This window comes from Hermetia illucens, chromosome 1 (assembly GCF_905115235.1).
Source record: "Hermetia illucens chromosome 1, iHerIll2.2.curated.20191125, whole genome shotgun sequence".
NCBI lineage: Eukaryota > Metazoa > Arthropoda > Insecta > Diptera > Stratiomyidae > Hermetia > Hermetia illucens.
Window position 1 is genome coordinate 193932547 of NC_051849.1, and position 576716 is coordinate 194509262.

Sequence of the window (576716 nt, forward strand, 5' to 3'; positions counted from 1 at the left end):
GAATTGGCTTTTATTATTGATCAATAAAAATCTATATTTCTATATCCCCGTAGTGAAGCAGCTCATTTGCCTTGATGTGACTTTTAAGTCAAATCTGTCCTGTCCCCAAAATCGAACATTTTCTCCTATAACCAATTAATAGGACCAATGATCATCTACGGCTCCCTAATCTGGACCGACATCGCTCCTCCACAAATAGCGAGTTGGCGCCTCAAAAAAGGCATTTCCCCGACAAGGGTTTGAAGTATCGTCATCATCAACGGCGCAACAACCGGTATCCGGTCTAGGCCTGCCTTGATAAGAAACTCCAGACATCCTGGTTTTGCGCCGAGGTCCACCAATTCGATATCCCTAAAAGCTGTCTGGTGTCCTGACCTACGCCATCACTCCATCTTAGGCAGGGTCTGCCTCGTCTTCTTTTTCTATCATAGATATTGCCCTTATAGACTTTCCGAGTGGGATCATCCTCATCCATACGGATTAAGTGACCCGCCTACCGTAACCTATTCAGCTGGATTTTATCCACAACCGGACGGTCATGATATCGCTCATAGATTTCGTCATTGTGCAGGCTACGGAATCGTCCATCCTCATGTAGGGGGCCAAAAATTCTTCGGAGGATTCTTCTCTCGAACGCGGCCAACAGTTCATAATTCTTCTTGCTAAGAACCCAAGTCTCCGAGGAATACATGAGGACTGGCAAGCTCATTGTCTTGTACAGTAAGAGCTTTGACCCTATGGTGAGACATTTCGAGCGAAACAGTTTTTGTAAGCTGAAATACTGTGCGCGGATTTCATCATCGTAGCTGTTATCGGTTGTGATTTTCGACCCTAGATAGGAGAAATTGTCAACGGTCTCAAAGTTGTATTCTCCTATCCTTATTCTTCATGTTTGACCAGTGCGTTTTGATATTGTTGGTTGGTTCGTCTTCGGTTATAGTGTACCTATTAATCATAGTACCTCAAGCAAGCTTATAACCGTTAGTAATTTTGGTATATTCCCTACTTTTAGATTTTTCAACTTTGCATCTGATATTAAGTGTTTTCCCAGATGCCTCCACCTATTTTCCACAAGTGCCGGACCCTGTCCAAAAACGTGTACAGAGGTCTCATCACACTCCGCACAGAACGGGCTGACAGTGTCCGTAGATATCCCTAGCTTCCCTAGGTGACAGTTTAGCCGACAATGACCAGTGAGAATTCCCACTATAATTAGGAGGTTCTTTTTGGTGAGGATTAAGCAATCCTTTTTGCGCATGGGTTCGTATCCCCCCATAAGCACCCTGGACTGCTCTATCCCTGGTAGGCCCGCCCAGTATAGTTCCCTCAACCGTTCCTCTTTATTTTTTAATGTCATAGCCATGAAACAGTTTCCGATTCCACAGAAGGGTTCTGGCCCGTGTAAACCTTATGGCTCTCAAGTGATCAAGCTTACGTCTCCTAGTGAATGGTACTATGCTGGTTTTGACTGGATTGATCCGCAGTCCCACCTTACTGCACCAGGCACCACATAGCGCATCCTCATATTTGCCCCTATAGATTAAAACAATGTTGTCCGCGTAACCCTGGACATGTATTCCAGTATTTGTTAGCACGTCCAGGAGTTCGTCCACTACCATACTCCACAGAAGAGGCGATAGTAACCCACCCTATGTACAACCTTGAGTAGTACTCATGACTATAGAATTTTTACCTGTCAGTACTTCTATTTGCGAACTATCTAGCATTTTGCCCATCCAGAAAGCCAGGGTGTTTCCCACTCCCTTCCGGCTCAGGGCATCTTGTATCTCTGTGTGCGATGTGTTGTCGAATGCTCCTTCGATATCCAAAAACGCACACAGTGTTATTTATTTTGTTTCTACGATATCCCGCAGTACATCCGTCAGCTGATACAGAGCAGTTTCAGTTGACCGTCCTGCCCGGTAAGTGTGTTGACACTATTGTAGGGAATTACGCTTTAGAACGTTAGTTCTAATATAGTTGTCTATGACCTTCTCTGCCGTTTTGAGTACAAACAATGTTAGGCAAATTGGTCTGAAAGATTTAGGGTGAAAAGCATCCATTTTCCCGCTTTCGGAATAAAGACCACTTTTGATCAATGCCCTTTACCACCCTCAGAAGAGACTCTAAGATGATTCCTAGGCGTCTCTGGATTAGTGGTGGAAAAATGCCATCTACTCCGGGTAATTTCAGTGGTTTAAAAGTTTCCAATGCCCACCTTAGCCTAGCTTCTGAGCATACCTCTTTTGCTAGTTTCCAGTTCTCCTTTCTTCCCCTTTTATTCGTTGTTGAGGTGTCAGGCACAATGTTGTCGCCTGCCACCGTGGGGTAGGACCCCGGGGTATGAGTTCTGAGAAGCAGGTGTACTCTGTCCTCTTCATCCTCGGTAAATGTCCCATCTTCCTTCTTCAAACAGACAGGATATTTCCCTGTGTTTGGCTACAGCTTTATAAAGCCTGGTTGCTTCTGTGATCTGTTCGATCCATTCACGGAATTCCCTTAAAGCTGTTCCGATTTGCTTCCCTCATCGCGCTGCTATACGCAGTCAATGCATTTTTATACCTCTGCCAGTCCCCGTTGTTTTATCCGGCTGAAGAGTTTTCGTACCTCTGTTCTCATTCTGGCCAGGTTCCTGTCTTAGCCGGACAGCTGGCCTCATAAGCGTCAATGATGACTGTATTGAGGTTTTCCACCACTGTTTCTAGTTCCAGTTCGCCCCTGATATCACCGCTCACTTGAAGGTGGGCCATGTTTTTACTCAAGTGCGTTGCATAGGATTCCCAAGACGTGTCCTAGGATTCCTTATTATTCTTTTTATTTCGAAGTTACCCTCAATGTCGAATCTGATTATTCAGTAACCAGACATATGTAGAAGGCTCATCCGACACCCTCCAATTCCTGACCAGCCCGTTCACTAGAGTAGTTCGTAGAGTTATATCTAGTACTTCCTGTCTACTGCTGGTCACAAATGTTGGAGTATTTCCTAAGTTATATATTTCTAACTAAGAATAAATTCAAGAAGGTACTCACCTCTTCGATTGGTGTCGCTGCTTCCCCAGACTTCGTGATGGGCTTTGGCATCGCAGTCGCGGAGAAGTGGTAACACCTTCTTCTCACAGCACTTCACAAGTTTAGCAATTTGTTCCTCTGTCGCCTCTTGGGAAGTATCCTGATACCACGAGTGCCACTCGAGTGCTCCTCCCGGCTTCCAATGAGACTTAAATAGCCACTTCGTCCCCGGTCAAGGACTCTGAAAGACATATATATTTTAAATTGCATTTAAGAATTATGCAAGCTCTTGGTTTTTCACAAGAGTACCAAATTACCTGCATGCTTCGTCCTTGCAGACCGCGAATCTACCCCCGGTACACCCAGGGCTCCTGAGCCAGCACTATTCCAATGCTCTCCTTGGAGCTTGCCCTTGCAATTACCGCAGATGCAGCTTTCGCATGGTGGAGGTTTATCTGGGCTATCTTAGTGCTGGCCATTGGCTCCGTTATTGTTTAGAGCTCTTCTCCAATGTCGGAGTATCGCCCTCCTCCTCCGACAAGGCGCTTTCCTGCGCGTCGCTGTCCACCCTGAGCCCTAGAAATCCTTGGTCTAGGTCGTCCAGCTTCTGCTCTTCACTGGGCAGCAGGTCTACTTTCCTTGCGGATTCAGTCCTTTTCATCTCTGTGACTTCCTAGAGTTCTTCTGGGACTTCGGTATGCTTTTCACCCGGTGTCTCCTCCGAGGTGTCTTTCCTCGGCTTTTCTCTGTGCACGTGCACAGGTATGTTGCCAACTCGATAGTTCGGCAACTCCGACGTTTGACTGCCTCCAGGTATCGGTCAACTACCCCGATCGCGAGCAGTCTACTCTTGCCCTCCACCTCGCTTGTGAAGATTCTTCATGGAGATCCTCATTCTGAGCGATTAGGAGATCCATGAGATCCTCCCTCTCTATTGTTACGGCTTTCGGGAGAAAAACTGTCACCATGTGTGCTCCTGGTATGTCATCCCCAGCACATGCTAACAGTTCTGCTTCTTCCCAGCCTGGCAATTTAGGAACTATGGTCCTAAGCCACTCTGCAGTGTCTTCTGTCGCGCAGTCCACCAATATAGGACCTAGTCGAAAGCGTATCCCGGTGAATACAAGTTTCGCAGTCCATCCCTTAAACATCTACCTGACGACAAGGTCTTCAATGGTTTCCTGCTCCTCACCAGTGAGTATTTGCTCGGGAAACATTCTTGGCAGTATGGCCAGTCGAATGCCCTTGACCGTACTAACACAGGTGGCGGGCGGGCGGGCTTCCTGATTTCTGCTTTCACCCCTGACCTGCCGGGTTTTCTCCCCCCTTGGGTTCAGGGGTGGATTTTTGGGAGCATTCCCTCCATGCGGGCTAATCTCTGCTGCTCCCTGCTTTCTTGGTTCCGATAAAGATGGCTTAAGTCTATCCTGAGCCTTCTTAAGGGCCTCTTCTGGTACCTAGCGCAGGTACCATTTAGCACCTGCGCCACTGAGACCTGTCTCCTTCCTGACGTCTAATATATTTAGCTCAGACGCCACCGGTAACGACATGAAGCATTCCTGCAAATATTTACTATTTCCAAAGCCCATACTATCCTTCTTTCAAAATGCATAATTACATATTGGAATTATTGCAAAAATATTTTTTGTGATTACTTTATTTTCACTTTCCTGTTTCCCTTTTCCAGTACCACCAGATAACCGAGTCATCAGGACTTGCGGATGGGATGACTCAGCATACAAGAATGCTTGCTACCAACGTGCAGGATTCGGTGGTCGTCAAGAAGTCTGCGCTTGTTCAACCGACAACTGTAATGGCTCAACATCAATTCAAGGAACTTTAGCAATAATTGGTGCTGCCCTAGCCGCAACCTTCCTCATTTTCCGAACAGTCTAACTTCCATTTCGTAATGAAATAATGAATGCAGCTACCAAATCGGAAAATTCCGCTCCTTTATCTTTTGTTATTTCGAAGTGAAATAATTATTAATTTGAATATTAGATATTTATAAATGCAACAAACCAATTTAAACGTTTTAAGGATTCATTGAGATCAGCCATACTGCATTATCAGAATAAACATGGTTTTCTATTATAAATAACTTATTCAGCTTACATTCATCGATAGACAATAGAGTTTCAATGAGAATCCTCCAGGATCATAGTAGAAATACCTTAGGTATTAGCAACATCACATAGGACACTTTTGCTGAGCCACATATTTCTTACCTCGAAATAGAGAAAACGCTGTATTTCCTCCACGAAACTTACGCATTCCTTTTAGGTGATCATCTCAAAGTAATAGTAAACTAGCTCAAGATGTAATTATTGCAAACTTAATTGAACAAACTATCAAGCAGTTATCATGTATCTACTACATTAAAAGCAGTTAATCTGAATTGTTAGAGAAAATATTGAAACTAATGTTGAGACTCCATCTTACATTAATCAAGTGTTATTTTTGTGACCTACGCAAATCTGCAGAGGGTTGACTAGGATAATTCTCATTATATCATTCTACAGATTTTTCTGAGGAACTACATGGAATGTTTGAATCATTGTTTTATAGCAAATGGAGACGTATTGTAACAAGTTATAAAATCCATAATGTAACACCGAAAGTAGGCAATTTATTCGACGAAAATTCATTAGTCATATTGAATGAAGGCACAAAAGTAAAGCTAAATATCAAATATACATCATTAATTTCTGTAACAACTGCCAAAACAGGAAAGATACCATCAATAGATTGTAAACAGAGTGTAAGTGAAAAGAAGAAATAAAGAAGAAAAAGCTACACATATTCAATTGGTGTTTGATTAAAAGGACGTTAATATCGAGCGCAATTTAAGCGTCGCTTCCCTATCTTATTTTTCTTCAGCCTTTGTCCCGTTCACAAGCGGGGTCGGCTCATCGTGATCGGCCTCGCCATTTGGCCCTATCAAATGCCTGATCTGGATGCAATCTCGACGCTTTTTAGTCCCCATCCAGCGTATCAAGCCACCGTTGTTTTGGCCGGCCTTTTGGTCGTTTACCATCGACTTCGATGTTCAGACCAATCTTGGCAAGTGAATTCTCGTTAGCGCGAATTACTTGACCATAACATTGAAGACGCCTCTCTCGCAGATTTTCTACGATAGGTGCAACTCCATATCGATTACGGATATTCTCATTTCAGATTGATCAAAACGTGTCACGCCACTAGTCCAACGCAACATCTTGGTCTCAATTACCGCAAGACGCCGTTCATTGTCTTTTATAGTCGGCCAACACTTAGAACCATGGAGAGCTACAGGTCAGACGACAATGCGGTAAATTTTAGATTTCAGACGCTCGCTGATACGTCGATCACAAAGAACACCAGTTGCGGAACGCCACTTCATCTAGGTTGCGTTAATGCGGGAAGCAATTCCATAACGCAGTTCTCCCTTGGTTGATACCGTTGACCCGGTCTGGGCAGCACACTGCCGCTGATAGTGATTGGTCAGTTCCATGGGGATCGGTCGTTAAAAATTAAAATTTTATACAGATTCAATATGAGACCGTGTTGCATGAGGCGATCATTTTATTTTTGGACAAGTTGCTCGAGATCATTTTTTCCATTAGATGCTAGGAAAACATCATTTGCACAAAACAGTGTATAGGGCGCTGGACGTTGGATGTCCCGTGTGGCGGTGTCCATAACAAGAACAAAGAAGAGTGGTGAGGGAGGACGCTTCCTTGATGAACACCAACAGAAACACGAAGCGGCTTCAATACACCCGCCACACTTCGACTTTACTTTTCGGATCGTGGTAGAGCAATTGAACCCAGCGCAAAAGTTCTTCTGGCACTAAGTACACGCAGCTCCACGCCGCTTAACAATACTCGATCCTTTGAGGAGGCCCTATTGCCTGATCGACACAGGCGCTGACGTCTCAGTTCTTCCGGTATCGCACAATTACAAACTGATTCCGAATCAACTCAAACTATCGGCAGCAAATTCTTCAACCATATATATTTACGGCTACAGGTAAGTAGACTTCGACGGGACTTCGACGAACGTCCTCATGGAGTTTGCTAGTAGCAGACATCAGTAGTCTCATATTAGGCGCAGACTTTCTAGGCTACTATGGGTTGCTTGTGGTCCCTTATAGAACCCATAGCTTCGCTCAGGTCTTCAGAAAATCTTGCCATCTGTTCTACTGTCAATCTTTCGATCATTTTTGAAGAAGTAGCCGACCCTCGTATTCGTGCGGTTCTTCAAAAATACAACGACATAACTATCAAAAGTAGTCTCTCGCAGCCAGCTAAGCTTGATGCACATCACCACATCCGCACTACAGGCTCTCATATCTTCTCGAAAGTGCGTCCATTACCATCCCAGAAGCTCGCTGTGTCCGGATATCTGAGTGGTGAGAGCACAAGGCTGTCGTACGGAAGGTCGCGGTTCAAATGTTACTGGTGGCAGTGGGATTTGTATCGTGATTTGACGTCAGATACCGGTCGACTCAGCTGTGAAGGAGTACCTGAATCAAATCAGGGTAATAATCTCGGGCGAGCGCAATGCTGACCACATTGCCCCTTGCAGTGTTACTGTAGTGTACCGTTACGGTCTTGAATTAAGTGCTCTAACACACTTCAAGGCCCTGATCCAATATGGATTGTTGCACCAACGATTGTTACTATTATTTGCAGACGCATCCAACGGCGAATGGAGACCATGTGGCGATTACAGACGTCTGAACGCTCAGATCATTCGAGACCGTTTTCTTATACCAATCATCCACAACTTTCACGACCGTGAATTTGGACACACATCCGAGTTCATGCGGATGCCTTTTGGTCCGTGCAATGCGGTGCAAACTTTTCAGAAGTTCCTCCATTCTCTCTTGTGAAATCTTAACGTTTGTTTCGTGTTCTTGGGTGATGTTTTGGTCGCTTCTTCTTGAAAGTCTGAGCATTTAAAACATCTCGAATGCATTTTTTCAACGTTTCCTTGTACTTGTACTCAGGGTTGAAAAGAGCAAATTCCTCCAACAGCATGATTTGAGGGAATCGAACCAGATCCAAGCAAGGCTCAGCCTATCATAGACTTATCACGACCTAAAACGGTCAAGGATCTGCGAAAGCTTTTGGGCATTTTAGACTCCCATTGTCGTTTCTTGCCCAAAGCCGCACAACATCAAGCGATCCTGAATACCTACTTGCCTAATTCCAAGGCTGAAGACTCACGCGTAATTGCGTGGCCCTACAGGTTTTTAAGCTAGCCAAACGGTAGCTGGCTGATGCTAGACTCCTGTCATTTCCTCAAACAGATGCAGCCCTAATCGTATTCGTCGATGCCTAAGACACCGCGGAAGGTGCTACCTTTCATCAAAAGGTGAACCAAATATGGCAGCAGTTGAACTTCTTTTCTAAAAAATTCAATACAGCTCAACAGAACTACAGCACTTATGATCGTGAGCTATCAGCCGCGTACATGACAATAAAGTACTTCCGATACTCCCTAGAACGCAGGCCGTTCACAGTGTTCACGGACCACAAGCCTCTTCCCTTCACGTTTCAGCAGAAGCCCGACAAAGCGTCCTCTCCCCAACTCCGGCATTTGAGCTTCATAAGCCAGTTTACTTCGGACATCCAATAGGTATCTAGCAAGGATAATGTAGTTGCAAATGCTTGGTCACGCGTTTCAGAGATTAAAATCCCTTCCACGGTCAATTTTTCGGCAATTATCGAGGCAGAACTTCAGAGTCTCAAGGACAACTCCAAATACAAATAGTCTGCGAGACCTCTGAAAAGGGACTTAGGCCATATGTTCCGGCCGCTTTTCGCAAGGAACTATTCCATGCAGTACACGATTTTGCACACCCAGGCATTCGGACAACGAATGGGCTTGTCACTAGTAGACTTCCACTTCTAGCAATCAATGTTTAGGGATGTTAGCTCCTGGACCAGACAGTGCATCGCGTGCCAGAAGTGCAAAGTCAACAAGCACGTACACAAGGGGTAGGCTCATTTCCTCGGTCTTAAAATCGTTTTCACACGATGCACTTCGACATTATTGGCCCTTTGCGAGATTCTCATGGCTCGTATTCGTATTACATCACAATCATCGATAGGTTCACGCGGTGGACTGAAGCAATATCTCTGGCCGACATTTCCGCACAATCGTGCGCCGAAGCCCTTTGTCATGAATGAATTCCAAGCTTTGGAATTCCGGCCGAAGTCATTACTGACCAGGAAATGAAGTTCGAGTCTACCTTATTCTCGGAGTTGGGCAAACTCCTAGACTTCAAATGATATCAGAATGCATACCACCCGCAATCCAATGGGATGCTGGAACCTTGTCATAGGACACTGAAGGCCGCTATAATGTCGCACGTGATTTGTGGCTCCATGTGATCGTAAGTCCTGCCTTTCCTTTTATTTAGCCTACGTACAACCCATTGTGGTATACAGGGAGAATTTGAGACTCCCCAGCGATCCTGTGTTAAATACCAGGTCGATCCTTTTCACCACTGGGTTTTTGCGTTTGGGACACCGTGGCCAGATTTAAATCACCCCCTCCATCTCGTCATTCACCACGGAACAAAACTCACCCGCCTGAGTGACTCGCCTGCCTGTGGGTAGCGAGATCCAAGTTACGTGGCTGACGGGGCAATCAATGATTAGTGATAGGTGAAAAATAGTTAAGTTTTTCAATTAAGTTGTCATAAGTCATTGACGATTATAATGATGTTTTCTTTATAGGTAATAAATGATTTAAATTTATTGGATGAAATAATGTCATGTCAATCATGGAAAGGTGGCATACCACCTTATCAGTGCCTTCATCTGAGGGTGCCAATACCTCAGGGCTCATCCGTATACGGAGGGGTATCTTCCAAGGGGATTCATTGAGTCCCCTTTGGTTTTGTATGACACTGAACCCTCCTTTCATGGCTACTGAATGATGCTGCAATAAAGTAGGGCCTACGTGCTTGGTGCGAATTGACACATTTGATGTACTTAGATGACATCAAGCTGTATGCCGCTACTGACAACCATCTTAGTAGTCTGTTGCGAATAATAGACATGTTCAGCCGTGTTATACAGATGGAGTTTGGATTAGACAAGTGTCGAATCCAAGCCATCCGCAAAGGTCATCACGAGCCGCATGCCGGACATAGCATTGGTGACCTCCACATCGAAGCTATGACCGAGACAGACTTCTACAAGTACCTAGGAATTCTGCAAGGAACCCATGCTCGAGTTGGTGATCTGAAGGATGCTCTGCTGTCCGAATTCCTGCGACGTGTAAAGCTGGTGCTGAAATCGCATCTCTCGGAGAAGAATAAAATAAGCGCGTTGAATGTATTCGCTATCCCTTCACTGGCTTATGCATTCGGAATATTGCCGTGGACGAAGACCGACCTGGAAAACGTCCAGCAGCGGATACGGGCAACTATGTCCAAATTCCGAATGCATCACCCAAAGTCTGCCGTGGAGCGGATGAACCTGCCTCGTGACATCGGAGGTAGGGGCGTGGTTGACGTGGCGGCACAACATCATCGCCAAGAGCGGATCGATGAATGGAAGTCGAAGGCAATGCACGGTAAACACGTAAATTGTCTTTGGCAGCCATTTGTCGATTTGCATTTGTCGAACAGATGGCTGTGTGCTGGGGAGTTCTTTGCTGAGACGAAGGGATTAAAAACCTTGCATACAAGCATGGGCTGATCACGGGAGCATGTCCGGTTTACCGATATGAGCCGCAACCAGTACTTGATAGTTCTGCTTACAGCATGTATTGGGACCGGCAGGTTCTGACTGATCGCCATACCGCACACAACAAGCCTGACGTACTGTTAGTTGACAAGACGGGTCGCTCCTCGTATATTATTGATGTTGCTATCCCCCATAATATCAACATTGAGCGGAAATACGTGGAGAAGAAGGTGAACTATGACCCATTGGCTCGGGCAATCAAAGAAATTTGGCGTCTCGAGCGGGTGGCTGTAGTTCCCATAATATTCAGCTACAGGTATTGTACCTAAATCCCTGACGACTTCCCTTGATGTCCTGGGACTTTAGCACAGTCTGGTTCAAACCATGCAGAAGTACACCATTCTGCATACGTGCTCGATGTTGCGGGGAGTACTCGACGGATTCTCCCACTGACCTACCACCGGCCACCACCCCCAGTGCCCCTTTAGTGTTTAAGTAGGTAGGATCGTTCGAGCCTAAATGCTTGGCACTTAGTGCTAGTATTAGGTAAAATCCGGCATCTGCCCAGATTGTGACAACTCGGAAATAATTGTTGGCGCAACAATCGATATTGGATCAGGGCCTTGAAGTGTGTTAGTATACTTCATTCAAGACCGTAACAGTACACTACAGGATCATAGTACCCTGTAGGAGGCAATATGGTCAGCATTGCGCTCGCCCGAGATTATTACCCTGATTTGACTTAGGTACTCATTCACAGCTGAGTCGACTGTTTTCCGACGTCAAATCACGATACAAATCCCATTGCCACCAGTAAGATTCGAACCACGACTTTCCGTACGACAGCCTTGTGCTCTAACCACGCAGCTATCCAGACACATTGGATGAAATAGCCGTACTTTAATTGTGAACGCCACAGTATCAATCCGCCCCCCGAGACTTCAAGTCTGGGTGGGCTTAGTTTTGTTGACTATTGAGTCAAGGCACATGATAAAATATCTGTGTCGTGACAGGGAGATAATATTTGAGAACCACGAACCTCGGCCCTGACAATCCTGGTAGCGGAGTTTGGTTGGTGGAGAGCCTTGGTGACCATGTTGGTGCCAAGGTAATGCAGCGCCATACTCTTATCGCAACAGAGTTGGCGTTCAACTTGGGGCCACAGTTGTTGCGTTCGTAACAAAGCATTTGCCGGATACGACCACAGACATTGGTCAGTAAGTCATCTGAAGCAGACAGACATGTATATCTTTCAAATATACCTGGCTTCTGTCTTGTCGTTCACAGTTGGCGTTAGTCAAATCTATCATGCCTCGCGGTTCCTCGCATCTTACCATGCACGATCAGGCCGGCCCGTCAGTTACTCCCAAACAGTACTAGCGGCCGGAACTTGAGATCAGATTGGCTTCTAAGTTTAGAATGTACAGGCGGTAGGCGATCGACTGAAAAACTGCCATACGCCTGACCGGGATGGGGATCGAGGAAATTGGCACGTGAGTTCTGGCGTCAGGCTGACGATCGCCAGACAGACCGTGTAGGCAGAGAAAGCACATGCATGGAGTTTTCAACGCAAGGGGCGGTCGGGCGGACTGGACTACTAAGGTGTAACCCACAGGGCGGCGTGCTCGTACACGGCAAACTTAACTCTTACATTGTACTCGTAATGAACCTACAAACACCGGACGACATAAACCCACGATGAAGTTTAAAAACATCAAATAAAACACATCGTTTCCATATAAAACATTTAATCCACATGACGAACCCTACTAAGCGCAACATATGAAACTCTTGTGTCGATATTATGATACCCAACTGGTCCCATTTCGCAGTCGCAGCAGATGAGAAACTTCGTCCGATCCAAAGTGTTGGAGAATCCAATGTTCTCGAACGTCATCATGTCCTCGACCACCCAAAAGCCGCTCAACGTCTCCTTCTCGATCTCTCCGGGCGCCCGAGAATTCTTCTGGTGCATCAGGGGCAGATCATACTGAAACGACCAAACAAAATTTAGACTTCGAACATGCAGCGACCACGGCAATGCACCTCCTGTTTCTCGAAGCTCGCAGTTTGTTGCCGCAGCATCAGCGATTCGCAGAACTGGCATCGCACCATTCGCTTGTTCTTATTATCCACGACCTCGTCCTCGAATTTGTTTTCACTAGACATAATGCAGAAACACTGTACGAGACTTCGAGTTTAAACTCAGGCGGCGACCGGCTGCAAAGTGTGACTAGAAAACAAGCCAATTGTCAGTTTTGACATTCGCGGCAATCAGCAAATTCAGCGCGCGAATGAATACGTTCAATGCGAAATCTAGCCGGAAACGGATGTGAAAGTCAGATTTAATTCTGGTAAAATAAAACGAACCTGATTCCATTAACTTATACAAAATTTATTGAAAAATAACCAACAATATCTTATTCGTAAGCCGACGTATATTACAAAATTTTAAAATTACCCGGTCTTTAAATGTAAAGAAATTTAATCAACTGTTACTATACCTTATGGATTATTTTGAATATTGCTTACTTTTTTTTTGTTTGAAATTATGATAAGATTCAAAAAAATCAGGCGAGAAATCGCGGTTAAGTTTAACGGCAGAATAAAAACTATGAATTACAGCTCGTTATTACTTCCGTACTAATTTAGGGTTAATCAATTCGAAACATTTTTTTTTGCACAATAAATGAACTTTTCTCATGTAGTTCCAATAGCCATTTGTAAGCTTAAATTTTATCCCAGCAAATTTAAAAAAAAGGTGGAACGATATTTGAGCAATGTTTTGTTTAAAAATTACATAGTAATTACAATTGTATAACTCCACACACACACATCTTATAACGGGTAACACTCCTGGAAATTTTACATTATCAACCATTTTTAATTTTACCGCACAAAAAATATCAACATCTGTAAATGACGACGGATAAATTACATTTAATATTAAATAGAAGACGAGATCATGATTGCTTGCTGTATGCCGTGTTGTAGGGGTTGTTAGTGATGCCTTGAAAAAACTTTTCGGTATTTTTTCTTAGATTTTTTTTGTACATTAACTTAATTGAAAATATAAGGGACGCAGGAAAAATTATTTTAATAGGTTCAGAAAAAAATTAGGGATAGGAGGGTGTTGTTTGGGGTGTAACTTTTTTCAGGTGGTTCACTTTTTCGTTTTTTTATAGATTTTCAATATAGCATAGAATGTCGGATGCATTTATGTTTTAACGGGTAAAGTCTTTTTTTCACTTAAGTTGTTAAGGGCTATATCGTTGTGGGAAATATACTTTCGTTCGGGTCTCCTGAGATGTGATCAAATTGCCAATTCTTGAAAAGTTTCTCAGTTAGAATGTTATCGATTTCTTTTTCGTATTCAGCAATTGAGTTTTTGAGTAGGTCATTGGGGTTTATCTGAAAGTAGGAAAGGGGTATTATCATCGGCAGAATTTGGTATCTTAGCATAATTTTAGAAACCACACATTGGACATAATCAGCAAATTAAAAACATTAATCAGAATTGTAATGACAAAATGGGATTTGCGATGGTCAAACAACCATCCTAAGTGCCCGGAGGCCACCAAGAGGGGATCCTGAAAAGAAAGTTGGCCAAATTTATCGTGAAGGTCCGCCCGCAAATACTGAAGCTCCATCAAAATACTCTATCGGCGCTTTCTTGCTTACGTGTATGCTCTATCCAGGCTTGGGAATATGGGAGGATCTTTGAACATTTCAATCCATCTGTCATTACAAATGGAGCTCAACGTGGGGTCATTTGTAAGAGCAAATGACGTCAAAACCAAGCTGTGCGCCACAGTAGGCCATCAAAATCACAAATGACGCCCAATATGGAATCCAATATTTCGTCAGTTCATGGCTGGAAGATAACTTATTCCGGCTAAAAACTTTGCTTTGCTGAATTGGATAGAGATACAATAGTTTCCTAACAATGTTCCCTATGCATCATTGTCCTTCCCACCTTGTAGAATTTCCTACCCTGTCCTCGGTAGTGTGTTGTCTTTGGGACTTGTTGTCCCATAAATGATTGCCTTTCAGAAGTCTAAATACTGAAAGCTTTTGAGGAGTGTCCTTCTCCAACAAGAGGAAATATCTTCATCGCGTCCCCCACAAGAGGAAAGATCTTCATCGCGTCCCCCACAAGAGGAAAGATCTTCATCGCGTCCCCCACAAGAGGAAAGATCTTCATCGCGTCTCCCACCAGAGGGAAGATTTTCATCGCGTCTCCCACCAGAAGGAAGATTTTCATCGCGTCTCCCACCAGAGGGAAGATTTTCATCGCGTCTCCCACCAGAGGGAAGATTTTCATCGCGTCTCCCACCAGAGGGAAGATTTTCATCGCGTCTCCCACCAGAGGGAAGATTTTCATCGCGTCTCCCACCAGAGGGAAGATTTTCATCGCGTCTCCCACCAGAAGGAAGATTTTCATCGCGTCTCCCACCAGAGGGAAGATTTTCATCGCGTCTCCCACCAGAGGGAAGATTTTCATCGCGTCTCCCACCAGAGGGAAGATTTTCATCGCGTCTCCCACCAGAGGGAAAATTTTCATCGCGTCTCCCACCAGAGGGAAAATTTTCATCGCGTCTCCCACCAGAGGGAAAATTTTCATCGCGTCTCCCACCAGAGGGAAAATTTTCATCGCGTCTCCATCACACCCCAAGAAGGAGAGATTTCCTTCTCGCCCCAACAAGAAAAGATATTTCCATCACGCCACCGCAAAGAGATCTTCATCACAACATGGAGAAATTTTTGTTACGCCCCAACATGAAGTGATTTTTATCACGCCCCAACAAGGAAAGATTTTCATAACACCCCAACAAGAGGAGAGACTTCTACCTCCTATTCCCAACAAGAGAGATTCCCATCACACCCCCACAAAATTAGAGATTTGCACCACGTCCCCAAAAGAAGAGAGATTTCGATCACGGCCCCAAAAGAAGAGGTTTCGATCACGCCCCCCAAAATAAGAGGTTTCGATCACGCCCCCCAAAATAAGAGGTTTCGATCACGCCCCCCAAAAGAAGAGAGATTTCGATCACGCCCCCCAAAAGAAGGGGGGGATTTCAATAACGCCCCAAAAAGAGGATGTGCTATTCAAACCTCAACAGTGAACGATATGCCATTCAGGGCTCAACAGTGAACGATATGCCATTCAGGCCACAATAATAGAGGATATGCCGTTCAAGCGTAACAGTTGCTTCAGTAGAGAAGGGATGCCGCTTAGGCTTCAATAGAAGAGGGATACCGCTTAAGCTTCAATAGGAGGATGACTGAGCGTTCTGCCCGGTCAGGGTAGCGCGTCCCTACATTGCCCCACCAGCCATACTCCAGATCATCACTGAGTACAAAGTCTTAATGGTCAGTTGGCTGTCGGTCAAAGTGACAACACGTATTCAATGTCGAGGTCCAGGAGGAAGAAGTGCAAAAGTTCATTGAGGTTATCTGCTGGCAAGGTTGCAGAGCACGAGTATTTCTTGCTCAGCACTGGCCTCCACAAAGTAGAATCATACATTAAGATATGACGAACCACGGCTGTGTACATCCACAGAGACCCTATTTCCTTAGAAAGGTGTCACTTTCATTAATTTACATTTGAAGGAAAGTGCCAATCTTTAACCATTTAGCCGCGAGAGGTGGAATCGGGCACCCCCTATCTAATCCTAAATAATATCAGCAACGTTCACATTTTGCATCCCACACGCACACCTTTCCTAAAGGGAAATCCATACTCATAACTGTGGGAAACATCCCAGAGAGATGGTGCCCCCACCCCCACCACTCCGCTGCGGCGTCCTTCTACTCACAACTCTACTCAAGTGCCTAAGACGCCCTCCAATCCTTTTCTGATTAGAGGCTCCTTGGAGGCTTTGGTACTAACGTTGAATGCTTAATTCTACACCCACGAAGTCAACTAAACTATATTGCCTGTAATGTAGCCCCCAGCCATACTAATTACCTCGTGAAGAGCGGTTTCTGTTGATTTGGCTTTGAAGTGCGTATGCTGAAATTTTGAGAAGGGCAACCTTTCCATGGTCGACCTTCAGTAGACGACTAGGACACGATTTAGCGTCTTCGATACGAAAGTTTTCACACAATTAGGGCTGCATAATTTCCAAGAAGAGGTTATCCTAGGAGAAGGAATTTTTATATAATCTACACAGGGTACATCCTTCGGGCACCAGCAATAGACCAGGAATCAGTAAGAAAGGAAATACTCTTCATGTCCTAATAGGACGGGAAATGTTCTTTACGCCTCAAAGGCAGAGGCAATTTCTTGTGAATATTAATAGTTTCAACACTGGGTGTGCTCTCTTATTGTGCGCTGTAAACCCTAACGGCAAAGGGTTTTCCCTGCATTCAGCACACATCAATGTAGAGAGACTTCCCTCATAAATTTTAGTGGAGCCAGCTATGCCCTCCGAAGTTCACTTAAAAATTTCTGAGCCTTAAGAAATGTTCTTCTTTAACCTTTGTTCCGTTTAGTAGTAAGGTCGATGCTTTTGGATCTAATACTCCACTTTTCTCAGTCATAGACCAGGTCCTTGAGGAGTCAACTCATCATATCTGGTACCAACTATCGCTGTCCCAATCTGCTTTTTGGTAGTTTCGCCTGATAACAGTGGTGGTTGTCATAAAACTACCATTTCGCTCTCGGATCCTTCTGCTCCCTCCACGATTTTCCAAAAAGCTTGCGCGCTCGTCTCCCAGTGGTCTACATCACGTAGTTCTATGCGCCCCTCTTATCGGCCACTTTGGGATGGTATAACCCACCATAAAGTTACCGCCCTTCTTTAATTTGTGATCTATCAGGCCCGTATACAACCTCGTTCTTCATTAGTTATTATCTTGGGACTGAATACCACGATGACACGAAGCAGACATGAACTGTTGAAAGTTTCGAGCTTTTGAATAACAGTCGTGGTCTCCGTTCCATATACCGCTCCCATACATTAGCACATAATCCTACGATCCTCGAACAAGTGATGATTTGGAGACCCCAATCAGAACCCAAAGTACTGGTATGGTACTGGTTTATACTGAGCGTAGGCTCATTCATTCATACCAGTGAATGCAACTCTGTCGCAACAAAAGAATACGGCACTCGCGTTGTACAGCGCAGGCATGAGCCTACAAGAGCTCTGCCCGCGATATGGGTGCAACCAAAACTACCATTAAGTTCTCACGATGGGGCCAACTATGAATAACCGGAGCGAAAAAAAAATCCCCTAGAAGTTTCTCTGGAAAATATGCTCTCAGAAGGCCATCCTGGTTCCCACAGTACAATATAAGCTCCGGTCCCTTGCATACTCTGGTGTGGTCGCCCTGCTCGAGTACGTGGCTGCTCTTTAATGCAAAAAAGAGTGCGATGACCAGTCGAACTGAGAACCTTGATCTTGTTGGTGTTTACCTTCACTTCTCTTTTCTAACTCTACTTCCCTTTCTTTCGAAATCCCTGATGGGAAGCAACAGATGACATCAGCGTAATCGAACCCTATTATTATTGTCCGGAATGCCCCTCCTGCATAGAGCATTCCAAATACACTCCCAGTTCATGCTGTAAGGCTTTCACTGTTCCAAAGATTTGAAGAGTTCAGGAGGATTCAGATCGAAAACCGGCCTGCTCTCTGTAAATCAAGCTTTGAAAGTTTGGTCCGATACTTTTCAGGATGATTGTAGTTAATATTTTTGCAACAGCAAGAAGCAAACAACCCTCCACTTCTCGCACTCAAGGCGGTTGCGATCATCCCGTCCTATTCATTGGAAAAGATCTCGAATTCCCAAATTGGTTTATCAGATTCAATCTTGGACCCTGCTACGCGGAATGATCTTTGCAGGGCAATGTGTAGGCGCTGAACGTTGGACGTGCTGCATAACAGCGTCCATGACAAGAAGGAACCCTTCTGACTGCAGTAGAGCGATTTAATCCAGCGGACTTCCATGGATACCAATAAAGAAGGCCGAAGTACTTACCTTCAGATATATTTTCGCATGATATATAATCAGTTTAAGATCGTGTACGATTTCGAATATATGCGAATACCCTCCAACTTGTGCTTTCAGGATGATCGAACGAAGATCCATAAAATTCGGATATTTGGCGGTAAAATCTGGAAACTGAAACAGGAAACATGAAATACCCGTCAAACTTGCAACAAATCCTAACTTACATAGTTTCTTGTAAAATGAGCGGTAAAAAAGTATTTTCCTTCAGATAAATTGCTGATACGTTGCAAAAGAACCTCTAGTTTCTCCGTGAGGTCTGAACCAATTGGTTTTGTGATAGTTGGGTCGAAAGCCGACGAGAAATTCGTTAAATTCTTCTCAAGTACGCGAAATTCGAATGGGAGCCAATCATTCCCAGGCTTCATGTTAAGCGAATTATGGTTTGGTGGTACGCCTATAGGTACCGGCGGCAAACCATTCCCACCACCACAAGGTGGGTTCGAGATCGATTGTTGTGGAATAGACTGCTGCTTTCCATCACCTTCACCATTGATGGGCGAGGATGTTACACTCTGATTACAAGTATCTAAAATCGGCGTAGTATTGGGCCACAGGAGATTTACCTCATCTGCGCCACTATTATTAAAGGTTTTCCCGATACAAGGGTCAATAGGCGAGTCAACTACGATATCCTTTTTGCTTGACGTAGATGAATCGAGACCGCTATTGGATTCCTTCTGCAATGGGTTGTACACCCCAGTTTTAAAGTACGTACCGTTGGCCGTGGCCTTCCTCTGAGTCTCTTCAGAATCTTCGACCAACGTGGAGAAGTAGCTCTTGTTCAAAGCATTGTTACTAGACTCATTCAAAATCGACGTTTGCTTAGGATTACTGTCAGTCGACACATTATCATTCAAAAAGTCATAGGAATCATCAAACATCTTGAAGTTCAGCTTCTGATTGGTTCCATTCAGGTCACTATTCACATTGGGAGGTTTCTTCAAGGGCGTACTAGATGCCTTCATGGTGCTGTCCATCTTCTGGAAAGCAGCCTTCTGACTCTGTACCAGGTGGTCCAAACTCAAGAATGATTTAATTATATTCTCCACAAAATCCATGGTTGCATCTTGCCAGGCCGCGAAGCTCTTTGTAAAATCTGGGCTCAGAGCTGATTTCACTTTAGTTAGTCCCTCCGGAGTGTTGTACACATATCCTTTTATTATAATCCAAGCATTTATGATGCGAGTGAAAACGAATATGAAATCTTTGACAGCCCAAGCTATGCCTTGTGAATTAATGTTGGGTAAAACCCCATCGGGCCGGATTAAGTCCTGCTTCATGCGTGCACAAAGGCTGTCGATTTTCTTGAAGCAGGGACGGTTTCGGTGTGTGTAGGCTAGACGTTCTGCCAGCTCGCAACCACGCATGGCCATTCGTGTTAGCTGAAAAATTCCAGCTTTTAGATGATACTATACAATTGCCAGCAAGTGACATTACCTCTGAGAATTTCTCCTGGCACAAGGAGCTCATATCGATCATCGCTGGTCCATCGGACATATCGAAGGAGAATCGGTTACTGAAATTTTGTTCAAGCATTTTTACAACGCCCGGCAAAGTAAGACAAACCACGTTTACCCAAATTTCTTTTCAAAATCTTTTGCAAAAACTGCATCAATCCCATTGCTTTTATCATGATATGGATTCGGAACAGTAGTGGATCCATACGGTAACTCAACTGAGGAAACCGGAGGATGAAGATCAGAAATACGACCTTCTCTTTGCAATAATGTACTAGGAAGCTTACGATTATTCATAGCAGTTTCAGGTTCACCTGGGGATTTTGGCAACGGCATTGTCAAATCATTCAACGCATTTATATTGACTGGATTATTATGATTCATGCACTGAACCCCAATTTGTATGGTCATATTATTTGGCTCTACGTTCCTAGTGTTCGCTCCCGTGTTAGGCATAAACCGGGCTTGTCTGTAAAAAGTGCGACATCAGTGAGATTGTTGAAGATAACAAAAAAAGACTAATTACGGATTGTCATAGTTTGAAGGAATATTGTTCGATTGGTACAGCGGTAGAGGGTATGGTGTAGGGAACATCGCCACTCCGGGCGGGCATACTGGTGACATAAATTGACCGTATGGCCAAAATGAGTGGAAATCTGAAATGAAAGAAGTTTGCAAACATTAGATTACAGTGACTAGATCCAGGAAAAACATCCTAAAAATTGCTTGACTACAGTGTTTTCTAAATGAACCCTTATTCAAAAACCAGAAACTGGAGATCTACAGTATTCTTTTGGGTCGCTATCTGCCATCAGGAAAGACCTTTGTCGGGGGCAGGAGATTTACCGGCCAGAGTTTTCTAAGAAGGGGGAGGGGATCTGTCAATAGCGGTTAATAGCGTTTTTAACATAAACGGCGAATAGAAGGTCCTGCGTAATTTGGCGTAATTAATATACCCCGGGGCCGGATTATTTGTCTACAGCCTTGTTTACCATATATCGAATAACATACCTGAAAGTGGAGAACGCCAAATGCGAAAGCCCTTATGTATTATCCTATTCTATTTGTATGTGCAACGTGTATCAATGCATTTTATCCAAAACTAAAACCAGACTAACATTGAGTGACACCTGTTCCGCATCAAAGTTCCATAAACTCTGATCATAACCCCCCAAGAAGGATATTCTGACCGGGTAGTTTTGAATAAAATCTACATTAACCTGCAGCCCACATACATGTAGGCAAATCGGCTAGAACCTGAAACTGGCAAAGCCAACCTTCCTTTGATCTGATACATGCCGATCACACCTAGTATAGCGCGAGGCACGTCCAAAAAGTAAGTATATTGGCGCTCTCACGCCCGTAAGGAATGGCATGTCGACATACCGTGAAGTCTGACTGCCTCTGTTCAAAATGAGACCAATTTGAGGTTACTATGTTCCAAACTTTTGACCCAGAATCATCTCTTGGGAAAAAATGTTGGCCCTATCTGCCATCAAATGCGAAAACACCTCCCTCAATCCAAGGCGTTATGCAAACTGTGCCCATTGAAGCATTGGAGTCAAGGTCAACTGCGAAGACCACAACCGATCAGAGTACATCTGAGCTCAGCATATCAAACGTCAGGAAGGAAACAGGCCTCAGGGAGCTGCGTAGATCAGCCCACTAGAGGGGAATTTTCCAAGGAACCCCCAACCCCAAGAAGGACTAATCCTCTCCTCCAAGGAACCCTAACCCGAGCCCAAGAAGGCGTAATCCCGGGGAAGTCACGAGATAAAGAGAGGATTCCTTACACATACTAATGCGGTGAAAAGCATTCGACTGACCATATACTGCCAACGGTATTTCCACTCATGAGGAGCACGAAATAATTGAGCTCATCGTCATGGAGATGTGTGAGGGCTGAAATACGGAGCTTGCGTCCACCAGCATACTTTTTCCACCAAGTCTTATACTTCGCGATGGAGGCAGACAGGCTAGGAACAATAGCCCCCCCAAGTTGCCAGAATGGAAAGGAACGGAACTGTTGACATGTGCTGGGAATTATCACAGCGACAGAGTCGGAGAAGCTTCTGCTCCTCCTAGTCACTCAAAACATTAACCTTTACCCACGATTATGGACAGTCTTTAGGACAAGGAGAAACTCCTCACAATCGGAGTAGATAACCGATCCATGAAGGCAATTCAAGGTCGTCACTGCCCAATCAACTACAAATCTGGCAGCATCTTCAAACGTAGAAACCAAGGAAGGACACTTCAAAGGACACAACATGGAAGCCTGCCGGGGTCCCTAACGAAATCAAGGCGATTGTGCAGGCTGCCCTACCGAACAGGCAAGTAGATTTCTTGCCCACAAAAGAACCGACCGACCTAGACCTTTCTAGAGCTCAAGTCGGACAATGAAATGTAAGGAAGTGCCATGTTGGAGGAGGAGGATGACACTTCTACATTGGAGAAGAGCTTCAAACACAATGGAGCCAATGGTAGCCATAAAACCTAGATCATGCATAAGTTGCATTTGCAGTAACTGCAAGGATGAGTTCTAAAGATAACATTGGAATAGCCCTGCATATACCGGGGGTAGATTCCTCTTGTGAAAAAATGAAATTTAAAATATATATATATCTTTCAGACCTTATATTTGAAGACTTCTAGGCTGTCCAGTTCACTGAAAGCAAGGGGAAAAATCGGTAGATAGTCATGATGCTGCCCAGGAATCGACACGTGCATCCCACTGGAATTAGTTGTTTGACTGACGAAGTCCTACGAGAGGAAAGCGCTACCACTTCCACTCCGTTGCGATGCCAACGCTTACCATAAGATCTGAGGAAACAGCAACAACAATCGAAGAGGCGAGTACCGTTTTGAATGCGTCCTTAGCAATAAGGTACAAATGCATAATGTAGGGAAGACGCCAAAATTCATAACCACCACCAGGCAAGACAAACTAGACTTGATCCTAATTTGATTCACGGCTGAAGCGGAATGCTAGAGACATCGCGGAAGGGATGGCTTGGCAAATCTCCTTTATTTGGTAGGTAGGTAGGTAGGATTTCTCTAATCGTTTGTTGCACCTTGGAGATTATAACACTGTGATCGTCCAGACTACCTCACGTCATTCCTATAAATGAGCGGATGGAAAGGATGCTCATAGCCTCCAGCTTCCGTAACACTTCACCTAAGATTCCGCCTTGAATATAAACTTGACGCGTTATTTTCGGTAGGTCAACGAAGTAGCAGCGAGCCCTTGAGTGGAGAGAGTTGCCGAAATACCATAGGGAATTTTGTGACAGCCTCGTAAGAGGGGTTCTATCTATGGATGGTATATATCGATCAGAGTATAAAATTTTGGATACATTCCCCACCCCTTTTTCAACATCACCATGTAGTAACTCAATCTCTGTCAACGTTGAAGATCGTTTTGGAATAATTTAGAGTGGAAGCTTAAGAAGGACAAGCCATTTTATATTAGATACGACGCTTTACTTTAGGGAGAGATTAGATTAGATTATTCTCGAATTCTTCCACAGTCAACAACGGTCTAAGACAAGAGGATGCTCTACATACATATGTGGCGCGGCAGGATTCGCGGCATTCGAAGTTTATTTCGAATGTTGCGAATACGAGCGGTTAGATGGCTGGGTCAGTAATTAAAGTCTTTCATCCTTTTTCGATTTAATTATTTTAAGCCGCTGATGAATAAATGGATCCGTGCATAAATAAAACGTAAGGATTTCTTGTGTTCGGCCCCAGTAAAGACTACTAGGACCGGATTAGTTCACACACATTCTTTTTAACAACCCGCCCAAGGATACTGACGAGCACTTGGCCTCTATCAAAAGTGACTTATCTCCGCGGTAGGGATAAAATTGTTGGAGATATCAAAATTACATTATACGACTTGGCTGACTGCGGAGACGTTCAAAGAGACTAATCAACACTAGGAGCTGAGAGCTCGACTTTTAGTTGCAAACTCGGGTGAGAGCAACGAGGTAGAGTTCGTTTGCAACCTCCCTGCGAAATTTTCCGATACAGCTCCTGCAGTCTCTGCAGTGCTGAGTTTATACCTACATATTCTCGGAATCTGAGGTCTTTCCCATTAAGTTGAAAAATGAATGATCGTCAAGATTCCGAGGAAAGGCACGCGTTGCATAAAACTCCGAAGAATATGAGTGAAATTATGCGGTGCTTCCAACGATTAATTATTTGAACTCACTCCGAAGAAGTTGTAGTAATTGGAGTCCGATAAGGTTGCATTCTATGCCCGATAGGATTCGGACGTGGAGGGCTTCAATATACTATTGAGATTTTTTTTTTGAAACAGCTCGACTGCGCTGATATCTTTTGCTCTTTCACCGAATCATGCACTTTAGCCAAATGTCTGTAGATTTGGAAAGAAACGAGCAGACTCGAACTGAGAATAAACACGAAGAAGCCTTATACACCTCGATGGACAGAATGGGCATATTGGAACGATTCGTTGAGTAATTTGATGAACTACTGAACAACCAGAACATCAGCGAATTTGAGGTCCCGCCAACTGAAGACGACGAACAAATACCGCCACCACCAAGTATAGAAGAAACAGTTCGTCCAATTCATCGGCTTAAAAATCATAAGTCACCAGGAACTGACGGAATTACAGTCGAATTGGTTAAATATGGAGGCGACCAATTACACCAAGTGGTTCGTCAACTTGTGCTCAATCTGTGGGATAGTGAATCAATGCCGGACGACTGGGAACGAGTTATCATCTGTCTCATACATAAAAAGGGGGATATCATACAATGCAGCAATTATAGAGGTATCACGTTCCTGAACACCATCTATAAGGTATTCTCCGCTATCTTGCTAGGCCGCGTAGCCCCATATGCCCACAACATCATTGGCCCATACTAAAGAGGCTTCACTCCAGGCAAATCAGCAACAAATCAGATTTTCTCTCTGCGGAAAGCGATGGAAAACCTGTTGGAATATGGACATCAGTTGCACCATCTCTTCATCGAGCTTAAATCCGCATGTGATAGCATAGCCAGAGTAAAACTGTACACGTCCATGAGAGAATTCTGTATCCCGACGAAATTTATTAGACTGACTAGGCTGACTCTGACCAATGTGCGAGGCCAGATAAAAGGAGCAGAACCACTCTTAAGACCAATCGACATCAACAACTATCTAGGACAAGGGGATGCCCTATCATGCGTCCCCTTTAACCTGGCCCTCGAGAAAGTGATCCGTGATCCTGAGGTAAATGCAAGAGGTACGATCCTCTTTAAGTCCACCAAACTATCGGCCTATGCTGACGATACTGACATCATGGAAAGAACAACCAGAGATGTACAGCCTACCTTCATCCAGATCGAGCAGGCGGTGATAACAGCTATGACGATAAAATCCGTGCGCGGTTGTTGGCAGCCAACAGAGCCTATTTCGGCTTACAAAAACTGTTTCGCTGCAAACGTCTCACCATAGGGTCAAAGCTCTTACTGTACAAAACTATAATCTTGCCAGTCCTTATGTATTCCTCGGAGACTTGGGTTGTTAGCAAAAAAAACTGCGAACCCTTGACCGCGTTCGAGAGAAGAACCCTCCGAAGAATTTTTGGCTCCCTACATTAGGATGGACGATTCCGTAGCTCACATAACGACGAAATCTATGAGCGATACTACGACTGTCCGGTTGTGGATAAAATCCGGCTCAATAGATTACGGTGGACGGGTCACTTAATCCGTATGGATAAGGATGATCCCACCCGGAAAGTTTATAAGGGCAATATCTATGGTGGAAAAAAGACGAGGCAGACCCTGCCTAAGATGGCGCGATGGCGTAGGTTAGGACGCCAGGCGGCTTTTAAAGATATCGAATTGGTAGACCTCGGCGCAAAACCGGGATGTCTGGAGTTCCTAATTAAGGCAGGCCTAGACCGGATACCGGTTGTTGCGCTGTTGATGATGATGATATAAGAGATCCTAGTTCTTCCAAATAGTCTGCGACAGTTGGGTTGATCCACTTAGATTTACTTTTAGAAACCTGCGCGAAAAGTTCAAGATATGTGCTAGTTGGAACTGTTGGCATTCATGGGGGAGTAGAACAAAGCACTTGACTAATAAAAAGTTCCTCCGAAACATTCATTTGAACCACCTTAGGCACAAAAATCAATATATTTTGTATAATTTACAGAGGCTTACCTTGTGCCATCAAATTGGATATTCGTAAACGGTCCATATTGTTAGAATTCATCGATCCTGGACAATTTACATGACTCGAAATATTGTCATTCGCGCCACCTAAACGCAAATCAACTTGAGTTTGATTGTTCATTCCAAGAATTTGGCGAGCTTTAATTAAAGATGAGAGAAAATTAGTTATAATGAGGTGGACTTTCAATTTCTGGTGTTTTCATAGGAATTTTGCGAAAAACGTAAATATTTTTCAAATGTCATAAGTACATGCATTCAAGCGAAATAAGGGCTGTTTCACGACCATAGCATAGAGAATATAAAGAAATTTAGTGATAGCAGATACCTGATCTAAGACGTCATTTGAAGTCACGGTCCTATATGAAATAACCACTACTTCCCAGGATTAAAGTGCTCCTGTTGCAAAGTATGGCAATCTACCCTTGTTCGAACCCTTCTGAAATATCACAGCCCTTACGTCGCTTTACCTCACATACTCTCAAAATTACTGACTAATATGTTCTACGTATCGAACTAGAAAAAAATACTCACGTTTTCTTCGCAAAAGTCCTTCTTGAAGGATAAAATCATTAGAGTAACTGGACATTTTCAATTTCCGGTCTTAAATTTTTTTATCAGTCTTGTTTAATATGCTTAGCCGTTACGTTACGTAAGTTTAAATTATATCAAAATATCGTTTTAAAATATTTAAAATTATTCCCAAACATCCGAATATGCGGAGATAGTGATTGCGTTTAAAACAAATATATTAACACATTAAAGGTGCACGCGCCGTTATGCGACAATGGTTCAACGTAAACTTTTCTCCTTTATTAATATGAACATGTATTTTTTGGCGTTAAAACGAACTAATGAAGCTCATTTCGTAATTTTTTAACATTGGAGTATTTTTGCTTGTCAAAACTTAGATATCAGCCAGACGACAGGCACAGGAAATTTGCAATTGATAAAAAGAAAATTTTTTTGCTTTAAAACAACAAAACTTACAATCACAAAAAATGCTACAGCTTGAAAATCACGTCCGTCTTCTCTGGAGGCACCCTAAAAAGTAAATAAAATTTTGTCAAGCATGAACAAAAGATAGTTGACATCGTAGTGACTTTGTTTTTCCAAAAATTTCACTGGCAAATTGATGATTATATATGGACGGAGTGGATTTCCATTCGAATGATAAAAGTGTCCTTGCGAATCAAAGTGGGACTGTGCGGAGATTCTTAGTTGGACGCATGTAACTATAAAGTCAAATGAGGAACAAATGAATGAAAGTACGTAAGACCAGGAGTTTGGTTTACCAAGTTCCATTTATTTCCTTGAAAACGAATCCTCTCCGCAAATGTGATACCAATCTTCAATCAAATCTGGCTCCGTATCACGTCTGCAGGATATGGTCCGTATATATATATCATAGAGAGTACATCACTCGTCTAATACATTGAGGCAATTCAATTGCGTTGCCTTTTTTGAGGCACCCGTGCCTGCACCATTTTGTAGTACCTCTCGTAGTAGTCTGCCAATCGATGTGGCAATATAAAATAGACTGATTCCATCTAAATCGGGGGAATATAAGTGCCGTTATCAAATTCTCGTCGTCCTAGAATGTATTTACTACTAAACCCATATTAAAAGCCTTTGTGGGCCACCCTTCTTTTTCTACTCCTCCGATAGCGCTGCGGGTCGACTTGGCCGCTGACTTCCCTCAAGCCTATTTCTCAAATTTCGAAGTGCTTCATTGTATGCATGAATTGTCCTTTCTTATCTTGCTCTTGAGTTTTCCTGGCAGACGATTGTCTTGCGCTTGCTCTTTGAACTCCCTCTCAGATATTCTCATTTCTGGTATTCGATCGTTGTGTCTTACTCCTTGCAATTTTCCGAGCTAAATTCGAATACATATTGGTCCGCCGCCAACAACTTCAGACAGCTCTACGTTGTACAAAACTCGCCAAGAATCAATCTTCTTCTTTTTCTTTTTCTTTAGCCTTTGTCCCGTTTATAAGCGGGGTCTGCTCGTTGTGATCGGTTTCGCTATTTAGCTCCTGATCTATCTCAAGACTTTTATTTCCCCATCCAGCGTATCAAGCTACCGCTGTTTCGGTCGGTCTTTTGGTCGTTTACCGTCGACTTCGATGTTCAGACCAATCTTGGTAAGTGAACTCTCGTTGGCACGAATTACGTGACCATACCATCGAAGTCGCCTCTCGCAGTTTTTCCACGATCAGTGCAACTCCATATCGGATGCGGATATATCCTCATCTGGGATGTGATCAAAACGTGTCACGCGACTACTCCAACGCAACATCTTCATCTCCATTACCGCAAGACGTCGTTCATTGTATTTTATAGTGGGCCAACACAAAGAACCATAGAGAACGATAGGACGGACGACATTGCGGTAAATTTCCGATTTGAGACGTTCGTTGAAACGTGAATCGCAAAGAACACCAGTTGTGGAATGTCACTTAATCCAGGTTGCGTTAATGCGTGAAGCAATTTCATAACGCAGTTCTCCATTGGCTGATAGCGTTGATCCGAGGTTTTTAAATTGTCAGTTCTGGGCAGATCACCGCCGCTGACAGTGACTATGTCTGTTTCATGGGGATCGGTCTTCAAAAATTCAGTTTTATTCAGATTCAATCTGAGATTCCATTTTTGGATAAGCTGCTCGAGATTAGTTTTACTATTAAATGCTAGGAAGACATCATCTGCATAAAGCAGTGTTTAGGTCACGGGACGTTGGTTGTCCCGTGTGACGCTGTCTATAACAAGAGCAGAAAGGAGTGGTGAGAGGGCGCTTCCTTGATGAACACCAACAGAGACACGAAGCGGTTTTGATACACCCGCCATAGTTCGAACTTTACTTTTCGGATCGTGGTAGAGCAATTGAACCCAGCGCACGAGTTCTTCTGGCACGAAGTGTTGTCGTAAAGCATACCAGATGAGTTCGTGTGGTACACGGTCAAACGCTTTCTCTAGATCCAGAAAGGCAATGTAAAGAGGGCGATGTTTCTCACGGTGTATATCCATGAGTAACCGCGCAGCCTGTATTGCGTCAGTAGTTCCGCAGTTTTTGAAAAATCCGGCTTGATTCACGGTTATTTCAACGATTTTCCGAATACGGTTGTCAAAAATGCGTTCAAAAATCTTAATGGTATGGGAAAGTAATCGGATCGGACGGTAATCTGAACATTCTGCTGGACTACCTTTCTTTTTCCATATTGGAACAGTGGTACTTTCTTGCCAGTTAGATGGTGTTCTTCCTTCCTGAATAACCCGATTAAATAATTCACTGAGCCACAGTGTTGGGTCCCAGCTCTTCGCTTTCCAGAGCTCAGATGCGATGTCATCAGGTCCTGTGGCTTTCCCCGATTTCACTCGTTTTATTGCCTCCTCGACTTCAGTTGCGCTGACAGGTGGAACTGGTCCAAATGTCGGCAATGATTGTGGAAGCGGAAGATGAGCAAACTCTTCAGTTGAAATCTACTCGAAGTATTCTCGCCATCTATCCGTCGCGGTTCGACGGTTGGTAAGCAAAGTATCGTTCTTGTCATTAACGCAACAGCAGTGTTCGATATCCTGTGTATGTTCGTTACGGCTTTTAGCAAGTCGATACAGATCTCTCTCGCCATCCCGAGTGTCCAGTTTATCGTAAAGATTTTTGTAATGGTTCGCCCGGGTGACAGCGACTGCTTTCTTTGCTTTTTGGATGGCATTCTTATATATTTGCCAATTGGCCAGCGTTTTATCGTCGAGAAATTTGTGGTAGAGACTTTTCTTTTCACGGACCTTCATTTCAACATCATCATTCCAAAGCCGAGTATCTCGGTTGATGTACCGCTTGCCCGGCTTGGTGAACCCGAGGGTTACAGAAGTCGCTTGGTGGATCGTGTCGTCCATTTGGTTCCACGATTCTTCCACATCCGTAATGGTCGGTAATCGTGTGAGTGAGATCATTTCTTCATTGATCTCACCAAATCGCCTCCATTTAATGTACCGCGGGCCAGTGCGTTCCTCACGCTGTTTTATCGATGGCTTAATTCGCAGGACTCTGTGGCCGATGTTGATGTGCGATAGTCTCATGGGGAATGGCTTTGCAATCAGTGAAAGTAATAAAATGTCGACGTCTTATGAGAATATAAGACGATTTGCATGTTACTGTTCCCACTATAAAATGTAGGAAGATGAGACAATCCTTTGATGAACCATGTTTTCATAAATACAAGGTCATGGGTGTCCGCAAACTCGATTATACGCTCGCCATCCTCATTGCGCGCTCCGAATCCCTTTCCCCCATGGCACTTGTTACCGTCTGCCTTTTCATCCACATGACCATTAAGGTCGCCGACAATGATGATATAGTTGTCAGCAAGCACGTGACAAGTCTTTTCATCGAGAAGTTACCAGAAGGCATTTTTCTCGGCATCAGGTCGACCTATCTGTGGTGTGTACGCGGTGAAGAAGTGAATAGTGCGATCAGCTGATATAATGGTGAGCTTCATTAACCGATCATCAAATCGTTGAACTTCTTTAATGGCATCACGGAAACCCTCTGAGATTACAATGCCAGCACCATGTTGAGTGTGTGGAGAAGTTTATAGCCATTTTTACCGCGTTTGTATTCAATGTCGCAGCTTTTGGCACCAGCCCATCCGGTTTCTTGCGGAGCGCAGATATCAATGCGTTTTTTCCGAAAGGCTCTTGTGAATTCGTCGGTCTTTCTAGTTAAGGTACCAACATTTAGCGTGCAGACACGTATTTGTTCTGTTAGGACTAACTTACTTACGTCCTGACCCCGTCCAAGCGTCAAGAACCCTTGCCCATTTTTCGACAGGACCGAGGAGCGTCCTGCCTCGTCGACTGATGTGGATGCCGAGGCTTGTGACTTAATCCAATCATCTTGTTTGTGACGATATTGTATACATTTTCTTGGCCAGCGTGTCGCGTGACCTGTCACCAAGGGAGATCAGGTGGATTTAGCATAGTGGAATAACTCCAACTTTACTTTATTTACCTCTTTCCTTGATCTGAACACTTTATTTTTGTTTTTGTGAGGATAGTGCAGAGTACGTTGCCTCAAACCCTCCCCCTTCACCTGGGCTTGGGACCAGCATATTATGTTAATAGCATGGCGGAGTTACTACAATTCCTTTACAACCGTCTAACAAAATTTAGAATTTAGCTCGCAGATGCGTCGGCTCACGCCGCCGTTTTGCTAGGTCAAATTAGTAAAACGGACTCCTTGAGCTTCTGGAACAAGTTGTAGTCCGGAGGACTCGTATCTCTGGAGTAAGCAGCATGTGACAGTGTTTCCTAACCATATGTGGCACAACAGAGGCATGAAGATTCGATCGCGCATTAACGTGTAAAATCATAACACCCGCTTCCAACAATGTTTGCCGTAGTTTACGAATTCGCACCTACTAAAAGCCACCCCCTGTCTCTCCAGCCGCAGCCCGTTGGGCCCACCTTTTAGGCATTACTTGCGCGAGTTGGGTTTACCTTTAGGCACTCGCGATTATCATCCTTTGGGCTTTCATTCTCCTTCTTTCCTTCATCAACTCATTCGGTATTTTTATAACTGCGAAGGAAACCATAAGCCAGTTCTAATATGACCTCGCCATCTCCGCAACTATACTCTCCGGGCTCAAGTTCCTTCCTAGCGCTTGGTTCAAGCTCGCTCTTCCCATCACGAACCTTGGACAGTGAAACATGACATGCTCTGCATCCTCCGATGTGCCACTACATGCAAGACAATTCGGCGAATCATCCAGCCCATAGAGGTATAAATACTGCCTATTGCAACCATTATGCCCCGTGAGGAACTGTGTAACATGGTAGGTGGTTTCTGCGTGTTGTCATCCAAGCCATACCCTAATGTGGGAAATAAGCCTGCGCGACCACAGGCACTTCGAAGACTCGTCCAATCTGCGTTGCCAGAGATCATACGACTTTGACCTTACCGCATTCGTAGGTTCCGTGTGCCCCCTTCCGCCCGTACGTCTTGCGTGGTATAGCACACTCATTTCATTCGCCAGAATGTCCACTAGAATTATACTCGCCACCACCAACGGTGATGTAGTTCTCACCAAGGTCATCAGCCGGTAAACCGAATTCACCTGCTTCCGAGCGCCTCCGCGCACACAAAACACCTTTACCACTGTCTACAGTAGTACCTGCACCAACACAATCACACAAAACCACACCCCCGCTCGTATGCCATGATTATCATCTGCTTCATTTTGGTCGTCCCGAACGTGGATCATCTTCCATCGATTCTTGACCACCTTTAAATTTTGCCGACAACCTAGAAATCGTGGAGCGATCCAAGATCCGACGTCATTTTTTTTCACTCACACAAACGAACGTACTTCACATAGGCCATAACAGTTTGCCCAAGAAACCCGCTTTTCCCCACCGAAGGGTAAATATACCACCTCCACGACCTCCCGAGGCGCTCGCACTCGCTGGCATAGTAAATGGGTACCATTTATGTCATATAAGCCAATTTACAAAGTTTTTTAAATAATGGGGAATAGCAATTACCTAGATCTGAATTCAACCTAGTGTTGTTTGCTGATGAACAAGCTTTCATAGGCGTCCAGCTGGTTAATTTTCTTTACCTGTTTTAAAACTTTCAAATCGTCGGCGCTTATTTTATGGCCGCATTCCACCAGATCTTTAGCCACCATAGATTTTGTGGGTTTTCGGGACAGCCAACTCTGCCTCCTTAGTATGCTCCCTAAATCTGGTAGTTACCAGTCTTTTCGTTTCTCCGATATACACCTTCGGATAATCTGAGCAATCGATTTTATATATGCCGCTCGTCTCCTCTACCGTTTTTCGGTCCTTTTCCCTAGCCAGCTGAGATTTTAGCTAGTAGATACGACTTGATCCTACCAGTTGTATGTTGAACCTTTTCAATGTCCATTTTATATGCTTGGACAGATTTAAGAAAGTGACACTTGATCTTTTTAGAGCCGTAGAAGTCGATTGTTGGGTGTACAATGTAGTGAGATTACTACGTTCTAACCTTCGTGTGTGTCTCCTGATCATTATGCCTATGGTGGTGCTGGTGTACCCGTTCTTACTTGCAGTGTCCATGATGTATAGTTTTTCGCTCAGGTAGTCTTCCTCTGTGAGAGGAATTGTTAGGAGGCGGTGATCATCGTGCCATTACCTTCCATTTTATGCTGGTAGCTATGGAATGATGTGGCCGGGATTGTACGCTGGGTCATGGTGGGTTTCCTGAAAATAGAAAAAGAAAATTGTCCGTTTTAACGTTTGATTAACAAATCTAAGAAAGGCAATTGGTTGCTAACTTTAATCTCATGAGTGAAGGTTATTTTAGGGTGTAGCGTGTTGATTTTATCCAGCATATTTTGGATACTTGTGTCCGAGATCACTGTCAAAATGTCATCCACGTACATCAACCATATATTTGGCAATAATCCATCCTGCTCTATTTTCCCCTCCACTGATGCCATAACAATTTCACTTAAGAGTGGGGAGAGAGGATTGCCCATCGCTACACCCGAGGTTATCTTGAAGTATTTTCCCCTGAATGTGAAATAATTTTCATTCATGCAGGGTGAAGGCAACCTCGCATATTGTTTAGCCTTTCTCCTCCATTCTGGTGTCGAACCAAAACATAGTAGCCACTCTTCAAATTTTGTTGTGGCCTCTTTTACAGGCGTACTGGGAAATAGAATTTTGACATCAAATGACACCAGGCGTTCATTATCCACCAAAGCACTCAATCTTTCAATCAATTCTTTCGAATTTTCGACAGATTGGTTTCCGTTGATAGATCTCATTTTTTGGCATTCCTCAACCAACCACTTCGCAATGTTGTAAGTAGGGGAGTTGGAATCTGCAATAATCTCCCTCATCTCATTGCCTGATTTGTGTATTTTTGATTGGCAACTAATTCTGGGTAAAGAGGGGTTTGGCATCCCTCCATTCAAAAGATAATCATAACTGAAAAGACGGTTTTTTATCTCAATAAATCTTTATTTACATCTTATCCATCTAATTGCTTCACTACTGTTAGATGCCTATTTAAATGCTTCATATAAATATCAAGTTCATCTTCGGAATCATCTCGTTCAATTTTCTCCCCCTTGAACTCAGGGGAACGACTGGTTTCCATCACATAATCCTCGTCATCATCATCATCGAAATATTTGTCCTCCTTATCCTGTCCAATTTGCTCCAAATCGTCCAAATCGGAATTGTTATCAACTGCAGAGTAATCAAAATCCTTATCTTTACCTTCTAAGAAGTTCTCATACATAATCCCCATGAATTCTTGCCGCAACATTTCTCGCTCTGCAGCTGTTATAAATTTTTCTTCACGTTTCCGATTTGGTTTCTTGGATGGTCCAGGCATCAGCATCGGGCAATCATTCTCTTCGTCCTCGAAATTACCCCATTGCTTCCGCTGGGAAGCAGGAAGTTCCGGAAATAATTGGTCACTTCCGATTGATTTATTATCGTGGTGGTAGCCCCCGGATTTTTCTGACATTGTTGTATCGTCGTCATCATCTTCAGAGCCTTCCTCCCGTTTTTGTCTTTTGCGTAGTTTTTCCATTTCATCGTTGTCGTAGTTGTCAAGGAGGATACTTGAAAAAGGGATGCAATCTTCCCCCACGCGATCCCTAACTCTCTTTTCAGCGTCTGTTAAGTACTGGCCAATCATTTGTTCGTACAAATGCGGTTCTCGTTTCATTATCTCACGTTCACTGAAGTAATTGTCCGCTTTGATCATAGACTGCATGGCTGCATATCGACGATTCTTCACGTCCCGATCATGTGTTTGCAGTGACCGCTGCAATTCATGAATAAGAAAAACTGTCTCATCTTGGTCTGCGCTTGTGATTAGTTCAAAATATCGTAGGTGGTCTCGTTGCAAATACTTTCCGAAACGGAGAAGAAATTTGTGTTTGTTGTCGTTGTAGATTTCCAGAGCGATCGATTGCTTTTCTTGACTCGTTAAATCAGGGTCGTCAATTTGTTGACTCTTGAAGAAAACCTGTGAGTTGTGACTTAGAAAATTGCAAATTTCTTCTTTCGTAACGGTCGGTGGATCATTGCTTAAACCGCCCACTTCCGGGGTATTAGCGCTACCATCAGCGCCACCGTGCTGAACTGCGGCCGAGTCAGAACCTGCCTGACGTTGACAGTCATCGTCTGTCATTGTTTATTCGCGACTCTTGCGGTCGAATTGTGTGGAGTTTTCCTGCGATTTACACACAAAGCAGGGTCATTCTCGTCGGAATTTATTGGTCCAAGCAATGGTGGCATACATACCTATAAGATAGCGTGAGTTTCCTTGTGATTAGCAGTTTGCTTATAGGTGAAATAGTGGAAAATATATCGGCACTTTCTAACCAGCTGTTGTATTCTAAAATTCACAATATTGACTGCGAATAAGCTGTCAGAATACGCATCAACTAAGGTTGCGTTCGCAGCTGTCAACCGGCTGAAGAAGCAAAACATACGGCCCTTTACCTATAGTATTATATGGTTTCGCTTCTATACATTTCTGTGCCGTGATAGTTCGCATTTCCTCGAATACCGGGACATGCCCAGCGGAAGTTTTATGTTGTCTTTATTTCACTCTTCCAGTGATAAGTGAAATGTGAGAATGTTGTGATAACATGGTGACGTGATTACATTTGTTAGAAGAGAAGATAATAAAAAGAAGCCAAAACATAGTGAAACAAGGTAGGTGGATTTGTTATAGATACACTAATCTGTTCTGATATGCGGGACTGCCCAATTAAAAAGGATGGTGAAATGGGTTATCGTCGGCATTAGTGGAATACTACCAGAGAAACAAAGATATCAAAACACTCCCCATTGATATTTTACCGTGACTAATGCGAGAAATTATGCGGCAGATCGAAATCTATAAATATCTAGATTAATTTTACAGTACCTGGCTGGAATTCCCCGATCTATTTTGTTTCTACGATAGAACGCCATTAGCTAAGGTACATTCCGATTGTAAAAGATCATGCGTGGTCTACTTACGCCTACCTCAACTAGTTGGGTACAGATATTGTTCCCAGGCACGAGGCTTGTCCAACCAAAGCTTTCAACTGCTCATACAAAGACCAACAAAAATGGGACAGATTTTTTAAAAAGTTTAGAAATCGCATTACACTTTTGGGAGTTAAATAGCCAGAAAAAGAAATCGTCGCTCTTGCTTCCTTAAATTGAGACTTATCTATTGTTAAATTTGTTTTCTCGTCTGAATGATGCGCGGCCAGCTTACTCCGGATCCTCAGGTATTCAAAGCAAAAGGGAGAATCATCCAACCTGAATCGGAATTCCTGGCAGGAATTGGGTCATCATCATCATCAACCGCGCAACAACCAGTATCCGGTCTAGGCCTGCCTTAATAAGGAACTCCAGACATCCCAGATTTGTGCCGAGGGTCACCAATTCGATATCCCTTAAAACTGCCTTGCGTTCTGACCTACGCCATCGCTCCATCTCAGGCAGGGTCTGCCTCGTCTTCTTTTCCTACCATAGATATTGCCCTTATAGACTTTCCGGGTGGGATCATCTTCATCCATACGAATTAAGTGATCCACCCACCGTAACCTATTGAGCCGGATTTTATCCACAACCGGACGGTCATGGTATCGCTCATAGATTTCGCCATTGTGTAGGCTACGGAATCGTCCATCCTCATGTAGGGGGCCAAAAATTCTTCGGAGGATTCTCCTCTCGAACGCGGCCAAGAGTTCGCAGTTTTTTTTGCTAAGAACCCCAGTCTCCGAGGAATACATGAGGACAGGCAAGGTCATAGTCTTGTACAGTAAGAGCTTTAACCCTATGGTGAGACGTTTCGAGCGGAACAGTCTTTGTAAGCTGAAATAGGCTCTGTTGGCTGCCAACAATCGTGCGCGGATTTCATCGTCGTAGCTGTTATCGGTTTTAATTTTCGACCCTAGATAGGAGAAATTTTCAACGGTCTGAAAGTTGTAGTCTCCTATCTTTATATTTCCCGTTTGACCAGTGCGGTTTGATGTTGCTGGTTGGTTCGTCTTCGGTACTGACGTTGCCACCATATATTTCGTCATGCCTTCATTGATGTGCAGCCCAAGATCTCGCGCCAATCAGTGCCTGATCGATCTGGATGAAGGCAGTTTGTACGTCTCGGTCGTTCTTCCCATGATGTCGATATCGTCATCATAGGCCAGTAGTTAGGTGGACTCAAAGAAGATCGTACCCCTCGCATTTACCCCAGTATCACGGATCACTTTCTCCAGGGCCAGGTTAAAGAGAGCGCATGATAGGACGTCCCCTTTTCGTAGAGCGTTGTTGATGTCAAATGGTCTTGAGAGTCAGCCTAGTCAGTCTTATCAATTTCGTCGGTATACCGAGTTCTCTCATGGCCGTGTACAGTTTTTACCCTGGCTATGCTATCATAGCCGGCTTTGAAGTCGATGAAAAGATGGTGCAACTGATGTCCACATTCCAACAGTTTTTCCATCGCTTGCTGCAGAGAGAAAATCTAATGTGTTGCTGATTTGCCTGGAGTGAAGCCTCTTTGCTATGGGCTAATGATGTTCTGAGCGTATGTGGCTATCCGGCCTAGCAAAGTAGCGGAGAATATCTTATAGATGGTAGTCAGCAACGTGATACCTCTACAATTGCTGCACTGTTTGATATCTCCCTTTTTATGTATGAGACAGATAATGCCTCTTTGCCAGTCGTCAGGCATTGATTTGGTGCCCCACACCTTGACCACAATTTGGTGAACCACTTGGTGTAATTGGTCGCCTCCATATTTAACCAATTCGGCTGTAATTCTATCGGCTCTTGACGACTTATGATTTTTAAGCCGACGAATTGCGCGGACTGTTTCTTCTATACTTGGTGGTGGCAGTATTTGTCCGTCGTCTTCAGTTGGCGGAACTCGCCGATGTTCTGGTTGTTCAGTAGCTCATCAAAGTACTCAACCCATCGCTCTAATATGCCCATTCTGTCGGATATCAGATTTCCCTCTGTCTCGGCAGGATGAGCATCGAGGTGTATAAGGCTTCATCCTGTTGACTTGCTGGTAGAACTTGCGCGCCTGGTGCGGTACTTTTCGAGTTCACAGACCTGTTTGTTCTCCCAGGCTTCCTTTTTCCGTCTGTGAAGTCAATTATCCGCTCCACGAAGTTCGTGATAAGTCTCCGCGCGTGCCCGCGTCCTTTAAGAATGCAATATTATTCGTAGAGAGCGACAGGACGGACGACATTGCTGTAGGTTTTAGATTTGAGACATTCGCTAATACGTCGATCACAAATGCCACTTTATCCAGGTGTCGTTAATGCGTAAAGCAATTTCATTACGTAATTCTCCAGTGGCTGATAGCATTGACTCAAGGTATTTAAATCGCTCAGCTCTGGGCAGGTCACTACCTCTAACAGAACTGAGCGATTTAAATATCTCGAGTCAATGCTATCAGCTAATTTGGAACTGCGTTATGCTCCTCACATAATCAAACGCAAAATCTTTTATACCTGAAGCGTCAAGCTTCCGGTTTCCGGACTTGTTATAATTTTTGAGGTTTTTTAAATTCCTACATTACCAAAGTCAATATTGAGATAATAAATTTCGTTTCCTTCTTTTCGGATACAGGTAGTGTTCCTTTCGTTGTTATCTATTATGGTGTAATATGCATTGACATTTTATTTGTTTTTTTTTTCTTTTTATATTTTTGCTCAATTGCAATATGCAATATTTACAAAATTTAGTCGCTGCTGTCGTTCCGCCCCCGGTGCTTAATTTTTTTAATCGTGTCGGCCGCGCCTACACAGGTTTGTCCATGCGAAAACCTCGAGCTCGAGCCGGAACCACCGAAATGTGAAGAAACTTCAAAATTTCCTCCCTCCACTCCCTGTGAAGTTCGACGAGTCAGGCCAAACTGTTACTCCGAAATAGGCACTTCCACAATAATCAGGGTCAAGAGATCACAATTAGCCGCTGCTAACTTGCTGCAGATTTTACTTAGAGACGCGCGTCAAAACTACCGACTGATGCCTCCCATGTCGAATGATTCACTTTTTTACAACGATTATCACCACCGGACGATATCTCACCCTTTGACACGCTGACATTTTAGGCTCTCTTTGTCCAAAATAGCTGCAAAAAAATGCAGTGAAAATTCAATACTTGGCCACTTTAAATATTGCACAAACGTACACGCTCTGAAATGTGGCCCATTTTATTCCAAAAACGAATTCACCTCAACGAGAATTACAAAGCAAAACGACACTCCGGCGCCACACAACATTCCGCAAACACCTGTTATTGTCCTTACCTCCTTTTTCTTCTCAGGAAAGCAATTCTCCAGCCATGTACCGCGGCAAGGTAGAGCAAAAAAAAAAAATATATCGACATAACGCGCAGCCTGCAATAAATTTGTCGCCCCTCCTCAGTGTGTGATTTATCCACTGCGACTTCCGCATTCCGATCATATCGCGTACGGGAGGTCGGTCTGTCCGACGACGAAGTTCTTCATTTGAAATAGTATCACCCCCGTGTACTCCGATAATACGTTGCAAACAGGTATTTACCAAGGTTTGGAGCTTTCGAGCGACCATGTCCATGTACTACCCCCATATAGCAATGCAGAAAGAACACTAGATCTTGGCGTTGAGATAACCGCATTTCCAGATTTTAGACATGGCAGCGAAAACGGATCTAGCGCTGTTAATGCTTTGTATGGTTGCCATTCCACCTTTGCGCCACCGTTCGCGGTTTCCTGAAATGTCCTTCAGCATCCCTCACTATTTTCCGAGATGCCTGCACTCCTTCTCTACTGTTCTACCCAAAGTGCCATTCGGGCGACCCACCCGTCGATCATCTTGAAAGAGTGGATTTTGGATATAAGTGGAGTTCACTTTCTATGTGCTACTCCCAAGCGAGATCCAGTTAGGTGTCACCTCTTGTAAAACCACGCTTCCTAGATAAACAAATTTATCGACGCTTTCGATACTCTACCCTTTCATGCAAATAGGGAGAGTGCGATGACTCAGCAGACTGAGTATCTCGACTTTGTTGGTGTTTATCTTCAACCCAATTCTATTTGCGTCTCTTTCCAAATTCAGAGCCATATGGCCAAGGTCCACGACCCAGTGAGAGAGTAAACAGATGTCATTATCGTTGTCGAGATGCTGGGGGAAAAGAAATAATCGTCTGTTGAACTCCACGTCCCCCGGATAAGACGAATAAGATAACAAGAAGAAATAATATCGGTGGCAGGATGCAACCCTGGCGAACTCCGCTTTGGACCTTAAAACCCTCAAAACACGCGACATTTTGTGCCATAATAAGTCGCTCTGATAATAGCTATTAGTTTCTCCGGAATACCCCTTTTGTGTAGATCGCTCCAGATACACTTCCTGTTCACGCTATCCAAAGCTTTCTCGAAATCGATGAAGAGCCGGTGTAGCAAAGATCTAAACTACGCGCACTGTTCCAAAGTGATACGTAAGGTGCTGATGTGGTCAATGAAGGAGGGTCCGGAGCGGAAACCAGCCTACTCTCTGTCGATCAAGCATTCGAGATTTCTACGATGCGTTCCAGGATTATTTTAGACATTATCTTTGCGACGGCAGGAAGCACGCAAATTCCATTCGAAACGGGGGCACGTCTTGGAAATCTTAACAATCATCCCCTTCTTTCTCTCTCCGAGAAATGTCTCGGATTCCCGAGATTTCCGTACGAGTGGAAGTAATAAATCTGTAATAACTGTATTTACAGCGATAAATAATTCTGCGGGGAGATCATCAAGCCCAGCCGCTTTACTCCGTTTGAGTGCATTGATGGCCGAAATGATTTCTCTTCCGCTTTGAGGAACAGTCCGTATCCGCATGTAACGGTAACTAGCCATTTCATCCACAAGAGAAGGAACCTCATCGGATGTAATACGGCTAAGAACCGGATGAGGAGTCGATTTCCAGAGTACGAAACCACATTGCCACAAGAAGGAGAGGAGTACTCTGCAGAGTCCCACCATGTTACTTTACTTAAGCCCGGAATCACAGTTAGATACTAGATAGCTACCTCACTCCCCCTTGCCCCTCAAAGGGGGAAATCAGTGCGAGTACACACGATTTCAAATTGTTTTGCCCTTGAGCATGAGTGAGATGTACCGAAAACCCGATCAGCTGTGTTTGACATACCGCCCGGACTTGCCAATGTATTGATGAGATTGGCAAGTTTTTGCTTATGTATAAGTGAATACGTGAAACAACTTTTTGCTATATGGGTGAGCACGCCGTAGTACCAGAATAGCAAAAGTTCACCGATCTCTCTCTTACCAATACGTTTTGACGAAGATTATGCCTTTTCCTTGTTTAGCGTCTCTGATGTGTACAGATAAGCTTCTGCAAGCACATTTGCAAGTGGGGTCATTTTTGTAAGGGTACTGCCTATAGTAGATCTACTGTGCCCAGAATGTCCAGAAAACGAACATTTTGGGCACCCTCACTACCGTTGTCGAGGAGCGTGTGCGAGAAAGAGAGCGTCGAGAAACCAACCATATTCCATTTTCGATAGCCTTGAGTGTAGTCGCTATCCAAGGCGCTGTTGACATTTCGGTAGCAATAAAGTTTCAAAATTTGCGGATTGCTGGCTCACAAATTTCTATCGCTTTTAGTCGCCTCTTACGATAATTTGCCTACTAACATCCCATGACTCTTGGATAAAATATATGAATAATTTGAAGCAAAAAATTGAGAGTGAAATTTTACATTTCATTCACACAGTTTGCGCCTAAATAGACCATATACACAATAGTTCTATAGTCAACAATAATATTTGACATATTTTTCCGCATCAGTTTTTTATAGGCCATAAAATAAAGTTCAATGATTTCGTGTTATAATTACCTATTCTCCAATTTTAATATGATTGAATGATAAATTGTCGATGCATTGTAACCATTTTTTCTGTTGTATATTCTCTACTATTTATGTGTATTGCGTATGAAAAGTAGTCAGCACTTTCTGTAAGTTGATTCATTCACTATTGAACACTTTTATTTTTGTGGAAAACAAACCTTATTAAAATCACTTTATTTATATTAATAGCAGCTGTGATCATTCACCTTCGATTGTTGTTATTGTTGTTTATGTTGATTTTGCCTTTATATATTGTAAATCACTACTGCTACTGCTAGCCACTCTATTATTATAAGTGGACTGACTGAAAAATAAATCAGCTTTCTTTTACTATAAGCAGACTTCGCAAACCCTGTTGTCATCAATTTCAGAATCGCGGGCAATTAGGCAAACAAACTAACCAACTTTTAGGTAATCACACCGAAATCGTTCTGGCGTAGAGCTGTTTCTGAACCTCAATGGTAGTTCTGTGGAGGCGCTGTAGTGTGTTCGAATTCCAGAACAAACTAGCGCAACTGACCACTACTGGAAACTCACCCGCCTGAAGGGCTCACCTACCTCTTGGTAGGTTTGTGTAGCGCGACTTGAAGAGGAGTTTAGTTATCGAGTGACAGGTTTCGACACAGTCTGCCTGCAATGACTCCTGTGGCACATTGGTCTGAGGTGCATTTCGACGCCGGTTCTTGTCTCTCATCGGAATGATTCACTCAGAAGTCAATTAATGGTATCGCCGATGTCTGAATAGATAACCCCCTCGCTGGACCGCCACAACATCACCCACGAAGAGTAAAGAGATAACGGAAGTGCAACATCTCACGGCAGCCACCCGACAGGACATCTAATCCTTCCAAGATCCATCTAGCCCGCACCCAAGACAACACAACAATCAAATCAACATCTGCCCGTATATTCAAATTCAGTTCATTTGAGGAATTTTAAAATATAATTAAAGCACCATAAGAATAAATATATTTTAAAGTGGAATAATACTAAATGACCCCGCCCAGAAAATGAAGGAGTGGTAGTTTTTTAAAGTACAGGGTGCGGCAGCATAACTTCCTTTTTTAAAATGCGCGCCACTCAGTTAGTTGATGTCATAGCGGAGCGCTAGTGGTCTCGTTCAAGAGGGGATACTGTAAAGTTTTCTCCCGACACGGTTCAGTCGCCATCATGCGTTGGAATAGTGAGGAGCGTGCCTTTGTCGTTGAGGTTTACTTTTCAAGCGGATGTTCGGTTATTACAACACAGCGTGCATTTCGGAATCGCTTTAATTTAGCCCCGTTGGCTCCCGTCCCAGACCGCAAATCAATTGTTACATGGGTCACTACATTCAGACAAACTGCAAGTGCGACAAAAGGAAGAACTGGAGTCCCTCGGCCCGTTAGATCACCTGAGAACATTGAAGCGGTGAGAGCGTCAATGTTGCGATCGCCACGGCGTTCTGCGCGCAAACACGCATCTGCCCTTGAACTATCCGATCGTTCTGTGAGAAGAATTCTTCGTGATGATCTTCATTTTCATCCCTATAAGATGGCGATAGTGCAGGAACTTTCAGAACGTGACTTCAATTCTCGGATGAACACGTGTGAGCTTCTTCTTGATGTCGTTCCCGAGGGTGCTATTGTTTTTTTAGCGATGAAGCCCATTTTCATTTGTGTGGGTCGGTTAACAAACAAAACATGCGCTACTGGGCTGACACCAACCCTCGAGAATGGCATCAAAAGCCTTTGCATTCACCCAAAGTCACATTGTGGTGTGCAATTTCCTCAGCTGGAATTATTGGTCCCTGGTTTTTTGAGGAAAATGAGGTTACAGTGACAGTGAATTTTTTTTTTCCCACGGCTAGAAAATTTGGATTTGGGGGATACTTGGTTCCAACAAGACGGTGCAACAGCACACACTTCAAGAGCATCGATGGCTGTTTTGAGGGAACACTTTGCAGAGCGCCTTATCTCAATTAGAGGCGATTTGGAATGGCCGGCACGCTCTGCCGATCTGTCCCCTTATGATTTTTTTCTATGAGGTTTTTTGAAATCCTATGTTTATGTGAACCGTCCAAGAACCCTACAAGATTTGAAGACCAACATCCAAAAGAAATTGCCAACATAACACCTGCTATGCCAACAAGAGTCATGACAAACGCCAAAAATCGGTTTACGCAATGTGTGGAGAATGGGGGACGTCACCTAACAGATTTGATCTTCAAAACAATGTACATTATAAAAAATAAATAAATATTTTCCGATGCATACAATAGTTTTTATTGAGTTTTGAAAAAAGGAAGTTATGCTGCCGCACAGGTTAGAAAGAAACAAAGTTGAACTCGGAGGACTCTTCGCTTTCTCCACGCTAATTCGGCTGATTGGCAATGTCGTATAATAACAGTGCGTCAAGCATGGCGATACGTGTGCCACCGATTTAGCGACATAACCCGGAAGCCTGGTACCGACAATTAGAAGTACAGTGTGCGCTCGCGGGCATCACTACTGATGCCATGCGATTTAATCACGCGCTCGTCAGCCTGAACGATAAATCGATTGGACTCGTCATTAACTTGCTTGAGGAATGTTCCTACTCAAAATTGAAGGGCACCCTCATCAAGCAAATCAGCAAAGCTGAATCACTTACTGATGAAGCTCACCTTAGGCGGCCGCTCCCCGAGCCAACTGCTGCGTGAAATGAAGCAGTTGGGCGGGGATAAGGTCGGAGTTGAGCTTCGTTGTGGTTGCAGCGGCTCCCGAAGAGCGCCCGCCAGACGGAGCGGACTCCAGGACTCCAGATCTTTGGAGGTTTCAGCGAACACCGCACCCGTGAGGTGCATGCGCGCCCCATGGTCAGTGAAGTGTCGCGCCAAATTTTCGAGCTTCAGCGGCGTTCGGGAGGTAGGCCCCGAACTCTTTTGCGGTCCGCCAACCGAAATAGGCGATCGAGTAGTAGTACGTCGGGGACCTGAACGAGTCCTGAGTCCGAGTGTGTACCAATCCGTGCACGTTCACGATTTAAAAAAACTGAACTCGTTGGGAGCCCCGGCGGCGGATACCCAGAACGCAGCGCCACGCCGCCTAACAATATATAATCCCTTGCCTCCTGCTCTACTGTCAGTCTTTCAAATATTTTGGAAAAAGTAGTCGACCCTCGCATTTGGGCGCTCCTTCAAAAATACCGTAACTTTACTACCGAAAGTAGTCTCTCGCAACCAGCTAAGCATGATGTACAGCACCATATCCGCACTACTGGCTTCAGAAGGGGCATCCATTTCCTCCCCAGAAAATCGCTGTTGCTAAGAAAGAATTCGATACAAATTTAAAACAGGGTATTTGCAGACCATCAAACAGCTGCTGGTCTTCTCCACTACCTGACTTTGCACACAACCTCGCTAACTGGAGTATTTTCACAACCTTGTAGTCAGCCAAGGCTTACCATCAAATCCCTGTAGCTCCAGAAGATATTTCGAAAACGGCAATATGCACATCCTTCGGACTCTTCGAGTTCACACGGGTGCCTTTTGGTCTATACAATTCGGTGCAAACTTTTCAGAGTCATCCACTCTGTGCTGCAAATCTTTAATTTTTGTTCCGTGTACTTGGATGATATTTTGGTCGCCCCCTCCTCTGAGTCTGAGCCAAATCAGGGTAATAATTACGGAGGACAATGCTATTACGGTCAAACTGCGGCCAAGTTATGCATAACGTTAAACCCTCAACATGCAATTATCGCATTCTACCTCGACGTCAAAGTTCAATTTTTTCACCCAGTGATTTAGAGAGCGAATTGTATATGACGCCATAAAATTGCGAATTTGGCCAATAAAAATATTCTTATCACTAAAATAATACCAAGGAGACGTCATTTCGAACTCACAAACGAGTAGAACATGGTCCTAGAGCATGGTTTTAATTGTGGTGTCTGGAAACACTTCACACTCTTCCAGACAGACAGAGCGCTATTACCTCCTGCAGAAAAAAAAGGTGCGGCAGGAATTATCCACCACATCATTGGAGCAAATATAGTCTGTTTCAGAAGTGACGAGTTCTTTATTTCCTCTCCTTTTCTGAGAAGCTCTGTAACATGGAGAGGGATCGGAATAACTCCTACTGTCACCATCGCTGCTGACTCCGAAACGGTACGATAGGCGAACGTAACTTCTCAAAGCTCCTCGTCGTTGTATTTTTGCTAGGCTCTTGCAATACATCTTCTTACTGAGGAGCCAGCCCATACTTCGGAATTGTATAGAAAGGTGGACTAACCACACTCATTAGCAAACGACGCCTACTGGATAAGGCCGAAATTGGTCATCAGCCGGCAAATCGCAAACATCTTAACCGCAGCCGGTAGTATTCCAACTCTATTCGAAGAAGCTTATAAGCTCGCCGACGGCTCCAACAAGACCATAATTAAATTGACCTGTATAGGAAGGGCTGCGAGAATCCTCTCCTTGTTTAGGACGACTACTTCGGTTTACTCCAAAACTAGAGAAAATCCATGTTCATCCATCCATCTGTTAACTCGCCGCATTATTATTTCTAGTATGGAATGAGCTTTTCGATCGTGATTTCGGTGACTAGTACCGCAACATCATCAGTGTATCTAATCAGATACGAGGCGTAACAGACTATTACATGAGACGTTCAAAAACTCCGGACCAATGATAAATCTCTTAGCTGTTCACGATGCGACCCTGATTCTAAGCTGTCCTTTGCGGGTCCCACAGGTCATTGCGCTTTACTTTAAATATTACCTCAATATTCGCAAAAGGTGTGGAAAAAAATTGTCTGCATCTTAAGCATATCGCACCACCTCGCAGAACGACTGGACCATCAATTGTGGGTCGCCCTGCTCTAAAATCATATTGTTTTGTGAGAAGTTTCCCGCAACTCGTATTCCATCAGTCAATCTTGGCTTGATGAGCTTCTCAAGCAGCTTCCCCGCTGTCTTCAAGTTAAGTGGTACGCTAACGGCGCGTTGAGCTCGTCTTTGCGTTTACTTATCTGCGTGAGCCTCGCAGCCTTCCAACGAAAGGAAATGGCCATCTAGCCCCGTGAGTCTTTTGTCCTTCATGAGAAGATTCGCGTTCGTTTCATTTTTAATAAAAATAATAATCCTTGGTGCAACAATTCAATTGGATCAGGGCCTTGAAGTGTGTTAGAGCACTTCATTCAAGACCGTATTGGTGCACTACAGGATTACAGTACCCTATAGGAGGCAATGTGGTCGGCATTGCGCTCGCTCGAGATTATTACCTTGATTTGACCCAGGTACTCAGTCACAGCGGAGTCAACTGATATCCGACGTCAAATCACGATACAAATTCCACTGCCACCAGTGAGACAATATTGTATTATAATCATATTTCGAAAAAAGAATAAAAACAAATCGATCCCATTGGTTAGCTATGCACGTGACTCACAGGCTGGGACGCCTTTCAATGTCAGCATTAAATCAGCAGATTTTCCACTCCAGCAAAGGGAAATTCTGTTAATTAAAACCCGATATTCCTCTTGTTATGTTATAACTCAAGGACTACGACTTTACCCATTTCGAGGCATTGTTTCCACGCATTTTGAATTCGTTAAAAAGTTTCTGCAATTTTTCCAAAACTTTCCTTGTCAATTTTTTTCTACTTCATTTGAGATAGTATTGTAAAATATGTACACTTCCATTAATCGAAACTGAGGTTTTAAATGTTCAAACGTTCTCGTGCTCCTCCTTTTTGCTCCTTGAGTCCTACTTGCTTCATATGCAGTTGAGGATCGCCCTTGAGAGCAGCTACCGGTAAAGAGATGTCCGCCGCCGTTTGATGATATCCCTGATGGTTCTTGTCGTTTTGCCCGTGCTGTTTTTTGAATAGGCTCTTCTCAATTTCTTGATTGCGATTCTATTGTTTTAAAACTTGTCATATTTTCCTGTCATTTTTCAATCACCTCTTGCCATTCCCAGTTCCCAGGTTCACTGTTTGCTTTTTGATGTCAGTAACCGTGGTAGCTATTCCTTGACAAGCCTCGTCAAACCTGTAGAATCACCCTGAACTGACCTTGAGCTTTGACCCCACAAGACTCCAAATTTGTTCTAACCCCTGTATGACTCCACTTCTTTTCTGAGCTGCTCCACTTGTAAATTCGAAATTGTCTAGACTCTCACATTGCTTCTATTGTTACGAAAGCTTCTATAGTAACTGCAATTGTCATACCTATTTCGAATCTAATGAAAAAAGAAACTGTTTTCAATTCTTTCCAGCAATATCGTACCAGCATGAATTCTACATTAACAACGAACGTGGGATCAATTCCTTGGAATTGGACAGCATTTTGTTCGACTGGTTTGAAACCCTTCGAATCAGACTCCAACGATTTCTTACCATGCTTTCAGGAGGTGTTCTTGCAACTTCCAATCTTTGCACTTTTCGCCATTTGTTCGTCTTACTATTGTGGAATACACGAAACTCCAGTTGTACGGGATCAAGCCCAAATTTATTTAATACATGTAAGAATAACAGCATCAGCTGTAGCTGGATCGATTCCTGTTCTCCAAGCGTTGGTCCTCAAAGCAAATGATGTAAAAATTTATCCAGCTGAGGTACTGTTGACATGTACACAGTTTATCAGTTGGATGGTTCATATAGGTAAGAAGTCGGGGGTCCAAGTGATTGTTTTCCGTTTTAGTTTATGAAGTAATGTATTAATTCCAGGATTTTTACTAACGCAACGGCGATATGGTGGTTTGAACCATAGAGGTCCATTGGCGTTGATCGTCGTATGGACAGCAGTTCTAGTATTAGACTTCGTCTGGCTGAAATCTAGTATTTCTCACCAGGAATATTGGCCTTGGAGTCTGATAAGAATTCTCGCAAATTGTTCCTATTTATTAACATTTATCCCAAAAGGCCATGCAAGACTGACTAGAAGCAGGGTCGCCGCTGATGAGGTAAGTACATATCCTGACAAAGTCCCTTTGATTCCTTACAATGCAAACTCAAATAATCTTTTATATTCACAGGAACAGCAATCACTACTCAGGCATCGTTACGTCTACTTCAATGCAGATTTTAACGAAACTATACTTGGGCACGCACAAGACGAAGCTAACAGCTTTTCAAAACTGCTTTTCATATGGGTGAACCCACTTATCAGCAAAGGGGTGGCAGGACATTTGAAGAAAATTGAAGATTTATTCGATTTACCAGAATGTTTGAGTGTCACGAGAATCAGTGAAAGACTTCAACAAGCAATTTCTAGTTCCAGTTCGTTGTTTTGGGCATTGCATAAGGCATTCGGCAGGGAATTTTATTTAATTGGATTATATAGGTTTATAGCTGATACAGCCGGATTCGCTGGTCCACTGCTACTCGGTGGACTTCTGAAAGAAAGTACAACAGAAAATGCAGGAACTGATGTTCGGCCATATTTTTATGCTTTGGGATTGCTAGCGGCATCGTTAATTTGTACGTATGGCTTCATATAATCATTAAAAATTCGGAGAAAAAAAGCAAACACTCCATCCTATATAACTACTGATTCATTGTTTCAAGCAGGTAATGATAACTTTCTCTATTTTTTTCAATCAGCCGCCTTTTGTAGTACACACTTCAACTGGCGCATGTCCCTAATTGGCATGAAGATGCGAAGTGGTGTTGTAAGTGCAATCTACCGAAAGGCTCTTGAAGCACGAGGCTTACAGGATGCTCGTCCAGAAATCTTGAATTTAATGTCCACCGATACAGATCGTATTGTCAACTCTTGCATTAGCTTCCATTCATTTTGGAGTATACCACTCCAGGTAGAAATATCCCACGTTTATGTTTTATGAAATAATAAACTAAATTCCAATCCAGCTTTTCACGACGCTTTACCTTCTTTACGTCCAACTGGGAGCCGCTTTCATCGCTGGTGTGATATTCGCTGCGACACTGATCCCCATAAACAGGTGGTTAGCTGTTAAGATTTCGAAGTTCTCTCAAGGTTTGATGAGTGCTAAAGATGGGAGATTATCGGCGATAAGTGAAACAATTATTGGTGCGAAGCAGATAAAATTGCATGCCTGGGAGGATGTGTTCATAAGCAAAATTCGGGGTAAGTTTTGATATGAATTAAATTATTTGTATTAAATTATTCTACTGCGGAGGATCCTAAGGTAAGTGTACCTGTAAGCTTTAAGCCTAACGTCAAACTGATAACAAGGAATCATAAAGCAGTTTTCAGTAAGTCTGGCCGCATTTTGATTAGCAGATTCTATGTGTCTCTCAAAGCCCAACAAGGAGTAGATCATCACCGGGCCTCGAAATGACTTTTGCATGCTCCGAAATTTCTGTGCCAAATCATCTGCAAAGCCAAGATAAGGGCCTTTTTCGGCATGAATAGCACACTTTACATATCTCACTTCATAGTATTATAATATAATATTTGATGGCACAAAGGTTCAATTTGAACATACACTTTGAAACGTATTAGAGCTCTTCATTTCAAGACATCAACAGTACACTAGGAGGCAATGCGACCAAGCATTATGTTCGCCTAGAATTATTACCCTGATCTGTCGCAAGTATTCTTTCACTACTGAATCCATTCAATTATCGACTTTCAGCCCTCCACAACTGATTTGAATCATTACCTTCCTTTGCGATAACTTATTACCTTAACCGCTAAGCCATCCGGACATTCGCATTCCACTGTAGAAAAACACAAGTACCGAGTCTTGGCCTATGTAACGATGTATTGTACACGTACCTATTTTTCGACCCGTATCAGAAAACCCTCTCTGAAGAGTTCCTATTGGTCTACATTAGTAAGTAATCAAGAACTTCTATTTCAGCCAGCTCGAAATTATTTTGTGGTCGACGTTCACACAACATATCAATTGGCAACAATAATAATAACATTTAACTTAGTCTTATTGATAATTACGCTTTCCGGCAAAACCCCAAGTGCGTGATCGTTGCTTACAATATTCAAAAATCGTGTTTCAAGACCTAATAATTCTCTGAAAGGCCTGGAGGGAGCCGAAACACATTTCAGCAGGCCGATGAATATGGAGGGCGGGTGTGGTTAATACGATACGCCCCATTTAGGGTTAATAGCAACCGTATGACCTAAGAGACAATTTCAGACTTTGGAGAAATTTGCTTATGAATACAGCGAATGTGCACCTATGAACGAGAAGCAGACTTCCAGTCAAGAATGAGCTTCCTAAATGTGATATTGTGTAGACTTTCTACAAGAAACTGATGTAGTCTCTGATAATTCCTTGTCTAAGTAAGTGATAGGAAAGCATAGTCATGGTAGTCGTGCCAATAAAGATAAATGCACTCCACCGCCTCGCTGTCAACGGCATATTATCTCAGCACAGAGCTTGTTATAAAATCAATTGGCAAGCAGCGATCATCGTATCGAATTGATCAGATTCATTTGAGGGCGTTAAAGAATTGTCTTTTGAATACCCATTTTAAATTAAAATCTACGTCGACATACAAACCAGACGTACGTGTTGATTAGAAAGATGCGATAGAACATGTCGCATGTTGACTGTACCATGTACTGCAAACCCCAACCCTAATAAGACGGCCAGGTGGATCGTGCTAGAACTACTCTGCACAGAACAATCGAAGAACGCAATAATTTCAGATCACGAAAGAGTTTGCATCTGGTCGCAAATCTTTCGATGGTCCTGTGAAGGACGACAATTTTTCATTCACGATGAGGAGCAACTGAAAATGCGCATGGTGAGATTCCTCCTCTTGTGTATGTATGTTTTTAGATAGAGGAAGAAGGGGATGATCGTTAAGATTTCAAAGAAGAGTCCCGTTTTGACTGGAGGGAGATCTACGTGCTTCCTGCCGTAAAAAATAATATCTAAAATAATTCTGCAGCGCATCAAAGAATATCTCGATGGCCTGATCGACAGAGATCTTTCCGTTCCAGATCTCTTGGATTGACCACATCAACAACCTATGGATCATTTTGGAACAGTACATAGAGTGTGTCTGTGTCGTTTTTTGCGGCTTATTTTATAATGAAAAAAGACAAATTTTATTTCTTAATGCCGAATAGTAAGTTTTTAATTTCTCATGCACCGGTATTTCGAGGACCAGTTCCTCTTCCTAAGTGAGTGTTTGACTTAATAGACAGTGAGCTTTTATCTACTATTCGGCATTAAGAAATACATTTAATGCAGTAATGCAGTTAGCTCAACACCAAAATCAATTTGAAATTGTTCTGTGCTAGTGTTGTTTCAGCGTTGCTGTGTGAGAGTAGCACATGGAAAACGAACTACCTGTTATTCAAAAGCGCTCATCAACCTGTCTGCGTCGTATCGTCAGGGTATGTTGGCCTGGTACAATTCCAAACGAACTTATTCGGCGTACAGGCCTATTACCCGTACGCAATATGATCGGAAAGCGAAAGTGACGCACATTAAGGAGGGGCGACAATTCTATTGCTGGATAAGCCATCCACTCTCGCAAAGCGGCCGGCGGATGGGTCACCCCAAAGGCAATAGGCGCAGAACAATAGAAATTCGTCCATTAAAAATTATGGAACCGCGCCACCAATTTAAGTAGTTTAAAATATTGACTCAAAAACTTCTCACAGAAGAACCATTTCACAAAACTGGCTCCTATTGATGGGTCTGATGTGAGCATTGCCAAGCTGAAACCACTTGGTGAGGCATTAATGACGCAAATTTAGTGTGTCCCACTAAAAGAAAGTTTAAGGAAAATTTCTCATTGTGTTTCATATGAACACGCCTGTATGACTGCATTCTTCTTGTTCTGTCCTTACAGTATTGTCACAAAACAAGCCTAATTCATTGACTGGAAGCACCTTCAGTAAAAAGCCATGTAACATGCTAATAACAACATTGGCCCCTTTGCCTATGTGGTCTGCCTCATCAACCATGCATGTATGCTGGATTTTTGTACCTTCGTTATTAACTCCAAACAGTCCCTTCCGGGCTGCTTTGAAATACGACGGACTAATAGCCTGCGGGGATGTAGATTAGTGCACGTTTTGAGCATAATCAAAAGATGAAACCATCAGTGAACCTTTGCGTGTGTTTTTGGCACGTGCAATTTCATCCTGGTAGAATTTGCAATGCGCTTCGGCTCAATTCAACTGATGGAAATACTCGTCTAGTGTGACGTTTTTGGTCGCGTCCTGTGTATTTTGAGCCATACATACGGCACCTGTATTTTGCTGACAAAAATCATATAAATCATCAGCTGGTTGCAATATAAGGACATGGCGGTTTCTAAATTCTCCTCTTGGCATCCTTCCATGTACTTACTGTGGATATCCGCCCTGGAGAAGGCTGACGGCAATTTTATGATCGAAAATCTTTACAGTAAGGTAGGCGGCCTGGCAGTACGGCGAACGATTTTGCGAATGAATGAAGAAATTTGACAGCATATTCCACATCAGCTTGAGTGTATACTCTGGAAAATCTTTCACGACATTCTTAAAGCGCTTTACGCCTACGGCATGCAGAAATAAAAATATAGCACGACACACTGTAACTTGGCGAAACAGAAATGTAGTCCTCAGCACGTGCTTGGAGCGACCTTTTTTTCGCTTTGCTTGTTGCTTTGTACGTTCACTTTCGTACACATGGTGAAGTTGCCACACTTATTTCTTCATCACTACTACTTGCATCGCTCGATGCACTCTCACTGCCACTTTCCGTCGTCAACGGTCACGGATTTTCCAAAAGCGCATCAATTATATATAATTCACTCGCCATGCTTATTCCCATACTCTTCACATTACACTCACTTAGCTAACTGACCTCTATGTCATCAGTTAACCAGCTGTAACATGCGCACGCATCCTAAACGGCGCCAAGTTAATCAGCACTATACTCTGCCGAGGTGATTTAACATGTGTTTGGAGAAGGAGTCCATATCCGCATCTTACGTTGTTCACGAGAGATAAAGCTTCACCGGAGGTTATACAACTGAAAACTGTCGTGAAATGCTCCTTACACCTCTTAAACTTCTCGTCATCGCGAATTATCGGCCTTCCGTTAACGGTCGCAACCGGACCACAGGAATACTTGCGGCTACCTTAAAGCTCTTTCGGTATACGTTAATCGAAATCATTACTATTTAAGGAAATATCTACCTCTCTGGAAATACTATGATGCATTTCCCTAGATCGTATCGGAAGCACATCACGTACGCAGTGATAAAAAAAATCTTGAATTTATCATGCTCGTCGATACGTTTTCAGTAAATATTATTAGCCGAGTTAACTTTACTGAACTTTACTGGTCAAAGGGTAGTATAGGTCCCAAGGCGAAACGTAGATTGGTAGCCACGATGGAGCATAAAACCTGGGGAACGCCTGCTGAACCAACATCAAAAATTCTACTATCAAACCCTATCTCCACCTACATGCAGACGGAAAAGGGTGAAGGTGAGTCTTCCCGCCCCTAAAAACGGGACAAATTATATTAACTGGTCCTCCAGGTTCGCTGTTGGGTATGGATGACAACCCCACACGGGAAACCAACGTTACCACAGAAGGAGCCTCGGACAGGGTGGACCTTGCAACGGCAAACCCGGAAACGACAACGAAATAACGATTTGCGCATTTTCTCATGGAACGTGCGCTCCCTGTACAGAAATGGAGCAGCCAAGCAGCTACTCGATACCCTGTCCCAATATAGGGCTGATGTAACAGCGTTTCAGGAAATGCGTTGGACAGGGACGGTTTACTGGAGAAGAGCTGAGATGAATAAAGATAGGAGACTACAACTTTGACACTGTTGATAATTTCTCCTGTCTGGGGTCGAAAATCACAACCGATAATTGCTACGACGATGAAATCTGTGCACGGCTGTTGGCAGCCAACAAAGCCTATTTCAGTTCACAAAAACTGTTCCACTCGAAACGTCTCATCATGGGGTCACAGCTCTGTACAAGACAATGATCTTGACAGTCCTCATTTATTCCTTGGAGCAAGAAAAATTGCGAACTCTTGAGAGAGCAGAATCCTCCGAAGAATTTTTGGCGCCCTACATGAGGATGGACGATTTCGCAGCCTATATAACGATGAAATCTATCTGATACCACGACCGTTTGGTTATGGATAAAATTCGGCTCAACAGGTTGCGTTGGGCGGGTCACTTAATCCGTATGGATGAGGATGATCCAGCCCGGAAAGTCTATAAGGACAATATCTATGGTAGACAAACAAGACGAGGCAGACCTTGCCTGAGATGGAGCGATCGCGTAGGTCAGGACGCCAGATGATACCCTACGATGTCTAATTTTTACACAGCCATTATAACTCTTCCCTCCGTTATTCAGAAGAGAAGTTCCAAATTAAAGAAGTTGACAGTTTTATTGTTGATTATGCCACGCGATAGAATCGACCATTCTATGAGTGCCCGATTACCCTAAAAAGAGTGGGGGAGTATTGCAGGCTTTGTTACAAGCTATAAAGTTGCATTATAAATTATAGGAAAATCTAAGAGAAATTTCACAAGAAAACTTTTAGGTGGTCACGAGTTTCTATTTCAATAGATTACTTTCAGATGGTTTTGAATGGTCACTGCGACAAACAAGCGTTAAATCATATCGAACCTTCTTGCTTTATTGCTTCATATCGAACCTTTTTGCCAAAGTAACAAGACGTAACATAGACTAGACGAAGCTTGTTCCCAGTGATTATATCCATAAATGTAAAATATAATAACTCTTGCTACGACAGTCATGATGGCTAGTTTTGAACACACTATCGGCATTTTTAAAGTGCGTTAATCAAAGAACAGGTCTCCATTCTATCTTATTATCCCAATGTTGATACCGCCGTGCATCTTTTCTAAATTCTATTAAAATTCAAAAATAAAGTCGATTGAGACTTTTAATCCCGCTTTCTTATATCATTTACAGGTTTGCGTGAGAAGGAAATTAGTTTCCTTGCTAAGCGAAAATATCTAGACGCTATGTGTGTCTATTTCTGGGCAACCACTCCCGTACTCATGTGTTTATTAACTTTCTCATTTTCAACGTTGTTGGGCAATCCACTCACAGCAGCAACAACCTACACAAGCGTTGCTTTACTCAATATGCTCATCGGGCCACTAAATGCATTTCCCTGGGTTCTCAATGGGCTCATTGAGGCATGGATATCAATTCGTCGAGTTCAAGAGCTTCTAAACGTAGGTCATCGTAATTCAAAGTTTCGCCTCCTTAATCATTAGAATTGCTTTTTCCCAGCTTTCGAATTTGGACTTCTCAAGCTATTATCAGCCTATAATGGAAAAGGCTTCAAAAAGCGTCGATTCAAAACCTTCGGTTCTTCAGATCAAAGATTGCTCATTCCAGCATGAAACAAGGACTAGTAAGCAGGAATCAGATTTTACATTCCATTTAGATAATGTTAACTTAGATGTGAAGGAGGTAAAATATTTTCATGGTTTTCAATTAGATTAGAAAGATTAAAACAAAAATATAACACGCGATCCTTGAACAGGGCGAACTAGTGTGCATCGAGGGACCAGTTGGCGGCGGAAAAAGTTCACTTCTCTCAGCGATTGTTGCATCTATGTATTGTACTGAGGGAAAGATCAACATTCAGAATTTAAATGCAGGTATTTGAAGGTAGAAAATGGTATTTCATTTGGAGACTAAAACTGTCGCCTCAGGATTCGGCTACGTTCCTCAAACTACTTGGCTTCAACGAGGAACCATCCGTGAAAACATTATTTGGGGATCAGTATACGATGAACAACGCTACAGAACAATAATAAATGCTTGTGCACTTGCTGAAGATTTAGCTGCTTTAGGAGGAGATCAAGTTGGTGTCGGAGAGAACGGTCGAACACTATCCGGTGGACAACGAACTCGAGTTTGTTTGGCTCGGGCAATTTATCAAGACAAGAAAAGTATATAAAATAGAATTTAATAATTGAAATAGAAATAGATTACGGTGTTAAAGGCCGCTGACATCAATACAATTTCTCTCTGAGAATAAAATTATATTTAATGATTTTCCTAATTCACAGTTTATATCCTGGACGACATTTTATCTGCCCTGGACGCACATGTGGCGAATCATATAGTTAGACATTGCATATTAGGCATTTTAAAAAATAAAACTCGCCTCATTGTAACGCAAAACCGAACACTTTTCTTCCACGCAAATCAAGTGAGTTTTAGTCCTTCTGAGATAGACATTATTCTGATCCAATCTTCCCATAGATATTGCATGTCGAAAACGGAACTATAAGTCCTAGCGTATTCAATGATAGTTTCGAATTGGATGAAGATGATTATGATGGATATGGAGGTTCAATGTTCACAACAGCTAGCACCAGCAAAATAAGCGATGACAGCGACAAGAAAAGTGTCGACAGTATGTTCTTAGAGGTAGAGGAAAATATAATATTTTCTCTTCCACAAAATCTTACTGTAAGTCTTTATTTCAGGAAAAAAAGGAATACGGAACTCTCTCTGCTAATGTTATTTTAACTTATTGGAACGCCATGTCTAAACTAGTCGGAGGTGCTGTCGTTTTCTTTGTGATTTTCATGCAAGTTTCACGTAATGTCTCTGATGCATGGCTGGCGCATTGGGTCACCGACACAACTATCAAAGTGAATAATCAAACAAATGCTTCGTGGCTACCAGAAGAGGATTTCGCAACAAATCACACATTGGGATATTGGTTAGGCATTTATACAGGATTAGCGGTCACGAACTCAGTGTTAACTTTGGCGAGGGCATTTATATTTGCTTATGCCGGAATTAAGGCGGCCAAGTTTATCCATGATAAACTTCTGACGAAAGTCTTATATGTAAGTACTTTTTTGGGATTATTTTTATTTAAATTTGCAGGCTCATTAGTATTTGATCGACTCTCCATAGTGATTTGAAGAAAACTTTGTATCCTATCTGCTTTTTAAGGTTTTGTTTGTAAAACAAAACCTTATTAAAATCGGTTTACTGTCTGTCTGTCTGTCCGTCTGTCTGTCCGTCACACGCATTTTTCTCGGATACGGTTATAGCGATTGCCACCAAATTTGGTAGAAAGGTGAGAACTGTGAACGCTCACGCATACAGTGAGTTACATCCTCTTACGACGAGTTTAAGGGGGGGTCCCCATACATGCAAAAGGGGGGTGTAAATTTTTTTTTCATCAAATATAGTCATATGGGGTATCAAATTAAAGGTCTCGGTTAGTACTTTTCGAAGCCGGTATTAGTTTTGACTTTTGCTGAAAAGTTGGGGAGTGCGGGGGGTTGAAAGTGGTCATTTTTTTAACGAACCCATTCTCAGGAACTATCCAACCGAAAAATCTGGAAAAAATCAGGGGGCTGCCACTATATGGTGCCTAGGCTCCGAAATACCCTCCATATCGATACCTGTTCAAATAAAGTTAATAATAGTACATTACTATAATTTTTAGTAATTGACTGGAAAACCCCCCTTAAGTTCACCCTAGAATCACAAAATTTTGCAACAATATAGGCTACAGCATAGAGCATGATCCTGCCAAATTGGTGAAAATCGGACTATTACTAACAAAGTTATACTAGGTCAAATCTGCACTCCTCTGCAAATTCAAGACTATGAATGTCAATATCACTTGAAAGTGGCTTTTTTCACATAATATGCATATTTTACGTGCTACATGCTAATGGGACAAATGCACGCCCAAATCTCTTTATAAAAGAAATACACAAAACCTTTCATACCTGAAGCGTCTAGCTTCCGGTGTCCCGACTTGTTTTAAACTAATATGCTAAAATGAAATGCTGTATTTCGAGAACCAACTATCCCTTTCCATCAGTGTCAGAGCATACTAATTTTAATTCAAAAATTTCAGCCAGGGACAGGTAAATTTAAGGTACAAAGCGTAGTCGGTCAGGGTGGCATCCCGTCACCGATATATTTTTCTCGTTATCGGTGACGTTTTTCATGCTGTCCTTGTCTATAGGACGTGGAGGGTTTGAATAGACCACGTCATCTTTCCTCAAACACATCAACAACGCTGATGACATCTGTTTGCTCTCTCCCTCACTGAATCACGGAAATTGGCCAGATTTTAAAAGAAAAGCAAGAAAAGTCGGACTGAAGATAAACTCCAAAAAAAAATCAAGTTTCTTAGTTTGAAGAGTCTTCCTATCTACATTCATTAGCAGAGCATCAAAGCCGTTAATTTGTATATCTTATCTAGGAAGCGTGCGTTTCTATCGACAGCCTATTAATTAGAAGGTGGAAGTGGCAATGGATAGATCACACATTAAGGAGGGGCGACAACTCCATCGCTTAGTACGTGATATAGTGGAAACCAAGATGGCCGGCGAGTGGGTCGCTCCAGAAGCATATGGCACAGAACAATTGAAGAGAATTGCAATGGTCTCGGGAAGTCCTGGGGGCAGATTCCAGCAAGCTATCAACGATGGTGCGTAGACTTGATGGATGCTCTATGCCCTATAACCCGATATAAACGGTAGCTACTCAAAAGAAAGAATGGTTGCCTACTTCAGTACAAAATATCGGAGGAGATATGCTGGCGTGAAAAAAAAAACGATATGATAATCTAGAGTTGGAGACAAGCTGATCGTCCCGATCCATTCGTTGCCTTGATTCACTGTTACCTGAAAAGTCCCATCTAGTTTTCTTTATTCTCTTCTCTTCTTATAGCATAGAATTGTATTGATTCCTATGCTCCTAGTTCCTCTTTATTAAAACCTGAATCAACATTGAATTAAAGTAATATATGCATAGTATGTGCGTATAGCGTTAACCAAACTAAGCACTACCGTTAATGGCTCCTGGCAATGTGTTTAAGCTCCCTCTAGGGTTTTCCACGCACTCTTTCTCCTACTTGGGACATGGCGCATAAACCAAATCCATACACATTCGCGGTCGACTGAAGGAAGGAAGCCTGCGAAATGAGCTCCCACAGCTCCTTGTTGGCTCCGAGAAAATTGGTGCCGCAGACACTCGAGAGAGCGGTGCATATACCACCATGGGCCACGAATTGACGGAAAACCAGCCAAAAAACAGCAGTAGCGCATCCTCAAGCGGTCTCGAGGTAAACGCCACGGGTGCCGAACGAAAACTACTATGTATCCTCTATATGTGTGCACCGTTCGCCCTCGGGAGACTCGTGGATGGTTAGAACCTGCAAAGTCTACCCCCGAAAGTAGGAACGTGCGGCATTGTTGAACACCTAAGTCGGGCAGATCAGCCATCAATTGAGAGACAGGTGTAGGTGACGCCAACCGCGTAAGCAACCAAATCAAATCACGGTACATACCAGCCTTCGACCGCGGAGTATCCAAAAGAAACCGCGCAGATGACTCAGTGTAATGCGATATTCCTCCATGTAGAGTGCAATGATGCGCATCCCGCGCTAGCAACTTCGAAAGGAAGGCAGAATATACGGATTTTTCTCGTCCGGTTGAGCATTGAAGCCGCTCGTCAACGCGCAATAAACCCTTCCGATCCAGTGTGGGTCTCAGTCGAATTAGCAGACTTCCGCAATCGCAATCGATGCCCCAGCGACAACGCCTTATAACTCCATACAAAACATTGTACACACCTGATTCAATGCTTAACTGCTCAATCTATACAAAGCGGTGAAAACTCAGTAAATTCACGATGAGACGAAGTTACATCTAGTTGTTCGTCGACCGCATAGTGGGTAAGGCACACCCGTCGGCGTACCTTCTTGATAAATTCAAAGCACCTTTCTGTGATTTTTAAAAATCTGGTGCACGTTGAACCTCGAAGTAACTGTTTGGACTCCATACGAGCGGGCCGGATGCTGCTGGGGAACAGACTCGAGCGACTCAAATTCATCCGGGGATAACTACGGTTCGGATGAGGGAAAAAGGAAGCTTGGAGCCAAGAACCACTCTGAGTTGATAAGCACATGAGCGGACACTCCTCGTGAGGCCATATCCGCAGAGTTATCCATACTAGCAACGTGATGCCAGTAAGGGTGAGGTACGGAGAGTTACATATCGGCCACGCGGTTGGCCACATACGTCTGCCGCTGTGTAGGCTGTCCACGAATCCATGAAAGTGTCCGATCAGAGATGACAAATTAGCTCATCCTTGGAAAGAGCACCATGCACCTTCCGAACTAGACGAGCGAGTAGCTGTGCACCTCGTGGCGTTGTGATGCCTTCTTGAGCGATGCGACTTTCTGTGCAGATTCTTCATTGAAGAAAACCTTGCCAAGGTGTCTTCGTCTGAGATCTAAGGATGCCGGGGAGCTGCATAAAAAGTGCAGGACCGTCTCTTCCTCCTCCTCATATTGGCTGCACGTCGCCGAAACCACTACCCCAATCTTTTCCATATGGTAGTTTAAGGAGCAGTGTCCCGTTAATAGCCCTACTAGAGTTTTCATGTCCCCACACTTAAGGGACAACAAAAATGCCGCTCTAGTAGCCCTAGGCTCTTTCATAATGATTTTCGCCTGTCGACAAGAGTCAAAATTTCTCCACTCGGCTGCGTGAATCCTTGCAATTTCACCCTTCAGAGTAGACTTGACAGTAGATGGTCGAGTTCCAAGAGCTGGTTCTGGCCCCACCATTGTGGATTCAGAACCTTGACGAGCTAGCCTGTCAGCTTCCTCATTACCAGCAATGTTTGAGTGCCCTGGAAACCTCATCAGGAATGTTTCGTTCAGTCGGCCAAGTTTCAGCAGCACCTGATGACAACTCCACACCAACTGGCTTGATATGTCGTTGCTATTTAGTGCTGCCTGCTAAGGTGGGTAGCGTATAGCTGCCCCCCCCCCCCCCTGACGTTCCTGGTGAACATAACTAGTCCAGTCTTCCTAGCGTTCACCGTGAGTCCATTGAGGAGGCACAACTGTGGATTTCAAGCGGTTACATACTGTGTCCGCAAACTTGCCGGTAATTATTACGGCTAGGTCGTCCGCAAATGCTTGCGCGAAAACTTTTTGTCCTCCAGGAGCCACAGCAGCGTATCCATTACCAAGAGCCATAACAGCGGCTCCCTGTGGGCAGCCATTGAGACATCCTGCTTCAATAGACTTCTGGCCGACCGATATGTGGATTTTTCTCTACTCTAGCATGTGAAGGATCCAACTGATTAGCAGCGGTTCGATTCCATGCCGTCTTGCTGCATCACAAATTGCCGCGAATGAGGCATAATTGAAGGCACCTTCGATGTCCGCCTAAGGCGTATTCTTTGCAAACATCACCTTTTCATGGAGTGCTGTCTCCGTGGATTCGCCTTTCTGGTAGACGTGTTGCCTATGGTGAATTGGCCACTTATCTGCTGTGTATCCCTTACGAACCGATCTACGAGTCTTTCTAGTTCTTTTAGCAGAAAGGACGTTAGACCCATCGGTCGGAAGCTTTTTGCATCTGTGTATGTGGGTTTCCCTGGTTTGAGAATGAACAACACCTTCACATCACGCCAGGGCATCCATTCCCTCTTGCAGACTTGTATATATGGGCAGATTCCAGTCTCTCAGTTGAGGAATGTATGCACCTGTTGGCCCCGAGATTAGATTTTGAATGTTGCCTGGGAAGTGCACTTCAAGCAAATGGTTTGCCATTTCTTCATCGTTTTCCGTGTACCTCCCGTTCTGTAAACGTAAATAACCCAGTTTCTAGCTAGGTTCTTTAACCAGAATCCGCTTCAGCTTTGAGATTGCCTCAAGAGAGTTAGTCTCTTCGCAAAAGCGTCTCCATGATGATCGTTTAGCCGATCTTATGCTCGTCTTTAGAATCACACTTCAGAGCACGATTGAGAAGCATCCTTGTCGTTCTTCTCTGTTTTGCCAAATCCGAGTTCCACCATGTTTTACCCTTCTTTGGCATCTTGAATGGACAGTTTTCTTCAAAAGCTTCTCTCATGCTAGTTGTGATCATCTGGGTTGTCTTCTCAATTCCAGCAATGGATTTGATGCGCTTCCCAGGGATCGTGACTCGGGCGCTCAATTCTATTTTATACATCCCACGTTCAGGGTTACTACTATGCAATCTTTTCTGGTACTACCCTTTCCATGATTTGCATTTTCTGGCAAGCCAGTAACTAATTTGATGTCATCAATGATTGACCTGGCTTTACGAAACCTATACTATCGATCCCAGAGGCCTCTTTGGCTCTTAACGACCGGTCCAGCATTTTTCCCATAGTAGCTAGAAGACATATGGGTCTTTTGGAGGATGGCTCACCTGGAGGTTTGCTAGCCTTAAACAACAGTACCAACTTCTGCCGTTTCCATGCTGTGGGGAATAACCCCTCGGATATGCGGGGTTCGAATAACTCGGCGGATATGTCCGGTCTGGATTTTACGAGCTTAAAGACCCCAGTCGGTATTCCATCAAAGCCCGGAGCTTTGTTGTCACCTACTCTGTTGCAGATCTCCAACAGCTCGTCTGTGGTTACTGTCGGAATTGTCGTCATACCCAGTGTTCTCTGAATGGTGTCAGCGTCCCGCTCTTGCTGGGGGAATAACCCCTGCGAAGACCAGGAATTAGAATCCTCAAGTTGATTTTCTGAATCAATCGATTGATATCAGTATAACTTTTGCCGAGTTTAGCATAAAATTCGATCGTTTACTGTTCTCCGATTATTATTTATGGTTATGAATCCATCGTTTGTATATATTTTTTAGAATTCTCAACATTTTAGCCGTATCTACCTATCTGGCTTCATATAATCATTTTCCACATTCTATCTTCACAGACGAGATTCAGCTTTTTCGATATCACCTCCGCTGGACGGATTTTAAATCGATTCTCCTCTGACACATATACGATAGATGATACGCTTCCATTCATTTTGAACATTCTTTTAGCGCAAGTCTTCGGTTTGCTTGGTAATGCATTAATCATAAATGCTTGTTTCTCATTGAAGAACGAATAATTTTTCTAGGTGCATTGTTGGTTAGCCTCTATGCAATGCCATGGCTTGGACTAATCATAATTCCCATGATCCCAATTTACTTTAACATACAACATTCCTACCGACATGCATCGAGAGACATCAAACGGTTATCGAGCAATGCCCTATCCCCAATCTACACCCATTTCACTGAAACGCTGCAGGGATTAACAGTTATCCGGGCGATGCGAGCTGGTCTGAGATTCCAATCAGAGTTTATTCTTAAACTGGAGGAAAGCATAAAAGCGCAATTAACCTCAGCAGCAGCGCAACAGTGGCTTGCTTTACGTCTGCAAATTCTCGGTGCATTTCTAGTAGGTGGTGCAGGATTCTTAGCAGCTATAACATCAGCCCAAGCAACAAGTCCTGGCTTAGTTGGCCTGGCAATTTCATATGCTCTGTCGATAACTGGCCTTTTAAGTGGAGTACTGAACGCGCTCGCGGAAACAGAACAGGAAATGATTGCGGTTGAACGTGTTAATCAATATTTGAATTTACCCGAAGAGGACAATGCAAATGGAAGTATGCATCCACCATTCGCATGGCCAAGTCAAGGTGTTGTGACTTTTAAGGATGTCTCAATGAGCTATCGGCAGAATTTAACACCCGCACTGAGAAACTTGAATTTCCGAACGCATGCTTATGAACGAGTCGCTATTGTGGGTCGAACAGGAGCTGGCAAAAGTTCAATTTTAGCTGCTCTTCTACGCGTAGCGCCACTGTTGCAGGGCGAAATATCTGTAGATTGTGTTAACTTGCGAACGTTATCACTTCGAGTTTTAAGAGATAGAATTGTGATAATTCCCCAGGAGCCATTTTTATTCGAAGGTGAGACTTTATTCCTTAGAAAAACGCTTTCATGTTCTTGAATTTCTACTGAACATTTTTTTGCAGGGACGGTTAGAGAAAATTTAGATCCAAGAAGAAACTACATAGATTCCGAGATCTGGAACGCCATCACCAACTGCTTAGCTACTCCACTTGTTCAATCACTTGGAGGCCTTAGCGGCTGGCTCGAGAAAGGAGGATCAAACTTATCAGCCGGACAAAAGCAACTTCTCTGCCTCACTAGGGCTTTACTCAAAAACTCCAAGGTTCGATATTGTCTTAAATAACGATTGCAGCGTCTTATGTGATTTATCTTTTCCTCAGGTTGTTTGCATTGATGAGGGAACATCGAATTTGGACACGGACTCTGAAGCTGCAATACAGATTGTTCTGCGCAATGCATTCAAAAGCTCAACAGTTTTATTTATTGCGCACCGACTAAAAGGTTTGCAGAATATGGATTCGATCATAGTGATGGATAATGGAGAGATAATTGAAGAAGGATCTCCTCGCGAGCTTGGTTCTAATACGGAATCTGTATTTTACAGTATGTTGCAGGAGCAGCAAAACAAAGACTTTCAGTCAAGTGATAATTAGTTTTAAGTTGAGATTACATTATTGGTTTGTTAATATTAGCATTGTAAGCTTCATGTCTGTTTTACTACCAGAAAATATTAAATAAATATTTTATTATCAAACTTGGTTGTTTCTTAAATTCCATATCAACTTAGTTTAAGTATTATTTTAACTTCCTTCAACCAAGCACTTCCTTTAAGAGGACCTTGACGTCACGGAAGATTAAACAACTCTATGATTCCCTACGATCAAGAGCGACCACTTATTCTTGGAAAATCGAACTTAAATTTGCTAATTCAGCACCTTCATGAGAACAATGATCATTGTGGTGTAGGGTTGACCAGGATGTTATTTCAGGATAAATCTTATATTCCGGCGCAACAATGCCAAATAGCAGCCCTCTGTGTACACTTACAAACAACAGTGATAATCTTCAGGTGCTCACACCTGTATAAAGGGCTCAAGGAGGATTTATCCGCAATAAAACGGTGGCTGCAGGTTCAGGAACTGCAGACTCAGTTTTGGGCTAAGTTCGGAAGTGAGTACCTGGGGTACAAAAACGATATAGGTGGAAGAATCAGCAGCAGCAACTCGTTCAAGGGGACCTGGTCATAATTAAGGAAAAAGGAAAAATGCGGCTCGAGTGGTCGAGACTTTCCCTGACTCCAGGCTTGTGACGAAAGTCAGTCCTCAAAAAACCAGCAGAAATAGTATGAACCGCGCGGAGCACCAACTCGTCCCGCTACTGCCGGAGGAGATGGGGCGTAGCAAAAAAGCAAAAGCGGTGGCGAGCGACTTCGCGGGAGATCGTCAGAATCACCCTAGATCTCGAGCCGTCACGAGCGGCTTTGCGGAAGATTCTCTGGATCTGGAAAATGCCAGGTAGGTTCCCGTGCCCAGGCTGAAGCTGTCGCTACATCCACACTATAGAGGAGCAGAATATGAACCAGTGGATGTGAATCCTTCAGTATCTGCTCCAAATACTAGCTATTAGGCCCAACATTATTCTAGATTATGGATATATGGCTAGCTTAGGAAATAACCGTTAACGAATACAAATTTCTGCGGAAGCATGCCTCTAAAGCCACAATCTGCTGGGTCCCATTTTCACCGGACGTGACGAATTTCAGTTGGAGAGATGAGAAGAATAGCTACGCTAACCTTACGTTTTACTGTTTCCTTTTCAATATTTTTCCTGCTGCTAATCCCAGTTTTATGGAGTTATCCAGATCGCTGCACCGGCCCGTGAATTCCCTGATTCGCAGTAGCAGGTCTTGACTGGCTTCGCGACCTGTTGATTTGGATCAGCAATCGATGTGTTCATGGGCTTTCTTATGAAGCCCTAGAACCTCTCTGGAAAACGCTGCTGAAACACCGTTAGAACATGTTCTTACCAGGATCTCCTAGTGATTGGTCAGTTGCGCAATGCGCGGGAAAGAATTTTATCGGAAATTCATGCAAACACCAGGCAAGAATCATTTCCGAATCGTTGTAAGCAATAAACTTTAGTGGAATATCCCCACTGTGTGCACTGTGCGACTAATTCGTCTTTATGCTGTACTGCAAGATTAAGGGGGAAGATTCAAATGCAACCTAAGAATTTTTAGATCATTCTCGGCCTTGTGCAGATCTACATTGGCATCCACTTGTCGTGACTTACCTACATTCTCCAGCAGTCTCCTCCGGTTGGCAGTTCATTTGGTTAAAATAAGCTTTCCCTGATCCAATGTCGTCATAACCTTTCAAATCATTTTGGTAGCCTCTAAACTCATCTCCTCCATGTATAAAGCATTCTTAACCAACCATTTATTTTCCTCATCGGAGGCTTTCTATTCGGCTACTTGGTGAAGTGTCCTTGCCGACTGTTAGGTTGCACAATCCATTCCGTAAGTGATGGTATTAAAATAATACTCTGTAATGGTCATCCCGGGTCGATTCTTCATAGGATCCGCAGCTTAATTTGATCCTCGTGCTTCAGGAGAATTTGGCAAACCCTTTTAGTTATATCACTGGAAAACATGCCCAAATTTTTCAATACGGGTCATAATGTCAAAAATGTGGGTTTATAATTTTTAACCAGGCAGGATCCGTTGATTCAAGTTAACTCCATTTGAGGTTGAGCTCGAGATATTAAAAGCATTTTTAAGTTGCGAATGGCACTCAGATAAGAGATGGGATAGGCGTCCCCAATTGTATCCCCCTGGGGTTCCTGTGGGACGTCCTCCATGTGGCCGAACTCCCAATATTCTGACATGATCTCGTCTGATTATTTCTTGAAATTAGCATTTTCGATCCACCGCCTCTCCTAGCCGAGGAAATCCTGTACTACTTTGTGATAAAAGGTACTACATAACGTCCAGCGGCTTTTCGATAGTCCTCGGTTTGGTGAAGCTGCTCACGCCACTCCTTACCCAATTCAATCCTATCTGCCTCAAATTTTGTTCCAACTCTTCCAACGACACACGCGCACCGGTAACGTTGCCATCCTCCTCGGAACCAGATTCCACCCAACCGGGGTAAGCGTTTTGACCCCTCGCCAACTTCTACCTCCTCAATTAATAAATATGGTAAGATGTTGGAACCAAGCAGAACAGGTACATGAAACACATACTCCGTGACCGGGTCAACCAGCCTTTTAACCAGGAAGCAATGAACTGACTCTTTGCACCAGTCGAGGAAGGCCTTCTTTGGTCACTCGTCCTACAACGTGCACCTTGAATTCAATTTTTTTAGCCGTCATTCAACTGCAAAGTCAGTCCGACAATTCCCTGCCGATAAGCAACCTAGTATTAACATCTGCACTTCAACTATCTAAATTTTTTTTTCCATGCCAGTCCTGGCCGATATTTATGGGAAGTATCGAAAACACACAATTTGGGATAGCGCAACAATTTGCCCTTGTTACTACAGTCCAGTGACTTTGGATCTCTGATGACTCGATGATTCTCCATACATATATAGCAAGGGAATCATTTCTACTTTTCACCATCAGTTTTTGTCACTAGGGTAATCCCCTTCTTCTTCCTGTTACTCAATTTTTTTTCCATTCTGGCTGGCTTCTCCGATGATGGGGCTTTCAGACAGTCCTGCGTTTCATCCCACTTAGGAGTCATCAGTATGAAACAGCTCTCCAAAAATTGATCCACGTCATCAATGGTTGCAGGTAATATGAGGTTTCTAAAGGCAGAATCAAGTTCTCTGCGTGTTAGAACATCCATTTTCCTAGTTAAAATGAAAGGGATGAATGCCACACCCTGGAATATTGGAAGCAATTCAATTCATTGCAGCTTTTGTTCCTTGCTGTGTAATGTCCGGTTTTAATAATAATAATCGTTGGCGCAACAATCTATGTTGGATCAGGGCCTTGAAGTTTGTTAGAGCACTTCATTCAAGACCATAACGGTACACTAGGAGGCAATGTGGTGGTACTAAAAACCAGAACCTTTTCTGTGGGTTAAAGGGTTTTAAACGAAAACGACATATGACAAAAATCTAGCCAAAAAAGTTATGGCAATGGATTATATTTACTGTCCGACGACCATGGTCAGAACCAGGTAACAACACCAACCAATCAGCAGCATTCTCCCCCACTATACCGAATCAAACCGTTGGGAAGTGCCGCCCTCACGTACTCGAGGGGCGATCAGAGCCGAGCATGCAACTGGGCTCATTTGAAGCGGCTCTTGCCATGAAGCGTCATCGGATGTTATCTGGTACCATGGGAACTGGGTACTCGCATGAATGCTGAGCCTGGATTCAGTACATAGCAGTATCACTATGCAGGTCACCGCGGGGCTCTGATTGTGGTCTTGAAATCAATCCGTGATCGAAAAGGACCGACCGACAGACCGTTAAACCCTCAGGACTTTCCACTATATCAAAAATTCCCGTTGGTGCATAGCACAGTAATATTGTGATGCTGCTTAACCTGGACCGGAATCTTCTTAAGTCATAAGTCTATCAGAAACCGGGTCTCAGGTGAAGAAAGCGCACCTTACGGTAGTCGTCATTAACAATCCGACACCGTATTCGCGTCTGCTACGACTTCGCTTTCAAGAATACAAAAGAACATTGCTGCGAGAGGCAAACGAGCACTCTCCGGAGTCCCAACATTCCACTACGCTAAGGCCCAGACTGTCCAACTTATATGTATCTTTGCAATTCTCTTTCGAATTGGAGAAATCGAGCAATCTGGGGACCTCCAATATCGTCGTTGAAGGGCGTCCGCACAGTCCCTATTTGGGGGCGTCGTTGATGTTTCAATAGCAGTAAGGTTTGGAAATTTGCAGTTTGCTGGCCTACAAATTGTTATGCCTCTTAGTCACCTTTTACGACACTTCGAATGTATTCTTAAGCACCAACTCCACCGGAGAAGAGCTTACATACATATTTTAGTCCCAAACCTCACCAATCATCGAATCTGGTAGCATCATTTCCCATAAGGGTGCTAGAAGTCGCCCGGAAGAGGGTAAATCCTGAATCCATAATTTCTCCATCCAATACGATCACCTTACGTAATTATGATACTGACCCAAGTACAGGCTCTCGTTGCAGAAGTAGCTTACAGCTGTACCATTACTCTTACTACTCTAGGAATGCTTAAAATCATAGGGATTGTGATGTCAACTGCCCAGCATATTGCAGCATTCCAGAATGAAGCCAGTTTTCGCCTACTATACCTGGCAGCATATCATGTGGGAAAGCATTTGCAGATTTGACTATAAGAGGTACTTTTTCGAATACTTGGTATGACAATACCTAGGCACAGAAGATCTCGTGCACTGGGTTAAATTGCTCTACCAGGATCCGAAAAATAAAGTTCGAAGTGTGGCGGGTGTATGAAAACCGCTTCGTGTCTCTGTTAGTGCTCATCAAAGAAGCGCCCTCTCACCACACCTTTTTGTTCTTGTAATGGATACTCTCACACGAGACATCCAACGTCTAGCGCCCTATACATTGCTTTATATAGATGTTTTCCTAGTGTCTAATTGCAAAAATGATATCGAGCAACTTGTCCAAAAATGGAATGATCGCCTCATTCAACATCGTCTCAGATTGAATCTGAATAAAACTGAATTTTTGACGACCGATCCTCATGAAACAGGTTATATCACTGTTAATAGCAGTAACCAGCTAAGAACTAAGCGATTTAAGGACGTTGGGTCAGTGCTATCAGCCAATAGAGAACTGCGTTATGAAATTGCTTCACGCATTAGCGCAACGTGGATTAAGTGCACAATGTAGCATCTACTCCTCTGCCGTAACCTAGGAATCATTGCTAACTCGAAAAATGTTTCAATTCCGGACACAGGATCCTCTGCCGACCGTTATAATTAATGAACCACTCATGCTTTCAACTACAGTATGCTAACTAGCAAATGTATAGTCTCCTCTACAAGAAGGAAATGATTTCTAGCCGCCATCCAACACTAATTCAACTTCCGAGGTGAGTTCCACTCTTCGTCCAGTTATCCACCACAGAACAGACAGCGTCAAATGCTAAAGTGGAGGCGAAGCTGTCAAAGTGGCATCGGCCTCAGCACTGTAGTGGGTGTTCGTCTCTGTGTTTGTTTGCTACAAAGCACGCCGAAATGAGTAGCGTCCTGAAAAGTTCTAAGGAAAGATCGCAAAAAAGGCGGAAATTACTGGCGCAAACTGTAAGTTGCCAAACACCCAAAGAATGCTGAATAATGCTTATCACAAAGACATTTTCACTTCCAGTTGGGCCTTGACAGCGTCGACCAGCTAAAAGTAGTTTTGGGCACTGCCGAAGAAACCTGCGTGCAAAAGGCTTCCCGCGACGATGAAGACGAAGGACCGGCCAATAACCCGCCCAAAAAGACGACTTCCGAGAATTTGGTGTACAGAGATTCGTCGACATTTCTAAAGGTAGACATGTTTTCCGTTCCATTTCTAACGCAAAGCTTACGGTTCATTCCCCGCAGGGAACACAATCCTCGAATCCGCATAACGACTACTGCCAGCACTTTGTAGACACCGGCCAACGTCCCCAGAACTTCATTCGGGATGTGGGACTGGCTGATCGGTTCGAAGAATATCCGAAATTGCGGGAATTGATTCGACTCAAAGATGAGCTGATTCAAGAAACTGCCACTCCCCCCATGTACTTGCATGCAGACGTTAAAACTCTGGATTTGAAGACTTTAGGGACCAAGTTCGATGTGATTCTTATTGAGCCACCTCTGGAGGAGTATGCACGGGGCGCAGCCAGCGTCGCCGTAGCCGGGACGACTCCCCGCACCTTTTGGTCGTGGGATGAAATTATAAGTAGGCGTGATTCATTTAACTTTATGTAAGAAGCGTAATCTCCTACACGCTCTTAACATCGTTTCTTACTTCATTTGTTTAGAAACTACTTCCAAGCATGTTTTTATTTCAGATTTGGATATCGGCGAAGTTGCTGCTCACCGAAGTTTCGTATTCCTTTGGTGCGGTAGCTCAGAGGGTCTGGACATGGGCCGGAACTGTCTAAAGAAGTGGGGCTTTCGACGATGCGAGGACATTTGCTGGATTCGTACAAACATAAATAAACCAGGACATTCAAAGATCCTAGAACCGAAGGCAGTATTCCAGCGCACAAAAGAGCACTGCCTGATGGGCATCAAAGGCACCGTACGACGATCTACCGACGGCGATTTTATCCACGCCAATGTCGACATCGATCTTATCATTTCTGAAGAGGAGGAGTTTGGTAGCTTCGAGAAACCAATTGAAATATTTCATATAATCGAGCATTTCTGCTTGGGACGACGTCGCCTGCATTTATTCGGGCGTGATTCTAGTATAAGACCGGGTTGGCTTACGGTGGGGCCAGAATTGACTAATTCAAATTTCAACGCTGAAACTTATGCTGGGTTTTTCTCCGACAATACAACGACTGGTTGTACAAGTCGCATTGAAGCCCTTCGACCCAAGAGTCCACCGACCAATGGGAAAGTAATTCGAGGTCGTGGACGTGGATTTTCACGTGGTCGTGGCCGACCTAGATAGCTAGCGGAGTGTTCTGCTTATGAATGAATATCTTATCTAATAATTAGATTTTTTATCGATAATTATGAAAAATTATGATGAATAAAATTAGCTACTTATGACAATACCTTTTTAAATTAATAGTTGGCTGTGTTCCCAAAAGATGCATACTTTCTTATTCTATGGTGCTACAATTTGAGACCAATTCTTATCTGTTGGGAAGCTCCCTCGATCATGCTGCTGGGTCATTTGATCTATGGAAGGTTGCTAAGATTTTCCATTCTGCCCCTCTACTTGCTTTTCAGCTGTTTCCCAAAGTTGTAAATTTTTGAAAGATACTGAAGATCTAAAAAACGGCGAGTTTTGCTAGCTAAAACCATCTTGTTCCATTGCACTTGGACGAAACTGTCGTCAGATATTAATTCTGACGTGGGTCAGTCTAATGCGCATCTCGCAGCTCCCGTTTGACATCTCTTTGAAACAGCGCTTGTATCTCTACTTAACATTTCGCCCCCGCTACCCAAACCTCTTTAAACAATAGCAGCACATTCTCCCAAAGTTCCCGCAAATTTCGTTGCGTATGCAAGGTTTTGCAGTCCGTATTTTAATCAGTGAAGTCGCCGTCAATACGACTCTCCTGGGTCCTCTTCGAGTTCATAGCCTGGACAGTTAAGTAGGGATTGCCGGGTCCACAATATGCACTAAGCCGCGTTACCGATTATTTCACTTAGAGATAACAGAATTAAGCTTCGATGCCCATCGAATAGCCGAAAATTGTGCCAGTCTACTTCGCGCTATTTGTGTGGATGTTCACCGCTTTGTCTTGCGGTTTGATATCCCATCGACTATGGTACGTAGGTAGGTATCAGTGATCGCTCCGAGGAGCCCAATTAGCGCTGAGGTGTGCCATTTTGATGCAGAAACTTCAAAAACCATTACTGCTGCTTTGAGAGCAAGGTAGAGTTTAGCCTGATCAGACCTTTAGAATCAGCCCGCAGCATTCACGAAGGAAAGCATCTCTCCCATTCTATAGATAGAGGTCCGTAGTGTCGGTAGATTAGCTCTAGCACTAGATCTGAGCAAACGCAAAGGAACTGCCTGAGGGTTTCCCCTCATGTCCACAGCTTCGATAATATGAATTGGAAGATATGCCTAGTCTGGCGGCATGGTGCCCTACAGGCCAGTACCCCGTACAGACCGCCGTAATCTTGTATGCATCGGCACGCATCTGGCACACGAACTCTCGCGATCGGGTTTTGTTATACTCGAGCCAAACCCTTCTTCACTTGGCACAGGTGGTGAACCTTCGCCATCTAGGGTCCGCGGCTGCTAAATAGTGCACATAGATTTCACCCTCTCCAACCGCCAGCGGGACACAGGCTACCCGGCGAAGTGTAGAGCCTCGCCTGGCAAGTCCCCCAGCCCGTTCATTCTCGTTTATGCTCCTATGACCGCGAACTCAGAGGAGGATAATCTTGAGCGTGCGTGCGTTTCTGCACTACCGCACCAGCGTAAAGAATGTCGCTGTTAAGTGCAAATCCTTAATGGTCACTTAATTGTCGGTCAGAATAGCTATTTCACGTTGGGGGTTCGGGATCATACCCCAGTCATCAGGCTTCCAGTGTTGCCAGTAGTTCCGCTTGGAATACACTGTCTATAGTCAAGGAGACTCCCACACCGACTCCACAGACCATCCAGCAACGGTAGAATCTGCACACGCGGTTCTATGATTTCTATTAAGCTTCGTTCAATTGCACTTTTTGCTTAAAGTCTACCACCATACAATAGAGCCGTACGTTAGAATCGGACGTACCACAGCTGTGTGCATCCAAAGGACCATCTTCGGCCAGAGACCCCATTTCTTTGCAAAAGTCCTCTTATAGGCATAGAAGACTATACAGGCCTTTTTAATCCGCAGTTCTGTGTTCAATCTCCAATTTAACTTCGGATTCAGGATTAAACCTCAATCAAGACGTCGGCCTACGCTACCCCCTTCACTCCGCTCCTGTCCAATATCCGTAAAAATTTCGTCTATCACCATCAACCAGAGCGCCGAAAAGATGGCGCCACAGTTCTGGTCAAGTGGTTACCTCCCTGATCAGGGTGGATTATCCTAGTTCTTAGCATGGATATTATCTAATGCGTAAGGTACCCTTCAAATCCAATACTAGTTAAAGCTGAAATGATGGCGTTGATACTAACATTGTTGAATGCTCCCTCTATATCCAGGAAGGCAGCTAGAGTATACTGCTTTTATTGCAGTACCCGCACAACCGTGCCAACTACCTCTTGAAGAGCGGTTTCTGTGGATTTACGTTTGAGCTAGGCGTGGTGGGATTAGAGAAAGGCGTTCTCTCTATAATCGTCCTTAAGTGGATGCTCAGGGCGCGCTATAGGGTCTTCAACACGAAAGTGGCAAGGTTGATTGGTCGAAAGTCCTTCACGGACTCATGGCTGTGCTTGTTCGCTTTCGGTATAAAAACCATTCGTCTGCGTCTCCAAGACTGTGGTACGTATTTCAAAGAGATGCAGCTCCGGCAACTCTCAACAAGCCACGGCACAACACTTTCTTGCTGCTAGACTGGAATTATGCCATCTGGGCCTGGAAAATCTCCATGCGGAGAAGCTGTTTATAGCTCAGGTGGTTTTATCCTCGGTAATAACTGATTTGATAGTCTCGCACGGCTGGGGTGGCCGCAAACTCTCCAAGCAAGGCTTTAATTCACAGTCCTCCTCGCTGAGCCAGAAGCTCCGGGGTTCCTGACCGCCTCTTGCGTTGTTGATGGCCGACTTCTTCTTCAGTCAGTCCTTGCATGGCTGCCAATATTTTTGCCTCTAGCAGATGTTGAAAATCTCCTTGGTCAGCTTCCTGGGGCTGGGTAGATCCTTCTTCCACAACGGAGCAGTGTCTTCTTGCTGTATTTAGCAGGACACCAGACTGTAAAAGTGATTTCGAATGCCTTTTCCAGAGCCCCGACCTTTGACTCTAGTTCGTTTGTCGTGCCAATCTTACCAACTTGCGCACCGAAAAGTTTATGTTTGATAACTTGACCAAACTTCCTCCAGTCGCTCCTCCTGGGGTCTCTTGTTGGAATGCAGATCTGGACACAAGGAAGCCTGCAAACTTTCCCTTACGGGAATACACGCTGTAGGTCTATCCGGATCAGAGTCAATTGTTCTGTGGAATAAATTATAATATTTGCTTTGTAGCCCTTTGCTGGTTCGGTCGCCTTCGATTCAGGTCTCTAGTACAGGAGACATCGATACCTTCCTCAAGGAGGAAGACAAGCAGATTAGCTGTGTCACACTTCGAGTGCTGCAGACTTATCTGCGCTACCTTCAGCATGATCTCCTTACGTAGGAGGTTCATCAGCCCCTGCCGGACCGTCGATCTAGGTTGTCGTTCAGTTCTGTCTTTTCCAGTGCCCTAGGCAGTCTTCGTTTATACGGAGCAGAAAAAGTTGGCTGTTCGCCTGCGGTTCCTCTTCCTTGATAACTACCCAGTCGTCCATGAGAATCCTGGCGGATCTTCGGTAACCAGATGTGAGCAACTGTTCTCCTAAGGATTTCGCTATACACCCACTTAGCGGTCGCTGATCCCTGCAACACACAAACCGAAAAAGCCCCCGGAGAATTGGTCCTCGCATACTATAACCTGGAACCCAGGGACCTCCTGAGAGGAATCCCGTGCATTTGTCTCGTCGTCCAGGAGAAGCTCGATGCCCGTCTCCGACAGCCTAGCCCTAACATTGGTGCATACCTCCGACGCTACTTTGCTGTTAGTGGAATTACTATTTGCTGGCGCCATACGTAATTGATTCCTGGTCACGTCACTGAAGAGTTTCACATTTCGTGGCTCGTCAACTGGTTGTTGCTGTTTGCATACCCTGCTTCGCTTGGGCTGGGGCGTTTGCTACCATATTCTTCAACAATCGCGTCGTATTTAACGAACTATTTTCCATCCGGCTCGTCGACAGTACCGACCTCTTTTTTCTCAGAATATGTATGGTCTTCTAGTACTGGTTCTTGAGCTGGACTCCAGTGGACCTCCACTTTTTAACTGGTTACCGGGACGGACATTCTTGTCAGTTCATGCTTTTGAGGGAGCGCCTGACGTTGAGTTTTCAGACTGAAAGTAGTATGACTGGTATTCGCTACACTCAGCTCGACGGCAGTGGATTCCAAGCTGGAAACCACTAGCCTATCTGCCGCTTCACTCCGTGAGGACTGTACTGCCTTCAACGGCTACTGTCTCTTGACTGGATGCTAACAGCTCGTCCTCCGAAGACGCGCCTGGCATCACTGTCTCTTCTTCTATCATCTGTTTTTTATTTGAGTCCATGTCTTGATCCCACGAGTAGTCCTGGAAGAAGGTGCACCTTGGTTAGCCCGACCACCAAGATAAGGGTCTTATTTGAAGCTGAAGATGACCAAAGTATTCAGAGTTTGCATACTAAAAACCACTCTAATCCTTGGTCATTCTATTGTAGCTTGGCTGCGCAGCACTTATCAACGGCCGACGCGACCCGAGTCAGATCTATGACCATTACTATTGCATTGACCGTAGAACGGTCTCTCTGAAATCCATATTGCCGTTCCGATGGACCACTCGCTAGCTCGGTAAACGGAAGCAGCTTGTTTTATGTATAACACTCTCTTCCCCATAGTGTCTAAAAACCGAAAACGGCGTTATAAAGAGGGTGCGTCAGATGGTCTTTGGGGCTTCGATAGTAGAAACAACCCCTGGCACTTCCACTTGACGAGAAACACTCCTTCCACCATGCACGATTCAAATGTGCTTATGAACCATGCACGCCTGGTCTTAGCAATAAACTTCAGGGCTTGTTCGGAATCCCGTCCACAGATCTTTCATAATTTCTCCTCGGTCACCGAATCGAGAAGAATCTTTTTGAAGTTCCACTACTTTTCTAACTTTTATTTTTCATGAATACATAGTATGATTTTAGGAAGGATATGCATAGCAATATTATTGCGTCACTGCAACTTATTCTGAAAATACAGCAGGTTCTGCTTCTTTTTTAACAGTACAGAACGCGGGGCGATGATTGTCATATGTCAACACAATTCTTTCCGAGACTTGGAGGTTTATATGGGGGTGGTCTGGGGCGTATATAAGTGTTTCCACTGCGAGGACTCTCCCCATGGTAAACGCTATTGCAGGGGCTGAAAGGAGAGGGAAAATTATGAGTCAATGATGTCTACTTTGAAAATGCTTCATATTGAAGCTGTATAGTCTAAGTGGTTTGTATAGTTGAGTCAAGTTAAAATGTTTTACCTCTGGGAGCGTACACTCATATTATCTATCAGCAGGTTTGGATCCTTTAAACTTTTAAGGGTTGTAGTAGGCTGATTACTAGTCTCCGAACATTGAACCATCTGAACAGTTGGCTGCTTTGTTTTTTGCCTAAAATTTTTAGGAATTTTAGATAAAGACTTACTTAATAACTTTAAAAATCTAATAGGCTTGACATAAATAGTAGAAAGTATAAAAATAAATAAAAAATATTCACCTCCAATAATCTTCACAAATATGGAAAACACGATGAAAAAATATCTCGGAATCCCGATCAAATCTAATTAAAAATAAATGGAAAATAATAAAAAATATAAGGAATATAAAAAAGTTAAAATAGTTCCCCTTACTCAAGGACTACTTACATTCTTTCATGTTGAAAGCATAAAACAGCAGACAGTATGCCAATTCCGATAGCAAATATCATCCCCGGAATGGCTATGGAAAATACTAATTCATCGATATAATTACGTTCAGGAACTTCAGACCTGGTCATTCCATTCCACTGGCTCATTCGATGCAGCGAGCTCAATTCGGAACCATGAGCTCCTTTCACCCCATGATTATGGTACAGAACTTCTGGGGAAATTTCGTTTCCTACAATCCTGAAAGCGCACCAATCCAATTTGAACCCAACATTTTCGAACACCTTTTGCACTGATGTCCGTTTATAGGTGCACGTGGATAACTTGTACAGGGGACGGACTTCTTCCTGCAACTCCTTTAGTCGGTCTGAAAACGGGGAATTGCTGCCTAGATGGACGATTACCCTAAAAGGAGAACGGAGACTTAATATTGCTCTTATATGGATAAAGTGATTGTAATACCCTTCTCTTTGTTGGGGTCTTAGAGGTACTCGTCCACCCATTTTGACCGCCGACTCCATGAAGACGAGGTGCAAATCAAGGTCGCTGGATGGCCATAAATCTTTTCGGAAAATATTCTTGAGATTCTCCACCCGGCCTGGATCCATGAGATGAACCCAATCCAAGTTGTCGATTTTCATTTGAACCAGATTCGCGGCTGGTACTTTGTTGGCAATGATAATAGTTAATGTTTTCCTTCGAGTTTCATACGATTGTTTGTTGAGGGCAACAATTTCAATACGAACCTGTGAAAAGAAAGGAACGAAAGGTCACAACAGTCTGATAATTTCCTTGAATTTCATGTGGTAAAAAAATATTTTTAGAGTACATCGTTATACATATTTTTTAAATGCCGAATAATGAGTTTCGATCCTTCATACACCGGTATTTCGAGGACCAGTTGCCCCCTTTCTCAGCGAGTTTTTGTCACCATGAAGGGTTTTCGAGAAAATCTTGAAATGCCAAGAATGACTAGATACTTTGGTTTGGAGGTTTAAACCGTATGAAAATCATGCCTTGTAGGTAAAATAAGAATGAATTTCAAAACCCGCTCTGGGTTGGAAAGATGAACTACCACATCCTAGTCTCATAGCAATTCACGTAGATATTATCGTTTAAAAAGCGCTAAACTGATTATTTCAAGTTGTTTAGTAAATGTTTCGAGGATTGTATGCGAACGCCAGAAGAATACACTATGGTGGTCCACGGCTTTGGTGGAATGCTTGAGAGGCAGTGGGAGGATTGGCTTGGCAAATTGCCAAGGGTCCAACATTTCCGACGGTATAAAAACTTCTTTTATAAAATTTGCTTCCAATATCCAAGTTCCAGAATTTTATGTCCATCATCTAATAAATGAGATCTGGGGAAATTGTGCTCGAAATGTGTGAGCTTGAACGATAAAATTACTGTGCGCCTGGGATTTCACTTTGAGCCCGAGTTATTCGAACGTGGGTGAGTGAAGGGAACGATCACTCGGGAGCATTTCAGTTTGGTCCGAAGCTGATTCGAGGCATTTAGAATTGGCTAGTGGCGGTGACAACGCACATTACATGAAAACGAGTTGCTGAATTTGAAAGGCTTGAACCTAATACCACCTCACCAATTCGGCTTCCGTGAAAGGCATTGCAGAGGATCCTAAATTCGATAGAAAATGCAATGGAAAAAAAACAGATACGCTCAGCCATTTTTCTCGATATCGCCCAGGCATTTAATAAGGTGTGCCACCATGGTCTGTTGTATAAATTGCATTGCGACCTCCGAGAAGAATTTTTCGAGATCCTAAAATCATGTGTATACGAGCACCTACTCAGACTGGGATACTAAGGAACGTGTTCTCTCCACAGGTGAAGGACACTCGATGCCAAGCTTAGCTGGAAAAGACACATCCTAAGAAAGAAGCACGAGTTAAATGCCAGATACAGACCCAGATACCCCAGACATTCCCAACAGACCGTCGACAACAAGTTACTAATTTTCAGGCAGATCCTAAGGCCCATATTAATGTATGGCATCCACATCTGGGGCTGTGCCAAAGAATCAAACCTGATAGCATAGAGACCTGAAAGTATAGTTGATTAGTGGAGTCATCAAAGAACAAGCGCTTACATGAAAATAACGGAGTTTGAAAATTGACTGATATTATTAGAGATATCAGTCAATTTTCAGAGATGATTGAAAGGAGTAAAGCCAAACGAGTTGCTATAATAAAGGATGTCTAATGATATAAGCTACTGGAGGTAAAAATTTCACACTCTCTGGGAAAGCGGACCCTAAGGTCATTTTTTTGAAAATCCTAACCTCTTTGAAAAAAGAAAATAATGTCCAAGAGAAATTGGTTGGGTAAATTAGGATAAAATTAATGTTACGACGCAAACAAGAAAAAAAGGTCCCAATAGATAGAACCAACCAATCAACAACATCGAACCGCACTGCTCCAACGGGAAGAATAAGAATAGGAGAATACAACTTTGAGACCGTTGATAATTTCTCCCATCTAGGGTTGAAAATCACAACCGATAACAGTTACGATGATGAAATCCGCGCACGGTTGTTGTCAGCCAACCGAGCCTATTTCAGCTTACAAAGACTGTTCCGCTCGAAACGTCTCAGCATAGGGTCAAAGCTCTTACTGTACAAGACTATGATCTTGCCAGTCCTCATGTATTCCTCGGAAACTTGGGTTCTTAGCAAGAAAAATTGCGAACTTTTGGCCGCGTTCGAGAGAAGAATCCTCCGAAGAATTTTTGGCCCCCTACATGAGGATGGACGATTCCGTAGCCTACACAATGACGAAATCTATGAGCGATACCATGACCGTCCGGTTGTGGATAAAATCCGGCTCAATAGGTTACGGTGGGCGGGTCACTTAATCCGTATGGATGAAGATGATCCCACCCGGAAAGTCTATAAGGGCAATATCTATGGTAGGAAAAGAAGACGAGGCAGACCCTGCCTAAGATGGAGCGACGTCGTGGGCCAGGATGCCAGACAGCTTTTAGGGATATCGAATTGGTGGACCTCGGCGCAAAACCGGGATGTCTGGAGTTCCTTATTAAGGCAAGCCTAGACCGGATATCGGTTGTTGCGCCGTTGATGATGATGATGATGACTAGACAGAACATCGCGACGGTAGACCATAACATCGGAATAGTAAAGGTATTCTTTTATTTAGAGTCTGGGGAGACAAACAGTAGATAGGATGGATGGATATGTACCTTGCATAGGATCGGAAGCCCTATACTGCAGCCTGTTGGGTTATTTTGTGTTCTAGTAAAATTTGCTTGAGTGGATAATCTCATCCTACTCAATAGACTCAGAAGATATTCAATTAGATATACTAACTGGAAAGAAGACAATAATTGTTAGGAGCTTTGTTATTCCCCAGGTAGTGTACTTCCACTAATCAAGCGTGGGAAAATGTAATACCATACCAATGTTCACTGCAAAGCCTGCATGTTGAGTTGTCAGTAGTCCTAACCCTTTAACCAACACCAACAGCCAAACCCTATCTCCACCTCCACGTGGTGACCGCAGAGAGATCTGTCTTAACGTCTCGGAGCTTCGGACTGGACGGATAACACAACGACAAACCCGGCAACGACAAAGAAATAAGGATATGCGCATTTTCTCATGGAACGTGCATTCCCTGTACAGAGATCGAGCTGCCAAGCAGCTAGCCGATGCCTTGTCCCAATATAGGGCTTATGTAACAGCGTTACAGGAGATGCATTGGATAGGGACCGGCCATCCAGTAAGCCATGTGCTCGGAGTAGGTTTGTTAGTCAGCCAGAAAATGCAACCTGCTGTTATCAGCTTTGAAAGCATAAACGAACGGCTATGCACTCTGCGCTTGCGAGGCAAATTTAGAAGTGTAAGCCTCATTTATGTTCACCCCCCTACAGAGGAGACTGCAAGTCGGAGAAGGATATCTTCTACGAGGCAGTAGAACGAACCCTCGAAGCCTGTCCCAGATATGATATCAAAATCATACTTGGGGATTTTAACAGCCAAGTAGAGACGGAGCCCGTATTCAAGCGATACGTTGGCTCCCATAGCTTACATCAAAATACAAATGGTAATGGACTGCGGATTATTCAATTATCAGTGTCACACGAAATGGTTGTTGGAAGCACCTGGTTTGCGCGGAAAGCGGTCCACAAACAAACGTAGGCCTCTCCAGACTGGACCACTTTCAACCGAATTGGCCACGTGTTGAATGAACGGCTGAATGAACAAAGATTGGTTTTCTTCCTCTAATGTAAACTATCTGGGTGTAATCCTGGATCCAATGCTAAATTGGAGATTGAACATAGAACTGAGGGTTAAGAAGGTCTGTATAGCCTTCTATGCTTGCAAGAGAACCTTTGCAAAGAAATGGGGTCTCCGGCCGAGGATGGTTTTCTGGATGTACACCTCTGTAGTGCGTTCGATCCTAACATACAGCTCTATTGTATGGTGGCAGGATTTGAGCAAAAAATACAATAGGATGAAGCTTAATAGGATTCAAAGAACCGCATGTGCAGGTGCTACTGGGGCTCTGCAGTCCCGCCGAGCAGATTCCCTCAATGTACTCCTGCATCTCCTACCCCTAGACCTTCACATTAAATATGTTGAAGCGTGCAATGCCATCAGACTACGTGAGTCCGGATGCTGCGCAGCGAAGTCCTACGGCCACAGCAACATCCTAGATGTAGTACCTCTGGAAATCTGGGCATTCCCCACGGCCTTTGTCACACGCAAACTGAACTTGAAAAGAAACTTTGCTGTGGACTTTCCAACCAGGGCAATGTGGAAGACCGCCGGCATGTGTAAAGATGGCCTGTGGAATCGGCCCGGGGGTTTTCTCGAATACATACAGTGCATCCAAGTCGTATGGTCTCCCAGGTTTCGCCAGTGCATTCCAGGCGGAAGTACTGGCGATATTGGAAGTCTATCGATGGCTGGAACCAGTTTCGGAGTGGCCATCAAGGCCTTGTACTCACCGACGACATCTTCCAGGATGGTGGGGCAGTGCAGAAACGCGTTGAACCGTCAGAGCGACACGTTGAATGTCACCCTCCTCTGGGTTTCCGAGTATAGTAACATAGAGGGGAATGAGCGGGCTGACGGATTGGCCACACGAGGCTCTGCTCTTGGCAACCTTTTGGTGAAAACAGTCGGTGTTTCGCTGGCGGCTGTCGGGGGCCGAGTCTACTCGCAGCCGCGGACTTTAGATGGCGAAGGACCATGCCGCCAGAATCGGCATACCCTACAATTCGCCAAACCATCATGAACTTTTACCCCCCCCCCCCCCCAGCTCTAGCTAAAATCAGGCTACGGACACTAGGTAAACCATTCTTTGGGGACAAAGTTAATGTTATCTCTTGTATGTAATCGCAGCATTAAACGAAAATGGGCCACCAAAAGGCACACTATGAATAACTGCCCCGAGAAGTCAATAAATTTAATGTCTTGAAAAGGTTACTGAAATCTTTTCATCATTGACTAGGAGAGCTGCATCAAAATCACTCCCGGCTCCTTTTGATAATCGGCCATTTCTTTCATGCGGCCTCAAGCGATGCTAAAATGTATGAGTGCAATTCTGCAATTCTCGATGTGAATTTGCGGAGTCCAACTCAGGAATTTTCTAACCAAATTTATTACCGATCATCTCACAACAGACCCCTTATCTAAAAAGGACAGGTAGGACAACTTACAACCCATGTTGTGTTGATGATCTCTTTGGCGATGTTCATGATTTTATAAGCACTCTTTGATAAGGTGAGGTCGCCATTCGTGCTTCTGGAAAATGAATTCCGAAAAAGCGTAAGGCTAGCGAGCAATGCGTAATGTGCTGTTTAACATGGAAAACTTTTCGCTATCTTATTTTTAGCTCTATTGCGAAAAACACGGTAAGAGAGGTAGTAGTAAATCTGAAATTATTGGCCTGGCTTGCCTATGGAAAAGGTGCGATTTAAAGATATTGATGTGAGGTAGCAAATGTTCAATTTTATCTACTTGCGATGGAGTCTATACATTCTGGATTCCTCGCTGAGCTGATACAAATTCATATAATTGCTTTTTGACTTTGTGACAATATTCTGGGAACTCTACAAGAGACAAAATCACTACATTCCATATTCAGTTTGTTTAAAGTCGGGAATTATTTGATCTTTTTGAGCATTAGACTGTGTTGATATGAATCGGAAGTAATGCTACGCACTGCATTCTAACGAACTAAATAAATTACAGAATATCATATTATTACTTACCACCTTATTCGCCAAACTGACTGGAGGTGTTCCATACAAGAACCCAGCATGATACTCATCACTATACATGTACCGCATCCATGACGGCAAATCAGGATATCCTTCAATCGATGGTCGATATCGGAATTGTTGTGTAACTCCTTGGTAGGTCCAGTTGAACATCTGCGGATCTATTTTGGCTGTGAAAAGTTCCATAATAGGAACTTGATCGAAAACTAGTCCATCGCTTCCACAAATTGCGACCAAAAATAGTATCACGCCCAAACAAAACATCTCCTCCGTCTGGTGGAGATACAGCGGCTGGAAGTCGAATTATATTGAAATTGAAAGAAGGGATCATTATAACTTCCTAGATATGAAGTACAAAATCATTACTTCAGAAAGGATATGCTTACCTAGAAAACTGACTACAAACTCACAAAATCGATTTGACTCCCGCGAAACATTGACGGGATAACGATGGACGTGAAAATCTTGTTTTCTAGTGATTTGTTTTGATATTTAGTGGGTGCATGCGCAGAAGGGATGCTAGCGATGAAGTGAAAGTTTAGTGTGGAAAGCTCTTTTTTTATCATGAGAAAAATATTTTGGCGCTTGTATTAACTGAAAATAATCTTCATTAGATGATGGAATGATAAGAGTGTGTTTAATTCACTTCCCTTAGGAACATTTTTTATCTTGGTTTTTGAGAGTTAGATAGGGGAAATATTCCTGCGAAAAGAAAACAACCAAAGCAGATACTATTGAAGAATACTGGGAGTCTTATCTGAAAGGAGATGTCTCCAAATTCATTGAAAATTGAAAATCTGGATTGAAATGCTCTCGGTAAAACAAAAGAAATATTGAAATCTGTCCTTTATTACCACATGTGGTCTGTGATTACTTTCTAAACTTTCATGTATAAAAAACCATAATTAAAAGGGCAAGATCATTAGCCTAGCTATCCCAGAATAGGCTGCAAAAATTTTGAAGGTAAATTCATGGTCCTTTAGATTTTATAGGGGTACGAAATCTGATAGCGTTATATAAATAGTGTATTTATAAATTCTCGGCGTGAGTCCCTTGTACGTCGACGGAAAATTAACATCTGTCATAAAAAGAAAATAACATATTAAATACTCTTTTATTACACTTTGAAGATAACAATTTCACTTTCAAAAAAAAAAAATATGGTTTGTCCCATCTCAGTGCAAAATGCGGGGATCTAAAATCTTGGCGAAACAATCCATCTGTAAGCATCATCGTGTGTTCGATTACATTCACCTCATTTTTGGCAAAAAAAATGATCCTGCACACATTAGAACATAGATGGCTATTTTGGCCGTTTTTCAATTGAAAAAAGAGTTGCTGAATTGCCAAAAGTTAATTTTTGTTCTAAATGTTGGTCAATGCAATAGCTATATCTTTCTTTTTCTTCAGCCTTTGTCGTGATCGGTTTCGCCATTTGACGGTGTCCATAACAAGAAGCAGACTATCATAAGAAGCGTTTAAGAGGTCCGGCCCTAGGATGGATCCCTGTACTACTCCCGACGTGATTTCTATCCTCCTTTGGCCTCTAGCGTCTCATAGAGCAGGGAGCGGTCCTTCAGATAATCCCTCAATATCCACAAGAGATACCTTGGCATGTGAATGAGTTGAGTTTTCTAATGTGCCTAGCATATTTGTCTATCTTACGGATTTTAGGCATTTCTGACATCAAGCGTTATGAGGACCACTATCCGTCGAGATGAACCGCATCCACGACCTCCATAGTAGCATCCTTTGTGGATCTCCCTGTTCTGAACCCGAACTGTCTTGGGGATAAGTCCCCGGCAGCGCGGATCGCTTCAGCAAGTCTACTCCTCATGAGGTTCTCGAGCATTTTCCTGGCCCTGTCAAGCATACACAGCGGTCGGTATGCAGACGGGAGCTCTGGATCTCCTTTGCCCTTGCTGATCAGCGCGAGTCTGGCTACTTTCCAGCGACAAGGAAAAATGCTGTCATTCAAGCAAACGTTGAACGTCTCAAGCAGCATTCTGGCCGTTGGCGAAATACAAGTTTGTAAACTTCCACCGGGATGCCATCAGGACGTAGCGCCTTCTTATTTTTCATAGTGAGAATCGCTTCTTCGAGCTCTCTCATTGCGAAAAGAGGACAATCCTCGAAGCTTTCCGCGCTATTGACATCAACCCGTACAATATGCCTGGGGAACAATGCCCGCACAACGCGGTCTATCTGGTCGGTATTTAGTATTCAGGGCCTCCGCAGAGCACCAATTTTTCGGATGACAAGTTTATAGCCAAGTTCCATTCACCTCGTTGACAAGGCTCTTCCAGCGGCGAGCGTTGTTTTTATTTATAATAATAATAATAATCGTTGGCGCAACAATCCATGTTGGATCAGGGCCTTGAAGTGTGTTAGAGCACTTCATTCAAGACCGTAACGGTACACTAGGAGGCAATGTGGTCACCATTGCGCTCGCCCGAGATTATTACCCTGATTTGACTCAGGTACTCATTCACAGCTGAGTCGACTGGTATCCGACGTCAAATCACGATACAAATTCCACTGCCACCAGTGAGATTTGAACCGCGACCTTCCGCACGATAGCTTTGCGCTCTAACCACTCAGCTATCCGGACTTTATTTTTATTTATTTGTTTTTATTTATAGCGCTGCGAAATCTGCTTTTTGCTGATCTATACTGTGCATTTATGACGTATGCCTCCTCGTTGGGGTGCAAACGTTGTGCCAACGGCGGAGCTTATGACGTCCTCTTCGTGGGTCGGCAATTTCTGCCGTCCACCAGTACATAGAAGACTTGTCGCGACTGGGGCCCCTCCGGGGCATGGAAGCCTCACACGCCGTCGTTACCAGGTTCATCACTGAAGTTACGACGGTGTCAGCTGCGACACTACCACCCCCCGGAACGTCCTCCAGCGCGACCCTGCCTACTCTCAGAGCTTCGACGAACTTCCCGATGTTCACCCTCGCGACATTCCGCAAGCAGAGGAAGCGTCGCGTTGGTGCTCGCCGGCAAGTAGCGTCAACCACTTCGAACGCGATGTACTGGTGATCACTTGCCGAGAAGTCTTCTAGGACTCGCCATCCGTCCACCGATGATACCAGCGATTCCGACACAAAAGCGATGTCAGGAATGCTTCCTTCATAGCCTGGGCGCCGAAAGGTTGGCGTGGATCCGGTGTTTAAAACTATGAGCCCGGTTTTCGCCACCATTTCCAGAATTCGTTTTCCTCTGGAGTCTGATTTAGACATGTCCCATTCAAGGGCCCTGGCATTAAAATCACCGCCTAACAGGATTCGTCCTCCGTGGTCGAAACGGCGTCTTCCAGAGCATCAAGCCGGCACCGAAAGTCCGGCATCGTCCCGTTCGGCGTCAGGTAAACGCTAATAAACGTAATCTCTAAACACCGGATCCAGACAAACCGGTTCCCTCGGCCTTCGGCAAGAACACGGACTCGAACGTCGCCCCGAACACGAATGGCAGCGGTACCTGATAAGTCGAGATGCCATGAAGCCGGGTCCTTGCTCTTGTCCCTTGCAAGCTGCTGACGTGTGTCCATAGTCCAGACACCTGTAGCACTTGGTGGTGAATATCCGCATTCGCACCCTGCATACTACCAATCCCATTTTGATTCTCCCGCTGCTTTGGAGTTTCCTCGCATATTGCTCGGGGACTTCCGCTACGGCTACATACCCGGGCATTGGTTACCTCTGGCCATTCACGCTTTATCGCCTCCTCCACTTCAACCTTTTCTGTGAGGCAGTCAAGATCCCGGATTTCTAGAGAGCACATGGGTCTCTGGCGGCGTAGTCAGTTGTTTCCTTTTTTCCTTCTTCGCCTTCTTTTTTAGGCCCTGGAAATAACTTCGAAAAGTCTCCTTCAGGGACGTCGTCCTCTTTTCGCTTTCTCCCAGTTTCTGCTCTCCAATCGTCTTCCCCTGCTCTCCACGTTCGCCTATAGAAGGAGATACGGTCCAATAGTTCCCGCAGTTCCATCCAATTCAAATCACCCATCACGATCGCAATATCATCTTTAAGAAGTGTCTCCTGAACTACGTGTAATTGTCCGAAGGAAGCATCCTTCTTCACTATATCGGAAGTCTCCGTTGGTGAATAGCATTGTACAATTGTCGTACTCTCTAACCAGTTGCAGTTAGAAGTCTGTTAACAACCGACTCTCAAGTCAAGAGAGAGAAACAACCCGACACCGGATTCGCGTGTGCTACCACTTGGCCCCACAGATTACGAAAGTAAATTTCCATAAGTCTGTCAAGAGGAAATGGATTTTTCTCTAGATTCCCACAATCTTAGTTGGCTTTTGCCCAGAATGTCCAACTTATATCGCTGGAATTTCCGCTTAAGTTGAGGAAAGCTAGTATTCTGAAAACGCTTGCTGCCATTGACGAAGCACATTCCAGAAACCAAGAATTTTTTTATTTAATACTTTAAAAGTCTTTACAATGAGAAAGCCCTTCGACTTCTTTGGGACCAACGTGGCATTCGGTGTAAAAATTCATTCAAATTTTGCTTGATATCATTTGACCAGCTTGTAGACGCTGTTATTGTTGTTGTTCAGTGTCTTGGAATTCACCTGGGAGTAAACCTTTCGATAGCCAAGTTCGTTAGTAGTGACTGATCCCATAGCTGATTCGAACGGCGGCGGCGAAACTTAATATTTTCGGCAGTTGTACTTATCCTCGGACGGCATTTTCTACTACTCCTCATTCATGAACTCCTTCGTTCACTTAATGCTTCTTTTGTATCCGGATAGCTGCGTGGTTAGAGCACAAGGCTGTCTTAGGAAAGGTCGCACTGAGATTTGTATCGTGATTTGACGTCGGATAACAGCCGACTCAGCTGTGGAGTCAAATCAGGGTAATAATATCGGGCGAGCGCAATAATGACCGCATTGCTTCCTACAGTATACTGTAGGGTACCGTTACAGTCTTGAATTAAGTGCTCTAACACACTTCAAGGCCATGATCCAATATGGATTGTTGCGCCAACGATTATTGGCCGCTACTTGAGGTTGCTATAGAATTGATGGTTTTACACCCTTTATGAACGAGCTTGGCAAATTGCCCTTAAACAAGAAATTACTCACCCGAAAGGAGTTTACTCGGTGATACCAACCGTTTATTTTCTTCTCGTGAAGCCCGACTAGTACCTCTTATAAGCACGTCCCTCTTCGTGGTGCTCATTGAGCTTTTACGCCGAAATTTAAAATTTCCTTCGCATTATATAACTTTAGTAAAACATCAAATCTTGTACAGCAAATTTTTGTATATTTCTCACTATTTCTATCTTTAATACATAGAAAATAATATTTCCCTTAAGTATATAAATTAGCTGTGCTGAACGATCAAAATGAGGTTTGACTTAAAACGGAAGAAGTTCAAACTTCTGACAATTTTGGGCTCAACCAACATACGTAGATTACGATTCTTTTGTTTTATCTCGTATCCTCCAAGCGCCTGTTGTGTGTCGAAACCAGATCAAAAACAAATCCATTCCCATTTGTATCCACGACCAGAACGGTGTTATTTTAGAGCCTTCAATTTCGGTCCAATTTACAGCAACTTCTTCGATTGGAATGTTCAGACGTTGGGCAATGTAGAGGAGTTCCACGTCGAAAGCCCTGGAAACAAAGGAGGTAGTGGAAATGTTAAACTCTGTTCTTGGAGTTGACTGAGATGTGGGTAGCTTACCATCTTTCAACATGAAGACTAGTAAAAAGTAATTTAGCAGACGCGCGGGTGAACAGCTTGAATCCGCACTGTGTGTCACGGATTTTCTTCACTGCAAACAGCCAAACGAGGAAATGGAATCCGTGCATTAATAATGTCCTGCAATCATGACTAAATTTGTAGCTTTAATGTTAAATCTAGATTTTTTGAGGAAATTACCTGAATGCACTGCGTGTGGCAATAGCCTCTTGTTCAAGATGCGCTCGGGACCCAATGACGAGGGCATTTTCTTTCCAATCTGCGTGGAAAAACATAAAACTTATTATAATGGATTGAAATCTGAAACTGAATCGTGTTAGGTAAATATACGGCATTTGGAACGTAGAAGCATATTAAATACTCTGTTTCTCTGCCGGACTCTATGTGGTTCTGCCTGAGCGTCTACATTTATGGGTTGAGTTTTCCTTACCTCCTTTATGGCTCTTCAGGTTAATGTCCTAGGGGTGGATTAGACGATCCGCTTGCCATATATGCACCAGCGTCTGTTATTTACTTTCTTCACTCACCTGAACACAATTTTTTCATGACACTGTCCAGTTTATCGAAATCAGCAAACAACGTAGCACCATCGGCATCTGCGAAAAGCAAATACTTTCCACGGGCGCTCAACATGCCTAAACGGACAGCCCCACCCTTGCCACGATTTTCCAGTAACTCCAGAGCTCGAACTTTATTGGCGCCATATTTCTGGCTGTACTTCAAAGCCGTAGATACAGTCCCATCGCTGCTACCATCACTCACAACTATCACTTCATATCGGAACTGTGACGATTGGGACTTCGCCTCAAGGAACGCCAGGCACTCGTCAAGCATCTTTGGCACTATTTGCAATGGGATTTCAAAGAGATTACAACATAAATTCGTTATGTACACAACATACATCGACTCTCTTCATTGTAGGCTGGCACAATCACGCTAAGGTTCAGGGAGGGCTCGTCATCAATTGATGGGAATTCAATGTTTTCAACGATCTCCGGATCGAGGAAGTACCTTTCCTCTTTGTGTCGTCTGATAATGGGATAGGGGCTGGTGATGGCCTTCTGGATGATGAATAGCTGCAAAACCCATTGTTTTGGAATTTCAATTGCCGGTTCAAGATAAGATTGGAATGCTTCGTCAAAACTTACCGCGATTGCTAAAGACGCGAACAACGCAGATCCCACGAAAAGGATGAACTGGAGCCAGGCGGAAATATCCATTTCGGCGGGTGACCTGCATCAATTCACGGCGATGAGTGTGTTGATTCCTAAAAGTCGAATCAACTTGCCACGTCTCTGGAATTTAGAAGACAAGTCTACATTCAGACTAGACCACAAAACAAGGCAAATACACGAAAGATAACACACCAATTGGCACCGGGAGTTTGACAGTTGATTGCTTATACGTGGTGACAGGTGATTGTTAGTTTGGCTGTTGCTGTTGGTAGTGCTGGAGGGTAACGATTTCCGGCGTGGTGAATGTTACTCGGCCCATGACTGAACTAATTGACTGATATTTACTGAATTTTGAACGGAAGTTTCGAAAAGAGAGTTGTTCGTTCGGTGAGTTGTTTTTTTACTAATAATAATAACAAAACTCCGCTGCAGCCGGACCCAAGCCAGGTTGTGGAAGGAGGAGGGGAAGATAGCTTCAGTCTGAATCGCTGTACGCAACGGCAGTGCCTCAAGGGGTAGATGAGAAAGTTTGGAGTCTTGTAGATTATTCATTGAGGAAGCTAGCACCACACCTGGCAGTTACGGATAAAAAGCAAACCAAAAAATTAGGAGAAAGAGAATATTAGTCGTGTGGCGGTTCGACGTCTAGGCGCCACGACGACCACGAGTGTTGCTTCGCCCGCTGCAACTGTTTTGCCACTTCAGAAGGGTCGCGTAGGCAGCGGATGAAGTGGACTCAGGAAATGAACCTCTTCATCTCCGCTCCTACTATGAAATAAGGGCGGGGGTGTGTACAACAGCTTACCGCCGCTTGTTGCACCAGAGATTCGTCGAGCGCAATCCGCGCACGTGACTGTACCGAGAGTTGCAGACTAGTACCGCTTTATAACAATCCCAGTCATCATCAGGGGGTTGTTGGACTTGATGTCATCGTGGAAACTGGTGACCAAGAGTCGATGAGGGCAGAGGCGGTGGCAACAATTCAGTACTCGCCGAAGTACTCCTCTACTGTCCAGCTGAGGTTCGGGACGAATTCCAAAGAGCGTATATATAATTCTCGGAACTGGATCCTTTTCATAGACCAGGTATTCTTAGGCTCCATGCATCGCCAGCAACTCCGAGAATTCTACCTCAAATCAATGATGAGATTGCATCTTGACTGTGTGCTGCTGCAATTACAATCACGTGTGTAATGTGGTGCAATTACGGCTGTCCGATTGCACGGTCAACGCTTTCGCGTTATTGGTTTGAGTGACCGAAGAAATCCACCAAGGAAAATTCGTCTGGAACGTCGGCGGGGCTCACTAAGGCAGGACATTGCTAGACTGATTCAGATCAGTACTGGCAATGCCAGCAGAGAAATAAAGTGCAAAGGGTCTACCGGAACTATACCATCCCCAGTGAGACACCCGTAGTTGAAATTCTGGACACACTAAAGCAGACACTTTCTGTCATATGCAGTCGGTTACGACGGTATGGCGAAAGTTATTCCAGACGTGTCCAAAATAACAACATACTCCGGAACCCAGCAGAGTTGTTTTCAGATCACTCAGAGCATCAGGTCAGTACAATTTTCGGTGAGGGAAGCGATAGACTATTGGGGTGGACTTTGGTGGTTACACGCCCAGCATGCTGAGCATACTGAGTGAATGACCCCCGAAGGCACCCGCCATGCCACTTCGTCTGGCATAAATTTTGCAGATGTTACCGAAGAGGAAGTTCGACGACTCATAAACAGCTCAAAGAACTGGAGGGGCCCAGGTTTGGATCGAGTGCAGAACTTCTGGTACAAAAAGTTCACCAGTATGCATGGTCGGCTTTCAGTATAAATCAGGTCATGAGTCGGCCGGAGGAATTTCCACCCTTCTTCACTGCGTGGATTACTTACCTATCCCTAAAAAGGACACAGGGCAGGACCCCGCAGACATAAGACGGATTACTTGTTTACCAACCCTCTACAAATTCATAACGTCCATCATTAGTGGAAGAGTCAATGTGCACTTCGAAACCAACAACATCCTGTCCGAGGAGCAGAAGGACTGCCGAGTTGGATCAAGGGGTTGCAAAGAGCAACTCATTATTGATCCGGTAGTTGTAGGGCAAGAGACTAGAGGCGAAAGAAACCTCTGAACCCCCTCTCTTAGTTACTGAATGATGCTAAAGGCATGATTTTGCAATAAAGTATGGCCTACGTGCTAAGTGCGAACTGACACACTTGATGTACTTAGATGCATCAAGTTGTATGCTGGTACTGAGAAGTCTGTTGCGAATAGTAGACATGTATAGCCGTCCTATTCGGATGGAGACAAGACAAGGCAAGTGTCGAATCCAACCCATCCGCAAAGGCCATCACGAACCACATGCCGGACATAGCATAGGTGACCTGCACATCGAAACTATGACCGAGACAAAGTTCTACAAGTACCTAGGAATTCTGCAAGGAACCCATGCTCGAGTTGGTGATCTGATGCATGCACTGCTGCCCAAATTCCTGCGAAGTGTAAATCTCGTACTGAAATCGCATCTCTCGGCGAAGAATAAGGTAAACGCATTGAATATATTCGCTATCGCTTCACTGGCTTATGCATGCGGAATATTGTCGTTGATGAAGACCGGCTTGGAAAACGTCCAGCGACGGACACGGGCAACTATATCCAAATTCCGATTGCATCACCCAAATTCTGTCGTGGAGCAGATGAACTTGGCTCGTGACGTCGATGGTAGGGGCGTGGTTGATGTGGCGGCACAACATCATCGCCAAGTCGATTCGCTGCGCGCTTATTTTTATAGGAAAGAGCAGGCGAGTTCCTTGCGTGCGGCTGTCTGTAAGGCAGACTGTGTGCTGATTCCACTTAACTTAAAGGATCGATCTTTCAATCCTCTGAGAGGGGTGAAGTCGGACCAAGAGCGGATCGATGAATGGAAGTCGAAGGCAATGCACGTGAACACGTGAATCGTCTTTGGCAGCCATTTGTCGAATTGTCGAATTTGGGGAGCTCTTTGCTCTGACGGAGGGGTTCATGTGTGCCATTCAGGATGGTGTCGCTACCCGAGTTTATAAAAAGCTCATCATGAAAAACGGTTGGAGAACGGCCAGTGCAGAATATGTGGTTCGGCGTTAGAGACGTTGGACCATCTCATTTATGGCTGTACTGTTATGGCACCGGTGCAATACAGCACCAGGAATAATGCTGTATGTAAGGTTATCCATCAAAAGCATGGGCTGATCACAGGAACATGTCCCGTTTACCGATATGAGCCGCAAGCAGTGCTTGATATTTCTGCTTACAGCATGGGAACGGCAAGTTCCGACTGATCGCCATACTGCACATAACAAGCCTGACGTACTGTTAGTTGACAAGACGGGTCGCTCCGCGTATATGATTGATGTTGCTATCCCCCATAATAGCAACATTGAACGGAAATACGTGGAAAAGAAGGTGAACTATGAGCCATTGGCTCGGGAAATCAAAGAAATTTAGCATCTCGAGCAGGTGGTTGTGGTTCCCATAATGTTGTCAGCTGCAGGTATTTTATATAAATCCCTCACGGCTTCCCTTGATGTCCTGAGACTTTCGCACAGTCTGGTTCAAACCATGCAGATGTACACCATTCTGCATACGTGCTCGATGTACACTAGGAGGCAATGTGGCTACTATTACGCATTACTGCAATGTAAGTCCGCACAATTCATCGGCTTAAAAATCATAAGTCGCCAGGAGCCCATGGAATTACAGCCGAATTGGTTAAATATGGAGGCGACCAATTACACCAAGTGGTTCGTCAACTTGCGCTCAAAGTATGGGACAGCGAATCAATGCCTGACGATTGGCAAAGAAGCATTATCTGTCTCATACATAAAAAGAGAAATAGAAAAACCGTTGGAATATGGCCATCAGTGCATCATCTTTTCATTGACTTTGAGGCCGCCTATGATAACATAGCCGGCGTAAAACTGTACACAGCCATGATAGAATTCGGTATCCCAACGAAATTAATAATACTGATTAGGCTGACCCTGACCAATGTGCGAAGCCAGATAAAAGCCCCAGGATCACTCTCGAGACCATTCAACATCAACAACGGTTTAGGATAAGGGGATGCCCTATCATCCGTCGGTTGCCAGCAGAGCCTATTTCAGCTTACAAAAACTGTTTCGGTCGAAACGTCTCACCATAGGCTCAAAGCTGTTACTTTACAAGACTATGATCTTGCCAGTCCTTAGGTATTCTATGGAAACCTGGGTTGTTAATAAAAAAAAATGGGAACTCTTGGCCGCGTTCGAGAGAAGAATCCTCCGAAGAATTTTTGGCCTCCTACATGAGGATGGACGATTCCGTAGCCTACATAACGACGAAATTTATGAGCGATACCATGACCGTGCGGTTGTGGATAAAATCCGACTCAACAGGTTGCGGTAGGCGAGTCACTTAGTCCATATGGATGCGGATGATCCAGTTCGGAAAGTCTATAAGGACGATATTTATGGCAGAAAAAGAAGACGAGGCAGACTCTGCCTGAGATGGAGCGATACCGTAGTTCAGCACGCCAGACATCTTTAAGGGATATCGAATTGGTGGATCTCGGCGCAAAACCGGGGTGTCCGGAGTTCCTTATTAGGGCAGGCCTAGACCGGTAACCGGTTGTTGCGTCGTTGATGATGATGATGAATTCCAGCTAATTTTTTTTTATTTGAGGACTTCCTCTTTTCTCCTCTTCCTTGACCACGCCAAATCGTATTAGGGACATCCTCCAAATAATGGCCTGAGGGTGCCAAGGATGGGAGGGAACCTCAGGAGCCGCGCCTCAATAACCATCTGAGACAGAAGAAGCAACGATCGGGACTGGGATCCGTCGTGGATCTTCCCGCGGCTCCACGCACGCGGTCGAGCTGTTTTTTTTATTTTTAGCTGGCGTTCTGGTTTATTTCGTTAGGCCGTCGCGAATTCTTTTGTTCGTTGCCTCATTTTTAGAGCCAGTGCGGACCCATGCTTCTGTATAAGTTTCCACTAATGGCACGTGACGGAATGAAAGCGCTCAAAGGACCCCCTCCCCCCCCCTTTCCAAGCATGGCTAGCAAAGCGGTGTGCAAGAACGTGTCAAACGAATACTTTGGAGCTTCAGTATTTGCGGGCAGCCCTTCATGATCAATTTCGCTAACTTTTAAGATTTCTGGGATAGCTCTTCCCTCTAGGTCGTCTTCGGAATGGTCGTTTGATCATCCTATTTCCTTTAGGGTCATTATAGCTCTTCTGGGAAACGGGTTCGCGGCTATGACATTAAAAAATGAAGAGGAACGGCTGAGGGAACTAAACCGAACGAACTTACTTGGAATGGAGCAGTCCTGTGGGCTTAAGGAGGGGTTACGAACGTAAGTGCACAAAGAATTATTTAAACTTTACCAAGAAGATGCTGCGGATTATAGTGGCAATACTTACTGGTCATTGCCATCTAAGCTATCACCTGGGGAAGCTAGGGATATAGACGAAAACTGCTTGCAGGTTCTGTGCGGAGTGTGACCAAACCTCCATTCACGTTTCGGGAAAGTGTCCGGCACTTGCGCAAAGTAGGTTGGGGTACCTGTGCTCGCTTAACATCTATAGTTAATATATACATAAAAAAAGATCGCAATAATAACCGGAGAGAATTTCTACTAAAAATCAAAAAAAAAAAGATAATTCCATTTATCTTAGCCTATGTTTATTTAATTACTAAAAACTTACAAACTAAATTATATTATTTAGTATAAAAACTTTAGAAAACATCACAACCTTTCAAACTATCGCTATACTATACATAATTTCTATCTATCATTAAAATTTCATTACTTTACCACCCACTACGAGTACGCGTTTTTTCTGCCTTTTTTTTCTTGCAGCTGCCTCTATACATAGCAACGTCATACTTCCCCGAATATATGGTTCTAAATAACCTCCAAGACTCTTCACTGCATGAATAATATCTTCAATTTTCCTTGGATCTAATTGTTTCTTATCCCGATTATCATATGATCTAAACGGTGGCCATTTTCTTCCACTTAGAGAATGAGTCGCAAGAGTGTCCCTACCGAAGACAAGCTTCAATAAGTCAAATGCTATTTTTCTCAGAGGGGACCACTGCAATTCGGAGAAAGCTTTTGCTGGGATCGTCGTACCGTTGGGACCCAAAGCGACTCTATCCTGGCATTCTTCCATTCGACCATATTTAAGGACATACGGCATTACCCTCAGAGGAGAATCGTCGTCTGAGCCTTCTGAGGTTGAAGTTTCCGGATATGCACTTGATTCGTCATCGGACAAACCAAAAGATTCAGATAACTTTTCTGATATTGGAGGGTTAGTTTCCAAGCCCGGTGATGTCGAAGGACCTTGGCACTCTTCTGTATTATCTTGGCAATCCTGGAAAAAGTAACATAATTAAATTAATACAAAAAAAGGATTAAGTTATTAGTAATAAAATAAATTTTGAAAAGTCTAGGATCACACTTTTCAAAATATTGACTCAAAAGTGGTTTTCATAAAACTTACCTCAGACTTCGGATCATGAATATCTATGTTAGCTGAACAGTCCTCTAAACTCTCAACTTTATTTTCTACTTCTGATAACTGTCGATCATCTCCTTCTTCCCGGAGTTCCGAACTGAAACTTGACATCCTGAAACTGCTTTAGATTCTTCCTTGCTTTTTCAGAAATATTTGACAAAACTCGTCTATCTTTTCAAGATACTCGTATACTCGTCTATCTTTTCAAGATACTCGTATGTATGAATAATCTATTCAGTACCCTCTTGAAATCTAAAATTAAAAATCGATTTCATCTCCTTTTATAAGAGGATTGTTAACATTTCCTAGAATCCTTAAACGTGTTTTTGAATGCTGGATGTGATGATAAGGGAGGTAGTGAAAAATTATTGAGTAAATAAGTACCGAATAGGAGCTAAGCCTTCATGGATACAAATTATTGTCAAAAAAATTCGAGTTCTGGATTGGCTTGTGCCTGGGGTTTTTACAGTTTGAAGGTTTACCATTAGCAAATAGTTTTATCTGAATGATAACCAATAGGGGAGAGCAAAAAGGAGCAGGTACATTTTTGGTCGCATAGAGATCAAAAGAGGCAGACGAAAACCTGCTTGGATACTCAAGTTAATCCCCTGATTTATTTGAATAAGGCACCCTTTTTCTATTATGCATGATCCAATCAAGTGCATACACGCACAATTAGATGTGTATACTTAGGCGTGTGTAAGATAATTATCTTTGAAATTTAAGCCTTTAACGAACACGGAGACCAGAGGAGGTTTTGACGTTTATATTAATGTGTCCTTCACATAACTTGCTAGAAGTTTAGCTTTCCAAGAAAAGGGTCAGAGAGATATCCTTTTTTGACATGTTCCTTCGATCCATATATACTATCTTGTAACAGTTAATCTTTTTGAAAGTCCCAGGAATATCTAATAGTGTCAGAAGTTAGGAAGATCTCTGATGATATCCTAATTACTGTAGATTTGAATTATAGGACGACTGTATTGAAAGGAATGTGATATGTTATTGAGATGGGAATTTATTGTCATCTGAAGATAATTGACTTCCTTCAAGGTGCCGGGGCGGGAGTGTTGTTAATTTTGAAAAAATAGGATTGCTATGTTCGCCCCCATATCTTCCCCTCGTTATCTTCCTATTACGTGAAACATGATGGTTTTACATTTTGAGGAAAAGTTTCCAATTTATGAAGTATCGATAAAGTTCTTCCAAGTAAGAATTCAGCTGGCTTCACCGAGTGAGATGTCTTCTGTGAAGGAGAAGAAGATCTCCAAAAAAAAAAGATTTTGGTGGGTTTTGTGTTAGGGATTGGTTTTTTTTTGGAGTAGGGTAGGTGAATGCTTTTACGCACAGAGTGTTGGACTCCCGCAACAGCACGCTGGCAGACTACCAACTAAACAGCTCTCTGTCATCAGAGAACTAGTCTGGAACCGTTTGACACATTACTTCGGGCTAGTCCTTCCGCTCTTCCGGTTTTGAGAGCCTTCAAGTCAGGGAACTCCTTCCACCGACGGGAAGGAAGGGGAGGAAGGGAGTTGTTGTTAGTTCAGGGAACCCCTTACCGTCCGATCCCTCCGCGGTCGAGTTCAATCTTCTTCGCAATAAGAAGAGCCCGAAAATAATGCGCAAATGCATAAAGCTGCTGGTGAAGGACGCATCACCTCTCGCAAAAGAAAAAAGTGTGTTCAGCGTCGTTCGCCACTCCATTGCAGAACACAGAATCAGGAGATCGCGCCTTCCCAATCCTGTGCAGGTAAGACTGAAAACCTCCATACCCACTTAGAAGTTGGGTAAGGAAGTAATAAATCTCACCGTGCATTCTGTTCAACCATGGGTCTAATTTGCCGATGAGCCGCGCAGTCCACCTGCCTCTTGGCTCATTTTGCCAAGAAAGTTGCCGCTCGGTAAGGGTGAGTTGACGTTCTTCAGGGGCAACCACCCCTCTTAAGTCTTTGCCCTTACGGTGGTAGATAGCTTTGCGCTCCTTCGCAAGGAGGGCAACGGGGATCACTCCCGCGATGACCATCACAGCCGGTTCGGAGACGGTGCGATAAGCAGACGCCACTCGCAAAGCTCCCCGCCTCTGCACTTGAGCGAGGCGTTTACGATGCACCTCCTTGTCAAGGGCCTCAGCCCATACCTCCGCACCATAGATAAGAACCGACTGCGTTGCTCCCATGAGGAGACGACGACGACATGCGCCATTAGTCGACTCAAGGCTGCGACTCCAGTTGCAACCCTGTCCGCTGCTGCTTTGATTTGCTCGAAGAAGCTCATCTTCGAGTCGAACATTAAACCAAGGCATTTAATCGTTGGTTTTGAGTCTATAGTTTACTCGCCGATCGATATTGGACGCAGGGTCGGGATTCTCCTTCTGGTCAGGATGACTACTTCGGTTTTTCCAGCGCAAGGCCAGAGTGAACAAGGACAAAGCGTAGCTGGAGGGGTTGATCCCTGTGTAAAGACCTTTGAATCGTTGTTGTATATGAATAATGGGATTTCAAACCCTCTAGGATGCTAACAATTGGCTTAAATAATTAAGTGTTCGGTTGGCGAATTTAAACTTGGGAAGTGTATTATTAGAGTCATAGTGCTCGTCAATGAAAGATTTAATGGTCCACCCAAAAATGTTGGCGGAGAAAGATAGGATTGAGCTAAGTCTGTAGCTATCAAGATCAAATGGGTTCAGATTCTTCTTGGGGATGAGAGTGATACGAGCACTCTACCAATCGATGGTGAAATGGGCTTTGACTATTAAAGAAAAGATAGGAGAAATGCTTGGGGTTCATTTCTCACGATCAACCGATCACTTGTTCTTCGGTGCTAATTCGTAGTCGCAGCAATGCTTGGCGGGACAAAGTTGATGGCAATGATGTTTTCCCATTGCCTCAACGACATCCAGTGCGGATTGTGTGCTGTAGATGGCTGTGTTGGATTGAAGTTGGAAAATTGATACGTCGGAATCGGTTTCGAAACTTACCTCGCGAATGTGCAGCAGTTTCTGTGTGTGTGGTGGATGAGAAGCTATAGCTTCTGAGCACAATACTCCCATGTAACGTCCGTTAGTGGATGTGATGCTACCCGTTGCAACTGGGAAACTTCCGCACCGAAGATCTAATCTCTGATGCGTCCATAGGCGGGGCATTCACATAGGAAGTGTTGCGTGGATTTCGCTTCCTCATTACAGGAGGGACACGTATCATCTTGAATAATTCCTATTCTGAACATATGCCCAGTTAGTGAATTATGGCCTGTCAGAATGCCTACAATACTCCTGCAAGTCCTCCTGGTTTTCGGCAGGATAAACTTTGCGGTACGCATGTTCAGTTCTGACAGGAAAAGTTTGGTGTGTCTAGCAGCATTTAGGCCTATCTATCCCACCCACCTATCATTGTGGGAAGCTTGTTCCCAGTTTTTGAAGACAGCCTTAGCCAATGCTACTGATACTCCAATTGCTGGTTCGAGTCCTGACCTGGGGGAGATGGAACCCTCTTTCGCTAAAGCAAGAAATTCGCCGTATTGAATCTAGAGATGGAGTTTAAACGGTTTCTGCGTTCCTCAACGATTTTCGCGGTGAGCAAGGGCTACTTAACTCCCTCAATACAGCCTGGCTATCACTGCAGATTGCGATGCGCCAGCCTTTCAACCGTTTGTCAATCACTCAATTTCCCGCCCTTAGGATCGCATACACTTTGTCTCGAAAAACTATTTCATATTGTCCCAAAGAAACGCCCACATCTCGTTTTTGTTCGACTCCATTACCCCGTTCTGTTTTTGAGTCATCGGTGTAAAAGACTTCCGTATATCCCGTCACGCATTCCTCTGGGACTTCCCAGTTCTCTCTACGTTTCAGGATAATTTCCTATCTTCTACCAAACGGATGCGTTGCGACCCGAGAAATGGAAGGCATTATAAGAACTGGATTCAGTACTCCCAGCAACTCTTCCAATGCTCTGTTTTCCCATTGGTCTAATCGAATTAGTCCATGAGCTGTTCTCATTGTAGTGCTTTGAATAAATATATTCAGGAGCTGCAAATTGAGTAATAGATTTAAAGCTGCATTGGATGTCGTGCTCATGGTACAGGTAATATCTAGACACACAATTCATTGCAGTGCGGGGGTGAAAACCTTTTTATCTCACCTTAACCCACGGCAGTACGGATGCATAAGCGAACATCGTCTTAATGATAACAACGTATATCCACATTACCACATGAGGCATGAGCCCCCATGTCGCGGCAAAAGTCGGTCTACACAGCCTATAAGCTGTGAGAGCTCATTTCAACTTTATCTCTTCATGTTTGTTCAAAAGAAGCTTTTTATCTAAAGTGGCTCACTTCTTCACTTCTTCACTTCTTCGGAGAGTTGCCATCTCTGGGAGGCAAAGTCCATCCAGTTTTCTCCTTTTTGTGAGTAATACCATTGTGGTTTTATATGGATTAACTGAAAGTCCATTCATGAGGTACCAACTGTCTATCAGATCAACGGCATGTTGTATATTTCTATATACCGTTCCAAGATTCCCATCAACAGCAAGCACAACCACGTTATCCGCACAAGCTTGAGCGAGTATTGGAAAATTTTGCAGTTGGGATAATGGTGAGTCGATCAGCATACTCTACAGAAGTGGCGGCAGCACACCTCCTTGGGGCAGCCATTCGTTGCTTCGGCTTTTAGGTAGCGATCGATACAAACTTCAGCACCCAGCAATTTCTGAGTTAGCATAGCATTGATCCACTTAACTGAAGCCTCATCAACACCATGCTCTCTGGTGCGATTACCAATTTTTGAAAACGCGCAGAGCCCACGAACAACCCCGTCGGGTACCCACCCTTCAAAGTAGCATCCTCTATCTTTGAAACCAAAGAATGAAGAGCAGACTCACAGGACTTTCCACTCTAGTAAGCATGTTGGTTTTCATTAAGTGGGTGCGATATAAGTGCCTTCCCACGAATGTGACACTTAACCAGTCTCTCCAAACCTTTTAGCAAGAATGAAGTCAAGCTGATCTGTCTGAAGTTCTTTGGATTAGAACAGCCATCTTTTCCAGGTTTCGGTATGAAGACTACCTTAACTTTCTGCCAAGAGGTAGGTATATAGCCCTAAGCAAAACTTGCTAGCAATCGCCCTAAGTACTCCATACTCCCTCGACGATTACCTACCTTGTCGTGGTGAGGGAGCTCAGTAAGGAAGATCCTCCAGGAAACGGGAGGTGACACCTGAAGCCAAGCGGTAATCAAAACCGCAAGCCAAGGTGTGACTACCGTGCCGAGGGCTGAATGGTGACAGGGGTTAAGATGTGGCCGTAAACGGTGAACTCTGGGTACCAGGCGACCCCCAGTTTCAACTAGCCTTGTCTCGGCAAAAAGGGGCTCTGCCGAGATCGACTTACTTTCCCCGGAAAAATTGAGGCCATGGCAGCCAACTATGAGAAAACAAAAAAACAAAAACATAAACCTATAAAGCATTATTAAACTTCGATCGCGACGATCCAACCCCAAGTGAAGGGGCAACCCTGAGCTCATCGATGGAGAACCTGAGTCTAGGCTCAGATTCCCCACTTATTCAAGTGGGAACCAATTCAATTGGGACCCAGTCCTTAACGGATGAGCCGAAGCAGGCCCCTTCTGTCAGTACTCCTGACCCCAGGCTCCAATCCGCGCCACCTGCTGAGGCTAAAGTCTTGCCCATGGATAAGCACTTGTCCACGGACAGCAAACTGCCTTCAGGCAAACCGCCTTCGGGCAAACAGTCTCCGGGCAAACCGCCTTTGGGCAAACCGCCTTCGGGCAAACCGCCTCCGGGCAAACCGCCTCCGAGCAACGCACAACCAAAGAGCTGTGCTAAGGTTGAGGGGAAAGGAGCGTTCGGGGCACCTGCGGCTAAGGGGAAACTGAAGCGGCAGCGATCCTCGGATGATCCTAACTCTTCGACACAAAAGGCAGCAAAGAGGGCTCGGCCGGCAACGGCTAGGCCTTCATTTGCAGTCAAGGCTATCGAAGCCGATGGATGGGTCCTGTATGACGACTCTAATCCATCCGGCTACGATACTGAGCAGTGCGAACAGCTTAGGAGGAAACTTTTCCTAGCTGTAAGGACTGCGTCCGCGCAAGGCATTAAGCTTTGCTTTGAGTCGGTAGGTGTATACCGTAAAATGTTACGGCTGAACTTTGCCGACGAAGACACGAACGAGTGGCTCAGGCAGTACTGCTCCTCCCTTAACGATGTGTGGGAGGGTGCGCGACTAACCTTGAAAAGGGTCTCTGAGCTTCCATCGATCAAAAAGTGCTTTCTCTGGCTTCCAGAAGAAGAGCGAAATGGCGTTGGGGTTCTGGAACAACTTGGTCTACAGAATAACCTTAACACTTCCACCTGGTTGCTGCTAGGCAGCAAAACAGGGGAGAGAATCGATAGGCCGGGAACTTTTCTCACTATCGGCGTTCCCGAACCTGATGTTAAGAAGGTTCGGGAAAAATCGGGTTGCCGGCTCTACTATGGGCTGGGGACCGTCACGTTACAAGTGTCGGCTCCTAAAACCATTGAAGGGGACATGCAGCCCCCGGCATCTACACCTGAAACGTAGATGAGGTGCCACATTTCCCAAGTAAATTTGCAGAATTGTAAAGCGACGACTGCACCTATCAGTCGTCGGATCAATAGCTGCAAGACATTTATATACCTCATACAAGAACCGTGGGTTGTTGGTGGGGCAGTCAGGGGCCTAAACTTTCAGCATGCTGACCTATTGTATGCCAATGGAAGCGATCGACCCCGCACCTGCATGGTAGTCTCCAAAGACTTCCAGGCTAACCTGGTTAACGACCTATGTGATGGCGACACCACATCGGCTAAGCTAACCGTAAAAAGTCAACAGGGAGATAAAGAGATACTATGGTGCTCTGCATATTTCCCTTACGACGCAGAAGACGTTCCCAGTGGAACATTCATCAGAGCTATCCAATATGCCAAAAGTAGAGGCATGGGGGTAATAGCAGGATGTGATGTCAACGCTCACCACATATGCTGGGGAAGTTCGAACATCAATGCAAGAGGATCGAGACTACTGGAGTATCTAGTAGGAACCGATTTGCAGGTCCTAAATGTGGGTAATGAACCCACTTTCTTCAACGTGGTCAGGCGAGAGGTCATCGACATCACGGTGGCATCTCCTGACATCGGGGTTCTGATCGGAGAGTGGAGAATATCAAACGATATCACACTCTCGGATCACAGACGCATTGATTTCGTTATGGGCATGGATCCACCTCCACCCACTCCATTTCGGAATCCGAGGAAGACAGATTGGGTAATGTATCAAACAGAAATGAGTGCCCGAATCACGATCCCTGGGAAGCGCATCAAATCCATTACTGGAATTGAGAAGACAACCGAGATGATTACAACTAGCATGAGAGAAACTTTCGAAGAAAGCTGTCCACTCAAGATGCCAAAGAAGGGTAAAACACCATGGTGGAACTCGGATTTGGCAAAACAGAGGATAACGACAAGGATGCTCCTCAATCGTGCTCTGAAGGGTGAATCAAGCACTAGCTGGAATCGCTATAAAGAGGCACAGAAGGCTCTAAAGAAGAGCATAAGATCGGCCAAACGATCATCTTGGAGACGCTTTTGCGAAGAGACTAACTCTCTTGAGCTGAAGCTGAAGCGGATTCTGGTCAAAGAACGTAGCCAGAAACTGGGTTATTTACGTTTACAGAATGGGAAGTACACAGAAAGCGATGAAGAAACGGCAAATCATTTGCTTGAAGTACACTTCCCAGGCAGCATCCAAAATCTAATCTCGGGGCCAACAGGTGCATACAGCCCTCAACCGAGAGATTGGAATCTGGCATGCAAAGTAGTATCACTGGAGCGAGTGGAATGGGCATTTAACTCGTTCCATAGATACAAGTCTGCAGGTCCGGATGGCATCATCCCTGCGGTAGTAATAGAAGGAATGGATGCCATGGGTCGGTATTCGGAATATATATCGCGCATGCCTAGCACACGCTTATATTCCAATTAAATGGCGGGATGTGAAGGTGTTGTTCATTCCCAAACCAGGAAAACCCACCTACACAGACGCAAAAAGCTTTCGACCGATCAGCCTAACGTCCTTTCTGCTAAAAGGACTAGAAAGATTAGTAGATCGGTTCATAAGGGATACACACATTCCTAAGTGGCCACCTCAACATAGGCAACACGCCTACCAGAAAGACAAATCCACGGAGACAGCACTCCATGAACTTACGGCAAAAATTGAAAAGGTGATGTCCGCAAAAGAATACGCCTTAGGCGCATTCATGGACATCGAAGGTGCCTTCAATTATGCCTCATTCGCGGCAATTTGTGATGCGGCAAGACAGCATGGAATCGAACCGCTGCTAATCAGTTGGATCCTTCACATGCTAGAGTGGAGAAAAATCCACATATCGGTCGGCCAGAAGTCTATTGAAGCAGGATGTCTCAGGGGCTGCCCACAGGGAGGGGTTCTCTCTCCACTGTTATGGCTCTTGGTGATGGATACCCTGCTGTGGCTCCTGGAGGACAAAAAAGTCTTCGCGCAAGCATTTGCGGACGACCTAGCCGTAATAATTACCGACAAGTTTGCGGACACAGTATGTGACCGCTTGAATGCAACTCTGCATGTAATCCACAGCTGGTGCCTCCGCAATGGACTCACGGTGAACGCTAGGAAGACTGGACTAGTTATGTTCACTAGGAACGTCAGGTGGGGTAGTTATACGCTACCCACCTTAGCAGGGGCGGAAATCCAGCTGGCACAAACAGTCAAGTATTAGGAGTACATTTCGACTCCAAATTAACGTGGAAGCATCATATCCAGGAACAATATCAGAAATCCTGCTCTGGTGCTGTAGGAATGCGATAGGAAGCCCGCATGCGTCTATCTGGAAATTTCTTGAAAAACATCCGGTAGCCCTGATGCCGACCGATCATATGGTTTCCAGATTCGTCTTTGAAAAGACATATACTGTCGTAATCACCGAAAGAGAAGAATGGTCGACAAGTGGCCATGAGTCTTTTCAGATTACAGACCTAATAATCTTCACCGACGGGTCAGTCATGGAGGATGGATCAGGTGCAGGGGTGTTCTCGGAGAATCCGATTATAGAACTGGCCCGACCTCTCGGAAAAATGACGACCATATTCCAGGCGGAGATATATGCCATTTCATTGGCAGGAGAAGAATGTCTGCGACAGAAATGGAGGGGTCGCACCATTCGAATCTGTTCCGAAAGTCGGGCGGCATTATCAGCGCTAAATGGCAACAACATATCAAGCAAGTTGGTGTGGAGTTGTCATCAGGTGCTGCTGAAACTTGGCCGACTGAACGAAACATTCCTGATGTGGGTGCCGGGGCACTCTAACATCGCCGGCAATGAGGAGGCTGACAGACTAACTCGCCGAGGGTCTGGATCCACAATGGTGGGGCCAGAACCAGCTCTTGGAATCCGACCATCTACTGTCAAGTTTACTCTGAAGAGTGAAATTGCAAGGATTCACGCAACCGAGTGGAAAAATTTGGACTCTTGCCGGCAAGCGAAAATCCTTGAGAAGGAGCCTAGGGTCACTAAAGCGGCATTTTTGTTGTCTCTTAAGAAGTCGGACATGAAAACCCTAGTAGGGCTTTTGACGGGACACTGCCCCTTAAACTACCATATGGAAAAGATTGGGGTAGTGGTTTCGGCTGTGTGCAGCCAATGTGAGGAGGAGGAGGAGATGGCCCTGCACTTTTTATGCAGCTGCCCGGCATCATCAGGTCTCAGACGAAGACACCTTGGCAAGGTTTTCTTCAATGAAGAATCTGCACACTCTCTGCCTCTGAAGAATGTTCTCAGATTCGCTAAAGCCTGCGAACACCGTAGGCGGGAAGCCATTGAATAGGCAACTACGGGGATAGTACAATGGGCCTAATAATGGCCTGAGTGCTCGGGGCTGCGGCTCCCCCCAGTTAACTAAACTAACTAACTAACTAAGTACTCCATACCCCCTTTTAGCATTGCTGGATAGATGGTATCCATGCTAGGTGCTTGATGTGTTCAAAGCATAGTATGGCAGTTCTCACCTTTTCATATAGTAGGTAACAACCGCTTTCGCAGTGTTATAGTTCACCTTGCAGCACTTGCCTGTTGAAGGAGTTGCAAGAATTCTTCTCTTACCACTTCTCTCACCCATTCTTCCGGAGGGCATGCTTCCAGAAGATTACACTCTGGAGCTCGTGAAAGTACCGTTTCTAAGAAAGTCTAACTTGGCAGAAACCTAAACTATAAGCCACTGGATCGGGAAATCAAAGAATTTGGGCTTATCGAGCGGGTGGTTGTAGTTCCCATATGTAATATTGTCAGCTACAGGTATTGTACCTAAATCTCTCACGGCTTCCCGTGATTCCTGGGACTTTCGCACAGTCTGGTTTAAACCATGCAGAAGTACACCATTCTGCATACGTGCTCGATGTTGCGGGGAGTTCTTGACGGATTATCCCATTGACCTATCACCACCACCAGTGCCCCTTTAAGAGGTTTTTTAAGAGGTAGGATTGTCCGAGCCTACATGCTTGGCTGTTAGGGCTAGTATTAGGTAAAATCCGGCATCTGCCGAGATTGTGACAACTCAGAAAAACAAAATTTTGTGTTTAAAAAGGAATATTTAAAATCTAAGCTAGCTGAAAAATGAGGAAAGACTAAAAATTTGTTGTTTGTTTGAGGACAACTTGAGCAAACCAACGGTCAAACATTTAAGAAGCTGACATTGCGCTTAAAACCCCGTACAGGGTGAAAAATAAGTCGAAATCTAAACTAAACTTTTGTAACCATCACTGACATCCCCATTATAATCCTGAATTTCGGCACGAGCATATTTCGTGGTCATTCTTGTTGTGCATCATTGAGGACGAAATTGCCTAATGCTCCATCCTGAAGAGAATCGCCTCCCCGTTCGAACGAGGTATTGCCGGTCGTAATCTGACGATTTTGCATTTTTGTCAATTTTTACGACCCGGGGGTCGAGGAAAATTTCAATTTTCCATATTTTGGCCAGCCTCTCCGGTCTCGGATTTTTCGCGATATCTCGCGTCCGCGGCATCGTAGCTTGAACATTCTCGCATTTCCCGAATCTGGCCCGCCTCCCCGTTCGAACGAGGTATCATCATCATCATCAACGGCGCAACAGCCGGTATCTGGTCTAGGCCTGCCCTAATAAGGAACTCCAGACATCCCGGTTTTGCGCCGAGGTCCACCAATTCGATATCCCTAAAAGCTGTCTGGCGTCCTGGCCTACGCCATCGCTCCATCTTAGGCAGGGTCCGCCTCGTCTTCTTTTTCTACCATGGATATTGTCCTTATAGACTTTCCGGGTGTGATGTGATCATCCTCATCCATACGGATTAAGTGACCCGTCCACCGTAGCCTATTGAGCCGGATTTTATCCACAACCTGACGGTCATGGTATCGCTCATAGATTTCGTCGTTATGTAGGCTACGTAATCGTCCATCTTCATGTAGGGGGCCAAAAATTCTTCGGAGGATTCTTTTTTCGAACACGGTCAAGTGTTCTAATTTTTTTTTATTAACAACCCAGATTTAGGTGGAATACATAAGGACTCGCGAGATCATAGTCTTGTACAGTAACAGCTTTGACCCTATGGTGAGAGGCTTTATAGTCGATGAAAAAGTGGTGTAACTGACGACCATATTCCATATTGCTGCTGTAGAGAGAAAATCTGATTTTTTGCTCATTTGCCTGCAGTGAAACCTCTTTGGTATAGGCCAATGATGTTCTGGGCGTATGGAACTATCCGGCCTAGCAAGATAGATGAAATTATCTTATAGATGGTACTCAGCAACGTGATACCTCTATAATTGCTGAACCGTGTGATATCCCTCTTTTTATGTATGAGACAGATAATGCCTCTTTGCATTGTTTCGCTGTCCCACATCTTGAGCACAAGTTGATGAACTACTTGGTGTAATTGGTCGCCTCCATATTTAACCAATTCGGCTATAATTCCATGGGCTCCTGGCGACTTGTGATTTTTAAGCCGATGAATTGCACGGACTGTTTCTTCCATGCTTGGTGGTGGCAGTATTTGTCCATCGTCTTCAGTTGGCGGGACTTCCAACTCACTGATATTTTGGTTGTTGAGCAGTTCATCAAAATACTCAACCCATCGCTCCAATATGCCCATTCGGTCGAAAATCAGATTTCCCTCTTTGTCTCACAGGATGAACATCGAGGTGTATAAGGCTACTTCCTGCTCCCTGTACTTTTCGAGTTTACAGACCTGTTGGCTTTGCCAGGCTTCCTTGAAATTTAATTTTATCCATAATCGGAAGGTCATGGTACGTAAGCTACGGAATCGTCCATCCTCATGTAGGGGGCCAAAAATTCGTCGGAGGATTCTTCTCTCGAATGCGGCCAAGAGTTCGCAATTTTTCTTGCTAAGAACCCAAGTTTCCGAGGAATACATGAGGACTGGCAAGATCATAGTCTTGTACAGTAAGAGCTTTGACCCTATGGTGAGACGTTTCGAGCGGAATAGTTTTTGTAAGCTGAAATAGGCTCTGTTGGCTGACAACAACCGTGCGCAGATTTCATCGTCGTAGCTGGTATCGGTTGGACCCTAGATAGGAGAAATCGTCAACGGTCTCAAAGTTGTATTCTCCTATCCTTATTCTTCCTGTTTGATGCTGTTGGTTGGTTTGCACATTGGTCAGGGTCAGCCTAGTCTTATTAGTTTCGTCGGGATGCTGAAGTCTTTCATGGCCTCTTTGGTATGGGCCATTGATGTTCTGAGCATATGGGACTATCCGGCCTAGCAGGACAGCGGAGAATATCTTATAGATGGTACTCAGCAACGTGATACCTCTATAATTGCTGCACTGTGTGATATCTCCCTTTTTATGTATGAGACAGATAATGCCTCGTTGCCACCACTTGGTGTAACTGGTCGTCTCCATATTTATCCAATTCAGCTGTAATTCCATCGGCTCCTGGCGATCAGATTTCCCTCTTTGTCTCGCAGGATGAGCATCGAGGTGTGTAAGGCTTCATCCTGCTGACTTATTAGTAAAACGTGCGCGCCTAGTGTGATTGCTCCATGTACTTTTCTAGTTCACAGATTTGTTGGTTCTCCTGGCTTCATTTTTCCGTCTGTGAAGTCGCTTCTCCGCTCGACGGAGTTCGTGATAAGTCTCTGCGCGTGCCCGCGTTCTTTGGGAATGCAACATTACTCGGTACGCCGCATTCTTCCGTTCCGTTGCTAGTTTACATTCATCGTTAAACCAGCAGTTCCGACTCTTTTTGCGGCTGGGGCCAAGTATCTTTGTGGCTGTATCCATGATAATGTTCTTCAGGTGGTTGTGAACATCATTTGTTGATGCTTCATATCCAGGTCTTCTGTTGAATGCGATTATTGCGGTATCCATTTCCCTCTTATAGGTATCGCGGAGGGCTGTGTTGTGGATTGCTTCAGTGTTAACTCTCACCTGATTGTCAGAGGGGATTCTAGGTGGTATTGTTATTCGGGCTCGGAGCACCATGCCAACGAGATAGTGATCCGAGTCTATATTGGCCCCCCTATATGTTCTGACATTCATCAAGGGTGAGAGATGGGGGCGTTCGATCAATACGTGGTCAATTTGGTTGAAAGTGGTCCCGTCTGGAGAGGCCCACGTATGTTTGTGGACCGCTTTCCGCACAAATCAGGTACTTCCAACAACCATTTCGTGTGACCCTGCTAATTGAATAATTCGCAGTCCGTTATCATTTTTTTTCGTGTAAGCTATGGGAGCCAACGTATCGCCTTAATACGGGCTCCTTCCCTACTTGGCTGTTAAAATCCCCAAGTATGACTTTTATGTCATATCTGGGACAGACTTCGAGGGTTCGTTCTACTGCCTCGTAGAAGGTATCCTTCTCCGACTCTGCAGTCTCCTCTGTAGGGGCGTGGACGTTAATGAGGCTTATATTTCTAAACTTGCCTCGCAAGCGCAGAGTGCATAGCCGTTCGCTTATGTTTTCAAAGCCGAAAACAGCAGGTTTCATTTTTTGGCTGACTAAGAAACCTACTCCGAGCACATGGTTTACTGGATGACCGCTATAATATATGGTGTAGCGGCTCTTTTCCGGGAAACCGGTCCCTGTCCAACGCATCTCCTGTAACGCTGTTACATCAGCCAGGGTATCGGCTAGCTGCTTATCAGCTTCATCTTTGTACAGGGAGCGCAATTTCCATGAGAAAATGCGCAAATCATTATTCCGTTTATGTTGCCGGGTTCGTCGTTGTATAATCCGTCCATTCCGAGGCCCCTTTTGTAGCTTTGTAATAAGTTGTTTTCCGTGTAGGGTTGTCAGTCCTGCCCAACCCCCAACCTGGAGGACCAGTTGGTACCATTTGTCCCGTTTTTAGGCGCGGGAGACTCGCCTTCATCCTTCTCTGTCTGCAGCTTTTCGTTAAGAAAGAGCGGTCACCACGTGGAGGTGGAGACAGGGTTTGGTAGTAGAGCTGTTGGTGTTGGTTCAGCAGGCATTTCCCAGGTTTTATGCTCCATCGTGGGTCCCAATCCACGTTTCGCCCTGGAACCTATACTACCCTTTGACCACCAACGAGGTATTGCCGGTCGCAATCCGACGATTTTGCATTTTTGCCAATTTTTACGATCCGCGGGTCGTGGAAATTTTCCATTTTCCCCATTTTGACGAGCCTTTTTGGTTTCGGATTTTTCGCGATATCTCGCATCCTGGCATCGCACCTTGAAAATTCTTGCATTCCCTGAATCTGGGCAGCCTTCCCGTTCTAACGAGGTATTGAGTCTATTATATGCTTTTTGGTGAAAACAGGGTATGATAGGCTGTCAGGAAACGCCTTTATGCGCCGTGTAGAGTCTTACAATTGAGGTAAGATTTATGAGGCTAATGGTTGACGTTTAAACGGATAAATGCATGTTGTTGGGTTTTTCAATAAGTTTGCCAATTTCTTCGTAAAGTCGAGGGAACGCAGAAAATACCACCTGTTATATTGTCAAATTCGGTCAAAAGGAGCTGAAAGTAGTCATATTCACGAATATTGCCGAATGGCAGAGAGAGAGAGAGCTTGGTACGTATCCTTTGAAGGACTCAACTGGAGCCTGACAGTTGCCAAACTAATGATAAACAGAAATGAACCATTATTATTTTTATTGTCCCAATTGTCTACTCAAAACTTAAAAAATAACATTGAACACCTTAAAAACATTAACTTAAAAACCGAAGTAGTATAGGATCATAAAACGTATACTAAAAAAACTGGTACCCAATCAATACAGAATACTTATGAACTATTCAATAAATAAATTAATTTTCTGGGCTACAGTATTTACCCTGTTTTACTCGCAGCTTTGGCCAGTTTTCGCATCATTTTATTCTCATCGGCGCATTTCGTGGTTATAGCCAGCCGAATCTCTCGAATGGAACCGTTACCAAATTGTGATACCGCAGTGATGATATCTTCAACAATCAATGGATCCAATTGTTTTTTCGGTGGCTTTTCTAACCCCTTGAAAGCAGGAGACTCTTTCCCAGTCAACGAATGAGTTGCCAAGATCTCACGGCCGAAAACCGTGGACAGTAAAAGACGCGTAGCTAATGATGCTGTAGAATTATACAGTTTTAAGTAGACAGAAGTAGGAACCGTAGTACCATTTGGACCAAGGATGGTTACATCCATACAAGTATCTTGATTGGTCTCTTCCTTCAAGTTATTAATGGTTTCACTATCTGACTTGCATGGAGAGGGTGTCGTTGCTACTGGAGAGGACGGGGATGAAGGCAAATCTTCCTGTTCTAACTTTGGAGAAGATGATGACTCGGCTTCATCCGATAAGACCTCCGTGGAATCGTACCCCTCGTCCTTAACCTCTCGTTTTATGTTTGGTACAATTTCATTCCGTGAATTAGGCGAAGCGACATCAACAGAAGGCAGGAACTGCGGTGTTGTAATCGAGGAAAGTCCTTTTGTCGATGCTATCTTCTTTTTCTTTTTGGGAAGCTGCGGCATTAAAGGCGAATTGCCACATGCTTCGCGATGGCTATCGCCAATAACGTTAGCTCCCTTCTTCAAATCTACAGTTTTTCCTTTTCCTTGTGACTTACTGCCTGATTTTGAAATTGATGATCGTTTTTTGGTCGGTAAATTTGTGTTAGTTTTAACAGAAAATATGACAACATCCTGTTTTTCAATTGTTGAGACCTCACTCTTAGCATCTTCCAATGGACGTTTTGTTGCCTTTTGTGACTGGGCTGGAGATATTGGCTTCAAATATGAAGCTTCACTATCGAGTTTCTTTGTTGACAAATTCAAAGGTTGAGACTGATCTGTCGATGATCTTTCTACACTTCGGAACCATTCACAATCCTAAAAAAAAATAATGAATATTATTTATATTAAAAAATAAGGATTATTTATATTAAAATAATAAGGAATATTATTTATATTATAATAGACGTTACAAAAAAGATACATTCTAATAATTCTAAAAAACTACAACAAAATTTGTAAGGGTATCTCCCTACTTACTTGATTCGGATCATTGTTCTCGATGTCAGCTTTTAGCTCCAGTTGTTCCACGATACCTCCAGCATTGTAGCTCTTGGGAGGTTCAGCAAAACGCTCAAAAAGTATTTTTTTGAAGTGCCTGCCTCTGAAGCTGTCCATTCTGATAAATGCCTTTTATCACTTTCTTTCTGCTGAACTCCTAACTAGCGGATACTCGATGATTTAACTTCCTTCAGAATATCACTCTCTCAACTTTTAGTTATTTTCTGTTCAGAAAAAGCTACTTAAATGCCTTTGAATATTCTCAGCTCGAATTTTCTCAAGATTGTACTCTTCTTCTGTTCAGAATGCGATTGGAATTTTTTCGAAGTCCTCCGCCTTTTTATGCTGAAAATTTTACTTTTTGGTGACAAATACGTACACACCTTCCCTAAACGTATAAATAAAAATTCAGGTAGATACTTCATATTTTAACATTCAATCTAATTAGGGTGTAAATTCTTAAAAATTTGACGACAAATGGTTTCGTTCGATGTCCACAAACTGTCGTACCCCTCTGATCCCCAACTTTATTCAAAAATAAAAGTTACCTGTATCCTGGAACCTTAGTATCCCAAGCTAAAATTTGAATGGAAAGATGCAGTTATTTTTACATAAAATGGTAATTAAAGAATATTTAGAGAGTCCAGTACAGGTAGAATTTGTGGATGTTTTCTCCAGGACTTCAAGAAAACAAAGAACAAATTTTGCCAGTTGGCTTTTGGTTCAAACTAGATTTGCCTAAATACCATGATAGTACTTTTCACTCATGTCATGCATTAAAAACAGGTTTCCTACTAACTTACAAACTCGGGCCAAAAAAATATAGGCCATCCTCGATCACCGGTAAAATTACCTTAGTTAATTTTAAAAATAGTGGTCCACAAAGGTAATTATTTAGAATTTTGATTCTTCGATACTCTTGTACTAATTTAATCCTTATGGAAAGCACTTTGACTTTGAGTGATTAAGATTTTGTAATACCAGAGTATCGCTTTTCTATTCGGTACAGATCGGTAGATCACATTATAGATTTTACTCCTATTTTATTAATTTGATTCTCAATTCAGGCAATATTTTAATATTTCAACACTTACCTCAGCAATACGCATTCACGGCTGCGTAATCGACCCAAGTGCACTGCAACAACTGCGATTACTCTTGACATTCATACCTAGGAAACGGTCATTTAGACGAACCTAGCAGTAGTTTCTGAACTCTATGGCCTTTAACTGTATGAAAATCATTTATTTTTTTATATACCAATAATTTATGTATATTATTTCATTTAATTGAGATAAAAAATACCCAAAAAGTTGGTAAATCGTCCTTGATATCCGCGGGAGCGACTACTCGTTCCTCCACTGCAGGATTTCCCACTTATTATCTTTGAAAAAATGATCATGTTGTACACATAACCAAAGGATAATTGAAAGAGATTGTCGTTTTTATATAAGTAATTTTATATGCACATGATTTCATATGAAAGTAACTCGAATTTCAATTTTGTGGTAGTTTTAAGTCATCGAGAGTACACTATTGCGAGAGTCAAGTATCATTTATAACAATTGTTCGAAAAGTTAAAAAGAATTATGTACAAAAATGTTGCTACTTCATTTATTATCCAAATCTGTATACTTCTATATAACCACGATAACTTATTTTACAATTAATTGAAGAAATGAGAAAAAAATAAAATGTTTATCCACGCGGTATTCCTAAGTTATCTTCCATCATATCTAGTGACGCTTGGTAATCTCTCGAAAGCTTGTTTTATTTTCCATGCTCACGATATATAGATGATGTCCTCAGGTGACCCAGCATAAAAAACTAACCCCTTATTTCATTACCATTTATTGTATCAGCAACAATAGGGATGGATAAATGATCCTTTCACGGAAGGAAATTTCACACCGGATTTTTAAGAATTTGTGGAAAACACAATCTTATTAAAATCGCTTCCCTGTTTTTTGTTTTTAAAATCATTTTTATTTTCAAGAAATAGGTAACAATAACAATGCAAAAATGAGCAAAAAAACAATCTTTTAAACTAACGAAAATAACTTAAATCTAATAGCCACTGTGGGCTCCCAACATTTTTTGATAACGGTTTACCGGCCGAGCAGAGGACAGTAAGAAACAAAAATCGAATTTTACAATAAGTTGTCGGGAAATAGTAAAAAACCCGACGAAATTCGGGGTCGGCTCGCCATGATCGATATCGCTCTATTAAATTCCTCATCTGGAATAGCAATAGCGAGGTTTTTAAATCCCCATCCAGCGTATCAAGCCGCCGTTGCCAGCCTTTTGGTCGCTTACCATCGACTTTAATGTTCAGACCAATCCTGGCAAGTGAATTCTCGTTGGCACGCATTACGTGACCATACCATCGAAGACGCCTCTCTCGCAGTTGTTCCACGATCGGTGCAACCCCATATCGATCACGGATAACCTCATTTCGGATGTAATCAAAACGTGTCACGTCACTAGTCCAACCCAATATATTCATCTCCATTACCGCAAGACGCCGTTCATTGTTTTTTATAGTCGGCCAACACTCAGAACCATAGCGAACGACAGGACAGACGCCATTGTGGTAAACTTTAGATTTGAGACGTCCGTTGATACGCCAATCACAAAGCACGTCAATCAAACGCCAGTTGTGGAACGCCACTTCATCCAGGTTGCGTTAATGCGTGAAGCAATTTCATAACGCAGTTCTCCATTGGTTGATAGCGTTGACCCGATATATTTAAATCGTTCAATTCTAGGCAGGACAGTGATTGTGCCTGTTTCATGGGGATCGGTCGTCAAAAAAACTCTGTTTTATTCAGATTTAAACTCTCAATTTGCTGTGTTGCTTGAGGCGGTCATTCCATTTTTGAACAAGTCGCTCTTGATCAGCTTTGCTATTAGACACTGCGAAAACATCATCTGCATTAAGCAGTGTATAGGGCGCGGGACATTGAATGTCCCGTGTGACAGTGTCCATAACGAGAACAAAGAAGTGTGGTGAAAGGTCGCTTCCTTGCTGAACTCGGACGGAGACATGAACTGATTTTAACACACCCGCCACACTTCGAATTTTAATTTTCGGATCGTGGTTGAGCAATTGAACCTAGCACACAAGTCCTTCGGACACTAGGCGTTACCGCAGAGTATACTTTAGTCGCGCTGACAGTTACGTCCTGGTGCTCTAACGTGAGTACCTGTCATGCTGACTTAATCCCACGGTTTCCTTAAGATACGGATAGATTTTGTGACCACAATCAAAGCCCCGCTGAGACCAGCACAACGGTACCAGTCTATACTGAGTGCGATGGATGCAAGACCTAGCCATCTGTCGAACTTTGGAGTACGGCCCTTCGAAACGAAACCCAGGTAACCACAACCCCCATGAAACTCCCGCTATAACCAAGCTGAACGCACATGAGGCAGGAATTCTCTTGAGACATGTAAATCCCGGTTCCGATCGTACCAGTATACCCTTGGTAAGGTTTCCTGATCTAATGTCCCTTCAGATGAGTCTTCGTGTAGACTCGGGTCAGATCGCCCTGATTAGGCCTTTGGAGCATTCACCTACTGTATCACGATGAACAAACCATATTGAGTAGAGCGTTTCCGTGTCCCGTTGTTTGGCCGACAGTGTTTCCCTCACCGCCACCTCAGAGCACCAATCAGGTGGTATGGCTCCAAATGTCGGGAGTACATGTGGAAGTGGAGAACGAAAAAAATTTTTCTTTTGAAATCTGCTCGAATTATTCTCGCCATTTATCCGTCGCGGCTCGACGGTTGGTAAACAAAGTATCGTTCTTTTCATTAAAGCAACAGAAGTGTTCGATATCCTGTGTGCGTTGGTTTTGACTTTTGACTAACCAATACAGATCTTCTGTAGCCATCCCAAGTGTCCAGCTTATCGTAAAGATGTTTGTAATGGACTGCTCGGGTAACAGCGATAGCGTGTCTTTTCATGGTCCCTCATTTGAATATGATCATTCCAAAGCCAAGTATCTCGGTTGATGAACCCTTTATCAGGCTTGGTGATGATTGCATAGGCTGCTTAGTGAATCTTGGTTCCACGATTCATCCATATTCGTAATGGCTGATAAACGCGTAAGTGAAATCATTTTTCCGATTTTTCTCACGAAATCGCCACCATTTAATACGCAGAAATATTCAAAGAAAGCTTCGCTTTTTTCCTGGCTACCTTTGGAGACGAGCCCGCCTCCCCAGCCATTCGCTGCTCCATAAGCTTTCTTTATATTAATTTGTAGAAACGTCCGTTCTCTACAAATGTCACCCTACTACTATCAATTCGCTCTCTGTCTGTCTTTTGTTCTGGATGAAGGTAGAAATCTTAGAAAAATATTCCCGCGCCATTTCGCAGCATTGTGTGCCATTAAAGTTAATTTTATTAAAATCGGTTTACTGTTTAAGGAGCTAGGAATCTTCAAAAGTCTCTGGCTTGGACACGCCACTAAAACCACATCCAACCATCCCCCTGGTCCATGTAAGCACTATTTCGTATACATCACGGGGGGAGTTAGCTCTCTAGTTAGGTATCCTTCCTTCTATCCGTGCTTTCTTAACATCTTCCGCTTTTCGCACTTTATCCTGAATTACTATGATCATGGAGTTGACCACATCACAATCCTTCTGGCAAGCGGCCATTCTCCAAACAACATTTTCCAATGTTAGCACTTCCCCTAGAGTTTCCCTTTCGCACCTCTTTTCTTCTACGAACCGCGAGCATTGGAAGAATACTTGCGCTGGGCCCTCTGGGTCCCCATCGCAGTTTGGACAATCGTGTGAGGTAGCCAATTTAAACTTATACAGATATTGACGATATTCTCCATGGCCGGCGAGAAACTGAGTGAGCTTATCATTGATCTCAATATGTTTTTTCTCCAACCACCCCCTGATAAAATGGATCAACCTGTAAGTCCAACGACCCTTTCATGACTGGTCCAATTGCTGTTGCTATTTGCTTATGCATCTCTCCTTTTTGGTCTTTTTTGCATGTCGTAAAAGAGAGATGAACCTGATATTATATACGTTCATCATTTCGTCTTCATCGGCATCAACACTGACAGAATGATTACGTCCTTCAAGGTCACTTATCCTCACGAATTTGGCGTCCTCGGCAACCTTTCTTTCTGGCCTGAAGGTGTATTCATGAAGCCTTACAAGTGCACCAATTCCCGGGTAAATTTCAGAACAACCCGCCTGCCTTGCCGAGCAATGTAATTGGATCCGTGTTGACTGTCCGTCTGTTTTATCAGAACGTTAGGGGCTTAACAACCAAGCTAGAGGCCTTTAATTTATCTACGTTTGCTCAGCAACACGATGCCATCTGTATCTCCGAAAGCTGGTTGGACGAACCCTATTAAAATCCAAGCTCCCTGAAAGGTACTCCACTTTTCGCTGTGACAGAGAACACCGGCGGTGGGGTCCTAATTGCAATAAAAGATACACTCTCCACCGAACTCGTCTCCTCCTCCACTGACTGTATTGCTGGTCGTGTCTCTCGGCCAACTCGCTCCCGTTTTATATATATATTGTATATACGTCCCCTGTACTTGCCCTTCTAACCTGTATGCAAAATGTTCGTCAGTTTGTCGGAACTCCTTACTATCAGATTTCCTACCCACTCTTTCTTCCTTTGCGAAGATTTTAAATTCACCATGCCCTGGCCTAATCATCCTAGCCTTCCAATTCGTTTCAACAACCTCTTCCATTCTTGCCTTCTTCTTTCTTCCTCTATTAAACACTTGCTCTGCCCTGAATTTCAATATCACCACAAACTCCTTGGGCCATACTCGATCTCTTTCTTTCAAACTTCCCCGAGCGCCACCTCTCTTTATTTCCTTGCACATCTCCGTGTGTCAAAACAGACGCTCACCACCCCCACTTGAGTTTGAAGCGGAGCTCCCTGGTTCAAACTCCAAAACTGCACGTAAATCTAAAGTTCAAATTCCGCAAAGCCAACTTTAACGGTCCCAACTCAGTTTTAGCGTCTATCAACTGGGTTCAGATATTAAACAAGTCAACGTGTGATCAAGCTCTTAGCCCCTTTTACAATATCCTGTCTGATCTCCTCTCCTGTTATATCCCTTGCTTGCCTGCGTTCGTATCCAACTTGGTTCACAATGGAGATCCTTCATATTATTCGTACTGCGGAAGAAGTTTCGGACTTCTAAGAATGGCGGCGACCTTGCTCATTTTAAGGCGCTCCACTGTGAAATCGAGCTCATAAAAGGTATTTGTAGAGCATCAAAGTCATCCAATCCCTCGATACCTTGAAACTCTTTTGATCCCACACTCGTTATTCTCATAGTCCCACCCAATCTTCTATTAGTTTTGCTGACTCCACTGCCAACACCCCACAACAATCCTGCGAACTTCTCTGCACCTACTTTTCTTCCTCGACCATTACACCCTCTACGCAACTTCTAACTACAGACTGCTCCGAATCTCTAAAAGAACCGTTCTGATGGCAGTCCAATATGCATCGATATTTTTTAGGAGGACTGCTCAGTATATTTGCTGTCCAATCAGCAAGATAACTCCCATTGCCGAGCGATAGTTGGGTCATATAAGCGGTCCATTTGGAATTTGGGAGATCGCAGCCCTCCAACCTGTGAGGAATGGTGGATGCATCACGTAAGCGAACGTAAGCGATCATCAGACTGTGATCCTTTTCGAGGCCGATGTCAGCGCCTCTCTCGTTATCTACATCCAGGAGACAACTCCTAAATCGCTGATCGCGAAATGGTCGATCTGATTGTTCGTAAGCTGTTGGTCGGTTGGCAGGCTCTGTGTTCGAACAATGTGCCACCAATTTCGAGGCGGTGGAACTTGCAGAAATCTACGAACCTCCTACCATTACCGTTGCGATTGCCAAGACCGTGTTCGCCCATCACATGCCGGATCAAGGTGTTGTCAGATCCCACCTTGGTATTCAGATCACCCATCACGATCACAATGTCACCCTTAAGGTGCCTCCCCTGAACTGTGTTTTATTGCTCTTAGAAAGCGTCCTTCTTCACTATATCTCCATTGGTGGGTGCTTAATCTGGACCGGAAACTTCCTAGGTCAAGATAGTTGCCAGAAACAACCCGGTACTGAATTGACGTCTGCTAGCAGTTAGCTTTCCAGAGCACAAAAGGACATTGCTGCAATAGGAAGAGGAGTACTGTCCAGAGTCCCATCGTCTTACTTCGCTTAGGCCCAGAATGTCCACCTTATATCGTTGGAATTCCCGCTTAAATTGGAGAACGCGAGCATTTTGAAGACCGTCGCTACCGTTATTGAGGAGCGTGCCCACATTCTAGAAAACAATGATAGTCCGTGTGCGATGGCCAAACGTCGTTGCGTGGGTCCCTATCCGAGGCATTATCGATGTTTCGGTAGCAATAAAGTTTCAAAATTGGCAGGTTTCTAGCCCAAAAGTGTTTATCCTTTTCAGTTGCCTCTTACAAAGAGGAGGAAAGACTTTGAGTGTATTTTTAAGACACAACACACAGACTTGTTCTGAAAAAATAGTGAGAGATAGGGGCCCTAGCAAACAATGCACCAAATCGAAGTCGACAACCAACTACCTTGATTATTTGGTTCTCCGTGGCTCATCTAAACCACTCTAATATCTTCTGTAATATAGGCGACCGACGGACTAGTCAGATGATTTTTTTGGTCATTTTATTTTTTTAATGGTGAGACTAATCTTTATTTAGTTTCCTGTTAATAAGTGTGATGTGTTATTGTTACGGCGCTCAAATTAAGAGCGCCAAGTTATAATCGTTACGGCGCTCAAATTAAGGGCGCAAAGTTATATTATTGCCGCGGAGCTCGGCATTATTGCCATCTTCAAATTTAGCCAGAATGGAGATTCAGGCAATTATTGATGCCCAGCAGGAAAGGGTCACAAAACTTGAAAGTGTGAGGGAGTCCCTAGTCAAACTCCGGCGCGAAAAATGGACATGGGAGCGTTTTGCTGCGGCATGGGAAGAAGTGCAACAGCTTTATTGGGATTTCCTCGCCGGCCACAGTCACCTTCTTCGTCAAAATGCTTCTAAGGACATTTTTTATTTTCGAGAAAATAAATTATCCGTAATGATCGGTATTTACAATGCGACTAAGGCGCTGATTGGGCGTGTTTATTGCGATCTCATTCCCGAAAGCTCTCCCGTCGATGTAGAAATCACAGGTGGAAGGGCAACATCAAGTCCGCGCCCCGGACCTTCAGCCTAGCTTAATGATGCTCGAGGGGAGTCGGAGGACGCGACAAAACAACCGGAAAACTTGTTCTTTAGAGAATGGTTCCCCAGGGTTCGCGATGAATTGAACATGTCTGTTAGTGACATACCGTTGCCGACAAGAGGCTTCGGGCTAAGAAGCTCCGAGACCGAAGGCATTCCTTATTGGAATCGCGGCCATAGACCTCGTCCTTGTCCACCAGTCCCTGATATTCCTTCGTTTGATGGGGACCTTCGTCACTTTGTACCATTCCCAAGTTCGAAGTGGAAAGCGTGGTATTCTTAGCCGAATTATTAAGGGATGTCAAAAAAAGCTTAGGGGGAATTCCACTAAAGTGCTCAGCCTACACTGAATCTGAGGTAGCCCTCGCTTGGATCCAGAGTCAGAAGGAAATTGAAAATAAGGCTGTGAAGCGTAGAGTCGCATCAATTCGAAACGTTCTCGCTCCTTCCGAAATTCATCATGTACAGTCAAAGTTGAACCCGGCTGATTGCGCATCAAGAGGAATGCTCCCCCGGAAATTTGTCAGCCATGGGCTATGGTTTGAGGGTCCTCCTTTTTGCAATGGGATCTACCCGTCACTCCCTTTGTGATAAAAAATTCAACAATAAGTTGCGTCACCTTAGATCATGGGGAGTCAGTGGGCTTTACCGATTTTAGTTCCCGGCTCTCGTCGTTGACTAGATTGATCAACACCGTTGCGTGGTGCCTGAGGTGGAGAAACAGGAAGTCAGGCTTCCTTTCGACCATGAAGTTAACGCAAGCAGAAGTCGCGGCTACTAAATGGCAGCAAATGGAACTATTTGGAAAGCAAATTGCGAGGTTGGCGCACGGGCTACCCGTGGAAAAATATCATTGGCTAAGTACGCTCAACCCCTTCTTGGAGGAAGGAAGTGGTCTTCTCAGGGTGGGAAAACGATTGAGCAACGCTCCATTACCATTTGAGCAGCGGCACCCCATCATTTTAGGAATGTCATTTAGTGGCGGCAGGGGGATTTGTATCGTGATTTGACGTCGGATACCAGTCGACTCAGCTGTGAATGAGTACCTGAGTCAAATCAGGGTAATAATCTCGGGCGAGCGTAATGCTGACCACATTGCCTCCTACAGTGTACTGTATGTACCGTTACGGTCTTGAATGAAGTGCTCTAACACACTTCAAGGCCCTGATCCAATATGGATTGTTGTGCCAACGATTATTATTATTATTTAGTGTATTTCCTCATTAGACAGGTTCATGAGGGCAATGATCATTGTGGGATTGGAGTCACCATGACTATAATTCGAGAAATCTATTATACACCTGCCCTACAACAAAGAGTTAAGAAATGGATAGGGTCGTGTACCAAATGCATTCGTATGAAAGGTCTAACAGTTACCCCCAGGATGGCAGATCTCCCAGTAGAACGGACAGCAGCTGAATTTGTGTTCGAAAACGTTGGGACTGATCTCTGTGGCCCATTTCAAATCAAAAGTGGCCCGTTGCGAAATTCAAAAACAATCAAAGTATACATGGTTGTGTTTGTGTGCAACCAAGGCTCTCCATCTTGAGATTTGTTCCGACCTTAGCACCAATGCCTACCTTGCCTCCTTCCGTAGATTTGTGAGTCGAAGGGGGCAGCCAAGGTCGGTTCTGTCAGATAATGGCACGAACTTGGTCGGCGCAGCTAAAGTATTGAAAGATGCTTGGCAGTAGGTGTCTGCCGAAGTCGGGAAAAGTTTAGCACAAAAGCGGATAGTTTGGCACCACAATCCGCCAAGGACAAGCCATTTCTGAGGGCTGTTTGAAGCTGCAGTGGGAAGTTTCAAGCGTTTTGTGAGAAGGATGCCAGCGGTGGTTAATCTGTCCTATGAGGATTTCCATACCGCTGTATGTACTTGGGAAGCCATCCTTAACAGTAGACCGTTATACCCGTTGTCAGATAATAGTCATGATTTGCAGGTGCTGACACCTGCACATTTTTTAATCCAGCGGGGTTTATTAAATCCTCCGATGGGAGAGGTCTCAGGGAAGATCTTCCTGCAACAAGGCGGTGGTTGCAGGTTCAGGAATTACAGCATCAGTTTTGGGCAAAATTTGAGCAAGATTACTTGGGCCATTTACAGAAACGATGCAGATGGAAAAATCCAGGGCGCCAGCTAGATCAGGGGGATTTGGTTCTAATAAAGGAAAAGGATCATAGTCCCTTGAATTGGAAGGCGGCACGGGTCGTTGAGACGTTTCCGGATCCCAACGGCGTGGTGAGGCAAGTGAGATTAAAAACAACTGAACGGGATAACGTAAACCGTGCAGTGCATCTGCTTGTCCCATTACTACCGGAGGGTGGTAAGCTGCAACCGGATTTATCGGCAGACGGCAGGCCTAATCCGGGGGGCGAAGCAATAATCGACGGTCCTGCATCTAGAGCCCGCGGAGCCGTAAAGTTTAAAGGTGGATTTCTGACTCGAGCTGCCTTGGTTTTATGTTTGTTCTTTCTGCCCGGCAGTTTGACCTCCTCATCGGTAGAGCCGGTGTTAGAGTCAAGGAGTATTCATTTAGGCGATGTTCAAGTTAAGGTGTTCGAGCTAAAGTACATGGTGGCAACCTCAGTAAATTTAACCGCAGATTTAGAGGTCATAGCGGATCAAATGGAAAAATTTAAGAAAATGTGCGCCAGACAAGTCAAACAGGACATCCGGGAACATTGCGGGACTCTGATAATCGCCAACGAGCAACAGGCTAAGGATATAAACCAGAACCTGATTCGTTTATAAACCCAATCAAGCTAAGCGGGCCCTAAGCGTGGTTCCATTTATGGTAAAGGAGGCTGTGAAACTAGGGGTTAAGTACTTGCCAGCTGTGTTCGGCACGGGGGTAATGGTATACATGGGTTATCGAGATGCTGTGATCGATAATGAGATAGAGAGCTTGCAGCATCAGCAAGCTAAAATCGCCTCCTTGATGCTTTATATCACGGATCTCGAGTACCATCAGGTTGAGGGGCACATTAATGCTGTTGTGGAGCGACAGGAAGTAGCCATGCTCCAACAAGAAATATCAGAATACTCAATGGAGCTACAGTCCCTAATAGCAGGGATATTGGCTAAGCATGAGCAGTTGAGTAAACTGAGACCAATAGGAGAGCTTACAGAATATGTAAAGCGAATAAATAAGGAGGTTCCAGGGATGATCTTACCGGATTTGGATCATCCGAAGAGCATCTTCGACATTCATCCTCCTTCAGCATGGGTAAAAGACGATTTAGTCACTATCGAATTTCTAATCCCTCTGGCTTACGAGAACGGTTTGCCCACGTAACAGTAATTACTACCCCCGATCATCAGAGCCTTACGTGGGATTTGGGGACGGCTGTCCCGTTTCGGGGTTTATTCATGGGGCCAGGGAAGAATGACAAATTTTTCTTTTAGGAAGATGCAGTGGAAATTCTACCCGGATTCTTTGAAACTAAGCTTGTCCGATCAGGACCGTCCTGCGCGCAAGAAATTGCAAAAGGAACAAAAAAATCTGCGGAAGTGGTGTCCTCTTAGGAGGTGGAGTAATGGCACTTTTGTGGCACGTTTAAAACCGCAACTTGGGGCAGTGTTTAAGGGTCAGGTGAAGGAAATCCCAATAATCTGTAGTGAAACTTCTTTAGAGCTTCGGTTTCCAGTGTCCTTGATAGACTTGGCTTACTGCACACTTGACATGGCCATGCTCAATGTCATAGGGACCTCTGATACCGTAGTAATGAATTGGGCAGCAAAATTTGAGGCAGTGACTCCTCGATTTCACCAATTAGATAAGTTGAGAGTGGCCCCAAACATTTCGTTAGATAGGGGTATTGGTACTTTGCGGCAGGAATTAGAAGCAACACTTGGATCAAAATCAGATTTTCGGCAATACATCCCACACGGATTAATTGAAGGAGATTTGTTGTTAATCGCAATCATTATCGGTGGTTTGATTTGGGTAATTAGAAGACGAGGTAGAAATCCGGAAGAAGAACTTTGCTTCGTGAGTCACCTATCCTTGGAAGATAGAAGGCCAGGGAGTTGGCGGGAGTAAGGGGAGCAAACCAGGGGGGAAGGAATCGCCACTTCAACCGTATGAAAATGGCAATGTAAATATATTCCATGTCACGAATTAAGGTTCATGAATTAGTTTCCACGGCAATGTAAATAATAAAGTGCTGTAAAGAAGAGTGGTTTCCTTTATTGTGGTTGCGGAAATCCCAAACAATTGGAATTCTGGTAAGACCCTAACTTCCTAATCTTTCCACAGCTTTACTCGACAGCGAGGGACAAAGGGACAGAAGACCGTCGCTCTCAAGAAGTAAGCGCGCCTAGTTAAATACTAGGCTGGACTTGGGGCGACCTGTGCCCTAATATAAGACTCCCAAACAGATATAATAAATACTGCGAAGGAACATGTATATAGAGCACAACCAGAAATTGACAGCTTCAGCAATCTATCCAGGGTTGATCATAAGCTCATTGAACCCTACGAAATTTTGAACATACCAATCAATACCAAAAATCTACCCTGAAGAAGTTGAAGAATCGGCTCCCGAAATAAGGTTAGATAGGAGGTTAGGAAACAGAAAAATTATTTAGCCCGAAAGGGAAACACTTCCTTTGATTTCTAGTCCAATAGTTTAGTCCTGAGCTTATTGGGGGACTAGATATAGAAGGAGTTAGAATAGGAGATAGCTTTCTCCTGAGATGTATTTCGTACACTTATTCCAAGAAATCAATTTCCTTCGATTGAAAAGCTATAAAAAGCTATTAAGTCTATTTTGAGACATTTAGGGTTCTAAAGCGTTTTCTAATTTAATTGCTAATATCCTGGAAAGATAGTTAAGAGACGGGCCTGAGGGTCGTGCTTCTGAATATCCTTTACGGAAGTATTGCTAGTATTACTGTTTGCGTCTTCAAAATGATATACTCTGTTCACAGATTCAGATTTCGTGGACTTTCTTTTGTTTATCGAAACTAATGCTTTTTATCTAAAATTTCAAAATTGCAAGTGACTGGCTTCCCTTATTTCTATTCATATTTTGACTATCATGTTGCCACTTCAGTTTGGATTGGAACTACGCTGACTAAAATACATAATTCCATTTGTTGGAAATCCCAGAATGGGAATTCAAAAATTTAGAAAATTCCCAGGCAAATGCACACCTTACTGAAGGTAAAATAGTCAACACCGCAAAGTTGATACAACATGGTTACTTAGGGTACCTCATCATCTCATGATCATCTTCCCTGCCAAATTATGTCCGTTTTTATTTGAATATACCTAATTTGCAAAAGGGTTTTTATTGATTGATGGCCGAAAATGTCCTGAAAACTAAACTACATGAGTCAACAGGTTCTATTTCTTAGAAGAATTCCTGGAACATCTCCTAAATATCGTACCATTTCAGGCTCTATAACTCCCTTGAAATAACAATCGCTCAGCATCACAAATGATTTTTATTGCAAGGGTCATTTGAATTAGACCTGTCCGGCATATTTTTGGAGCCCTAATGGCTTTTAAATTGATATTGTTCTAACCTTTCCTGATAATTGGATAAAGGGGTCATTAGTATTTAATGCGTATTACAGGAAAGACCTGAAATGGTTGCCAGCTGGCTATGCATTACCATTAGCAGCCCCTAAGACGGGATTTTGGAATTTCGCTCCAAGAAAGATGACAAATTGTCTGTCAATTTGAATAATCTGGTCTCAAGTATAAGAAATCAAAGACAAATTGCAAAAATCTCAATTGGAGCAATTAATTGAAATTAAAATCTTGAGGTTTAGATAGTTTGGTGTTAAAAACTACAACAATTCGGAAGAAAAGACCACTTAGCAAATAGACCCATATCCATATTTATTGTTTAGCTCAGGTTCATCAGGGGTAAATATACTAGGGTAATAGGGGTCGGAACCTCATAGATGGAATTTTATTTGGAGCGAATACCAAAGCCTAAAGAGAGCGCCTAATGTCTGAATATACTACGCCCTTTGTCAAAAGAAGATTAAAGTATTCAAATGCTTAGGTGTTTGGGCCCCAATTTTCATCTCCCTGAATAAGTAATAATAAAAACTATAAACATCCCCAGGCACACCAAATGGTGAAACATAGTAAATACACATCATTTCTTAGTCTTATTTGCGCAAGCGTTGTCCTTATTTGCTCTGGTTAGGCCGCCATGTTTAAGGAATATAAAAGAAAGTCAGATTAGACTCGAGTCCCTTATTATTCGCAATTTTGTACCTTGAGAGGCAAGAGGTAAGTCGATACGACTTAAAAGATATTTTTTAATAAAAAAAATTTGAATTCATACATCGAGTCCTCACAAGACCTCTTCGTGGTGGCCGCTGGGAACCATCTTGATAATGGCCAAGAGTGTGTAGGGCCGGGCTGGGAGTAGGCTCATCCAACTGGTCATGTGTTAAGGGCAAGTAGATCTGGCGGGGCAATGGACCGAAGTAACAGTCCGGGGATTGCCCCCCTCCCCCTTCCACTGGAGAAGATGCTAATAGGACCCCAAGCCAAGGTGGAACAGCATACGCCGAAGGCTGCATGGCCAATGGGGAGCTTGGTCTTTATTATGCGAACTCTGAATACCTTGGGTAAATAAGACCCTTACCCTGCTGACCGGGCTAGCCAGAGTGGACATTCTTCCCGGAGTACTTGTGGGACCAAGATATAGACTCAATTTTAAAAATAAAAAAACCGACGATAGAAAAAAGGGGATGATGCCAGGCGCATCTTCGGAGGACGAGCTGCTGGCATCCAGCCAGGAGATAGTAGCCGTCGAGAGCAGTAGACTCGGTACCAGCCGTAGCACCACTATGCTGAAACCAACCGCTTCCCGGAGCGAGGCGGCAGGCTGGAAATCCACTGCCAACAAACTGAGTGTAGCGAGTACCAGACATAGTACTCCTAACCCGTAATCCTCGACGTCGGAGGATCCCTCAAAAGTGTAAACCGACAAGAACGTCGGTCACCAATAGTTTAGTCCTGAGCTTATTGGGGGACTAGATAGAGAAGCAGTTAGAGTAGGAGATAGGTTTCTCCTGAGATGTATTTCGTACACTTATTCCAAGAAATCAATTTCCTTCGATTGAAAACCTATAAAATCCTGGAAAGATATTTAAGAGACGGGCCTGAGGAGGAGTGTAGCGAGTACCAGACATAGTACTCTTAACCCGAAATCCTCCACATCGGGGGATCCCTCAAAAGTGTAAACCGACAAGAACGTCGGTCACCGGAAACCGACTTAGAAGCGAAGGTCCACTGGTATCCAGCTCAAGAGCCAGTACCAGAAGGCCATACATATTCTCAGCAAGATTGCTAAGAATAAGGAGGCCTGTACTGTTCACGAGCGGGATGAAAAAGACCTCACTAAATACCAGGCGATTGTTGAGAAATACAACCGCAAACGCCTGGCAGACGAGCGGAAGGCGAAGCTCATCACTCTGAAATGCAATCGATCTTAAGACGAGGTCGAGCAACATAAGAAGCGGAGCAGAGTGTTTAAGCGCTCAAACGCTAAGCAACATCTGAAGAAAAGTAGGCAGCAACAGACAGCCGACGGACCACGAACTGCGAAACCCTTCAGCGACGTGGCCAGGAGCCACTTACGTGTGGCGCTGACGGATGGTAATTCCGCTAGCGGCAAGCTACCGCTGGAGGTGTGGACCAGTATTGAGGCCAGGCTGTCGGAGATGGTCATTAACCCGAAGGCAAACACACGGGATTCATCCCCTGCTTTGATTCCTCTCAGGTGGTCCGTAGGTTCCACGTAATAGCTTGCGAGGACCAATTCTCTAGGGGTTTTCTCGGTTCATGCATTGCTAAGATCAGCGACGCCTGGGAGGGCGTAAAGCTCAATGTCATCCCTTACGACGAGATTTCCTGGAGACTGGTCGGTCGCATCTGGTTGCCGAAGATCCGCGTGGATAAGGACAAGTTCGTCCAAACCCTGCGCCTTCAAAACGGCCGGATTCCTCTGGACGACTGGGTTGTTATCAAGGAGGAACCCCAGACATTCAAACAAATTTTTGTTCTCCGTATAAATGGAGAGTGCCTGGAGGCACTGGAAAATGTCGACTATAAAGTGCGGTTCAGAGTCAGGAACGCATAGGTAAAAGTGTTCCACTCTGTAAAACCGGACGACGACCTAGAATCAATCGACGTCACCAAAGGGCTGTTGGAGGACATGAGGATCGATGGTCTGACGGGGACTTACGAACCCCCTAAGCAAGCAGATCATGCTGAGGGTAGCGCAAATAATCTGCGGCACTCGAAGTGCGCCTCGGCTAATCTGCTGCATCGACATCGCGCTGTGTGTGACGGTTGGGAGAAGGCGCTTGATAACCGACAATCGGATTCTTAGGGTAGAGAACTGGAGAATGTCTGATTAGAGATCCTTCTCAGATCACAGTTGGATACTTTTCAGTCTAGATCTCGCCGCAGAGGTCTCCAAGCGCTTCAGGAACCTCAGGCGGATCGACTGGAGAAAGTTTGGTCAAGTAACTAAGAACAACCTCTCCGGTGCGTAAATTGGTAAGATTAGCACGGAGGCTCCTGGACGTTATCTTCTGGTGAAACCTTGGAGGTGCTGGTTGGAACCCACTATCCCGCCAGCGAGGAGGACTGTAAATCAGAGCCTTGCTTGGAGGGTTTGCGGCCACCCCAGCTGTGCGATACTATCCAATCGGTAATTACTGAGGTTAAGATCGGCTGGGCTATAAACAGCTTCTCCGCAGATGGCACAATGCCAGTCATCCTACAAAAGCAGCAGGAAAGGGTTGTGCCGTGGCTTGTTGAGATTTACCGGAGCTACATCTCTTTAGGATGCGTACCATATTCGTCGAAGACGCGCACGAGTGGTTTTCATATCGAAAGTAGACAGGTGCGGTAATGAGTCGCGAAGGACTTTCGACCAATCGGCCTCACGTCTTTCGTACTGGAGACCCTAGAGCGCGTCTTGCATATCCAATTAAGGACGATTATGGACAGAACGCCAACATGCCTACTTCAAAGGAAAATCCACAGAAGCCGCCTTCCACGAGGTAATTGGCACGGTTGAGCGGTCACTGCAGTAGAAGCAGTATAACCTAGCTGCCTTCTTGGATATAGCTTTCAACAACGTTAGTACCAACGCCATCATGGAAGCCTTGACCAGTATTGGATTGGAGGGGTATCTTACGCATTGGGTTATATCCATGCTAAGTACCAGGATAATCCAGTGTGATCTGGGAGGCAACCACTTGACCAGAGCTGTGAACAGAAGCGCGTCCCACGGTGGTGCCATCTCTCCGGCGCTCTAGTATATAGTAATGGACGAAATTTTACGAATATTGGACAGCAGCGGGGTGAAGGTGGTGGCGTATACCGACGACGTGGTGATATAAGCGTCAGGGATGTTTCCGTCCATTATGAGCGTTGTGAAAGGTGTGCTTGTGGGCCGCAAGATGCGGAATTGGCATAAACCCAACCAAAACGGAACTGATGCTATTCACCATCAAGTTAAGAAGTCAGAACTAGATGAATAAGGATGCCGGTACTGTCGATGAGCGGGATGAAAGGAACCTCGTTAAATACCAGGCGATTGGATAAATGCCTGGCAGAGGAGCAGAAGGAAATCGATCTCAAGACGAGGTCGAACAAAAACACATGCGGAGCAGAGTGTACAAGGGCTCGGACGCTAAGTAACCTCTGCAAACAGGTAAGCAGCAATAGCCAGAAAACGCACCACGAACTGCGAAACTCTTCAGCGACAGGCCAGGAAATAGTTACGTGTGGCGTTGGCAAATGGATGACAAAGGCGAACACACGGGATTCATCTCCTCCTTCGATTCGTCTTTGGTGGTCCGTGGGGGGGTCTAGGGGGGTCTCTAGGGACTTTCTCAGTTTGTGCGTTTCCAGGATCAGCAACGCCAGGGAGAGCGTAAAGTTCAAAGTCATCCCCTACGACGAGATCGCTAGGAATTTGATCGGGCGCCTCTGCTTGCCGAAGATCCGCATGGATAAGGACAAGCTCGTCTAAACACTGCGCCTTCAAAACCCCACATAGACGACTGGATGGTTATCAAGGAAGAGGAACGCCAGGCGTATAACCAATCTTTTCTCCTTCGTATAAACGGAAAGTGACTGAGGTATTGGAAAAAGCGGATCACAAATTGTAGTTCGGAATCAGGAACGGAAATGTGAAAGTGTTCCGTTCCGGGAACCCAGACAGCAGCCTAGATCCAATCGACGCCAGAAACGAACTGTTTGTGTAGATGGAGATCGATGGTCCGACGGGAACTGACGAACATCCTACGCAAGTAAAGCAAGTTGAGGGTAGCGTAGAAAAATCTGCAGCACTCGAGGTGCGCCTCAGCTAATCTGCTGGTCTTTCTCTCGAAAGACATCGAAGTCACATTAATACAAGAACTCTGGATCAGAGGAGGTCGAACCAACAAAGGGCTCCAAAGTAAATATTATTTATTTATTTAATGAGGTCAATACACAGGAAACAAATTCCTTACTACATATTGTCCTCATAGGGAGGAGCAAGTGAATGGCTTATTTTACGCCTAAAGCTAGAGAGGGAAATAGAGTCAAAGGACCCAAGCGAGATCGGAGATTGGAAGTAAATCTCCAGCTCTGCGAAGAGTATATCAACAATGTCCGCACCACGTGTGGTATGAGACGAGGCGATACGGAAAGTAATATCCGATTTGGCGGAGTAATCCATCAGACGATTGCAGAGTTTGAAAAGAGTACACATATCAAGGAAGATATGGCGTTGCTGTAGGGAGGGGAAATTGAGGGTGCGGAGTCGTAACGGATAATTAACCCGTGGAAGGTTCTTTTTGTAGAAGAGGGTCCGGGTGAATTTGCGTTGTACAACTTCCACGGCGCCGCAATCACGGATGCGGAAGGGGGATCAGACTACCCAGCAATATTCAAGGATATTTTTGACAAGGGAATTGAAGAGTGTTAAGGAGGGCTGGATTGAGGTAAATTCGGAGGAGGAACGTAGTATAAAACCAGACATTTTGGAAGCTTTATTGATGATGGCAACGAAGTGAGAATTGAGACGAAGTTACACCCACGTCTTTGAAGGAGGTCAATAGTGAAAGGGGTTGTCCACTGAGAGAATAGGAAAAGGATGCTGGGGAGGGTTTAAGGGAATAGCGCATCCAGTGGCATTTGTTGACATTCAGTGTTAGCTTGTTGACCAAACACCAACGGACTAAATTATCAAGGTTGGACTGTAAGAGAGCACAGTGCAATAGAGACGAAACAGAGGCAAACAATTTAAGGTCGTCTGCGTAAAGCAAATACGGCCAGGTGAGGATGGAGGCGACGTCATTGATAAAAAACAGGAAGAGTAGCGGGCCACGTATAGAGGCTTGGGGAACACCAGAGGAAGGAGAGAAGGAACGAGATGAATGGCCATGAAAAGAAACTTTGCAGACTGCATGACTGAGGGAGGGAAGTCTAGTTATGAAAGTTTAGAGAGGAGAATGTTATGGTCAACGGTATCAAAGGCTTTGGAGAAATCGGTATAAATAGCATGTACCTCTTGTCGTGAATTCAAGCATTTAGCAGCAAAGTTGTTAAAGACCAGAAGATTTGAAGCCGTAGATCTATGTTTCACGAAACCATGTTGCTCCTTGACAATGAGGTGACCGAAGTGCGCGGTTAACAAAACGTTCACGTATTTTTCCACGATTTTGGAGCAAGAGGAGAGAAGAGAAATGGGGCGGTAGTTCACAGCAAGCTCTTGAGGATAGGGATGATAAGAGCCTCTTTCCAGAGACGGGGAAAGTAGCATTTTGTTGTAGATTATACTCAGGGGGAGGGGAATGTGTTTTCTACAATTAACAAGGAAGAGATTAGGAAGTCCATCGGGGCCAGGTCCGACATTGGGGTCAAGATTACCAATCAGGAACTCAACCAATGAAGGCGCAAGGAGAGGAATGGCCAGAGATTCGGAGCAGTCTGCAGTTATGAGAGGTGTAGAGGGTGGAGGGCTGGAGCGAGAAAACACTGAAGAGAATTAGGTGTAGAGAAGGTCGTAGGATTGTTGTGGGGAGTTGGCAGTGGAGTCAGCGAAGCTGATAGAAGAAGGGAGAGATTGAGAGGGATTACAAGAATTGCGAGCGTGAGACCAAAAGGGTTTTAGGTTACCACGGGCAAGGGCGGGTTTGACCCTCAATAAGTACCTTTTACGTGCTTTTCTGACCATTGACTTTACAGTAGAGCTTACAGCCTTAAAGTAAGCAAGGTCGGCGTCATTCTTAGATGCCCGAAACTTCTTCCGCAGTATTGTAAAAGGTGTTTAGAGCTTGATTGATGAGTTGCTTAATATATGTACCCAGTTGAAAGACGCTAAAGCTGAGTTCAGAGCGTCGAAATTGGCTTTGCAGAAGTTGAACTTAGTGGATTTACGCTTAGTTTTGGGTTTTGAACGAGGGAGCTCCGCTTCAAATTCAACCGCGGGGTGGTGAGCGTCAGTTTTGACATACGTGTGCAAGGAAATAAAGAGAGGTGGCGCTCGGGGAGGTTGGAAAGGAAGAGATCGAGAGTGCGTCCCAAGGAGTTTTTGGTGGTATTGAAATTCAGGGCAGAGTGAGTGTTCATAAAGGAAAAAAGTGGGAGGGAAGAATGGGAGAGGTTTTCGGAAGGAATTGGAAGGCTAGGATGATTAGGTCAGTGGAGCATGGGGAGAAGTTGAAATCTCCGCAAAGAAAGAAAGGGAGGGAAGGGAATCTGACGGTAAGGAGTTCAGACAAACTGTCAAACAATTCTTCATACAGGTGAGAAGGGCTAGCACAGGGGACATATACACAAATATATATAATTATAATTTATTCCACAGCACAAGAGATACTGATCGGGACAGACCTATAGCATGCATCTTCGCCAGGAAGAGCCTGTACGCTTTCTGTGTCCGGACCTGACATTCAGCGGCCTGGTGGTCAAACTGGAGAAGGCGGCAGCGGAAAACGTATATATTTCCTTGGCTTACATGGCTCACGACCAAGAAGATAATCCATAATCGAAGTAAAGGAAACCAGCTTGTTGATAGGCTGCGACACCATTACAAGCCATATGCTTTGGGGCAGGTTGGAAATCTACGAGGTGAGTCTTTCTTTGATTTTATTATCAATACAAATCTATCGGTGTGTAACAGGAGCAGCACACCCACCTCGGAGAACTGTGGCGGTTGGAAGGAGGTGCTTGATATCACACTACTAATGAGCAATTGGATTCTTAGGGTGGAGAATTGGAAGATATCTGACCAGAGATCTTTCTCAGATCATACACAGTTGGATGTTTTTCAGTCTAGTTTTCGCTACAGATGTCCCTAACCCTTTCAGAGACCTCAGGAGGATCGACTGGAAGAAGTTTAGTCAAGTTATTAAGAGCAAACTCTGCGGTGGTATTTAGTTAGATTGGCACGACAGATGAACTGGGGTCAGTCAATAGTCGGGGCTCTAGAATAGGCATTTGAAACCGCATTTCAAGTCTTGTGTCCTTCTAAATACAGCAAGAAGACATTGTCACCGTGGTGGAATGAAGATATATCCGGCCTTAGTAGCTAACCAGGGAGATCTCCAACATCTGTCACAGGTACAAATATTGCTGGCAATGGAAGAACTGCCTGAAGAAGTATATCTTGATGGCCCACTTTCTGCCAAAAGGCGGTCGTGGTTGAACTATTATTAGAAAATTGAAAGCACTAGTGAATTTGCAGGATTCAATAAGATTCTGTCCAAACAGAAACATAGAAGCCCATCTATTCTAAAAAATCGGAAGGCTCTTGGACGGAATCTTCTGGTGAAACCTCGCGCAGTGAGTTAGCGGCTAGGCTCTGCCATGAGGCCGCAGAGGGCTTTCGACCAATCAACCCCACCTCTTTCGTTTTGAAAATCCTGGAGTACGTCCTGGGCATCCATTTAATTACAATTATGGGAGAACACCTTTCTCTAAGTCTCAGCACGCCTACCTCAAGGACAAATTCTCAAAAATAGCCCATGAGGTAATTGGCATTGTCGAGTACAAGCAGTACACTCTAGTTGCCTCCCTGGATATAGACCAAGCATTCAGCAGCGTTAGTACCAAGGTCATCAAAAAAACCTTCGACAGTATTGGGTTGGACGTGGTCTTCTTACGCATTGGATAATATTCATGGTAAGAGCTGGAAAATCCAGTCTGATATGGGAGGTAGCCCTTTGATCAAAGCTGGGAGTAGAGGTACGTACCAGATTGGTGCGATTTCTCCAGTACTCTGATTGATGGTGATGGACGAAATTCTACGGATATTGGACAGGAGCGGGGAGAAAGTGATGGTGCATGCCGATGAATTGGTGATGTTGGTGTCAAAGATGTGATTATGACTGATATCATGAAAGGAGCGTTGAGAAAGGTGTTCCGGAGCTGATTCTTGTCACCATCAACAGAAGGGCACCCGAATTATACCTCCCGCGGGCTAACTGGACAAAGATTGGTTCTTTCGTCCAATGTAAAGTATTTGGATGTAATCTTAGATCCGGAACTAAAGTGGAGGTTGAACATAGAACTGAGGGTTAAGAAGGCCTGCAAGAGGACCTTTGCAAGGATGGGTCTCTGGATTTACACAGCCGCGGTACGCTCCATCCTAACGTATTGTTCTATTGTGCGCTGACAGACGCTAAGGAAAAAGCACAATAGAATGAAGCTTAATAAGATTCAAAGAACTGCGTGTTATTATCGGGGCTCTGCAGTCTCCTACACCTTCTTCCCCAAGACCTCCACATTAAATATGCTGTAGCGTGGAGTTCTATCAGACTACGTGACTCAGGATGTTGGACAGGGAAGCTCTACGGCCATAGTAACCTCCTAGCGCAGTATCTTGGGAAATCTGGGCATTTCCCACGGACAACAACGCACGCAAGACGAATTTCACAAGGAACTTTGCTGTGGACTTTTCAACTAGGGCAACGTGTTGCAAGGCTATGACACAGTATTCTTCACGGACCGATCAAAGATGGTCTGTAGAATCAGCGTGGGAGTTTTCTTGGATACGCACAGTATAGCCGACTCGTACGGATTCGTCAATGGGGCATGATCTGAGCCACAAGCGTAACATAGCTATTCTGGCCGATAGCCAAGAGGCCATTGAGGCCTTGTACTCAACAACGACATCCTCTTGGCTGGTGGGGCAATGCAGAACCGCGCTGAGTAGTCTGGGCGGCACGCTCAACGCCACCCTTCTCTGGGCTCCCGGTCATAGGAACATAGAAGAGAGTGAACGGGCTGACGGGCTGGCCAGGCGAGCTCTGCTCTTGGCAGTAAACACCGAATCCAGACAAAGCTATCCCCTCGGCCATGGGCAAAATCATGAAGTCGGACGTCCTTCCGAACCCAGATAACAGCAGTATCCGATAAGTCGAGATGACATAAAGGCGGGTCCCTGTTCCGGTATTGCTCGCTGATTAGCACTAGATTAACCTATACCTTCGCAGCGGACTGCGCTAGCAGCTGGTGAGTGGTTGCACTCCGGTGTATGTTAATTTGTAGAATGCGGATCATGCTATTCGCGCTCTGGTCCTTTCTAGTTCCGCCCTAAAGATTGAATTGGATCGCACACACTGCAGACATCGTCCTCAGCCTGCAGTTTGTGCGACGCTCTCACCCAACGCGCCACGATCCCTGCGGAGAATCCAACTTCCTTTTCCATTATAGGTCTTCGCTTGGTGACCTACCTGATCGCGTCTCCGGCATGCTATCCTCCTGTCCGGTTCCTTGCAAGTTGCTGTAGCACTTAATGGGAATTATCTGCATTCGTACCCTGCATACCACCCATCCAATTTTGATTTTCCCGCTGCTTAGGAGTTTCCTCGCATACTGCTTGAGAACTTCCACGAGTTTTTTTGCCTCGAATATTTACAGAAGTGATACTTATCCGGGCATTGTGAGGTAACCTCAGGGCATTCTCGCTTTATGACCTGCTCCACTTCAACCTTTCTTGTGAGACAGTCAAGATCTAGGATTTCTAGAGAGCACATAGGCTCTAGACTAGAAACAAGAGCCTTCTCGCCAAGTAACTCCTTGATCGCTTTGCAGAACGTACTCTTTCTAGTCGTCTTCAGACCCAGTTCGATGAGGATTTTGCCACCCTTCGTTTTCCGTATGGAAGACACCCCTGCTCCGTTGCCTTCGGGTTTCATCCTGTTGCGGATCTCACTAAGGACTTCCACAAGTATATTGCCATCCGTCGGGTTAACGAGCAGAGCCGACGGTCTAGTCCTTTTTCGGTTCCTCGTTTTTTCTGCTACTGGCTTTTGGTTTGTAGCCTTTGGACAGACGGGTCTCTCTCAGCGTAGCCAGTTGTTTCCTTTTATTCTTCTTCGCCTTCTTTGATAAAATCTCCTTCAGCACGTCGTCCCCTTTCCGTTTTCCCCAGTTTGTTTTGCAGTGGGCTATCTACGGTTCGTTTGGCGCTGCCAGTGTTCTCAACGGGGGGTTACGGCTGTTCCTGCTTTCGAAGCGCCTTCCGCTGCTCTCTACGTTCGCCTGTACAGGCAGATGCGGTCCAATAGTTCCTCCAGTTCCATCGCAAGGGAGCGGGCCGCAATAGTCAGGAACGGGTGTACCCTCTGTGACGCAGCCCCTATCCGAGTTCCTTCAGGTCTTTCCTACGCTTAGCTTTGGTAAATGTTGACTTTGTTCAAAAAACCTTAATTCTCAAGTTTCCACCTTTTGAACAAATAAGAATTTCCTTAAACAAAAACCCGTAGAGAAACCCACCACGGCCTTCCCATGCCAACAACCATCTCACCCTCATCTCGGAACATATGATTTTTATCATTGTCATTCTCGGCTAACCCGAATACGCGGCCAACTTCAAATCAGTCGGTAAGTCATGGCGAGAATATCCGCGGTTCGTTTGTAGCTCATTGCGCGAATTTAACGTTTTTCTCGCGAAAATCACTCAATTCGCCGGTATCGGTTGTTCCAATTCGCATTAAAATTGCAAGAATTATGAAGTGAATAGTTTTGTGTGCAGTGCGTAATGCGAATAAGCGCGGAAATCGGGTAAAACATCGGTTCCGGGAGTGCGCAACGAGTTCTGTTGCGGTGTTTGGACGGCGGTCGCGCGCCCACGACAGGAAGATAGTCACCTGCCTCCAAAAAAGGCTCAGTCCGGAGCGTCTTGAACGGGTATTTTATATTTTGGTCGATTCAAATTGACCAGCAGCAGACCGGGCTTTTGCCTTATTCTGCTCTGATGCGGTTTCCGTGCGAGTTTGCGGCTTCTTTTGTGTTTTGAATGTGTTGTGAGTGGCTCGCGGTGCGTCGAGCAGCTTTGGACCTTTTCGGTTCTGTTAGTTTTCTTGAGTTTTGTCGTTACTTTATGGACGTGCTCGCGCCAATTTTGGCGGTGCGAACCGCTAAAACGTTTTTGTTCTGCGACGACGCTTGCCGTGATCTTTTTTGTGTTTGCTGACATTGGCGGTTGTGTCCACTTTTTTACTGTGTCGTTTGCCTGTTTCCTTTGATTATTGCTTGCTGGGCGAATTTGGTTTGCAGAAATTTTGTTTTTGTGCATTTTTGTTTACGTTGCTTTGCGCTAGTTCAGTTAACGAAGTGATAAGGGGCGCCTCGCTTGGATAAAGACCAGTTGCGCTCGGCCAGGTTTGTTTGTAAACAAAACAAATCGAGTGTGGGGTGGAGTGCGCTTGCGTCGCCAGCATCTGGCCCCGGACCCGTTCGGTAGAGAAAGACAATAAATAAACACATGACAGATGTTGAGCTGTCAAATGGGCTAATGACATGCTTCAATCGGGGCTGGCTATGCCGGCTGTTGGGCCGCGAGGGTGCCATGAGCGAAGATTTCTCTGTTATGGGACCCGGCGCTGTGGAGGCGGAAACCGGTCTTTGGCCGAATTGGGAAGTTGATTGTGGTCGTTCTGGAACGGCGCGATTGCCGCCCGTCGCTGTATTTTTCGACAAGTGCGGGCCAAGGAATGGTGCTGATGGGAGCAAACAAAGTCAAGGGAAGAACTTGAAAGGGTGTCGAGTGTTAGGGTCTACAGCAGAGTCTAAAATTAGTCCGGGTTATCGCTCCCCTGCTCCGTGTTTGAGAACAATTTATTCGGAAGAGCGAAACGCGATTTTGAGGGGGATCACCCGCAATATTGACTAATTATCGCAATGACTGAAGTCCATATCGGATTTCTTGTGAAAAAGCGGGGGAACAATAGCTTCACTGGCCATCCCATTCCAACGGAAAACTGAATTTGGTTAGATATTTTGGTTTTCCGCTCACCTGAAGAGTGTTTTAGTCAATTTCCACTAATGTGGGTATGCCACCCACTCGAATAAGTGTTCCGCTAAACGCTGAATTAGCCAATTAGGTGAAATGTCGGATTAACTAAAAATACTTACCTATAATGGGGAGGAAGGTTTTAATCCAATTGGGTTCCAAGTTTGGTTGAAAAGAGAGGCAGAGAGAGAAGGGTCTATAATAACTGTGACTGCTGGGAGCAGATCAAGGACAGCAGGATTCACCCAGCTCTGATTTCCATAACCATCCCTTAGGGTTTGGGAAGGATAGCGACTCACCTACAACGAGAGACGTCCTCAAAGAATTATTTGCTTAATGTCCGCCACCGGTTCCCAGCAGGCGTTTGGATATCAGAAAGGAATTATCTGGGGATTTCTCTCTCTTCTACGCTGTTTCGACAATGCGAATTGGCCAAAAACCCATGTAAACCGTCGTAATTCTGTAGGGACTTACATTCGCTTGTTCCAAACGCTGTCGCGATCGAGTCTTGTATAGGAGATCCAAATTCCTCTTGGTTTAGCGCAGGTGCTGGGCCTACGCTATCTGGAGTCAGTGGCTGTCAAGCAGTGAGAGTAGATTCCCTCGAAACAGGAAGTCGACGGTGTCTGCCGAGAAGCTGTCAAGGGCCGAGTCCCTTCTGCCCAGTCCATCGGTTCTAATAGACTGATTATCATTCGAATGATAATTTTATGCTTAGGGATCGGATCACCCTCCAGTCATGAACCAGCCTCCATTATCGCCAAAAAACACTGGCGAATCTCGTAAGAATTACGTACAAGAATATTCCCGCACGGATTTCCCAGATCATTTTTTCGTTCACCGGAGAAAATACTGTGTAACCTTGCAACGCAGCATATGCGAAAAATCCTCAGGAAGACTGGAAGACTGGCTTGTGGCGTACTTCGTTGGGAATTCCGAGAGTTCCCGAGGTACTTAAGGTTTCACTGTCAACCATTCGAACTCACGGAGTCTGACAGCACTTCCCGCTACTGCATACTTATCATAATATGATGGTACAGGAGAAGAGATATAGGAGTACATTGAGGTCATTCCCCAGGCAGGAGTGCAGAGCCCATTAGGACTTGGACGTGCGGTTCTTTGGCTCATAATAAGCTTGGTTCTATTGTTTTTTTTGCTTAGCGCCGCCCACTACACAATAGATTCATAAGTTTTTGTTATGGATAGAGGTGGAAATCTTACTGTGGGATTCTCATCAACTAAAACCACCTCCATTTCTCTACTTATCCCGCGGGACCACAGTCAAGTATTATTTTGTGGGGTAAGGCGCTTTCTGGGCTCGATACAGTTTCTGCAGCTTTTCGTGTATCGCAGTTATTGTTGCGTTTATCGCGCGCCAATTTGCTTTTGACCGCAGTATCTCCTCTATGAGATTATGTCTCCTGACAGCTACGTTGAGGCTGTTGTTTAAGGTTGCTCTTTCAATCGCAAATCTCGGACAATAACAATCTACGGGTTCTCGGGTGCAGCGGCGCAGTCTTGGAACGATACGAAGCCATGCACGTACTTGCTGCATCCACTGTGTCCCGTAAGGAATAATACACGGGATCAGTGTAAGGGTCCAGCGGCTTTTTTCAGTATTATCCCACCGTTGCGGTCATTTTTTGTACAGTCATTCCTAGTAGATTTTCGGCAGTCCGTAGTCACATCGGTCAGATTCGCCCTCCTTCTCTGGTAGAGACGGTATTTTTTATTTTCTAGAATAATCCATGCCCTATATGCGCTGCGATCCTCAGTGCGATTGACCAGGCTGCCGAATTGACCGTTCCCTGGTTCATCGTGTTGTCCAGTGCTCCTGCCCATACTCGTAGGCATTTGACGATCGATTTTGAGATCACCTCGTGATTATCAACCCGGGTTTTGACAGTATTGTTTTTTCTGCGACTGGTAATAAAGATAGCCTCCGTCTTTTTGGTTTCATTTCCATAAAGTTCTATGTCCTTGGGGTGCTTTGCATTTACTACCATCGTGAGGTCGTCTGCAAAACCAATCATCGTTGCCTCCTTTGGCATGCGTGAAGGTCGAGAACTCCGTCATATAGGGTCTACAAATAAGTTCTGTCGGTTTTCACAATAGATGGCGTAGCTTGTTTTTTATTCCATTGAACCACATTTCCAAACATTCATCGGAAAGCTACTGTCAATAGGCATAAACGTCAGTATAAATTATTTAATTGAAGTGTAAACAACAAAACTTTTTTCATCAACGAAAATGGCCAGTTTTGTACCAAATAGTGTGTTTCATTCATGCTTCATTATTTCATTCTGAAGGAAAAAGCAACCGAAAGTCATCGCATTTTGGTGGAGGTTTATGGTGACCATGCTCTATCTGAGCGAACGTGTCAGAGGTGGTTTGGACGGTTTAAAAGTGGCGATTTTGACTTGGAAGACGAAGTGCGCGCCGGACGGCCAACAATTTTTGAAGATGAAGAATTAGAGGCATTGCTCGACCAAGATCTATCGCAAACGCAAGAAGAACTTAGAAAAACACTTGGAGTCACTCAGCAAGTCATTTCCCGTCGTTTAAAAGCAATGGGAATGAATGTATAACCAATTTTTCACAATAAAGCTTCAAATTTAACAAAAAAACCGACAGAACTTATTTGTAGGCCCTATACATTATGTTCCACAAGCGGGGAGCCTTGCGAACACCTGATGTGACAACATATTTCCTCGGCCCGTCATCCATCTCGTACCAAAGAAGTCTCTACGATTATCCCAGCTAAGTAACTAGGGATACGCAGTCTAGTCAGGGTGCCTTTATTTCACTCCCGTTGGCCGAGTTAAAGGCATTCCTGCCAGTCAGCGTTATCACCGCGCAGTCCTTACCAATGTCGCATGCCTCCCGAATCAGATCCCCAATTGTTGCTATTGCATTGATCGTGGAACGGGGTCTCCGAAACCGATACTGTCCTTTCGATAGACCGTTCGCATGGATAGAAGGCTATGCAGACTAATCTGATATACCTCCCTCTCCAAAATTTTTCCCATAGAGTCTAAAAGACAGAGAGGACCTGGTTTTTGGGGCTTTGGTAGTAGAACTAACCTCTGCCTCTTCCACTGGGCGGGAAACACTCCTTCCATGCACCATTCAAATGTGATTATGAGCCATGCCGGCCTGATTTTAGCGATCATCTTCAGGGTTTTGTTCTGAATCCCCTCAAATCCTGGAGCCTTATTATTCCCAATTCAGCCATATATCTCTCATAGTTCCTCCTAGAGGTCCTATTGGATCGTTAGATGAGCTGATTATTTTGAACAAGAGCCGAAGGCACGTCACTTGGGGTGATTTTGTCCACGAATTTTGTTTATTACAACCTTGAAACCGCACCCCACACGCTCCCCTCGAAGAACAACTGCCCACATAAATTCCACCAACTTACCCATTCTTTCTTCATCTACCGATGGTCTGGCTTCCCTCATGTCCTCTGGCAAAGTGTCCCCGCTCGCAGACACGATGATCTCAACCGCGAGATCTCCACCAGTAGTTTGGAGGTGGTATTGGATAGGTTACATATTAAGGAGGGGCGATAATTGCATTGCTGGCTAAGCCATGCCGTGGAATCCACTCTTTCAAGATGGTCCCCAAGGAGACCGTCCTTAGGACACTTGTCACAGAACAGTACAGAATTAGTGCAGACGTTGCGGGAAATCGTCAGGGGAGCTGAAGCGGATTCCAGTTAACTGCGAAAGGTGGCGCGTAGGTGTGGTTGACGCGCTAAGGGGTCTCCATTAAGGGGTAAATGGCAACTATATATATACCTCAGTTACACATGGCCATTGCGGCCTCACATTTTCCAGTGCCGTTCCTTCGGGTCGTGACTTGCTTCTAAAGTCGCCAGGAATATTTCCTCCTTGAAAGCTCCAGCGCACCAGCCAGCTATCCTGGATTTTCCAATTCTTTTGCGCATACATTCGAATGCGTGTCTCTTCCGTTTCTAATGTCGAGAAGATAACTATCAGACCACCAGTGTTCACTCACCCGCCAGACGAGGTAGTGACGTAAGCCAGTTCGACGAACGAGCCTAGCCCTTTTCCTCAGGAAGTTTCAAGCAGGATTTGACACCTGGTGTTCGTCATTCGGGTTTCAAAGCCCAAGGCCTACGCGTTGAAATCGCCAGCAATAATTTTAGCGTTGTACCCTCTAGAATCCAACACCAAACTGTCTAGCATCTCCTCATATTGCGCTAGTGTTGCATTAGTAAGGGGATAACAGCCGTAGATATGGACACCCTTGACTTTTGCTTTTTACAAAATCGGCTTTCGGGAATGCTCTTTTTTATTGTAGACCTTCCGCATGCCTATATCGCCGCGTTTCCAGATAAGTCTCACCTACGTAGCATTACCGCAATTTCGGTAAGGTTTGCAGATTACCGCTACACTTGAGCTGCCTCGCAATAGTTAAGATTGATTTATATCAATCTTATTTAGCTCTACAATTCAGCTCTGGTCTCTATACTGAACATACCTCTTTTGCATAATATGCGTCGTTAATCTCCAGTGCAATATTTGATAAGATCCTCTTCTCCACAGTTTTGATCTATCGTGTTCATTAGTACATGATGCTGCAAAGTGATCAAAATTCAGGCATCTGAAGCATCTCTTGAGAGATATCCTTCCCTAAGCCGACACACGACCCAACCTTTTTCTACTTTGCCCGCGGTAATTAATTTAACCGCTGATTCCAGCGGCAAGCTATTAATAAGGTATGTGTACCTCCATACGCCTTCTTCATCCTCTTCGCACTCCCTTCTATTACGCTAAAGTTGAATTGTTCTTTTAGCGAAACACAGACATGCTTTCGTGACGTGACATTATGAACGCAAAGCATCTTTGACCCGTCGGGAAAGAATACTTTGTCATAACTTTGTAACACATTGCCGGTCTTCCGTTCTGCCTCGGTTCTAGGGCTTCACAGTCCAACGTTCCGCGTTAGCAAAAGTGTCGTGTCGTATAGGTCACAGGCGCGTTAATTCCGGGAAGAGCTTTGCATGAAACCATAAGATGTGTAAATCGCGTGGATTCTAAATTGTAGTGGTTGGGCCTGCTTCAAACACTTCCCCAGAAGCCTGCTGCAGATCCAAATTAAGGTTGTTTTTTCGGCCTTATTTAAGTCTCACCGTTTTTTATAAAATCCTATTTGCCTTGGAAGAATAGGGTGTCATCCGTCCTCTGCTTTAAAACCTGCCGAATCAGTTAAAACCTAGTTCAATTTTTTCCAGAGCGTGGAGGATTTCATTGATTCCCATATCATTAGAGAGATCTTAGTTTTCAATGGCATCCGCAGCATACAGTTTGGCGTCACTATAATTCAACCGATAGGCGATAGGCGATTCCTTCACCATGGAACACGGATTTTCTAAGTGGAGTAGTGGAGAAATATAAACACAAAGGGAATTATTTGGCTTTCCCGCGATTTTAATTATAAGGGTAGCGTGTGTTATTCACCCCTGATACTTATCGTATCGTAACCGCGAACAACCTGTGATTATCCGCAACCGGAGCCTGTGATTATCCGCATTTGGCATTTGTCAGATTTAAAGTGTTTAACACTTACCAATAGCCGTAGCTTCCCCGGCGAGATCTACGGCTATTGGTATCGCATCCCTAGCCTGATGAATGGGAACAGTCTATTGTATGTCATCCTGTCCAGCATCCTCCACATAGTGTCTGAAAGATAGATAAGAAGATATGAAGAAAGCATGGTAGGTCCTTTTTGGACTTGGATAGTAGAACCAACTTCTGTCCTTCCATTGAGGATTGCGTATTTTGGAGCTTCTTAACAATCTGTAAAATGTTTTGTGCTTGCTTCCGTTTTATTGGTTGGTATTTTGCAATTTTTTTGATTAAAGTGTGGAAACTAGAAATTTATTCAAGTAAATCTTATTTTCTCACAAAGGAAAAGACAGGAGATGTTGCCAACGTGGCAAACGGACAATGCGACTCATAGAATTCTCGCTAAGACTTACTGCAAGCATAGTTTGTCAAAATCAACGTGGAGAGATTGGTGTAGATGCTTCAAAAATAATGATTGTCATAGTTGAAGCTTGGAGACTATATGTTAGTCAGAAATTAAATAAAATAAACAAGTTGAAAAGGGTTTTTATTTTCATCGGCTAAAGTTGTTTTGTTGAAAGTTACAAACCAACTGTCACCTTCATTAGTGTGGTCTCTTTTGTCTGATGGTGATTTTGAAGTGAAGAAAAGCGAATACCAAAAAATACTATAAGAATAAAGACACAAGAAATAATTTTTGTTCATGACAAGGATGAACCCCATCTCGTACAGATGGCTTAAATGGGAAACCCTAGCCCACCCACTTTATTTAGTAGATATGGAGGAAATTCCAGAGGATTCTGGTTAGGCAATGCAATTAGACAGGACTAGTGAAAGTAGTTCAATCAGAGGCTCGACATGAAAAGTTTGGGCTCAAAACAGTCACCACGGGCCCAGGGTAGAAGGCTGAAATCCTTTATATGGTTTTTAACATGGGCTTGGAGCAAGAAATAAAAACGATTTATGTCAAAACATTTAAAAGTGTATTCCGACGACACAAATATTCTGTTTCAAGCACAAAAATAACTATGATGAAAATTAGGATTTAAACCCGGATCTCAAAGTCATGACCCATTTGCGTCTCTGGATGAATGTTTTTGGAATGTTTAATGGAATTGAAAAAAATATTTGCTCTATCAGATGACAAATCAGGAACAATTTTCCAACTTGATCTTTAGTCATTGCTTATTCTAAATTCACAACAATCAGCCGGGTTGGTGTCCTCCTATCTTTAGGTTCGTTAGCACTTAATTTCAACTCTAATAAGGATTCATTTAAATTGTTTATATATGACCCAAAGGTTTGTCTGACTGTGCGAAATCTAGCGCTTTGTCCTTTGAAAATTATTCATGGTAATTCTCCTATCGCCAAACCAAATTCCCCGAAAAGCAGATGTTTCTCCAGGAAACTATTGTATTCACTCTGTCGTGGAAAAATTTACTGTCGGTTTTACTACCAACAGTTGACCCTGCTACTTACGCTGTGAAAATATTGTCCTTCGTGTCAATCGATTTTTATTACCTTTACTTAGGGTCTCACTTGACTGTTGTCCTCCACATTCAATTGAGTCCTTTTCAACATCGTAAAAGTCGGCGCCTTAATATAATAGAGACATTTTTCAGGTTAAACGACACATTGACGAAGTGTTCTGAACACACAAGTAACAATGATCGGCTCAGATAATTGAAAGAATAGCGCTGTGAAGGTGACAAAGAAGGACCATCAAAATGAGCAAGAAATCGTCATTTAAGGACAGAAATCGGACTGCTAGTCAGAAGATGGCTGAACGCCTCTATGATATTGTGATGAGTGGTTTGATGGTGAAAAGGGCGCAAAATAAAAAGCGTTTTACGCCTGTAAATTACAAACAAAGATGGTTTGAATTGACGAAGAAGACCTTGTCGTATTTTGATGTAGAAAATATAGAGGTAAGTTATTATTTTTTTTATTCTATTTGGTTTTATCACTTTATTATTTATGTTACTATTTTTTTTCCTCCCAATATTCATTCCATCATCAGGGAATATAGTGAAAATTACGCCAACGGCCTAATATCGCAGATGCCAAATTAACCAAGCCATCTTTTCATGAGAAATGCTCACAAAGGTTGCTAAAGTGTAGTTGTCTTTTCAATATCAGTTGAATTTTCCTTACATCTCGTTCTCCCTCTGAAGAGATCATTGAGATGACTATTTCTTTTTTTTTCGGGTAAGGTAGGTGAATGCATTTACGCACACAGTGTTGGACTTCCGGTTCGGTACGTCGTCGGACTACCAACTAAACACTACCCCATCGTCAGAGAGCTAGCATGGAACCGTTTGTCATATTACTTCGGGCTAGTTTCTGAGCTCTCCCGCCTTGCGGAGTCTGCAAATCAAGGAATTCCTTTCAACAACGGGAGGGGAGAGGAGGAAAGGAACTGTCAGTTCAAGGAACCCCTGCCATCCGGCTCCTGCACCGGTCGAGTTCTATCTTTTTTGCAACGAGAAGGACCCGAACTTAATGGGCAACATGGCTCCACCAGTCAGCACTCCTCAGCATCTCTTCGACAATGTTGTCTGGAGAGAGATCTCCTGTCTTCCACAAGAAAAAAAAGTGTGGTGGGCATCGTCCACAACTCCATTGCAAAACACACAATCCGCAGATCGCGCCTTTCCAATCTTGTGTAGGCTAAGCAAATAGTCAATCTCACCATGCGTCCTATTCAGCCACGCACCTAAGTTGCCAGTGGGTCGCGCAGTCTATCGGTCTCGGTTTCATTTTGCCAAGAGGGCTGCCACTCGTCTAGCTTTGCCATTCTTCACGAGCAACCACCTCCCTTGGCTCATCTCCGTTGCGTTTGTATATGACTTGACGCTCCTTAGCAAGAAGGGCAACGGGGATCACTCTCACGATCACCATCACGGCCGGTTCAGGGACAGTGCGGTACGCAGAGGCGTACCTCTCCTTCTCTGTACTTGCGCGAGACGTTTACGATATACCTCCTTGTTAAGAGCGTTAGCCCACACCTCTACGCGGTAGAGCAGGACAGACTGCGTTGAACTCATCAGGAGACGTCGCCTGCTAGACGTAGGACCACCAATTGCCATTAGCCTACTTAACGCCGAACTCCAGCTGCAGCCTTGTTCGCCGCTACTTTGATTTGCTCAAGAAAGCTCATCCTTGAGTCAAGAGTCAACCCGAGGTATTTTACCGATGGTTTTGACTCGATTATCGACTCGCCGAAGGATATGGGATGCAGGGGCGGAATTCTCTTTTTAGTCAGGCTGACTACTTCGGTTTTTTCCAGTGCAAGGTTGAAACCATGAGTAGTCATCCATTCGTTTACCCGTCGCATCAATATGCCCACGCTGCTTTGCGCCTGTTCGACAGTGCATCCAGCATCAAGCGCCGCCACATCGTCTGTATAGCCGACCAGGCGCATGTCGAGTTTAAGTAGACTATCATAGGTAGCGTTCCATAGATCTGGCCCTAGGATGGATCCCTGTGCTACCCCCGATGTGACCTCCATCTCCCTTTGACCCTCTAGGGTTTCATAGAGCAGGGAGCGGTTACTCAGATAGTCCCTCAATATTCGTAAGAGATAGTTCGGCACGTTGAAAGTATTGTCTAGTGTGTCTAGAATGTCTTTTCATCACAAAATTAAAGACGTTTCTGACGTCAAGCGTTATGAGGACCACCAACCATCGAGTTCGGCTGCTATGTGCCTCCGCTCGTCCAACGGCATCCACGACTTACATGACAGTATAAACTGTGGATCTCCCTGCCCTAAAACCAAACTACCGGGGAGAGAAATCTCCGGCACCTCGTATGGCTGCAGCAAGTCTACTTCTGATGAGCTTTTCGAGCACTTTTCCAGCAATGTCAAGCATACATAGTGGGCGGTATGAAGACGGAAACTGGGGGTCGCCTTTCCCTTTGTGGATCAGCGCCAGCTTCGCCACCTTCCAACGACCGGGGAAGTGCCCTCTTTCAGGCAAGCGTTGTGCCGAGCAGTAGGTGAAGTTGGTATTTAGATATACATCTGTGATTCCCAAGCTGTGTTTGATATAGTAATAATAGCTCATGGTTTTTTTGGGCAGTGAGGTGAAATGCATTTACGTACAAATTGCCGGACTCCTGTCTCAGACCGACTAGTGACTAAAACACCCTCCTGGAGCGTCCAGGACTCTGATCTCGAACCGTTTGTCACATTACCCTCAGGCCGGGCGTTTTCAGCCTAGGAGCAAAACTCCATGAAATATTGATCGACCGAGAGCAGATTAACACCCTCAGTGTGCGGTGTTTATACCTTTGCTTCACCTGTTCTTTATCGATTTCGAGAAAACTTTCGACAGCGTGAAGAGGGAGTATATCTGACATGCTCTACGCAGGAGGGGCATTCTGGAAAAACTAATAGCTACTATCAGAGCGATATATGATGCTGCAAAATGTCACGTGCTACACCGAGTTAAAGTCTCAGAGGAATTTGGCGGATTTCGCCAGGGTTGCATCTTGTTACCGATATTATTCCTTCTTGTTATCGGTGACGTTCTTCATGCTGCCCTGTCCGCAGGACTTCGAGGAGTTTAATGGACTCTTTTCTGAAACACCCCTCCTACGTTGATTTCTGACATTTGTTTGCTCTCTCATCGTGTCATGGGCCTTTGCCAAATGGCTCTGGATTTAGAAAGAGGGGCAAGTAGCGAACACCAACAAAATGAAGATCATCGCACTCTTCCTATTCGAAATAATGAGCAGAGCATAGAAGGAGTTGATGAATTTCCTTGATAACGTTGTTTCTGCTGAAGATTGCATCGAGTTTGATGGCACCCAACACATTAGGTGCGTTAGATTCGTTTTCGTTGTTTTGTCTGAAATCTGGGTGTGCAGATACCTCAGTACTAACATCAAGTTGAGGGTGTTCCTCAATAATATTTTCTCTGTGCTGTTATATGGGAGTGGCACATAGAAAATGGTCATGGTCATGTCATCTATGTACTCCGGCCAGGCACAATATTGAGAGAAGAGCTGCGTCCGCGGACGGCCCAGTTATTGGTTGTTATGTTGATCTTCTTTGCAATGATATTGTGGTGCCACTTTCAATTCCTTTACTACTCTACCTGGTATGCCCTTCTTTTTCAAGATTATATCCGTTTACTTCGTCAAGTCTCTAAGTGAGCTTCGAAAGCGTGCACGCACGCATTTTTTTCTTTGGAGAAAGGGAGATTTTTCTCATTTATCCCTAAAAAATCGTCGTTAATCGTTGTTTTTTAAAAATAAAAACCCTCCGTCCGAAGTTATATGTGACCATACCAGCGTGGAAAAGTTCGTTGAATCTAGCGTTGAGGTTGCGCTGCTAGATCTGACCACGAGGCTGCCTTCTTCTACTTGTAGTCGCCGAATGCAGACGTTTATTTTTACTCGCCTTTGTTTTAGGATTTTAATTGACAAAAATACATGAATATCTAATAAGTTGCGATCAATACAGTGGTGACCCCGAGGAACATCGCACCCTGCGAAATCCAAGTCATCGTGCTTAATGACCCTGGTAAAACCCCAAGTGGCTGCACCCCAGTGTTGGATTGCCACATCGCCTGCAAATTCTCCGTGATAAAGGCGAAGGTCGATCGTGGTTCGGGCAAGGCCACGAAGGAGAACATCACCATTAAGGAATTACTCATTAATTGTAAATACTACAATAAAAAATGTATACTAGCGGCAAGAGCCGGCGCGAAGTTTTTGGTAGTGTGCTCCGCTCTGGTGCTTCGCTGTCGCAGCTTCCGCTTCAGTTCTTTTAGTTTCATCTCTGCGATTGTTTTGGTGCGTGCTCCACTATATTGCACTCTAGCGATGGTCACTGAATAAAAGGGCGCAACAGGGCCCGCACAACCCGTGACCCCTGTGTGAGTACCATCTTTTTGATGTATGAGCCCCGAAGTGTGGCTCCGCCAACTCGAGGCGCTGGCCACATCTGACGCCACACATTCCAACCATGCGCTGGTCGGGCTAGACGAGGACGTGTTGGAGCAGAGCTCATATGTAATACCAAAGGAGCACTTAATACCGCACCTGTCAGTGACCACCGGACACCCAGTCAGCTGCTTAGAGAAATGATGCAGTTTGCAAGGGACATCGTGGGCCAGCTCTGCTTTACCATTTTGGCGTGCTCGGAGTTGCACCTGATTAACTTTACATTGCCAATAGGTTTGATCCGACTACAATACATATGTATTTAGCCACTTTTGTCTTGACTATCATCATCAACGGCGCAACAACCGGTATCCGGTCTAGGCCTGCCTTAATAAGGCACTCCAGACATCCCGGTTTTGCGCCGAGGTCCACCAATTCGATATCCCTAAAAGCTATCTCGCTTCCTGACCTACACCATCGCTCCATCTCAGGCAGGGTCTGCCTCGTCTTCTTTTCCTACCATAGATGTTGCCCTTATAGACTTTCTGGGCTGGATCATCCTCATCCATATGGAATAGGTGACCCGCCCACCGTAACCTATTGAGCCGGATTTTATCCACAACTTTTCATCGCCGTAGCTGTTATCGGTTGTGATTTTCGACCCTAGATAGGAGTAATTATCAACGGTCTCAAAGGTGTAGTCTCCTATCTTTATTCTTCCCGTTTGATCAGTGTGGTTTGATGTTGCTGGTCATTTCGGCCAGGCTAAAGAGGACTCATGATAGGGCATCCACATCTCGTAGACCGTTGTTGATACCGAATGGTCTTGAGAGTGATCCTGTTGCTTTTATCTGGCCTCGCATATTGGTCAGGGTCAGTCTAATTAGTCTTAACAATTTCGTCGGGATACCGAATTCTCTCATGGCCGTGTACAGCTTTACCCTGGCTATGCTATCATAGGCGGCTTTAAAGTCGATGAAAAGATGGTGCAACTGATATTCATATTCCAACAATTTTTCCATCGCTTGCCGCAGAGAGAAAACTAATTTGTTGCTGATTTACCTGGAGTGAAGCCTCTTTGGTATGGGCCAATGATATTCTGTGCGTATGGGGCTATCTGGCCTAGCAAGATAGTGGAGAATATCTTATAGATAGTACTCAGCAACGTGATACCTCTATAATTGCTGCACTGCGTGATGTCTCCCTTTTTATGTATGAGACAGATAATGCCTCTTTGCAAGTCGTCAGGCATTGATTCGCTGTCCCACAGCTTGAGTATAAGTTGATAAACCACTTGGTGTAATTGGTCGCCTCCATATTTAACCAATGCGACTGTAATTCCATCGGCACCTGACGACTTATGATTTTTAAGCCGATGAATTGCACGGATTGTTTCTTCTACACTTGGTGGTGGCAGTATTTATCCGTCGTCTTTAGTTGGCGGGACCTCCAACTCGCCGATGTGCACCGGGCGGACCCTTGTAGAACTCCGCATGTCGTTTGGAATAGTTTGCCAGTATTATTTGAAAGGCATGTCGGCCTGTAGGACGAAGCTATACCCAAAGGTTTGTTTGGCTTGGGGACTAGTATTAATTTCTGCTGCTTCCATTGTGTAGGAAATGTTCCTTTTTTAAGGCATGTGATGAAGGCCTCGCAAACATATTTGGATTTATTTTCACTGCTACCTTGAGAGCTTTATTGGGGATTCTATCCAAGCCAGATGCTTTATTTCCAACTATTTTTTCCGCAGCCTCGAGGACCTCCTTTTCACCTCTATCACGACAGTGGGAAGGCTAGCGGCACTCACATTCTGTGGAAAAAGATCCGTTACTATTCCATTAAGCAGAGTAGGGCAAGAAATTGGTGGGGAGCGTTTGGCTTTGAATTTCGAAATTATTGTTTTATAGGCGCCACCCCAGGGGTCCCTGTCAGCTACTATATGCAGTCGCTCAAAATCTTCGCTCTTACTTTTTATTATGGCCATGTAATTTCTTCCGAGGGTTTTTGTATCCTTCATGTAGCTGCTCGTATCCAGATCGGTTTCTATTTCGCTAACTGCACCTTCTGGTCTTGAGGCAGGGTTTGTGACATTTTCCGATTTTAGAGTTCCACCAAAAGTTCGGAGCTCGCTTCTGAGACGGAACACACCTTGGTATGGAGGCGTCACATGCTTGTCGTAACTGTTCGTCGATCTGTAAAGCTTTATTTTCTGTGCTTCTTTCAAGCGCTGTATTTTACTGCACAACTTCTTTGGGAACCTCCTCGTCAAACTTATTAGCTGCCCACCTTTCAGCTCTCGTCCGGGACCACTTCATTCGTATGCCATGTATAATTTCAAGAATCATGGCCTGGTGGTCGCTATTTGTATGTTCTTCAGTGACGTTCGACTGGAGATCCGTAGTTAAAACATCACTAACAAATGTGACATCTATCACAGGCCCCATTTCTCTCTTTCGGAAAGTGTTCACGCATCCAGTGTTAGCAACTACAAGATTCAGACGAGAAAGAGCGTCGAGTAATGTCCTCTCGCGTTCGTTTCACGGTTGCCCCATTCTTCATCCCATGCGTTGAAATCGCCAGCCACTATCTTAGGGCTATGGTCGTTTGCATCACAAAATAATGGAACTCCTGTCTCGTAAGGCCTGGTGCCGCATAGCAACTGTAAACAGATATTCCACCTATTTTTGTTCTAGTGAAGCCATTCTCGACAATCTTCGTGATTTCCTCTATGGCTCGATTTCCGCATGTCCATTTCGCTGCTTTTCCCCTCTTATCCGTAACCCAAACTCCACTGTCTAGATTTTGGTACTGCTCGCAGACGGTAGCAATGTCGATTTTGTGTTCCAATACTGTTTGGGAGAGCAGGTCCTGAGCCGCTTGGCAATGGTTCAGGCTTAGCTGTAGGAACCTCATTTGCGCATAGTGTCGATCGCCTTCCTAAACACCGGGCATGTGCTGCTGCCTATGATATGGGCACTATCAATGTCATTTATTTGCCTGCAGAATAGACAGTTGGGTTTTTTTTTCGTAGACTTTTGCACTGTGGTTTTTTTTCCGCATTTACGACACAGGTCGGACTTACCGTGTATGCTAGTACATTTTTTCGCCACGTGCCCAAATTCCAAACACCTGCAGCATCTTTTCAGAGTTTTCTGCTCTCGTAGTCGGCAGACGACCCAACCAATCCGAACTTTACTGGCAGGGATAGCTCTTTTGGAAGCTTCGAGTGTTAGACTAATGGAAGCAGTTTGTTTGTCTGTCTGTCTGTCACACGCATTTTTTCTCGGAGACGGTTGTGGCGATTCACACCAAATTTGGTGGAAAAGTGGGATCTGTGATCGCTCGCGCATACAGTGAGTTAAATAATTTTACATTGAATTTAAGGAGGGGGGGGGTGTGAATTTTTCCTTCATCTGATATAGTCATGTGAGGTATCAAATGAAAGGTCTCGGTTAGTACTTTCTAAAGCCGGTTTTAGTTTTGACATTTGCGTGCGGGGGTTGAAAGTGATCATTTCTTTAACGGACCCATTCTCAGAAACTACCCAATCGAAAAATCTGAAAAAATCACGAAGCTGCCAGTGTACGGTGCTTAGGCTCCAAAATATCTTCTATACCGATATCTGTTCAAATGAAGTTAATAATAGTATATTACAGCCCGGTACAGAGACCTAGATCCTATCGAAGAGTAGAATAGGTTTTTCTAGATGCTAAATGGTCGCTTAGAGCTGGTTGGGCTTATTATGTCCATAATGCTTGGCCTTTGGTTTGCTAATAATTCTTTTTTATTTGGATTAACTTGCAAAATTCTTCTCCTGAAAATACATTTCAGTTTTCTCTTGAAAATTAGGGAAACTTACAATACCCATTACAAAAGCTTAAAAATTGCATGAATCGCATTTCTTAAACGTAAAGTAAAGTAATAGCAGAACGTCAGAGCTATAAAACAAAACCACTCTCTACCAAAGTTTTCATCTTTTAAAACCAACACAGCATTTGCATCCACAAAGCGACATTGTATTCACTATTCAAAAAGTGAAAAAGAGTCGTAATGCCTTTCTGACCCACATTTTTCTTTAAGATGTGAACGCATATCAATGCAACGCTCAAGTGCTATTAACATTTCGAGTTCATTCTCGCCCGACCGGAATTTGCTTTTCTACTAGATTAAAACTTTTTTTTTTCACTTCCTCGCCAAACAACATGCCAGAGTAATTAGTAGAGTGGATGCTCCACCCCGCACCAAGAGAAAAGGAGAGAGACAATGCACAGTTGCTGTAGAAAACAGCTGGATCAAACCGATTTCTTAGACATGTATACCTATATAAGCGTCAGTACATTGTTAAACAAGATAATGCATAGTGCAGCGGGTGAACTTGCAACTTTCTCTGGTGATACCCATGGTGGAAACAGCAGGAACTGTTCACTATAAGGGGTAGTAGTCCTAGACACCTCCGAAGGACATGCGCGTGCTCATTCCCCTCGGAAGTTTTTCTCGGAGACATTTTCAATACACCCTTAGGAGGTAATTTTATGTTTACCATATCAGCTGCTTGAGAACGATATGGATTGTTTTATTGTTTTTTCAACGTGTAGCAGCAAATAATTGGTAGCTAAGCGACGATGCTATCAAAAATAGTTAACGCTACATGGCCACCGTGAGGGGTTGGAGTAGAGCGTTGTCTTGAGAAATGCAAGTCCTTAAATTAATGCGGTGCAAGTACCACCCCAACTGAAGTATACGAGAATGTGATAGATGTGCTTGGCAAGAGGGTGATTCATACAAAGAGGGAGTCTAATAAATATTAACCCCTGTTTGGCTTGTTGGGTTGAGCATTGCCAGACGTTGAATTCATGAAGGAATATATTCTGTGAGCTGAGAATAAGGTTTCGTTGAAGAAAACGACGGGTTTTCGACAGAAAAGACTGTTGGGTGACATATCTCCTCAAGGGTTTTAATTGAAGATACTTCGGGAGTCTTCTTTAATAAAGAACCACTTTATGTCGTTGGGGAGCGTCTTGACAAAAGCTTGCTAATGGTGTAAGGGAAAAACTAACTGAATAGATGTACCCGGGGATAGTACATTTTTAATAGGACCTGAATGCTTCAAAATATCGTTCTTCGCATTTCCTTTGCCTAACATAATTTATCAAGCCACAATTAACATATAGGAACCACATGAAGTGTATGCCGCTCTTAGCCAGATTTAAAAAAATTATCATCCCTCGATTCCTGGCAGTCGATATTCACAATTTTTGTTTCTTAGAAATCATGCTGGGCGAAAACATAACCTACCCAATCTGTGCGTTTTTTGAATTTAAAGGAGGCTCATTGTTCCCCATGGTAGATTAGTCTTTTATATCGGTAATCCCCCCAAGTCTGAATTTGCAAAACCTACCCATCGTTAGTATCAATCCCTAGTTCCTAATCCCCAAACCCCTCCTGCATTTAGGAAGGAATCTTAGGTCCCGTCCCTATTCCTACTTCTTTTTCCATCCAAAGTTTTATTTTCAACGAGTGAAGGTTTTTTTTACACTTACCCCAAATATCTGATAACACTTCCTTTTTTTATACCTTTAGCAATAAGTTACTTCAATCTTTAGATTATACTTTATACTTAGTATAACTGTGGTATAACCACTTCTCTCACGTTGCTCCCAGGACAGAGATGAAGCGACATCTGATGAGTTGCCTGTGTCCTGCACGAAACCGCAAGTCAAGTAATTTTTGCCACCTGAGTGTTTGCCCACGTCCAGGCGGTCCGTGGACCACAACCCTGGCAATAAGTTGCTTCCTAACTGGTCCGGTCTCCACTTGATGGCGCACTTAAGATTACCTCACTTCCCTAAACAAAATCTAGGCCAATATATACTGCAAGACCTCAGATAAGTGACTAAGGGCATATATAAATGCCTGCGTTTATATGAAGCACGAAAATGCGTCGCCCGCCCCAACGCCCAGCGAAAGACGCGGCAAAGGCTGAAACCCCCGACGAGACATCGGGATGGGCAGACCGAGAGGAGGGCTCGCAAAGTGATGCGGCACCTGCAACGGAGACGAGAACCCAGACTGTACCACGCAGTGCTATAGTTGCGGAAAGAGGCACAGTGGAAATTGCCGAAAATAATCAAATGGTTTCGAATATAAGCCGAATGATAGCGCTGTCGAACATTCTGGCGCAAGCTGAAGTGCAAAGGCTTATTAAGGACTAGACCGCCAGCTTTGCTTATTAAGCCGATGGAAAGCAAGATTTTTGCGGAAGTCCTCAGTGAAATTCGTTACAAGGTCAAACCCCCTGACATATCAGGTACACTCCTTCGGGTTCTTGCCCAAGGCCGGGGGGACAGCTTTGCTCTGAATTCGGTGTTCAGTGATATCGTGTTTCAGTGCCTTTTTTACTCCGAATCAGACGATGCTGGAGTTTCGACTCAGGCTTGATGCTTCGGAGGACGTTATATGGACACGGATGGGCGGATTCTGGCCGGGGGTGACTTCATTGCCAGGGCATTTGAATAAGGTGTGCCTCATTCAGACTCCAGAAGGAAATGAATTCTCGAAATGGCGGCGAGAACAGAATTGGTAGTTCTAAACACCGAATCCATCCCAACGTTCCGTCTCCCAGGTTGCGAGGGAAGCATTCGCGTTGGAGTCACTGGTGTCGCCGGTGGACGGGTGGGGAGTTCTGGAAGACTTCTCGGAAAGGGACCCTCAATACATTGCCTTCTAAGTGGTTGCCACAAACTCTTGCTGTTCGCCACCCCGACGCTCCTTCTAGCCATGAAACGTTGCAAAAGTGAACACGAGGAGGTTTGTTAAAACTCTTGGAACAGGTGGAACCGCGCTGGAGGGTATTCCTGGGGTGGCGGTGCTGCAGCTGACACTGTCCTAAATTCAGTTATGAACCTGATAACGACGGCCTGCGTAACCTCCATGCCCAGGAGGGCATGGTGGAAAACTTTCTATGTATTGGTGGACGGTGCAAATTTCAGAGCTCCGGAAGGAGTGTCACAGGCTCCGCCGCTTAACACAACGTCTAAACGACCAGAAGGAGGCATGCACAATAATAACGGAGTACAATTCAGCTAAAAGGAGACTCCGCAGCGCAATAAATAGGAGCGAAACTCACTGCGGGCAGGATCTGGTCGATGTGGTGAATAGGGACCCGTGGGACTGGCAGCCAGAAAAGTCGGGGTTCTGCGGAAACCCTATTCACTTAAGGACGAGCAGATGGACCGCATTGTATTACTATTACTATTCCCTGTGCACCCTGTACAGGATGATGAAGTCGGCGCGAAGGACTGACCGCTTTTCTCTATACACGAGTTTGAAAAGGCAGTCCTCTATGAAAAGCAAGAAGGCGCCAGGAGCCAATGGCGTTCCAGGAGAGGTTTACAAACTGTTATTCCAGCACAGGCCAGGCCTACTGCTTGCATTCAACGGATGCCCATTTTTTCTGGTCATTGGAAGGTACTGGGGTATATCCTAAGCATCTCGCGCAAGCACAGAGATGGGGAGTTTTTCGGGTGTCACTGTCTTCTGAACCGGCTGTGATGGTGATTTCGGGAGTGATCCCCGTTGTCTTTCTTAGAGGCAGATGGACTGCGCGGCTGATCAGCAACTTAGGTGCGTGGCTGAATCGGAAGCATGGTGAGACTGACTGTTTCCCTATTCAGTTCTTAAGTGGGTATGGAGGTTTTCAGTTTTACCTACGCAAGATTGGAAAGGCACGAACTCCGGATTGCGTGTTTTGCAATGGAGTTGTGGACCATGGGCATAGGATTCGTCATCAGCTTTACTTAAACATAGGGGTCTCTCTCCAGACAACATTGTCGAAGATATGCTAAGGAGTGCTGACAGGTGGAGCCGTGTTGCTCATTACGTTCGGGTCCTTCTCGTTGCAAAGAAGATAGAGCTCGACCGGTGGAGGAGGCGGATAGCAGGGGGTTTCTTGAACTGACAGGGGTTCCTTTCCCCTTCCGTTGGTGAAAGGAATTCCTTGATTTGAACGCTCCTCAAGGTGGGAGAGTTTGGGGACTAGCCCGAAGTAATGTGACAAACGGTTTCAGGCTAACTCCTAGACGAAGGGGAGGTGTTTAGTAGCGGGAGTCCAACACTGTGTGCGTAAATGTATTCACCCACCCTACTCCAAAACAAGTCGGAATATCGGAAGCTCGCGCTTCGGGTATAAAGGTTTTGTGTTCATCTTATCTAAGAAATTTCAACGCACATTTTTCTATTCGTATACAGCTACAAAACTACGAGACATACGTACATATTACAGCCGTAGATGTTACGCTCACCCTAAACAAACAAACTGCCTATTTTCGAATACTGTACACTTACTTATAGGCACGTATATAAATTGATCGTACCCATATTTCCGATTTACTTCTTATATCTATCTGAATTAGGCACTACCCGGAAAGTCCATTAGCACGTATATACTATATGCCTACATACACATATGTCTCGTTGGAATAATTGATATTTATATACAAATGACTAACAAACTAAAACAAAATAATCCTTTTCCACCCAATTCATACGAACTTACTTCGTTGTGGTATTGACGACGATATGTGATGATGGCGTCATGCAGGTTGTAGAGTGCACGAAATTCACAAAAAATTGTAAAGTTTCACTCCGTATAACTTTGTTAATAATAGTTGGATTTTCTTCAAACTTAACCAAATTGTGCACCATGTTCTTCATTACACTTATGCTAAATTTTGTACTTCTGCGATGAACATAAGGGGGGTGCCGGGTAAATTTCTAAAATATGGAAGTATACTATTATTAACTTTATTTGTGCAGATATCGGAACCGGATATATTTTGAGGCCTAGATTTCATAGAGATGCACTACTGTGATTTTTTTCGGATTTTTCGGTTTGGTAGGTTCTGAGAACGAGATCTGTTACACTTTTTGATGGACATATTTTGAGTCCTCACTCCCCTACGTTTCACCTAATTGAGACCTTTCATTTGATACCCCACATGGCTATATTCTGTGAAAAAAAATTTTGCAGCCTCCTTTCATCTGTATGGGGAACCCCCCCCTTAAACTTAACACAAAATGGCGCCAGTTACTGCATGTAAAGGGAACGGCAGATCATATACTCTCACCAATTTTCGTAACAATCGGTCTAGCCGTTTCCGAATAAATCGGGTGTGACAGACAGACAGACGGACAGACAGACAGACATCGAATCGATTCACACAAAACCTTAAAAAGGGCACATATTCCGCCTGATTTCCCTAAGGAATAAGTTCATGCCTTTCACGATCTAACGCAATCACGCATCTGAACATTAAATCGGCTATTCACCGCAACATATTACTGGTCCTCCATGAACAAAGAAATGAATGCATGGGCGACATAGTGCATCGTCTGCCAGAAGTGCCAAACTACGAAACATGTGAGGAAAAATACAGACGTTTCCCCTGAGTTCATCAAACGCTTCCACACAAGCGAAACTCCCACTGTTCCAGGTATTACCTCACAATCATCGATAGGTTCACGCGGTGGCCTGAGGCGATACCTCTGAAAGACATTTCTGCATAATCTTCTGCCACGGCTCTCTGTCGATATTGGATTCCACGCTTCGGTGTCCAAGCAGTTATAATCACCGATCAGGGATTAAAGTTCGAGTCCTTCCTTTTCTCGAAGTTAGCCAAACTCTTTGGTTTTATACGCTACCGGACAACCGCGTGCCACCGGCAGTCCAATCGGATGCTTGAAAGATGGGATAGGACGCTGAAAATCGCTATAATGGTCCAAAACGACCCTTCTTGGTCGGAAGTTCTGCCACTCGTCCTACTTGGTCTCCGGGAAGCCAATCATGGAGAATTTGTTCCAAGTCCTGCGGAGCTCGTATACGGGAAGAATTTGAGACTCCTCATCGATCCTGTTTTCGACATTAGGTGGGGTCTTAACGTCCTCGATTCTTGCATCTGCTGAAGTACGCAGTATGGGCGCTGCAGCTCCACCTACTGCCAGCCACCCCAAAAACGTGTGCCTAAGGATCTCAACTCCTGCACGTACGTCCTAATTACATAAAAAGAAATTCTTATATTTCTACCGCTATAAGTGGTAAGTTGCCTCTCTGTTTTAGCGTTCATCTTGCTTTAAAGAAGATTCCTTTGCCTTGATTGTGAGCATATATTCAATCAAAATTCAAATTGACTAAAATTCCTAAGCAATATAAACTACCCCAAAGTTCGCTTAAACTCCAGTCAAAAAGGAACATCTCGCAAAAGTCTGGTAACGCTCCTATTGTTTGCATCTCTTTTCTCTCCAGATGTGAGTTCTTACCCCAATTGTGTCCCTGGAGTTAAAATGACATGCAGGAAGGGTGAGTCAAATGAATTTCGTTACCACCGCGCCGCCAAGCAACCCTCTCACAAACATATTGGCACCATTACGGGGGTTCACTGTCCGACGCCATCATTAGTTCACGTCTATCTTAGGTTGTGTATTGCATGCAGAACGTCCTGTCGAAGAAAGCTGATTTCGGTTCAGTTTCTTTCCTGTTTCGGAAACATCCCTTAGTGAATTTTCCGTGAAGATAGTCTTCCATCGTCAAGTTTTTCTTACTTCGTGAGAATTTTCCGTCTGTAGCTTGCTTTCCGGCAAAGTAGTGATTAGGATTCGGTTAACCGGTGACCACGGTCGGCCAAGTGTTTTTGAACAGTATCTATTATCCTTTCGGGTACATATTCATAAACAAAACACCGAAATTTGGCATCGGGTTCGTTGTTAGCGTTTTAGTTGCTTACAGTGGCGTTGCGCACTGAAAAGGGAGGCTCGAGGTGTGCACACAGGCGGTATTTACTGTTCGCTTGAATTTTCGCTTTGAAAAATATTTCGCTGAGTTCCTTTTTCGTTGTTGTTGTCTTCCAACTGATCCTTTATCGCTCATATATGGTAATATCTACAGAGCCGGTGTTTATCTGAAAAGTGGCGTTTCCTTGTGCGCGTTAAGTGTCTGAGAAAAGTGTTGAAAGTGATTACATATTCTTTTCAAATTGGAAAAGGCAACTACTGCCCCACCCTGTTGGCAGTTTTCCATCAGAACGGATAGCAGGTTTACAGCCCGGAACTGGGAGCAACCCTTATTCAATTTTAAAGGTTATCGGATATCGGTCCTGAGAAGCAACTCTATATAAGGTAAATTCAATACGCCATTGTAGGATAACGATAAAAAAAAGCCTCAACATCGCAGTCTGGTCGTTGTCTGGACCACTTCGTTTTTGTTTCCTTTCTCTGTATTTCTGGTGGGATGAGATTGTACGAGAGGCGTCGAACAAGGATACTTGCAAAGTCAGCTTTTTGTCTCCTTTTGGAATTGCAGTTCCCATTTTTCAGCGTGATGGTGAAGTGTTTTTGTTCTCATTTTCTCAAATGGCTGAGTACTCGGTAAGTACGTACGCTACATGTAATTTTTATCTGGCTTGCATCACTTCAGTTCCGCTTCAATTGCAACACTTCCACTCAGTCACTGCATCCAGCTGTTTAAAAAAGTTGTTTTATGACGTTAAGGGGGGGATGGAGAGGGCTGACTCGTTAAGTGCAAGGCAACAAATTGGCGAAATAATTCAGCCGAGGATCTGAAGAGCAATCAGAAATCCGAAAAGTGGACACCGCTAATGTTCATGAATGTCTATTGGGTGAATGACTTTGCCTCGTCATGATGAACGCTGGAATTATGATGAAGAGTATTTGGGCATTTAGACTGAACATGGGGGGATTGGACGTCGTATTTTCTTGAACGCTTTCAGCTAGGTCCGTCTGTATAGTACGGTGACTGTAGACAAGTGCTTCCTTTCAGTCTGCTGATATTTAGAGAGTCCTTTCTGACCAAGCTTATTCATAACCAATTAGACATTTTATGGTCCTATGCTATATATCTCGCCGCAATAATCTGCTTCCGGAAGTTGGTCCTTGACGAATGAGGTCAAATCTGAGGCACATCTTATGCGTTGTCGGGAGCATGGTACTTTGACATTAGCTTTTCTGAGTGGTACCAAGTGTAGATCTCCCAGACTGGATTGCATCACACCAGATGAAATACATTCTAAAAGGCCATTTAGAATTGGTCCTCGCATTAAGCTGAGTAAGCAAAATGTTCAAACATACATAAATATGCATTTCCAAAATGTTTTAGTTCGTCGTAATTAAATTAACTTTTACTGAAAATGTCAAAATGTCATTTGGTATTCCCTTGAGTGCCAACAATGATACGATCTACCCTCGTGCGCTTTATAGAAAATTTAATGAGCACAAGGAAATAATTTCCGCGGAAATAGAAAAGGCAACTAACGATGTCGAGCTGAGGAAATGACAGGCCTATTGAAATCTTCGGTGTAGCTAACTTACTTGTTGTGCCAATATGCATTCGGAATGGTTAACCGTGAATTGAATGAGGTTTCCGCAAGTTTCTCGTTCATGCTTTGCACGGTAATATCTACAAATTTTACATATTAAGCAAAATCGAGTGCCACGTTTGAGTACTTTGAACAGGAAAGCGTCATGTTATTCTACTTAAAGGCGTAAGGTAATCTTATAGGCGTCCGTTATTCCAAACCCTTCTTAGAATTCAATAAAATTGCATAGTGGGAGTGTATGGCCCGTGCCGGTTTTTTGGCAATACGCCCGATTTTCTCCCAAATAATTGATGTATTTTTAAAGGACTAAATTATGAAAGTAGGAAAATTTTGACGTAGGCTTCGCCACAAAAGAACTAAGTTTAATAGGATCTAAAGAACCGCGTGTGAAGCGGCTATTGGAGCTCCGGCAGATGCCGTAAATGTTTCTCTACGCCACTTCTCATGGAGTTTCACTCCACATTGCATACCCTCTTGTGTGTAGTCTTGTCAGTCTACGTGAGTCCGGATGTTAGCGAGAACCCCTACGACCATAGTAGCATCCTAGATGAAGTACTCGGGAATTCTTGACAATGGAGTACGCCACACAAAACTCAATCTTAAGGAGGAATTTCGCTTTCGTACTTCCAATCAGAGCAGGATGGAAATCTGGCACTGTTTTCCGAAGTTATGCAATAGTCTTCTTTACTGACCGTCCCGCTGACGACTGTGAAGGGTGGAATCTATTCGTACTATTTAAAAGCCGCTGACTTCAGCTCGCCAAGGCTCTCCAGCATCGTTAAATCGAACAGGATTTGGCTTTCGTAGAATAATATCCGATCGCAAATGCTTTTGGGTCAGACGCACGCAAATGGACACAGGATTACGGCGGTTTGCGCTGACGTATAGAAGACTAAACCGGCAAACTCAGCGTATCCTACACTTGGCATTGCCGAAGCTACGAAGAGAAAGGAAAAGCCCTCAGGCATTTTCCTCCCGATTGTTCAACTTTAGCTAGGATCAGGCTGTGGGCGCTTGAAAAACAATTCTTGGATGACCTCAAAGAGATCTCTGGGTATGGGCTGGTAGAGTTGCTATACTTCGTAAGTATTATGGGTTGGCTCCGAAGGTTTGCGCGGACTGAATTCTGCTCTCCTTGCTTCTCTCTGTGGCCGGAGTGGCCACAGGGATGTAGGATTCTGCGTTTGTAGAAAAAAATTGGCTCTCTTATAAATCTTTGGAATTTTGTCAAAAAAATGCATAGTTGACTCAAGTCGTAAGGACTAAAGGGAAAAGGGCTTTTATAAGTATCTCTCTGAACAATAAAATATGAGATGTTCAAAATATTGCTTCTTTCGGCAAAACTTAGTACGTGGGAAGGAGCGATAGCACCATTTATTTTCAAATCTCTAGGCAGTTTTCCAGCAAGTGGATCTTGAAGCAATGTGCTTGTGTGTGTTTCCAGTATAAGGTGTGTTTTTTTTTGTAGAAAGAGAGAGACAGCTTATGATTTCAGGGACAAAAATCATAACTATATTCCGGTTTTCCGGCATTGATCTTTTTTTAAATCCAGCGAATCCAAGGAAAACAAATCGAGGATCGTAGTTACCCTTCGATGCTCTTAGGCTGTAAAACTAGAAACTTATATTGATTGCCATTCACTCCTTGGTGGGGAATAACGCGTCAACTACACCTACGCGCAATCGCCCGCGGCTACCTGAAATGCCCTTCAGCTTCCCCACGACTTCCTGAGACGCTCGCACTCCTCCTTTACTGTTTTGCACTAAGTGACCGTGGGGCGACTCATTTATCGGATGCCCTGAGAGAGTCGATTCCACTGCATGGCGTAGCCCTCAGTGCAATTGTTGCCCCTCCTTATTGTGGGACCTATACACTGCCACTTTCGCCATACGCTCACATTTCTTATGAGTTCCTGGCGTGCGCGTCGACCAATTTTTTGGTTTGAGATAGTATCAGGACAGCGTACTCTGATTATATCATGTAGATAGGTGGTGATCAAGGCTTGGAGCTTTTGAGTAGCAATGGAGTTCACTTTCCATGTGCTACTCCCATATAGCATCACAGAAAGAACACTAACACAGAACAGTTTCAATTTGATTTTGATGTTGAAATAACCTCATTTCAAGGTTTTAGACAGGGCAGCAACAGCGGATTTAGCACTGTTAATGCATTGAGCAACATCTAGTTCGATGCCATCGTCGGCTGAAGCCGCGCTTCCTAGATATACAAATTGATCGACGTCTTCGATGCTCTGCCCATTAATGCAGATAGAGAGAGTGCGATGACCCATCAGATTGAGAACATTCATTTTGTTGGTATTTATCTTCAGTCCAACTCTCTCTCTTTTTCCCAATTCAAGGACATGTGGCCAAGGTTCATCACCTGGTGAAAGAGCAAACAAATGTCGTCAGTGCAGTTAAGCTGTTTGAGGAAAGTTGTTATAATCCATTGAATTTCTCCACATCCTCCGGTCAAGGTAGCATGAAGAACATCACCGATAACAAGAAGAAATAAGTTCGGTGACAGGATACAACTTTCACGAACTCCGTTTTGGACCTCAAAATCCTTCGAGATTTTACCTCAGATCAGCACGCGACATTTTGCGGCGTCATATGTCGCTCTGATAATAGCCCTTAGTTTCTCTGGAATGCCCCTCCTGCGTGGAGCCCTTCAGATACACTCCCTGTTAACGCTGTTGAAAGCTTTTTGGAAATCGATGAAAAGCAGGTGCAGCGAAGATTTGAACTCCGTGCTATGTTACAAAATGAACCATAGGGTGTAGACGTGGTGAATGCGGGAGGATCCGGATTGGAAACCAGCCCGCTCTCTATCTATCAAGCTTTAAAGATGTGCTTTGATGCGTTCTAGGATTATTTTAGCTATTATCTTTGCAACGGCAGGGATAACGCAGATACCCCTCCAAGTGTCACACCCAAAAACGTTACTCTTTGAAATTTTAACGGGTATCCCCTTCTTTTCTCTAGGAAAGGTTTCGGACTCCCAGGATTTCCGTACAAGTGGAGGCATCTTATCTGCAGTAACTTTACGGGGAGATCGTCAAGCCCAGCGGCTTTACTCCGTTTGAGTTCATTGATGGCATTAAATGATTTCTCTTCTGCTTGGAGTAACAGTCCGTATCCGTAAGATACGGTAACTAGCCATTTCATCATTTTCACGGGGGAATCGAATACAATGGGGCACTAAGGGCTGAGTGCAAGGCTTTGCCACTCCCCCACCTTAAACACACACACAGCCACTTCATCCACAAGAGGGGGAACCTCATCGGATGTCATACGGTTAAGAACCATGGCGTTCTTTCTACCTTTTCAATGGCTTCTCATCAAAGATGAGGACCATCGAAAGATTTGCGAAAGTGGTTGCTCGGAAAGAACTACAGCGGGTCTAAATGAATAGCAACTCTCTTGGCAAAATGAGTTAGATCCGTACCTGAATCGAAAGCATGATGGGATTGATTATTTCCTTACACAACTTCCAAGTGGCCATAGAAGATTTCGGTCTAACTCGCACAAGATTGGGAAAGCACAATTCCCCGACTGTGTGCTCTGGAAGGGAGTGGTGGACGACGCCGACCACATCTCTTGTGCAAGCTGGGATAGGATTCGTCAGCAGCTTGTGCAGACACATAGGAGCTCCCTCCAGACAAGGTTGTCAGTGAGATGCTGAAGAGCGCTGTCTGATGGAGTCATGCAGCGCATTATGTTCGGGTTCTTCTTGTTACGAAGAAAATTGAACTCTCTGAGCTTAAAATGCCCTTCTTCCTCTCCAAACTCCCCCGTTAGAAAAAGGAATTCCCTGATTTGAAGGTTCCCTAAGTAGGGAGAACGCGAAATAATGTGTCAGACAATTCCAAGTTAGTTCTCTGATGATGGATGGTAGTTCGACGGTGTACCGTTGCACGAGTCCTGCCTTGTCTACAAAATAACCTCTTGTGGCATATTATCTTCATGGACTGATCAGGATGAAACTTCGTGTCTATCTTTGTTTTTATTGGAATTGGGATTTAGATAGAGTCAGAACCTGAGGTGAATAATTAGGGGAAAATTACGAACGAGACAGAGAATCAGACCTTCGTTGCTCTTTTCATCGTTTATGGAATAGTTAGGGCTAGGGTACTACTTATACATTGCTTGAATTCATTATATTAGATTGCGCGGCTGATTGCTGCGAACCAAGCAACCGTTGAAACAACGAGAGGAACGCACTGGCCCGTCGCGTATTAAATGGTCATTTCATGAGGAAGGCGGTGGCTGACCATTTCGAATGTCGAAAAACACAGAATCAAGGTGAAAACATGATTCGCAAAGCGACATATGCAACCTTCGAGGTCACCAAGCCTGATGAGCGGTTCATTTACCGAGATTGGAAGTCTTTGAACAGTCGATGTCCAAATGAAGGTCCGTGAGAAGAAATACCTTTTTTCATAAGTTTCTCGCCGATAAATCACTAACCAATCAGCAAATTTAAAAAATTGGAACCGGGAAGCAAAGGAAGCGATCGCTGTTAGCTGAACGACCCATTACAAACATCTCAGATATTTGGAGCTACACTATAGATGTTTAAAAGGCAATCAACACTCTCGCTTAGTAAGTGAAGAAACCACAACCATTCCAATATAGAAGAAGAAAGGCACTGCAAATTACTGTCCAATTTGGTTTTGGCTCCCCGCGTTTTCAGGATTCGCATTCACAACGTCATTTAAATAACTATGAAGCCTAGATTTTCAAGAGCTTTGGAACTATGGTTATTCATGGAGGAACACCATAAGACATGTTGCCCTCTTTATATTACATTCCTGGATCTAGAGAAAAGTTTTGACCATTGCAATAAGTAACAGAGGAACTCGTTAACGGGGTCAAAATGCTCTACCGCGATGCGAAGGGTCACGAAAATGGAGAAATTAAATCTAGAGCAACGCGTCGCGATAAAATTTTGCGCCAGTTTGGGCGAAACAGTTTCGGAAACGTACGTTAAAATTGTAAAACTGCATGGTGATAGTGCTCTTAGTCGTGCCCAGGTGTTTCGATGGCATATAGACTTTAAGGGGGGGCGTGGAAAACGAGGCGCATGTGCGCGCCCTAATCCATGAAGATCGGCGTTTAGCAGTTTGAATATTGGCCTCGGAATTGGGTATGAACCGTGAAACAGTCAGACAAATTTTAACAGTCGATTTCGGGATGAAAAAGTTGTGCGCGAAGATGGTTCCAAAGAACCTTTCTGAGGAGCAAAAGCAGCATCGAATGAACGTCACAGAAGACTGTTTGGAACAAGTGGAAAACGATCCCACGCTGCTTGATCCAGTTATTACAGGCGATGAGAGCTGGTTTTTCCAATGCGACCCGGAAACCAAACGCCAAAGCTGACAATGATTTTCTCCGCACCATCCCCGTCCCCCGGGCCGAAAAAACGCACGAACTTTTTTTGATAGCCGTGAAATCGTCCACAAAGAATTTGTTCCACCGGGGCAAACCATAAATCAAGTCTACCATCGCGAAGTACTCGAAAGATTGCGAAAACGAGTCAACAGGATGCGCTCAGACATCGCTCGTAACTGGATCCTTCCACACCGCCCTCAACGTGTCCCAGTATTGAGCCTCTAAAGGGAACGCCGTGTGAACAGAATTGGTGACCAAAGGAACCCATTTTGAGTCAATTACGGACATCCAAGGGGCCGTAACAAGGGTATTCGCGGACATCCCACTCGAAGCGTTCTAGAAATGTTACGAAGAGTGGAAAACACGCTGGAATCGCTGTAGAGCTGCCCAAGGAGACTACTTTGATGGATGGCAGAATTGTAGAATAATTTTTAAATGTACGGTTTTTATGGAATCAGTCTCATTACTTAATTGTCTAACCTCGTATTAAGATCGCTGTTCCTGTCGGTATTCATTAGGCAATCGCAAGTGGCGCAAAACGTCAAAATGAGGGTACCCGCGATCAATATGAGATTAGCCTGATCCTGGGAAAACAAAAGAGGTATCTTCGATTATATTGAAATGTAATTCGCGCTGACGAGAACTCATTGGCCGAGCGGAACAACGATGATGCGAAAATCGATTACCTAATTGCTGACTCATCTCTATACTGATTTCTGGTTTCAGCTGAATGAATGGATTTATCCTCGGCAAGAGTCCAAAGGTCCACCTACATTCATTTGAATACGAACACTGGGAAAATTAATATCCAAATGGAGAAAGGCAAAATTAGAGCTAAAAAACTGTCTACCAAAGAAACATACAGCGACTTGTGGAGAGATTGAAGACTCTGCTCCTCCATTTTACACATTTGCACGCCAAGGGATTTAGGCTGGGCAAGAATATCCACTGAAGATGAGCATCGCGAAGGACCCCATCCACGTCCCTCACTGTAAAGAACTTGAAAAAAAGTCCAAGATGTTGTGTAGATGCAGATCGAAGGGTGACAATCAGGTATATAATTGAAAGGCAGCGTTTCAAGAATCCTTTTGAGAGAGGTCTCTACACGTTGGGTACCGAAAATGTTAACCGACGGGCAAAAGAGAAAACGAGTCGACATTTCGCAGGTGGATCTCGAAAAGTCCCAAGCGGATCAGGAAAATTTTTTGTCACACTTCTGACAATGATGAAACCTGGATTAACCATTTGAATCCTGAAATGAAACAATATTCCATGATTGGAAAACGAGCTTCATTACCGATCGTGAATCAAGTTCATAGTGTCCAAGTCTACAGGAGAGGTTATGGCTTCCTTACTACGAAGACTAAAGCGAGGCGATCAAACAAAGGAACTAGGCAATAGGACAAAATCTATGAGCGATACCCCGACCGTCTGATTGTGGATAAAATCCGGCTCAACAGGTTGCAGTGGGCGAGTCACCTAATCCGTATGGATGAGGATGATCCAGCCCGGAAAGTCTATAAGGACATTATCTGTGATAGAAAAAGAAGACGAGATAACCTCTACCTGAGATGAAGCGATGGTGTAAATCAGGACACCAGACACCTTTTAGCGATATCGAATTGGTGGACCTCGGCCCAAAATCGGGATGTTTGGAATTCCTTATTTAGGCAGGCCTAGACTAGATACCTGTTGTTGCGTCGTTGATGATGATGAAAACATATGGATCTCTTATAAAACTGGTTTATATAGGGTTTATAGTAGTAAACGCAATCTATCAACGACAAAATATTTGCTGTGAAGGAACCATTTTAGAGTGGATGTCAGCAGCCCTTAAGAGCTTGGCGGTTATCTTGGACAGCTCTTGAAATAAGATCATAATTTCATGTTTCCTACTAACATCAATGTTGATTTGCGGAAGCAATTACCATTCACTTCGGCGAGATCTCCCTCCGACGGGTATCTCTTCACTGATCCCATACCCTGAAGTGATTCTCTATTCCTACAAAGTAATTTACGGGAATTCCAATGATAAAATTAATCAAATCGAGACCAATATCTATTGCTCATGTCTCTTCCAAAGAAAATCCATTAATCCAAATTAGAATGTGTACTCTGCGACCATACCACAATGTCCGCTAGGTTCATTTGCAATTGCGTAGGTACCGACAACCTGCAATGTACAAGAGGTTCAGACTTGACTTAGAAGTCCACCGATCGCGGCGGCCTTAGCCATCTTGTGAAGCTGAATTGATTAGCACCTTCTTGTGCACACACATTTCTTCGGTAATCATGTCGATCGAGAGAATTATTGGTCAATAAACATGGTTCGCTGATGGATGATTCACATCCTAATTACAGTTATAGAACCGTGACGAAACAAGCCTACCTGCAATTAAGGTTTCGGTGTATTATGCGGTGTTGGGCTCATTGTGTTTTGAGGTAGAGTGCGAATATATATATATTTTTTTGCTTCAGTTATTAGGGGAAATTGGGTTACAATGTCAACACAATATAATTAGTCAATTGAATCGGGAATGGAGAGACCAAAATGGAAATTCAGCATGACTTTATGGGGTCTGCCCCCTTTTGATCTCATTTTTAGGACCTTTTATGATTATAGCGTTGGTTGGAGGACATAGTTTTTCAGAACTTTTGAAAGTGAGCCGAGTTAGGTTATCGTCATTGAAAGCTTTTGGGGGCTTATATCTTGGAAGGTATTAAGTATGATGATGATGAAAGTGAAGCGTAGTTTGATTGAGACGTTAAAATATGTTTATACTATTGCAGAGTCTTTCCAGGTTCCATGTTTCTTAAAAAGGTGAAGGTGGACCTCTTGAACTGGACTTGTCTTAGGCTATAGCGGAAATTACTGCCCAATTTTTGCCACTGATTAAACCACATCCTTTTCCACTTTTTGCATGGCTTAATTACATTTTTGTCCTTTGATTGACGTCCCCACGTATTCGAAGAGGGCGATCAGACCCGAGTCTGCAAGGGACTTATCTGAAGTGACTTTTGCCACGAAGTCTCACCGGAGGTTATCTGGTACCATGGGAACCGGGATGGCCCTCTGAGAGCATATGCTCCAGGAGAATTCCTGGCGGATGTGTTATCGGCCCGGTTATTTGCGGTTGGCCCCGCTAGTGGGAGTTTCATGGTGGTGGTGGTTATGTCTACATCGCGGGAAGAGTTCCTCGGAGCTCAAGCGTGGAGTTGCGCTGTACAACTCGGGTGCTGTGCCCGTTAGTTGCGGCATAGATGTTAGATAGGCCTTGCATCCACTGGTATGAATGCTGAGCCTGCATTCAGTATAAAACAGTACCGCTGTGCCAGTCACAACGGGGCTCTGATTGTGGTCACAAAATAAATCCGTGTGCGAAGAGGACCGTGGGATTATGCCTACACGGCAGGTACTCACGTTAAACGCCCAGGACTTTTATGTCCTTTAATTGGCAGATTAAGGCCTACCTTATTATATTATTTGCTGGTCATCGGAGATTGTGTCTAATTCGACGTTGCGTTTTTTCTTCAATTTTAACTGCGACCTTATCTCTAAAGCCATGTGATAATGGATGTGATCAAGTTGAGTAAAGAAAGTTTGGAGAGGGGTATGTTGTGATTGACGAAATCAAAGACTTACATAAAATCGGTATAAATGACGTCTATTTCCTGACGTGAATTGAAACATAGCGGCAAAATTGATAAAGACGAGTGGATTCGAGATCCATGTGTCGCGGAGCATCATTAGTGTCTCCTATTTACTCCTTAGTGAGGACGCGATGGTTGAGGGGTAGAGCTTGAGCCTCTCAATCTCATTGCTCTGGATTCGAATCCCAGTCGTCATGTATGTCTATGTTTGTATTGTCTTTGCCTCGTCCCTGTAAGCTTATCACAGCATTAAGTGTGATGATGATGAAACTGAAGCACATTCTCACCAGAAACTTTATAGATGCTTACACTCCAAGGTTTGTTGCTTTTTCATTTCTGCGGTGAACGAACTGCGCGGTCAATCATCTGTTGACGTATCTGTCAAGAACTTTGGAACAAGAATCGGAGAATGAAATGGTGTAGTTCACAGTTGGAGTCGGGTCACTGCTTCTGGAAATAAGGACAATAAGGTCGTCTCTCTAAATAGAGGGAGATATTTTGTTTACAGTTAAACTAGGAAAGAGTTTTGAAGCCCTTTGGGGCGAGGTTTGATATTGGTAAAAACAAAGTAAATCCAGAATTATTGTGGGGAATTGACAGTTGAGCAGTAAAAATGTCGGGAATGGAGAAAGATTGAGTAGGGTTGCGGAAATTGTCAATGTGGGATCAAAACAACTTACAGTCTTCGCGCTCGCAATGCATGCAAAAGGGAAGTTTACATATTTGTTCACCGCACATAGCCGTATCGGACATTAAATGAAAGCTCTCGATTAGTACTTTTCGAAACGGTTTTTCACATCATTTGCAAGAGAGAGGCAAGTGCGGGGGTAAGAAGTTGGTCAGGATTCTCAAACGCTAATATTAGAAACTTTCCTGAACTGGTGCTGAATTGTAGGACAGAAAAGTAGTCCGAGGAAGGATTGGAATGCCAGAATAATTAGGCCACTTGAATATGGTAAGATTTAAATCGCCGCAGATGAAGAAAAGAAGATAGGCAAGCTTCACAGTAAGAAATTCTGTCAAATTGTCAAATAATTCATTATACCCGTAGAAGGGGCCAACATCGGGGAAGTTCACAAAAGGAACAATAAATGGAATAGAGTTAGCCAAGAGGTACGTAAAGGAACACAATTATAAGAGAACGAGAGGTAGGATTGGCGCGGACAATTCTACTGATGGATTTATGTGATGCATCTGGGTCCCTGTCACAGTGGAAAGACCAAGTATCCTTCGGGCAATTCGGAACTGAATATTTTATTATCAACCCTGGTTTCTGCAATACAGATGGTATGATACTGGTGAGCCAATGTAGACAAACGAAAGGCTCCCAAACTATCGAATAATATAGAAGAAATCAGTAACATCGGTCGATGGAACATGCGGACTGCTTTGAAATTTACCCTTCAATTGGTGCTTTTGTATGGCTTGATGAAAATACAAGCAGAAAGAAGGATTGACGATTAAGTCCCATTCGTGGCGATAATTCGCTTTAGTTGCACCTATCACGCCATTGGGGTTGCTGCCTTTTGTCAACTTGACACGAGAGTGTATGAGAAAAGGTGAGCGAACTTTACTCTTGATGTACTCCAGTATCGCGTCCGAGTATGCTAGCTTGGAAACAGAACTATTTTGGTGGCGCCCTCCTTTAATTTGACGGTCACTAGTGCGAGTAGGTGAAATAACTAGAACGAGTGCAAAGTTAAGAACCTATGCTTAGTAGATGGTGGGGTCGATGTCAGAAGGTTGCTATGCTATGCCAGATGACGTGAAATGTTGCGATGACAGCAGATCTCGTCTCACCAAAAGCGTTCGGAAGGCGGGGAGTGTTGCAGATCGGTATAGTACTAATAGCAGGCAGTGCAGTTCCGCATGAAGTCGTAACCGCCTAGGGTACCTGAAACAGAGACGGTAAAGCCAGTTGGTCATGAGTGTTTGTAGCTGTCTTAGAAGAAATTTTTGATATTCTAGATGCTGGGAGTCGACAAACTTTGCATGGAGTTTTATCGGTCGACTATTTCATAAAACAAAATTTATCTATGCATGTCTCCTGTCCATTTCTTGCTTGGGGATAAAACATTCATTTTTGTTTTGCTTTCGTTCGGTGTCTAATAAATCTTCCACCTTAAACGTTCCAATGCCGGGAGGATGGGTTGTGATTCGATTGTGCATAAAAAATTGGCCTACATAGTTATGATCGATAGTAAGTCCAAAATTATTTCGATTTCCACATTTTCAAGACTTTGTGTAAAACAAAACCTTATTAAAATCGATTCACTATCTGTCCATCTGTCTGTCTGTCCGTCACACGTATTTTGTCGGAGATGATTGAGCGAATGACACCAAATCAGATGAAACGGTGGGAACTGTGAACGCTCACGCATACAGTGAGTTACATCCTTTACGTCGGATTAAAAAGGGGGGGGGGGTCCCCATACATGCAAAAGGGGGGCGTACATTTTTTTTTTCACCAAATATAGTCATGTGGGGTATCAAATTAAAGGATTAGTACTTTCCGAAACCGGTCTTAATTTTGACATTCGTTGGAAAGGTGGGGAGTGCAGGAGGTCGAAAGTGATAATTTCTTTATTGGACGATTCTCAGAAACGTATTCTTCCGTACGTTGTGAAATAGTTATTTTAGTAGATTGGCGTCACAAGCAGGTCTTTTTGGCAGATATATCATTTCTAACTTGCCACACACGTAATGCAACTCCTTGCTTCTTTAGTTCCGAGAAGCGAGGTCAAGCCGACCGAGTCTTGATTGGATGCATGTCATTTTGCTCGTTCATATGCGTGATGTAGCTGGAGTCAAATAGCTCTCAAATCATCTTCTAGGATATCAAGCCAACGTTGTTTCTGTCGCCCTTTTGACCGTTTCCTGTCGACTTCAACTTTCAGACCAATCGTAACAAATGAATTCTCAACAGTGCGAATTATATGTCCATACCATCGAAGACGCCACTTGCGGATGTTCTCATTATGGATGTGATTATGGCATGTTACGGCACTAGTCCAAATTAATATCTTTGCGTTTATTACCGCGAGACATAGTTCATTGTCTTTTATAATCAGCCAACACTCAGAGCCATAGAGGGTGACAGGACGGGCAACATTTTGTAAATTTTGATACGTCGATCACAAAGAACGCCAGTTTTGGAACCCCACCTCATCCAAGTTGTTGCGAACTCGACGCGCACTTGTTTAGATTTGCGGCTCCAAGTTGACAATTGCGAAGATATGCTCGGCCATGTTCAATCCTTGCACAAAGTTGACAGGTCTGCCCCTCAGGACATTTTTTGCCTTTCGTTTGAACAGAATTCTTTTTTGCAAGTATCCTTGGAAAGGTCTCCGCTCCGCTGGAGCTGAATCAAGCTGCAAAGGCTTACGAAAACCCGATTGCAGTTTTAACTGATGGGTCGTGGATGAAGAGAGGCCACATGTTGCTGTTCGGTATCGTTGCAGTGATTGTAGGGAGGACGGGACACCTGGTTGTCTGTATGATAAAATTGCTTATTGCAAAGCGTGTGGATTTTGGGAAATCAAACTAGAAAACGAAAAATACGGAGACTATGTGAATAAGTGAATGCTCAGCCAGCCACGAAGGTTCATATGGGAAAATGGAAGCGACGGGTACACTGGAAATATTTGAACGTTCAGTGGAAAAGCATAAAGTTATGTTCACAGACTTTTTGGGAGATGGTGACTCAGCCACTTTTTAAAATGTTAGTGATGCTAAGTCATATGGTGAAGTGACTGTGAAAAAGAAGGAGTGCCCGTTGGGCATGTTGGTAAGAGGTTAAGTAGCACACTGAGAGCCAACTCGACGATCACGTAGAAGACACATTGAGTGGCTGAGGACATCGATTGATTGACCGTTGTTTTTCTACCTTCATCATCTTCCTTGCATAGGCAGAAGTAGTTCTTAGGGGATTGCGATTTTGGGCGTAGACTGCACAGAAGCCGGCAACTTAGAAAAAAGCTTTTTTTTCATCACATTTCTGATAGTAGGGCGGCGAGAAGAGAAAATCGTTACGCGAACTTGGTGGAAAGACATCAAAACGTCAACACCGATAAACAAGTATTATGTTTTGTAGGTTGAGTTTTTCGTTGTTTTGTTTACAAGGCTTGGGAAACAGGTTTAAGATATGAAAAGGGGCTAACGTGAAGCAGAAAAATGTGCTTAGTGGTAATTCTAAAGTAACATTTAGGTAGGTGAGAAAAGCCGTCCATGGAACTTAAACGCCTCATCGACACTTGAGAAAAAAGGATTGGATATAGATCCCATCTGTTATGGATCTTGCTGGTCCAGTGTACGCGGTCGAGTTGGTATTTTTATTTATTTTAGTTTTCTTTTTTCGCTCTTGAGTAACTGTACGCGGTTTTCTCAAACCTTTAGGGAATCATCTCGGCCGTCAATGCGTTCAAATGTGGCACGGTCACTGGGCTTGACGGTCTTCCTGCGGAATTGCTCTCTGCAGAGCTGCTTCTGTAACTAACCCTGCTCCCGGGTTTCTGCACCAAAACGATGGCGCCCACACTACCACGGCAGTTATAGAAGAGCTCTGTTTTGTCCGTGGATGTCATATGAAGAAGCGAAGCGACTCGCAAGGACAATCGACGCACATGAGAAATGAGGGTTGGAAGTAGTGGGAGAAAAGAGCACTGTGCGTCCCTTACGGCGTTTTTTTTTTTTCAATTTTGCAAACCGATTATACAAATTACATACAGGGTGGTCCAAAAGTCTTTTCACAGCTTTGAGAAAGTTGTGTTCTGTGCTGTACATGTACCAAAACGCTAAAAATCAAACGGAACGATGTTGATGTATGCCAGTACTATGTTTTGAATGGCCTAACAACTTCATTACGGAAGTATCAACCGCCCACAATTCCCATTCTGTTCGTAAAAAAATTCAAAAGGATTGGAGCGGTAGAGGATTCGCCACGCTCCGGACGGCCGTCGAGTGCTCTCACGGAAGAGAATTTACAATGCGTAGCCGAACTTATGGTAGAGTCTCCTAAAGCGTCTTCGCGTAAAGGCTGTTTGCAGATGGACATGTCGCGATCCTCGTTCACATACACGCCCTCAATCCGAACTAAACACTACAGTATTGCGAGCTCATAAAGAATCAGTTGACAGTCAATCTACATTCTTTTCGAGTATCATGTGGTCCGATGAGACTCAGTTTAAATTATCGGGACACGTGAATCGTCATAACTCCCTGTATTGGGGGAAATCCGAATCTCACGTCGGAACAGCAGCTAAACCAGCCAGATTGACTGTGTGGGGTAGAATTTCAAAAGTAGGTGTTTACAATGCTCATTTCTTTCACGGCAAAGTCAATGTTCGCAGCTACCTAGAGATGCTGCAAAATCACTTCTCCTAGGAATGCTGATGACATGTACTGCCATCGAGACGGTGTGCCACGGCATTATGCAGTCATGGTCCGTGGCTATCTAGATGACGTATTTCAGTGTTATCGGTCGGCGTGGGGTCATTGAATGGCCTCCCCGTTCTCCCGACCTGATCCCCATGGATTCTTACTTCTGAGGTGGGGTGAAGGACAAGGTATTCGCTCGTAGGCAACGAAATTTTCAAGAGTTGGAGGCGTACATTTATGACGCTTTTCAAGATATCGACAGTGATAGCACTGCGCGAAAACAGGTTCTGGAGGAGTATATTCAACGCCTTGACGACTGCATCAACTGTGACGGTGCACAATTCGAACACTTACGAAAGACCCTAAGCGACATTTTGTACTCGCTTTTCCTCAATATCTCGGTCTTTACGTTGTTTTTTGCATTTTATTTTGGTGTGAAGAGACTTTTGGACCATGTGAAAAGACTTTTGAACCCCCTTGCATATATTGCTTAATGCTTAAAGATTAAATCTTTTCAGCTCGCTCCTGAAAATTCCTACTCCGTTCGCTGCCTGCCGAACATTTGAGTTGCAGTCGACACTCGTCCAAAGACTTCATTTTCCACGTCCGAGAAACACTTCGCCATCGAGGGTTGCGTTTCGCTTCCTGGGCGGGAGTTCCCTTGTCTACTTGGCTGGCTGGCGGGCCGTTTACTCACCTCGCATATATGGACGTGATTTCGAATCAACGACGACGATTTCTTTCACTACTTACGAGTAATTGCAATGAAAAAGCCCTTTCTTGGTTCACGCAGGTTGCGCTTGTGAAACTTAACTGTAGGCGTTCTGCGTACTGAGACCCACGGACACGTTCCTTCTTCCCTTCGTGCGGAGCTTTTGTTCCAGGCTGCAGAAACTTTAGACTGCTTCCCGTTTGAACGCTGGTGAAGTGGAAAATCGTTGGTCCGAACGACCCAAATACCGTAGGAAGTGCCAATATCAATCACTATGACGGCGACAACTGACAATTCACTCAGAAACGACGCTTCACAAACGCAATTGTCTTCTCCGGTAGGGAAGCCCTAATATCCTCTGGAAAACTTTTTGGGGGCACAAAGTCATTCCAAGTCAGCAATAGGGACGGGGAAAATTTCCTCTTGCATCCGTTGTTGGCGTAATTCTTCGCTTCCGCTTTTTCATACTCTAGTGCGTAGCATGCTGCTCTCGATTATTCTAATTCCACTAGTTTTCCCCGCGCAAATTGCTTACTCCGCCATACTCCTTTTATCTATCCGTAAATCCTGGTAATCAAATCCTTCCCAGTGAATGGAAAAAGGGGATGATTGTCAAGATTTCGAAGAAGTGTATCCATCTTGAGTGCGACAATTCGAGGATTATTTGCGTGCTCTCTGTTGTGGAAGCGATATTAGCTAAAATTACCCTGGAACGCTTTAAAGAACATCTTGAAAGTTTGATCGACAGTCAGCAGGCTGATTTCTGGCGGATTGTTTTGACTAAAATTTGGAAATGCAGATACCCCACATGCATGCAGATCACACAGTTAAGGCTGTTCCGCTGCAGTGTTCTCTCTGCGCTGTTTTTATAGGAGCATCACATCAAAAGTGACTGACCATTGTTACTGCAAAGGTCCAAGTCATCTTCAACATCTGTTCCCGCCGTGATATCGGTTTACTCTGATCTGAGAAAATTTTGAACGAAGCACTGAGTCGGCGCCCAGACCAGACACCTCTAGATGTGTTAGCTAGAGGCCGGAACTGTCAGTTGATAGGTCACGTTTAAAAAAGAATGACTTCGGCATTTTATACGATGCAATGGAATCCACAAGTCCAGAGTGTTCAACGAGTGGAACACATGGAGCAGAACTATAGAGGCGGTGTGTAGACTTCACGGGAAGACCTGGAGATAGCTGAAGCGCATTTCGTCGAATCTGCGTCAATGTAAGGGATATTAACCACCATATATTTTCGAGCCTGACTAGCCATGAAGGGCGTGCCGACGGGACGCTTTTACATTTTTAGGGAAAGGTCTAGTTTCATGATTGACCATATTTGGATGTTGCAGGTAGTTCAATCAAATGGTGTAAGGGAGTTTTATAGAAAAGCTGACATGAATCTTCTCGTTCCTGTATTTGCCGAAAAGGCTCAGTAAATCTGTGGCAGGGCATCTCATTTCGTAATGAACACACATTCTTCTATTCTTCTTCACTTAACCCTTACTTTCAATCCTCAATGACAATCTTTGCAAACCATTTGCTTCTGGTGCTCCATGTTACCAGGCAAAATGAAAAAATTGGGTCATGTCCCCTTTTTTCTTCTAACTGCAGGAATGCTTTTATTTCCATTCTTCTTGGTATTTATAATAACCATGCAATTTCCACATCTATTATTGTATCCTGCGACACAGGTAGATGTCCCCTAATATAATGTTTATCCTCTTGTTCTTACCTCATTTGGAATAATGCCTGAACAAGCAATTTATGCCTTAAAAGACCATAAACCATCCGATTCTGCCTCAAGTTTCGCTACACTCTAAGAACAAATGTCGTTGTCTTCTGCGAGAATAATATATGCAGACAGTAGGCAGCATAAATAGACCTCGCAGCATCCATAACCACACCGACCGAAGGACTAGTTATTAAAGAATTCCCTTCAGCTCTTAAGCTCTTATTCTGAGATGTTCAAGTTGTCGAAATAAGTACGAGTAGTGAGGCATGGGTTGCTGCTCCATTTGCTAGAGTTCTGGCATTTCGCCACATACCATACTATTCCATTTGGCTACGACTTTCCATTTATCACATAAAATGCAGACAATTTCTAAAATTAATGTCCTTCAACGCATTTACTGTCGGGGTGGGTCGTAAGGAGATGTAGATATTTCTTGCTGACGTTGCGTTCGACACTTACATAGGCTTGTGGTCTTTAGGACGTGACTGTGTGTCTCGTCGGAGTTTTTGCTTTTTTTGGAGAAAAGTGTAAGGAACTTTGTTATGCACAAAAAAAAATGATAATTGCTGTGCAATTCCATCCCTTTTATTGCTTCTCAAGGTGTTTGTGCAGTGGAAGTCGAAACACTTATTTGGAATCCAACTGGAAGTTATCTAAGGAATGTCGGTAATTCATAAAAGTCAAAATATTTTATTAGCCCACAACTTTTAAAAAATGTCCGCCCATTAGGAGCACACCTCTTAATCGAAGGAAGTCTTAATACCTCCAATTAATAATTGACTCCTTTATTGGTGGCTGTGATTGCTTGTACGAAATGAAGTCAGCACATTCCTCGATTGGGTGGGCTCCCGATCATTATGCAAAGGATGTTGTGATCTTAAAAAACCTGGGATTCGCACACTTTTAATGAGTGCCGCCATTCTGTGGGTGATAAAAAAACCCCGGCGGTGGCATATGATGGGAAAAATCTTTGTGTAAATTACCTTATTGAAAAAATACCTTCAATAAATAACACAAAATCGGAGTTGCTTTAGTATCTGTAGACCTCCCAGAAGGACCGTGTTATATAGATATCATGACAAATAGAACAAATAGTAGGAAGTCACCGGCGCGGTTCAAAAGATACTAAAAAGATGGTAAAAAAGATATATTTCTATTAAATATGTTGTCGGTCGCTGAGAAAATCGCTCGATTTGATATTTATCACTTTGTCGGCAATATAGGCAGCCGCGGTAGTTTAAAAGTGTAGACCGCAAGCGCTCGCTATATCTTCATATGTGGATTTGTTTTGGTCACCAACTATAAACTGAATATTGTTAATAGTCCATATTTATTTAGGAGGCGGCGAAGTGGTGTGATTTTTAATAGTGTCAAATTGTCGTTTTAAAGTCCCTAAAATCTCGTTTGATTTACGACGGGAAGCGGGACACGCTGGATGTTTGCTGTTTTATATGCAAATAATGGGAGGTGAGGTCGGTAGATGCGAAACGTTTGGACCACGGTTGGCTAATTTATTTAAATTTCTAGGAATCAATTAAAAAAATTGGAATAAATTAAGGTAGAGGAAGTTGATAGAGGTCTGTGTGGGTTCGTCTCTTTGATCCTTCGTCTAACCGGTGTTACATTTTTAAAGTTCATTTATTCATTCCTTACTCAAAGAAGCGGTCCTCATTCTGTCCTTGAAAACTTTTCCATGGCTATGAGCAGCAGAGACTACCTTGACGGCTTCTGTTTTTTGACTAGGGGTTTTCCAGTAATAAAAGAGAAACCTGGGGTTATGCCTTCTAAAAACAATCTTACGAGATCCTTCAATTTTCAATTCCACGTTTCTGGTTCATTCATCAAATCTCACGCGCCGTACATCCCTTCCCCCTGAAACCTCAGCTCCGGATGCAAAAGGATTTAACCTGGACACGGAGACGTTCTTGGACCTGCCGCCGACGTCAAGCCTAAAGAAATGCTCCCCTCTGCTCAGCACTTCATGTGGGCCCTTATATGGTGGCTGCAAGGGCGTTCGGGAAGCATCCACGCTAAGCAAGACGTGTGTGTGGACATTTAGGTCTTTGGGGGTGTCAGCCCTCGTCGAAGAATGACGGGATGACGAAGGTGATTTAAATATTGCTACGGTGTCCAGGAGCAAATGCAAAAACTCAGTGGTGGAAAGGGCCGATCTGGCATCGAATACAGAATCGCTGGGGAGTCTCAAATTCTCCCTCTACAAAAACTTGGCGGAATTGGCGGCAAACTCCTCGCGATGGGCTGTACGCAGGCCAAGTAAAACCAAAGGCAGGACTTCCGACGACCAGAAGTCATCATGTGCCATTATAGCGGCCTTCAGTGTCCTATATCAGAGTTCCAGTGTCCCATTGGATTACAGGTGGTACGTAGTCGTCCAGTGGCGTTTCCCCAACTACGAGAACAGGGTAGACTAGAACTGCATTGCCTGGTCAGTAATGACTTAGACCGGAACTGCAAAGCGTGGGATCCATTCACGACAAAAGGCCTCAGTGCACGATTGTGCGGAAATGTCGGTCCGAGGTATTGCTTTAGGCCATCGCGTCAACCTATTGATGATTGTGAGTCAATACTTGAAGCCATGCGAATCTCGCAAGAGCTCAATAATGTCGATATGGATCGTGTGAAAACACTTTATAGACCGAGGAAATGAGCCTAGCTTGTGGATGCTCTTGTTTCAGCTTCTATTGTTGCTGTGCCAAACTCCAGCGGGTGACGGAGATTGTGGCCGTGAATTTCTGTTTCTTGGTTCGTCCGCGTCTTCACCACCGTCAACAGCACTCGTTTGTGGAGGATTAACAAACGAGTACTAGAAGTAATGAAAACTTGTTGTTTCTTTTCCGTTGGTGTAGGTATTTTATTCTTGAACAAGTGGTTCCCGAAATATCGGAATTTGCAAGAATAAAATACCTACACCAACGAAAAAGAAACAACAAGTTTTCATTACTTCTATTAATTAATCGTTGGAAACACCGCATAATTTCACTCTGAAACGAATACTGTTGACGGTGGTGAAGATGCCGCTGATGTTGAAATTGTGTTTGTTGTTGACGATGCATTCGTGGTGGTTTCATTAGGTGAGATCAAACAAGACCGGAGGAAAACCCGCGGAAGTAATTGGGGCAAAAGTTGGCGCAACGGAATTCAATATTCATTGAGTCCACTTGGGGTCACCAATTGTGGGGTTCACAAATAATTTTTGGGTACTTTTGTCCAGTAATTGAAATCATTTAGTATTCATAAAAGATAACTATAAAACAATGACATTTTGATTATATAAATATCTAATTAATATATAAACTACGGATGGAAGAGAAAAACCTGACTTCATTTTCTACATCACTTCTCACTGGCTTTTTACTTCCCTATTGCTGCACCAAGCTCGTGACTCTCATTCCGCTACCCACAGGTAGACGAACCACTCAGGCGGGTGAGTTACACTGCGTGGTGAATTGCACTGTTCCTGTGCAGAGCCTGGGCGAATCCGTGTTAATTAGACTGTGCCTCCACACTACCGTAACGTCAACAACTGACCTCACGTCTGCTATTTATAGTCTAGCCTAAAATTGATAGACCAGTAGCTTCTTCCGAACTAGAATTTTTATTTTTCAATGTAGATATATATTTCGGGAGCAACTTACCCCCTTCATCAAGCTGCGTAGTAACGAGGGTTCTGAGAATGCTCATTTTCTCCAACTTAATCGGGAATTCCAGCGATATAAACTGGACATTCTGGGCCTAAACGAAGTAAGGTGGTGGGACTCGAGAGCCTTGCCACGAGTGGAACTCTGCTGTTGTACTTTGGAAAGCAAAATGGTAGCAAATGCGAATCCGGTGTCGGGTTCTTTCTGACGGCTACCGTAAGGCGCTGTTTTGACCTGGGAGCCGGTTTCTGATAGATTCTAACTGCAAGATTCTGGTTGAGGATGAAGAACATCACAATTGTAGAGTACTATGTACGATCGAAGCCTTCCGATAAAGTGTGGAAGGATTATGTCTACGAGTAACTTCACACCGTTGAGGCTTCCTAAAGAGGATATTGTGATCGTGGCAGGTGATCTGAACACAGGGGACTCTGGTAACACATTGCCGGACATGTGATGGTTAAACACGTTCTTGGTAACCGCAACGATAATGGTGGTAGGTTTGTCAATTTCTGCAACTTGCATCGCCTCGTCATTCGTGTCCAATTATTCGAGCGCAGAGTCCGCCATGAGGTCCGTTGGGTTTCAACTGGCTGACACGGTACGAGCGTGACGCGCTCGAATTCTGACACCGAGCGAAATCCCGAAAACGCATTGATTTTAGAACTGTATACCGCATCATGCAAGAGCTTACATGCTGTCGCAATCGATGGTCCTTGAGGGGTGTTAACGGCTGACTTCTCGTCAACGATGAGGTGCAACTGAGGAGGTGGAAAGAGCGCTTCATTTCGGCTCTTAACCGTATCTCATACGGTGAAGTTCCTCCACTTGTGATGATATGGCTAGTCCGTATCCGCATTTTACAGATACGAGCTGTTCCTCCAAGCAGAATAGAAATCATTTCGGTCATCAACGCACTCAAATGGAGTAAAGCGGCTGGGATTGACGGTCTCTCCGCAGAGTTATTTATCGCTGTCACTGCAGATCTACTGCTTTCGCTCGTATAGAAATCTTGGGAATCCAAAGCCTTACACAGAGTGCGAAACCAAAACACCATCCAAATACACGAAACAAAAGTCGAAGTTTCGCTGGACAGAGTGGATGAACCCCTGACAAATTTGCGCCGCTTTGCACATACCAAAGGCATTGGTGTGAACTTAAGAGTCCAAAGGGTGTGCATATTGCCGTTTTCCAAATGTATTCTGGAGCTACGGGGATTTCATGGTACGCCTTGGCTGTGTTGAACGTCCTGAAAATACGGCAGTTAGCGAGATTGTGCACAAAGTCGTGGATGGCTGGTATGGTGGAGCGGTTTGGATTGGGCTGAGCATTCAGACGTCTGTAAGCGTCACATGGTCTCCATTCCCCATTGAATTTAGGGACCATGTGAAGTGGTGAAGACCAACAACTATCTGAAGCTCTGTAAATACCCTGCTTAAGAAGTCCTTCGAATTCTTTCCGCACAATTGCGAGTTTCTGCAGTGGTAATGGATGCACCTTAGAAAAGACCGAGGAACCAGTATTTTTTATGTCGTGCTGAATATCATGCTTAACGGGCTCAGCTAGACTACCCTTGGTAGCGATGTTGCGGTATTTATGAAGAAGTGCGCGAATATGCGCGTCGGCACGTCTTCAAAAATGAAAAAAGTGCTCGGTGAGTAGGTTGAGATTTCTCTTGATGACCTTAGGGAAGTTGTGGTTATGTAAATCCAGCAGCAATCCATAGTGGCACAGGAAATCCGCGCCTAAGATGGGAATGTATGTGTGCTTTCCGCGAGGCTCCGCAGCCACAAAGACTGTAGAAGTTTGGTGCCGATTTTGTCACCATCTAACTGTTTCATCTCGCGCAGCAGTTGGTCACCTGGCGTTAGCTCTGTCAATAAATGATTAAGTTTTACCGTCTCACTTATTGACAGGCCTTTTATGAGCAGTCCTCGGAGACAAACCCAACTGCCCAGCCCGACCAGCGCGTAATTGAAACGAACGACTCAGGACTCCTTCAAATTCCTAAACAAAATCGAGAGTCCAAAGTATTCCAGATTCGCCATTATCCATACACTATCGGTTTTGTGGAATACTATTGGGTTGTGTCCGATTGGTCTTCCGCACTTAAACAATTGCAACAAATACCATTAGTGACACAAAAAGACGTTCAGTTGTTGCTGTTCAATTGGTTGTCTTTTTTTACTTCATCATCATCATCGTGGCACTACAGCCCGATGCCGTGCCCTGGCCGCCTGGATCGCTGTTCTCTAATTATCTCGGTCCCGAGACCGCTTCCTCCAATCTTGAAAGCCCAGTAGTTGCTCGGCGCCCGTATATATTGTGCTCTCCCGTCGCGCTCTCGGTCGTCCTCGTAGTTTCGCTCTGTCAACCCGCCGTCCATAACGGGTGTATCATGTATTTTGGCACTAACTTCAGGCGCTTATTTGATTGCATAAACAAACACACAAATGTAAACCAATGCACTAGTCACACTTAACTGTACTCTTACTGAACTGTCAAACTCAAATTGTGCAGTTAGATCCATTCAAAATGTCGTACAAGCTCGATTTATGGAAATCTGTCGCCAACATGTTTGGCGGACTAAGTTCTAGTGAAATTCTTGAAATGTTCAAAGACAAGCCAATCTCTCGCAGAACAATTTTCCGTGTTCTGAAGGATTGTCGCGATGGTAAAGAGCCCGAAAACAAAAAGCAATGCGGTGGTCCATCCAAATTAGGTGCCAGAACAGTCATAAGTCTGCTATCAAGTGCGAAAAACAAGGTTGGTCAATCAACACGCAAATTGGGACGAAAATTTGGTGTTTCGAAAGATACAGTCCATCGTATTTTGAAGAAAAACAACGTAATTTATCGTAAACGTCGACGAGCACCAAAATATACACAACAACAACTCGAAAAAATACCAAAATGCTGCCGTGCACTTCGTGACAAACACTTTGCGAATGGAAAATCCATAATTTTGGATGATGAATCGTACTTCACATTCTCGCATCATGAATTGAGTGGCAACGACGGCTTTTATACTGACAACATTGAAGCAACAGCAGATGATGTTAAATATGCCGGCAAATCAAAATTTGAACCAAAGGTGTTGGTGTTGGCAGCCATTTCAGAGCCTTTGATTCGATCAAACAAATCAGAAGCGATCAATGCTGACATTTATATCGGCCAATGCTTGCCGAAATTGAAGCAATTCATCGAAAAATATCATGGTCGTGACGAAATAATGTTTTGGCCGGACCTTGCAAGCTGTCATTATGCAAAAAAAAACATTGAATTGGCTAACTGAGCAAAATATACCATTTGTGCCGAAAAAGGACAATCCCCCAAACGTACCTCAGGCACGTCCAATCGAAAATTTTTGGGCAGTTCTCAATTGTATGGTTGTCGTATTGTTTGTTTTCGAATGATATGCTTTTGAAGTTAGTGCCAAAATACATGATACACCCGTTATGTAACGTTTTTAGGCATGCGATCTTCGCTCATTCGTTGAACATGCCTTCCCCACTGAAGGCGTTGTAGTTTAACGAATTTCGAGCTCATTTTACAGTTCATACAACTCATGGTTGTACTGGGTGCACTGCATCACGGTCGCGAACTGCTCCGAAAAGTCGCCGAAGGACTTTCCTTTCGAGTGTGTTTAGCAAATTTTCGGAGGCTTGGGTCCAGGTTTCACACTTCATGTTTCTGCGCACATGCTTCGACTTGATCATGGGGAGAATCGAGAAGAAAATCTTATTCGCTAGTTGTTTCCGCCGCTTGACCTCGTCAGTCTCATTGGCGTCCTTTGACAGCCACCCAGCTATATAAAGCTGTCTACGAATTCGATGTTGAGGTTCTCTATGTTGATGCTCGAATGAGCTGGGGCCTCACTTCTTGATTGGATCATTATTTTCTTTTTGTCGTCATTGATGCGTAGTTCAATTTCTTTCGAAGTAGTGTTAAGAGTATGCAGAAGTTTCTCTGCATCGATGAGTTTTCGGGACATGATGCTGATGTCATCTGCGTACGCTAACAATTGTGTTGAATTAATGATTAGCGAAACCGCCTTGGTATTCGCCAATGAGTCGTTCGGCGTACGATCTTATTCTATTCTCCAGAACCAGTCAGTATTTTATAGGACGAACAAATTAGGGAAATGCCTCTGTAATTTTCATAATGCAATTTATCTTCCTTTTTGCTGATGGGACAAATAATACTTCTGCGCCAGTCGTCTGGGATCTCTTCGTCCGCCCAGATTCACAGCAGAATTTTAATAGCTTGGCTGAAATCTCGTCCGCGCCTGGCGAAATCAACTTCTTCTGCTGCCGGAGGATGTGTAGTGGGGTCAGGATCACCAACACACCACCATCGATTTGGGCTACTTGCATGGAGACGCCAAATGTCGGATTCAAAAGCTTTTCAAAATTGGACACTCAGCGTTTGTTGATGCTGTCGTCATCGCTGATGCTGTTTCCATCTTTATCCTTGCAGAGGTTATTCCTGAGTTGATAATCGTTCCTAATTGTATGGTTGTCTGGTGTTTCTATTAGCTAGGTTTTCATTAATGTACAGCAACTGTTCGTCAACATATTTCCTTTTCTTAAATCTAATTATTCTATTCGAAATTTGCCGTAGTTCGTCATACTTCTCTTTTTTGGCTCCAGTTGCACGTTGGATGTATTGTCTATAGGCTTCGTTCTTTGCGTCATTGTCAAACCAGTCAATACGCATTCATCGAGACATCCTGCATTGTCCGACTTCCTTGATGGTGCCTTTAAGTTCTCCCCAAAACCCGTGTACATTTGTGTTGCTGATGTCGTGTATCATAGGTGATAATTTTTCCTCCAGGGCGGCTATGCCTGCGCCGTAGCATCACTCAGGAGTTTAGCAGTCGCGAAGATTTTGCTAGGGCTGATTCCTGATTGCCGCACTGAGCAGATTTCGCACCGATATGTTGCCTTCACCAAGTGATTGTCTGAATCGCAGTTCGCTCCTCGATAGGATCGTACATCCAATACACTGAACCAACATCTTTTGCCATGAGGACGTGGTCAATTTGGTTGACGGTATATGCGTCTGGTGATTTCCAGGTCTGTTTGTGAATGCACCGGTGCGGGAAGCCTGTGGAACGACAAGATTTCTACTGCTGAAGTCAATTAATCGTTGATCATTGTGATTGCATTCCCCATGGAGGTTGTGTCCTTCAGTGTTTCCCTGATTCCAGCTTTCGTTTCCGATTTTCGCATCTTCCTTGACTTCAGACGGGGCACGTTGGAAAAGCGAGTCTTGATCGAATCGCACACAACCTTGCGGTGACGTGCAGTTTGAGCTGTTTGCTCGCTATAAATACAACTCCAAACTGCTTGTGATCCGATGGCTTACCACTTTTGAAAATTGCCCGCAAATTCATAAAGTTTATTTCGCTACCAATCCAATTTGTTTCCTGGACTACAATCATGTTCGATTTGTAAATCTCGACTTGTTAAAGGTGGGCATTTACGACCCCTGGTTTGTTCAGGGAGCGTACGTTCCAGGATCCGAAAGAATAGTCCGTTAGACGTTTGCTTGGCCGTCGTCGTTTATCTGTCCTATCCGAGGCAAATACGCTAGATTTCTTGACATGGAGTCGTTTTTACATAGATGGGTTGTCGGCCCATCCCAAAACCCTATCCAAAGTTGGCTTCGGTGATAGCTGCTTCAAGTTTTTCGAAACGTACCAGAATTCACACAACTATGTTGCAGGTCTGGCTATGTAGTTCGTGACACCCTACTCACCTGAGACGTTTAGGTGTAAGTCAGCCATTTAGGGTGCAGCTATCCCTCCCTCCTGCTTTATCAACCATGGCTTGGGACAGGCTACGGCGGAGTTACTTATTATTATACTTGCAAATAATGAGGGTTACATTCTTCTACCAACAACAATTCAAAAAAATTCATTTCCATTCAAAAGTTTTTACAAGTTCGCAGCATATTTTGGGCGTTTACGTATCCAAAGTCTGAAAGGTTGACTTATTATAAAAGTATCTATTACTTGGTGAAGGATTTCGTTCCTTCGAATTCAATATTTTTCCCATAAACTAGTCAGCCTTTACCAACTTCATAATAGTAATTGTTAAAAGGGCCGCAATTTCAACAGTGGACTTGAGATCCTTTTCATTTTCTGCCTTTCACGGTAGGTGGTCTGAACCGACTAATATTTTCTCGCTTATTTAGACATCGCTTCTGGGACGGCAGTATTACCTGAAGTATTCATTAAAAGCACAAAAGGACTATTTACCAAATATTATCACATTTCTCAGGTAATCCGTAAGAACTATCCAAACTTCTTTGAAATCGAGCCGCTAATCGGTTCTGTAATAAATCAACGCGACATGGCTTACTACAACTATCTTCAGATGTTCAATTGCGGCAAATCATGTAAAACTCTACGTATGCTAACTAACATTGACTGGGAGTGTATTGAATCTGAAACTGTCTTCCAGAAAGAGGACCCGAAATATTTAAACTGAAAAAGAAAATGGTGAAAGAAAGGAACAAAGACCGGAGAAAATCCCTATTCATGTGTGCATTATGCAACGACCCCTGAATGTCAATCTAATCTAACCTGAGGTTACGTCGTATTCAAAGTATGAAGACTCTGTGTGAGAAGATAATTTATCTTCTTCGTTAAAAATATTTTAAATCCGTGCCTAGGTAATTGCTACACTGGAGGAGATACATATCAATTCGCTTTTAATCAAGTGTTCTGGATCACTTTTCTTCCTTATTTCTAAAGAAGTAAATCTTTTTATGGTAGTCTTTCTATTTATCAGGGATCTGGCTTCATTAAATTTAAATTAAATGATGGTTGAAGCGACTGAGATTGCTTAACTGTTCAAAGAAAGCTGATATGTACATCTGCTGGTGGACAATTGACATGAATTCCTCTAATCTCACCTTTATTCCCACGACTGTAGAGTACTTATGCGACAAAGAAAACATCTTGGAGGTGTCCTCAAAATGTTTTTTCTAGACGCGGCTCAAAGATCGGCCACGAAAGGTTCTTATTCTAGTGGACAGGGTATGCGCATACGGATATCTATGGTGTCTACAAAGATTTAGTAGAATCACTTGAAATTCGACCGACCTCGATGAGTATATTCTTCTGTGGAAAAATTGATTGATTGACGAGTTATTGTGGTCTATTCTCTGATTTGTTATTATTATTCATGACACGAATGTCTCGTCTCTCGTCGTCTTTACCAGAAGATTAGATAGGTTTATTAACATTGTTAAGTTTTGTGTGTAAGGCCTCCATCCTTCAGAGGCTAAGAACCTCAAATTATTTTTTTCATGGAGTTTTGTTAGGAAAAAGATCAAATGATTAAGGAAATAGTTTTTGAGCGTAACGAAAGGCAGAGGGTGAACAGAGGAATTGGAAATTGCTTAGGTCTTTCAGTTGATTTAGGACTGCTTGTGGATGAATCATTACCAAAGCATTACACATTTGTGTGTACAAAATATTATTGTTTGTAATCTGAATCTTACATCAAGATCAACCGATTGTAGATACTTTGGAAACGATTTTTTAACTACCGCCTGTATAGGATCTACAAATCTTAATTGATTAAAAAGACGAGAATTTTATTTAGTGTTTATTATTGTTATTGTCCCCCTCGCAACACGTACTTTCTAGGAAAATGATGAATGGACGATGTCCATAAATATCCAATTATTACAGTGGTATCTCACATCCTTATCTATTCTTCACATCAAATTTCAAATAGGCCCTTAAAAATTTATGACATTTAAAGTAAAACCACCGTCGAGGTGAGTTACAAAAATAGTGTATTGTTAAGACCAATATGTGTCTACACTGTTAAACCTTCTCTGTACTTACTTTTCGATTAATTTCTAGAAGAGTTGTTGGCTTTATTTCAATCACACAAGTCGATCAGAAAAATAATTGAATTGTTATTCGAGACCATTCCTCGGATGCGAAGCAATATTTCGTTAATGACTTTCGGTGGAAATGACCAAGAATTTGGTTTCTAATGTGTCAATTATCATCGATACTAAGGTACCGATAGTCTTCATCGTGTTAATTTATTCTAATCAGAGCCACAGTGCTGGAATTATAAGCTGGAAATTCTGGGCCGGTGCTGTCCTGTTGCACTCTTGTAAATCTTCCGGAAATAGCTGCGTCTCTGGCTAAGTGTTGATACTTTTCATTTCAGGCAGATTTTTGACTATAATTTTTCGATTCTGGCTGATGAGCATTATAACAATGCTTTATATGGTGCTAACAGGAACTACGTATAATTCAGGGTAATCCAAAATAATGTTAAGATGACATTGTGCTGATGAGCAACAAGGTTTTTTCTGACAAGTATAATTTTATGCGATGGTCCGAAGACCTTTGAAGGTATCTTTTGTCAACCACGAACGCCTATCTAAAGTACGGTAAAGTGATTCGTCGCATCTGCATTTTGTCACGGTAACCAGTAACCAGGTTGGCCCAATGTTGGAGACTCGCACACTCGAACCGGAGAAGAACAGATAATACAACCTGCAAAGGAAAACCGACTACGAAATGGCTCAATAATCTCAGCCTCGAATAAACTGGGGCCCGGCCTTTATGCGTCTATTGATCCTGTCTTCAAACAGGCCTGAAATTGGAGATACTTCTTGCACGGAAAAATCTTGGCAGGGGCAGTTGCAGCTGTCAGATTGCACGTTCAGAAGATTCACGTTTGCGTGTTTGGTTTGAGTGACCGTAGACATCCACCATGGAAAATTTGGATGGAACTTCGGTAGGATTCACTAAGGAAGGATATTGCTAAGCTGACTCAATCCAGGTCTAGCAATGCCAACAGACGGGTGAAGAATAAAGTGCAGAGGGTTTACAGGAACTATGCCATCCCCAGTGAGACACCGGTAGTTGAAATTCTGGACACACTAAAGTAGAAATTTTCTGTCGGCTAAGACAGTATGGCGAAAGTCACTTCAGACGTATCCAGAATGCAAATTACGCGAGGAATCAGCGGAGTTTTTTTCAGATCACTCAACGTCCAGATAGTACAATTTTCGGAGACGGAAGCGAAAGAGTATTGGGGTGAACTTTTGGGGTTACCGGCCCAGCATACTGCGCATGCTAAATGAATGAATTGTGCGGATATTACCGAAGAGAAGGTTCAAGGAGCCATAAATAGCTGCAGAGGCCCAGGTCTGGATCGGGTCCAGAACTTTTGGTACAAAACGCATTATGCTGATGATGTTTTCCTAACGTCTAATAGCAAAAATGATCTCGAACAACTTATCCAAAAATGAAATGATCGCCTCATGCAACACGGTCTCAGATTGAATCTAAATAAAACTGAATTTTTGACGACCGATCCCCATGAAACAGGCACTATTACTGTTAGTGCCAGTGACCTGCCCAGCGGTTTAAATATCTCGGGTTAATGCTATCAGCCAATGGGGAATTGCGTTATGAAATTATTTCACTCGTTAACGCAACCTGGATGAAGTGGCGTTCTTTGTGATCGACGCATCAACGAACGTCTCAAATCCAAAATTTACCCCAATATCGTCTGTCCTGTCGTTCTCTATGCTTCTCAGTGTTGATCGACTATAAAAAAATAATGAACGGCGTCTTGGGGTAATGGAGGCAAAGATGTTGCGTTGGACTAGTGACGTGACACGTTTTGATCACATCAGAAATGCAGCATGGAAAAACTGTGGGAGAGGCGTCTTAGATGGTATGGTCACGTAATTCGCGTAAACGAGAATACACTTACCAAGATTGGTCTGAACATCGAAGTCGATGGTAAACGACCAAAAGGCAGGTCGGAACAACGGTCGCTTGATACGCTGAATGGAGGTTTAAAAGCCTCGAAATTGCATCCAGAGCAGGCGCAGCAGCGGACTGAATGAAATGGCGAAACCGATCACGACGAACCGACCCCGATTGTGAAGGGGACAAAGGCTAAAGAAGAAGATGCTAAATTCTCGTCAGTTCGTTGCAGTACAAAACGAGCGATTTGATGCTCTTATTGTAAAGCCACAGATACGAATAGCCTTTAGATATTTTTTCCTTCGTGATTCACTTTTTGGTTCTCACTCCTTGCTTTGTTATTTTGTTTCAATGTGGCAGGATTCATCACGATTAGTTAGTCCTCTAACAAAATCGAGAATTGAACAATACATCATTTCTTCGATATTTTCACTGGCACGGTAGCTTAAGGGTATTCTACGTTTATTATAATCATTGCGATCTTCATGGGCCTCATGGATAGGGCTATTGAATAAAAAGCTTTATATCCAGAAATAGATCTCGTCTGATGATCCTGTCTGGTTTGAGATGATCTGGCGACCATCATGAGGAGCCGAAGAGGATCTAGAGGGAAGAGCTATCTCAAAACCCAAAAGAAATTGGCTAAGTTAACCGGAAAGGTCTTCCCGCAAATACTGAAGCGCCATCAAAACGCTCTTGCGACACGTGCTTGTATGCCTTTGTGTTAGCTAGGCTCGGGAATGTGGGAGGGTCCTTTGAGCGCTTCGGTCCCTCACGTGTCATTTCCAAAATTCATGTATCTATACCAGTGAAAATATTCGACCGCGCACGATCGAGGGCGAGATCCACGACGGATCAAGTCTCAATGCGTGTTTCTTCTGCCTCAGATGTTTATTGAGGCACGATCTCTTAGGTTCCCTTCCTTCGTTGATATCATCCGACCAGTATTCTGGAGGATGTTGCTAATTATAAGAGTTTTGCGGGGGTAAGGAATGACGAGAAAGGAAAGAAGTCCTCAAATCAAAGGAGTATAGTTAGAACTCATAGTACACTATATTCAGGATTCGAAAGCAATGGAAGAGAAAAAATCATAATCAGAGATAAATAATAACAAAAGTAAGAAAATAAAAATAAATCATCAAATAATAATCAGTAAAATAAATCATCTAAAAAGGAGAAGAACGTAATGGAAATATTAAATAAAGGTAATAAAATAAAAGCCAAGAAAATAATCATATGTATGACAATAGGTTGTAAGAGTAAAAGTAACAAAAATCTCGTAACCCCTCAACCAGAGCACTGAGTGGTGTTTGACAAGTCAGCTTCTAAACCTAACTTACTTTCCACCTTCTACTACTTTCTTAAAATTTGGGATTTTTTTTTTTCAAAAAAAAAAAAATGTAGGACATTGCCTGCACTTGAACGACATCCGTGCTGCTGATAAATCTTTTTAAAAAATACCGTAAATTGGGTGCAACCCCTGTTGCGTGATATAAGTCTAAACACGGAACCGTGAAGACTGGATCCCCTCTCAAAAATTCCGGATGCTCACTTTGAACAACAATAAATATCTATGAGAACACTTACGTGTGTTAATTCTTCCACCTGGGAAATTTTCATCCGGGTCGGTGGCTCTTCTTTATGGAATTCCGTTAACTATGAATTAACGTGAATCCTGTTCATATTAAATTTCCAGTGTCTGCCCGGGCAAAGGGGTGTAATCCCGAGTCTTGGCGGATGCAAGGCAGCTCAACTAGCAGCGCCGTTGCATGGGGTTAGAGGGACTAAACTGTTCTTCGGAAGTTCTTCCGTGCCGGTGATTACTTTTGTGGTTGTACTGGTCCTGTACGAAGCCGAGGACGGACCCTACCAGGCACGGAACAGCCAAGCAATCACTGGCAATTCAAATCCTGTGGCCTAAAGCAGATGTTGCAGAGAGCTTCGTTATTGATGTACGTTCCTGTTCGAGAGCTAATGCACGAATGAATCTCGTCAGCTGTTAATTCATCAGCCGGTCTCCGGTTCCGCTACTCTATGCAGCAAAAATTCATTCCTCTTTTGACCGGTCAAGCAATATTCACCTTGTTACGAATTAAAAATTTGTATATAAATTCATAAATTTTTTTAAGGCGACAACAGGTGGTTGGTTTTATTGATAGATGAAATTAAATGAGTAATTTTTATTTTAATAATTGATATAAATAAATGTTGGGGATGGGAAAAAGGAAATTGTGGCAAGTATATTGGGAAAGGGTGTTAAAAATGGAACAAAAAGGAAGAATATTGCCTTATAGCGGATGCATTCCCTTTTTAAGGTTTTGTGTAAAACAAAACCTTATTAAAATCGATTCAATGTCTGTCTGTCTATCACACGCATTTTTCTCCAAAACGGCTAAACCGATCCGAACGAAATTTGGTGGGCAGATGGGAGCTATGAAATCCCACGCATACAGCGAGTGGCATAAATTTAGGTGGAGTTTAAAGAGCGACTCCCCATAAATGAAAGGAGGGATACAAAATTTTTTTTCACCGAGTATAGTTGTGTGGGGTGTCAAATGAAAGGCCTCGATTTATACTTTCCGAAACTGATATTAGTTTTGGCATAAAAGTGCGTGAGTAAGGAGTCAAAATGTACGCACTTGAAGTGAGACAGGACTCATTTTCGGAAACTACCAAACCTTAGAATCCGAAAAAAATCAGGGTGGTGCGCCAAGATGAAATCTAGGCTTCAAAATATGTCCCATCCCGATATCTGCTCAAATAAACTTACTAATAGTATATTACCACTTTTTAGAAATTTACTGAAAAATCCCCCTTAAATTCATCCTAGGACTTCCCAATGTACCAGGATAGAGGACAATATTTCGTATATACGTGCTAAATTTCATGGAAATCTGGCTATTAACGCCAAAGTTATAGCAGCTCAAGCCTAGCAATTTCGCGCGAATTTACTGCTTCCAAAGCCATGCAAATCAGACGCTGACGTCACAATTACCCGGAATAATTGACATTCACATGAAATATTAAAGTCACATTTATGAAGAATCTATTTATCTACAGCCCTTTTTAAGGTTTTGCGTAAAACACTTATGTGAAATCTAATCTTCGAAAAATGTCCCATTCCGGTATCTGTTCAAATAAATTTAATAATAGTATATTATCAACTTTTAGAAATTGACTAAAAAACTCCCCTTAAGTTCATCCTAGGTGTACTAAATTGCATAGAGGACAGTCTCGTGCATACACATGCCAAGTTCCATGAAAATCCAACTATTAGTGTCAAAGTTATAGAAGTTCAAAGTTATCAATTTCGTGCTAGTTAACAGCTAATTAATTCTCCCTAGCCCTTTTTAAGGTTTTGTGTAAACACAAAACCTTATTAAAATCGGTTTATTGTCTGTCTGTCTGTCTGTCTGTCTGTCCGTCTGTCTGTCTGTCTGTCTGTCTGTCCGTCACACGCATTTTTCTCGGAGACGGTTGTAGCGATTGACACTAAATTTGGTAGAAAGGTGGGAACTGTGAACGCTCACGCATACAGTGAATTACATCCTTTTACGTTGAATTTAAGGGGGGGTCCCCATACATGCAAAAGGGGGGTGTAAATTTTTTTTTCATCAAATATAGTCATGTGGGGTATCAAATGAAAGGTCTCGGTTAGTACTTTTGGAAGCCGGTCTTACTTTTGACATTTGTTGAAAAGGTGGGGAGTGCCGGGGGTTGAAAGTGATCATTCCTTTAAGGGGGCCATTCTCAGAAACTACCCAACCGAAAAATCTGAAAAAAATCAGGAGGCTGCCACTATATGGTGCCTGGGCTCCGAAATACCTTCCATTGTGATATCTGTACAAATAAAGTTAATAATAGTATATTACCATAATTTTTAATAATTGACTGCAAAACCCCCCTTAAGTTCATGCTAACACGACGAAATTTCACAACAATATAGAGTATAACATAGAGCATGATCGTACCAAGTTTGGTGGAAATCGCACTATTACTGACAAAGTTATAATACGTCAAAGTTATGGCTTCTTCGCAAATTCAAGACTATAAATGTCAATATCATCCGAAAGTGGATATTCTCACAATATGGATATATTACGTGTTACGTACTAAGAAATACACAAAACCTTTCGTACCTGAAGCGTCCAGCTTCCGGTTTCCCGACTTGTTTATATTTGATGTGGGTTACATTCTTGGCATTTGCTAATAATATTAAACTCAGAGTGTGAAGCCTATGAGATTGACTATTATCAATACAGGGGTTCCCATCAAATGATTTATTTAAATTGCTTTCTAGAAAATAGAGGGCACTCGTCGCTCCTCACATCTTTTCCTTTTTCTTCAGCCTTCAGTTCGCAAGCGGGGTCGGCTCGTGGTGATTGGTTTCGTCATTTTATTTTATCAAATGCCTGATCAAGATGTAATCGCGAGACCTTTAAATCTCCATCCAGCGTATCAAGCCACCATTGTTTTGGCCAGCTTTTTGGTTGCTGACCATTGCTTCCGATGTTCTGACCAATACTGGTTGTTGAATTCTCGTTAGCGTGAATTACGTGACCACACCATCGAAAACGCCTCTCTCGCAGCTTTTCCACGATCGATGCAAGCCCATATCGATCACGGATATTCTCATTTCAGATGTAATCAAAACGTGTCACGCCACCAGTGCACTGCAAAATCTTCGTCCCCACTACCGCAAGATGCCGTTCATTGTCCTTTATAGTCGGCCAACACTCAGAACTATAGAGAGCGGCAGACGGACGACATTGCAGTAAATTTTAGATTTGGGACGTGCGCTGATACGTCGATCACAAAGAACACCAGTTGGGGAATGACACTTCATCCAGGTTGCATTAATGCGTGAAACAATTTCATTGCGCAGTTCTCCATTGGCTGATAGCATTGACTCGAGATGTTTGAATCGCTGAGTTCTGGCAATGGCAGTAACCTGCCAAGAACTGAGCGATTTCAATATTTCGGGTCAATGCTATAAGCCAATGGAGAACTACGTTATGCTCCTCACATAGAGAAACACAAAACCTTTTATACCTGAAGCGTCAAGCTTCCGGTTTCCCGACTTGTTTTATTGACTTTGAAAATGGCGAAGAAAGAACGATACTCTTCATACAAACGCGGACATTATATGTTATTGAAGAGAAAAAAAATAGCATCATAAAAACAAACCTGCACTGCCCACTACATCCTTATCTCCCTGATCCGAAAGTTAGTGAAGCTAAAGAGGATCTAGTGCATTTGATCTCAGTTTGTGTGTTTGTTGCACAGAGCTTTTAAGCCGTTTACGTTGCTCGGTGTCTGTGTTCTTTTGCTACTTTTTTCTAGTCCCTTTGGCCTCTACCTTTTATGATACCAATATCGCTCTAACCACTTAGCTATCCGGACACTTATTATTATTATTAATATCGGATCTGATTATTACCTGAATCACATAACCACCAGTTTTCAATATCCTCTATCTATTTTATCAACCTTTGAGAAAAAGCGACAAGAGTAAGGATTATAGCTCAAGCCTCACCCTCCTTCTACTGTTCTACGATCCTTTACAATGCCTACGACGCATCATCGAAGTGTTCTAGAACAACTTAGTTCCATGTATCGCCCTTAATTTAATGTGTCGCCAGATTGTCAGATACTTGTGGAGGATTTGAGTAGAAGGCGGAAGTTGGCGGGGGTAGGTCCTGAACTGAATGAAGTGACATGAGTTTCTTCCTGGCTAGTTTACTTTTGATGGTACTCACAAACGGTTTTAAAAATGGGAAATTTCAGGATTTCTTAAAAACTTTTAGTTTTGTTTTATTCGGTTTTCGTCCTTAGTGGGGAACTTGATTTTATTCGGCAAATTTTATGTTTTCAGTGCGAGTAAATGGTGTTTTAAGCGCAGTTAGAGGAATCTGTATTTCATATTGAAGATGAATATGCAGGCGAACGAGGCAAGCCAAATGCATTCAAAATAGACATGAAATTAATACAGAAATTGGAGATTTGCTGAGAAGTTTGTTAGCTGATAATTTTAAATCAAAAGCAGCTACTACATGGACCTGTTGTAAGTTGTCTTCCTTTTATTCACAGAACATAACGATGGGAATTTTAGGGAATTGGGACTATAGAACATTGGTTAACGATGAACTTTCAAATTGTTTCTTCTATTACAAACCATCGTGTGTATGATATTGTATAATAATGATCGATACTCTAAGGACCACATACTCAACTTCGTCTCTTGCAACTAGGAATTCCCTAGTTGGTGTTCATTTCCAAGTAGGCATCCATATCACTTCAAAATGAGCATCCGCATAAATACCACATTCCTTTGCATCTACACCTCATAATAGTAATCGAAAGTGACAAGCTATTACAGCATCCAATAAATTCATTTCAGGGGAGAGCCAGAATAAATAACCCTTTTTTATTCTACACTTTTACGTCCACGAAAAATTACTCCATGTGGAAAATGATTAATGAAGCGAGATGGTACGCTGTTTTTCTCCCTTTGATGTTACAAGTGTTTTCGTTTCAAACGAAGTCATTACAATGGAGATTAAAGTCTGAATCATTAAATAGGAAATTGGATATTCATAGTTTAGGGCTTTACATAGTTGGTGGGAGAAAAAGCGGCACGATAAACGCAACAGGAAACACGCATAGTATTTTAAGATACGCTTCAATATGGTGCGTTCTTCAAAAGAATCTTGGAGTTTGTTAACAATTCCCAGAATTTGTTGAAATGATCATTCTTTTCTGTTTGATGTTGTATGTATTGTTGTATGTATGAGTAAATAATTTGAACTGAAATATTTCATGGTTCTTGTAATGTTAGAGTTATAATATGTGCCCTTTTTCATACTCTATAGCTTTGTGAAGTCATAGATAGATTGCTACAATTTTAGGTAGTGATATTAACATATTCTATCTCAGCTACTGAGCTGTACCTTCTCTTTCAGAAATGCAAATTTTCAGTAATTTTCTTATTTGCGCCGCAAAATTTGCTATTTAGCCAAAAACACGAACAAGGATGCTCTTAAAAGCCTTAAATAAATAGAAGTCTCCTTATGTAAGGGTAATACGTTAGGGAGAAAGGGGTACAACATTTAATACAGGCCTTCGATATCCTATGAGGAAAAACATCTTTTATTTCCAATATAGAGAGGGCTTTAGTCTAACCTAAGTACAGTCCAGCTTATACTTCAAATACTTGAAACTTACTAATTAATCCAAATTGCCAACTCTTCATGATCTAGATCGCCATTGATCCTTTAGACATGAATCTCACAGTCTTTTAAGAAAAGCTTTAATAGTACATGCCTTTAGTAGATTAGCTGGTGTAGTATCTCATGTGAAAGAAAAGATATTATAAAATATCATTAATATCATCTTTATATTTCTAACCTTACATGTGATGCTGTCACCAAAGTCACAAAGTTTATCTTCCACCATTCGAAACCACTTTGGTATACCAAAACTTGCTGAGAAAACAGAAATATAATACTAACACGTTCCGAAGCAATAGTCATCGTCGACACTCGAAAGTCGTTACTAAACAGAACTGAGTGATGTCTCGTACGAAACATTGCAGTATCACGCGGTGATATTTGGTGATCATTTGCAATGTAATATCATATTGCCACAGACATTACAAAGCGTTGCTTGTAACAAGAGTATTATCGTCATCACTACCCTACTGGGCTATGATGCGATGAGGTTGAGTGATACTGTTGTGTCGTGATCTTAGATAACATTGTTATGTTGTGATGTTGTTATGTTGTGATGTAGTGTGTGTGTCAACAAACAATGTGATATTAGGAATTCCTTATTAACGCATGATGGTGATGATGAAATGTTATGTGGTTCCTTTCCGACCAGACAAGGTTTACGAGATCAAACTTCAAATTTATAAGGGAACAGACTATCGGAATGTAATGAAAAGTTTGAAAGAGTGTAGGAAGATCTACCCTTTTCAGCTAACATATAGAAGGGACTGCTTGATGACATAAAGCCATAGGTCCAACTGAAATAATATAAGCTTTAATGGAAAAGGACTTCAAGATTAAGTCAATTTTTGAACGTAACAAAGTGCTGCAATCTCTGATATACGAACCCACCTAAATTCGTTATTATACGCAATAGCCCTAAAAAAATAACACAAATCAAAGTTTTATAATGCAGCCCGTTCAAAACATGAACGTATTGACGGTGTCACAGAATATGATGCGAACTTTTTGAAAAGATGAGTTTGGCGAGGATCTGCTGTTGGAATTCGCCCGATTTTAACCAGCATAAATTGTTTTGATCAAAACTTCGATCATTCACCAATATTGTCATCATTTTCATTACCTCACACCGCCCTCCGGGAGTCTACTAAGCTGATACTTCGAAAAAAATGTCAGGCGATGACGGCTTTACGGTTTCTTACCAGGCCAGAGGCAAATGGTCAGACGCTGCCCCACCTCTGCCCTGGGAGCAGCGTGACCGAAGCGGCTTGCAGATGTTAAGTGCTCCTTTATATAATTCGCAGAACACAACATGACTACGAATTACATTGAGCGCAAATCCGCCTTATTGACCAGAGCTTGACCAGAGCTGAAAATATTTTTTTGAGAATTGTGGGGTCCTAAGTCCGCATCAACTTAATGCTGGACCGGACCAAATGGGGAGGAACTTACTCCCTCTTTTTTTGATCCACGGACCCCTCGGTTAGGGCTTAGCACTCAAACTTTAAAAAAATGCCAGGCGATGACAGCTTTACAGTTTCTTACCAGGGCAGAGGCAAATCGTCAGACGTTGCCTCACCTGATACCTCGAAAACTAACTGCCTTTGATATTTGTCTAAGTTAAAATCAAACATGGAACTCGATATGGTTTTTCTCCTTGACTAATGTTTTTTAATCAGCTGCGCATTATGACACTCCCGAAAATAAGAATTCTACTGCACCTTGTCTGAAGTGTCCTAAAAAAATTGATCACTTGAACAAAAATTAAAATTTGTTTGGAAACAATATAGGTCAATGAGATCGTCTATTAAAAAAGCATTGGAGAGCAGATAGGCGGTACTAGAAAAAAATCTAAAGCAGAAGAACTTCAAATATTTTCTTTAAAACTTGGCTTGCATTCGGATTTCAAATTATTGCCTACAGAGAGCGGTAAACTAGGTTAACAGTTCAACGCATCGAGGATCACCACTAACCCAATAGAAACAATCTTTGTCCCAAATCTGGTAGATATATTCAAACCTAATGCTCAACTAATAGACTATCAACAAATACCTGCTATTTTTCAATGAGTTTTCGAGCCAGTTCGTTTTAATGTCACTGAAGTGTCTAGACTGACACTACAGATAGAATGGATTAACTCTAAAAAAATAATCAAAGATATGCAACGGCAGACTAAGTTTTGGCACTTGCTCTGTAAATTAGTAACAATCCCGAGCAACAGTGATTCCGAAAAAGTAAAAGGATTCGACATTGGTAATCTTTTGAAAAAATGTTCCAATACTTCAGTAAGTACGGGGAAGACTATACTACTCCATCCTGGAACTGATGAAGAAGTACATCAACTAATCGAATTTAATGGAAGTAAGCTTCAAATATTGTTCACCCTCGGCATTTCCTATGTCTATTAGGACCATCCTCGATTTTCGCATTATCTCTCGACTGTCAAAACGGGCTAAATGTGAGCATTTGTCGACTCAATTAAACACAAAGAAATCGCAGGGAGCGAAATCGAGTGAATTCAGTGGCTGTTGGATAGGAATCCTTGCATATTTGGCCAAAAATTCAGGAATAATGATGGCACTGTTCGATAATCATTATTGTAGTGCGGAATTCTCAAATTGCTTGCCCATAAATCCTTTCGATTTATATTGATTTTGATTCGGCCACGGAAATCATGCCTTTGTCTCGCAAAATTTAATATAAACTCGTTGCTACAAATTCAATTCCATTTCTATTATATCATTGCAAAAAATGAAAAACTCGCACGTTGATAAATGTTTTGTACACAATATCACTTTCACAATTGTTGAGCGATGACATTGAAAGGAATCTCAGCAACATATGTGCAACTTCATTAAAGATGGGACTTAAATTAGGTTAGTGGGAGGTACCAATTTAGGGAGTTTTTTTTATCAACATGGTATTCATCCCGCAGTAAGCTGAAACCAAATCTCTTGCATTGTCCTTAGATAGTAGGCTCATCTGTACAAAACACATTAAAGTGAAAAAGTTCTGAGTCAACTCGAAATTCGAAACTTCATTCTTCATAACAGACATTTCATACTACAAATGGAATATGAAGTGCTTATTCACAAGTCCATCATAGAACTGAACTTATGGAATTCAGTTCTAGGGTAGGTAGGTAGGGTGTCAGTGGCCGCTCCGAGGAGCCCAATTAGCGCTTTGGTGCACCGTTTTCATGCCACAAACTCCTAAGACCGTGTTGTTGTTGCTGTGGGAGCAGGGAGGCAGAGCCTGTAGCATTCACGAAGGAAAGCAGCTCTCCCACCCTGCAGCTAGAAATCTCTTTCAAAGAATGGTTTACCCAGTGTCCGCAGCCTGACTCTAGTCAGAGCTGGGCAATCGCAGAGAAAGTGCATGAGGGTTTCCCTTCCTTCCCCGTAGCTTCGGCAATGCAAGTTGTAGGGTATGCCGAGCCTAGCGGCATGGTCGCCTATGGGCCAGTGCCCCGTGCAGACCGCCGTAATCTTGAATGCATTTGCACGCGTCTGGCACAGGAGTTCTCGTGATCGGGCTATGTTATAAGCGGGCCAAATTCTCCTTGACTTGACTCAGCTTGTAAGTCCTCGCCATCTCAGGCCCGCAGCTGCTAGGTAGTGCGAGTCAGTTCTAGGACTCTGCACGATTATCCGACATAAGAAGGGTTGAAAGAGTATATTTGAAAATATGAAGAATCAATACTGCGATACCTTAGAATGTCAAAAAGTATCTAATGTTCATCGAGATTTGGGATTCTGCTCACCAGAGGCAAGAGCATAAGGCTGAAAAACAGATAAAAAAAAAATTTACTGTCCGCCTTCTGTTGTATAAAAGAAAAGCGCTTGAAAAGGAGAAACATTTTAATAAATTAAATTTTGCATTATTTTACGAGGCGAGGTAAAGGGTTCTGGAAATTTAAGGGATTACGACGAATAAGTTTGCTTTTCGTGACCTGCGCTAATGAAGGAACTCATTAAGAGTATAAATAGCCACTGAATGACCGTCAATCAGACAAGACAATCCAGTAGAAGAGCGCAATTTTGGAGAAAATTGCATTTCTCGTCATGACTAAGCCTCTTACCAGATAAAGAATAACTTCTAAAACCATGATTTAAGCTATTATCGTTTCTGATACTTCTAATATTTTAAAAGGAGAAGCTATTTGTTCTTCTTGTTACAAATATCATCATCATCGTGGCACTACAGGCCGACGTCGAGCCCAGGCCGACTGGATCGTTGTCCTCCAATTATCTCGGTTACGTGGCCACATCCTCAAACCTTGGAAGCCCAGTAGTTGATCGGCGTCCGTATATATTGTGCTCTCCCAACGTCCTCTCGGTCTTCCTCGTAGTCTCGCGTCGTTGACACGTCGTTCGTTTATAACATTTTAAGTCTTGTGATCGTCGCTCATTCATTGGACACGGCGTGCCTACTGAAGGCGTTGTAGTTTGACTAATTTCGAGACTCACCTTACGGTTCATACAACTCATGGTTGTACTGGATGCGCCATTCATTGCGGTCGCGAACTGTTCCGAAAATTCACGAAGGACTTTCCTTTCGAATGTGTTAAGTAAATTTTCGGAGGCTTGGGTTAGAGTCCAGGTTTCGCACCCATAACATAGCACTGGTTGTATGATGATTTTGTAGACGCGGAGCTTCATATTCCTGTGGACATGCTTCATTATGGGAAGGACCGAGACGTCTTGTTAGCGTTCTTTGACAGGCTGCTACCCAGATATAAACAACTGCCTACAAATTCGACGTTGGTTCCCTACGTTGATGCTCGAATGAGCATGGGTCCTACTTCTTGATTGCATCATTATTTTCGTTTTGTCCTCATTGATGCGTAGTCCAATTTCTTTCGCGCAGTGTCATGAGTATGCAGAAGTTTCTCTGTGTTCGTCAGTTTTCGGGACATGATGTTGATGTCATTTGCGTACCCTAATAATTGTGTCGACTTAATGAGTAGTGTCCCGCTGGTGTTTGTATCCATTATTCGGATAGCTTATTCGAGTGCTAGGCAGAATAGTGTTGGCGCCAGTCCGTCGCCCTGCTCCCAACGTGTTTCGAAAGCATCAGTCAACCTGTTCTGGATCCTGATCTGTAAGATGGAATTGGTCATAGTCATCTTCGTCAGTCGTACAAGTGTAGCTGGTATACCAAATTGCAGCATTATGTTGTACAGTACCTCACAATCTATACTGTCGTATGCCTGCTTGAAGTCGACAAAAATTTGGTACACGTCAACGTTATATTCCCAGCACTTTTGCAGGATAAGTTTATCGGTAAAAAGCTGATCTTCTGTGGAGCAACCCGGCCTGAAACCCCCTTGGTACTTGCTAATGAGTCGTTCGGCGTATGGTCTTATTCTATTCTTTTGAATTTTCGTCAGTATTTCATAAGACAAACAGACTAGTGAAATGCCTTTATAGATTTCACAACGCCATCTATCTCTCTTTTTGTGGATGGGACTGATGATGCTCCAGCACCAGTCGCCTGGGATTTCGTTGTCCTCTCACATTCGCAGCAGTAGTTGGTGTACCGCATTTACTAGATCCGTTCCATCGCATTTTAATATCATCATCGTCAACGGCGTAACAACCGGTGTCCGGTCTAGGCTTGCCTTAATAAGGAAATCGAAACATCCCGGTTTTGCGTGGAGGTCCATCAATTCGTTCCATCAATTTTAACAGCTCGGCTTGAATCTCGACCGCGTCCGGCACTTTGTGTGATTTCAGTGATCGCACGATGAGATCAACTTCTTCTGCTGTCGAAGGATGTGTAGTGTGGCCAGGATTACCAATACTGCCATTGATTTGGGCTACTTGTATGGGGACGACTGGTGTCGAATTCAGAAGCTCTTCAAAATAGGGCGCTCAGCGTTTGTTGATGCTGCCGGCATCGCTGATGTTTCCATTTTTGTCCTTGCAGAGGTTAGTCCTAGGTTAATATTCGTTCTTAATTGTCTATATGCTTGTCTGGTGTTTCAATTAGCTAGGTTTTAATTTAGTTTCAACAACTGCTTGTCAAAATATTTCCGTTTCTTGCGTCTTATTATTCTATTCGAAATTCGCCGTAGCTCGTCACATTTTTCTTTTTTTGGTTCTCCCGATGTTCACTTTCGCAACGTTCCATGCACAGAAAGAGCGCCTGGGTGGCGCACACCGAGAGTTTATGTCCACCACTTCGAAGGCAATGTCGCTTGCTGAGAAGTATTCCAGAATTCTCCATCCGTCCACTAGCGACACCAGTGACTCTGACGCGAAGGTTATGCATGGAATGCTTCACTGCCAGGGGATGGATCCGGTGTTTAGAACTACCAGTCCTGTTTTCGCCGCCATTTCAAGAGTTCGTTTCCCTCTGGAGTCTGGGTGAGGCATACCCCATTCAAGTGCCGTAGCATTGAAGTCACCCCCGACCAGATCCGCTCATCCATGCCTAAGATAGCGTCCTTCAAAGCATGAAGCCTGCGTCGAAAGTCCGGCATCGTCCCATTCGGCGTAATATAGACATCGAATCCAGACAAAGCCGTCCCCTCGACCTTGGGTAAGAACCCTAATGAGGGTGCCGTTCCGAATTCATATGGTAGCAGTACCTGATATATCAGGTTGCCGTGACACTGGGTCCTTGGTTCGGTACTGCTCACTGATGAGCACTAAATCAGCTTTGATCTACGCAGTGAACTGCGCTAGGAAATCGCGCGTTGAACTCCGTTGCATATTGATTTGTACAATGCGAATTATGTTATCAGGAAGCGGTTAGCTCTTTCCAGTTCTGCTCTGAAGACGACACCGTCCCGAACCCGCAGTATGCGCAACGTTCTCATCAGATGCGCCACGGTCCCTGCATAGGAAGCAGCTTTCCTTTTCATTGTAGGTGTTCGCTTTTTGGCCTGGATGACCACATTTACGGCATGTTGCTCTTCTGCCAGGTTCCCGCTGGTTGTAGACATGTGCCCATAATCTAAACATCAGTAACATTTGGTTGGGACGGTCCGGATTCGTACGCTACACACCACTCTACCAATTCTGATTTTCCCACTGTTTAGAAGTTTCCTCGCGTATTGCTCGGCAACAGGAGTTTGCAGAGGTGATACCAATCCGGGGGTTGTTTACTTCCAGACTATCGCCTTTAGTTACCTCTTCTACCTCTTCCTTTTCTGTGAAGTAGTCATGGTCTCGGGTTTCCAGAGAACACGTGGGTTCTAGGTTGGGAACCAAAGTTTTCTCCCCCTTGATTGCTTCACAGAACGTAACTTTATTTAGTACTGATGAAGGGAGTAAGTTGCTCCCGAAATATATATATACATAATAAAATAAAATTGTATTATAGTTTGGAGTAAGCTATTGGTCTATCAATTTTGTAACTTTATTTGTTGTCCTCGGGCCTAGTTCGACTAGGACTGCACCATCCCTTTATTTTACGAATGGAAGACACTTCCGCAAAAGTCTTGCCTCCCGTCGGTTTAGTAAGCAGAGCTGGCGATCTAGTCCTCCTTCGTCTCCCCACCTTTTCTTTTGATACTCCCTCTTTTGTGTCCGCCTTAATTTTAAGCAGAGGGTTTCCTGATGACGTGGTGTGTTGTTGCCTCTCGTCCCTCTTCGCCTTCTTCTTTTGAGCTTCGAAGAGTATCCGAGTGAAGTTTCCTGCAGATGCCCTTCTTCCTTTCGTTCCCCCAGTTCGCTCTGCAATGGGCTGTCTGCGATCCGATTGACATTCGTAGTGTTTTCATTGGGGGACGCGGTTGTTTCTGCTTCCCGCGGATTTTCTCTTATTCTCCATGTCCGCCTATAGTCTGAAATTCTATCCAGGAACGCCTCCAGCTCCATCAATCCGCTTTTCACTCCTTTGTTCACGTTTCTCTGGAGAATCGTCGGAGATCGCATGCGCTTCACAATTGCCGCCTATTTCTCAATAAGCGTTTCCTTTTCAGCTTTCTCCAGGGTAGTCCACTCGGCTTATCTATATTTTAAACAATTTGGTTGGTTTCGGCAGTTTCCACTGTGCCAGTTTCCGCAACTATAGCACTGTGTGGTATTGTAAGGGTTTCCGTGTCCGTCGCAGGTGCCGCATCACTTTTCGAGTCCTCCTCTCCGTCTGCGCATAACGATGTCTCATGGGGTATTTTAGGACTTACTGCGTCCTTCATTGGGCGCTGGGACAGGCGCTAGCTAGTTCGTCTGGTATCACACATGTCGTTCGGTAGGCAAGCAATCAGCTGGCTCGGCAGAATTGAGGCCATATTGCAAATCAATATCATAATCGCAAAGCCAATCTACAAATAAAACCCGATCTGAATCGTAAGGTTTTGCAGAGATGGAGACACCGGTATCGGGAGGAGGCTACCAAATTCGAACTCCTATGCAAGATAATTAGCAAGGAACTCGTGGAAAACTAATTCAATTTCATCTCAGATTCAGATGATTGGGAAGGCTGGCTGAAGTTACTGGTTTGAAATCTATCTTTCCGTAACAGGTTAAGTGTTCTAAACATCCCCCAAACTTCCCGATTTCCTCTGTGAATCCAGGTCCAAATAATGGTAAATATTTGATTTTCTTTACTTTGACTAATTTTCACAAGCATTTCTCTCTAAATCACTTGTATTCAAGCGCTAAAACCAGTCCCACGCCTACCCCCGTTCACAAAGGAAATATCGGCAAAACAAGAACATTCTTCATCTAAACAAATGCATCTATTTCCATGTCAATTAAGATACCATAATATTTAAAATATTCATACATATCCAGCTCGGAAGCTATGCAATGGAGTCAGCGAACATATTTCATTCGTATTGCCTTGAATTAGCTCCAATTCATCCCCGCCAGCTCAATCAAGATCTCGCTTTGATTGTCACAAAAAATATCACTTTATCGGCCGGAAAGGCTTTGTTAAATACTCGTTTACTTTCTGTCTGTGTCTTTATTCCAGTTTAATTAGTCAACACACAATTTAGCTAATCGCTTCCCATAAACAAATTACAAACTATGAAACAAGCCATCAAGGCGGGTCTCGAGTGTTTGCTGTTAAGTGCTCTACACTTGAAACTTTTATAGAGCGGCTGCAGTGAAAGTGACTAGAACCAAGGGCTGGAAGTGAGAAAAAACAAGAAAGATACTTTGATATCGATGGGGATGGATGGTTTTTATAGTTATGAAAGCCAAGTTATAGTTTGATTGTACTTGGTACATATTGTTTAGTGAAAGCTTGTTCAAACCTCGTTTGATGTTCGACTGCAGCTGGGTTGATACACAAAAGTTCAGATGAAGAATGATTCAGGCATTTTGAATTTTTAGACTACTTTTCTGGCCAGCATTAAATTTATTGGGTATTTTTTAAATATACGCCTTTCCAAACGATTCTATAAATTCGTATCTCACTCCCATTTGACGCCTACAAGCTATGTATCTTTTGTTGATAATTGTTGAATTTCCAATGTTGACGTACCCTCTTGAGTAGTGTTAAAATTTTGAAAGAGTTCGAGCCATTATTTCATATCGGATGGAGACATGAATGTTGATGTTTTCCTTATTGGGGGAGGAGGGGTCGTAAATTAGTTTTTACTGCTTTTTGTGACTGTTCAGTTAATCACTTGGAAACATGAAAATGTCGTGATTTCGTAGCGTGTACTTGAAAGTAAAGATTCTAATAGATTTGTCAATCCGATGAAACATTGGGTGCATAGTTTACAAAGATCTCAATTTTTCAGTACACAGCAATATTTACAGAGTATAATGCACATTTAATAGATTTTGCTGTCGATTTCTGACAATGGGTTTTATTTCGCTAAGGACTTCTTGAAACACGTATACTTCCCAGTTGCTTTCATTAACGATGATGAATTTAAGGAGGTCATCCCGTGTGAAGACCGTTTTTTGGTTTTTTTAGAAATTTTTTATGAAGAATTCGATAAAGATACAAATACGAATTTTTCATCATAGATTTATTAATATCTTGAGCGTGAAAAGTAATTTTTTTCAGCCCGATCGCATTGTTCATTATTGAAATACAGAGCAACTTGTAGACCCATCTCCAAAAAAAGGTGTTTTTCTGCTGCCACGTTAGAGAGTTTTGCAATCATCTTAAAGAAAAAAAAGTAGATGGCATTTTAACGTACAGACTTAACTACAGTCCGCAAACTAGGATTATTAAAAAATATTAAAAACTAAATTTTTGGTGCCTTGTTAAAACTTTTTTTGTGAATTTTGGTGTTTTTTTAAGGCTTCTTCATTAAATAAAAAAAAAGCTACTGAATGAATCACAATTATCCTAGTTTGCGGACCGTAGAAATATGTTCTGAATAAGTCCTGACAATTTTAGAGAATTTTATTGCATAGATTTTCAATATGCAGTTTCGAGAAAAATTCATTTAAAAAATAGAATGTGATTTTTAGCCATAAAATCCGAACTGGTCATTAATCTGCTATCCCTTGTCCATAAACCTTAGATTTCTTGAAGAAATACATGTACAGCCTTGGCTTCAATTCTTGTCCTTTTAATGAAATCATTAGAACGTCATTCGGACCGATAAATGTGACTTATTACATGTTTAACACTATAATTTCCGAACGAATGATACATTCTACACTATATCTGGATACAATTAATGCCAAAAACAAAAAAAAAATTCGATTCCGCGGATCCGACACACGGGATGACCCGCTAAAGAGTGTGTTCTGCCATCAGAACCGTCTCAGATGGTGCAGCGTTCGTCATCTCGGGAATGATGACATTTTGACAGACGAAATAATGAACACATATAAATATAACATCAGGTCCATCTCGCAGGTCAAAAAAGCTGAAAGGGAGAGATCCGTAAGCAGTCAGAAGAGGACCGTTAGACTTACAGGTTAACCCCTTCCATCAGCGAGTGGCTGGAGAGAAAGCATGAAGAGATCAATTATAATCCCACTCAGTTTCTCACCGGCCATGGCGGATATCATCTTGGTCCTTTTCAGCGTTAAAACGAGATCTCCCATTTGGTTTCTTCGGATCCTATTGACTGTGGACAACCTTGAGTAGTTTTCATGACAATAGAATTTGTACCTGTCCGTACTTCTATTTGCCTGCTTTCTAGCATTATGCCCATCCAGAATGGCAGGGTGTCTCCTACTCCCTTGCGGCTCAGGGGATCTTTTATCTTTGTGTGCGATATGTTGTTGACAGCTCCTTCGATATCCAAAAACGCACACAGTGCTATTTCTTTTGTGTTTACCGCACCCGTAGTACATCCGTCAGCTGATACAGAGCAGTTTAAGTTGACCGTCCTGCTCGGTAAGCATGTTGATAGTGATGCAGGACATTACGCTTTAGAACGTTAGTTCTAATATAGTTGTCTATGATCTTCTCCACTGTTTTGAGTACGAACGATGTTAGACAAATTGGTTTGAAAGATTTAGGGTGAAAAGGATCCTTTTTGTCCGCTCTCGGAATAAAGACCACTTTTGCCCGTCTCCACGCCCTTGGTATACATCCCACCCTTAGAAGAGACTCTAAAATGATTCCTAAGCCTCTCTGGATTAGTGCTGGAAAAATGCCATCTACTCTGGGTGATTTCATTGGTTTAAGCAGAATACCTTTTTTACTAGTTTCCAGTTCTCCTTTCTTCCCCTTTTATTCGTTGTAGGGGTGTCAGGCAGAATGTTGTCGCCTGCCACCGAAGAGTAGGACACCGGGAAATGAGTTCTGAGAAGAAGGTGTACCCTGTCCTCCTCATTCTCGGTAAATGTCCCATCTTCCTTCTACAAACAGACAGGTATTGCCCCGTCTATGGTTACAGCCTTGTAAAGTCTGGTTGCTTATGTGATCTGTTCGATCCCTTCATAGAATTCCCTGAAGCTGTTCCATTTTACCTCCCTGATCGCGTTGCTATACGCAGTCAGTGCATTTTTGATCTCTGCCAGTCCCCGGTTTGCTTTGCCCGGTTGAAGAGTTTTCGTGCCTCTGTTCTCATTCTGGCCAGGTTCCTGTCCCATCATTATTCTGTGATCAGACATAGAAGGCTCATCCGACACCCTTCAATTTCTGATCATCCCGTTCATTAGAGTATTTCTTAGAGTTATGTCTAGTACCTCCTGTTTAGTGCTGGTCACAAATGTTGGAGTGTTCCCTAAGTTATATATTTCTAACTTATTGCTAAGAATAAATCCAAGAAGGTACTCACCCCTTCGATTGGTGTCGCTGCTTCCTCAGACTTCGCGATAGACGTTGGCGTGGCTGCCGAGGAGAAGTGGTAACGCCCTCTTCTTACAGTAGTTCACCAGCTTAGCGACTTGTTCCGATGAAGCCCGGGTTTCGTCCCCTGGGAAGTATCCCAATGCCAGGACTGCCTCTCGGGTGCTCCTCCCGGCTTCCAATGAGACTTGGATAACCACATGGTCCCCGGTCAGGAACTCTGAAAGACATATATATTTTAAATTAGAGGAGTCCCAAATTACCTGCATGCTTCCTCCTTGCAGACAGCGAATCTACCCCCGGTCCAATGTTATCTTTAAAACTTGCCATTGCAATTACCGTAGATGCTGCTTTCGCATGGTGGAGGTTTACCTGGGCTATCTTAATGCTGGCCATTGACTCCGTTATTGTTTGGAGTTCTTCTTTGGTATGCATTTCAGCCGGTGTCTCCTTTGCGGTGGTTTTCCTCGGCTTTTCCCCATGCATATGCGCAGGTATGTTACCAAATCGATAGTTGATATGGCAACTCCGACGTTTGATTCTCTCCAAGGATCGGTCATCTGCCCCAGTCTTGAGGAGTTCACTTTTTCCTCTATTTTGGTTCTGAAGACTGTCCACAATCGCATATGGAGATTCTCATTTTAAGCGATTAGGAGGCCTAGGAGATCTTTCGTCTCTATTGTCGCGGGTTTTGGGAAAAAACTGTCACCATGTGGGCTCCTGGTATATCATCCCCCGCACATATTCACAGTTTTGCCCCTTCTCAGCCTGGTAATTTAGGATCCACTATGCAGTGTCTACAATCGGGCAGTCCACCAGTATAAAACCTGATCGAAAGCGTATCCCGGTGAACACAAGTGTCGAAGTCCACCCAGTGCACGTCTGCCTGACGACAAAGTATTCGATGGTTTCCTGCTCTCCACGATTGAGTATTTGCTCGGGAACATTTTTGGCAATATAACTAGCCGAATGCCCTTGATCGCACTAGCATAGTTAATGCCGGGCTTCCTGAGTCCGGCTTTCAGTCCTGACCTCGCCAGGTTTGCTCCCCCCTTGGGTTCAGATTTGGATTTTTTGGGAGCATTCCCTTCATGTGGTAAAGATGGCTTCGGTAAATATGGCTTAGGTCTATTCTTAGTCTTGTTAAGGGCTTCTTCTGGTTTCAGGCTTTCCTTCAGATAGCGCGGGTACCATTTACAATCTGTGCCACTGAGTCCTGTCTTCTGCCTGACATCTGATATATATATCTCAGACGTGCTTTTGCTAGTCCCTGCTTTATGAGCTGCGGCGTTTGTTGGTTGTTGTCCAAGCAGTATACCAAAGTTGACCTTGCTTCCACCGCTTGACGTCCCAACTTTCTGAAAAGCCACACATCGCCCTAGAGGAGAGACAGCTTGCCCTCCGGGAGAAAGAGATAGATTGCCCTCAGGGAGCTATATTCCGCGTCAGTCTACCCCGCAGTGCGCTGCTTGATCCCCTAGCTATCGTAATATGTCTGCGTAAAATAAACAGTGCGTACTTAAAATAGCAATTGCTCAGGAGCGAATTTTCATTTTCACTAACTTTTTCATACCGCCATATTACTGGCAGATGTATTAATTGGGGGGTGCAAGTTGAAATGGGTAAGTCACACTTTAGAAAGGGTGACGAATGCATTGCTGTCTATGAGAGCAGTGGAGTCCACATTTTCAGAGTGATCAACGAGTGAGTCGCCCTAGAATCAATAGCGCAGGACAATAGGGAAGCAGTGCGGGGTTCTCAGAGAGACCTAGAGAGAGGTCGAGCAGGGACTGCATTGGCGGGGTGGACCCACAATGCTCCATTTAGGAGATATTGACAACTGTATATTTTTTTTGTCCGTACTTCAACGACCCGTTTGTGTTGCTTGCGTGACTATCGCTACTGTACCGCTAAACTTCCTTTTTCTATTTTGTTACCATTGTTCTAAGTAGTGACGTTCTTCGCTTGTAGATCTCTTCTTCTAAGCCATTTGCATCATTAGATAGCACTAAAGTCGATTTATCCACCACCGAGGTATTGTAGGGATATTAGCAATGGGGAGCTTCTTTGTCCACTCAGAAAGCCACCGGTACTGCGATTTCGAGTCCCTGCACCATGATTCTCATTTTTCACTCTCAGTCCTGAATTGAATTCTGCTTGCCCTTAAAATAGTCGCTCCGATCCACGCATCAAAAATGTTCAAACATTTGCCCATTGATCGTCTGAAAGAAAGTCTGTGAACATTTGACACTGCGGTGCACACAGATCTAAAGAAATGTAGCTGCATCTCACAGGTCTATATGTCAGACGCATTTCTTTCGCAAAGGATAACAGCTCTTGACACAGTATTTGATGAAAATATAGGAACTGGCTTGCCACGAGTGCAATCACGGGCATGACTTTGTGTGTCCCGAATATAGCTGCCTGGGTATGAAATGAAAGGTCTTGATTATTACTTAGGTACACCGGTTTTTTTTTCTTTTCTGAAATAGGAAAGTGAGGGATTCAAATTTAAGTTCGCCAAGTATATCCAATGTCGATATCTGGCCGGATAAACTATTGTACATTTTGGAAATTTACTGAAAATCCATCTTAACGCACTTTCCCTCCAGCGAGGAGGACTGTGAGTCATAATCGGGCTTGGAGGGTTTTCGGCAACCCCAGCTGTGCGAGACTATCAAATCGGTAATTACCGAGGATAGGATCGGCTGGGCTATAAACAGCTTCTCCGCATACAAATCTCCAGGCCCAGATGGCATAATGCCAGTCATGCTACAGAAGCAGCAGGAAAGGGTTGTGCCGTGGCTTGTTGAGATTTACCGGAGCTGCATCACTTTAGGATACGTACCGCAATCCTGGAGGCACGCACGAGTGGTTTTCATATCGAAAACGGACAGGTGCGGTCATGAGTCCGCGAAGGACTTCCGACCAATCAGCCTGACCTCTTTCGTGCTGAAGACCCTAGAAGGCGTCTTGGAGATTCACTCAAGGACGATTATGGAGAGAACGCCTTTCGCTAAGTTCCAGGTAGGCAAAGGAAAATCCACAGAAACCGCCCTCTACGAGGTAATTGGCACGGTTGAGCGGTCGCTGCAGTACAAACAGTATACTCTTGCTGCCTTCTTCGATACAAAGGGAGCTTTCAACAACGTCAGTACCAACGCCATCAAGGCAGCCTTGACCGGTATTGGATTGGAGGGGTATCCCACGCATTGGATTATATCCATGCTGAGTACCGGGATAATCCAGTCCGATCTGGGAGGCAACTATTTGACCAGAGCTGTGAACAGAGGCACGTCCCAGGGTGGCGCCATCTCACCGGTGCTCTGGTTAATAGTAATGGACAACATTTTACGTGCATTGGACAGCAGCGGGGTGAAGGTGGTGGCGTATGCCGATGACTTGGTGATATTAGTATCAGCGATGTTTCTGTCCATTATGAGCGACATCATAGAAGGAGCGTTGCGTTGTGGGCCGCAAGATGCGGACTCAGCATAAACCCAACCAAAACGCAACTGATGGTATTCACCACCAAGACAAGGATACTTGAATTCCATCTACCACGGCTGAATGAACAAAGATTGATTCATTCCTCTAATGTAAAGTATCTGGGTGTAATCCTGGATCCTAAGCTAAATTGGAGGTTGAACATAGAACTGAGGGTTAAGAAGGCCTGTATAGCCTTCTATACCAGTAAGAGAATCTTTGCAAAGAAATGGGGTCTCCGGCCGAGGATGGTTCTCTGGATGTACATCGCTGTAGCGCGTCCGATCCTGACATACGGCTCTATTGTATGGTGGCAGGCTTTGAAGAAGAAATACAATAGAACGAAGCTTAATAGGATTCAAAGAACCGCGTGTGCAGGTGCTACGGGGGCTCTGTAGTCCTGCCCGGCAGATGCGTGCAGTGCCGTCAGACTACGTGAGTCCAGATGCTGGACAGCGAAGTCCTACGGCCACAGCAACATCCTAGATGAAATACCTCGAGAAATCTGGGCATTCCCCACGGACTATGTCACACGCAAGCTGAACTTCACGAGAAACTTTGCTGTGGACCTTCCAAAAAGGGCAAGGTAGAAACTATGACACGGTATTCTTTACGGACGGATCAAAGATGGCCTACGGAGTCGGCGCGGGGGTTTTCTCGAATACACACGGTGTATCCAAGTTGTACGGTCTCCCAGGTTTCGCCAGTGTGTTCCAGGCGGAAGTACTGGTGATATTGGAAGTCTGTCGATGGCCGGAGCGTGATTCGAGCCCCAAGCGTAACATAGCCATTCTGACCGACAGTCAAGCGACCATCAAGGCCTTGTACTCAACGACGACATCTTCCCGGCTGGTGGGGCAGTGCTCAACTATCTGGGCGTCACGCTCAAGGTCACTCTCCTCTGGGTTCCCGGGCATAGGAACATAGAGGGGAATGAGCGGGCTGGCGGATTGGCCAGGCAAGGCTCTGCTCTTGGCAGTCCTTCGGCGAATACAGTCGGTGTTCCGCTGGCGGCTGTTGGGGCGGAGTCTACTCGCATTACCTAGCAGCCGCGGGCCTGAGGTGGCGAAGGCTTACAAGCTGTGCCAAGTCAAGGCGAATTTGGCTCGCTTATAACATAGCCCGATCACGACAGCTCCTGTGCCAGACGCGTGCAAATGCATTCAAGATTACGGCGGACTGCACGGGGTACTGGCCCATAGGGGACCATGCCGCTAGGCTCGGCATACCCTACAACTCGCATTGAGGAAGCTGCGGAGAAGGAAGGAAAACACTCATGCACTTTCTCTGCGATTGCCCAGTTCTGGCTAGAGTCAGGCTGCGGACACTGGGTAAACCGTTCTTTGGGGACCTCAGAGAAATTTCTAGCTGCAGGGTCGGAGAGCTACTTTTCTTCGTGAATGCTACGGGCTGGCTCTGAAGATCCGAGCCGGCTGAATTTTGCTTCCCTGCTCCCATAACAACAGTCACGGTCTTAGGAGTTTGCGGCATTAAAACGGCGCACCAAAGCGCTAATTGGGCTCCTCGGAGCGGCCACTGTTCTTCCTGAGAGCATAATATTTGCGAAAACCTAAACCATAACATAATTTGCAATACTCGAAAGTTTGGTGGAAGTCCTGCTATTAGTGAAAGGGTGGAACTGTATTTTAGACGTGAAGGGTGAATTAATGAAACGTACAATATAATTTATACAGCTCAGGGCCGTTTTCAGAAAATGCGGGCTGGAAGAAGCGGAAGAGAGTCTTTTCTCAAAAGGGCTGTTCAGCTTTGATCATAGTATTGCCTTTCTTATGGTAAGATTTGTCGAGGAAGCAAGGAAAAGCAGTTTGACAATATCAGTTCGAAAATATTTTAATTGACTTTCTTTACCCACGTGGCTCATTCAGTAAATTATTCATAATCTCAATCATTGCATCCCCATACATCCGTTATCCCTTTTCAACACTTCTTTTCTCGTTCTCATATAGTGAATCAATTTGCAGATGAGATTGCGAATCGCAAAAAAATCGCAACATTTCTTCTTGTTACGCGGAATTCAATAGCATTTTTGACCGGCTTGCTTAGTAACCTGTCTGAGATTTTTTCTTCGTATAAAATCGCATCTTGTATCTCATGTACTGAAATTTACCTTTCATCTCCCTTACAACGTCCGTTCGTCTTTTCGCTAAGATGTGTAAGATACAACCGTTGATTTTTTACACAGAGTTCAATCATGATAATGCATTCGAAAATGTCGGCGGCATATGGATGACCTATATGTGGAGAAAACGGAATTCCTTAGATATGATGCATTAAATGGTTTTAATTTTATTATGTCTTTAATCTTTCTAAGTAGCAGACGAATCTCTGACAAAATGAATCATCTGCTCATGACGGTACGTTAGTTGACATAGAATTTGATCTAGATATCGGTTTAATAGGCGAAGTTCGATTTGAATACCATACATCGCTTTGAATTTAATTGTGTGAAATATTCAAGTGATTTGGAAATGGACTTTAAGTCAGGCTTAGGATTAAAGCCTTTCAAAATTTAACTTGAGTCACACAAATCAAATTTTTAAGTGGTGGAATAATTCTTCATTTCCGACGTTTTTTCCTGAAGAAAAAGTTAATTTTATCGCTCCTGATTTACTTTCTCTGATTCAAGGAATGGAATCTCTAGTTGAAAAGCAGCCCCCATTGCCTTCTCCAGTATGTGAATTACTTGGATTGTCATGCTTTGGAGTTTAGTGCTAGCTTTACCCTTGCCCCTATGAAAGTTTATCTACTTCAATATCGTAAAAATAGTTAAAAATTTTAAATTCCTTTCTTTACAGAGGCGGCGTGAAAAAGGTCGTATAAACGTTAAAGGTGTACGTCTAGTCGAAAGTGCCCAATTAGATGGAGATGGTGGCGATCCATATGCTCCTGACGTAAGTGATTCGCAAATATTTATCCATAATCGATTACTTACCTCTGTTCTATTTTTTTTTGTTCGATTGCAGGGTTTTCCGTTCCAAGTAGGCTATTGTGAAAACGATAATCAAACAGGGTCGCGATCATTACCGCAGTATACATTATATTTGATAGCATCGAGTGAAAAAGAACGATCTGAATGGATTCGAGCTATTCGACAAGGTATGTACCTTTGCATTTGATTTATTTCTACTTCTCTGTACTGCTACGTTTGAGTAAGCCCTTCGTGGAACCAATTATAGTAGCCTCATTTTCACAGGAAGAATAACAACCTGATTGAAGATTACATTCCATAGGGGAGGGCCGAGGCTTGACCCCTGTGTACTGTGACTGTAGACGGTATTAAGTCCCTCATTTGTATTGTACTAAATGGTCCTTTCTAAAGAGTATCTCCGGTATCCAGTTTTACCCAATGAATTGTTAACCGGCCTCAGTTCACCGAATTCAACCTACATCCTACGTTATTGCAGGGAAAGATTTGCTAAAGGACATCGTCTTATTGAGAAGAAAATGCATTCAGGTGGGATATTATTTTCGCCCTTTAGTTTGTTCATAACAGCCCTGTACGCTATCCCCCAAGCATTGGAATATGCCTTCATGAAAAGTCCTTTGAAGTATTCTTGCTTGTTGATGTGTGCGACTTACTTAAATCTACTCTAAAGATTCGAGTGTGCTTTCTGTTTTTCGTCGAAATCTCCCCTTCCTCTGGCTTTTTAATGTAGAACAATCTTCTTGCTCGAAAACAGCCTCTCGTTTCTTAGGTGGTTTAATTTCCATTCGCCCATATTGCCACCTTACCATTTGCTGCGATAAGATGAAATTGTAACCAATTCGATGCCCTCCTCAAAGATGGTATATGCAGACACCTGCCACCTACCTCTTCTAAACCATCCATTCCGAATTCAAGGCATCGAAAACAGCACTTGACAGCACTTAGGGGATATGCTTCGAGTCGGCAAAGGTCTGAGCGCTACAGATATTTCTGCCCGAAAAATGATAGTTGTAGTCTGCATATCTGAATACGTCTTCCTTCCTCATTGTCGAACCTTAGAAGCCGGGCACCAAAATCTGTCTCGTAAAACTTCACGGATATTCTCCGACGTGGTGATTGCATCAGTTTCTTTATATTGTATGGCCTATTGGTCCTTAAGCTAATTCAGCTGCTTCCGTTTTTTGAGAGTTTTCTAGCACTTCCTCCCACACAGATGACGCGTAAAGTAGAATGGATTGAATAATCCTTGTTTTAGGCACGCCTCGAAAGTGTCAGCCAATAGGTCGGGACTAATCTTTACTGCCAGCTCTAAAGTTACGTTAGAGATGCCATTGAAACCTATGTCCTTCTCGTCGAAACTATCACATGTTTTCCGCTGCTCCTCTTTGATTACTAGAGATATCACGCCCTCGTTGAGCTAAAGTATCATTTGTATTTTGCTGTCTTGGTGTTGAGGAAACGTAGCGATAACAATCTTTTTAAAAGGCGCGGGCATGCCACCTGTGGTAGTCTTCGTATCATTTTCATAACCTCGCCAAGGGTTTATATCGGTATGATTGTACAAATCTTTTTATTCCTTCGAATTTCCTCTTTTAAGCGGTCCTGCAGTTGTGTGTGTGACTTTTCTGGTCTCGATCGGACTTTCCCCTAAGTCTCTGGTAAAGACCGGAAACATGTGGCTCGCAGAGTTGTATTTTCGTAGTTTCACTAGGTGTTGTGTTGCTTACTGGGGAAAAGTTGCCTTCTGGGCATAGTAGCAACCACTCAGTGATATATTGGGATTGAACGCCGCGAGGAATGATTCCTATTCAAGAGATTTCACCATTCTCCTGGACAATTCACCTGGCATTTACGAGAGTTCTTTTTCGAGCTCGATCCGCCCTTGATTTCCATGAAAATTGCCTGGTGGTCACTCTAAGTATAGTTTTCACTGATTTGCCAAGCAACTCTATTGGTTAAAGCGGCACGTACGTATGCCAGGTCAACTATAGATCTCAAGCCCTTTCCTCTGAAAGTGTATGCGACCCCGACATTCTTGAGTACCACGTCTAGTACCGGGAATGCTTTGAGCAGAACATATCTCACATTCGTTATCCGCCTGCCCCATTCAAGAGTTCACAGGTTAAATCCCCTGCTATGATTTTCGGTCGAGGTCCTCCCGCGTTCATAACCAGTCCGCTCGGCATCTGTTCATACTATATATGTGGATCCATCGCACTTTTGTTCTAGTGAATCCATTCTCAGAGGGTTCCATTATTTCCTGGAAGATTTGTATCAACCTCATCTGTGATTTGTGTTGAGAACTTTCCTGTATTCTGAGTACATTCTGCTACCTGTCTTGCGCCGATAGATCACTCCTGGGACCACCATCACAACCGGTTCTGAGATAGTGCGATAGGCAGACTCCTCTCACAAAGTTCCCTGTCTCTGTACTCTGCACCGGGCTAATTCCAGTCAACCCATACGTTTCAAAAGAATTCCTGGGGATATGCTCTCGGCCCGGTTATTTGAAGTTGGCTCCTTTGTGGGCGTTTTATGGTGGTGGTGACTGTAGCCAATAACCCTTTAATTGCCGCATGGGTGTTAGGTAGGCCTCGCAACTACTGGTAGGAATGCTGAATCTGCATTCAGTATAAACCTCTAACGTTGCGCCTGTCATGGCGGGGCTCTGATTGCGGTCTCCAAATCAATTCCTATCAGAGAAGATTATGCATACATGGCGTGTAGAGGAGCACCACCCGTCGAGCTCGGCAGCTTTGTGCCTTCGCTTGAGGAACCACGTCCTCAACTTGCATGACAACATCTACTATGAATCTGCTCTGAAACCTAACTGTCTTGCGAATAAATCTCTGGCAGCACGTATCGCTTCAGGCCGCCTTTCTCTTTATTAGGTTCATAATTGAATCTACGATAATGTCAGGTGTACTGCCATCAGCATGGACCAATTTTCACATGCCATAATTGTACTAGTTGTGTTCACATCATTAGTTTCACTTTATTTCGCTTTTCCTGGTAGAGGCGGAAGGAAATGCTTTGGCAGATAATATTTATCCGGTAGTGCCCTCTCTTTTGTGACTGAAATTTCCTTCTGCCCTGCCTGCTTTTTCCGTGTTGGGTAAGATTTATTTGGCTCAGGGGTCGTTAGCGACCTATAACGGTTCGCTTACGATACGGGGTGTAACGTCCCCGGGGTGCCCGAGTAAGTAGTTCTGACCCCCTAGCTGGCAGTATACCTGCGTCCTAGGTAGTACCCTCGAGAATGCTTCTCGATGAAGAGCGAACCACGAATGACCGGTACACACGGACACACTGGGAGTCTACGGAGCCGTCGACAACTCTCTGTTGGCGTCAGCAGGGTGATGTGAGCGTAGCTCTACCAAGGTAGTTGTTGTGATGTGTATCAGGAGCCAGCCCCTTCGGGACCCTGGTTGGGTAATGTGCATTGAACCGGTGTTAGCAGACCGCGTTGCCCCGAGTGAGCGCTGATCCGTCCGTGAATTTCGGGATCAGTTAAGCGTAGGTCAGGGCCCAGGGAACTGGAGTAGGGGCTTTGTCCCCGAGGGTACACCCGTTCTTGACTATTGTGGCCCGCTCCCTTGCACACGATGACGAGAGCGTCGCACACACTGCGGGCTCGGGACGGTGTCCGATCGGCGGAATTGGAGACGGCTAGGGTGCGAACAGCATGATCCGCATTTTACAAATTAACATGCAACGCAATGCAACCGCTCACCAGTTGCTAACACAGTTTGTTGCGGAAGTAAATGCTGATCTCGTGCTGGTTAGCGAGCAATACCGAAACAAGGACCTGTCCTCATGACATCTCCACTTATTGGGCACCGCTGCCATCTGGGTTTGGGACGACGTTCGACTTCGTGTTCTTGCCGAAGGCCGGGAGAACGGGTTTGTCTGGATCCGGTGTTTAGGGATAACGTTTTTTAGCGTGTACCTGACGCCGAACGAGGCGATGCCGGACTTTCGGCGCCTGCTTGATGCTCTGGAAAACGCCCAGGCTGAAACAAGCATTCCTGACATCATTTTTGTGTCGGAATCTCTGGCATCATCGGTGAACGGGTGGTGAGTCGTAGAAGACTTCTGGGCAAGTGATCACCAGTACATCGCGTTCGAAGTGGGTGAAGTTACTTGCCTGCGAGCACCAACGCGATGCTCCCCCTGTCTGTGGAATGTCGCGAGGGTGAACATCGGAAAGTTCATCGAAGCTCTTGGAGCAGGCAGAGCCGCGCTGGAGGGCACTCCGGGGGGTGGTAGTTTCGCTGCTCACACCGTCTTAAATTCAATGATGACCCTGATAATGACGGCGTGTCAGGTTTCCACGCCCCGAGGGGGCCCCAGGCGCGATAAGCCTCCTATGTACTGGTGGACGTCAGAAATTGCCGACCTACGGATATTGAGGGATTATCTGAAAGACCACTCCCTGCTCTATGAGACGCTAAAGAACTAAAGGAGGATGGAAATCAAGTCGGGAGTAGCACAGGGATCCATCCTAGGGCCGGACCTCTGGGAGGCTTCCTACGATAGTCTGCTGAGACTCGATATGCCCGAAGAGTCGCCCCTGGTCGGTTATGCAGACGACGTTGCGGCACTTGTTGCCGGAGGCAAAGCAGGCTTGGCATATTGATGCGACGCGTAAGCGAATGGATGACTGCTCACGGTTTCAGCGTTGCGCTGGAAAAAACCGAAGCAGTCATCTTGACCAGAAGGAGAATCCCGACCCTAATTCCCATATATCGATCGGCGGCTTCTTTGAGCAAATCAAAACAGCAGCGGACAGGGCTGCAGCTGGAGTCGCGGCCTTGATTCGGCTAATGGCGAATATCCGGGGCGTTCTATCAACTAGGAGACGTCTCCTTATGGGAGCAGCGCAGTCGGTTCTGTTATATGATGCGTTTTGGGAGTGGCGTCTGCTTATCGCATCGTCTCCGAACCGGCTGTGATGATGATCGTGATTGTGATTCCCGTTGCCCTCTTTGCCAAGGCGCAAAGCTATCTACCGCCGTAAGGGCGAAAACTTAAAAGAGGTGGTTGCCCGTGAAGAACGACAACGCACCCTTACCGAGTGGTAAATTTCCTGGCAAAATGAGCCAAGGGGCAGATGGACTGCGCGGCTCATCGATAAATTAGACCCGTGGTTGAACCGAACGAATGGTGAGATTGATTACCCTACTTCTAAGTGGGCATGGAGGTTTTCAGTCTTACCTGCACAGGATCGAGAAGGCGTGATCTACTGATTGTGTATTCTGCAGTGGAGTGGCTGACGACGTCAGTGGCTTTATGCAGACACAGGGAAGCTCACTACAGACAACATTGTCAGAGAGATGCTGGCAGCTGGAATCGTATTGCGCATTGAACTCGACCGGTGGAGGGATCGGACGGTAAGCGTTTCCCTGAACTAACAACTCCATTCCTCCCTTCCCCCCCGTTGGTGAAAGGGATTCCTTGACTTGAAGGCTCCCAAAGCCAGGAGAGCGGGAGGGAGGGTTAGCCCGAAGTAATGTGTCAAACGGTTCCAGGCTAGTTCTCCGATGAGAGGGAGGTGTTTAGTTGGTAGTCCAACTGCGTGCTGTTGCGGGAGTCCAACACGCATTCACCTATCCTACTCCCCAAAAAAAAAATAGTCATGTTTTGGATGCTGATTGTGCTAAGGAGACGTTTATTCCCATATTTCGGTTCCGCTAGTTCTACTAGGTCAGCGATTTAAATACATGCTGAATGTGCTGCCTCAGAGGTATGCTGTGAATCGTTCTAACACTGGTAAATCCTGATACCTAATTTTCCAAAATATCAAGATTTTCTTGACTTGTTTTTTGATCTTAGACTTCTGGAAATTTATCCCGGTTTGAGTTTTAGATTTTTGGTTGCTAACCCCATCCAGTATAAATGAGAGAGAAACTTGGTTATGGTAGTCCTTGATTGCTGGCTGGTTGCTATTTCTTCTGCCTGATTCCTTTTTGATTTAGTTTCAGAAGTTTAAATCTAGTGGAACCTCTAGGGGTCCTACCACCCATCCTAACTCATTACTCTATCACTAAGATATAAGTTTGTAATCAGAAATCTTGTTCTTTTCCAGTTTGTGAAGAAACCAATACACCAAAACTATATCGTTTCCATCCGGGCATCTGGTCCGGTAAGAAATGGTCATGCTGTAAGATTATAAATCGAACGACGTTCGGATGTCAAGCTGCAACGCATTGGCGTGAAACCAACAATAATCCAAGTAAGTAAAATGCATTCTCGCATCTATAATAGTTGCATTCAGATATATTTACATATAATACCTGCGACGTGGAAGTTTGCAATATTTATAAACATAGTTTTGTGTAATTTTTTTCTTATCAATACCTTCGCAGCAAGTAATTATTCTCGCCTTGAAAAGCGTGAATGCCGGTCAGTAAATCTAGTTGAGCCCCTGGGGTGTCCTCGATCTTACTAAATCGCCGCATGCACTTCACTTCAACATTATGAATGCATTCAAGCTCGCAATATAAATAAAGTCTATGAGTTGACTTCACTTGGGGCCAGGGATGTGCTTGTATCTAGAATTACCATATTTTTTCTCTTTTCTAGATTTTTTTTATAGGTTGCCGGGGCGATAAGAAGTTTTCATGAGCAAAGTTGCTCTTTATTATTTAAACGTTGACGGAATTTTGGTTTATGACCGACTGACTGGAATAGAACAAAATGAGTTTGCTCAGTTGGAATTCTATTAATTTCAAAGTGGTTAGCTCATCAGCACTTTCAGATGGAATCAAGTCGTATGACATGTTTTGCGCTGATTATAAACTTATATGTCTTGATATCTTCCAGTACTGATAGCATTCGACTTATTTTTGGAGATTGAATGTCGTCAGAATTCTTTCGCGGAATCACTATCTTGAGTGGCATCTAAACGGAATAGACGAGTTTTTGAACACCCCAAACTGTTTGGCATAAATCAATTGCGCTTTTTTACTTTTACTGTTAAATTAATGAGCATTCTAAATTAAAAGCATCATTTGCTAAGATAATGAAAGATTAAACACATTAATTTACTTAATTATGCAAAACTACCATTTATTTTTACGAAAACTGGTATGGGACCATCTGAAAAAAGGATGAAATTGTGGTCCCCTGCGATTGTCTATTTATTCCATAACAATTGTCACACCTGAAACTAACTTTCTATTAAGCGGAACACATAGTCACGAAATACTCATTTCAACTTATTTCGTTAGTATCACTTACGTATATTGAGAGAAATAAACATAAAATTCCTTGAAACTAATTGACAGGTCCAAAGTAGGAACAACGATCGTAGTTCCTTCTAGCGTGAAGGGCGAAATATATTAACACAGATGCCTGGTACAGATTTATGAGAATTTTATAGTTTTATGCTGTCTAGACTGAAGGTGGTAGCTGCAAACATATTCATAACTTCCATTTGATATTGCAATACTCATAAATGCACATATGGGATGCAAGGCAATAATGAGAATTGGAAGTTTTATGAGCATTTGGGAGTGTTATCCATAAACATATTAATTTAATTTAATTAATCTCAATTGATCACGAATCACGAAGCGATAATGAATCAACGTAGATTTGCTGTTACTGAAAATTATTAGGAAATGCTTTCAAACACTCCATTGTGTTGCAAAAAAGTTTGGTTAGAAAGTATAGCGCCAGTTCTAAAAGAGTTATAGTTAAGACCATGCTTCAATGCCACCATTTCCATACTTAACCTTCATACGTTCTTCTGGTCATTTCTGACCAAAATTGATTTTTCGTTGACTCTGTATTAGCTGTTTGTTATTCAATGAACTTTAAATATGGTAACTGATAATTTATTTTCTTCCTAAACATGTTAGACACCAGAGTATTTTTAAAAAATGCTCCGTTCTTGCACAGTAAAAAATGTTACGTTTAAGTTCCTTGGGTCAAAAACGACCAATCGAATGAATTTTGCGAATTCTGGGGATAAATTCCAATAGGAAAATTGTTTTCTTGTATTGCATAGCATCCTATATGTGTTGCAATGTATTTGATCATCTTATTGCACATAGCGTGCAATGTATTGCATCATCCTCGAAGGGTTATAAAAGCGCGAGGTCATTGAACAAGTGTATCATTTGGTAAATCGTTGCCGTATAGTTTAGTTGCATAAAAGCATGGACTTTATCGAAGTAGCGGAGAGTTTTAGTGACGAGGACGAGGAAGTATCCGAAATTGAAGATTATGAATCGGGCAATGAAGAAATTGAAGTTTCGGACGACGACCTTGAAGAAATTATTCTGGAAGACCTACCCGAATATTTATCTAGAGACAAAACTATACAATGGTACGAACATCCTTTCCGACATTCACGAAGAAGTACAAACGCATCACTACAACCCGGAATAACACGCTACGCCGCTTCAAGGATCTCTGATATTCAGTCATCATTCGATCTATTTCTACCACCGCAGTTGGAAACGATAATTTTGCGAAATACGAATCGGGAAGGACGTAGAGTCTTAGGAGCCACTTTTGAAGATATCGATACGCCAACTTTGCGAGCTTACATCGGACTTTTGATTCTTGCAGGAGTGTACCGATCTAACAATGAAGCAACTGAAAGTTTGTGGGATGCTGAAATAGGACGTCCAATTTTTCGAGCCGTCATGTCGAACAAAACGTTCAAGAAGATCTCACGATTCATTCGTTTTGATGATCGGTCCACGAGGAGTAGCCGCCGGGAAACAGACAAGTTTGCACCCATCCGCGAGCTGTGGGACTCGTGGGTAGATATTTTACCAAAACTCTACAATCCGCAAAAGAATATTACCATTGACGAGCAGCTGGTTCCCTTTAGGGGCAGATGTCCTTTCAGGCAATATATGCCAATGAAACCTGCTAAATATGGAATGAAGAATTGGGTAGCTTGCGACAGCGGTACAAGCTACGTCTGGAATATACAACCTTACACCGGAAGAATAAACAATACACCAGAAAGAAATCAAGGAATGCGAGTCGTTCAAGACCTGACTGCTGGATTGAAAGGTTACAACATTACGGTAGATAATTTTTTTACATCCTATGAACTTGCACAAAAGCTCTTGAAACGAGGGATTACATCAGTTGGAACAATTCGAAAAAATAAACCTTCGATTCCGAGAGTTCTTTTGGAATCAAAGAAGTGGCCTGCACAAAGTTCGAAATTCGCATTTACCAAAGATACGACGTTGGTTACGTATGTACCAAAGAAAAATCGAAGCGTTATTTTACAGAGCACACTACATACTACTAATTCTATAAATAATAAGGAGAATAAAAAACCGCTTATCATCGAAGATTATAATGCGTCGAAAGGTGCGGTAGATACTTTGGATAAACTTGTCGCTTGCTACTCAACGAAAAGAAAAACTAAAAGATGGCCAGTAGCAGTTTTTTGCAACATTATTGATATATCGTGTTATAATGCATTTATATTGTTTACTCAGGTAGAACCGGATTGGAACAAAAGTAAACTCTACAGGCGGCGACTTTTTTTGGAGCAGCTCGGTCGCGCACTGGTGAATCCATATATGCAGATGAGGAAGTCTCTTCCTAGAGCCTTAGCGTCTGCAGACATTGTATTGAAAAGCAGAAATTTAACTGATGACACCAATAACACTACAACAACAAAAGAGGAATCTGCCAAAAGAGGACGATGCAAATTTTGCCCTAAAGACATAAAAACCTCATTTACTTGTAACAATTGTAAAAGGTATGTGTGCAAGCGACACTTTATTGTAAAGTGCAAAGACTGTTAAAACAATATAATGTTTTGAATACTAATAAAAATTATTATCGTTTCTTGAATTTTTTTCATGATTTCTTTACATTTTCTTCATGTGGTCAAAAATGACCATAGGACCTTCAACGCTAGTTGAAAAGAGGGTCGTATGAAGGTTAACTTTGTGCAAATGATAAGCGTATTGCAGTAGGACAAGCGAAAAGGCGCTATCGAACCTGGGCCTTGCGATCAAAAGGCTGTTGTTTCATTTCTTCATCAAATTATCGAATGAATAGAATATAAATGTAATGGTTCAAATTTCTTGAAACCAAGGACCTCAGCTTTACTAAATTCAGCAAATTTTGAACATGCTCACGGTAGTCGCCTTCTGGGTTCTATACATTGCAAAAAAACATAAGAGAACATTTTCGCCATAATGGAACGAGATTCTTTCTAGCTTCTAGAAAAGGGTCAGGAAGGGCTACATTGTCTGCTGCGAGTAGATAGTCGCTATCTCCTGTGCAAATCCTTCTTCACATGCACAGGTGGTAAGTCTTCGCTATCTGAGGTGCGCGGCTGCTAAGAAGTTCGAGTAGATTGCGCGCTTGACAATCGCCAGCGAGATACTGACTGTACAAGCAGAAGGACTGCCAAGAGCAGAAACGAGTTAATTCGTCAGCCCCCTCATTCCACTCTATATTCCTATAACCGGGAGCCCAGAGGAGGGTGACCTTGAGCATGCCTCTCAGACTGTCAAGCACGTTTCTTCACTACCCCACCAGCCTGGAAAATGTCACTGAGTACAAAGCCTTAATGGCCGCTTGGTTGTCGGTCAAAATGGCTATGTTACGCTTAGGGCTTGGATCATGCCCCAGCCATTGACAGGTTTCTAGTATCGCCAGTACTTCCGCTTGAAATAAACTGTCGAAATCTGGGAGAACATACTACTCGGGTACACTGTATGTGTTCGAGAAAACCCCAGCACCGACTGGGCAGAAATCTTTGTTCCATCGGTGAAAAATACTATGATATGTCGTAGTCTCGCAACACGCCGCCGGTCTTCCACCCGACCCTGGTTGAAAAGTTCACAGCAAAGTTTCTCGTGAAGTTCAGCTTGCGTGTGACATAGTCCGTGGGGGATGCCCAGATTTCTCGAGGTATTTCATCTAGGATGTTGCTGTGGCCGTAGGACTTCGCTGTCCAGCATCCGGACTCACGTAGTCTGACGGCACTGCACGCTGCAACATATTTGATGTCGAGGTCTAGGAGGAGGAGATGCAGGAGTACATTGAGAGTATCTGCCGGGCAGGACTGCAGAGCCCCAGTAGCACCTGCACACGCGTTTCTTTGAATCCTATTAAGCTTCGTTCTATTGTATTTCTTCTTTAAAGCCTGCCACCATACAATAGAGCCGTACGTCAGGATCGGACGCACTACAGCGGTGTACATCCAGAGAACCATCCTCGGCCGGAGACCCCATTTCTTTGCAAAGGTTCTCTTACAGGCATAGAAGGCTATACAGACCTTCTTAACCCTCAGTTCTATGTTCAACCTCCAATTTAGCTTAGGATCCAGGATTACACCCAGATACTTTACATTAGAGGAAAGAATCAATCTTTGTTCATTCAGCCGTGGTAGATGGCATTCAGGTATCCTTGTCTTGGTGGTGAATGGCATCAGTTGCGTTTTGGTTGGGTTTATGCTGAGTCTGTAACTTGCGGCCCACAAGCACACCTTTCACAACGCTCCTTCCATGATGTCGCTCATAATGGACAGAAACATCCCTGATACAAATATCACCAAGTTGTCGGCAAACGCCACCATCTTCACCCCGCTGCTGTCCAATGTACGTAAAATTTTGTCCATTACTATTAACCAGAGCACCGGAGAGATGGCGCCATTGCGGGGCGTGCCTCTGTTCACAGCTCTGGTTAAGTGGTTGCCTCCCAGATCGGACTGGATTATCCTGGTACTCAGCATGGATATAATCCAATGCGTGAGATATCCCTCCAATTCAATACCGGTCAAGGCTTCCTTGATGGCGTTGGTACTGACGTTATTGAAAGCCCCCTCTATATCCAAGAAGGCAGGAAGGGTATACCGCTTGTACTGCATTGACCGCTCAACCGTGCCAATTCCAATTCCAGGACGCGCTCCGGTCTTCAATACGAAAGAGGTGAGGCTGATTCTTGAAAGTCCTTCGCGGACTCATGGTCGCGCCTGCCCGCTTTCGGTATGAAAACCACTCGTGCGCGTCTCCAAGGCTTTAGTGCGTGTTCTAACGAGGTAGAACTCCGGTAAACCTCGACAAGCCACCGCACAACCCTTTCACGCTGCTTCTGTTGCAGGGCTGACATTATGCCATTTCGACCCAGAGATTTGTATGCGGAGAAGCTGTTAATAGCTCCGCCTCTTGGTGATCTTGATGGCCGACTTGTACTCCTTCAGACAGTCCTGATGCCTGTGGTATATATTGAAAATTTCCCTGGTCAGCTTCCTGAGGCTGGAGAGATCTTCATTCCAGTTCGTCTGTCGTGCCAATCGTATCAATTTGCACACCACTGTTCTTGATAACTTGATCAAACTTCGAAACCTCCTGGGGTCTCTGAAGGGATTGGAGACCTCTGCACTGAGACTGAAAAGTATCCAACTATGATCTGAGAAGGATCTCTGGTCAGTTCTCCACCCTAAGAATCCCATTGTCGGTTTGTAGGGTGATATCAAGGACCTCCTCCCAACCGTCACAGTTCTCCGAGTGGGGAAAATGGAAGGTTGGTGTTCTGCTTCTGTTACTCTGTTGATTATCGAGCTGCCCAGAGCGTATATCTCGCAGCCTATCAACAAGTTGGCCTTCTTTGTTGCTATGGTGTTCGTCAAATATTGTAGTCCTTCTGGCGGAGCTGATCGGTTGTGAGCCATGTAAATATACGCGTTCTTTGCCCCCGCCTGCTACAGTTTGACAATGACTAGGTCGCTGGAACTCAGGTCCGGACACAGAAAAGCGTGCAGACTCTTCTTCGCGAAAATACATGCTCTAGGTCTGTCTTGACTAGCATCTCCTCTGCTGTGGAATATTTGCTTTGGACTCCTTTGATGGCTCGTTCGCCTCTGACCCAAGCCTCCTGTACCAGTGCGGTGTCTTCTTTTAGGAGGAAGACAACGCATTTTATGGGCTATCTTTTTCTAGTGCTACAGCAGGCAGAACTGGCATAATTAAGTGGGGGTAGGAGTGTCGTACGGATATACAAATGTCTATACCTATAGTATATATCACGGGTGCGATGGTCGAGGAGGTTGTGCGTCAACCTCTCGATCTCGTGTACTCATGTTTGTACTCATATTCCTGCTGTCCCACTGCTGTAGGCTTACCACTTGTGTACTGAGACTATCTGGATACCCTGTACTCCAACAAAAAAGTGAACAGTAGGCATGCATACATGATAGTATATATTTTGCTCATTGCATGCGTCTTATATTCGAAATAAAAGTTGAGAGAATCCTTTCTATATACTTAAAATTCTTCCTTAAGAGGTAACTGGCTGGCAATTTGTACCACATCGGTATTTGGTACAACGCTTTTTCAAATCTTGTTATTCTAACGGCTTCGAATTTCGTTTTTCTGCTTGACCAATGTCCATGAAATGGTAAAGTCGACAATTTCCCTGCCTTAGTCTTTTTGAGAGATTTACAGGCAGGCTATCAATCCAATTTCTCACCTTCAGGTTTTTCAGAATCTTTGATAAGGATTATGGTTGTATGAGGCTTTTACAGAAAATCCAGAAAATCCACATTTGCTGGATACTGGTTTGTAGCTTGGATGATTCCGGACTTATTTCTGTTTTTGATTGTGACCCCCTCTTCTATCATCAGTATTCATATTCGCTGAGTTCAATTTGAGTCTCTTCCAGGTAGCAGTGTCTCAAGATGGAAAACATTTCATTTAATGTAAGTACAAGCAGAAACTCGTTGATGGACATTATGAGCAATCGTTCTCCATTGTCAGCTTGGATGTCGAGGTTCCACGCTCCGGCGGCGATGATGAGTTTCCCGCACTCGGGACTGAGCTTCGCGTCAGTACTCTGCTATACATAATTATCCATAAGATAAAATCGAGAATATATCTTGCGAAACACCACAGGTTGTTCCAGATATTCTGGTTCAGCGCCTGCACAGTTACTTTTCCAGGTGGAATAGAATGAGAATACGTAATGTCCTTGGGAATATTTAATTTTTTATCTGAGAAAACTGAAGGCACTTTTATCTGCTTCATACTGTCCACCACAACATTACGCTTCGGGACTCGAACTTTTTAACCAAAAGATCGAATCGTGCACGGTATAATAGATGACCCGTTTGAATGGTGTTTAACTGGTATATGAGCCCACAGGGTCGCCCCGTTGATTGGCTTCGGAATTATTACCAGCTCCAATTATTCCTACTTCTTATAAGTACCATCTTGGTGGGCACAGATAAAGCTTTGTTAAGGGTGCTGCTTAAGTCTAGTTTTTTATTTTTGGCGCGATTCTGTCAGACATTTTCGTGGTGTTTTTGAGCAGTGGAGATCGCCGATGAGTGTTAACCGGTAACTGATGACATAACTACCTAATAAATGCCACTTTATAAGTTACAGTTGGCTTCCAACCTCCCGGTCATTCTTGTATATTGTTTGTGCATCTCGTCCAATTTATGCGGCTTTTGTTGCGGCTTGAAGACATGGTTGCTGGCATTTTTCAGTTTACGAATGTCACCAGAAATTAGTAATTCGATTCATGTCAGCGTCGGCTTTTGCAACAGTCTACTGGCGATATTTTAGATCCTTCCGATTTTACTAGAGCCACATTTTAGCGCGAAAATGTTTCATTGTGTGACCCTTCCGTTAGTGTAACGACTGACTTATCCTTCGATCCAAACGTCAAAACTGCCAAACAATATTGTTGGATTATAACGACTTCCACTAGCTAGTATCTCTACGACTGATTTGAATTTATCTAAAATGGCACCCACCTTAGCTCGGGTGAATCCGCCTTTTGGACTTTGGGTGGTGTGTTTCGTGGGTTCATATTGTTGCTTTGCTGCTTGTGTATGGTATAAAAACGGCGTTACGGAGACCTTTGTGTTGCTCACAAGCTATAAAAAAATCTCAATTTTTCAAATAAAGAAGGTCCTAGGCTGTCTGACAATGATTCAATGTTAACTATGGGAATGTCGTCTGTGACTAGCTAAAATTGTCTTCTTGAGCGTCGGGCTGCTGCTGTTACCTTTGTTCTGAGAAAAGTCCGTATCCTGTACTCTCTGTATAGCAGATATTTGGGATTATCATGCCTATTTCTGACAATGTCTCTTACTACGTCTTCCCTTCCCTACTCCACAATTTTGAACCACTATGCTTGCTGGTATAGTTTCTCGAAATGTACCAAAACTCCGAATATTTCAGTCATCCCCCGCAATCGCAATCTGATCCAGCGTATCTAGTGACGGACTTTTTGCAGCCCTTTCCCCGTTTCTGTTTTAATCTAAAAGAGGTCTTCAGCGCCTGCATAGTTGAATAGCTGGTTTGGTAGTGGAGACTTTTGTTTCCTTGCCTTAGCAATTTACTAGTCGGTTATTATATAAGCACTGCTGCTTGGTATTTTTTCCGGAAATCTTGGCTTTATGGAAATCTGTATCGCTGCTTCTATTATCGAAAAAATGTTATTACTCTGCGCACTTGCTTCCTAATTTTGCCATGCTCAACTATATCAGTTCTGTGATGAGTATTTCAAATGTCGTAACGACGTCTTTGAGAGAGTGTATCAGCATTGATCATAGCACTTACACCTCTTAATGTCTTAATTTCTTCCTTCATTATTCATAAATTTTTGATCTAGCTTCTGATCGGTTCTTTTTTCCCTTCTTGGTGAATTGAATTGGCCCACAAGGGACGCTACCATAGCAGGACATACATAGGTATTCCTCAACAACTGGCTAACAAGAATATGCAGGATCGGCGCATCAGAAAAGAATATGTAGCCAGGCAAAAACAAACCCAAATGAAGGCGTCACGACGGCCCACCATGTGTGAAGCAAGAGAAATTAATGTCTAAACTTCAAAGCGCCTTCAGGAAAGTGTTCACAAAAATGGGTCTTTATGAAGTGTAGTGTGGGACTGACAACAACAATTAAATAGAGGAGGAGGGAAGAGAGTAGCTTGGGAGGAAGAGGGGAGATTTAACATCGGAGAAGAAAGAAGGGAATAGAAGTGAAGGAAAGGGGAGAAGAGACAGGTGGGAACAGAGAGAAGGTAAAAGCAATATGAGAAGAAGATTGTAAATGGAAGAGGGAAAGAAACGATTTATCAACTATAATAGGAGCAATAATACAGCCTGATTTATTAGAAAGCCACACTAGAAAACCTCTAAAAGGGTTTCAGTGTTGTTTACTTTGGATCTAAGTCATGATAGTGTTTTGTCTACGCTTTTATAAAACAACCTCCGGGGCAGCAATGGGCAATGGAGAACCTGGAGGATGAACTCCAGGAAGCTGGGAAACTCCCGAGATTCTTGATCAGATACGTGGATACTGTGTAAGCATTTATCAAAAGGGAAGAAGTAGGAAAAACCCTCGAGAAACTCAACCGGGCACACTGGAACATCGATTTCATCATGGAGATCGAAAAGGAAGGAGAGATACCGTTCCTAAACTTAAAAATAATCCGGGAAAAAGGGGATTTTGAATTCGACATCTCCAGGAAACCGACCCAGACACAACGAACACTCACATACACCTCAAACCACGATTTCCACCATAAGGTGGCGGCATACAATTTTATGATTCACAGGATGGTCACAACACCGCGCAATGAGGAGAGAAGAAATAAAGAAAAGAGTTACATTCTGGAAACAGCCAAGAAAAACGGATACAACAGGAACCTCATCGAAAATCGGATCAAAAAGAAACTACGCCAGACCTCAAGACAATAACTTTCAACACTCTTCCAGGAAGTGAACACAGAACCTAGGCAATGGGTAACACTAAACTACTCGGGTCGCACGCAGAACATCAAAAGGCAACTACATAAACGTGGATTCCGGGTCACTTCGACCAGCAGACGATACCTACTTAGGACCCAGTTACAATGAGTCAAGGACAAAAAAGACTGTACGGAAAAAAGCGGCATTTATAAGATCTCCTGTCCAGACTGCGACAAGATTTACGTAGGGCAAATAAAACGGCTAGTCCCCACTAGGGGTGAAAACACTTAAAGGAGGCCGAATCCGCTAAGAATAAGAATAACCCACCCATAAGGCCCACGGCTGCCGGACACATAATAGAACAGGGACACCGCATGTCGTTGGACAACGTCAATATATTGAAGGAGGTGAACGACGTTAGGAGACTTGATTTCTACGAGAGTCTCCACATCTCGAAAATTCCCCCGGAAAAAAGGCTAAATACCGATATGGGCAACAATTTTTTTTCACTTTGGTGGAACTTTTAAGAGAAGAATAGAGGCTTAATTAGGATATTATTATCACAAGAACAGCTATAAAAAATTCAAATAGGAGAACATTTTTTTGAGACGATAAAAACAGTGAAAGTTGGTCCCCGAAATACTTAAATGTTTAAATTAGACACCTTTATCCAAGAAAACGGAGAAATATCTTCCAAGCAATCTTTCATTTTAAGATTTTATTGTGCAAAGTAACGCCAGCATGTCCGTTTTGTCATTTATCTAGCTATTATATTGTCACCATGAACTGTGGCCCATTAACCGCGTCTACGTCATCAGGCATAGACTCCATCCGTAGCGATCATTAGAGAGCTTAGTTTCTTGTGTTCGTCAAATTGTCTATACGAGTCCTCAATCAGGTAGGTCCTATGGACCCTTTTTCGGGTATAATTGACAGCCTGGCTTGCGCCATATATCAAATAACTTCCGATGCCGTGCCTATGGACATTTCTGTTAAGATGTTCAAGTTATCTGAAGGACAATAATTTTTTCCTTTCCGGGAGATAGACGAGCTGCAAAGGTACGCAAAAATGGCTGAAGCTCTGCTTCTCCCAGGTTGACACAAACGCAACACACATTCAGGAAGCATCCCCTGGAGGTTGTCCTTGCTTTTTACTTCAAGTGAATTCTTAACCATCAAATCATCATCATTTCAATGCTAATTTTCATAAAATCGGTGTTGTCTGATCAGTTTTCATAGACCTTTGAATGCGGATTTAGGACCCTGTTTTGCTAACCGAAATTGCATGACACTATTCATCGTTTTATTCGCTTCATAAAACATGATACACGTCAGTTTGTAATTCGTACTATTCGTTAATTAAATGGAGAATGACAATTAACTTATTTTTAACTATTTTGAATAACTACAAAAGACTAAAAGTACAAAGTTCTTGGAGTTTTGGATTTTAACCGGATTGAGGTAGTAAATGTTTAGGTTTCCAGGTGAATAATAGATAGTTTCGTTGACTTAATATAATATTTCCATAAAAGATAAAAGCAAAGTTTATGATTCATTACTCTCCAAGAGACCTTCAAAGGTTGCGGCCCTGAACTGTTATTACGCACTTGCTACTTTGCTTATTGTTTTCTTTATTGCTGACATCAATTTTTCAATAAATCTAGAGGTATCACTTCATTCCACGCTGAATATAAAATAAATATCTTTTTAATATTCAAAGTACAACAATCAAGATAAAGAAAATCTTTTGTTTTTTCCTGTCAAACATCAGCTCTAATACGACTCCTCGTAAAGTATCTTAAATATGAACTTATGATTTTTGATTGACGCACATTCCACAGTTTATTTTTAACCAAGAAAATTCCAAAGTAAATATTTTTCAAACTTCACTAATTCAAAGTTACACAATTTTCATAATTGTTGTACGTCGTCTGTCAGGTCGGTTGGCTCGTTTGACTTTATGCAGCGCAAACGAGCGCTAGCTACCAATTGGAAACGGTTTCCTCAGCTTCCAAATCATGTCTACCGTCATTTATATATACGTGCATACACCTTATATCTCTGATAAGATGAACTTTTTTGTCTTCCCAATTAACTTGAGACGTTTCTTCAAGTACGTGGACGTATTAAAAAATTAATAGCTTAAAATTGTACGTTCGCTCTGTAAGTGATTGAAGTCATTTCGTTGCATTGTATTCTTGTTTGGCTCTTTTCGGACGAATGTCTGGCTGCCTGCAAGGATTGCGAGGAATCAAGAAAATGTTCTTTAATTCCTGTACACGTTCCTATCTTTTTTCCAATGCAAATTACACCTGGTTCTGCTTGTGCTTGAGATTTGGATATACGCATGCAGAGGACGAACATGTATATATCAGCGATTTGATAGTTTTAGGGAGTGGGACTAAAATGTGAGAAGTTGATGATTAGTGTTTTTAGTAACTATCCAGAAAGAAGATCTATCATTGGAGTAGCCTCCATAGTTCAATCAAAGACCGGATCAGAGAGTGCCTGGAAATGGGAGCGGTACAGACTTGATAGTGGGATGATCTTGACCCATTAGAAGGTTTGAAGGTCATCACAACTTAGCCTATTCATGGTTGAAAGTGGGAATCCGTGAAAGACGCGGCTTCAACCTCTCCTTCATTCTTCCACGCGCCAAAAAGGATAATTTCACGAGAACCTTGCTTTAAGAAATCATCCCAAGTTGCCTCTGAATTCTCGTTATGGAGCTCATTTGGCGGTAGTTTTCCTCCGACTTCGGTATTTCTTCAAGCTCCTGCAAAAATTGTGGAAGATCACGGACAGTTCTGTGGATCTTAAGGTGTGCAACCACCAGATTCATTTTGCTTATCTCGTAAGAGTACTCTGCCTCACTTACCAGAAGAGTTCGATCCTGATATGTGGTGTCATCCTTAGCGATACGCTTCTTTCAGACATAGCCCACATGCTAATTAAAATTGATCTTGGCGTCAACCGTCACTCCTCGGTGCTTGGTAGCTGGTTTTGAAATCAGAGATATACGACTACGAATAGGAATACGATTCCCTCCTTTTTTCTTTCAAGGCTTTGCTAGGTCAAGGTCGACTGTCGCCAACTACGTTTTTATAGCGCTGATAATCTCATTCAAGATTGTGATGACAAAATATGAATTCATCAATCATAATCAAACATTAGAAGAAACAAGTCGGGAAACCGGAAGCTGGACGCTTCAGGTACGAAAGGTTTTGTGTATTTCTTAGTACGTAGCACGTAATATATCCATATATTATGTGAGAGTATCTACTTTCGGGTGATATTGACATTCATAGTCTTCAATTTGCAAAGAAACAACAAATTTGAGGTATTATAAGTTTGTTAGTAATAGGTCGATTTCCACCAAACTTGGTAAGATCACGCTCTATATTATAGCCCATATCACTGCAAAATTTCATGGTACTAGGATGAACTTAAAACGGGTTCCTAACCAATTACAAAAAATTGTAGTAATATACTATTATTAACTTTATTTAAACAGATATCGGCATGGAAGGTATTTCGGAGCCCAGGCATCATATAGTGGCAGCTTCCTGATTTTTTTTCAGATTTTTCGGTTTGGTAGTTTCTGAGAATGGCCCCCTTAAAGAAGTGATCACTTTCTACCCCCGCGCTCCCCACTCTTCCAACGAATGTCAAAACTAAGATCGGCGTTGAAAAGTACTAATCGAGACCTTTAATTTGATACCCCACATGACTATATTTGATGAAAAAAAATTGTACACCCCCCTTTTGCATGTGTGGGTTTTGTGTTTACACAAAACCTTAAAAAGGACTTCTCTATCTATCAATTCTCAGATACCTTCCCGCAAAACTCACGGATGGCCAAAATGTCATCCCAACCTCAAAACGTGTTTGCATCAAAAGTGCATTATCAAACGGAGAAACATCAATCAATTTGCTCCCCGTCGCAGAGTATTAAATAACCAAAACAAAACAGAATGGAACGCGAGAATTCAATCTTTCTCATTTGGAATCTGACAACAAAGTGAGGATGAATCATTCTGGACAGAACGGTGCATCATTTACCCGAAAGAAGAGCTTGCCGTTTCACATGAAGGTAGGGAAAGACACTTCTCAGAAGCTCGGATGGCAATATCTTTCATCATATAACCGCACCCGTTGGGGAGTTCCGTTCCCACGTACTCGAGGAGGGCGATCAGACCCGAGTCTGCAAGGGACTCATCTGAAGTGGCTCTGCCACGAAGCCTCACCGGAGATTATCTGGTACCATGGGAACTGGGATGGCCCTCTGAGGACATATGCTCCAGAAGAATTCCTGGAGGATGTGTTCTCGGCCCGGTTATTTGCGGTTGGCCCCCTAGTGGGAGTTTCATGGTGGTTGTGGTTATGCCTACATCGCGGGCAAAGCTCCTCGGAGCTCAAGCGTGGAGTTGCGCTGTCCAACTCGGGTGCCGTACCCCTTAGTTGCGGTAGAGGTGTTAGATAGGCCTCGCATTCACTGATATGAATGCTGAGCCTGCACTCAGTATAAACCAGGACCGCCGTGCGTGCATGGCGGGGCTCTGATTGTGGTCCCAAAGTCAATCCGTGTCCGAAAAAGACCGTGGGATTATACCTACACGGCAGGTACTTACGTTAAACCACCAGGACTTTTATCATATAACTGCAAAGGCCCGTAGATCCAGAGACTTCTGGAATACGGAATACTATACGGGGCACAAGTCCCAAAGGCAAACATGAAACGACCAGCTCTTGTGGCCTTTCTACCAAGGACAAGATAGAAAACTACTCTGTAAGTAGCTTACTCCAAACTACAATTCTTATTTGACAGTGTAGATATATATTTCGGGAGCAACTTACCCCTTTCAGGGGAGGAAGGGGATAAGTTGCTCCCGAAATATGTATTTACACTTTAAAATGAAAATTGTAGTTTTGGGTAAGCTACTGGTCTATCCATTTTAGGCTTGACTACAAATAAAAGACAATATCTAACCTCTTACTCTATAAGGTGGGAAGCGAAATTGAGGCTTAGGAGCATTTGTTTCATAAAATCTGAAAGATGACGATAAGTGAACGTGGAGTATACCAGGGAACAAAGTTGAGAAACCTGTACCTGGTGTACAGGTGTGGAAGTTAGTAGTCGGGATAGGCTATCTTCTACTGATGCAATTATCTGAACTAAATGGATGTTGTTAGCAAAGAGGCAAGCATCAACGGAACACTTAATGGAGGTTCAGTATTTGCGGGTGCAACCTCACGGTGAATTACGCCAACTTTCTTTACTTTTTAGATTTTTTGGTTAGCTCTCCCTTCTTGGTCATCTCCGGCCTCCCATCCTGTTCACTACTTAACCATCGAAACTCACATTTTCTCATTACTAGATCTTAATATTGTTTCACGATGACAATCGCAGCTAAATTAACCACAAAACCGATTATCGTAGACTTCCTAGCCATTCGTCCATTCTAGCTTGCTGAATTGAGCGTACTTAGGCGCCATAACATTTGTTGAAAGGTGCTGCGTTCCGAACTAACTTTAATATGACGCTTAAGGCGTCAATCGTGGAATAGACTTGGCGAAAATCAAATCATCGGTCCTTTAGCTCCGGAGAAAACTCCTTCTTCCATTTTTCACGTTGATAATTTAGTCGAGCTCTTAACAGTCGTGTTTTATTGTCAGTGGCAGTTATTATCCTGGATTCCCTGGCCATACACTAATCCGTTCCCAGTTACCACAGTTAAGTAATTTCGTCGTCCTGCCTATCATTTAACAGCCTATAGCTGAGAATTCGCTGTTACAGCATAGAAGCGTTTCATAGTTTCCTCTTGCGTCTATCAATTTTTGATACTTTTATTGAAGCCGCTCCTTCAAGGTCGTGGAAATTTAATAGCATCTCTTTGAATGTATCCCCTTCAAATGCTTTCACGGACTAACCCTATTTACCACCTCCCTATCCAGGAGACGCGAAGCACTGTAAGCTTTTGACTGACAATCGGTGTTTCATACCACCTTTATGTGACCAAATTCAAGGCATTTCGAAACGCGTAATAGGAAAAGGAAAAAGTTGACGGTCCTTTTTAATGTTTTGTCTAAAACGACAAAAGCTTAGTGAAATCGGTTAAATGTCTGCCTGTCTTTTTTTGACTGGGGGAAATCCAGCATGGATTTGGAATCTAGGACACACATGCAGGACTTTTACCTACTAAAATCTCCCATACTTTCTCCACACTCTACCCGCGGGACCATTGTTCTGCTTCACCGGGCTGTTCACTCCAAACGAGCTGCTATCGCTTTGCGTGGCGCTAATTGCAGTAGCTTTCCTTTTATGTCTCCGCTGCGTTGCTTTTAGCTGCTGATGGTTAATCAAGCGAAGAAAACGTTTTCGGCTGCACCTTCACATATAGGATCGGCACATCGGGCGATTCATCTAGATTGAACCTATAGAGGTAATCCGTGTCCGGTTAAGAACTGAGTCAGATTATAACTCGTCTCACCGTGGTTCCGCATAGTCCACATAATGTCTAGGATAAGCCTGTGTGTTCGCCGCCCATTCTCCGCTTGGTCCCATGCTGTTTGCCATGCAGGCAAAGACCGCATACGCTCACTTTGCTTGTTTAGGCTTGCTTCCTGATTCTCGTACAGACGACTTGCCTCAGCGGTTAGAATATCCACCGGGATCATCTCTGCAATCTCACGCATGCTGCCTCATAGGATGTTGTTCGGTAGGCGCAACATGTTCGGAGAGCTTAACCGATATGCAACTTGAAGCTGTCTGCGATTTTCATCGCTGACGCCCACACTGGTGTCGCGTATAAAAGGACAGAGCTGACGACTCATGATAAAAGTAATCGTCGATTGTGTTTCGGGCCGCCTACATTTGGAAGCCTCCTTGCCAGTGTTGAGTTGATAGTCGCCGCTTTCTGCCCAGTAAACTTTAAGTGGGGTTTAAAGCTCAGTTTGGAGTCGAATGTTACTCCCAGGTATTTCAGCGATGACTAAGAGCGAACAACATGCCTCCGAATGCAAATTTCAACAGTTTTCTGTTTTCGCCGCTTTGTAAAGAGCACCAACTTGTCTTCTGTTCGGCAAGTTTCAGCCCGTAGTCTTTAAGTCAAGACTTGATCGTCCGTATAATCTCGTTCGCATATATCTGGACTTCGTCGGGGTGATTGGACGTTATGACCACTCCAACGTCATTTGCGAATAGACAACAATGGCTTGCTTAGCTACTGGGAGCCATAAAATGCCATCATACATCATGCGATCATAACAGAGGGCCCAGAAAAGACCCTTGCGGAACTCCTCTCGTTATCACATACATCTTCAACCCTTCGTCGGAATTATATCGTAGCTTTCGCTGTCGGAAGTAGTCGAAGATTATATTTTACATTTTGGCGTTTGTGACGCGATAAGCGCTTCGATAATATGTTTCAATCTGGTAGAATTGATGTCAAGAGTCACCAGTGGGCAGTATTTCCCTTCCTCGTAGGCTTTTCTGGCTAGCTCAAAAACCAGTTTGGTAGCATCAACCGCTTCAAAGCCAAACTGCCTATTTGATAAGTAACCGCCACTATCAATTAATGGATATAGCCGCTTATAGATGCCTATTGTATTCAGAAGACAGATAACTCTATAGGATGTTGGTTCACCTATCGGCTTTTGTATTTTCCACTCTGGGGCCATTCTCATTGCCAGTTTTAGCGCCTTGTTGGGGATTCGATCAATGCCAGGGGCTGCGGGGATCTCGGACACTTTTCACTGAGTCCATGACTTCATCTGTGGTTACTAAAGGAATGTCTTCGGCGCTCATTGGTATCATTGGGATGATTGTTTCCGGATGTTGGCACATAACGTTAGGGGACCTTTTGCCTTTTATTATCAACATAACCGACTTGTACTCTCCTCCCCATGGATCGGAGTCTGCCTCATCACAGAGTCGCTTGAAGCAATAATTTTTACTTTTCGTGATGGCCCGCTTCAACTTTTTGTGTTTATATTCGAGGTGCCTTTGTTCATACTCTGGCGTGTTTCTTCGGCGTTGGCGCCGCCTTCTGGCCTTCAAGCATTCCGTACGACACTTCGCTATTTCAGCGTTCCAACAGTAGTTAGGGTTGCGCGTCTGAGAGTGTGCACGTCTTGGCATGGAAACGCCATAGGCTCGGTATATCTGGTGGGAGAGCTGCAATGCTTTTTTTATGGCCGTTCCAGTAAACTCGGCGTTCCACTGCAATATCTCCAGAAATGTATCCTCATCAAGTGCTCTTGGTGACCATCCTGTTTGTGGTTTCTTTAGGTGAGGATTTACTATTCTGTGTCCCTTATCAATAGTAATATATATCGTCTGGTGGTAGCTATGCGTGTATTCTTCGTTAAAATGCCAGTGCAGACGCTTGACCGGCGAATCACTTACGAAAGATCTACAACGGAGCCTAATTTTCCACGCCTAAAAGTGTTTACGCTTCCGATGTTGGCCATGTGGACATTTAGGCAGGAGAAAACCTCGAGTAGGATTCTTCTTTTTGCATTTATTTTCCGGCTTCCCCACTCCATTGCCAAAGCGTTGAAGTTACCAGCAATAATTTTGGGATTGCGATCTTTGGCATCTCTCGCTAGTCTCTCCAGCATGTTGCAATACTCTGGTATTGTCATACTTTGGGTGCCATAACAAGAGTAAATGTAGAGGTCATCGATCTTAACCCCTTATTCGGGATGCTTCTTTGCCTGCTGTAAGGCTTGATTACCGCAAGACCACACCGCAGTCTTTCCACTTATGTCTCTTTTCTAAACGCCGTGATGGAGGCTTTTGTATTGTTCGCAGACAATAGCAACATCGATTTCCACTTCATACACTTTCTGAGCTAGCAGGTCCTCGGCGGCTTGGCAGTGATTCAGATTCAGCTGGTTGACTCTCATTTATGTAGGGTATTTAAAGCGATCATGTAGGTTGGACACCTAGGACTACCCGTTCTGTGGTTGCAATCACGATATTTGATTTCCCTGCATAGAAGACAGTGAGAGTTTTTACTGCAGTCCTTCGCCAAATTATTTTCCTCTTCACATTTTCGACACAGTTTAAATCTATGAGTGGTGCTAGTGCAATCCTTCGGCATATGTCCGAATCCGAGGCATTTAAAGCACTCAACTGATGCGGATTTTACCTGCAGACAGTGCTTTTGTTGCTGAAGTCACAGACATAGTTGAAATTGCTGTCTGCATTCCACCGTACGCACTCCTTCGGCTCGTGACGCCCGTTTCCTGCACGTCCTCTAGCTTCAATTGGTGTTTGAGCGCTACACAAATTTCCTCCTCGTCAAGATTTTTACACTCTATCGTAACCATTGGCCGACTTACTTGGACGGTCGCTTGCTCGCCGAGTGAAGTCTCGATATCGATTGTGACCCTTCTTTTCCCTCGATAATTCGAACAGCAGTCTGTCTGTCTGTTTGTCTGCCGCGCGCTTTTTTCTCGGAGACAGTTGTAGCTATTGACCATGAATTTAGAGAAAAGGTGGGAATTGTGAATGCTTACCTAAATAGTGAGTTACATATTTTACTTTGAATTTGGGGGGGGGGGGGGGGGGGGGGCAATACATGCAAAAGGGTACATTTTTTTTCACCAAATATAGTCATGTGGGGTATCAAATGAAAGGTCTCGGTTAGTACTTTCCGAAGCCGCTTTAAGTTTTGACATTTTTTTGGAAAGGTGGAGAGAGCGAGGGGTTGAAAGTGATCATTTTTTTCATGGTCCTATTCTCAGGAACTACCCACTCGAAAAATCTTTTGAGGAGGCGCCACTTTCGCCGGCTTTGTGTGTGTAAATGAAAAACCTCAAATAGTGTCATACGATCCAACTTTTGACTTTTGAAATAGGTTCTAAAGGGAGGGAAATAGAGGGTCAAGAAGTGTTAACATAAATCAAGCCCTCATTCTCAAAAACCAATTGGTGGATCTGGGCCCAAAATTAGAAGGTTTGGTGTTCCTTATTGAGGCAGGCTTGGACCGGACAACAGTTATTGTATCGTTGATAATGATTCTCAGAAACGACCCAAAAGATCTGGGCTATTGTTTTCATTTGATACTCGCCCTTCGTGGCTATCTTTGGAGAAAAGAGCTGTAAGCAATCTCGTAATTTTAAGCCGAACCCTCGACTTCTTCCTTCGAATAAAGGTGAAGTAATTCTACTCCTTCCAAACAAAGAATTTTACAAAACCCTCTCCGTTCTTACCAAATTCCTTGGCATTTAGTAAAGTTCTGGGTCGGCCAAATCGATTTTAATGTAACTTTTCTTTGACAAGACCTTAAGAAAAAAACCTCTTCCTCAATAAAAAGAGTTAATTAATTGGTTTCAGGTAGTTTCAACACTCCGTTGACTTCATATTTCTTTCCGCAAAATTATCCACAATATAATCCTCAACTTATATCCATTCGTATCCATTGTTACATCTCAGTTCAGGTGAGCTCGGGTAGGTATGTGTGTATGTTAATCGTCAATGCAGGTAAGTGCTTGCACGTTCAACTTTAAATGGTCGTCTTGAGAGCAACTAACTCCCTCCCTCCTTGCATGGGTTCGTAAGTCTGTTATGTGTCAATGCTACTTACTTTAAAGGCATTATACATGATTACGACGTACTGCATACTGCCGTTAAGTATGGGCTCGTGCACAAGAAGGCACAAGACTAAATGAAATCTCTTTAAGACCATTTTTCACCTTTTTTTGAAAGAAGCGTTCGCTCGTGCTAAGTTTAAATTACTTGCATGCTCTGTTAGGGGGCGAATAAGCAGAAACGAGAATTGTGGACGAATGCATTGATATATAATGAGCAGACCTTATTATGTACATATCTTATTGGAATTGACGGTGAAGTTTACATGCTCACTTTTATTCTTCTTGGGGACATTGAGAAGGTTCCATAGATGGTCTTTAATTTGAATTTTCAATAAAGGAGGTAGTGTAATTGTTTGGAATTATCCGTAACTTTCAAATTATTTGCTATCTATTTCCAATCCAACATCCAGTTTCGTCCTCTTACTAAGCCTACCACTACTTCCTTCTTTTGATTTCCGGGGCTAACACTTTAGAAAGCAGTATAAACTGTCAGAAGATTGCTCGAACGCAATGTAGGTGTGGCCGTAAGTATCAGACACATAGATAATACCAAGATTACACCATTCGGTTTAAATTCGACAGTTCATTTGACTGTCTTAGTTGGGCTGGTGTTCCAGCTGGCCTGAAGCTCTATAGTCCGAGATCCTTGGCCGAAAGGAGAAGCTTAGAAAGGGATTCTACACGAATCGATAGCACCTGAAAATCTAGTGGGAGAACGCTTACAACCAGCAGACTAAAGGTTGATAAAAATCAGGAATTTTTTTATTTTTGACGGATTTTTTTTATTTAAAGAAAAATCAGATAAATCATGATCTAATCATATAAATCATGATTTAATCAGATAAATCGTAATTTAATCGGATCAATCATGATTCTTTTGATTTATCTATATTTATAACAAATTTATCCTAAATAAATATTAATGGAGGAGCGTAACTATCGACAGCTATCTAAGACAATTACTTGATGAATAAAATCACCAATATGAATTTTATCATTTGAAAGCTGGCATTTTCGGAACCATTTTTGTGGACTATCAATGAGAGTCTAAATTTATTCAAGATTTTGCGTGGCACATGGAACCTCGGCCTCAGAATACACAAAAAAACACGAATTTCCCCAAAGTTGTCTGATAAATCGCAAAGAAAACTAATTGTATGTATCTCCGGGATTTCCCTAAATTTTCGTTAATGATCGTCCGTTGGGTGAATGCTATGTCGCGCGCTTGATCTTGTACAGTTACTCATAGTCATGCCTTCGTTTGCATTTGTACAAAAGATATTTTCTACATTTGATTTGGCCCAATTTAATCTTCGGAACAGGCTGGATAATGAAAGGCGGTAAAATTAGTGTTTCTTTTAAATTTCGACGAAAATTCTCTCAAAACAGGAACCTACCAGCCTAACACGTGGTGAATTTTCCGAAAAAATGAGTTATGAGTCATGTACAGTGCTCAACCAGCTTCATTCGATGAGATTTGCCGAAAAACTGTTTCCTAGTTGCATCTCAACATTTTGCCCCCATCAAGGAAAACGTCAATGCTGAAAGTTACGTAGTGCCTTGCGGTACTAGAAGGGTATATTGCATCAGGAAATAATTGAGAAAAACAGTTTGTTCAGGAGCTATAAATTTATGGAAAATCAAATTTGATTTAAATCTTGATTTTTATCATATCTGAAAAGTACTTCAGTTGCACCCATGATTTCCCAAGACGCCTGTACTTCTTTTCTACTGTTCTGCGGCAAGTGCCCTTGGGGCGACCCACCCGTCACCTCTCCTTAATGAGTGACCTATCCATTGCCGTCCCACGTTACCCCACGGGTAACTGACTTGTGCGCGGACCAAGTTCTTTGTTCGACATAGTATCAGACCAGCGTATCCCGATAATACGTCGCAGACAAGTGCTGACTTTCCATTGGCAGCGGTGGCCACTTTCCATGTAATACTCCGATATAGTAAGACAGAAATAGCCTCAAATCGATCTTGGTGTTCTAGCGCTGTTAAGATTTCCGACAACATCCAGTTTGGTGCCACCGCCGACAGAAACCACGCCTCCTAAATATAAAAATTGATCGACTCCTTCGATTCTCTGCAGAATGCGGTGATCATCCGACTGCGAACCTTGGTTTTATTGGTGTTTATCTTCACTCCGACCATATTTGCCTCTCTTTCCAAATCCAAAACCATTTGGACAAGATCTATGACTCGGACAAAAAGCAAACAGCCGTCATTGTCCATTGAACTCCTCCGAACCCTCCAGACAAGGTCAGCATGAAGAACGTCACCGATAACAAGAAGGAATAATATCGATGATCGAATGCAACCTTGACAGACTACGCTTTGGATCTCAAAATCCTCTAAGATTTTACCTCGTGGCATTTTGCGCTATCATATATCGCTCTAATAATAGCTATTAGTTTCTTTGAGATGCCCCTTTGTGTAGAGCACCCCAGATCCAGCACTCCAAACACCCCGGCTTTGCGCCGAGGTCCACCAATTCGATATCCCTAAAAGCTGTCTGGCTTCCGGATCTACGCCATCGCTCCATCTCAGCCACGGTCTGCCTCATCTTCTTTTTTTACCACAGATATTGCCCTTATAGAGTTTCCGAGCTGGATCATCCTCATCCATGTGGATTAGGTGACCCGCCCACCGCAGCTTGTTGAGCCGGATTTTATCCACAAACTGACGGCCATGGTATCGCTCACAGATTTCGTCGTTATGTAGGCTACGGATTCCTCGGTCCGTCCTCATATAGGGATTCAAAAAATTTTCGGAGGATTCTCCTCTCGAACGCGGCCAAGAGTTCCCAGTTTATTTGCTAAGAACCCTTTCCGTTCATATCTCCGTTTTCATCTGATGATGCTCCCTTTCGAGTTCAATGTCAAGTCTTCTTTTGTTGCGCATATCTAGAATACAGCTCTAAAATCTACTGCTGATTGCGAAGTACTCGATCTGATTGCTCGTACGGTGTCGATGAGTTGAAACCCAGCTGTCCTTATGGGAGGCTCTGTGTTCGAACGATGTGTAACCAATGCCGCTTCGCCATCGTATGTCCGATCAAAATGTTGTCAGAGTCTGCCTTGGCATTCAGATTAGCTATCACAATCACAATGACACATTTAGGGAACGTCCCCTGAACTGCGTATAATTGTTCATAGGAAGTATCCTTCGCCACTATATCGAAAATGTACGTTGGTGCAAAGCACTGTACAATTGTATTGCTCCTTAACCTGGACCGGAATCGTACAGTCAGAATCCTATTAAAAAACCGGATCACAGTTCAAAAGCGCGCTTTGCGATCACCATCAAAAACAACCCGACACCGGATTCCCGTCTGCTACCACTCGGCTTTCCAGACTACAAAAGGACATTGCCGCAATACGGCGAGAGGTATTCTACAAAGTCCCAGAGTCCAGAAACGCATCGTAGTCCGTTTCGGATTGCTGAAGGTGTTTTGGGTTGCATAGCCTCTGAGAATGGATCCTAGAAAGAAATGACCACTTTCCAGCCCCGCACTCCTCTCTTCTGCATCAAATGTGAAAACTGAGCTAGCTTTATAAGGTACTAATTGGGACCTCAATTGGCACTCCGTATAATTATATTTGGTGGACTGGGGTATGGACTGCACGTAACATTTGGAAACGCGGTCTCAACTCGTTAACGAATTGCTGACAATTATTGCAATGGCGTGCAATTCCTGCAATCGGTTTTGACAGACGGCCAAACATACCTCTGTGTTACCAGTTTAACGGTGGCGTTTGTACCAGGGGAGGATAAGTAGTGGAAGCTGTTGAAAACCGTTTTTCGGTATGGGTGAGTGATATAAGGTAGTTCCTTGTCGTACGCTCCGTGCGTTACAGCTGCTGCTCTGGGTATGAACCTTGTGTAAAAATTTAACATACCCAAAAAGGCTCTAAGGTGCTTCATGTTGGGTGCGGGTATGATTGAATCGCTTTGACTTTGATTGGCAAGGTACGTGTCCCCTCCTTTGGGACAAGGTATCCTAAGAAAGAGACCTCGTGCTGACCAAAAGCGCATTTGTTTGAATAAACGACTACTCCATATTGTTTCAACCTTTGGAACAGAGTTCTTAAGTAACTGGCATGCTCTTCACGTGAAGATGAAGTGACTAATATGTCATCGATGCAGGCATCGCAGAATACCAAACCTCTCAAAGCCTCGTCGATGAATCGTTGACCGAATGCCATAAACGGGAACTCGTAAAGGTCGAACGGTGTTGTGATGACAGTCTTTGGTATATCTTCTTCAGCTACCGGGATCTGGCTAAATGCTCTTAACAACTCTATTGTTGAAAAAAATAGTTTTACCATAGAGCGTTTAGGCGAAATCTTGGATGTTCCGAACTGGATACTTGCCGCCGGAAGTCCAAGCGTTAAATGCGCGATAATCTCCGCACGGTTTCCACTCGTTGCTCTTTTCAAGCACATTTGATGGACCTTTTTCCCGCGGAGCTAATCGTCTGGGTTTTAAAGCAACTGTCACTGGTGACACCTCATTTTTCCAGTTCCGTCCGAACGAGTTATTTCCGGAAACTCATGTAGGATAATGATAAGAGGTTCCTCCAGTACTTGTTGTGATGGTCGGGATTGTGCATTTTGCCATCTTCCCTTGGAAAGTAAGGAGAGTTGTTGAATCGCGAAAACAATCGTGTTGAAGATCTGGAAGGAGTCCGTAATCTACTAAAAAATCTGCTCCAAGTATGGGTTCAGAAACGTCCGCTATAACAAATCTTCATAGGAAATCCCGACCGAAGTTGAGTGTGAGGTTAGTGAGCACTTGTTTCTATGAGGAACCGTGTTCTCGTATTTGTATCGAACATAAACAGGCGCCGAAACGAGGCTGTTTGCCACCTTTAACGGCTTCAAAGTCTAGGTTTCCGGTTTCACGTATTTGGCGGCTTCGGCGTTAAATCTCCAGTGATATTAGTATATACCTTGGGGACGAAGACTTCCGGATGTGGGCTGTGAATTTAATCAAGAATGAAAACGTCGACGTTTACGTCCGGAATAATTCTCGGGTTGGGACTCCGGTTTGACCGTCGGTAGCTCCCTTCGCAGCTCTGCAAGTTGACTTGGTAATTGCTGAACTAGCCGTTTCTGGTTTTCGCTGCTGAAGGCTTTATCAGCTATGTCGGCTGCAGTTTGTAGTGGCTGACCATCCATCGTCGCCATAATTGGTTGAACAGCAGATGGCAGGAGTCTTAACCTTGGATGTCAGTGGCTTTGGAACTGTAGTACCTTCCTGCTGGCTGGCATACAACCGGTTTATTAATTCCTTGTGTAAGCGGTTATATGAGCTGTCTACGACGGACTCTGTAATTATGTCGTAGACCGAAGTGGCAGCATCGGTATGACTTGCACATATTGCTATCGTGATGATTTTAAACCAAATCTCTGGGTCATGGGGATTTAAGTTTGAAAAATTTGGAAAAGAAAGGTAATTATTAGGTCGTTGCAAATGAAATGGCCGTTTTGGTACTAAAATTTGAAACGACTGTAAAGCTTACAAAAATTTATTTATGTAATCAAAATAGGTGTCAGTCGATTCAAAACACTTCTCCCAGTTTCGTAGAAGTCCAACTGTCGGGTGTTGATAAATTCGTCGAAGGCAATTTTAACAGCCTTTTCGTTCCTAAATTGTTTTTCCGCGAAAAAATGATCCAAATGCTTAAAAAAGTGGTAGTCGGTTGGAGAAAGGTCCGGTGAATATGGTGGTTGAGGCAGAGTCTCATACTGCAATTCGTTCATTTTTTGAACCGTTGTTCTGGATACATTGTCGTGAAGGAGTATCACACTATCTATCTTAACTAATCTCGGCCGTTGAATACTCAATTTTTGGTGCATTTCCTCGACTTAGGCACAGTATTTCTGCGTATTTGTCGTTTATCCAGGTGCCAAAAAAGCAGCTGTAGACCACCAAACGGTCACCATTACCTTCTTCGGATGGAGGCTCGATTTCGGCATATGCTTCGGTGGCTCATCAGCATCTAACCATTGTGTTCATCGGCGACGATTATCTTATAATATCCACTTTTCATCACATGTCACTATTCTGTGCGCTGCTGTTGCGGGAGAGTACGGAACCCATTTGTCCAGATTTTTCACTTTTCCAAGTTGTTGCAAGTGCCGGGAAACTGTAGAATAGTGTACGCCCAGTTTCTCTGCAATGTCTATCACAGACTGACGAATGTCAGATTCGACTAGCAAACGCAGCTCGTCATTGTCAATCGATGGTCCTGGATGTCCACGTGGCTCACCTTGAAGGCTTACGTCGCCTGACCGGAATTTTTCGAACCACCGCCGTGTGGTTCGTTCGCTTACCGTATCAGCTCCAAATGCGCTGCTAATGGTCCTGGTCACTTCCGCTGCTTTATAACTGAGTTGGAGCTCATACAGAAAAAGTATACGTTCTTGGCTCTTCTTCTTCCTTTATTAAAATCGGTTTACTGTCTGTCTGTCTGTCCGTCACACGCAGTTTTCTCGGAGACGGTTATAGCGATTGACACCAAATTTGGTAGAAAGGTGGGAACTGTGAACGCTCACGCATACAGTGAATTACATCCTTTTACGTCGAATTTACGGGGGGGGTCCCCATACATGCAAAAGGGGGGTGTAAAATTTTTTTCATCAAATGTAGTCATGTGGGATATCAAATTATTATCGATTAGTACTTTTCAAAGCCAGTCTTAGTTTTGACATTCGTTGGAAGGGTGGGGAGCGCGGGGGGGGCATGGAAGGTATATCGTGCCTGGGCTCCGAAATACCTTCCATGTCGATATCTGTTTAAATAAAGTTAATAATAGTGTATTACTACAATTTTTTGTAATTGGTTAGAATCCCCCCTTAAGTTCATCCTAGTACCGTGCAATTTTGCAGTGATATAGGCTATAATATAAAACCTTATTAAAATCGGTTTACTGTCTGTCTCTCTGTCCGTCTGCCTGTCTGTCTGTCTGTTCGTCACACGCATTTTTCTCGGAGACGGCTATAGCGATTGGCACCAAATGTGGTAGAAAGGTGGGAACTATGAACGCTATAGTGAGTTACATCCTTTTACGTCGAATTTAAGGGGGGTTCCTATACATGCAAAAGGGGGGTGTACATTTTTTTTTCAATAAATATAGTCATGTGGGGTATCAAATTAAAGGCCTCGATTAGTACTTTTCGAAGCCGGTCTTAATTTTGACATTTGTTGAAAAGGTGGGGAGTGCGGGGGGGTTGAAAGTGGTCATTTTTTAACGAACCCATTCTAAGAAACTACCTAATCGAAAAATCTGAAAAAAATCAGGGGGCTGCCACTATATGGTGGCTAGGCTCCGAAATACCCTCCATACTGACACCTGTTAAAATAAAGTTAATAATAGTACATTACTAGAATTTTTAGTTATTGACACGAAAACCCCCCTTAAGTTCACTCTAGAATCACAAAATTTTGCAGCAATGTAGGCTATAGCATAAAGCATGATCCTGCCAAATTTGGTGAAAATCACACTATTACTAACAAAGTTATACCAGATCAAAACTGTCGCTCCTCTGCAAATTCAAGACTACGAATGTCAATATCACTTGAAAGTGGATATTTTCACATAATATATGCATATTTTACGTGCTACATGCTAATGAGGCAAATGCACACTCAAATCTCTTTATAAAGGAAATACACAAAACCTTTCATACCTGAAGGGCTGAGCTTCCGGTTTCCCGACTTGTTATTCTCTGTTATCACAACGATGGTCAAAACTGAAATGACTCCTTGATTAAATGTAGGAGTATTTATACTTCATTATCCGACACCAACAGCGCCGACTGGTGGTGGTTTGATACAGGAAAATCGCAACTAACTTCACTTGATTGCCAAATCGGCCATTTCATATGCAACAACCTAATAAAAATTCCAATTCCAGACAAGTGCCTGGAAATAATTAGCACCGTCACACTAGAATGGATCTAATAAAAATCTGAGTACTGGAACTACGTTTCCCCTGTATGCTTTGGCCTCCGCATAGGTTGTCCTTATTATGCTTCCTCAGAGATACGCTCTCCTCTGTCTCTTTAAATTAATTAAGTTAACGTTAAATTATTTAAGTTCCTGTTGGCTCGATTACGTCTGCGTTCCCGTATTAAATATTCATCGCTTGTCATGTTGCGCTTCTCTTCTGGTCGGTTTTCGCGCATGCTTCTCAAGAGAGGGGACCCTATTTCATTTATGCAAGTCACCTCAGCGATCTTGACTTGAGCCAGGCAGATCCAATTAGATTTCTGCGCCAACGATTGAACATTATTGTTATAAAAGTGAGGATTAAATTGTTGGTCCCAGAAATACATCCAATATTATAAACGATGTAGAACCATATCTTACACGTCTAACCCTCTATTCTTTACTCTGGAATGAGGCCGGGCCTCATTTTTCGCAAGGATAATGTGAAAATTATGTTATCTGTTGGTACCTATCTTAAACATTATTTTCTAAAGGTCATTACCCGGTTTAAAAAGATGTTTATGCTTTGAATATTCCTACTCCATCCCCTTTAAGTATGTTTACTCCCTTCTGACAGGGAGTTTGAAAACACCCTCATTAAAACTTTCTCTAAAAGACTATTCACCGTAATTATTTGTTAATTACTCCTTTAGGAAGTAAGCGGTCACAATTACAGCACATTTCACCTAAGTTATTACTGTCTAGACACTAGAGCTGTTGAGCGACCTATTCAAGAAATCCATTAACATGAAGCTTGCGATCCAGTTGAAATGCTTTGACCTTACATAATTCCACATCCGGGACTACTGATGAGGGAATGCCATGCACACTTTTAAAATTCGGATAGATGGTATCTTTTGGCAGCATTTCATTTTCGAGTATTGCGCGGAGAAATTGGACTAATGAATCCGTCCGAATTCTAGAAAGTCTAGACGCAAGAACTGCATGGAATAAATTGAAAAAAAAATCTTGCTATCTCCTCCAGGCCAATGACGCTGCTCCCAGTAATCGAAATGAATTTTGCTAAAAATAGATGAAGACATAAGCAGCGAATCTGGGGAGCGTTATCTCAAAACCTCTCACTCACTATCGTATCTAAATTACCATAAAGTAACGTTCTGCACCTCCTAAAAGCAATCTTTAGAAATAGAAAGTTATGGGAAACGTAAAAATGCTACACCTTGAAATGTGCAATAGACCGGCCAAATGCACGTACAGTGCCGCGTCTTATCGATTTATTTATTGCTAATTCATGAATCGAATATCGAATTGTTGATATATCCTACGCCAGATTGTGGTATATTGGTGGCGTCGTAACACTCACATGTTTCATATGTTGATGGGACACCTTGAAAATGTTTTGAATAATCTAACACGAAGAAAAATCGTTTTCTAGATAAAAATATTCGATAAAGAGAATAAGTTTCTTAGGAAAAGTTCCAAGTTAGGAATAGTAAAATGGTAAGGAATAGTTTTAGTATGAGGTAATATGCAATCGTATTGTTGGATTGATCAGATTGAGGAATAACTGTCAGTGGATTCGATACTCTGTGAGGATGTTGATATTATTGATGATGATGCTATTTTCAGAGTGCGATTTGTTAGGCAGGTTTCAAATCAACCATTAAGAGATTCGCTAATGCACAAGATTTACTGATAGCAGCAAAAATTATCGTTTCCCATTTGATATATTGCTAAATGTCACTATTAGGCGAAATATATATTCCACCCACAGCAAGAACTTAAGATGGTTTTATTGATGTGGAAGGTTCTCTTGCTGATTGGTTTCTTCCTAAATTAGATGTTGTTTTAAAATATGGAAAATCGCATAATATCTTCGCGACCCGGAATTTTTTGGAGTTTGTTTTCATCAGTGTTTGCAAGCATTGAAGCTGCATTACTGAGATGACTTCTGTATTATCGGAAAGAGAATCTCCATTTAATGAATTTGGCACTATCGATCTTATTCAAACTTAAAAAAATTGTTCATTAGATTGACACTGAATGAAGTTATATTCATTCTATGCTCCTAAGCCTGAAAACCCCCCAGATTTCCCGATTACTCACTGAAAAGTGCAAATGTCCTCCAGGGGAATGTGAGGACTCTATGAGACAATAAGAGAGTAGCTGCCAATAGTAGGTAGGCCGCTTCGGGGAGCCCAATTAGCGCTGTGTTGCGCCGTTTTGATGCCTTAGACCATGACTGCTGTTATGAGAGCAGGGAGGCAGAGACTAGCCGACTCGGATCATCAGAGGCAGCCCGTAGCATTCACGAAGGAAAGCAGCCCTCCCACCCTGCAGCTAGAAATCTCTCTGAGGTCACCAAAGAATGGTTTACCCAGTGCCCATAGCCTGACTCTAGCTAGGGCTGGGTAATCGCAGAGGTAATGCGAATTGTAGGGTATGCCGAGCCTGGTGGTATGGTGCCCTATAGGCCAGTGTTTCGTGTTGAGCGCCTGGCGGCTATGTTATATGCGGGCTAAATCCTCCTTGACTTGGCACAGCTCGTAAGCTTTCGCAATTTAAGACCCGCTGCTGCCAGGTAGTGGGAGTAGACTCTGTACCTGACAGCCGCAAGCGAAACACTGACTGTTTTCACCGACGAACTACCAAGAGCGGAGCTCTGCCTAGCCAATCCGTCAGCCCGCTCATTCCCCTCTATGTTATTATGCCCCGGAATCCAGAGGAGAGTGACCTTAAGCGTGCCGCCCAGACGGCTTAGCGTGTCTCTGTACTGCCTCACCAGCCTGGAGGATGTCGTCGCTGAATACAAGGCATTGATGGTCACTTGGTTGTCGATCAGAATGGCTATGTTACGCTTGGGGCTCGGATCTCGCTCCAGCCATCGAAGGATTTCTAATATCGCCAGTACTTTCGCCTGGAATACACTGGCGAAACCTGGGAGACCATACGGGTCGGATACACTGTGTATTCGAGAAATTCCCGCATCGACTCCAAACACCATCTTTGATCCGTCTGTGAAGAATATTGTACTACCCTAGAGATGAATACGGCCTTGCAACACGCCGCCCGTCTTCCACTTTGCCTTGGTGGGAAAGTCGATAGCAAAGTTTTTCATGAAGTTCAGCTTGCGTGTGGCATAGTCCGTGGGGAATGTCCAGATTTCTCGAGGGACTTCGTCTAGGAAGGCCGTAGGGCTTCGTTGTCCAGCACCCGAACTGACGTAGTCTAAAAGCACTGCACGCGAAAACGTATTTAATATAGTCTAAGGTGAGGAGATGCAGAAGTACATTGAGAACATCTGCCGGGCAGGACTGCAGAGCTCTAGTATCACTTGCACACGCGGTTCTTTGAATTGACCCCATTTCTTTGCAAAGATTCTCTTGCAGGCATAGAAGGCCATACAGACCTTCTGTTCTTCTCCAATTTAGTTTTAGATCCAGAATTGCACCCAGATACTTTACATTCGAGGGAAGAACCAATCTTTGTTCGTTCAGCCATAGTAGATGGAATTCAGGTATCCTTGTGTTGATGGTGAATAGCATCAGTTCCGTTTTGGTTGGGTTTATTGCCGAGTGGGAATCTTGCGGTCCACAGACACAGCTTTTGTAACGCTCCTTCCATGATGTCGCTCATAATGTATGGAAACATCTCTGACATTAATATCACCAAGTCGTCGGAAAACGCCACTACCTTCACCCCGCTGCTGTCCAATGTTAGTAAAATTTGATCTATTACTATTAACCAGAGTACCGGAGAGATAGCGTCACCCTGGGGCGTGCCTCCGTTCACACCTATGGTCAAGAGGAAATGTGCCAATCATCGCTGAACTGTGAATCTTAGATATTCTTGTATCCGGCGTTACTTCGATATGCCTCCTTCGACTAAATGTAATTCACATCCATGTCGTGTTTATGGATATATATAAGGGAGCGACGTAGGAGATAGTCCTCAAGACGCTAAATTCGAATAGGAGAATCTAGTTAAAAACATAAGGGGACCAATCGAACAACAGATTTCAAAAGGCAAAAATTCTGAACAGAAAAGCAGCTGAAGTTACTCGCAAGGGCAAATGCCATCAGCACCTAGGCGAAAAATTGGACCTCCAATAAAGGAATAGGGAAGTCTTGAGAAAATGATTTGCAAGAAAATATAAGGCACGAGGAAGATGTCACCAGCCTTTTATCATGCATAATTGATCTCCGAGAGCAGACGAAACTCAATGATATAATTTAGAGCAAGCCAAATTGCGAAGTACTTAGGGCAGGAGGCAAATTTAAGGATTAGAAAGGAAAGATATCATCGGATGCATGTAAATTGGTGGGAGCATCGTAAAGAAAGAGGTTCGCAAAGCTGTCAGAATAACGGCAAAGATGGCTCTTAAAATGGTGGCCGCAGGGATTATAGAAATCCCAACTTGGAGAACTCCGCCATCTAGTAGTAGTGTTCAACAACTAGTGAGCTTTGTGATCGACGCATCAACGATTGTTGAAACTCAAAATTTACCACAGTGTTGTCCACCCTGTCGCTTTCTATGGTCCTGAGTTTTGACCGATTATCGAAGACTAATGAACGACGGCTTGCGGTATTGGAAATTGGTCTGAGCATAGAAATTAGTGCGAAACGACCAAAAGGCCGACTGAAAAAATGCTGATTGATACTGTAGATCGTGATTTGAGAACCTCTCAAGTCTATCCAAATCAGGCCCATGACCGAGAAAAGGAGTGCCACTGATCAAGACAAGGGAACTCCGTTACTGAACTGGAGAAAAGAAAGAAGAAGTTGGCCAAGTGATCCCATAATGCCTTACAATGAGCTACATGTAAAGGACAAGAACGCGCAATGTGGCAAATACGGAGATGAAAGTGCTGAACTGATCCAACTTTCATGTTAAGAAGAAGGAAGGGGAGACCATCGGCACATTGCGAGCAGTAGCAAATGTTGGAAATTTAGTGGAGCTCTCCAGGTGCGAATCTCAAATAGACTAATTAATATCAATCTTTGTTCAGTGGGGCGAGGTCAACATCTGTAGAATTTAAAAGGATACGAAAACGACTTCCGGCTTTATACCAGGGGAGAGGCAACTTATTAGACGCTGCCTCATCTCTGCCCTAGGAAAAACGTGCCCGAAGCAGTTTGCAAGTGTTATACGCTTTTTTTATAATTGGCAAAATACAACATGGGTTCGAATTATAATAATAATAATAATAATCGTTGGCGCAACAATCCATATTGGATCAGGGCCTTGAAGTGTGTTAGAGCACTTCATTCAAGACCGTAACGGTACACTAGGAGGCAATGTGGTCAGCATTGCGCTCGCCCGAGATTATTACCCTGATTTGACTCAGGTACTCATTCACAGCTGAGTCGACTGGTATCCGACGTCAAATCACGATGCAAATTCCACTGCCACCAGTGAGATTTGAACCGCGACCTTCCGTATGACAGCCTAGTGCTCTAACCACTGAGCTATCCGGACGGGTTCGAATTATAGCGAATGTAAATCTGCCCACATTTCAGACCAAGGCTTTCCCGGGGTTAAACATTTTTTTTTTAGGGATTAAGGTTTTTTTTTTAGGGATTGATGTCGGCCTGGGTCAAATGGAGAGGAACTCACTCCCAACCTTTTTCGTTCACGGATTCCTCTCGCAAAGCTGCTAACAGCTTTGCATCAATACAGAGGCAACTCATAAGACGCTGTCCCACCGCTGCTTTCAGGGCAAAGGTAAAAATGTGTCTCCAAGGAGGTACTCTTTCGATTATTTGGTTGTTTTTAAAACTTTATTGTTGAACAAGGTATAACAACGAATCAGTTAACAATGTATTCTCCGTGATTGTTTATAACCTACTCTTATCACCCAACAAGGCTCTTAATGCCCCGACGGTAAAAATCGTCTAGTCTCAACTCGAAGAATTTGTTCATTCAAGCCCGCAGTTCAATGTCATTGTTAAACGAAATACCACGCAAAGCGTCGAAAATTTAATGGTGTGAATGAGGTGAATAATAAGGATGAGGGAGCACCTCCCATTCGAGAGTTTGAATTGCTTTCTTAATCATATTGGCAGGGTGAGGACGGTCATTATATTGTTGGAGGATGGTCGCACTGTTGAAGTTGCTTTTGCTGGATAGTTTTATTTAGTCATTATATTTGCTGAACGTAAAGCTAACTATTTGGTTCCGATCGAGCAGTTCATATTAGGTCATGTCTTCTTAGTCCCACCACACACAACATCGTCTTCCGCGAATGAACGTTTTGCTTCACTCGGGGTGTCGCTTATATCGTCGGGTAGGCCCATCCTTTATGCTGCTTCATGTTGACGCCCAGGCACCATTTTTCGTTACCATCGGCGATGTGGTAATGAAATTTTACTGAAAAGGAACAAAAAATGAGGAAGAAATAGGAAAAATAGCATTACCTTCATCATCATCACCAATGGTGCAACAACCGGTATCCGGTCTAGGCCTAATTTAGTAAGGAACTCCAGACACCCCAGTTTTGCGCCGTGGTCCATCAATTCGATATCCCTAAAAGCTGTCTTGCCTCCTGAGCTACGTCTTCTTTTTCTACCATTAATATTGCCCTTATAGACTTTCCGGGCTGAATCATCCTCATCCATACGGATTAGGTGATCCGCCTGTCAACCTGCTGAGCCGGAATTTTTCCACAATTAGACGGTCGTGGTATCACTCATAGATTTCATCGTTTTGTAGGCTACGGAATCGTCTGCCTTCATTACTGAGCACCCCGAGATCTCACCCCGCCTGTTCGATCTGGATGAAGGTAGATTGTACATCGCGGGTGGTTCTTCCTATAATGTCAATATCAGCGGATCATTGGTATCCTTATGTAAGCCATGGGAGCCGACGTATCGCCTGAATACGGGCTCCTTCCCTACTTGACTGTTGAAATCTCCAAATATGGTTTTGATATCATACTTGGGACAGGCGTCTTGGGTTCGCTCAACTGCCTCGTAGAAAGTAACCTTCTCCGAGTCTGCAGTCTTCTCTGTAGTTGCGCGCGTGGAGCGGTAAAACGTCAGACCTGAGTGCCTTGATTGACCGATTGCATCTTTAATCGATGCTTTTCCTGTCTCAGATGTTCAATGAAGCGCGACTTTTGGAGTTTCCATCCAACCTTGGTATCTTCAGGCCAGAAAATGGTAGAGTGCTCCTTTTTAGCGTGCGTTCTGCGGGTTTAGAGAGAAAAAGAGGAAGAGGAAGTCCTGAAATCAAAACTTAAGTTTCTCTCTCTCTCGCTGTTCACACGCATAACGTTCTAAATGTAGGCCAATTAGAAATAAAAGCCAAGCATGCATTGATTCTTCTTTGATAAAAAATTTACGTCAGTAGTTTAAAACTAATTTAGCAACTTCTAATGCGGTCTGAGTACGTGAATCCAAATTCTAAGTTGAGAATACGCTGCTAATGTAAGATCATGAGAACTATCACTTAACCTCTCGGTCTGAAACAATAAGTTGCGCTGAAGACTGTGAAAATTACTTGAATGACACTCCTACGAGCGCAGAACGCAGGGCCGACACCGAGAAAAGAACTTCAAATAACCCAAACGTGCTTTCGAGCTTCCTTCACAGATACATATTTGCACGCAAAGTCAAGATATTTACGATCCAAATTGGTTGTGTGATCTGAGTGTCCAGAGTGTGAGAGTCCAGAAGCAACCAGCATATGCAACGCAGTTTCGAAGAAGTTGCTGTTGTTTCCTTATCGTATTCTCGTTTTAATAGCATTATAGAGCATAAAATAAAATCCCCAGGTGCTTCCAAATCCCCAGACACCTAGTGCAGCATGTTTATATGAGACTTCTCTCATTCGCATACACCCATCTTTCGCTTTAACCCGAAACAAGCGTCAGGATTGCAGTTAATAATATGCAGCATAAGAGAGCCTATTCGAAAGCAATCGTAAAAATGGGTGATCCGTTTATCAGGATATTCAATAAGATTTTATTGCTTGCCATACTTACCTTTATTGAATAGAATCCATCCAATTTTTGAAATATATCTGAAAAGTGTACAGATAAGCAAGGGTAAAGGTTACATTATTCAAAGGAGCTCTGCTTCTGCGGTAATAAATAGCCTCCATGTTAATAACTTTTACTTGACACGCAAGGACCATGCCATTGATCAAGAAACACCTAAATTGTAAGTACATGTGTGAACTCGCTTGGTAAAATTTATACACGTTTCTCGGTCACCATTCGAAAAAGGCCCACAAGACCAGTCTTTGGCAAAAAGGACAAATAAGACAGTTCGACAGCCAAAAATGTTCCATTCTATTCGAAAACTTGGAGTCAACTCGAATTGAATCGATCAATAACCTGCAATCAATGCAATGGCCTTGATCATATCGCGCGATTTCTTTAAGCAAATTTCAGTCTGTACTGCTTTTGGATAAGCTTTTTGACCACGAAAATTTCCACAGATTTACCTGCATCACTTTTGTCCCATATATAAAATGATTTATCAGATATAAATATATCTTGTGGTTTCTGTTAAGGTGGATGGTTTTGTTTATTATATTAGTGAATTTTTATTACAACGTAGTTTTATTCTCTACCTCATTTTTACAAAGTCTTTTATCGATCGATCTGTGTCAATTGACTATGAAAAATGGCAGATGAAGCAATTCAAATTATTCAATTGAATGGAAAATGATTTTTTTCTAGGGGAAGGTGGGGCGTTTTTGATAGAATATGAACTGGTTTCCGATCATTCAGTTGGCGGGGCTTCGATGTAGTTTTCGAGTATTTTGTTTTATTTCCTAATATTTTTTTAAATTTGAATTTAATTTAAGATTGATCTATAAAAGATTGTCTACTCTAATTTCACTAATCATCACCACCATTGAGCCACGATTATCACCAAATTTACTGCAATAATTCCAAATAACAAATGATGGAATTTTTTTAAAGGTTTGAGATACTTCCCTTACCAAAACTCCAAAATCTTAAATGAACTAAACTTTCCTTTCAGATATCTTTTCCTCTACAACTATTCAATCAATCTCAGTTTGGAAACGTCTCTTCCGAAATGAGCGATACAAGTATTACATTCAACTTATATTACTATTCGTTCAAGGGCATTAGACTGGCTGTACTCTAATAGAATTGAGTTTCGCACATAGAATAACAGATGTCAAATAACAATAAAAGTAACTGAAAAAATGGCAGTTATTCAATTATTATTATTGTTGCCTAATCCTTGGATTATATGAATATATTTAATATTTATTTTCAGATTGATTTTAGTCAAAAAGAGTCATTCAATTTACAAAATGACATTTACTACTATTGATTTTAGTTGATTATGAAAAATTCGAGAAAAAATAGTTAATTTGAAGTTGATTTGTAATGCGGTGTTACTTGGCTTATTGACGTAAAATGGAAAAGATAATTATCTGAAGGCAATGACCTTCATGGGTAATGAGGGAATGTCATTTTGATCTGCACACAGATTTATCTGAAATTGCAAAAGTATCTAAATGAGGCTTCAGCCATATATTCGTATGTATATTTTGTGAACCTCCGTTACGCATGCTTTGCTTGCTATAAGTGCAGTACGTTTTATACTATTTATGGAGTTAGACTATTTCCGTGCCAAGGCATTTCGGTCTCTTGTTTCATTAACCAAATTCGTGCATGTGATCTTGCTTCGGAATGGATCCTAAAGCTCAAAACATTGACAATAAGAAATAATAAACGGCTCATCTGTACTATATAAAACCAGTGGCTTGAAGTCGTCCTAGCGCCACAAATCAACTTAACTCCAGTACACATATGCTTGTTGCTTTGTATCGGTCGTTGCCAGGGCTGTAGAGAGGAAATCCGGGCCTGAGGTAAAAGTTATGGGAAAATTAGGCCCGATGTGAAAATTATCCGGATCTGGAGTGAAAATTGTGCAGCTCCCTTACTTTTCATTGAGATTTCGAAACCCCCCAGAAAACTCCGGGCTAGAGGGGATCCCCCCCTTTCCACTCCCCTCTCATCAGGCTTGGTCGTTGCTTCAAACCTTTTCGCCGCTATTGGACCTTTGCGTGTTACTGGTTCCAGAAACCATTGAAGTGGTAAATCGTTCTTGGAATCCAATTAACGCTGTGGTGCGCCGTTTTGATGTTACAAACTCCTAAGGCCGTGACTGCTGTTATGAGAGCAGCGAGGCAGAGTCTAGCCAGCTCAGATCTTCAGAGCCAGTCCGTAGCATTCACGAAGGAGGGCAGCTCTCCTACTTTCCAGCTAGAAATCTCTCTGAGGTCCCCAAAGAATGGTTTACCCAGTGTCCGTAGCCTGACTCTAGCTAGGGCTGGGTAATCACAGAGGAAGTGCTTGAGGGTTTCCCCCTTCTCCACAACTTCGGCAATGCGAATTGTAGGGTATGCCGAGTCCGCCGGCATGATCCCCTATGGACCTGTGCAGATCACCGTAATTTTGTATGCATTCGTGATCGAGTTTGTTTTAAGCGGGCTTCCTTGACTTGGCACAGGTGGCAAACCTTCGCCATCTAAGGCCTACGGCTGCTAAGTATTGTGAATAGATTCGGCCTTTGACAGTCGCCAGCGGCACACCAATTGTACTCGACGGAGGCCTGCCAAGAGCAGAGCCTCGCCTGGCCAATCCGTCAGCCTGTTCATTCCCCTTAATGTTCTTATGTCCGGGAACCCAGAGGAGGGTGACCTTGAGCATGTCGCCCAGACTGTTAAGCGCGTTTCTGCACTGCTCCACCAGCCTGTAGCATGTTGTCGCTGAGTACAAGGCCTTAATGTCTGCTTGACTGTCGTTAAGAATAGCTATGTCACGCTTGGGGCTCGGTTTATGCTCTGGCCATCGACAGACTTCCAGTATCGCCAGAACTTCCGCTTGGAATACACTGGCGAAACCTGGGAAACCATACGACTTGGATACACTGTGCGCATTGAAGAAAACTCCCGCGCCGACTCCACAGACCATCTTTGATTCATCGGTGAAGAATATTGTATCACAATCTTCCAACACGCCGCCAGTCCTCCACTCTGCCCTGGTTGGAAAGTCCACAGCAAAGTTTCCCGTGAAGTTCAGCTAACGTGTGGCACAGTCCGTGTGGAATGCCCAGATTTCCCGAGGTATTTCGTCTAGGATGTTACTGTGGTCGTAGGACTTTGCTGTCCAGCATCTGCTCACGAAGTCTGATGACACTGCACGTATTTAATATAGAAGCCTAGGGGGAGAAGATGCAGGAGTGCATTGAGAGCATCCTGCCGGGCAGGACTGCAGAGCCCCCGTAGCACCTGCACACGCGGTTCTTTGAATCCTATTAAGCTTCGTTCTATTGTATTTTTTGCTGAATGGCTGCACCATACAATAGAGCCGTACATTAGAATTTGATGCCCCACAGCGGTAAACATCTATAGAACCATCCTCGGCCGGAGACCCCATTTCTTTGCAAAGGTTCTCTTGTAAGCATAGAAGGCTATACAGGCCTTCTTAATCCTCAGTTCAAACTCCAATTTAGTTTTGGATCCAGGATTACACCCGGATACCTTACATTGGAGGAAAGAACCAAACTTTGTTCATTCAGCCGTGGTAGGTGGAACTCAGGTACTCTTGTTCTGGTGATAAATAGCATCAGTTGAGAGTCCGCATCTTGCGGCCCACAGGCACACCTTTCGCAACGCTTCTTCCATAATGTCGCTCACAATGGACGGAAACATCCCTGATACTAATATTACCAAGTCGTTGGCACACGCCACTACCTTCATATCCAAGAAGGCAGCTAGGGTATAGTGCTTGTACTGCAGTGACCGCTCAACCGTACCAATTACCCTGTGGAAAGCGATTTCTGCGGATTTGCTTTTAAGATAGGAATGCTTGGACTTAGAGAATCGCGATCTCTCCAAAATTGTCTTTAAGTGGATATCCAGGACGCGTTCTAGGGTCTTCAACACGAAAGAGGTGAGGCTGATTGGTCGAGAGTCCATCGCGGACTCAAACCCTCCAAGCAAGGCTTTAATTCACAGTCCTTCCCCCCTCGCTGTTGGAAAAGTGCGTCTGAGCAAGTTTTCACCAGAAGATTCCGCCTAGGAGCTTTCCGAGTTTCATCAGTGCAAACAAGAAACTTTGCACTGATGAAGGGAACAAGTGGTTCCCGAAATATCGGTTTTTGCAAGAATAAATACCCACACCAACGAATAAGAAACAACAAGTTTTTATTATTTCAATATAGTAATTGATATTGACATTCAAATAACTGAAAACAACAAAAAAAGTAAGACGAAAATGGCCACATGGACCCCGCCGTTCATATAAGTTCACTTTATATGATGGTGACGTCATACACGTCTTAGGGTGCAATAAATTTACGTGAAATGCAGAAATTTAACTTTCAATAACTTTATTAGTAGTAACTTTCAGGAATTATGTCCTATATTATCACCTATACATACTATACTATACTATAATTTTATACCTCTAGAATGAACTTAAGGGAGGGGGGGGTTCAGATAAATTAATAGAATATGGTAATATACTATTATTAACTTTATTCGTGCAGATATTGGAACGGGGTGTATTTTGAAGCCTAGATTTTGTATAGGCGCGTCACTGTGATTTTTGATTTGATGATTTTTCAGATCTTTCGGTTGGATAAGTTCTGAGAAAGTGACCTGCTTCACTTTTTCGGGGTCACGTTTTGTTTCACCAAACATCCGGATAGCTCAGTGGTTAGAGCGCTAGGCTGTCATACGGAAGGTCGCGGTTCAAATCTCACTCGTGGCAGTGGAATTTGTATCGTGGTTTGACGTCGGATACCAGTCGACTCAGCTGTGAATGAGTACCTGAGTCAAATCAGGGTAATTATCTCGGGCGAGCGCAATCCTGACCACATTGCCTCCTAGTGTACCGTTACGGTCTTGAATGAAGTGCTCTAACACACTTCAAGGCCCTGATCCAATATGGATTGTTGCGCCAACGATTATTATTATTATTATTATTAAACATTAAAAGTAAGAAGATTTTCGAAAAGTACTAATCGAGCCTTTTCATTTGATATCGCACATGACCATACTCCATGAAAAAAAATTGTATACCCCCCTTTCGCATGTAGGGGGACGTCTGTTCAAAACCAATACAAAATGGCGCAATTTACACGTTCTCACCAAATTTCGTGGTTTTCGAGTAAATCAGGTGTAACAGACAGACAGACATTGAATCGATTTTAATAAGGTTTTGTGTCTACACTTGCAGTGAAGTTTCGTGAGATGAACTTCTTCAAGTTAATTCTTTACAGATTTGGGCCTGATCACCTCCTCAAGTACTAATTCGACCGAGTGAATCAATCGGTACTCGAACGTAGAATGCATGGTCGGAAAACTTAGGAAATTCTACGTAAGTTACGAATGATTTAGTTGGTTGACCTTGATTCCAGAAGTCTGCTTTTTTAAACCAACAGGGCTGAATCTTGCTTCTTACTGTCATTCATTATGAGTTTTTACTTATCACAGTATATATTTATGTAAACATATAGAATCATGAATTGATATTGAGCTGCTTATTTATAAGAAATTATATGCGTTATTATAATCATCATCAGTCTGATGAAATTAAAAAAATATTTAATCCCATTTCCCATTTATTTAATTCCTATTCTTCATTCTAAAACAATTAATGGTTTTGATTGCAAACTCTCGATGTGATCTAACATCAAATTATTCGTTTTGAGAATGATGGGGTCCTAAGTCCGCGTCAACTTAATGCTGGACCGGACCAAATGGGAAGCAACTTACTCCCTCTTTCCTGGTCCACGGACCCCTCGCTTAGGGCTTGCACCCAAACTTTTCAAAAAAGTGAAGCGATGGCGGCTTTACGGTTTCTTACCAGGGCAGAGGCGAATCGTCAGACGCTGCCTCACCTCTGCCCTGGGAGCAGCGATTCGTAGTCATGTCGTGTTCTACGAATTATATAAAGGAGCACTCAATATATGCGAGCCGCTACGGCCACGCTGCTCCCAGGGCAGAGGTGAGGCAGCGTCTGACGATTTGCCTCTGCCCTGATAAGAAACCGTAAAGCCGCCATCGCTTCACTTTTATCAAATTATTACCTACTAGAGATTCCTTCAAATTTTCAATGGAAATGAGATAAGATATTGTTTTGAAAAATTTGGTGTAAAGCATACTGTTTATAACAAATTTTCAAAAGTATAAGATCTTAATCCAATTAAGTACGCTAAAGAGCAATGAAATTTAGTTAAATCTCATATCTCGATCTACTCGCAAATATCTGTATATTCTATTCAATCTATACCAGTTTGGTGCTTACGACAATTACTACCATCTATGAAATATGGTTCCAAAAAAACCCTTTATAACTGTAAGTTCCTACTGTCGATCTTCGAACGATTTGAACCAACTCTTTTCCATTGAATGAACACCTAATGCGTTTACGGTGATTCAAATCGTAACCACTTATCTTCTCAGCTAAATCGAAATCTATTCCATCATTCATTATCGTTTATTTCCCCATTTTATTGCTATGGATCGCAAAAAAGTTCGTTGAACCATTTCCAACATGACTCCTCAACGTCTCCAATGAATAATCTCTCGAGTTTCTGAAAGATACGTCCTCACATTTCTAATTTTAACTCCTTACGCCATTGCGTTTTTTTGTACTTGAATAAAATATCTAAAAAATAATAATATTGATAACCTTGTATAAGACAATTCATAAAACATCTAAAATGTATAGAATCCGGATTTTTTTCACATCGGTGTTGAACTATCTGATTATGTAATGAGCCATCTCATGAGCAAAGGTTCGAGCAGAGATGCGCGCATTGGACTGTGGTGCGTCAGACATCTAAGAATGAAATCGCATCTATTCGTACTTGGAGTGGATTGATAATAGTAAGAATGTTAGAAAAATGTTCGTTGCAGCGTAAGTTAGTAGATATACTTTTGTTCTTTTAAGAGAAATGAGGTAATCAGGGGGAAATTCACAGGAAACCTATTTATTAACATGCTAACAAGGCAATATGAATGGGTGGATATCAAAATATAAAAAGGTAAAATATGTATAGAAATAATTTAGTTGTGAAAAGAATTTAATGTGACATCTCAAGCTAGAGCTAAATGAAAATCGAAGTATTCACCAATTTTCCAGAAAAATGCAATCCTCAGCTTCTATTATATTTAAGGTCATTTTACTTTTCCTATCCAAATTGTTACCTAACTTAACTATAATATATGAATTAACGTTCGTGTCTTAATTTCCTATTAATCAATGTTTTGTTCTTTTCAGGTAAGTCCAAAGTACTTTGGAAGGGGGTTTTTTTTATCGTAAGTTACAATACAGGCTAAGATTTTATGATATTCAAAATGCATGTACGTCAAGGAGCTACATATCATAGCGATAACGAGATTTATGATAATAGTGTTCAAATATTTTTCCTGCAGCCGGATACAATTTGTTTCTCTACATTGACTTTGCCCATGGAGCCCTACCATATGGCATAATAACCAGGGCCCATTCATGGTCTATCCTGCGTTTAGTAGAGCAAAGTTTTCTCTAAATTTCTCAATGTGTCCGTTCGAATTGTTTTTTGCTCTGGAAGATCCTTCGGTTCTTTGACAAGTTCACATGGCCAACTAATCTCTGGTTGTAAGAGAAACTCGCGACCCTGATACCACATTTTTCAATTGATGAGTTCACTAGGTCAGGCTTCTCTAGATACCAAGTCAGCAGGATTGTGTTTCGTATTCACGTATCGCGAATTTGATATATTTGTTAGCTCTTGTGTTGATGAAATTCTGTTCGTCACAAAGGTGTTAAACGATGATGGCCTGGATCGCTGTATGCTGTATGCTGCCGACATCCATGTTGAGGACTTTTGTTACACGATCTGTTAGACGAGCCATAAGAATTGCTGCACATAATTCCAGCCTTAGTAGAGGGATAGTTTTCACTCTGGAGTTAGAACAGAGAAGTGTCACCTTTATAACTCCATGGTTATTCACACTGCGTAGATTATTCCACTAGCATCGGAAAACGCATGTAGACTGACTATTGCCTTGTTTGTTTCCAAATATGTTTCCAAAATTCTGTTAAGATCTGCAAGTTCTTGGCGGAATTGAAGCCAACGAGTGTGGAGTCCCATTGGTATGGCTCCATCCCAGTCCAGTTTTAGTGACCACAATTGCTGTGGAAATATTTTGGCAAGTGTTATTGCTGGATTGACAAATCCTAGTGGTTCCAGATTAATCTTAACTTTTCCAAGCCTTCATGCGTGGAGTCGTCGTCAGAAAGCTCCACTTCTCTATCTTGGCTCGGCATTGATGAAAGCAGTCGTTCATGGTTTGCGCACCACTTACGAAGGTTGAACCCAGCTGACTGTAAAAGTGTCTTCAACTCATCCTGCATTTTTACAGCTCCCTTGAAGCTATTGCTTCCTGTCATGACGTCGTCTACGTAGAAATCGTTTATTGCGCTCCATGCAATTGGAAGCGACTCCTTTGACATGTTTGCCAATTCTACCAAACATCGTGTTGCTTAGGATGCGGCCGTTGTATCATAAGTAACTGTTTTCAAGCGGGAGTATCTCAGGTCTTTATTAGGGTTGTCCCTCCAAACAAAGAGTTGTAGATAACAGTCCTCCGTGCTGACACTTACCTGGCGGTACATTTTCTCGATATCTGCTGAGAAAACAAACTTATGTTTTCTGAGCTAAATATCCGGGGACACCTATGTCTGTCAACGCCCCTTTAATTCTATTCCAGTTGGCGAGTTAAATGCGTTTTTGACATCCAGCGCCAACACAGAAAAGCAGCCGCCAGAAATCAGTGCACCTTTTGCCAGACTTACCGCCATGTTAATTGCGTCCTGCGTAGAGTGGGCACGTCGGAAACCAAACTGGCGTTCCGACAAATCATAGCTGGCTTCGACGATGAGCAACAGTCTGCTGTAGGTGACTCTCTCCATCATCTTCCCCACTGTATCCAGCAGGCAGATAGGACGATACGACGCTGGGTTTCCAGGTGGCTTGCCAGGTTTCGTAAACAACACCAACTTTTGCTTTTTATATTAGGCAGGTAATATTCCTTCTTTTAGGCGCGCCTCGGAGGTGTTGGCGAAAAGGTCGAGCCTAGTCTTCATTGCCAGTTTCAAAGCTCGGTTGGAGATACCATCCAAACCTGGGGCTTTGTTGTCACCGATCCTACCACATATTTCACAATTCCTCCGCAGTTACTGGAGGTATTATGCTCTCTCCCGGGTGCTCCATTATTTCCTCGAAGGCACAAGCCCATAGCGCTGCTTGGCTCGTTTGGTCTTTGACCCAAATGCTACCACCGTGGTTTCGATATGGCTCACTTATTATGGCCACATCGTAGAGAGTAGACAGTGGATCCTGCGCCGCCTCGCAGTGGTTGACGTTGATTTGTGTCAACTTCATCTGCGATTTGTGTCAAAGGCTCTCCTGTATTCCAGGCACCTGCTGCTGCCTGGAATGCGCCGATGGTTTACACCCTTCTTCCTTTGTACAATAGGCAATTTTGGTCAGCTCCGAAGTCCTTGCTGATATGACCTTCCACTCCGCATCTCCTGCATTGCTTCGATCTGTCATTTGGACTAGTGCACGCTTTCGCAATGTAGCCGAAGCCAAGGCATCTAAAGGACCGCTTTAACGTCACCTGTTCCTTAGGCTGTAGGCTGATGATGGCGGTTTGTGTTCCTCCGTTGGCTTTCCTCAGCGTTTTTACCGCTGACTCTTGTAGTTCGGCAAGATCGAACTGCTCTCTAACGCTTCGTGAAACTTCTTCCTTCGTCGTGATTTCATCTATATCTTTGCAGATTATAGTGATCTCCGGCCTGCTAGCCCTTAGGTCGGCGTCCTATCCTAATGACTTTCCGATTTGACTGAAGAATTTGTCCGCGGTTACATCCTTGGATTTCTTAAGCTCTAACATAAGGTCTCCCTTCTGGGATCGTATAATGCGGCTCACATTGTCTCAGAAGTTGGTGGGTTCGGGGTCTGCCTTCACTTTTCTGAGAATGCCGGCGTATGACCCTTCACCTCGTTTAGAAACGATAATCACCTCTGGTCTTATCTTCCTCCGATCATTGTTTTTCCGCGGTTCCACTTTCCTCTAAGCTTCCGCATCCGCCTTTGAAGGTCCGTTCCCTTTTCTCGAAGTCCCTGCTGCAATATTTTCAATGGCAGCTTCAATTGTAGTTTTCAAGAGCTCCGCTTTTTTGAGAGTTGAATCCTTTTTTCTTTTCAGGGTTTGTTGGCCTGTTGAGTCGTTCAGCTTTTCGCGCAGCCTCTCCCCCGGTTTCTCCCCTTTTGTATTTTGAAGAGGCGTTACTTGTGTGCCTGGTTAACTTTTCCCCCTCGTTCGTCCTGGGCCTTGCCGGATGCCAAACGGATGCCTCTTATCGTGACCCTTATATTCTGGTAAATGTTCCTGCGATCCTTTATGAATTCACACAGCTCCATGATTTTTTTACCCAGGGCAGTAAAGGCAGCTCCAGACTGATCGTTGCCTAGAGCATCGCTCGGATGATTCGGCGTCAAGGATTCTACCTCATCGGAGACTCCCGCTATGCACTTCCCACTGCAGGTAGCGATCGCGGGAGCTTGTGCCCGTGTGGGAGGGGATCTGCGAAGCATCAAGCTCCTTCTGAACGGGTCCGTCAAGGGAGCCAGTTCCAGTCCCTCCCGTACGCTTGTAACATTAGATGCCACAGTAGCCAAGGTCCCCACTACTGAGGCACTGCGGTCGTTGGATATCGATCCCAAAAACCATCAGTACTGGGTTTCCGAAGCCCTGCACCGTAACTTCCTCTATGTTTGCTTTCGTTTCCCATAGCCAATTTTTATCGACGGGCGGGCGCTTACTTCCCATGCACGCACATCTCCGGATGCGTGCATGTGCATGCTCATGATGTATTCGGCGAGCAATCCCTTATCCGCACGAAGAGACGCGCCTGATGGGAGATTTGGCAACTCCACTCAGGATGTGAAGTGATAAAAGCATTTCCTGGCTTGATAGTTCTATGCTTATTGCATAGAAAAGTTCTTATTTATTGTTGCTCCATTACGGGAATATTGGAGTAAGCATTCATCTTATTATATGATACGTAACTTTTGATATTTCCTTTTTTTCCAAACAACGATTGAAGAAAATGCAAACTAACCTCATGTTGACCGCTTAACACCTCGGACACATATTCCTGCCTGCATGACATCAACCTCACAAATCAAAACATAATTCCGAAATATCATTAATATCTCATCACAACGACAAGCTATTAAAGATTCAAAGTTCACACGCGTCTTGCACTTGGATCTTCCAAAAAAAATGTTGAATTAGTCGGAAATGTGTATTGTTAAGAGAATCGAGACCTCTCATAAACTAACTTTATGGGAAAGCTTCATCGGTTTCTAAATTGATTGAGTGTGAGATGAACCCGAATGGTACCTGCCTGAACTGGTGATGCCGTGAGCATCTTTGATCTGGTGTATCTAATGAATAATCCCAGGTTAATTAGAATCAATTTTTTTATTAACCAGATTGATTGGACTGTGCTCACAGGCTGCTTACGTTCCAGAGCGTGGGGAAGGGAAGGAATTAGTGAAGGTTGGATGAGAAGCAATAACATATAATAATTTAGTTTGTATATACGACGCTCGATTGGGTACTACAAGACCGTACTTGAGTGTTCTGGATCATCTCCTTTTCGATTCTGTTCTATTATTCTTCCTCCTCCGCCATCTAAGATAGTGCGGTTACTCCGAGCGCTTTATTGCCACTTGCGTGTAGTTCTTCCTTCTGTATTCGTCTTTTAGCCTATCTCGTCTTTTTTCACTGCTTTTGTCAATAACCTCTCATATACACACTTTATGGGAAGTATGAACCTGTGTGTAATTGGAGATATTAGTTTTTACTGAAAGTACACTTGAGCGCTATGGAGGCCTTAAAAAAAGTGATTCGAGACACCAATTGGTTCGCTGTGTGTAGCTGGGACGCAAGATGGTCTTTTTTTTGTCTTCCTCAAGAAGAGGCCTTCGAGGCACAAGATTCTCACCTGGGTCTTTAGTTCAGGTACAGACAAACATCAGTAGAGTAAGCAGATATATCGACGAACACATATGCATATACATGGGTCTACAGTTGTGCCATGCAATTAATAAATTCTCTTTTCGGTCTTTGAAAGTTCATACTCTTGGTTCGATTTTCGCTATATCTACAGACGTACGTTTAGATATTGTCTTGTTTTTGTTCGTCGCTCACATCGTGTGTGTGTCTGAACTATTGAGCCCAAGAGTTGTGCCAAGATGTCTTTTGAGGTCTCGCGATTTAGATGTAAGACATAGAGGACGAGCACTTGAAAATGGACAAAAACTGGTCAGAGGTTATACCATTTGAGAATTCACTTACAATTCAAAAATATCTTACCTTTTCGGTACAGATTTGAGTTAAGACTATTGACTTTTTAATTGCTTACTTACTTTGGTTAAAAATAGAATCTACTTTTTAATAAAGATAAATTTAGAAGTCTTTGTTGGCTCTCTGTTTACCATGGGTTCTCCGGTTATAAGTGTCGCTTCGAAAGATTGCTTATTTCTCGGTGGTGTAGGAGATCTTGAAGTGTTGTTGCTGTTACCGTATTACCAAAATAGTGTCTAATGTAATAGCCCACATCGATCTTTAGTCTCTAATATAGTCCTCCAGTCCTGCCATCATTTCTGTCCTGCAATTTAGCTTTCCAGTTTCGGAATTCCTCCGACTGTTCGCGTTAATCCTATTTGACAAGCGCTTCCTTGGTTTGACATTAGCGTTAACATATGTTTTAATCCGAGAGACGAAGTCATTAATTATTAAGTTGTGGTCTCGTTTCCACCATGGGTCAGCAAAATCAACAATTTTAAGAAAAGTCAGACAACCATGGTAAATGGAAAGTCAACTATTCTCACGAGAATGAAACAAACTTTCATCAAATTTTATAGATCGGTTCAGTTATAACTTTCCTGAAGAGATGACAATCTAAAGACGGATAAACTCTATGTACAATAGCCCGAAATAGTGTGGCACTATTTTTGCTACCCGAGAAATGTATACGGGTTTGAAATTTCCACGTCAACTTGATGTGATTGATTTGATTGGGAATATGAATAGAGGGTAAAGTACATATAATTTCATTATCAGGAATGTGAAAGTAGGTCTATCATATATGATGGCCGTTTACTCGTCGGTGGGGTATAGTGCATCACTCACACTTTCGTGCCATCGTTCCCGATTAGTTGAAACGCACTTCAACTCCCTTTAGGATTTTCCGAGATGATCGCACTCCTCCTCTACTGTCTCGTGCCAAGTGCATTTGAGGCGAACCACCCGTCGGCCACCATAAGAGAGTGAATTCTACAATATGCCGTAGCCAGAAATACAATTGCCGCCCTTCCTTAATCTATGACCTATCCATTGCTGCCAGACCTGTGACCAATATTGAACTTGAAGGGTCGAAGCTCCCCAACTCTGTGAGAAGTGACGTATACTGCTGATTGCAAAGTGGCCAATGTGATTATTTGTTGGGGAAAATTTTGTGCTCGGACAGTGTGCTACCACTGACGAGGCGGTGCAAGTTGTAGAAATCCACAAACCTGCAATCATTATCACTACGGTCGCCTATGCTGTGCTTCCCCATCCCCATCCCCCAAGTTTTATCAAAGCTCAACTTAGCATTCAAATCATCTATCACAATCGCTATGTCAGCTTTACGAAGCCTCGCTGAACTGCGTGTAACTACTCGTAGAAAGCATTCTTTTTTATTGTATCGGAAGTCTCCATTGGTGTATAGCCTTGTACGGTTATGATGCTCCTTAACTTGGACCGAAATCATGCAATCAGAAGTTTGTCAGAAATCCACCGTCAGAACAATGCCACACCGGATTCGTGTCGACTGCTATTCGATTTCCCAGAGTATAATAGCACATCACCGCAAGAGGGAGTGTCCCACCACCTTACTTCACTTAACTCCAGAATATCCAGCTTAGATCGTAGAAATTCTTGTTCGAATTAGACAAGCATTCTGGGGGCCGTTATCGAGGGTCGCACGCACTATCCAAAAACCAATCCGTTTTCGATTGTCGAAGGTCGTAGCATTGTTTACGTTCCGATAGTAGTAAAACTTCAAAATTGTAGATCACTAGCCCACAAATTGCTGTCCCTTTTACTCGCCTCTTAGGAAAAATAGGGAAAACTTTGAGTGTATTCTTAAACCGTACGTACCTTACGTAGTCATTTGGTAAGGGATTCTCCCAACTGAAGACAACGGGCAAATGCGGCCACCACCAAGCATAGAAGAAACAGTCCGTGCAATCCACCGGCTTAAAAAAGATAAGTCGCCAGGAGCTGATGGAATTACAGTCGAATTGGTTTAATTTAATTACACCAAGCGGTTCATCAACTTATGCTCAAGATGTTGGACAGCGAAGCAATGCCTGACGATTGACGACGAGGCATTTTCTGTCTCATACATAAAAAGGGTATATCACGCAGTGCAGCAATTATAGAGGTATCAGCAATTACAGAGGCATAGAGGAGATGGTACCATCGATAAGATATTTTCCGCTATCTTGCTAGGTTGGCTAGCCTCATACGCCCAGAACATCACTGGCCCATACCAAAGAGCTTCACTCCAGGCAAATCAGTAGATCACATTTTCACAGGGGATACCCTATCATGGTTCCTCTTTAACCTGGCCCTGGAAATAGTGATCCGGAATGCTGAGGTAAATATGAGAGGAACGATCCTCTTTAAGTTCACTCAACTACTGGCCTATGCTGACGATATCGACATCATAGGAAGAATGACCCGAGACGTACAAACTGCCTTCATCCAGATCGACCGCCTAGAAAGAATATCAATCTTCCTTCGGTTTAGGCAGCTCCCCGCCTCACTGATACTCCCGGCCATCCTGAATATTGCCCTCCTTGCCTGCATCTGTATGTGCAGATGGAGCGGGGTTAATCCCAGAAGGACCTCCAGGGATGCCGTTGGGCATGTCCTCATTGCGCCACTGATCCACACGCAAGCCAGTCTTTAGAGCTTATGTAATTCCCTGGCTTGTGTGCTGAGTTCGGTTCTTTCTGCCCAGATTACCGTTCCATAGGTAATCATTGGCCTTACTATTGCAGTATATATCCAAAATAGTATCTTCGGGCTGCAACTCCATTTTTTTCCTGCTATGGATCTGCAAGTCATCAGAGCCCTCGTGGCTTTCCGAAAAGTGTTTCCGACATGCGCCTTCCAGAGAAATTTTTGGTCTAGCGTAATTCCCAAAAATGACCTCTGTTTCTCGTTTCACCTCCATATCATGTAATGTTATGGCTCTCAGGTGATCAAGCTTACGCCTCCTAGTGAATGGTACTATGGTGGTTTTGGCTGGGTTGATCCGCAGTCCCACCTTCCTGCACCAGGCACTAGTAACCCTTGGTCCAATTTGGATTCTATCACTTAGGGTATCTTCATATTTGCCCCTAAAAATTAAAACAATGTCGTCCGCGTCCATGGAGTTGCATTCCAGTATTTGTTATCACTTCCAGAAGTTCATCCACTACCATACTCCACATAAGCGGCGATAGTACTCCACCCTGTGGACAGCCTTGAGTGGTGTTCATGACAATAGAATTTGTAACTGTCGGTACTTCTATTTGCCTGCTTTCTAGCATTTTGCCCATCCAGAATGCCAGGGTGTTTCCCACTCCTTTGCGGCTCAGGCCATCTTGTATCTCTGCGTGCGATGTGTTGTCGAATGCTTCCTCGATATCCAAAAACGCGCACAGTGCAATTTCTTTTGTTTCTATGGCATCCCGTAGTACCTTTGTCAGCTGATAAAGAGCAGTTTCAGTTGACCTTCCTGCCCGGTAAGCGTGTTGACAGTCATGTAGGGGATTACGCCTTAGAACGTTATTTCTAATATAGTTGTCTATGACCTCCACCGTTTTGAGTACAAACGTTGTTAGGCAAATTGGTCTGAAAGATTTAGGGAGAAAAGGATTCTTTTTACCCGCTGTTAAAATAAAGACCACTTTTGCCCATCTTCATGCCCTTGGTATGTATCCCAGTGCTATGCTCCCCCTTACCACCATCAGAAGAGACTCTAAGATAATTCCTAGGCCTCTCTAGATTAGTGCTGGGAAAATGCCATCTACTCCGGGAGATTTCAGTGGTTTAAAAGTTCCCACCGCCCATCTTAGCCTAGCTTCTGAGCATACCTCTTTTGCTAGTTTCCAGCTCTCCTTCCTTCCCCTTTTATTCGTTGTTGGGGTGTCAGGCAGAATGTCGTCGCCTGCCACCGTGAGGTAGGACCCCGGGAAATGAGCTCTGAGAAGCAGGTGTACCCTGTCCTCCTCATTCTCGGTAAATGTCCCATCTTCCTTCTTCAAACAGACAGAGGATATTCCCCCGTCTTTGGCTACAGCCTTGTACAGCCTCATTGCTTCTGTGATCTGTTCGATCCCTTCACAGAATTCCCTGAAGCTGTTCCGTTTCGCTTCCCTGATTGCGTTGCTATACGCAGTCAGTGCATTGTTGTACCTCTGTCAGTCTCCGGTTTGTTTTGCCCGGTTAAAGAGTTTTCGTGCCTCTGTTCTCATTCTGGCCAGGTTCTTGTTCCACCATGGTACATCCCTTGATGACTTAACTGTCTTAGCCGGACAGCTGGCCCCATATGCGTCAATAACGACTGTCTTGAGGTTTTCCACCACTGTTTCTAGTTCCAGTTCGCTCCTGATGTCACCGCCCCTTTGAGGGTGGACAATGTTGTTGATCAAGTGCGTTGCATAGGATTCCCAATCCGTTCTCCTGGGATTCCTTATTATTCTTTCTATTTCGGAGCTACCCTCAATGTCGAATCTGAGTATCCTGTGATCAGACATAGAGGGTTCATTCGACACCCTCCAATTCCTGTCCATTCCGTTCATTAGAGTCCGACGTTTAATTGCCTCCAGGGATCGATCATCTACCTCTATCGTGAGGAGTTTAACCTTGCCCTCCACTTTGCTTCTGAAGACTCTCCATAGTCGGGTATGGAGGTCTTCATTCTGGGCGATTAGGAGACCCATAAAGTCTTCCGTTTCTGTTGTCGCGACTTTCGGCAGAAAAACTTCCACCATGTGGGCTCCTGGTATATTATTCCCAGCACATGTTGACAGTTCCACCCTTTCCCAGCCTGGCAATCTAGGAACTATGGTTCTAATCCATTCTGCAGTGTCTTCCGTTGCGCAGTCCACCAGTATAAGGCCTGGTCGAAAGCGTATTCTGATGAACACCAGTTCCGAAGTCCAACCCTTGCTCATCTGACTGACGACAAGGTCATCGATGGTTTCCTACTCCTCACGAGTGAGTATTTGCTCAGGAAACATTTTTGGCAGTATGGCCAGTCGAATGCCCTTGACCGGACTAGCATAGCTAATGGCGGGCTTCGTGGGTTCTGCCGTCACTCCTGACCTGTCCGGGTTTTCTCCTTCCCTGGGTTCAGGTTTGGACTTTTTGGGAACATTTCCTTCATGCTGGCTGATCTCTGCTGCTCCCGGCTTTCTCGGCTCCGGTAGAGATGGCTTAGGTCTGTCCTGAGTCTTCTTAAGGACCTCTTCTGGTTTCAGGCCTTCCTTCAGATAGCGCAGGTACCATTTAACACAGACGCCACTGAGACCTGTCTCCTTCCTACCGTCTGTTATATTTATCTTAGACGTGCTTTTGCTGGTCCCTTCTCTTTGAGCAGTGGCGTTCGTTGGTTGTTGTCCACGCGTTGTACCAATGTTAACCTTGGATCCACTACTTGACGTCCGAACTTCTCCCTTCTTGGGTGTAATCACCTGGCTCTCAGTAATTGGGAGATGTGCCTCTGCCTGATTAACCAGTTTTTGTGCGGTACGGGGCCCAGCTTTGTTGGTTTTCGTTTTCTTTTCTGTTTTGTTTGTACTCATTTGATTCCCACGAGTATGGGGGTTAGGACCTCCGCCATGCCATTGCCCCCCGTAGCACGGTAAGGTCTAACTTACTCACTGAGGCGACCAGGTATCAGTGAGGTTCCGTTCGAATACAGTCAGTTACCCCCTACTGCAAACTATCCAATGGGCACGGTTCGCATAGCACCCTGGATTGGGGGAAGTGTTTTTCGATTCCCCAGTCTAGATCCGTAGCGTTTTGTTAATAATAGGGTCACCTCGTACAGGATGTGGCTATCACCACTCACTAACGGTCTTGGTAAACGAGAGGCTTGGCCCGTGAAAAGGTACGCACCGCCGCAGAGGAGAGACAGCTCATCCTCAGAGTGAGATAGGTTGTACTCAGGAAGCTATGTTCAGCTTCAGTCTATCCTCCAGTGCACTGCTTGACCATAAGATACTTGCATCGTATCGGATAAGATATAGATAGAAACTTTTCTCTGTCATTGGTTAGAAGCTTTTTGTTAACGTCTGAGACAAATAGGTCGGTGTTAATTCATGCTGAGAATATTAACCCTAGCCCCCATTTAGAAATACGGATAATGTGTGCAACTGGTTCCCGAAATATACGTTGTATTTTCCTCCAAGGAAAGGAAGATATTCAATTCAAAAAGATAGTCTCCTAAAACTTACCAATTTTAGTGGTGTATGTTTTCCATCCATGAAGTATCGTAAGATGAAAAATTGCAAAAATAATGAAAGTTTCGATTGAAAACAACTTTGTAGCTAATTTCTGGTCGAAAACCTGAAGAAATTCTCTGACTGGCTATGTGCGAAAAATTTGCATCGCTTCAAGTTTGACCATGAGATTGTTTATCGAATTCCATGGTTGGCCAACCACTTATGATAATCCGCAAAACGTTAAGTTTTGAAGTGTTTATCCTCGTCAACAGGCAAATAGCTAAGTAAACTCTAAATTATCTAAATCCGAATCTTCGGGGTCTAAAAATCAGAGATGAATAAATCTTTAGGCATTTTAGGATCCAAATGCAACTTATTGGTGATGTTCTCCTACGACTTTTGGCATAGACTCTGTGTAGAGTTCTTCGCGGGGTCGCGTTTTTGTTGTCGTTGCCTCTAGCTTCAACCTTAGCCACATACATGTCTCCTATCCAACAAGAGCCAACTCTAGCCAGGCAAGCAACCAACTAAACAAGCAAGTATGTAAGCAAAAGACGGTAAGCAAACGGGCTGCTGCTTTTGCTGCTTGTTGGCTACGTATGAACGTCTTAAAAAAAAACTTAAGGTTGATTTTCGTTGTTTTCTGGGGACTTGAATACCCGAAACTTTTCAAACCAGTCCTCAGTTGTATCTTAGACCTGTTTAGCGACTGTCGTGTCTTTTCTCGACTTGTTTTCAGTTTAACGGGGCAATTCCGAGTTTATTTTTTTCGGCTACATTGTATACCTGCACGGTGGAAAGATATAAGAGTTTCAGTGAAGGTAGAAATGAGGAGTTGTGTTCTAAATTTAGCATCTAGCTAAGGATATCTAAATCCTTTCAGTCAGAGTTCTACCAAAAGTGAAGAAGAAAAGACTCTGTGCGCTTGATTGCTACTAAAAGATAGTCGTCCAGTCGGAGCATTTGTTCTAAAAGTGTTCTTTGGTGTTGTTGTTGGTGCTAATGGTTCTTGGAGAATACGCCTATTAATATCCCTTACGCGATTTGGTGCGAACGCAAAGTGAAGTTCTTTGTTAAAAGACCCCGAGTTATTCCTTTGCCAAGGGGCATCTAGTGTCTTTAATTTTAACGTGTATCTAAAAGTATGAATTTCAAAGAACGAAATTTATTATCTTGCTTGCTGACGAGTAGGATCTTTCGCAGAAAAAGGACGTTCACTGAATAGCAAGTTGTACCAGACTAGGCACTCTCAGTCTTACCACTTCATTTAGGAACCTAAATGTCATCTTCTACCAGAACCGCCGGAAGACGAATCCGTGCATATCATATCTAATTACATGTTTTTCAACGACGTTCGTTGACGGAATATAATATTGATATTAACCCAGATTCTTCGGCGCGATTCATGCATCCAACTTACCACGGTTCCATTATTGCGAACACAAGCATGGCCCACTTAAAAATTTGCTAATATTTACTTTTACCATTGAACTTCGACGAAGCACTGCTGGACAGCGGTCATATTGTTGATCCGATCCAGAATTCATGTATGTTTTCATGAATCATTAACTCACCTCTGGCTAGTAAACCTTTTTCGCGTTCATTTTTTTTGTCGTACATTTTAGATTTGATTTTAGATTTTTCATCTTCTTTTCGGTGTTTATTTATTTAATTGTTTGAATTTGTGTGGTTTTCTGTGTCGAGGTCAAAGTAACCGCGAGTTGGTTCAATTGAAATATTACAAAAGTAAAAAGAGTTGGTTTTTTTTACGGTTGCTAGTGTTGTTTTTCACGTTTGCGCTTCGACTTGTTGATATCTAAAAATGAGACTCACGATAATGGTAGATGACAATTAGTAATGGAAAAAAGTTAGCAATTACTCATGCATGATGCTGTGAAGTCCTATCAAACTTGAATGGAAAACTCCAGCAGTTATCTTCTTTCAAAAGAAATGGGGAAATGTCAAATTTTCCTTTCACGGTGCGATGACCGAGTTGCTTGACCGCCATCCTCTCGTCTCGTCTCGTGCTCCGAGTTAAAATCCCGATATTTCTTCTTTTTCTTCAGCCTTTGTCCCGTTCACAAGCGAGGTCGGCTCGTCGTGATCGGTTTCGCCATTTGGCTCTATCAAATGCCTGATCTGGGTGCAATCTCGAGGCTTTTAAATCCCCATCCGGTGTATCAAGCCACCGTTGTTTCGACCTGCCTTTTGATCATTTACCATCGACTTCGATGCTCAGACCATTCTTGGCAAGTGACTTCTCGTTAGTATGAATTGCGTGACCAATACCATCGAAGACGCCTCTCTCGCAATTTTTCCACGATCGATGCAACCCCATAACGATTGCAGATATCCTCATTTCGGATGTAATCAAAACGTGTCCAAAGCAATATCTTCGTCTCCATTACCGCAAGACGCCGTTTATTGTCTTTTGTAGTCGGCCAACAGTCAGAACCATAGAGGGCGACAGGACGGACGACATTGCGGTAAATTTTAGATTTGAGACGTTCGTTGATACGCCGATCAAAAGAACACCAGTTGTGGAATGCACTTCATCCAGGTTGCGTTAATGAGTGAAGCAATTTCATAACGCATTTCTCCATTGGCTGATAGCGTTGAGCCGAGGTATTTAAATCCCTGGGTTCTGGGCATATCACTGCCGCTGATAGTGATTGTGCCTGTTTCATGGGGATGGGTCGTCAAAAATTCAGTTTTGTTTAGATTCAATCTGAGACCGTGTTGCATGAGGCGATCGTTCCATTTTTGAACAAGTTGCTCGAGATCATTTTTGCTATCAGAAGCTAGGAAAATATCATCTGCATGAAGTAGTGTGTAGGGCGCTGGACGTTGATTATCCCGTATGACGATGTCCATAACAAGTACAAAGAGGAGTGGTGAGACGGCGCTTCCTTGATGAACACCAACAGGAACACGAAGCGCTTTTGATACACCCGCCATACTTCGAACTTTACTTTTCGGATCGTGGTAGAGCAATTGAACCCAGCGCACGAGTTCTTCTGGCACTAAGTATTGTCGTAAAGCATACCAGATGAGTTCGTGTGGTACACGGTCAAACGCTTTCTCTCGATCCAGAAATGCAATGTAAAGAGGGCGATGCTTCTTACGGTGTTTCTCCATGAGTAACCGCACAGCGTGTATTGCGTCAGTAGTTCCGCAGTTTTTAACAAATCCGGCTTGATTCACGGTTATTTCAACGATTTCGCGAATACGGTTGTCAAGAATGCGTTCAAAAATCTTCATGGCATGGGAAAGTAACCGGATCGGACGGTAATTCGAACATTCTGCTGGACTACCTTTCTTTTTCCATATTGGAACAGTGGTACTTTCTTGCCAGTCAGATGATGTTCTTCCTTCCTGAATAATCCGATTAAAGAATTCACTGACCCACAGTGGGTCCCAGCTCTTTGCTTCCCAGACTCAGATGCCATGTCGTCAGGTCCTGTGGCTTTCCTCGATTTAATTTGTTTTATTGCCTCCTCGACTTCAGTTGCGCTGACATGAAAGTCCTGGGGTTTAACGTGAGTACCTGCCGTGTAGACATAATCCCACGGTCCTCTTCGGACACGGATTGATTTTGGGACCACAATCAAAGCTTCGCCATGACTAGCACAGCGGTGCTGGTTTATACTGAGTGCAGGCTCAGAATTCTCCTGGAGCATACGCTCTCAGAGGGCCATCCCGGTTCCCATGCTACCAGATAACCTCCGGTGAGGCTTCGTGGCAAGGGCCACTTCAGATAAGTCCCTTGTAGACTCGGGTCTGATCGTCCTCCTCGAGTACGTGGGGACGGAACTCCCCAACGGGTTAAGCCCTGCGCGGACAGTGAAGTCCTCTCACCTGTCGTGAGACTTAATCCTACGGTCCTCTTCAGACACGGATTGATTTTGTGACCACAATCAGAGCCCCGCTGAGACAAGCAACAACGGTACCAGTCTATACCAAGTGCATGGCTTAGCATTCATACTGGATACTGGATGCAAGAATTACCTAAATCTCTACCGAACTATGGAGTACGGCACCCGTGTTGATACGCAACACTACGTCGAGGCCCGAAGGTCTCTTCTCGATTGAGCACAACCACAACCACCATGAAACTCCCACTAGGGGGGCCAACCGCAAATAACCGAACTGTCCTCACATACAACAGGAGTTTATCCGAAGTATGTGAGTCCAGGGGCTTTCCCGGTTACCATGGTACCAGTATACCCCTGGTAAGGTTTCGTGACCAATTTGCCACTTCAGATGAGTCCCCGTGCAGACTCGGGTCTGATCGACCTGATTAGCTCTTTGGAGCATTCGCCTACTGAATCACGGCCGGCAAACCAAAGTGAGTGCAGCGTCTCCCGGTGCCACCATTATGGAGGTTCTCCTCGGCCACTTGGTTTTGGTTTGGCCGATAGGGTTGCCGCCCCATCTTCCTCGCCGCCACCTCTGAGCGCCAGTTGCGCTGACAGGTGGAATTGCTCCAAATGTCGGCAATGATTGTGACAGTGGAGGATGAGCAAATTTTTCAGTTGAAATCTGCTCGAAGTATTCTCGCCATCTATCCGTTGCGGCCCGACGGTTGGTAAGCAAAGTACCGTTATTAACTCAACGGAAGTTTTCGGTATCTTGTGTACGTTCGTTACGGCTTTTGGCAAGTCGATACAGATCTCTCTCGCCATCCTGAGTGTCCAGTTTATCGCAAAGATTTTTATCTCGGTTGATGTACCGCGAGGATTGCTGAGGCCGCTTTGTGGATCGTGTCTTTCATTTGGCTCCACGACTCTTCCCCATTCCCCATTCGTCTCATTAAATATGAAATAGGAAATAACAATAAGAAAAGATGCTGCTGGAGCGTTGTGCTTCCTTCATAAAGGAATGGGCAGAAGATATATATTTAGAAAAATCATTAACCTTGGCAAAGTTCAGTTCTGCTTCTAATAATAAATCGAATTAACATTTTTGCCATCCGGAAATTTTCCCACGTTAACGAAGTCGATGTTTATCTTTCTATTAAATGATTTCACTAAATGCCAACTATAATACACAGGAATCTAACAAGAATGGAAATTTAGGTAGTTACAACTGTATTGATTTGGTAGTAATTATTCTAATAATAGATTGTCATTATTGTTTCGTGGCGCCACCTCGGCCATTGGCATTTTGTCTCATTAACAGACAAAAAGAAATTTTCGAAAAAGTGATGAACGTTCATATTTTTGAACTTCAGATATATCTTTTATTAGAATTAATCCATTCTGGGGAATCTTGCTAGACAGATCAGAAAAGTATTTATCACCATATAAGCTATCTTAGATTCATTATATTGCAATAAAGATATCTAAATGTAGAAAAGAAACAATTTAGCTAAATTAAAATCAAATTTCTATTAAAATTGCTAATTTTCGATATAAACTCCATGTCGATTTGCGTTCCAATAGATAAGATTCGGAATAAATTTGGAGTGATTCCGTCATAATAGAGATGCCAGTTATTGATACTGGACTCAAGAGACATTCTTTTAAGGATGTCGCACATAAAGTTCCAAATTTGAACGCTGTAGTATTAAAGTACAATACACCGGAGGCTACACTCAGAAGATATTAGAAAAAAATCGGGAAATTGCAAGTTGAACGATTTGGGTATGCACAGTTTTGCTGGTTGAACTTTGGAAGCACTACCCTTCTGTTTGCACGTAGTCTTCGTCACAAAAACACAAATTTGACCCACTAGAACTCTATTATCTATAGTGGCATTTTCGTCAAACTTTCCAGTATTGTGTCATATAATTTGCCTCAGATTTTTATACTCCAGTTGGACCTTAAGGGTTCAGTGAATTGACAAAATAGAATAATGAACTTCTATTAACGTTATCTGGGTAGAAGCTGAGACTTAAATTTTGGTTAGCGGCATCATTATGATTTGTTAGGTTCTTCAATCGGAATAGTTTCTGAGGATGAGTTCTGCCATTATGGTCTTTCATCCATCACAGTTATATTTTCTTTAGCTATCCCTTCAATATTGCCACTTTGCAGGCGGATCTTTGCGTCGGTATTAGGACTCATGTGCCAATATGGATATATGTTACTCCCATTAAGCCGATGTTCGCCTATGCATTCGTAATGTGTGGGGATTCAGTTTGAACAAAAGAGTGCCTTGAATACGACATCCAACGCATTTCTAGAGACATTATTTAATTTGTAGTCTGTGGATATACATTCGTACGACGGTATTTCACAAATATAGACGGGATTTTTGTTCCCGAGCAATTGAGGCTGACAGTACAGAACCTTTGCGTCTAGTCCGATTTAAAGGGGCCATTAGGGAACGCTGACCATTTCATACTTTTAGCCAATTGGTCAATAGCGATCTTGATGTTGGAGCAATATTCTTCTGTTGGCCAATATATAATCGTAAAATTTCTTCCTCGTGAAGAAACCAACACGTTGAAATTTTTTCGTAGATTTCCTACACAGTTTGGTTATCAAACGCTGTCAGAGACTCGTGTATTTGCTTGGCATAAAGAGTTGGAGAAGGACGGACCAGGTGGAAAATCAGAAACATAATCACCCTCATCGGATCGACATTCCACACAACAATGGTTCCAAACTTTATTGAAGAGAAGAGACGAATCAGAGTTATCGAAACTACAGAGACGGTTGAAATAAAGCTGTCGAAAAGTCAAGACCAAAACTCTTGAAGATTTGGGGGACACTTACAGCGAGGTTTGCTGAAGAGGGAGATACACTTTTTGAGTTGGGTCGCCATCTGGGACGAAATATGGGTCCGACATTATACTCCCTCCGTCAGTTAAAAAGAGGAGGGGAGGTAGCCACAGTGAAATCCAAGACTCAAATCTCGACTGACATGGTTCTTTCAACAATCTCTTTTGACAACCACGACGCTCAATATTTTCTGCGTGAAAGGCCCACAAGCAATGATGTTTTTTGGCACCAAAAGTACCAAATTTAGTACCTTTTAGTTCATCAGTACCTTAGTATTTTTCTCATTTTTCAATACCTTTTTAGTTAAATAGGTACTTTTTATCAAGAATCGAAAAGAAGAAGAAGTGTAAATAACTAAATGAGCGAAAAGTTGAACTGGTAACTTTGCGTTGCCTGTTATCACTTTGTGAATTAGGCCGAATAGATTACTATAAAAATCTTAGACTTTTGTATTCAGTTCTGTGGTCTGGCAAAAATAAATACAACCTGTTTGAGTTTAATACAAAACAGTATGTCTATAGGTTAGCCAGCATGGAGGCTAAACTGTCGACACGCCTGCAATTGTCAAGCTTGGTGGCGGGAGTTGCTTAATTTCGAGCTTTAAAACGACCAGAGTGAATAGCTTGGTGTTTATTGACCAAAACATGAAAAGGAAATATACTTTAATGTGCTTTGCTTTAATTTGTTACAAAACGCCGCCTTAGACATAGAATAACCGTTTGTCTGCCTGTCGGAGAACAACCCCAAATATACTTTTTCCTGGGCAGGAGAATGGTTCATTCTATAATACAATAAGAAACCTTAACGCTGGAAATAATGCGATGAGAGCATCTCATAGATTAATTCGTTCAGGTATATGGGAGAATAGCGAACGTGAGGGGCACAGGACACTGGAAGAGATTCTAGGAAAGCTGAATCAATTTCTGATAGTGCCTTCTGATTCTCGGATCCCCATACACCTAGTTAGTAAGAGATGTAAAGTTAGACTAAAGACACGAAGAATGTGTGGTGGAGTATACTGAGATCTTCTACACCGATGGTTCAGAAACAGAATCAGGTTCTGGAGCAGGAGGAGGAGTATACTTCTCCAATAAAAGTTCGAGGTAACCTTTTTCTTTGAGACAATATACAATGGATAACTGAAGGACGGGCGCGTCGCTATCCGAATCGATAGCCAAGCTGTGATGAACAAACCTTTAAAAACCATTCAGGGATTCTTTGAACAATATATTAAGATTCAATAGGGCTGAACTAGGTCGAAACAACGGTGGCTTGGGGGTCGAACACAATGATCACTACTTTCTCAGTGTTCAGGAGCTGATCTCTCTCCCACTCGAATACCCAAGGTTCACCTGTGCAAAGCTTGGAAAATTGACTTTAAGTGTTTTTCATTTAATCGAATTGGTCTTAATTTACAATAGTTTTGTTACGAGTAAAATAAACTACAATCAGTTTGTCTGACAAAATGCCATTTGGATACAGCTGTAAACTTAATTCTTTACTCAGTAAACAATAGTTCCAACCATTCTATTTAATATATGTATATTTCTAAGGAACCAATAAATGGGGAAAACTTGTACAAACAACAGATCCATGACATATGGTTTTAAAAGTCGTAATATTTGGACAAAAATTGTAGCCGAAGTTTAGGAAAAACCTTTGTTTGTTTGTTTATTCTCTTTGCTATATTATCATTAAGTGTACGCATGAACAACTCAGGCGTTTTTTTCTTTAATTTTCTTTATTAAGAAAAACGTCGTCTAGAAGCTTTTTTAGCAAGTAGCGTCAACCACTTCGAACGCGATGTACTGGTGATCACTTGTCGAGAAATCTTCTAGGACTCGCCACCCTTCCACCGATGGTGCCAGAGATTCCGACGCAAAAGTGATATCAGGAATGCTTCCTTCACAGCCTGAGCGCCAAAACTTTGGCGTGGATCCGGTGTTTAAAACTACGAGCCGGGTCTCGCAACCATTTCCAGAATCCGTTTCCCTTTGGAGTCTGACTGAGGCATGCTCCGGGTGCTTGTTTCGGTATTGCTCGCTAATTAGCACTAGATCAGCATTTACTTCCGCAGCGAACTGTACTAGTAACTGGTGAGCGGTTGCAGTCCGGCGCATTTTAATTTGTAAAATGTGGGTGATGCCATTCGCACACTAGCCCTTTCCAATTCTGCCCTGAAGATTGGGAACCGTCCCGAGTATGTGCTGCGCTCTCACCAAACGCGTCACGATCCCTGCAGAGAACGCAACTCTCGCTTCCATTGCAGGTCTTCGCTTGATGACCTATTTGGTTACATCTCCGGCATATTTTTCTCCTGTGCGGTTCCTTGCAAGCTGCTGGCGTGTGTCCATAGTCCAGACACCTGTAGCACTTGGTGGGGACTATCCGCATTCGTACCCTGCATACTATCCATCCAATTTTGATTCTCCCGCTGCTAAGGAGTTTCCTCGCCTATTGCTCAAGGACTTCCACCACGACGAGCTTTTGGCCTCGAGCATTTACGGAGGTGATACCTATCCGGGCATTGGTTACCTCTGGACATTCACGCTTAATCGTCTCCTCAACTTTGACCTTTTCTGTGAGGCAGTCAAGATCCCGGATTTCTAGAAAGCACATGGATTCTAGGCTGGAAACAAGACCCTTCTTCCCCAATAACCCCTTGACCGCTTCGCAGAACGTACTCTTGCTAGACGTCTTTGGGCCCAGTTCGACGAGGGCAAAGTGTTGATGAAATTGCTTTCGGTGCCTTCATAGGGGATTTTTGTGATACCTCCCCATAACTATGTATTTGGGGAATCAAACAAATGGTCTTGGGGGAGTTGTGAAAATTGTGATCACCGGAATCGTACAAAATGTATATAACCAAGAAAAAATCAAGAAGTTCCGGGAAAAGAAAAGAAATTAATACGATCATCACCAATCTAAGGCATTTAAAGAGGTAATTGGTGGTAAGTCGCCCTAACTGACAGTAATCACATCAGTCTCATCGGGATCGGCTACGAAGGATATCCGCACCAACTGGGCGGGGACATTTGAGAATTTTACTCCTTCTCATAATACAGTAGGACTCGAGATTAAGGAGCAACCGTTAGCAGAACTTCTGCAAAATGAATAGCACGAAAGTCGCTCATTCACGCCTCACATAGAAAATGATTTTAAAAAGACGACAACCTGGTCGTCATATTACTAGCGAATTTCACATAAGGAAAGTTACATTCCACAAATCATTATCATCAACAGCGCAACAACTGATGTCCGGTCTAGTCCTGCTGTAGTAAAGAGCTCTAGACATTCCGGCTTTGCGCCGAGGTCCAAAAATTTGATATCCCTAAAAGCCTACGTCATCATTCTATCTGAGGCAGCCTGCCATGTCTTCTCTTTCTACCATAGATATTGCCTTTATAGACTTTCCGGGCAGGATCATCCTCATTCATACGGATTAAGTGACCCGTCCACCGCAACCTGTTGGGCCGGATTTTATCCACAATCAGGCGGTCGTAATATCGTTTATGAATTTCGTCGTTATGTAGATTGCGGCTATATACTACAACTGTTAATCAATAAACAAAGGAAAAGGTGACCTGACATTGCAAGGCAATTCGTGAGATCTTCCAGGTTGAACAGGATTGATTTCAATTTCAGTTTTCAACAATGCCTGGATCTATCATTTTGATCCAGAAACCAGAAATGCTGTGGTCCTATGCGCTCGAAATCTAACCTCCGATGGCTGTCATTTGACAATCAAGTTCAGAAGTGTTCGTGTGTCCACTCGGCATCCCTATATCTAGCTGTAGGGCCTGAAGATAGAAACTGTTAAATAATAGGGGGTCATGTGGATCAGCAATCTTCCCGTGATCAGTCCATATTTGTTTGCAAGGTTCTAATGAATAATCTTGTATACCGCACAATGTAGCTGAAAATGAGGTGATCCAATGTTTTTAATGTGCAACCATATATTCTGCATTGACCATTGTTCAACGGGTCCTTCGTGATAAGTTTTCTATAAGCAACTTGGCGACTGTTCCACCCAGGGTGGGATGAACTTCTCCATTTAGTGAAGGCATACGCAGCAGATAGCCATCTATTGTTCGACAAATGGAGATTGATGAATAGTACAAGACATAATTCGCTATTTACCAACCATTTCCTTCGGCTTTCACTCATCGATCCACTCCTGGTTCGATTTCACTCCACTCATAGATCGCGTTTACTTCTCAAAAAACAATTTACAAGAAAATCGGACTATTTCCTCAGAATTCATGCTCGGGATAGCCTCATAATAGGTGTCTTCAACGCCAGTCCTCTCAACCGCTAGTTCCTTTGTACTTAGTGTGTTAAACACTTCTGGCATGACTTTCGCCTTACCGTAGTAATCGATCGCATACGACAGAAAGTTGTTTTTTGAGAATTTCAACCACGTGTATTTCATTGGGAATCTCATAGTTTTGATATGTTTTCACTAGTCTGCTCACATTGCCCGATTAAAGTTAGCCTGACAATGTTCTGAATTTTTGATAGAAGATCTCTTCGACCGTTCGAGCCTTTAATACGGAAGCGGTTCTGACCATGCCGCTTGACAGTCACAACACCAAAATACACAAGTAACTGCAGTAGCAACAAATCAACCCAGATTCAAAATATAATCCCATCATTGATTTTAGATAGAATTTTTTTATTGCCGGAGATGCATAGAGACTGGTCTATGAAATAGCTCTGCTCTCAGGCTCTTTGGAATCTGTCCTGAACTTCAGCGGAGGCATCAACTGTGATGAAAAGTGTTTTCACGAGTACTGAACCGGTGGTGTTATGCTGTTGATAACACTGGATATGCTGCCATCGACTCTCTGCCATTGCAAAAGCTAGTGCAATGACCTTAAGTTATACATGCTCCCTGATGACGGTTGCAAATGTTTTGCTGCGAGTGATAGACCGTATTACTCTCGCTGCACGGCGCGTATTACGGAAAACCCTCGAAAAATCTTTGACACAACCAGAGGGACGGTATGCTCTTCTAGCTGCCTCCGTCGTTATGACTTTGTAGTACGAGCGGATGACAATAGGTTAAATTCCTCTCATCATTTTTTGAGCTGCCTGCGCGAATCATGTAGAAGTTTTCGTCATAGATTCTGCCGAAGGGGTTGCAGTAGGCGGAGCCATACTCTTGGATTAGCGTTGAAAATTACCAGTTTTACAAAACAAAAAAAAAACGCTTAATATTTTTGTTATTAAGATTGATTGCGCCAAAAACGTAAGGAAAAATTTGTTTCAATATTTCGGGAATCATATTTTTTACTTCATCAATGTAGGTAAGTCCTCCAATGAGGGAAGTAGTGGGTCCCCGAAATATGCATTTGTGAAATGGAAAGCAACGATGAAATACCTTTATTCTTTCAATCCTGAAATTTTGGAAAAAAATTTCTCCATATGCCAATTATTTGTTTGTCATAATGCGTTTCCCTTTTGGGCAATTTATAAATTTTACAACGGAGAATAGCTACCTAATTTTTACCTTATTAAAATCGGTTCAATGGCTGTCTTTCTGTCTGTCTGTCACACGCATTTTTCTCAGAAACGGCTATACCGATTAACACGAAATTTGGTGAGAAGGTGGAAACTGTGAACGCCCAGACATGCAGTGCGTGATATACTTCTACGTTGAGATTAAGGGGGGGGGGAGGTCTTATACATGTAGAAGGGGGTATATCATACATTTTTTTTCACCAAATATAGTCATGTTGGGTATCAAATGAAAGGATTAGAACATTTCGGAGTCGGTCTTAGTTTTGAGATTTGCTAGAAAGGCGTGGAGTGGGAGGGGTCAAGTCATGATTTCTTCAACGGACCCATTCTCAGAAACTATCCAACCAAAAAATCAAACTGCCTCTATGTGGTGTCCAGGCCTCAAAGTACTCTCCATATTCATATCTGCTGAAATGAAGTTAATAATAGTACACAACCATATTTTTGGGGAAATTGAGTGAAAACCCCTCTTAAGTTTATCCTAGAGTTATAAAAGTGTATAGTAGTATAGAACATAGTATGAACCATATTATCTCCAAAATCGTACTATTACTAACAAAGTTACAATAGCTCAAAGTTGACTTTACCTTGTAAATTTACTGCAACTAAATATCAATACCCCACTAAAGTGAGTAGTCTGACATCCTAAATGCATAAACCTAACGGGCTACATACAAATGGGATAGTTCTGCACTCAAATATACTCACAGTTTCCCGACTTGTTATATCTTCAGAAAAGTTTTGAAAAATGACAAATAAATGAAGAAGCGATTCTCAGAAACGACACAGGCAAAACATCTGGAAAAAATCGTGTCATGCCCCCAAGTGACATCTAAGTTTCACAATATCCACCAACTCGATATCTATTCAAATAAAGCTAATAGTGTATAGTATTGTTATATTTTAGAAATTTACTGGAAAACCCGCTTTAAATCCATCCTGGAAATACAAGATTTGGCAAGCCATAATTTGAAGCATGGTTCTGAAAAATTTGGTAGAGATTGTACTATATTCAACGAGGTTGTAGGAAATCAAAGTTGACTGTTTTGTGTAAATTTACTGCACTCTGAGACGTCACGGAATATCAGTAGCACAATAAAGTGGATAGTCTGACATTCTACGAACCAGATAAAGATACTCAAATGTTCTTAGATAAGATTTAACTTTATACTGTTTCTATAATGAATGCGCGATGAATAAACAAGAAGTACACAACCCCGAGCGCCGTTGACTAGGTGCTTTGAACCCATATCCCAAACCATCAATATATTTAAATTTAAAATATACTCACATCATTAGATGTAAATTTATCTGAATATTGAAAAGATGGTCTAGTCCATCTAGATTCCCACTCACAAATTTGATATACTTTGATGAAAATGTAATTCAATACTTCGAGTGGTGTCTGATCACTGAATTAAATCTGTTTTTTTTTTCGTGAGGTTTCAATTTCAAATCACCTCAATTACAGCCTTCACATTTGGAATATCCAATCCTGAGAATAAAAAAAAAACAGGAAATTTACTTACAAAATATGTCTCTAGAATGAAACCCTAATCACCAACGGCATTTTCTACTCTTCTCTGAAAATGAGTTCGATCACTAATTTTCAGTTTTCTTCGGTAGATGTAATTTTATGGTCTCAGTCAAAGATTGGCTATAGCAACTCAGAATTGTTGTTTGAGGCTAGCTGGTTACCTTATTAATGGGTATCGCCATTTTCTTCGTTGTAATTGACTCGGTATTGTAGTATTTTGTGGTAGAAAGTGCAAGGTCATCGTGAAATTCACTTTGATCGATTTTGTGAAGAAGAATTTCGGATCCGATGGAAATTAAATGAATTAGCCTCCAGGTGCAATTTGGGTAGCATAGCTCATGCGGATTAATTTCACTGGTGACTTGAGGGGGAAGAATTTCTCGGCTCCTAAGTTGATTACTGCGTTCATTAGGTTCGGTGAATATTATTTCCGTGAGAAGTATCTTGGAGATATTGGAATAATACCCAAAGATACAGAAAGCTTCTATGGGTTCGGTTTGGAGAGTTACAATTATATTTGTTATAATTTCCAATTAATCATCAAACACGTCTGGATATGTAACAATAATGTTGCAATTGCATTCCAAATACGTATTCAATGCATGTGCCTCAGCTCGTTCCGAATCAATTCACAGGGGTTTATCGCATTCTTGTGTAAATAATCGTATGGAACATTACTCAATCAGAAAGCAGGAAACACCCATGCTAATGCTCCCTATCAATTCCAGCGACGGCATGCACGTCTTCGCTACAAACAAGCTCTAGACAATTAATTTCCATATCAAATGGAGATATTACGTCTAATTATAGGAGTTATTAATATCAGTAGTGTAACCAAATGTTCCGTTACCCAGTGCTCGTACAATCCTATTTTTAGCAATTAAAACCACAACTCAGTAGTGAAGTCAAAGGCGTACATTTCCTATAATTGATGAATGATGACTTCTCGCATTTCATTCATATTCCTTTGGTAGATAAGTGCTCGCCTACTATGCATCTATCCCCGCTTTTCGTACAGTCGTCGTTTCTATTAATCTTAGCGTAAGGCGTAAGGCGCAAAAAGGTTCCCGTTCGAGAAAATTGCTGTATCGTACGAAGATGCGGGAAAATAGCATTCTCAATCGAAGCTAATAATTATTCTACAATAATCGTAGTAACTTCCATTACAACTACTGAAATATCTCATGACACTGAATGACTTGGCTCTTAGCTAGCTAAGATGGTTTGTTGATTGCTTGGCATCCGCTTCAATGTCAGTCCGTCTGAATTTCATAATAAATTCCTTCTGTTTTTCGTGATGATAATTTACAGCGAATGGTGGATTTGGAATGTGGATTTCCAGTGGTTAAATGATTTGCTTTAGGTGAGGATTTATTGCAAAGAAATAACTTTTCGTTCATAAAGCAACAATAAAGATACAATTAGGTGCATTGGCTTCCTTATCTGTCCCTCATCAGTAGTCGAAGTTTTCTTTCTGCGTATTTTATTGGTTGATAACTATTTGCACCAGTAACGTATTTCGAGAACCAGTCATTCCTTTCTTCCCTGAGCGCCATTTCACTTTATTTCTTTGCACATCTCCGTATGTCAAAACTGACGCTCACCACCCCGCGGTTGAATTTGAAGTGGAAATCCCTCGTTCAAAACCCAAAACCAAGCGTAAATCCACTAAGTTCAACTTCCCCAAAGCCAATTTTGACGGTCGGTGCTCAGTTTTACCGTCTTTCAACTGGGTACATATATTAAGCAACTCATCGTGTGATCAATCACCTTTTACAATATCCTGCCCGATCTCCTCTCCTGTTATGTCCCTTCTTCCTCTCTCTTCCTCTCGCTGCCTCCGCTCGTTTCCAACTTGGTTCACAACTGAAATTTTTATTAATATTTGCTTGAAGCATACACTGCGGAAGAAGTTTCGGGCTTCTAAGAATGATGCCCACCTTGCTCACTTAAAGGCTATACGCTCTACTGTGAAGTCAATGGCCAGAAAAGCGTGTAAAAGGTACTTATTAAGCGTCAAACCCGCCCTTGCTCGCGGTAACTTAAAACCCTTTTTGGGTTCACGCTCGTAATTCTCGTAATCCCACTCAATCTCTCCCTTTTTCTATCAGTTTTGCTGATTCCACTGCCAACTCCCCACAGTAATCCTGCGACCTTCTCTGCACCTACTTCAGTGTTCTTCAGTCTTTTCTTCCTCGAGCCTTCCACCCTCTACATCTCTCATAACTGCAGACTGCTCCGAATCTCTGGCCATTCCTCCCTTAACGCCTTCCTTGGTTGAGTTCCTCATTGGTAATCTTGACCCCAATGTCGGACCTGGCCCCGATGCGTTTCCTAACCTCTTCCTCCTTAACTCCCCCTGAGTATAATCCACAACAAAAGTCTAAATGAATGCTTCTTTCCCCGTCTCTGGAAAGAGGCCCTTATCATCCCTATCTTCAAGAGCGGATAACCTTCTCTTGCTGTGAACTACCGCCCCATTTCTCTTCTCTCCTCTTGCTCCAAAATCCTCGAAAGATACGTCAATGACTGGTTAATCGCACCCTTTGGTCACCTCATTTTCAAAGAGCAGCATGGTTTCGTGAAACATAGATCTACGGCTTCAAACCTTCTGGTCTTTACCAACTTCGCTGCTAAATGCTTGAATTCACGACATGAGGTGCATGCTATTTATACCGATTTCTCCAAAGCCTTTGATACCATTGACATAGCATTCTCCTCTCTAAATTTTTATGGCTAGACTTCCCTCCCTCAGTCATCTCCTGGCTTTCCTCCTATCTTTCATACCGTTCGTGCAAAGTTTCTTTTCATGGGTACTTATCTCGTTCCTTCTCTCCTTCCTCCGGTGTTCCCCAAGGCTCTATACTTGACCCGCTACTCTTCCTGTTTTTTATCAATGACCTCGCCTCCATCCTCACCCGTATTTGCTTTACACAGACGACCTTAAATTATTTGCCTCTGTTTCGTGTCTGTTGGACTGTGCTCTCTTACAGTCCAACCTTGATAATGTAGTCCGTTGGTGTTCGGTCAACAAGCTAACACTGATTGTCAACAAATGCCACTGGATGTGTTATTCGCTTAAACATTCCCCAACATCCTTTTCCTATTCTCTCAGTAGACAACCACCTTTTCATTCTTCCCCTAAATTTTAGCCAAGAAAATCATGGCAACCGAGTTACAATTCCGCAAAGGCACAAAAACCTAAATACTCAAAAAAAATTGAACTTTCTAAATTTTTTAAACATATTTTTTTGAAGTCTGCACTGATTTAGTACATTTATTTTTTGGAATAAGGAAAAGTACATTGCTGAATTCAGTTGATGTGATTCGATTGTGGGAAAGTTAACTTGCTGAGCAAACGGCAGACATCTTGAACTGTCGCGACTATTCTCTCCGTGGCAAATGAGGTTGTTGGCAACGAGCCATAGGACGCCATCAGGTCCAACTGACTCCCGGGACATGGAGATCAATTGGCGATCGTAGCTAATGGAAGCCCTGATGAGAAAGGGGGCGAACTTATGGGCTGGAACTCCGGTACCGCGGCAAATCTCGGGAAAAAGAGTCTAGTACATGTTGTGACAAAATGGAATTCATTATTGTGCCAGTTAGGGGAAGCTCCCTCCGGTAATTATGAGTCCGCCAAAGGAGAACGCACCACCAAAGATCTTTAAGGTGCGAGTCTCTCGATTGTGATGTGTGGGAGTCGCACTGCGGTAAAATCTCGGAACAATTTTCGATCCAAAGCGGAGTCCGGCAAGGTTGCATTCTGTCGCTGATACTTTTCCTTCTAGCTGTGGTGGCATTCTGCATGCTGCCTTATGCAGAGTACATGGAGGACTTCATATATCATGACAATGATATCTTTCCGCAATCACTTTGACTACGCTATTGACATCGAACCGAGTGTGATGTCATTCGGTGCACTAACAGCGCTTGATCCGCCTTCGCTATTTTGCCTAAAATTGGAAAATTCAAACACCTTAACCCCAACACAATTTATGAAATGGGCAATGCATTCCTGGTTGCTACAAACCAGTTTTTCAGAGAGGCCCGCGGGTCGATCGCTCCTAGCGCACTTGGTAGAACATTGTAGCATGAGAAGCATTTGATCGGAGCGGGAACGATGGCGTGTAGGCGTGGCTCACTTGATGACGAGCCGGATCAGTTAGGAAGCAACTTATTTCCACGGTTGACGGACGCCTTTGTATTAAAGCATCCAAATTTCAAAATTAGACTTGCGGTTTCTTCCAGGATGGAGGTAACTCATCAGACGATGCCTCATATCTGCCCTGGGAGTAGCATTTCCGTGCTTTATCCGATGTCTCATCACAGTCGCGAAGAAGAAAAAAGTCATAAACACTCTGTCGGGGAACTAATGGGGGAGGGGGTGTTCTCGAGATCAAAAACTCCGCGATGAAGATGATCGTTTGACATGTTGCGGTGCCGTCATCACGCATTTATTTGCGTTTAATGTCAGGTCTCATACGAATCACGCTTGTCCTGAGCCTTTCAAGGATATCCCTGCAAATACGCTTAGTTGACAATTCGCCTTGCAGGTATAAGTTCTTTCAAAACTGTAGCCCTGCTGTCAAAGAAGTGAATTAACATTGGGGGGGTTAACAAACATCCGTAGTGAAGGGTATCATATTATTGTCATATCGTCCGCAATAGTGTTTATTTGGACGCTTTTTTATGATACTTTGTCTGTCGTGAATTGAAAATATTTATGAAGATTGGAAAGGGAGGAGTCTTTTTTTTTGTCGGCGATGAAATTGTATCACTATTCGGTCCTCTCTGGATTCTCTGTTATAAGAACATGGAGGCTAGCGTCTGTGAAGGGTGGAGTCTACTTAATAGCCACTGAATCTAGATGGCAAAAGCGTACCACATGCGCCAAGTTGCGGAAGATATGGCACTCCTACAAAAAGACCCTAACGCGACACTGCGTACAAATGCGTGTAGGAATACGTCGATTTGCAGGGGACACTGGCTTGTAAGGGACCAATACCGTCAGACTTGGCATACCGTATAACTCGCATTGCTGAAACTGCGGGGAAGAGGGACAAACCCTCAGGCGTATCCTTTTGCAATTGACCAGATCTAGCTAGAGCCAGGTCGGAAACACTAGGTAAACAATTCTTTAGGGACCTTAAAGAAATTTCTGGTTGTAAAGTGGGCTACGGCTACGACTGGATCTAAGCTGGTTGAACTGTGCTCCCCTTGTCCTTCCCATTGCAGTCAAGGTTTTAGGAGTTTGTAACATCAAAACAGCGCATCATAGCGCTAATTGAGACCTCCACAAGATTCACTGATACCTACCTACCTGTCACTATTAGGAATGAACAGTTGGCGGAGGCAGTTTATTCGAGATGCCAATGCTAAAAGTAATCTAGCTGCCAGAACTTGTATTAAAACGTAAGGAAAATTTCTGATAGTCCCTGAAATTTTTGACTGGCACTTTATTATCACTTCTCACTACCAGATCATCTCTAGTCTGGTTTGAATTAAGCGCTCCGTGTTAGTTTATATTATCTTGGAAATTGATCTGGAAGGATCATCTTCGGTTTTATTTAGCACTTGAAGTAGTAATGAGTCTTCACTTTTCGGCGATCAACAGTCTGCCTTTGGAATTCCAAAATATAGCGAAAGGTTTTTCCTCGTTCTTACCTCCTTGGTGTCCTAGCCGTCACTATCTGTTTGTCATTTTCAAAAGATTAACTCATATCTCATTGCATTTTTTCGGTCAACGTAGTATTCATTGCTCCAGTAATGCTATCCTTTGTCACTTTCACAGGGAATAATCTTTTGATAGATCTCCGAACGGTCTATTTTCTGATCAGGACAAAGAAATTGTCGCGCTCATTGTGATCTTCAAGAAACCAAATTTCTTACTGATTACCGAGTGTGCTCTCCTCCATAACTTGACAAACAAGTTTTTTTCAGCTGCTTATCTTTCCGAGAAAACTGACTTATTGAAAGCATGTTTCTTTCTATAATAGAAGTTGAGAAAGCTAAACGTCACGCTGGTTTTTCACGGGCGTAAAAAATACTTTTACTTTTAACGGTGCTATGCTATAACTTTTACTAACGACATTCGCATAAATGTGTGTCTGATTCCCGTATTTAATTTAATTAATAAACCCATCTAACTTATTAAGAACCTCGTTGGGCCCGAATTTCTTCCACTACCAGAATTGACAGTGACCTAAACACACGTGGTTCCTAGTTTATATATCAAAGATACGCGCATCCAATCCACCAAGTTCCCAAAAAATGAACAAGTTCTACCTGATTCCCATCCTCTGCCAAAATTCTAGTTTGATGACCAAAAAGCATAAACTCTTGGAATTCGCCCCCTCCGACATAACGGTGAAGGGCGAAGGAGGGGAGGGTATGTAGGAAGAAGGGGAAAGTCCCTCTCTAACCCCGTGGGTGAATTATGGCGGCCATCTTTCCTCCCTCTTAAAATGGGGCTAGTGCGGTTTAATGATTGAGTAATTTTCAACCCAATCCCAGAAGTAGTTGAGGAGGATTTGGAGACCGAAGCAAAAGATTCCTTCTCTTCAACTACTTTGAAAATTGTGGCCTCCCTTTAAAAGTTATGACGCCTTAAAATGGGGTTGCTTCAAGATTATCATAGTAAAGTTTGATTTTTCAATCCCAATCCCAGAGGTCGGTCGGAAGCCCTTTCTTACCCCACCGAGAAATCACAGCGAGCATCTCTCTTCAAGAAATTCGGTGCCTGAAATTAAGGCTAATGCGTTTTCTATCACTCACTATACAACACTACTTTACTCGACGGTTTTTGTACTTTATCATCTTTATTTCGACCAGTTATTTTAATATGCAAAAGAACCGGAAAAATTCCAATACTTTTCGAATATCTGTTATGCGTAGATACAGTACACCTTAAACTCCATGATGAATTTGTATTCTATTTATTGTCATTAACGAAATGTTACGTGAAACTATTCAACAACATTCTGTTTTGAACGTGTTTACTATTTTCCTCGTTTTGTTCTCGTGATTTAAGTGAAATTCTGAGGGTTCTTATCAAGTGTAAACATAAAAATATCTTTCTTCTTTTTTTGGACCGATGATGCGCAGTAATGTACATGCATCGAAAGAATTCACCTCTTCTTTGCCGAGACTAAAGATAGTTAAAAGATGTTGAAATCAGCTGTTATCTGCTATCACGACTGGCTTCCACAATCTAAGACCATTTCTCATTCATTCTCTGTACACTCTCTTATCTAAATGTAACCCAGATACCTTCCTAGAATACGAGTATGTGCATTTCAAAACTGTGAAAGTTCAGGCGGTGACTCAATTTTTAGGTTCATCATCACTCTGTGCTGTTATGAAATAGCCATGAAATCAAATAAGACTTTAAAATGATATTAAATCAAACTATATCATAGTGTGGATGGCAGGCAATCTATTTTCCATTTTATCTTGGGAAAATTTACTGTGCCGCCACGGGTGTTTCCCTGGAACGTATTTATTTTAGATATGATTTTGTACTGGCGTTTTCGAATAAGGTTAACCTATCATTGACGTCTATAAAAAGTGTAATTTGGGCATTACTCGTTGATTGTGGATACTCGAAACCATAATGGTAACTATGGGTATCTGCCGGTATATATTCAGCAGTTTTGAGGCCTCAAACATAACACTTTGAAGTTTTTGATAGAACGAGTGATTAAGGTCACATGCAAGATAGCCTGAGGCAGTTTTTATCAGAAATGTAGAACGCTTTAGTAATCACTAACCCTACTCAGTCATAGAAGTTCCTACCTTTTACCATTGAGCGTTTGTCATAAGTTTCAACTCCACGAAATAGGTTTAAGGTAAATAGCAATTCCTATTTGGCTGATACAACAATTTTATAAGAGAGAATTATCTGATATTGACAGTTTTAATAGTTGGCAATAGCCTCTATTCTCTATTCTCATTTCTTGCTTCTTTACAAAAATGAACTTTTCCTATAGTGCTAACGGGAGTCAGAAGCTTCCAGAGTCTGTAATAACCATCAGAGTTAAGAATGGTCAAAATGGACGACGACAATAAGAGTTTTGAGTTTGTCAACCTCGAAAGCAGGGCTATCAACCAACTCGATAAAGTAAATCAATCATGAAATTCATTACAAAAAACGTTCATATTTATTTCAATACGCTGCAAAAATAAAGTGATTACAGAGTCTGATTTTTACGTTAACGGCAGGCGTTTTTTGGGAACAGTGTTCCAATTCTGCTTTTTCTTTCGCGCTGCAGCTTACTCACTGGTCAATTGTTCCATCCATTCCGCCTGATCAATCAAAATGACCGTCGTGCGTCGTTTTCTCCCACGATTAGATGGTGCACGCGATATCGCGGACGAATTGATTCAAAAGCCCTTTCAAAGTCAGTTTCGCCTTCAATGCTTGAATCGATTGTACTTGTCGAAATCCTTGTTGAACCTGGTGTCTCTTCCATCTCGTTGTTCAATCCCTCTTCTTCAGACGGTCCTTGCTGATTCCTCGAAGCCGTAGATGAGGTTTCTTCAACAGAATGCACATCAGGACAGACCGGAGCTGGCTAGTCAGTTATTTCACAAGGCATGAAGTCAATGTTGTGGAAAATGTATACCAAATCCCTGTTGATCTGAAGCCGGAAATGATGTTTCTGCGCATCACTCTAGCATCCATAGCTGAAGAAGCGATTCCAGGAATGTCGTATATTGACATCGAGCTTTCAGGATTGGCATTAATCCACCCAACAACAAAATAATTGATAGCCTTCTTGAATGGACCGAAAACTGTTCGATCGATCGGTTGGAGCCGATGGCTGCAGTGAAATGGGAGAGACAGGATAACAATGTCATTGCTTATGCAAAATTTCAAATTGTCAATGGAATCGTGCGATTCGGGGTTCTCGAGTATGAGAAGAACTGGGTTGTCTTTGGTTGATCCGCAATGTCCTCGGAAATGCTTCAAAAATTTCAAAAAGTGTTCCGCATTCATCCAACCTAAAGTAATGCAAGAACTTGTAACTTCCAGGAACAATAATATCTCCGAAACAAATGTGAGACTTAAATGTTTCAATTTACGAGAAGGATTTGCAACTCCTGCGCAGCCTTGCGGACCACCGTTCAAAAAACGATGCTTGAATTGGACCCGTGGAAAAATGAAAAATGGTGTTGTATTTCCCGTTGCACTTACTGCTAGTGCCATCGTGACCAGGATGCTCACTCAGTTTGATACGCCCAACTTCCTTCTGCCATTTACGACTTATGACTCGTTTAGGGTTTTGGACCGTCGTAACACCGGTCTCGTCAAGTTTCCAAATTTTTCCAGGATCAAAGCGACAGCTCTCATACAGTGTTTTCAAATGATTGAAAAACTTTTCAACATTAGTTCGATTGAATGCTGTCGCTCGTTGAAGGGTCGTCGCTTCCGGTTTCCGTATGACGAGTGTAGGAACCATTCTCTACCAGTCATTTCATCATTTCCCCAATCAGGAACAGCAATTTGCAAACTCTTGGCATGTTGAAAAGCCAACCATCTCACATCCAAAATCCAAAGTAAAGATCAGAAAATTTAAGCAGGTATGCCATTAAAGTCAGCTCCTGTTCCTTAGAAAATATCATTCTATGCTCAGCCGGCTTCAATGTGACTGGTGTACTAGTAGAAGGAGTGGGTGAAGAAGTGAAATTTGTATCTTCTTCCGGGGGTATAACGCAGTGATAATACCTCCTCACAATCAAAGCAAAGTCCAACTTTTTTGCCACTTTGAACATCCTCTTACCTAACTGCGTGAACAAGTTTTTCACGGTCTATGAGGTCCTTTTTAAGGTTTTGTGTACTGTTGGTTTGCTGTCTGTTTGTCACACATATTTTTTTTTGGAAACCGTTGTAGCGATTCACATCAAATTTGGTTGAAAGGGGGGAACTGTGAACGCTAACGCATACGGTGAGTTAAATCATTCTAGGTCGAACTTATATTTTTTTTAACAAATATTGTCATGTGGGGTATGAACTGAAAGGTTTCGATTAGTACTTTCCGATGCCGGTCTTAGTTTTGACATCTGTTGGAAAAGTGGAAAGTGTGGGGCGCCGAAAGTGATCATTTCTTTCACGGACCCATTCCCAAAAACTATCCAACCCAAAAATCTGTAGAAAATCATAACGATATCTGTTCAGATAAAGTTAATTTTCAGTAATTGGCTGCAAAACCCCCTCAATTTTATCCTAGCACAACTAACAAAGTTATAATAGGTCGAAGTTGCTGCTTCTGCGCAAATCCAAGGCTTTAAATGTCAACCTTTCATACCTGAAGCGTCCAACTTCCGGTTTCCCGAGTTGTTAATAAATTTTCCTGTCATTATTGCTAAAATAAACATTTATCAATTTGCCCCACCAATTTGTCGGACGGCACTTTTTTGGCTACGATGACAATACACTATGCGTACAAATACATAGAAAATTCCATTATATCCGTATTTACCATCCTCAAATTAGTCCTTGCAAAATATCGTCTACAAGTGAAACAATCGGCAGTGACAAAATGGCCGACATTACTGTCAAAATACACTTTGGGTTATGTACGACTCAATTTTCAAGGGAACGATTCACAACTTTCGTCAATCATTATTGGTACCAAAAGGTCCCTACAGTAGAAATTTCACGCCGGTAACTGTTATCCTTCGAGAGATAATGTTGATTATTGATTTCGACAATTTACCATTTTGCCACAGTACCCCCTACTAATTTATTACATTATATCAAAAAAAATTTTTATTCTGCAAACTCTGATATTTCGGGGACCAGTTGTTCTCTTGCTCATCGAGTTTTAGTAGAAAGGTCAGCTGGCACCTTGCGGGTTGCGCTTGAATATTGGCAGCCAAGAACGATGAAAATTCACCACATTTGCACGTTTCTTAATAGCTCTCCCTTGTCATTGACAATAGCCAACTTGCATGTTCATTTCCAGCATCCCTAGCTCTCAGCAGTCGATTCAGAAAATAAGATATAAGGATATAATTAAACGTGGATTTCCTCTTCTTCAACTTCTCAAATGTAATCATTTAGAACACTTTTCCTTCGTATTTTATTTTTTTTTACTTTAATAAAGTATAGTATATCATGTTTCGGGAACCATTTGCTCCTTTCCCCAACCATTTCTAGTTCTCCAATTCCTTACTGAATTTTTATTATCTATACGGAACACTCTTTGGTTTCCCTTTAGACAATGGAAATTCAGTAAAGAAACTCACATTGAATAACAGAACAAATGGTTCCCGAAATATGGTGAATGCACTATGTAAATGTTATTGAGATAAAAATAGAAACAAAAGAGATAAATCTTATGATTAATCTAGGTATGGAATCGCTACATTAACAATAAGATTGACGAGCATTGTAAAAATTGAAGGAATTTAGTGGGAAAACAAACATTACTATCTAGTCATCCCCTCTGCTAATAAAACCATTAAAAGACCCAAACCGGCAGCCCTTTCGTTCAATCTTAAAGATATATAAGATCTTTAGCATTATTTGGAACCACAGTAACAATGTCAAAAGGTAATAAATTTTCTTCAGTCAGATTTTCTTCTTTCTTTCTTTTCCTTAATTCCATGGTGGAACCCAACCAAACCCACAGGGAAAGTATCTTCTTTGCTTCACTTACCTTACTCAGAACCGTTAGTATGCGATTGTGTCGGATATTCGAAGATATTGAACTTCACCTTCTCCCTGTCGTAGAACCATAAACTGAAAACTACCAACAATAAGCCCATATAACAAATACGTTGTCTACATACGGACGTAAAAGGCAGATAATTTAAGACAACATACAGAAGAGCTCAGAAATGTAATGGTCGAAAAGGTCGAAGAAATATAAGGTCTCCCCGGATAAAGTCAATGGTTGGTACCATTTTTGAGACTTTTAGTCTCTTGAACTCGTCTCAATCACATAATTCTTTTTAACATCTTTGTTCTAAGAAGCTTTGGGAGCCAATGTTTTTTATTGCGTTGATTGGACTGAGCTCAGGTGATCAAAGTGAAAGAATAATCAGATTGGAACCAGCAGCAAGTAGTAGCTGCGGCTAACAACCTGACCCTTTTCTTATCGGATGAGGGGATCTTTTGGTAAGCCTTCACGCACACCTGAAGGTTGAATGCTAACTGATAAAAAGACTTTGGGAATTGGTAAGTGTTTTGGAATTTCTTCGACTTTTGACTGTGGAAGGAAATACCGTTTAAAGTGATTGGGGTTTTGTGAACATGTCGTTTAGATACTGAAATGAGGGGCAGAAGCCGTAGATTGTAGTACTTTTCCCACCGTACGTTTATCAACAGTTGCTGATTACCAGCCAATTTAGCCTTATTTATGGACCTTATTCTGAAATCAGGCTTGGATTTGTACACCTCAAGTGCAAGTCTCGGTTTAGGGTCGCATTTATCTTTACCCTGTCCTTGCAGGAATGTTCTCTCCACAGTAATATTTTATGATGAAATAATGCTCCGCCAATAATTTAGCATGAGTAGTGGTTAAACCTTAACACTCATATTCATTGTAAACGCGGGACATGAGTCCTGAGTCAACAGACCTAAGGTTATGAGTCCCATGCTTCATCGTGTGAGCTAATCAAGTAAGACTCCACGTGCATTATGTTCACCCTGTTACTTAGAATAATATTATAGATCCTTCGTTTTGGTTCCGTTGAACTATAAAACAAGCTTCATATCCTTTCTCGCCCTGTAAAGTTGAGTTTCTCGCTGCCCCTGTCGTCGCAAGGATATAAGCTAAAATAATCCTGGAGCGCAGAACTCCCCGAATCCTTGCACACATTTGCCACATTCCTAAAAATAGGTAGCTTTTAACGATGTACATAACAAAGCTTTACCCGGATGGCTTAGCGGTTAGGGTGCAACGGAAGATCGCAGTTAAATCTCACTAAGGGCAAAGAGAATTGAGGTAAGATATGCTCGGAAGCTAGAGTAAGAAGGACAGTGGAAGGGTATTTTCCCAGCATTACTCAAGAGAAGCCTTGAAATCCTAGGAGCTCTCCTAAGGGCGGTAAAGGGTAAAATATCCTTGGAATATACAATGTAATAAGAGCATGGAGGCGGGCAGAAATGGTGTTTATTCCGAAAACGGGCAAAAGGATCCTTTTCACCTTCAATACCAGTTTGCACTTAAAACATTCGAGATCATGGACATATATTAGAACAAATATTATAATGTGTAATTCCCCACATTAACCCAACACGCTCATTGGCCAGCACGATCGAACAAAGCTGACGGATGCATTACGGGATACGAAAGAAATAAAAAAGGCATCAGGTGTTTTTTTAGACATCGGAACATCGTTCGATAATGCACCCTGGCCTTTTCGATGGACAGAATGTTAGGGAGGCAAATAAAGGCATGTCCTCGGGATCGGGTACTACCATTGCCCATGTGAAGTATGGTGGTTACGAACTCTTACTAGAGCTAACGAACACTGGAATTCAAGGTCCAAGGTTACGCTAATGATATTGTTTTAATCTGTAGTGGCAAGTATAAGGATACCTTATGTGATAAAATCCAAGCTAGACTGCAAATTGCTAGTACTTGGTGTTGGAAGGCGGGGCTGCGCATCAAACCAGCCAAGGACGCGTAAGCTTTTTTATCCGAGAGCTATTAAATTACATGGCATGGAGGTGAAAGGAGTCACCGAGGTTAAATATTTCAGAATCACGCTAGAAAAATACTACTTTGGAAGACACCTTTTGAAAACAGATGTCGGAAATCCACAAAGCCTCTTATGGCTTTCAGGTCCATAGCAAGAAAGAAATGAGAATGAACCACGAAAATGCTGCACTATATATACTCTGCAATAATAAGGCCAATGACTACCTATGGGGTCGTAATTTGGGCAGACAGGCTCATCACAACAGTCAGGAAATTACGTAAACTTCAAAGACTGTCTTCAGTGTGTATCAATCGGGCAACAGGAAGATGCCCAAGGGCATCCGCTTCTGTGATTTACCCCTTTCCATTTGCACATACAGATGAAGGCAAGGAGTGCGATCTTCAAAATGTCCGGGAGTACCACTGAGGCGGGGAGCTGCTTAAATCGAAAGAGAATGCACATCCTTTCTAGGCGGCGTGTCCCGAATTACTGATACCAAGGGATAACATGACAACAAGATTTCACTTTGATAAAAAGTTTCAAACACGTTGGAACAACAGGGCAAACCGGGAGAGCATCTCATATGGCATAAAATAGCAAGTAGTTACTTGATATGTTAATGGATCCTTCACAGGAAAAGGAGCGGGCGCCGGAGTCGTTGTTTCAAGAAAAACATACTTTGAGGTAATATGAAAGCAAACTAGTATATTTTGAGCGGTAATAGACGTCATAGATGGATATGCCTCCTTTAAAATGCAAAGGATTTATTCATCATCATCATCCACGGCGCAACAACCGGTATCCGGTCTAGGCCTGCCTTAATATGGAACTCCAGACGTCTCGGTTTTGCGCCGAGATCCACCAATTCGATATCCCTAAAAGCTGTCTGGTGTCCTGACCTACGCCATCGCTCCATCTCAGGCTGGGTCTGCCTCGTCTCCTTTTTCTACCATAGATGTTGCCCTTATGGACTTTCCGAGCTGGATCATCCTCATCCATACGGATTAAGTGACCCGCCCACCGCAACCTGTTGAGGCGGATTTTATCCAGAACCTGATGGTCATGGTGACGCTCATAGATTTCGTCGTTATGTAGGCTGCGGAATCTTCCATCCTCATGTAGGGGGCCAACAATTCTTTGGAAAGTTCTTCTCTCGAACGCGGCCAAGAGTTCGCAATTTTTCTTGCTAAGATCTCAAGTCTCCGAGAAATACATGAGGACTGGCAAGATCATTGTTTTGTACAGTAATAGGCTCTATTGGCTGACAACAACCGTGCGCGTATTTCATCATCGTAGCTAATATCGATTGTGATTTTCGACCCTAGATAGGAGAAATTATCAACGGTCTCAAACTGTGTCTCCTATCTTTATTCTTCCTGTTTGACCAATGCGGTTTGATGCTGTTGGTTGGCTGGTTTTTGGTGCTGACGTTGCCACCATATACTTTGTCTTGCCTTCATTGATGTGCAGACCAAGATCTCGCGCCCATTGCCGCCTGCTCGATCTGGGTGAAGGCAGTTTGTACGTCTCGGGTGGTTCTTCCCATGATGTCGATATCGTCAGCATAGGCCAGTAGTTGGATGGACTTAAAGAAGATCGTACGCCTTTCATTTACCTCAGCACCGCGGATCACTTTCTCCAGGAACAGGTTAAAGAGGACGCATGATAGGGCATCCCCTTATCTTAGAAAATTGTTGACGTCGAATGGTCTTGAGAGTGATCATGCTGCTTTTATCTGGCCTCGCATATTGGTCAGGGTCAGCCTAGTCAGTCTTATCAATTTCGTCGGGTTACCGAATTCTCTCATGGCCGTGTATAGTTTTACCCTGGCTCCATCCATATTCCAACAGTTTTTCCATCGCTTGCAACAGAGAAAAAATTTGATCTATTGCTGATTTGCCTGAAGTGAAACCTCTTTGATATGGGCCAATGATGTTGTGGGCGTATGGGGCTATCCGGCCTAGTAAGATAGCGGAGAATATCTTATAGCTGGTACTCAGTAACGTGATACCTCTATGATTGCTGCACTGCGTCATATCTCCCTTTTTATGTATGAGACAGATAATGCCTCTTTGCCAGTCGTCAGGCATTGATTCACTGTCCCGCACCTTGAGCACAAGTTGATGAAACACTTGGTGTAATTGGTCGCCTCCATATTTAACCAATTCGGCTGTAATTCCATCGACTCCTGGCGACTTATGATTTTTAAGCCCATGAATTGCACGAACTGTTTCTTCCATACTTGGTGGTCGCAATATTTGTCCGTCGTCTTCAGTTGACGGGACCTCCAACCCCCTGATGTTCTGGTTGTTCAATAGTTCATCAAAGTACTCAGCTCATCGCTCCAATATGCCCATTCTGTTGGAAATCAGATTTGCCTCTTTATCTCGGCAGGATGAACATTGAGATGTGTAAGGCTTCATCCTGCTAGCTTGTTGGTAAAATTTGCACGCCTGGTGCGGTTGCTTCCTGTACTTTTCGAGTTCACAGACTTGTTGGTTCTCGCAGGCTTCCTTTTTCCGTCTGTGAAGTCGCTTCTCCGCTCGCCGGAGCTCGTGGTAAGTCTCCGCGCGTGCCCGCGTTCTTTGAGAATTCAGCATTACTCGGTATGCAGCATTCTTCCGTTCCGTTGGTAACTTACATTCATCCTCAAACCAGCCGTTCTGACTCTTTTTGCGGCTGGGGCCAAGTATGTTTGTAGCCGTATTTATGATAAGGTTCTTTAGGTGATTGTGAAGATCATTTGTTGATGCTTCATCTCCGGGATCTCTGTTGACTGTGGTTACTGCGGTATCCATTTGCCTCTTATAGGTGTTGCGGAAGGCTGTGTTGTGGATGGCTTCAGTGTTAACTCTCACTTGATTGTCAGAGGGGATTCTAGGTGGTGTTGTTATTCGAGCTCGGAACACCATGCCAACGAGATAGTGATCCGAGTCTATACTGGCCCCCCTATATGTTCTGACATTCACCACGACTGACAGGTGGCGGAGTTCGATCAACACGTGGTCAATTTGGTTTGAAATTGGTCCCGTCTGGAGAGCCCCGCGTATGTTTGTGGACCGGTTTCCGCGCAAACCAGGTACTTCCAACAACCATTTCGTGTGACACTGCTAGTTGAATAATCTGCAGTCGGCTATGGGAGGCAACGTATCGCCTGAATATGGGCTCTGTCCCTACTTGGCTGTTAAAATCCCCAAGTATGATTTTGATGTCGTATCTGGGGCAGGTTTCGAAGGTTTGATCTGCTGCCTTGTAGAAGGTATCCTTCTCCGACTCTTCAGTCTCCTCTGTGTGGGCGTGAACGTTAATGAGGCTTATATTTCTAAATTTGTCTCGCAAGCGCAGAGTGCATAGCAGTTCGCTTATTTTTTCAAAGCCGATAACAGCAGGTTTCATTTTTTGGCTGACTAAGAAACCTACTCCAAGCACATGGTTTACTGGATGACCGCTATAATATATGGTGTAACGACTCTTCTCCAGGAAACCGGCCCGTGTCCAACGCATCTCCTGTGACACTGTTACATCAGCCCTATTTTTGAACGGGGTACAGGGAGCGCACGTTCCATGAGAAAATGCGCAAATCGTTATTGCTTTGTCGTTGCCGGGTTCGCCGTTGTATTATCCGTCCAGTCCGAGGCTTCTGTTGTGGCTTCGTAACTTCGGTTTTCCAATGTTGGGTTGTCAACCCTATCCAACCAACAATTTGTTCGTACAATTGTTCGGTTTTTAGGTGCAGGAGACTCGCCTTCATCCTTCTCCGTCTGCATCTCTTCGTTAAGAAAGAGCTTCCAGCGGTCACCACGTGGAGGTGGAGATAGGGTTTGGTAGTAGAGCTATTGGTTCAGCAGGCGTTTCCCAGGTTTTATGCTCCATCGTGGGTACCAATCCACGTTTCGTCCTGGGACGTACACTACCCTTTGATCTCTGTGTGCTCCATGCCGTCGGAATGATAATAGCTAAAATAATCCTGGAACGAACGGTGTGGTTTCTGCGGGCGGTGGCACCGAATTGGATGTTCCCCGATGCATTAACAACACTAAATCCGCTATCGCTGCCCTGTCTAAAATCCGGAAATACAGTTATTTCAACACTAAGATCAAGTTGAGACTGATCTGTGCTAGTGTCTTTTCTGTGTTACTATATGGGAATAGTGCATGTGAAATGACCTCCACCTTTCGTCAACACCTGTCTGCGCCGTATTATCGGAGTACGACGGCCTGACACAATCTCAAACTAAGAACTTGGTCAGCGCACAGGCTTGGCACTCGTATGCGAAGTGGTCCGAAGACGGAAGTGGTAGTGGATAGGTCAGACATTACGGAAGGGCGACAATTGCATTGCGGGCTACGCCATGCAGTGGAATCTACTCTCCTAGGATGGCCGGCGAGTGGGTCGACCCAAGGGCACTTGGCGCGAACAGTAGTGGAGGGAGTTGGTCGTCTCCGGAAGTCGTGGGGTTAGCTGAAGGGAATTTCAGGTACCCGTAGGTATGGTTGACGCGTTATACCCTACTAACTGAACCAACTAATTTTAATAAAATTTTGTCTTTTCATAAAACTCTGAAAACAAGTTCTTTTCTGTCTCTTCCTTACGTGGTGTTGCTTTCTCACCACATTCTTCTGCACACAAAAAAGAATGCTTCTTCAGTTATCTGTTCAGTTTCATATATCATAAAAGAACATTTCGGTATGAGACATGAGACTGATAAAAAGTAGTTTAGAATCTTGTAAAGGCGAACACCTAAAACTACTTTTTTAGCTCCTTACATGAAAATGCTCTCATATCGACACTTATCATCTACGAAATCTAGTTTTCCCATCTACATTCAATTCACTTACTCCTACTGATAATAAATTGATGGTAACATCACGATTACCGGCAATAAATAACTGAAACCACATAAACAAACCAGTAAAAGGCAATTCATCTCTTAATTGATTAATTACTCTTGCAATCATAAACGTTCGTGGGGTTTTGTGTACACAAGATCACCGCATCCCTTTTCTCCGCCTTCATATAGTGTTTGAAGGTATAGCGATATATGTGTACGTGGAAATTATACACCTGCCCATTAGGCTTGGGTTTTCAGAAGGTAACCGCAAAAACAGTAGAAACATTTTGTTGTATCAAATCGGGTGAGGTGTTAGGCTCTTCGATGCACATTGAAACAATTCAATCTTTTTGAAAATGCTCTCCAAGATTGAACCTTCAGTAGAGAGAAACCAACAACAAACAGCAAATAACACTTATGGAACATTGCTAATGATCATTACCCTCCCATTAAAGCTAATCATGTGATTCTACGCTAACCCTTAGAAAGTAAAAACGTTCAATTAATAAAAAGAGTTAAATCGTGCCAAAAAGTGTAAAATGAAAGAATGTGAGTGAAAAGAATTAATTAAAATGATAAAGATGTGTTTTCAGTGCCATAAATATTTAAGTGTGAAAATCAATCCCAAAAGAAAGTAATCGATTTGTCTCACCTGTCCTGGTGACCGATTGGAAAAGCGTTGGAGGAAATTAATAACGTCTTGAGAGCACGTGTACTATCCGATTTCGAACACGAGGATCAAACACGAAATTATCTATTGAATCCAGCATCTGCTTGCATAACAGATTCAATATCATATGAGTTAGCTTTTGGCCAGAAATAGTCCTAAGGTTTCAGTGCTCGAAAAAAACTGATAAATGGCTCGTTGATAATCAAAATACAAAAACAAAAAAACAACCCCAAATTGGCTCAGCTATGCCCACAGACGTGATCCGAAGCTCAAGTTCCACTCGCTATAAATTGAGAGTATCGATAGGATGCGTTTTTCTCGTTGATTGGCATCAGCTCATCATCTAAATTCAGCCAGGTGTATCCTAATTGGAATTAAGACCCATCTGCGCCATAGTTACTTTTTTTTTATTCAAATTGAAACGAACGGAATCCGTTAAATCGAAAATAAACGCGAAAACTATTTGTTATTTGTATTTGTTCATTGCTTTGTGGAATTCAGTGTACTCGACACCTCGACACCTGTTGCAAATTGGATAGCAAAGGTATTTTCAATCTGTTGGTTTAGTTTGGGAAAATCGTTGGAAAAAGGAAAACGGGAACATTAAAACTTTTCAAATGATTCCGTGCGTAAATTTAACGGAAACCAGTGTTCTGGGTAATATGAAAGAGCGTGTAAAGGATATGAAGGTTTTCGGATGTCGATTGAATTTTTGGAATGCTATTGGAAATAGCATCAATGGCGGCTCAAAAGGTGAAGTATTATTTTAGTTTTAACATTTTTTTATTATTTGGTGATAGTTTTTTATGGTTATTCCTTACTTTTTTCGAAATTCCCAATTTACTCCGAGCTCAAAAATATACATATATATATATATAATTTTTGCAAGTCTAATTCAGCAATTTCAGATTTTTCCAAACTGATTTCAGACTCTTCCAAGTCAGTTCCAGAATTTTCCATTTGAAATTCAGAATTTTCCATTCCAAAATCAGAATTTTCAATTTCAAATTCAGAAATTTTTCAACGTTCTACAATAAGGTTTTATCAAAGCCTTCGATTCATTTTAAGTAATTAACTTTTGGAATAGACATTTGCCGTAGAAAAGAAAAACAAAAAAGTCATTGAAAACCGGCAAAGATTGAGGGGATTCGCTTTGAAAATAATATTCCAATGGCGGCCTCTAGGACGCTTTAAGCCGTTTCATCCCTTTTGAAAATGCAATATGCACTTTTCGGGTTCAACCGAGAAATTGGTGCTGCCTGGTTCTTCTTTTTTTTCTTCAGCCTTTGTCCCGTACACAAGCGGGGTCGGCTCGTCGTGATCGGCCACGCCATTTGGCCCTATCAAATACCTAATCTGGATGCACTCTCGAGGCTTCCCCCATCCAGTGTATCAAGCCTGCCTTTTGGTCGTTTACTATGGACTTCGATGTTCAGACCAATCTTGACAAGTGAATTCTCATTACTTCGAATTACGGGACCATACCATCGAAGACGCCTCTTTCGCAACTTTTCCGGATATCGTCATTTTGGATGTGATAAAAACATGTCACGCCACTAGTCCAACGCAACATCTTTGTCGCCATTACCGCAAGAGGCCGTTCATTGTCTCTTATAGTCGGCCAACACTGAGAACCATAGAGTGCGACAGGACGGACGATATTGCGATAAATTTTAGATTTGAGACGTTCGTTGATACGTTCTTTACAAAAAACACCAGTTGTGGAACGCCACTTCACCCAGGTTGCGTATATAAACCTTAAGTAATTAAGTAACTATTTTTTCTATGATGATGCCAAAGCTTTGATGATATAAAGCTACAATACAGCCTTGAAAGGAAGTTAGGGGTTGGAATGGGGAAGGAGTTGAGCATGAAGGAAGTGGCGATGTACTCCTTGCCTAAACATCTGCATGTTGTAGTCAGACGGGAAGACAGAAGATGGTAGTCTGTTTCTTATTCGTATTGTTCGAGATAAGAAGGATTCGTGGTATTTAACGGTGCAACTAGTATTGACCCTTAGAGTATGGGGATGGGAACGGCTACTTAGCCGGATCTTGCTTTGAGAGAGGCTCTACAAGCGATAAGACCTGATATTTCCTGGAAGCAGTGACCGTTATAATAACGATAGAGGAGAGAAATACATCCAACATTTCGTCTGTGCTCAAGGGGCTCGATTTGTGATGTAATGCTCACATCATCGATGAGTTTAGAAGTTCTTGGTTGAACTGAGTAGACAGTCTAGTTATACTTGCACCCGCCCAAATGTGAGAGCTACATTCCAGTCTAGGTCTAACGTGAGTCTTGTCGAACTGCGTTCGAATAGTGAAAAATATTTTTGCAACGATTCCGAAATCCCAAACATTTCATCTCATTTTTTGCAATGCCGAAGATGTGGTCGGTCCAGCTGAGCATCGGGTTTTAGAAGCATTGAATTGAACAGGATTTGTTTTGCCCAAGCAATAATAGACGATATGTCCTCATTCAATGACTCAAACATTCGCTCCCGGTTTAAATGCAATGTACTACGACGAGTGCCAGCCAGCGAATCAAACGAATACCCGAAGTCAAGGTGCTGTCTTCAACAAAGCTGTAGATTGGATTGAAAGTGCTACGAGGTGTGCTAAGAGATTATTAATGAAGATGAGAAAGAGGGTGAGTAACAGAACAGTACCTTGAGGTGTTCCGTCATTTTGGGTGTGAAGTTCTGATTCAACACCGTCCCATAGAACTCGAATGGAACACCCATTGAGAAAGCTTTCAATCCATTTGTCGAGCTTGTCATCAAGACCAAATGCGCGAAGTTTTGCTAGGTGGGCAGAGTTTCATACTCTGTCAAAAGCCTTCGAAATATCAAGGGTAACTTTGGCCTCGTCGTGATTATGAAGACACTGATTCCATTTTTACGTCAGAAGTGTCACCAAGTCACTGGTCGAGCGTATAGAATGAAATCCGTATTGCTGGTCGTTGATAAGGTGGTTTGAGTCACCATAGGTCATTAATTTAGAGTCGATAAGTTTTTGAAAAACTTTTGACAGAATTGAAGTTAATGCTATTGGTCGGTAGTTAGAGGTATCACAAGTCTCTCTTTTTTAAGGTTTTGTGTAAAACAAAACATACTCATACATCTGGGTCCTCTGGGACTCCATTGAAATTTGGACAATCGAGTGAGGTCGCCAATTTAAACCCGTACAGATATTGGCGATATTCTTCGTGCCCCGTGAGAAACTGAGTGGAGATTATAATTAATCTCACCTTGTCGTCTCTCCAACTACTCCTTAATGGCAGGAATGAGCCTGTGAGTCCACCGACCCTTTCCCGAGCGGTCCCATCGCTCTTGCCATCTATTTATGGATCTCTCCCTCTCAGCATTCTTCGTTTGCAATAAGGAAGAGATTGGCTTCGCATTGTATAGATTCGTTATCTCATCTGCCAAAATGTCACTCGGCGTCATTCCAGATATGACGAATGCTGCATCATCTGAGACAGTTCTGAAGGCACTCAGTTTGCTAGTGTTAACTGACATTCGCAACGCCTCCCTCCAAACTGGGCACGCATAGAGCATGTTTGAGCTCACCACCCTGGCTATAAGCAACCTAGAAGTATGTCGTGGCCCTCTCACTTTCGGCTTCATCCTCCTCAGGACTATACTAACAGTAGATGATTTATCGCAAACATACTGCATGTGTTGCCTATAGCTAAGCTTCCTGTCTATCACCACCCCCAAGTATTTGATGGTCGGCTTGGAAGTGATGATATGATTCCCGATTCTAACACAGGCGTAATTTCTCTTCCGGCGCTTCGTGATGAGGACCGCTGCTCTTTTTTCCTCCGCAAGTGTCAGACCAGAGCCCTCTAGGCAATTTTTAACAGCACTGATTGCCTCGCTTGAGTATAACTCCGCATCTTCAAAATGCTTTGCGACAACAACCAGTGCTATGTTGTCAGCGTAACCCACCACTGTGGCCTCCTTCGTTAGGGGAAGATTAAGTACATCGTTGTACATAATGTTCTACAGTAATGGGTCTAATACGAAGCCCTGCGGGACACCCGCGGAAACAACGTAATCCTGGGGTCCGTCATCAGTGTCCTACTAGAGTCTCCTTTCAGTTAAATAACTATCGACGATAGCAGCGCGATAAGCGGTAATACAATCGTCGCTAGGGATTTGCGTATTAGATTCCAATTGACCGAATTGGGTGCATTTTTCACGTCCAGGGTTACTAAAACGATTGCATCTTCAGCCAAGCCAGTAACCAATTTGATGGCATCAATGGTTGATCTGGCTTTACGGAACCCATGCTGCCGATCTGAAAGGCCCCCTGGGCTCTCAACAACAAGGAGCAATCTATTATCTAGATTACCCGCTCTAACATTTTGCCCACAGTGTCCAAAAGACATATCGGTCTGTATGAGGATGGTTCACCTGGAGGTTTACCAGGCTTTGGCAGAAATAGCAACTTCTGCCACTTCCCTGCCGCTAGAAATATTCCCTCGTACATGCACGCTTCGACCAGGGTATCGGCAAGCTGCTTGGTAGCTCCATCTCTGAGGGAGCGCACGTTCTATGAGAAAATGAGAAAATCGTTATTCCTTTTTCGTTGCCGGGTCCGTCGTTGTATTATCCGTCCAGTTGTAACTTCGGTTTTCCGTGTAGGGTTGTGAACCCTATCCACCCCCAACCTGGAGGACCAGTTGGTACAATTTTGTCCAGTTTTTAGGTGCGAGAGAATCGCCTTCATCATTCTCCGTCTACAGCTTTTCATTAAGAAAGAGCTCTCAGCGGTCACCAAGTAAAGGTGGATATAGGGTTTGGTAGTAAAGCTGTTGGTGTTGGTTCAGCAGACGTTTTCCAGGTTTTATGCTCCATCGTGGGTACCAATCCACGTTTCGCCCTGGTACCTATACTTTCCTTTGACCACCATCTGTATAAGGGACAAGAGAAAATTGTGAGGACTCAATTTTTCTCGTTTGGAATCCGAAAATGATATGCTTCTGAAATACGCGGACCAAAGGACGCATCAGAGAACAGCTATCCTATATCCAGTTTCTTCCTCGCAACCAGAAAGAAAATGTGTACATTTTTCAAGACGAAAGATTTTCACAGAAAGATAAGAAGCTTGGATGGCTGCTTTTGAAAATATCTCCTCCGGAAGTAAATAAACCGCGACTAATCTGAAATTTAGTCGATTAAAACATTTATAAGTAAATCGATTATGAATTCTGCAAGCATTTACTTCGCACTTCATGCCAGACTTCCAGATTTTTATAGCCATTGTGAAAATTAATTTAAACATTCATCATGATTTAATATCGAGGATTAAAGTATTACCACGACTAATTATTGGTGATTAACACAAGTTAATCGTTAATCATGATTTACGATTAGTCTTAGCAAACTGATTGGTTGCCATTAATGATTTACTTAAACTAATAAATTAATTGATTGACAACATTTTTGCATATCCATCCCTTTAGTTCGTTTTTTTTTTTCATGACATTCCAACGAACAATTTTCATGCGTCTCTTTATTATAAGACGAAGACCGAATCACCTTCTATTCATCCAATATATCATATGTAGACATTGTCTCACCTCGAAATTTCTTAAAATTTTTTTTTGGGAAAGTACCGAGCACTTGTTCGCCATCATTGCATATGACAGCCCGGGACACCTTGCCTGTCTTCGTCTTGAAGCTTTAACCATGACAATCATCTCATGCGCTCAATTCAATGGAACCAACAGAAATAACCATAATAATCAATCCACGTCTTATTAAAGTTGACTTGGAACGTGTACCATTTTTCTCGATAAAGTTGCAAAGGCCGGACAAATTGTAGTCCAGTAAAATGCCGGCAAGGTCATGCCTTTTCAGATTTTCAACCGAAACACTTCAGGCGCGACATCTGATCTTGCTAAACGATCTGACTTGACTAATGTTCACTTAACTGCGCGCAAGGTGAGAGGGTGTTGTTGGGAGACAAAATTGGAAAAACTCAGATGCAGGCGTTTAAGGTAATAATTACGAAATATGCACTTACAATCTGATAGATGAAACCAGAAAGATTGTAATCAATTTAGTCAATAATGGCGATAATGGATGGATATTATTTGCTTTTGACGTCAGTTTGGCTTCCATTGGAGATTAGTGATAATCGGCTGTTTCGATGCAACGCTTTGAGCGTTATAAAATTGATATTCGGTAGCCTAAAGTCCGTGAAGCTTGTTCCATTAAGTAATAAGACGTAATACGCATGGATATCTTAAACTACCTCTTGAGAGAGGACCATCAATCTTCTAGATGTAGAATGATTACTCCTCGTCAGGAAATATTTAAACATAATCAAATATTGTGCTTTGTTCATATCCGATTCCCAAAAAAGTTATTCAAGGTCCTTTCTATTATCTAATCAATAATAATTTTTCAATTCAGACAAGATCAAAAGCTTCCAAGTTAAGATTTTTCGCAAGAAAAAAATTGCCCCATGGCACCCGAGTAACATCACACAAAGAGTTCAAAAACTCCTACCCAGACCCCATGGGGTCTGTACACAACAAGCCACGTAACCAGTTCCAAAGAATCCAATCTCAATTCGATCAACGACTATCAGATACGCAACCGTCTCTCTTCTAAATTACGTGCACAAATCTTATAAGATTTTAATCTAAAATACATTTATCTAATACTTGACACCAATATCTGAATCTTATGTTGGTTCAAATTATTTCGCTGTTAGTTTATTGCTATAAAAATTATTTTACTAATTAAAAAAATTGGTGAACATCTTTTATCTAACGTTTATGAAAGCGTTCTATTTCGCGAGAAGAAAAAACGCGTGCGCTTAGTCGTGGCGCACATGCACATTGGAAAACCAGTTGGGAATTACATAACTTATTTTTAAAGGAAAAAATTAATTATGATTTCTTCCATCTTTGGATTGATGATAATAGTAAGTCACCGCTTGATTTGGATATGCGAATTATAGGCGCTGTGGAGAGGTGCTGCAGGGTGCAAATTGTATCTATTTTCAATGGAATATTCCTCCGAGGCAGATATTAGCTTAGGTGTTTTCCTAGTTTCTAACAAAAGTTCTATTTTTGGTATCATATGACAATGGACAAATACTATAAGCATTTATTCGTCAATTTTAGATAAATATATCTTAAGCTTCTTAGCTTTGAAAAAATGTTAATAATCCTTTTCTTTTTTATTTCAGGTGAGTAATCATCAACTATTCAAAATGTTTGATTTGAATAGTCTTTAGACAACAGTTATCTATCAAAGAGTGAGTATTTGGAGTGAATTGGAAGCCTGTACACTACAAAAAAAAATACCACAAACAACCACTTCCTATTTAGAATTTCACCAAAATCGAGCCCCTATTCAAAACAAGTTACTGTCTTATCTGTTTACCCATCCGTTTCTTTGTCACACGCGTAAATAGTTTAGCATATTCACGAGTTTCGATAGAAATTTGGAGACTGTCACTCACGTATGCAGTGACTTAACTGGTTTTTCTTTACCCCCAAGGAAGGCCAAATAGCCATCTGAAACATCAAGTGGAAGGTCTTGGTTAGCAATCTTTGAATATATACGTCGGAGCTAAAAAATTTACTTCAAATCTGCAATTAATTGATAATAATGAATTTGAAAATGGGTCGCCGTGACTAATTTTATGAAGTCATAGGGAGGCCTGAATAATTGAACCATTCCAGATTCTACCAGTTTGGAGATTTTGTTATCTTTTGGCTTTCATTACTTGCATAATAGCTTTCTGTTATAGGATGAAAATATGTAGAATTAAGTTGCGCGATATATTCCGAGAGCAGTCCTTGTGAGTTGGGACTTAACATAAGAACACACTCAAAGCCTTCCCTGCTTTTCGTAAGAGGCGACTAAAACGGGTTGAAATTTTTATGTCCGTAACCTGCGAATTTTTAAACTTTATTGCTACCGAAGCGTTAACAATTCGTCGGATAAGGGGGGCTCTGGAGGTTACTCCTCTCCCTCTTGACACACGAATGCCAATGTTCCTTTGTACTCTGAAAAGCCGAGTAGTAGCAGGTACGAGTTTGGTTTCGAGTTGCGTACTCTTTTGACATGAGAGCCGGTTTCTGACCGAGTCCTAACTGCAAGATTCTGGTCCAGGTTAAGGAGCATCACAATTGTGCAGTACTACCAACGAAGACTTCCGATATAGCGAAGAAGGATGCTTCCTACGAGCATTCATACGCAGTTCCGAAGAGGCTTCCTAAAAGTGATATTATGATCGTGATAGGTAATCTGAATGCCAAGATGGTCTCCGAAAACATCTTGCTCGGACATGCGATCTTGGTGACCGTAGCCATAATGGTAGGAGGTTTGTGGATTTCTCCAGCTTCACCACCTCGTCATCGGCGGAACATTTTTAGAGCACAGGTAGTTGTGTTTGAACTGCTTCCATGTTGCATCCGCCACTTCTCGCAGGGTTGGACAGTTGCGGCCCCCCAAGTTCAACGTCGATCGCTTGTATGATCTCAACTGTCGCCTGACAGTGGGAGAGCTATCTTGTTGATCAGACGGCAGATAGACTGAGTAACTCCCCTGAGAATATCGATGAGCATTAGGCCGTGAATACCAAGGTGGTCTCTGAAAACATCTTGCTCGGACATTCCATCTTGGTGACCGTAACCATAATGGTGGGAGGTTTATGGATTTCTGCCGCTCCATCACCTCGACATCGGTGGGACATTGTTCGAGCACAGGTAGTTGGGGTTTAACTGCTTTCATGTTGCATTCGCCACTTTTCACAGGGTTAGACAGTTGCGACCCCCCAAGTTCAACCTTGACCGCTTGTATGACCCCAACTGTCGCCAGAGGGGAGAGCTATCTTGTTGATTGGACGGCAGATACACTGAGTAACCCGCCTGAAAATATCGATGAATATTGGGCCGTTCTTTTCTCGGATGCTACGTAGGTCATCAGCCACGTTCCGAAGGAGGGTCATAAGATCTCGGTGACTAGGGAATCGGGAAGCGGATCGACAAAAGGAAGGGGTTGAAGACTCTATTGCCCGCTACTCCAATACCAAGCGAAATTCCAAAAAGTTCAACGTAGCATGTGCCGTAGGAAAGGCAATTTGTTGTTGCGCTGGTCAGGGAAGTGATAGATGCAGCAGAACGTAATGATTTTAGAAGTACTTACCGCATCACGAATCTTCCTACGGTCCTGTAAAGGACGTTCACAGTCGACTCCTCATACACGATGGCAAGCAACTGAAGAGGTAGAAATAACACTTCACCACGGTTCTTTACTGTATTACATCTGGTGATCTTATGAATGAAATGGCTAGTCACCGTACCATACAGATACGGACTGTTCACCGCAGCAGATCATCATTTCGGCCATCACTTCACTCAAACGGAATATAGTCGGTGAACTTGGCCGTCTCCTTGTAGAGCCATATATCGCTGTACCTGCAGTTACTGCAGATTTGCTACTTTCACTCATACGGAAATCTTGGGGAAATCGGCAACTTTCCCAGAGAGTGAAGAAAGGGGAAAATTAATGAGACGATTGGAGGGGTATCTACATGATCCCTGCCGTCACAAAGATAATAACTCAAATAATCCTGAAGCGCATCAAAGAACATGACGAAAGCTTGATTTAGAAAGCGCAGGCTGGTTTCCGCTCCGGATTCTCCTGCATTCACTACATCGATACCCTACGGATCATTTTTGAACAGTGCACGAAGTTTAAATCTTCGCTGCACTTGCTTTTCGTCGATTTCAAGAAACCTTTCGATCGTGTGAACAGGGAATATGTCTGGGATGCTCTACGTAGGAGGAGTATTCCGGAGAAACTAATAGCTATTACCAGAGCGACATATGATGACGCAAAATGTCACTTGCTGCACCGAGGCAAAATCTCGGAGAATTTTGAGGTCGAAAGCGGAGTCCACCATATGTCCATCTTGTCACTGATATTATTTCTCCTTCTTCTGGGTGACGTTCTTCATGCTGCCTTATTCAGAGAACATGGAGGAATTCAATGGACTATGTCATGGACCTTGGCCAAATGGCTCTGAATTTCGCATTAATGGGCAGAGGGTCGATTAATTTGTATATCTAGGAAGCGTGGTTTTTGCCGACGGTGGTACTGACGTGGATGTTTTCCTATGCATTAGCAGCGCTAGATCCGCTTTCACTGCCTTGTCTAAAATTTGGAAATGCAGTTATCCCAACACCGAATTGGAGATTGATGTCTGAACTTTACTCAATTGGAGAATCGGGAATTATGGATTTTTGCCGATTCTAGCAAACACAAAATTCAAATAAAAGCCGAGTCGAGGATAGGGAAAGCAGCTTGTCTTAGTTCCTACACTGGGCAGATTGGCTACTAGTTGGCTCCAAGCCGATTCTGATCTTCTTTAGGATAAAGTTCAGCTGGCTTCATACCGGAGACTCTATTTTAGGAAAGGCGTAGTCGAGGGTAGTTGCTGAGCTTTCATGTGATTATCAGCCGGGGGCTCTAGGACATTACATATTTAGATTTTGGCTCACTATATATTGTGCAAATCTATATACAACCAAAGGTTATGGTTGTACATGATAGAAAGGAGTAATAAAGAAATATCTTCTAAATAACGTTCTTCTTTGGTCTAGGAGCAGTGACAGTACTGGGTAAAACCCACATGAAACTGGGAACTACCCGTACGAGCATACAAGTTAGAAAAGCTAGCAAAAACTTTAAATGTATTGCTGCACTTTGGAAAAGAGATCCCAACGTGTATGGCGGCAGTACATAACATTAACAGTCGTATCATCGAAGTACGCTGGCTGATACTATCACAAACGGCGCATAGATCTGTCACTTGTACGCGAAGTGATTGAAAGACGGAAGTGGCAGTGGATAGGTCACACATTAAGGAGGAGCGATAATTGCATTGTATATCACTTACCCGCCAGTGATTAAGTGCAGGGAAATTGTGGTCATTCAACTGACCGTGCTGCGACGCCAGCTGTATATTTGTGGTGTTGTTATGGTTGAACTATTGAAGGCCTGTCTGTGTTCGTTTATTGCAGCATTTTGAGCTATTCGATGGTAATCAGTTCGATGTAATCTAGATGATGTGGTGAGCACTCGTTATTTTAAGGTGGGTGGGGAAGGTGAAGATTAGTGGCTTGTGATTCGTGAAGATAGTGAACTCCCTTGCCTCAAACATATGGCGAAAGCGTTTTATGGCTAAGTACATAGCCAGTCGTTTCCGGTCATTCACTTCGTGTTTTCGTTCCGCCTGACTGACCTTTCATGAGAAGAAAGCCAAAAGTTGGTCCGTTGTTGGAGGAATACTCCAATCGCGACGTCAGATGTATCGCAGAAAATGGCCGAAGGCACGCAAAATTTTGGGTGTGCAAACAGCGTTGTCTGTTCCAGCGCGATTTGGTAGCTTTAAAAACTGGGGTAAATTCGTTGTTCCTGTTGATTGGTGAATTTCCTTTAATTTTTGCGTGAAAAATCTCGTTGTATTATGTATGTATGGTGTTGTGATGGCAGCCTTTGGGAAATATTCTTCAGCTACGGGATGAGAAGACACTTTTACCGTAGAGCACTTGGGGGCAATCTTGCCGAACTGGGTGCTTGTCGGCGCAATTTCAGCTATTGAGTGCGGGATAATCTCCACCCGTTATTTCTTTTAGGTATGACATGCATGAGTGCAGCTCACGGACTATTTGATGGACACACCAATCTTAGCTGGATTATGGTATTGAATTCCTTTTTCGCAGGTTTAGGTAGTCTGGAGCTAATCGTATTGGTTTTAAAGTAACTGGTGGTCGTGACGTTGTGACTAGATGGTGTGTAGCTTGGTTACATGCCATTTTTCTAGTTTCGTCCGGTTGAGATATTTCCGGAAACTTCTGTAAGATATCCTAATAAAGAGTTCCTCCAGTAATTGTCCTGAAGATCGGAATTGTAATTCTTCCATCTCTTCCTGATAGGTGATGACAATTGGTGTTTCGTTGGCAACTGAGATGGAACCATGCCTTTTTACTTAGACCGCGAATAAATACATATATCTGCATCTGCATCTACGATGAACCGTAGTTTCGCATTTGTATCGATCACAAAAAGGCGGCATGAAGACGATGAAACGATTCCCGCAGTCTAGTTACGCGGTCACATGCATTTGGTAGCTTTAGCATTACAATTTCAGTGATGCCAGCATATACCTTGGGGACCAGGACTTTGGAACCTGGGCTGTAAACGCGATTGGGAATGAGAATGTCGACTTTTACTTCCGCAAGACTCCTGTTTGAAACCATTCGCAGCTCTGCAAGTTAATTTGATAATTGGTGGACTAGCTGCGTTAAACTGGTTTCCGCTGCTGAAAGCGAGGATGTTTTTATATTTAATGTTGTTTCCGTGATACCTGATGGAAGTGCGACGTAGACCTTATCAACTATGTCAGTTGCAGTTCCTAGTGCTTCACCATATATCGTCACGTAGAGTTCATTGTTAGGCGAACTTGAAAGAAGTCAGCCAAACAAATACCTTTGAGATCCCATGAAACGATGGTTAGAACTTTCGCTGTTGGAAATATGGTTTTAATATTCGTTGATTTAGTATCATGACTTGACGTCACTTTTCGCAGGTCTGTTTCGATTGAGGCGTAAATTGATTATTGCGCATCATCTATAACTATTCAAATGAGCAACCCTTCTCCGTTATAAACTTAGCGAGTCGGAAGCCTCCTGTACTCGTTGATATCCAAACTGCGTTACTAACGTCAAAGGGCCAAAGCCAAGGAATCCATTCAGATGAAGTTTTCAAGAGGTTGTTTCCCGTTGACAATCTTGTATTGATTTAGCTGTTTGACGAATAATTAATAAAGTTTTTTGGATCAGTTGGATGTGCTAATTGCGTCGGTGGATTAGCGAAAAAATTGATGCTAATATTGTGGTAAATGTCCTGAATATGGTTTCATTTGGTGGCGGGATCGGCTTGTTTGAATCTGGTTTGCTTCAGGTATAAGCTTGGTCCAGGTGGAGTCGAGAGATTTTGTAAATAATCGGCAATGTAGTAAGTGGTCGCTTGTTCGGCCAGCCTTTGGGCTATTTTCCATCGACTTGGATATTCATCATGGCCATCAAGGACGGTTTTCTCGCAACAATGTATGTAATGCCATATTATACGTCACTAATCCAGAAGAATATCTTCGCGTCCATGCTTGCAAGGTGACGTTGATTGTCTTTGGTGGTTGCCCATCACTGGAATCGACAGGGGTCCTCAAACTCCTCACATAAAGTTGCATGATTTTGGGAAGTTTGGTGGAAATCCTGCTTTTATTATGGGGGTTATAGCAGGTGGAAAATAACATCTCATACTCTACCGCATGCAGTTTTGAGGGTAATCCAACTCCTGGAGTTTATTAATAGGATTTTTGTGTGTGTGATATCTTAAAAAATAAAGTACTTATCAACTTTTATTGATGAATCTTTGAGCCCATTTGCAAAATTTTTACTTTAAAATCATAGCTTGTCGAAGTTCCTTTGAAACTAGCATGTAGATACGCACATGCTCTCTAAAAAAAAATTAATTGGAACTCATTAATCGCCCCCAGGCGAATAAAACGTACTTTAACACTGACTGCTTCAACTCCAATTTTTTTCTCCTCCAATTTGAATGTATTGTTTTGTCAAAATGTCAAAAAGTTAATGAACGCCACACGTTCCAAGAATATCAAACATGTTTTTCCGGCATCGTTACTTGGAATAGGTTCGATTTAAGACGGACAATAAACTTTGGAAGATACGTACATATATATATAAGCATAATGTACATTTGCGGATATGCCATCTAGATTCGCACCTCCATATGTGTATAAAATTACCATCAAGGCCATCTCTATTCGATTTACTTGTGCTTGGTTACCAGTCATCCAGTGAATGAATTGGAATTTTATTTGCTCTGCCACCAAATTACTGATTAATCGATTTGATAAGATTGAGTGCATCTGATAGTGAAGAGTCCTACTTAGTGTGTTTATTCACAAATATTTGGTAAATGTAACGTAGAAGTCATTCGGTATCCTTCACGCGCCGCGATGGAGTTGATGAGTTCTGCGAAGGTGCTCATGATTCAGCTGATTTGAGTTGAAGAGCTGCGAACGTGGAAGATAATATGCCGGCAAATGAATAATTTAAGTTTGTTTGGTTATCATAAAAATAAAAATGTCAATAAATTGAGGTATTTACATGTACATATATGAATGTATATTGGGAATAGAAAATCCTCTCGAAAGAAATATTTCAATTATCGAGTATTCATTTGGCCACGCTCCAAACGGGCAGCATAAAATCTGACTGAAAATCTATCTGATTTCCAAACCTCCACTATTGGAAGGGATATACATATATATGTGATGTTTTGATTTCTGTTAAAAAATGCTCAACACCTCCACTAGGACTATTGACGATGAATGTTCCTCGATATTATCCTCCCTCTCCCTTTCATTTTGTCCATAATCATAGGAAATTGCCAATCGTAGCCATGATGATTGCATCTAGTCTACTGTACGTCTGTATCTGTAAGGTATATATCTCTTTTGAAAAATCAGCTAGTAATGCTAGTTATCTTTAAACTGCTTTGCTTCAAATTAGTTCTGACTCATTCACGCCATAGAGCTGAATTTTGGGTATCACTTCGAGTATCATTGGTTCAGGCTCAAAATTCTCAAAAACATCTTCCTAAATAAAATGCATCCAGAATGGGTCAGGTACAGGATATGACCTTTTCTGGGGAAGATAAATTAAAGGGATGTTAAAAATTCAGCAACAGTGAAGCTGGTAGTTCGCATTACTGTGCTTCACAAAATAAGTCTTATTGAGAATCTCTTAACGTTTTTCATTTCAAGGATTTAGGCAGATCCTTCAAATACAGTGAAGAGGTTACTTTTCGGAACTCTACTTATGTCGCCATGTTGGAACTCCGGGTAATGTTCTCGTTCCCATTTTAGTTACAGAAACCCTTGCTTTTCAAGTACTAGTGCCTGGTCCATTCAAGGTACGCTGATGTGTAAAGCCTCTATCATTTGGTTGTACATAGTCGAATCTTTGCTTATAATTCAGGGCAATAGGAGGTAAGTATTATGGTTTATCATGAATGTCAGTAGTCAAAGTGGTCACACGGTCGTCCCGAATTAACTTTTGTCAACCCTAAGGGAAAAAATTTACCTTTACGTGGAAACTCGCGAATTGTGGTCATGCAGGTCCATCCTACGTACCGTCACAGAAGTGCCCGTTAATACGTACTTGCATAGTGCGGTACTAATTAGGTTGGTAATTTGCGCGAGTTCTTGACATTTCTAGCAGTGAATTATTGCTACACTCAAATATTACGTGTCTACCCGTTGTTTATGGACCCCTACTGACAATACCACGTTCGCCTGGTTGTGGATAAAATTTCCAATCAATATGTTGCGGTCGGCGGGATATTCAATGCATAAGGGTGAGGATAATCCAGTCCGGAAGATCTATAAGGGTAATATGTATGGGAGAAAAAGAAGACATGGCAGATCCTGCTTCCGATGGAGCAATGGCATACGCCAGATTTAGGGAAGTAAGATATATCGAATTTTTGGACCTCGACACAAAACCGGGATGTTTTGAGTTCCATATTAAGGCAAGCCTAGATCAGACCCCGACTGTTATGCTGGGTGATACTAATTCACTCTGGTGGACTATTAGATATTTGAAGTGGCTTTTACCGACCCTAAATACACACTCCGGCAGTTTTTCCTTTGTTTTCTGACTATTAAAACCCTTGAACAGTTCAATTGCAATCTAGATCGAATTCAAAAATCTAGTATGTCTCATTTTTCAGAATTGAATGAAGTAACAGCAGAAGAAAGAAAGGAAATGAGAAGAATTGAATGAATTTGCTATGCAATTAAGGAGGAATTGTTTAGATCCTTAAAGGTCAGCGAAAAAATCCAACTTTGTACGTTGCTTCACGCTGTCAGGAATCATATCACCGAACAAAAGTGCTAAACTACCATCCGGTTTTGCATTCCTTGATTCCTTGTCTAAAAACTTTTTATAATCCGTCGCTTCACCTAGAAATGCATTCTTGTCCAACACAGGGTCTTTTGAATAGTAAAGGGACCTGCGAGAATTGTAGTTAGATCGGCTGGACCCATTGTTTTGCTTGATCTACTGTTGAGGATAGTTTCACACTGAGATGCTAGCCAAAATCAACTTTCATGAAAGAGGTTGTCTATCTGAAAATTTGTAAGGCATTGTAGAAAAGAACAATCGATTCACTGTTGTCTTTTTTATCGTTGGGAGCTGCAACAGCTTCCGCGGGCTTTTACCATGCAATTATAGGACTTTCACTCCCTACAACGACCTCCTCCTCCTTTGGCTAGGAACTCTTCGTTTCATGATTACAACTACCTCATAGTCAGCGGTTATTCTTTTTGGGTGCTATAATGTCAAAACACCGTCATATATGTATTTAATCTACAGCAAAGTGCTGAGGACGCATCCTTGTGTATCCCTGCAGGTTGTCAGATACGTTTTACGTCCATTGTCTGAATCATAGCACATCTTGTTCAGAAGGAATTCTATAAGGATATACACGAGATATTTGGGGGTGCTCAAATCAGTTTGCCCCATGTCACAGAATTAAAGGCATTCCACAGAACGAGAGTAACCACCACGCAAAGCTTACTGGACTCTATTGCTGTGTGATATTTTTGCATCACCTTTCGGAAATCCGAATTTCCTGTGATTGGTATTGGCTTATTGTAAATGGCCCGGACGAATAAACTATTCGTTGCTGTTTAGTAGACACATAGTTCTATAGGACGTTGCTTTTATTTTCCGGGGAAAAGTCCTCCTTTCAAGCACGCCATGAATGTTTTCAACGAGTCAATTTTGAACTGTCTTAAAGGCCAATAACAGAGCTTTTTGTGGGATGCCGTCTAAAGGAGTGCGCCCACTGGGACCGATATGATTCGACACCACAGTTTTGCTAACGCCCACTGGGAACGACACGCCACGACGGAATATTGCTTAGTGTATTTGCAAGGTAAACATATTGAAAACACTAGTAACTTATGTTTGGCGTAAGAAAACGCTTCAGACAAGAAACAGACAAATGTTGGTGCATGTTTCAGATATCAGGCAGACAAATGACTATTTCAAACAGAATCTTTTTCTGCAGTAGTTAAATATCTGTGTCTGTCTCACGCATCAAACAGACATTTGTCAGACAAGTGTCGGAGCCACCGTCATTTATTCGACAAAAATAATAACCTGATGATTACTGCGTATATTTCTGGCTTATTTGCTTTTGGACGTCTTTGGATAATGTGTCGATATCTAACTTAAAGTCGGAACCTGAAACCCGTTTCTAAAAAACGTTGATTTCACGCATTTTTCTCAAACATGAAGCGCCTCTGTTATCGATGCAATAGGGATGCGTAAATAATGATCGTAACTAGTACTTTGCGAAACAAGTATTGGTTTTGACACATATGCATTATGCGCTTTTTGCAAAATGGAACCATTGCGCACTGAACCATTTTTGCATGGAAAATGCACAAAGGTATGAACTGGAGCGTCGAGCTTCCGTTTTCCAACTTGTTATTTCTTTGGAAGCAAGGAATATCCTGAGTGAATTGCAATGGGATCGTTTTACTTGATGGAGGCGGGAGAGCTATTTTGACACTTAAAATAACAATGCCGGCTACTAAGCTCTGTTTGTGTTTTTTGTATGAACTACCTGGTACCAAGGGGTCACTTGACAGCTTTCGATGTAACATCTCTGACTGAATGATTACCTCTTTGTGATATCGCTGGAGAACGATTAGTTTTTTAGCTAGTGTGCTCACTTGAAGCCATCCTACATTATATGCAGAATGGATATGCTAGGTGAAACCTTGTTTAGCTCACGTAGGTAGGTAGGTTGATATCAGTGGCCGCTCCGAGGAGTTCAATTCGCGTTGTGGTGCTCCGTGTTGATGCCATAAACTCCTAAGATCTTGACTGCTGTGGTAATATCAATGGGGGCTGAGTCGAGCCAACTCAAGTTTTAGAGTCAGCCCGTTGCATTCACAAAGGAAAGCAGCTCTCCCACCCTTAATTAGAGCTCGTCCTGAGGTTCATAGAATGGTTTGCCTAGTGTTCGTAGTCTGGCTCTTCTCCACAGCTTCGGCAATGTGAATGCGAGTCTGGCGGCATTGTCCCCTATATCCCCCTTGATTTAGCGCAGGTTCTGCGCTTTCGACATCTAAAGTGTCCCACCCTTAACAGTCGCTAGAGGGATGAAGACTGCGCCCACTGAGGGACCAGTCCGCTTATTCCCCTCTATGTTCTTATGTTCCTTTGTCCAGATTGCTTAGCACGTTCCTGCACTTCCAACAGCCTGGAAAATGTCGCCATTGAGTGCCAAAGCCTCGCTGTCTAACATCCGGACTCACGAAATCTGACAGCACTCTGCGCTATAGTGTATTCGAGGAGTGGAGGTGTAGGAGTATTGAAGGCATTTGCCGGGGAAGACTGCACGCCCTATACTCGCGGTCCTTTGCATCTTACTCAGCTTGGTTCTATTGCTGCTCAGCGCCTGTCACCACACAGGTGAACTATACGGTAAGATGGGAAGAATCATGACTATGCAGAGAAAAATCCTCAACCTCAGACCCAATTTTCTTGAAAAGCTTCTCTTGCAGGTGTCTCTTCAATTCTACGTTCAATCTCCAATTTAATTTAGTATCCAGGATTACAACTAGATACTTTACGTTTGGAAAAAACCAATCTTTCTTCATTTAGTCGCGGGGGATGGAAGTTGAGTACCCTTGTTTTGGTGGTGAATAGCATTAGCTCTGTTTTGGTTGGATTTATGCCCACCCAACCTTTTCCAATGCTCTTTCCATGATTTCACTCATAACACAGGGAAACACCCTTGATACCAAGTCAACTACCTTCACCCGGCTGCTATCAAATCGTAGAATTTCATCCATCACTATCAATCAGAACACCGGAGAGATGGCGCCACCCTGGGCCGCACCGCTGATCACATCTCTCGTCAAGTGGCTGCTTCCCAGGTTAGACTAGTTTTTCATAGTTCTTAACATTATTATTATGCAATGCGTCAGATACCCCTCCAATTCTATACTGGCTAAGGCTTCCTTGATGGCGTTCGTACTAACTTTGTTGAATGCTCCCTCTAGGTCCAGCGAATTACCTCGAGAAGAGCGGTTTCTGTGGATTTAGTTTTGTGGAGGACGTGCTGAGACTGAAGTAGGGTTCTCCATAATCGTCCTTAAATGGATGTTCAGGACACACCCAATGTGTTATCAACACGAAAGGGACAAGGCTGATTGACTGGAAGACCGTCGCGGACTCGTGATGACGCCTGCCCGCTTTCGGTATCAAAAGCACGCATGCGCGTCTCCAAGAGTGTGATACGTATCAAAAAAAAGTGCAGCTCCGGTAAATCTCGACAAGCCACGGCACAATCGTTTTTTGCTGCTTTTGTAGCATAGTGTTTATAGCCTAGCCGATTTTATCCTTGGTAATTACAGATTTGCTAGCCTCGCGCAATTGAGGCGGAACACCCTTTAAGCAAGGCTCTGACGCAGAGTTTTCCTCGCTGGCGGAGAAGTGCGACTGAATCAGCGGCTTTAAAGTTTTACCAAAACATTTCGTCCAGGAGCCTTCTGCCTTCTTACGAAAGGATGGGCTGCTATGTTCCTAGAACAGAATTTTACTGAGTCTCCCAGATTCGTTGGTGCTTTCAATGTTCTGACAGTAGTCCAACGGATTCTTGACAGATTTGATGAGTTTGATTTGTGTTATTAATAAAATCAAAGGAGGATCATCCCTTTCGTTGATTTATGCACTGCTCCAAAGAATATGCCTTGCATTGACGTCGCAACCTATCAAGTAGTTGATCTTGTTGCAATGGTAAACGTCAAATCTTGTACTTCCTCTAATGGAGCTGACAGGTTGTGAACCACGTAAGCTGGGAACATATACACGTTCGTCGCTCCTGCCCGCCGTTTGATCACGGTTAGGTCGCTGGAACTCGGGTCTCCTCCGATCTGTGTCTTCCGTGCTGTGGGAAAAAATATAATATTTGCTTTGGAGCCGATTGATGGTTCGGATTCAAGGGTCCTGGGTTGTTTGGGTCAATTCCTTGCATAAAACTGAAAATGGCATAACTATGTGCGTTAGTTGATGGACTAAGACATCCGAGGTTTTAGGATAATTTTTCCACAGCAAAAAGAGATCCAACCCTATGGGAGAGAGGGGGTGTAGGCGGTTAGATTCAAGGTATTGTGAGTTGCCAGTGAGTTTCTTACCTCACTTGAGGTTAGACTTATGAGGTTGTGGTTGACATACCAGTGGACGGTGTGTAATCTTGTGTTTTCCAGCAGGATGGCCGCATATTTGATACAGTAGGGGGTTATATTTAGGCCTCGGTTCCAGCAATAAATTTGTAGAACCAACATAATTTATGAACTGTGGCACCAGCAGATTCTTTCCCGTTTTTGGGAGTAGGCTCCTTGATCCTAAAAAAAGATTACTATCAGGTGATTCGGTCTTTTTACGGGTCAAAGTCAGGTTTTTGACGTAAAGGCGAGTCTTGCATACATTCCAACCAATATATGTGTAACTTCATGAATATTCAAAATGCAGTCATTTTTACTGTGGAGCGGCGCATGTACCGTTTTCCGGTTTTTATATTCAACCGAATTTCGTACTTGATAATTGTAGTTCGTGTGATAAGATTGAAGCCTATGCAAATTAATTGAACGGAAAAAGCATTTAGTAATGTTGGAATAACCAAAAACTGGAAAAATAATTCCACGAACTTAATCATATTTACCCAGCGGTTTTCAAAGAAAACGCCAAGCCAAATCAATATAACCTTGTCCGCCGAATTCGGGCATATTTGCGTACTTTTTTGAGGGAAATACCTAACACAATACTAGGAAAAACTATCTTTTTTTGTAAATATTAGATATTAAATATGGTTTTTATATTTTTATATTTTAGTGTTAGATTGCTGCCTTCTTTGTACTTTTTCTTAAACTTTTAATAAAATTCCAACCCTGGAATGTTCGTAGAAAATCGAGAAAAAAGACGGGCCACAGTTTGCGCAAGGAAATTTGTAAAATAAGAAATAAAAGGCAAGAATTCGAGCCATTTTTCGGGTGATTGCAACTTCGACTTCATGTATCAATACCACTTTCCTCCTTTCGATTACAATTTATCAAATATCGTAATAACACCATAATAGCGGTCGTCAATTTTTGGCCCGTCAACGCTCTTGATGTGCACGCTCTCATTCAAAATTCCATCTAATTTCCATACGCGCCGCATCCAGAATACAAATTTTTCAATGACTTTTTTAGCCATTTGTCCAATTTGACCGCATTGAAAAATCTTGCTGGAAATTGTATCCAAAAATTATTATATAATCAGACTAAAATCGAGTTAGTTACACGTCTTGAATGATAATCAATGGCGGACAGAAATGGGCATTGCGTCAGGTGTCATAATCATGAAATTGCCGGCATACGGCGGTCATCAATCGTTTAATTTTATGCAACGCACCATTTAGTACTCAACCCGTTCATTGGCTCAATTATTTCCAATGCAAGTGGAGCAATTTTGCAGTAATGAGAGGAGCTTTAATATGATGGCGCCATGATCATTTGTATCTTTTTTTCCTGTACATCTTAGTATGTCATTAATTATCTGAGCATAATCAGTATCTGTATGTATACGAACCTAGTTCGGCAATCTTTCACTAGTCAAAGTGATTTGCAATTCATTGTCCTGAATATTACAAATCATTGTAATGGATAGAAATCTGGCGTTCTTGTGATTGATTTCGAAGAAAAAACTTAGGTACATAAATGTATCTTTTCACCTGCATTCGGAAACTTACAAAGAGCTTTGATCTCATCCACAATTGATACTCATTGTTGCCCATAGTTGCTCATGGATAATTCCTTGTTTATATTTTCACTTTCTAAATCAGACCAAGATTAAAATTTCATCCAAATTAAAAATCACTTTCACTGTCTCTCATTAATTGCTTAGTAATTATTATAAATCAATCAACAGGTAGGATAAGTGTCGCAAATCTTTCATTATTCCAGCGGCTTTGTTGTGAAATTATTTTTTTTAACAGAACTTGGTCTTCGTTGTTGTGGGTGGAAAGCGAATATTTGGCAAGAGTGAAACGAACTTGAAAGAAAGTAAAAGTACCAAAATCATGCGGATGTTCGCCAGAAGAATAGATTGCCAAAGGCATTTTCATTATGTTGAAATAGCATGGGTTAGTGCTGTGTATACCATCTTAGTCATCTTCTGAAAAAACATACGTTTTTTGGCTTATATAACATTGTTTAATTGACGAGTAATGCAAAATAATACTCCCACAATTTATACACTGGACCGGAATTAAATTACAGATTCGAAACTAATCCAGATTATATAGAATAGAAAGAAGGCGATTGTGAAATGGTTGCTTTGAAAGAAAATTTTAATCTAAAACCATAAAATTTGGAGATTTTTGAGCAATTAAGAAAATTGGTAATTATCGAAAGGATTTTTCAAAAAAATTTAACTCAAAATCGCTAATTATATCCATAGTCAGAGCTTTCTCCTCCATGAATTTTCACCATCTTAAGAATGCATGGATATCTGCCTTTGTCATCCTTATTTCGGAAGTTTATTCTATTTCACGCTAAACCTGGAGTAGAATCGACGCACGTCCTTGATTTGAGTCCTGTCGACTACTACATCTACTTTCCTTCTCGAGAAAACAATACTGCAGAAATGCTTCAACTGAAGCTGTTGCAAGTATCTAAACTTGGGAATCGTGGCTGTGACATAAGGTTCAAACCAGCAACTGATTATCTGGTACACTGACAGATCTCTCACAGCGCATACGCAGATGTGCCTCCTTTAACCTCCAAAGTAACTAAAAACTGGGCACTATGTCAAGGCACTTGGTCTAACCAGTAGAACTCTAAACTGGTACTACTTTGAAAGACTGAACACCCTCGGCTGTCACAATAAGGTATGCATACTCTGAGTTTCAGGCCATATGGGGTTAGAAAGCAATAAGGCGAGCAGCGACGCCTCTACACGAACAAAAACCCTTCCATGGAATTGGAAACGGATTTATGACTTAGGGGATTTATGATTTAGGGGAAGTGTACTGGGCGAACCTACTGGATGGAATGGAGCAGTCCAGGTTTAAACCTCAGCAAAAAGACCCTTCGAATTATATTGGTATTAATCACTGGTCTCCGTCGACTAAACTACCTCCTCGGAAAGCTAGGGGTATCTGCGGACACTGTCTCCAGGTTCTGTGTGAAGTATGATGAAACTTCCGTACATGTTCTGGAACAGTGTCCGGCACTTGGGCAAAGTGGGTCAAGGCAACTGAGGATATACTTAATACCAGATTCCAGATGCCAAGTTGAAATATTGTACTTGGAAGTAGGGGGGCCAAGGGAATTCTACCTTGGCTTGTAGGCTTGCTTGACATACTATAGTTAATAGGTGTACTATAACCAGTAAAAAGAGGAGGCAGTGCAACTTCCCGGAACAGAAAAGTAATAATAAAGTATTTGAAACCCTACCTGCCGAAGAACTAAGCGCAACCAATGTAGTCTAGATATACAAATCAATATCCTGGCAGTAAGTCTCTATTTTGAGGTCCCATTATTGATCTTTAGTCAGATTTTACTTGCTTCATTTTCCTAGCCCGAAGTCGCTTAGTCAAGATTCGTTACTCGTAAAGAAGTTCAAGAGTTTCAGGAAATGGACCTCCTCTATGTCCCAAACCGTGTAACATCCAGGCGTCTCAGGGAATAGGTGGGAGCTCGTTATTAATTTAATAAGTCTTATGCCTACTGCGATAGTTACTCGTCCGTGAGTTGGCGTATAAAAATTCACTCATAGTATCCCTGTTTGTCGTAAAAAGAGATAGAGATCTGTAGGTTTGCAACCGGGCAATTTCGACGTTTTAATTCTGATGGAAACATTATCGAGACCTCGGACAACGACTTTTGCCTACCGTAGCAAGACACAATACCGGTATCGAGGGTTCCCAGAATGATCGGTTTCTCCAACTTTAGCGTGAACTCTAGAAAAGTATTGATCGGTTCTTTCAATTCAGAAGGTTTGGCGGTAAAGGATACGTTGTCAGGTACTGTTATAGGACCTCAAAATATGCTGTGCGAAGGAAAGGATGCTTTGGAAATACCAAGAACTTACATTTGTGTTAACTGGAATGGAGAAATAAAGTTAATTCGACCCCAGCTTTGAAGGATCGCTCTAGATTATTCCCAGACCACTTCCGAAGTAAACTCTACAGGAATCTCTACCGCAATAAGAATGTCATGCGAGATTATATGAAGCAGCCTTGTGTTAAATATTATAGATGGGTGTGTAAAATTGATAGACAAGAGGTAGCTTCCTTCAAACTACAATTTTGAGTTTTCAATGTATATATATATTTCGGGAGCAACTTACCCCATTTATCAGTACAAAGCTTTCTCAGTAAATGTCCCATCTTCCTTCTATAAACAGACAGAGGATATTGAACCGTCTTTGGCTACAGCCTTGTAAAGCCTGGTTACTTCTGTGTTCTGTTCGATCCCATCACAAAATTCCCTGAAGCTGTTTCGTTTTGCTTCCCTGGTCGCGTTGCTATGCCCAGTTAGTATATTTTTGTACCTCTGCCAGTCCCCGATTTATTTTGCCCGGTTGAAGAGTTTTCGTACCTCTGTTCTCATTCTGGCCAGGTTCCTATTCCATCATGGTACATCCCTTGATGACTTAACTGTCTTAGCCGGACAACTAGCTTCATATGCGTCAATGAAGACCGTCTTGAGGTTTTCCACCACTGTTTCTAGTTCTAGTTCCACTTCTGATGTCGTCGCATAGGATTAACAGTCCGTTCTCCTGGGATTCTTTCTTACTTTTTTTTTATTTCGGAGTTACCCTCAATGTCGAATCTGATTATTCTGTGATCAGACTTAGAGGGCTCATTCGACAACCTCCAATTCCTGATCATCCCGTCCATTAGAGTATTTCTTAGAGTTATATCTAGTACCTCATGTTTAGTGCTGGTCACAAATGCTGGAGCGTTCTCTCAGTTATACATTTCTATCTTTTTGCTAAGAATAAATTCAAGAAGGTACACGCCTCTTCGATTGGTGTCGCTGCTTCCCCAGACTTCGTGATGGGTGTTGGCATCGCAGCCGAGGGGAAGCTGTAACGTTCTCTTCTCACAGTACTTAATCAGTTTAGCGACTTGTTCCGGTGGAACCCGGATGTCGTCTCCTGGGGAGTATCTCGATGTCACGACTGCCTCTCGAGTGTTCCTCCCTGCTTCCAATGAGTCTTGGATAGCCACAAGCTCCCCGGTCAGGAACTCTGAAAGACATATATATTTAAAATTACGTTTAAGAATTATGCAAGCTCTTGGTTTTTCACAAAAAGAGTTCCAATTACCTGCATGCTTCTTCCTTGCAGATTGCGAATCTGCCCCCGGTACATCCAGGGCTCCTTGCAAGTACCGCAGATGCAGCTTTCGGATGGTGGATGTTTATCTGGGCTATCTTAGTGCTGGCCATTGGCTCCGTTATTGTTTGGAGTTCTCCATTGTTATCCTGTGTGCTCCTGGTATATCATCCCCAGCACATGTTCTGCTCCTTTCCAGCCTGGCAAGTTAGGAACTATAGTTTTGAGCCACTCTGTAGTGTCTTCCGTCGCGCAGTCCACCAGTATAAGGCCCGGTCGAAAGCGTATCCCGGTGAACACAAATTTCGCAGTCCACCCCTAGCACATCTGCCTGACGACAAGGTCTTCGATGGTTTCCTACTCCTAAGGAGTGAGTTTTTGCTCGGGAAACATTTTTGGCAGTATAGCCAGTCGAATACCCGTGTCCGCACTAGCATAGCTAATGGCGGGCTTCCTGAGTCCTGCCTTGATCCCTGACTTGCCCGGGTTTTCTCTCCTTGGGTTTAGGTTTGGGAGCATTCCCTTCATGCCGGCTAATCTCTACTACCCCCCCGCTTTCTGGTTTCAGGCCATCCTTCAGGTACCGAAGGTGCCATGTAGCACCTGTGTCACTGAGGCTGTTTCCTTCCTGACGTCTGATATATATATATCTCAGACGTGCTTTTGCTTGTCGCTGCTTGAGTAGTGGTGTTTGTTAGTTGTTGTTCTCGCAGTGTGTTGACTTTGGATCCACTGCTTGATGTCCCAACTTCTCTCTTCTTAGGTGTAATTACCTGGCTATCAGTATTTCGGAAATGTGCCTCCGCCTGGTTAACCAGTTTGTGTGCGGTAGGGGGTCCCGGTTTATTGGCTGTAGTTTTTGTTATTTTAATACGAGGTACTCGCGAGTATGGGGGTTAGGAAGTCGGCCGTGCCATCAACTCCTGTAGCGGGGAAAGTTCTAACTTACTCACTGAGGCGACCAGGTATCAGTGAGGCTCCCTTCGAATACAGTCAGTTACCCCCGACTGCAAACTATCCAATGGGCACGATTTGCATGACACCCTGGATTGGGGGAGGTATTTTCGATTCACCAGTCTAGATCCGTAGCGTTTTGTAAATAGTAAGGTCACTTCGTATAGGGTGTGACTATCACTACTCACTAACGGTCTTGGTAGACGAGTGGCTTGACTCCTGAAAAGCCACACATCGCCCTAGAAGAGAGACAGCTCACCCTCAAAGAGAGATAGGTTGGCCTCAGGGAGCTACATTCCCCGTCAGTCTATTCTGCAGTGCACTGCTTGATCCCACCAGACAGGGTAAGAGCGTAACCAATCAGGAGAGGACGTAACAGAGAAGAGGATTAGATAAGGTGGTATAGAATATGTTGAATGCTTGGTCACACATTAATGGAGAGATGTAGGGAACATGGGTGATTGCTGCCAGGGCTGAGCTCAAACCTCAAAGTTCGTCTTACGAAAGTTAAGGTTAGGTTAAGTTAAACCTTGTGGACGACAGGGAATTGAAGTTGGGGTATCTGAGCATCGAAATTGAGAGCAGGATAATGGGCGTGAGGGGTAACGTAAGAGGGAGAATGAGGGGATTGGGAAAGGCATCGCAGAGGGAAGGGTAGAAAAGACAAGATCAAGAGTGCGATCTAAGTGGTTTCTAGAATGGTTAAATTGGATGGCGGCAGAGGTGTACATGAAAGTGGATGATGGAAGGGAAGGGTGGGTGGAATTATTAGGAAAAGAGGGAAGGTCGGGAGTTGTAGGCCAGGAGAGCATAGAAAGATTAAAGTCGAGACAGAGGATGAAAGGAAGTGAGGGGAACAAAACGGTTTGGACTTCTGATAATCTGCAGAAGAAATCTTCGTACAGAGAAGGGGGCTGAGGCGTAGAATAGAATGGTATTGTAGGTGAAGGAGGGAAAGATGGTTTCGGCACGAAGAGGGAACTTAACCGCAATTAGGGCACCTCCGCCGGTTATTTTGCCAACCGCAACCCAGTCTCGGCCACAACGAAAGACAGAGTAACCTTCGAGGAGCTCGGAATCTATAATAAAATCTTGTCATCCAACCAGGTTTCAGAAATGTAGATGACGTGATGTTGGAATGATAAGGCAAACAGTTCGAAACCTGACAGTTTGGTCCTACATTTGCATAAAACAGTGTAAAGTTGTGAAAATCATTTAAGTTCAGCGAGACTGGCGCCGGCCGGTCGGACATTTTCCCAAAGCTTAGCTCCCTGATAAGGTTTGCACTATAAATTGAAATCCTTGCATGTCAGCTAGCTCCGTTTCATTTGGTCCCGTGTATGCCCGACTTCTCGGATAGGCAATCGATCGAAAATTACCAAATTCAAATTGCTTTTTTCGTCCAGATTCCTCCTTGGGATCACTCTTGGTTGCAATTGCCCTTACCCGAATGTTCTCATTTTCGCATCGACTGGTCTTTTCTCACTTCTAAGGTATACTCGCCTTATATATTATATTTGGAAAAGAAAGTACAATATATGTTCGTAATAATGAAATCTTTTGTCTGGTCCTCACTGTTAATTTCTGTTTTACCAACGAGTACCGAGAGGCTATGAAAATGTGATTATTGTCTCCATAGGTTATTGACTGTACTGTCATAAATGGCTTCGAAATGATCCAACATTTCGAAGGGAATGGTTACTTTACCGGTATGAATAGAGAACAAAGATTCATTTTGAATCAGAAGCTTGTTGAATGGACCAGTCGTTAATGGTTTTGTCTATAATCACCATTCCTCGAAATTCATTGATGGTTTTGGCTTCTTGTTATATAAGCCAACGCTCCCTTCAACCACTAACAATTAATTTATAAAAATCAAAACATCAAAAACAGTGACGAATCCAATTTCATCACCTTTGAAATTTTGCACGGCTCCAATCTCCAAAAGCGCATGATTCCTATTCATGCATAGTTTCATCGAATCAATCGTCAATTAATGAAACCATCGAAGATTTGCATTCAACCCCAGCATCCTCGTTAAAAATTGAATTCAATCAATTTTGAATGAACTGCCTGAACTTTCACTCATCCCGGGATGATTCAGATGCAAACTTTCTTACCTAACAAATTCCTCAGATTTGTTTATTTACACAATTACGGTTTATCTCATGCCGATTTTACTTTTGCACTAATTGTTTAGGCGTGAAAGATTTCAATTTGCTCATCAAACACATGTGGAGACACGGGGTCTTGTTAGGTAGACGGAAGGCGAGGAGTGTCAATCAACGCTGGGAAACCATGTTTCAACGACGCATGGGAGTCACTCGTATTCCGATTATAATAATTTCTTAAGCAATTGTTTGCTTTCTTTTGAGATTACTCATTGTGGTGATTAGGCAATTTCTGCGGTTTTGAAGATGGGAAGAAAGTTGAATGGATACACCGAGAAAAGTCGATATTTGTTCAAATTTCAGAACCGATTAGCTCAGCGTTTTCAGCTACTTTCGTAGTTTTTTTGTATGCATAATTATAAAATTTAGTTTTCCAAGAAAACCTGCGAAGAACAAACAAATGATTTTGGTGCTTCATGTGAAACAAAGCCTAAATTTTCACTTTGAAGGGGTCTAAGTAGATAATTTCAAGTTTTTGTAAACTAAGAACCATTCACTTTCTACTAAGATTAATGATTACTTTATAATAATTCCAAAAAGGTAAAACCGCAAATTACATATATATGATTTCTTGCGATGCTCGCTTTCGTCGACCTCCTTATTCTAACCTTTCTTTTGTCACGCGACCTTCGAATCTGGGTCAATTGAATTTGTGACCAAATAATTGTTGGGCCCATGATAGCTTTGCGGCGTGTTCGGTATGTACCTGCTTTAATTTCGGATCATAGTATACCCTGGAGATACAACACCGGGGAAAAGGTGACTCCACCCATTGTATGTTTCTCAAGATTGAATATTGTTTACAAGATATTGTTTTCGAATTTTTATTGGTGTTTAATTTAGTAATATTGCAGCACATGAACGCAGTGGAATGCTATGCTGGTGTGAACGATTAAGCTGAATTATTGCATTCGTATACGATTTATTGATCGTTCTCCATTTCAAAAGGTAAAATTTTACCGATTATGTCTACAAGTCTATTTTTTCATCCTTGAAATACTCTACAAAAATCAACCATCCTTGGGCAACAATGGATAAATTTCTTGAATCACTTTCGGAAATTAACAACAATGGTCGCATATTCTTCGACCCTTCTAATGGTAATCTCCTCCCAAAAATCAATTAGTATGGTTGTGGTTTTCTTTCCTCCTTGATGATGAATTTTTCTTCGCTCCCGAATCGGTCGCACCTCGTAATGCTTGCCTCAGTATCCGCTAACCAAATTTCTGAAGATGGCGATAGTTATTTATCTTTAGCGTCACAATGTCTCATAAAACCCATTATTGACAGGTTGTGAGTGATACCTTGTCTCTGATATAGATGCTAGCTGGCTCAGAATTGCAATAAAAGACAGCAGCGCCTTATATCTGCCGGATATATCTTATATCTCTGTCAAAAGGGTTGTCATGGTCTAATTGTATAGAGGTTGCATGATGAACATTTGAAAGAAGTGCCTCCCGTAACCAAAGGATTCGTAAACTGATCTTCTTTCTACTTTTCGGATATTTTTTATTTCATCTAGGAAATAAGTGCAGTGTGTTGGTTGTCTGTGGATAGTTGGGAAGGGCGGCAGCGACCGTCTGAGTTGATGACAGTCAAACACGAGGCTCGAGCTTTTTGTTCGGAGGTGAAAATCTTCCAAAGACACTGGTACACATATTCAAGCGTGTGGGATTTTTACTCACTAACACCACCCCCTAACTCCTGCTCTCTTCCCCGCGAAACCACCACAAAGTATTTCGTCGCGGGGTGACGTGGTCCTAGCCCCTCCCTTCGATTGCATTCGCAACCGCGCCTTTCTCGCCTCCTCTGCCTCTCTTAATCCACTGAATCCGCCCTACCATGTCGTTCACTGCATTCCAGCTCTCCTGGCATGCAACCATCTTTCCAATTATATTTTCCGGTGCTAGTGTTCCTCCCAATGTCTCCTCTAGACTCTGTCTTTCCTCAGCGAATCTATTTCAATGGAAGAAAACATGCTCCGGATCCTCCGGAATATCGTCTCAGCTGGGACAGTTGGGTGAGCTGTCCAGTTTAAACCTATAGATATATTTATGTTAACCGCCATATCCCGTGAGAAACTATTTGAAATGTGTTCTCTGCGTCCACACCTTGATGCTGGGAATCAATCTGTGGGTCCATCAACCCTTTTTTGCCTGTTCCCATCGTTGCGGCTACCTCCTTAAGGATTCAGCGTTTTTCATTTGCCGATCAGAGGAAAAATCGGGTCAATCACAGATACGGGCCATCTTATCGACCAAAATGTTGATCGGCATCATTTCGGCTACTACATAGGCCGTTTCAACCGAGATGGTTCTATAACCACAGCACATTCTTAGGGCGGTCTTTCTATAAACCGCGCTCATCTTTTGAGCATTGCATGCGGCATGCAACGCAGTTGATCAAATTGACGCTGTGTAAAGCAGCTATAACCAGTCTACGAGTGCATCGCTCGCCTTCAAAATTTGGCATCATCCTTACCAGGGCCATGCTAATATTGGACGCCTTGGTGCAAACAGTTTTTAAGTGCTGCCTGAAATTCAACCTCGCATCTATCATCACTCCAAGATATTTAACTGCTGGCTTTGAAGTGATGATATGCTTCTCCATTCTGATACTTGCAGTGGTTTCTTTATTCCGCTTCGCGATAAGCACCGCTTCTATTTTAGCCTCCGCGAGTGCAAGACCTACATCTTTCAGCCATTTCTTTATAGCAGTGGTTGCACCGGATGAATACAATTCAATTTGCAGCAACATTCACCGCTATGTCATTGGCGTAACCCACTATTATGGTCCCGCTAGCAACTGGGACATTGAGGACATGATGTTCCACAATAGCGGTCCCAACACAGAGCCCTGTGCAACACCTGCGGAGACAATGTGTTCTTTGGTTCCATTGTTTGTGTCGTACTAGAGCCTTCCATCTGTTAAGTAGCTGTTGACAAGCGCAGTTAAGTAACTTGATACACCAATCGCCGCCAATGACCTCCTTGCAAGGTTCCAACTAGCAGAGCTGAACGCATTTTGCACGTCAAGGGTAACTGCAGCACAATACTTGCTGGTGCAACCCGTTCTGTGTATCGCATTTTCAACTAAACCAGTGACCAGTTTAATGGCGTCGACCGTTGATTTGTCCATACGGAAGCCGAATTGTCGGTCTGATAATTCTCCCAGACTTTCTACTTGCGGGAGTAATCTGTTGTAGATAATTCTCTCCTACTTTTTGCCCATAGTGTCAAATAGACATATAGGCTTGTAGGAAGATTGTTCACCAGGAGGCCTACCAGGTTTAGGCAACAACACCAACCTTTGTTTTTTCCATATCTCAGTAAAGATTTCATCTGCCAAGCATGCTTCCAACAACTCTACAAATATGTCTGGCCTCGACTTGACGGCCAGCTTAAGGGCTTTGTTTGATTTGCCGTCGAGGTCGGGCGCTCTGTTGTCTCCCAGTCTACTGCAGCCTACTCTTCGTTACTATGGCTATTACAGCCACATCTAATGATGTACGTAGATTTTAACCCCTTGTGTTCTCCTCTGAGAACAAATCCTAAACGATTTTCAGTAGGAGATCGGGACATGTAATTTGTGGAGTGGCCTGACCTCTAAATCTCCTCATCACAACCCTGCCGGCACTTCCCCGGGGGTCTATATTCGCCTCTGCGCAGAGTTGCTTGAAGTAGTCCCTCCTGCTGGTCAATTGCTTTCGCTGACCAGCCTGACGTTCTCCTCACTTTTGGACGAGCAGATTTCCAGCCGCTTGTCTTGCTCTTCAGGTCAAAAAGTATTGCCTGGTGATCACTATGGGTGTACTGTTCACTGACGTTTCAGGACATATCGCGAGCTAGTGAAGGACTAACAAAAGTCGAATCCACAAGCGAACCAGACCCCCCTTTCCGGTAAATATTAACCTGACCATCGTTAGCCAATATGACTTTTGGTTTCCGTCCTTTGGTATCCAGAAATAATCTGTCCAGCATGTCCTCGAATCCGGCGAACGTCAGGTTTGGAGGAGCACAGCAGCTGTAGACGTATATGCCGTCTATTTTTGCCCATACGAATCCACTTGTGGATTGCTTCATATATTCTTGTATGGCTTGGTTCCCGCATGTCCACAAGGGCTCCCCACCTGTTGGATCGACTACCCATACATTATTGTTAAGGTTTCCATAAGATTCGCTTATTATAGCCACTTTATTCATGGGTGGTCTGCGAGAGCAGATCTTGCGCGACCCTACAGTGATTGAGGTTGATTTGGACCAACAAACGACAAAACGACAAACTGTCCATCCAATACGGACCTTCCCGACATCCAGTAACTTGCACGCTGCTTCTGCTGGCAGCCGGATGATCGCCATCTGTATACCTCCATACGCCTTTCTAAGGCTTACAATGGACGCCTCCTGCAAGTCGTGCAACTTGAACTGCTCTGCTTAGCCAGTGCAGCCTTTGAGCCCGCACGGCAGCACTTTCCCCAAGTAAATTTTTGACTTGGCTGCGAAAGCTTTCGGCTTCGCCCTTTTCGGACCTTTTCAGTTCCAGTATGAGATCTCCCTTTTGGTTCCTTCGGATCCTGCTTACATTCTCCCCCAAGTCTTTGAGATCAGGATCAACTTTCACTCTTCTTATGGTGTCTGCATAGGACATACTACCCGTGCTTAAAATAGTGATTGCCTCGGGTCGGATCCTCATTGTCTTCTTTTTTGGATTCTTTGGTCCAACCTTGGTATAACCATCGTGTACTTTTTGAGACATCGGCTCGCTTGGTGTTTTAGGCACTATTTTCCCACCTACCGACGTCATATTTTCACACTTGCCAATTCACAGCTCGAATTTTAAATAAAGCAACTTTCCAGCTTTTCATCAAATTTTCCCATTTTCGTTCATTTTTCCATACTTTTGTGTACTCTGTTTAAGGTTTTCATTGAATTTTTGCAGCTTTTTCTGCATTTTTGACCCGTCTACTTGCACAGCAACACATCTCCTCCCTAGGCAGATTGTCACGAATTTGGGCCCGGGGGTCAGATTTTCCCACTGTTTTTGGCCCACTAACTATTCTATTTTGGGTTAGCACTCAATTTTTCAAAGGTGAAAACGTTCTCCTTCAATTGATCCCGTTCGCCCTCAAGCCGATGACAGGCTCAGTGTTCTCGTAATCCCTAAACGAAACGTGTTGGCCAGAACTCGGCGTTTTTTCTGAATGTCTTCAGGATGGCGAGAGGGAGGGGGAGAATTGTTTAGAAAATTGTTTGCTAGCCGAAAACAGGGAGATTCGTAGGTTCAAAACTCATATTGACGTCGTGTTTACAAGGAGGCAAATGACACCTTGTAACCACTTCGCTCACGCAAGACGAACGTGCAAGCCGAGTTACTACCGCCAGGGATACACTATGTGATAGAATCCAAACTAGACTAGGACTAAAGTACTGCGCATAAATCCAGCTAAAATCACCATAACATCATTCACTAGGAAGCGTAAATTTGATCACTTGAGAGCCATTAGATTACATGGCATGGGGGCGAAAAGAGAAATAGGGGTCGAATATTTGTGAATTGCACTAGACCAAAAGATTGATCGCGAAGATGCACGTTGGAAACGATTGTCGGAAATCTACGAGGGCTCTGATGACTTCATCATCATCAACGGTGCAACAACTAGTATCCGGTCTAGGCCTGCCTTAATAAGCAACTCTAGACATGCCGGTTTTGCGCCGAGGTCCATCAATTCGATTTCCCCTAAAGCTGTCGGGCGTCCTGATCTACGCCATCGCCCCATTTCAGGCAGGGGTTGCCTTGTCTTCTTTTTTACCATAGATATTGCCCTTATAGACTTTCCGGGCTGGATCATCCTTATCCATACGGATTAAGTGACCCGCCCAACGTAACCTATTGAGCCGGATTTTATCCACAACCTGACGGTCATGGTATCGCTCATAGATTTCGTCTTTGTGTAGGCTACGGAATCGTCCATCCTCATGTAGGGGGCCAAAAATTCTTCGGAGGATTCTTCCCTCGAACGCGGCCAAGAGTTCGCAATTTTTCTTGCTAAGAACTCAAGTCTCCGAGGAATACATGAGGACTGGCAAGGTCATTGTCTTGTGCAGTAAGAGCTTTGACCCTGTGGGGGACAGCTAGGTTGTTGTTTAGTATCTGCGGGATCCTAAGTCCCCATCCACATGATGGTGGACCGGACTAAATGAGGAGCAATTTACTCCCTCGTTTTTTAGCCCATGGATCCCTAGTTTGGAGCGTAGCACCTGAAGCATTAAAAATTGAAAAAATCAAAAATGACTGACGGTTTCGTCCATGTGGATGGGGACTTAGGATCCCGCAGATCCCAAACAACAACCTAGCTTCAGCCTTAGTCTAGCTTAGACTACAACGACTGGCGTTTTAAGTCCAATATAACTCGCAACCTTGTCGTGTTTTTGCGATGATAAAAGGGAGCGTCTTTCCACCTGTTGGCACTTTCGGTCACGCTGCTCCCAGGGCAGAGGTGAGGCAGCGTCTGATGAGTTGCCTCTGCCCTGAACGAAACCGTCAGTCATTTTTGATTTTTTCAATTTTTAATCCTGTGGGGGACGTTTCGAGCGGAACGATTTTTATAAGCTGAAATAGGCTCTGTTGGCTGACAACAACCGTACGTGGATTTTATCATCATAGCTGTTATTCAGTGCTTCCAGTGACATTACTATACCTACATCTAAAGATTGTCAACGCAGTAGTTTTTCTTTTCGGCGCACCTTCCTTTTGAAGGCTATATACAAGACCTAATTTTCCCGTGGACCCCGTCCTATCATTTTATATGCATAACTGAAGGCCTACTCATTTCAGGTTTATGGAAATAAAATTGAATAAAGTAAAAATAGTGGAAACTCATTAAATAAGATCTAAAAATACAAAAAGTTCAAAGATGGAGCTTAATAGATGACCCATAATAAAAAAAACTTTAGGAAAAAGGAAGGAAGGCCTCCATTATTGTGGCAGTTTGTACAAGGTGGGGAAAAATTGATCACTCTATTGGAAAACGCTATAACTTTTGCAAATGGCGCCAATTGTCAACTCAGTTTTGACATTTGTGAAGTAAAAAGCCGCAAAATACAAATTGACAATGAATTGAAATTGACATGAATCGGTTTGATCCACAAGAACACGGAATAATTGTTTTCATGTTTTTGCGCAAAAATTCGTCAATTGTGTTGGGGCAGCATGAATTTCGTCGCAGATTTCCTGGTCGTCCGACATCAACTGTTTAAACATTGCGGCGGTTGGTCAACGGCCTTGAAGAAACTGGGACAACGCGAGATGTTTCCAAGGCTGGCTGGCTCTGGAACAGCCGTTCTGCTGAGAATATCGCTGCTGTTGCCCAAGATTTCGAAGTGGAGCCCGGATTATCCACCAGATGATGTGGATCGTAATTAGGCATTAGTCGGCGGTCCCTACGCAGAATTTGGGTGGAAAATTTAAAGATGTTCCCTTACAAAGTGCGCTAACATACGCTCAAGCTATTCTGAATCTTACGGAGAGGAGGACGATTTCCTTCTTCGCGGTTACGTAAATAAACAAAATAATCGATAAATTAGGACTAGAGAACATGTGGTTTCAACAGGACGGTGCAACGATGCAATGGTGCACACTGCTCTAGCCAGAACCGATATCTAGTATTGATGATTCGCTCGGCCGGCCAGATAACCGGAATTAGCCGTTGCAGACTTCTTTTAATGGGCTTTTTTGAAGTTAGTGTGTTAGAGATGGAAATTTGATTATCTGTCAATCGACTCTTAGGAAATAAGCTAATATTTGCTAACAGCAAAGAAATGAGTAGCACTTAACTTTTATCTGCAATCTAGTCATCTATCGAGGAATGTATCCTTTTTACTTCTACAGAAATAAGTCACATATTTTGTATTGACCAGTTTTGTTTGCGTGAAACGTTTCCAATATCGCTTAGTCCTAAATTCTCTTCAATTTTCAAACATGTTTCCCAAATTATCTAAAAAAAAAAAAGATTCTACTTTTTCTTTTTGCTCTTGGCTACTTCTTGCTAGATTCCTTTTTTGATGAAAATGGGTCTAATCAGATTCGATAGTATTCTATTAGTATCTAATCTCAATGGTTCCTAAGCTTTCACTTATGGTAATGAAACCCCTTCGGTCATGCTTATTGTAGAAAAAATCATCCATGCTAGAAGCAAACGCTGCTGGCTCTAAATGTCTCTATTTTTTCGTCCTATTGAGATTTCATCAAGATTTGTGAGATTCTTTTGAGGGATTTTTTTCTTTCGGTTATTTTAGATAAGAATGGCGCTTTCTGCTATTTTGCTTTTATTACTGGATCAAGGGCGATTCTACAAGAGAAGAATTTCTTAGGAGTAATCTTGCAAAGGGTTTAAACCTGAAATTTTCACGGTCCAAATAATGTTTTTCAATATTAACAACTATTTAGTCTGGAAATCCCCGCTAAATTTATAGAGTTCTGTTTGGTAAATTGGATATCTTAGCTAATGACTCCAAACTACAAAAGAAGTTGAAATGTGCAAGTTCCATAAATCTACACAACTCTCAACCATTCTCTCCAACTTTATATGTGGCTGGTTCCTCAGAGTTTCAATGGAGTCAACTAACTGATATCTGAAGTGTATGCAAAGCTAAACCGGCATTGAACAAATTTTAGATGGAAAATCCCTCTCTTATATTATTAGGAACACATGTACATGTATAATTATATAGCTTTGAGTGTAAGTAATAGTTTCTTAACCCTTTGCTTACTAATTAATGATGTGACAGATGGGAAAAAGGCTACATGTTCTTCACCACCTGGCAACTTGACGTTAAATGATGAGGCTGAGCATTGGCTTAAAAAAGAACGTCTTGAACCGATTATTCATGCTTTTTGCAATGGTGAAGAGTTTTTAGTAGCTAGCAGTAATAAACAGCATTAATTGCTTGACGTTCTTGCAGAAAACTAATAAGAAGAACACCAATTTCCGGTCGTGAAATTTTTTTTGTAATTTCTTATCTGAGCGACCCCTCCAACATCATATTCTTCGACGAGGCGTTAGTGCGCTCACATCCTTTAATATCATCTCACCTCAGGAACGCTAACTGGCTCATCATAACTAAATCATTTAGATCCCGCTTATCCATAACCCAATTTGCTCAAAACAAACAGGTTTCGAATAATATAATTTTTAACGTGGCTCGTCAGTACACTGAGGCAACTCAGGAAGTATGCGAAGAACTTGCGCTACCCTTTACTCTCAATTATTGAGACCTTATCCCCTCCTGGTAATATCCTGCAAGAAATATTCTACTCTGCAAGGTAGCATTCCTGCCTGAAGAAAAATATTGCCAATATCGATGCTTCAACACCTTTTATGCTAAACACCTCCACCTGCGTATAACTCAATCCAAATACAATATGTACAGAAACTTTGAAAATTCTCCCGTGACTTGGCAAAACTTCCAGTCGCAATGTTATCCCGCCCCATCAAGTCTCTTCTCCTGAGAAGGCAAACGTTTTAGCGAGCGATTTCCTCAAAGTCCCCCATACCATACTCCACACATACGCCAAAGTCATGGCATCATTCACCTCCCTTAAATCCACACTATTGTATTTTTAAACAACCAGTCATTACGGTCTGTTCTAACACCCACTTCGTCAAGCTCAAAAGGGGCGTGAAGTCCCTTAAGCAGGGTGGAGACAGAAAATCAACCGAAATTGATATATTTTTGACCAATGGTGGTGATCTTGTAACCATTGAACTCCTACTAAAAGGGTCGATCAAATTCAATAAAATATCCTCCTTAGAATCCGTAGTACCGACCTCCTGAGAGGGTGGATTTTCCAGTACAACTGGTCTGCCACTGTTTTGTTTCATTGCATATGGGTGGGTGCAATTTATACCTCTTGCCAGGTTCAGCGGTTTCTGTATCAGAGCGTACGGTGGAACGCCGCTCACGTTTGTTCATCACACGACGGTTGTCTCAGGGTTATCCAAGGCTACCCCTGTGAGGTGTGAGTCGACTTAATCCAGACACGGACAAGGATTATCACTGGCCTTTGCCGAGTTAACGGCGATCAAGAAGAATCAGTTTACCATGTTATTAGCCATACCCTACATCCAACCTGGAGGACGATTTTTTTGTTTAGGGATTGAGGAGTCCTAGGTCCACATCCATTTGATGTCGGACCTGAACAAATGGACAGCAACTTGCTCCCACTCTTTATGGTCCACGAGCTCCTCTTTTTGGGTTTAACATCCAAAGTTTAAAGATTAAAAGAAGAACCAAGACGGCTACGGTTTCGTACCAGGGCAGAGGCAACTCATCAGACGTTGCCTCACCTCTGCCCTGGGAGCAGCGTGACCGAAGCGGCTCGCGGGTTTGTCCCGTTTTTTAGGCGCTGGAGGCTTGCCTTCATCCGTTTGCGGTTTATCATTAAGAAGGATTTCCCAGCGATTACCGGGAGATTGGGTTTGGTTGTAGAGCTATTGGTGTCGGTTCAGCAGGTGTTTCCTCGGTTTTATGCCCTTTCATGGGTACCAATCCAATCGCCCTGAGACTTATCTATCTTTTGACCGCATCAACGTCTTTCTAAAAATTCCACTTCTGCCCGTTGAGACAAAAAAAAAAAAATAAATAAATATATAAAACTATTATTCGTGCAAATTTACTAGGCTTTTAGATATTATCGAATGTAACTATCACATCAAAGGAGTAGTCTGGAAAACTAAAAGCCGATATATCACGTAAAACTATCTTCACTGAATTTGGTAAACTGGTTTTGTTCCGATCATCATAGTTGAGCGTTGCTGGCTGTATATAGTATTTAGATAGGGTACCGGTTGGTCGAAAATATTTTTTTGTGTTTTTTTTGTACCGGAAAGGGGTCGTTCCCCTCCGTTAAATGAAATTAACATTAATGGAAAAAACCGATCCCCGTGCAATTATCAAATTATCCTTTTCTATATAGTATATGATTATGCTTTTCCGCAATATCAAGCTGGAACGGCCCTTGTCTTGCTGGATATAAAACCAACAAATCATTACTCGGATCTGCTGTATTTTCCAGGGATATGGTACTTAAAATCACAAACATTATCACTCGTAGCGCGGATGTTTTTGCAGTTTATAAGGTCCGCTTCGCAGACAATATTATCAAAATTCGGATATAAATATCGATTGAAAAGTGACCTCCTTCAAGACAACATGGTTGTTTTCACAAAAGTGCTTTCATTGATGCTAAGAATTTTATTATGTGTTCAAGGATGAAGTAGGAAACTGGTCCCTATCTTTATGCTTGGATTATTCCTTCTATCCTCAAATTGATTCAGGATCGTGTGAAGTGATATGAATTTTATATTTTGCTGTCTACGGGTTCATGGCTATTCCTCTGTTTGTCGTGCTATAGATCTTTGTGAATCATTCAAGTAAAGTGGTTTCTTCGAATCTGTCCGGAAATACGGCTTGATATGTCATGAGTTCCACCAGTAAAATTGCGTTACCTAAATCAGGTTAAGAAGTCAATATCACTTTTATAAGGGCCAGTTTGCATATACCGGAGTATATAACTGCCGCTTATGTGGCTTCTGATATTACAAGGACTCCATGAAGACGGTCATCAGCCTCATATTGTAAACAACGGGGGAATGACAGGTTTTGCAATGTAGGCAGCAACTTGCGTTCCATTTTGCATTCAGTTCCACTTGATGAGCTTATCCCAGCCCGTTGTGGATCAATAGTTCTGGTATTACAATTTTTCTCGTAATGAGACGTGACTGTGGCCAACAGATCATGTCAAACAGTTTCGATATTTTTGGTAGCATTTTCCTATATAGGGTCGAAAATCAGAACCGATAACAGCTATGACGCTGAAATCCGCGCACGGTTATTGTCAGCCAACAGAGCCTATTTCAGCTTACAAAAACTGTTTCGCTCGAAACGTCTCACAATAGGGTCAAAGCTCTTACTGTACAAGACAATGATCTTGCCAGTCCTCATGTATTCCTCGGAGACTTGGGTTCTTGGCAAGAAAAATTGCGAACTCTTGGCCGCATTTGAGAAAAGAATCCTCCGAGGAATTTTTGGCCCCCTACATGAGGATGGACGATTCCGTAGCCTACATAACAATGCAATCTATGAGCGATACCATGATCGTCAGATGGTGGATGAAATCCGGCTCAATACGTTACGGTGAGCGGGCCACTTAATCCGTATGAATGAAGATGATCCAGCCTGGAAAGTCTACATAGGCGATATCTATGGTAGAAAAAGAAGACGAGGTAGACCCTGCCTGGGATGGAGTGATGGCGTAGGTCAGGACGCCAGACAGTTTTTAGGAATATCGAATTGGTGGACCTCGGCTCAAAACTGGGATGTATGGTTGTCGCGCCGTTGATGATCCTACCATGCTAATTATGACCAAAAACAAAATCTTGAGTTTTGCGCTCTTCTGGCCGTCGCATAGCGATTCCCAAACCGAGAAAGTGTCTGGAGAAATGAGTGCGTGAGAACCAGCACTTGATATTATGTGGCACTCAGGAAGCATCTAGCCATCCTTAGTTATCTTACTTTTCTGCTCGACCTCGATAGGTTTCTCCTAGTCCACAATTTCCAAGTGTTTATTGTTATGTTCCTCGACAATCGTCAATTGTCGAGATTCTTTTCGTTCCGCTCGTTGAAAATACCGCCATATTTCTTCCTCGGGACCTTGTTCAGTATATGAGTGGCCTTCTGATATTTGCTCAACATTAGGAGAAAGGACTTCTGTTTCTTCGCTAGCCCTTGACGTTCTAGCTGAAGTAATCCGGCTGGTATTCACCACGACAGGGATTTCCTGGCTGACAACTGCTCTCAGTACTTCCTACCATTGGTCACAGCACAGCTTGCTACGCTTGGGACCGGCTGTACTTTCTACTCTATCTACTGACTCCTGGCTGGATATCAGCAGCCCGTCCTCCAATTATGTGCCTGGCATCAACACTTCTCCTTTTTCTATCGTTGTCCGGTTTTGTTTTTTGGAATTGGAGTCCATGTCCTTATTCCAAGAGTAACCTGAGAAAACTGTTCACTCTGGCTGGTCCGGCCACCAGGTTAGCATGGTGTTCATAGGCTGCGCATTAGAGACCAAGCTCCCATTGGCCACGCAGCTCTCGGCAATGGTAGCTCAACCTTGGCTAGGAATCCCATTAGCCAGTTTTACATACTCTTGACCCATCTGAAAGCAGTTCCAAGCGGTTATCAAGGCAGGGAAGTTAAAAGGTGCACACTTAAATCTAAAGCTACTTCTCAGAAACAATAAAACCGGAAGATCTGATAAAATTCGGTATTGTAGGGATCTCCTCTTACGCTCGTAATTTCATGGGGGCACTGTCACACTGAAGTGCCCAGAGTCCGGTTTCCGACCGCCAAATCTATTACCTTTGATCGGCACATGCTATGTTATGCATTAATAAATCCAAAGTATTAAAAGCATAGAAGGGTTAAAGCCTCGCTCTTCCAACTTGCTTGAGTTGCCTCGAGCAACTACTCATGTATTCAAGATCTTCATCTTAGTCTTCGTCATCTTATGAAAGTCTGCGCCGCTGCAAAAGAGAGGCTGAACTACGTTACCAACGTTGGTCCATGAAATCTAGCCTCAAGTTAAGCTGAATTTGCCATGTATGCTTTTTCCTTTTAGAAGCATTGGTGCGAAGTTGCCGAGCGAACACCTTTAAGCAACAAGTTCATCCATAAGTGCAGATAGATACGAGCATACTATATTTGACTCTACACAGGTTTTCCACGAGCCTTAGGGCCTGCAATAATTATGTATAATCGATTAGATGTTACTCAAACTTATGTAATAGCAACAATAATTGAGGCTAATAAGGAACTAAATGTATGCACGGATGATGGTAATCTGCAGCAGGAACAGGTTTATATTTTATATCTTGTTCCAAAACTATTTCAGAAAAGTGATCTTATTAGGTGTGCTCATGTGTAGGAGTTTAGTCTTGATAGGAGGAGAATTTCTAGTTGGAATTTTCGAGTTCTGATTATATAGCTCCCGGAAGATCACATGAGTGGGATTTAATTTTATGTCTTCTAGGCCTCAATTCGCTCGTATATATTCTTCATTTTTTCGTATCCATAAATCAAGCATTTATCTTACTGAAAGATTTTTTTTTATTTCATTACAGGTGAGTTGATCACATATTCAAAATATATTCTAGAACATGCATGTATGCAACATGTAAGTATTTTTTAAATGTAGAGCAGAAATGGCCCAAATTTCACGAACTAGCAAAAAGGACATGCAAGACCTTTGACAATTTAATGAAGTTATCAGGATAATTTTTCTACTAAAACGGCGACACCATTCAACATTTCTTCGAAACCATAAAACTGATGTATATTACCAGCTTATCCTCACGTAAAAATTAATCTCTGCCTTCGAAGTAAAAATAGGTTAATGCTTTTCAATCCACGTTTTGAAGTATCTATTAATTTGCAATTCATATTTTTATTGTAGATGCATTATGGTTTGACGACCCCATACTCCGCTCGTATTCGTGTGCCACTTTTGGCTGTACAAGACACAATTTTACTAAAATCACAATCTATTCCACAAATTAATGAGTCATTAAAATTCTATAATGTTGTGGATTCAATAATGTTCAATCAAACTCTTTCTGTAATGAAAATATGAATAGAAATGAAATTGCAATATCACCTCTTCACACAAGTCATCATCAATTTCTTGAAGGCTAAGTTTGAGTGAGTTTTCAATTAACTAATCCTTACGATGTGAGGCGTTTGATTGACATTCTTTTATACTTTGTTTGGATAACCTTCTGATTTATTTGAATTTAGAATTCGGATGGGATTTCACATTTTATTGGGAATTGATTTTATTTGTATATAATTCAATGCAAATTCATATTGGTTGTGACTGTTTCGGGGTGCCAAAAATATGCATCGCTTCCGACAACTCCCATCAAAATTGAAACAATAAGAACAAATCGCAAAAACCGATAATAAATATGGTAATCTACTATTATTAATTTTATTAAAACCAGTATTGGTATAGGGAGTATTTTGAGGCCTAGATACAACATGCATAGAGCACCATATTTTTTCATATAGTTGCGTTCGGTAGTTTCTAAGGCGGGTCGTTAAAGTAACTGACCTATTTTGGACCCCCGCACTTCTCCCTTTGGAACTTATGCCGAAACTAATATCGGGTTCGTAAAAATCGAGGCCTTCCATCTGATACCCCACACGACTACCCCTTTAACTCAAGGGTTAACTATATTATCCTGCACGCAATGAGGTTCACAGGTTCCGCCTCTTTACCAAATTTCGTATCAATAGGAGTAACCGTTTCTGAGATATAAAGTGTGACAGACAGACAGACACAAAAGCTTAAAAGCCAAAAAGAAAACACAAAATTTTCCTGAAATGCCGAATAAAAATGTTCATTTCTCCTATTCGCGGACCAGTTGTCCTTTTCCTTGGTGGCACTGGCGAACGAGTGTTTTGGGACCGCCCATTCTGTCGGTGCAGGCCTGGCTTTCTTAGAATATCTAGGCTGGTTTTAAACGCTCCACACAGATGTTGACGTTGGTCCATTTATGTTTATGATGAAAACTTGGTCAATTAACAATTTCGAACGATGAACTTGAAACCGGGAGTGTCAAAATTTGAGCAAATAAGTTATAAGTTCACTAGCGACATGCAGCGGTCCGCCGATATCCAGGTGAATGTGTTTGAATCTTAGGAATAGAATGCAAAATTTCAATGGATTTTTTTTCACATTCCGTGAAACCTTGCTAGCGTGACACGCCAGACAGGGCCGTGGCCATTAATAATGATAGTCGTTGGCGCAACAATCCATTTTGGATCAGGGCCTTGAAGTGTGTTGGAGCACTTCATTGAAGACCATGACGGTACCCTACAGTACATTGTAGGAAGCAATATGGTTAGCATTGCGCTCGCCCGAGATTATTATCCTGATTTGACTCAGGTACTCATTCACAGCTGAGTCGACTGGTATTTGGCATCCAGTCATGATAACAAATCACTCTGCCACCAGTGAGATTTGAACCGCGACCTTCCGCTACGACAATGAAGGTGCCGAGTTTCCTTGAGTTTTGGAACTCTGTATCCTGTATGCGTTGTTGCCAACTACGGGGCGCTAAAGGAAACCGGGAACCTTATGGAGGATAAAATGTCAGGTATGCCGTTGTCATTGCCAAGTTGTCATGAAATAAACTTTTATTCCCGTATTTGTTTCTGTAATTCTTGGGCAAAATAATATGTTAATAGTTTACAGTCGGTTTGAATATGCGAATGTCGACGGGAATATTTTATTGCTAAGAACATCAGAAGCAGGACTCGATCGTGTGCGCTATATCGTTTTCCCGCGTCCCTTAATTTGCGGGTAGGGAGACCCAATCGCCGACCTGATGCGTGTGTGAAATCTAGATGTCTGAAATATCGGTAGCAAGCGTTCTCAGGTGGGTGAGCTAAGCTGGTTGTTTTTGTTAGCGTGCTCTTATAAAGCGAAGTGAACGTTGACAGTTTCTTCGGCTGTTACTCTGGAGAGCCTCTAGGGGTGTTGACATATCTGCTCCATATGGGATGAAACGTCGACAAAAGTCGAAGACATCGAGAAACTCGCTTCGCTTCGACATAGTTCTCAAAAGCGGCAAATCCAATGTGGCCGTTCCTCTAGCTCGAGGTCCAATTCACATTGGCCGGCGTCACAATCGACGTCATTCGCTTCAAACACGCGCTGGTCGGGCTAGATGAGGAGACAGTTGAGTTTGTTTCCGACATTCTCCAGGACTTCTCTTATAAGAGGTTAAAAAAGGAACTCATAAAGCGCCTGTCAGAAGTTGGTGACCGTGCACCAAGCCAATTGCTCCACGAAATAAAACAGTTGAATGAAGACAAAGTTGGCACGAAGCTGCTAGAGTCTTTGTAACTGCTGAGGCAATCTAAAAGCACTGAGGCCATCCTGACATATCTGGATTTGGGGTCTTTGAACACATTAGCCGTCACTGTGGATAAAACTCACGAGATCCACGTGCAATCCATGGTTGCCGAGGTGTCTCGCGGGAACTCAAATAGGTGGCTCAGCTGCAGCAGATAGTGGCAGCATTAACAGCTATCGTCTCTGAGTTGGCAGAGGCTGTCGGTGCTTTGCGGTCGGGAAGTAGTAGGGCTAGATCAAGGTCTAATATCCGCCTGCCGAAATTGGCGACCGGGTAGTATTTCGTGGGGACCTTCGGCAAGTGCGGGCGCATGCTGGTACCATCGTAGGTTCGCTGAAAATACTAAGAATTCTGACAAAAAAACCAAACTGTCCGGGAGTTTTGTTGACGCAACTACTTGGTCGCTACAGGCACTAAAGTTTCGGTACTTCCTGTATTCCGGAATCATAATTTAATGCCGTAATCGTTGAAACTCGAGGCAGAAAATTGTTCGTCGATCCGCTACAGGCAGGTAGACTTGAGTTTAGTATTTCGACGAGCGTTTTCTTGGAGCTTCATTATCGCGAACATCTTAGGCGCGGATTTCCTGTGATATTATGGGTTGCTATTGGATCTACATTGACCCCACAACTTCTTTTCACATGGTCTCTTAATCAAAAAGCGAATGGAGATCTCGTGGCGAGTACAGACGTCTAAATGCTCAGGCGACTCCAGAATGTTACCCCATCTTACTCGTCCATGATTTTTGCACTCTATCGCAAACTGCCATATTTTCTCTATCTTGAACTTATTCAAGGCATACCACCAAACCCCCTAGCTTCTGAAGACATTCTGAAAATGGCAATATGCGCACCTTTCGGACTCTTCGACTTCACTAGGATGACTTTTGAATCTAGCAACGTGGCGTAAACCTTTCAAAGATTGATCCAATCTGCGCTGCTAAACCTCCACTTCTGTTTCGTATATTTGGATGATGTTTTGCCTGCGTCTTCCTCTGATCCCGAGCATTTAGAACACCTCGAGTACATTTTTCAACATATCCTTAAAGCTGGTGTAATACTTAAAGTTGAAAAGTGCGAATTCCTACAATCGCAGGTGAAATTCCGCGGCTACCTGACTACCCCTTAAGGCATCCAATCGGATCCAATCAAGGTGCAAGCGATTTCGAGCTTCCCGCTTCCGAAAATTGTTAAGGATCTGAGAAGTTTCTTGACCATGTTAAATTCTTATCGTCGTTTCTTGCCCAAGGCATCCACCATCAATCCACCCTTCTTCTCTGGGTCGAAAACCAAAGATTCCCGTCTGATTGTGTGGTTACCAGAGGTTATCGAGGGGTTTAAGATTACCAAGCCACAGCTGGGAATGCTATACTTCTGTTATTCCCGCAGCAAGATGTAACCCTAGCCGTATTTGTCGATGCCGCAGATATTGCCGTAGGTGCTGTTCTTCACCAAAAAGTGAACCAAATCTGGCTGCCATTGAACTACTTCTTCAAACAGCTGAATCTCGCTCAACGGAACGTGAGTTATTAGCTGCGTACCTCGCAATTCAGAGCGTTCACGGACCATAAGCCACTAGTTTTTGCTTTGAAACAAACACCCGATAAAGCGTCCCCTCGCCAACTTCAGCAGTTGAGCTTTATCAGCCAATTTACATCCGAAATTCAACACGCGTCTGGAAAAAATAACGTGATTGCTGACACTTAGTCAGATCCTCGCCACCATCGATTTTCTTCAGTTCTTCAGAGCTTGAGGACCAACTTCAAATATGCCTTCAGGGAGTTTTCTATCTTCTGCTCAACATCCAGTATATACTGCGAGACCTCCCTTGCCATATATTCCGGCCGATTTGCGAAAGGAAATATTTCACATCATTCAGGATCTGGCACACCCAACTATTCGGACAACGAATCGGATAGTCAAAATCATCTCTGGCCGTCAATCAACAAACATATTAATTCTTGAGCTAGACAGTACATCGCATGCCAGAAATGCAAAATTACAAAGCATGTGCGGAAAGAGGTAGGAGTGTTCTCTCGATCCACCAAGCGTTTTCACTCAATTTACCTCGACATCATTGGCCCTTTGCGAGACTCGCACGGTTTCAAGTATTCCCTCACAATCATCGATAGGCTTACGCGGTGGCCTGAGGCGATACTTCTGAAAGACATTACTGCATAATCTTGTGCTGAGGTCCTCTGTCGAGAATAGATTCCACGCTTTGGTGCCCCTACAATTATAGTCACTGACCAGGGAATGTAGTTTGAGTCCTCCCTTTTCTCAGAGTTGGGCAATCTCCTCGGATTCAAATGCCACTGGACAACCGGGTACCACCCGCAGTCCTGCTCGAAAGGTGGCACAGGACGCTCAAGTCCACCATAATGGCCCAAGACAACCCTTCCTAGTCGCAGGCCCTGCTCACTCATTCGACTGGACCCTGGATAGCCAATCGGGAAAAATTAGCTGCAAGTCCCGCGGCTTTGCTGAATAACCATAGCTAATCTCCTCGAGAGGATAGTACGCGTTGTTTGTTTGTTATAGCGTTAAATACGCACAAAGCTTCGGGTGCAACATGGTAATGATATAAACGTGTTCTGCATTGATCCTTGATCTCCCAACGAGGAAACATCCTGCGCTATGCGTTCCTCGAAGAATTCTCTTTCGCAGACATGCTACCTTTCCGTTTTACCACTAATCCCAAATAATTTCTCTTATCTTAACAATTGCTAACTTGTTGGATTATCGACGATATCGAAGACGTGCTGGTCGGTCGAGTTGGGTTTCACAAAGGTCAGATTTCTTTTAAGGGTGAAGTGTTAAAACTGATTTATGACTGTTAAAAAAATTAATAGATTTTTGCGTTTTAAATGCGAAATAAATGAATAACCTTTTTTTTTAATATAGCAAATTGTACACAATTACTGAAAATACTTAGGTGAAAGTCGTTAGGCTTTGACCACATCTTTTATCTCCAGGCCTCATGTGAGGGTGGCGGAAAAAGAGTGATTCCTCCCAGGCCCGTAGTTTTCTTTAGGGTCGGAATAGAAATTTCAACGAAAAAAGGAGAATAGGGCGCTCACCGAATTTTCACAACAGTGTCAAATAATTTTCTCCCCAGGCCCCATTTTCCGCATCATTTTCACTCCGGGCTCGGATTTTCGCTCTGTGGCTCTATTCATCTCTCTACCTTGATAGAAAATTGATACTCCGCGTCTAAATCATATCTAAAACATATCAATTTGAAGTAGCTCACTTGTCAGTTTTTTTAGTTTGGTTTAGTGCTCAGAGCACGTCGTGTTCGGCCTTCCACGGAGTTTCTCCACTATCGGTGCAACCCCATATCGATCGCGGATCTCCTCATTTCGGATGTAATCGAAACGTGTCACGCCACCAGTCCAATGCAACATCTTCATCTCCATTGCCGCAAGACGCCGTACATTGTCTTTTATAGTTGGCCAACACTCAGAACTATAAAGAGCGGCAGACGGACGGCATTGCGGTAAATTTTAGATTTGGGACGTTCGCTGATAAGTCGATCACAAAGAACACCAGTTGTGGAACACCACTTCATCCAGGTCGCATTAATGCGTGAAACAATTTCATTAGGCAGTTCTCCATTGGCTGATAGCATTGACCTGAGATATTTAATTCGCTCAGTTCAGGGCAGGTGCTGCGCAATTTAAATATCTCGAGTCAATGCTGTCAGCCAATGGAGAACTGTGGTATGCTCCTCAAAAAGGGAAACATAAAACTTTTATACCAGAAGCGTCAAGCTTTCGGATTCCCGACTTTTCATCTATCAGGTTCTAGTTCGCGTTTCGGTTTAACTCATTAGGCTTACGCGAATCCCTATATTATTTTCAAGATCCGGTGCGGAACTACGCATCTACGGATCCCACATTTCCGAGCCTGGCAAGCACACGTGTCGACCGAGCGGAGCTTCAGTATTTGCGGGTGGACTTTCCCGGTCAATTTCGTCATTAGATTTTTGGGAAAGCTCTTGTTTCTAGGTCGTCCTCAGTCCCTCAGGATAGTCGTCTGATCATTGCATCACCCATTAGTTCATTACAGACTTCCTTGAAGCCTTGAAAGAACGTTCATTTATTTTGTGCTACACCTGTCGCCGGAGTTATTTTTAACCTCATCAATATAGAGCCCTGTTCGGAAAGATACGTACCTTTATATTATGGGGAAAGTAGGGACTACTCCACATTGTAATGAAGTCTCATCAGTAACCTATTTACATAGATATCACCGAGGTAAACTGCTTCAGCACAAGGAAGTTCGCATTATTTTTTTTTGTTCATATGCATATATCTTTCATCCTAACGAAAACCTTTTTGGTATGATATACTAAACCTCACATCACATTGAAAGCATGTTAATTGTTTCAGCCTCAATTGATGGAACAAATCACTAATGTGAATATCGCAATCCATCACGAAACTTTAACTTCCTCCTAATTGTTAACCTTACATAAAATCCACAGTATTTTACCAGCTTACACAATTGCCTGAAATATCTTAAACAACTTCGAACATTTATTTCAGCAGTTGGGATCATTACAATATTAATCCATATTTTGCAGTCAACAGTTGCCTTTATATCTCACCGCGAAATTAATTTCCCAGAAGTTGTTGGTCTTGCGTGTACAGAGCTTCATAAAAGTCTCCATTAACATCTATCTTTTTTCATTGACTTCTCCACCTCCATACCAAACAAATTGCAGATCTATCTGGGCACTGTTAAGATACATATGAATTTATATCAAAGAAAGAAAAAAAATGCATATTTATCTTTTGTCAAATATGCAACGGTGATGACCTTAAAAATATATAATTAGGTTCAACTGCGCGGATAGTATATATTGCGAGCTGAAGTTATACTTATATCTGTGGTTTTATCCAGGCATACACAACGATAGTCTCATTTGGTGCAATCACAGCTTCTACAGTAAGAAAACGAGTCTATTAAAGTATCTCTTAAGTAGCAATTATGTTGATTGTGTGTTGGTAAGCTCTTCAGGCATTTTCCAGTCACTTATTTTTTCCTTCAAGTGCACCGAAACGCCGGAGGTAGATGCAGTGGTGTTAGGGAGACATGGACGGCAAGAGAGAAACCAACAAATTTAACTTCTTGGTGTTGTTAGCTAATGCTGAAAAGCAGCAACCAGAAATTGCATGGTGGTTTACAGTTGCTTTAACCCATTCCCACTTAAGAACTTTAAATTGGTAATTCGAACCCCCTGAAAGTTAGTCTCAGTCGAATGTGTTCTAGAAGATTAAGGCCTGAAAAAGACAAGATTTGTGGTGTTTTTGCAATGATGTCTTCTACAATCAACATCCATTTCACACTAGAAAAAGTTCAGAGTCAATAACGACAAGTCGACCCCATTGGGTTAAGACTTGCTTTTGCAGTCATCTTTCATTTTTCCACGTAATAACAATACTGCTGCCCTACTAAAAACTCCTGCCAATGACTTACTACTATTACTTCCACTAGCTTTGCCATTCCATTCGCAATTGCAATCAGCGAAATCAATTGTATAGTTCCTCTGCGTTCTGCATTCGCTTTGTTCGTCATCTTCATCACTGTATCGTCATCAACCTCCACCTCAGCATCTTTAGTTTCTTCTCCTTCAAGCAATCGCCAGTGATACAACTGTGCTGCGGCGAAGTGATCTTGTTTTATAATCCAATCGAGAAAAAGAGAAAAAACACCAACCGTAAAAGTCTTCTTGTATCTACAAATGAGAAAATTGTTGTATCTTTATATGTGAGATACAGTGTTGGATGAAAAGTCAGGATAGTAAAAAATCATTTATTTCTCCTGTTCTCTACTGTTCCATTACTGTTCTTCCTTCAAATTGTGTCCCTGTATCCTTTCTGTTCTTTTTTGGTCCTTCATTATGAGTTGTGGTTTAAAATTTTGTTTGGTGCATCTTTTTCAATATTCCTTCTCATGACAACTGTTGAGTAGGTCTAGATTTTAATTTGAATACATATATCTTACCCTGGGGATCATTTGATCCGCTCTTCAGTTTATACCGCATTTCGGTAACCAGTTAATCCCTTGTTCGGTGTAAAGTTTTATATTACAGAAGGGATCAAATGGTTCGAGAAATACAACGTTAGACAATTAAGTAATGAGACTGATTTTATTGCCGCGCTTGTGGTAAACCTGCAACCTTCAAATTCCCTTCCCCGGCATCCTTCCCCTTTCCATTGATATATTCACAATCGCTCTAGCTTGTTTAGTTCGCCTGCTGTGTCGTGTTGAGTAAACGTGTGTTGCTGGTGCTCGTCACGAAAATGGAGAAACGAAATCTAGAGCAACGGGTCGCGATAAAATTTTGCGCCAGGTTACGCGAAACAGCTTCGGAAACGTACGCTAAAATTGTAAAACTGCATTGTGATCGTGCTCCTAATTGTGCCCAGGTGTTTCGATGGCATAAAAGGTTTAAGGAGGGGCGTGAAAGCGTGGAAGACGAGGAGCGGATTGGAAGACCAGTCGAGGTGCTGACTGACCCGAATGCGCAGCGTGTGCGCGTCCTAATCCGTACAGATCGGCGTTTAGCATTTCGATGTTGGTCTCGGAACTGGGTATGAACCATGAAATGGTCAGACAAATTTTAACAGGCGATTTCGGGATGAGAAGCGCGAAGATGGTTCCAAAGAACCTTTCTGAGGAGCAAAAGCAGCATCGATGACCATCGTAGAAGACTGTTCGGAACAAGTGGAAAACGATCCCACACTGCTTGATCGAGTTACTACAGGCGATGAGAGCTGGTTTTCCAATAAGACCCAGAAACCACACGCCAAAGCTCACAATGGTTGTTTCCGCCCGCCCCCCGCTTAAAAAAAGATCACATGAGCAAGTCGAAAGTGAAAACGATGATTATTAGCTTTTTTGATAGCCGCGGAATCATCCACAAAGAATTTGTTTCACCGGGGCAAATCGTAAATCAAGTCTACTATCGCTAAGTACTTGAAGGATTGCGAAAATGAGTCAACAGGGTGCGCCCAGACATCTCTCGTAACTGGATCCTTGGTCATGACAACGCGCCGTGCCACTCCGCCCTCAGCGTGTCCCAGTATTTAGCCTCTAAAGGGATCGCCGTGTTGCAAGAGCCGCCTTATTGGCTCGTTATGTTACCCTGTGACTTTTTTTTGTTCCCTAGAACAAAATCGGTGGTCAAAGGAACCCATTTTGAGTCAATTACGGACATCCAAGCAGCCGTGACGAGGGTGCTGGCAGACATCACAGTCAAAGTGTTCCATAAATGTTACGAAGAGTGGAAAACCCACTGGAATCGCTGTATAGGTGCCCAAGGGGACTACTTAAAAGGGGATGGTACAGTTGTAGAAGAATTTTTAAATATACGGTTTATGGAATCAGTCTCATTACTTAATTGACACCAGCAAAATAAATGTGCCTAGATAGAAAATAACTCATAAGATTAAGCCACTTGCGGATCCTGTTCCTGAGGTGAGTCGAATGGAGGGTTCGTTTCAAGCTTGGTGCAGTTTGTAGCACCGAGGAAAGAAAGGCGAAGGTATACAATATGTTCACGCCTCCTACATATTTTGTACCTGTCATTCCAGATTAGAACATTTAGAAATTGACAGACCAGTAGCTTACTCCAAACTACAATTTTTATTTTACAGTGTAGATATATATTTCGGGAGCAACTTACTTCCCTTACCCCCTTCATCAGTACAAAGCTACTTAGGGGTAAGTTTAGGCACATCGAATTGGTATACAACCGGTATTCGGTCTAGGCCTGCCTTAGTAAGGAACTCCAGACATCCTGGTTTTGCACCGAGGTCCACCAATTCGATATCCCTAAAAGCTGTCTGGCGTCTTGACCTACGCCAATTCAGGCGGGCCTTCACTTGCTTGTTACATAGGGTACCAGGCATTTGAGGGTACTACATTTGGGCATTGTCTGCCGAGTGATCGAGAATTAAATATTGTTATCAGCGGGGAGAAAAAGTAATCATATGGTTTTCGACTGGCCAAAAGTGTGTAGTATTTTTCAGGTTCATTCACTGAAAGCGTTCCAGGAAGTCGGGGAGCTGGACGCTCATTTGGTTATGTTTCAGGTAGTCTTCAAACTCGGTTTTTGGGGTTTCACATTTGTGGGCACATATTGTGGTTCTTCGGCTGTGGACGCGAGAAAGCCTTCTTCAAGTTTACTCAAAGCCGAATTGGTTAAATATAGAGGCGACCAACTACACCAAGTGGTTTATCAATTAACGCTCAAGGTGTGGAACAGTGAATCAATGCCTGACGACTGACAAAGAGGCATTATCTGTCTCATACATAAAAAAGGAGATATCACACAGTGCAGCAATTATAGAGGTGTCACGTTGCTGAGTACCATCTATAAGATATTTTCCGCTATCTTACTAGGCCGGATAACCTCATACGTCCACAACATCATTGGCCCATACCAAAGAAGCTTCACTCCAGGCAAATCAGCAACAGATCAGATTTTCTCTGTACGGCAAGCGATGGAAAAACTGTTGGAATATGGACATCAGTTGCATCACCTTTTCATCGACTTTACAGCCGCCTATGATAACATAGCCAGGGTAGAACTGTACACGGCCATGAGAGAATGTGGTATCCCGATGAAATTGGTGCGAGGCCAGATAAAAGTAGCAGGATCACTCTCAAGACCGTTCGACGTCAAGAACGGGGTATCATATGAAAGGTCTTGGTTAATACTTTCTGAAGCCTAGTTTTGACATTCGCTGGAAAGATGGGGAGTGCGGAGGATCATTTCTTTAAGTGAACCATTCTCAGAAACTAGCTAACTGAAAAATCTAAATAAAATCAGGAGGCTCCTCCATACCGATATCTGTTCAAATGAGGTTAATAATAGTATATTACTATAATTTTTAGTAATTGATTGCGAACCTTCCTTAAGTTCATCTAAGAATCATGAAATTTTGCAGAAATGTAGGAATAGTATAGAGCATCATCCTGCCAAGTTTGATGGAAATAGCACCATTACTAGTAAAATTACAACAGGTCAAAATTGCGGTTTCTGTGCAAATTTAAGACTTTGAATGTCATTATCACGCAAAAGTGGATATTCTCACATAATATATGCATATATTACGTGCTAGATTCTAATGGGATAAATGCACACTCAAATGGTTTTAAAAAAGACATACACAAAACCTTCAAGCGCTGAGCTTTCGGTTTCCCGACTTGTTTTTAAATTTGACACGGACATACCTTTTCAGTGGAAAATAGGCGCCTCTCCTTAGGAAACATTCTTAGATTCTCGAAGTGTGCGAGTGCCACTTCAAGGAAACTGTCTCAGTAGACGAGCTGGTGAAATTCCCCCAATTACTCCTACCAATCTGTTTGAGATTGTGCTTCAGTTTCATGCTTATCACACATAATGCTATGCAAGGGATAAGCCTGTGATAGAGGGACACCATGAAGACAAAGAAAAAAACACGGGTTCGGCTAAGTAACCTTACCTTAATCATGAAAAGAAATCTTTTTATAAAGCAGTATTATGGTCGGTAAAGGATAACTTAAATGGCTTTGCTAGGTGGGTTTTGTTATCTAGCATGACGTTAATAGAATCATCATCCTCTGCATCTTTGCAGTTCCGCCTAGAAGGTAACCGATATTTTCGCAACATTTTTTTTTGGAGTAGGGTAGGGGAATGCGTTTACGCTCAGAGTGTTGGACTCCCGCAACAGTACGCTGTCGGACTACCAACTAAACACCTCCCTGTCATCAGAGAACTAGCTTTGGAGCCTTCAAGTCGGGGGATTCCTTTCACCAACGAGAGGGGAGGGGAGGAAGGGAGTTGTTAGTTCAGGGAACCTTTTACAATCCGATCCCTCCGCCGGTGGAGTTCAATCTTCTTCGCAATAAGAAGAGCCCGAACATAATGCGCAATACGATTCCAGCTTCCAGCGCTCTTCAACTTTTGTCAGACGATGTTGGCTGGAGAGAGCTCCCCTGTGTCTGCATAAAGCCGCTGACGTCCCACCTCTCGCAAGAAAAAAGGTGTGTTCAGCGTCGTCCGACACTCTATTGCAGAACACACATTCAGGAGATCGCGTCTTCCCAATCCTGTGCAAGTAAGACTGAAAACCTCCATAACCGCTTAGAAGTTGGGTAACAGGGTAGTCAATTTCACCGTGCGTTCGGTTCAACCGCGGGTCTAAATTGTCGATACGCCGCGTAGTCCATCTGCCCCCTGGTTCATTTTGCCAAGAAAGTTTCCACTCGGTAAGGGTCCGTTGACGTTCTTCACGGGCAATCACCTCTCTTAAGTTCTCGTCCTTAAGCCGGTAGGTAGCTTTGCGCTCCTTGGCAAGGATGGCAACGGGGATCACTCCCGCGATCACCATCACGGCCGGTTCGGACGCGGTATGGTAAGCAGACGCCACTCGCAAAGCTGTGAAGGGCATCTGCCCTTACCCCCGCGCCATAGAGCAGAACGGAATGCGTTGCTCCCATAAGGAGGTGTCTACAAGTATATATAGCGTCCCCAACATTCGCCGTTAGCCGACTCAAGGCCGCGACTCCAGCTGCAGTCTTGTTCGCTGCTGCTTTGATTTGCTCGAAGAAGCCCATCTTCGTGTCGATCATTAAATCAAGGTATTTAACCGCTGGTTTTGAGTGTTTATTTCCAGCGCAAGGTTGAAACCGTGAGCAGTCGTCCATCCGCTTACCCGTCGCATCAATATTCCAGGCCTGCTTTGCACCAGTTCAACATTGCGTCCGGCAACAAGTGCCGGAACGTCGTCTGCATAACCGACCAGGCGCGACTCATCGGGAATATCAAATCTCAGCAGACTATCATTGAAGCGTTCCAATGGTCCGGCCCTAAGATGGATCCCTGTGTTACTCCTGACGTGATTTCCATCCTCCTTTGGCCCTCTAGCGTCTCATAGAGCAGGGAGCGCTCTTTCAGATAATCCCTCAATATCCGCAAAAGATAGTTTGGCACGTGAAATGAGTTTTCGAATGTGCCTAGCATATCTGTCCATCTTACGGAATTGAAGGCATTTCTGACATCAAGCGTTATGAGGGGCACTATCCGTCGAGATCGTCGGCTGTGTGCCTTGGCTCGATAAACCGCATCTACGACTTCCATAATAGCATCCACTGCGGATCTCTCTGTTCTGAACCTCTCAAGGACTCTCCCGGCCGTGTCAAACATACACAACGGTCGGCATGCAGACCGGAGCAGGGGGGGGGGGGTCTCCTTTACTCTTGCTGTTGGCGGAACACCAGTTTGTAAACTTCCGCCGGGATGCCATCAGGACCTTGCGCCTTTTTGTTTTTCATAGTGAGAACCGCTTCTTCGAGCTCTTTTATTGTGAAAAGGGGGCAATGCCTGACACTTTCCGCGCTATTGCCGTCAACCCGTACAGGATATCTGGGGAACAATACCCGCACAATGCAGTCCATCTGATTGGTACTTAGTATGCAGGGACTCCGCAGAGCCCCGATTTTCCGGGTGACAAGCTTATAGCCAAGTCCCCACGGGTCCTCATTCACCTCATTAAAAAGGTTCTGCCAGCGGTGAGCTCTGCTTTTATTTATAGCGCTGCAGAGTCTTCTCTTTGCTGATCTATACTGTGCCTTTATGGCGCATGCCTCCTCGTTGGCGTGCAATCGTTGTGCCAAACGGCGGACCTTATGACTCTCCCTACGTAGGTCGGCAATTTCTGCCGTCTACCAGTACATAGAAGGCTTGTCGCGGCTGGGGCCCCTCTGAAGTATGGAAGCCTCACACGTCATAGTTATCAGGTGCATCACTGAATTTACGACCGTGTCAGCTGCGACACTACCACCCCCTGGAGCGCCCTCCGGCGCGGCCCTGCCGGCTTCATCTGGTATCTGTATTTTCAATAGACACTCGAAACTTCAAAATCCGTTAAACTTTCGTCGAAGACTCATCAATTCTGAACAAAAGAGATCTTGTTGAAATTAGTAATACGCAGACTCCCAAAAAGATACGTCAATTAAGTTGAATCAAAATCCATCTAAAACTCGTAGATCGACTTCTGCTAACCACTGTTCACAACAACAACGACAGTAATAATAGCGGATAGTAACATAGAGGAAAACATTTTCTTTCCACATCGGCAACAAGACAGCTACAGCAGCTACGGCTAAAGAAACCCGTCAAGATCAGTTAAGTGAGAGTGTGAAGATCTTTCGGACGCGTTCAATGTATCTTACTCGGATATTGGAAGCAAACTTTTCTCAAATATTTTTTCCTGATAAATCACATATTGGTGATTTGGCTTGTCTTACAAAAAACACCGTTGGTCCCTTTTTTCGTGGTATCAAACGATTAAGTTCATTCTAAATGTGAAACACCGAAGTGATCACTATTCTTGGTGTGATCGTTAGTGGTATGGAAAGATACATAACATAAGTTAGTGCGTGAATATCCAGCAAAGTTTATGGGGCTCAAGAGTTTCGATAGTGAAGGTGAATCGAATGAAGTGTCGGAGTCTTCCATTGGAGCCCATATTCCTACAGTTCAAGTAAAATTTCGAAAGGAAAAACATCCATTGCTTGCGTGTAAGCGATTAGTGAAGAGAAAGTGATCTGACCTCAACGGATTAATTATGATGCTGCTATCCGCACTGAAATTGGGTAAATACCGAACAAAATCAACTTTTAATTATAAAATTTTAACCCCAAATACTATTACATATGGACTGCCAAGCTACCATATGTACGGAAGTATCTGGTCTTATGTAAACCGTAACTAATCACATAACCGTATCGTTCTATATTATTGTCGAAAAAAAAACCCAAACACGTCTTTATACTTTAATTAAAGTTACAGAAAAAAACCTGATTGAATGTCACCTGAAGAAAACAACAATTCCCCTCATAAAATACAAGAAATCCTTGAAGTTATTTTTTTCTGTTTCTTCTCTGAAATTCAGTAGCTTATGTTGTATGTATGGTTGAGTATGTATAAATGGGTTGCTGGTCCCAGTCTAGTAGGCTTATTCTGTGCAAGTGTGGATGTATCTCTATCAGAGTCGACGACCACGGAATTGCATGAGATTCTTTATTAAGGCGGTGTTTTCATTTTGGATATGTAAATTTAGTTAAAGCGTTTTCTTGATGTTGGTTTTGAATTAATTAGTTGAATATTGATGCTGTTATTTTTTTGTAAACTGGAGCAGATTCATGAAACGTGTGAAAATAGGGTTTCCTACATTTTCCCAGGGTTTTTCCAGAATTTTCTATGCGTCATTTATTATATGAAATGGCTGGATCTTTAGATAAAATGTCAGTCACGCAAAATGTTCCAAACATTTTCTAGTTTTCTACACCTAACCCACTAAATAGTAGACAACACTTGATCTGTTACCAAGTACCATAGGTTCAGAGCCAGTATTACTTGAACTATATAGTTGGTAGCATTGGGATATCCTTGATCTCATCCTGAATTTACATACGCTGAACTTCCTCAATAAACCAACCACCCAATGTCGAATTCGCCCTGGAGAAGGAAAAGGAGAGTCAACTACCACTTTTAGATTTGTCATTGGAGGGAGGGGAAGAAAAAATTAGACCTAAAGTTCTACAGGGGACCAACGGACATCAAACGAGTCATCCCTAACACCTGCGTCACGCTCATCAACCATGTGATCCATCGGATGGTAATCATTTTTGTATCCTTGGAAGACGTGGTGAAAGAAACCAAGCACATTTTTGATGTCATCAGACTGAATGGATACACCGACCTTATCAGTAGTTTGATCAGCAAACGTAAGAGGATACTTCGACAATAGGGGTCATCAAGCTGACTCCGTTAAAACGGAAACTGGAGAGACATGGTTTGGACGTCGTTTTCAGCAGCAGGAACAACCGGCTCTAAACTCTTCTGAGATCAACTGAAGACCCAATCGACCAAATGACCAAATCGGGATATACAAAATTTCCTCCGCAAATTGCAATAGAGTATACATCGGGCAGACAAGAAAGAATGTTGAAACATGTCCTGGAGAGCACCTGAAGGGGACAGATTTGGCAGCAAAGGACTTCTGGTCTTCAGATCAAAGGAAGCCGAGTACCTGATTTTGAAGAATGACACCGTTTCCAAGGGGATATGGGAATATGGGATTAGTGCACTACACAAGGGATGCAAGGAAGTTAGAGGTGGCCAAGGATTTGGAAATTTATGATACGACGCATATCCCCACGGGGAACAATAATTCTACTATCAAGTTTTACTCAAACAGCCTATTTAGGTCTTACATATTTATAGAAGAAATGGTTGATAAGAACTTGCCCTTCAAACATTTATGTCGTAACAACCTCGCCGAACAGCAATAGGCAACAACAGAATAATAGGCAACACAGTGGCTTTTAGGACGCCGCAAATATTTGGGTTCTTTGATTTTCATGCTGCTAGATGCTTCTTGATATGTATTTCAAAGAGTTTACTTTAGAAAACGTTGAAGTTTAAAGAATATACAATAGACTCTTCGCGTGGAAGAAAATAACACAAAAAATGTCCACAGGGTTTCAAACGAAAAAAATTAAAGAGGCTTTTTGCCTTGCTTAGGGTAGGAGTAACTAGCCATCCATCCGGACTACTCAAATAAGCGTTCTAATCGCTGTTAAACAGTACCTGGATAGGCTCCAATAAAATTGCATTGTAGTACTATAAAAATATCAATGAATTCACTATATCAAACTAGTGGCCCTGTGAGAAGAGGCTTAAGAATACACAAAAGTCTTCCTTGCTTGTTTTGAAAGGCGACTAAAAGGGATAGCAAGTTGTGGGCAAGCAACCTACAAATTTTGAACTTTTATTGCTCCTGAAACGTTAACAACTCCTCGGATGGAGACTGAACTTGCCGCCACCAGAACCGGATGATGATTGACCTCTGAAATGTGCGCTCGCTTCTCGACAACGGTACCGAGGGCCCCAGAATGTTCGCTTTCTCCAACTTGAGTGAGAATTCGAACGATATAAGCTGGACATTTTAGGACTAAGCGAAGTAAATGGTAACAAATGCGAATCCGGTGTTTGGTTGTTCCTGACGGCTATCACAAAACACGGTCTCTCGACGTTGACCACTTTGCGATTAGCAGTACATTTAGAAGTTGTCTTCTGGCTGTGCGAAGAAATAGATGATGGTGGCTTACCTTTGTTTCCGAGTTGCGTCCGCTACTTTTAGCAGGATTGGTGAGTTATGACCACCACGTTTAACATCAACGGTGTGTATGATCCAGCTGTCGTTCGACAGTAGAGGGGCTATCTTGCTGATTGGACAATAGATACCTTGAGTAACCCGCCTGAGATTACCGATGAGGGTTTGGCAGGCATCAAAAATCCTATTTTCTGGGTTGCTAGGTAGGTCGTCGGCCACGTCCCGGAGAAGTGTCATAAGATCTAGCTGACTGTGGAAGGAGATCGGTGAACGGAAGGGGTTGAAGTCTTTATTGACCGCTACGATGGCGGGTGTGACGCGCTCGAACTCCGATACCGAGCGAAATCCCGGCAAATTCAGCATAGTTCACGTTATTAAATGCTATTTGGTTCTATTAAATTCCTGATCTGAATTCAATCGCGAGGCTTTCAAATCTCATCCAGCGTATCAAGCCAGCGCCTCATGGTCGCTTACCATCTTGGCGTGTGAATTCTCGTTAGCATGAATTACATGATCTTACCATCGAAGACACCTCTCTCGCGATTTTTACACGATCGGTGCAACTCCATATCGATCGCGGATATCCTGCTACAGAGCACAATGATTTGTTGGCAATCTTTTCGATGATCCTGTGAAAGATATTAATGGTCGCCTTTTCATCCACGATGGTTAACAGCTAAAAACATGGAAATAATACTTCACCGCGGTTCTTAACCGTATCGCATCGTATCACATCCAGTGAAATTGTGAACAAAATGACTAGTTATCGCAACATGTGGATACAGACAACTTCTCCAAGCAGAAGAGAAATCAACTAGGCCCACAATGCACAGTAAAGTTGCTAGGCTTGGCGATCTCCTGACAGACTTACTTTTAGTTGCATCTGAAGATTATTCAGATCTGCTACTTTCACTTATACGGGAATTCTGAGAATCCGAGACTTTTCTCAAAGAGTGAAAAAGGGGGATGATCGTTACGATTCCAAATAAGAGCCGCTTTTTTTTGTATAACAATTGGAGGATTATTTGCTTGCCCCTAGCCGTCGCAAAGATAATAGCTAAGATAATCCTAGAATGCATCAAAGAAGAAGTCGAAAGCTTGATCGACCGGGAGCAGGCGGGTTTCTGTTCTTGATACTCCTACATTGACCACATCAACACCTTACGGATAAGTTTGAAACAAAGTACGGAGCTTAGACTTTCGCTTCATCTGCTCCTTACCGACTTCGAGAAAGCTGTCGACATCGTGAATTAGGAGTGCATCTGACGTGCTCTACGCAGGAGGTTCATTCCGAAGAAACTAATAGCTGTTGTCAGAACGAGATATGATGGCAAAAAAATGTAGGAATTCGAAGGCTAAAGCAGGCTAAGGCCACCAAGGTTGCATTCTATCGTAGATATTTTTTGTCTTGTTGTTATCGGTAATGTTTTTTATGCTTCATCATTCTGAGGACGTGGAGGAGTTCAATGGACTATGACATCTGTTTGCTCTCTCACCGGGTCATGGATCTCCAGATGTCTCTGGATTTGAAAAGGGAGGCGAATAAAGTTGGATTGAAGATAAACACCAACCGAGCCACGGTCTTCAGTCTGACGGGTCATTGAACTCTCCTTATTTGCATCAATGAGCGGAAATCGAAAGCGCCGATTAATTTGTATATCTAGGAGGCGTCGTTTTTGCCGACGGGGGCACCGAAATGGATGTCGCTGCCAAATTCGCTTTCGCTACATTGTCTAAAATCTAGAAATGCAGTTATTTCAACTGCGTTGATGTTGAGACTTTTCTGTGCTCGTGTTCTTTGTGGGTTACTTTATGGAAGTAGCGCATGGAAAGTGACCATCACACTGCTAGCTTGATACTATTTCAAACAAGGAACTTGGTCGGCGCGCTGGTCTGTCATCCGTGCGCGATGTGATCGGAAGGCGGAAATGGATATGATTATAAGGGGTAGTGATTTTTTTTATCCTTTTCGGTTAGTTGTTGGTAGCTTTTCTTCATAAATTTTTGCTTTTATATAATACGACTTTGCTACAGAGTCTGGTTTATAGAAGCCCGGAAACTTACCGCATATTTAATCAGTCAGAGTGAATGGTCGTAAGCATGCTGGTATTAGCGGATGACTTCAAAATGCTTCATTCTTCGAATTGAAGTCGTTTACATCGTGACACTAATCCCATTAGTCTGATAGAAGCAAGCTTCTCAAAAAAGCGTGGAGAGAGCTGAAGTACATCGCAGCGAACCAGTACGATTTATGTGATATGCCTCGTTTACGTGACAACGATAACCATATTTGAGGCACGTTGATGAAGCAGCGTCTGTTGGTATAGTTGATTAAATTGAATCCACATTATTTACATTCATAGATGTCACCATCAGCGATGTATTTGGGGGTTGGCTTGTAATGTTTGACTAAGATTGCCGAACCTTTCTCGAAGGTAAATTCACTGTTTATTCTTCCTACAGTCAAACCAGCCACGTTAACATTCATAGATTTGATTTCGACGCTTATTCTGTATATTTACTGGATACTGAACAGTATGGCTTCTAGTCTAAGATACGGTAATTCTGCAGGCGATAGCCCCTGAGATTTATTAAGTGTCTCATGATCTCCTTAACTTTTGGTGAAAATGGGCTTTTTACAATTGTTTGGTTTGTCAACGGCTCAGGACTAGAATTCGCCAAAAGGTTATAAACCAATCGTTCTCTCTAAAAACAGAAGGTGAGAGATTTCTTATAAATCCTTGCCCTAAAAAGTCATCAATATCATGTATAAGCAATAATCCTTTTTGTTGGCAAGGATTTTGATCGGCTGGGACAAATTTCTACTAGAATAAATTAACTCCATTTTTGGTATTCGATCATTTCTATAGTTTGAATTGCACGAGATGATCCTGCTAGAAGAAGAGAGCTCCATTTGTCGACACTTGATTTTTTTGCAGACAGGAGTCATTTAAAACCATTATAGCATAATTTTACTAGATAAAATCATCAGCTCAATTTTTTTTGCACCAAATCATTTCATAGCAATCCAAATGTCAGAATTTGGTGTATCGGTCGCTTGATAACTTTTTCCAGACAGCCGTCGACAGCAAGGGACCTTCCGGTCGTGCTGACTAAACTTATTTGGCTCTCTCTCGCTTGTAGATTGAAAACATTAAGATCTCTTTTTACGAGGTGAAAACACCTTGTCCACTGAAATTCTACTGGTCATTAAGATGGATGTCATTCGCCAAAACAGGTATGGAATTGATAGCGTAGATAATCCATAGGAGTGAGATTTGACATTTGACTGCTCGCCTTCCCTATTGAAGCCATCTCTCATGGCTAACAAAATGAAAGACACTGTAGGCTATCCCGCTTTGCTTCTTTTCCCTAGAGCGTTCGTGGGGTATGTAGGCATCCAGCTTATCCAGAAAGCCCAAAGTCTAATTCCTTCTTCCAAGTGTGGCTGTCTGGGATGAAATCTTCCCCATACTTCTGCGGTGGTGACTCGGTCAACTACTTCAATTAACTACAATTTTTGAACTGCAATTACAATTGCATTTTAAGTCAGAATATTTAGATTCCCAAAAGACTACATTTTCGAAATATTACCAATATGGAAATATCAGCATGTAGTCCAACTATTGGGCATTTTGTTGCAGATATTGACATCAGTGTTTTCACTATTCAAAATCCACTTCATTAAACCAAACATTTTGCCATTTTTCGGCATCATTGGTATCATTATATCAACAATGTCGATTTTCTGATGTTTGTTGTGGAAAAAATTGTATCATGTGATTTTCACGTGGCCCTGTGGAAGACAATTTCGTGCCAGCAAAAGAATGTTGCGAAGATCGAGACAAATGATAATCTTCCCAGCCAATGTATCTCAATTTTTGCCGACTCATCAAAGATGCGTGTGGTTTGGCGTTATCGTGATGAAACACAACACCGTTCTTGCTAATCAATTCTGGTTTGTTTTTCTCAATTGTTTATATTGACCACATCAATTGCCAGCAAACAATGTATGTTATTCTTTCAATTCCACCAAGTATCGTCTCCCTTGTCTTCCATTCTGGATTAGTTATTGTTGGTGTATTAGTGCTTCACTATCTTTTTTGATCAAGATCACTTCCGTAAGACATCTTTGTAAGTGGTCAATTTTTCATCATTCGTTGTCATTCACTTTACAAATATATTCATTTCGTTTTGTTTCAACAGCGATCTGCATATGGAAATGCAGTCCATTAATTTTTTTTAATTGGATTATAAAGCACGTGAAGTTTTTAGCCTTTTTGAAAATCCAAATGGTTTGGAACCGTTTAGAGGTCGATTTCAAATTCCTTAGCAGCATGACTTCTTGCGTTCAGTTTTTTCCCTGGTTTAGATCAGGGGTTTGAAGCGTGCTAGAGCACCTCATTCAAGGCCGTAACGGTACACTGCAGGATTACAGTACCCTGTAGGTACTCATTCACAGCTCAGTCGACTGCTATCCGCCATCCTGTCAGGATAAGAAATCCCTCTGCCAGCAGTGAGATTTGACCCCGACCTTCCGCTACGAGGAAGGATTGAGTCAATCTGTCAATCGAATCTAATCGAAACTGAACAAAATGGGAAAGAAAATCATGTGGAAATCGGTTCAATATTTAATTGTCTTGGCTTTTTTTGGGAATTTTCGAAAAGGCATTGAAGATGCCATTCATGAACAAGGACGTTTATTCTTGGACCAAGAAGTGCATCGCGTGCTGGAAGTGTAAGATCACTAGGCATCTTAAGAAGTAGGAGCATTCCCTGGGTCATCGAAGCGCTTTCATACTATACATTTCGACATTGTAGGCTCTTTGTGAAACCCGCACGGATGCAAGTATTGCCTCAGAATCATTGATCGGTTTACGGGGTGGCCACGGCGAGCTGGTCCACAGCAAAGAGAGACTGTTTTGGAGAGACTGGATTGTTGTGTCTGCTACAGGTAGCTCTTGCTAAATTGAAGTCGCCTCCGCGATCATGTCATGTGGTCAACAACCGTAGGAACCTTGCAATTTGTACCCATCTGGTGAGGACTGAAGCTACTGCACGAGGGTCCTATAAGGTCCTCCAGCGTAGAGAGCACTCGTTCAGACTAGACGTTGCAGGCAAGCTGAAGACGGTTTTCTTAGACAGGCAGAAGCCTTTCTTCCACGGGTCATTGGCAAGAAGAGTGAGCACCGCCTCCATTTTGACGTCCGCCGGCAGAGTAACCACATCACCGGCTTTCTCACCGAAACCCCTTGATTTCAGCTGGGGCCGAAGTGTTGAGTTTAATTGAGTAGCCGAATCCGATCAATCGTGGAAAACGGAATGACGTCGACATTTTCACTGCAACTGCAAGATTTTTAATTAAATTATAATAAATGTTAGAGTGAAATTATGCGGTGTTTCCAACGATTAATTAATAGAAGTAATGAAAACTTGTTGTTTCGTTTCCGTTGGTGTAGGTATTTTATTCTTGCAAATACCGATATACCGACGATACGGAAACGAAACAACAAGTTTTCATTACTTCTATTAATAAAATGTAAATAATGTATAAATTCTGCAACTATTTTCTGTCCTGATGAACACCTTCGAGGTCCCGGTAGTTTTCCATGCAGGGATGTTCTTTCTACAGTCCTATTAATATTAGAAAGCATGTTTGTTTGTTCCGTTTGATGCAAAAGGTATGGGACTAAAGGCCACATCGGGAAGAAGGGCGAGAGAATTTCAGATTCATGTGGTACGAAGTTAAGGAGTTTATATAAAAGCCACATTGGTGCTGGTGTTAAGTGTCTAAAACTAAGGTGGATATTCCGTAGGACGCAGAAATGAAGTTACCTCAACTTTTGGTCCAGCTTTTGCATTCCCCGACCAATTCAGAAATCTTCACAATAATATATGGTGGTGACCAAATCATATGGAATAGCATCATCATCATCATCATCAACGGCGCAACAACCGGTATCCGGTCTAGGCCTGCCTTAATAAGGAATTCCAGACATCCCGGTTTTGGGCCGAGGTCCACCAATTCGATATCCCTAAAAGCTGTCTGGCGTCCTGACCTATGCCATCGCTCCATCTTCGGCAGGGTCTGCCTCGTCTTCTTCTTCTACCATAGATATTGCCCTTATAGACTTTCCGGGTGGGATCATTCTCATCCATACGCTCATAGATTTCGTCATTGTGTAGGAGGATTCTTCTTTTGAACGCGGCCAAGAGTTCGCAATTTTTCTTGCTAAGAACCCAAGTTTCCGAGGAATACATGAGGACTGGCAAGATCATAGTCTTGTACAGTAAGAGCTTTGACCCTATGGTGAGACGTTTCGAGCGGAACAGTCTTTGTAAGCTGAAGTAGGCTCTGTTGGCTGACAACAACCGTGTGCGGATTTCATCATCGTAACTGTTATCAGTTGTGATTTTCGACCCTAGATAGGAGAAATTGTCAACGGTCTCAAAGTTGTATTCTCCTATCCTTATTCTTCTTCGTGTTTGACCAGTGCGGTTTGATGTTGTTGGTTGATTCGTCTTCAGTGCTGACGTTGCTACCATATATTTTGTCTTGCCTTCATTGATGTGCAGCCCAAGATCTCGCGCCGCCTGCTCGATCTGAATGAAAGCAGTTTGTACGTCTCGGGTGGTTCTTCCCATGATGTCGATATCGTCAGCATAGGCCAGTAGTTGGGTGGACTTGAAGAGGATCGTACCTCTTGCATTTACCTCAGCATCACGCATCACTTTCTCGAGGGCCAGGTTAAAGAGGGCGCATGATAGGGCATCCCCTTGTAGTAGACCGTTGTTGATGTCGAATGTTCTTGAGAGTGATCCTGCTGCTTTTATCTGGCCTCGCACATTGGTCAGGGTCAGCCTAGTCAGTCTTATTAATTTCGTCGGGATACCGAATTCTCTCATGGCCGTGTACAGTTTTACCCTGGCTATCATAGGCGGCTTTAAAGTCGATGAACAGATGGTGCAACTGATGTCCATATTCCAACAGTTTTTCCATCGCTTGCTGCAGAGAGAAAATCTAATATGTTGCTGATTTGCCTGGAGTGAAGCCTCTTTGGTATGGGCCAATGATGTTCTGGGCGTATGGGGCTATCCAGCCTAGCAAGATAGTAGAGAATATCTTATAGATGGTACTCAGCAACGTGATACCTCTATAATTGCTGCACTGTGTGATATCTCCCTTTTTGTGTACGAGACAGATAATGCCTCGTTGCCAATCGTCAGGCATTGATTCGCTGTCCCATACCTTGAGCACAAGTTGATGAACCACTTGGTGTAACTGGTCGCCTCCATATTTAACCAATTCGGCTGTAATTCCATCGGCTCCTGGCGACTTATGATTTTTTAGTCGATGAATTGCACGGACTGTTTCTCCTAAACTTGGTGGTGGCAGTATTTGTCCGTCGTCTTCAGTTGGCAGGACCTCCAACTCGCCGATGTTCTGGTTGTTCAGTAGCTCATCAAAGTACTCAACCTGGTAGAATAGTATTGCCAATAAGCCAATAAATTGTCCAGAAAGCGGCAATTTAGGCTGGTTAAGGAGGAAAGTGCGAACCTATGAGGAAGTGTAATATCATGAATCGCGATTGTTCTAAGAGGCCTAAAAGAAGAGCTTCTGAAAGGTTGTAAGAGGATATAAGGAAGCACAATTTGAGGGTTGCCCGAAAGCAAACTTTATAAGGCCTTCGGGTTCGTCGTGAAGCAACAACTTGGCATGATCCTTGAATTGTGCATTACATAGCAGATGTTCCATGTATTAAAGGAGCGGCGGAGATCTGGTATCTAAGGAGAGTAAACCTTCAGCGGAGCCATACCCTGGAGTGGAGTAAATGCTGGAATGGGTAATGACTGTTCTGGGAAGCTGATAGCTTGGATGCACACTGTACACTTGTAGATTGTTTAGCTCCGAGAGCAGGAGTGTACAAGAAGGTGATTTTCTTGAGACACGGAGTTTTCTGGAATCCCTGATTAGGGAGACCAACGAAGTAGCCCTTTCCTTAGGGTTACTAGGTTACCAAGCCATTGTGAAAGTATTGCCCACGAAAATTACAATCTACCCGTCCCAGCTTCATCGATCAACCAGACCCCTTACAACCAGACATTAAAGTTAAGTAAAACCAACTCTGCACGGTTTCCGAAGATGATTTTATAATAACAAATTTCAGATTTTTCTTGCTTTTATTATTCCTTTCTGTGGTTAATAATACATTTACAGTTGTTCAATCATTCATCGTGGCTAACGGTAGTTACCTGTTAGTGAGGTTGAATGAAATGCTGAGCAAGTTTCACATTTGTTGCGCATAGGCAAAATTGCAAATAAGTGGCAATTTGCAGTGTAAGCAAATATACCCGTGCATGCCTACAATGTCCATAATATTGTGTGGTTTCTGTAGTTTCTGTAGCAACCATTACTTATCCGGGAGTAATCTTCCACGGAGAGACTAGTGGCGTTGCTGGAAAGAAAACAGCCACAAATTGAGTGTGGTGTAATTCATTTCGGAAAAGTTTGATGTTTTTTTTTGTGTGGATAACTTACGTACATTCACCTGTACGCCTAAATACAAACACAAGAGACCATGTTGCGAAATTTTCTTCACTTCCTCATCTCATTTTCTATCGTGGCTCCTCCATTGCTCGTTAAGATGAACATGATTTCTGGTTGAGTCTGGGATTAGCGATTTCCTCATTTTGAATTTCAAAGTCAAAAAGGGTAAATTTTGGACACATGTTGGCTTGTGATTTGTCTGGTTTTTCTATCATTTGTCAGAGAATGTGAAGATCTGATCCACGGGGCTTACCAGAAGAAGCTGAGTCTCGGTTGGGTGACTAGGCCAAAGACATCATAGTTTCTTGCATTTTTCTATGAGACTCTGAAAGTGGGAGCGTTTTTGGAGATGTATGTGGAGCTCGTCTTCAACGCCACAACTTGAATGTATCTAAGACAGCCGTGTTGGTGCGACTTAAGCCAAGCTCTATTGTTTCATAGCAACTCGTTCAAGGTGTTTCATAATAGACCTGTAAGCAGCGGGAGCGTAGACAGCCGGCGTCTTACCTCATCTTTTGAGTGCTATCGTAGGAATCTTCCATGAGTGGAGCTTCAAAGAAATTCAGCAATTTTATCCCCAAGCTCCTTCTGGAGTCAACGTTTCACTTCAACCTAGCATATCCAATCTATAAGTTGCTTTCATCCAGTTCAAATTCATCTTTTCCACTCCAAGCCCAACTGTAAAGCTTGCACCACAAGTTATTGCACTATTTACAGCTTTCATCACTCGACATGATTTCGAAGGCAAAATCAATTTACAAAAACATCTACAGACTAATTAAATCTAAATAGATGCAATAATTAAAAATCTGTTACTGTCTCTGCTGTTGAGAAGAGAGAAGAGAACTGAACACGTTATGGCGGTGTTCAAGGCAAGTAACTGTTCACAGCTGTCTTTAGATTCAATTACCTTAATTTTTATGCTAATAGCTGACAAGCTTTTGTGGTAAGTGGAAAAAAGTTGTGAAATTAAATACAAATGACATTAAATGAGGAAGTTGATATCCGTATCTTTTTTGTTTTGCTTTGAAAAATGGAATAAAGTCTTGCACAGCGTTATCACTTGAAGATTGCTGTCTCCATTACAACCATCTGCATTTCTAGGATTGTTTTCATGGCAGGATAATTAAGAAATGGTAGAAAGAATATAAGTGCTTCTCTGGTGAATGGAGCTCATTTCGGGGTTGTTAAAGGAGTTTATGATAACAGAGCGCTCTAGGCTTTCATTCATTTTCGAATGAATATTTGAGATCCCAGCACAGCCTGGAGAAATCGGAATTTTTATTCCTGGAGGATGTTCGATTTTCCTTCGTAATATGCATGAATGAACCTCAAATTCAAGTTTATTGTTTGTATGCTTTATTCAAGTAAGTAAAAAATTCAACCAAGCTGAAACCAATTATCAGTTTCGTTGATTCGAAATTATGTTGGAAATAAGAACAAAAGGGACTCACTAAGCAAGTTTCCAGATCTATAGTGGGAGAAAGGATTTAAAAAGAAATACAATTTATGTAATAGCGCTTCAATCATACCCACACACTATTGGTTCGTGACAATGTGCTTCAGCCCCCTCCCCCCATGACTTTTCTAGAAGCTTGCACCCTACCTCCACCGTTTTGCTCTATATATTTGTGGGGAAACTCACTCGTCGACCACACTAGAATAATGGGTTCCGCTTTCTCATCGACATGTCCTCGGGCATCTGTCCCGTATGCGAGCAAAAGTTTTCATTTGATATTGTCTCAGTCCAGTATACCCTGGTGGCACCGCATAGATAGTTTCAGGGTAAAATTGGTGGTTACTTTCTATGTGCTACTCTTAAATAGCCGGGCAGATAGAACATTACACAGCACTGCCTCAAATTGATGTTGGTATTGAGCTAGCTGCTTCTTGTAGAGGAACAGAGCGTTACCCATCGAAGGATAGAAAAAAATATAAAGTTATCAGAAACTTGTAATCTGTCCGAATATTTGGGGTGGTTTCAAACCAACTGAACGTCGCCTCGCCGCCGAAATAACTGTTCGTGTCGAGGCTGGCATACTCCATCACGTCCGACGAAATTCTGGCCTATATCAGAAGCAAAGCCAACTCAACTTTGTCCCTTCTCTCATGTGTGAAGCTGACGAAGGATGGCCACAAATTCGATGTTAACGTTCAGCCTTCCTTTTGGCCACAGGAGATCTTGGTTAATCCTTATCAGAGGACTAAGCTTCGTGAAAATTTCCGGCCCGCCCGCCTGCCTGGTCGAACTTAAATGATTCTGACAACTTTCTTTTATCAAAATGTAAGGGGTCTAAGGACACAGACTGTACTGCGCTTGGCAAGACAACTGGCGGAGGTGCCCTAATCTTTCTTAAGTCCCCTCTCCGTGCCGAAATTATCTTTTCCTCCTCCTCCTCCACCTGCAATCCTGTCACCATACGAGTTATTCCGTCAAACTTATCCCCCTTTATCATATCGTGTGTATACTTTCCCTGCCTCATCCCGCCTTCTCCGTACCAGGATTTCTTTGACAGATTATCAGAAGTCCTAATCGTTTTGCTTCCTTCACTTCCTTTCATCCTCTGTCCCGATTTTAATCTTCCCATGCTCTCCTGGTCTTCCCTCCCTACCTTATATCCCCACCCACCCTTCCCTTCCTCTACCCCCTTTCATGTACACCTGCACCGCAAGCCAGTTTAATCTTTCTCGAAATCACTTAGATTGCACTCTTGACCTTGTCCTCTCTAACCTTCCTGTGCGTTGCTTTTCCCAATCCCCTCATGCCCCGCCTTACGTTACCCCTGGCGCCCATCATTTTGTTCTCGATTCGACCCTCAGATATCCCGACTCCACTCTCCTGTCGCTCGCAAGCCCACCAAGTTCAAATTTCGTAAGGCGAACTTCGAAAATCTGAACTCAGCCCTGGCGGCAATTAACTGGATTCCCTTCCTCTCTCCATTAACGTGTGACCAAGCACTCAACACTTTCTATACCATTTTATCTGATCTTCTTCCCTGTTACATTCCCTCATTTCCTAAGCGCTTATGCACTTACCCTGTCTGGTTCACCACTGAAGTCCATAAAAAACGTCAAAAACACACTGCGAAGAAGAACCTGTCTTCTAGAACCTGACTTAGTGTTTTTTAAATCTCTGCGTTCCTCGGTCAAATCACTACTACACTACAATCACTACAATCAATACTTTTCCTCAGTCTATGTTCCCACTCCTTTTTCCGCATCCCTCCCGCTAGTGGATGTAGCCTGCCCCGCATCGCCTATCATTCCCCTTCTTATCACTCTCCTTGTCGAATATCTCATTGGCAAACTTGATGCCAATGTCGGCCCTGGCTACGATGGTCTTCCAAATCTCTTTTTGCTCGAAACTGGTAAGACCATCTCGCTTCCCCTATCTCTTATTTTCAACAAAAACCTCGAAGAGAATCATTTATCTGACTTGTGGAAAGAGGTTCTCATCATCCCCATTCACAAAAGTGGCAATCGTACGCTTGCCGAGACTTATCGTACCATTTCCCTACTCTCCTCCTGTTCCAAAATCTTGGAAAGATATGTCAGCGACTGGTTGTCCACCCATTATGGTCATCACATTGTGAAAGAGCAACACGGCTTTGTTAAGCGTAGGTTCACTGGCTCCAACCAGCTTGACTTTACCAACTTTGTCGCCAAATGTCTAAATTCACGACAAGAAGTAGATACCATTTACACTGATTTCACTAAAGCCTTCGACACTGTAAATCACAAGATTTCCCATACCACTTGCTTTATGGTTTGCCTGTTACCTTTCCAACCGATCCTGCCGCGTTTCTTTCGACGGCTGCACTTCCCACTCCTTCCTCTTCTCTTGGGTCCCACTGGGATTTATTCTGGGCCCTTTGTTATTTTTATTTTTTATCAACGATCGATTTTTTATCTTCTCTTTCACCACGCTGCCATGACGAGGCCTTTTCATGTTCCTTTGTATCCAAAGAACTAGAAAAAGGAGGAAGGAACCACGCCAGGGTTATGGGGAGGGAGGAGCAATATTGTATTTTTTTTGTCCAAAATCTCGCGAGCGACGAGTGTCGTATGAATGAATGCGTTGTCTTGGTGAAGGATCCAACCTTCGTCGATCTCCGGACGGGTTTGGCAGACCCGATGCTTCAAACGCCGTAATACTCTAGCATACAATAGTCCGGTAACACTCTATTCGGCAGGTATTAGGTTGTTGAACATGAAATGGCCGATTTGATACTAAAATTTGCAACGACTGTAAAGTTTACAAACATTTATTTAATTAATCAAAATAGGTGCCAGTCGATTCAAAGCACTTCTCCCAGCGAGATACCAGAGCATGTATGTCAATTTCGTAGAAGTCCAATTTTCAGGTGTTGATAAACTCGTTGAAGCAAATTTTGATGACCTCGTCATTCCTCAAGTGTTATTCTCCCAAAAAAAGGATCCAAATGCTTAAAAAAGTGGTAGTCGGTTGGCGAAAGGTCGGTGAATATGGTGGATGAGGTAAAGTCTCATAATGCAATTCGTTCTATTTTTGAACCGTTATTCTGGATACATGGGGTCGTGCATTGTCGTGAAGGAGTATCACACCATATTTGTTGACTAATCTCGGCCGTTGAATACTCAATTTTTCGTGCATTTCCTCAAGTTGGGCACAGTATTTCTGTTCATTTATCGTTTCTCCAGGTGCCAAAAAAGAATAGTGGATAACTCCACGACGATTGTCGTATAATATCCACTTTTCATCACATGTCACTATTCTGTGCAAAAAGGAATCGCTTTTGTTGCGGAAAAGTAAAGAACTGCAAATTTCCATTCGGAGCGCCATGTTTTGCTCCTTAAGGGCACGCGGAACCCATTTCTCGATTTTTTTCATCTTTCCAAGTTGTTGCAAGTGCCGGGAAACTGTCGAATATTGTACGCCCAGTTTCTCTGCAATGTCTCTCACAGGCTGACGTGTGTCGGATTCGACTAGCAAACGCAGCTCGTTGTTGTCAATCGATGGTCCTGGATGTCGACGTGGCTCACTTTGAAGGTTTACGTTGCCTGATCAGAATTTTTCGAGCCGTGTGGTTCGTTTGCTTACCGTATCAGCTCCAAATGCGCTGTTAATGTTCCTGGTCGCCTCCGCTGTTTTTTGACCGAGTTTGAACTCATACAGAAAAAGTATACGTTCTTGGCTCTTTTCCATCCTTTTTATTAACAATTATCACAACGATACTCAAAACTGAAATGACTCCTTGATTAAATGGGGGAATATTTATACTTCATTATCCAAGGTACAAGGAACTGATTCCAAGTATTTATAAATACAATATTTGCATAGCGCTACCATATTTCGTAAGGACATAAAGCGCTTACCTCCTGGGCGGTGGACCCTAAGCCTGCACTCGATAATCGCTCGCTTCTAAATCTATAAAATCTGAAGGACCACGAATTTCGCTTTAAAATTTCTGGAGCGTATTCTGGGATAGCTAGGCTAACAATCTAAGTAATAAAAAAGTCGATTCTGAAAACCTCCTAAACCCTAAATTCAGTCTAGAGTAGAGTAGTATAAAGTAGTGTAGACTATGTTATGAAGCATGATATCCCCAAATTTGATCGAAATCGTACTATTACTGATAAAGTTACCGTAGCTCAAAGTTGACTTTTCCGTGTGAAATTCCTGCTACCTATGCCAATATCACTTAAAAGTGAGTGGTTTGACATGATAAATTCACATATTCATTATAGGTTACGTTTAAATGGGGTAGTTCCGCGCTCTTATTTCCATAAGAAACAAACAAAACTTGAAACGCCGAGCTTCCGGTTTCCGACTCGTTAGCTTTGTTTGAGGCTCTTTGAATCTTTCACCGAATTCCTCTTCGGGCGCATTAGCGGCAAGTCTCCGTCTTTTCTTCTCGTTTTTTGTTTGTTTGTCGATCCTCCCTCTCTCCAATGACTTCAGGCTGTTCATTAACGGTTTGATTCTTTTTAGCTCCTCGTCAGCGGTCTCCCAGGAGCTTCGCTGGTGTGATAAGATCTAGGAATCTACGTCCACTATGACATTTTTTACGTTCGTGGAAATATTTCAAGGCCGTTCTGCAGTTTTCTTTTGCCCTGCCCTCGTCTTCGAATGAGGTCCATCTTCAATACAATATTTTGTGTCGCTAACTGGTTGACGAGTTCGCCAATGCTTTTTTCTGACAAAGCGTTGTCACGTAGCGTAGCTCAGTAATCGTCGTTTTTTCTCATGGCCTTTCTGACTTATGACTTAGAGGCGTCTTATCTCTCTGTCCGTCTAAACTATTGCTATGCGTGGTGCTATTTTCCCTATGACTACCAGCTCCGCCATTTCTTACCTCCTTCCCCATTGGGGTAGTAGCCTTCGGTACTTCTTTGGGACGGCTTGGATAGGAGACCGACATAATTTCGCACTTTTCACAAAGGAATTTATGCAGATTCCACCATTGTAGCTGCGAGGACCATGGAGTACGGTATAGAGCCGCTTCTTCCAAAAATTTCGACTATAGGTTGTGGTGTCATGGTTCTTTTTGTTGTTGTTGTCGTTGGCATGGCTGTTGTTGTTATTTATGTTATTATTTGAGTTATGGCTCTCAGCTGAAAGGCGCTATCTCTTTTGTCTCCGATATTTTCCGGGTCTATCTATACAAGCAGGGAGGTCAGGCATAAGTTGACACGAATTTTTATGAGTGCTTGTGTGCAAAACCAGGATTAGGCACGGAGAATTCAACTCAGTCGGCACTGTCAATTTAATGGTGTTATAGTTTTGAACATATGTTTAGCCTTCATCATCATCATCAACGGCGCAACAACCGGTATCCGGTCTAGGCCTGCCTTAATAAGGAACTCCAGACATCCCGGTTTTGCGCCGAGGTCCACCAATTCGATATCCCTGAAAGCTGTCTGGCGTCCTGACCTACGCCATCGCTCCATCTTAGGCAGGGTCTGCCTCGTCTTCTTTTTAGCCTTGCCAAGATTATTTGCGGAATAGAGGCAGTTATAACATTAGCTTGTCTGACTGTGTTGTACTAAGGTAATAGCTCGTATATAAGTTATCCCTAATCGTTAGCCAAATTTGAGTCCTGTGTCATGCCAGGTCTTCGTTGTCGCCTGCTCACGTTAGCTCACAACTAGCTAGTAACTATCTTGGGTTACCTACTACGAGATGTAAGTCGACTTGCTTTGAAAATAAATAAAATAAAACAAACAAGGATCGTCGATCACTAGGAACTTGGCTAGCAGGGGTAGTTGACACGCTGTGCACTTTCATCCATTTGTCTGTTAGCCCTTTTCAGCTACCACTGAGTAGCCATTGAGTTTTGTCATGGAAAAGTTGCATGCCCGGTTCTTTGCTTTGGTCGACTGGACTGTTTTCGTCCTTCAAATTTCGTGATAGAAGCCCTGTAGCTAGCTTTCCTCGATCCAGGTATTATCTTAAAGGACCGATCCGAGGTGCCACATTTGACAGTATACGATTGGTGAAACCCAGTGTGCATCATGGGGAATCTCTTCAGTATACTCGGCATACATATTTCCGCCAATTTTCCAAACTAATCGTAATGCTCTTTTCGACAAATAGAACGTTTCAGCCATAATTGCTTGGAAAGTTTGACCACCTGAAAGTTTGAAATTTAGAAAACCCAGCGTTCCCAATTGAGAATATTCGCTAACCTTAAATGGTATTGCTATTGTCTCTGAAATGCAGTAAGAAAATGAGCTATCATTCAAGTTATTAAATCTGAATTTATGTCTTGTATACTACGTACTTTCCCATCGTATCTTTTTCAAGCTCCCGTTTAAGACATAACGAATTCATCTACCATTGTTCTACCGAAATGGCAAGTTCTCTCAAGGTCCATTTCTTTGTAGTAGAACAAAAAAATTTTATTATTTTCTGGTGTGGTCGGATTTAGGTGCTTCTTAACATATAAAGATACATCACCTTTTTGTCTAATATTCTCACGACAATTTCCCTTTTTAATATCTTTTAAATGTATCTTAACACCTGAAGAACCATGAGCCCTTCTAAATTTTCCAGAAATTTGGGAGACCCCTTTCTACATTCCCTTCGCCCTAAATGAAGTCAACAAAGTATCTTGAACTTTTACTATTAATCCTCATTCTTTCCAGAACTATGAAAGACTCTTTTTCACTGGAAATCATATTAAAAACGGAAGTGTTTGATGGACAACCGGTACGTGATCCGCATCTTAAATAGTAGCTGCGGCCGCCACTCGGTTAGAACATTTAATGAATGTCTAATTTAAAATTCTTGACACAGAAAATACACTTCATGCCTGTGAATGTACTAAAGTACTATCATCATTGCTGTGGTGTGATGCGTTTATAGTAAGAAAAGATCGTACTTGGTGTACAGTGGTTGAGGAAAGTTACAGCACATTCGATGCGACTTCAGATACTTATGTAAAACATATTCATATCTCTAGGGCGCCTCCTGAATTTTGAGTGGCTCAGTGTATCTTATCGTCTTTTATCTGGTATAGTTTTGGAATCGCAAAATTAGATATCAATTAATACATTGTTTGATTGAAAACCATGACAAAGCTTAATTTATGTTTCCATTTTAAAATCAGATTTTATCTTTTCATGGAACCGGGGATCGTAAATCGTTTTAACTGGAAATCTGATTCCCATGTCTTTATGGACTCGTTTAATGATCATCTACCTCCCAGACAAAGCTGATTCAAAAGCACATTAAAAACACTCAATTAATCCATATGCGAAACGCATTTTTCCCGAAAATCACGTCCTTAATAAGCATAACGCAATTCGAGTTGCATTTATTAAACTTTAACCCTAATCTGTCCGCTCGTAAAACCTATAAAACGGCCATTACGTTATACAACAGCTCCATGGAAACAGCCACATAATAAACCTAAAATGGCTTGTAATAAATTTTTTAATAAGATGTAGTTTGAAGAGATGTCATCGGTCAAACTAAAGCACTTTCTGTCCATTTAATTCCATGTTTTATCTGCCCATGAAGTTGGTGTCTGGACAAAAAAAAACCGAAAGTTATTTACTTCGAATGCATTTCAATTGCCTGGAAAAATATCAGCGTTAAGGGAGGCAGGACGAGTTTCACGGAGATTCGCTAACTTGTCACAGATAAAATATTTTTATCATTGCACTGCTGCGTCGTCTCAATGTGAAAGTCATAAAATGGAAAGTAAAATTCTATTATTACTACAGTTCATGGTCCCGACATCTTCACAATTATGGCAACAAGATGAAGATGTTGCAGCTGCATATAAATAAGATAGTGTGTAGCCACGCTCAATGCAACTCAAAGAGCTAAGGATGGTGAAGAAGGCATGAAACTTTTCGCTTTGTGGGCGTAATGCATTTATTTGGATGTGATGCGAATGACACTTAATATCTTTTTGCCTTATATTGAGAGTGGACCGTTAAGTAGTTGAATCTTGTTGTTAAAAAGATATTCAAATGCCTTGTGGGTGCTATGACATTAAACGATTTTGTATGGAAAGATACTTCAAGAAAAGTGGCTGAGAGCTTTGCAATAATTCACTTCGCTTGAATTAGGGGAATAGAATGAATTAGGAATCTATTCCAGGCAAAATATGGATATATTGCAACGATCGATAGTTGTCTGCGCATTTATAAGGCCCCAAACAATTTGTTTAAGTCCTCATTTTCAAATACGGTTCATCCCTATCGTTCCCGATATTCAAAAGCTATTAATTCTCACAAAGATCGGTAAATGAGTCTTGCGGGATGTAAGAGTGTTGAAAAAATCAACATTTTCGTACTAGGATTCTTCTTTACTGAGCAGATCAACATCTAAGGAATGATGACAAAGAGTTAGAGTATGGTAGGTAGGGTAGGCATCAGTCACCGTTCCGAGGAGCCTAATTAGCACTGTGGAGCGCCGTTTTGGTGCCCCAAACTTCCTAAGATCATGACCTCTCTAATAAGAACGAGAACCAGCCCGTCGCATTCATGAAGGCTCTCCCACTCTGCAACTAGAGTTGCCCCTGAGGTTTTCAAAGAATGATTTACTTACTGCCCGTAGCCAGGCTTTAATTAGAGCTGGGCAATCGCAAAGGAGGTTCCTGAGGTATTGTGAAGCTTCGGCAATGTCTGGCGGCATGGTCCCCTACAGGCCAGGGCTTCGTGCAGGATGCCGTAATCCAACTTGCATTTACACGTGTCTAGCATAAGAGCTCTCATAATGGGGTTTTGTTATAGATGTGCCAAATTTTTCTTGACTTGAGGCAGGTGGTGAACCTTTACCATCTTCCGCTCCTGACAGTCTCGGGACACGAACCGTGCCCATCGAGGGGCTGTCAAAAGCAGAGCCCCGCCTGGCCAGTCTTTTAGCCTGTCCATTCCCCTCTAAACTCCTATGACTGGGAACGCAAAAGAGGGTGACTGTGAGCGTTCTTCCTAAACTGTTTGGTTCGTTACTTAACTGTCCCACCAGCCTGGAGAATATTGCCACAGATTACAATGCCTTAATGGCCGCTTGACTGTCTGTCAAAATGGTTGTGTCGATTGGAGTTCGGATGATGCCCCAGCCGTCGACAGGCTCCCAGTATCGCTCGAATTTTGTTGGGAGATCGTACGAATTAGCTACGCTATGTGTATCCGAGCAGACCCCACTGACAATCTTTGATACGTCGGTGAAACGTACTGTGACATAACCTTGCAAAATGTCGCCGGTCCACAGCAAAGCTCCCCGGGAAGTTCGGCTTGCGTGTGGAGTAGCCCGTAGGGAACGTCTAGAGTTCGCGATGTTCTTCGTCTATGATGTTATTATGACCTCAGATAGTCTGATAGAGGAAGGAAGTGTATGTGTATATTGAGAACATCTGACGGCTAGGACTATAGAGCCCCGGTAATCCCTGAATGCGCGGTCCTTTAAATCCTACTAAATTTGGTTCTGTTATACTTTTTGGTCAGCGCCTGCCTTACACAAGAGATCCGTATTTTAGGATAGGGTGACCCCCTGCTGTGTACATCCAGAGAACCATCCTCGGCCGAAACCCTATTTCCTATAAATGTTCTCTTGCAGGCGTAAAAAGTTATACAGGCCGTAAGATTTTCTTCCATTTCTATTCTGGTTAAGGCTTCCTTGATGGCGTTGATACAAACGAATAAGAGTTTACCCTTGAGCATTTTGGTTTGGAATGGTATGCTTTCTTTCATCATTAGCAAGGAGAATATTCAAAGAAACAACATAGCTACTACAGTCCTATGAAGTCAGTATTCTTGCTCTGAATATGGTACTAAACCGTTGCTGACGCCGTTTGATCATCATCATCATTAACGGCGCAACAACCGGTATCCGGTCTAGGCCTGCCTTAATAAGGAACTCCAGACATCCCGGTTTTGCGCCGAGGTCCACCAATTTGATATTCCTAAAAGCTGTCTGGCTGGCTGAATTGCACGGACTGTTTCTCCTAAACTTGGTGGTGGCAGTATTTGTTCGTCGTCTTCAGTTGGCGGGACCTCCAACTCGCCGATGTTCTGGTTGTTCAGTACCTCACCAAAGTACTCAACCCATCGCTCCAATATGCCCATTCTGTCGGAAATCAGATTTCCCTCTTTGTCTCGGCAGGATGAGCATCTAGGTGTATAGGGCTTCATCCCGCTGACTTGTTGGTAAACCTTCTGCGCCTGGTGCGGTTGTCCCCTGTGCTTTTCGAGTTCACAGACTTCTTGGTTCCACCAGGGTTCCTTTTTCCGTCTCTGAAGTTGCTTCTCCGCTCGCCGGAGTTCGTGATAAGTCTCTTCGCGTGCCCGCGTTCTTTAAGAATGCAACATTACTCGGTATGCCGCATTCTTCCGTTCCGTTGCTAGCTTACATTCATCGGTAAACCAGCCGTTCCGACTCCTTTTGCGGCTGGGGCCAAGTATATTTGTGCCCTTATCAATGATAACGTTCTTCAGATGGTTGTGAAGATCATTTGTTGATGCTTCATCTCCAGGACCTCTGTTGTTTGCGGTTATTACGTCATCTATTTCCCTCTTATAGGTGTTGCGGAGGGCTGTGTTGTGGATGGCTTCAGTGTTCACTCTCACCTAATTGTCAGAAGGGATTTTGGGTGGTGTTGTTATTCGAGCTCGGAGATGCCAACGGGATAGTGATCCGAGTCTATATAGGCCCCCCTATATGTTCTGACATTCATCAAGGCTGAGAGGTGGCGGCGTTCGGTCAACACGTGGTCTTGGTTGAAAGTGGTCCCGTCTGGAGAGGCCCACGTATGTTTGTGAACCGCTTTCCGCGCAAACCAGGTACTTCCAACAACGATTTCGTGTGACACTGACAAAGGTATTAATTCCTTCTAATAAACTCTGTCAAAGTTGATCCTAAACGTTTACTAACCGTCAAGAAGGCCGTTAAAACGGTCTTGTGTCATGTAAGAGTGCTGAAAAAATCATTGATAAGTAGTATTTTCGAGGAGCACAACTAGCGCTTTGGTTTCTGATTTGATATTACAAACTCCCTAAGACCATGACTGCTGTGGTAAGAGCGAGGTGGCACACTCCAGATTGCAGGTTATTCGAAGTCTGGCGGTATGGTTGCCTACAGGCCAGTGCGTCGTGGGGAACGATCTAATATTGCATGCATTTATATGTGTTTGGCACAAGAGCTCTCGCAATGGGGTTTTGTTATAGTTGTCAAAATTTTCCTTGACTGGGCGCAGGTGGTGAACCTTTGCCTCCTGGAGTCCGCAGCTGCTAAGTAACGCGAGTAGATTCCACTCCTGACAGTTGCCAGCTGGACACAGACCGTGTCCACAGAGGGACTGTCAAGATTAGGGTCCTACTTCGCCAGTCCGTTAGTCCACTCATTTCAATCTATGTTCCTATGACCGGGAACGCAGAGGAGGGTCATTGTGAGGGTGCTGCCCAGATTTTTCAGCGCGTTTCTACACTGTCCCACCAGCCTGGAGGATGTCGACGCTGGTTGCAAAGCCTTAATGGCAGCATTCTTTCAAGCTTCGTTCTGCTGTATTTTGTGAATAGTATCAACTGTTCTACTGTATTTTGTGAATAGTATCAACTCTGTTTTGGTTGGATTTATGGCAAGTCTGCATCTTGCAGTCATATAACGAAAGGAACCATCCCTGATATAGTCGTTGATATACGCCGCCACATTCACACCGCTCCTGTCTAATTTGCGTGGAATTTCGTTCATCACTATCACCATCACTTTGCTCACAGCGCTGGTCAGCGCGGGAACCAAGCGGAAAAACACGCGAAGATAAAATTCGGAAAGAAAAAGATACCAGCTCGACCGTGTGCATGGAGCCAAAAAACTGGAGACCTGAGTGTCCCAATTGGGATCGTATCTTCAATCACTGTTTCCGTGCAGTTTAAATCTTCAACAGACGCGGTCTTTGGGGTACACATCCTTTTTTGGTATCATCAAACCTTAAAAATGGAAGATGCCCCTTTTGCTCAAAAGTCTTGTATTCTCTCCAAACAACCAAGAATATTCCATACACAAAGATCAAAATGCGAGTGCACAAATTGCCCAATCTTACAAAAAACAGCGCATAAAATTGAATTAGCGGCTCGTGTTTTTGCGAACCATCTGAGTCTCCCAACAAATATTTTTGTTTCTTCCGGTTACTCGCAAAAGAAACCAAGAATTCTGAAGAAGTCAAAACTTGCAGTATTATCCACGTTCCTCCTCCAATCCTCCTCCAAATAAGCAAAAGCCTCAGCGGTACTTTCCACGGCCCAATCTCCTCGTATACCCAAAACAATAATATACGCGGCATAAGCTGTTCGCAGTTAAGTCCTTCAGGGTTGTACATGTCTGGAAGACTTAGTCCCACGGTCTTCTTAGGACACGGATTGATTTTGTGACCACAATCAGAGCCCCGCTGTGACAAGCAACAACGGTACTAGTCTATACCAAGTGCATTCATACTGGTGGATGCAAGACCTACCTAAATCTCTATCGAACTAAGGAGTACGGCACCCGTGTTGAAACGCAATACCACGCCGAGGCCCGAAGGTCTTTTCTCGCTTGAGCATCACCACAACCTCCATGAAGCTCCCGCTAGGGGGCGAACCGCAAACAACAAGCTGTACTCACATATAACGGGAGTTCACCTGAAGTATGAGAGTCCAGGGGCTATCCCGGTTCCCATGGTACCAGTATACCCCTGGTTTCATGACCAAATTGCCGCTTCAGATGAGTCCCCGTGCAGACTCGGTTCTGATCGCCCTGATTAGGCCTTTGGAGCATTCGCGTTTCTGGATCATGGCCGGCAAACCAAAGTGAGTACAGCGTCTCCCGGTGCCACCACTATGGAGGTTCTCCTCGACCACTTGGTTTTGGTTTGGCCACCCCTGAGGACCAAGCTGTTCGCAGTGATATATTCACACATAGCGTTCCGCATTACCCCGAGGCAAACGCCACAAACGTATATGCTAATACAGAGCATGCTCAATTACATGGCCGTGACATGCAATGCATTAAGAAAACAACGGTAAGAAAACGTTAATGATCGTTTTTGAACATTGGAGAATTTCTATATTATAATCGAAAACTATTTAAATGAACCTTAGGGTTTCGGGATATTTAAAAGAAGAGAGGGCTCATCATTTATGAATTAATATTAAATTGCGCTGATGTTTTTCGCGTACTTTGATGTCGGGATGAGAGGCAGAAATTTGAAAGGAGGAAATTAAAAATGCTGCAGACAAGCCCGTGCATCGTCTCCTTAGCTTGTCACAGTACAAAGGCGAACGAAATGATGCTCGTATTGTGAAGCCACGGATGCTAAAATCTTTGTAGCTTAATCAAGCTGCTTTTTGCACGCCAGGATCTAGTCGATTACTCCGTTTCAGCGAGTCTGAAATAGTGACGGAATGAACAGGTTTCTGCACTGTTCTAATGGGCCCGCTGGTATATCTTGCTATGGTTCTAGCAGCATCAATATCTGCATTATTTTTTAATGGTTGGTCCTTAGGAAGCTCTTATACTTGTTCTAATTTTAAAAACTTTAATTTTTAGTGTTGAAATAGTTTGCAGCCCAATTGGGAAATTATCTTTTGACTAGCGTGACCTTTATTGTGTTTTCTAGCTTTGTATCTTGGGCTCTCCCAAAGAAGCATAGCTAGTCCTGGGCTAGATTTTTGTTGCTTTCATTTGATTTTTTCAACATTGGAATTTGAATAAAGCTAAGGTTTCAGTTCCATGATCAACGGACACAAGCATCCGATACCAGAGGGATTTAAATCTGAGGTAACCATATCGGCAGATTGACGCTGAACCAACTCGGCTTTTATATCAAGCCGCAGATATTGATCGTCTTGAATTTTCTATCTAGATTATATCGCGAGACAATTGTTTAGGCCCCACCTAAAATATTTCAGACAACACCATTAAGGAAGCAGTTCTAGCCAGAGCCTTACTTACCAACAAAATGATATTTAGCTCTCAGCAATATTTAGAGAATTATTTAGCCTCAACTTACACTATGCTAGATGATACCATTAAAGAAGCACTCTAGAAAGAGTCACACTAGGCCCAAAATTTTTTTGTCTAGACAATTCCTAGAGAAGATTAAGAAGTCACATCAGGTTCATCTTGGGAGTTTTGCTGCGACGAGGTAGTTCTATGTAGCACTATTGATGCAGATTCGAATTTGATCGTCGCCGCCAAAAGATGCTCTGAGCTGCATCAAATTGTTTCCACGTATGTCCAGCGTGGGAAAATGCAAATAATTCATTACCCATTCACCTGCCTGCAGTCTAGACTTTCGTCTATATAAATTATATACACTATTAGGTGAAACTGTTAATACCAGTACTTTCTCACCGATATCATTTGGTGCAATACATGACTCATACATTCCTTAGATTGAGTAACTGAATCGCGAAAAGATCCCATCGGACTAACTCCATCTCCCGTTTCCCAAGCATTCTTTAACTTCTCACAAAAATTCCTTTCAAATTATTAACATCCGTTTTTGTTTCTGTTTCTGGTTCACAACGGCCGTGATGATCCCTTACATGTGAGTATTGTGTTCTAAAGGTTTAAAAGTGAAAACATGGCGATGAAGACGACGACAACAAACGTCTTCTTGAGTAATAAATCTTTTTCTTGACTTGGGTTATATTTTGCTTTTTCACTTGACTGTCAGAAATGGTCAATTTCCCTTCATTGAAATCGACTATAAAATGTGGCGGAGCTTGTCGTCTGCCACTAAATATCCAGAGCTAAAATTGTTCGCATCGTCTTATCCTTGGTTTTAATCTCTTTGAAAATCACTGGCGCGCAAATGATTATTCTTATTTTAAGAGTGAGTTCAATTGTGTATCGGAAAGGTTAAGCATCTTAAGGAAGAGGCGTGTAAATGCTGGGATGTGGATGTGTAACAAATCAATATGCAGGTATGGTTTCCGCAGACATGGAATTGAGTTCTTGCAAATGTTCATTCGATGCTTTGGATATATGAAGCCAATCCTACTACACCTACTAATTCCATAGTTTCTTGGTCCAAATTTCTGCACTACTTCTGCCTTCTGAAATGCAAAACTGTATCCGAAGGTTGCCTTTTGCCTGCAGTATCCACACTGTATAAGTGTTTTTTCTGCATATATAGTACCTATAACACATCCATTATTGTATCTTATATTTTATTTTTCTTCATTTTATCGTTTCAGGCACAGGAAGCTCTCCAGCCCAAAATTCGACACGGAGCATAAGTCCTAATTCAAATTCCACAAGTCAATTTAGTATTCAACATAATAGCTCGGGTAGTTTGGGCAGTTCGACGCCCACATCGTCCCATCCTCAGGTAATCAATTTTAATTCCCTTTCAATTTGATTGGTGATTTTATCTTCTATCTGAATCTTTTCTTTTTTTTGCAGTCATCCGTTTCGACATTCAAGACAAATATTGTGAACGGTAATACGCCGAATCTTAGTGATAGCACAATGCCAGGTGGAATTCCTGCGCCAGGAACACCAAATTCAAAAGCAAAAGTGAGTAAAATTGATTATTTGTTGTTTGGATTATTTATAAGAGGTCAAAAAAGGAGAAAAAAATCGAATCTTTGACGGGAATATGCACAAAACGAGATATTTGCATTGAATAATAATTTGCAAATAATAACAAGCATTAATCTCTCTTTGTGACATGATGGAGTGAAAGGTGCAACAGTCACTAAATTACGTGGGATATCAAATGAAACTGATTAGCTATTGTAAGATGGTGTATTAAATTTCATAACATATGTACAATGGAGCTTTTCCTAATAGCGCATTTTTACTTCATCTTTAACTACGTTAATATTTTCAGATAGTTAAGATGTAGCTAAGAAAATTCGTTTGAATAGTGGAGCTCGGTAAATAATGTTGCAAAATAATATTGAATTGCAAACCAATCACAATTCAAATTGTTAGTTTTTTTCTGTTTTACTTTCATTTTGCACAAAGTTTGTTAAACAAATCATCTGAAATCAGGTCCCTATTGTTTAGGTGGTCCCAATCCCTTTGGAAGAGGGGGAGAGAAGCAAGACTATCGACTGAAAGACCACATAACACCTAGGCGTCTAAAAATATAGGTGAGGTCAACCTAACCCGGGCTAATAGCATTTCCTATTAAGCCGGAAAATAGATACCAGTTCATTCCTTAGTGGAGTATGGGGCAATCGCACAAAAAGATTGTGCTTCAGGTTCGCTATCATTACACTAAACGCTGTACAAGTGATAACAAATTAACTACAGACAGCCATGACGGCTGCGATTGTAACCCAGAGCAGCGAGATTGAGAGGCTGACGCTCTACCCCGTCAACCATCGCGCAATGGAGAAGTTAGGAATTGTGAGGGTGAGAAGTGCGACTTAAAACCACTTGCAAATCACAAGCTATTTGATACTGTAGAATCGGAAGCGATACTCGGAGGTGGACAAATTTATCGGCTACAACCTTTTGCTATTGTTAACAACGCTAATTGGATTCCTCGACAACAGAATGCAGGCCCCCGAATGTTTGTTTTCTTCTTGGGGAGCGTTCCTTTCGCTGTTACAGAATTGTATAATTGCACCCTGCGCAGCCTGCCGAGGACAAGCCTTAACCCGGTGCGCCGGACTGAAGCTAATTGAATTTACAAGACATACCCTAATGCCTTGGTAACCACTTTTTATGCACTACATGCATGACTAATGCAATCCAAAAGAGCCTTCTAGATGGGTAATACCCAAGTGGGCTCTGATAATACTTTGCTTGGACAAGTGATGGGGAAATATAGTTTTGGGGATTTCAATGGCAAGGGTGACCTGCAGCTTTCAGTTATTAGTGGCACATTGTTCGAGTATAGAACCTCAACTAAAGAGTAACGATAATCCGATCAGATCGATCATATTGGGAGAGTCGTTTACATGATCTTTGTGGATAGGATCCGGCTCAATAGGTTACGGTGGGCGGGTCACTTAATTCGTATGGATGAGGATGATTCAGCCCGCAAAGTCTGTAAGGGCAATATCTATGGTAGAAAAAGAAGACGAGGCAGACCCTGCCTGAGATGGAGCGATGGCGTAGGTCAGGACGCCAGACAGCTTTTAATATAGATATCGAATTGCCATGTAATGACTGACAGTTTGGACAAAAGTACTGCGTGATTAGCAGAGTCGGCGGCCTTAGAAAAATGCGTGTATGATAATGTACACTCCCTGTCGAGAGTTTAGGCCGCGAAACTGCTGAAGTCTAGTAGGTTGGTAGCAATGGACTAAGACCGTGTCACTTTTTAGCTGTTAGGTGGCCACATTGCGCAGTTAACCAGTCGTTGATATATCTCATATAGATTTCAGAACAGGAGGAGAGGAAGGAAATAAAATGTTTATTTTCCGTGACTGTATGACCACTGCTTTTATATTGGGTTGGGGAAAAAGAAATGTCGTATTTGTGATCGAAATTTGACACTTCATTTGGCATACTTAAAATTATCCGATTTAAGTCAAATATGCTCCGTTTTGTTCGCAAACTTATTGCCATTTAGAAGGCAACTTCATTATCCCCTCCTCCCCTCCCCCTAATAAACTCCCCCCCCCCCTCCCCCTCCTTATTTGCAAAAAACTCAGACAGCCAGTTTTCAGCAAGCCTCTTTTGAGGCCAACTTAGTAGCACCAAGAGCGTTTTGCATGGACCGGAAGAGATGATAATCACTTAGTGCCAAGTCCAGACTATATGGTGGGTGCGATAGGATACCCCATCCGAGCTCTCGTAGCTTCTGGGGGGTCATCAAAGATGTGTGAGGCCGAGCGTTGTCCTGGTGGAACACAACACCATTCCTATTGACTAATTCTGGCCGCTTCTGGTCAATCGCCTGCTTCAAAAGGTCGAGTTGCTCAAAATAGAGGATCGAATTGAGGGTCTGGCCATAGTTGAGCAGCTCATAGTGGATGACTCCCTTCCAATCCTACCAAACACACAGCAAAACCTACCTGGCCGTCAATCCGGGCTTGGCGATGGTTTAGGCTGGCTCGCCACGCTTCGACCACGAATTTTTCCGCTTGAGGTTGTCGTACGTGATCCACTTTTCATCACCAGTCACCATCCGCTTCAAAAATGGGTCGAATTCGTTTCGTTCCAGCAGTGAATCGCAGGCATTGATTCGTTCCAAGAGATTTTTTTGCGTCAATTCGTGTGGCACCCAAACATCCAGCTATTTTTGGAATCCAATCTTCTGCAAATGGTTCCAAGTGGTTTTATGGTCTATACCCAGTTCCTGGCCAAGCGAGCAAATGCTCACATGCCGGTCTACTTGGATGATTTCGACGATTTTTACCAGTACGGGGTATACCTTCGATATCCACTACATCAGTACTAAATCGATCGAACCAACGCTGTGCTCAGCGAATCGTTACAGTATCGGGCCCATAAACTTCACAAATTTTTTCGGCCGCCTTTTACCTCTCAGGTAGTAAAAACGTAAAATATGACGAATTTCTTGCTTGATGGACTCCATCTTTGACGCGCTATAACTAGAGATTGAAATGTACGATCACAACCCTGTCAAATAGACACTCGTAGGACAGATTCAAATCGCCGTATAGTATGACCCGATGCGATAAATACAACGCAAGATATGCTTAAGTGTCGCCATCTATTGACAAAATACGACATTTATTTTTCCCCAACCCAATATATAGGGATACTGAGAGCGATAGGTTTGAAAAATGACTGCTTTCGAAGCTTGTGACAAAAATTATGCAGAAAGGGAAGTGAATGAATTGTTCGGGTGGTGCGGGGTAGGCTACATAAAGTTAGAGAAGGCAAAAGACAGAAGAAAGGAATTTTACATCGATTACAATTACAAACTAAGTCACATGGTAATTTCGGCGGGTCAGTAGTGTGAGAAGACTGGGTGGGATTGCAGGTGTTGCTACGGAAAGGAATTGAAGTTTCCGCAAACCAATGCGGATTCGACACTTAATAGATACGTCTTCATAGACTTAGAGTAGGGGGCTTTATAGTGAATGAAATCAGCAGGGCTTCCGGAAGTTTTATATTTTTTTCTTGCAACATGTTTCAAACGGCTCTTTTACGAATCTTAGTGTTAAACCAGAAGGAGAAGAGGGCACGGACCTGGGAGAGGAAAGACCCTAGCAAGGAAGCATGTTAGGTAGAATGAAAGGAGTAAAAGTGGGAGTAAGACTCCGGTTGATGGGCATTTTCCTTAGGTTGAACTTAGCAGGCTTGCACCAACATAGGAATTAATACGAACAATTTGAGCATTGCTTTTAAGAGCAGAACGATGTGTATGAGAAGCGGACTAAGATACCTGAGAATTGGGAAAAGCAATGAACAATCAAATTGGAGAATACAAGATTTCTGGTGAGGTCGAGGTGTTCATAAAGAGGCACACATTGAAGAGAAGGATGATTGGAGTTAATGGGGAGTGGCGGAGGGCCGGGAACTCTTAAGTAACTAGAGGGCTAACCACAAATAATGAAGGAGAAAGAAAGGGAAACTGCAATTAGGATATTCGATTATTTATCCAAGAATTCCTCGTACAGATCAAAGGGATTAAAACAAGGGAAATATACACTTTATTGTGTGACAAATGAACTTACGTTAAATGGATAAATACGCAGAGTAATGCAGTCATAAGATGAAAAGTAAGAGGAAAATATGGGTTCGTCACGGAAGTGAAACATCACAGCGATTAGAATGCCTCTGTCTGTGATCCCTAGCCACGAAATGTTACAAACCGTAGACAGAGGTCTACGTAATAAGTCTGTGTGCCAGGGAGAATCTCAGAATCTCTCTGACAGGAATGTCATCAAAACTCACTGGCAGGTAAAATGGACAGCGGTGCAGAAGGGCATTGATGAAATTGCAAAAACGAGATCCCAAACTTAATTTGTGGGACCGGTACTTGCAGTTGGAATCGGTGAAGTTGGCGTTTTAAGAGTCAGAGGTCAACCAACTAGCCCATCAACGGGGGACATCGTTGTTGATATGAGAGGATTGGCGGTCGGCAAAAACAACCGAAATTCTGAAATTAGGTAAACTTAGAATTAGGAAGCTGATAGGTTAAATAACCGGTCGCTGTTCTCTGTGGAACCAGTTGCACATAATGGGAATTTGTAATGAAAGCAAGCAGACTTCTCAGTGAAGAGGACGAAACTAGACTCGCACATTTTGGACTGGCCTGCGCTCTCACGATGGACAATAACAAAGGAGAAGGGCTCCATCAGGTGTACTAAGTAGATTATTTCCCTAGGCTAGCGACTAGGATGGGATTTTCCACATATGTAAATGAACATTGGTAGGATGGATGGTAGTCAATTCTAGATGATATAGCACTTCCTCCCTCCATCCAATTCAGTGGTAATCCATGAGTCCATACGACTTATAGATGGGGTTGGAGAGATGAACTTGTGTTTAAGTACCTTTTGATAAAAATGTTAGAGGTGTTGCATAAAGACTTTCCAAGCCAAGGATCAGTTAGCACTTGAATGAAGTGGCCTTTGCTGTTTCCATTTGAGTAGTTGTTTTTAACGATAGTAGGGATCGCATTGATTTACATGGTGTACTATCTTAAGTCAATTTTCTATTGTCTATTCAAGTTTCGTAAGTAATATTTCCTTTTCTTTTCAGGACAATTCACATTTTGTAAAAATCGTAGTCGCGCTCTATCCATTTAAAGCCATCGAGGCAGGTGATCTATCGTTAGAAAAGGTAAGGATAGTTATATTTTTGAATTATTTTATGATTTATTGGACTTTAGATTGCCTTCAATGAAAATTTCCGAAATGATTCTCCATCCATCTCCAGAGGCACTGAACTCAAGACTAATTAAATTACACATATATCACATTTATCTGCAAAAATAAGGTCGTTTCAGTAAAATTGTTATTACTTTGTAACGGCATTTAGCTAATTAAGAAGAAATATCACTAATTGATTTCCGCATATTCATGGTGACACGCACTTTACATTGGTTAGTGGTGACGTACAGATCACACTTTGCTTCCATTGTCTTTTAAAAATTATTTCAGGGAAGGGAGAATTGGAAATTTTTCTAATTATTGATATGTGTTTCACACGTCGTAATTTCCAACATGTGTAGATACTATGTTACACAGAAGTTTGTCCATTATCAGTAAGGGTAGACGGAAATTCCACAAAAAAATACAGGCCTATAATGGGTCTGATGAACTAATTACAATAGTTGCCCCAATCAGAAAGACGTTCTACTGTTCATCAAAAGTCACTTCAGAGGCCTATCTTTTTCTTTTTAATAGCATTACAACGTTCTTTACATAACGGAAACTATGATAATACGTCAATTAACGATTTATTTTCTGATTACACCCGCCCACAAAGCAGGTTGACTTGCATATTAAGTACCGTGGTTGATCCAAATATGAAACCATAACGATAAGGGTAACAGTTACATCGTTGTAAATCTCATCACGTTAATTTATTTGAAATTAACAAGACATTTATGAGGAACTATCAATTAGTGAGGCTCAATATCAGCCGACCTCGGTAAACGTGGGTTCCCATGTCGTCCATAGGTGAATTTTCAAATGAGTAATAAGTTGTGCTTCTTCTGCTGCCCATAAAGTGGACGGTAGCCATTTGCCCAGTAGTCATCAGGAAATCCTAAAATCTTTATGAAGGTATTCTTTATGGTCACATTTTGATCATAAATGCGACAATAGAATTACTTCTAATGGTTTTTCTAAGATGTTCGTTGAGAGAAATCACTCTTTCGTGTCATGGGAATGATAGTCGTAAAATTACATGCGTCCACATAACAGCTATGCATGTCGCCCTAGTGAATAACTTTGTCTGCAAACAGTGACGACCAGTCTTTTCTCACGGACAAAGTATCGTTGCTTGATTAGGCTAACCAGATTTTATTTCGAAAATTTCTTTCAATGAGGGATAAAATTTTATTGTTCTAATAACATAAGTTATATTTTCTTTTCTTCTAGAAATTATGTGAATGCATTTATTATGAGACAATTTATTTTTTGCATTATTTTCATAATTAATTTGTTTGTGATTCCCTGGAAACGCAGCACAAGTTTATAATACAGAAAATTAATTGAAGCCTTTCATAAAAGCTGTATTTAATTCCATATTCAAGTGAATAAGTATCTATTCCAGCTGGCATTCAGCATCCAAAATAATTTATCTATTACTAAAACAATTAGAAAAGATGAAAAATCTTTTTCTAGAACATATAATATATAATATATTTCGAGGAAATATTCAGTACCGAAAAATAGATGTTGTCTTGAATGATACTATCTTATTTAAGCCTCCGGTCCCATCTATTTAAAAATTATAGTCAGTTGTCTGTACGGACACTTACGAGCGGATGGACTTTTTAATATGAATAAAAATAATAGGCCAAAGGGCAGATGCCCCAGGGTGAAACTTGGTTTGATACACGCGATGGAGAATCAAACGGTGGGAAACGCTTCCTGAATCAACTCCGGCTCTACTACCAAATCGGATCTCCACGTGGAAGAAGGGAGTTCTTCCTTAATGAAAAACTTCAGACGGAGAAGGATGAAGGCGACTTTCCCCCACCTGAAAACGGGACAAATTGTACCAACTGGTCCTCCAAATTGGTGGTTGGAGTAGGGCTGACAACCCTACACGGAAAACCGAAGCTATGAAGCCATGGAAGAAGCCTCGGAATCGATTGACGACATAACGACGAATCTGACAACAAAAATGTATTAACGATTTGCGAATTTAATGCGCTCCCTGTACAGGAAAGGAGCTGCCAAGCAGCTAGCCGATACCCCATTCTAATATAGGGATGGTGTGATAGCGTTGCAAAAGGTGCGTTGGATAGGAACCGGTTTTCTGGAGAAGAGTCACTGCACCATATATTATAATAGCCATCCGGTAAACCATGTGCTCTGAGTAGGTTTCCTGTTCAACTAACAAATGAAACTTTGCGAGGGAAATTTCAAAATATAAGCCTCACTAACGTTTATGCCCATACAGAGGAGACTACGGAGTCGGAGAAGGATACCTTCTCTGAAGCAGTAGAACGAACCCTCGAAGCCTACCCCAGGTATCATATCAACAGCATATTTGGAGATTTTAACAGCCAAGTAGGGACGTAGTCCTGTATTCAGGCGGTACTTTGGTTCCTATAGCTAACACACACTACCAATGACAGTGGACTGCGAACTATCCGACTAGCAGTGTCACACGGTTTGCGCGGAAAATGGTCCACAAACATACGGGACCACTGCCAACCAAATTCACCATGTGCTAGTTGAACTGCCGCCTACTCTCAGCCTTGATGAATGTCATAGCATATAGAGGGGGAAGGGCGCAATATAGGCTCGGATCATTAACTCGTTAGCATGGTATTCCTAGTTCGAATAATAATACCACCTCGAGTCCTCTCTGACAGTCAAATCAGAGTAAACACTGAAGCCGTTCATAATAGAGTCCTTCGTAACTAATTGAGTATGCCGTAATAACAGTAGCTAATGGATGTCCTTAGAGATGAAACATCAACAAATAATCTTCACAACCATCCCGAGAATGTTATTACTGTTACTGCCACAAACATACTTGACCCCAGTCGTAAAAAAAAGCTCGAACGATTGATTCGACGATGTATGTATATTAGCAACGGAACGAAAGAATGCCGCATACCGGGAAATGCTATATTCTCAAAGAACGCAGGCACGCGCGGACTTCACACACCTGGGAGAACCAACAGATCTGTGAACTCAAAAATTACAGGGCGCAGCCGCATCACTGCGGAAATTTTACAGACAAGTCAGTAGGATGAATCCTTTTACATCTCGAAGCTCATCCTGCCGAGACAAAGGGGTATCCCAATGAAACTGATAAGACTGACTAGACTGAGGCTGATCAATGTGCGAGGTGAGATAGAAGCAAGACTCTCGAGACCATTTAACATCAAGAACGGTCTAAGACAATGGGATGCCCTGTCATGCGTCCTCTTTAACCTGGTCCGGGCAAAAATGATCCGCGATGCAAATGTTAATGCATGGGGCACTATCCTCTTCGAATCCACCCATTTACTGGCCTATGCTCACAATATTGCCATTATGGGAACAACAACCCGAGATGTACATATTGCCTTTATCCAGATCGAGCAGGCGGTGCGAGATCTTGTGCTGCACATTAATGAAGTCAAGACGAACTACATGGTGGCAACGTCAACACCAAAGAACAAAGAAGTGACAACATCAAATCATACGGGTGAAATAAGAACAATAAAGATAGGAGACTACAACTTTGAGACCGTTTATAACTTCTCCTATCTTGTGTCGAAAATCACAACCGATAACAGCTATGATGATGAAATCTCCGCACGGTTGTTGACTGCCAACAGAGCCTATTTCAACTTACAAAAACTGTTTCGTTCCAAACGTTTCACCATAGAGTCCGGGCTGTCTGGAGTTCCTTATTAAGGCAGCCCTAGGGCGGATATCGGTTGTTGCGTCGTTGATAATGATGATACGGTCAAAGTTATTACGGATCCTCGGAAACTTGGCGAAAAAAATTGCGAACTCTTGGCGTCGTTCGAGAGAAAAATTCTCCGAAGAATTTTTGGCCACCTCCATGAGGATGCCTACACAACGACGAACTCTATGAGCGATACCATGGCCTCTTGGTTATGCATAAAGTCCGGCTGAACAGGCTGCGGTGGGCGGGTCACCTAATCCTCATGGGTGAGGATGGTCCAACCCGGGAAATCTATAAGGACAATATCTATGGTAGAAGAAGAAAATAAAGACATGGCAGACCCTGTCTCACATGGAGGTATGACGTAGTTCAGGACGTCAGACAGCTTTTAGGGAATTGGTGGACCTCAGCACAAAGCCGGGATGTGCAGTGTTCCTTACTAAGACAAGTCTAGGCCCATTGATGATGATGAAAAATAATAGGTTTCTTTCCGATTTAATCGTTAGCAGCATTATTTTTTCTATTCTTTTCCAACTTGTTTCCGACTTTTCCTTATTTTTCCGGACCAGCAGCAATGGTCTATTCATCAGTTCGTTGCTTGTGACACATTCGTTTATTTACTACTTTTCAAGGGAAACAAAACTTTATTGAACTCTATTCATCGTCTGCTGTCTTTTTTTGCGTGGATGAAATCCATTATAGATTCGCACTTGTAGTGGAGGATGTGCATGCTGGGCTTAAATCTCTCAATTTGCCTTCCACGCCTCTATGCAGCTTCTCCTATCTTAGCCACTCGAACATCCGTTTCATCGTTGCAACTACCGTAGGCCTCATGGCATCCAATCTTAGTATATAACTTTCGACATTTTCCACCCTTAAAAGGGATGTGAGATCTGCTCTGAGGTTTCTCTTTGAGCTTTCAAATCCTAGGCAGGTGAAGAAAACATGTTCTGCAAGCTCGGCTGCTTTTTCATACGTAGAGCAATCAGGTTGCTCATCTAAATCGAATCTGTAGAGGTGCTTCCTGTACCCATTTTCCATTTAAGAACTGGTTTTGGGTAATTAACATACTTATTTTTGGGGTAAGTCCGCGTATCCACCGAGCATTCTTAACCTGGTCCTATTCTGTTTGCCACACAGCCAATGACCTCGTTCGCTCAGCGTCATTGGGTAAGATATTTAGTGGATCATTCCGGAAATTAAGCCCCTGTAGGATATTGTCCGGTAGCCTACAGCATATTCTACTATGTAACCCCATATCGATTGCCGATATCCCCATTTCGGATGTGATCAAGGCAAGTAAGCCACTAGTCCAACCTAACATCTTCGTCCCCATTATCGCAGGACGGGCAGGACATGAATTCATTATCTTTTATAGTCGACCAACACTCAAAACCATAGAGGGTTCTTCATCCAGGTTGCGCTAATGGATGAAGCAATTCCATAACGCAGTTCTCCCGCAGTTGACCCCAGATATTCAAATCGCTCTGTTCTGGGCAAATCATGCCATTCATAGTGCCTGTTTCATGGGAATCGGTCGTCCGAAATTCAGTTTTATTTATATTCAATCTGACAATGTGTTGCGTGAGGCGATCATTCCATTGTTGGACAAGTTGCTCGAGATGATTTTTGCTATGAGACCCAAGGAAAACATAATCTGCATAACGCAGTGTGTAGGGCGCTGGAAGCTGGATGTCCTGTGTGACAGTGTCCATACCAAGAACTAAGAGGAGTGCAGAAAGGGCCCTTCCTTGATGAACACCGACAGAGAGACATGAAATGGTTTTGATACACCCGCCACGCTTCGAACTTTACTTTTCGGATCATGGTAGAGCAATTTAACCCAGCGCCCGAGTGCCTTTGGTACTAGTTGTCCCTAGAATTCCCTAGTTCCATTAAAGAAAAAGGGTTCATTAGTTGAGTGTTCGAGGATCGATAATTCTGCTCCTGCTGGACATTTCCTCCGAGGGTTGATGTTGGAAGTTCCTCAAAAATTATACTGGCGGAAATATGTAGAGGTTCAAAAGGCCTACTTATTTCCTTGTTGACCTTTATGATTAACTTGATTGTTGTGGTTCCGCCACCATAGTTGACTAAACTAGATAGACTGGAGGTCTCTTCGAATCATCATATAACAATGGGGTCTATCACTTCAGTTGTTATTTAAGCACTTTCATTGTCATATAGTCGATCAGCTAGAACTTCGCTAGAAGTTCAAGTTCCTAGTTTAAATATAAACTATCCTCCTTTCACTATAGGTCCAATGATTGATCTCCTTCACTGACCGAGAATCAATACTTGTAACTTGGCGATTACAGTCTATAGAAGAAGTGGCAGTCTAATTGATCTATAAACCTTCTTTGTGCCCTCGCCGGGACACCGATAGCTAAGAAACATTCCAGGTCCGCTGTTTATTCCAATCTATTGCCTAGCTAAACCCAGCTGGTGGTATTGATACCAAGTTGCTCTGGAACCATGGCGTCATTCTGCCTCTCATCACCAAACTAGGGAAACTGCTTGTTGAACGATGGTAGTTCAGCCAACCTTTTCGGGATTAATCGTGTGCTCTCCCACACATCATCATCATCAACGGCGCAACAACCGGTATCCGGTCTAGGCCTGCCTTAATAAGGAACTCCAGACATCCCGGTTTTGCGCCGAGGTCCACCAATTCGATATCCCTAAAAGCTGTCTGGCGTCCTGGCCCACGCCATCGCTCCATCTTAGGCAGGGTCTGCCTCGTCTTCTTTTCCTACCATAGATATTGCCCTTATAGACTTTCCGGGTGGGATCATCTTCATCCATACGGATTAAGTGACCCGCCCACCGTAACCTATTGAGCCGGATTTTATCCACAACCGTACGGTCATGGTATCGCTCATAGATTTCGTCATTGTGTAGGCTACGGAATCGTCCATCCTCATGTAGGGGGCCAAAAATTCTTCGGAGGATTCTTCTCTCGAACGCGGCCAAGAGTTCGCAATTTTTCTTGCTAAGAACCCAAGTTTCCGAGGAATACATGAGGACTGGCAAGATCATAGTCTTGTACAGTAAGAGCTTTGACCCTATGGTGAGACGTTTCGAGCGGAACAGTCTTTGTAAGCTGAAGTAGGCTCTGTTGGCTGACAACAACCGTGCGCGGATTTCCTCATCGTAGTTGTTATCGGGTCACCTTTGAGAAAGGAGTAGAATAGCTGGAGTCACTTATTGGCAGTTATATTTTGTGAAATACCTCTAAAGAGTTGAAGCAGAGCCAGACGCCTTGTGATGATATCATTCTCGCAGCTAAGAGGAACTTCCTCTCACTCGCCTATTATCATAGGCTGAAGGATTGATCTCATGATGCAAAGGTTACTCATCGTCTTTACTAGCTTTGGCTGCAAATGAGAACTTAGCCATTGTTGGTAGAGTCTTCTTTGATGTCGATTGATTTGATGAGTTCGTATCGTCAAAAAATCATTGCCGATTCGATTTACTCTTTCCCCAGATGCCTTAGAGGGTACCTCCCTTCGTTCTTGATACAACACGATGATTTTGGTTGCCTGAAGGATTGTTTTACCCAAAGCAGATGCTTACACATAGTTATGATTTTGGGCCGAGCAATTGATTGGAGCTTAATGATAGTAGTGCTGGCAGAAGGGGTCTGATTCGGTTGGTGTTTTAATGACTGGATCCCAATGTCATGAGAAAGGTTGAATTAATTCCTTATGGAATCTGAATCTATACGCGGATTCGCCATTGATGAACTTAGGGTTGATCTTTGCTCAGGGTTTGATCGTCATGGTTCAAGCCTGGCTTTGGTTTTTGTTTAGTCTTCCACAGGGCTACAATGGCTTTATTTTATCTGCGGAAAGGAGGTCAGTTTAGTCGATTTCGGTTTTGCTGACATAAGGCTAATTGAAATTTGAAGACACTCATTAGTCGGAATTTATTAATCACGAACCTGTGACCACGTTAGCAGTTTTGCCACAGTGATCACACTATAGTTTGTGCTTAATTATTTCTCAGTTTCAAGTTGCCCTTATTCTTCCGAGGGATCTCCTTTACTAAGCCTCCACAATGCGGCAATATAGGTACTTTTCAGATGTGGTCGCCCATAAAAAGAAGTAATGAAGCACAATTTCTGGGAAATGCACGTTTTGTTGTATATTCTGATGGAGACATGGCTTTCGTACTTCTTTAACGAAGATAAAAGTGAAAATTATGGTAAAAGGAGGTTTTGTCAGCATATTTTCTGATGGGAAAATTTGCAAAAATATATTCTCATCAATAAAAATTACGTCCATGTAGAACCACACATTTTCTCGAACACAAACCGCATGTTGCACACCCCTTTTTCCCCTATAAAGAGCAACTGGGTATCTTTTACCTTTCCTAAAGCGAACGAATTTAATGGTCTTAAATTTGTGGTTAATTAATTTTTCGAAATGACAAACTATTTTGATGATCCAATGAATTTCTCATTCTGAAATGATCCGCCCCTTTTCCCATAAGATAAATGAGATGGTTCTCACTAAAGCACTTTGAGCTATAATCGAGTTTTGAAGTGACCCTAGGACGCGCACACAAAGTAGAAGATACATATGTGAAGATTGCTGGGAAGAAAGGCAAACATTCAATGAATGATTTAAAATTATAGCATTCTTTTGAGATGTATCTAGTGACTCTGCATACTTTAATGGTTGCTTAGAGACATTTGTTTTTCTGGCTTTGATGGGAATTTTGAGGAAACCCAACCAGCGTAACGTATAATGATTTATTTTCCTTCGAAGGGAAACTTCAATTCGTAGAAATTATTAGTGCTGTTTTGCATTTGCAGTAGAGAAAATTGTTTCAAATTATAACATATACACACATATTTCAGATCTCTTGGATCTTAGATTACCTTTCTTACAATAACGGTTGAATATCACTCTAATAACTCTCAACTTCGTATTGTTATCTTTTTAGAATGCCGAATACGAAGTTATCGACGATTCACAAGAACACTGGTGGAAGGTGAAGGACCAGCATGGAAATATTGGATATATTCCTAGTAATTATGTAAAGGCTAAAGGTCTTCTTGGATTAGAACGATATGAGTAAGTAATAGTTCAATTGGTGATTCTTTTTGAAACTTATGCCCTTCTTTTGCATTTTAGGTGGTACGTTGGTGACATGTCCCGCCAACGTGCAGAATCTCTTCTTAAGCAAGGCGACAAAGAAGGCTGTTTCGTAGTTAGAAAATCCTCAACAAAAGGTCTATATACCCTGTCACTACATACCAAAGTGTAAGTATGGTTGCATAATATTGGAAGGGTTTTATTGTAAAGTAACATAGATAGGCTGAGACGGTTGGCCATCCAACGAATCACTAGAATTGGCTTTATTGAATCCTGGACGAATGACTCCCTAATAGGAATCATTGCCGGTATTTATTTGAATAGTGTTCAATAAAACCCCTAATGAGAAAAAAGTTACATTGGTAACGCACATGAGAGAGTACTTCATTAAATTTAAATCATGACTTTAGGAAGAAGTTGATTTAACTCATTGGAGCTGTACAATACGAAGTACACCATAGACTTAGGGATCTATTCTAATTTCCATTTCATGCTTTTATCTCCACAGTCCCCAATCGCACGTAAAACATTATCATATTAAACAGAATGCTCGTGGCGAATACTATTTATCTGAAAAGCACTGCTGTGAGACAATTCCTGATCTAATCAATTATCATCGACACAATTCGGGTGGTCTTGCCTGCCGTCTAAAGTCATCGCCCTGTGATAGGCCAGTTCCGCCAACTGCCGGATTATCCCATGGTAAGTGTTGAATCTCAATCCATAAACATGATAACGACGACCGTGATTACATGTAATTTCTATTACACTATGTATTTATCACATCATGGGGTCTCATTTTCATCCAGTTTATTAGAAGCTTTACTTGTCCATTTATTCACACACGCTCTTCACTTCTTGTCTAGATAAATGGGAAATCCATCCATCCGAACTGATGCTCTTGGAGGAGTTAGGATCTGGCCAATTTGGTGTAGTTAGACGAGGTAAATGGCGTGGATGCATCGATACGGCTGTTAAAATGATGAAAGAGGGAACTATGTCTGAAGATGATTTCATTGAGGAAGCAAAAGTCATGACGTAAGTTCTTTTCTATTTTTATGCTTTGATGAACCTTTTGGATCATGTGGTTGTTATAATTTTAGAAAATTGCAACATCAGAACTTAGTGCAATTGTACGGTGTTTGCTCCAAACATCGACCTATCTACATTGTTACGGAATATATGAAACATGGATCGTTACTCAACTACCTACGAAGACATGAAACATCTCTAATCGGAAATATGGGGTTACTGCTCGATATGTGCATCCAGGTAAGCAATATGACAATTTGATACTAATTAACTATACCTGATTATAAAACCAACAATTATCAATGTACTATTGAGGAAATTTAGAACTAGATCTTATTTCACAAATTAGAGAGCCGGCTTATTGAAGAATATAGGAACCATAAAATCAAGGTGTAATTGTTTGTCGTAGTTACAGCAGAATCACTGAAAATCACACATTTGGGTCTTCCGCGGATACCTTTGGTATGTTAAGGGTCAAATGAAGAGAGTTCAGGGAGAAAGACCTATTTCGGGATTGTCGATTTGGCTCGCATCGGAGGATGCCCACTAATGGTATATTAATTCTAAACACCGCGGAACCCAGCTAAATGACGACATTTATAGCTGGCATCTCTGTAGGCAGAGAAATTTAGCCAAAAGCAATATCATCATCATCAACGGCGTAACAAGCCCTATCCGGTTTAGGCCTGCCTTACTACTCCAGACATCCCGCTTTTGTGCCGAGGTCCATCAATTCGATATCCCTAAAAGCTGTCTGGCGTCCTGACCTACGCCATCGCTCCATGTTAGGCAGGGTCTGCCTCGTCTTCTTTTTCTACCATAGATATTGCCCATATAAACTGACGAGTGGGATCATCCTCCTCCATACGGATTAAGTGATCCGCCCACCGTAACCTATTGAGCCGGATTTTATCCACAGCCTGACGGTCATGGTATCGCTCATAAATTTCGTCCTTATGTAGGCTACGGAATCATCCATCCTCGTGTAGGGGATCAAAAATTCTTCGGAGAATTCTTCTCTCGAACGCGGCCAACAGTTCGCAATTCTTCTTGCTAAGAACCCAAGTCCCCGAGGAATACATGAGGACTGGCAAGATCATTGCCTTGTACAGTAAGAGCTTTGACCCTATGATGAGACGTTTCGAACCGAACAGTTTTTGCAAACTGAGGTAGGCTCTATTGGCTGACAACAACCGTGCGCGGATTTGATCATCATAGTTGCTATAGGTTGTGATTTTCGACCATAGATAGGAGAAATTTTCAACGATTTCAAAGTTGTAATCTCCTATCTTCATTGTTTTCCTTTGATCAGTGCGGTTCGATGTTGTTCGCTCTGTCGATTTTGGTTTTGGTGCTGACGTTGCCACCATATACTTTGTCTTGCCTTCATTGATGTACAGCCCAAGATCTCGCGCCGCCTGCTCGATCTGGATGGAGGCAGTTTGTACGTCTCGGGTCGTTCTTCCCATGATGTCGATATCGTCAACATAGGCCAGTAGTTGGGTGGACTTAAAGAGGAACGTACCTCTTGCATTTACCTCAGCATCAGAGGAAATCTGATCTGTTGTTGATTTGCCTGAAGCGAAGCCTCTTTGGTATGGGCCAATGATGTTCTGGGCGTATGGGGCTATCCGGCCTAGCAAGATAGCGGAGAATATCTTATAGATGGTACTCAGCAACGTGATACTTCTATAATTGCTGCTCTACGTAATATCCCCCTTTTTCTGTATGGGATAGATAATGCCCCGTTGCCAGTCGTCAGGCATTAATCCGCTGTCCCATACTTTGAGCATCAGTTAATGAATCGCTTTGTGTAGTTGGTCGCCTTCATATTTAACAAATTCGGCTGTAATTCCACCGGCTCCAGGCGACTTATGATTTTTAAGCTGATGAATTGCACGGACTGTTTCTTCTATGCTTGGTGGTGGCCGTGTTTGTCCGTCGTCTTCAGTTGGCGGGACCTCCAACTTGCCGATATTTTGGTTGTTGAGCAGTTGATAAAAATACTCAGCCCATCAATCTAATATGCCCATTCTGTCGAAAATCAGATTTCCCTGTTTGTGTCGGCAAGGTGAGCATCGAGGTGCATAAGGCTTCATCCTGCTGACTTATTGGTGAGAATTCCGCGCCTGGTGTGGTTACTCCCTGTACTTTTCTAGTACACAGACTTGTCGGTTCTCCCAGGCTTTCTTTTTCCGTCTATGTAATCGCTTCTCCGCTCGACGGATTTCGTGATAAGGCTCTGCGCATGCCCGCGTTCTTTGAGAATGCAACATTACTCGGTATGCAGTATTCTTCCATTCCGTTGCTAGCTTACATTCATCGTTGAACCAGCCGTTCCGACTTTTCTTACGGCTAGGTGCAAGTAGGTTTGTGGCCGTATCAATGATAACGTGCTTCAGGTGATTGTGAAGATCATTTGTTGACGCTTCATCTCCAGGACATCTATTAGGTGCGGTTACTGCCGTACCCATTTCCCCCTTGTAGGTGTTATGGAGGGCTGGGTTGTGAATGGCTTTAGTATTCACTCTCAGCTGCTTGTCAGAGGGGATTGTAGATTTAATAGGTCAATCTCACAGGCTTCCCGTTTTGTGCAACGGTTGACACTGGGTGCAGAGGCACCTTTGGTCCCGCAATGTCGCGCAGTGCTGAAGGTCTAATATTGGGTAGTACTCGTCCGTATTCGTATGGAGGTTGATGATCAAATAGATGGAGGAGGGTCGTATCGTCATGAACTTATCCCTTGTGAAAACTGGTGCTATGTTGAACAACTCAAAATCTTCAAGCAGCAGCAATGATAGTGTAAGCGTGAAGATTATATGCTGCTTCGTAGGACGTCCTTCAATGTTGATGACGTTATAATAGTTCAGAGTATCATCTTGAATCACTGACAACTTTAAAGACGCTGGCAAGTTGTCCCTGATTCGACTCAGTTTCTCCCATAACTGTTCTGGTGTAATAAGGAGTGGGTTGATATTACCATATAAAAAAGACAACAAGTATGGCTCCTTGAATCCGCTGAAATTTCGATGCAACCAGTAACGCTTGTGCTGTTGAGGAAGAGAGTGTGTCAGATGTTGTTGGAACTCCTTCTCGTGAATGCTGTCGATGTTCGTAATTCTCTTATTAATGTTCACCTCCCATTTCGATAGTTGTTTGTCCAAGCTTGCATGATCTTTTCGAATTGTGTTTGCGGTGGCATCCTTGAGGGATATCTAGTTGTTTATCAAGTGGAGGAGGTGCTGCTGTGTATGGTCTGTGATATAGATTCAGCCTAATAGGAGTCTAGCACACCAAGTAAGGTGTTCGCTACGATGTCCGCAATATTCATTGCACCTCTCTCTGATCGAGAACCTAGTGGTCTAGGCAGCAAAAGTTTATTATTTGCTTCCAATTCTTCGGTGAGAAGACGAAATCCGTCTGTGACCTGGCGACAGGCATCTCGCTGGATGAGTGCTTGGCAGGTCATTGCTAGGAAGCGGTTGCAGCTTTTTAGAGCTTCGAATTCCTTCCAGAATGGTTGCATGTCATAATAAGCGACTAGGAACCATTGACCGGAGGTAAGGTTGGGTGGACCCAGGTTCTCGAAGTAGATCCCTGGTTAGTGCCCAAATGGACTGACCTTGATGGGTGTGATATGCCCAAATAGCGGAAATATACATGCTAATAGCAATGTAAGTATAGCTGATCCAATCGACGGTCGCCTTAGCCTTCTGGGCGGAGAGTCTGCTGGTCTAATGCCCGATATGGAGGCTGTTGGAGCATGTGGTGATGCATTCAGTTGTTGGTTGCTGGCTTCATTTAAAGCGTCATCTATTGAAAGCGGAGCCAGCTTGTGGATCGATCTGCGGACCACTCCATTAGCGGTACGGATGTCTGCCATCCTCACCAGACCATCGTTACCTTTGATGATGTGGACGATTCTTCCCAGCGGCCATTTCAAAGGCGGGCGATTATCATCCTTGATGACATTTTAACATTGATTCTCTCATTTCTGTCTGTGTTGCAGCTGGTTAAGATATTCCATCGAACACCGTCGCTAGAAGTCCCATTTTAGTTGGGAGATCGTCTTCCAACGCGCTATTATTGTGCTGTGTTGCATGGAGATCAACGATGGTTGTGAGAGGCTCTCCAATTAAGAAATACCCTGGTGTCAAAGCCGTCAAATCATTTGGATCAGTAAACATCGGAGTTATCAGACGCGAGTTCAAAATTGGCTCTATTTCTGTAACTATGGTCTCCAATTCCTCGTACGGGAGTGAGGCTGAAGTCAAGGTGCGACGGAGTCGGTGCTTGGCTGCCTTCACTGCCGCCTCCCAGAAACCACCAGATTGTGGTGTGCGAGGCGGAATAAAATGAAAGCCTATAATGCATTGTCGCAGTATATGTGACTCCAGTGACCACCTGCCCCCATAAAGCTCGTGAGTGCTCCGCTGAATCCTTGAGTCGTAAAGTCTGCACCGACTTCCAGGTGAACGGCCTTTGTCGAGAAGCAACAAAAGACAGCGATGTAGGACTTCTGTGGAAGTTTTCCTCTTATCCTATAATAAGTTTATATGGGTCCGCGGAAATCCACCACGTTGTTGACAAACGGATGAGCTGGTTGGACAGGATGGCTCGGCAATTTGCGGGTTTGCTCTTGCGCATTGGAGGCAGTGTTGAACAATGGATCTGGCAAGTGTTTTTCCCTTTACCGGCCAATAGGTTTGCCTCGTAATGTAGACAAGTGCCTACGGTGCTATATGATGATGTTTTCTATGGAATCTGTCCGTTATCAGTTTGGTGAAAGAATGATTGTATGGCAAGATAATGGGATGCTTTGTCTCCTTTGATGACTCTGACGCCTGTAGCCGCCCTCCTACTCTGAGATATTGTCAAGCGGCGTATTAATTTTTCAGTTTCTCCTGATACGCAAGTTTTGAGATACCACAATTTCTGGCACTGGAAAATTGGTTGATTGTCCAATTCAGTAAACAGGTTGTGGAACTGGAATTGCATGTAGTCGCCGTCGAATTTTGGCAGGGTAGCTTCATCGTAGGGACGAAGATGTTAGGTCATGCCGACGTGAGACGAAACATTTGTTAGTTATAGATGAGATACGCAATGAAGAAACACTGCAGGGACCGCACACACTGGGTGCACAATGAGTCACTTGATTGTGGGATATGGTCCACTGTTAACTGTGATCACGTCGGGATCCCGAAAAATGTTTAGAAAGTTTTTCATTCAGATATATTATGTGGAAAGAACCATAACAAATAAAGAAATTTCGTGTTTTAATGGATTCCATAATATTGAATAAACATTTTAATATTATTGGATTTAAACTAAACTAAACAAATCTTTCTTTCTTTTACAGGTTAGCAAAGGCATGGCATACCTTGAACGACACAATTACATCCATCGTGACTTAGCTGCAAGAAATTGCCTTGTTGGTTCCGAGAATGTTGTAAAAGTGGCCGATTTCGGTTTAGCTCGATACGTTTTAGATGACCAATACACAAGCTCCGGCGGTACCAAGTTTCCCATTAAATGGGCACCACCAGAAGTGCTGAACTACACTAGGTTTTCATCTAAAAGTGATGTGTGGGCTTATGGTAAGTAGAGAAGTCTGTGGTCTCTAGATAAGTTTGATTAATTCACTATTGGTTCATCACATAGGAGTCCTTATGTGGGAAGTCTTCACTTGCGGAAAGATGCCATACGGTCGCCTAAAGAATACAGAAGTTGTAGAGCGTGTACAACGTGGAAATATTCTAGAGAAACCAAAGGCTTGTGCCAAGGAGATTTATGATGTAAGTAGCTAAGGACCAGAATAGAACGTTTAGGATAATTTATACTTATTTTGAAATCTTCACTTAATTCCAGGTTATGAAAAAATGCTGGTCTCATTCACCGGAAGAGCGGCCATCATTTCGTAGTCTTAAGGAGCAACTGGCTCTAGTTGCGCAAAACTTAACAGACTAAACAAAAGAACTCTAAAACTAAAATAATCCTAGGATCAACATACCTATTATGATACAAACGTATTTAAGTATTTACAATCTTTCGCATTTTTTTGTAAAAGGATGAATGATTATGAAATTTTATAAAATAAAACAAAAAAATTGAATGCAAAAGAATGTTATTATTATGATGAATCTCCGAAGCAAATAAAAAAGCAAGAAACTGTAGTTGTGCGTAAGATTATATGAAATACATGATATAAACGTAAAGAAATAATAAAAAGGCGATTTCCCATTTTTACCATATCTTCGTGCTTTTTTATGAAAACAATGAGAAAAAAATGTGTAATTAAATGAAACCAACAAGAAAGAACATAAAAATTATTTTATAAATGATTGAACAATTGTAATAATTACTCCTGAAATGAAGTCCGAAAAAGGAGGAAACGAATGAAATTATCAGTTGCGCTGCTGCTACTCAAATTAACGAACATTTTATAAGTGAAACGGAGACAAAAAACTGAATTTATTAAAAAACGAAAAATATTGTTGCTTTTTCCGGAAGGACGAGGGATTTAATTATTCCGAGCAGTTTACGCGCAAAATAAGTAAAGTAAAAGATCGATTGCAGTGGATTTTACTTGAATTTTCGAACTAGAGAAAATGTGTACGATGCATATTAACTGATATTGGACTAAACGTAATTTTTTACATTATTAATAAGAACTTCTCTAATCTCAATTTAATTATTTTTTAAAATTTATATGTCGTCTCGTCAAATCTAGCAATATTTGCTCCAGATATTTTTATTTTGATTATGCCTTATATTATCTATGATTATTTCTTATGATGTATGAATCTTTTTATTTTCATTTTACATATTATTTTCATTATATTGTTTATTTGACGCATTGAACTTTTATATGAAATTATAAACAAAGTTTCTTATTTCAAACAAATTTGTTTTTCCTTTGATGCGGCCGTGTTTAACTCTATCAAGTTCAAGAAGTAAATGCATGAAAACCATGTTTGGAAACCATCCTAAGCAACGAAACCAGATGGAAAGTTTCGCGGCACGTTAGGAAAGTAAAGCAGTTCAGAGCACCCATCGTTAGATTTGTCGGTAACAAGAATCAGGATGTCATTAAGTCGGCGGCGACATTGTAAGGCTCATACAGAGCTGGTTTTCATGCCAGCTAGCAACAAGTCACAATAATGCGGTTAAGTACCTTTTAGGAGGACCTAGGGCCCAAGTCAGAGCAGTAATACGATTCGGCAAACCGACACTATTGGCAACATCAACAGATCATATTTGTGACCCGTCGTAAGTTGACGAATCACGTTCATCTTTCCTTACTTTTTATAGGGCTGTTCTTGACGAAAGCTTTTGTTCAAAAACATTTTAGTTTAGTTACGTGTTAACTCATTGTTTGTCTACGATCTGGATGTACCGCCGCTTCCATGACATTTTTCAAAGTTAAGCTTGATATCTTTAGAAAACAGTTAAAATGTTATTTTTGATGATAGCTTGGATGCAGACTTAATTATAGCTACCAGAATACTTAGGGTGTGCTTTGTTGTGATTTCAAATTTTAGTACAGCTTTTTATAGATTAACGCTGTTATGTTCTTGCTAGGATCATTCGAGCAATTCAGATCCTTTAGTCTTGACCAGCTCGTGCGTAAGAATCTGACCCGGTACGGTACGGATCTGAGCCGTGCTCTCACTTGTCACTTTAATACTTTGAAAATTTTTTCAATTAAAAATACAATTGACCTAAAGAAATGTGGAAATTGGGCCTCGTTTAAGAGGTGGTATCTACTGCTTTCGAATTTCAAACTTTATCAAGGTTACTTGAGTGTTTTGGGTTTTCGTTGTAGTTATGTACCGGCCTTTGCTGTCACTACGCGATATTTTTCAGATTTTGAAAAGACTTACTAATCTTTTCCTGATGTTATTTTATTATTAAAATTGAAGCAAGGAAGGGGGTATTCTCGTTTTTATGTTTTCTTTCATTCTCATTACTTTCACTAACTTTTTAATTCGAAGAAGCACTATTATTCTGTTAAGGTAAAGACGCACCGCGTCCTTACAGAACTATTGTGCGCCTTTTACTGGTGTACCTATTGATCATAGTATCTCAAGCAGGCCTATAACCGTCAGGAACTTTAATATGTTCCGTACTTCCAGATCTTTCAGCTTTGCATCTGGTATTAAGTGTTCTCCCAGATGCCTCGACCTACTTTGCACAAGTGCCGGACATTGTCCCAGGACGTGGATAGAGGCTTCGTCATACTCCTCACAAAACCTACAGGCAGTGTCCGTAGATATCCCTAAGTCTCTGGTTCAGCCGACAATGACCAGTGAAAATTCCTACTATGATTCGGAGGTTCTTTTTGGTGAGGCTTAAGCAATCTGCTGTGTGGTTAGAGCACTTCTTCTTTTTCTTCAGCCTTTGTCCCGTTCACAAGCGGGGTCAGCTTGTCGTGATCGGCTTCGCCATTTGACTTTATCGAATGCCTGATCTGGGTGCAATCTCGAGGCTTTCAAATCCCTAACGAGCGTATCAAGCCACCGTTGTTTAGGTCTGCCTTTTGGTCGTTTACCATCGACTTCGATGTTCATACAAATCTTGGCAAGTGAATTCTCGTTGGCACGGATTGCGTGATCATACTATCGAAGACGCCTCTCTCGCAACTTTTCCACGATCGCGGATATCCCCATTTCGGTTATGATCTAAACGTGTGACGCCACTAGTCCAACGTAGCATCTTCGTCTCCATTACCGCAAGACGCCGTTCATTGTTTTTTATAGTCGGCCAACACTCAGAACCATAGAGAGCGACTGGATGGACAACATTGCGGTAAATTTTAGATTTGAGACGTTCATTGATGAAGAACACCAGTTGTGGAACGCCACTTCATCCAGGTTGCGTTAATGCACAAGGCTATCGTACGGAAGGTGCGGCTCGAATCTCACTGGTGGCAGTGAAATTTATGTCGTGATTTGACGTCGGATACCAGTCAACTCAGCTATGAATGAGTACCTGAGTCAAATCAGGGTAATAATCTCGGGCGAGGGCAATGCTGACCACAGTGTACTGTAGTGTACCGTTATGGTCTTAAATGAAGTGCTCTAACACACTTCAAGGCCCTGATCCAATATGGATTGTTGCGCCAACGATTATTATTTTTATTAAGCAATCCTTTGTGCGCATGGGTTCGTATCCCCCAATAAGCACCCTGGATTGCTCCATCCCTGGTAGGCTCGCCCAATATAGTTCCCTCAACCGTCGGTGCCTCGTTGCCTTCCAACCCAGCATGGCCTGGAACCCAAAGTACGAAACCTTTTTGGACGAGCCGAGTGTATTCAGTCTCTCAAGGCATTCCCACACCAGAGAGAAGCACTAATATTGGAGCCCAACGTCAAAACGCCGATTGATTTACATAACAATAATGCCTACAGCAACACATTTTCTTATCCACAAAATCCTCAAAGGATATTCTCCCGAACTGTTCAAATAATGATAAAATCACTCAGTGGACTGGAGATTGTAAATAAGATTTTAAAAATAGAAAATGTTTAAAATCAGGGGACGAGCCTGCTATTTTCACGCCTTCCAAGGCTATTTTAACTTTATGATAGCGGAGGACACATCTGAAAGGCGTGCCTTTCGCCGCGATCTTGGTATCCCATTTCTCCGCTCCTTTGTAAAGGTTCCGTATTCCCAAAATTTCTAAATAGGTGCAAATAGCAGTTCTACAAAAGCTAAAGGAGTGGTTTTATCTACTAGAGGTAGAATTTCACTGAATGCTGCCTGGTTGAAAATCGTGATGAAAAACCTTTTCCACTGCTTAAGCTGCTGATTATCATTCCAGCACCTTTGGAAGGTTCAGTTTCAATTTCAAGCTTTTGTACATTACGCTTGATTTACCGGGCCTTTTCGAAGTTCTAGCCCACTGCGATCGTCTCCATCCACAGCGGTCAATCGCACTTTCAGTTCCTTGCGTCTGTCAGTTCGTTTCGGTAGTCATGTATGTCTCACGTACTGTTGGGATCTGGCCAATAACCTGAACTGCGCCTGAGATAAAGATCCGGAGATCATGTCGGATTTCTGACGTCTATCTAGCCGTTTGCACCTTCTCTATTGCTGAACGACTGCTGAATCGCAAAGGTGGTCTGTGTCAAAATATGGTCCTTTTTGAGGTTTTATATATAGTTACCATAAACCCCTATGTAAAGCAAAGCGTGTTAACAACACTTACGTGCCATTGTTTTAGGTTCCGTTATTTTTTTGACGATGGGAGGATTAGCCACGGCCTAGCTTTCATCTGAGGCGGATTTCACTTCGATTTAATTCATACTCATGTCGTGTGGGCATTGGTGATGCAGCATCTGACGAGTTGCCTCTGCCCCGAATGAAACCGTCAGTCATTCTTTTGATGGTTCCGTTGCCTATACGATTTTCTGAAAAGTTTGCAGTCGGTCACTTTCATTGTAATAGTCGCATATAGCAACGGAGATGGTGCATTGGCACGGGACTCAACTTAATGTTGGCGTAGAGTATTTCCCTTTCCAGATTTGAGACAAAGTAGCGCAGCGACATCAAGTTCGGGCTCGCCTTTGGCAGAAATAACGCTTCTTAAATATACAAATTAATGCGCGCCTTTGATATTCGCCCCATTAACTCAAATAGAAAGAGTGCGATGATCTAGTGGATAGAAAACCTTGGTTTTTTAGTATTTACCTTCTGTCCCCCTTTTCCAAATCCAGCGTCATTTGAAAAAGGTCCATGACTTGACGAGTGAGGAGGCGGATGTCGTATGCGTAATCGAGGTGGGGAAATATGACATTGTCCATTGCATCCTCCTATGTTCTCTGGACAAGGCAGCAAGAAGAACACCACCAATAACACAAATGAATAGTATCGGCGACAGAATATAACCTTGTCCGATCATGCTTTTGCTTCGAATTTCCCTGGGATTTTAGGTCAATGCAACACGTAGCAATTTGTGGCTTCTTATGTCAATCTGATAATAGCTATTAGTTTTTCCCGAATCCTTCTCGTACGTACAGCATTCCAAATACACTAACGAATCTGAACGATTATCCCCTTCCACCACTTGGTGGGAAAGATCTTCGATTCCCAGGATTTACAAATGAGTTTAAGTAACAATTTTGCATAGACTACAGTTGTTGCATAGAATAGTTTAATAGGGAGACCGCCTAACCTGGCAACTTACTTCATTTGAATGCTCTGCTGGCAAAGGTATTTTTTTTCTCTTTTTCAGAAGGGCAGCCAGTTTCCCCACGTAACGTGCGAATGCAGTGACCTGCTATATCACTCACAATAGGTGGAACTTCACCGGATGTTATACGATTCAGAATCGTGGTAAACTGCTCCTTTCACTTCTTCAGTGACTCATTATCATGGATGAGAAGCCAACCGTTAACATCCATCAGAGGCGTATATTAGCAAATCTTTCATTACGCACATCGATACCGACCAGCCGAAACCCGACTAACTTTATATATAGGCTCCATGATCTAACTATGTGCAGCGGATGAAGACCCACTGCAAATTACAGAAATCTAAAGATCATGTCTACTAATCACCTGTTCGAACAACATGTGGCCAGAACTCAACTTGGGAATTGTATTACCCATCACGATTACAACGATATCTTTAGGAAGCGTGCAGAGAAGTCTCGGTCTACCTTATTTTTCTCTTGTGAACCGTTTTGTTGTTTATGTAGCCAAACCTTTATTATAGTGGTCGCCTCTTTCATGACGACAAAAAATACTAAGGCCTCGTCTTCGTCGAATTTTCTAATTAGCTGCAGAGTCTGGGAGAAGTCTTTTTAATTCTTGGTCGATCTAGCCTCAAACTGCTTTTTCCATATTTTGGACTTCACTAATCACTTTCTTCAGACCATTAGATGCGTTGGTGGCACTTTCGTGGAAGTGGTTAATGCATCTTGGGAGCCCTTTCTTCCTAGGCGGTACTGAGACTTTCAGGGTGTTATTTCCTAAAATTATTCGGCATTCCTTGATAATTCTGCCTTCATGTTTTACGGGTTGTGGTAGAGAATTGTTGCTGAGGAAGGTGCCTTCTCGAACTTTTGTCTCACTCCGTTCTTCTTGTGCAATAAACGTAGTACATTCCTTTCTAATGTAGTAAACTGACTTCTCCCCGAGGTCCTTCATTATCTTCCTCTTCTGTGTGTTGTTGGTATTCCTAACCTTGCCAATGTTATTTTCCTTGATGGTGCTCGCTGTTGCAGTCTTAATGCGTTTTTTTTTTGTTCGGTCGTGATTGACGATATCGCGAAGTGTGCATTGATTCCTGCTTCTGTATCGGGGATGAGTATTGGAACGTTTGCTTGAACTCGGATAGCGAAATTCAGTCAGAAATTCCTCCTTTTCGTTTCGTGAATGAACAAAAGGTCACAGCACTGTCATCGATGTTTTTTCCTTTTGTAGAGCTTTAAATTTTCTTTTCCTTTCACTTTCGGACTTTTTCAGTATTTTCGGGTGAATCCCTGTGAATCAGATTGCATGCAATGAGAAACATAGTTCCACGTTGAGTTTATATATGCAAAAGTGGGGTGCAGATTTTTTTCACCGAATGTAGTCATTTGGGGTGTAAAATGAAAGGTCTCGATTAGTACTTTCCGCAACCGGTATTAGTTTTGACGCTGGTTCGAAAAGGGTCAGTTACACAATGATCCCTTCTCAGAAATTACCCAACCCAAATATCTGAAAAGAAATATGGTGATCCATGCACGTGGTATCTAGGCTTCAAAATACTCTCCATACCGATACCGATAGTGATCAAACTTTTGCCCTCTCTTAGACTTAGTTCTGCTGCCGCGTTTTTGACATCTCTTTTGTAGTCGAGGACTAAAGAAAGTCATAAGATCTGATGTAAGCAAATTTTCTATAGGAAATCTACATAACAACATTGAGGTTTTCAAGAGCCTGATATGAGTTTTCAAATTTTTCTCTGAAGTAAAAGGTAAATGTTGCTTTTGACATCGGATGCGAGCATGATGTTTAAGAAGGAGGTTTCATTTTGAGAATTTAGGAAAGTTTATTTCTAAACATTATTTACGTGCAATTCGGTAGCCTATATAATGACGAAATTTATGAGCGATACCATGATCATTTGCTCAGTTTGTTGGGGTGGACGGGTCACCGAAAATGCATGGGTAGGGATAAGGGTAACCTCTACGGTGGAAAAAGAAGCCATGGGAGACGCTGTCGCAGTTGGAGCGATGGCGTAGGTCAGAACCTCAGACAGTTGTTAAGGATATTGAATTGGTGGAATCCGGGAGGTTTGGAGTTCCCTAATAAGGCAGACCTAGACTGAACACCGGTCCGGGGCTGATGATAGCAATAAGTTATTTTGCGAGGTGTTTGTGATACAGTGTTTGCACTTGACTTTATTGTGGATGGATTTAAACCAGGAGTGTGTAGACGTGCAGAGTTGTTTTTTTTTTGTGGTTTGGTCTCATCGATTTTCACAGTGGTATGCAGTAGTTGCCATGGATGAGATTTGGACGTGTGGAACTGACAAACTTATCACCAGCAAATTGGATGATGTTAATGCCAATTTGAAGAGGACCATCAATCAGAAAAAGCGCTATTTTAGATCCGATAAGAAATCAATGCAAATTTCTTTTTGTAAAGCACCAGGTCGCTCTTTTGACACGGGCTTTTAAATGATAGGAAAGAGGCGGAATTCTGCTTTTGGTAGCAGAGTCGTGTAGTGGATGTTTGCTGGGCCCATAATCCTGCGATCCGTAGATTGTAACTACGCCCTGCTACCAAATGTTTGTTAGCTGGCATTTTGTCGGGACTCAAAGAATAGAAATGACCAGAATAAATGAAAGATGGGACAGTAATTGGTTGTGGAAGCGTAGCAATAACAGTAACAACAACGAAGTATAACGCGGCAATGAAGAAAAAAACCGATGTTTATCACGCGGATATGAAAAACCCTAGCGGCGGGAAGGAACGTCGGAACTGTTCCGAGCGGGCCGAAACTCTGAGTCGCGTGCTCGCAAACACAGAAGCGCGGGCTCAAAATTTGCGCCCCGACCTGAGTGGGGGACACTATAGCTAAGAATAATTCACGTACGGCAGCATGATGCCGAATCGCACAGCCCAGCTCACTGAACAAGTATTGTATGATTAAATGTTAGGCTAAGTGAAAATCCACTGGGCAAGCCTGACGAGAGAGGGTGGAAAGAGGGAGGGGAGATTCCCCATGGAGCCGGATTTTTCTCTGGGGCCGAAGCAGAAATTTCAATTAAAATTAGGGCTAATAGGAGGACCCGCATAACTTCCATTTTCGATGGGGTAATTTTCACCCCGGGCCCCGTTTTCCGTATAACTTCGACCTCGGGGCGGATTTTTTCTTTATGGCCCTGCCACGGGGGGGGGGGGGGGGGGAATCCAATCCAAGCGAACCGACACAGCTGCCGAGAGCCACAGAGCTGAAGAAGGTTTCTCAAGTTGATACGAATTTCAGGAATTTCATAAATTTGATCCATTTTGCCAATTATTCGGAAGTCTCTTCCTTAAATTGATTTGTTGATTTATTTATATTGGAAACTATTTATATTTATTTGCATTTCTTTTTGCTCTCTTCCCTAACCCACAAAAAGTGGGGGGGGGGGGCTATGGGAATGTCATGGTTGTGAACTTAGTATCACTGAACTATTTCAGTTAATCAATCCAGGCTTTCATTTATATTTGACATGACCATTTCTCTTTTATTGTTAATTTTTATATCCAAATTGCCCTTTTTGTTTCACCAATATAAACATTTTCTCCATACAAAAAAATAAATAATTTTTAAAATCACTAAAAAATTATTGACGCAATGTAATTGGAGCTTAAAAAAGTTAGTTTGTATGCCACATATTTGAAGTTGATTTTTGATGGTTACCGTTTAAAATGTGAATGGTTTCAATTTCTATTGAATTTAAAATGACAATTAACACCAAAGTATAAACAAAAAATGTTTGGCAATAATCAAGATTTTGGATAAAAATCAAATTAAACAAATCAGGTATAAAACTAATCAACGCTTTCACATAGGTAATGACACAATCCATTCATACTGCAATGCAAAAGAAGTATAAATCATAAAAAAATGAGAGTAATGAACCCAATATCGTAAGGGATAGTTCCAATTTTACACATTTTTCTCCATAAAATATCCCATATCCTTGCTACGTAGCTTTTTTGAGAATATACAGATGTAACTAGCCCAGACTAGGGGCATAATTGCCATGTTTATATCAATTGGAATGTAAATTTAATGAAAAAGATTCAATAATTTGTTATAGATTTTTCTAAGCATACATTTAATAAAAAACCCAGATAAATTGTTATTTGATATTGCTTTGGGTGAAAATTTAAAATGGTTTTTACAAGGACAATTTTGCTTTGCCATCGAGTTAGTGTTTTATAATTACCGAAAATAATCACATCATGTAAAAACATAATCCCAATAGTCGTATATGGAAAATTTATACAAGATCATGTTTATATGGAATAAAGTATATTTGAACAAAATAGAGTGTTTGTTTGGGTAGTTGCTCACATCAACGCAGGCTTTTTGTGGTGGGATAGGTGAATAAATTTACGCATAGTGTGTTGGAATCCCGCAACGGTACGTCGTCGGACTACCAACTAAACACCTCCCCATCGTCAGAGAGCTAGCCTGGAACCGTTTGTCGCATTACTTCCGGCTAGTCCCCGAACTCTCCCGCCTTACGAAGCCTTCAAATCACCAACGGGAGGGGAGAGACGGAAGGAAACTGTCAGTTCAAAGAACCCCTGCTATCCAGCTCCTTCACCGGTCGAGCTCTATTTTCTTGGCAACGAGAAGGACCCGAACCTAATGGGCAACACGGCTCCACCTGTCAGCGCTCCTCACATCTCTTCGGCAATGTTGTGTGGAGAGAGATTTCTTGTGTTTAAATAGAGCTGCTGACGTCTCCCATCTCACTTTCCACAAGAAAAAAAGTGTGCTGGGCTCACCATGCTTCCGATTCAGTTTCCTTTGTAGCCCGTCGTTATCAAATTCATAACTGAATTCACGGCAGCGTCAATTGCAGCGCCTTCATTCCCAGGAGTACCCTCCTGCGCGGCCCCACCTTTTCCAAGGGTTCCATGCACAGAAATAGCGGCGGGGTGGCGAACACTGAGAGCAATGTATTGATGGTTGCTTGCCGAGAAGTCTTCCAGAACTCGCCACCCATCCAACAGCGACGCCAGTGGTTCCGACGCGAAGGTTAAGTCTGGAATGCTTCCCTCGCAACCTGGACGTAGGGTCTTTGGGGGCATCCAGTGTTTAAAACTGCCAGCCCTGTTCTCGCCGTCATTTCGAGAATTCGTTTCCCTCTGGAATCTGCCCTGGCATTGAAGCCGCTCACGAACAGTATCCGTCTCTGTGTGCCCAAGATATTGTCCTCCAGAGCATCAAGGCTTCGTCGAAAGTCAGACATCGTCTCATTCGGCGTAAGATAGACACTGAAAAACTTTATCCTTAAAGCATTTCGATGCATATTGATTTGTAGGATGCGAAACATGTTGACCGTGTCTTAGCACTTTCCACAGCGTGCGAAACGTTCTCATCAGACGCGTCACGGTGCCTGCATAGAACGCAGGTATTCGCTGTATGGCCTACCTGCCCGCAGTTGGGACATGTCGCCCTTCTGTCTGGTCCCCGGCAGGTTGTAGACGTGAGCCTATAATCCAAACATCTGTAGCATTTGGCTGGGGTGCCCCAGATTCTTATCCTACGCACTACCCAATCAATTCTGATTTTCCCGCTGTTTAGAAGCTTTCTTGCCTATTGTTCCGCAACTTTCACCACAGGGAGTTTTTGGTTTCGGGAGTTCGCAAAGGTAATATCAATCCGAGCACTGGTTACCTTTGGACATTCGGGTTTGATGACCTCTTCTATCTCATTCTTTTCTTTGAGGCAATCAAGGTCTCGGATTTTCAGAGTGCACGTGGATTCCAGGCTGGACACCAAAGCTTTCCCTCCCAGAAGCCCTTTGACTGCTTCACAGTATGTAACTTTATTTGATGTCCTCGGGCCTAATTCGATTAGGACTCCACCATCCTTCATTTTCCGAATTGAAGGCACTTTTGCTCTGTTATCTTCGGACTTGATCTTGTAACGGATTTCACTGAGGGCTTCTGCGAAAATTTTGCCTTCCGTCGACTTAATAAGCAAAGCTGATGGTCTAGTCCTCCTTCGTCTCCACAATTTTTCTGTTGGTGCTCCATCCTTGGTGTCCAACTTAATTCTGTATTCCGGCAAAGCCCCTATCCCGATTAGCAAATCCCCTAACCCAGACCTACGATTAGCTGATCCCGAAACTCACGGACGGATAAGCGCTCGCATGGGACAACACGGTCTACTAATTCCGGTTCAATGCAAACTACCTGACCAGTCCCGAAGAAGCTGTCTCTTGATACACGCCTCAACTACCACCTTCGCAGAACTAGGCTCACATCACCCCATCGACGTCGGTTCCGGGACTCCCATTAACTTTAAATTTTACTGTATGTTTGTAATTAAATTCTGCATCGAAGTACCTAGAAATCCTATGTTCTTCTCCAACTATTATATTTATGTGTCTAATTGAAAAAAGTTTTTTTGTTCAATTGAAGGTGAAATTGGTTCGATCGTGAGAGCTTCAAAAAAGAAAGTCTCGTCAAAAAAAGCTGTGTAGCCGCCATTTTCTTTTAGATTGCTTTCAAAAAAATAATGTGTTCAGATGTCTAATTAAGTTCTTTTATGAAAATTTTAATTGTCATTGTCCCGGTGAAAAAAAAAACCCAAAATATCCTGTGTGGGGCCTACCAGTAAAGAACTGCTTGAGTTTTCTTCCATAACCTTCCTGCCATGAAAATTAAAAGGCTTAACATCAGCTGAACAATTGGAATGATCACGCGCAAGAATTCTGGAGTATCGTTTTGGATCCTCCGCTATCATTAGGAAATGTTTGCCAAATGATTTCCCTTCTACGCCCCCATTCTTTTTTATTCATTTATGCATCCATTTCACCGTTGAAACTACTGCTGTCCACGCTGCATCTGATCCTACTATAAACTTACCACAATTTCAACGGTTAAATGAGACCGAGGTTTCATTTTGAGTTTTCAAATCTTGGGCAGGTGGAGAAGCGTGTTCTGCACCTTCAGCAGGCGTAGCGTATTTGGACTCACTGTCTGTTTGTCTTTCTGCAGCATGGACTTTTCTTCAAAACGGTCATACCTATTGGCATGTAACTTTGTGGAAAGACTGACACCTAATTTGGTGGACTCACGCGTACAGTGGGGTCCTCATACATCCAAAAAGGAGGTGTACACTTTTCTTTCATCAAATATAGCCACGTGGAGCATCAAATGAAAGGTCTGGGTTAGTACTTTTCGAAACATGACGTTTTGAAATTTGCACGAAAGGTGGGGAGTGCGGTGGTTGAAAGTCATCATCAACGGACCCATTCTCAGAAACTACCCAACCCAAAAATTTAAAAAAAATCAAAAGGCTGCCACTATATGGTGCCTAGACTCCGATCGATATTTTTTTACAAAAGTTTCACAAAAGTTGCTATAATAATTTAAAAAATTTACTGCAAAACCCCCCTTAAGTTCATTCTCTATCGAGTTTGATGGAAATCGCACCATTGCTAACAAAGTTATAATAGGTCAAAGTTGTCTCTTCATTGCAAATTCAAGACTTTGGATGTCAATATCACCTGAACATGGGCATTCTCACATAATATATGCATATATTACGTCCCACCCTCAAATGGGACAAATGGAGAAAGAAATACACAAAACCTTTCATACCTGAAGCGTCCAGCTACCGGTTTCACAACTTGTTTTGTAAATTGACTATATAGTCCTTTGAAGATGATGCTAAAATCATGCAGTTTCGTTTTGACCTAGACCATATTATGGAGTATGATATTGGAAAGTTTGGTGGAAATCGTATTATTCTTGACCAAGTCATAGTAGATCAAAGTGAAACCTTTTGCTGCATTTTGCTACATCCTAAGATATAAAATATCAATATCAAACTAAGTTAATAATGCGACATATTGACTTTACATAATGTATGTGCTGCATACCAATAGAACTCGTGCACTCAGCAAGCGTCGGGAAGCTAATAGTCCTGTCGCATTGAGCCCTCCAGCAGCTCGAAGTTGGATATGCATGTCGAACTTTAGAGCTAGATTCCGTATGCCCAGATTAGTATTATGACGGCTTTGTAGAGCTCGAGTCGTAGCGACTTAGAAACCTATAATTTTTTTGTTTTCAGCTTGATTTGTAGTGCTTTTCTTTTGATATTTTCCTCGATTTTAGCGGTTTATTCAGGTATATACCGAGACTATGATCTTCCCAGTCCTCATGTATTCCTCGGAGACTTGTGTTCTTAGCAAGAAAAATTGCGAACTCTTGGCCGTGTTCCAGAGAAGAATCCTCCGAAGAATTTTTGGCCCCTTATATGAGGATGGACGATTCCATAGTCTACACAATGACGAAATCTATGAGCGATATCATGACCGTATGGTTGTGGATAAAATCCGGCTCAATAGGTTACGGTAGGCGGGTGACTTAATCCGTATGGATGAGCATGATCCAGCCCGGAAAGTCTATAAGGAGAGTATCTATGGTAGAAAAAGAAGACGAGACACACCCTGCCTAAGATGGAGCGATGGCGTAGGTCAGGGCGCGAGACAGCTTTTAGGCATATCGAATTGGTGGACCTCGGCGCAAAACCGGGATGTCTGGAGTTCCTTATTAAGGTAGGCCTAGACTGGATAGCGGTTGTTGCGCTGTTGATGATGATCATGATATACCGAGATTCTTCACAGATTGACACCTTTGTGTAGTTTCGCGTTTCAGGGTGAAAGTGTCATGGCGACCAATGCTTTCGCTAAAGCGAACTTTCCACTTCATAAATCACGTTTCAATTCGTTCTAAGTCGATTTGCAATTTTTTTATGCATGCGAAAAATCGGTGCCTGTACTTAAATTCGTAGTATCATCTGCAAATATTGAGTTTGGCACAATAGGGTCAGTTGGTTGGTTTTGAGTGTAGATGAAATAGAGTGTGGATTCAAGGCGCTGCCTTGGGGAACTTCATCTTAAAAGTTGTAATCGAGAGACGTAAACCACTCTGAAAGAAACCTCCTTATTTTAAAAATTATTCCTTCATATCACACTTTGTCGAAGACTTGCGCCACGTATAAGAAAACAACTGGACAATTGTTCCTAGCTTATCCTGCACTGATTATCTCTGAGACGATCCTGTGAACTTATTCGACTGTAGTGCGCTTCATTCGAAAATCACATTTTTCCAGTTGATATGATGCGATTTTTGTAATTGCAGGGTAGCGGACTTATGGGCCTACAGGACCAACTAGGTCTGGTCTTTCCCACATTTAGAAATCGTTATACTCTTTGAAATTTTCCACGCCTTGGGGTAATAGATAAGGAATGGAATTGCGTTGGTTAAGTGGGTCTGCGATCAGGTCATGCCTTGAAACTTTCTTTAGGTCCACTTAATCTTTAATGACTCGTGCAATTGGTCTGGTTCGAAAGGGGTTTGAGGAAAAATGTCATCGTCCATTGAATTCCTCCACATTCTCCGAACAATTTGGCAAGAAGCACGTCACCGACACCACGAAGAAATAATATCGGTGACAAAATGCAATCTTGGCGGACTCCACTTTGAACTTCAAATTTTTCTGAAATTTTACTTCTGTGCAGCACGTGACATTTTGCACTTTCTGGTAATAGCTGTTAGTGTCTTCGGAATGTGCCCCTCCATAGAGCAGGCCAGATACACGTTTTATTCACGCTGTCAACAGCTGTCTGAAAATCTCATTAAGAGTGAGAGAGAGATCGATTCGTTTGTCATATACGTACATACATGCGTTGTTAACTGTTCTGTGGAACAGTTTTAAATTATTCATTATTGTATTTTTTTTTGGGGTAGGGTAGGTGAATGCATTTACGCACACAGTGTTGGACTCCCGATTCGGTACGTCGTCGGACTACCAACTAAACACCTCCCCATCGTCAGAGAGCTAGCCTGGAACCGTTTGTCACATTACTTCGGGCTAGCCCCCGAACTCTCCCGCCTTGCGGAGCCTTCAAATCAGGGAATTCCTTTCACCAACGGGAGGAGAGAGGAGGAAGGGAACTGTCAGCTCAAGGAACCCCCTGCCATCCGGCTCCTCCACCGGTCGAGTTTTATCTTCTTAGCAACGAGAAGGGCCCGAACGTAATGGGCAACACGGTTCCAGCTGTCAGCAGTCCCCTGTGTTTAAATAGAGCTGCTGACGAACCCCATCCTACCTTCCACAAGAAAAAAAAGTGTGGTGGGCATCGTCCACAACTCCATTGCAAAATACACAATGCGCCTTTCCAATCTTGTGCAGGTAAGACTGAAAATGTCCATGCCCACTTAAAAACTGGGTAAGGAAATAGTCAGTCTCACCATGCTTCCGATTCAGCCACGCACCTAAGTTGCCGATGAGCCGCGCAGTCCATCTGCCTCTAGTTTCATTTTGCCAAGAGAGCTGCCACTGGTGTAGAGTGTGTTGCCGTTCTTCGCGAGCAACCACCTCCCTTGCGCTTGTATATGGCCTGACGCTCCCTAGCAAGAAGGGCAACGGGGATAACTCCCGTGATCACCATCACGGCCGGTTCAGAGACTGCGCGGTACACAGACGCCACCCGTAAAGCTCCCCGTCTCTGTACTTGCGCGAGGCGTCTACGATATACCTCCTTGTTAAGAGCGCCAGCCCATACCTCTGCAACGTAGAGCAGGGCAGACTGCGTTGAGCTCATCAGGAGACGTCGTCGTCTACTAGACGTAGGACCCCCAATGTTTGCCATTAGCCTACTTAACGCCGAAACTCCAGCCGCAGCCTTGTTTGCTGCTGCTTGGATTTGCTCAGAAAAGCTCATCTTTGAGTCAAGAGTCAACCCGAGGTACTTTACCGCTGATTTTGACTCGATTATCGACTCGAGAGATTTCTCAAGGAGGGCGACATTACGAAACCCTTGTCGGGAGAGCAGCTCTTGAATTAACTTATGTAGTACTGCAACCGTTCTCGAGTCCTAAGTTCTAGGACATCGGACTATTTCATTTTAAATCACGCTCATGGTCCAGTATATTCCTACCACTCGATAATTAGCGTTTATTCAACCGCTCAAACCTATAGACTGAACATATGCACATTGCAGAAGCCAAGAAATATCATATTAAGCAAGCTCTTAACTGACATTCAGAAGGTAAATACAAAGTAACCACCAAAAAGAGATTGTCACATTCGGTAAAAGCTATTTGGAAACACCAAGAATAGTTCAAGGCAAGATTCCAACTAGGAGTGCAGCAGAGTGAAGAATACTAATTGGGTATTGAATGGAATCTAATGATCTTATCTAAATTAGTTTTTAATAACGTGAGTAGTGATGGTCAAGTGTCGAAACTGTTTGGATTGTGGTAGCACAAGGAATTACCAAGCTGAAGTGCAGGTGCTGAGGCCAAACCGACTTGTTTGCCTTAAAAAATTAGTACTGCCCCCTCGAGCCCTTGGATCAACAGTTTTTTATGGATGGGGGAAGTATCTAAAGCTTCAATGTCTTGGACTATAATCCACTTAAGTTACCTCGCCTCGCTCACTATGGTCTAAGGAGCTGGAAACGCAATGCTGACCATATTGCCTCCTGCAGTGTACTGTAGTGTACCTTCACGGTCTTGAATGAAGTAGTCTAACACACTTTAAGGCTCTGATTCAATTTGAATTGTTGCACCTACGATTATTATTATTTATGGCTCTGTCTCTCCTGGTCGTTCATAGTCATTCTGTCCTTCAAAGCTTCTCCTGGAAACAGCGTATGGTGTCATATTTAGCATTCCATTCTTTTTGGAATATGAAAGTTTGCGAAATGATTCTCCCTACCAGGAAGGTTCTCCTCAATAATAACGTATTCGCGGTGAGGGTAGGTAAGTGGCTCGTGGCCTTTATGCTTCATATATTAGTGTGTGATTCTCTAATCGAAAATGTCGAACATATGCAATGCACTTCCTCCGCTATACAAATTCAAGCAGTGTGCTAGGAGATGAATCTCCTGTGTGTATTCTTCTGGTAATAGTACTTTTTATGCCAGTTAGTGGAGCTACAATGTTTCCCGCTTTCTCGTCAGCGTAAGTCAGGTATTCGGTGAAAATTAGTCAGTATTAGTTGAGGTATTTGGCCCCAGTTTTTTGTGTCCCCCAAGCTTACTTGATATCAGTCATTTCGTCATCAGCCTGAAGGAAACATCCTCGAGAAGTGTGTTTAATGCTAGATTCGTAATGTCGTCGGAATAGCCAAGGAGTGTAGCATGAACGGAGTTTACTCGCCTCACCTTGCTCCATCACACTTACGCTTATTTCGCTCTCTTCAAAACTCTTTGAGTGGAGTAACATGAGGGGCTTTTTCGCCAATAAGGACAGATTTTTCTACGAACGGGGAATTCTGAAACTCACTGAAAGGGGGCAAAAATTATCCAACAAAATGGAAAATATATCATTGGTTGATCTCTGTTTCTTATAGAAATAAACGATTAAAAAAAATCCCAATGTCTTTTCACTCAGCCCGATAACGTAGCCACTCAGTATTTTGTGAATTCACTATGCAGCATAGCAGGCAGAATTATCTGTCATTTCTTTGATATCGGCCATTTTTAGTTTCAACTCATACTTTTAAAAGCAAAAAATTTTTCCGTTTTGCGCTGTGTTCATAATTCTTGAATTTTTTTGAAAAATCTTCAAACTTTTTACTATGGTATCCATCGATGACTGTCCGTACGAACAATCTGATTTGAGCCATGTTTTGACCAAAGATAAATGTTGGGTGGAAAATATATATCCTGTTGCACCGCACCCTTCACTGCCTGGTTCGACCCCTCTGGAAACCTTTAGAGGCATAAAACCATCTCCTCATGCCTTCGATAATATGTATCCCGGAGAAATGTCACTGACAAAAATGGTGCTAAATAATTTGGTAGGCGTTCTGCGCTGTGTTCTTGGGCCATAAGTAAATAAACTTTTGACGATGCAAATTTGTTTTGTTGTTTGAACGCGGTAAGACCTAGAGGGGAAAGGACTTGTTAGGTAAGTTGTGTAAAGTGTGTCGGATAGTGCGTCCTTGACTGACTTCTCGTGATACCAAGCTTTAAATTCTGGCATATGCGCGTGTTGAGGATTTGAGATTTAGGCATGATTGAAATGACAGGAGGAGAGATCAAGGCATTTGGCCTGTTGGTGTTAGAAAAGTGGCAGTGGACTGACATTTGCTTTTGTCATCATTGGGAAGGCAGATCAGAGAGAAGGAAGGAAGGAACATTTCCTATGCAGGGCAGAAAAGATAGCAAGTATTTGAGATTTTACTTTAGACTTCATTCAAGTTGCTAACAATTGGGGGTCCATCGGTTCTTTCTTATGGTAGTTCCTGTTTTGGAGAACGAGGCATTAAAGAAACCAAACTACCTTCCCTACTTAAATTTCGCCCACTTCACCAAGGTCATTCTTGGCCAGTGCTTACGTTTTTACAATTGTATTTTGGACAAACCAATTGGACTCTTAATATTGGTTAGTAGATCACATCTGCGAGTTAGAGTAGGCCTATTTCCACCGTTTATTTTGATTCATACCAGCTCACCAACTTCTAGTTGGTGAAGCCAATTTTGTTTACGATTCCAAGTCACTAATGCATCTTCACTCGTATTTACTTAGCCTCTAATCTGCTTCATTCTATCCCTGTCGATGCATTGTAATGGAGGATATACGTCTGCCAGCCCATGCGTGTGCATCCTTTTCGGGGAAATATATTTCCCGATCAGTTTCTTTGTTCTCTGTTTGCCAGCAAAGCAAACATTATCTTCCCTGCTAAATTCGCCGGCGTCTCTTTTTTACCTGGGATCTGGGACATTTTAACAGACAAACCAAAACCCAAAAATCGTAGCAGTCGACTGATTTCATTATATAGAAATGACACGCGACACTGCAAAATATTCTCTGCCAGGCAACTCGGTCGCGTCGCCTTGTTGAATGTCGCGTCGGGCAGTGTCGCTCAAGTGTGTATTGTTCCGTATATATAAAGATATTTTGACAGGCAATGCAGTTTGTAGCCGCGTCGCGTCGTGTAACGTAGACGGGGTCGTACCTAAGAGTTCAGTTTATTGCTTCATTTCAAAATGTGCAGATACCTGTATATACATACTCTTTTTGATGGTGGTGATCAGCCAAAGGGTAGTATATGTCCCAGAGCGAAACGTGGATTGGTACCCACGATGGAGTATAAAACCTGGGAAACGCCTGCTGAACCAACAAAAACAGCTCTACTACCGAACTCTATCTCAACCTCCACTTGGTGACTGCTGGGAGCTCTTTCTTAACGATAAGCTGCAGACGTAGAATGAAGAAAGCGAATCTTCTTCGCCTTAAAACGGGACAAATGTACTAACTGGTGCTCCAGGTTGGAGGTTGAGGCTGACAACCCTACACGGAAAACAACTTGTTACGAAGCTACAACAGGAGCCTCGGACTGGACGGATAACACAACGAAGAACTCGGCAACGACAACCGTTATTTCTGGTTTACGCACTTTCTTATGGAATGTGCCCTCCCTGTACGGAGATGGAGCTGCCAAGCAGCTAGCCGATACCCTGTCCCAATATAGGGCGGATGTAACAACGTTACAGGAGTTGCGTTGGACAGGGGTTGGTTTAGAGAAGAGTCGCTACACCATATATTATAGCGGCCATCCAGTAAACCATGTGCTCGGAGTAGGTTTTTTAGTCAGCCAAAAAATTAAACCTGCTGTTATCGGCTTTGAAAACACAAGTGGACGGCACTCTGCGCTTGCGAGGCAAATTTAGAAATTTAAACCTCATTAGTTAGTTAGTTTAGTTAACTGGGGGGAACCGCAGCTCCGAGCACTCAGGCCATTGTTAGGCCCATAGTGCTATCCCCGTAAGTTGGCTATTGAATGGCTTCCCGCCTACGGTGTTCGCAGGCTTTAGCGAATCTTAGAACATTCTCCAGAGGCAGAGAGTGGGCAGATTCTTCATTGAAGAAAACCTTGCCAAGGTGTCTTCGTCTGAGATCTGAGGATGCCGGGCAGCTGCATAAAAAGTGCACAGCCGTCTCCTCCTCCTCCTCACATTGGCTGCACATAGCCGAAATCACTACCCCAATCTCTTCCATATGGTAGTTTAAGGGGCAGTGTCCCGTCAAAAGCCCTACTAGGGTTTTCATGTTCCACTTCTTAAGAGACAACAAAAATGCCGCTCTAGTAGTCCTAGGCTCTTTCACAAGGATTTTCGCTTGCCGGCAAGAGTCCAAATTTCTCCACTCGGTTGCGTGAATCTTTGCAATTTCACCCTTGAGAGTAGACTTGACAGTAGATGGTCGGATTCCAAGAGCTAGTTCTGGCCCCACCATTGTGGATCCAGACCCTCGGCGAGCCAATCTGTCAGCCTACTCATTACCGGCGATGTTAGAGTGCCCCGTCACCCAGATCAGGAATGTTTCGTTCAGTCGGCCAAGTTTCAGCAGCACCTGATGACAACTCCACACCAACTGGGTTGATATGTTGTTGCTATTTAGTGCTGATAATGCCGTCCGACTGTCGGAACAGATTCGAATGGTGCGACCCCTCCATTTTTATCGCAGACATTCTTCTGCTGCCAATGAAATGGCATATATCTCCGCCTGGAATATGGTCGTCATTTTTCCGAAGGGTCGGGCCAGTTCTATAATCGGATTCTCCGAGAACACCCCTGCGCCCGATCCATCCTTCATGACTGACCCGTCGGTGAAGATTATTAGGTCTGTAATCTGAAAAGACTTATGGCCACTTGTCGACCATTCTTCTCTTTCGGTGATTATGACAGTGTATGTCTTTTCAAAGACGAATCTGGGAACCATATGATCGGTCGGCATCAGGGCTACCGGATGTTTTCCAAGGAATTTCCAGATAGACGCATGACCGTTTGATTGGCCGCCTTTCCACACTCCAATGGTATCGAGCCTATATGCGTCGTTGGCCGCTTTCCGTTTCACCTCCAAGTGAATGGGGGGTAAATTTAGGATAGCTTCAAGTACCGCAGTCGGCGTAGTACTCATTACTCTAGTAATACTTAGGCAACCAAGTCTCTGATTCTGCGTTAGCAGCTTCCTGCTGTTAGTAAAGTTCAGTCTTGGCCACCAGACGATACTTGCATACATCAAAATGGATTTTATTATGGATGTATACATCCAGTATATCCGTTTGGGTGAAAGTCCCCAGGTCTTACCTATCGCATTCCTACAGCACCAGAGTAATCTGCAGGATTTCTGATATTGTTCCTGGATATGATGCTTCCACGTTAACTTGGAGTCGAAATGTACTCCTAAGTACTTGACTGTTTGTGCCAGCTGAATTTCCGCCCCTGCTAAGGGGCCCCACCTGACGTTCCTAGTTAACATAACTAGTCCAGTCTTCCTAGCGTTCACCGTGAGTCCATTGCGGAGGCACCAGCTGTGGATTACATGCAAACTTGCCGGTAATTATTACGGCTAGGTCGTCCGCAAATGCTTGCGCGAAGAATTTTTTGTCCTCCAGGAGCCACAGCAGGGTATCCATCGCCAAGAGCCATAACAGTGGGGAGAGAACCCCTCCCTGTGAGCAGCCCCTGAGACATCCTGCTTCAATAGACTTCTGGCTGACCGATATGTGGATTTTTCTCCACTCTAGCATGTGAAATATCCAACTGATTAGCAGCGGTTCGATTCCATGCTGTCTTGCCGCATCACAAATTGCCGCGAATGAGGCATAATTGAAGGCACCTTTGAAGTCCATGAATCCGCCTAAGGCGTATTCTTTTCCGAACATCGCCTTTTCAATTTTTGCCGTAAGTTCATGGAGTGCTGTCTCCGTGGATTTGCCTTTCTGGTAGGCGTGTTGGCTATGGTGAAGTGGCCACTTAGGAATGTGTGTATTCCTTATGAACCGATCTACTAGTCTTTCTAGTCCTTTTAGCAGAAAGGATGTTAGGCTGATCGGTCGAAAGCTTTTTGCGTCTGTGTAGGTGGGTTTTCCTGGTTTGGGAATGAACAACACCTTCACATCCCGCCATTTAATTGGAATATAAGCGTGTGCTAGGCATGCATGATATATATTCCGAATGTGTAGACCCATGGCATCCATTCCTTCTATTACTAGCGCAGGGATGATGCCATCCGGACCTGCAGACTTGTATCTATGGAACGATTTAAATGCCCATTTCACTCGTTCCAATGATACTACTTTGCATGCCAGATTCCAGTCTCTCGGTTGAAGGTTGTATGCACCTGTTGGCCCCGAGATTAGATTTTGGATGCTGCCTGGGAAGTGTACTTCAAGCAAATGATTTGCCGTTTCTTCATCGCTTTCTTTGTACTTCCCATTCTGTAAACGTAAATAACCCAGTTTCTGGCCACGTTCTTTGATCAGAATCCGCTTCAGCTTTGAGGTTGCCTCAACAGAGTTAGTCTCTTGGCAAAAGCGTCTCCAAGCTGATCGTTTAGCCGATCTTATGCTCTTCTTTAGAGCCTTCTGTGCCTCTTTATAGCGATTCCACCTAGTGCTTGATTCACCCTTCCGAGAACGATTAAGGAGCATCTTTGTCGTTCTCCTCTGTTTAAACCTCATTATATCGATCGATCGATTTTGCATTTTTGCCAATTTTTGTTACCCGGGGGTCGTGGAAATTTTCAATTTTCCCCATATCTCGCGTCCCCAGCATCGCCGCTTGAAAATTCTTGCATTCCCATATTCTGTGTCGCCTTCCCGTTCGAACGAGGTATTCCCGGTCGTAAACCGAAGATTTTGCATTTTTTCCAATTTTTACGACCCGGGGGTCGTGGAAATTTACAATTTTCCCGATTTTGACCAGCCTCTCTGGTCTCAAATTTTTCGCGATATCTCGCGTCCCCGACATCGAAAGCTTGAAAATTCTTGCATTTCCTGAATCAGGGCCGCCTCCCCGTTCGAGCGAGGTATTGCCGGTCGTAATCTGCCGATTTACGGCCCGGGGGTCGCGAAATTATCAATTTTCTCGATTTTGGCCAGTTTTTTTTTCTCGAATTTTTCGCGATATCTTGCCTTTCCGTTAGCGTAGCTTGAACATTTTTGCATTCCCTGAATCTGGGCCGCTTCCCCGTTCGAACGAGGTATTGCTGGTTGTAATCCGCCGATTTTGCACTTGTGCTAATTTTTACGACCCGTGGGAGTCATGGAAATTTTCAATTTTCCCGATTTTGGCTAGCCTCTTTTGTCTCGGCTTTTTCGCTATAGCTCGCGTCCCCGACATCGCAGCTTGAAAATTCTTGCATTCCCTGAATCTGGGCCGCCTCCGTGTTAGAACGAGATATCGCCGGTCGTAATTCGTTGGACCTATAAAGGACATTTTAGGGTGTACTTTGGAGCATATCGTGGTATATAGTGTAAGGACCACGCTTGAGTGTTTTAGTATTGTAGGAAAGTGAAGCTATTTAGGTTTATGGATTGTTTGGAATATTTAGGTTATCGATTAGTATGTCCTTTCGAGTGAACGCCTGGTTCTTATCTAGCCCAACCAACTCCAATCAAAAAGGGGTTCTTGCCTAAAAACCTTCTTCATTTTGGAACAAATTTTCATCTCCATGAGACCATATGGTTGCGTTTTAATGCAAATATGAAAAAATGTTGGTCCAAAATAAATGGAAGATATAACACGTGGAGCATATGTGGATGTCGTTAACTAACTACTTTATTTTAATAAAATTGAATTTGGTCTTCTACAAAAGGAAAGGGAAAGACCGACTTCGGAGAGGCATATCCTCTTGATCAAGCAGAAGCCCCCAAAGGAAACTTGTTGGTTATGAATAAGTTATAAACCTTCCAATTTTTGAAAATTTATGCATGTCTCACGTCACTTGTGCAGCCATGTGCAATTTAACGAAAACGCAGCACTTTTCAAGCAAAATTTGGTCATTGTTGTTCAACCACGATTGCATTGACCATACGGTATAACAATTGAGAGCTCAAAAAAAAACGGTTGCGCTATAATCCACTTATATGTGAATGTATATAAGATAAATGGTCAATTAAGAGAATCGACCAGGGATATTGAGCTGGTATCGAATGAAAAGCAATTGGTCGGTGAATGAGTGCTTGACTTGCAGATGGACCAAAATTTCAATATTAGAATTTGGTGGCATTTCGGGAAAGTTGAAAGATCTGTCGTCTAGGCATAAACATCGGATATCTGTTCCACATAATTGCCCAAGGACAAGATTTTCTCATCTGCACCGCATATGATTATTCGGAGATTTTATCTTCAATTCATTCAAGTTTTTTCAAATTTTGGCTTTGCCTAAATCTATAAATGATCAATCCGCCCGGCTACTTTCAGCCTCCAAGACTGGATGTTTTTAGAGGTCATAGTCGGCATCAATTTGTGATCGCGACAACACTTATAAGGTAAGACCACCTCTCCAAGTGAGTCACTGAGTGACAGTCCGTGGGTTGATTTCGCTCCGAACCCAACACAGTTCCAAATTGGAATTGAAATGCGATTCATGTTTAACCCAATCGGGAAATTCTGATTCTAAAGGAAAAAAATTCTGCTGACAATAAAATTTTCTTTGAGGTCAATCGTTGAGATGTAAACGAAGAAAACGTTGGATTCAATATGAATTGAATATAATTTGATTGGAAAACACTTGAGATTTTCATTGCGCTATTACGGAAAATTGCAGGCAATATAGACGGAGCGCAGCGCTATTAGCCAGATACTTGAGTGGGATGAACAATTTGACGCAAGTTAATTAATGGATTAGCCCCGTTCTGCTAATTCTATCAATTCACGCACTGGGAAGCGATAAAAGGTCACCTTACCAAATACGTTCGCGATTGTTAGTATCTTTTGCGACTGAGGAAATCATATACTTTTGTTTTATGCTCCATTGTTGTATTAGATAAATTGGCTCTAACAAGGCATTTATTTGTTTTGAATGATGATTGCTCCCACTCTCAGATCTAATTGGTAGATGGTAACGCGACTTAAGCGGTGCATTTTGGGAGCTGAGCTAGTGAGCTGCTTCTAGCGCGCGATGATTAATGCATATTCCATCTGTTGCAAACATGTGCCAAGTATATTAAGATGACGCTCAAATCTGAGAAGTACCTCTTCAAAATTAACATTTTTGGTGCCGGGAATTACCTTTCATGGTAGCGCATCTAGATGGATTTTAGGGTTCCACGCAAATGCGTCATTCTATTTTGGGTATTATATTTTTAAAAACCAGAATGCATATTTCATGATATCCCAACGGATTAGATTACTAGTGGTATTGCATGTCACGCCTGGCGTATTTGCATTGCCAGAATTCATGCCCGAACAGACAAACCGATCCTACTTTTCTTTTTGTCAATGAATTTTGTTTATTTCCCCGAATAGGTATTTCGGCAGTCACTTGCTGCCTTCTTCCGCGGAATGATCTCAATATCCCAATATCCTTAATCTAAATATATACTAACTATTTTAATCTAATTATTTTAATGACTGGGCCTTAATTATATCTTATCTCCTCTGTGGTATCAGCGAATACAGATATGAGTGCGCGTTACCCCTATCTGTATTCAACCGGTGCTCTTTCCCAATGAAGAAACTCCCGTAAGGGTCCAATTTGTTGGGCTTTCAGCACCGTTACCTTCTCCATTTTATGGTCATGTTCTGCAATACGCCGGGCGACTGCAGAATTGATATGTGTTTTTCTGCCCCGTTTTATTAGCTTAGCTTCTTTTAAATGTTCCTTGACCCAGTGTTGACCAGCCGTTTGGTTTGCCCTACCTATATACATAGTATAGCCATAAAATCTGTCAGTAAAACAAATCTTTATTTTTCACGCAGTAATAAACCAAATCAATCGAAAGTACACCATTAGAAAAGGGAAACATAGAGCTTTCAAACGAAAAAAGGAATATTAAAAATGGCCTCACGCGGTATGAAACTGCATTTCTCGAGCTGCACGCACGATGCTGGCCTTCGAATTCCCCGAATCGGTGTAAGTTCGATCACAGGCAATCTCCTCTTACTTACCTCGAAGGCTGTAATCCAGAGGATTTAAATTCGGGCTGCTTGAGGCCCATTCAACCGCGGTTATGAAGTCAGGAACATGCGCCGCTAACCACTGCTGAATTATCTTGCCTTTGTGAGCGGGGGCGGAGTCCTGCTGGGAGCATCACGGCTTTCCAGCGAATAGAGATTCTTTGGCTTCATAACAATTGTGACCATTTACTCGATCATTTTGTCGGGTGAATTTTTCCCCGATGGTAAAAATTTTTTCATCAGAAAATTGCGATATTTTTTTACCAGGAAATGATTCCAGAAGAGCAGCACACTGAGTTGGCCGTATTTCCTTCGGTTTTGGCGTTAACATAGGGTTAAAACATCGCTGATACGCACCGGGATCGAGATCTTCTCGTAAAATATGACTGCTACTTCGCGTAGAAAGTCCCATTTCCGCCGAAATGTCAACCACATCAGCTGTTTCGCGATATTGAGCTAATGTTCTAAACACAAATCGTTCGTTTACCGGTTACCAAACTATGAATCTTTTTCGGCGTATTCCCACATTGGTGAACTTCACGTGCTACTGACCTTCAGAACCTGAAAGTCTGACACAAGTGGGGTATGGTTAGGTACTCTCATACGCAATGTTACCAGTTTCGGCGGCCTAACGCTTCTGATTATATGCATCAACTGACAGAACTTATGGCTATACTATGTACAAGGGCAACCCTCACAAGATATTTTGCGTTTTGAGCGTGTGAATCCTGCTTGATCCTCCTGCTTCGATGAATTCTTTGACCGAGATTCGTTGCAAAGCTGGGAACATTCCCTTTGAGTATATTATATTGGCACGTTGTGTGTCCATCATCATGCTCTCTTGTTCGAACAAAGTTGTTAGGCGATTTCGTTCCTTCACACCTTGCATCTTCCTAATTAAGCTCTGGATTAGAGTTGGCCGAAATACATTTTTAAGGTTTTATGTGAAACAAAACCTTGTTAGAATCGAGTCGGTGTCTGTCTGTCTGTCATACCTGATTCATTCGAAAACGGTTGGACCGATTGTCACGATGCGTGTGATCTGTTGTTCCTTTTACATTCAGCAAGTGGCACCTTTTTGCGTTAAGTTTAAGGGGGGGCTCCCCATACATGTGAATGGGGTGCGACATTTTTTGCTCATGGCCATGTGGAGTATCAAATGAAAGGACTCAATTAGTACTATTCGAAACTGGTTCTATATTTGATATCGGGTGAAACGTAGGGGAGTGGCGGCTCAAAATATGACTCCTAAAACAACTGAAAAATCTGGAAAAAATCACAGTGGTGCATCTCTACGAAATCTAGGCCTTAAAATACATCCGGTTCCAATATCTGCAGATATTATAAAGTTAATAATAGTAAAGTGAATAATAGTATATTTTCACATTTTAGAAATTTACTTGGCAACCCCCCTTATGTCCATCCTAGAAGTACAACATTCGGTATGGGGATGAGGGATAACATAATGCACAATTTGGGCAAGTTTGAAGAACATTCAACTATTATTAAGGTTATAGGAGGTGAAACTTTACTATTTTTTGTGAATTTCGTGCATTCTGCAACGTGTATGACGTCATCATCACATATCAATTCGGCAATACAATAACGAAGTGAGTTCATACGAAGGGGGCGGAAAGAATTATTTTGCTTTAGTTTTTTAGTCATTTGTGTAAGAATATTACTTTGAACAGGCTCAGGGGAAAACCCGCACACAGGCAAATGCGTGGCCGCCTAACAGAAGCCATTCGTGGGAGCAAAAAGAATTGCTTCAAACAGCTGTGTGACCAAGCCAACATAAACCCTTGGGGCGACGCCTACAGAGTGGTAATGAAAAGGCTGCTGAGGTCACCCCAGGTGACCTGTCCGCGCCTCCTGAAACAGATTGTTACCAATCAGTATAGTACACGAAAATAGGGAAAGGCAAATGGTTGTCCAGCGTTTGGGCGGCGGAGCTGGGGCGGACGTGTCTTTCTAAGATTTTTCCCCCTCCGTGTACGAACAAGAAAGGCATGTTTGTATGTAGGTATATAGTACATGCGTGCTAATGAAGTTGTACATTAAACCAGCTGTATTTGATATGCGTACTATAAATGTACATATATGTGTATGCTACTGTGCACGAAGTAAATCGGAAATAGGGGTACGATCAATTTATATACGTGCATATTCGAAAGTATTTGGAAATAGGCAGTTTGTTTAGGGTGAGGATAGTATCTGTGGCTGTAATATGAACGTATCTCTTCTAGTTTCGAAAAATGTGAAGGAATATGTTGGATTTGCAGCTATATACGGATAGAAAAATGTGTGTTGAAGTTTCTTAAATAAGATGAACACAAAACCTTTATACCCAAAGTAGTATAGGCAAAATTCTGTGCACCATGGATCGGTAGGCGGCCACTTTATGCTGATATGAGTGGTTAGACGTCCCGACAATGGTACGTTGTGTATTCGATGGCTACCTATATATATCGAATTCGAAGCTGTTATTCCTTTTTAGCACTTTGATGTCGAGAAAGGGAATGCCACCGTTTGATTCCTCTTCCATCGTGAATTTTATATTAGGGTTCCACTCGTTGATTTGGTCCAGTATAGCTTGCTTATCCCCCTCTTTTACAATGGCTAGAACGTCATCCACATAGAGTAATTTCTGCTTCAGTTTCAATTTTAGTTTTTCTAAGCTAGCAATATTTTATGAGATTCTAAGTGGGATACCCCCACCTTTTTTCATAGATTCCCATCGGTTTCAGTTAGTTTCAATAGTTCCATCCTCGATTGGGCTACAGTCTGAGGTCAGCTCTTGATCTCCTGGTGAAACCAGGTTTCTGTGACTGTTGTTGTCCATTGAGTCCTCCTATCTGTTGCGGTTTTTTCGGGGTGGTCGTTTGCTCTTAACTAAATCCGTTTGTCATCCACCCTTTTTATATGGCTCCCTTACAGATTCATGATTAAAGGGGATTACAGGTTCGTCTGAAGGTGTCTCGCTATGCTTGCCAACCTTAGACAGGTAAAGAAAATCTGCTCCGCATTTTCGACTTTTGTTAATCTCTAATATTGCTTGTTAGTCAGATATCGACTTCCTTCGCTCACTTCCTAAAGTCTTCCAGAGAACAAAATTTTATTAAAATTGGACAGGACATGAGGGGAAGTCGTGAGAAATTTAGGTACAATACCTGTAGCTGACAATATTACGGGAATTACAACCATCAACTCGAGACGCCAAATTTCTTTGTTTTCCCCAGCCAGTGGTTCATACTTCACCTTCTTCTCCACGTATTTCCGTTTAATGTTGCTATTATGGGGGATAGCAACATCAATAATATACGCGGAGTGACCCGTCTGGTCAACTAACAGCACGTCAGGTTTGTTGTGTGGAATGTGCCGATCATGTATCAAGTACTGCTTGCGACTCATATCGATAAACCGGACATGTGTCCATGATCAGCCCATGCTTGTATGCAAGGTTTTGATGGATCACCTAACATTCACCATTATGCCTGGTGATGTATTGCACCGGTGCCATATAAGTGCAGCTAGAAATGAGACGGTCCAACGTCTCTAACGCCGATCCACACATTCTGCACTGGTCGTTCTCCACACGCTCGTTGATAAGCTTTTTATAAGCTCCGGTGGCGACTACGCCGTCCTGAATGGCAAACATGAACCCCTCCGCCTCAGCAAAGAGCTCGCCAGCACACAGCCATTTGTTTGTCAAATGCAAATCGACAAATCGATAATTCACGTGTTTAACGGGTATTGCCTTCGACTTCCATTCATCGATCCGCCCTTGCTCCGACTTCACCCTACTCAGAGGATTGAAAGATTGATCCTTCAAGTTAAGTGGAGTCAGCTCACAGTCCGCAGACAACCGCATGCAAGGGACTCACCTGCTCTTTGCTGTAAAAATAACTTGAAATAATAAAACTTGTTTTTTTCTATTCGTTAGTGGAGAATTTTATTTTGCAAAAACCGATATTTCGGGAACCACTTGTTCCTTTCATTAATGCTAACAAGTCTGCTCATCATTGCTATATTTATACTAGTCTAAATCTATAATAGTTTTCTAATTATGGCTAAATTAGTTTTAAAGACTTATATTTAAATCCTGAAAAAGCAGAAATATTTCACTACATTTTAAAGACTTATTTGTCTATTCTGAAAGAAGAAGAGGTGTTTATCAGTTTTGTGAAAAGTTTTTTAAATAAGGGTAAATAGCAATTACCTAGATCTGAATTCAGTCTAGTGTCTACCGGCTGTTTGCTAATGAATAAGCTTTCATAGGCGTCCAGTTGGTTAATTTTCCTCACCTGTTTTAACACTTTCAAATCATCGGCGCTTATTTTATGGCCGCATTCCACCATATATTTAGCCACCATATATTTTGTAGGTTTTCGGGAGTATCTAATAGCCAACTCTGCCTCCTTCGTATGCTCCCTAAATCTAGTAGTTACCAGCCTTTTCGTTTGTCCGATATACACCTTCGGACAATCTGAGTAGGCGATTTTATTATACCGCTCATCTCCTCTACCGTTTTTCGGTCCTTTTCTTTAGCCAGCTGGAATGTTAGCTGGTAGATACGACTTGACCCTACCAGTTGTATATCGAACTTTTTCAATGTCCGTTTTATATGGCTGGACAGATTTGAAAAGATGACACTTGATCTTTTTAATGCGGTAGAAGTCGATTATTGGGTGTACAGTGTAGTGAGATTATTACGTTCTATCTTCGTGTTTATGGTAGTGCTGGTGTACCCGTTCTTCCTTCCAGTGTCTATAACGTAGACACCATAGACACGATGATCAGGAGACACGCACGGAAGATAGAACGTAGTAATATCATTACACTGTACACCCCCCAAGTGATTGTAGCTGCAGCAGTGACATATCAGCGCACAGTCGAGATGCAATCTCACCATTGATTTGAGGTAGAATTCTCGGAGTTGCTGGAGATGCATAGAGCCTGGGAATACCTGATCTATGCAAACGATGCATTTCCGAGAATTTTACACATGCTCTTTGGAATTTGTTCCGAACCTCAGCGGAAACCTCAGCTGGACGGTGGAGAAGAGTGCTTCGGTGAGTATTGAAACTATTGTCTGCAGTGCGGAGTGGTGTTGTTGATGCCACCGTCTCTGCCCCCATTAACTCTCGGTTACCAGTTTCCGCCATGACCTCAAGTCGAGCACGCTCCCTGCTGATGGCTGGAATTGTGTCGCTGCGAGAAATGAAGCGGCACTGGTCTGCGTTTCGCTGTATAGTCACGTGCTCTAATTGCGGGAAACGCTCGACGAGTCTCTGGTGCAACCAGGGATGGTAATATGTTGTACCCGCCCCCGCCGTTATTTCTTGGTAGGAGCGGATGATGAAGAGGTTCATTTCATCAGTCCACTTCATCCGCTGTCTACGTGAACCTGCTGAAGAGGTCGTCACAGATTGTGGCGAAACAGCTGCAGCGGGCGAAGCAACGCTCCTGGTCGTCGTGGCGCCTAAACGTCGAACCGCCCCACCACTAGCGGTTTCGACGACGTGCTGTCCATTACGGGAGCCCGACCCAGTCACCAAGTCAGACGACTCCCGCCGGCTATCCGTACCGGACCTCAAATTTCTCCTTCTTGTCATTTTTGGTAGTGCATTTTATCCCTAACTGCCAGGTGTAGTGATAGCTTTCTTAGTGAGTAATCTGCAAGACTGCAAATTTCCTGCGCTTTCCTCACCTAGTCACTGAGATGCTGCGGAGGCATATAGCCATTCAGACTGAAGCTTATTTACTGGAAGCCATGCCAGAAGTAATATAGATCAAAAGGTAGAACGCCATTATCAGAGTGTTTGGAAGAAAATCTAACTAGTATTAGCAAAGCTATACTTGATCCAAGCTGTCCGTTGTGTGTCAATTTACTGTACTTCAGGATACTATGGGTGCATAGTGTGCAACCGTCGAGATAACCTCACTCGTAAAGTTAAAGGCATTTTTTATGTCAAGAGTCACCACTATGTAGCTTCTTCCTTCGCACCTTTTTTGGGCATTAGTGCACCGGCTCAACCGCAGTAACAGCTACCTAAACTTTTGGGCATGAAGTATTAAGATCGTTTCTTACCTTCGTCATTAAGCAAAACAATGAATCTCCTGCCTTTGCGGGAAATATGCATCTACTGGTCCTTATCCACTGGCTTTTCCATAACATGGTATATTTTTGATTGTGGTTTAGCTCAAAATTTCAGCTCCGTCGTATCTTAGCTGAATCCGACGTTAGTAAAATCTATTTTTGATAGGGTCGGTCGATTAAAAAAATTTAAGGGGGTCTTCTTACGTCGTGGTTCCACCAAATTGATTTTTTTTAGCATATTTTGAAAGTAGATGATGTTAAGAATACGCTGAAAAGGGATTTCGTGAAAAACACGTTCCTTCATGGGAGGGGGAGTATGAACACCTGCCGTCTTTTTGAGCGCTTAGTGGTATGCTACCGCTCCGCTCATCAAGTAGCTTCAGACCGAGATCTAAGGGACTTTCACAAGTTTTCACCATGACCATATCGAGGATCGGTCTTCTCATAATTTATTAGAAAGATGCTTGGGTGTACATACTCAAAACCCAACGAATCTCCAAAAGCTCTATTTGAATTTTGGCATTCAGTCAGAACATATAGGGGGGCCAATATAGACTTGGATCGCTATCTCGTTGGTATGGTGCTCCGAGCTAGAATAACAACACCACTCAGAATCCTCTCTGACAATCAGGTGAGAGTGAGTACTGAAGCCATCCACAATACAGCCATTAGCAGCACCTATAGGAGGGAAATGGATGCCGCAATAACCATAGTCAACAGAGCTCCTGGAGATGAAGCATCAACAAATGATCTTCACAATCACCTGAAGAACGTTATCATAGATACGTCCACAAAGATACTTGGTCCCAGCCGCAAAAGGAGTCGGAACGGCTGGTTTGACGATGAATGTAAGCTGTAAACTGAAGGGAAAAATGCTGCATATCGAGCAATGTTGCATTCTCAAAGAACGCGGGCACATACGGAGACTTATCATGAACTCCGGTGAGTGAAGTAGCAACTTCATAGACGGAAAGGGAGGCCCAGGAGAATCAACAGGTCTGTGAACCCGAGAAGTGCAGGGAGTAACCGCACCGGGCACGGAAGTTTCATCAACAAGTCAGCAGGATGAAACCTTATACACCGCGATGTTCATCTTGCTGAGACAAAGAGGGATATTTGATTTCCGACAGAATGACCATATTGCATCGTTCCAATGTAGTATGGCCGTGAGAGAATTTGGTATCCCAACGAAATTTATAACATTGACTAGTCTGATCCTGACCAATGTACGAGGCCAGATAAAAGCAGCAGAACCACTCTGGAGACCATTCAACATCAACAACGGTCTAAGACAAGGGGATGCCCTATCATGCGTCCTCTTTAACCTGACCCTGGAGAAAGTGATTCGTGATGGAGATGTGAATTCGAGAGAAACCATCCTCTTCTTCATGACCGTCAGATTGTGGATACAATCCGGCGCAATAGGATTGCGTGAGCGGATCACTTAATGATTATGGTTAACGATGATCCAACCCGGAAAGTCTATAACGGCAATATCTATGATAGGAAAAGAAGAGGCAGACCCTGTCTGAGATAGAACGATGGTGTAGGCTAGGACGCCATACAGCTTTAACAGGTATCGAATTGCTGAACCTCGCCGCAAAACCAGGATGTTTGGAGTTCCTTATTAAGGCAGGCCTAGACTAGATACTGGTTGTTGCCCCGTTGATGATGAAACTTGTGGGGAGAGAGTACTAATGATGACCTGCAGCAAATCAGGGTTGGAGATCGATGGTGAGCGTTTACCCTTGATTAATGCCATGAGTGCTTTGTATGCACCTCCCCTTGAGTTGGAGTTCGTTTGCTTGTATAACCTCTCGAAGTGTTAGGTTTTATTTCTAGAGATGGCTTCAGTTGTGCAACTATTCAGACTTAAACAAGCCCTTCCACGTTGAAAGCGAGAGGCTGACGATTGACTAACCGGTTTATTGCACCATATCGCATTCCTTGCAGATCGATATGCAAATGCTGAAGCTATTACTTATCAACACGCTTTTTGCTTGCGGTCAGGATTGCGCCGTTTATATGAAGGGATCTTCAAATCTTTACTGTTTAATGTTCAGATTCATGTTTTCGATTTTTGTCTATTTACCGATAGCTCCAACTTGAAAGTCAACGATTATCATCTAAATACTTGATTATTAAGAGGGCGATAATATCTAATGCCCGCTAATCAGTATCTAACAAATCAAATTAGTTGAATAATTGCTTGAATAAAGTTTCACAAAGTGGAGAATATCGCGATGGAAACCCATGTGCGGGGGAGGTCTGATTCTTCCGCTATGCTATGATTATTCCGTATTTTTAGTCACCACACAGCAGCTATCATACCCCAGTCAACAAGGGGCCAAGGAAAGAGACATTCACCAACTGTTACATTTCAAGGTACAAATAATTATATTCATTGGGGCTGATGATGATATTCGATGACGATACGATGAAAGACTAAACAACGGACTTTTACTTGACTGTTTCATGTCTAACTTCCTAAAGGTCACGCGAATGAAATCAAACGCATAGTAGTATGTTGTGTAGTAGTTTTTTCAATCAATAGATGGCAAGTTGGCTGAGATATTAAACAAAAAATTCCTAATCATATCCGACAGGCACAAATTGCAACTTAAGTTAATCTTTCAAGGTGAGTTAAGTGGAAGTATCAAGTCCAACTTGGTTGACTTCAGCTCGACGAATCCGCTTAAATGAAAAGATACTCAAGTATCTTTTTCAATGGCTGGGGGAGGAATATGCATCTAGTCAGAATAGCAGAATAGTAGAGTAGTCTAATCCCATATCTTTGGCCGATCTATTGTCTAAGGTTGAAATTTTGGCAGGTTGTTGCTCGAGTAGGCGACTCCATACCACGCAAATCTATTCTAGCCGTTTGCCTCCTCCGAACTCCATCAGCCCCATGCCGCGAGTATGCTCCTCTGCTGGGAAGAACAAGTGTGGTGGCCCCCCAAGAAAAGTAGTTAACATTCGAGCTCGATAGTGCTTTGTTGGGGCCTGGTCGATGTGTGGAGCTCAGTTTAGCTTTAAACTCCATAACGATAGCATTCGATTTGTCCGCGTCAACGGCAACAACGACGACGTGTTGTCTTTCACACGGTCTTTAACTATTTTCATATTCGCCTTGTGCTATACGATCCTAAGGGAAGCGTCAGAAAAAGCAGTAGTGCAACGTCTCAGAATTAGAGTTCGTGGTGCGGATTTGTCTCGTCATCTTTGCTTGTTTATAAGTCGGGCACGGTTGGGAGATAAGTGGATTCTGAAGAAACGTAAAGTGGAGTAATAAGCAGTTAGTTCTACCGGTAAGTTTTTTGTTCCGCGGTGTATTGGTCAGGCTTTTTGCTCGATTACTACAGTATTACTATAAAAAGTTGTGTTTTGTGATCGTTCGAAACGATGTGCTTTGTAAAAACCTTTTTAGCCCACCTTTCACTGAAGCAATGCACTTTTTGAAGGTATCTTTTTTTTCAAAAAAGATACTTGTTTTTCAAAAAAGATACTATGCATGCATGTTTTTGTTTATATTATGTATAGATATGGATGAAGTCACCAGACTCAGATTGGATTCGCAAATTTCTTACGACCTTTTATGAATATTTTAAAGTATCTTTCGTAATCGACGCATTTTTTTGCTGCCTTCATATTAGCATCTGAGAAAAATTGCATGCATGAATAAAAACTTTGATTAAAATTCTTCTCTGAAATATTTATTTGTCAAATTATAAATGAGCCATTGATATGGTAATCAGGGCATGTTGATAATTTTTTTTTTGGAATGATCTTTAAAAGTCAGTGATATTAGGTGGAAACAACAAACTGTTCTTTTGGTTCTGAACGAATGAGACTTTTCTTTACGGTGCTTGAATAACAGCTCCACTGATTTCTCGTAAAAAAGAGCAGAGTGAACAAAGCGAAAAAGATAAAGAACGTAATGGGTTCGATTCTGGGTCTTCTCATGTTCTGCTTACTTTATTGCGCTGAAAATCTACAATGCGTATCTGTAGACAATCATGAGATAGATTTAGATAGTTTAGTTGTTTTCGCATCTTTTTTTCAGCTGGAGTGAATTGGAGTGTTTATAGTGTTTTTGTGAGCTATTTTAGAGTAATTTGCAGAAGTAAATGAAAATATCGAGGCCCTTCATGATTTTTGGTTGAGGGGTTCACACGATCATTGAACTCCTAGTCTGAAGTTAGACTCCTTTACTTGGATTTGTCATATGGAAGGCTGAGAATGCCTGAATGTTTATTGAATCACCCCGCCATAAATGCTTACGTTACTGATTCGCTTCTGTTTAGGTAAGTCAGTTAGGGATCTGGTTTCACCAGACCAGCTGAGAGGGAGGGGGGGTTGGGGGAAGAGAAAAGGGGGATTTCCTGGGGCACGCAAATATTTCGGGGCGGGGGTAACCAAAATGGATTATTTATGCAATTTCAGAGGTGTCTGCCTGATTTTCGCCCCGGTGTCAGGTATTTCTTCCTGACTTTCCTTACTTCGCAATCAGTTGAAGCAAACTTAGAGCAACCGTTTTGGATTGATCATGTTCGACTTTCAAGTATATCTTCAACGATTTATTAAGAAAATTCCATGAAATTTTTAGAATTACTTTCTTATTGTTTACTTGGTCATTCTTGAGTTTTGACCTGGCATATTTTGATATGCATACTATCCTTGACTTCGTTCGACCACATGTTCTTTTTGTAGTCCCAAATCCACTTTCATGACGTTTAATGCCTTTAGTTTTCTCTGTTATTAAATATTTTGAATCTTCACAGATGAACTTTAATAATATAAGGAGGCGAACTGGCCTCTTTCGTGTCATCAGCAGAATCAGAGTTTCTCTGGATTCCCAGGTCGTTGATCCGAGATCCGTTACATGCATCTGGGGCTTTCATTTTCATATTCAAGGATCATCAACGGCGCAACAACCGGTATCCGTTCTAGGACTGCTTAAATAAGGAACTCTCGACATCTCGGTTTTTCGCCGAGGTCCACCAATTCGATATCCCTCAAAGCTATCTGGCGTCCTGCCATCGCTCCATCTTAGGCAGGGTCTGCCTCGTCTTCTTTTTCTACCATATATATTGACCTTATAGACTTTCCGGTTTGGATCATCCTCATCCATACGGATTAAGTGACCCGTCTATCGTAACCTATTAAGCCGTATTTTATCCACAGCTTGATGGTCATGATATCGCTTATAGATTTCGTCATTATGTAGACTACGGAATCGTCCATCCTCATGTAGGGGGGGGGGGGCAAATATTCTCGGAAGAATTCATCTCTCGAACGCGGCCAAAAGTTCGCAATTTTTCTTGCCAAGAACGCAAATTTTCGAGGAATACATGAGGACTGGCAAGATCATTGTCTTGTACAGTAAGAGCTTTGACCCTATGGTGAGACGTTTCGAAAGAAACAGTTTTTGTAAGCTGAAATAGGCTTTGTTTGCAGCCAACAACCGTGCGTGGATTTCATCGTTCTTTTATGACGACAATGCCGTAAATTTACTGGAGAAATATCGCACCTCATCAATGTTGTAGATCGAGATCCTATGGGCTGAGTGTCTTCTTCACTGGCCTTAGTCGATACTTTTAACGCAACGGTTTCAGGCCGATGGAAGATCCGGCAGCCTGTTCGTTCTCGAACACCGATAGGAATAAAAGTTCTGCACCTATTCGCTCTTTCTACTGTTAGGTTGTATAGTAGTACCTAGGTGGAGTTTTTTAGGTCTTTCTGGACACCAAACTTTGTCTAAAAGACAGAGAAAGCGCCTATTGCTGGATAGAAACTTGGGGGCCCTCTTTGGAAATAATTACTTACTCTCTCACACGTCTTTAACGGAGAAGCAGCTCTCGTTAGTAAAGTTTATCCGTACCATTTTACGGTATACATCTACGGACTCAAAGTAACACTTAACGCCTTGCTAGCTTCCATCTAGGAGGAGTTGCTTTTTAATCTGTTCGTACAGTTCATTATAATAACCTGAGGTATTGTTGTCATCATTTGATACTCATCCATCGATTTTGATAGCCTTGGTTATAAGTAAAGATTTAGCCGTTGTTGGCCGAGTATTCCCTGCCGCCATTATTCCATATTTTTCCTTAGCCGCCGAGATCCTTAATGATCCTTCCGCTTTCAGGTTGGCATAATTGGAGAGTTGTGATTTGCCCGGAGACGTTTTGTCCGAAAGCAATTTAGCCGGAGGTATAGTTTTGGACCTGGAAGGTTTTTGCTCGGAGGGAAACGTTTACCCCTGGATAAGACTTCGATCTTAGCAGGTGGGATTAACTGCAATCTAGGGTTAGCAGTGATAACGGAAGACCTGTTGAATCGCCCATTGAGGACTGGATTCAAACTGTGTTTCAGTTAAATAAATGGGGAATTTGAGTGTAGCCTCAGGTTCCCATCGATGAGCTCAGGGTCGTCCCCTCATTCAGGAATATCATGGTCTTCTTCTTTTTTAGCCTTTGTCCCGTTTAGAAGCGGGGTGAGTTACACCATTTTGTTCTGTCAAAGGTCTGACCAGGATGCAGTCGCCAAGCTTTCAAATCACCATTCAGCATATTAAGCCGTATTTGGCCGACCTTTTGGTCGTTTCTCATCGACCTCGATGATCAAACAAATCTTGACAAGTGAATTTTTGTTGGCGCAAATTATGTGACCATACCATTAAAGATGTCCCTCCCACAACTTCTCCATGATCGGCGAAACTTTTTATCGATCGCCAATATCCTCATTTCGGACATGATCGCTATTGCTCCAACGTGACATCTTCATCACCATTACCGTGAGATGCCGGTCACTGTATTTTGTAGTCAACCAACACTCAGAACCATAGAGGGCGACATGGCGGACGACGGGATCGAAGTTCACTTTTTTGTTTTTGCTTTTCGTAAATATTGACTGAGATAGTCTATGTTTACGTCGATCTCATTAAAACTGAGGATCGCCTGGTATCGAAAGTTGACCGTTGGTGACACAATCTTAATCTCTGGAACCATTCTGTCCTCGGCACAGCTCCCAAATATGCTCTAAAATCATACGGTTTATACTGCCGTACGCTAATTTGAAATCCACGGAGGTCTGGTGCACTTTTGGAGCACTTGCTTCAGTGAGAGAGTTTAGACTACTGTGGATCGGCCATCCTGAAACCCTTTCGATATTCGGCTAACATATTGTCATAAAAAAGTTAGAGTTCCGTCTGGAATAAAGTAGTAGATCGATAGGAGTGACTCTCAACTTCATTGATCATTGCACCCACCTTGTGTATGTATGGTTAGCCCTTGCTTAAACTAAATGTAGAACGATTTCATTCACTGCGTGTGTGCGAGATTCACAACTTCCATACACCAAATATTGTGTCAATAGATACAACTTCTCCTGAGAAAAGTACATGTCGCAGACAGATAGATGGGGAACCGATCTAAAATCTTCCAAATAATATTAAGAAACAATTAACTCTTATGCGTCACTACTCCCCCGTCTTTACTCTTAAGGCCTGCTTCTGCTAAGAAGCATTTTGGACTTGTAAATTGTGATATTAAGTCTCTAGTCCACTTGCACTTGCCTTACATAAAAAACCTGGACTCTGTTCAAGCAAAAAATGTCCGGCGGCAAAAAAATAAAATTACGAAGATGTGACTAACGTTGGGAAAATCGAGTAGCTCCTCGAGAAACAAGATATTCCTTGAAAGCGTACCCTCCGAGAAGGGTAGGAAAAAGGGCGTGATTCTCCCGGCCTGGAGTATCTTTGGGGGCCAAAATAGTGGGACTAACAGATTACATCACGCCGGGCCAAGGGGGTGGGTATGACTTTGTTTTCTGAAAAATGAAGTTTGAAACACAGAATTGCGCTTCCTTGTTAGAAAATCAGGCCTAAAACGGGGGATGCTGCAATTGACTGTCGTCACGACAGTCCATTCCATGATCTGGTAACAAAGAAGCTATTTCTGATGTGATCTTTGCACCAGGGTTCTTAGTTACAATCACATTGCGGCAGACATTTTTCGTTTAATAACCAGATATCGTCAGTGTACGGCTTTTCGGATCAACTTAAAACAACATTCTAACGTGTAGAGTACTTCTGAAATATGAGCAAGTCATCGTAGCCATGTCTATTGAACCTTTTCCTACGACTCGGACGCAGATAGAGGAGTAATCGCTAAATGCTCATGGCCTTCAAACACTACTGCTCAATGATGAGCAGATAAAGTTGCTGCGAGGGCCGTAACAGAAGAGGCAGGAAGGAGGTGATTTCCCTAATACCGGGGTTTTCTCAGGGGGTCTGGGAATAGAGGTTAATTTTGAAATTGAAGCATGGCCCGCATAATTTTCTCCCTGGGTCTAGATTCTTTTCCTTTGGCCTTGATTGATTTACTTATTTGTTTGATGAAGACAATACCTAGAAAACTTCCTTATTACATATTGTCTTCAGAGGGAGGAGCAAGTAAATGGATTACTTTACGCATAAAACTAGAGAAGGAGACAGAGTCGAAGGACCCAAGCGTTGTAGGACGCTCAATAATTTTATGCCCTTTTTCAATTATTAACTTCACAGTAGAGCGCATGGCCTTAAAGTGAGCAAGGTCGACGTCATTCTTAGAAGCCGGAAACTTCTTCCGCAATGCATGTTTCAGACGAATGTTATTAAGAATCTCCGTACGGGGTGGGTATGAACGTAGGTAAGCAGAGGAAGAAGGGATATAATAGGAGAGGTGATCGGACAGGATATGGTAAAAGGTGCTTAGAGCTTGATTACACGTTGACTTGCAATGTGCCCAGTTGAAAGGCGATATGTACCCAGTTGAAAGGCGCTAAAGCTAAGTTCAGACCATCAAACTTGAACTTAGTAGATTTACGCTTAGTAGATTTACGAGTTTGAACCAAGGAGCTCCGCTCCAAATTCAAGCGGGGGGTGGTGAGCGCTAGATTTGGCATACGGGGTGTGGAAGGAAATAAAAAGAGGTGGCGCGCGGGGGGTCGGAAAAGAAGAGATCGAGAGTGCGGCCCAAAGAGGTTTTGATGGTATTTAATTTGAATACAGAGAGCAGAGCAAGTGTTCATAAAGGAAGAAAGTAGGAGAGAAGCATGGAAGAGTTTGTTGGAAGGAATTGGAAGGCTAGGATGATTAGGACAGTGGAGCATGGGTTAAAATCTCCGCAAAGAAAGAAAGGGAGGGAAGGGAATCTGACAGTAAGGAGTTCAGACAAACTGTTAAACAATTCTTCATACACGTGAGCAGGGCAACATAGGGGACATATACACAAGATACAATGAACGGGAGGAAGATGGGCGAGCAACACAGTGAAAAGGAAAGCCAGAGGAGGAGAAGACGAGTTCGGCGGGGAGAGTATCTTTTATTGCAATTTGGACTCCACTCCACTCCAAAATATTTTCTCCTCTGGCCAAGCTCTGGTCAATAACGCGGATTTGCGCTCAATATAATTCGTAGTCAATATGTGTTCTGCGAATTATATAAAGGAACACTTAACATTTGCGAACCGCTTCGTTCACGCTGCTCCCAGAGCAGAGGTGAGGCAGCGTCTGATGATTTGCGTCTGCCCTGGTAAGAAACCGTAAAGCCGTCATCGCTTAATATTTAGGACTCCACCGCCGGTGGACTTACGAGATGCATCCCGGTCCCTGTCACAGCGGAAAGTGGAGTACCCTTCCGGGAGGTCGGAGTTTAATATGGCATCGCCCAGCCATTGTATCTTAATGGTTTGGAATCGTGGATGACGTAACACCAGAGTAGTAAAAAAAATTCATGCGGAAAATGTGGGCTCCGAAGAAAATTCGAGCTTGCTTTAATTGTATGCAGGTTCCACCTTTTGTTGCAAAGATGGTAGAATTCTATTAAACATTATATGTGAGCGTGATTCAGTGGACACAATATATTGAAAACTTTTAATTTTTTAATAAATATTTGAAAATCTTCTTACAGCAAAATCTTCGTAAAATGCTGGTAGTTATACGACTTTGGTTTTTTTTGGAAGTCAAAAATCTTGAATCCACATATTTTGGGATTTCAAAAAATTAGCACCTTTTTCATATCTTGTATATATTACCAGCTATTTATTTTTGTTATTTTCTGGATATAATATCATAAAATAAGATACATATTCGATACATATAATGTAGTAAGATCTAAACTCTGAATTTCTATACTAAACAAATTTGCTAAATGATAATTCTATAGTTTTCCGTTTCCTTGATTTGATTGACTACTTACCTAGAAACTGATGTATCTAATTCCACGATCGAATTCATGTCTCTTTTAATACCTTTAGATTGATTCCATTCCATCATTTTTTATCGTGCGTGCTTTTGTAACCTGATTCAGGTATTATTAGGTAGCATGTGTTTCACCTTTTAGCGTCCTCATGAAATTGTTATTAGATGAGTGAGAGCCAGTGGAGTCTCTCGTAACCGGTTACTGGCATCACAGTTATTTCTATTTAAGTCCATTATGTCATTGATTTTAGTTAGTTTACTAACAGATGCGATATACTGGGTGATGACGTTGACCAATTCTAACATTTGTCGTTAGTAGCATCTTTCGGAGGTCACTCGTATTTGTGTAAACAACAGATTAATGCAATTAATTTTATGAGTGCTTTATGCCAAGTAATTTATTGGGAATTATTGTAAATAATTTAGTCTATGATATATTGTACATACATTACGTTAATCGTACCAATATATGTACGTATGAGTTGTATGTGGAGATTTAATTAATCAAATATAGAATGCAACCTTTGATAAGTGTATTTTTTAGAGCTCGAAAATAGATCATGACCTTGATAAAAATGTTATACAGTGCAATTGAGACTCAAGGAAATTCAAATATATTGTTTTCGGGATCTAAGTTCATACAGTGACTGAAATGCACTCCTCAAGTCTAAAAGTAATCTTTTTAAATGACCAATCGGTTGTCTCCTAGTTGATACAACAAATTCTAAATAAGTCCAAAATTTCGACTTTTATTTATGTTAATTAATGAAATGATTGTAAATATATCATTGCAGTAACCTTTGAGTTTCAATATAGATACTTTAATCTCTTCATCCTAACTTTTCGAATAATTTCGAATACATTTAGTATTGAGGGTCAGTAAACAGAATAATTATAAAGTAATTTGAAGACTTTTTTGTGGATCTTAATTTTTTTCTTGCTAATACTGATTTTGTCCGCATAGATTTGAGAGAAGATGACTTTGTAGTCCCCTTATTATTGTAACGTTGCACAATGAAACTGTGAATCAGTTAATTCGTTAATTCGTTGATTCAATTGCAGTATGATTACGGCAAGTTTTCAAAGTTAGTTCCTTCATGGGTTCCATTTGCTTAAAGATACGAGACATTAAGTTAAATCTATTTTTGTATGCCGAAAATCTGGCGAAGCCGCTTTAGATTTTCGTCAGTGCTTCTGATAACTACTCTTCGAAAGAATCCTTTGTTCTTAGTTTTGGGAAAGTTATGTTGTCTGTTTCAAAAAAAGAAAATGTAAAAAATCATACATACCTATTCGTTTGTCGCTTTTATAGTTGAGAACATCAAGCAGATTAGAAGGTTAGATATCGGAACGAAGGATATTTTGAGGCCTGGGCAAGTTTATAGTTTGTTTCAGACTTTTTGGCTGGGGAGTTTCTAGGAATGGGTCCGTGATCGAAATGAAATAATTTATAGTCCGTGCGCCCATCCCAACAAATGTCAAAAGTAAAACTAGCTTAGGAAAGTATTAACCGAGACATTTCATTTGAAATCCCACATGACTATATTCGGTGAAAAAGAACTTACACCTCCTTTTCTGTCTATGGGGATCTCCTCTTTAACTCAACGTAGAACTATATAACTCACTACATACGTTCAAAGTTGCACTTTTTCACTAAATTTCGTGTCAATCAGTACAGCTGTTACTGAGACAAGTACGTATGACAGACAGACGGACGCTTGGTTACTTCAGTATTGTAGCCGAGAAGCAAAGTCGAGGGAGCGAAGTCTATTATAATCTTTCGCGCAGTTGGAAATAGTTCTGGCCAACCAAGATTATGTAAACATCTTTCGCAAGAAAAGGTATGCTCAATCGGAAATTTGACCTTTGTCAGCTCTACCCTGGCTCGTGGTATTCTCCGGTGCGTCAGCGAGGACTACACCCACAGCGTCCACCAGTCAATGCTCTTTGAACTATGGGATGATGATGAAACTGATAAAGATGTAAGGCTGGTCTGCAAAAGTTTTGTAGGAGCAGACCTTCATAGTGCTGTGGTTAGACCAATCAAATAAATCAGGCGCCTCTATGGAAAGTGCTATTCATCCGACACAAAATATTATCAAAGCATGTGACGCACATCCAATCAAATCACCCAAATCACACCCGATAAACGCTATAACGATGAAATCCGCGCACGGTTGTTGTCAGTCAACAGAGCCTATTTCAGCTTACAAAGACTGTTCCGCTCGAAACGTCTCACCATAGGGTCAAAGCTCTTACTGTACAAGACAATGATCTTGCCAGTTCTCATGTATTCCTCGGAAACTTGGGTTCTTAACAAGAAAAATTGTGAACTCTTGGCCGCGTTCGAGAGAAGAATTCTCCGAAGAATTTTTGATCCCCTACACGAGGATGGATGATTCCGTAGCCTACACAATGACGAAATCTATGAGCGATACCATGACCGTTCGGTTGTGGATAAAATCTGACTCAATAGGTTACGGTGGGCGGGTCACTTAATCCGTATGAATGAGGATGATCCCACCCGGAAAGTCTATAAGGGCAATATCTCTGGTACAAAAAGAAGACGAGGCAGACCCTGCCTAAGATGGAGCGATGGCGTAGGTAGGACGTCAGACAGATTTTAGGGATATCGAATTGGTGGACCTCGGCGCAAAACCGTGATGTCTGGAGTTCCTTATTAAGGCAGGCCTAGACCGGATACCGGTTGTTGCGCCGTTGATGATGATGATGTGACGCATCCATGTCTAGAAGATGCACATTCCCCGGTAGAAGACTCAAATACTGGTGGAATAGCGAACTGGCCAGTCTTCGATTAGCCTGACATCGAGCTACCCGAACGGCTCAGGGGGCGGTAGGTAGGACTGATTCGAGACGAAAAAAGCACGTCTATAAAGAAGCCTGCAAATTCCTCAAGCTAGCCATCGAACGGAGCAAGAGGGAATGCTTTAAGCAGGTTTGCTTAAAGGCGGATTTAAATTCCTGAGGTAAAGCCAGGGCATTTCCTGCAGCACGGAAACGGCAGAAGTTGGTACTGCTGCCTGAGATCGCCAGCGCCGGGAAAAATGGAGAAGTAAGAAATTTCAAGATAAAAATTTTTACGTTTCTTCTGCCTATTCTATAATATCTTAGAAACAATTGAGCACGATCAATTCCGAAGGTTTTGTGTAAAACATGATCTTGTTAAAATTGGTTTACTGTCTTTCAGTTTGTATATCTTTTTTTCCGTTAGTCTTTTATACTTATTGATATAAAATTTGATGGGACGGTTGGAATTGTGGCCCCATCAATGCAATGAGTAATTTCACGTTAAATTTAAGGGGGTGGGGGACATTTTTTTACCGAATATAGCGATGTGGGGTATCAAAGGAAAGGTCTCCAGAACTAATTTCGGAAGGTTTCAAGCTTTTATTTGTTTCATGAACCCGCTTTTGGAAACTACCCAGGCGAAAAATTTGGAAACTAACTGAAAAAATCATTGTCCAAAAAAAACATCTAGATCACAAAATACTTTCACTCTCTGCACACTTTCGATATCTCCCCAAATAAAGTTAATATGCTCTATAGGGAGAAATCAGGAGGAAACGCTCCTTAAATTGGAGACGACCTACTTGCAAATGGGGCTGCCCTGTACTCAAATATTCTTAAAAAAACCCTTCGTACTTAAAGCGCCGAATTTTCGGTTTTCCACTTATTTACCTTATGTCCAGCTGCCATGGAATCGAAAACAGGATCCACTTCTTTGCCCCTTATTGCAGGTACTAGCCTGAACCGCGTTCCGGGCAGAATCTTCTTCCTTCCGGTGTATCCTGTTGAGTTTGCGTACTCGTTCCTTAAATGATGCTAGTAAAATATCCGATCACTCACTTATTTATTTATATTAAACCAATAGCAACGGGTTTCATTTTTGTTACTGATTTTCTTAGTCAGTTCTGAACTTATAGTGTTTCAGACGGAAACTGTTTAAGTTGCCTTTTTTCCAAAATATCAATCCGTATCTATCACATTCCTTGTAGTGGGCTAATATCGACATTTATGAATAAGTTATTGGCTAACTGCTCAAGGTCAAGCTTTTTACAGGTAGCATGGAATTCGTTGCCGTATAGTCCGTCCATGAGTTGTGTGGATCCTGAAGAGGATTAGGTTTTACGAATGCCACTGTTAGTCCCTATCCAATCATACCATGGGCTTGCCACGTCAAGTATTCGTGTTTTCTTCTTTCCGCCAAATAAGCTGTATAAGCTGCTTCTCGTAAGAGGCGATTAAAAGGGATAGACATTTGCGGACCAACAACCTGCATATTTTGAAACTTTATTGTTATCGAAATGTCAATAACGCCTCGGATATGGACTATCCCACGTCGAAGACCTTTGACTATCTAACGCGGACTGCTCACTTTCTTCAACGCTAGCAGGAATCCCAACGATATAAACTGGACATTTTGGGCCTAAGCGAAGTAAGTTGGGACTCTGGAAATCAGGCTGATTGCCGAATCGTGGAGGCGGATCGATGATTGGAAGGGGTTTAAGACTCAATTGACCGCTGCGGGCGATGGTGGTCGTGACGCGCTCAAACTCCGGCACCGAGCGAAATCTTGGGGAGTTCAGCGTAATGCGCGCCGTGACAACAGGAAATTGGCTATTGCGCTGGCCTGGAAGCGGAAGATGTCGCAGCACGAAAGAGCTTACACGTGTTCGCAAATCATTCGATGGTCCCATGAAGGATGTCAACGGTCGACTTCTTATCCACAGTATTATATGCGATGAGGTTCTTCCTCTTGTGGATGAAATGGTTAGCTACTGTAATTCCAGATCCAAAGAAGGCACCCGTTTTGAGTATGACAATTCGAGGGGTATCTGCATGCTACTTACGGTTACAAACATAATACCTAAAATAATCCTGGGACACTTGATCGAAAGAGTGCAAGTTGGTTTCCGCTCCGGATCCTCCTGCAATGACCACATTAATACCGGATCATTTTGGAGCAGTGCGCGGGATTTAATTCTTCGCTGCACCTGCTCTTCATCGACTTCGAGAAAGCTTTCGATACGGTGAATAGATAGTGTATCTGGAGTGCTCTACGCAGAAGGGAGAAACTAATAGTTATTATTAGAGCGACAAATGATACATAATGTCACGTGCTGCACCGAGGTAATATTTCAGAGGATTTTCAGGTCCAAAGCGGAGTCCCACAGGTTTGCATGTTGCCGGTGACGTTCTATATGTTGATTGGTCCGGAGAACGTGAAGAAATGCAATGGCCGATGAAATCTTTCCTTAAACACCTCGACAACGCAGATGACACCTGTTTGCTCTCTCACAGGGCAATTGACATTCGCCAAATGGCTCTGGATTTGGAAAAAGAGGCAAGTAGAGTTGGACTAAAAATAAACATCAACAAAACGGCGGTACTCTGTCCGACAGGTCATTGCACTGTCCCTATCTGCATTAGTGGACAGAGCATCAAAGAAGTTGATCTACTTATATATCTAGGAAGCGTGGTTCCTGCCGACTGTGGTATTATTCTTACAAATGAAGATAAGTTCAACCATTATGCGTTGGAAACCACTATTCCATGATGACCATAGAACCCCAAGAGCACTTGGCACAGAACAGTATAGGAGGGAGGGGGGGGGGCGTTCGGCTCGGGAAGTCGGTGGGGAATTGAATTGTATTTCAGCGGATGGTGTACGATTACGCGACATACCCACCAAAGGAAAAGTAGTAACGATGTACATTTGCATTGTGGAAGTTCGCCCTATTTTTTTCTGTTGCTGTACCCTGAGTTTGTTTTTAGGGGTATCCTGCTTTTTTGTCTATCAAGGCAACTGTCGTCAGAGGTGTAAGTGAGCTGTATATTTTTTTATTTTTGCAACCCTTTAACCATTCGGTAGTAAGCTTTAGGAGTGCAACATCGGGCAGTTTATCTGATAATATTTTAGGTGAAAGGGTTCTTTGATCCCATTTTTTTTACCGTTTTGGGGAGCTTCTTTGACCCAACATAATAAAGCCCTGATAATGTTGTACTTCTGCTTCACATAGTGGAAAATAGTGCTCCATTACCATTTACAGTAGAATCCTGATATTCCGTATCGTCACGGGACTGACGATTTAGTACGAAATATCGGAGATACCAATTATCGGGAGTGCAAAATAGATAAAATTAACTCTGGGCAACGGCAAATTTGTACGAATTAACCTTTGCTTTATGGTTGGTCCTCTGAGAGCCAATTTTCCCAGTGAAGAAATTTTACCAAATTTTCTATCTGAATTAGGCTACAGCTGAGTAGTTGGGGTGAATTTGAGGAGTATGTCTTTATTATTTTTTAAAATATTATATATTGGAGTAAAATTCTTTCCAAAGATTGAACAGGGTCAGGAGTAGCTTGTTTGAAGGCCGTGATATGATCTAGTTTTTTTGCATTCTTTGTGGGTGATGGATGGGATGGAGTTTCAGCAATTTGGATTTCATAAATTTGAGTCTTCATCCCTCTATTTTGCAGCGAGTATCAAAAGTAGAATTGGCTTAAGTTTGAGCTAATCTGATATTTTGGGCGGGTGAAGAGACTCACATCGTATATGGGTTCGGAGTAAAATCAGCCACCTTTTTACAAATAAAAATGAGTTTAATCGTTATCCAGTGAATTGCTTACATCATACAGTGAATAGATATCAGTAAGTTTCTGCTTCCACAAATCCTTGAAAATGTAGTAAACGTTCATCCCCAAACGCTATGGAGAACGCTATTTAGTATGGCACCCTTTCACATTTGCATAAAGGACTACTGCTCCTCGCTTGTAGGCGACCATTTAACTCTTTTTCTCTGCACTCTGCTGGAATTTTTGCACAGCGGAACAATAAGCCGATTAAAAGCTCAATTTTCCAATTTTTTATCCGAACAATCTTAATTCATTCCAGACGCAGTTTAAAATGTTGTTGACGACGTTAATATATTCCAAAAATTCATGCAAAACATCGAGAAAACTAATTATTTCATTCAGTGGAGATACCTACACATATTTTGGTGCACTCGAATGTATAACATATTACGTAACAGATCCAGTTGTGATCTCATCTTGATATTCGCAATCTTTTCTAAAAAGCGTCTATATAGATACTTATGTAAATATCTGAGCAACTTTAGTAGCTAATTCTAAGATTCATTTATCATTTACTCTTGTGAGGTCAATACCTTTAATTAGAAGCTTGAAGTCATTGTCGGCAGCAAGATACACCTCTGTATTCATGTAGAAGGCGATCATTTCCTGTTTTTTGAGGTGGAGATGAGGCTTAAAAGATTAATTCTTGTTCAAATGCAAAATTCTGCACTTCTAACAATTAAATTAGTATTCGCAACTTCATTTATCTGAGCAGATTCTGTAAAACTTTATTCTATAGAAAAGAATATCTACATCTGAATATACACATAGTCGCGTGGATGATTCTAACTCTCACCTTGTGTGCTACTCCTACGTGAAAAGCGATTTGCGGTGCGAGGCATGTGTGAATGGATACGACGTACATAGGCACGATATATAATACATTCACCAGCTTTTTCGGTTATGAAATCTATCTTTCAGCGTTGATCAAATTTTGTAACCTTATTAAGATAATTCTTTGACTCACATACAGAACTCTTTGGTAATTTCGCACTTGTCCATATTTGACTTGGGCTTGAAGTGTTTGTCGTTTTTGCGTGGAGAGTTCTGTTCGGGGTTAACTGGAAATCTGCATATTATCGAAGAAATTTATATTCAATATCTTTTATGGCCTCTGGGTGTATTATTAGAATGTAATTTTGTTTTATTCAAGCTGTTAGAAATGATTTCATTTATTCTGTGGGCGAGTGGGAATAATTGGTATTTATTAAATTATATGTAAATGTGGAGCTCTGATTTAGAACGTCGAGACTTATTGGAGAAATTCAGATTTTTAATGGATGATTTATGTATTTGGTTGACAATTTGGAGGGATAGTTGCAACAAGCAGTTTCGGAACAATTTCTGTTGGGTAATTTTTAATATCGCGATAAAAAATCCTCCTTTTGTTTTTTATTTTGATTATCTATCCAAGTAGAAGTACATATAAAAGCCAGCCGACTATATTGTTTTGGTTTTTAAGGCTCAGTGGAAAACAAAACTTAATTAGAATGGACTGACATTCATTTCATTTTGTCTGTCTGTCTTTCAGGAAGTGGAAATCTTCAAAAGACACTGGAACAGTACATGCTCTGGATCCCCTGGGACTCCATCGCAATTTGAACAGTCGCGTGAGGTCTCCAATTTAAACCTGTGCAGGTATTGCGAAATCCTCCGTGCGCCGTGAGAAACTGAGTGAGATTATAATTAATCTCATCGTGTCGTCTTTCCAACCACTCCTTAATGGCAGGAATGAGCCTGTGAGTCCACCGACCCTTTCCCGAGCGTTCCCACCGCTCTTGCACCGATCTCTCCCTCTCAGCGTTCTTCGTCTGCGATAAGGGAGAGATTGGTTTTGCATTGTATATATTCACCATCTCATCTGCCAAGATGTCAATCGGCATGATTCCAGAGATGACGAATGCTGCATCATCTGAGACAGTCCTGAAGGCAGAGCATACCCTCAGGGCTGTCCTCCTGTAGACTGCCTGATACCTCAGTTTATTAGTGTTAACTGATATCCGCAACGCCTCCCTCCATAGTCGCATAGAGCATGATTGAGGTCACCATCCTGGCTATAAGCAACCTAGAGGTTTGCCATGGCCCTCCCACTTTCAGCATCATCCTCCCCAGAGCCATACTAGCAGTGGATGATTTAGCGCAAATATACTATATGTGTCGCTTATAGCTGAGCTTCCTGTCTATCATCACCCCCAAGTATTTGATGGTCGGCTTGGAAGTGATGATATGATTCCCGATTCTGATACAGGCGTAATTTCTCTTTCGGCGCTTAGTGATAGGGACCGCTTCTGTTTTTCCCTCCGCAACTGACAGACAGTCTCTAACCAACTTTTAATAGCACTGATTGCCTCGCTTGAGTGTAACTCAGCATCTTCGAGATGTTTTGCGACAACAACCCGCTGTATGTCTGTCTGTCCGTCACACGCATTTTTCTCGGAGACTGTAGCAGCGATTGACAACTAATTTGGTGGAAAGGTAGGAACTGTGAAAGCTCACGCATACAGTGAGTTACACTCTGTTATGTCGAATTTAAGGGAAGGTCCCCATACATGCAAAAGGGGGGTGTACATTTTTTTTTCACCAAATATAGTCATGTAGGGTCTCGATTAGTACTTTCCGAAGCTGGTCTCTAGTTTTAATATTTGTTGAAAAGGTGGGCGGTTCAGGGTGTCGAAAGTGATCATTTATTTAACGGGGCCTTCCTTAGAAAGTGGCCAACCGAAAAATCTGAAAAAAAACAAGAGGCTGTCGCTCCGAAATACTTTCCATGCTGATATGTGTTCAAATAAAGTTAATAATAGTATATTACAATAATTTTCAGTAATTGGCTGCAGAACTCTCCTTAAGTTCATCTAGCACCGCGAAACTGCAGCAACGCATGTGTGCTATGATATAGAGCTTGATCCTACCAAGTTTGGTGGAAATCACACTATTACTAATAAAGTTACAACACGTTGTCACTTCTTTGAAAATTCAAGATTTTGAATATCAATATCACCCGAAAGTGGATATTCCCACATAATATATGCGTATATTACGTGTTACGTACTAATGGGACAAATTCACTTTCAAAAGTCCTTATAAAGGAAATACACAAAACCTTTCATACCTGAAGCGTCCAGTTTCCGTTTTCCCGACTTGTTTTTTATCGAATATTGCCATGTGGGGAATCAAATGAAAGAATTCGATTATTAGTCGCTGGCTGACCCACGGGGAGACGTCTTTGATGAGATGCGCGGTCCATCTACCTCTCGATTCTCTTTCCCAAGATTGCTGCCGTGCGCCGAGAGTACTGGCTCTCTCTTCACAAGCGACAGCTTCCGTATTTCCCCCACCGCCGCTCGGCAGCATGGGGAGCGATTGGAATAACTGCCACTATCACCATTTCTGCTGGCTCTGAGACGGTACGATAGGTGGACACAACTCGCAGAGCCCTTCGTCTTTGTACTTATAATATATAATATATCGCGCTTACAGTACATTTCCTTACTGAGGGAGTCAGCCCATACTTCGGGACCGTAAACGAGGATGGACTGAACCGCACTCATCAGCAAGCGGCGCCTGCTGGATAAGAATCTCCGACATTGAACATTAGCAGGCAAATTGCAAACATTCTAACCGAAGCCTTGTCTGCAGTGTTGCCAATCTGCTCGAAGAAGCTCATCTTCGTATTTATCATGATGCAGAAGTATTTCACCGCCGGTTTCGACAGGTTTTTCACCAACTTGAATAGGAAGGGCTGTGGGAAACCTTTCCTTGGTCAGCACAACGACTTCGATTTTCTCCAGAGCAAGGGAGAATCCATGTTCAGCCCTCCACCTGCTTACTCGCCACATCACCGTTCTCACTGTGCGTCGAACTTGCTCAACCGTGCGTATTGTTACCAGTGCCACAACACCATCCGCGTATTCGACCAGATGCGATTTATCAGGCATCTCGAGTAGTGAAAGACTATCGTATAAGGCCTTCCAGAGGTTCGGACCAAGGATAGACCACTGAAACATCCCCAATGTTAGCTTTACTTTGCGCTGTCCTTCCAACACAAGTCTCGTAACCTTCCAGAGGGAGTGAAAAACACTCATTTTGATGCGTTGAATGCGTCGAGTAGAAAATTCGATTTTTATTTACATACTTGGCTGGTATACCATCCAGTCCTGGTGCTTTTTTGTTTTTCATGGACAGGACTGCCTCTTCTAGTTCCTTTGCAATGAAGAGTAGAGCGTTCTTCAGTATTCACTCCTTCATCCACAGCGTCAGTACGGATGGGGTGGACATGGAAAAGAGCCTGATTTCTTCCATCTTCCCTGCTTCCATAGAACAGGGTGGCAGATGGGTATTCAATGTTTTGGTAACAAGCTTATATCCGAGCCCCGTAGCTCTCTGTTTACGTCGTTAATTAGCTCCTGACAACAGCGTGCCTTCTGCCTGTTGATTTCAAGCCGAAATTCCTTCTTGCCACTCTTATACCTCGTCACCTCGTCTTGACCTCTTATGCGCTGGGCAAACCACCGAAGTCTGAGGCAGTTCCACCGTAGGCCCAGAGCAAGACATCCACGTAAAATATTTCTTAGAAGTTGCTCTAAGTGCTCTATACCTTGCTTTAGCATCGCTGAGTAGATGCCATCCATACCAGGTACTTTCAAGTGTCTAAATGATAGTATAGCAACGTTCGCCCTTTCGACTGCTCCCCTTCCACTTCTGAAATCTGTTCTTCCGGGGTGGTGTACTTCCAAGAGAATTTGTATACACTACTGTTTTGAGTCCAATCTGGCTGGTTCAGCCTTACTAAGGACTCTGCACAGCCTGGAGATCCCCGTTTCACCTTCCTCATAGTATGCTCTAAACAAACTCGTGTGGAACATTTTACGAGTCTCTTATATCCACGCTGTGAGTTCTAGAAGTTTAGCTACTCTTCTTCCTTATTGCTTTTGCAAGCAGGATTTAGAAATCGTTCGTTTGATTGATGAGTTTTTGCAGTTCTCGGTTCCACCATGGAACCGTTTTATCGCGTTGGCCTTGGGAAATAGGACAAGCTTCTTCAAAGCAGAGTTTCCAATTGATCTTCTATGGCCAAACGAGTCCTTTGTCTTCATGGGAGTCAAGAAGTTCATTGAACTTTGTCTAATCCATTTTTTTAGGATTTCGTCTTTATATTACAGACTGTTCGCCTGCAATAGTCAGACTAAATTCTGAGTAACGGTAATCTGAAATTGGAACTTCATCTAGCACTCGCCAGTATCTAATCAACTGTAACAAGTTTGAAGTGCAGATTGTAGGGTCAATTATTTCATTCCTTCTTGGCCCCACGATCGTAGGACGAACTCTACGTTCGCGGTCATCAGACTAGCTGAAGTGATGAAATCAAGCAGCTTCTCTCTTCCAGGATTGCATTTGCGACGGCCGCAACAAATATGCCGAGCGTCCGCATCACAACCTATTAAGTGTTCAAGGCCACTCGATTCTGCATGCATTACCAGGTCCTTTAGTTCTTACGTCGGCCGGTGACACAAAGAATCATAGGATAAGTAAGCAGAGGCAACTATGACGTTTTGCTCCTACCATTAGCTTGGTATGCTAAGTTGAACGCAACAAGGTCCTGGGAACAGAATTGTCTTAGCATGGTTGCCTCTAACAATTTTGGCATCAAACGAAAGCTCTCGATCTCGAGGATCTTTCATCGAAGAAGATTCTAGTTCTCTTGACTGATCCAATACCACAGATTTTGTTAAAACGAACTCATCGCTCTTGTCCCGGAAATATATAAGGACAGTCCTGTAACTTTGGCAGCCTTGCCGCTAGTAGATTTTTGCCTGACCGCAACGTAGGCACCGGGTGTGGGTTTTCTTCTCAAGTGGAGAGCATGTCTTCTTTCTCTTCTCTGTTCTCCCTAGGAGAACATGAATGAGGTGGATGTCGACGCATCTTTTATTATGCACATCTAGAAGACAATTCCTAAATCTACTGCTGATGCCACAGTAGATTTATTCTTGCTAGCGGGGTGTTCGGAGTGAAAAACCTCAGTGCCGTGAGAGGGAGAGGAACATTCTCCACAATCCACCGTCTTACTTCGCATAGGCCTACAAAGTCCAGCTTACATCGACGTCTTCTTCCTTGTCAGGTTGCTTATCTATGTTGCAGCGGAAATGTATGGCTTTAAGATGCTGGGACGTTGTTTTCTAGTTTTTTCGAATTTTCTGATCAACAATAAAAAGGGACTTTTTCAATTATCAGCTAAAAGTCACGGTGACAAATTTTATTGTAATGCATAATCTTGGTCGGGGTTTTTACTGTGAGTTACATTTTTGCCATAAGAGATATAGATTTATGTTATGAGCATGAAAACTATAACCAGAATCACGAAGCTCCGCAAATCACCATAAACTATTGTGTCATATTTATGGAACATTTCCGGCCCTCTACAAATTCAAGGTCTGGTCAACTTGAAGCGATAATAAAACTTTTCATCTTGTTTATTTTAACACTTTTAAAAGAATGACCACCACAGTGGGAAGAAATGAAAGATAGCAAACTGTTGTTGATAAATAAATTGGGGGACATGAATTTGTGCTCATATGTACTCGGATGCACAGACAAATGTAGAAACTACTCTAGCATAACTTTGTTTAGATTCGCATCAGATATGAATATGCAACTTGTTTTAAAATAAATTGATGAAATTATATAATTTGAATTTATAACAGTGCTGAACTTCATTTACCTATAATTTAAGGGGGTCATCGCGTGTATTTTTTTTTGCATCAATTGTATCTAGATATGCGTAGAATATATGGCCAAAGTGATGTTTAAGGTTTTATGTAAACAAAACCTTATTAAAATCGGCTTTTTGAGTTTTTTTTATGCGTTGGAAAGTGGAAAGGTTCGAAACCTACCGCTAGCTCCTGCCATACGGTTATGTGAGACTTTAACTCACTAAAACCACCTCCTTCTCCTATGCTTACCCCGCAAGACTGCCATTTCGGTATTACGTCGCGGGGAAGGATCACTGCGCTTTGTGTCGTTATTTGTAACTTTCCTCCGAAGCTCCTTCCTCAGTAGATTGTGGATCGCCTTCATTAATTTTTCTACCGCCCTCCAAGATGTTTCAGAGGCTAGCATGTGGTCCACGATATTCTCGGGTGTTAACCATGCTCGGGCGTCAATTTCCCGGGGCTTTGGTGTTTGATCCATTTTAAGGTATCTGGAATAATCCTGTGTGTCCAGCGTCCTTTGGGTGAATCATACCATCTTTTTTTCCATTCCAAAATAGATTCACTTCGTGCTAATTTCCGACGATAGGTATAGGACTCGCCGATTGGATATGGATTATAGATGCGTCGACCCTCGTTCGCCAAGATGTCGATGGGGACCATGTCTGCTATCACACAGACGTAAGCGCACGACGTTCGCAATGCACTCAATCGGTATGGAACGCCAATTTTCCCTCTATTTGCTTCCAACGTCAAAGATGAAGCCTAGACTAGAGCAATATGGCGCTGACAACTCTCGAGATAAAGAGTCGACGGCTTTGCCTAGGACCACCTATATTTGTTAATGTTGTTGCCAACAATGTAGCCACGCCGGAAGTTTTGGTTGTTGAGTTTTCAAAATGGAACTTACATTTCTGTTGCGTGACTGTATGATGCGTTCACCAATCCTGACTTTTATCGAAGTTTGCTTCCTTCGCTTGGTGATCAAAACTACCTCGGTTTTATGCTCTGCGAGCGTCAGACCAGCTTCTTCTAGCCAAGACCTGATTTCAAAAATTGCCTCGTTTGTGAGTACCTCGATCTCATCAATACCTTGCGCCACGATAATCAAGCAATTCACATTAAATTTGGTCAAAAGATGGGAATTGTGAACGCTCACGCATACAGTGAGGTACATCCCTTTACATCGGTTTTCGGCTACAAATATTGTCATATGGGCTATTCTTTTCACCTTAAATCTTTCAGACCAATTTGCCTAACATATCAAATAGTTCGAAGGAGCATTCGACAACACATCGCACACAGAGATACAAAATGCCCTGAGTCGCAAGGGAGTGGGAAACACTTTGGCATTCCGGATAGGCAAAATGCTAGAAAGTAGGCAAATAGAAGTACCGAGAGGTACAAAGTCTATTGTTATGAACACTACTCAAGGCTGTCCACAGGGCGGAGTACTATCGCCGCTTATCTGGAGTATAGTAGTGAACGAACTCCTGGACGTGTTAACAAATACTGGATACTGGTTTTAATTTGTAGGGGCAAATATGAAGATACCCTATGTGATTGAATCCAAGCTGGACTAAGGGTTACTAACGGCTGGTGCAGGAAGGTGGGACTGCGGATCAATCCAGCCAAAATCACCATAGGCGTAAGCTTGATCACCTGAGACCCATAAGATTACATGATATGGGGGTAAAACGAGAAACAGAGGTCAAATATTTGGGAATTACGCTAGACCAAAAATTACTCTAGAGGACGCATGTCGGAAACACTTATCGGAAAGCCACGAGAGCTCTGATGACTTGTAGATCCATAGCAGGAAAAAAATGGGGTTGCAGCCAGAAGATACTACTTTGGATATATACTGCAATAGTAAGGCCAATTATTACCTATGGAGCGGTAATCTGGGCAGAAAGAACCGAACTCAGCACACAAGCCAGGGAATTACATATGCTCCAAAGGCTGGCTTGCGTGTGTATCAGTGGGGTAATAGGAACATGCCCAACAGCATCCCTGGAGGTCCTTCTGGGATTAACCCCTCTCCATCTGCACATACAGATGCAGGCAAGGAGAGCAATATTCAAGATGTCCGGTAGTATGAGTGAGGCGGGGAGCTGCCTAAATCGAAGGAAGATCGATATTCTTTCTAGGCGGTATCCCGAAATACTGATACCAAGGGATAACATGACAACGAGGGTTCACTTTGATAAGAAGTTTGAAACACATTGGAATAATAAGGCAAACTGGGAGAGCGTGGCTGCGACATACGGCTTAAACCAGCAACTTATTACTTGGTACACTGACGGATCTCTCAGAGCAAAGGGAGCGGGTGCCGGGGTTATTGGTCCAAAGAAAATGTAGTTTAAGCCAATGGAGAGGTACACTAGCATATTCCAGGCGGAAATATACGCCATAAACAGATGTGCCTCCTTTAATCTGCAAAGGAACTACAGGGGGCAAAACATTGCTATTCTCACCGACAGCCAAGCAGCGATCAAGGCACTTAGGTTCTACCAGGTGAATTCTAAACTGGTGTGGGAATGCCTTGAGAAACTGAATACGCTCGGCTCGTGCAAAAAGATCTGGATACTCTGGGTTCCAGGGCATGCTGGGTTGGGAGACAACGAGGCAGCGGACAAACTAGCCAAGAAGGGAGCAGGGATGCCTTTACACGGGCCAGAACTCTTCTGTGGAATCGGAAATAAGAAATGAAGAGGAACGGCTGAGGGAACTATAAAGGGCGGGTCTACCAGGAATGGAGCAGTCCAGGGTGCTTATTGGGGGATACGAACCCATGCATACAAAGGATTGCTTAAAGCTCACCAAAAAAAACCTCCGAATCATAATGGGAATTTTCACTGGTCACTGTCGGCTAAACTGTCACCTAGAGAAGCTAGGGATATCTACGGACACTGCCTGCAGGTTTTGTGCGGAGTGCGATGAAACCTCTATACACGTCCTGGGACAGTGTCCGGCACTTGTGCAAATAGGTCGGGGCACTGGAAGAACACTTAATACCCGATGCAAAGTTGAAAGATCTGGAAGTAGGGAAGATACTAAAGTTGTTGACTTGGTTGAGATACTATGATTAATAGGTACACTAGAATAAGCAAAAGGGGCACAATCGTTCTTTAAAGACGCGATGCGATCCCTTAATAGAATAATAATAATGCTATCGAGCAGGAAAAATTACTACGCATGCTCAAGATATCAATAAATATATGATGAAGAATTCTTATTTGAACCTTTATCTAGTTTTTCACAAAAAATTTCTAAAAAAAGGGAAAAAACGGCCTTTACACGGGATGACCCCCTTAAGGCTGATGCATTTTAATTTGTATCTGAGTCCACAGAGTATCGTAATAATATTATTACATACACCACAGTAAACTCTTTTAAAGCTTGCAAGGGTAGGCGCTTGAAAGCGTTGAAAATATCTGGCTATGAGATACATATCCATAAGATAATTTGTATTACAAATGAGATATCACAGAGTAGTTGGATCTTTTAGGGGTTTTTGATCAAAAATTGTAAAAGCATTCATATAAACTCGCATGCATGGGTTTTAGTTAGTAGTTCACATGATCTGGTGATAATATAAATTTCCCGTTTTGAAGAATGGATATAAATGAGAATGACATCATCGCTATTAGTACGTGGTCAACGTATGTAACTGGATTTGAATGAAAAACTTGGCCAAAATTTACATAACAAATGTAAACATACAAAGGTTGAGGCTGGTTTTTGGTTTTCTCATAGGAGATTCGACTTTAGACTCAAAAGTCAATCTGATATTAGAAACTGTAATAAAATAGCGATTAAATGAAAATAGAACAAGTAAAACTTTCTTAAGGAAATCTTACAAGAGCGTGTGAGAAATTGAAATTATCCCAAATTTTCTTTTTTATGGAGTTAATCGTGTTTTGATGACAAAGCAAAGCTCCATAGAGTGATGGCTTTATTGGAAATTCATGCATCCAAAATGATATGTAAAGTGCAAAATTGTTGATTGGAATGAATGCCTTTATTCCTTATATTACTATCACGCAAGTTTCTTGATTAAATTAACTGAGGTATGAATTCTCACTGAGCCGAGCTATTTGATTGTAAGCGCCTTCTTCGGTTTGATGAACTTTCTACCGGATAAATCGCATAAAATTTAAAATTCATGGTCGGAATAACATGCTGAATTCTGCAGTCATGCTAGCCGAAGTAATGTCTGGCCGAAGAAGTACGTCACAAACTTGCTTTCCTCCTTCCGCGTTTTTCTGCAAATGTAATAAAAAAGATAATGGCAGCAAGAAAGTAATAAACACAGTAATTTGAGAGTAAAAAGTTTGAGAAGTTTGTGTATGTAAGAAGCGCCTACATTGGAGGTCGTATCTTTTTAAATTTGCTTGGTTTCCATAAGGAAGTGCTTGGCTAGATTACACTTTTGCATTAAATCGCGAAATTCTATTGAAAGTCACAGAGATTTAATCAAATTACCCAATGTTATTAACAAAAACCATGGCTTATATTTTTGTCATCATCAACGGCACAACAACCGGTATCCGGTCTAGGGATTCCTTAATAAGGAAGTCCAGACATCCCGGTTTTGCGCCGAGGTTTACCAATTCGATTTCCCTAAAAGCTGATTAAATGACCCGCCCACCGTAACCTATTGAGCCGGATTTTATCCACAACCAGACAGTCATGGTATCGCTCATAGATTTCGTCTTTATGTAGGTTACGAAATCGTCCATCCTCATGCAGGGGGCCAAGGGTTCGCAATTTTTCTTGCTAAGAACCCAAGTCTCCGAGGAATACATGAGGACCGGGAAGATCATTGTTTTGTACAGTAAGAGCTTTGACCCTATGGTGAGACGTTTCGAGCGTAACAATTTTTGTAAGCTGAAATAGGCTCTGTTCGCCGCCAACAACCGTGGGCGGATTTCATCATCGTAGCTGTTATCGGTTGTGATTTTCGACCCTAGATAGGAGGAGGTCTCAAAATTGCACATCGCCATCGCGAATCACTTTCTCCAGGGCCAGATTGAAGAGAACGCATGATAAGGCATTCTCTTGTCTAAGACCGTGGTTGATGTCGAACCATCTCGAGAGTGATCCTGATGCCTTTATCTGGCCTCGCACATTGGTCACGGTCAGCCTAGTCAGTCTTATTAATTTCGTCGGCATACCGAATTCTCTTATGACCGTGCACAGTTTTACCCTGGCTATGGTATCATAGTCGCCTTTAGAGATGGTGCAACTGATGGCCATATTCCAACAGTTTTCCCATCTGATCTGATCTGTTACTGATTTGCCTGGAGTGAAGCCTCTTTGGTATGGGCCAGTGATGTTCTGGGCGTATGGGGCTATCCGGCCTAGCAAGTTAGTGGAGAATATCTTATAGATGGTACTCAGCAGCGTGATACCTGTATAATTGCTGCACTGTATGATATCTCCCTTTTTATGTATTAGCCAGATAATGCCTCGTTGCCAATCGTCAGGCATTAATTCGTTGTCCCATACCTTGAGCACAAGTTGATGAACCACTTGGTGTAACTGGTCGCCTCCATATTTAACCAATTCGGCTTTAATTCCATCGGCTTCTGGCGACTTATGATTTTTTAGCCGATGAATTGCACGGACTGTTTCTTCTATACTTGGTGGTTGTAGTATTTGTCCGTCGTCTTCAGTTGGCGGCACCCCCAACTCGCCGATGTTCTGGTTGTTCAGTAGCTCATCAAAGTACTCAACCTACCGCTCCAATATGCCCATTCTGTCGGAAATCAGATTTCCCTCTATGTCTCGGCAGGTTGCGCATCGAGGTGTATAAGGCTTCATCCTGCTGACTTGTTGGTAAAACTTGCGCCCTTGGTGCGGTTGCTTCCTGTACTTTTCTAGTTCACCGACTTGTTGGTTCTCTCAGGTTTCCTTTTTCCGTCTGTGAAGTCGCTTCTCTGCTCGACGGAGTTCGTGATAAATCTCTGCGCGTGCCCGCGTTCTTTGAGAATGCAACATTACTCGGTATGCGGGATTCTTCCATTCCGTTGCCAGCTTACATTCATCGTCAAACCAGCCGTTCCGACTCTTTTTGTGGCTCGGGCCAAGTATGTTTGTGGCCGTATCCATGATAGTGTTCTTTAGGTGGTTGTGAAGATCATTTATTGATGCTTCATCTCCAGGTCCTCTGTTGACTGCGGTTATTGCGGCATCCATTTCCCTCTTATAGGTGTCGCGGAGCGCTGTGTTATGGTTGACTTCAGTGTTAACTCTCACCTGATTGTCAGAGAGGATTGTGGGTGGTGTTGTTATTCGAGCTCGGAGCACCATGCCAAGGAGATAGTGATTCGAGTCTATATTGGCGCCCCTATATGTTCTGACATTCATCAAGGCTGAGAGGTGGCGGCGTTCGATCAACACGTTGTCAATTTGGTTGAAAGTGCTTCCGTCTGGAGATTCCCATGTATGTTTGTGGACCGCTTTCCGTGCAAACCTGGTACTTCCAACAACCATTTCGTATGACCCTGCTAATTGAATAATCCGCAGTCTATTATCATTTGTATTTTCGTGTAAGCTATGGGAGCCAACATATCCCCTGAATACGGGCTCCTTCCTTACTTGGCTGTTAACATCACCAAGTACGATTTTGATATCATATCTGGGACAGGCTTCGAGGGTTCGTTCTACTGCCTCGTAGAAGATAACCTTCTCCGACTCTGCAGTCTCCCCTGTAGGGGCGTGAATGTTAATGAGGCTTATATTTCTAAATTTGCCCCGGAATCGCAGAGTGGATGGCCGTTCGCTTATGTTTTCAAAGCCGATAACAGCAGGTTTAATTTTTTGGCTGACTAAGAAACCTACTCCGAGCACATGGTTTACTGGATGGCCACTATAATATATGGTATATCGGCTGTTCTATAGGAAACCGGTCCCTGTCCAACGCATCTCCTGTAACGCTGTTACTTTAGCCCTATATTGGGACAGGGTATCGGCTAGCTGCTTATCAGCTTCATCTCTGTACAGGGAGCGCACGTTCCATGAGAAAATGCGCAAATCGTTATTCCGTTGTCGTTGCCGGGTTCATCGTTGTATAGTCTGTCCAGTCCGAGGTTCCTGTTGTGGCTTCGTAAGAAGTTGTTTTCCGTGTAGGGTTGTCAGCCCCACCCAACCCCGAACCTGGAGGACCAGTTGATACAATTTGTCCCGTTTTTAGGCGCGGGAGACTCGCCTTTATCCTACTCCGTCTGTAGCTTTTCGTTAAGAAAGAGCTCCCAGCGGTCACCACGAGGAGGTGGAGATAAGGTTTGGTAGTAGAGCTGTTGGTGTTGGTTCAGCAGGCATTTCCCATTTATTTCCAACCCCCCTCCCCATTTATGCTCCATCGTGGGTACCAATCCACGTTTCGCCCTGGGACCTATACTACTCTTTGACCACCAACCAATTACCCAACACTATTAACAAAAACCATCGCTTATTTAGATAATTTACCCAAAAGCTAACATAGATTTCCACTCCCATGGTAAGTCACAAATATACAATTCGCAGAGAAAGGGTACTAAATTGCAAATGTTGCTGAAACATTGCATGTTTCAATTTTCTTTCCATTATTGATTACTCCACGATTAATTCACTCCCCGGATAATCATGTACCATATTATGCCACATAAAACGCTTAACGGACTGCACACAGGTGTTAATCGGTGCGTACTCCATGAGCTTGAAAAGGATTGCATGCAGTCTTGAGTGCTTTAGACGATTCTAATCAGCAGGAAATCTTGGCAATACATTGAATATGCAATTTTTCATATCAAGATTTTTCCGCTATTATTTCAATTTTAAGGTTACGCAGTTTCAAGGTAGAGACTTGTGAGGAAGCCCAAAATAAAGTTTGATTTGCATTTAATTACCTTTGAACACAGTCGAATTATAAAGGATCTGAATCGAAAATATTTGTTGCGAAGAACATGCGAAGTTCGAGGTCAACATTAAATTTATGCATATTTTTAGTGTTAGGAATTTTCATCTTTTATTCCCGTGCGTTTAGATTGCTGAATACATCTTAGACTTCCTTTTCAGTTGCTTTAGTAAAATGTAGTGAAATGACCGGTTAGAAAGAAATTCTTATTCATGAGAAATGAAATTAGAAATACCTGAACCGTCATCATGTTTTATGAAAATGAGGAGTCAAATACTATATAAATGTTAGGAAGTGTGCTTTGATATGGAATGTACCCAAATAGTAACCCTTGTTACTAAGTTGATATTTGGAGAACCATTTAGATTTTCAAAGTGTCTCGCAACAATTCTTGGTGAAAAAAGGAAGCACTCTACACTCTAATGGAAAGAGTGTAGAGCAGCAGTAGATTTAGTGGTTGTTTTATGACTGTACCTAATAAAACAAGTGCTGCCATCGACATGGAAAGGGATCATCGTTTGGTGGTTGCTTACTTTCGTTTGGGAATTTTATCTGCTCTCAAGAGAACAGCCCCATCATCGCACTCAAACCGAGTAAACACACCAGTTTTAATGGTCTCCCTGGGGAATCCTTTCCTGCTGCTCCTGGTGTTTCTGCAGAGTTGTTACTTCCGAACGGAGAAGCGACTTCACAGATTGAAAAAGGAAGCTTGTGAGAATAAACATGTCTGCGAACGTGGAAGTTTTACCAACAGGTCAGCAGGATAAACCCACATATCGATACTGACACTGCTGAAACAAAAAGGGAAATATGATTTCCATCCAGCGATAATTTCCACTCAGTTGAGGATGCTGGGAATCTGAAATCATTCCCAGCGGAAGGGATAATCCTCTAGATTCCGAAGAGTGACAACCATCTTAAGTACCAACCAAAACTATCGCGAAGATATTAGTTCAGATCATCCTGGGATGCCCAAGAAACTTGATTGATATAAAGCAAGCAGGTTTCCGCTCTGGATCCACCGGTACTGAACACCGGCCAAACAAAATGGCTCTAGATTTGGAAAAGGAGGCATGTCGAGTTGGACTATGACCACGTTCTGTTAGGTTAACGTGAGTACCCGTCATTTAGACTTAATCCCACGGTCTTAAGACGCGGATTTTCTTTGTGATTACAATCAGAGCCTCTCTATAAAAAGCAGCAATGATACTAGTCTATACTGAGTGCATGGATCAATATTTATGTTGGCGGATGCAAGACTTACCCAAATCTCCACCAAACTAACAAGTACGACACACCCGATTTGTAAGCGCAACCACATCACTGGCCCATACCAAAGAGGCTTCACTCCAGGTAAATCAGCAACAGATCAGATTTTCTGTGTGCGGCAAGCGATGGAAAAACTGTTGGAATATGGACAACAGTTGCACCATCTGTTCATCGACTTTAAAGCCGCCTATGATAGCATAGCCAGGGTAAAACTGTACACGGCCATGAGAGAATTCGGTATCCCGAAGAAATTAATAAGACTGACTAGGCTGACCTTGACCAATGTGCGATGCCAGATAAAAGCAGCAGGATCACTCTCAAGACCATTCGACATCAACAACGGTCTACGATAAGGGGATGCCCTATCATGCGTCCTCTTTAACCTGGCCCTTGAGAAAGTGATCCGTGATGCTGAGGTAAATGCAAGAGGTACGATCCTCTTCAAGTCCACCCAACTACTGGCCTATGCTGACGATATCGACATCATGGGAAGAACCACCCGAGACGTACAAACTGCCTTCATCCAGATCGAGCAGGCGGCGCTGGTCAAACACGAAGAAGAATAAGGATTGGAGAAGACAACTTTGAGACCGTTGACAATTTCTCCTACCTAGGATTGTTGTCAGCCAACAGAGTCTATTTCAGCTTACAAAGACTGTTCCGCGCGAAACGCCTCACCATAGGGTCAAAGCTCTTACTGTACAAGACAATGATCTTGCCAGTCCTCATGTATTCCTCGGAAACTTGGGTTCTTAGCAAGAAAAATTGCGAACTCTTGGCCGCGTTCGAGAGAAGAATCCTCCGAAGAATTTTTGGCCCCCTACATGGGCATGGACGATTCCGTAGCCTACACAATGAGGAAATATATGAGCGATACCATGACCGTCCGGGTGTGGATAAAATCCGGCTCAATCGGTTACGGTGGGCGGATCACTTAATCCGTATGGATGAGGATGATCCCACCCGGAAAGTCTATAAGGGCAATATCTATGGTAGAAAAAAAAGACGAGGCAGACCCTGTCTAAGATGGAGCGATGGCGTAGGTCAGGACGCCAGACAGCTTTTAGGCATATCGAATTGGCGGACCTCGGCGCAAAACCGGGATGTCTGGAGTTCCTTATTAAGGCAGGCCTAGACCGGATACCGGTTGTTGCGCCGTTGATGATGATGATGAACCACATGTTTGAAGCTCGAAAGACTCTTGTCCGCTTGGACGTAACTACAACCTCCATAAAACTCGTACTAGGGGCCAACCGGTAATAACACATTCCGAAGGAGTTTTCCTGAAACTTGAACTCAGAAGGTATCCCAGCTCCCATAGTTCTGTCGCGAAATAAATTCACTATAGTTTAAGAATGGCGTTGGTGATGACATGGGGAAAATTGTTTTTCCGATGTTAGAAGGAAAATTAAAATAAGTACGATCTGACCGTCTCGTACTCTTACTGAACTCAACGCAAGTGCAATCGGTGTTTGTTTTGGCATGTTATCTACCTTCCAAGAAGACGAGTAAGCGTTCCGCTCATCTACAACTACTGCTGCTAAAACAACCCCTTCGACCCTAATCTGAATATATCCAAAACAACATCTCAAGAAACAACTCTTATTTTTCTTCAGCCTTTGTCCCGTTCACAAGCGGGGTCGGCTCGGCATGGTCGCCCTCTATGAAATGCCTGATATGGATGCAATCTCGAAGTTTTTAAATCCCCATGCAGAGTATCAGGCCACCGTTGTTTTGGACGCCTTTTGGTCGTTTACCATCGACTTCGATGGCGTGAATTACGTGACCATACCATTGAAGACGCCTCTCTTGCAGTTTTTTCACGATCGGTGCAACTTCATATAGATCGCAGATATTCTCATTTCGGATGTGATCAAAACGTGTCACGCCGCTAGTCCAACGCAACATTTTCGTTTCCATTACTGCAAGACGCCGTTAATTCCTCTTTTATAGTCGGTCAACACTCAGAACCATAGAGAGCGGCAGGACGGACGGCATTGCTATAAATTTTAGATTTGAGACGTTCGTTGATACGTCGATCACAAAGAACACCAGTTGTGGAACGGCACTTCATCCAGGTTGCATTAATGCGTGAAGCAATTTCGTAACGCAGTTCTCCATTGCCTGATAGCGTTGACCCTAAATATCTCGCTCAATTCTGGGTAGCTCACGCTGACAGTGATTGTGTCTGTTTCATGGGGATCGGCCGTCAAAAATTCAGTTTTATTGAGATTCAATCTAAGACCGTGTTGCATGAGGTGTTCATTCCATTTTTGGACAAGTTGCTCGAGATCATTTTTGCTATCAGATGCTCATAGGGCGCTAGACGTTGGATATCCCATGTGACGGTGTCAATAACAGGAACAAAGATGAGTGGTGAGAGGGCACTTCCTTGATGAACACCAACAGAGACACGAAGCGGTTTTGATACATCCGCCATACTTCCAACTTCGAACTTTACTTTTCGGATCGTGGTAGAGCAATTAAACCCAGCGCACGAGTTGTTCTGGCACAAGGCTTTGTCGTAAAGCATATCAGATGAGCTCGTGTCGCACACGGTCAAACGCTTTCTCTACATCCAGAAATGCAATGTGAAGAGGACGATGCTTCTCACGGTGTTTCTTCATGAGTGACCGCGCAGCGTGTATTGCGTCAGTAGTTTCGCAGTTTTTGACAAATCCGGCTTGTCTCACGGTTATTTGAACGATTTCGCAAATACTGTTGCCAAGAATGCGTTCAAAAATCTTTATGGAAAGGGATAGTACCCGGATCGGACGGTAATTTGAACATTCTGCTGGATTACCTTTCTTTCTCCACATTGGATCTGTGGTACTTTCCTGCCAGGCAGATGATGTTATACCTTCCTGGACAACCCGATTGAAGAATCCACTGAGCCACAGGGTTAGGTCCTAGCTCTTCGCTTTCTAGAGCTTAGATGTGATGCCTTCAGGTCGTGTGGTTTTCACCGATTTCATTCGTTTTATTGCCTCCTCGATTTCAGTTGCGCTGACAGTTACCCCACCGTGTTTTACGTGGGTATCTGTCCCGCGGACTTAATCCCACGGTCTTCTTAAGACACGGATTGATTTTGTGACCACAATCAGAGCCCCGCCGCAGGAAGCTACGACGTACCAGTCTACACCGAGTGCATCGCTCAGCATTCGTACCGGTGGATGCAAGACCTACCTAAACCTCTACCGAACTAAGGAGTACGGTACCCGTGTTGAAAGGCAACACGATGCTGAGACAAGAAGGTCTCTGTTTGCTTGAAAGCAATCACAACCTCCATGAAGCTCCCACTAAGGGGCCAACCGCAGACAACCGAACTGAACGCACATACAAAGGGAGTTCACTTGAAGCATGTGAATTCCGGGGCTATCTCGGTTCCCATGGTACCAGTATACCCCTGGTAAGGTTTTGTGCCTATTGCCACTTCAGATGAGTCTCCGTGCAGACTTGGGTCTGATCGCCCTAATTAGGCCTTTGAAGCATTCGCCTACTGCATCACGGCCAGCAAGTCAATGCGATACAGCGTCTCCCGGTGCGACCACTATGGGGGTTCTTCTCGGCCACTTGATTTTGGTTCGGCCGACAGGGTTGCCGCCCCATCTTCCTTCCCGCCACCTCTGAGCACCAGTTGCGCTGACAGGTGGAACTGCTTCAAATGTTGGCGATGATTGTGGAAGTCGAGGATGGGCAAATTCTTAAGTTGAAATCTGCTTGAAGTATTTTCGCCATCTATCCGTCGCGGCTCGACGATTGGTAAGCAAAGTACCGTTCTTGTCATTAACGCAGCAGAAGTGTTCGATATCTTGTGTGCGTTCGTTTCGGCTTTTAGCAAGTCGATACAGATCTACAGAAGTTTGTTGCGGATGAGGTGAATGAACGAAGAGTCCTGCATTGGCACAAAGCAATTTTCGCGGAAGAGAGAGTTTTGATTGCTAGGGCTGGGACTCTGGTTTTGGCTGGCTAAAGAGCAGAGTCGGGAGTTAGAAGACAAGTGAAGTTACTAGAAAATATCTAAAGCATTCTAACATAGAAGTATCTGCAGAGAATCCAGAAAGTGTGGCATTTAGAGCAACGAGAGAGAGAGAGAGTGAGAAAGAGAAAAATGATAAAAAAATTCTGGAATCGGAAATTGTATAAGTCTAGGCCAGTAGCCCAAATTTAATGCAAGAATTCTCAGAAATGTTGCTTTTCATTGTGTAATTTTAGCTGATATCGGGGCACAAGCTAAGCTGCGCTGATAAGAGGTGTGAATTTTGTAAAATAACGTATAAGGATTCGAAATGCCAAGGACTCTAAGTACCCTCCCAATCTGCCTACTGTTTTCTGTATTGACAGGTTTGGCGGTGAAATTGTAGTTAGATGCGGGCTTACCCGGATATCCATCAGTTGTCAATTTTCTATGGTAAACTATGGCTCTGCTTTCCTGGCTGGTAAGTTTTCAACTCTGTTAGTCTTCTTGTGTTTAGTTATTATGGAGAAGAAATTGATAAGCGACGAGTTAATTTTTCAATATTGTTAATTTGAAGTTTTTTGGGTGGGGATTCGAAATGCATTTACGCACAAAGTGCCGAATTCTCATTTTAAGACTGATCATCTGCTAAAAGGCCAATTTATCACTTCTGAGACATTAACCTGGGGCCGTCTTCAATCAGGAAGCCAGCTACTTTGCCGTGTTCGATATCCTGTCCGCAAGCATTTAACCCCTTACTGTGAAGCAGCATTGATGAAGGTACCTCTATTTTCAACTGTGTGGCATACATCGTTAATATCTACCTTGCAGTAAATACTCCCGAGCGTCCGCTTTTCCTGGGGGCGATTTGCCCGAAGGCTGTTTGGTGTCCGTGGACAGATGCTTACCCATTGGCAAGAAGTGCTGACAGAAGGGGCTTGTTTCGGCTCGTCCGTTAAGGACTGGGTCCAATTAGATTGATTCCCACCTGGGTAAGTGGAGAATCTGAGTCTAGACTCAGGTTCTCCATCGACGAGCTTAGGGTTCACTCGGGTTGGATCGTCGCGACTGAGATTTAATTTTAGTTTTGTAATAGATTTTTTGGTTTCTCATAATTGGCTGCCATGGCCTTAGTGTTATCGGGGAAAGTAGGTCGATCTCGGCAGAGCCCCTTTTTGCCGAGAGAAGGCCAGTTGAAACTGGGGGTCGCCTGGTACCCAGAGTTGTCTCAACGATGCTTAGTGCTTCAACACATCCTGTTGAGATATGTATCTTCATTGAATGGGGTTTATAAGGTTGTAAAGATATCAAAGAAGAGAGGCTGCTGATTGACAAAAGCTAGCTGTAATGCTGGGTCTCGAAATATCGGTGAAACCCACCAGAAAAATATGTTCTCCGAACAAAAAACTAAAATTAGTGCAAACACAATTTAGGTTTAAATGATACACGGAGAGACATATGTGCCAGTCTAAATAAAATTAAAGTATGAAATACTTCAAGCCCGAAAGCTGAAGTATGTTACGACTTTATTCTCACCATGGTAGGGTAAAGCCATATACATAAAACGTGCTCGAATAAAAAATTAAAAATAAAATTTGAATCAAATTTAATTCACCTACGTTTTCCGAATCGTTAGCATCCCTTCGTGCAGCAGATTAGCATGAGTGAGAGCAGAATTCAATTGACTTCAGCAGGTATTTGTTTTATTCCTTTCGGTGGATTATCATTTGATTTATATCCTTTTGGCGTCAATTGAAGTTTTTAAAATTCCTTTGATATAATGAGTGATGGCTGTTATTCAATACTTCGGATCTAGCCTTCTGTTAGTCTTCTGATTTGAGAATACACGTATTTTATCGTTGAATGTTTCATGTCTTAGAAAGCTATCTGCAGCATATGAATTTTTACCCTTTGTTCAGATATATATGTTCTTTTCTGCAGGATACTCTTAGCTTTGCGGGCGGTATCATGCATTTATTAGCACATGTTGCTTCAATATTGCCAGTATCCTTGAAGGGTCTTCTATGTTTCTAAGTTAACTCCATAAAGTTGTGGGGGATGATACCTTTTATTTTTATTCCTAAAGATGTTTTTCTATAATTTAATCCGAAAAAGCTACATAGGCCTCCTAGCCTCTATTGCTAAACATTCTAAACCGTTTTCATTTGTACACAATCTCCTTATGAAGTCCCTCACCGAGCTCTTTCTAGGTATTTCAAAAGAAGAGGGTGTTTTTAAATAGAAGCAGTAGGCAAGCCTAGAACGATAAATACTAATTTATTAAAGGAAAAGTGGTTCAATTTCTAAACTTCCTGAAGTTTCACCTTCTATACATAAATATTTCAAGCAAAAACGATACGTTTGTGTCTGTACCTTCACACGTTATATCTTTCTCGTAAAAAATCTATGTCACAAAATTATGCCAGTGTCTAGAAAAGATATAATACCGAATATCATGTGAAAACAGCCTACGTGAATCAATATCACTACGGCGAAATGATAATAAAGTTTAGATTCAGACTTTTTTGTTGAACTTGACTGGTACCGGATGGTACTCTCTAGCACTGTCCCAACTAGATAACCCAATCACATGTAACCCAGTCAAGGGAGGACGGAATACCAATAGCAGTTCCATGCAAATAAGCATAGAAAAATCCAGACTTTGGAAATTAGCCGTAACTGGTTTATAGGTGAATTTCCTTATATGAAATCTAACCGTCATCAACAGACATACCATACGTGGTTTCTGCTTCTGTGAAGAAAATTGATTTTCCTGTTTTTACTTTATATGTAGGTCAAGTTATTGCAGGACAGGTTTTGTGGTGTATTATGATTGTTTTCCACGAGTTATGCTGGGGAAAACCAGCCGTAGGAAATGTATGTGTGTCGACTCAAGAGCCCGAATAATTGCAACACGCCACTGGCCTAGAAATCGTGTCACTGTCGAAGGATTTCGGTGCAGTGTCCGCCAGTTGTAATTGCAGGATTATGCAGACTTCCGACCTTGACAACGTGGTGAAATTTATTGAACGAAAAATTTTCAAATATTTACCCTTGAAGTGTTTTGAATATTTATGGGAACATATGTATTATGCATACAAATGGGTTGACAGACCGATTGTTTTGACGGAATGCAAATTGAAGTAATTTGTATATGCAGTGGAAAAATTCTACTTAGGGATGGGATAGGTATGCTAAGTTAGTCATTGTAACAAAAGCACCCGAAATGTGTAAGGATATTGATTTTAAAAATAGAAAATAAAGAAAAATATTAACCCATTTTGAATAGAAGCAGATTGTGCTAGATGTCACACGTCACAAAACAGGAGTCATGGATCGGAGCTACAAGCACAGATTAAAAATTTCTCGATTGATTGTTTTCTCAGGGATTTTCTGAATTTTTTTTTTAGGAGGACACTCCTATTTGTCTCTATCAAAACCAAAGAAGAAACCAGGACATTGAAACATTTGAAAAAAAATTGTGGCACTGCGATTATGAAGGGCATGGTAGGAGTAGTAGATCCCGATAAACTAGGGGGGGGGGGGGCGATTTACATGGAAGAGGGTTTTTGAAAAAGTGTTGCGGAATCCGCCCTTAATTTTACCCAAAATCAATCTGCTATTCTCAAAGTACAAGTTTCTCTTTGCTACGAATCGAAGAATTTCAAAAACGTATGGACCCAAAAATTCCACAGATAAAAGTGTCCTCATATTCAGCTGAAGATTTTATCCAATCGATGTCTCCAGGAAGTTAACAATGAAACATCGACACAAGGCGGACGGACGGATGGTAGGTGAAATCGAATGACCTACGAGAGAAGCTAAGAAGCTTGCAGAAAAGTTATTTGCGATCTGGAATGGGGTACCTCTTGATAAATCCGGAAAATTTTCTAAAAGCATACCCCTTATGAAAAAATGCAGCGGATGCTAGAAAGGTCTCCTCCGTTTCAACTGCTTCGCTGGAACCCAGCTAAAAAGAAACTTCCTAAGAAGATAATTGGTAAAACTCATTCGTTTCCCCCTGCTAGTTCAAATTTTACTGGAGAGGTTTGGAAAACAATGCTTCTCCTATGCCGAATAAACAAACGGAAAATTATTCCCAATTATATGGATAACACATCTGTCATTTTTCAACATGATAAGAAAAGTTTTGATTGTTAGACTAATCTTTGGAGAATCGTTTCCCCTAATATATTAAAAGATCCGTTTTCTTCTTCGATCATACACTTTATTGCACAATTTTTCGTAATACTACACTGCTTTTCAAAATTATAACCGCACGGCAAAATTCTAAGTTCTATAGTTCTCGATATAGATGCAGCTGTCTCATTTTTTCAGCAGTTAGTGTAATAGTCTGTTGTTCGAAATATACCGACTAACGGTGTTAGTCGCAACCGTTCAGAAATATTTCACAGAAAACCGGTTTTGTGCTATTTCAAAAGTATAACCGCGCGCGACTGATACTGTTTGTAGGCTGCTGAAAAAACATATTTTTGTAAAATTGTTAGTTTCTTTTGATCGATTCTGCTCATTGATTAATTTTTTTTAAATATGCCACGAGGGGTTAAGCTTACCGGTTATGAAAAAGGGCAAATTAGTGCCTTATTTAAAGAAGGTATATCAAAACGCGAAATAGCGTCAAGAATAGGCAGATCGGATCGAGTAGTTCGTAATTATTTAAATAATGTGGACAATTACGGTACTAAAAAGCGAAAAGGAAGACCTAGAGTGCTTTCCGATAGAGATCGACGTTCCATAAGCAAAGCGACTTCAAATTCCACGAACAGTTTAAGAGGCATAAGGAACGAATGTAAGCTTTCTGTATCGATTCCGACCATATGGCGGGAAATAAATCGAAATCCTAATCTCGTACGGGAAAAAATGAGGAAAGCACCACGATTACAGCAGCATCATAAGGATGCTCGACTGGAATTCACCCGAAATAACATGTCACGACATTGGGATCAGGTATAACCTTTTTGTTGGCGGATGTTTTCAGCAAAATTATCTTTTATTTTTGATTAGGTAATTTTCTCTGATGAGAAAAAATTTAACTTAGATGGTCCGGATGGTTTTGATGGCTACTGGCGAGATTTGCGTAAGGAACCACGATATCTGTCCAGAAGGAATTTCGGAGGTGGAACAGTTATGGTCTGGGGAGCCATTTGTAGTAAAGGTACAGTGCGTCTAGCATTTACATCGGCGAGAATGAATAGCCAGGAGTACCAGAATGTTCTGCAGGATAATCTCCTTTTATAAACTCTTTTGAGGGCAATGAAGTAATTTTCCAGCAAGATAATGCCAGCGTACACGTAAGTAGGTCCACTAAAGCCTGGTTGGAAGCGAATTCCATAGCCACACTTGAATGGCCAGCCTGCTCACCAGACTTGAATCCTATAGAGAATGTCTGGGGATGGCTAGTCCGACAGATTTACTCCCAGGATAAAGAATATTCTTCCAGAAATGAGCTGAAAGAGGCCATTGAAAGAGCATGGCATGAGTTGACACCACAAATGCTCTCAAAATACATTCATTCGATGCCTAATCGAATCTTCGAAGTGATTAAAAAGCCATGAGTTAGGTCTGCCCATTATTGTTTTATTTATTTTTTATGTAACGAGGTAATTAATGCGGTTATAATTATGAAAAAGGACAATTTTACTTTTTTTCTCAATTTGTTATGTTTTTACACATTTTTTAAGCTTAATTGCTATTTTTAGGTTTCATTTTTGTTACATTATGTTTGTTTTTATACATTTTCGAATTTAATTTAAGTTTGGTTATTTTCACATCTTTTCATAATAAAAAAATTTACTCAGTAATCATGCGGTTATAATTTTGAAAAGGAGTGTATCACAGATGTCTCTAAGATTACCAAAATATTAAATTCATTACAATTCATTAAATTCGTTACAGTTCCTTCACTTTTTGGACCTTTTGTAAGAATGGCTCTTCGCTGGCCGACGGGCAAGATTAGAGTGCCTTTGTGACAAAATGTCATTCCTGACATTTGTCATCACAACCATTGTCAGGCTGTTCGCTGTTTCCACGCCCATTCAATTCGGCGGCAGAGGCGAATTCACGATGGTGCGCAGATTCTACCCGTACATCATCTCCGCGGGGCTACCCGTGAACTCCTTTCGCTGGGCTGTTCGAAGGCCGAGGAGGACGAAAAACAAGGACCACGGTCACGACAGATTGTTGGCTATGCAGAGTAATCCGCTGAAGAGCCCTGTTTTGAGCGGCAAGCTCGAACTTATAAGAGGATGTTAATCTGGCAAACGAAATCCTCCTAAGTTCGTTTAGGCATCAGAGTATTCGCAAATGAAGTAAGCTCTGATCCTAATACTAATAAGCCCAGTGGATGTAACCTCCAAAAGATAGCGGGGAGGCCACCTCTTCGTCCAGTTGGGCACCAACTCTGCTACGTACGCAGCAATTGTGATCCCACATTGGGCGCCAACTGCGTTACGAAGAGAGTAGGGCGTTGCATCACCTGCATCAATAAAACGGTCACCAAGGCACCAACCAAATTCCCTTACCAGGGTTGCCAATCGTGGACACTGATTGCGTGAAATAATATATATGGAACCGGACGGCATGTGCTGCAGCTAAAAAAACTAAATGCACCCGGAGTAAACTACTCTAATATAGACGTGGAGTCTCGAGGCGCGTTGATACCACCAAAAAATTCATTTCCAAAGGAGCTAAACTGCTTAACGGCCTAATAAGGCGCTTGTAAGGGGAGTTTGGTTGATTGACAGCCTTTTTGACCATGTTGGTGCCACGGTAATGCACTCTTTACGTAACAGTATATAGCGGAAAGATTTCGAGACGAAAGTAAGGGTGACCGAACCGCATTGCTAAATTTTTCAATTGTTATATTAAACAAACTGTCAAAGTTGCCAATGATATTGTGCTGTCAAAATATTCAGTAAGCTTTGCCATTTGATCATGAATCATTTTGCGACTGCCTTCAGCGTCCGGTGCCAATATTCCAGCATACCATTGGACTGTGGATGGTATGCAGTAGTCCCATGCCGTTTGAAGCCAAGGAATTCCGTCAAAAGAGTAAATTCGATTTGCCTTCCCTGGTCCCTGACGATAACGGCTGGAACATCAAAGCGGGGAATCCACTCTCGACAGACACTCTCGGCACACGATTGTGACGATTGGGGGTATTACTTCAGACCATCACGTAAATCTGTGAATGATTTTGAGGCAATACTTGAATCCGTGTGAGTTTCGCAAAAGGCCGATGATGGCGAGATGGATGGTGTGGAAGCGTTTGGTTGACCTAGAGAATACACCTACTTCCTTTCGACGAAACGGAAGTATTTTATAACGAGGTATACGGCGAGTAGCTCACGATTGCAGGCGCTGTAGTGGCGCTCCGCCGGGTTGTGCTGTTTTGAAAAGAAGCTTAACGGTTGCCACATTTGATTCAGCCGGTGGTGAACAGCGGCGCCTACCGCTGTATCTGAGGCATTGACGAACACAGCTAGGGGGTGCATCTGGCTGAGGAAATGACAGTAGTGTTCCATCATCAAACTCTTTTTTGATTGCCTCGATTGCATGGACGGCATCAGCGGACCACGCAACCTCGTGGGAGTCTTTAGTTTTGGGTCCAGACAAGTAGGCATTCAGGATCGCTTGGTGATGAGCGACCTTAGGCAAGAAACGATGATAGAAGTTTAACATGCCCATGAACCTTCGCAATCGTTTACCGTGGTTGGTAGGCAAAAGCTCCTTATCGAGTGGCCGAGAAATTTCACCTGCCTTTAGAGGAATCTGCATTTTTCAAAGCAGACAGATAGATTTGTAGATCTGACACTACCAGCCCTGAATTGGCGTTTAATTGGTAGGTTAGCGAGGACTTCACATACTTCTCAACAGGAGGGCAGGGGACCCGCACGACGAAAGCCAAAGGCGAAAATAACGTCAGGTTGGTCTGCAAAGACAGTAGATAATCAATTCACTGAGGTGAAGTTAGACCAGTGCAATACGGCATCTCCACGGATGGAGCTCTCCATATAATACAAGGCATCGCCAAAGCCAATAACGTGTCGATGCCGAGGTGATGCACTAGCTAGGCTTCAATCGGCTTGCCACCGACCAAGACAAATGGCTCAGAGTGAGGCAGATATGGTTGATCAAGGGCACAAAGAGCATGCTTATAAGATAGCCGGGAAAACCTTAGGTTAGCCGCCTTGCCGGGCAAGAGGGAATGTTTAAGTAGGTCTGTTCCGAGGCGGACGTGAACTCGTGCTGAAGCACTTAAAGAATCGTGATGGCACTCAGAGGTCCTTTATCTCTGCACATCACGTGCCATACCCTCTTGAAAATGATCCAGGGTTATTCACTTAGCAAGAGAGATCTCCAAATCATCTTCTTTTTCTTCAGCTCCTGTTTCGTTTAAAAGGGAGGTTGGCTCATTATGATCGGTTGTGCCATTTTGTTTTATAAAAAGCCTGATCTGGATGTAATTGCGAAGCTTTCCAATCCCATTAAGCGTATCAAGACATCGTCGTTTTGGCTGGTCTTTTGGTCGACTTCGATATTCAGACCAATCTTGGCAAGTGAATTCTCGTTAGCGCAAACTACGTCACCATACCATCGAAGACGCTTCACTCGCAATTTTTCCACGATCAGTGCAACCCCATATCGATCACGGATATACTCATTTTGGATGAAATCAAAACGTTTCACGCCACTAGTCCAACCCAACATCTTCATCTCCATTACTGCAAGACGCCTGAATGTGAATGCAATTCCGTCAGCCATTAGAGACGAGCTGCTGTCGATCCGCGGAAGACTAGATAACACTAAAGCTCTGATTATGAATACCGTACCGAGTAAGGCTTTTTAGATCGACAGTATGGGTTCCGTAAGGCTAGATCAACCAGTTATGCCATCAAATTGGTTCCTGCCTTGGCAATAAATGCGATTCATGGAAAGGGTAGTACTACCAAATATTGCGTATATGCCCTGGACATGAAGAATGCAATCAATACGGCCAATTGGAGCCTTATATGGAAGTCTTTGGCGACAGTTGGTGTTCCTATCTATTTAGATGCTATTGTCGATAGCTACTTGCAATAAAGAAACGTCTGATAGTTTTACTGGGTAAGAATCCCAAACATTGGAATGCCTAGTTCGTTCTTTTGAAAATGTCCACTTAGCTAAAATAGGTAGATGGACATTGTGTTTCTTCCCGATTGGCCCGGTCTGTCATCAAGTCATCAAGTCGTGACTTTTATTCGGTGGAATTTAAGATCGGAATCTTTCGTTACGAATATGATTCAATAATCGCAGTGTTTCTAACATTTCTGATGCCAAATTTTAATGCTGTTGACTATTCCATGGAGAGAAAATCCAGATCTAGTGCGAAAGGGGTCTCAGGTCAAAATTACGCGAGCTATTTCGGACCACCGAAGTAGCATATTAACATTTTGCATATGTACATATTGATATCGTACTTTCATCTAGTTTTATGGCCAATCAGTCCTAATATTTTCTTTATTTGGGTGTTTGATTCTGTATGCCTGCATATGGTATGTATTTATCCTAATTTACTTTAGATTAAATCCTCTACTTCTTTTCTAACAAGTTTGTGTATTGCGGACTACTAATGTTACTCATAATTCGATAGTTGACACTAATAACGTACAATGAAGTTGCTCGTAACTTTTAGATTAACTACTTTTCCCCAACATTTCGCCTCACAATCAATAATGTAATAAAACATCAGCTCACTTCGTGTAATATAATACATCAGTCATCAACGTCACACATGTTACTATTAACAATATCAATCTTAAAACTGTCATTTTGAATTTATTTTCCCGTCTCTCCATCTTGAAGCACTTTACCCCCCGAAAGCACTTTAAAGCTTGAGCAAGATGGTTTGTGTTTTCCCTTTTCCCGATAACAATTACTAACTTGACTAACTTCATTAACAGATTTTCTTTTAACACGCTTCAGGTTATTAAATTCGATTTTTCATCGTCATCTAAGAAAGCTGGGCCGAAAAGGTTAGGACCAGTGGCTCCATTGGTTCGTTGCGGCATGGGTGCTGGATTTGAACAAAGGCCATGGACACCGACAGTTAGACGTGGGAAGATTGCGGCTGAGTCATCAAGCCCGGGGCCAGCTTGCGTCCAATTACCTTCCTTATTAGGTAAAATTAGTTTGATACTAGCATTGCATAGCAAGTGTAGCATTGACACTAAGTGTCTCAATATGGTAAGTTGCACGAGTATTTATTTAACGCGAAGTTCAGAAGAATTAGTAATGCTAATTGAAAAAAGCCAGATGCGAATACAAATATTTATTGCTGGAACAGGAAAAACAGATTTTAAAATTTTCAAACAAGTCGTTAATTATAAAGGAAGACGGATTTCCTTTTGGATTATATTTGTATGCAGTTATGCAGCAGTGGTGCCTTGTCGCGATCAAGGTTTGAGACGTAATTTTATTCTTGAATTGTTCGAAAAAGATATAGAATGTAGCTTGAAGCTGCAAGATTATCCCAGTATTCTATGAGGATGAATCATTGGCGCATTTTTGAGCAGGCGGAGGTGGGTTTCCATTTGACTTTTGTTCGATGTTGCTATAATCCCTACCCCTTTCGCTCACCATTTTCCCTGCATAACTTCTCGTTTTAATTGATAAATTGTTCAGAAGGGCAGATCTGCTTTCCCAAGCGGCCTAACCCTTTTCAAATTCCTTTGCAATAGGCATCATCTTCAGTGTCATCCGCTCTATTACCCTCTTTGGTTCCGAGCGTTGATCGACTATAAAAGACAATGAATGGCGTTTCGCGCTAATGGAGTCAAAGATGTTGCAAAATGAGGATATTCGCGGTTGAGGTTGCATCGATCGTGGAAAAATTGTGAACAATTCATGCTAACGATAATTAACTTACCTAAATTGGTCCGAACATCGAAGTGGCTGATATGCGACCAAAGGAACGGCCGAAACAACGGTGGCTTATTACGTTAGATCTGAACTGCAGCTAGATCAGGCTTTGATAGAACAAAATGACGCAATCGATCACAAGAAGCCGACCCTGCTTGTGAATGGGATAAAGGGGGACAAAAAGAAGATTTAAGGATCCTTAAACTTTTATCTGCTATATACGAGTTGCAATTGTAGATTTTAAATTTTAGTATGCGATGCGTTTTTGGTATCTTATACAACAGAATGTTGTTTCCTTCAAATTCTGTTCTCTATTCTGGACTCTCGCCCGGAACACACCATAACACAAAGTTGTGTTTATAATAGTTTGCTCTATCAAAAGTGAAATTATTTCTTTCTTTTAAGTTTTTATTGCATGATTTATCTTAATTTTTTTAAATTCTAATAACATCAATCCTGGCCAAATTTGATTGCCGTTGAACTCCCAGCACTTCTCACCCACTTGTAATACAATGGAGAGGTAGTCTGTTGTTGAAAGTCCAGTTTTGAACCTCAATTATCCGATCCGGATTATCTTTCCCTTGCAGCTTTTGGTTCTGCGCTCCATATGCGCTGAATAAGCGCCGCGAAACAGGCTTCAGTGTATCTCCATCCCCTGGGTTCGTGCAATTTTGTACTTTTTTAAGGTTCTGTTGAAAACAAATTCTTATCGAAAGCGATTTCTTGTCTGCTTTTTTTGGCAGGGAGAAATCCATCGTGGGTACATATCTGTGATCGAGGACGCGCAAGCTATACTTTACCGGAGCTTACCGACTAAAACTTACCATTATTTCTCCATACTATCGTCACGGGATCCCCATTCTGGTATTGCTTCGTGAAGCCACTCCGTTTTTAACAGATCACCATAGATGAATTAGCTGTTACTGCTTTGCGCGATATTAATTCTAGGAGCTTCCTCTCTTTGTGCTGCTTCTGCTTCTTTTAGTTGCTGGTGCATCCGTCTCACTGTTCAAACTATCTCGTTCCATGCTGTATTCACGTTTACCATGTATCTAACCAAATTTTTTACCGTTAAATGCGGCTTTGGCTCTATCTCTAAGCTTCTGCTTGAACTTTTACTTCTACGAAAAGGGACGAAAACGTATTCAACGTCTTTCTGTACCGTGTCTGCTTAAGTACCAAGTCAAGTATTCTTTTGAACGTGTTGGCCTAAAGCTCATCAACGGCGTATCTGTCATATTCTTATTTTGACTGCGAATGGGCCTTCTGGGGTTGGGTCTCCAAATCTTTCCTGTTTTGCAAAAAAGTTGAGGATGTTTGAGTAGCTTTCATCGTGGTTGTTTCCTTTCGCAATGTTAGGAAACCTTTGCCAAGTTTCGCGTGGGCCTTGTCTCTCTGTTGGTGCTGTTGTCCGCACCTAATTTTTGATAACGCGATGCGCATTATTTCTTGGTTTGACGTATTTTGTCAGCGTCATCAATGAATCCAATCTGCTAATCTCCTCCATTCCGGTTAGATTCACGCTTGTATTAGTTACGTTGTCAGGTATTAATCATGTTATTTCGTTTTTCGCTGCGGTGCTTTTTTCTTCAACTTCATTGATCGCATTAACTTCGTAGGAGTTGGAGCTCATCCTTTGATTATTATTTAAGGTTGTGACTTTGTTGTTCTTGTGTTTTTTTAGATGAATCTTCACAGTATGCCACCGATAACTTGTCAGTAGCAGTAGTAAAGGAAGTAGATGGCGATCGCATCTACCTCCGACGTTTGGGTAGATATCCCTGTCTTGAGTTTGCATGCATGTTGTTCGATCCTTAATCGTAAATGTAGTCCTCCTCCTCTCTTTGCACATTTATAAAATCCTCCAATATTTTTTTCAACTCCACTAAATCAATTTCTTTTCAAAAGTAAAAGAGTTTTTCTCCGAACCAGGGTCTCTGTCTGTCACATGCATTTTTCTCAAAAATAGTTACGTGGATTAAAACAAAATTCTGCTGAAAATTTGAAACTGTGAACGTCTACGCATCGAAGGATTTTTGTTAATCAAATATAGCCCCGTGGTGCATCAAATACCGCTCTGAGTATCCCCTATTTAATTGAGTGCGAAAATATAAACTTTTATCCGTTAAAGGTGGTAAGGAGTTTGGTAGGGGGAGCGGTCTACTTTTGTTGGCCTTTTATTTTCCTCTTGTTAGGAACAACAACTTCCAACAGGAGAGGAGGGGAATTTATTAGTTTAGAGAACCCCCTGTCAACTGGATAAGTCACCGGTAGCACGTTTGGTTTGCCAATCTACACTTGATAAGCTTTTCGAACGCTTCCGGTTTTGTCAAGGATGCAGAGCGGTCGGTGGGAGGACGGCTGTTTTGCCTTTGCTGACCGATGCGAGCCTCTCCACCTTCCAGCGGCTGGGACAAATGTTCCCTCCTGCGAACGTTGAATGCGCCTAGCGAGTCGGGCCGATGGTGGAATACCAGTTTAGATACCCTTGCGAGGATATTATTGAGCCTGGAACCTTCTTATGCTTCATATAGGGGGCTGTCTCTTTCAGATGTTTCATAGTAGAAAGTGGGAAACCGAATTCTAATTCACAATCAACTTGCAAGCTTTGTGCTGCGGAGTTTCCTTTTAGTTAATCTGTACTGGGTCTCCGTGACAAACGGTGGAGCTTATGAGACTGCTTCCGCAGATTAGCAATTCTTGCCGTCTGCTAATCCATAGATGTCCACGGCTGGGTGCACTTGGTTGTCGTTATCAAGATTATATCTAAATTTACTATAGTGCCAGCCGCAACCCGCGTTTGCCTTCCCGACGTTCCACGGGCAGGGAGAATATCGCGTTGGTGCATGCCAAGATATATGGTCGATCACTTGGAATGCGATATATTAATTGTCACTTCTCGAGAAGTCTTCAAAAACTCAACATGCTTCTAACGACGGTACTACTAATTCTCACTAGAAAATTTCATCGGAGCTTGGTCGCAGCATGTTGCCATGGATTCGATATTTAAAACTACGGGCCCCGTTTTCCATCATTTCCTAGGTCTGTTTCCATCTTCGGTTTGAATCAAGCATACTTACCCCATTCCTTCCAGCGAGCTGTTCTCAGCAGGAAGTATGGCTGTTTCTGCTTTTCTGCTGCAATCCATGTTTCTTTGTAGAAGAAAAATCGGTTCAGGATCTCTTCCAGCCATTGAAGTTACCTCCAAACATAATCCTTCTTCTGGGCGCAACACAGCGTCCCCAGTGAACCAAGTCTGCATTGAAAATCCGTTCTTCCTAAACACTGAATTCAGATAAAGTCATTCCCTCGTCCTTGGACCCAAACATAAAGTTGGGCGCCGTTCCAAATCCAGATGGCAGCGGACCAGTCCTGAAGACCGGGCCCTTACTGGAGTTCACAGCATATGCAAAGCTCTTACCAAATGTGCCACGATTCCTGCTTTTCGTTGCAAGTCTGCGCTATGAGAATCCCCGCCAGATTGTTCCCATTCAAAGCATCTCCAACACTTGGTGGGGGTTACCTATATTTGTATCCAGCCGATTCTGATTTTCTCACAAAGAGGGCTTTTGAGGGGTGTTTTCCCTAACTATTGCCGAATGGTAGCATTCCTTGTCAAATTGAAATTATTGTAGATATATTTACCGGATTTGTCGTTCTACTATCGTATATTTTTATCAATTTCTTTGTCATAGCAGCATATATAGGATATATCAGATAAACCGTATCTACCATTTATCGTTTTTATATTGCACTTGTAAAAAAATATTCATTAGCTTTTATCGTTCTTTTAATGGATTTATTTTATTGGATATATCTGCTTTGATCGTCAAATATCATATCGTATTGATATCGTATCTTTGCGGAAGCTTTGTAGATTTTGTTTTTTTCCTTGGGGAGGCGTATCTTATATCACTACCAGACATACTTACTGTATCGCTACATATTTATCTTACTACATCGATTATTATATCGCATGCATTAATCAAATAATCTCTCAGCATAAAGAGTGAGAAAAGTCGATTAGAGGTCAATTAAGGGTCGAGTTAAGAATGAACAGGAAATTACAATCAGCTAGTGGCCCTGAGGAAGGGAGTAAACCGGTCCCGAAATACAAGTATCTAAGTAACAAAAATTAATTGTAGTAGGAGAGCAACTGGTGGTTTTCAATAAAGCTTAATTACAAGAAATCGGGACACAAAAACGATCATTTGAAATTATACTCAGCCATTCACCCAGTTAAGATAAAAAAAACTTTCGTATTCAGTAAGGAAACCACAAGGATTTTCTTATTTAAGGGGGTCATCCCGTGTGAAAGCCGTTTTTTTTGCCTTTTTTGAAAAATTATTTTGGAGGACTGGATAAAGATAGAAACATGATTTTTTCACCATATATTTATTGATATCTCTAGTATATGTGACAAATTTTTCAGTTTGATATCGCAGTCAGTTTTTGGAATACGTGTCAATTTATGCACCCATCTCCAAAAAAAGATGTTTTTCTGCTGCCACGCTCGAGGGCGCTGTGTTCATCTGAGGAAAAAAACTAAACGGCATTTTACTGTGAACAATATTCCACGGTCCGCAAACTAGGATAATTAGAAGATATTAAAAGGTAAATTTTTGGTGGGCCTTTAAAAGATAAAGATATGTATTAAAGAAGCCGTGAAAATTTCAAAGAATTTGGTTGGATAGATTTTGAGCTATGGTGGCAGCCGATTTTCAAGATGCAGTTTCGAGAAAAACGCATTTGAAAATTTAAATGTGATTATCAACAGTAAAATTTTAACTCACCATTAATCTGCTATACCTGGTCCATAGAGAGCACCCTCTGTTTCTTCAAAAAAGTCTTGTAATGCCGATTGTACTCTCTGGTTTCAATTCTGGTTCTTTTAGCGAGGTCAATCGATCTTCGTTAGGACCGCCAAATTCGTGCTTCATTACGGCGATCGGCATAAACCTGACATATGTGACCAACTTGACATCCCATTGTCACTAGGATTTTGAGAATGCCATTGAATCCTTCATTGAAAATAATTACAGCCAGAAAAGTGGCTATTTCTACGACCTTGGCCCCAGAATGAAGGTGTTTAGGAGCGAAAGTCCAGATCAATGCATTTAACGACTCATTGTTATTCTGGGTCTCTGCTCCTAAACATCTGTTCAAGAGATCATCTCGTGACAAATCTTCGTAGATTGGTTTGATGACTGGTTGAGCTTATTCAGTCAAATGTGCCTTCTCGTGGTGGAAACTATCCAGTTCTCCTTTAGCTTCGGCTTTGCGCCATTTGCATCAACTGTTTCGTCTGCTGGACAATTTTGATGCTGAGGATTTTCCTCTGTAGAACATTTATGGAAGAAAGTTGCCAAAATTGGTTGCTTCATTCCTTCTATCGAATTTGCGTGTCGACGAATAGCTAACCCAAAAAATCTAGTGAGGTCGTTAATGACCTTATCAGTAAGTTTTCCAGCCCCTTTTCCAGCAATGCCTTTGTCATTCTTGTTTGCATTTCTAAGCCGCGTTCTCATTGTTTTCTCGACATGTCCTACGCATTCCTTTTTTATTACTACGTATGTTTTATTATTTGCAGAAATTTGCAGAAATAGCCGAGAAAACTCCAGCAAAATCCAATATACAATATACAAAACTTGTTGCAATTGGAACATCCATGTTCATGCTTGCTAAAAGTTTCTTTGCTGATGTTGATGCGAAGTCCTCTCTGATAAGTATCGATTCCCATGGAATACTCGTTTTTTAGTGCGAGCATCACGTTGAACGTTAAAACGATCTCCCTTCGTACGATCCATTTAAAAAAATCACTGAAGACACAAACAGCACAATAGTTACAACAAAATATAACTGAGTATAGCTTGCAATCCTTTCAGTGTTCACTCTAGACTGGATTATCCTTTTTATTCCAGTTTAGACAATTGATTGGTTTTCCATCTTTTTATATTTATACCTGGGTTCGAAAAAAGATTCGATGCTCTTTCTTATCGACTACTCTAGCCGCGGCTGCAAACTCCTTACCTGTTTTTAATTTCTGAACGACTCGGAATATCGGAAAATCCTTTGCCCACATATTTTCCACTATATATAGATACAATTTATGCAAAAAAAAATAATCGATTCCTCCAACCTGACACCGGGATGACCCCCAGTTAAGGGAAAGTCGCACCGCGTCCTTGAAGAACTATTGTGCGCCTTTTATAGGTTATAGTGTACCTATTGATCACAGTATCTCAAGCAGGCTTATAAGCGTTAGGAACTTTAGTATGTTCCCTACTTCCAGATCTTTCAGCTTTGTATCTGATATTAAGTGTTCTCCCAGATGCCTCGACCTACTTTGCACAAGTTCCGGACACTGTCCCAGGACGTGTATAGAGGTTTCGTCCTCCTCCTCACAAAACCTGCAGGCAGTGTCCGTAGATATCCCTAGCTTCCCCAGGTGCTAGTTCAGCCCACAATGACCAGTGAGAATTCCCACTTTGATTCGGAGGTTCTTTTTGGTGAGGTTTAGGCAATCCTTTGTGTGCATGGGTTCGTATTCCCCAATAAGCACCCTGGACTGCTCTATCCCAGTATAATTCCCTCAACCGTTCCTTTTCATTTCTTAGATTCATAGCCATGACCCCGTTTCCGATTCCACAGAAGGGTTCTGGCCCGTATAAAGGCGTCCCTGCTCCCTTCTTGCCTCGTTGTCTTCCAACCCAGCATGGCCCGCAACCCAAAGTATCCCGACCTTGTTGGACGAGCCGAGTGTATTCAGTCTCTTAAGGCATTCCCATACCAGTTTAGAGTTCACCTGGTTGGACATAAGTGCCTTGATCGCTGCTATAGCAGATTAACGATCAGATAAGATTTTATGGCCAAAAATTACATTCCACTTTATAAATGCGTTTTTCTCAAAATTGTATATTGAAAATCGGCTGCCACCATAGCCCAAAATCTATCCAACCAAATTCTTTGAAATCTTCACGACTTATTCAAAACATATTTCTGCGGTCCGCAAACTAGGATAAAGAAGCCTTAAAAAAAAGTTTAACGCGACGCCAAAAATTTAGCTTTTAATATTTTTTAATCATCCTAGCTTGCAGACTATAGTTAAGTCTTGACGTTTAAATGCCGTTTACTTTTTTTCTTTAAGATGATCGTAGCGCCCTCCAACGTGGCAGCAGAAAAACACATTTTTTGGAGATGGGTGTATAAATTGCTCTGTATTTCGATCGGGCCAGAAAAATTACTGTGCACGCTCAAGATATTAGTAAATCTATGGTACATATATCTTTATCCAGTTCTTCACAAACATTTTTTAAAAAAGGCGAAAAAAACGGCCTTCACACGGGATGACCCCCTTAAATAGTATTGGCCAGAGTCTGAATGGGTAATAAGCGGGGCTTTTATTCCACCTTCGCTTTTCAACTTCCATTCATTGCAAGAAATTATTTTCTTCAATTATTGAAGTTAATTAATTTTTACTCGGAATCCTTGGGAAATTTACCTCTCAATTTGTTTTCAATTCATCTCAAAGTTTGCTCCTATATATTATGTATCTATTAATTTATATTTCATTCACTTCCAGGTACAAAAGTTCCGGATTCAAAAAAACAAGCTTCTCCAGCTTTCAGTTTTGGATCACGTCATCGAGCTAAAGACGATTCCATCGGCCCTGGACCAGCTGAGTATAATATTACCGGATTAGGAGCTAAAGGTCGTGATAACCCTCCGGCAATGTCCCTACAAAGTCGTCCAAAAGAAAAGCAAAAATTTTCAACCCCCGCACCAGGCGAATATGATGTAAACCGTGCCGGAAAGATGGTGGTGGGAACATCACCTAAGTACACGTTTGGTTTGAAAACTCAAACCGATAAGACCAGTACCACTCCAGGTAATTTAGAAACACGATTCATTCATGAAGGAAACACAATCATTTACATATCATCAAGACTTATCATCCATTATGAAATTGCGCCTTTAAAAGATATTTTGCCTGAAGAATTCGCGTTGCAGAGATGAGAAGATTAGAGAATTGTTTGATAACTGGCTGAAATTGGGATTGATAATGAGCAGGTATTGAAAATTGATATGATTTTCACTTTAATCGTAGTTGTTTTGAGAAAATTTTAACGCAGTAGTTTTCAATATTCGCAGAAGAAAGCTAGTAGAATTGGTTTTTATTTTGGCTGTAGTAGAGTTTAATTTTATCCCCTTGAAATAATTCTGTAGCTTCCTCGAAAGCATCCCGAGATATGTTTGACCCAAAGGGTAGATTTTTTTATGAAGTGGAAACTGCATTCAAACTGAATTTTTTTGTAAAAGATCCAAGGAACGCTTTAGCAGGAAAATAGACTGAAATCATTGAATTTGTGGAACAATGGAAAAACAATAGATTGTCCTATGTAGACAGAAGGTTACCCAAAACCGAAAGTGGCCACGTCGCTTATTAGTGCTGAAGTAGCGATGCAATAAAAACATCCCTAAATAATTTATAGTATATATTTGTTGTTGCTGTTGTAGGTTTAAGTTATCCGGCGATGTCCAGGCAGGCTAACAGGGAGAGCTAAGCTCACTAGTCCGGCCCACAATGATCGTACGTGGGGACGAGGATTGGCCAGGCCTTCGGCCTATGTGTGCCAGCTCTCACTCGGTTTTTGGACCCTGGGGCCTGTGTTGCATAGAATATATTACTGGAATGATTTTTGGAGTACTTCAAGTAGTATTTAGAAAAATAGGATGGAGTAAAGTTGCAGTTGTGTGGAGATCGTTAGAAACAATTTTTGCTACGGCATGTGGTAAGAAACGCCTGTTAAAGCGACATCTTTTCGTTTGAAGCGTAAATCATTTTCAGTTGGTAGCGGCAAGGCGGCTGAGACACAATCTATAGGAGGTATAGATATAATATAGGATTTTCTTTAGAATATACGGAAGACACTCTTTGGAATCTTCAAGATAAACTTCTTAAGGTTTTTTGTAGGACACCTTTTAGGTTTTGCCGGAATTTCTTTTTATAGGCATAGCGAAGGGTTCTTTGGGGCCCTACTGCATAATAGGACATGTTTTGGATAGTATGGATCTCTCTCAGTTGAGTATGAAACAAGATTCTTTCTTTTTTGCTGTTCAACACTATTATATTCCCTCCCATCGAGTGAAGCAAGATGTGGCACTACCTACAATATGGTATCTACTGAAATAAACCCCTTTTTTTGTATATATATGTGACCGGCTGGAAAGAAAGGGACCTCATGTCTAAAAAGTACTTTCTGAGAAAAACGCCTTTAAAGTTGGGTGGTCGTCATACATAGTAAAAATTTTTGTGTCATGAAATTGCCGTCAGCCTTCTTTAAGGCAGATATCCAACGTAAGTATATGGAAGCGTGCCAAGAGGACAATTTGGAAACCGTCAAGCCAACTGATTATTTATGTAATGTTTGTCAGCAAAATACAGCTGGCGTAGGCATGCCTCCGAAATACACTGGACGCGACCAAAAAAGCCACACTAGACGAGTATTTCCATCATTTGAATCGAGTCGAAGTGTAACGGAAATTCTACCAAGATGAGATTACACGTGCCAAGAATGCACTCAAAGGTTCACTGATGATTTTATCCTTTTATTTTGCTGAAAACGTGTACTACCCTGCATCCCCGCTGGCTGTTGCTTCGTCATATTTCAAAGGAGGCCGAAAGGGGTAACTGTTTGAAGTTAATAACGAAGGTACAAAAATGCTGTTATTATCATGTTACATGACTTTTTACTGAAGGTGCCTCCAGTCAACGAATTAGGCTTGTTTTGTGACAATACTGTAGGGCAGAACAAGAACAATGAATTCATATAGTACCTAGCATGGCGCGTTCACATGAAATACATTCAGAAAATTTTTGTTAAACTTTCTTTTAGTGGGACACACTAAATTCGCTCCAGACCGTATGCAAAGACGAATGTAGACACCTTCCAGGATCTCGTTGTATGCATCAACGGCGCAACAACCGGTATCCTGTCTAGGTCTGCCTTAATAAAGAACTCCAGACATCCCGGTTTTGCGCTGAGGTCCACCATTTCGATATCCCTTGAAGCTCTCTGGCGTCCTGAGCTACGCCATCGCTCCATCTCAGACAGGGTCTGCCTCGTCTTCTTTTTCTACTATAGATATTGCCCTTATAGACTTTCCGGGCTGGATCATCCTCATCCATACGGGTTAAGTGACCCGCCCACCGTAACCTATTGAGCTGGATTTTATCCACAACCGGACGGTCATGGTATCGCCCATAGATTTTGTCGTTATGTAGGCTACGGGTCGTCCATCTTCATGTAGGGGCGAAAAATTCTTCTTAGGATTCTTCTCTTGAACGCGGCGAAAAGTTCGCAGTTTTTCTTGTTAAGAACCCCAGTCTCCGAGGAATACATGAGGACTGGCAAGATAATAATCTTGTACAAAAAGAGCGTTGACCCTATGGTGAGACGTTTCTTGTGGAACAGTTTTTGTAAGCTGAAATAGGCTGTGTTGGTTGACAACAACCGTGCGCAGATTTTATCATCGTAGCTGTTGTCGGTTGTGATTTTCGACCCTAGATAGGAGAAACTATCAACGGTCTCAAAGTTGTAGTCTCCTTTCTTTATTCTTCCCGTTTGACCAGTGCGGTTTGATATTGTTGGTTGGTTGGTTTTCGGTGCTGACGTTGCCACCATATATTTCGTTTTGCCTTCATTGATGTGCAGCCTAAGATCTCGCCTACTCGATCTGGATAAAAGCAGTTTGTACGTCTCGGGTCGTTCTTCCCATGATGTCGATATCGTCAGTATAGGCCAATAGTTAGGTGGACTTAAAGAGGATCGTACCTCTTGCATTTACCTCAGTATCACGGATCACTCTCTCCAGGGCCAGATTAAAGAGGACGCATGATAGGGCATCCCTTTGTCATAGACTGTTGTTGATGTCGAATGGTCTTGAGAGTGATCCTGGTGCTTTTATCTGACCTCGCACATTGGTCAGGGTCAGGATAGTCAGTCTTTTCAATTTCGTCGGGATACCGAATTCTCTCATGGCCGTGTACAGTTTTACCCTGGCTACGCTGTCATAGGCGGTTTTAAAGTCGATGAAAAGATGGTGCAACTGGTGTCCATATCCCAACAATTTTCCCATCGCTTGTCGCACAGAGAAAATATAATCTGCTGCTCATTTGCCTGGAGTGAAATATTTTTGGTATGGGCCAATTATGTTGTGAGAGTACGGGGCCGGCCTAGCGACTTATGATTTTTAAGCCGATGGATTGCACGGACTGTTCCTTCTACACTTGATGGTGGCAGTATTTGTCCGTCGTCTTCAGTTGGCTGGACCTCCAACTAGCCGATGTTCAGGTTGTTCAGTAGTTCATCAAAGTACTCAACCCATCGCTTCAATATACCCATTCTGTCGGAAATCGGATTTCCCTCTTTGTCTCGCAGGATGGGCATCGAGGTGTATAAGGCTTTATCTTGCTGACTTATTGGTAAAATTTGCGCGCCTGGTGCGGTTGCTCCCTGTATTTTTCGAGTTCGCAGACTTGTTGGTTCTCCCAGGCTTCCTTTTCCCATCTGTGAAGTCGCTTCTCGGCTCAACGGAGGCCGTGATGAGTTCCTGCGCGTGCCCGCGTCCTTTGAGAGTGCAACACTCGGTATGCAGGATTCTTCCGTTCCATTGCTAGCTTACATTCATCGTCGGCTTGTTCGACTTTTCCGACTCTTTTTGCGGCTGGGGCCAAGTATCTTTGTGGCCATGTTTATAATAACGTTATTCAGGTGACTGTCAAGATCATTTGTTCATGCTTCATCTCCAGGACCTTTGTTGACTGTGGTTATTGCGGCATCTATTCCCCTAGGTGTTGGGGTGGGCTGTGTTGTGGATGGTTTCAGAGTTAACTCTCATTTGATTGTCAGAGGGGATCATCATGGCTAAGAGGTGGCGGCGTTCAATCAGCACGTGGCCAATTTGGTTGAAAGTAGTCCCGTCTGAAGTGACCCTCGTATGTTTCTAGACCGCTTTTCGCGCAAACTAAGTACTTCCAATAACCATTTCATGTCACACTGTTAATTGAGCACATGGTTTTCTGGATGGCCGCTATAATATATGGTGTAGCGGCTCTTCACCAGGAAACCGGTCCCTGTCTAAAGCATCTCCTGAAATGCTGTTATATCAGTCCTATGTTGGGACAGGGTATCGGCTAGCTGCTTGGCAGCTCCATCTTTGTACAGGGAGTGCACGTTCCATGAGAAAATACGCTACTGTTTTGGCTTGGTAACCAGTTTTTTCTGTGTATGGTTGTTAGCCGCGTTAGTCGCTGGGGAAATCTATGAACTGAATAATTCTAACATTGGAAATAGCTTGGTGAGTGCTCTAAAGGCTCTTTGAGAGACGTGATTCCAAATTCTATGAGGGTGCAATAGTCAGGTGATTCAGGGAAGAAGTGTATGGTTTTATAACTCTCCCAGGCAAGGCTTTAAAGGGCTAATGAAGGCCGCCTTCGTGCGTCCCTAAAAACGTGATATAAAAAGGATGTCTTTTGTCTCCCGCGTCGCATTTGGTGATTTTTAGACGGCAGTTTTTGTCACTCAAGGAGAATGGAGCAGACGAGAGTCGGACGTCAGTGATTTCAAGACTTTCAGAAATATCTTTTAAAAGGGTTTGTCAGCGCTACTCGCAGAAATAGTGCAAGTGGAAGACTCTTGATAGCAAATGAACGCAAGGGGACTAGGTTTATTATGGACTTGGACGTTCATCTCGGAAGTTGGAAAATCATCTCGGAAATTGGAAAATCGCACGGGTCTTATTGAGCATTAAAGCATTTCTGTTTTATCCTGTATTATTGGTCTGGCATTTTAAAGGTCGCTGTATTTACTTTTTAGTCCCAGCCATCCGTTTTTAAGCTTTTGTGTAAAAGAAAGCCTGATTAAAGTCAATTTACTCTCTGCCTGTTAGTCTGTCTGTCTGTCACACGCACTTTTCTCCAAAATGACTTAACCGATCCCAACAAAATTTAGTGGACAAATGGGAACTATGAAATCCCACGCATACAGCGGCATAAATTTAGGTGGAGTTTAAAGAGCGGCTCCCCCCATGTAAAAGGGGGATGTAATAATTTTTTTCATCGAATAAAGTCATGTGGGGTATCGAATGAAAGGTCTCAATTAGTACTTTCCGAATTCTGGTGAAGAACTTTGATGTATATACGGATATTCTGAATGAGAAAATCAAGGATCAGTAATACTGCTTTGAATACAAACTTGGAGTATTGCGTCCTTCTCATGGTTGATTTTGTGTGAGAGACCTTTCTAGAATTCAATGAACATGGATTTAGAATCGCCCGTTTTTTGAAGACTATGTTTCACAATGGGTAGCCTGTCCTTCATGGCGGAGCTTGAATAATTTCTTTAGAGTAATTTTGATTTTCGACTCCGTTTACTAGAGCAATTTGATATTAGAAACTTTCGTTTTACCCGTTGAATTCCGTGGGTTCAGAGGGTTTTAACTGATAACACCAGAGTTACGTTGCCATTAAGGATCCATCAGGGGAGACCAGTTGGGAAACCGATGAAAAAACGGGCTGTAGCGCTGCTCAATCTTTCCATACTCTTACAAGCTTTCCAAAGAGAGTGGTCGGTACCCGGTGTCGAAGTTAAACCGTTTGGGGTGTTTTGCATTTTCTGCTGAGTTTTATCGTTTAGAGCTCTTCATAGGGTTTTTATCGTCTATAGGTTTTAACCTTAGGGTACGATGCATTTACCATGCACACCTCAGATGGGGGAAAATGTTCCCATGAAATCTTATTTCCTGGGGAAACCAAGAATGTAGGAGGTCACATTTTATCAGACTTCAGCTTCTCACTAGCGTGAAAGCTGGAAACCAATCCTCCTCAGTTTAACCTTCATGTTTTGGTTTATTAACAAATCATTTTTTTATCCCGTGTTGTTGCTGGTGGTTTTTGTATTTAAAGGTCATCGTATCTATTCCTCGTAGCCTTAGCAGTTCTGTGCTGTATTAGCTTCAAGCAATATGCGGATCGTTTTGTTTTCAGTAAAGACCAGTTGTTTAATTTTATTTAGCCAAGTGTACTTTATTAAAAGATGATTGAACTATATTTGCCTTATTTGTTTTATGTTCCGATATTGTGAGGTTTAAAAACTGTCAACAGATTAGTAAACTCCTACTATATCTTGGCCATCTTTCAGTTTAACATGTTTTGGTTATTATTATTGCCTTTTGGCGTCATGCTTGACTTATGTTGTCCTGAATGATTCCTCCCAAATAGTATCTAAAGATTCATTTATAATAGTGACATATGCATTTCAGTTTTTTCATGAAACCTTGGGAAAACCTTTTTTGGAATAATTCCTTAGTTCAGGAATGCTCGCATTTTCATTATTCATTTAAGCTTACGACCCAAAAGCGGACACTCAATCACATCAGCAAAGCGCCTTCACGTCTCACTATCATTTATCAACCTTTAATTATTTATTCAGGCTCACCTGCATGACTACTTCACATCATTTGTATGAATGTATATCTGTGCCTTTTCCAGCCATTTGATTTGGTTATTTTGATCATCTGCCTATCGAAAGCAATCATCATTAGGATCTTAAGATAAAAATCCAATATCTGAACAGAGTAAAATTGATCAGGTGAAAATTGTTTATAGCTCCAGGTGCATACTACCCTGAAAGGGTGAATAGTTTTGGTAGTAATCCTCCGAAATATTCGTTTGGCATTCGAACTAAAATTGTATTCGATAGTAAAACACCAGGTAATTAACTTAGAGTCTAAGATGCGGGTGAAAGGAGGATACTTGGGTGTTGTTGAGGCCAAAAAGGACTTTTTTTTTGTGTGGATTTTTTGAATTGGCTTTTTGGGATTGAGTTTTTATTTTATCTACTTTTTATATCACGCTTGCGTTGTTGTTTGGTTCGGTTGAAAACTGGAGACATGTCTTTTCACAGGATCTTGCAAAAAGCAATATTTCCTTTTCATCTGTTTTTGGTTTCGTTTAAAAGATACTTTCAGTCATCTCGTTTCATTGTATACATATCTCATTGCACAATTTATATTTCTTTGATTTTCTGCTTATTTGTTGGTGGTTTGCTTTTTTTATATGCACTTCTAGTTCAAAATGGAAAATGTACTGTAAAAACAAAACATATCAAAACAGAGAAATATACGCTAGGATTCAGAGATACACATATCAAGATTGAGGATACTCCGGGTAAGTATAGTTTCTTCCGGCTCTCTATTCTCCGCTGCAAAATCATGTGCATGGTTTCACTAAGTTCTTCTATTTGCTTATAACTGAAGCTCCGGGAGCCTATCAACCAGAAAAGGTCGCTTTAGATCGAACACCTGCTTATTCCTTCGGGGTTAAGGTTAATCGTAAGAAGGTCAATGATACACCAGGTAAGATACAGTCAGGATTCATTCAGTCAAGATTCGTCGTAGAAGTAATGCATGATTTCAATTGCTGTGTTTTTTCTTTGTTCAATAAAAAGCTCCTGGAGCATACGCTCCTGAGAAGGTAAAATTAGATACTACGCCGAAGTACAGTTTTGGTCTGAGAACTATCAAGGAATCGAAAAGTGAAACGCCAGGTATTGTACTGAGATTGAAAGATATTATTTCATTGTAAATTTACTTAAGTCTGCATCTTTGTAAATTGCTTCTCTGTTCAACATGTGGTACATCGCATTTAATATATAATATTAGCACCCGGAGCTTATAACCCTGAAAAAAGTAATCTAGATCGTACGCCTGCTTACAGCTTTGGGGTTAAGGTTAAGCGTGAAAAGGTGGTGGATACGCCTGGTAAGATATGTGAAGGTCTTTTATGAAGAGCAAATCAAGAGTATCTGCCTTATTTTTTTAAATTGATGTAAATCTAACTGTCTCGATGTGGAGACCTCAGAGGTGTCCTTTGTGCTCTGTAGCAGAAAATAATAGATTTCGAAGAAACGACTCCTTTTTTGTCAGATAATCTGTCTGTAATTCAGTGTTCTATTCAGTTAATTTTAGCTCCAATTATAAAATTGAGTCACCAAAGAACTTTTTATCTATAATCACACTATATGCTCTTGTTTGCTCTTTATATGACTGAGAGAAGTTATCCTGGGTTCACCAATAGAAAATATTTCATTCAAAAATATCAATAATTATAAATATTTCATGAATATCATTACCATTCAATTCTATTGGGATGATAATCTAAGTACCATTTCTCAGAAGGACTTTATTTCTTAGCATTCGAAATATTTTTGTTTGTCAAAGAGAGATCACTTCTCCCAGTTCAACAATTTAGTCATTCCTTTTTCATTCCACTAAAATACAATTATCTCTCCTTAGCGCCTGGAGCATACAAACCAGAAAAGTCAACTCTGGACAAAAGTCCTGCTTACAGTTTTGGCGTCAAGACAGTACACCAAAAAGTCAACGATACACCTGCACCAGGAGCATATAAGCCAGAAAAAGTAAACTTTGACAAACCTCCAGCTTACAGTTTTGGCTGCAGAGTAATACACACAAAGGTTAGCGAAACACCAGCACCTGGTGCATATCAGCCAGAAAAGGTGAACTTAGATAAACCTCCAGCATATAGCTTCGGACATCGAGTCACACATGAAAAACTAAGTGAAACACCAGCCCCGGGGGCTTATCAGCCAGAGAAAGTCAATCTTGACAAGCCTCCTGCATATAGTTTTGGAACCAAAGTGAATCATGTGAAATCAAGTGATACTCCAGCTCCTGGGGCATATCGACCTGAGAAAGTTAATCTAGATAAGCCACCGGCATTTAGTTTTGGACATAGGGTGAACCACGAAAAGCCAAGTGAAACACCTGCTCCTGGAGCTTATCAACCTGAAAAAGTCAATTTAGATAAACCTCCAGCGTACAGCTTCGGAACTAAGGTTAATCAAGTAAAGGCCAGTGATACTCCTGCTCCTGGAGCATATCAGGTCGAAAAGGTTAATCTTGATAAACCTCCAGCATACAGTTTTGGTCATAGAGTTAACCACGAAAAGCCAAGTGAAACTCCAGCTCCTGGTGCTTATCAACCGGAAAAGACCAATCTCGATAAGCCACCAGCATTCAGTTTTGGACATCGCGTGAATCATGAGAAGCCGAGCGAAACACCCGCCCCTGGAGCTTATCAGCCGGAAAAGGTAAATTTGGATAAACCACCAGCGTACAGTTTTGGTCATCGTGTGAATCATGAGAAACCAAGTGATACACCAGCGCCTGGTGCTTACCAGCCAGAAAAGGTCAACCTTGATCACAATCCATCTTATAGTTTTGGACACCGAGTTAATCATGACAAGCCCAGCGAAACGCCCGCTCCTGGAGCTTATCAACCTGAAAAAGTGAACCTAGACAAGCCTCCAGCGTACAGTTTTGGTCACCGGGTTAATCATGAAAAACCAAGTGATACTCCAGCTCCAGGTGCATATCAACCAGAAAAAGTTAATCTCGATCATAACCCGGCTTATAGCTTCGGACACCGGGTTAATCACGAAAAACCTAGTGAAACTCCGGCGCCCGGAGCATATCAACCCGAGAAGGTGAATTTAGATAAACCTCCAGCATACAGCTTTGGTCATCGGGTTAACCATGAGAAACCGAGTGACACCCCAGCCCCTGGTGCATATCAACCAGAAAAGGTTAACCTTGATCATAATCCAGCTTATAGCTTTGGTCATCGGGTTAACCATGACAAACCCAGTGAGACTCCAGCTCCTGGAGCTTATCAGCCTGAAAAGGTGAATTTGGATAAACCTCCAGCATATAGTTTTGGACATCGCGTGAATCATGAGAAGCCAAGTGAGACACCAGCTCCTGGGGCATACCAACCAGAAAAAGTGAATCTCGACCACAATCCAGCATACAGCTTTGGACATCGGGTTAACCATGAGAAGCCGAGTGACACACCAGCACCCGGGGCTTACCAACCTGAAAAGGTGAATCTAGATAAACCTCCAGCATATAGTTTTGGACATCGAGTCAACCATGAAAAGCCAAGCGATACACCAGCTCCTGGAGCATACCAACCAGAAAAAGTGAATCTTGATCATAATCCAGCCTACAGCTTTGGACATCGCGTTAACCACGAAAAGCCGAGTGACACTCCCGCTCCTGGAGCATATCAACCTGAAAAGGTAAATTTGGATAAACCACCAGCGTACAGTTTTGGTCATCGAGTCAACCATGAAAAACCAAGTGATACACCAGCCCCTGGCGCATATCAACCAGAAAAGGTTAATCTTGACCACAATCCAGCCTACAGTTTTGGGCATCGGGTGAATCACGAGAAACCAAGTGAAACCCCAGCACCGGGTGCATATCAACCAGAAAAAGTTAATCTTGATCACACGCCCGCCTATAGTTTTGGACACCGAGTGAACCATGAAAAACCAAGTGATACACCAGCCCCTGGTGCATATCAACCAGAAAAAGTTAATCTTGACCACAATCCAGCTTATAGTTTTGGGCATCGGGTCAATCACGAGAAACCAAGTGAAACACCAGCCCCTGGAGCATATCAACCAGAAAAAGTTAATCTTGATCATACACCAGCCTATAGTTTTGGACACCGAGTGAACCATGAAAAACCCAGTGAAACACCAGCTCCCGGAGCATACCAACCGGAAAAGGTGAATCTTGATCACACACCAGCCTATAGTTTTGGACACCGAGTGAACCATGAGAAACCCAGTGAAACACCAGCTCCAGGAGCATACCAACCGGAAAAGGTAAATCTTGACCACACTCCAGCCTATAGTTTCGGACATAAGGTCAATCATGAAAAGCCAAGTGAAACGCCAGCCCCTGGAGCATACCAACCAGAAAAGGTTAATCTTGATCATACACCAGCATATAGTTTTGGACATCGAGTGAACCATGAAAAACCAAGTGAAACTCCCGCCCCTGGAGCTTATCAACCAGAAAAGGTCAACCTTGATCATACTCCTGCCTATAGTTTTGGTCACCGTGTGAACCATGAAAAGCCAAACGAAACGCCAGCTCCTTGTGCTTATCAACCAGAAAAGGTAAACCTAGATCATACTCCAGCATATAGCTTTGGACACAGAGTGAATCATGAAAAACCAAGCGAAACTCCAGGTAAAAATTTAATTTTGTCAAGAATTTTATTTTTTTGAGGTTTTGTATTGTAAATTTTAGCACCCGGCGCATATAAACCTGAGCAGGTTGTGCTGGATCATACGCCGTCTTATACATTTGGAGTTAAAGTTGAACAAAAGCTGTCAGTAGAAACCCCAGGTACGTGAATGATCTTTTCTATTCGCATGATTTAAGATTATATGATTCCTATTATTTTTGTGGAGACCGTTTTTCCAGTCACCAAATTATAAAGTTGTTTAGATACGTGCTGACGCCATTGGGTACAACTGATTTGGTGAGGCATCATATTAAGGGTCATTATTTTGGGAATTCCTCTTCTCCTCTTGGAAGTAGAGGCTAATGGTTTCGTCCAAGGCAGAGACAACTCATCCCTCTTAAATGAACTAAAGAGTAAAACGGCCAAATTTTGACGCCACAATTGAATGGGCATTAAAAGCAGCCGTCTTCTAGAAAGGATCATCCTTCCCTAATACCTTTTAGAAAAGTCTGGAAGACGAACTTCAAGTATTGTGTGCGTTTTAAAAATGGGAAACCCTGGCTTTTGGGTACTCAATTAAATGACGACCTTTTTTGAACCTTTTTTTTCGGGGGAATGTCAAATATAAGAGTCTATCTCATATTTGTGATAACCCACCCAATAGGGCAGATAGGTTATAGGTTCAGTTTCCTAACTGTCTGTCACTTCTAGGTCCAAAATCAGCTGGTTTGAAAACGAAGGGGTACGGAATTGATTTTTATCTAGCATTTCCAAATTAAAGAAAATTGTTTGCTTAAATCTATCGTAACCACTTGGTCTGGGAGAGGTAGGGGATCAAAATTAGGCGACAATAGTTAAATTATCTGAAGTTTGCTGGCGATATACTGCTAGTGGTGAAATTAAAGGAAAACCTTAACGATGTTTGATAATCTCTCCGCATTCAATCTGGAAAGAATGGACTGAAAATCAACAGCAAACTAATTACTAACGCTGGATCCAGTGTTATTAGGATGGGTAACGACATTTTCGAATGGGCCGAATAGATGGTCTGTTCGTTCCCGGGACAAGACAGGATAAAAAAAGCGTGAAATCGTTTTGTGGAAAATAAGTCAGGTTGCGCAGTGGACGTCCCTTGAAAAATGGGATTAGGACAAAGGTTTCGGAGCAGTTGAGCGAACTAATCAAAAGCGAAAAGGCTCCACTTCTAAGTGGGTGAAAAGAGCGACGAAAGTTGTTCGCGAATAGCAAAGTGCCCAAGTCCGTGTGAAGGGGGAGTAGACCTCATTAAGAAGATATAAAGGCATGGAAGAAGGCAGCTCCCAAGATACCAAAAAATAGGAGAAAGTTCCGACTGGAGGAAAGGGAATCTGTATCGGTGGATCTAATCTGGTGCTCTGCCGATACTGGGAGCCTGTCGATGGTTTGGGCATGATGTGAGACCTGAGCGTAAGGTATTATTTCTGACCAACGATCTGGCTGACATTAAGGCTTATGCTCAGAGGCGATATACTTCAGGCTGTTGGACCAGTGCAGAAATATGATTAACAGTCTTGGTGGAAGTATTTTTTTGCAGGTTTCATGGTTATGGCCACATAGAGGGGAATGAGCAGATCAGTAGGCTAGCCAAGCGAAGTTGCACTCTTGACAGTCTATCGGTGGGTCCAGTCTGCGCCTCCTTGGCGGCTGTAAATGGTGAATTCTGTTCGCACTGCTGAAGTCTCGTTTTCTCTTCTGAAATAAAACGCGATCACAAGAGCTTTTAGACCAGACGGCCGCAAGTACTTACAGGATTACAACAGTTTACGCGGAGCACTTGTCTATAGGAGACCACGTCCGCAGACTCGGTATACCTTGTAATTTTCACTGTCGAAGCTGTGGAGCCGCGGAGAAACCCTCAGGTACAGCTGAAGACAGTTGTGAAACAATTCTTTAGGGACTTCAGAGGGATCTCTCGTTTGGAGTTGGTGCAACTGCTAACTTTTGTAAACCTTACATTCTGGCTCTGCCGGTAGGCTAGATTCTGCTCCTTTTGCTCTTCCTAGAGCAGTTATAGTCTTCGGAGTTTGTGACATCAGAATGGGGCTTGTAACTACTTACCTACCTACCCACTATGACTGGGCTGTTATCCCACTCATCCTATTTATATTAATGGGGAAAACATTTTAGCTGTCGGTGTTTGCACGGCTACGTAGCACCTTCTCTGCCAACAGTAGCATCAAACTTTTTACCACTCGACGTATCCATATTGTTAAATGCGCTTTCGCTGTTTTGTTCAAAATCTGGAAATGCAACCACCTGAACATCACCATCAAATTCAAGTTATTCTTCGTCAAGATTCTCTTTGTGCTGCTATATGGGCGTATTATACGAAAAATAGCCACGTGATATTCGAAAGCTCAAAGCATTAACTTATTTGCGCATCCTATCATGGGGATAATCTGGCCCAAGACAAATGAAGAACTTGGTCGGCATACATTGCTGATGCTGTGTTAATGAAAAGGCGGAGTATGCCACACGATGGAACCCACTATCTCAATATACCACACAAATAGGTCGCCTTAGAACTAGGTGGCGTAGAACAGTAGAAGATGAGTGCAAGGTTCTCTGAAAATGCCGAGGGGAATTGAAGCGCGTGTTGTTATGATTTACGTGATGTGTCTAGTATAGAGGATTATGGTAACCATAGTCAAGTTCAACTTTTCCACGTTTTTATTCTGAATGTTGTTGTATGAGGACCTCATGGTTTGGAAAAAGGCTCTCCGTACGGGTGGGAAATGGGTGGCATAACACTCTCCATTGGTGCGGCCTTCAATTCATACCTTGAAGTCTGGTGAACAAGTCACCTCAAACTTTTCCTTTTAAAGAATTTCCACAGCAATAGGGGTCAACCAAAGCAATAATAAGTAAGCGTATCTTCCAGCCGTACAGTCTAACAGCTATGACTGTGCCGTGACATCTAGGTAATTGGGGCGACGAATATCATAGTCGGAACTCTTAAAATTGGGTTTGAAGGATGATTTTTGGAGTCACTGAATATGAATAGAAGAGGAATACCTGGTCTTTGCAGTGTATCTACCCATTTCCAAAAATTTCAATTTCGACTGATACTGTTAAACTGGCGCAAAAACCGGTATCCGGTCTAGGCCTGCCTTAATAAGGAAATCCAGACATCCAGGCTTTGCGCCGAGGTCCACCAATTCGATATCCCTAAAAGCTGTCTGGGGGCCTCACCTACGCCATCGCTCCATCTCAGACAGGGTCTGCCTCGTCTTCTTTTTCTACCATAAATATTGCCCTTGTAGACTTTCTGGGCTGGATCGTCCTCATCCATACGGATTAAGTGACCCGCCAACCATAACCTATTGAGCCGGATTTTATCCAGAAGTGGACGGTCATGGTATCGCTCATAAATTCCGCCGTTATGCAGCCTACAGAATCGTCCATCCTCATGCAGGGGACCAAAAATTTCTCGGAGGATTCTTCTCTTGAACGCGGCCAAGAGTTCGCAATTTCTCTTGCTAAGAGTCCAAGTCTCCGAGAAATACATGAGGACTGGCAAGATCATGGTCTTGTACAGTAAGAGCTTTGATCCTATTGTGAGACAGTTTTTGTAAGCTGAAATAGGGTCTGTTGGCTGACAACAACCGTGCGCGGATTTCATCATAATACCTGTTGTTTGTGTTTTTCGACCCTAGATAGAAGAAATTATCAACGGTCTCAAAGTTGCAGTCTCCTATCTTTATTCTGTCCGTTTGACCAGTCCGGTTTGATGTTGTTGCTTGGTTGGTTTTCGGTGCTGGCGTTGCCACCATATACTTTGTCTTGCCTTCATTGATGTGCAGCTTAAGATCTCGCGCCGCCCCCTCGATCTGGATGAAGGCAGTTTGTACGTCTCGGGTGATTCTTCCCATGATGTCGATATCGTCAGTATATGTCAGTAGTTGGATGGACTTATATAAGATCGTACCTCATGCATTTACTTCAGCGTTACGGATCACTCTCTCGAGGGCCAGGTTAAAGAAAATGCATGATAGGGCATCCTCTTTTCGTAGACCGTTGTTGATGTTGAATGGTCTTGAGAGTGATCCTGCTGCTTTTATCTGACCTCGTACATTGTTCAGGGTCAGCCTAGTCAGTCTTATTTGTTTCGTCGGGATACCGAATTCTCTCATGGCCGTGTGCAGTTTTACCCTGGCTATACTATCATAGGCGGCTTTAAAGTCGATGAATAGATGGTGCAACTGGTGTCCATATTCCAAAAGTTTTTGCATCGTTTGTCGCAGAGAGAAAATGTGCCTTTGTACGCTGGAAAGCCAAGTAGACTTAAATTCGGTGTTGGATTGCTTCTGGCGGTTACCGCAAGGCGCGCTCTCTTGATCTAGGAGCCGATTTGAAACAGATTTCTAACTTCAAAATTCCGGCCCGAATTAAGGACAATTTTGTGCACCAACGGAGACATTGTGGAGAAGAATGCTTTCCACGAGAAATTACATGCACTTCTGGAGATGGCTGATCTGAATGAATGTGATGACACCTAGCTCGGACATGAAATGGTAACGATAATGGTAGATTTCTGTTGATATTTGCAGTTTCCACCCCCTCGTCATTGGTGGCATATTATTTGAGCAAAGAGGCAGCTATAAACTCGTTTGGGTTTCAAGTTACTGCCACCGTACGAGCAATCAGATAGGTCATTTCGTGATCAGCAGAAGATTTAGGAGTTGTCTCCTGATGTGGGCAACAATAGAGGCGGTGACATCGGCCTCGAAAGGGATTATCATATGATGGTCGCTTACGTTCGTTTGGGTGTTGCATCCGCCACTTCTCGTAGGATTGGAGAACTGTGACTCCTTAACTTCAAAATCGACCGCTTGTATGATCCAGCTGTCGCTTGACAATGGGAAAGCTATGTTCTATGTATCTGGACGGCAGATATACTGAGTAACCTGCCTGGCAATATCAATGTGCATTGGGTATCGATGGCCATTGGGTTGCCATGAAAAATGCTCTTTTCCCGGGTGCTGCACAGTTCGTTGTCCAGAACCTGAAGGGGCGTCATAAGATTTGGATGAATGAATGGAAGGGGTTGAAAGCTCTATTGACCACTGTGAGTGATTGCGGGCGTGATGCGCCCGACATTCGATACCGACCAAAACTTCAAGAACTTCAGTGTAGTGTACGTCGTGGTAAGAGAACATTTGCTATTGCGCTGGTGAGGAAATCGGAATATGCCACAGAATGCAATGATTTCAGATTCTACACTGTATTATGAAAGAACTTATTTGTGGTCGGAAATTTTTCGATGGTCCTGTGAAGGGCGTCAATGATCGGTATCTCATCCACGATGACGCACATCTGAAGAGGTGGAAAGAACACTTCACCATAGTTCTTAACCGCACCACATCTGAGGTTGTCCTCTGGATGAAATGGCTAGTCACCATAACATATGGACTGTTCCTCCTAACAGAAGAGAAATCATTTCGGCCATCAATGCATTCAAATGGAGTAAAGCCGCTGGAATTGACGGTACTGCTGATCGGCTGCTTCCGCTCGTATGGAAATCTTGGGACTCCGAGACCTTTCCCAGATAATGGAAGAAGGAGGTGATCGTTATGATTCCAAAGAAGGGCAACAGTTTTTATTGTAACAATTGGTGCTCCCCGCCGTCGCAATGATAATAGTTAAAATCATCCTGGAACGCAGGATGGAACATTGCGAAAGTTTGTTCGACATAGAGTACCCTGGTTTCCGCTTCAGATCCTCTTGCATTGACCATATCAAGACACTACGGATCATTTTAGAACAGTGCGCCGAGTTTAGATTTTCGCTGCACCTACGCTTCATCAATTGTGAGAAAGCTTTCGATAGCGTGCTGCACCGAGGTAAAATCTCGGAGGATTTTGAGGTCCACAGCGGAGTCCACCAGGGTTGTATCCTGTCACCGATGTAATTTTTTCTTGTTATCGGTGACATACTTCATGGTGCCTTGTTTCAAAGACGTGAAGAAATTCAATGGACGATAATATTTTTCCTCAAACACCTTGACTACGCTGATGATATCAATCATGGACCTTGGACAACTGGCTTTGGATTTGAAAGGAGAGGGAGGTAGAGTTGAACTGAAAATAAACATCAACAAAACCAAGGTTCTCAGTCCAACGCTCTCTCCATATCGCATTAATGGGCAGAGCATCGTTTCAGCCAACGGTGGTACCAAACTGGATGTTGCGCGATACATTAACAGCGCTAGATCCGCTTTTGCTGCCCTGTCTAAACTCTGAAAATCCAGTTATCTCAGTACTAAGATCAAGTTGAGACTGCTCTGTGCGACTGTCCTTTCTGTGTTACTTTATAGGAGCAGTACATAGAGCAGCACCGCTCAGACACTGACACTGCACTGCGATCGGCAAATGGAAGTGGCAGTGGATAGGTCACATAGTAAGGAGGGGCGACAATTGGGCACTTGGCCCAGAACAGTAAAGTAGGAGTGCGGTCGTCTGGAGAAGTTGTGGGCGAGCTGAAGCGCATTTCAAGTAACTGCGAATGATGGCGCATGGCTTATGCACTATTCCCCACCAAGGGATAAGCGGCAACCATATTTATTCCTTTTTGTTTGCTCGAGTTTAGGATTAAAGGTCTTTTCGTTATTCTGTCTCGTTGCTTTCTTATCAAATAGCGGTTAAAACTGTCAATTTTTGAATGCTGTGAAGTACATAGAAGATGAACAGCACAGAGAATGGGTTCTAAAAGGCTGACGAATTGGTAAACTCTATTTAAGCTCCTCCCGATTTGTGTGAATATCTCGATAAGTGTCTTTGACATCATTCAAATCCGGTAGGTCTTTGGTCCTTCTAGCCCAGCACGTTTATTATCGCATGTCATCTGGCATGGAAGTTACCGGCTAAGTTAAATGGAGAATAGACCTGGTATGCTCAGGGTTCTATTCATTCTTCTGTATCTATGTGACTAATTTTACAGATATTATTGGATTATCACGAACTTTTTATACTTTCTAGCGCCAACGGCCTATAAACCAGAACAGGTGAAGTTAGACCATTCACCTGCATATACGTTTGGCGCAAAAACGAACAGAGAATCTAACCAGAATGGTATTCCAGGTAACAGCTTAGTAGTAATAGTAGATGCAAGTGTGGGCGATTAATATTTTATCAAACAATTACACGTTATTATCTATATTTTTACAATTTGATTATTTTTGTTTTGCTGTATTTAGCTCCGGGTTCGTATAATGTAGAAAAAGTAGTCTTAGATCATGGACCTGCCTATTCTTTTGGCGTTAAAGTTAAAAATGAAAAGTATAGCGATACACCAGGTAAGCCAGTATTGTCACCAGTAATAGGCCATTGTGTATTCATGAAATTTTTGATTATTTTGCGGTTTAGCTCCTTGCGCTTACATGGCTGAAAAAGTTTGCCTTGATCATGTTCCTACTTATACATTTGGAATAAAATCAACAGTTGTCAGGTAAGTGTGGTTTGAACGAATCAGTTTCTTTTTCTTGCTACTAATAGATTGAAGATATCATCATCATAACCCATTTCAGTCAGTTCTCATCAATCGTCTGTTCCAACCATAAAATGTTGTGTGATATTTTTGTCACTTTTATCTAATTTTCTTGGCACACTTCCCTAATTTTTTGTTAAGTTCACTTACTGATCCTTTGTTTTTCGATCAGCTCCAAACGTATATAAGATACCAACAGTTTTGGGTACAAGCAAGGAAGGACCAATACGATCAGCCCCGGCCTTCACCATTACAGGAAGACAACGACAACAGACTTCACCAACAGCGAGTGTACCTGGACCTGGGGCATATGACGGCTACTACGAAGCGGTTTTGAAGAAGCCCCCCATGTACTCTATGGGCGCTCGGACCAAATTACCAACAGATGATACTCAAAAGCCAGGTCCAGGTGCACATTGTCCAGAGAAGGTAATTTTGTGGGTTCAACACCTTTGGAGGGTAGTTAAATAGGTGCTTTCTGTAAATGGGTCTTAGTTTTTATTAAGGTTTTTGTGTAAACACAAAACCTTATTAAAATCGGTTTACTGTCTGTCTGTCTGTCTGTTACACGCATTTTTCTCGGAGATGGTTATTATTTTGGTAGAAAGTTGGGAATTATAAACGCGCACGCATGTAGTAAGTTACATCGTTTTACGTCGAATTTAAGGGAGGGTCCCCATGCATGCAAAACGAGGGTGTACATTCTTTTTTCATCAAACATAGTCATGTGGGGTATCAAATTAAAGGTTTCGGTTAGTACTAGTTAGCTGGTCTTAGTTTTGACATTTGTTAGAAAAGTTGGGGAGTGCGGGGGGTTGAAACTGATCATTTCTTTAACGGACCCATTCTCAGAAACTACTTCACGGAAAAATCTGAAAAAGTCAAGAGGCTGTCACTGTATGGTGCCTAGGCCCCAAAATACCGTCCATACCGATATCTGTTCAAATAAAGTTAATAATAGTACATTACTAAAATTTTTAGTAATTGGCAGCAAAACCCCCTTAAGTTCATCCTAGAATCACCAGATTTTGCAGTCTACAGTACAGAGCATGATCTTACTGAATTTGGTGAAAATCGCAATATTACTAACAAAGTTATAATACGTCAAACCTGTGCATCAGTGCAAATCCAAGATTTTGAATGTCAATATCATTTGAAAGTGGATATTCTCACATAATATATGCACATATTACGTTCTACGTACGAATGGGACAAATGCACACTCAAATCTCTTTATAAAAGAAATACACAAAACCTTTCACACCTGAAGTGTCTAGCTTCTGGTTTCCCGATTTGTTTTCTTCTATATTTCCTCTTTACCCTCTTACTCTCCGCGGGTATGGTTGCACACCCAACTTTGTTATGATGAAATCAAAATGGATCGGGGTGGATTTGAGAGAGAGAGGACCTCGTTTACCACTGTGGGAATAGGGCCCCAAACTAAACCCTATCGTTTAAAGGAATGGTGACCACCGCAGTCCTTTAATAGGGTCACAAAAAGAGGACTTTTCTCTCCCTTTTACATATCCTCCCCATTCTATCACAATTCAACTTGGGTATGTTCATATAAAAGGAACCGCACTTTGAGGGCTTTAACATTCTAAGGGGGATGACGCCACGAGTTTTGACCGGGTTTGAAGAGGGGGCACCACATCTTTCCTCCTCCATCAACTTTTCACTCTCTCCACGGATGGGGTTGAAAATACAACCTTTACCAAAATTATAGCCGAGATGCCAAGGGAAGACGAAAGGCAGTAGAGCCTTAGCTACCTTCTTATGAAAAAAGAAGCATCTGATTATGTGATCCATCGTGGGTGTTCCCTCCTCGATTGTGTTACATGATACATGTTCTACGTCTTCCGTTCCTATGCGTACTTTCGAACCATTGTTTTTTTTCGTTTTTTTTAGTGCTTTGGCTGGGATTTTTTTGAGATTTCTTCAAATGTTGATTGATCTGTGAAGACTCCCGTTCCTGTACGATTAATTTGAACCACTTTCCAGGTTTTTGCTATCGCACTTTGCTCGTGGTTGACCATAGTCAAACTGGATGATCATTGTAGTCGCTTTCAACATCTACGTTCATGACAACTGATTCAGACGAGGGTACCCCGAAAGCAATTACTAACGAAGACTTGGACCTTTTGATGAATTCCTTGAGCCAATTTTCCGAGTAACTTGATATTATGAAGGCTATATGATTTTTAAGGTTTTGTAAAAAGAAAACCTTATTGAAATCGGTTTACTGCATTTAGGTGGAGAAATCCATCATGGATACGCATCTATAGCCGAAGACGCGCATAGATCCAGATAGGATCTACGCTGCTGTAGGAAGGTTCAAAAAGCGAAGGCGGGAGGGGTAGTCCACACGAGGAAAGCTTTTCTTAAAGAAGAGGAAACGGGTGAATTGATGTTGCACATTTTCAAGGGCAAGGCGATCACAGTTACGGGAGGGTGACCAGATCACGGAGCAATACTCTAGGGTATTCCTCACGAGGGAATTGAAGAGAGCTAAGGAGGGTTGAATGGAGTCAAAATCAGAGGAGGAGCGAAGTCTTGATAATTTTGCTGCTCGATTGATGACATCGAGGCAATGGGTGTCAAAGCGGAGCTTATTGTCGAAAGTGACTCCGAGGTCTTGAGTGGAATTTAAGCAGGATAAGGAATGTCCGTTAAGAGAGTCGGAGAAAGAAGTGGGTGAGGATTTTAGGGAGTAGCACATAGAGTGACACTTTCTGATGTTTAGCGCTAAACAAACCATTAGTCGAGCACCAACGAACCAGAGTGTCAAGGTTAGAGTGAAGGGAAACTCAGTCCATAGACGACAATATAGCGGAAAACAGCTTAAGGTCGCCTGCATAGAGCAAACAGGGACAAGTAAGGAGGGGAGGAAGGTCGTTAATAAAAAATAAAAATAACAAAGGACCCAGAATAGATCCCCGCGGGATGCCAGAAGAAGGGGAGAAGGAGCGGGAAGTACAGTCGTCAAGAGAGACGCGGCAGGATCGGTTGGAAAGGTAAGAGGCAAGCCATAAAACAAGTGGTATGGGAACGTTTAGGGACGAGAGTTTGGATAGAAGTATCTGATGATTTACAGTGTCGAAGACTTTCGCGAAGTCAGCGTAAATGGTATGCACTTCTTGCCGTGAATTTAGACATTTAGCGACAAAGTTGGTCAAGCAGGTTCGAGGCGGTGGACCTACGTTTAACGAAGCCGTGTTGCTCTTTCACTATGTGTTGGCCAAAGTAGGCGGACAACCAGTCGCTGACATATATTTCCAGGATTTTAGAACAGGAGGAGAGGAGGGAAATGGGACAGTAATTCTCGGCAAGCGAACGATCGCCACTTTTGTGAATGGGGATGATGAGAGAATCTTTCCACAAGCCAGGAAAATGAATCTCTTCGAGGCTTTTGTTGAAAATAAGAGATAGGGGAAGGGAGATGGACTTACCAGTTTTGAGCAAAAAGAGGTTTGGAAGACCATCGTAGCCAGGTCGACATTGGCATCAAGTTTGCCAATGAAATATTCGACTTCGACAAGGAAAGGGGTAAGAAGGAAAAAAATTATAGTCATGTGGGGTATCAAATGAAAGGTTTCGGTTAGTACTTTCCAAAGCTCATCTCAGTTTTGACATTTGTTGGAAAGGCGGGGGGTTCGGGGGGTCAAAAGTGATCATTAATTGAACGGGGCCATTTCCAGAAACTACCCAACCGAAAAATCTGAAAAAAATTAAGAGGCTTCCACTGTATGGTGGCTAGGCTCCGCAATACCTATCATACCGATATCCCTTAAAATAAAGTTAATATACTATTACTATAATTTTCAGTAATTGGCTGCAGAACCCCCCTTTTGTTCGTTCTAGCACTACGAATTCGCAGTAATGCAGGCTATAATACAGAGCTTGATTCTACCAAGTTTGGAGGAAATCGCAATATTATTAACAAAGTTATAATAGGGTCAAATTTGTCACTTCTTTGGAATTCAAGATTTTCAATGTCAATGACACCCGAAAGTGGATATTCTCACATAATATATGCGTATATTACGTGTTACGTACTAATGGGACAAATTCGCACTCAAATGTCTTTACATAAGAAATACACAAAACCTTTCATGTCTGAAGCGTCCAGCTTCCGGTTTCCCGACTTGTTTCATTTCTCCTAGAAACTGCAAAGAATGAGGGATATCTTTAATGAAAATCTGCGTATAAAGTGAAGGACGTCCTTTTGTTTTAACAATTATTGGAAGAATTTAGTTCCAAAAGTTTACAGAGAACATCTGCAAAGAAATGTACTTTTAGTATGAACAATTAATGAGCGCATATTTCAACCCTTTACATGTTTCATCCAAAAGCTTTGTTATGTTCACAAGACTATACCAGCTCCGTCGTTCGGAATTCTCCATAGCCATTTTTTGGGGAAGAGAACGCCATATTTGTTGCCCGAAAGTCGTTGTATTTAGGCAGAAGCGCCTATACAAGATAAAGTCGTGTAACGTTTGACATCTTTTAAATTTGCTGTGTTGAAAAAAAGATTGGATATTCTCTGTTTTAAAATTATTTTGAGTTTGTTAGGGAATATTTATAGGCTCGAAACCTTTATTTAAAGAATATATATCATGAAACTTTTAATTGTGCTACTTCAATCTATTTTGTTCACAATTGGAAAAGTTTTTTGCGAAATTAATTTAATTTAGTGGGAGCAGAAAAATACATTTCTGGGACAATGCGTAAGGAAAATTGAATGAAATTAAATTGCTTGGGAAGTTAATTTTAGAAAAAGAAAAGATAAATGACCTTGAATTCATATCTCAAAATAAGAAGGCTTAAGAAGTAAGAAGACATACAAATATGCAGTAAGAATCATATCCAAGGAGACTTTTATTTCAATCTAATATAATTTCCTGTATTTCAGATCAACTTGGGGCACATCCCGTCGTACAGCTTCGGAATCAAACATTCGCCATACCTGGGACAGTTCCATGAATTGAAGTCTAGTTGACTAGAATAAGTTTTCCACTTTGAGTTTGTTGTTTGGCCTGTTAAAATCAACAGAATTGTACTTCCAGCTTGTTATCTTTCACTGACAGAATATTTAAGTTAAAAGTTGAATTATTTACATACATTTATTTTAACAAAGGGCACAATGCGATCTAGTGTCCACATCTTCGCTTCATAATTCCTTTCATTAATTCGAAACAGGATTTTATACACATGAAAACATATCATACTAATCGAACTAATGGTAAAATGGAAAAAAAAAAACAAGAAAAAGTATTATTAATTTTTTGTTTTAATTTTTGTATTTATTGGATATTGACAAGGAACAATAAAACATTTGTTATAAAACATACTATTCAGAAAGAATAGTTTTTGTTTGTAATCAGCAACCGCATGACTAATACTGAATAAAGATTTTGTAACAAATTAGTTTTCATATTTTCAACATGGCAAATTCAGGACACGTCCCCTGGAATATATCGTAGGTTTGATGAAAGTAATCCAATCTCTCCAATCATCATCATCAACAACCGGTATCCGGTCTAGGCCTGCCTTAATAAAGAACTCCAGGCATCCCGGTTGTGCGCCGAGGTCCACCAATTCGATATTCCTAAAAGCTGCCCGGTGCCCTCAGACGGAGACTATTTAGAAATGGATACTCACTGAAATTCTGTCATCTACTTTCTGAAATCCTTGAATTGGACAGGTCCATCCTTGAAAGAGTCCTCAGCCTCTACACCCAATATCTCCATAACCGCCTCTCCAACCCCGAACTGAACCCTGGTACACACAAGGAACTCAGGAAAACCTGCCTGCGTTTAAGCAAATCTGTCCAACAAAATGCAATCTTACTCCAAAACATTCCAAAACAATTCCGATCGCTCCTCCGCCAATATTTTCGAGCGGAATATAAAAGCAATCATCGACGAGCAGTGACTCCAATCACTCACTCCCTGACTTACTCCCCGACCCAAACACTCGATTGAACATGCACTCCTGCTCAAATCAGACTTTCTCCTGGGCCTCAACCGGAAGGCGCCGACCATAGTCTGTCTCCTAGACATAAAGAAGGTTTTAGACAACGTACGGCAATGCGGACTAGTTTATAAGTTTTCAGAATTCTTCCACTTCCATTCGCACCTCTGTAAGCTAATTCTTAGCTTTCTTGAAAGGCGGAAATCTCAAGTCGAGCTCCAATAGCACCTCTCTTCTTCCTACCCAAGTCCGGCTGGCGTCGCTGAAGGATTACTCTCTTTCCCTGTTCACCGCAGACCTGCCCAAACCAGCCCCACACCCAAAACCCAATCCCATTCTTTCAATACGCAGATGACCTCATCCTTTACACCTCCACCAGAAATATTCCGGCCGGTGAAGAACGCCTAAATTTATATTTGGACGAGTTTTAACGGTACTTCACCCGTTGGAAATTCTCCCTAAATCCACAGAAGTGGGAAACTATTGTATTCGGCGGTAACGCAAAGATGACGACGAAAATAAGGAATACCATATCAACCCTATCCGTCAAAATTCACAACGCTACAATCCCAACTGTAAATGAAGTCATCTACTTATTAATTCCCGCCTATCGCATCTGCCACATATCAAGAAGGCACTAACCCGTGCAACTGGTGGTCAGATCCCTGAAATACTACATCCCAACACCTTCGAAAGTCAAGCTGTATTGTTACAAACAGCTTATCCGTCCCCTCTTAATTTTCGGGTTCTTTTTCTGTTCCGACAACTCCCCTTTACAAATCGGACTGCGACTCAAAGAGTGCAGAGTGCTATGCCTCCGCTTCAACACCTTCAAAAACCAAGACCGCTCCAAATGCATTTCCAACCAGATCCTTTACAATACCTTTCAAAACGCCCGGCATCAACGCCGTCCAAGCCAGTCATGCCCTCAACTTCCTCACTAAATGCCAAACCCATCCTAATTCCCTTAGCTGCCAGGCCATGTAGATCGGGATCGTCGAAGAGAACGTTCTACCAACTCATCTGTTCCCTCCAATGCTGTTATCTCTCCAGACGCGAAACCTGCTTTTTGACCTCGACGGTAGAGTAGTCTTCCACACCGGCAACTACTCCTCACCGCAATTTTCAAAACCCAGCCCAGCGCTGGGCGACGAGGTCTGCCTCCTCTTCTTTTTCTACCATAGATATCACCCTTATAGACTTTCCTCTGTAAGCTAATTCTTAGCTTTCTTGAAAGGCGGAAATCTCAAGTCGAGCTCCAATAGCACCTCTCTTCTTCCTACCCAAGTCCGGCTGGCGTCGCTGAAGGATTACTCTCTTTCCCTGTTCACCGCAGACCTGCCCAAACCAGCCCCACACCCAAAACCCAATCCCATTCTTTCAATACGCAGATGACCTCATCCTTTACACCTCCACCAGAAATATTCCGGCCGGTGAAGAACGCCTAAATTTATATTTGGACGAGTTTTAACGGTACTTCACCCGTTGGAAATTCTCCCTAAATCCACAGAAGTGGGAAACTATTGTATTCGGCGGTAACGCAAAGATGACGACGAAAATAAGGAATACCATATCAACCCTATCCGTCAAAATTCACAACGCTACAATCCCAACTGTAAATGAAGTCATCTACTTATTAATTCCCGCCTATCGCATCTGCCACATATCAAGAAGGCACTAACCCGTGCAACTGGTGGTCAGATCCCTGAAATACTACATCCCAACACCTTCGAAAGTCAAGCTGTATTGTTACAAACAGCTTATCCGTCCCCTCTTAATTTTCGGGTTCTTTTTCTGTTCCGACAACTCCCCTTTACAAATCGGACTGCGACTCAAAGAGTGCAGAGCGCTATGCCTCCGCTTCAACACCTTCAAAAACCAAGACCGCTCCAAATGCATTTCCAACCAGATCCTTTACAATACCTTTCAAAACGCCCGGCATCAACGCCGTCCAAGCCAGTCATGCCCTCAACTTCCTCACTAAATGCCAAACCCATCCTAATTCCCTTAGCTGCCAGGCCATGTAGATCGGGATCGTCGAAGAGAACGTTCTACCAACTCATCTGTTCCCTCCAATGCTGTTATCTCTCCAGACGCGAAACCTGCTTTTTGACCTCGACGGTAGAGTAGTCTTCCACACCGGCAACTACTCCTCACCGCAATTTTCAAAACCCAGCCCAGCGCTGGGCGACGAGGTCTGCCTCCTCTTCTTTTTCTACCATAGATATCACCCTTATAGACTTTCCGGGCTGGATCATTCTCATCCATACGGATTAAGTGATCCGCCCACCGCAACCTACTGAGCCGGATTTTATCCACACCCTGACGGTCATGGAATCGCTCATAGATTTCGTCATTATGTAGGCTACGGAATCGTCCATTCACATGTAGGGAGTCAAAAATTTTTCGGAGGATTCTTCTCTCGAACGCGGTTCGCAAGTTTTCTTGCCAAGAACCCAAGTCTCTGAGGAAGACATGAGGACTGGCAAGATCATTGTCTTGTTCAGTAAGAGCTTTGCCCCTATGCTCGATCTAGGTGAAGGCAGTTTGTACATCTCGGGTCATTTTTCCCATGATATCGATATCGTCAGCATAGACCAGTAGTTGGGTGGACTTATAGAAGATCGTACCCCTCGCATTTACCTCAGCATCATGGATTACTTTCTCAAGGGCCAGGTTAAAGAGGACGCATGATAGGGCATCCGCTTAGACTGTTGCTGATGTCAACTGGTCTCGAGAGTGATCCTGCTGCTTCTATCTGGCTTCGCACATTGGGCAGGGTTAGCCTAGTCAGTCTTATCAATTGCGTCGGGATACCGAATTCCCTCATGGCTGTGTACAGTTTTATCCTGGCTATGCTATCATAGGCGGCTTTAAAGTCGATGAAAAGATGGTGCAACTGATGTCCATTCCAATAGTTTTCCATCGCTTCCCGCACAGAGAAAATCTGACCTGTTGCTGATTTGTCTGGAGTGAAGCCTCTTTGGCATGAGCCAATGATGTTCTGGGCGTATGGGGCTATCCGGCCTAGCCAGATAGAGGATTACATCTTATAGATGGTACTCAACAGCGTGATATTTCCCTTTTTATGTATGAGGTATATAATGCCTCTTTGCCAGTGGTCAGGCATTGATTCGCTGTCCCACATCTTGAGTACAAGTTGATGAACCACTTGGTGTAATTGGTCACCTCCATATTTAACCAATTCGGTTGTAATTCCATCGGCTCCTGCCGACTTATGGTTTCTAAGCCGATGAATTGTACGGACTGTTTCTCCTATACTTGGTGGTGGTAGTATTTGTCCGCCGTCTTCAGTTGGCGGGACCTCCAACTCGCCGATGTTCTCGTTATTCAGTAGCTCATCAAAATACTCAACCCATCTTCTTCTTCTTCTTCTTTTTCTTCAGCCTTTGTCCCGTTCACAAGCGGGGTCGGCTCGTCGTGATCGGCTTCGCCATTTGGCTCTATCGAATGCCTGATCTGGGTGCAATCTCGAGGCTTTCAAATCCCCATCCAGCGTATCAAGCCACCGTTGCTTAGGTCTGCCTTTTGGTCGTTTACCATCGACTTCGATGTTCAGACCAATCTTTGCAAGTGAATTCTCGTTTGCACGAATTGCGTGACCATACCATCGAAGACGCCTCTCTCGTAACTTTTCCACGATCGGTGCAACCCCATAACGATCGCGGATATCCTCATTTCGGATGTGATCTAAACGTGTGACGCCACTAGTCCAACGTAGCATCTTTGTCTCCATTACCGCGAGACGCCGTTCATTGTCTTTTATGGTCGGCCAACACTCAGAACCATAGAGAGCGACTGGACGGACAACATTGCGGTAAATTTTAGATTTGAGACGTTCGTTGATACGTCGATCACAAAGGACACCCGTTGTGGAACGCCATTTCATCCAGGTTGCGTTAATGCGTGAAGCAATTTCATAACGCAGCTCTCAAATATTTCCATTCTGTCAGAAATCAGAGTTCCCTCTTTGTCCGGCAGGATGAGCACCGTGGTGTATATGAAGCCTTATACACCACGGTGTATGTGCTGACTTGTTGGTAAAACTTGCGCGCCTGCTGCGGTTGCTCCCTGTACTTTTCTAGCTCAGCTCTACTACCAAACCCTAGCTCCACTTCTACGTGGTAAGTGCTGGGAGCTCTTTCTTAATGAGGCGGATGAAGTCGAGACTTCCCTGCCTAAAAACGGGATAAATTGTATCAATTGATCCCCCAGGTTGGGGGTCGGGTAGAGCTGATAACCTTATAGGAATAACAAAAGTTACGAAGCTTCGAAAGGAATTGTGGATTGAACGGATTTTATAACAACGGACCCAACAATGTGCGTTCCCTGTATAGAAAATGAACTGACAAACAGGTAACAGATACCCAGTTCCAATATAAGTCTTAATGTATTATAACAGCTATGCAAAAGATGCGCTGGACAGGGACCAGTTGCCTGGGGAAAAATCCTTATACCCTATATTATAATTGCTATCCGGTAAAGCGTGTATTTAGAATTGGTTTCCCAGTCAGCCAAAAAAAGAAATCTCCTGTTATCGCGCTAGCCCTCCCACTCTCCCGGCTTTAGGAGCAAGTCAGGGAATTCTTTCATAAATGGGAGGGCAAGGATGGAGGGGAAGTGTTAGTTCAGAAAACCTTTTGCTATCTCATCCCATCGCCGGTCGAGCTCAATCTTCTTCACAATAAGAAAAGCTCGAACATAATGCGCAATACGACACTATCTGCCAGCGTTCCTCAGGACCTCGTTGACAAGGTTGTCTGGAGAGAGCTCCACTGTGTCTGCATAAAGTTACTAACGAAAGCCTTCCCACTTTTCACAAGAAAAGATGTGTTCAGCGTCGTCCGCCGCTCCATTGCAGAATACACAATGAGGAGATCACGCCTTCCCAATCTTGTGCAGGCAAGACTGAAAACCTCCTTGTCCACTTTCAAGTTGGGTGAGGAAGTAATCGATGACATCGTGCGTTCGGTTCAGCCACGGTTCTAAATTGTCGATGAGTGGCGCAGTCCATCTGCCTCTTGGTTCATTTTGCCAAGAGAGTTGCCACTCGGTCGAGGTGCGTTGACATTCTTCACGGGCAATCACCTCTCCTAAGTTCTGTAGCGTGAAAATCAAAATTGGATGATTAGTATGCTGTATACGAATGCGGATAATCCCCATCAAGTGCTACAGTTGCCTGGATTATGGACACACTTTAGCAACTTGGAGGGGACCCGACAGGAGGACAGCATGCCGCATATGCGGTCAGGTAGGTTACCAAGCGAAGACCTGCAATGAAAGCGAAAGTTGTGTTCCCTGCAGGGATCGTGGCGCGTCTAGTGAGAGCGTCACACACACTGCGGGTTCGAGGCTTCAATCTTTAGGGCGGAACTGGAAACGGCCAGGGCACGAATGGCATGAACCGCATTCCACGCATTCTCTTCAATGGGCTTGTCTGGATTCGGTGTTTAGGGATAACGTTTTTAACGTTTATGTAACGCCGAATGAGACGATCCGAGAAGTTTAGGGCCGTCTTGGTGCTCTATAGGACGCCATTTCGAGTACGGGCGAATGCTGCGATGGGGGGTGATTTTAATGCTAGCGAAGTAATATCCGAGTTGGAAGATTGGTCCATCAGGCAAAATTGTAAACTTTGAAAAGAGTACACACATCAAGGAAGATACGGCGTTGCTGCAGGGAGGGGAGATTGAGGGTGCGGAGTCGTGACGGGTAGTCAACCCGTGGAAGGTTCGTTTTGTAAAAGAGGGTCCGAATGAATTTTCGTTGTACAACTTTAAGAACACGACAGTCAAGGATGCGGAATGGGGACCAGACTACACAGCAATATTCAAGGATGTTTCTGACAAAGAAATTGAAGAGTGTTAAGGAGAGGTGAATTGAGGTAAAGTTGGTAGAGGAACGTATAATAAAACCGGACATTTTGGGAGCTCTATTGATGATGTCAATGAAGTGGGAATTGAAACGAAGTTTGTCGTCGAATATTACAAGCAGAGAACTGCAAGAGATCACAGGAGATGAAACAGAGGCAAATAATTTAAGATCATCTGCGTAAAGCAAACACGGGCAGGTGAGGATGGAGGTAAGGTCATAGATAAAAAACAGGGAAAAGTAGTGTGGCAACAATAGAGCCTTGAGCAACGCCAGAGGATGGAGAGACGGAACGAGATGAACAGCCATGAAAAGAAAACTTGCAGGAACGGTATGAAAGATAGGGCGAGTGGCAGGAGATGACTGATGGAGGAAAGTTGAGTAATGAGAGTTTAGAGAGGAGACATTACTTGCCGCCGTGCACCAACCCCTGCGTGTGCAATGTCGCGAGGGTGAACATCGGAAAGCTCGTTGAAGCTCTTAGAACAGGCAGAGTCGCACTGGAGGGCGTTTCGGGGGGTGGCAGTGTTGCAGCTGACACTGGCGTAAAGTCATTGATGAACTTGATGATGACAGCGTGTGGGGCTTCCATGTCCTGGAGGAGCCCTACCCCTGACAAGCCTTCTATGTACTGGTGCTGGGCAGAAATTGCCGACTTGCGGAGGAGGCATGCACCATAAAGGTAAAGTATAGATCAGCAAAAAAAATCAAAGCTCGCGGCTGGCAGAACCTGGTCAACGAGGTGAATGGCTTGGCTATAAGCTTGTGACCCGGAAAATCGGGGCTCTGTGGAAACCCCGCATACTAAGCACAGACCAGATGGACAGCATTGTACCGGCATTATTTACGAAACATCCCGTACGGGTTGATGTCAATAGCGCGGAAAGCGGGGCACGCAGCCGCCGATAGTGCTTCTCATAGCGCTTGATGTCAGATGTCAGAAATGCCTTCAATTTTGTAAGATGGACAGATAGGCATATTAAAAAACTCATTTCCCGTGTCAAATTATCTCTAGCGGATATTGAGTGGTTAACTGAAAGACCGCTCTATGCATATGAGGGCCAGAGGAGGATGGAGATCACGTCGGGAGTAGCACAGGGATCTATGCTAGGGCCGGACATCTGGAATGCTTCCTACAATAGTCTGCTAAGACTGGACATGTCAGAAGAGTCGCACCTGGTCGGTTATGCAGATGATGTCGGGGCGCTTGCTGCAGGACGCACTGTCAAACAGCCGCAAAGCAAACTTGGCATATTGATGCGATGAGTAAGCGGATGGGTGACTGCTCATGGTTTCAGTCTTGCGCTGGAAAAACCGAAGTAGTCATCTTGACCAGAAAGAGAATCCCGATCCTCCGTCCCATGTCGATGGGCGAGTTGACTTTAGAGTAAAAACCAGCGGTTAAATACCTTGGTTTATTGCACGACTTGAAGCTGAGCTTTTTCGAGCAAATCAAAGCAGCATCGGACAGGGCTGCAGCTGGAGTCTCGGTTTTGCCGAATGTTGGGGGCCCAGTATCTACCAGGAGACCTCTTCTTATGGGAGCAACGCAGTCCGTTCTGCCCTATGGCGGGGAGGTATGTGTTGATGCCTTGATAAGGAGGTGCATCGTAAGCGCCTTGCTCAAGTGCAGAGACAAGGAGCTTTGCGAGTGAGTGCGAGCCGTGATTATGATCGTGGGAGTGATCCCCGTTGCCCTCTTTGCTAAAGGGTGGAAAGTTATCTGTAGCCGCAAGGGCGAAAGTAGGTAGTGGAGACAAATTTTCTTGGGGGATGATATATTTTGTGATAGGTTTCATTTTGTGAAGTTGAGGTAGGAAGAGGAAATTGAGGAAGTTATAAAGTTGAGGAAGAGTTCTTGGTATGCTTTTTAAATTGTTTCAAGAAATAACTGCGGGGATGATTTGCATTGAACGATACGGGATACGGGAAGAAGGTTAATTGCCAAGCAATTTGTGGAGGTAGAATTTTAAAGAGATTATACGCGAGTTCTCGGGTTTCGTAGCTTCGAATTCCGCCTATGTCTTTATAGTTTATATACCTACTATGTGCGTAATGTATGGGTGTTCAATCACTGTTCTATCACCACCAATTGCTGGTGTGCAAATTTGTTAAAGTTCATAATTTTTCACTTGAAAAGGACTTTATTGATATCCCTATAGAGTTGGCATTTTTCCCATTCGTATATTTGTCCAATTGAAAGGCTAGTCCTTTGTCATTTCAACCCCTAAGCATATTACAAATGCCAATTAGCAGAAAATTTAGCAGCATCGTGTGGATTATGGTAGTTCAATACATGTATCTAGGAAATATTTACATGTAAATCAAATCACCAATTTCAGTTGCGCAATATCGACCATAAAGTTGCTATTCCAATACGGCTCCTGTGGGAATAGTGCAGCGTATATCAATGCCTGCAAACTAGTAACTTCTAAAAAGTACTAATTACAGTGCCAGATTCCTAGCTACAATTATTAGCGGTTGGCCCATGAGGTTCGCAAATGCTTTTCCATGTTACATCATCATTTCCAAACGCACACGAGGATTGATCTAATTTATCGGGTGATATAAAATTTTCCATTTCGCAGTTATTCGGTATCGAATCCAATTAGCGGAAATTCTAGCAAATGATTGAATTACAAGTTCCGTGCTTCAAAATATGCGCATTTACCGCAGATCTGTTCTATTAAAATATGCAAATTGACACTGAAAGGGAATTAAATTTCCGCAGGTATCATATGGTTTATTAAACGCGCAATAATGTGTGTGTGCAACTAATGAGGTTTTAACGTGGGAGTTAGATTTCTAGTTTGCCCATGTGAAGTTTATAAATAGCTTAAGTCAAATGCTACGTAATTGAATCCCCATTGCATTAAATTGTGGCCATTAAGGGTAACTAACAAGTTTTTGGTTTTTGAAACCTCTCATGTTTCAGTACTTCTGAAATAAGTATGCATTTGCATTTTTGGAGGAAACTTACTCCGAAGGGATGCTTTGCTCACTTATCATCATCAACGGCGCAACAACCAGTATCCGGTCTATGCCTGCCTTAGTAAGGAACTCCAGACACTCCAATTTTGCGCCGAGGTCCACCAATTCGATATCCCTAAAAGCTGCCTGGCGTCCTGAGTTACGCCATCGTTCAATTCTGCCATCAGGGTATGCTACCTTTATAGACTTTCCGGGTAGGATCATCCTTACCCATATGAATTGGGTGACCGCCCATCGCAACCTGTTCAGCCGAAACCAGGTGGTCATGGTAGAGAGTCATTCTTTCATTTTATTATTACTTCAAACCTATCGGTGTGTAACAGGGGCAGTACACCAATCTCCCATTTCCCCAGCTCGGAGAACTGTGACCGTTGGGAGGAGTTCCTCGATCTTCTTTTTCTTCAGCCTTTGTCCCGTTCACAAGCGGGTCGGCTCGTCGTGATCGGCTTCGCCATTTGGCTCTATCGAATGCCTGATCTGGGTGCAATCTCGAGGCTTTCAAATCCCCATCCAGCGTATCAAGCCACCGTTGTTTAGGTCTGCCTTTTGGTCGTTTACCATCGACTTCGATGTTCAGACCAATCTTGGCAAGTGAATTCTCGTTTGCACGAACTGCGTGACCATACCATCGAAGACGCCTCTCTCGCAACTTTTTCACGATCGGTGCAACCCCATAACGATCGCGGATATCCTCATTTCGGATGTGATCTAAACGTGTGACGCCACTAGTCCAACGTAGCATCTTTGTCTCCATTACCGCAAGACGCCGTTCATTGTCTTTTATGGTTGGCCAACACTCAGAACCATAGAGAGCGACTGGACGGACGACATTGCGGTAAATTTTAGATTTGAGACGTTCGTTGATACGTCGACCACAAAGAACACCAGTTGTGGAACGCCACTTCATCCAGGTTGCGTTAATGCGTGAAGCAATTTCATAACGCAGTTCTCCTTTGGTTGATAGCGTTGACCCGAGGTATTTAAATCGCTCGGTTCTGGACAGGTCATTGCCACTGACAGTGATTGTGCCTGTTTCATGGGGATCGGTAGTCAAAAATTCAGTTTTGTTTAAATTCAATCTGAGACCGTGTTGCATGAGGCGATCATTCCATTTTTGAACAAGTTGCTCGAGATCATTTTTGCTATCAGATGCTAGGAAAACATCATCTGCATAAAGCAGTGTGTAGGGCGCTGGACGTTGGATATCCCGTGTGACGGTGTCCATAACAAGAACAAAGAGGAGTGGTGAGAGGGCGCTTCCTTGATGAACACCAACAGAGACACGAAGCGGTTTTGATACACCCGCCATACTTCGAACTTTACTTTTCGGATCATGGTAGAGCAATTGAACCCATCGCCCGAGTTCTTCTGGCACCAAGTGTTGTCGTAAAGCATACCAGATGAATTCGTGTGGTACAAGGTCAAACGCTTTCTCTAGATCCAGAAAGGCAATGTAAAGAGGGCGATGCTTCTCACGGTGTTTCACCCTGAGTAACCGCGCAGCCTGTATTGCGTCAGTAGTTCCGCAGTTCTTGACAAATCCAGCTTGATTCACGGTAATTTCAACGATTTCGCGAATGCGGTTGTCAAGAATGCGTTCAAAAATCTTCATGGTATGGGAAAGTAACCGGATGGGACGGTAATTTGAACATTCTGCTGGGCTGCCTTTCTTTTTCCATATTGGAACAGTGGTACTTTCTTGCCGACCATGGGATTCTTAGGGTGAAAAACTGGAGAGTGTCTGGCCAAAGATCCTTCTCAGATCACAGTTGGACACTTTTCAATCTAGATCTCGCCGCAAAGGTCTCCAAACCCTTCAGAGACTCAAGGTGGATCAATTGGAGAAAGTTTAGTCAAGTAGCTATGAACAAACTCTTCCCTGGGCAAATTGGTGAGATTGGCATGACAGACGAACTGGAGTCAAAGGCCGGGGCTTTGGAAAATGCATTCGATACCGCCTTTAAAGTCCCTGCCCTGCTAAGTACAGCAAGAATACACTGCCGCCGTAGTGGAGTTAAGATTTTTCCAGCCTCAGGAAGTTGACCAGGGAAATCTTCAACATCTACTACTACCTCTACTGACAGTCGTACAAGGACTGCCTGAAGAAATACAAGTCGGCCATCAAGACCGGCTGGACTATTGCCAGAACGTCGAAAGCACAAGCGAATGCGCGCGGCGGAGCAAAATTCTGTCCAAGGAAAATAAGAGCAAATCCTTTCTTAAAAAGTCGGAAGGCTCCCGGACGGAATCTTATCTTATTTATTGGATTATATCCATGCTAAGTACCAGGAAATTTTACGAAAATTGGACAGTGACGGGGTGGAGGTAGTGGCGTATGCCGACGACTTGGTGATATTAGTGTCAGGGATGTTTCCGTCCATTACGAGCAACATTATGCAAGGAGCGCAGCATGCGAGCAACATGCGAAAGGTGTGCTTGTGAACAGTTAGATGCGGACTCGGCATAAACCCAACCCCAAAAACGGAACTGATGCTATTCACCACCAAGGCCTAACTAGCCTTCCCTGCCTGCAAGAGAACCTTCGCAAAGAAATGAGGTCTCCGGCCGAGGATGATTCTCTAAATGTAAACCGCTGTGAGACGTCCAATCCTAACGTACGGCTCTATTGTATGGTGGCAGGTTTTGAGCAAAAAATACAATAGGATGAAGCTTAATAATATTCAAACAACCGCGTGTGCAGCTACTGGGGTTCTGCAGTCCTGCCCGGCAGATGCTCTCAATATGCTTCTACATATCTTTCCTTCACATTAAATACGTTGTAGCGTGCAGTGTCATCAGACTACGTGAGTCCAAATGCTGGTCAGCGAAGCTCAACGGTCATAGTAACATCCTAGACGAGGTACCTCGGGAAATCTGGGCTTTTGAGACGGACTATGCCACACGCAAGGTAAACTTCCAGAGAAACTTTGCTATGGACTTTCCAACCAGGGCAGTGTGGAAGACCGGCGGCGTGTTGCAAGGTTATGGCGCAGTATTCTTTACCGATGGACCAAAGATGGTCTGTTGAGTCGGCACGGGGTTTTCTCGAATACATACAGTGTATCCGAGTCGTATGGTATCTCAGGTTTCGCTAGTGTATTTCAAGCGGAACTGGAAGCCTGTCGATCGTTGGGGCATGATCCATCCCTAAGCGTAACATAGCTATTCTAACCGACATGGGGCCAATAAAGCCTTGTACTCAGCGACGACATTCTCCAGATTGATGGGTCAATGTAGAAACGCGCTGAACAGTCTCGACGGCACGCTCAAGGTTACCCTTCTCTGGGTTCCTGGCATAGGTACATAGAGGGGAATGAACGGGCTGACGGATTATCCAGGTGGGACTATATGCTTGGCCGTCTTTTGGCGGATACAGGTGCTCAGAGGTGGCGGCGAGGAAGATGGGGCGGCAACCCTATCGACCAAACCAAAACCAAGTGGCCGAGGAGAATCTCCATAGTGGTGGCACCGGGAGACGCTGTAATCACTTTGGTTTGCTGGCCGTGATTCAGTAGGCGAATGCTCCAAAGGCCTAATCAGGGCGATCAGACCCGAGTCTGCACGGGGACTCATCTGAAGTGGCAAATTGGTCACGAAACCTTACCAGGGGTATACTGGTACCATGGGAACCGGGAATGCCCCTGGACTCACATACTTCGGGTGAACTCTTGTTGTATGTGAGGACAGCTCGGTTATTTGCGGTTGGCCCCCCTAGTGGGAGTTTCATGGTGGTTGTGGTTATGCTCAAGCGACAAGAGACCTTCGGGCCTCGACGTGGTGTTGCGTATCAACACGGGTGCCGTACTCCATAGTTCGGTAGAGATTTAGGTAATTCTTGCATCCACCAGTATGAATGCTAAGCCATGCACTTGGTATAGACTGGTACCGTTGTTGCTTGTCTCAGCGGGGCTCTGATTGTGGTCACAAAATCAATCCGTGTCTTAAGAGGACCGTAGGATTAAGTCTCACGACAGGTGCCTACGTAAAACACAATGGGCTTCGCTTGTACCAGTCGCATACTAATGCATACAAGATTACGGCAATCTGCCCCGGGTACTGACCTATAGGGGACAATTCCGTCAGACCCGACGTACGCAATTGGCATTGCAGAAACTGCGAAGAAAAGGTGAAAACCCTCAGCCACTACCTTTGCGATTGCCCAGCTCCAGCTAGAGTCAGGTTACGGACAGTGCATAGACCATACTTTGGGAACCTTAGATAGATTTCTAGCTGCAGGGTGAATGCCACGGGTTGGCTCTGAAGGTCTGAGCCGACTGGATTCTGCCTCCTTGCTCTTATAGCAGCAGTTACTGTCTTAGTAGTTTGTGGCATCAAAATGGTTCACCACAGCGCTAGTTGAGCTCCTCGGAGCGGCCACTGATACTTAGCTCTTGCCTATGGAGTGGCTGAAGAGAGTGCGAAGAAATCAATTATAACCTCTTCTGATTTCCATTATATGGAGGATACTATTAGGATGTCTGCAGGTTTAAATTCCCCTGATTATCAAAGGAGCCAACGCACATAATACTTCCAATGTTGCAGATTCATGGAAGAAAGGAGAGACTTAGAGGAAAGGCTATCACCCGAAAATGTTGGGAGGAGAATGCAAACATATTAGGAGAATCCAGGGTAAACTAGGAAAAGGGGAAGAGGTTAGGAAGGTGTAGTTATAAACGTCGCGCATAGAAGAAAGGGGGTCTTTCATTTGTCAGCTAACTCCGCTCTGTGCTGTAATGCTTTATTGTGGATTACCGGGCAGGGAAGAGTCGGCGGTGGTTTTGAAATATACTGAAATATTCACGCTGCTATCTTTTGAAAATCTTCACCTCCCTGAAAACATGGACGGACAGTAAACTGATAATAAGATTTGGTTTTACACAAAGTCCTAAAAAAGACAGAAATAGATAAGGAATAAAGCTTACAAAACATATTATTATTTAAGGTCCAACATAAATTTTATTTAGATTAACAGCGAATAGTTTTATATTTAACTAAAATCTCACATATCTTGTTTGAGCAGGTACTCCTCAGCACGCAGAGCCAATTCTCGAATATTTTGTAAACAACCGGCCGATGCTGCTTGCAGGATTTTGTCAGTTGATCCAACAGTTTCAAGGAGGAAAGGCACAACCCCACTCTGTTGTATAAAATTGTTTTAGATATCAAGACTTTTATTGAAAGCTCAGGTCTTACCTGATGCATTGTGATACAGTTCTGCGGATCCTTTGACAGTTCTTGTAGTGCCATGGCAACTGTACGATGAACATTTGGATTGTTGCTGACCATGTAGCCAACAATCGGGGTTACTGTCCGTAACCTGCCCAATTCTTGAGTATTGTTCCCAAACGGTGCACAACTTGCTATTGCTGCGGCTAGGTTTTCTCGTAGCAGATCGTCTGTTGTATGAACTGCGTGAAAAAGTAATAAATAAAAGGGTTTGAAATTTGAAAAATATGTGGAAATCTATGTACCTAACTCTGCTAGCATGTAAATCACCTTATGATCAGTTAGCACTGCTACATTTTCCTTATCCTTCGCAATTGTTGCTATGGCTGCGCAAACTGCCGATAAAACTAAAATATCTTTAGATTTTAAAAGAGCTACAACCAATTCCATGGCACCAACGAAGCTTCGTACCAGTTCTCCTGAATCCTGAAAAATTTATTTGACCATTAATTACTTAGCATCTCTTTTTCAATTTACTAGGTCTAACCTTTGCGTTCTCTATACAGGGGCAAATTGCCCAAGCGGCATAGGCCTGCACCCTTGGATTGGGGTTTTTAAGTAGTGACCAAATTAGCCGAACAGCATCCAAATCTTCCAAAATTGTCATACTATCTGGATCAAGTGCGCACTCTTTCAATGCTTTACAGACGTTTTCGAGCAGGGGTGGATGGGTACCATTGAGCAGGTTAACCAATAGTGGTAACCCCCCTGCCGACCGAAGTGATTCCCGGTTATTTTGGAATTTAACACATTCCGCAATAGCGCCGACACAGTTTGTTAGGACGTCGTCATTTTCGTCTGTCAGCAGCTGAACGAGCACTGCGACAGTACGAAGCTGAAAAGTACATTAAATTATGAAATAAGGATTTCGGTTGAATAAGTGAATAAGGAATTCATGGAACTTTACACTGAATGGAAAGTCAATGACTAAAAATAAATACAATTCTGTAAGCGCCTTAAATTTCATAATTTCTTGAGAGGAAGTTATGCGTGAAGACCCAGCTAGCGCCCACATTACAAAAATCAAAAGCCTTTACCCCAAAGTACTTACAAAACCGATTACACCCCATGTAGCATTAACTTAAGCTTCTTATTTTTAGACACATCCTTACATCCCTTCAGAAAAGTGTGTCATTAGAGCAGTCACATGCCATTAGCTACTTTTACTCAAACGCGAATGAAAGCCTCCAAGTGAAATAAATTGAAGGGAATTCATCATGGGAAAACAATACCTCACAGGATTCGCGTCAAAAATTTAACATAAAGTGACGAAAATGTTCTTTATACCATGAAAAGGGGGTGGGTTGGCTGCTGTCGGTAGCGCTCTCGTTGTTTATTGTTTTTCAGCGATAATGAATTCTTACGAAATTCTACTGTAGTCACTTCATTAATTCGCGTTGATTAATAATAATTGAAAAAATATTAGAAATTTTCATTTTTCGGCTGAAATGTTGTTCAATTTGCAAATACTGAGTTTCGGAACTGGCACTGGTAACATCCTCTAGCCTCTATATACAATCTTATTATATTTATAGATGAAGTACCCCATAAATGAGCTCGGAATAATATGTGGTACCGACGACAACGGTTTCGTCCAGGGCAAAGGCAGACGCTGCCACTGCCCTGGAAGTAGCGTGACCCAAGTGGTTCGCAGATTTAGTTAACTCTTTTTTATTAACCCGCAAACACGTAATGAGTGAGGGGGGGGGGGGTGGGTTCCGCCTAGTATTTTTGGCCAAAAGCTGGGGAAGCTGAAAAAATTCTTTTGTGGCATTTAAGGGGTGGGTTGGGGTGTAAGCCTGAAACGAGAAGTCCATGGACCAGAAAAGTGGGAGGCAGTTTTCTCTAACTGGACCAGTCCGACATCATCAGGGATAAGGATCCCTTCGACCTCAGCCTCACATCTGAAAGGCCGTCCACAGGGACAAAACTTTTGCCCCTATCAAATCTCAATGTGGGTTTTTTATACCAACGTTGAGTCCGCTCAAGGGCTAAGTGAAACGTTAAGGTGAACAATGGGAACGGCCTGTCTTCTAGGGAGAAACGGAACTATTTAATAATTAAGCACGCGGCGAGCAGTTCTCGATCGTAGGTGCCGTAGTTCCGTTGAGCGGGGTTCAACTCTTTAGAGAAGAAGCTCAACGGCTGCCAGACTTGATTCACCTTTTGGTGAAGAGCAGCACCTACTGCGATGTCAGAGGCATCAACAAAAACGGCTAGGAGTGCATTTTGTAGAGGAAATGCCAAGAGTGTAGCGTCGGCTAGTTGTTGACGGGATTTATCAAACGCGCGGACAGCCTCTTCTGATCACACAATCTCTCGTGTGTCCCTTGTTTTGGGGCCAGACAAGTACGCGTTCAAAACGGACTGGTGTTGGGCGGCCTTGGGCAGGAAACGACGATAGAAGTTTAGCATGCCCAAGAACCTCCTCAACTCCGTCACTGTCTTCGGACGTGCGAAGCTTGTAATTGCCTGGGTCGGGCTCTATCCCGTCAGGGGAAATGGAGTGGCCGAGGAATCTCACCTGTGTTTGAAGGAATTTGCATTTCTCAACGTTTAGGACTAACCCGGCCTCAAGGAGACGTTGAAAAATGCACTCGAGATGGGCTAAGTGCTCAGACTCAGTAGAAAAAGCGACCAAAACATAATCCAAGTACACGAAACAGAAATCGAGGTTTCGCAGGACCGAGTGAATGAACCTTTGAAAGGTTTGCCCTGCATTGCACAATTCGAAAGTCACCCGGGTCAACTCAAAGAGTCCAAAGGGTGTGCATATTGCCGTCTTTGGTATGTCTTCTGGAGCTACAGGGATTTGATAATAAGCCTTGGCTAAATCCAAGGTCGAAAAGATGCGGCAATTTGCGAGATGACGGGCAAAGTCATGGATGAATGGAATTGGATATCGGTCTGGAACAGTCTGTGCATTTAGCCTTCTGTTATCTCCACAGGGGCGACATTCGCCGTTTGGCTTAGGGACCATTTGGAGTATGGAAGACCAACAGCTGTTTGAAGGTCTGTAGATCCCCTGTTGAATAAGTTGCTCAAATTCTTCCGTGCAATAGCCACTGGTGGTAGAGGACGCACCTTCGAAAAGATCGGTAAATCAATGGTGTTAATGTGGTACTGCACATTGTGCTTCACTGGTTTAGAGAGTAATCTGGCTGAACTTTTGGAGAAGTGCTCGAAGACGAGAGTCGGTAATGTCCTCTAAAAGTACGGAAACATTGTTACTTGGGTGAGATGCCATTTGGCCCGACGAATTAAGGTTGGTCGTGGGATCTACACGGAACTTGTTTTGAAAGTCAACCAGCAACCCATAGCGACACAAGAAGTCTGCGCCTAGTATGGGAATATTGACATCCGCCAGGATGAATCGCCACGAAAATGTCCTACGCAAGCCAAGACTCACGGCCACTTGTATATACCCGTAGGTGTTGATTCAGGGGGAATTTGCTGCCGTCAGTTTCAACCGTTGCGGAAATAGCCGATGGTCCTGGGGTATGGGAACAACCGAAACCTCCGCACCATTATCTACGAGGTAGTTGCGCCTGCTGAGGGGATCAAAAATCGTTAGGCGACGTAGCGCTGCGTTCTGGGTGGCCGTCGCCAGGACCCCCGCGGAGCTAGTTTTTTGTGGTAGGCGCAAATTTACACGGGAGCGTACATCTGATAGCTTTATCGCCGAATGTACGATGGTAGCAACAAATGCTTCTATCCGTAGGCTGTCCGATTGCCCTTTTCGAGTGGCAGACAGCAAGGGAACTCGCGACCAGGCGCGCGAATGCTGAGCGGCCAACGTCGCCCGTATTTCAGCCATACTGGCTACTAATGCGGCTATCTCACGCTTCAGCTCGCCAACTTCGTCCAACGGCTGCTGAACGGCCGCTATGGTCGGGCGCGTGCACCTTATCGGCCACAACTGCCAGTGTCTCCAAAGAACCGGAGACGCACGCGAGGACCGCCTGGGTGCCCTCCGGGAGTCGACGCAGCCAGAGCGATTTCATCAAGTCATCGTCGATCCTACTCCCACCCAATTGCCTCATTTCGTGAAGCAATTGGCTGGGAGTTCGATCGCCCAATGTTAAACCTGCCAGCAAGTGATCCAGTTTAGCTGACTCACTTACCGCCAGGCGCTTGATCAACTCGGTCTTCAAAAGCGTGTAAGAGGCCGACTTTACTATGTCGACCACCAGAAGGATGAACTCCTCATCCAAACCTACTATCGCGTAATTGAACCTGGTCGAGTCCACCGTTATTCTAGACATCTGGAACTGTGCTTCCAGATGGACGAACCACAACTCCGGATTCCGTCGCCAAAATGGAGGGACATGCACAGCGAGGGCGGTCACCTACTTAAAACTTCAATTTTTCTTTTAAACATGCGATGGATCCTTGACGGTGGCTCCGGCTCCCTGCGTCAACGTCGTCGAAGTCAGCTGGTTGTTGCGTTTGTCTCGCCGAACCGGCTGAAGTCAGTTTACTGTGAAATTATATGATGCTCCTAGCTCGTACTCTCGTCGCCGCTGACGACACTCCAGATTTGTGGAGAAAGAATATCCAAATATCACCGGGAAGGTAGTAGCCTTCTGCACAAATGGCAGATACACCAGCGTGCAAGGCCGTTAGGTAGAGCCACGAATTCGAGGAAGGAGCAATGAAAATGTCCGCCGGTGGCACTTTGACAGCTCGGGCCGTGGGCGCAGCTTTTCCTCGCTTCAATCGGGCGAGTTCCTCGGGGTCACCACTTTAATCAAACTGTGATTTGTTATGTTGTTGCCGTGCGTCTTCCCTCTAAGAATTCGATGGGTCCAGCGATGAGTAACGCGGAAGTACCAATTGTTGCAATTAACTTTAATGAAACCTTGTTTTGAACAATTGTAGATCTTACAGGGACAACACTATCCCACTCGCAAATACGTGTAAATGCTTGCTCAGAATGATTTATACTTATCGGTATTATTCTCGAATAAACTTCACATAATTACTTTTTTTTTCTTAGTCGAAATCAGTTAAACCAAGAAATTTCAAGAAGAGAAACGATCTCTAAAAGACCTAGACCAAAACGTGTTGGTGTCTACCAGAGTCCTGATGATGATTGTTCTCCTATGTGGAGGTTGTGATGCATTAACGCAAGTAGTAAGTACCATAATAGAAGGAATCATCAATATTCGCCGAATGAGCAAAAAATTATTGTAAAAATCGGCTTGAAGGATATGAATAAGAGACCAACCAACAAGTAGTCAGTGGTAGACTGGATAGGAATGAACTTATGTCCACAAACACGAAGGTAAGGAAACCTGTAGAATTATAATATTGGAGCACCATCCACCATCCACCATTTCCATTTAAACAGATGGACCCTTTTCAACTAGTAGAACAGAGGGAAGGTATACGTCATTGTCAACTATCTCTATAAATAACTGAGTAGTTAGTCTTCTAAACATAATTCTTTTTCCAAACAATTACATAGATATTAGCACTAATAACATATTCGAGTAGTTTATTAGTTGCGGAAAACAGATTCAACTATCATTTACTATCTTAAATAATAAATAGTAAAATTAATGAAGGCGGACTGAATCCTATCGAATTACCTGGTCAAGTTTTTTCACATTTGCTTCGGTCGCTGCACATTGCCAAATTGCTCCAGTGGCTGCAGCTAACAGTGCCTTGTTTTCCCTCAAGTTCTTATCTTTTGCAATTGAAACAAGAGGCTCCAGGCCTCCTGCTTGTCGTATCAAATCTCTCGCCGTTTTATCGCTGGCACATTTGAAAAGAGCCGAACTGCATTGCATTTTGAGATCCAGATTTGTCGAATTCAAATGTTTTACTATCATGGGGATCATCCCTTCGGAGGTAATAGCCAGCTGATAAGTTCCCTGCGAAACAGATAAGCATTAGATACTAACTTACTTTTTTGATTTTTGATGTTATACTAGAGCTGCACATTGCTGGATTGTTCCCATTACAGGTACTAAGAGGTCAATATAATTGGACTGAAGCAAGCATCCTAAGAGTGGTACTATGCCGCTCTTCCTCATCTGTTTTTTGTTATGTTTCGATTCGGAAAGCGACCAGAGCGCCTTAGCTCCTGCCTTGGCCATATTGAGTTGTGCTTTTTGCATGTCTGCTAGTTCTACTCCAGGCTTGCACCTAATTCATATGCACATTCATCAAATACTCCACATAATGACAGAAGATACTTTTCAAAAACTTACACAAAGTCTACATCGAGTAAATCAACCAGTTTCGGAATGCCATTGCTTTTCCGCACCAACTTGCGAGCTAGCCTAACCTTAGCCACGTTGGCGATAGTTTCAGCAGCCATAGTCTTCAAGTCTATAGCCTGAGTGTTCAGGATATCTACAAGGAGGGGTATTCCACCCAAATCAACTATTGTTCGCCGTATATCTATATTGATTGAGATTTCCGCAAGAACGGAGAGAGCTCCAAGACGACACTTGACATCATTGCATTCCAGTAGATTCACCAGCACTTCCAATCCGCCAATGTCCTGAATGGCAAGTTGATTAATTTGCGTTGTTAGATCGTAATCCTGCAGGCAACAAAGTGCGACAATAGTAGCCGTTTGGTTTCCCGCCTTTATGAATTTGACGAGCTTTTGAATATTCCAGTAATCAGCAGGAATGTCACCGGTTTTCGCTGATTCCTTCCATCGTTCCTCCTCATCTGTTGATGATAAAACTTCCGTTGAATCTGAATCGTCGGTTACTGTCTTTTTAACAACAAATTTCTTGTCTGGGCAGCTCCCAACCGATGCAATTGTGCGGATTGTTCTGGTACTCCTCAGCGAGGACTTTGAGGATGTCATCCGGGCCGACATTCCGAGTGTTTGTTAATCTTTTTCAAAAAAAAAGTTTGGCTAAAACTTTTATTTAGAAAAATAAAGCGATTTTAAGAAGCGTTCGAAGGAAAATTTATTTTAGATACATTCACTAAACTCGGCACGTTACATTGATATGAAATTCCAACACTACTGTGATGTAATTCGGTAGAGTTTGTTTATTTCATTTCGATTTCTTGATAATAAGCAATATTGGTCAGAGCCCATGCGTGGAAATGCACTTGTTGAATATCGTTGTGTTTTTCCTAACAGAGGAAGGAAGGAGATTTTTTTCAGGTTTCTAGAAAAGATTTTGGGTGGTTAATCATTAAAGAAGATATCGATTTAGTGGTATTGGTGAATATCCATTTAATGGTGGGTGATGTTCAGGAAATCAATAACCTGAAAATTATGACTTACGCCTTTAATTTCGGGTGGTGATAGCAGGTCTATTGCCGGTTTTCTGCAAATTGAAATGGGACTCATCGATATGAACAATACGTATTGCGTCGTATTGCGATGATTGAAGAGATTGCTTATTTGAGGTTTGCCAATCCAACGGTCATTTATTTGACTTCATTAATTCCCTTTCCTACCGTATAAAATCCTCCTCCTCCATCTGCTTGTCATTCTCTTCACCGTGATCTCATCCTCTTACAATTTCCTATAAAAATATTTTTCGGCATTTTTATTTTGCTGTTGCTGGCTTTATGGTAAACTAGATGTGCGGTTCTGACATTCGGTCGTCAATGCATGTTTGCGATTTTAAGTGATTAACTGATTGTCGGTGAAAGCTCAGAAGAGAGTAGAGTGTAAATGAATGGTGGTAAGTTGCTTTCGTGAGAGGTCAACCTGTTTAGTAAAGGGACCAAAAATAACTAAGTGGCCTAACTACCTAAAAAATAAGGTGGTTTTTTGTTGAAAGGCTGACATTTAGACGATGATCAACAGTAAATAAAAGGGAAGTGAACTTAAGTGAGTGGTAGTCTACGATAGATACAAAGGAGGAGAGAAAACTTGAGATACACGTTCGGAAGAAACAGTATAATTGTCATAGACTCGTTTCCAGTCCATAGTGAACTCTGTTGTTTTCACGGATTGATTTAATTCATTTACTTTCGGGAACTAGGGTAGAAAAATGAATATTTTGTATTGTGTTAATGACAACAGCGGTGAGCGAGGCAATCGTCACGCGCTCGAGGGTGAAAATCGTGAAATCGTTAATCCAAGGAGTTTCGGATCAGCCCGTAGATAACTCAGTATGGGAGTAAATATGAACGCAATTAGAAACAGATCCGCCTTTAGCGGATATTTCAGTCACGCTTAAGCTTGTATTTAAAGGGTTCTTTTGGTGCTTAAAGTGAATGTTAATGACTGAAATTCTGTTACTATGCTATTTGAAAGGATAATGTAAATTATTTATAACCGCGTATCAATTTTCCAGGAGAGTAATAGTGATAGAAGGAAAAAATGAATTGTAAAAAGTTTGAGTGGAAAATCAAGTCGAAAAATATGAATGCCTTATTTTTTGTTTGGACATCGTGGGCGGATAACTTTAGATCCTGAGTACTGGAGTCCCGGAACGATAATCCATTGGAGTGCTAGCCCCCCTGATCTTCTATTTTAAGGAGTCTTCAACACAGAGGGGGAGGGGCAAGAAAAGGAAAGTTGTTAGTTCAAAGAGACCCCTGCTATCTGGTCTTCTCCCCGGTCCAGCTGAATCACCTTCACGTGAAAAATTGAGCCCAAACGTAATGTGAAATACGCGTCCATTTTTCAGCGTCTTCAGCATCGTTCTCACAATGTTATCCGAAAAGAGCTCCCTTGTGTCTGGGTTGAATTTCTGGTGAAGCTCACCCCACCCTCTACAAGAATGGCATGATCGGGGTCGCATCGTTCTCACAATGTTATCCGAAAAAAGTTCCCTTGTGTCTGCGTAGAATTTCTGGTGAATTTCATCCCACCCTCTACAAGAATGGCATGATCGGGGTCGTCCCCAACAATATTGCAGAACACTCAGTCAAGGAATCGTACTCTGTCGACTTTGGGCAGTTAAGACGGAAAATCTGCATGCCCGCATAGAAGCTAGGTAAGGAAAAAATCAATCTTTCTCTCACGCTGTTTTTGGTCCAGTTGAAGATTTAAGTTTCCGATGAGTTGCGAAGTCGATCCGTCTCACAATCCATTTCACCGGAAGGGTTACCACTCTATCAGTGTATATCACCATTGCTTACGAGTAGCAACCTGTCTTAATACCTCTTGGGTTGAGCAAGGAGAAAGAGACTGTAAGTACGGTAGACGCCACCTGTGCAGATGCCCATTTCTGCGGGGACGCCAGTCTATATGTAAGAACCACAGAAAAGAAGGGACTGCATCGTATTCATCCGAAGGCAATATTTGCTTTTTGCTGAATTAATTCGGTCTCAAAGCCGAAAATTCCGCTGCAGCTATATCCGCTTTTGTTTTGATTTGCTCGAAAAAGCTCATCTTCGAATCAAGCGTTAGTCCAATTAACTTAACCGTTGGTTTTGACTCAATAATCATCTCACCAGTCGCACCAGCAGGCAGGGTCGGAATCCTCTTCTTAGTCAAGATAACTACTTCAAGACTTCCAGTGCAAGGTTGAAACCTGGCCCTAAAACCGAACTCTGTGCTGCCCCCGATGTGGCGTGTGGTCTGTGGCGTTTTGTAAGACAGGGGGTTTAGGTTCATATATTTCCTCAATATCGGAAGCACTACATACCGGGAGGCTGTAAGACTGTACACTCCAACTCGGTGAACCACAACCACGACTTCCATGGCAGAACCTAGAATAGGTCTTCCTACTTTAAAACCGAATTGCTTTGGAGATGACTCCTCGGTAATATATATCGCTTCGATGGGTTTTCACTGATCAGGGAGGCAGTTATTACTTTCCAGCGGCTAAGAAATATATCCTCTTAAGACAAGCGTTGAATGGAAGACCTGTGTCTTCCGACTTTTTCTTGGTGGAAAGTGGGCAACCCTTGTTGCCTTTCATGCTGTTGGCATCAATGCGGATGGGGTGCGCAGAAAATAATGACCGTACGATGCGGCTCATCTGTTCGACATAAATGAATAAGGTGTTTACAGAGCCCTGATTTTTTGGGCGATCAGTTTAAAAATGAGTTCGCATTTGTCTCTCTTTCTCGTCTCCAGCTTTACTTTATCACCTCGGAGCTAATATGTATTCTGCCATTCTGACGTCGTTTAAATGCCCGCCATCATTACCCTTCATCCATGGCTCGGTAATTTACCCCATAGACTAATACAATTTGTAATGGCGGTCATTATCAACCAGATAACTGAATTTACGAATTTCAATCGTAGTCCCCACCGCGACTCTGTTTGACTTAAAAGCTCCCATTTGTCCTTCATCACGTCCACAGTCTTCGAAAATTCGCCACCTCTTTACGGACGATAATAACATTCCAGCGCGGCGGTTACGTAGGGAATGCTTTCCTCGAAGTCGGGGAGCATCCATTGGTTAAAACTACGAGCAGGCCTGATGAGACGGGCGTGGAAATCGAGCCATTTCAACGAAGAAAAGGAATAATTTTCACCCCGGACCCGATTTTGAAAAATAATTTCCATTCCAAGCCGGGATTTCCTCTCTACAGCCATGAATATGGGCTCTGACCCCTTAACTACCTCAAGCATTCGTTTGCCTCACGAGTTTGGATGAGGATGAAGGTGTCCCTCAACCAGGGTCCACACCCTAAATACTGAATCTAGAAAAAGCTATCTCATGACGTCGGTGCTGAACCCAAAGTAAAAAATCGTTCCGCACCAAGATGATAGCTGTATCCCATGAGTAACAATGACATGAAACTGGATGATGTTGATTGATTGGTTTGATTGGATTGGTTTTTCGTACAAAAGATAGGTCTGTTTCACAAGTTTTGGATGTATTCTTATCGGGGATCTCGCTGGGGACTTCTGCCTTCGGTCTATTGTTTCGTCACTCGTCTTCGCCTTGACTTTACGTGGATAGTTTTCCATCAGCGGAGCAAATTATCTCTTTCTGTCCTTGTTCGTATTTTTCTATTGCATCTTGGGGGCCACTTGGAGTCGACCTCCTATAGAAGTATCTTCCTCTTTTTGTTTTTCCCTAGTTTGTGTTGCAAAGGACTATATGAATTCCATGTCGTCCTTGCGGTGCCAATAGCCCTTTTTAGGTACCTTCAGTTATTATCGATATCTGATCTCTAGAATGTGTGGACCAGTTGTTCTTCCAGTTTCATCAGCTCGTTCTTTATGCTTTCGCTGGCTTTTTTTATGAAGAAAAATGCATTGCATGTACTTCATGACTGCCCCATGTTTCTGAAGAAATCTTTTCTCACCAGGTGTAACAAGTAAAAGGGCTCTACCCATGTTGCCTAACATCAGATGTACGCTTAGTTGATAATGGAACTCATAGACGAATCAGCACTCGCTAAGAGTGGTAGCCAACAAGGGTCGCGAAGGGACTCGCTTTCGATACACACCACAACTTCCACCTTGATAGAGCCTGGCTTACATAGGCCCATCAACTTGAGCAGAGAACTGTATTTCTACAAATATCGGTTAACTCTAGGTGTAGATGCAGGATGCAGACATAATGTCAATTTTCGAATGATTGCCAGTTACCCTTTATTTAGTTTAGTGTATCAATCACACCCACTCGCTATCGTTCGCGATTATCTAAAATGTAGTTCAGCTTCCCCCACGACTTCTCGAGAGACTTGGACTCCTCCTCCACTGTTATGCACCAAGCGCCCTTGGGACGACGCACATGTTGGCCATTTTGGGATGCATGACGTAGTCCACAAAGCAACTGCCGCTCTTCCTTAATATGGGACCTACCCACTGTCACTTGCGTCTTCCGATCACAGAGCGTACGAATGCCCGACCATGCTATTGCGTTTTCGTGTTTTCTACCTTAGAATACACCATTAGATTGCATGTTTTCAATAACAGCAAGTAGGATAAGATTTGGAGGTTTCGAGTGATTTGAAGCTTAGTATTTCCTGTCGTTTTTTATTTTTTTCTGCCTCTACAATGTGCGACAGTTCAATTAGAATCTTGATCTCCTGAATATAGCTCTTTAAGGCAGCTCGATTCAAGAACCGCAAAATCCAGTTGGGAACATGCATTCTCGCTCACATGCTTAGTAAAGTCGTTTGCGTTAGAATGCCCTTTTAGGTGCTCTTTGGTTACTCACTTATTTTATGTGACAGGTCCCTTGCAATTTAACAATTTTAGATACCGCCGAACCATCATAGGGATCATATAGCCCCTAGTTCCTATCCTGATAGTTTTATCGTTTGAAGACACTATAAGCGAGAGTTAAGTTAAAGAACCTAGGGTCGAGTCCGGCTCCTTCTGAACACGTTGATTTCATTGCGTCGCAATGGTATCAACACAAAAATTGGGTTCTTTTTAGATAATCCTCTTCGAGAGCCACGCTTCGTATAGATCATCATCAACGGCGCAACACCCGGTATCCGGTCTAGGCCTTAATAAGGAACTCCAGACATGCTGGTTTTGTGCCGAGGTCCACCAATTCGATATCCCTAAAAATTGTTTGGCGTCCTGACCTACGCCATCGCTCCATCTCAGGCAGGGTCTGCTTCGTCTTCTTTTCCTACCATATCTATTGTCCTTATCGACTTTCCGGGCTGGATCATCCTCATCCATACGGATTAAGTGACCCACCCACCGTAACCTATTGAGCCGGATTTTATCCACAACTTGACTGTCATGGTATCGTTCATAGATTTCGTCTTTATGTAGGCTATTGAATCGTCCATCCTCATGTAGGGGGCCAAAAATTCCTTGGAGGATTCTTCTCTCGAACGCGGCCAAGAGTTCGCAATTTTTCTTCCGAAGAACCCAAGTTTCCGAGGAATACATGAGGACTGGCAAGATCATTGTCTTGTACAGTAAGAGCTTTGATCCTATGGTGAGACGTTTCGAGCGGAACAGTTTGTGTAAGCTGAAATAGGCTCTGTTGGCTGCCAACAACCGTGCGCGGGTTTCATCATCGTAGCTGTTATCGGTTGTAATTTTCGACCCTAGATAGGAGAAATTATCAGCGGTCTCAAAGTTATAGTTTCCTATCTTTATTCTTCCCGTTTGATCAGTGCGATTTGATGTTGCTAGTTGGTTGGTTTTTGGTGCTGACGTTGCCACCATATACTTTGTCTTGTCTTCATTGATGTGCAGCCCAAGATCTCGCCCCGATTGCCGCCTGCTCGATCTGGATGAAGGTAGTTTGTACTTCCTGGGTCGTTCTTCCCATGATGTCGATATCATCAGCATAGACCAGTAGCTGGGTGGACTTAAAGAGGATCGTACCTCTTGCATTTACCTCAGCATCACGGATCACTTTCTCGAGGTCCAGGTTAAAGAGGACGCATGATAGGGCATCCCCTTATCGTAGACCGTTGGTGATGTGGAATGGTCTTGAGAGTGATCCTGCTGGGTAAAATCTGGCCTCGCACATTGGTCAGGGTCAGCCTAGTCAGTCTTATCAATTTCGTTGGGATATCGAATTTTTTCATTGCCGTGTGCAGTTTTACCCTGGTTATGCTATCATAGGTGACTTTAAAGTCGATGAAAATTTGGTCCAACTGATGTCCATATTCCAACAATTTTCCGTTGCTTGCCGCAGATAGAAAATCTTATCTGTTGCTGATTTGCCTGGAGTGAAGCCTCTTTGGTATGGGCCAATGATGTTCTGAGCGTATGGGGCTATCCGGCTTGGCAAGATAGTGGAGAATATCTTATAGATGGTACTTAGCAACGTGATACCTCTATAATTGCTGCACTGTGTGATATATCCCTATTCATGTATGAGACAGTTAATGCCTCTTTGCCAGTCGTCATTCATTGATTCGCTTTCCCACACCTTGAGCACAAGTTCGTATAGATCGCGTGGAAATAATCAACTAATCTTTATCGCGAATTGCATGTTAGATAACTTATCACAAATTCATGAAGGCTGCATTATACAATAATTATCTGCAACGGTACAGAAAATATCTGAAATATTTCCAATGAGAACTAGCTGGAATTTCCCCAATTCACGCGTGGAGTCCTTCAATTTCGGTCCCCGGTTTGTTAAAAATGATGACTTTGGTGAAGATAGAATACCAGGAAAAAGCTCGCACCTTACCCACGGTCACACATGGTTGGACCTTATACGATACAAGGCTGATATAAAATTAGAATGCATATCCCCTTCAACTGCTGCCACCTTTTTTGATCTCCTGTCAGCAATAATTCTTCCTGTGACATTTGGCTTATTTAAGACGTTGATATTAAGTTGTTAAAGCATTTATTGGGTTATAAATTTTTGTCTACTGCTGTGGCTTAACATTACTGGATTGTTCCAAATATCTGCCGGAAAGCGTTGGCCCGGGTATATACACTAATGGAGAAATGATTGGTCATTTGATTTCAGAGTCCAGATGTTTAGTAGAATTTTCCACTCAATATCAGCATTACCACGAGTAAGATTAGGTGACTGTTTCTGGCTACTTTTTCTCAGATAAATCCAGTTCTTTTATCTCCTTATGGGAGCGTAAACAACGTTCGGCAAGATGGATTGATCGTACAAGGTTCCAATTTTGAAAAGAACTCGTCTTATGGGGCAAAGTTCACTTAGCACAGAGGTCAGTAAGGAGGATCGTCTGGATACAAGAACAAGTCGGGAAACCGGAAGCTAAACGCTTCAGGTACGAAAGGTTTTGTGTATTTCTTTGTAAGTAGCACGTAATATATCCATATATTATGTGAGAGTATCCACTTTCGGGTGATATTGACATTCATAGTCTGCAATTTTCAAAGAAGCAGAAGGTATTATAACTTTGTTAGTAATAGTGCGATTTCCACCAAACTTGGTAAGATCATGGTCTACATTATAGCCTATATCACTGCAAAATTTCATGGTACTAGGATGAACTTAAGGGGGGTTTCTAGCCAATTACAAAAAATGGTAGTAATATACTATTATTAACTTTATTTAAACAGATATCGGCATGGAAGGTATTTCGGAGCCCAGGCACAATACAGTGGCAGCCTCCTGATTTTTTTCAGATTTTTCGGTTTGGTAGTTTCTGAGAATGGCCCCCTTAAAGAAGTGATCACTTTCAACCCCCCGCGCTCCCCACTCTTCCAACGAATGTCAAAACTAAGATCGGTTTTGAAAATACTAATCGAGACCTTTCATTTGATACCCCACATGACTATATTTGATGAAAAAAAATTTTACACCCCTCTTTTGCATATATGGGGACCCCCCTTAAATTCGACGTAAAAGGATGTAATTCACTGCATGCGTGAGCGTTCACAGTTCCCACCTTTCTACCAAATTTGGTGTCAATCGCTATAACCGTCTCCGAGAAAAATGCGTGTGACGGACAGACAGACAGACAGACAGACAGACAGACAGACAGACGGACAGACAGACAGACAGACAGACAGACAGTAAACCGATTTTAATAAGGTTTTGTGTTTACACAAAACCTTAAAAACGAGAACCTAGGTAGTAATCAAGTTATGTTGAAGGTTTAATGGGCGCTTCGTCTCAACTAGTCCTGACTTACTTTCTCCGTGAAACTCTACAAAAAAGTACAAGAAAAGAAGCTTTGATCCTGACGATCCCTCGTTGAGCGAAGAGGAATCCTAAGCTCATCGATTGTGAATATGAATCTAGACTCACGTTACTTTGTCGATGAGTGGTGCAGTCAGTACTGTTCGCCTCAAAATAATATGTGTTTTTGAAATACCATACTTGTAGAATATCTTAACTAACGACCTATGACGATATGCCATATCAAAGTGGCCAAATTAATCATAAAGAGTCAATATGGAGATAAGACGACCTTTTTTGTTCATTTCACCTAGAGAACAAAATTTCTAGTCGAATATTCAATAGGAATGTCTAATATGTCAAAGTAAAGGCACAGAGATAATAAAAGGTCAATATCTTTTGAAAAAATTCTGACGCCTTACTTGGAACGGAATGAAAATTCTTAAACTGGGCAATAAACCAATTTGCTTCAATGCATTCAAGCGAAAAGTCATCAATGTTTCGATGGTATTCCCTGTAGGAGAAAGTAAAGCACACGGTATCGAATGATATCACGCTGATACTACTTCTAACTAAAATTTTGTTTAAGAATCGGGGGATTCTTAAGTCCGCCATCCATTTAATGGCGGACCGGACCAGTTGGAAAGCAACATGCTTTCATGGCTGTGGTCCACGGAACCCTTATCTTTGGGCAAGTACCCAAGTTACAAAATTGATGACTTGCGGTTTCGTCCAGGGGAGAGGCAACTCATCAGATGCTGCCTCACCTTTGCCCTGGAAGCAGCGTGGCCGGAGTTGTTGCAAGATAATATTTGCTCCCTTTTATTCATTCAAAAACACTTCATGTGAATGAATTATAACGAACGCGAATCCGCCTTGTTTTAGTATCATTTGAATGCCTTAAATGGGTAATTGACCTGCATATTAAAAATATACACAACGTAGGGATATGTAATAACTTGACGCAATGTTAAGGCTATATTTATTTGCGAAATTGGTAAATCCACTAGTTTAACTTCCTTTCTCATGAAAGAATTGAAAATACCAGTAGATCCTTTCATAAGAAAAAATATATGTCCAGTTGGAGCCTCACGGCAGATAACGTGCAAACCGGAACGGCAAATCGGCGGTGGCAGCATCCCATGACCATACAGCAAAATGTTGGAAGGGAGTCGAAAAGTATTATGCTTTGGGGCCAGCGATTATTGACGCAACAGGATGGCATGGAATCGATCTGGGGTTTAAGATCCATATTGTGATTTAAAGGGAGGGCTCGATCGCTCCATATTTAACCAATTTGGCTGTAATTCCATCGCCTCCTGGCGACTTATGATTTTTAAGCCGATGAACTGCACGGGCAGTTTTTTCTATGCTTGGTAGCATTTATCCGTCGTTTTCAGTTGGGACCTCCAACTCCCCGACATTTTGGTTGTTGTGCAGTTCATCAAAGCACTCAACCCATCGCTCTAATGCCCATTCTGTAAGAAATCAGATTTCCCTCTTTATCTCGGCAGGATGAGTATCGAGGTGTGTAAGGATTCCTCCTGCTGACTTGTTGGTAAAACTTCCGCGCCTGGTGCGGTTGCTCACTGTAATTTTCGAGTTCATAAATCCATTGGTTCTCCCGAGTTTCCTTTCTCGTCTGTGAAGTTGCGTCTCTACTCGACGAAGTTTGTGATTAGTCTCTGCGCGTGCCCACGTTCTTTGAGAATGCAACATTACTCGGTACGCGGCATTCTCCGTTCCATTTTTAGCTTACATTCATCGCCGCACCACCCGGTCTGACTTTTCTTGCGGTTGGGCCTAAGTATGTTGCCGTATCAATGATAACGCTCTTCAGGTGGTTGTGAAGATCATTTGTTGATGCTTCATCTCTAGGATATCTGTTAGCTCCGGTTATTGCGGCATCCCACTTCTATTGGTTAGGGAGGGCTTTCTTCTGGATGGCATTAGTATTCACTCTCACCTGATTGTCAGAGGGGATTGCAGGTGTTGTTGTAATTCGAGCGGGGCACATTATGTCAAGTCTATATTGACCCCCCTATATGTTCCGACATTCATCATGGCTGAAACTTATATTTCTAAATCGGCCACGCAAGCGCAGAGTTCATAGGCGTTCGCTTATGTTTTCAAAGCCGATGACAGCAGGTTTCATTTTTTGACTGACTAAGAAACCTACTCCGAATAAACGGTTTACTGGATGCTCGCAATAATATATAGTGTAGTAACTCTTCTCCAAGAAACTGGTCCTTGTCCAGTGCGTCTTCTGCAACGCTGTTACATCAGTCCTATATTGGGACAGGGTATCGGCTAGCTGCTTGGCGGCTCCATCTCGGTACAGGGCGCACACGTTCCATGAGAAGAAGCATAAATCGTTATTCCGTTTTCGTTGCCGGGTTCGTCGTTGTAAAATCCATCCAGTCCGAGACTTCTGTTGTGGCTTCGTAACAAGTTGTTTTCCGTGTAGGGTTGTCAGCCCTACCCATCCCTCAACCTGGAGAATCAGATGATGCAATGTGTCCCGTTTTTAGGTGCGGGAGACTCGACTTCATCCTTCTCTGTCTGCAGCTTTTCGTTAAGAAAGAGCTCCCAGCGGTGACCACGTGGAGGTGGAGATAGGGTTTGGTAGTAGAGCTGTTGGTGTTGGTTCAGCAGGCATTTCCCAGGTTTTATACTCCATCGTGGGTACCAATCCGCGTTTCGCCCTGGGACCTATACTACCCTTTGACCACCTACACAATAAAGAAACTTCAGCAGATAAAAGGTAGCTGGTGAGATCAAAACTGATCTATAACAGAAGACTTGTAGGGAGTATTTGGAGAGAAAGTGGAAAGCGGAGGGAATGCGCCTCATCTATTGTGACACTGATGAGACCCGACGGAGCACACATAGAAACAAACACAAAACTTGAAAAATCCTTTTAGGACCCTCTTTTTTCGCCCTCTGGAATAAGAATGTTTGTCAAGATTCTAATATAAAAACCAGTTTAGAACAACAGCGGCAGAAGGCTGGAAATCCATGAATTTGATTGAAGCACTGAATAAAGGTGAAATGGGAACTCATTCGCATTATTTAAATCATTTGGCCTAGATGGAGTCTCTGTTCTTTCTCTTAAAGTAATCTAAGCGTTAGTGTTGTGTTGGGCTGTATGCAAGCGGCTTGGAATCAAGTGAAGATACACTTTCTAAAAAAGTTATGGCCAGCTCCTCGGACACCACCTTGTCATGTAGTCTGTAGTACTTTGCTATTACACCAAGAGCGTCCAATACGTGAATATACAAGTTGTAAGAATTGTTAAAAGATTGTGATAAATCAAGTCGCGATCGAAACGCGAATTTTGGAGGCCTCATCAAATTCATGTTCCTTCACCGAAAAATCTGTCCATTTGCAATGGAGAGCCTGCGGTTGGTATCTAATGCGCAGCCAGCCAGAAAGGAAAGTGCAGCAACTCTCCCTTTCAGGGAAGCAATCTGTGACCGGAAGAACAAGCAGAAGGAAACTTCAGCCACTAAGGAGCACAGGTTAAATCTCATAACTGGACGCTACTAGTCTAACGTTGGTATGCGAAAATGGAGCCAAGCGGACCGGGCACTGTGAATTGACCACGGAGGAAGGAACTGTGAAAGAAAGTGAAGCTTTCCGGGAATTAGAACATGGACATGGTTTCACCACCAGGTATAGTAATATACAGAGAAACCGGACGCAGGGAAGTGGAATCTCCGGCGGGGGAAAACCGGTAACTCAGGTGAAACGCTTCAAAAAACTCTTCGTAATGCCCATAAGGAGCGTAACATCAACACATCTGTTGTGTAAAACGTTTTGTATCGCTCTGCACTAGGGCCTACTTCCACACTTCTCCTGGGGACTAGAACCAGTATGCCGGGAAGTGATCAAATCAGTTAGAGTGATATCAACGAAACTTCTGCCACTAATAGGAATACGAACGTGAAGTGGGAAAGAAGAGGTATGGGTAAGCTGCAGCTTTCATTTTTGGCCACTGCCGTCACAGTTTCCTCCAAAGAGGCATCAAATTCATTTGCCGGATTCTCTGGCCTCGGAGGAAAGCAGGATACATCGGCTATTGATGTCGAACTCGGGATGGTAAAATTATGAATGTCAGGAACAACAAATTCACAAACGTGGGGTGTTTTAACTTGGTTTTCGAACTGGATCAGAAGAGTTTGAAGGTGCTCAGCTAGCAACTGTTCAACTTTTCCCTGGAAAAATTGAAATTTAACCATTAGGAAACTGTAGAACGTCACTTTTATTTGGAGAGTGAGGAACAATGATTATCTTCGACTCAATACATAATACATAGATAGATCAAATGCAGTATCTTTAGTGCGTTTTTGAACAATGGATGGACAATGATATCCTCGTACGGGGCTCACACTGGCGAAGAACTAGCGGGCATATTCTAGCTATTAGCAACTACTGGCGTAGGATCTGCGCGAATCGGACACCGCGAATCAGAGAAGGCATTGACTCGAAAGCAAAAGAACGCTTTTCAAGAAGAGACGAGACCCCTTCTTACATGGGGAATTGGAACACTGCAAGGACGGTGGTTCCAATGAAAAAGCGAGAGCTGCTTATTGCGTATATTTGCGATGCTAAAACAATGTATAGAGCACCTAAAACTACTTCTAAGAAGTATCTATCTAGTATGTCTTACTGTGGGCTACATGTCCCCTCTTGGTATATGGTTAAGGAAGACTTCATTCCGAAGCCCGGGAAAGATGACGTTAAACCAAAAGAACGTCAGACAAATAAGTTCAACATCACTCTCGCTGAAATATCCGGAGATACTGATGAAGCATCACAATCACGGCAAGGCGCTAACTTTAAACCAGGTGAACCCAAGGCAAGAGATGGCTCAAATTTAAACGTACCATTGTTTTTCAGGCGGAGGTGAATGCTATAATCCTGTGTGTAAGGGAATCTACGGAGGAAGTACGGTTCTAATAAACACCATATTCTCTATTCTCTCATAGTTGTTCGGCACTAGAAGGCTTCGAATTACGAATGCATGGATCAGCAAGGCCTTCAGAATTATTCCAGACAATTAGTCCATTGATGGGAGAATTAATACTATAAAATAGATGGTGAATTAAAACAGCCGAAATAGTAAAACTAAGCAGTAAGGGCACTGGTAAATTCAATAATCGGTTCCCCTCTTTTTCGGAACACCTTCACCGTTCTCGCGATGGAAACGTACCACCATAAACAATCCTGAAAAAGGGTCGATCGGTTGCACCTACTGAATTATTTTCTCAATTTCGTGATGAAGACGGGACTTTCCAAAAAAATGAACTTTGGTAGGACATACGATAAGCGAACATGCTGCAGTAATCCAGTCCTACACAAAGCTCCCCCATCCATCCATCCAATATACGATTGATTGGAATCATAATTATTAATTAATGGAATGTTTAGATTCCTTGAATTGCATCGAATTCATATGCGTCAGAGTTGTAAATTTAAGCAATTTCCTGGAAATATTCAGTCTATCTTCAATTAAGAATATGTCTGCATCTTATCTCAAATCCATTTTTTAATAGGTACTCGTAAATGTCAAGTGAAAGCAGATTTTTTGCTGGATTAGAACCATAAATCATATTCAAACAACCAATTATATAATTTATGACTATAATATAGTAAGATAAAGGTCTAAATGGGTATTATACAAATCAACACTCGAAGCTTTCTTATCAACATAGTTGCACTAATTCAATAAAATATGAATCAGTAGCAGTGGTCGTAGTACAAACACTTTATCAGTACGATGAATCGGCAAATTGTAGCTTACTTTTAGCTATTAATCTGTTAATGATTCTGAATAATTCATATGTTCTTAGGCTACTATACTAAAATCTTTCCGGTATTGCTTTAAACATAAAACATTCTATTTTACGCCCCCCTCCACATGAACACAAATTCTTCAATCCATTCGTTGTATGCTGACACTCTTGTGTACACTGAAGGTCTCCCCTCCGTTCCACAAGGGTAGTATCCCCAAGACACGATTCCCAATAGTTCAACAGTACCGCGTGAATTCTTCTGCACCAAAGGACCACCTGAATCGCGTACACAAGATCCAAACCCTCCAGTAAGTGGACCAGTACAAATATTCGTCTCCCGCAATTTGTCCTTTTCAAGGTCTGCGAGTGACTCTAAACACTCATCATACGAGATGATTGGCGGAGAGAATTTATGCAGGACTTCTGGCATTTCGAGTCCATTACCAGTTGAGGTACTTCCCCAACCAAAAACTGTAACATCTCCTGAGGGGATTATTTTGGGAGTGGGTAGACTAATTGGCTGCACAAACTCATTGAATACAAAGTCATCTAACACTTTTACTGCGGCTATATCGAAAGGACCGAGGCTCCCACTGTAGTTTTTGTGGGTGACATAATTTTCAACTTGGCGTCGTTGTCCTTCGTCATCGATTGAATGAATTCCGGCCACTGCAGTAACCCTTCCCACGAAGAGAAAGCAATGCGCTGCTGACACTATCCAACGTTTATTGACAATGGCTCCTGCGCAGATATGTTCGTCAAGTTCTCGAAAGGATACTATGTATGGTGCCGAATGGGGCTCAGCTTCATCGCCACCAACTACTCGAGCCGACTTTGTCGAAGCGATTGCTGTTTGTCGTCCTGGTGGAATCAGAGAGCACAGGCAACTGCCCAGCAAAAGTGAGAAAATCGCGATCTTCATGTTTTCGGCGAACTAAACTTGAGAAGATCTGAGGGCCGACTTTTATTTTGAGGGTGTTTTGAAAGATGGTAGAGTTCGATAACTCTTTTTGATAAGAGCAATTTGATAAGAAGTATATATTTACTAGTATTAAGAGTCAATCTATCTGCCTATGCACGTAAACAGTTTTATTGTTTCCTCCTCCCATCCAAGTGAGTACAATTGCAGGCAGGTGATATTGGCCCCCATAGAAACAATTCATTGCAGCAATCACCTGATATTAAAATTTTTATATCTTTATCAACAAAACAAAAAAATGAACTAACTTGGAAACTCCAATTCACACGCCTCTCGCCATTAAAATTCCAAATAAAAGGTTCGTTTCGCGTGGTCATTTCGAACTTAGTACATCACGACCCACGATTTTCCGGTGCAAATGCAACTCAATAAGTAATGCAGCAGTTGCAGTCCCCAGGCCAGAAGTAATTCTGGCTCGTATTTGTTAAAAATGAATAAAGTTTGTGCAGTTCTAGTTATCCTTAATTTGTTTTCCATCGGAACAACATTTGCCTGTGTATGTATTCCTTGACTATTCAAAGTTAAGCGTTGTCAAAGAAATCATTTCAGAATGGGTACAATCTTACAATTGTGGAATCAACCCCATGTCCCGGGTCACCTGAGTTGGTTACCCTTTCCAAGGACTTCGGACTGAAGCTAACGAAAGACTGTTACCTGGTTTTTACTGGATGCGTTTCGAATAAACCTTTCAAAACGGCAGAGGTTCGTAAGATTACTCCGCTATTCATGCTGAAAGATATTTGCCGTGTCAACTAATATCTTCATCTTCAGATGCAATACGCTGTCAGCAGAGGATCTCAACTCATAGTTGAGCAGACCCTTGACATGTGTGCTTATAATTTCCTCGATAGAAAATGTCCAATGCCGGAGGTATGTATTTAGGACTATATAGAATGGATTGGATATTTCATCTTATGATTTGTGCAACATTAGGGCAAGTACTGCTTCAGCAATAGCGACAGGCACAACATCAAATCTCTCAAGCGTATCTTGCACACGTTCGTGGGAAACTATGACGTTGTTTACAATATTGCACATGACGGAGTAAGACAGATATTAACTTCAATACGCTGCAACTTTCTTAAAATAATTCTATTCCGCATTTCAGGAGTCATCTTGTGGCACATTGAAATTAAAGTTTGGGAAAAAGTAATCTTTTTTAAGCCACCAATCTTTGTTGAGGCTCAACACTGAACATTCCAGTAGTATGACGTTTTAATCACAATGTAAGATTGGATATTACTTACTTATTTAAGTAACGTGTACATACAATAAATTTATATTCCAATACACTAATGTGAAACAAATGCCGGTGCAAGTTTAAGTGAAAACATTACATTTTTATGGAGTATAGTGCGTCAATCATAACTACACGCCATCGCTTGCGGTTACCCAAAATGCGCTCCCAGCACTTTCCCCACCACGCGCCCCTTCTCTACTATTATGCGCCAAGTGCTCTTGGGGCGATTTTCTCATCGACCATCTTGGGAGAGTGGAGAGTCCTTGGTCAAGCCAGCATTGCAATTGTCGTCCCTCATTAATATGAGACCTATCCACTGCTACTTCTGCCTTCCGATCACATCGCGCCATTTGAAATATTATCAGCCCAACGTACTCCGATGGTGAATGCTTGGATCCTTCGATTGGCAAGGATTGTCATTTTTAAGGTACTACTATCGTATAGGAAAACTAGAAAAAACGTCCACCAATTCAATATCCCTAAAAGCTGTCTGGCGTCCCGGGTTACGCCATCGCCCCATCTCAGGCAGGGTCTGTCCCGCCTCCTTTTCCTACCGTAGATATTGCTCTTATGGATTTTTCGGGTGGCATCTTCCTCATCCATTTGGATTAAGTGACCCGCCCACCGTAACCTATAGAGTCGGATTTTATCCAGAACCAGACGGTCGTGTTATCGCTCATAGATTTCATCGTTATATAGGCTACGGAATCGTCCATCCTCATGTAGGGGGCCAAATATTCTTCGGAGGATTCTTCTCTCGAACGCGGCCAAGAGTTCGCAATTTTTCTTGCAAAAAATTCATGTTTCCGAGGAATACATAAGGACAGGCAAGATCATTATCTTGTACAGTAAGAGCTTTGACCCTACGGTAAGACGTTTCGAGCGAAACCGTTTTTGTAAGCTGAAATAGGCTCTGTTGGCTGACAACAACCGTATGCGGAATTCATCGTCAGAGCTGTTATCGGTTGTGATTTTCGACCCTAGATAGGAGAAATGTTCAACGGTTTCAAAGTTGCAGTCCCAGATCTTCATTGTTTTCGTTTGACTAGTGCGATTCGATGTTGTTCGTTTTTATGGTTTTGGCGCTGACGTTGCCACCATATACTTCGTTTTGCCTTCGTTAATGTGCAGTTCAAGATCTCGCGCCGCCTGCTCGATCTGGATGAAGGCAGTTTGTACGTCTTGGGTCGTTCTTCCCATGATGTCGATATCGTCAGCATAGGCCAGTAGTTGGGTGGACTTGAAGAGGATGGTGTCTCCCCCATTTACATCGGGATCGCGAATCACTTCCTCCAGGACCAGGTTATAGGGCATTCCCTTGTCTTAAACCGTTGTTGATGCTGAATGGTCGCGAAAGTGATCCTGCTGCTTTTATCTTGCCTCGCACATTGGTCAGGGTCAGCCTAGTCAGTCTTATCAATTTCGTTGGGATACCGAATTTTCTCATGGCCGTGTACAGTTTTACTATGCTATGCTGTCATAAGCGGCTTTAAAGTCAATGAAAAGATGGTGCAACTGACGGCCATATTCCAACAGTTTTTCCATCGCTTGCCGCACAGAGAAAATCTGATTTGTTGCTGATTTACCTGGAGTGAATCTTCTTTGGTATGGCCCAATGATGTTCTGGGCATATGGGGCTATCCGGTCTAGCAAGATAGCGGGAAGTGTCTTATAGATGGTACTCAGTAACGTGATACCTCAATAATTGCTGCACTTCCTGATATCTCCCTTTTTATGCATGGGACAGATAATGCCTTTTTGCCATTCGTTAGGCATCAATTCGCTGTCCCGAAGCTTGAACACAAGTTTATGAACCACCTGGTGATTTTTAAGCCGATGAATTGCACGGGCTGTTTCTTCTATCCTTAGTGGTGGCAATGCTTGTCCGTCGTCTTCAGTTGGCGGGACCTCCAACTCGCCGATATTCTCGTCGTTCAGTAGTTCATAAAAGTACTTAATACATCGCTCCAATATGCCCATTCTGTCGGAAATCAGTTTTCTCTTTTTGCCTCGGCAGGATGAGCATCGAGGTGTGTAAGGCTTCATCCTGCTGACTCGTTGGTAAAACTTCCGTGCTTGGTGCGGTTGCTCTCTATACTTTTCTAGTTCACAGACTTGTTGGTCCTCCCAGGCTTCTTTTATCGGTTCGTGATAAGTCTCTGCGCGTGCCCGCGTTCTCTGAGAATGCAAAATTACTCGCTATGAGGCATTGTTACGTTCCGTTGCTAGCTTACATTCATCGTGAAACCAACCGTTCCGATTCTTTTTGCGGCTGGGGGAACCTACTCCGATGGCGGCTCCATCTCTGTGCAGGTAGTGCACGTTTCATGAGAAAATGTATAAATCATTATTCCGTTTTCATTGCCGGGTTCGTCGTTGTAAAATCCATCCAGTTCGAGACTGCTGTTGTGGCTTCGTCACAAGTTGTTTTCCGTAGAGGGTTGTCAACCCTACCCAACCTCCAACTTGGAGGACCAGTTGGTACAGTTAGTGCCATTTTTAAGCGCGGGAGACTCGCCTTCATCCTTCTCCGTCTGCAGCTTCCCGGCTTTCGGCTCCCAGCGATCAACACATAAAGGTGGAAATAGGATTTGGTATTAGAGCTGTTGGTGTTGGTTCAGCAAGCGTTTCCTAGGTTTTATGCTCCATCGTGGGTACCAATCCGCGTACTACCCTTTATTATATATAAAATAATAAGAATAGTAATCGTTCGCGCAAGAATCCATATTGGATCAAGTCCTTGAAGTATGTAAGAGCACTTCATTCAAGACCGTAATGGTGCACTACATGATTACAGTACTCTATAGGAGGAAATCTTGTCACCAGTGCGCTCTCCCGAGATTATTACCCTGATTGGTCACTTCAAAGCTGAGTCGAATGGTATCCGACGTCAAATCACGATACAAATCCCACTGCCACCAGTGAGATTTGAACCGCGACCTTCCGTACGACAGCGTTGTGCTCTAATCAGTCAGCTATCTGGACAATATATATGATTGTCAGTTACCTCTTGGTGGGGTATAGCGCGTCACCACACTTACGCCACAACATTGCTCACAGTTGCCTGAAATGCATTTCAGCTCCCCCTTGGAGTTCCCGAGACACCCGTTCTCCTCCTCTACTATTCTATGCCAAGTGCCCTTGGGGCGATCCACTCGTCAGCCATCTTCGGAGATTGGATTCTACTACATGGTGTAGCCAGCAATGCAGTTGTCACTCCTCCTTAATATGTGAACTATCCACTTCTACTTCCGTTGTGCCGAAAAAGTTCTTCATCTGAAATAGTATCAGGCAAGCGCACTCCGGTGATG

At 42.8% G+C, this 576716-nt stretch overlaps 15 protein-coding genes across 29 annotated transcripts in view; 6 read left to right on the plus strand and 9 right to left on the minus strand.

Moving 5' to 3' along the window:
* Positions 1-5816, plus strand: part of LOC119661647 — a 21868-nt gene extending 16052 nt beyond the window's left edge. The window contains exon 3 of the mRNA XM_038071079.1: positions 4697-5816. Within this exon, the coding sequence (XP_037927007.1) occupies positions 4697-4905 (209 nt within the window). The 3' untranslated portion in view covers positions 4906-5816. The remainder of the gene's footprint in view (positions 1-4696) is intronic.
* A 6612-nt stretch (positions 5817-12428) lies between these two features.
* On the minus strand, positions 12429-12969 carry LOC119661209 (guanine nucleotide exchange factor MSS4 homolog). Its single transcript, XM_038070432.1, has 2 exons — positions 12744-12969; positions 12429-12687 (listed from the first exon to the last, which is right to left on the minus strand). Exons 1-2 carry the CDS (start codon positions 12864-12866, stop codon positions 12445-12447), a joined length of 366 nt encoding a protein of 121 aa, XP_037926360.1. The 5' UTR covers positions 12867-12969; the 3' UTR covers positions 12429-12444.
* Positions 12970-13071: 102 nt separating this feature from the next.
* Positions 13072-27436, minus strand: LOC119647049 (protein mitoshell). Of its 3 annotated transcripts, XM_038047806.1 has the most exons (9): positions 26905-27435; positions 26362-26511; positions 20700-20829; positions 20461-20642; positions 20292-20391; positions 20154-20232; positions 18881-20098; positions 18684-18827; positions 13072-14108 (listed from the first exon to the last, which is right to left on the minus strand). In XM_038047806.1, the coding sequence occupies exons 1-9, from the start codon at positions 26957-26959 to the stop codon at positions 13962-13964; spliced, it is 2205 nt and encodes a 734-aa protein (XP_037903734.1). In that variant the 5' UTR covers positions 26960-27435; the 3' UTR covers positions 13072-13961. The 3 variants fall into 3 exon arrangements, with proteins under 3 accessions (XP_037903734.1, XP_037903735.1, XP_037903733.1); XM_038047807.1 differs by having other exon boundaries at positions 20292-20642; positions 27361-27436; XM_038047805.1 differs by having other exon boundaries at positions 20292-20642; positions 26905-27436.
* A 6944-nt stretch (positions 27437-34380) lies between these two features.
* Positions 34381-35823, minus strand: LOC119646943 (coiled-coil domain-containing protein 97). The gene is made up of 2 exons (XM_038047632.1): positions 35677-35823; positions 34381-35605 (listed from the first exon to the last, which is right to left on the minus strand). The coding sequence occupies exon 2, from the start codon at positions 35561-35563 to the stop codon at positions 34388-34390; it is 1176 nt and encodes a 391-aa protein (XP_037903560.1). The 5' UTR covers positions 35564-35605; positions 35677-35823; the 3' UTR covers positions 34381-34387.
* Positions 35824-48516: 12693 nt separating this feature from the next.
* LOC119661500 (multidrug resistance-associated protein 7) lies at positions 48517-65678 on the plus strand. The gene is made up of 16 exons (XM_038070867.1): positions 48517-48897; positions 48964-49199; positions 49272-49716; positions 49840-50051; positions 50107-50344; positions 56161-56429; positions 56488-56670; positions 56744-56861; positions 56916-57155; positions 57276-57418; positions 57472-57639; positions 57699-58067; positions 63955-64087; positions 64144-64980; positions 65047-65246; positions 65305-65678. Exons 1-16 carry the CDS (start codon positions 48528-48530, stop codon positions 65575-65577), a joined length of 4434 nt encoding a protein of 1477 aa, XP_037926795.1. The 5' UTR covers positions 48517-48527; the 3' UTR covers positions 65578-65678.
* Positions 65679-71061: 5383 nt separating this feature from the next.
* LOC119646621 (N6-adenosine-methyltransferase non-catalytic subunit) lies at positions 71062-72673 on the plus strand. The gene is made up of 4 exons (XM_038047129.1): positions 71062-71213; positions 71278-71445; positions 71502-71844; positions 71957-72673. The coding sequence occupies exons 1-4, from the start codon at positions 71148-71150 to the stop codon at positions 72565-72567; spliced, it is 1188 nt and encodes a 395-aa protein (XP_037903057.1). The 5' UTR covers positions 71062-71147; the 3' UTR covers positions 72568-72673.
* A 4779-nt stretch (positions 72674-77452) lies between these two features.
* On the minus strand, positions 77453-85008 carry LOC119657357 (epsilon-sarcoglycan). 2 transcript variants are annotated; one of them, XM_038064233.1, is made up of 7 exons: positions 84872-85008; positions 84477-84776; positions 78688-78971; positions 78226-78630; positions 78078-78140; positions 77843-77971; positions 77453-77730 (listed from the first exon to the last, which is right to left on the minus strand). In XM_038064233.1, the coding sequence occupies exons 2-7, from the start codon at positions 84747-84749 to the stop codon at positions 77616-77618; spliced, it is 1269 nt and encodes a 422-aa protein (XP_037920161.1). In that variant the 5' UTR covers positions 84750-84776; positions 84872-85008; the 3' UTR covers positions 77453-77615. The 2 variants fall into 2 exon arrangements, with proteins under 2 accessions (XP_037920161.1, XP_037920171.1); XM_038064243.1 differs by lacking the exon at positions 78078-78140.
* Positions 85009-89743: 4735 nt separating this feature from the next.
* On the minus strand, positions 89744-91628 carry LOC119646847 (dolichyl-phosphate beta-glucosyltransferase). Of its 2 annotated transcripts, XM_038047469.1 has the most exons (7): positions 91572-91628; positions 91353-91499; positions 91106-91280; positions 90732-91046; positions 90385-90463; positions 90187-90324; positions 89744-90116 (listed from the first exon to the last, which is right to left on the minus strand). In XM_038047469.1, the coding sequence occupies exons 2-7, from the start codon at positions 91422-91424 to the stop codon at positions 89915-89917; spliced, it is 981 nt and encodes a 326-aa protein (XP_037903397.1). In that variant the 5' UTR covers positions 91425-91499; positions 91572-91628; the 3' UTR covers positions 89744-89914. The 2 variants fall into 2 exon arrangements, with proteins under 2 accessions (XP_037903397.1, XP_037903396.1); XM_038047468.1 differs by having other exon boundaries at positions 91353-91601.
* Positions 91629-97057: 5429 nt separating this feature from the next.
* On the minus strand, positions 97058-98105 carry LOC119661686 (early boundary activity protein 2-like). Its single transcript, XM_038071130.1, has 2 exons — positions 97907-98105; positions 97058-97777 (listed from the first exon to the last, which is right to left on the minus strand). The coding sequence occupies exons 1-2, from the start codon at positions 98030-98032 to the stop codon at positions 97193-97195; spliced, it is 711 nt and encodes a 236-aa protein (XP_037927058.1). The 5' UTR covers positions 98033-98105; the 3' UTR covers positions 97058-97192.
* A 15092-nt stretch (positions 98106-113197) lies between these two features.
* LOC119661101 lies at positions 113198-115705 on the minus strand. Its single transcript, XM_038070290.1, has 4 exons — positions 115608-115705; positions 115062-115089; positions 114493-114901; positions 113198-114330 (listed from the first exon to the last, which is right to left on the minus strand). Exons 3-4 carry the CDS (start codon positions 114628-114630, stop codon positions 113293-113295), a joined length of 1176 nt encoding a protein of 391 aa, XP_037926218.1. The 5' UTR covers positions 114631-114901; positions 115062-115089; positions 115608-115705; the 3' UTR covers positions 113198-113292.
* Positions 115706-139632: 23927 nt separating this feature from the next.
* Positions 139633-423553, plus strand: LOC119654364 (tyrosine-protein kinase Btk29A). 5 transcript variants are annotated; one of them, XM_038059713.1, is made up of 16 exons: positions 139633-139946; positions 148268-148573; positions 220910-221005; positions 221078-221210; positions 227129-227275; positions 401903-402036; positions 402111-402224; positions 407346-407426; positions 416121-416251; positions 416312-416440; positions 416781-416974; positions 417139-417310; positions 417376-417544; positions 422664-422901; positions 422966-423099; positions 423173-423553. In XM_038059713.1, exons 2-16 carry the CDS (start codon positions 148373-148375, stop codon positions 423269-423271), a joined length of 2172 nt encoding a protein of 723 aa, XP_037915641.1. In that variant the 5' UTR covers positions 139633-139946; positions 148268-148372; the 3' UTR covers positions 423272-423553. The 5 variants fall into 5 exon arrangements, with proteins under 5 accessions (XP_037915641.1, XP_037915650.1, XP_037915659.1 ...); XM_038059722.1 differs by lacking the exons at positions 139633-139946; positions 148268-148573; positions 220910-221005; positions 221078-221210; positions 227129-227275 and adding exons at positions 283610-283739; positions 315649-316616 and having other exon boundaries at positions 423173-423314; XM_038059731.1 differs by lacking the exons at positions 139633-139946; positions 148268-148573; positions 220910-221005; positions 221078-221210; positions 227129-227275 and adding an exon at positions 315647-316616 and having other exon boundaries at positions 423173-423314.
* A 34913-nt stretch (positions 423554-458466) lies between these two features.
* LOC119652350 (adhesive plaque matrix protein) lies at positions 458467-530186 on the plus strand. 7 transcript variants are annotated; one of them, XM_038056526.1, is made up of 14 exons: positions 458468-458870; positions 502281-502476; positions 510799-511104; positions 517885-517989; positions 518347-518445; positions 518535-518633; positions 518726-518824; positions 518940-519038; positions 519573-522344; positions 522405-522503; positions 529359-529460; positions 529577-529675; positions 529746-529827; positions 530039-530186. In XM_038056526.1, the coding sequence occupies exons 2-14, from the start codon at positions 502365-502367 to the stop codon at positions 530052-530054; spliced, it is 4089 nt and encodes a 1362-aa protein (XP_037912454.1). In that variant the 5' UTR covers positions 458468-458870; positions 502281-502364; the 3' UTR covers positions 530055-530186. The 7 variants fall into 7 exon arrangements, with proteins under 7 accessions (XP_037912614.1, XP_037912454.1, XP_037912380.1 ...); XM_038056452.1 differs by lacking the exon at positions 458468-458870 and adding an exon at positions 502065-502201; XM_038056686.1 differs by lacking the exon at positions 502281-502476 and having other exon boundaries at positions 458467-458870.
* Positions 530187-549634: 19448 nt separating this feature from the next.
* On the minus strand, positions 549635-556955 carry LOC119659536 (armadillo repeat-containing protein gudu). The gene is made up of 7 exons (XM_038067682.1): positions 556167-556955; positions 555885-556101; positions 555543-555827; positions 550436-550783; positions 550194-550374; positions 549916-550130; positions 549635-549859 (listed from the first exon to the last, which is right to left on the minus strand). The coding sequence occupies exons 1-7, from the start codon at positions 556790-556792 to the stop codon at positions 549722-549724; spliced, it is 2010 nt and encodes a 669-aa protein (XP_037923610.1). The 5' UTR covers positions 556793-556955; the 3' UTR covers positions 549635-549721.
* A 14258-nt stretch (positions 556956-571213) lies between these two features.
* Positions 571214-572139, minus strand: LOC119646571 (transmembrane protease serine 9-like). Its single transcript, XM_038047060.1, has one exon. It carries the CDS (start codon positions 572106-572108, stop codon positions 571296-571298), a length of 813 nt encoding a protein of 270 aa, XP_037902988.1. The 5' UTR covers positions 572109-572139; the 3' UTR covers positions 571214-571295.
* Positions 572140-572500: 361 nt separating this feature from the next.
* On the plus strand, positions 572501-573426 carry LOC119646572. The gene is made up of 5 exons (XM_038047062.1): positions 572501-572661; positions 572715-572867; positions 572937-573035; positions 573099-573209; positions 573274-573426. The coding sequence occupies exons 1-5, from the start codon at positions 572596-572598 to the stop codon at positions 573316-573318; spliced, it is 474 nt and encodes a 157-aa protein (XP_037902990.1). The 5' UTR covers positions 572501-572595; the 3' UTR covers positions 573319-573426.
* The last annotated feature ends 3290 nt before the right edge of the window (positions 573427-576716 follow it).

Excerpts from the sequence above, each read along its gene's own strand:
- LOC119661686 (XM_038071130.1), bottom strand. The coding sequence starts at position 98,032 with ATGTCAAGTTTCAGTTCGGAACTCCGGGAAGAAGGAGATGATCGACAG. Across the intron at positions 97,778-97,906 it reads TTCATGATCCGAAGTCTGAG|GATTGCCAAGATAATACAGA; the intron begins GTAAGTTTTATG and ends TACTTTTTCCAG.
- LOC119657357 (XM_038064233.1), bottom strand. The coding sequence starts at position 84,749 with ATGTTTTGTTTGGGCGTGATACTATTTTTGGTCGCAATTTGTGGAAGC. Across the intron at positions 78,631-78,687 it reads AGACCCCAACAAAGAGAAGG|GGTAATCGTCCATCTAGGCA; the intron begins GTATTACAATCA and ends TTCTCCTTTTAG. Across the intron at positions 77,972-78,077 it reads ATTTGTGAAGATTATTGGAG|GCAAAAAACAAAGCAGCCAA; the intron begins GTGAATATTTTT and ends TAAAAATTTTAG.
- LOC119661500 (XM_038070867.1), top strand. The coding sequence starts at position 48,528 with ATGAATTCTACATTAACAACGAACGTGGGATCAATTCCTTGGAATTGG. Across the intron at positions 57,419-57,471 it reads TTTTCTTCCACGCAAATCAA|ATATTGCATGTCGAAAACGG; the intron begins GTGAGTTTTAGT and ends ATCTTCCCATAG. Across the intron at positions 57,640-57,698 it reads TCGACAGTATGTTCTTAGAG|GAAAAAAAGGAATACGGAAC; the intron begins GTAGAGGAAAAT and ends TCTTTATTTCAG.
- LOC119646847 (XM_038047469.1), bottom strand. The coding sequence starts at position 91,424 with ATGGATATTTCCGCCTGGCTCCAGTTCATCCTTTTCGTGGGATCTGCG. Across the intron at positions 91,281-91,352 it reads TCGCGTCTTTAGCAATCGCG|CTATTCATCATCCAGAAGGC; the intron begins GTAAGTTTTGAC and ends TGGGTTTTGCAG. Across the intron at positions 90,464-90,731 it reads CATGAAAAAATTGTGTTCAG|ATTGGAAAGAAAATGCCCTC; the intron begins GTGAGTGAAGAA and ends TTTTCCACGCAG.
- LOC119659536 (XM_038067682.1), bottom strand. The coding sequence starts at position 556,792 with ATGTCGGCCCGGATGACATCCTCAAAGTCCTCGCTGAGGAGTACCAGA. Across the intron at positions 550,131-550,193 it reads TTACATGCTAGCAGAGTTAG|TTCATACAACAGACGATCTG; the intron begins GTACATAGATTT and ends TTTTTCACGCAG. Across the intron at positions 549,860-549,915 it reads ACTGTATCACAATGCATCAG|AGTGGGGTTGTGCCTTTCCT; the intron begins GTAAGACCTGAG and ends TTTATACAACAG.
- LOC119652350 (XM_038056452.1), top strand. Across the intron at positions 518,634-518,725 it reads GAAGGTCAATGATACACCAG|CTCCTGGAGCATACGCTCCT; the intron begins GTAAGATACAGT and ends TTCAATAAAAAG. Across the intron at positions 519,039-519,572 it reads AAAGGTGGTGGATACGCCTG|CGCCTGGAGCATACAAACCA; the intron begins GTAAGATATGTG and ends ATCTCTCCTTAG.
- LOC119654364 (XM_038059713.1), top strand. The coding sequence starts at position 148,373 with ATGAGCAAGAAATCGTCATTTAAGGACAGAAATCGGACTGCTAGTCAG. Across the intron at positions 402,037-402,110 it reads CCACATCGTCCCATCCTCAG|TCATCCGTTTCGACATTCAA; the intron begins GTAATCAATTTT and ends TTTTTTTTGCAG. Across the intron at positions 416,252-416,311 it reads CTTGGATTAGAACGATATGA|GTGGTACGTTGGTGACATGT; the intron begins GTAAGTAATAGT and ends TTTGCATTTTAG.
- LOC119646943 (XM_038047632.1), bottom strand. The coding sequence starts at position 35,563 with ATGACAGACGATGACTGTCAACGTCAGGCAGGTTCTGACTCGGCCGCA.
- LOC119661209 (XM_038070432.1), bottom strand. The coding sequence starts at position 12,866 with ATGTCTAGTGAAAACAAATTCGAGGACGAGGTCGTGGATAATAAGAAC. Across the intron at positions 12,688-12,743 it reads CGAGCTTCGAGAAACAGGAG|TATGATCTGCCCCTGATGCA; the intron begins GTGCATTGCCGT and ends TGGTCGTTTCAG.
- LOC119647049 (XM_038047805.1), bottom strand. The coding sequence starts at position 26,959 with ATGTCCAGTTACTCTAATGATTTTATCCTTCAAGAAGGACTTTTGCGA. Across the intron at positions 20,099-20,153 it reads GCCAGGAGAAATTCTCAGAG|CTAACACGAATGGCCATGCG; the intron begins GTAATGTCACTT and ends GGAATTTTTCAG. Across the intron at positions 18,828-18,880 it reads CTCATTTTACAAGAAACTAT|TTTCCAGATTTTACCGCCAA; the intron begins GTAAGTTAGGAT and ends TTCCTGTTTCAG.
- LOC119646621 (XM_038047129.1), top strand. The coding sequence starts at position 71,148 with ATGAGTAGCGTCCTGAAAAGTTCTAAGGAAAGATCGCAAAAAAGGCGG. Across the intron at positions 71,446-71,501 it reads ATTCGTCGACATTTCTAAAG|GGAACACAATCCTCGAATCC; the intron begins GTAGACATGTTT and ends CATTCCCCGCAG. Across the intron at positions 71,845-71,956 it reads GTCGTGGGATGAAATTATAA|ATTTGGATATCGGCGAAGTT; the intron begins GTAGGCGTGATT and ends TTTTTATTTCAG.
- LOC119646572 (XM_038047062.1), top strand. The coding sequence starts at position 572,596 with ATGAATAAAGTTTGTGCAGTTCTAGTTATCCTTAATTTGTTTTCCATC. Across the intron at positions 573,036-573,098 it reads GAAAATGTCCAATGCCGGAG|GGCAAGTACTGCTTCAGCAA; the intron begins GTATGTATTTAG and ends GTGCAACATTAG. Across the intron at positions 573,210-573,273 it reads ACAATATTGCACATGACGGA|GAGTCATCTTGTGGCACATT; the intron begins GTAAGACAGATA and ends TCCGCATTTCAG.
- LOC119661101 (XM_038070290.1), bottom strand. The coding sequence starts at position 114,630 with ATGGACAGCTTCAGAGGCAGGCACTTCAAAAAAATACTTTTTGAGCGT. Across the intron at positions 114,331-114,492 it reads AGAACAATGATCCGAATCAA|GATTGTGAATGGTTCCGAAG; the intron begins GTAAGTAGGGAG and ends ATTTTTTTTTAG.
- LOC119646571 (XM_038047060.1), bottom strand. The coding sequence starts at position 572,108 with ATGAAGATCGCGATTTTCTCACTTTTGCTGGGCAGTTGCCTGTGCTCT.